Source organism: Stenella coeruleoalba (genome assembly GCF_951394435.1).
Source record: "Stenella coeruleoalba genome assembly, chromosome: 4".
NCBI lineage: Eukaryota > Metazoa > Chordata > Mammalia > Artiodactyla > Delphinidae > Stenella > Stenella coeruleoalba.
In genome coordinates this window covers 65,134,529-65,660,764 of record NC_137149.1, presented here as the reverse complement: position 1 = coordinate 65,660,764, position 526,236 = coordinate 65,134,529, and the positions used below count along the sequence as shown (strand labels likewise).

The following is a 526,236-nucleotide window of genomic DNA, read 5'->3' as shown; positions in this document are numbered from 1 at the left end:
TGCAGCTCATTTGCTGGTAATGGATGGATATGAAGATTTGCCGATATTATTGTCTGTCATTCAATCTAACAAAGTGAACATTTATTGCATATATATTAAAAATTATCCCGGAATCGAGTGGCGCCGGGTTCCATTTATTGGAGTCCTCCCAGGGGTGAAGTCCCCTCGGATGGGGGCTCGTGGGGAAGAGAAAAGTGCAGGAGCGCGCGTCCCAAATCTCTTTAAGCCTCTGCCCCCGTCTCTGCCCCCTCCCCGCGCCGTCCCGCCCCTCAGCCTCTGCCCTCGGCCGCGGGAGTCGCGGGCCGCCGCCTGCCGCGCGGCCAAGGCCAGCCGAGCCGCTGTCAAAACAGAGGCCCGGAGCCCCGACCACTCGCAAGGGGATCGGCCCGAGGAAATTTGGGGTGTGAGTGGAGAGAGAGAAACGGGAGGGGGGACAGCTTCTCTTTGTCTTCTCTCTGGTTACATCATTTTCTAATTAGGCATAAAATTGTCTTCATACACTGGGATGGCGGCCTTCATAAACATCACCATTATGGTTCATAAGGACGCCATTGTGGGGAGGCCTTCCCAAAATAGAAAGAGCTGGGGAGGGAGAGGCCTGGAGTCCGCGAGGCCCGGCTTTGTCCTCCCCTGGGAGAAGATGGATGGCCAATGTCATGCAGATGATGACTTGGGACTATTAAACTGTCAGAGGGGGAAGAATCTTTACCAGCCCCCAGCAATGAGGGAAGATTTGGGGCAGGATCCGGAGGGCCTAGGGTAGGAAGGGAGGGCCGGGCGGCTGGCTTAGCCGGGCAGGTCGGAGGACGAAGCAGGTTCGTGGCTGGCGGAAGCAGCGGAGTGCGGGGTGGTAGGGGGCCGAAGCTTGGGTCTCCTCCCAGGCACTCTGGCTACGGCTGCGCTCTGTGCTCAGGGGACACCCGATCTCGAGCTGCCCCCTCACCCCAACCCCATCGCCAAGGCTGCGGGACAAGTGAGGCCAGAGAAAGGAGAGGGGCAGCGAGCCCCGAGCAGTTCAGGGTAGTGCCAGGCGGGGAGACAATTCTTCCCATTATTCGAAGCGGAGGGAGACCCAAGCCCGGCCTCCCACCCGGTCGGGGGGCATGTCGCTAACTGGATGGAGATGGATGGAGGCGCCCAGAGCCCCCGGCATCGTGTCAGACCCGGGGCAATTACTGTCCCGCCAGGACGGACACACTGCCCGCCACCCTGACCCCGGCGCGCGGGCCTACTGGCTGCCTGCACCGCCTGGGCGATTCGCTCTCTCGCCTTTACCATAACCCGACTTGACATAAATAACTGCCGTGCGCTTGTCTACATCTGCTTGACCTCCTGAACCTGAGGAAAATCTTTGCTGCATTTAGCCAAATTACATTTTTCTTTAGAATAAAAAAAAAACCTTTAAAACTGTAAATTCTAGCCTCTTGTCCACCGCTAGTTCGGGTTCTGGCGTATCTTGGTACTCACACTGTTGTCAGACAAACCAATTCGCTTTTGAGAAGACAGGTTCCTCCCTGATTATGCCTCGGACATCGGTTGCTCTGTTCCAGGCATGCCGAGCTTTCCAAGGCGACCTGAAGGCACCTTGAGTTACGCCTTCAGTGGTCCCGCCTCCCAAATCCCCTCCCTTGAGTGAGGGAGAGGGAGGCGTGGGTGCCGACCACCGGCTTGGTCCTGGGCTGTCTGGGGTCGCATTGGGGCCAGGCCAGCCGGCCAGAGCAGCCTGGCGCCCAGCTTGTGCTCCCGTTGACCTGATCTAGCAGGGGTGCGGGGGGCAGCCCCGGAAGTGCCCGTGCTGGCGCCACGCGCCGCGGTCACCAGGCGCCAAGCCTGGAGAGGGCGGATAGTGGGGAGGGGAGGGGAATGAGTCTGAAGATTCCAGGGAATCGCCTGGCCAGGCTTGTGTCCAGCGAGGATCCCCAGCTGGAGCTGGCCTGAGGATGCCAGAGCCAGCCTTGTTCCCAGAGGCTTCCTGTGGGTGGGTTGGGTGAGGCGGGGGACGGGTGCTACTGACTTCCTGTCAGTCATCTCGGGCCTACTTAGGCCCAGCTGGCCAGGAGTCAGAGGATCAGGACAGCATCTCAGAACTTTCAAGACGGAAGAGCTCTTAGAGGTCTGGTGGTCAGAGTGACCTCCCAGTGTGAAGGTGTAGCAAGGTCTCATCTACCCCCCATCTAGGTGTGGCCTCCTGAGCTTCTCTTATTTCCCCACCGGCCCAGGAATATGTGATGAGCCAAGACTGGGCTCTCCTAGCTCTAGAGCGGTGGGAAGTTGCAATTACATGAACAAGGCCTTGACTCGACAGCTGTTATGAAAACAAAACAAAGCAGAACACACAAACAGTAATCTCCAGATTCTGAAGGGCAGTTTTCCTCATAATATGTTTGCTTTCCATTAAAAAAGGATCACTTAGGGCTTCCCTGGTGGCGCAGTGGTTGAGAGTCCGCCTGCCGGTGCAGGGCACGCGGGTTCGCGCCCCAGTCCGGGAAGATCCCACATGCCCGTGGAGCGGCTGGGCCCGTGAGCCATGGCCGCTGCGCCTGCGCATCCGGAGCCTGTGCTCCATAACGGGAGAGGCCACAACAGTGAGAGGCCCGCGTACCGGAAAAAAAAAAAAAAAAAAAAAAGAGGATCACTTAAATGTCCTAATTTCTGGAGTATGGTTTTCATACCATCACTGTCGATGTCATTGGAGGTAAGTCCAAGCTGGTGTCTCTTTGATTACTGTTCCTAGTCCCATCCATTCACTTACTAGTCATTAGTCATTCTTTAATAAATCCTACAAAAGCTTTGTGAGGGGATAGTTCCACACGAGACACAAGAGAAACAGAAAACACTGCATTCAAGGAACTTGCAGTTTCCTTGGAAGAAATATCAAGTGTAGTGGATACTGAAGGGTTTCTGATGTAACCTGGTTATGGAATCTCAGGACTCAGGTTAGCCTAAATTTGCCACTTCTTGACTCTGGGACTTGGGTCGGGTACTGAAAGCCTCTGAGCTTCAATTTTCTCATGTTTGGAATGAACCTGCTTGGACACATGCTCTGGGAGTCCCCCTAAATTCTCTGGGTGCTCTAAAACACGTAAGTAATAGCCACAGTCCAGACAGGAATGAGCATCAAAGTGACTGCACAGGCTTGAGGAAGACCTCAGGTTCTCACTGTGCCTCTGAATTTTGCATTCAGTAGTGGAGGCCAAAGTACAAGGAAGGTGTGGGATACACACTAGATTAGGAATCTTGACTGTGAAAAAGGAGTTGGCTTACTTAATCTTTCTGTGTCCTCACCAAACAGTGGGAATAATAATTTCTACCCTACTCACTCCACAAAGTAGTTGTAAGGATCAACTCTGGTTAGGTATGTAAATGTGTTTTGAAAACTAACAAGCATCACGGGAATGAAAGAATCGGACCAGGGAGCCGTGGATCCCTCTGTAGAAGGCACCCCCCGATGATAACTGCTGGAAGGTGGGCTCCATCTCTACAGGAATGGGAGGATGCTGAGTCTTAGGCAGCAGCTGTCCACGACTGGAATGGCTTACCTCTTGCTGTGTTGCTGTCAGGATAGGACTGTCCATCCTTGATTTTCATTGTCTACCTGTGGATACTAAAGAGAAGGGCTTTTCACACATAGGCAAAGTCCTAGAGATCTAGTGCGTACAGCTGAGGTACTTGCTTCAGGAAGCTTCACTGAATTTTCAAGGCTCTGCTGCTGGAAGTTTCCGTAAAAATAAGATTTATTATTGATTGGAAAAAAGTGTGCAAAGTGAAACATTCTTTTGAAGCTTTGCGACTGCCCCTCCCTTCTGAAGAAATATGTGCTTTCATTCTTAGCAGGAAAAATGAGACAAAACCCAAACCATTCTTTACATAATGTGCTCCTTGCTAAGAACTTTGCTAGCTCACTAAGGGAGGTAGGTGAATTTTTAAAGAAACTTCATCTCCTTGCTGAAATGAGAGGAGGACAGTCACAATGGGTTCCGAGAGAAAGAACTTTGACTTTAGAGACAGTGTGTGCTTCTGAGACAGAAACCTAGGGAAGGAGGAGAAGTGGGGTGGGCGTGAAACTTTAAGAAGGGGCAGGTCTCCTGATGGTCAGTTGATAAGGGAGCTAGTTAGCAACGTATTCATCCCTGGTGGCATGTGGAGATCTTCCAGCAGGTTCTCAATTAAGGGAGCTGCCTTTCCTTTCATTCTCTTCACTTTTGTGTTAAATGTTAACAACCTGATGCTATCTATTATGGTGCCATTATCCCAGAATGTTGACTGAACTGGTTCTTTTATCTCTATTATGGGGCTGCCTCACTTGCAGATTTATGCATTTTTGATATTAAATTCTTTATCTCATTAAGCCTAAGCTCTTGTTGACTTTTATTGACCCCCTGCCCTGGTCCCCGATACTTTTCCATATTTAATATTGAAACATTTTTCTCAATGCCCCTCTTGGCTTTGTTGCCATCCGTTTGACGGCTGTCCCTAATGGCCTGTGCTGTTTGCTCTGTTCTTGAACTTGGTGGGGTCACACAGTCTTCAACAGTGATGTCCTCTGAATGTCCACCCTTGCTGTCCAGCTAAGTTGCCCTGTGTCACAAGCTCTGCCTTTTTCTCCGCCCCTAACTACCAACTGCTCCTAATCACTTAAATAAACACCTTCCCTCCTGGTACCCCAGGCCCCCTGAGCCTTTTGGGTTTTGTTTAGCTGAGCTGCTAATGCTCAGCCTGGCCCACCGGCGGCTTGGCCTCCCTGACCTGATACATCGCAGCTCTTCTCCTTGGAGCGCCTGCCTTGTCCAGCGCCCCCTGGGCCAAAGGCCACGGTCCGGGCAGGGTTGACCAGCTGCTTGAGGTAGCCACAAAAGAGACCAAAAGCCAACTTCAGCTAGGAGCAGGCAAATGAATGTATTCATTTATCTTTCTTTCCCCCAAAACCTACCCACAAACTCAATCTACTGCTCAGCTTGAAACAAGACAAAGAGAAAATATTGGAAAGGGGGCGGGTGTGGCCGGCGAGGCCCTCTCGCCCCAGAAATCTTAGCTCCCTTCTTGGGGCCGTCTGTTCAGTTTCACAACACTTACACGACCAATTTCCAGAATTGAAGTTGCCTGGTGTTTTGATTCTTCCTTTGCCTGTGCATTTGTGCCCTGAAGGTCCCTTCCAAATGGATACTAATTGTGAGGGCTGCACACTGCTGGCTGCTCCAATGCCCCAGGGCCCCGAGGACCTGCTTCTCAAAGCCTTAATTGACAAGGACCTGTCTGTATTTAGGAGCAGCTGGTCCACAGCATTGGCACATCAGTGCAATCTTAACGCAGCATCCCTAGCCCGGAGGAGGATGAGGGTAAATGTGGTTAAAATGAAGGAAGATTTATAGCCGGCCCCCTTGGGTAATACGACAGAAGACAGCTCCCAAGATTTTCCCCTACGAGGGGGTTCATTCATCAGCTCCCCGGCCTGGTAGCCGGGTAGGAGGCGCGCTCCAGCTATTATTACTAATGGGGGAGGGGAGGAGGGCCACTTCGAACAATTAGGCAGGTGACAGTATTCCACTACAATGCGTCGCCCCCCGAACCGGACCGACTGCCGCGGCTGTCTCCCGCCTCCGCGGGCCTCGGCGCCGGTGCCTCCGCCTGGCTCCGGCTCTGGGTTAATAGTGGCGCCGCCGGCGGGCTGGGGAGAGAGCGGGGAGGACACTCCGGCTGCAGTGCCCGGGAACACGGAGGGCTTCTGCGGCCGCTGGGACTCCTCGTAAGGGTGTCTTAAAGCCCCAAACGGCCCTTGGCAAGGGCGATTGCGTACGCTAGTTTCTCCTTCCTGCGCCGGGGCCGGCGCGCCGGACTTCCCGGCTTCCCAGCTCCCTGTTCCACGCTGCCCTTCTGAGAGCCTTTCTGAATCCCGCTCGCTCGGTAGATACAGCCATTCAGAGGGTCACAAAGAAGGTTTATTGGTTCATGAGGAACCCGGTTTTGTTGCGATGTGTGGGAAATACTTTGATGTGCGCCCAGTTCGCACGTGTGAACAGGCATAATGGGTTTGGGGATCTTCATTGAAATTTGAAGTTTTAAAGCAGAAATTCCCTAACTTTTGCCTGTTTTTCTCAACTTTTTCTTTTTCTTTTTTTATTCCTTCAGGAACAATGCCAACATTGAAGCCCTCGGTGGGAGTCTGCACAGTTGGAGATCTTTGGTGCCATTTTAGACATCTTGGATTTCATCAATCAAACTGACTGCAATTTTCCATAAAAACCCTGAATTTGGGTCAGAAAGTGGGCAAAGTAGATAAAGATCGTTCGAGCTGTCTTATGAGATGATAAATAGATATCCTTTCAGGCCAACAATGCCAAAGTGCAGTTTTGTGATTCCCTTCCAAGGGTTCTGAATGCAGTGAGTCGAAAGGATTTATACATGTTTTCCCATGGTTTAGGAGGTGTCTTCACATACTTGTTTCTAGTAGCCTGACCTTTTTCCCTACTGAGTTGCTAAGTGTGTTGGTTTGGGTTTTTGTTTTTGTTTTTCTTGGTGTGTGTGTGTGTGTGTGTGTGTGTGTTTTCACCAAAACACACAAGAAGGTTTTTTTTTTTTCTTCCATTGCTCAAATCAATAGAATATGGGTTTGATCTAGATAATTCTCTGCCAATAGACAGGCTGCAGGAGCGCATGAGCTGGTGTGGAAATTCCATTTGCTCAGTGGTTGCTCACCAGGCACTTGAGATACCATTTTCGACACCATGCTGGGTGTAAACCCATTTTCCTAACAACAACGACACCCACTGGCACTGTGTCCTTCCTATTCTTGAACTTGACGAATGGCCTTTTATATAAGGTGAATAAAAGGAAACACTAAAAGAAACCCCAAAAGGGTATTTAATCCACTACCTCCGGAGATCTTTCAACGTGTTAGCTGAAATAACTTCTAAGTGAAGAAGAATATTTTACATTTTTCCTCTTCATTACGAAGAAAATTATCTGTTTTTTCAGCATGCATTACACACCACGGCCTAATCACTGATCATTGTGGTTTAAATCCCCTTCCTTTTAAATCATCTTGACCCTTCTCCTCAAAATGTTTTCATTTTGAGAATCCCTTCACTCAGTGTTTTTAGTTAACCAGCTATCTTAAAAGACTCTTGAAGAATAGTACTGGTTCTTCATTGAGAAACCATGCTTGACATTCTTATTTATTTATGAATTAATTATCTGGCATGAACTCATAGATCTTGTGCGGGTATACACAATTATGCAGCAAATACATTTATAGTTCTTGTTGTAAGATTCTCCCCCCTATACTCATACGAACATCATCTCCTTTTTGTGCTTTGCTTTTCCATACTCCCTAACTAAATATCAAATGTATGTTACAAAGCATCTATAGAAGAGACTGTGGTACAGTGGGAGTTAATTACTGTTATTAACTTACTGGCTTTATTAGTTTTGAATGAAGCACACAGTTGTGGCTACAGTTATTTAAGCACTCTTCATTAGCTAAAATCATTTGCAATTTTTGGACATACTCTCACTGTAAAATTTAAAATGGCAATTGGAGATTCAGAAAAAAATTCCCACCTCTCATTTGTCTTTAATAACTCCTGCTGTCAAGTAGTAAACATTTTAACTTAATGTATAGCTATCTGATGACCCTTTATATCACTTTTCAATGTCATTTTATTACCACTTTTACATTTTGTAAGGTAGAAAACACATCTACTAAATCTAATATCAAGTGATATTTTAAATTTAAAAGTATATTCTGGAATTCAGAAAGACCACTGCACATAGTAAATTCATGAAGGGAAAATAATTATTTATCTTGTTTAATATTTTCCCTAATGCCCTGTCATTCTCTTTTGCTCTTAATATTTATTTTAGATATATCCATGGCATCTATGAAATCTATTTAGTAAGAAGGGACAAGGGGAGAAGTATAGTAGAAAAACTAAAAGTTGAAATCTTGTTAGTTACTTCCAATTGGGATATCACAAAAGAATATCTGAAATTAGTATCTAAATAAATGGAATGGTAGAATTTTACTATTGAAGTTTGTTTTACACATCTTCTTTCAGGAATCCACTTACCATGCCAAACAGTCACTGGTACAATTTTTACTTTGGAATTTTGTCAGTTTTGTTCTGTACATATACATACAGTGAAAGCATTTGATCATTGTCATTCTGGATGAGAACAGAGGCCTTATTGATGAACAGAAAAATGTCAAGCAGTTCTATGCGGTGCACAATGTTCTATAAAGTATAGTGCAAAGGACAAATGGTGAAGCAAAAACTTAAAGCTTCAGATTTGAAGGTTCATTCTGGAAACATGTGTTTGAGTTTATGACCAGGCAGAAAGTAATTTGGGCTTTCTCAGGTACTGGTTTTCCAAAGACCAGAACTGTAAACCAGAGAGGGAATGTCTGGAGCAATTTAACTTCCCATTTTTTAGACGAGAAAACTGAGGCTGTGTAGATAAGATGGTGGTCACAATGTTCACTCATGGTAGGACAAGAGCAACTGAGCTTTCTCCCCACCTCCTGTCTCTGGTCCCTTACTAAATCAGGGACACATTTCTCCAGCATTCTTTTTTTTTTAAAAAAAAACATCTTTATTGGAGTATAATTGCTTTACACTGTTGTGTTAGTTTCTGCTGTATAACAAAGTGAATCAGCTATACGTATACATATATCCCCATATCCCCTCCCTCTTGCGTCTCCCTCCCACCCTCCCTCTCCCTCTCCTCTAGGTGGTCACAAAGCACCGAGCTGATCTCCTTGTGCTATGCAGCTGCTTCCCACTAGCTATCTATTTTACATTTGGTAGTGTATATATGTCCATGCCACTCCCTCATTTCATCCCAGCTTACCCTTCCCCTCTCCGTGCCCTCCAGTCCATTCTCTATGTCTGGGTCTTTATGTTTGTCCTGCCCCTAGGTTCTTCAGAACCATTTTCTTTTCTTTTAGATTCCATATGTATGTGTTAGCATACCGTATTTGTTTTTCTCTTTCTGACTTACCTCACTCTGTATGACAGACACTCTGTAGGTCCATCCACCTTACTACAAATAACTCAATTTCATTTCTTTTTATGGCTGAGTAATATTCCATTGTATCTATGTGCCACATCTTCTTTATCCATTCATCTGTCGATGGACACTTAGGTTGCTTCCATGTCCTAACTATTGTAAATAGTGCTGCAATGAACATTGTGGTACATGACCCTTTTTGAATTATGGTTTTCTCAGGGTATATGCCCAGTAGTGGGATTGCTGGGTCATATGGTAGTTCTATTTTTAGTTTTTTAAGGAACCTCCATACTGTTCTGCATAGTGGCTGTATCAATTTACATTCCCACCAACAGTGCAAGAGGGTTCTCTTTTCTCCACACTCTCTCCAGCCTTTATTGTTTGTAGATTTTTTGATGATGGTCATTCTGACTGGTGTGAGGTGATACCTCATTGTAGTTTTGATTTGCATTTCTCTAATGATTAGTGATGTTGAGCATCCTTTCATGTGTTTGTTGGCAATCTGTATATCTTCTTTGCTCTCCAGCATTCTTTTCCATGTCCATAAAAAAGAAAGAAAAAAGAATCCCCAAAGACATCTACATCCAGTTCAAGATCCTCCTCTCACTGGCAGTTTACCTTTAATAAGCTAATGTCTGCACAGGCCAAAGGAAGCACAAGGGCAGCTAAATCAATGCCAACAGCCCACCTGGGGAACTGGGCTTCAGGAGTTCTCCTTTCATGGAAGATTTTTGTTCTTTAGAATTATCTGGGTAATTCCCTCAATATTCCTATTTCTGTTTCCCTACTTGCAATAAAATGAAAGAAATGAAATTGCTTCAAATAGGAAAAAAGAAAGAAAGAGAAAAAGGGCTGTGCCTTTTTTTGTACATACAAAGAGGAAAAATGCCCCCAGGTGAGTGGAAAAGAAGGTATTTGGACCCACAGTTGTCCAGTTTGCCTGTTGACAAATCCTGAATTTATTGTGTGATTCATTTCACCCTTCACTTCTCTGGATAACTACCACCACGTGCTAAGCAATTATATAGAATTTACTTATTTTCCTAATACCATAATATTTTAAATCCATCATTTGACACAAATCCATAATTTGACAATTATCAATTATGCTTTTCAAAAATCTTTTAATGCTTATGTTAGCATGCGCAATAAGCAGGGATAGCATTCTTCTTATTTTCAATGATGACATTCATTAACTTGCTATCATCCCCTCTTCTACGAGGATGATTATTTTAGTGGGTATTGTCAAATCTTACAATTTCTGAAAATGATGTGGTTTACTGAAACATTTTTAGGGGCTTAAAAGGCAATGCCAAGTAAATAATTTAAACCAAATCTACTTCCTCTCTCATTTAGTTGGGTAATTTGAACAGTAGGTGTCATGAATTCTCTGAATGATTTGACCTTCTGATCTTAGTCTGCCGTGTACATGACTTAAAAAATTGTTAAAAATAGCACTTTATTGTTTCTTTACAAGTAGGTGAGACAGTTTTACTTTAGAACATTTTCAAGTTTTAATAAGGATTTAATAACATCTGGATTTAATAGAGGAGGCTAACATATGGGAAGGTTTTTACAGAGCCATTCACATTAAATCCCCAAAATGGTTTCAATCAGCAGGTATCCTGATGTTTATTTAATGAAGAAATGTATGAGCAGCTGCTGCCTCCCAGTTTTAGATGTAGTTATCTTTCATTGTGCTGCAACAAATCAGGAAGAAGAACAGATTTTAGCTATAATTTGGGATCATTCTATTAGATACGCAGGCCTACAACAGTAGATTCATAAACAAGAGCAAGGAGGAAAAAAATCAAATATAACAACTCTGGGGATGGGATCTATGGGTCGTGTTTTCAGATCTATTGCTTAGTTTCTAGGTCGTAAGAAATATTCAAGTTTAGATTAAGCCCTAAAAGGCCTTGTGTGGATAAATAAAAATCCAATCTGACACTGATTCTTGACTGACCTTGCGGTATTATTGCAGATGGACATATGGGGCTAATTTTTGTTGTCCAGTGCATGGTGGGCATTGACAATAGCATAGTATCCCTCTAACTATGCCAAAGAAAAACAGTGGACAACTGAGACTATGATATGGTCCGGAGGGTTTATGGGGCAACAGCTCCCGGGACAGACAGTCTTACAGCGGGTATATATCGAGCTGTGAATGCGTTGTTCATTTTACCGCTATTTAAAGCAAGAGATTTGGGGCTGGTAAATACATTTATTTCTTTGGTACATGTCTGCCTTTTGAACAAATATGAGCTGTGGGGACAGATACTGATTGCTCTCAGTACCAATGCATATGCTTATGCTGGACCTCTTAAAAATGAATAAAGATAGTATTTGGCAGACCTAACAGTAAACTCCTTACTTTAGAGAGCAATTATGGGAACATTTTCATAACTTCAGCCTTGGGGATAGGGTTAACTACAGCCTTACAACTTTTACCTAATATTTTTTGTGAACAGTTCCCAAGTTTGGCAGAAGGGTACCCTTCTTTTAAGAAGGGTAGCTTGAGTCTGCTATAACGGGGCCTACTGTAATGGGTTAAGTTGGAATTGTATTTTTAAATTATCCATCCAGGGTCATTACAAGTGATAAATTTATTTGGGAAGTTCTCTGGCAAGGCAGGGTTTTTTCCTTCATCTTTTCTCCCCCGTCCCTTTTCCCCACCAGTTTCACCACAATACATATTCATTAATTTTTAATATGTTTATTGGTGACTAAGGTGAAGTATTTGTCTGATTTAGACTTTCAGAGGCCCTAAGTATTTCATGCAAATTCCTACAGTGAGTCTGAAACGAAGAAGACAAAAGGGAGGTAACTTGAGCTATTATCTGACAGCAATGAGCTCTAATGACTGGGTGTAGGTGAGGACCAGAGATTTGGATTAATTTGTAATTGACCTGTATTGCCTGTTACAGATCTGGCAACTGGGTTTGCCCGTGAACTGACTGCCGTGGCCGAACACACAGCCAACATCAGGAAAGTAGCCGTTAGCTCACTAAAAAAGCAAGGACTCCGAGACTGGAATCTGGGCCCTCCTACTTCCCAGCTGTGTGGCCTTGGGCAAACAACTTAACCTCTCAGACGCTCGTTTTCCTCACTGGGTTGTTAGGAGGACTGAATGATCAATACTTGCTAAATGCTTAGAACAAAATAGTTCTAACCACACGCGTCACAGTGAGGAGGCTTCCGCTCCATCTCCCTGTCTTCACTAAGAAACCCCTCACACCCAGAGTCTCCTCGCTTCCAGATCCCTGCAAAAGCAGCCTCCACTGGGTGTGAAGACTGTTCCGCCCGCCCCTGACTGCTCCCGGGATCCCCTCACATCTTAACACCTTGATCTGCCCTAGGCCTGGCTGGCCGCAGGTCCGCTGGGCCGGAGCTGGAGAGTGAGCCGGGATGAGGCCAGGGACCTCGCACCCAGGCGGATGGCAGAGACTCCGAGGGGCGCAGAAAGGCCTGGAAGCGGGCGGGAGCGGGCGGGGCGCACTCGAGGTGCATGCTAATGAGCAGCTCGGGCAGCGCCCGCCGCCGCCGGCGCGCTCGCAGCCCAGGAGCCGCGCCCCGGCTGGGGCACGCGGTGCCACTCAGGCCGGCGGGGGGCGCGCAGCTCGCAGCAGCCGCGCGCCCGGGCCTCTCAAAGCCCCTTTCAGCAGCTCTGCAGGCTCCTCACCAGAGGAGTCTGGAGCGACATAAAAGCGCATTATGAAAATTATAATATCAGCCACAGAGCATGTCCACGGAGGCAGCTCTGCACCTTTGAGGCATTGAGGCTCGTTCAGCTGGGCCGAGGGGGAAATATCCATTTGAATTCGGTCCCTGAATGGGGGCAGCGGCGGCGGCAACGGCAACAGTGCCTCCTTTATCCATCCGGCCACCTCTCCTGCTTGCTCATTCCCGGGCTGTTGCACCTTGTCTCCTTATGGGCAAGGGTGTGGAGCGGCAGGGGCACTGGGAGGACAAGGGAGCAGAAGTGGGGGGCCCCAATTCACAGCCGCGCTAGGACAAGGAGCGTTGTCACTCGGGTCCCCAGGAGAATGATAAATGAGGCTTTCTGGGGCCCAAGGAAATTGTTCTGCTGGGGATTGGAGGAGCGGGGGTCAAGGGCTGGGTGCATTTACCGGAGGCTGGAAGGGAGTGGATTCGGGGGTCATGCCCTATTTCCTTGTCTTTGTGCCAAGCCGGAGCAGCCATTTTTAGGGCATTCTCCCCATCAGAGCTCGGATTCCGGTATCTGGAATTACGGGGTGGGCAAGGGTGAACACCTCTAGGCTCGGGGACCCAGGTGCAGCCCTCTGGTCTCTGTGTGAGGACCGCACACATCTTGGACTCCAGTGGGGGAGCAGACACCTGCAAGCTCGTCAGAGACGGAGCTGAGGTCGGAGTGGACCCCGCACGAGGGTCTCCTCCCAGCCTGCAGGGTGCGCCATTTCGGCTGTCTGACTCCCAGTCAGGCCTTATCACGCCAGCCTTCCCCTCGATCCCCTCGGACTCCTTCGGTTCCTGGGGCGGAATTCGCACGCTGGGGCCCCGAGGCGGGTGTGATCTATTATAGCAGCTGAGTTGCCTCACCATTCAGCGCCCTGTCCATTGTCTTGTTAATCACCTTTCATTATGGACTGCTCAGGACCATCGTAAAGCTTTTAATATTAATAAGGCCCAGCGCACCAGCCCCCGCACCGCGGTGCTGAGCGACCCGGCAGACAGCGCAGGTGTCGCGCTGCAACCTGTTCAGCCAGCCAGGGCGGGAGTGGCCCGGGGTTAGCGCGCCGAGCTGGGGGAGGCAGGTGGCGCCGGGTTCCAAAAGAAGACGGGGAAGGAAAACAAAACAAAACAAAACCCCACGTCCAAAAAAAAAAAAAAAAGGGAGATTTGCTTGGCTTCAAAGTGTGCGCCCGAAGAGTTTAACTCTAGGGTAGAGGGGAGGTGAGAGCTGGGGGTGGATAACGAAAGGGTCCGCTTGGGTAGGGATGTGACATTTCCTGTGGTGAAGCCTGCATTGGCTGCTAATAGAGATCTAATTGATGGGTGAAGTCCCATTTCCGCGCGCGCTCCTTTATTGCTCCATCCAGTCTGTTGCAAAATATAACCTTAATTTGATTTAGCAATTCCTCCAGGATTCGGTGCGAGCTTCCAGCCGAGGAAAAAAAAAATCGTTATTAAAAAAGTTAAAGTACAGACTTGGATTCGGTGCGTTGCCTTTTAAAAATCTTGCCCCAGCTCCTGACATTTAGCACTTTCTCTTTTTGTAATCGCCCGGTCTTTTATGATTATTAATACCCGCAGTGCTCCGGGATCCGCGCAGTGCGCGGTTATTGGGGATGCAAATTGGCGCGGAGGCGCAGAAGCCAGTGGGTGCGTGGGCTGCGGCCTGGAGCTACGGGCCCGTTGGGATTCGCTTCGCCCGGATGGTTTAGAGTTTCCGTAATCCCATCCCTAGCCCAGGATTCCCGCAGAGGCCGCCCAGGGACAGCGAGTCTTGCAGCAGAAGCTGCCTGGTGCCAGGTGGTGGCGCGCAGGTGGGAGGGGCCCGGGTGTTTTCACTCTCCCACCTTAGCTTCCCAACGAGGTTTAAAAGTAATAACACAGGGCGTAAAGGTGCCTGGTCCATAACATAGTTGTTTGCGTGCATGAGGTGGTCCAGAGGCTGTGACTCTGGGTGCTGTACGGAGATGAAACTTAGCTCTTGTTTGTGATACAAATTGGATGTGAAGAGGCCATTCTAAGGTTATGGCTTCCTTCCTCACTTCTTCCCTGCCTCAGTCCCCAGCCCCCAACCCACCCCTACTTCTGTCTCCTAAAAGTCAAATGTATATCCTCCTCAACTCCTAGTCGGTTCCAAGAGACTGCAGAGCAATAACATGTCTATCTTTTTTGTTTACTTCTTCCTTCTCTTCTTTCTCCCAGTAGGCTGGGGAAGTCCCTTAGGGAAATCCGTTTGTATCTAGACATCCGAAGTCATATGGAAGACATTGTTACAAAAAATACCCACAAACAATAGCGCCTTCCTGAATTGCTCTTTACCATGTCAACAAAGTTGTGTAAGAGAAATGATGGGGTTTAGACCCACCCGTTACCAGCCATATGATCTTGGTTTAATTCAGTATCTTAGCCTTGGCTTTTTCACTTTTAAAATGACATCGAAAATAAAATAAAACACTTGCAGAAGTTGTTTTGAAGTAATGTGTGAGAAAACCCCTTGTAACGTGTTTATAAAAATAAAATAATTATCATAAAAACCTAAAAATAGAAATCTGAGTCATTAGTAGAATAGAACTTCAGAAAATTGTAGAAGCCTCCTTTCCCCAAATTTAGAACTGGGTTTTGTAGAGGTTACAGCAGATGGTGCTTCATGATTCACTTTGCCTCAGAAGGCCCTAAATTTAGTGCCAGGCTTCTCTCTGGAACTTGGATCCCCCAGAATATTTTTTTTTATAACCAACATTTGCATCTGTCAGTCTTAAAACACTTCACTGTGTTGGAGACCAGCCGTGGTCTCCAGTTGTACCAGCAAATATTAAATGAGCTCTATAAAAACTGATCATCGAATTTCCCAAGTCCAACTCCAAGAAATCTCCTGGAACAGCAAGAAGATGAGGCCTGAGCATCTGGTGGTCACATAAGTCATCCTGTGCACCCTCTCCCCCCCACCCCGCGATCTTCATCCCTGAGATGTGGAGCATTGGGAAGAGTGCTCAGGCATTCCCTGGCTGCACCGCCTCTCTGCAGCGCCCTTGATGGGTTTAATGAGGCAGAACAGCGTGAAGGGGATGTGAACTGGTCCAAATGATTGATGAAGCCAGGGGCAAAGCCCAGGCGTTTCCAGATAAAGCCCCATACAGCCCGTGATAAAGGCAGGATAGTGGCAGGGCTGGACTCCTTCAAAAGCGGTGGCCCAAATGCATTGAGAGGAAACAGGGAGGGAAGGTGCTCTGTTGTTACCTAATCAGTTCAGGCACTAAGCCACCAGCCACAGAGAGCAGAGGAGGGCTGCAGAGGAAGTGGGGAGGGTGAAAGGAGTTGATCTCTGTGCTGGTGCTCTGTCTGTCTCTCTCTCTCTGTCTCTCTGTCACACGCACACACACACACACACACACACACACACACAGCTGCCTCTCACTCTTTCTCCCTTCTGGCTTAGCCAAGACCAGATCAGCCTCAGCCTCCACAGATGTCCAGGTACTCAGCGTGGGACCTTCCCCCGGTCACAGAGAGAGGGAGCAAAGGTCCCAGAGGAGCAGAAGTAGCTTGGCAGGCCTTACTCAGTGTTAGGGCACCTCCTGTTTCCCTTCCTAGGTATTAGAAAGTAATGATTACAACAAAAGATTCTAGTCTGTGAAGGGGGGGGAGGTTCCAAACCCACTCAGGGATTTTAATGAAAATTTTTTTTCTATTTCTCTGTTAAAAGCAAAGAAATAAAACAAGATTCATTAGCTTAATGTAAAAAAAAACCCTAATTTTTTTCTATACATATTGTTTTTGAAAAGTTGGTGTACTATAGTTCTTAAAACAAATAAATAAAGAAGATAAGAGTCATTTGCCCAGAAATAATTTTGGAATTAGAGTGCTCAGTGACTGGGAAAGCAGTCATGCCAAATGAACATAAATATAGCAAGTGACACCCTACAGTTAAGCTGCTTCTGCTTCCTAAGAAATCGAGTGAGAATAAGGCTAAATGTTACCTTTTTTTCCTCCTGGGCCTCAGGGCCTGGTGGATAAACACAGTCCCTTTTTTCCCCACAATCCAAAGTCAATTCATAAGTACTTACTTATAGGTATGGAAGGATTAAAGAACATTTCCATCCATGGAAGGGAAGTTTTGGGTTTTAGTAGGGGTATATTTTTTTACACAGTCCATTATATATAACTTCCACCTGTAAGTTTTAGTCATTGACTAGAACTCGTCTTCAGTTTCTCTTTCATGGATGTAGAAGCTATATCTTATGTTCTATGTTTCAAAGGGCAGGTATGGTAATGTTGCTGGCACCCATGAAGATTTGAGAGCTCTTTAGATGAATGAGGTGGTAAGAACCCTCCCCCTCTGCAACTTCTGATTTTTTAAAAGGAACTTGCCTGGACATTAGCCTTCTATGTTTTCAAACAGCATTTGTATAATATAATGATTTATTCTGTCCATTTTTACTATTCATGCCTGTCAAGTGCAGGTCATTCTTCTTCTTTGGTCCCTGAGTTTTTAACTTAGAAGGCAAGCTCCTGGAGTATAGGTATCCTGTCTATTGAATGATTGTGTATTGTATTACAAGCAAGTAGAACTTAATAAATAAATCATATGAGCTTATCAGTTAAAAGAGAAAAGATGGAAAATTATCTTCTAGCACCTTCAGATGCGGAAAGGTATGTCAAAAATACTCTTTATCTCTGATTGCAAAGCAATATATATTATTCTTTAGAAAAGAAAATTTTATGATCACAACGTTTCTTAACAACATCCCCTTGAAAACATTTCTCAATTTATAGCATTAAAGTGAATCCTGTTCTTTCTTTCTGGAGCTCCTAAATATTATATGTTTACAGAAATCTTTCAAGGAAGAAGATGAGACCAGGACCAAAAATTTAATCTTGAACACAACTAGGGGCTTGTTTGAGACTAGAGGGAAATCATAATCTTTTAATAACAACATTTAACTACAGTCCGTATCATCTACATAAAATCTTTCTGGCCACATCGTTTGCCAAACTGGGTTGTAGAACTGAGATAATTCTCTATATAATTTGGCTGAATGGACATTTGGTGAATGTAAAAACTTTTCCCTAAAAGTATATTTATAATGACTAGATATTGTGAAGTGTGTATCTGCATGCACATTATTGAGAAAAAAAAGAGATTTTGATCCCAAACTCTCTCATTTATTCAAGTAAATTGATTTTGTTGATTAAATAACTGCTTAGCTCTCAACTTCTTGTCTATGAACAAAATAAACTGCAAGGTTTTTGGAAAAGAAGGCTGCTTTGTGTCTCTGGGTCCCTAATATTAAGTAGAAGTATCTAGTATTGTTACTTTAAAGATAGAGCAAATCCTTTTCCCCCAAAGTTGGCCTGAATTTCTGATTGAGGGTCCCAGGAACTTCTACAGCTGTAACGGGAACCCTGCAGGCAGTGTGCTTACAGAAACTACTCAAGACGAAACACAGTTAACTTTTTATGCAATTATTTTCTAATATGTATTGGAGATAAATGCACCTGCAAGGTAGACTTTAATTAGCTGCTATATAGGAAAAGCTCTTGTTGTCTTCTTAATAGTTTTAAGTTCCTATTGTTTAACTGGATTTTAAGAAAAATTGTAAAGGAGGTTTGTGCAGATAAGTGAATCAGCACTTTTGTACCTTAAACGTTAAAGAGTGAAATGGTTTTATACTAAAAGATACAGGAAAAGATCCCAGCATTAACATAAGTAGATATGATTATTTGTATTTGGGGAATATTTTTGTAGTCGTAATAAAGATGTTAATTATGAGAAAAATTTCCTGAAAGTGAGTTTTTAAAAAAAAACCTCTACTAGACATTGTAAAATGTCTCTTTCTATTCCCTTTCCTCTCCCACTTTAATTCAAGTTTTGTTTTTTCATTAAAAAAGAAAATAGTTGATTATTACCTCCTCATTTACTTTCTTTTAAGGAAGGTCAAGGAAATGAGATTAAAATTGCATTTAAATTTTGCAGGGGCTGAATTTTTACTTAATTTTCTTTTCATGATAAATATTATTTTATTAGCTTGTCTGAGTATCATTACTAAGGCTATGCACATACTTGCATAGCTATTTCTTTACGCTTATAGTTTTCCAGAAACATTTTATTTGCTTAAAAGTGCAGGGTGAAAAATTTTGCTCTTCCTCTGAAAACTGGCTGATTGTGGAATAAAAATGATGAAACTTTTCATGTGCTTAGTCCTCACTGGATCTCTAGGGAAATCTGGAGAGAAATGACAAAATAACTAGCTATAGTGACTGAAAAATTGCATTTGTTCAAGTGTAGGATGGAATTTCATAAACATTGGAATTTACATAACTATTTATATGACTATAGAGTTTCATAAGCAGGAAGTATTGATGTTTGATACTTACATGGCTATAGTTTTAGTACATTTGTTTGATAGTGATGTGGGTGGATTTTGTTTGTGTATTTAAAGGAGGCTGAATGCATAGTCTTTTGATTTTTATTTCTTCTATCTTCTATGGTAAAAGCAAATCAAAACAAAGGAACTTCATGGCCTTAACTCAAGTCCAAATTCCTTGGACGTCTTGATAAAGCTTTAAGGTCACTAAGTTAAACACACCAGGAAGATATAAAATTTTGGCTCTTAAAAGTCAAATATCTTTATCCATATTGTGAATAACAAGATATCTTCCCAGCTTTTATGATGTATTTTCAAATTAATTTATAAAAGACGTTGGTGATTAGTAATGTTTCACAAAGACCTTAGCTATGCAATTGTCTAAATATATCATTCATTCAAACTTGGAAGCTTAATGTTCACGAGATTCATCTTCCTTTGCACATAGAGAACATACCCCATATTTTCAAAGACCATCCATCTATTTATTGTTTTGAAAATAAATGTCACTCACAATCCAGCTTCCACACATTCCAGATACCCTTTTGTGAGACTCTTTTTATTATATAATTTCTCCACAGGTCATTATAAGAAATGCTATTTACCTCATTTTTTCCATAAAATATGTTTTCTCAGTAGGCCCTACTCTATCAACGAAAAATGTTTGTATATTCTCAGTCTTTCCTGTGATTTTCATTATATATTCGGGTTTAGGAATGGGTCTTTAAAATTTTTAAACAGTTTTTAAGGAAAAAAAAAAGCCCACTGGAAGTGAATAAAATGCACAACAAAGATTAGCTGGGAAGTGTTCAATGTGCCTTGTTTGCCTTGCTTTTTTCAGAAGCCACTCCTGTCAGTGGTCAGTTATAATAAAGGAAGAACAAAGTTCCTTGATGTATAACTGAAAAAAAAGCTGCCTGCAGTTCCTTTCAATTGCCCCGTTGCCCAGGCAGGCCGGCCTCCAGCCAGAAGCCAGCAGGCAAAATTTAACAGCCACGCTTCAAAACGTTAGTAGCAACTATCAATGCATCCATAACTCTTAGCCCTCTAGATATGGGGTCATCTTTCAATACTACCCCACTGTCATATACAACATTTGTCTTGTCCCACATTCAACTGATTGTGTCAAACTATGGAGGTACTATATAATACACATATACAATAGCACAATGAAAGCAATAATCTCCAACCCAGCTTCTTTATTTATTTGAGTGCTATTACAAAGTTTCCTGCAGTAAGGAGAAGCTGGGGAGGCCGTGACATGTTCCAGCCCCGCAGTGGATCTTAGAGGAGTGGAGGCTCTGGAGGGCTGAAGTACAGAATGCAGTTGCTTTGGCGTTATGCAAGAATCCAGCTTTTCCATTGCTTTGATAACCCGCTTTGTTTTCCTAAATTCTGGTAGTCACGACTTAGGTAGAATCTGTTTTCTGTTTTTACTTAAAAAAGTATATTATGCTAATATTTATGGATGGCTAGCAAAATAATTGGTTATTTACTCACCTTGATGTTTAAGTACTACTGATTCTTCGACCAAAACGAATCCTATACGGAAAAGTACATCTTATTTTCTTGAACTGAATCGTATATACAAAATCATAGTGAGAGATTAAAGGTATACTCGCCTTAGAGTTTTTTCAAGTTATTTTATCCACGTATCAAAGACTTCAAGAAAATAAAAGTTGGCTTTGGAGAATGATTGCATTTTTCTTTTGAATCTATACCTGCTATAAGGAGTGAAATGTCAACAAGTCAATGGAGAACATTTAATTATTTAGTCATTGGAAAGGTTGGCAAGGCATTTAGACAGAAGCCTGAATGACAGGGTAAAATAATATTGAGAAGTACTGCACTCAATTTAGAAATATTACCTCAAGCAGAGATTTATTAGGCTAAACAATAGTAATAATTTAAAAGCTGTGATACAAATACTCTTGTAATTAGGGTTTGTATGAAACTAGTTAATTGTTTTTAGACAATTATTTAATTGTGTGATTATATTGCAATGTTTCTGAGCAATAGAGCTCACTTTCGCTCTGCAACATGATGAGAAAAATGACAAAGAAAGGAATGCGTTTCAAGAGAGCGGTGTTTTTTTTAGCAATCAGAAGAAATGCCTTGTTCAAGAATATACGTCAGGATAAGATTAATAGGAAAATGACCATCAAAAACCAAATTGCATGGGGAGGGAGAACAGGATCCTAACCCAGGTGTAACAAATAATTTGTAGTTCTTATCCATCACAGAGCAGAGGAAGAGTCACTGAAAGCAGAGCCAGCCTCCTTCCGAGGATGTTCAAAAAGAAAAGGAATCTTGTAAATATCTTCGCAAAAGTCAATTCTCTTTCAACAGTCAAACAATGCTCTTGCTTACATAGCTGCAAAGTACGTGGGGTTTTCCGCCACACGGTAATATTTTTATAGCCCCGCAGTCACCATCTATTCCGTATACACAAACATCCGCGCACCCAGAAAATAATTGCGGATAATTCAATGTTCAGATTCGATAATGGATGCTCAAATAAATATGAGAATTCCAAGCAAATTTGTGCAAATGAAAAAAGATTTCCTCTGACATAATGGCATGGTGCAAGGCTGTGTGTAATGAGCTGTAATTTGTCTGGAAGAGCATTTTAAAGGGGTTGATCCATCCACTGGAAGGCCAGCAGCCGCTCCGAGTCTTGCAGCAGTGAGCTGGCCTGCCTCGTCTCAGAGGAAATTACACCACAAGCAGGCCAAATTTCTGACAACTTCCATAAATTATTTCAGATTTTCATATTTCAAATTTCATCTGCATTCATCATGTGAGTTTGACTGGGGAAAAATGTCTAGGAGGAGTTCTGCTAGCATTCAATGCAGCAGTCCCAGGAGCCTGCCCTGGGACTAGATAATTTAATTTCATTTTGATTAGATTATTCTTGCTGCAGTCTACTGCCAATCTGAAGTATTGTGCCTTCTCTTCTACTTAACCTTCCTGCCCCATGCCTGCTCCAGCCTGCATGCAGCTCTCTGTATTGCAGAATATATTTGAACAATCAAAGTTAGGAGTTATTATTTTGCTTTCCATTGTCCATCCTTATAAAAGCACACATCTTTCACTGGGCTCCCTCTTCCCAGAAATCAGATTACTTCTTTTTTTTTTTTTTGGTTTGTAATATTGTTTACCATTTTCAGTGGAAAGTGCCCTGTAATTTAGGTGGAAAATCTAAAATCATTACTAAATCTCAGGATGATGCAATAGACCAGAAATGAGGATCATCTTTAAAACAACTATAATCATCACTAGGTGATACACAAGAGACTGAAAACAGGTAAATAATGAATACACCCATCCATTAAAGTAAAAATCTATTGTAAACCAAAGTTATTTTTCAACCCTTTACCTAATGGTCAATGAAGAAAACCCTCTGTAATCGGTCTTCAAAAGCAGGACATTAGAGATTCAGAATACAAAATCTTGTAAACATGCAAAACCATAAACATGATTAACTTACGAAAAATATTGTCACAATAGCAAAATAATATGGGAAACAGACTCAGAAAGGTTTTAAAATATTCTCTTAAATTGAATTTGAATACATGAAATGATGATTAACAGTAAATATGGACTATGGTTACCTCAAAATGCATAATCACAATTTTTTCCTTATTTTAAGAAAATGACTGTGCTTATATGAGATTCAATAACCCAGGAACACCAAAAATGTTTGTCACTTACTAAGTTAGAGGCAAGATTATTAGAAACATAGATAAATAAACAAAGCTAATGTTCTTTAAGTAATATCTATAACTTCCTCCTTATTGAGTTATTTCTTTAAACAATGTAAGTTTTTTTGATGCTATGTGTCTGAACTGAGGACTTTCGGTTCTTTATTGTTCTCCATTTCGATGAAAAAAATTGAATTGGGGTCTGTTATATTGAATTTTGTTCAGTAAATATACTGAAATCATATTTTTGTTAGAAACTATCAATAAATCCAGTATAAGAAAAGTAATAAGATACAAGTATGAACAGGACCTTTTGCAAAGGAAATATTACAAAGAGAGTGCTCCCAGAAAATATATTAGGGAATGTGTTTTTTTCCTTGCGCTAGGAGAAAATACAGAAAGAAGGACACGAAACTGTGTTTTTTTTTTTTTTTTTTTTTGCAGTACGCGGGTCTCTCACAGTTGTGGCCTCTTCCGTTGCAGAGCACAGGCTCCGGACGCACAGGCTCAGCGGCCATGGCTCACGGGCCCAGCCGCCCCGTGGCATGTGGGATCTTCCCGGACCGGGGCACGAACCCATGTCCCCTGCATCGGCAGGCAGACTCTCAACCACTGCGCCACCAGGGAAGCTCCTGAAACTGTGTTGTTTTTAATGCAGATTCCATGCTTGAAATGAAAACAATTCTAACTACTATTTCACATGGTTCAATAAAATAATTCTTCCAGTGCTGAAGTTAAAAAAAATACATTAGAAACACACCTAAATCTTTTTTCTACATCAAAATAACTTACTAAAAAGACATCACACTTGATAAATAATTGACTTCCCAGATTATGAAAATTCTGAAACTTTTTTGCTGTCCATGTTCTAATAGAGGTTATATAATAGTCTCAATTCTTAAAATCAATTTCAGTGGCATATGTGGCTAAATCATCCATATTTAGAACCTCATTATATTCTATCAGTAATATCCTAGGAAAAAGGGGACAAGGACTTAACAAAATCTAATATATTATGGATACATGTCTTGAAGCAGTAGATCGTGTTTATTTCCTCTAGTTTTGGAGATGTTGGGGGTCAAGAGAAAAAGAATTGAACGTGTTGATTGTTATTTTTTCCCCCTACTTGTTTAACTGACTTAATCCTCTGGGAAAGGAATGACATTGTAAACTAAACTGACTTGAGGCAACTTCATTCTGTGAAGAGTCATAATTTGCTTAGTGACCCCTTGCCCTGTCATATGAAGTCAGACACAAGGCATTGGTCACTAGGGGTGCTAAAAACTTCCGTGGTGTTTTCACTTTTATATGTCATCATGGAAACCAGCACCTTAAACGCAGAAAACTTTAATGACATTTCCTATTAGTTGAGCCCTTTGAACAGTTATATGTCCACTTGGATATAGTGGCAGTTGTTAAATAACTTTCCAATAAATAAAATATGAAAAGGAAAAAAATTATAGTTCGGTATTTGCAGCTTGTCTTAAGATTCTAAAACTTGTTCTAATAAAATTAAAGGCATGCACTTTTAAACTCCTATCTAATTACTCTCTTGAAAATCTCTGTGACTTAATGTTGGAGCCACTGTGCCGTTTGGCATGGGGAAATGGCAATTAAGCTTTTTGTACCCAGTATTCAAATTTGAGAATGTCACTTTATTACTTTGATTTTTAATTATGGACCATGTCAGCAGAAAAACTTCCACTGAGTGCAGTAAAAGAAAAAAGAAAAACCCTTTCCTGGAAATGGCAGTCAATGAAGAGAAAAGCAGCATTCCTAGAAATGTATAATTTATGATCAAAGCAAGAGGCTCCTGTGGGCTATCATCAAGGTAGTTTCAAACAAGGACGGAGACTTGTGGGAGTGTTCATATAGCCTGGCGCCTTTGGCAGCAGAGTTTTGGCTTCTGATGCTGGGGAGTAGCCTAACCGCTTCAAACTTTGTAAGCTGAGCTCTGGAAGAAATGCAATTCATTTTGTGTCTACACTGTAGGAGTGTCTACACTCATCTTTTTTTTTTTTTTTTTGCAGTACGCGGGCCTCTCGCTGTTGTGGCCTCTCCCGTTGCAGAGCACAGGCTCCAGACGCGCAGGCTCAGCGGCCATGGCTCACGGGCCCAGCCGCTCCACCGCATGTGGGATCCTCCCGGACCGGGGCACGAACCCATGTCTCCTGCATCGGCAGGCGGACTCTCAACCACTGCGCCACAGGGAAGCCCCCTACACTCATCTTTTTTAATAGAGCAAGGATTTTGTTGCTATCAAGAAGAAAAATTAAAGTCTTAGTATGGTGGGCCATTTTCCCAAAGTAGGAGCATTCTAGCTTTCAGTTAAAAACTTTAATCTCCTGCTCCCATAATTTAGAGGCTGCTATGTTGCCTGGATTGTGTAACTCCAGGGACGCCATTTATATTATTTACTATGGAGTTGTGCTCTTGGGGGTCATTGTCATAAAATACAGTGGGAATTGTGCCCCCTAGTGTTGTGGAACTCAGAGGCTCCTGTGAAAGCCATTATTGAATTTCAGGCCTCTGTTAGGTTTCTTTCTGCAAAGGAGAGAAGACAGAAATGGGAAGAGAGGAAAGGACCATTGCGTTCCATTTCTTCCCACCCTCACCACAAGCACAACCCCTAATTTTCTTTCCACTCCATGTAGACTTTTCCAAACAACTACGAAGAGGAACTTATTACAGGTTCAGATCTGCCTAAATGAAGGAGTGGGAGAATGGAAGCTTAGCCTGCATTCTGAAGTTCTCTCTCATTTTGACCTCTTTCACAGAGTCAGAGAACCTTAGGTTGCTAAATCAGACAGGCATCTCTCCATGAGTCTGAGTGGCAGCACTGCATTAGAAATGAGATCCAGAAGCCAAGTTGACCCAAATGTTCCCTCTCAAGATGGCGCTTTGGGAGTCAAATGTAGGCTTTCTTACTCTTAGAGAGACATATTCAGGCCAGGAGAATCTAGTTCTTATCATGGAGATTTGGATTGCTGATAGAATTAGTTCATTATTTGAAAAGATCGCTACTTAAGGAAATGTGACAACTGGCTTAAAACCCAAATCCATTATGTTTAAATCTTTGGTTGAGGAAGGAGGCCAAAGGGCAAGGAGCATAGGAGGCAGATAAAAAGAATCAACCTTCTTGGCCTTCACTTTCCTCACCTGTAAAATGGAGTGACTGGATTAGATTATGTCTTCAGTTGTGAAATATGTTGAAAGTAATTGGAAATGAATAAAAAGTACAGAAGTTTGTGAATTTTAATCTTATCTTAAAGATAAATTAGAACAATTTTGCATTCATGTACTCTCAACTATGATTTTTTTGAGTGAGGGAGACATAATGCTCTTTACAGTCAATATCTTGGGAACGGAAGTGCGTCAGCCGTGAGAGTATCATCTGCTAAGACAGAGTTAACTGCTGAACCAGGAGACCTATCAAGAGCTTCCATCTGTGACAGTGAGCATGGTTCCATTCCTAGATGCACCTGTAAATTAGGTAAATTCATCTTTGGCATTTCTCTGCTTTTTGCTTTTTTGGCATTTTATCTGCCCTTTCCACATTATATCTATGCTCTCTCTTCTGTCTCTACCCTCAGCCCTCACTTTGCCCTTGCCTTTTTCTTTCCTCAAAATGAAATCAACCAATTCCAAGTGGTCTACTCCAGCCCAGTTTTGTAAGGTGTTGTTCATGTAACCCTTGTAGTGCTCAAGATTATTTTGGACAGTATCTACACAAATGTTTGCAGTGTAATAGTTAAGTATTTATTTATTTTTGCAAAGCTATGTTCATTATTATTATTTTTTAAACATCTTTATTGGAGTATCATTGCTTTACACTGTTGTGTTAGTTTCTGCTGTACAACAAAGTGAATCAGCTATCCATATACATATATCCCCATATCTCCTCCCTCTTGCATCTCCCTCCATCCTCCCTATCCCACCTCTCTAGGTGGTCACAAAGCACCGAGCTGATCTCCCTATGCTATGCAGCTGCTTCCCACTAGCTATCTATTTTACATTTGGTAGTGTATATGTGTCCATGTCACTCTCTTATCTTATCCCAACTTACTCTTCCCCTCCCCGTGCCCTCTAGTCCATTCTCTATGTCTGGGTCTTTATTCCTGTCCTGCCCCTAGGTTCTTCAGAACCATTTTCTTTTTTTTTAGATTCCATATATATGTGTTAGCATACAGTATTTGTTTTTCTCTTTCTGACTTACTTCACTCTGTATGACAGTCTCTAGGTCCATCCACCTCACTACAAATAGCTCAATTTCATTTCTTTTTATGGCTGAGTAATATTCCATTGTATATAGGTGCCACATCTTCTTTATCCATTCATCTGTCGATGGACTCTAAGGTTGCTTCCACGTCCTATAAATAATGTTGCAATGAACATTGTGGTACATGACTCTTTTTGAATTATGGTTTTCTCAGGGTATCACAATTGTGATTCTGGGATATTATTGCTTAGGTTTAGGCTAAGGTAGAAATATGCATTTTCTCGAAATAAGTCAATTTAAATAAAATATTGAGTCTATAATCGTATAATGGTACCACAATATGGAAGAAATCATGGAAGGTGGTCCATCACTGAAATTTGGAAACTTTGGATAGATTAATTTTTGCTAAAGAAATACAAAATCATTTAGTGAGCTTTCCTCGCATTTCAAGTGACTGAAAATCACAAAATAACAGTGACCTTAAGTGATAGAAATGGAAATAATTTGCTACGGAAATTCCAATGATATTAAGGATATTCTATTTTGTCTTTGTGTGATAATTCCACTGTTGCTGTCCATTGTTTATGCTCTCTTTTGCTCATGGTGTCTTGATTTCTTGTGTGTTCTGTGTTTTTTTTATTTAACTGTGTGCTCTTACTCTTTGGGAATTTCTTTGAGGTATTGTTTGAAGGATGATTATTTTTTCTTTCTCAAGGTTTCTTGGGTGAACTACCCATTCAGAACTACTTTAAATTCTAGGCTTGAGGTGCTGTTTTTTTTTTTTTTTAAATATTTATTTATTTATTTGGTCGTGCTGGGTCTTAGTTGCGGCAGGCCGGCTCCTTAGTTGCGGTATGTGAACTCTCAGTTGTGGCATGCATGTGGGATCGAGTTCCCTGACCAGGGATCGAACCTGGGCCCCCTGCATTGGGAGCGCAGAGTCTTATCCACTGCACCACCAGGGAAGTCCCTAGGCTTGAGGTTCTTTAGACCTCTAAGGTAATATGAATTTGGGTTACAAACCTTTGTGAGGGCCAGCTTTTTGTTATGAATTATCAGGGCGGATTTCTCTTTTCCCTTTGCCACTCCATGCCAAGGTTCAAGAAAGGCAATTTTCTAGTTATCTGCTTCAGGAATAAGTTTATTTCTGGCTCACCCTTACTCAGGCACTTTCTCTCTTATCGCCTATGTCCCTTAAGGCCCTAAAATGTTCAAGCCCCAAATATTTCAAGCAGATGTTTCCTGGGGGAGGTTGACTTCAAGGCCCTAAGCACTTTCCTGGATTTCTGCTTTATTTGTTAATTTTTGGCCTCTGAATATTCCTTATTCATTTTAATTACTTATTGATGTGTTAAAAAATTACTTGATACAAGAATTCTCACAGATGGTTGGGGGAATGGAAATTGGCATAACCACTTTGGAAAACTGTTTGGTAGCATATACTAAGGCCAAACCTATGTGCAACTTATGTATGCTGTAATAATGGTTTTCTTAACTATATAGCAAACAGAAATACATACACAAATTCTCCAAAAGGCACTATAGGAATGTTCATAGCAGCTTGTTCACAGTGGCCTTAAAACTAGAAATACACAAATTCACATCAGTAGAATGACTATATAAATTGTGGCATATTTATACCATGCATAGTATATACGCTACCATAGAGAGACTGGGAATGGACAAATGGCAATTATATGCAACAATATGACTGTATTTCACAAGCATAACTAAAGACTCCAGATACAAAAGAGAACATATTATGTGATTTCATTTATATAAATTAATTCAAAATCAGCAAACTAATCTGTGCTGTTAGAAGTCAGGGTGACTTGGGATAGACATATATACACTACTATATATAAAATGGATAACTAATGAGAACCTACTGTTTAGCACAGAGAACTCTACTCAGTGCTCTGTGGTGACCTAGATGGGAAGGGAATCTAAAAAGGAGGGGATATATGTATACGTATGACTGATCCACTTTGCTGTGCAGCAGAAACGAACACAACATTGTAAAGCAACTATACTCCAATATCAATTAATAAAAAAAATTTTTTTTAATTAAAATGTTTCTAAAAATTTTTAAAAATTAAAAAAAAAGAATTTGGGGTGATGCTGTTGGTGGGAATGTAAATTGGTATAGCCACTATGGAAAACAGTATGGAGGTTCCTCATAAAACAAAAAATAGAACCACCATATGATCCAGCAATTCCACCCCTGGGCATATATTTGGACAAAACTATAATTTGAAAAGATACATGGACCCCTATGTTCATAGTGGCAATATTTACAATAGCCAAGACATGGAAAGGACAGACATATGGATAAAGAAGATGTGGTACATATATACAATGGAATACCACTCAGCCATAAAAAAGAATGAAATAATGCCATTTGCAGCAACATGGACAGACCTACAGATTATCATACTAAGTAAAGTCAGTCAGACAGAGAAAGACAAATATCATATGATATCACTTATATGTGAAATCTAAAATACAACACAAAGGACCATATCTATGGAACAGAGATTCACAGATATAGAGAACAGGCTTGTGGTTGCCAAGGGGGATGGGGATGGGGGAGGGATGGAATGGGAGTTTAGGGTTAGCAGATGCCAACTATTATATATAGAGTACATAAACAACAAGGTCCTACTGTATAGCACAGGGAACTATATTCAATATCCTGTGGTAAACCATAATGGAAAAGAATATGGAAAAGAATATATATATGTACAACTGAATCACTTTGTTGTACAGCAGAAATTAACACAACATTGTAAATCAACTATACTTCAACAAAGTTTAAAAAAAAAAGAGTAAAGAAGTAGGGTGATGATTACTCTTGGAGGGTTAGTAATTGGGATGAAGCACAGAGAGGCCTCCACGGAGCGGATCATTTGTTATTTCTTATTCTGGCTACTGGTTCCACAGGTCTGTCCAGTGTGTGAAAATTCGTTGAGCTGTATACCTGAGATATCTGCATTTTTCTGAATATATGCTTTTCTAAAAAAGGGAAAAAGTACTTTCTGCATTCTTTTGAATTCTTTCTCGCGAGGAATGGTCAGAGTACGTGGTCTGCCATGCCGTAGGAAAGGAAAGAAGGCAGTGTTTGTTTGGCTTGCCATTATACCTCTAGCATCTAGCACAGTATTTGGCCCAGAGTAAGGGCTCAGTAAATATTTGTAGGTGCCATACACTTGGAATCCAATTTTTTAAAACACATAATTACCAACTGACAAGTTTTCTTCATTAAAAATCAACCAACCAGGGCTTCCCTGGTGGCGCAGTGGTTGAGAGTCTGCCTGCCGATGCAGGGGACACAGGTTCATGCCCCGGTCCGGGAAGATCCCACATGCCGCGGAGCGGCTGGGCCCGTGAGCTGTGGCCGCTGAGCCTGCGCGTCCGGAGCCTGTGCTCCGCAACGAGAGAGGCCACAACAGTGAGAGGCCCGCGTACCGCAAAAAAAAAAAAAAAAAAAAAAAATCAACCAACCAAACCAACCAAACAGGAAGTAACTGATATATACCTTTAGTAATACAGTCACCTTACTCTAAAAAATGTGGGCTGAACAGATGATACTAGTTCATTCACTCCCAGAAAGCTATAAGTGAGGGAGGCTCAAAATGTTTCTCAGTTTAAAAGAGAACAGAGTGATCTTAGGATTCATGTATGGATCAAAGGAATTCTTAAGTGAGTTCTTTTTATTTTGGATGTTTTGCCCTTTGAGATATCAATTCCTTGAACAAAGAGTAAAAGTAATTTCCCTAATGGGTAGAAATGGGAAAAAAAAAAGTCTTTTAGAAAAGTTGAAATTATATTTAGACGTGAAGGACATTTTACTTGAGGAAGTTAAAAAAAAACTTATAACAAAAATGTTATGGCTCTGCAGGGAAACCTCAGTAAGTAGCTGTGTGACCTTGACCAAGCCTCCCGGCCTTCTCTGTTTCCAGTTTTCTCATTTGCAAAATGAGAAAGAAACGAGCACTAGGTTTCTTTCAAAACTAAAATTCTGTAATTGTGCAATTTCATCTAATGCTAGGAAACACTGACTTCAATTACTTTAAACAAATGAATTATAAATCATTAAAAAGGAAAGGTGGTTTTGTTTAAAGTAACAAAATATAGTATGATTTACAATAAAGTTCATGTTCCTTAGTAGAGGTCTTTTTTTTTTTTTTTTTTTTTTACGCGGGCGTCTCACAGCTGTGGCCTCTCCCGTTGCGGAGCACAGGCTCCGGATGCGCAGGCTCAGCGGCATGTGGGATCCTCCCGGACCGGGGCACGAACCTGTGTCCCCTGCATCGGCAGGCGGACTCTCAACCACTGTGCCACCAGGGAAGCCCTAGTGGAGGTCTTTTAATGGGGCTTGATTAAGTATTAAAGAGGCTCTAAAGAGTAGTTAGAGTATTCACTGTTTAGAATTTTTTGGGCATTTTGCTAAGTACCACTGTGGCAGGGACTGGCCCCAGAGGCTGAGCCTGTTTCCTCTTCTTCCTGGGCACATAGCTAGGCTCTAGTTCTCTCCTTCACAGTGAGCTGTGGTCGTGTGTTCTGGCCGATGCAGCATTAGCAGAAGTGATACACGTCTCTTCCAGGCCTGGCCCCATAACACCTCTGACCCAGGATCGTCCCAGCCTTCCCTTAGGCCACAGCATTAGAAGCCACGCATAGAAGATGGCAGGGCCACAAGGTGAAGGGTTCTGGCCCTGAATTATCACTCGGAGGAGAGCTGCTGATAATCAGGAACACCTGTTTTGGTCTTTCCATGAACAGGAAATAAATATCTAGTATTTGTTCGATTACGTGGTTTGAGTTTACAACTATTAGTGCATATTTAACTAAACAAACCCTCACAAAATGTTTTTTAAAAAGAGAAACTGCAGATTGAAGAGAATGCTAATTCTCAGTTTGTGAAAATTCATTGAGCTGTATACTTAAGATACCTGCATTTTTCTGAATGTATATTCAAGTTTTCCTAAAAAGAAAAAATGCTTTAACTTTCTGCAAGCAAAGCAAATAATAAGAAAATAGCGGAGTTGACATTTCTCCTACTAATAATTTTTTTTTATAAAGAAGAGTTTTCCTAATAAGATAAATTATTACCCTCTCAATATTCTCCAGGGACTGGACCAAGCATTACAATATTAGCATTAGGAAGGCAGCAGGGTATGGTGGAAATGGTAGAGACTGAGGATTCAGTCAGGCTGAGTTGAAGTCCTGATTTTACTACCCAGGGCCTCACTTTTCTCATCTATACAATGAAGCTAATAATATACACCTAGTTAGGCTGTTAGCAGTAAAACAGAGCGGCTAAAAGCATGAAATTGGGGTTAGGCTACCCAGAATTGAATCCTGGCTCTGCCATCACTGGCTTGGGTGAGATGCTTAAGTTCCCTGTGCTCTGTGTCTTCATCTGGAAGGTGGGGATAATGGTATAGATGTTGGAGAATTAATATGAGAATGAAGTGAGTTAATTCACACAGAGTGCTTAGAATAGTGCCTACCACCAAGATGTATGTAAATGTTTATTTTACTGTTATTATTGCAAGGATTCGCTAGAATCTGGACAAAAATTCACCCACATTGTAGACACACATTAGATGGCAACAGTGCACTATTCAAAGATGTCTGGCAATACTTGTTGGTACATAAAAATGACAGAATCTTGGTTTGATACCTTCTATATGCTCAATACCCTATCGTCCAGAAATTTCATTTTAACCCATTTCAGTTTATCCAATACGTGCTGGTATCCGATGAGAAATCATTTAATTCCATGATTCAACAGGTTATTGCACTGAGAAAAAATAGAGCATATAGAAAGAAATCTGTCTTCTCTAAGACCAAGAGTTGCGGGCTTCTGTATCACGTTTCCCTATTCATAGTTAGCTGGACATCAAGCCCTGTGCACCAGACTCTTAAGATTAAGGCTAGACGTGCTTGTCCCCTTAGCTGAGAAAATTTATGGAATCATCTTTCAGCTAGGATAAACTTTCCTTTCTGGTAGTGTCCTTTATCAGTAAAAGGTTTTAAAGCATGCATTCTCAAAATTAGTATTATATATTCACTTATAAATGACATACACTTAGTATTCATATATATGAGTACACATATTTATATACTATACATCACTGTAATACACAAAAGCAAAAGTTTTAGCACGATGGAATAAAGGACATTACTTATAGTTTAAAACATATTCCTAATTGTGATGACTTAATGCAATCATTAACCAATACCTCAAGGCTCAATATATACTTGGGGTGGGTTCCATTGTTAATGACAGGGTATGTTAACCTATTTTAAATAAGATAATTTCTTAATAATTTCAAAATTGTTTATCTGACTTATGCCAGATTCAATTAGATCATCTTTTTTTTTTTAAACTCATTATAGCTGATGAAGAATCTTTCTAGAAGTATAAATTCTGCCATTTTCAAATTGTTTGTACTTGCTTTATTAGGATGATCTTCAGTTCACAGTTTCTCCTTTTAAGCTACATTTCCACTTTCCTAGTTTGGTTAAAACTAGAAAATATAGGGCTTCCCTGGTGGCGCAGTGGTTGAGAGTCTGCCTGCCGATGTAGGGGACACGGGTTCGTGCCCCGGTCCGGGAAGATCCCACGTGCTGCGGAGCGGCTGGGCCCGTGAGCCATGGCCGCTGAGCCTGCGCGTCCGGAGCCTGTGCTCCGCAACGGGAGAGGCCACAACAGTGAGAGGCCCGCGTACCGCAAAAAAACAAAACAAAACAAAAAAACTAGAAAACATAACTCTGAATCCACTAAACTGGGCACACGCTAAATTATAATGCGTTTCAATATGCCACCAGCAAACAGTTCTGTTAAGAACCCTAAGGGTGCTCCTGCCATTCTCTGGGAGAGACTATTGGACACATGAATCTCTGTTGGAGTTACTGAATGAAGGCAGCAATGTCCATACTGCACATATTTTATATATTACTTAAGTTACATGTCCGACTTTTAAAGCTAAAACTATAAATACAAGCAGAAGTTGTAATGTTTTCTTCCTGCGCATCAAAAGGATCACATGGGGCCCTCACCTCACTTTTGTCTGCACATGGTGTAGGCTGCCCTGATTCATTCTCTTGTAGTTGAATATTTTTCTTCCATGCCAAAGAATATTACCTTTCCATCTCAGGCAGATCTGAAGATTTCTTTCTTAATGGGAAAGAGAATTTTACCTTCTGAAATATAGTACTTGTAATTGAAACCTTAGCAATAGAGCAAGAGAAAACCGAGCAGAAGGTGTAAAGCCTGCCCTTGGGAGGCTGGTGAGTGTAGGGACACACAACCTGGCTTTGGGCATCATTCAGCCCTTGATCCAAGTCCTGGCTCTACTGCTTACTAATTGTGTGAAGTTGATGTAAATTAATCAATCTGAAACTCAATTTCCCCATCTGAAAAAAGTGATAATATCTACTGCATTAGGTAGGTGTATGTTAGGTTGCTGTGAAAAAAACACACAGGAGGGATAACTCAAAATACAGTGGCTTACAAAGATGCAATTTTATTTCTTTTACATGTAAAAGTTCATGTACACTGGGCTCCCTTCTCATGATTAAATGGGCCTTTCGGTTACTGCCATTATGTCTGATTCCAGCAAGAAGGAAGGAGGAAAAGAAAGGGAAGGCACACACTACTTTTCTTTTAAGATTCTGACTTGGAAGTGTTTTAAATCCCATTGGCCAGGCCTTAGGCACATGGACACAGCTAACTGCAAAGGAGCATGGAAAGTGTAGTATTTCCTGGTGACAAGGTGCCTAGCTCCAGGTTTCTATTACTAAAGGAAGACAGGAATCGGATAGGGATTAAATGACACCATTTAGCATAGAACCGGGGCCTGTGGCTATACTACAAACCCAAAGATCACTATTATCGTTATTCAATCTCTAAGTCTTTTGTTTTCTCTTAAGCAAAGTGAATATTGATTAACTGTTTCATTCAGTAAACAGGCATTGAGTACTGATCTCAATATGGCAAGAGTGTCCTGCCTATCCCACTAGGTAGTGAGTATCAAACCAATAGTAACAGAAGTGGACGGGCTTTGAAAACTACATCATCTATCTATCTATCTATGTATCTATCTATCTATCTATCTTTCACTTTCAAGGGATCATTCTTCTTACTCTCACGTTAGGATCTTCTGAGGGCCTTGTATCACAGCTAGAAAAATGATAAAAAGAAAATTTCTACAATTTTTGCAGAGAATATAAAAAATAAAAATACTAGGAAAAATAAGCTGATGAGGGAATCTCCTTGAAAGACTGGGGATGAGAAGCAATAGAGCAAAGTGGAAAAGGCCTGAAGTGTGGATCGAGACGATCTCGTGTATTAGACAACTTAGGCTGTAAGAACTCCTCAAGTCAGTGTTTTACAACAATATTTCTTACTCCCAGATCCACGGGTTGAAAATAGCTTTGCTTGCTTCTGCCAGGCTCTTCTTGGGTTTGTTCCCTATATCTTTTCATTCTGGTACCTCGGCATGTTTTTGTGGCAGATGGCAGGAGCTTAGGAAGTCAAGCTATATCATGCAAGTGCACTTGGTGCCTCTATTTTTTCTCCCCAGATTTACTGAGATATAATTGACACTTAAAATTGTGTAAGTTTAAGGTGTACAAATGTGATGGTTTACTACACTTACATACTGCACAATGATCACCACCATAACATTACCTACTATCTCCATCCTGTCACGTAGTTACCGTTTCTTTTTGTGGTGAGAACATTTAAGATGTATTCTCTTAGCAACATTCAAGTATATGACACAGTATTATTAGCTATAATAACCATGCTGTACATTAGATCCCCACATTTGTTAATCTTATAACTGGAAGTTTGTACCCTTTGACAATATCTTGTCATTTCCTATCTAGTCATTTTTCCAGCCCCTGGTAACCACCATTCTCCTATGTTTCTCCGAGCTTGACTTTTTTAGACTCCATGTATAAATGATATCATATAGTATTTGTCTTTCTCTGTCTGATTTACTTCACTTAGCATAATGTCCTCAAGTTTCATCCAAGTTGTCACAACTGGCAGGGGTTCCTTCTTTCTCATGGCTGAATAATATTACATTGTATATATACGTACTGCATCTTCTTTATCCATGCACCCATTGATGGACACATGTTATTTCCGTATCTTGACTATTGTGAGTAATGCTGCAATGAACATGGGAGTGCAGATATCTCTCTGAGATTGAAGCCTCTGGATCTGGCATATCCACTCACATTCCATTGACTAAAGCAGGTCATATGGCTAAGACCAAAGTCAATAGCGTGGAGAAGTATTTTCCATCTTACAAGTAAGCATGGCAAGGGCAGGAAAGGAATAAATAGTTGTGAACAAATAATATAGTCTAAACCCCCTGAGTCTGAATTCCCAACTAGCTGTGTGATCAGGAGCAAGGCTCTTAACCTTCCTGAGCCTCATGTATAAATAAGGATAATACAGATAGCCCACAAGAGTGTACTTATTAAATGATATAATCCCTTTAAAGCAGAGTTTCCCAGTGGCATGCCACAAATGGATTAAGTGTGTGGCATGATAGCGTATTTTTCAGTCCACAGACCAGCTGGGTGAGACTTGGGGCTTCCAGATTCTCAGTCAGTGGCCTCCTGCCATCAACAGCCATGCCTGTATGTTGGCTGCACAAACAGTATCATTTTCTGTGTGCCATGATATGAAAAATATTAGAAGGCGCTGGAAAGGAAAGCACCTAGATAGTGCGTGGCACTTGGTAAGTTTTAAACCAGAAGCAGCTGTCGTGACTGATGGATGGAGCAGAGACTGAGGCAGCAGTTTGATGGCAATGAGGCATCAGTAGGAACCACTGACATAAGAGAATCATGCCCGCCACCCACAGCAGTTTCGAGAAAACTCTACTTGATGCTTTGCTGTTTTCCTCTCTGTGACCCTGTGGGGGTCATGACCTCACCCCACCCCCAGCCCCCAGCAATTTGAGAAATCCTGGGAAAGAGGATGCGGAAGACAATGACCAGAGCCCATGCTCTGTGTGACCAGAGTTGAAAGTTGAATCTAAAAATATGTCTTACTATAGAACACCAATTGTGGCTGTTTCTATAGTCATTCCGGAGCTTATTACAAATCTACCCCAAAAGAAATTCCTGGAATTGTGCTGTCTGTGAATTGCTGGGAAGACACAGCGCCATTCTTGGTCTGGCATGTGGTCAAGGCTGACTTGCAGTGGGTCTGAGTTGGAGCTTCTCACCATCTGAGAGTGGGAAGTCAGTGTTCTGGGTCTCTCTAGATTGGAGCTGCTCCTTGCTGCTGAGATATGAGATAGTCTCCTCTTACTACCATAAACATGAGTATTCTCAGCGTAGACAAAGTCACTGGTCACTGGAAAATGTTGCTAATCTTTAGCTAGTGATACTGCTAGGCAAAGCATGTGGCTTTTGTGCAGAGAGATGTTTTCCTATTATCTTAGTCTTATGTTTCCCCACTACCCAGCACAGGTGCAGTCAGGGTCTAGTGTCCTAAGACAAATATAACAGTTGAGAAGGTTAACATTGAGAACTGAAGTTTTAAAAATAAAGTTGGATCCAATTTTCATGTTATTTTGAAAACTCAGCTTTATCCAAAGTGATTTCCATGGCATGATCATTGGTTTCTTTGACACTGATTTAACCCTTTATTCATCACTTCAACAGACATTTATTGAAAGCCTTTTATGTGTGAGATTCTGGAGATACAATAATGAATAAGGCATAGTTTCTGGCCTCAAGGAACTTTCATAGTGAGAATAGAGCATTAACGGAAATAAATATTATTTTGAAATTTCATCACAGTGTTAACTATGACTCCTCTAATATCTTATACAGAAGAGAAAAAAAAAACTGCATGAACGTTCTCTGGTAATTAAATAGTACTTTAGATACACATATGAAAAGTATTGTTAATGAAGTCCATCTCTCTCTCCAAACTTGTGTGTCATAATGAGAATTTCCTATTATCCTTCTGTTGAGGAAGAAAAAAGACTTAGCCAGCAATGTTGCTAAGGGAACAGGGAAATGGCCATTCTCATGTACTGTTGATAGGCCTGAGAGGGGTCTAAATTGGTTCATGCTTTCAGAAATGGCAATCTGGCCATATGTAAATGCCCTACAATGGGAGGGAGATGCTTTAAATAAATTACGGAACATCGCACAAGAGAATGCTATGTGAACCATAAAAATGATGCTCAGATGAATAATGAAATGGAATATGTTTTTGAACAAGAAAAATACAAAACAGTAGACACAGTATGATTCCAGTTATGTGTGTGTGTGTGTGTGTGTGTGTGTGTGTGTGTGTGTGTGTGTGTGTACATGCATAAGCAAAACTTGGAAAAAGATAATGCTGATATGTTAAAGGTGGTTATTTCTGAGTCTCGAGATTCCAAGTGATTTTTTAAAAAATTTATTTATTTATTTATGGCTGAATTAATTAGTTAATTAGTTTTTGACTGTATTGCATCTTCGTTGCTCTGCCCGGGCTTTCTCTAGTTGTGGTGAGCGGGGGCTCCACTTTTCGTTGCGGTGCATGGACTTCTCATCACAGTGGCCTCTTTTGTTGTGAAGCACGGGCTCTAGGCACACGGGCTTCAGTAGTTGTGGCTCGTGGGTTCCAGAGCGCAGACTCAGTAGTTGTGGCGCACGGGCTTAGTTGCTCCACGGCATGTGGGATCTTCCCGGACCAGGGCTCGAACCAGTGTCCCCTGCATTGCCAGGCAGATTCTTAACCACTGCGCCATCAGGGAAACCCTCCAAGTGATTTTTAATTTGAGGAGTGTTTTTCAGCACTTTTTGAATTTTCTACAAAGAACACATATTACTAGCATAATCAGAGCAGGTTGGGGAGGATTGGGGATTTTTGTTTGTTGCGTTTTTTAAGAATCAAAAAAGTCTGGATTGGGTCATGTCAGCTCCAGGGGAAAAATGATTCCAAGGAAAAACTTTTATTTACCTTATGTGGCAGAATTAAAGACATGAGCTTAGGTAGCTGGTGGGATTTCTACTGATATAGAATTTTCCAGCTAGGCCTGTGGAAGAGGCACCTTTAGTTTTTTGGTTTGTTTTGTTTCTGTGTGTGTAAGCAATGAAATTAATGAAAATTTAGCACACTTACAAGGAGAAGATGCAGCAGCTCTCTTAGACAAATCAAGCCGTCTTTGGCGATTTTTCATTGGAAATCTGAAAAAAAGGTAGCTGGGAGAACTGCTTGCTGGAGTGCTATCCAGAACTAGGCCTGAGTAAGGGCTGGTGTTAGAGTTACTGCATGTCTCCCCTCACTTAAGTTGTTGAATTTATGGAGCTCAAGAGTGCTGATTCTCATTTCAGGTTTTTAAATAAAAGTTGATTCTTTTAAGCTACCATATGATCCAGGAATTTTACTCCTGGGCATATATCCAGAGAAAACTCTAATTTGAAAAGATACATACACCCCAATGTTCATAGCAGCACTATTTACAATAGCCAAGACATGGAAGCAACCTAAGTGTCCATCAACAGATGAATGGATAAAGAAGATGTGACACATAGATACAATGGAATATTACTCAGCCATAAAAAAGAATGAAATGATGCCATTTGCAGCAACATGGATTGATCTAGAGATTATCATACTAAGTGAAGTAAGTCAGACAGAGAAAGATAGATATCATATGATATCATTTATATGTGGAATCTAAAAAAGTGATACAAATGAACTTATTTACAAAACAGAAACAGACTCAGACATAGAAAACAAATTTATGGTTGTCAAAGGGGAAAGGGAGCAATGAATTAGGAGTTCAGAATTAGCAGATGCAAACTACTATATATAAAACAGGTAAACAACAAGGTCCTACTGTATAGCACATGGAACTATATTCAATATTGATATTAATATCTTATAATAAACTATAATGGAAAAAGAGTTGATTCTTTTAAACACTGTATTAAAAATCGTTATATATTTTAAACATACTTGAAAAAATAGGAAATTATAGGAAGAACACTGTTTTAAAAATTGGCCTATTTTCTTGACATTTTTCTCCTCCCCCCACTATAAATATTATAGATACAATGAAGCCATCTCTGAACCCTCTCCCTAATCCCATTCCCCATGAGATTAGTGTGGTTAACTTTCTCCTTAGAGTTAACCACACTAATTATTTCAGTGCTCTTCATTCCTATGCATGTTTCAGTAATTTTTCTACATATTTTGCATCAATAAACATCGAAACTTTTTTTTCCTAAACTTTTGCTAAACTTCTTTTGGGTATTTTTCCTAGACTCCTCCAATTTGCTTTTTTTGGTTCTTGTTGTTGTGGCTGAGATTTAACTGTGCTGTTAGATGTCACTCTAATTTATTCATTTTGACTGCTGTATAGTAATCCACTGTAGAAATATGCAACAATATATTTATCCATTCTTCCATTGACAGACACTTAGGTTGTTTACAATTTTGTTTTTGTTTTTGCTATTTCTAACAATGTGACAGTGAACATTTGTGAACTTGTGTCCCTGTCTAGCATGTATACCTTAGAAGTGGGATAACTGGAACATAGGCTAAGTGTATCTTCTGCCTAACTAGGTATAGCCAACGGCTCTTCCAGGTGATTATACCAGCTTACAGTCCCACCATAAGTGTATGAAGGTTCTTGCCAATGTTTGGAATTGCCATTCTTTAGATTTTTGCCAATCTGAAGACTGTGAAATGATTTCTCAGTGTCATTTGATTTCCCTAATTGATCCTGAGACTGACCATCCTTCCATACATTTATTGGCCATCAGTCTTTTTTTCTTCTTAGCGACTTTTTCTCTACGTTGATCACTTTTAAAAAAATATTCTTTTCTATTATGGTTCATCACAGGATATTGAGTATAGTTCCCTGTGCTATACGGTAGGACCTTGTTGTTATCTATTCTATCTGTAATAGTTTGCATCTGCTAAACCCAAACTCCAAATCCATCCCTTCTCCACCCCCCTCCCCCTTGGCAACCACAAGTATCCTCTATGTCTGTTGATCACTTTCTTAATGGGTTTTTAGCCTTTCCCTGTTTGGTTTATTCTCAGCTTCAAAAAAATTAGAAAAAGAAATCCATTCACCTATCCATTCAGCATTTTCTTTTTTTTAGTGAAAATTGGCTGTTAGATGCTATGACAGGATTAGGAAAAAAGTAGTCTTTTACATGCAGATACTCAATTTATACTATTTTTGATGGTAAGAAGAGGACACTCTTCTTCAATATATTATATAAATGTTGTATTAGGATTAATCTTTACTTCATTTATATTTTGTTCATAAGGTTTATTTCAGACTATTCCTGACAAAAATAAAAAATGATGTGGTTACAAATATTGCTGTATTGCCCTTAATTGTCCAAATAAAGCATCGATTCTAGACTCTAGAGTCAGAAAATGAAGGAAGATGGCCATGCTCCCCCAAGGTTATCTTGCCCTCCTTATGCAGCGGCACATGTGGGATGGTCAGGGGTACACAGAGAATGACTAATGTATTAATAAGGCTTACATGTACCTCTCACCCCCCTATAATTGCATTCCTTTCATTAGCTTTTACCCAGCTGGTCTGAGTTGCACAAACAAAATATTGTATAAGATCAGCCCACTGATGGTAAATTCAGAACAATTTTTGTAAAACCCTTGCCAAGTTACATACTGACCCCAGGGTCTTTAAACCAGCCAAAAAATGTTGAGCAAAAACTGAATTAAATCTATTATCACAAATTTGTGCCCCATAATCTGATGCGACTTCCAGATGTCCAGCCCAAGACCATCTGCTGAATGTCTGTGGGCACGCACTCCCAAAACATGTGCCTGGATAAGAGTAACAGACCGACAGCTTGCAGCTCTGAAACTCTGAGCAGTTGCTGCTTAGACATAAAAGCGACAAAGAATAAACCAGTAAGCAAGGTTTTTTTGGAGAGTTCTTTTCTGTTTAACCATCATTTGCTTTCTGTTTAATTGACCAGTTGCTTTGTTCTTAGAGTCAAATGGTACATCTCTCTCAAAGACAGTAGACTGCATGATTTCAAATATTTTAAAAAGCAACAACAAAACCTTTGAGAGTTAGCTGCTAACTTAGACTTGGTAATAATTCTGAGTAGCATGTTTTGTTTATTACAGTATGTCTTATGGCAGGATTCTGAGAACACAGACTCTCAGAAGGCGCTGTATGGGCAGTACGTTTACTGGAGAGTGCTCTCGGGAACAATTTGCATGAGAGAATGAGGGAAGTAGGATTGGGCAGAAAGAGAAGCTGGACTGAGAGGCAGTGACAACAGAGGCCTCGTGCATTCCTCTGGCGGGGGCCGGGGGGGTGTACTTTAGAGCTTGGATGCTGTGGCAATTAATTTTTTTTGTCAACTTGGCCAGGCTCTGATGCCCATTTGTTTGGTCAAACACCAGGCTAGATGCCGCTGTGAAGGTATATTTTGTTGTATTTTTTGTTGTTGTTGTTAGATGTGAGTAACATTTAAATCGGTACACTTTCAGTGAAACAGATTACCCTCCATAATGTGGGTGGGCCTCATACAAAAATGGTAAACAGGGCTTCCCTGGTGGCGCAGTGGTTGAGAGTCCCCCTGCCGATGCAGGGGACACGGGTTCATGCCCCGGTCCAGGAGGATCCCACGTGCTGCGGAGCGGCTGGGCCCGTGAGCCATGGCTGCTGAGCCTGCGTGTCCGGAGCCTGTGCTCTGCAACGGGAGAGGCCACAACAGTGAGAGGCCCGCGTACCGCAAAACAAACAAACAAACAAAAACAAACAAAAAAATTAAACAATTATATTTTTAGGCTCTGTAGTTGGTACTAAGAATATGTCGATTAATAATAATAATGGTACCAATGAAAGATCAAATGGAAAAGAATGGTCTTCTTTTTCAAAAGACCGCCTTTAGTAGATCCAACGTATTCCAATTGGGCAATTCCTCTACTATTAGAGGAATAAGTCTTCTAATTTACCTTTGCTCTTCAGAGAGCCAGAGACTGGGGTTTCTTGAAAGAGAAGGAATTCTCCTTAAGGCTGCAATGTAAAAACCCTGCCTGAGTTTCCATTCAGCTGAAAATTCGGCCTCAGGACTGCAGTATCAACTCTCACCTGAATTTCCAGCCTTTCCTGCAGATTTCAGACTTGACAGCCCCCCACAATCATGTGAGTCAATTCCTTAGCTTAGGGGGTAAACCCTAGGGGTCTATGTTATGACCCTTCTATTGGGGTTTGCCATAAAGCGCACGTGGCGTCAGCTGCCATCACAGTGTCAAGAACTGTGAAGGGTCTGAGATTTTATCCTACATGCAAACTAGCAAGTTAGCTTGCCACTGTTTCATGGATGCTGCTAGAAGACATGAGGCTCCTGGGTCAGTTTATTACAGCTCTAGCCATAGCCAGAGTATCAGCATTTTTATACTGATTCCCTGAGCCCCAATGCCCATAAGGAGGATCATATCACACCTGCACCCACAGTGGATTGCATTACAATAGAGGGACCCTGAGTTTAGGGAATACAAATCTTTTATAACGGGCAGTAAGTATGCCTGCCCTTCGCTCCAGAAGGAGGTACTACCTCCATCTTCCATGGCTGTAAGAAAACCTGCCCTAAGCTTTGGAGGAAGACACTATATCTTCCAAGTCTATCTGCTATACAAACATCCTTGAAATCATAGTTCAGAACAAAGGACAGACAGTCCCTCAATCATAGGACATGCAGAAAAGACTCATGGAGAATTGTCTCTCAACACAAGAAATCTCTAGCATATGGTCTGCCAGGTCACATGGTCCAAAGGATAGTGCTTTTAAGAAGTTGCTTTTTAATGAAACTCTAAGAATTTGGTGTCTAACTTTACGTTAAACTGTGCTGTCTTTGTTTGGCAACTTTTGACCAGTAGCTTAAGAGTCAGACTGCCTGGGTTTGTGTGGGCTCTGCCAAACATTTGCTGTGTGACCCTGGGAAAGTCACTTAACCCCTCTGTGTCTTAAAGTCTTATCTGTATCATGATGATAATAAAAGCACCTCCCATGTAGGGCTGTTGTGAAGATTCAATGAATTAATATGGATAAAGTATTTAGAACAGTGTCTGGCACACAGTTACACTGTTTTTATTCAATGCCTTGGCATTTGTGCTTAAGGAAACCATTTGCCTCTTCCTCTTCTACTGCAGACAGGTCTATGGAGGCTAGATGGAAGGATCAATGCATTTTCCTTTCCAAACTCTATTGCAGAGTGTTTGCTAACGTGGCAGATATGGCTATTGCCTAAGCCGATATCCATTCGCCCTCGTTTCCTTAGTGCTGGAACTTGAATTCCAGGAGTGAACAAAAGACCACATTTCCAAGTCTCTCTTGCAGCTATGTGTGGCTTTATGACTACATTTTAGATGATAAGCTTCCAATCTGCTGAAATGTAGCTGCCTCACCTTACAGGGGCTCCCTTTTCATCCTTCTGCCTCCCTATCTTCTAGATTTTAATTAGGATGTGATGGTGGCAACTCCAGCAGCCATCCTAAATCGTGAAGGTACAAGCCACACTCTATGAATAGCTGCAGAGAGAGAGAGGAGCCCGTGTCTCTGTAGACGGCATAGAATTGCTATCTATATCAGCCTTGTATGGTTTGACTCCAGAATTCTTTAACGTTAATAGTGAAATCAACTTTTTCTTGGTTAAGCCATCGGAATTTTGCTTATTTGATATCAGCTATTGGCAGTCAACCTCTCCTGACTCATAACTGCTAGTTGCTCTATTCATTCATTCATTAACTGATTCTTTATACATTCACACGTTTATTGAGTCCTACTCTGTGGTAGGCCCTGAAGAGTTAAAACAACCTCTTGGAATATTTCCTTCCCCAGGTTACTGGGTCTCATGGAAATGAGTTATGGCTCCAATAAAACCAAATGGAAAATTATACAAAATGACTGTGTTTGTGTTAGAATATCGTCCTGTTTTTGAAAATGGAGCTGTTTAATGATCTGCAAATTCACACACATTCAAAGAAAAGAATGAAGCCGCACTAAAAAGACCTTGGTAATTGTGGGATTCAGAGAGCTCTGGAAACTTGTTTTGATTTTCCTGGGCTCTGAATTCTTCCCTGCTTCCATCTTTGGTTGGAAATGACATCATCTCTCACTCTCACCAGCCTGAAATGAGTTGTCCTTTATCTCTGCGACTACGAATGTTCCTGTAAAGCCTTCTATTAAGATGCAGGGGAAGCAGATACGAAAGTATATGAGGGAATTGTGATAACAATAGTCATACACTCTCCATCTTTAAAAATTTCCACATAGTCCACAAGGCACATAAATCCTTTAGTTATCTCTCGACAGGTCAGCCTGCTATTAGTAGACATATTTAGGTTAGGTCTATCTATGCAAAAGGAAACTGAGTGTAGACATGCTAAAACTTCAGGTACTCGTTTGATAAATAATTATTGAGTATCAACTGCAGACGTGGCACCAGGGATGGGGGTAAGCTGCAAAATCAGAATGGTCCTTGCCCTCTTGCTTCTTAGAATTTTCGACAGCTCTCTTCCTTTTCCTGACAAAAAATTTTCAAGTTCCCACCCATCATTATTCCAAACATGCATGTATTGTGTGGAATTAGTCCCTTTAAACTGGAGTCATGTGTAAAACTGCCTCAATTCAACCTTTGACCCAGGGTAGACTCATTCAGATTTCTTTTTCCAAAGAATCCCACTCCCCCATTTTACATGAGTCATGGTATATGTATTCTTACGGCAATATGGCGTAGATTTGAGCTTCCCTAGGAGAGTGCTATACAATTAACATTTATTTACCTCTCCAGGAGACTGCTCCCTCCTCTCATAAAAATTAAACCTAACACGCAAATACTCCGTAATCCTTTTTCTTCCACTTACCTTCAGAACATCCTCACCTACTCAATGTAAATCATATTTACAAGGTAGGTTTTGTTGTTGTTGATTATTTTGTTTTTCAATATCTGGAGTATAATTGAGATAAAATGTAGGTCACTGAATAAAAGGCCTGGGACTTGTATTTTTCCTTCAACAAGCAGCCTTTTGATCTATTTAAATTCATCAATAATAGATTAAGCACATTACCATTTTATCTATTTTCTACAACCTCAAATTGGTTTGAAACTTAACAAAAAGTAAAACTATATTTGTATGTTTGTAGTACGAACTTGACAGGTTGGCATGGCTTTAGGATTCTGATATGGGGGAAATTGTGTTTAATTGATGTGATAAAAACAAAGGGAAGTAACATAGACTTGAATAGCCAAAGAAAAAGGCTTGGCTTTTTTTTGAACGAAAGAAGTCTGGAAGTTAAATCAACAGTTGTATTTTTCAGTTCACTTTGTTTCACATTCTCCCTGCCTGACTCCAATCTAATTTATTTTTGCATTAAATAATTCAGCTCCTTTCCTTTTGTAACGGGTTGGATTTGGGGAGATGAAGACAAACTGCTCAGACCTTGAAAAACACATGGGCTCCTCGGGTAGATGGCATCTGGGAGGACTCAGAACTCCCTCCACATTCTATAGGGAAAAAACAGAGCCAGGTGCATTTCTTCCCAAATCAAATTAGCTGCAAGATGCCACATCCAATTGTGGCAAATTGATGTGAGAGTTTGTGATGTCTGCAGCAGCTCTTCCAGCAAAGGTCACCACGAAAAGACACAGGCACCAGGCGGGGGGTGCAGCAACTTGTGCTCGAGCCGCTCCGACAATAGCAGGGAAGATGTAAGATGCAATCAGCTTTTGGAAAATTGCAGGAGAATCCAGTTGTAAGTATGTATTCTAATTGGATTTACTGTGCCATCATTTACCTCTTTAAGGATGTTAACATAACATTATGTTTAATTGAAAAAATGGGTAGTTAACTATTCAGAGGAGATGCTCCAGCCCCCCATATAAGCCACAGTCTAATCACACACAAAATATAGGATGCCCTAATCACATCGCCAGACAGTTTTCGCATTTCTTAAATAAAATTTGCTTATTTACCACCGAAAATTAACTCAAAATGTTGACATGTGACAAATTTGCCCATCTTGATAGCTGTTTTTAAAGCTCTCCCCTGACATTAACAAGTTTACATCATGCTTTATGACATTTAATTAGTCATATTTTATTTAATTAGCATGGTAAGACATCCAAATGTTTTCTGAAATGCTCAGACAGGAGGTGGCAGTTCCATACATTGTGAGAGACCAGGCAAATGTCTCTTCAGACCCATTCCCAGGCGGTTTGCATTTTTGGCTACATCTAGCAGACTGTTCTTGCTGAGAAATGGGAATATTTTAAGGTTTCAACAACCATTTCAGGACCCCCCTCAAATCTGTCTGTAAACTGCACATACTTTTCCATGCTAACTTAACCCAGGACGTCTCTGCTTGAAGGTAAAAATAAAGCTATGTACCTGGTAGGCTTGTGATCTAACTGTATTTATTAAATAATGAACGGATAAGTAAGTACATAATCTTGGAGGAGATGGTTTTATGCGATTGAAATCCTTTCTTCTCACAACTTTCTTCGAGACTTCTCACATACTTTCTTTTCACAACTACTGATGAGTTTCAGGGTGCCAAGACTCTGCTATAAATGCAAGTCTTGAATACACTGAACGTTTATTGAGTGCTTATTATGTGCCAGGCAACTTGCCAACCACTCATGCATTATCGCTGCCATTTGTTAGATGATGAAACGGAGGCTTAGAGACGGTTACTAACAGTTGGCAAAAAAGTGACAAAGTTAAGGGTCAAGCCTAGAGTTTCTCACAGCAGATCAGGGCCCCTGCCAAAAACCACCACGCCCCTCAGAGGGCAGATCTGTGCTCATAAGTAACTCCTCAGCCTTGTTCACACCCAGGCTGCTCTATTCTGAATCCAAAGCTCGAGCACATAACCTGTCCACATCACAGCCTAACTCTTTTGTGGCTAATGGTGGCTGGTCCTACTCCTTTAAAAATACAGATAACTCTAAACAATTCGACACGATTGTGGAATATCCATAATAAAGTACCAAAAAAACCATGATGGAAACTTTATTTCTAACTTTAGCATGTAAATTCTGCTCCTCTCATACTGTAGCCTAGTAATGAAGCTGAGTCACCTATCCTGCCCTAGTTCTCCTAGTTCTAAGATTGCATTTCATTTTATTTATTTTTTTAAGTGCTTTTTTTTTAAAAAAATTATTTATTTATTTGGCTGCACTGGGTCTTAGCTGCAGCATGCGGGATCTTCTTTGCGGCCTGCGAATTCTCAGTTGCGACAGGCAGACGGGATCTAGTTCCCCAACCAGGGATCAAACCAGGGCCCCCTGCACTGGGAGAGTGGAGTCTTAGCCACTGGACCACCAGGGAAGTCCCTATAGGACTTCATTTTAAATGCTACTGTAAACCCAAATGGTGCTCCAAACTTAATATATATTTTTCTGTACAGATATAAGTTAGTTCAACTTTTTAAACTGCAATAAGGCAAAGAATGACCTTTGTTCCATGCAGGTGAGTAAACTAAGATGTCCAAAGGGAGGGAGCAGTGATAGGAGAGGAATCAGAAATCTACTGTCTGCCTTCACCTTGACAATATAAAAAACTTGGGGGAGAGTTTTAAAAACACTCATACAAATCTGTTTCAGATTTGGACTGCTTGTATTGGAAAGTGAGATAAGTGTAACTTTAAAGCATTTACTTAAATATTCCAATGGATATGACCCCCCCACCCCGCAATATCTGTGGTTACTCCAACCACTTCCAAACTCCCCCTCCCCTACATAGGGAATGCAGATGTAGGTTTTCTGCTAAAATAGCACAGCTCTAAGTGCATTAAGAAAATCATTTCAATAGAGCTTTTACTAATGCAGACGATTTTTTAAATGAAACACGGGAGATACAATAGCAGAGGCGCCACAGATTGAATAAATATCACTTAACCAATTACCAATTATCCATGCTAATGAAGGATGAGACAGAGCTCTGATAAATTAAAACCCCAAATAAACCGAATGTTGGTTTAACCAGTGATTCTCCCCCTTTTGCAAAAACGTCTAAGGAGCAGCTATAAAATGACTGATCTGAATTTTACTTCCTCGCCCTTCCTCCACCTGCCCACCCTCTGACTGTGGCCCTGATGGGCAGGAAAACGGTCAAAGGGCAGACAGCTGGAGGGAACTCAAAGGGAGTAGGGGGGACCCACAGAGTAGAGAAGCTGCCCCTGGATAATTGAGAGTTGATTGGATGCACAATGGCCTCCTTTTGTCCACTTTTTATTTTGGATAAGGGGCCACAGCCAAGCCTGATAAGTAGCTCTTTCCTAGACCTTCCTCTCCTGGGCCAGCTGTGAGCATTCATGGGTGACAGCCGTGTTTGGTACATTCCTTGCTTCGCTTCTCTCCTCTCCGAGTAGTCAGGGATTGAGCTAGAAAACTCCAGCCATACCAGAAGTCTGGTTCTTGTCATTTTGCAAAACCTCAGCCTAGGTCAAGGACTGGAAAGGACCGGAGGGGCTGCAGAGAAATATCTTCAAATGATCTGACACCAGGAGCTTCAGGCTACGACATTCATAAGCCTCTGTCTTGCCCCCTGGCATCCTCACGTTCTTCCTTTCTTCCGTTACTCTCACCTTACATTCCCTCATATGGATTCCTTCCCTCACTCCCCTAATACTTGAGTGTTCCGTCTTGCCCTGTGGGTCCTTTGCCTTATCTCTATTTTGTCGGCGGCCTCCCTCCTCTCAGCATCACATATCCTGCACGTGACTGGAGTAATAGCTGGCTTTCTGATGCTCCATGGGGCACTTTCCCAGGACTGACACAAAGCTACGTGCAACTGTAAGGTCGGATCCTTTACTAAAATACCTGAGCCCCTAGAGTGCATCTCTGCTAACCTGGCCTTCTTGGTCCAAACCTTAGGACTCCCGTCCCACATTTCAATGTTTTAGCAACTAAAGGGTTAAAGCTGAGCACAGCAGGGCATCTACTTGACCTCTGTTCTATTTGGTTGGTACTCTTGCTGTGCAGTACTCTTCAAAAGACACAAGGTACCCCCAGGAACCTACCAGTGTTTATACACAGTAGTAGGAGAATAAGTATAAAATGCTAAATATTTAGTCATTAGCACAGTGGAAGTTGCTTTCTGGTCCTATGAGCAGGACTCTGGCTGATCTATGGCTGCGTGTGTTAGAGCCTAGAATAATTTAGGGAAAAGATTTTGACTTATTTTAGAATTCCAAAAATCGTTCAAAGATCCACGCTCTTGTACACACTCCTTACTCTACCTGGAATGCCCTTCCCAACCGTGCTCACCTGGCAAACTGCCACTGGTCTTCTAAGACTCTGCTCACGTGTCTCCTCTTGTGTAGTTCTGATGGTCAAGGAGTCACAGGCTTCCCTGTGTTCCCACAGAGGTTTGTACCATTCTCTTTTAGAGCGCCTAATGCCCAGTGCTGGAGCTGTTTGTTAACCCGTCTCTTTCTTCCACTAAACCAGTATTTCTCAACCTTGGCAGCATGTTGGAAGCCCCTGGGGAGTTCTAAGACACACCAATAGTTGGGTTTCACCGTCAGAGATTCTGATTTAATTGGGAAGAGTGGAGACCTGAGGGCCGAGAGATTTAATGTCTCCCCAGTGACTCTAACATGGAGCCCAGTTTGAGCTCCACTGAGCTAGACTGAGCTACCTGAGGGAGTTATTGTATCTCACTCCTCTTTATAACCTCGGCCGCTGGCACGGCGCACGGCATCCGGTAAGTGCTCATTGAATGAATGTATATCTGCATTAGTCGGCCTGCTCTAGGTGGTCAAGAGCCCTGTGGCAGAGACTGCCAACTTTCCACCAGTATTCATTCTCCCCTCTGTGGGAGAGGTGGTAGCATTTTAGCTGCAGGTGTAGGGCTGCTTAGGAGAAAGACCACGTTTCCCAGCTTCCCTTGTAGCTAGGAGAGGCCAAGAAAGTAATTCTGGTCCACGGGATGTGAGCAGAAATAGTGTGTGCAATTTCTAGGTTATGCCCTTAGAAAGAAAGGTCATCGTCTTCGATGCCCTCTTTCCTCTGTCCCTGCTGGCTGGAGTGCCAACATGGTGGTGGTTGGCCATCTTGGACATGGGGATGAGAGAAACGTAATAGAAGGGACCCGATTCCTGACTTGTGGAGCCATTTGCTGGCCCTAGAGAAAGACATAAACTGAAGTCACTATTATTCTTGGTCTCTGTTACAGCACCCAAGTGTTTGTGACTAATTTGGAAAAACATTTGTACTGTACTATCACAAAGCCTGACACTTGAATTTGATAACTCTAGCAAAAGTTGTACTAACTCCACTCCAGTCTGGTAGCCAGCTCTGTGGCTTTACAAGAGCGACACTACTTGTGTTTCTGATGGCTTGCCGTCACTCTTAGGCTGAAGGCCAGAATCCAGGTCACGGACCACAGGGCCTCACCTCACCAGGCCATGTCTTCCTCTCCAACATCATCCTGCCCTCTGCTCCCCTTGGTCTCTCTGCCGCAGTCTCACCAGCCTGCTCTTGTTTCCTCAAAGGAGCCTCATTCTCTTCCACCACAGGGCCATTGTATGGGCTGTTCCTTCCGTCTGGAAGGATCGTGCCCCCTGTTTTCACCCAGTTAACCCTAAGTTGTCCTGCTGGTCTTCAGATCTCAACTTGGTTGGCGCTTCCTCAGGTCTCCCCTGACCTCTCTGACTAGGTAACCCCCATATTATACATCTTGAGACTCTCCACATTTATCACAGCTGTAATTTTGTAGTAATTGGAGGTGATTATAGTTAGCAATTGTCTATATTACAAGACTCTTAGCTACACAAGAGCCAGGCCTGTGGCTGCTTTTGTTCACCACTGACTCCCCAGTGCCCAGCAGACCGTCAAGCATGTACTAGGAGCTCAGTAGATATTTACTGAATGAACAGATGAATAAATGAGTGAGCCAAAGAGGTAGTCTTTCCCTTTCATTGCAGAACCTGGAAGAGGCAGGGAAGATGGAAATGATATGGGGTTCGATCCCTGGCCAGGGAGCTAAGATCCCACATGCCTCGGGGCCAAGAAACCAAGACATGGAACAGAAACAGTGTTGTAATAAATTCAATAAAGACTTTAAAAAATGGTCCACATAAAAAAATATATCTTAAAAAAAAAAGTCATGTGCTCTTATCCAATATGTTTCCTCCTTCCAAGGAATCCAAGTCCTACACTCCCTTCAGAGCCAGCTTGTTCTATCTCCTTCAGGAAGACTTGATGAGCCACACTAACTTGTGAGTACTCCTCCCACTACCCCAGACTTCAGGAGTTTTGTCAGGAGCATTCAATAGGCTTTTATGATAAATTGCTTAGCAACATTATTTGTTTTTATGTAACTATACTATCTCCCCACATAGCATATAAATTCTTTGAGGACAGCAATATGAATCTTTTTTCTTAGTACCCAATATAGGGGATGCTTCCTAGTAAGCAGCTAGTGAAGCATGAAGTGTTTGTTTAGGACAGTGATGGTGATGATGACATAAGGAAGTGTATATTCTCTCCCAAAACGCTGTTGCTAACCTGTAATCCTGTACCTCAGAATTAGGCCAGAATTAGTGCACATGGGTCTTGAGAAAATATTTCACTCTAAGATTGAAAATCAAGTCCCTTGCAGCACAACACATCATGAGGGCTCTAATTTACTCAGGCCAGAGTGAAATAGCCGAGATCTGAATCTCAAAATTGCCCAGGGCAATGAAAACTCTAAATGAATTGAAGAAGTCTCTTTTAACTTTGGTTGTAGTGAAAGAAAAAAAAAATGAAAGTGTTAGGTTAGAAGGGCATTAATCTTGGGTGCTAGCCCTGTGTTTTGTTATATTCACCTGGTGTCGAAAAGCCACCCACATCTGTCTACCTGATTTATTCATCAGAGGAAACTTATGGTTTCTTTTCTGAGAAAATACCAAAGTATTTTTTCAAGACATGAATTATCTATTTTTGCTTTTGTCTGTCCATTCATCCATGCTTCCTCCCTTCCTTCCTCCCTTCCTTCCTTTCTTCTTTCCTTCCTCCCTCCCTCCCTCCCTCCCTCCCACCCTCCCTCCCTCCCTCCCTCCCACCCTCCCTCCCTCCCTCCCTCCCTCCCACCCTCCCTCCCTCCCTCCCTCCCTCCCACCCTCCCTCCCTCCCTCCCTCCCTCCCTCCCATCCTTCCTTCCTTTCATCCTTTTAGCCAGCCAGCAAAGATATATTGAGAGCTGACCATATGCTAGGCACTATGCTAGGCAAGGGATATAAGAACAGGTATTAGTAACAGCAGCAATGAAAAAAGTAGCTAGTGTTTTTTTGAGTGATTACCATGTGATAGATATGCACATAGCTGCATTTAATCCTTCCAACAACATTTCATGTGCAGGACCATTGTATGCCTCACCTCGTATCTTCTTGACTCTTCTTTTTAATTCCAGCTGCTGCCATGACAACCAGTTTCCTACAGGTATAACCTGGCAATACCTTGCTTCAGCTGTACCACTTACCTCTCACTTTCTGCTCTGGGGCTTCACTGCTGCTGCCAAGAACGCTACCTGTGGAACTGCTCAGCCATTCTGATGTGAGCTCAGAAATGAGAGTGTGAGGGAGTCACCAACGGGGCTAACAGGAGGTAGATGGTTGTGGGCAAGTGCTCCCTCTTCTATCTCTCAACAGGACGGCTCTGAGGTCTACACGGTTCCTCAGAGGGTCCCAGCAAGATGGAGCCCCAGCGGACAGAGTGACCGGCTCAAGAATGTGCGTATGTACTGATTTTTGCCCTTGCCCTGTTTCACTCTTCCTAGTTCCCTCTTGTTCCCTGAGATCACATCCCCCAAAAGACCACTTGCATAAGTCCTTGGTCTCAGTCCTGCTTTCCAGGAGGGACATCAAACAAAAACAACTAGTATTCACATTTCAAGACTTGGGAATGTATCGGTGACCCCAAAGATGTTAAGTCCTAATCCCTAGAACCTGTAAACATTACCTTATTTGGGAAAGGGGTCTTTGCAGTTGTGATTAAGTTAAGGATGTTTATTTATTTATTTATTTTTGGCTGTGTTGGGTCTTCCTTTCTGTGCGAGGGCTTTCTCTGGTTGCGGCAAGCGGGGGCCACTCTTCATCGCGGTGTGCGGGCCTCTCACTGTCGCGGCCTCTCTTGTTGCGGAGCACAGGCTCCAGACGCGCAGGCTCAGTAGCTGTGGCTCACGAGCCTAGTTGCTCCACGGCATGTGGGATCCTCCCAGACCAGGGCTCGAACCCGTGTCCCCTGCATTGGCAGGCAGATTCTCAACCACTGAGCCACCAGGGAAGCCCCAGTTAAGGATGTTTCGATGAGAGATTATCCTGGCTTATCGGATGGGCCCCTCATATTTGTCATCAGATATTATTCATGTGATGAGGTACAGGGAGAGCTGATACACACAGAATAGGAGGAAGCAATGTGACCACAGCAGCAGAGATTGGAGTGATGTGATCACCAGTCAAAGAATGACTGCAGCCACCAGAAGCTGGAAGAGGCGAAGAGAAAATTCTCCTGTGGAGACTCCAGAGGGCGTGGGGACCGGCTGATACCTTGATTTCAGCCTCTGGACACTGATTTCCGGCTTCTGCCCTCCAGAATTGTGAGAGAATGAAAGTTCATTGTTTCAAGCCACCAGGTTTGTGGTACTCTGTTACAACACCCACGGGAAACGAATACAAGGAAACTGAGGTTCACGAAGCTCAAATAATTTGCCAAAGGTCCTAGTTAATAAGTGGCAGAGTCAGGATTCAAACTCAGTTCTGTCTGACGCCAGCGCCCAAGTTCTCAATACTTTGCTTCTTCTCCAGAGGAAACAAGATTCCTGCTCTGGAGAGTAGGCAGAATCAGTGCTGATATTGTTAAGTCTACAATGGAAGGAAATGGGTGTCTGGAAGTTGCAGGGAGAGGAAGGCTTCCCTGGACAGAGGTCATTACCTAGTGGCAACCAGGAAACACTGTGTGAGATGGGACCACACGGAGCGGCACACCTGATAGAGTCCTGTCTGCCCATTTCAACCCACTAACTTCCTTCTTCAATTTCCTCTGATGCTGGCTGAAAGCCAAGTCCCTACCCAATCAGTCCAAAATATTTGCTTTGATTCTCCCACCCTGTTGTCCAGGGTGGACTGAGATGAATTCTCCACAGGAAGGGCTCCCTCCGTTCTGGAGAATTTTCTAGGTTCCCACTAAAGTAAGACATTCTGTCTCTGAAGCCTTGGGAGGGAATTTATTGTGGACTCAAGTGTTCATTGAAGGCATGCCCTACCTCAAAATACAGGGTTCGCCAAATGGGACAGAAGACCCACTAGCAGTATGTGTTTCTCCACTCTGGAAAGACAGATAAACAGACAACAGGAAGTGGAAATGTACACAGGAACAAGCAAGGAATTTTTCAGGGTTTGTTTGATGGTGGGTGTTAACTCCTTAACTATGACCTTTCTAGTATGGTGATTAAGTCGTAATAAAGCCATAAAACATTCTAACCATTACCACTTAGCCTTAAATATTTCACTCCTCCAATACTTCTGGGGCTACTTCCTCCTTTCACCCAACAGTTTAACCCTGAAGACCTTCTCTGGGTAAGATTATGAGATAGCCTTGCCTAATCCTTCTCAGGGTACTGGGTTGGCACTTCTGATGCTCTTTTATTTCATAAAATTAATCAAGAACTTTCTACCAAACCCTGGGCAAAGTTCCAGGTGTAAGAAGATGATACAATCACTGACTTCAGGAAATTCACAATCTAGGTGGCAAGACAGATGAATATACAACACTTACCAAATAATATTAAAAGCATGTACACAGTGGGATGGGAGGATAGAGGAGGCATGCCTACTGGTGGCGCAGTGGTTGAGAATCTGCCTGCCAATGCAGGGGACACGGGTTCGAGCCCTGGTCAGGGAGGATCCCACATGCTGCCGAGCAACTAGGCCCGCGGAAACCAGAGACGGACACTTGCAACAGGAAATACTGTGCTGAATCTTAAAGCAAATGGCTGGAGTTACCCAGGTGGAAAAGGAAGATAGAGAGAGGGCATGTGGAGGGAAGGCAGAGGGAAACATGTTTCAGTCCATTTGGGCTGCCATAATAAACGTCAGTAATTGGGTGGCCTAAACAACAAACATTTATTTCTCATGGTTCTGGAGGCTAAGAAGTCCAAGGTGAAGGTGCCAGCAGATTCGATGTCTTCCTGGTTTGAACACAGTTGCCATCTTCCAGTATCCTTATGTTGAGGAGAGGGAGAAGTCTCTGGTCTTTCATCTTCTTATAACGGCACTAATCCCATCATGGGCTACCCTCATGACCTCATCTAACTCTGCCTTCCAAAGGTCCCACCTCCAAATACCATGACATCAGGGATTAGGGCTTCAACATATGAATTTGAGGGGGACATGAATATTCAGTGCAGAGCACACGTACAAAAGTAAAGATGTGAGAGCAATAACAAGAGAGTGAGAGAAACAACCAGGGAATTGGTAAGCACTTGGTACTGTTGGGGCCCAGGATGCATGCGCATGCAGCTGGAGAGGTCAGCCTGAAAGCCTTGACTGCCATGATGAAGTTAGACTTTATTATGAATGTAATGGGGAGTCACTGAAGTATTTAAGTCAGGAGTGACATGATCAGATTTACCTTTCAAATGATCACTGTGACATCAGTGTGCAGAATATACTGGAGCAAGGCCTGACTAGAGACAGAGGGGCCAGTTAAGGAAATATGGCAGTGGTCCAGGTGAGAGATGATGAAATGGGGATGGCAATAGGGGACAGATGCAAGAGCAATTTAGGATATAGAATCATTACTGGTGGGAATGAAAAATGGTAAGACACTTTGGGAAGATAGTTTGGTAGTTTCTTCAAAACAAACCCATATTATCCAGCAATTGTGCTTCTTGGTATTTACCCAGATGAGCTGAAAACTTATGTCCACACAAACACCTGTACAAACGTTTATAGCAGTGATAGTCATAATTGCCCAAACATGGAAGCAACCAAGAAGTCCTTCATTAGGTGAGTGGATATACAAATGGTGGTATGTCCAGGCAATGGAATATTATTCATCGCTAAAAAGAAATGAGCTATTAAGCCATGAAAAGATGTGGAGAAAACTTAAATGCATATTACTAAGTGAAAAAGCCAATCTGAAAAGTCTTCATACTGTATTATTCCAACCATATGACATTCTGGGAAAAGCAGAAGTATGGAGACGGTAAATGGATCAGTGGTTGCCAGGGGTTACCAGGGATGAGTTGGCAGAGCACAGAGGATTTTTAAGATAGTGAAACCACTCTGTATGATACCAGCATGGTGGATGTCATTACATATTTTTCAAAATCCATAGAATGTACAACACCAAGAGTGAACCCCAATGTAAACTATGGACTTTGGATGGTAATGATATGTCATTGTCGGTTCATCAATTCTAACAAATGTACCACTCTGATGAGGGATATTGATAGCAGGGGAAGCTGGGGGAGGGAGGGGCAAGAGTTATATGAGACATCTCCATACATTCTGCTTGATTTTGCTGGGAACCTAAAACTGCTCTAAAAATAAAGTCTATTTTTTTTTATTATTTATTTTAAAAAATATTTATTTATGGCTGCATTGGGTCTTTGTTGCTGCCCACGGGCTTATGGCAGTGGCTTCTCTTGTTGCGGAGCATGGGCTCTGGGCACGCAGGCTTCAGTAGCTGTGGCTCGCAGGCTCTAGAGTACAGGCTCAGTAGTTGTGGCACACGGGCTTAGTTGCTCTGCGGCACGTGGAATCATCCCGGACCAGGGCTCGAATCTGTGTTCCCTGCATTGGCAGGTGGATTCCTAACCACTGTGCCACCAGGGAATTCTCTTAAGTGTATTTTTAAAAAGTGTGGTTAGTCCAAATTGAGATGTGCTGTAACTATAAAATAGACCCCAAATTACAAAGACTTGTATGAAGAAAAGGAGGAAATATTTTAATAATTTTATTGATTACCTGATAGGAAAACAATATTTGGGATATATTAAGTAAAAGGTATTATTAAAATGTATTTGCTTTTTTTTTTTTACTTAAAAAATGTGGCTACTAGAGAGTTTAAAAGAGTATGTGGCTTGCATTCTATTTTTATTTTATTTTTAATTTTAAATTAAAAATTTTTTTTTGGCCGTGCAGCTTGCAGGATCTTATTTCCCCGACCAGGGATCGAACCCATGCCCCCTACAGTGGAAGCATGGAGTTCTAACCACTGGACAACCAGGGAATTCCCTTGCATTCTATTTCTATCGGACAGTGCTGACTTAGACTATACACAAGCCAGCAATAAAACCAAGACTCTTGGCTTCTATTCTAAGATGAATCATTCATTCAACCAACGTATTTGAAGTACCTACTCTGTGATGAATAAAATAGAGATGGTCCCTGGTCTTGGGAAGCTTACACTCTTTTTCTGCCTTATTATTGAGATCAGTATAAGAAACAGTTTTGAAAAGTACAAAGCATCTTAACAATACAAAGAATAATATGAATATAGTTTCCAAGCGGAAAGAAGACCTGCTCTGATTTCCAGAGAAGAGTTAGAGATATGAGTCCTGGTGTGGGAAGAAAACCATGCAATCAGTCCAATAATTGTGACCAATTAAGTGACCTTGAAATGGCATTGGTGTTATACCAGAGGGTAAAAAGGAAAGCTATGAAGTCTATAAAAATTGTAATTTCTGGCAAAAGAAGTTCAAGTTGGGATCCCCTGAAATGTACACAACCAAAGGAGCTCTGCAGAGAGATTTGTGTATCGACCAATCTTTGCCTTGGTAGTAAAAGGAGAGGTTAGATTTTAAACAACTTTTCCTTGGTCAGTGCTATTGGGAAATCACGTCAGGAAGGAGTAGGGCAGAAGAAACAGTCAAACAAGGCCTCAAGGGAAGCTTAAATCACTCACAATTACCAAGAAATGGTGGCAGAGTGGTGACCTAGCAGAAGCACCTATGTTTTGAAGGGAAGCTCAGTTTGAACCGAGCCTTTGGGAGGGTCAAGGGGCTAAGAGGCCGGTGACCAGCAGCCTGGTCTCTGAATGGATGGAGGGGTGGAGAAAGCGGAGGACAGGACCAAGCTTCGTGGTGCGCTCAGCAAATGCTCACTGCAGGGTCAGGGACCATGTGCCCAGGAAGGAGACCTTCAAGACCACGCCTCTCATTTTGTAGATGAAAGGGAGGGAGGAACTGGAGGGGAGCAGCAGGCACTGGCTGAGATCTTGCTTTGTGTCAGGGCCTGGGCTACCCGTGGGAGCCCAAAGGGAATAAGATGGTCCCTCCTTCCAGGGAGCAATTCCCGACTGGGAGCAGATCCCATTTATTTGGCAAAGTTTCTCCCACATCAGAAGCAGTCTGTAAAATGATTAGTTTTAAAATGTACATTGTACTATTTAAAAACTAATTTTCATAAAATACTCCAAACTTCTTTGTATGAGTCTGTAAATTTGGGATGGTTGAAGAATTAATTATAAGAGAACATTCTGTACTTCAAAACAAAACCAAAAAAAAGAAAAAAAGAAACAAAAGGAAAAAACCCATTTTGCTACCACAGGAATCGTTCTTTGTAATTTGCAAATTCTCCCCCAGTTCAGGTACGTGCTGGAGCTGGTGTCTGTATAACAATAAAATATTTAAGACAAGATTTAGAGTCACGGGCCTGGGTTCTGACACCAGTCCCACAACTTGCTAGCTGTGTGCCTTGGAGCAAGTTTTTCTTAAGGCCTTGACATCATGTGTAAAATGGGGCAATGGCACCTACCATAAAAGGCTGTGAAGAGGATTGAATTCAATAATTGAGCTTGCTGAAACTCATTACATATTGTCGGGAAGCTAGTAATGCTCAATGAAAGGTAGCTGTTATTGTTGTTGTCATTTTTAATACGTAAACAAGCCTAAAATCTGGAGTTTTCAAAAATCTCCCCTCCTTGGGCTTCCCTGGTAGCGCAGTGGTTGGGGGTCCGCCTGCCGATGCAGGGCACATGGGTTCGTGCCCCGGTCCGGGAGGATCCCACGTGCCGTGGAGCGGCTGGGCCCGTGAGCCATGGCCGCTGAGCCTACGCGTCTGGAGCCTGTGCTCCGCAATGGGAGAGGCCACAGCACTGAGAGGACCGCGTACCGCAAAAAAAAAAAAAAAAAAAAAAAAAAAAATCTCCCCTCCTCTCTTGCACGCATTCACAGACACATACTCATATGGTGAATATAAGTGTCAGAACCAGAACTGGGGCTGGAAAGCCTAAGACCTGGGTCAGTTCTCTCTGTCTCTTTCTTTTCATGTTATTCTCTGACAAAGATCAGATCCTGTTATGGAGAACTCCAAGAGATTAAATACTTTTTTACACTTGAGATCATTGCATTGAATATTACTTGAAATATAGTTGTCATTGTACCTGGCTAGAAACATTTTTTTTCATTTATTGGACAAGTATTTCCTAAGCAGTGACTATGTGTCAGACACAGTTCTGAGCCCTGGCGATACAGTTTTGAAGACCCAAATCCTTGCTCTGAGGATCTTCCATTCTAAACAAATAAGCATGGAGTGTGATGTCAGGTGCTCCGAGAAGACAAATAAAGCAGGGACTTCCGCAGCCTTACACAATCTACCTGCTACGGTTGGCCTTTCTGTGGGAAATACTTATAGGAGGCAGGCATGATCCTGGTGTTGCACGGAGTTTATTTTTGTTTGCAGAAAAGGCTCTTAGAGAAAGAGATGAGCCTGGCTAGAATCATCATGAAGTCTGTTTTTAGTTCTAGATAAAACTTGCCTAAGAGCCAAAATAAAGCTCTGACATCGACTTACTCTACTTCACTCTGCAAGGCAGATGTCCTTACTGCCATGTAGCCCTTTGCCAGTCTTCTTGAGTTCAATCTGGGCAGCCCCACTGTGGCTTTGGTTGACATGTATTTTTGCTTCCTGCATTATCAGCATACTACTTTAACAACCTGCCCTGGCAGGAGATGCAGGGATGACGGGTAGGTGCGTGGTACCCATGAGAACATGGTACCCCATCCCAAACAGGAGGAAGAGCTCATAGGTCTTGTTTAATTTTATTTTTTAAATTAAAGTATAGTTGATTTACAATGTTGTGTTAATGTCTGCTGTACAGCAAAGTGATTCAGTTATACATATATACATTCTTTTTTTATATTCTTTCTGATTATCACAGGATACTGAATTTAGTTCCCTGTGCTATACAGTAGGACCTTGTTGTGTATCCATTCTGTATATAATAGCTTACATCTGCTAACCCCAGCCTCCCACTCCATCCCTCTTCCAACTCCCTCCCCTTTGGCAACCACCAGTTTGTTCTCTGTGTCCATGAGTCTGTTTCTGTTTCATAGATAGGTTCATAGTTCTTATTGATTATTCCACTGAGATCAATTTCTGAGGTCCAGAGCAGACTCTCATTTTGGAAGCATGACTCTTCAGGTGTTTCTACCTCTGGCTACCAATATTCAGGACATATGTATTGAGCACCTCCTTTGTGCCAGACACTGTTCTAGACACTGGGCTTATAGCAGTGAACAAAACAAAACATTCCCCTTCCTATATGGAACTTGCCTGTTAGTGGGAAGAGATAGACACAAAAGATAATAAGTAAAATATATAGGATGACAGATGGGATACATGCTATGGAGAAAAATACAGTAGGGAAAAGAGTTAGGGAGTGCAGGTGAGGTGGCAATTTGAAATAGAGTGTTCAGGGATGGTTTCATCGAGTAAAAACCTAAGGAGAGTAAGATAAAGAGCCATTTGGATATCTGGGAGGATCTGCATTCCAGGTAGAGGAACAGCAAGTGCAAAGGCCCAAGCAGGTAGCAGGAACAGCAAGGAGGCTGGAGGGGCTAGAGTGGAGAGAATAATGTGGAGAGGGGTAGGAGGTGAGGTCAGAGAGGTTGCAGGGGCACTAGAGCACGTAGGACCCTGAAGGCCTCTGTAAGGATTTGACTGCTGTTTGAGTGAGATGAGAAGCCATTGGGCAGAGAATTGACATAAATGATCACTCTGGTTTCTCTATTGAGAAAAGATGATAGAGGTGTGTGAGGGTTTTAAAATATGTGCCCACAGATGCTTCAATACTCCTGTCTTCAAAGAGGGGAGGCTGATTTCCTCTCCTTGAGTGTGGACTGCCTTCGGTGACTCACTTCTCACAAATAGAAACGGTGGAAGAGGGGTGTGGGGCTTTAGAGATTAAACATAAGGAGAAATGCAGCCTCCTCCTTGCCCTCTCATTCTGTCTCGGTTCACTTGCTCTGCGGGAAGCCAGCTGTCGAGTCAGGAGGACACTCAAGCAGCCTATGGACAGCCCATGTGGTGAGGAACTGAGAACTGCTGCCAGTGGCCAGAGAGGAGCTGAGGTCCTCTGTGGACAGCCATGCCGGTGAGGCATCTTGGATGCTCCAGTTAAGCCCTTGGAGGACACCTTAATGCTCACCTCATGAGAGACGCTGAGCCAGAACAGCCCTGCTAAGCCTCCCCTGGGTTCCTGAGCCACAGAAACTGTGAGGTAATAAATGCTTATTTTAAGCTGCTAACTTGCTATGCAGCAATAGTAATACAGGGAGCCAGGGCAGAAGCCAGGAGTCCAGTTAAGGGGCTGTTTCAGTTACACACATGAGGAGGTGACTTGGAAGTGATGAAACACAGCTTTGCAGTCAGGATACGGTGAGTGAGAGAAGGAAGAGTCGGGCTTTCATCCTGAAAAATGGGAAGGTCAGCTCCCACTTGAGCTCTTAAAATTATTCAACACATTCAGTCTTTCCCTCCCTAGAAGAATATTTTCTCCTGGCTTCCGTGACACCACACTCTGACTCTGGTTTTCCTTCTATGTCACCGAATGATCCTTTTCATTCTTTGCTGACGCGTCCTCTACTCACGCCCTTGACCTTGGAGTAAGCCAGGGCTGGATTTTTGGCTTTATTCTCTTTTCTGTTTACAGGGTCTCACTGGGAATTCTCATCCTCTGTAAAGACTTTAAATACCATCCATATGACCAGTGATTTCTATTCCTCTGGTTGTGTCCCACCCATTGAATCCCAGACTCAAAGATTCCTTTGCTTCTTGACATTTTCATGTCTCTCTCTAATGAGTTCTCAATTTTATCATGATCCAAACAGAACTCTTGATTTCCTACACCAGCCCTACTCTCACGGCAATGGTCTCCATCTCAGTGAGTGGAACCACCATCATCCCAGTTGTTCAAGCCAAAAGTAGAGGGGTCATTCTTGATTTCTCTCTTTCCTCCAAGCCTTACCTTCAGCAAGTCTGACTGATTCTACGAGCAAAACATATTCCAAACATGTATACTTCCTGTTATGGCCGCGGATACCACCCTACTTGAAGCTCTCATCATTTTTCACTTGTCCTCCTTCTTCCCCACTGTAGCCAGTGTGATATTCAAAGAACACAAATCAGATTGAGAAGCTCTTACTCTTAAAACCCTTCAAAGACTCCATCGCAGTCAAAATCGAATCCAGGCTTGTCAGGGCTAACAAGTTCCTACATGAAGTTGGCCCCTGTCTATCTCTCACTGTGTCTGCTTTATTTTTCCTCAGTCACTCTGACCTTCTCTCTGTTTCTTGATGATGCTAAATTCATTCCTGGATTAAGACATTTGCATTCGTTGTTCCCTCTGCCTGGAATCCTCTTTTTCAGATATCTGCGTGGCTATAACCTTCTTGTCATTTTGGTCTCATACAAATGTCATTTTCTCGGACAGCCCTTCCCTGGGTTCTAAGTCTCCTTCCGGCCCCTTCTTGTCATTTCATCCTTTTCGGTTTTCTTCATAGCACTTGCCTATCTGAAAGTATCTTGTCCATTTATTCGTTTACTTATTTATTTTCAGTCTTCTGGACACCTAGACCCTAACCTTAATCCTAACCCTCATCTCTCTTATTCATGACCATATGTATCCTCAGCCCCTATCACAATACCTGGCACATTGCAGGTATTTGATAAATGACTGTTGAATGTATGCATGCATGAATAAATAAATGATCTGACAAAGAATAAAAATCCCAATCTACTTTTCCATCACCATCTGAACTCAAGGGAGCACAGGTAAAGGGGAACCCTTCTCAGCTTTACCAAGCCCTCACTTGCCTCTTGGACTTTTCATTTTCTAACTTCACATACTTGATTCTCTCCTTTCCTCAGATGTCTGCTCAAATGTCACCTTATCAGAGAGGCCTACCCTAACCACTCAATCAAATAGATCCCTCTGTCATCTATTTCTAGAGATTCAGGGAGATAATTCATCTCCATTTTCTCCTCCTCTTAAAATATTGGACTGTTTTTTTTCACTAAGTTGATGAAGTTGCCTCTTTAAACTTAATGCTCAAGTGAGCTTTTACTGCTCCATAACAAGGTGCCCCCAAACGTAAGGGTTTAAAACAGCAAGTTATTTTCTCATGATTCTACAGTCTGGACTGAGCACGCAGAGGGCTCCTCTGAGGGGCTGGCAGTGGGTGTGATTATAAGCTGGGAGCTCAGTTAGGGCTGTCAACAAGAATGCCTTGGTTCTCCTCCACTGGTTTCTTCACGTGGATCAGGTTTCTCATGGCTTGGCGGCTGGCTTCTAAGAGGGAGTGTTCTGAGCCTGTAAACTCAGAAGCTGCAGATTGCTTGACACCCAGCTTTGGAAGTTGTACTGGGTCACTTGAAGTCAGTCACAGGGCCACACCAGAATCAAAGGGAGAAGATACGACTCTGCCTCCCAATGCGGGAGTAGGAAGGAATTTATGACCATCTTCAACCCATCATCTTTAATCAACTCAGAAAGGCAATCATTTTGATTTCTGTCTTTGTTGATGAAAATGTTTTTAAAAATACATTAGTCCTGCAAGTAGATTATAATGGACATAGTCTCCTCAATGATTAAAAGTCTTTCAGAAACTCAGGGTCATTCCCATTATTGTCAAGTTTGGGTCCTAGCCCCAGCTCTGTCACAAGTTACCTAATTTTGTTATCTTGGGAATATCACAGAAGATTTTGGTGTTTGTTTTCTTTCTTTTCTCTTTTTAAAAATTTTAAAATTTTTTGGCTGCGTTGGGTCTTCGTTGTTGTGCGTGGGCTTCTCATTCCGGTGGCTTCTCTTGTTGCAGAGCATGGGCCCTAGAGTGCATGGATTCAGTAGTTGTGGCACGCAGCCTCAGCAGTTGTGGCGCACAGGCTTATTTGCTCCGCAGCATGTGGGATCTTCCTGGACCAGGGATCGAACCCTTGTCTCCTGCACTGGCAGGCAGGTTCTTAACCATTGTGCCCCCAGGGAAGTCCCCTGGTGTTTGTTTTCTCATCTACAAAATGAAGGGATAGAGTTACATGATTTCTATTTTCATTTCCAGCTCTGAGACACTATGATTTCATAGTTTCATTTAGAAAGTACAGGAGTGGGACTTCCCTGGTGGCACAGTGGTTGAGAGTCCGCCTGCTGATTCAGGAGACACGGGTTCGTGCCCCGGTCCGGGAAGATCCCACACGCCGGGGAGTGGCTGGGTCCGTGAGCCACGGCCGCTGAGCCTGCGCGTCTGGAGCCTGAGCTCCGCAACGGGAGAGGCCACAACAGTGAGAGGCCCGCGTACCGCAAAAAAAAAAAGTACAGGAGGTTAGACTACATCTGTAATAAATTCGTCATACCCGTTATGCATAAATTTCTTGTATGAACTTGTGTTTGCTTGTGATTATGTTATTTTTTTCTTTTCTTTCCTTTAAAAAATATAACCCCTAATTCCACCACTGAGAATTTACCTCCCTTAACTCCCAAGTTTCTGGGCCTTTGTATTTGACATTAGATCAAACATGGTAATTTGTGTTTGGCTTTTGATTGACATTTGCATTGCCCTCCCATTTCTGTGCTTTTATAGCTGGAAAGACTAACCAGCTAAAGATCACCTAATTAGTCGATCTTCCATGTTTAGAGATGGACAGGAAACTGGAAACAGAGAATGGAAGGAGAAAGGCCGAGCCTTTGGTCTCTTTTCCCTTCACCTCAACGTCATAATTTACCTCTCATTCTTCACCTTCAAAATTTATCTTAACTCGGGCTTCCCTGGTGGCTCAGTGGTTGAGAGTCCGCCTGCCGATGTAGGGGACACGGGTTCGTGCCCCGGTCCGGGAAGATTCCCACATGCCACGGAGCGGCTGGGCCCATGAGCCATGGCCGCTGAGCCTGCGCGTCCGGAGCCTGTGCTCCGCAAGGGGAGAGGCCACAACAGTGAGAGGCCCGCGTACCGCAGAAAAAGTTTATCTTAACTCAAACTTCATCCTTCCCCTCCCTCTTCCCCAGGACATTTTCATCTTCTCCACGGCCATAAAAGAAGAGCAACAAGAACCACCTCAAGAGCTAATGTTTATGGAGATGATTTAATTCTCTCGATGACATTGAGTGAGGTATCACAATTAGCCCATTTTACAGATGAAGAAGCTGAGGCTCAGACAGTCTGTAACTTGGCCAAGATCTCTCAGAGAGGACGTGGTTAGATCTTGGATGTGAATCTAGGCCCTGTAATTCCAGTCTTGATCCAAACACTGTGCCATCTGGCCATGAAACTAACCAGAATACAAAATTCTGGATTCAACTGACTGGATTTGTGTGTTGAAGCATAGCATACAAACCTAAAAGTACGAAAATCATAAGTATATAGATAGCTTAATGAATTATCCAAAGGGAGCTCACCTGATGAACAGAACATACAAAGAATAGAACATTACCAACTGTCCAGGAGCCCCCTCATGTATCCATCCCAAGTCACTGCCCTCTCTTCCCCGAGAATAACAAACATTCTAACATCTGAATTCGTTTTGCTTGTTTTTAAGCTTCCTATAAGTGGAATCATATAGAATGTACTCTTTTTTTTAAGTTTATTATTATTTTTAAACTGAGGTATGATTGACATATAACGTTATATTTGTTTCAGGTGTACAACATAATGATTTAATAGCTGTATGTATTGTGGAATGATTATGTTATTCCTTTTGGATTAAGGTATAGAACATTTGTTATACAGTTGAAGGAGGGGAATTGTTAACTTCAGCTAATCTATTCATAGCAGAGACTGCCAGGTGTTCTCCAAAGCCCTTTTTCTTATCTTCCTAGACACACAGCGGAGCTGCATTTCCCAGCCTCCATTGCAGTTAGCTGTTGCCTTGAGACCGTGCTCTCACCAATGAGAGTAAAAGTACTGTATACCCTTTTCCCCTTCCAGTAGGGTGGGTAGAGAGAGCCGCCCATTTCTTGAAGGCGGCAGAGCCTCCATCAGCATGAGTCCCTGGGTGACTGGTGGGGAAGGGCAGACCTGTTCGCCCACCCATTACTATAATAAATGAACTTTATTGTGTTTGAGTCATTATATATATGTATAATTATATATAATATCATTATATATATAATATCATCATATACTGGCTGGTTACAGTAATTAGTCTATCATACATAAGTTTTACTGTGTTTTTCAAGATGCTTCAAAAATACTTTAATGCTGTTCTACTGGCTACAAAAAAGAACTAAATTCTTGGGCTTCCCTGGTGGCGCAGTGGTTGAGAGTCTGCCTGCCGATGCAGGGAACATGGGTTCGTGCCCCAGTCCGGGAAGATCCCACATGCCGTGGAGCGGCTGGGCCCGTGAGCCATGGCCGCTGAGCCTGCAAGAACTAAATTCTCTTCTATCTGTTGAGACATCTTCAATACTAAGATGATATCCATAATGTCCTATGCGTTTCAGGCCCTAAATTATCCTCAGAATATGCCCTGAAGGTTCTCTTTATACCCATCCTCATCTCTGCCCATAGACTTCCCATCAGCCTTTGGTTATTTACTAAACAAATACCACTTTAGGCATCAATTATGTACCACCAGTGTTACAGGCATCGCTGAAAAGCAGTGAACAAAACAGAGAAAACCCTGGCCTCACGCAGCTTAAGGGAAGTTAGTGGCCTCAGGCGGTCCCTTGGTCAGCCACAGTAACTATCACTGCAGTCCAGAACCCCACACAGACAATAAACTTGTTCTGATAATTGAGTTTACCATACAATGGAGATATCCCACTGAAAGTTTTAAAAAAATTATTTCTAAAGTGGGCCACACATTTCCATTTTTTTCTAGACTCAAGGTACAGAACATACTTTTACCTCATTATCATTATAACTTCATTATGCGGTAATGTAGCAGTAAGTCAAGGGCCGATGAGGTGCAGAGAACAATTTGCCTATACAACACGGCCTCAGATTGCTATGCCTTTTTGAATTCTGACATCTACCTTTGACGGTTTTTCTATTTCCTTCATCCCAGTTGGGCTGTTTCTACTCTCCCACCAGAATCCATTTTCACCTTGCAATTTGCTCCTTGTAGCTAAGAGAACTGAGAGCTCAGGTTTTCTCGAATAGGGTTCTAATAAGGACGAAGTGAGAGGGCACAAGGCCACTGGAACCTTGGTTTTGCAATGCAGCTCTGACTGCTAGAAACTTGCCTGATCATTTGTTGCTTCCTTGCTGAGTTGTAGGTAGCTGCGGTCGATGGATATTTGATTTTTGTACCTGAGCCAAAATTCTGCCTCATGTTTGCTTGATAATTCTGCTTTTGTCCTTTTGTAGAAACGTTCACACTTTGCAAGAGGGAAATAAAGAGATTAATTGCCAGAAACTCTGTTAACCATTGGACTTTTAATAAAAACAGATTTTGGAGAAATTTGAAGAGGTTTTATTGTGGGGAAAGAGTAAGAGTTCTGTGCTCCATGAAAGCTGGTGACCAGGGAGCTGGCCTGGAGAAGGATGTCTAGAGGGAGAAGCCCTGGGGCCCAAACAGAAGGGTTCCAGGGAGTGAGTCTCAGGGGACCCTGAGGAGGGCAGGTTTGCCTTAGAATTTTAAGTGGGCCTGCAGTTCAGATAGAAAGGATTTTGCCTTCTCCCAGGGAATTGTGGTAAATAACCATGGCGTTGACTTAGGGGAGACACTGGTAGTTAAACTAGAAAGTGGAACTGCGGTTGACTCTAAAAATCTAATTTATGGATTAACTGGTGCCCAGTCAAAATAACTAATAATTCTGAGACTATAATTACCCGCCTGTAGGCTTTCTATTTTTCCTCCAACTTTCTACCTTTCTGCATTTTACAAATGTTTAATAATGAACATGCATTCCTTTTATAATAAAAAAATCCAATTAACTTAATTAGAAAAAAATTACCCACCAGGTGACGGGAGGTTTCTCATTAATTTATCACTGGCTGTCATAGTCTGGCTTCAAGATCTCTGCCCGCCGAGGAACAGTTACTCGTGTGCTCTCAATGGCTGAATCCAGGTGTGTGTTGTAGGGGGTGTGAGGGAGGGGAGGGAGGTGATAGGAAGAGTGAAGGGAAAAACAGTCCCCCCAGAGCACCATCTTTGGAAAAGAGAGCCACTGCAACTCCCTCTAAGTGGGAGCAATGCCCATGGCTTTGGTGATTTCAAAAGGAGAGGGGAGGGAAGGAAGCAGAATTTCTGCTGGGGGTGGGAGGAGCCCTCTGCGTGTCTGATTTAGTTACACTATGTCCACTATCACTGATGGCGTTACATTCGGAAAGCTGGGTTTGGTCCAAACGGGAGCCTGGAAGAGAAGTCTGCCTCTGTGCTGTGTGGTTCCTGTGAGGGTGCCAGAGACGGAGGAGCCAGCTAGCTTCTCTCCCACCCAGGGCCATATTCTATCTCCCGCTGATGGGCTAGTTAGGTAGGCTTGTTGGGTAGATCTGCTTTGATACTGCCCGAAAGGTTATAAAATCATCCGCATTTCTCTAGGTAAGACCTGATGTTGGTGTTTGGGTGACCTGAATGAAAACTTGGGAAGACCTGAAGTGGTTTCCTGTTAATTTCACTTTCATCTGAGGCATTCAACATCATCTAGCGAGCAGCCGCTCTGAGCTCATTAAGGAAATAAAGGATGCAGTCTTTGCCAGCCCGGGCTCCAGATGGAAGAGTCTCCCATTTCTCTGAAGTGCAGTGCCATCCTGGGATTCCAACGTCATACCCCACACGTGGGGGAAGGAGGAATTTAGTCACAGTTCGCACTGAGGGTCAGAGGACTGCAGATGAGAATTAAGGACACAATGGAAAATGAAAATGTGTCATCACAAAGGAAAAAAATATGTATCTGGAATTGGAAAGGATGTTCATACTCTGAAAGAAGCGCTCACGCACTAGGTATGGTTCATGCATGACAGCTTCGCAATAATCATTCCATTATTGATTAACTTCACATTGTGGTGCTGGTAGTTAATTGTAGCCTTTTCCTGTTTTTGGCTCTGGTGTTTAAAGGCAAAATAGCCCCTTTGTTATGCTCTCAGAAGAACTATTTACACATTTTGATTTGGCAAAGAACGGCTCATTTTTTTTCTGGGCCCTTCTGGCTCTTTTATTCCATATGGAACATGCAAGCAAAACTGGCTGAACTTTCAAACATCAGCTAAATCCTAATAATCACTACAGTGTTCCTTACCTTGCTATTCTCAAACGGCTGTGTTTATTATAAACCAAGTCAACATTCTGCCACAGAAAGGTCAGTCTAACGGGGCCGTCAGTCTGCTGCACTAATACTTCCAGAGCCAGAGGCCCTCTGACGCTGCTCGTTCAGCTTTGCAGGCAGCCTGATCTGGAATGTGGTTCTCTCCCCAGGGAAGGGTCCCCAGGCACCATGTGGAGGAGGGGAGGTTGTGAGCAAAGTCATCAGCCCCTGAGAAGACGTCCTGACCTCCCCAGGACTGAACTTTCAACCTCTTGAGCTGACAGTTAGTGGTGGATGCACAAATTTTGTTTGCGACTAATTGCAGCTCATAAATGGAGCATTGTGGCCCTGGAAAAGAGTCTCTCTCCCCAGGGTCACCCAAGTGGAATCTGGACACAAGAGAGCCTGTCCCCTAATGGGCCTCCTCCGTGAGCCCTTCCCACCCTCTTGGGCTCTGGGCTTGCCTCCTTCATCAAGTTGAGAGCTAGAGGGCACAGCAGGAGACTCCTCTGCGAATCTTCTCTTCCAAATGCCAGGCTATTCATAGCAGCTTGCAGCTCCCTCAGGAATTCCCACAGACTAACTGCCCAGAGCTGACTATTGTCTCGCCACCCAGCAGCAGTGGGGCCTCTCACAGACCCAAGGACACACGCCATCTCAAAGCACAAAATGCTTTGCAGACCATCCATTGCGGGTTCATCAAGGAAACTCTGGGAGGTTGAGAGGAAGCAGAGGCAAGTTGGGAGGGTAGAGGGTGGATAAGATTTTCCATCAGATCGACTGCTTCGTGTTAGTTTCTCAAAGCAGATACAGTTTGTAAATGATGAGGAAGTGATGGAATGGTTTAGGACAAGAAGCCACATTTCCATCTATTGGAGGCGGCACTAGGGATGTGTCCAGCCTCTCTCCGATAGCACAGCTGGCTGCATGTGTGAATCACAGACCCCACGGACAGAAACCTTCAGCTGTAAGACGAAAGGGGTAGCCAAGGGTGACTCTCTTTGTTTTCTCCGAGAGTCTCACTGGACTGAGGAGATAGCTAATATCACTCTGTGTCCTCAGACCATGAAAAGAACATAAGGAACTCTGTGAAAGTGTAGAGTGAGCTTCCCAGACCAGCGTCATATTGTTCTCAGTTAATCAAATTTGTCAAATTGTTCCCAGTGCCTTAGAGCCAAAGCGTGATACTTAGGACCACGGTAAGCAAATCCCCAGCCATCTGCTCTGACAGCTGTTGGACCTTGAGCAAGAACTTGTACCCGTGGAGTCTTCTGAGAGCCCCAGGCGCAGGGATGGACTAGAACGGTTCAATCATCAAGCGGCCAAAGGTTAAAACTACTAATGGCCCCTGGGATATCTGCACCCAGCCAGTGGCGCTCCCAGGAAGGAGCTACAAGAGGAAAATTTCTGCTCTGCCGGTCAGCCTCCCAACACCCCAGTTTCTGTGTCCGCTGGATATTTTCTCAATACCTTTAGCCTAGCCTTAAAAATCAATGCAGTTAGTGAACAGCTTAGTTGAAACTGAACGCATCTATTGATGCTGAAACGAGAGCTGTGCACTTCCAGCCAATTTAAAGAAATCTGCTCTGATGATCTATTCGATTCTGTGGCTTTCAAGTGTGAGGGCTCAGAGAATTAGCTTGCAGTTACAGTAAATTATTTCTATGAAAGTTGTTTGCTTCTAACAAGTTAGTTTTCGTGTGCCAATTTCATTAGGCCAACTGGGTCTCATAAATGATGTTAGAATAAGATGACCCACCATCCCAGTTATCCTGAGACTGTCCTTGTTTTAAAACTGAAAACCCCACATCCTGGGAAAATCCCTCATTCCTGGACAAACTGGGATGGTTTGTCACTATACCAAGTCCTTTGCCTTCCAACGAGTCAGGATGTCCTGCTGAGTTTGAAAGTGTAGCAATGTAATAAATTCTGAGTTTCTGCGTTTAAAATCTTAGCAGGGTACAGATTGAAAGGGGGTCATCTGAAAGTGGGGAGGGGCTTCTCTCCTGGAGATCTGTTTATTTTGTAATTATCCAAGAGTAAGGGGACCCTTTCTGACATGTGACAATTTTAAAAGGTTACTTTACATTTACGGCTACTGCAAAATACTGGCTGTATTCCCTGTGTTATACAATACATCCTTGAGCATGTCTTATACCCAATAGTTTGACCTCCCACTCCCCCATCTCTATATGCTTCCCCCCAACTGGTAACCACCAGTTTGTTCTCTATATCTGTGAGTCTGCTTCTTTTTTGTTATATTCACTAGTTTGTTGTAGTTTTTAGATTCCGCATGTAAGTGATATCATCCAGTATTTGTCTTTTTTCTAAGTCAGTGCTTTTTAAACTTGAATGTGTCAACGAATCACCTTGGGGATCTTGTTAAAAATGCAGGTTCTGGTTCAGTAGATCTGGGGTGAAGCCTGAGATTCTGCATTTCTAACAAGCTCCGGGTGCTGCTGGTGGTCCGAGGCCCACATTTTTTTTTTTTTTTTTTGCGGTACGTGGTGGGCCTCTCACTGTTGTGGCCTCTCCCGTTGCGGAGCACAGGCTCCGGACGCGCAGGCTCAGCGGCCATGGCTCACGGGCCCAGCCTCTCCGCTGCATGTGGGATCCTCCCGGACCGGGGCATGAACCCGTGTCCCCTGCATCGGCAGGCGGACTCTCAACCACTGTGCCACCAGGGAAGCCCAGAGGCTCACATTTTAAGTAGCAAGGTCCCAGGTGACTGTACCTAAGTTTTCTTTACCTGTAGGACATTTCTAAAAAGAGACAGAGGAAGTAGAGGAAGAAAATTGCACTTTATACCCTCAAAAATAATGTCTGTTGAGAAAGAATCCTGTGAGCTTTAGTGTGCAACACAAATGCGATTAGAATTGAACCAAAACATCAGCGTACCTAGGAAAGGAAGGCAGATGGGAGGAAGTAAAGGAAATAAGGAGCGGGGTGGCAATTACAGTGTCTGTGGCTGGAGGGGAGCCACTCTTCTTCAAAGTACCAGCGCTTGCCTTTTCTTCCATCACTCTCTCTACTGAACTTTATAGCAGTCAGGCGTTTCCCTTCCAAAGGTTGGTCCAAGTGTAAGCGGTACTTTTTGTGCGAGGCAGTGAAATGTTTCATTCTCCTTCAACTGGTTGCAAGAACCCTACAAAAAGACCCATTAAAGATGAAAAATGAAATATGCTCTGAAAAATGTACCAGTCTTTTCCTGTTGGTTGTCGTTTATGGTGTTTCTGAAGACACAAAAACAGATAATGAAGTACACAAGTAGAAGAGGAAATATCATTAAGTCAAATGCCTGACAGGAAACGGATTATGCTAAATCACATACAGTTCTGATATTGTTTTTTTGTTTTGTTTGTTTGTTTTTATTGTGATTATTGGGTTATTTATTTATTTATTTATTTTACATCTTTATTGGAGTACAATTGCTTTACAATGGTGTGTTAGTTTCTGCTTTATAACAAAGTGAATCAGTTATACATATACATATGTTCCCATATCTCTTCCCTCTTGCGTCTCCCTCCCTCCCACCCCTCCAGGCAGTCACAAAGCACCGAGCTGATCTCCCTGTGCTATGCGGCTGCTTCCCACTAGCTATCTACCTTACGTTTGTTAGTGTATATATGTCCATGCCACTCTCTCACTTTGTCACAGCTTACCCTTCCCCCTCCCCATATCCTCAAGTCCATTCTCTAGTAGGTCTGTGTCTTTATTCCCATCTTGCCTCTAGGTTCTTCATGACTTTTTTCCCCCCTTAGATTCCATATATATGTGTTAGCATACGGTATTTGTCTTTCTCTTTCTGACTTACTTCTCTCTGTATGACAGACTCTAGGTCCATCCACCTCATTACAAATAGCTCAATTTCGTTTCTTTTTATGGCTGAGTAATATTCCATTGTATATATGTGCCACATCTTCTTTATCCATTCATCCGATGATGGACACTTAGGTTGTTTCCTTCACCGGGCTATTGTAAATAGAGCTGCAATGAACATTTTGGTACATGACTCTTTTTGAATTATGGTTTTCTCACCCAGTAGTGGGATTGCTGGGTCATATGGTAGTTCTATTTGTAGTTTTTTGAGGAACCTCCATACTGTTCTCCATAGTGGCTGTACCAATTCACATTCCCACCATCTGATACTGTTTTACAATAACGGTTGTTAACACAATTCAGTGAACCGCTATTGTTCACACAGCCCTGGTTAATGAGATGACACATTTAGGGGCAGAAGAGGAATTCTGGGATGAAATGTTTTAATTATTTAAGAACAAAATATACGTGCCTCAGAAATGGATAAGATGTTGTTGTTCCCTAGATTGCATCAGTTGTGACCCTGGGAGAGTTCACATGCCTTTCCCTGAAGAGAAGCATCAAATGCGGATGATTAAATGTTCACTAAGCATCAAAAACCCTCCAATGTATGTTTATGTTCCATGAAAAATGTGCTCTACCCAGTATGACTTTTACTTACTGCTCTTTCAGGGGCTTTGGACGCAAATAGAAAACACTTTTGGGTTTCCCTGGTGGCGCAGTGGTTGAGAGTCCGCCTGCCGATGCAGGGGAGGCGGGTTCATGCCCCGGTCCGGGAAGATCCCACATGTCGCGGAGCGGCTGGGCCCGTGAGCCATGGCTGCTGAGCCTGCGCGTCCGGAGCCTGTGCTCCGCAACAGGAGAGGCCACAACAGTGAGAGGCCCGTGTACCAAAAAAAAAAAAAAAAAAAAAAGAAAACACTTTTTTCCTGACAGGTCATCAACACAGAAGTAGCCCAAACTATGCTCCAGATTTCTTTGCATTTCCACAAAGGAGGAATACGGAATTGGAATAAACAGATTTCACAGTTTTCCCTTACCTAGGAGTCTGCCTCTATTCAATTGTCTGTCCTGTTTTTGTTTTGAACAGCCAGCTGCTCATAAATGTTCCTTTTGATCTGATGTCCTCAGATGCCCTTTCAGACTGTGCCAGGCTGGTGAGTGGAGCTGTTGATTGACTCATCACCAACACAGGTGGTTGCCCGGCCCAGCACACACCGCTCCAGTTCTTTAGAGAACAGTGGTCCTGCTCCTTTGTCTTCACATGGATGAAAATTGCCCCGTTACATCTTAGGTGTGCTTCCCTCTCTTTTTCCTCGATATGGATATGTGGGGGCTGGTGGAGGGAGGGACAGCGAAAGAGGGCTGGTTGTATTCTTCTGCCTCTGCAGCCCCCGTGTTCACAACCTCCAGTGGGGACCATACACACACGTCTAGACACCATCCCGGCTCCTCAGGTGTCCACACCTTGGACTTTGCTGCTGGTGGCGAGCCACAGCTCACAGGCAACGGTCTGTTTAAAATGTCCCTCCTTGCCTCCTTTCCTTTAATTTGCTCAGTCACTTGCACAGATTTACACACTCATTCCTTTTATATACAGTTTGGGCATTTAACCTTATAACTGTCTTCCTCTCTCTCTCATATACGTGTGTATAGTTATATGTGTTCTGTAACAGCTTATGCAAAAACCTGAACGAACTTTTGGCCAGCCCAGTATGCGTATCTGGCCGAGCTGCGGGTGGCTCGCGAGATCTTAGCTCTCTATTTAAAGTCATCATTTCCCCCTCCACTCCCCCACCCACCCCTGCTTCTTTCTATTCTCTACAACTGCCTTGTTACATCTGACTCTGCACTTTCTGCTCCTGAGGTCAACAGGTCGTTCAGTCTTTCAGTCACGGAACAGATATTTTTGGAGTGCCTCCAATGAGGCAGTCACAGTTGTAGGTACTGGGGTACCACACTGACCAAAACAAAGCCCTGGCTCCTTTCATTCTAGTGGCGGGGCGGAGAGCCAGTCAACACACACAGAACCAAATAGGTAGGCGCTACATTAGATGGTAATGCGTACTAGGGAGGAGAATGTATAAGGTCAGGAGGATGGGAGTACAGCAGGGGACGTGGGGTGGTGTTCTTGTGCAAGGAATGGACGGCGGACACCACATCCGGGGCTACTCCTGAGGGGTGGGTTTCATACAACTCCAGGCGGTGCCTTTCTCCTCACGGCTATTATACATCCACGTGGTTATGAAAATATTCCGGCAGATGGGATCAAATTGAGAAAGAGAGGAACTTTCTTCTGATTTGTCCGTTTGGACTAATGCTGGGGATTGATAAGGTGACATTTTAGCAGAGACCTGGAGGAAGGGAGGGAGGGAGTCACACAGGTGTCAGGCAGATGAACAGCCAAGGTGAGGCCCTGAAGAAGGGGCTTCTTGGTGGGTCGGGGTCACAAGGCCAGCGGCTGGAGCAGAGGGAGTAACGGGCAGGTGGTAGGAGGTGAGGCTGGGGTGGAGGAGGGCAGATCACAGAGGGCTTGGGAGACCACTGGAGGGTCTTTGTCTTTCATTTTAATGGGAACAGAAAGTAGCTGGAGAGCTCTGAACTAAGGAGGGCTGTGACCTGATTTACATATTTTATGAATCACTCGGAAATATGGAGATCTGATACTGGGGACAAGAGTACCAGAAGATAATAATGAGGTTATTGCAATTCTCCAGGTGAAAGAAGACAATGGTGTGGCCCAAGGTGGTGACAGTGGAAGTAGTAGAGAATATTAATTCTGGATATGTTTTTGGGAGAAGCCTTTCATGTGATTCCTGAGATCCACTGGCTTCTTGCGCAAAGTGCCGAGAGGCCCTTTCTTGCACGCCAGGTCTATGTCACCAATCAGTATCCTGCAGAAGGTATGGCGGAACCTCAGCATTGGAAGGGCTCTTAGAGGCAGGACATCTAGTGGAAAAAGAGTGAGAACAGAGATACTTGGTTTGGTCTTCACGTTGTGGAGTCTTGGATTTTGATGGAGGTGGGTAAGAATGAGATTGATGCCTCATAATAAACGTTGGTTTATCTGAAATTCACAGGGGTCCCACACTAGTAAACTAAAGGTGGAGGCTAGATACTATTGTAAGAAAGCACAAGATCTGAAAGCTCCCAGTCTCACCAAATTCTCCTCTGAGAGGGTCTATTCTAACCTCTCACACAATGCAGGGGGTCCTGGCCCAGCATCCCAGAGCATGTAAACCTGACTGTGACTACACGTCCTGGCAGAGTTCTCATTATTTCAAGGGCATTCACCATTCTCTTGGACACTTCCAAGCTTCTGGAAGTTTCTTCTTGGGCAGGATTGAAATCCTTCTCTTTTCTACCCTTCTGCCCTCTGGAGCTATGCTGGCCAAGGAGAGACAATACAGCTGTATTGGTTAAGAGCATGGGCTCTGGAGCCAGACGGTCTAGGTCAGAATTCAAGTTCTTTGTGAACTTGAGCAAGTTACCTAACTCGTCTGTGTCTCAGTTTCCTCATCAACAAGGTAGCAAATCTAAAGCGCTTATAAGAGGACACGATACAGATTAAGTGCCCAAAAAGGGTAACTATAATGATTTATCCTGCATATTGATATGAATGTGAGAACCGGTTCCATATGTGAACACAGATCTCAAGAAGCTACACTTTCCCTGTCCTTTACCAATTCTCATTAAGTTGTGTAACCCCACGTGATTCCTGATAGCAACTGTCAATGAAATCTTACCAAAGCAAAGCACCTGGGTTTGCCTTGGGGTGCAGCAAGGAAAGGGGATTTACTCTTTACTGGTCTGACGTTCAAGTAGCAAGAAACATGCTGTTGGGTCTCCAGCATTTAGAGGTTGACTCCATCTCAAATATTGATTTCCAAACCCCATTTCACTTAGGAAGCAGTTTTTCAGGATGCAGTGAAATGGTGTTAGACTAGGTTTTAGACTCTGATTTTGGGCATTTGAATCTGGCCCCGGCATTTCTTATGCTATAATCATGGGCAACTTATTTAGTGGTAATTACAATAACGCTACATATTCCTTAGGTTTGTTGTGAAGAGTAAAGGAGACAATGCATATAGAGTGCTTAGCACAATCTAGCTGATCCAGAAATACTAGCAATAATTTTAAGTTCTAGAAATAAATTTCTAAGATGAAGTCAATTCTTAAAAATGACCGTGTTTGAAAGGAACCAAAACTACATTCTCTGGGCTTCTTAGGGCATTTTCTGTAGAGAGGAAGACAGGAAAATCAAGACTTGCTGCTGCTACCTTCCTGCCAAGTGTAGGCTCCCAGGGCTCACGGAGTTCATGTTCGGAACCTCGTGGAGCTGACCTCACCATCAAAGAACTGCAGGAGACTCTGAAGTCAGCTTACCTGACTGATACCTACCCAGCAACTGAAAATTAGAAATTTGCTTGAACTGGTTATTTGGTAGCAGGTAGTTTTTTGGGGGGTAGGAGATACATATATATATAGTTGAGGTATCATTGATTTACAATATTATATTAATTTTAAGTGTGCAACATAGAGATTCAAGATCTGTGTAGATTATACTCCATTTATAGTTATTATAAAATATCGGCTATATTCCCTATGCTTGACAATATATCCTTGTAGTTTATTTACTTTACACATAGTAGTTTGTATCTCTTAATCCCCTGCCCCTATCTTGCCCCTCCCCCTTTCCTTCTCCCCACTGGTAACAACTAGTTCGTTCTCTATATCTGAGTCAGTTTCTTTTCTGTTGTATTTGCTAGTTTGTTTTATTTTTTATATCAGGCATGTAGATTTTTTAACAACATTTTTTTTCCTGAAAACAAAAAGAATACGTTTTTGTAGTAGAAATATAGGAAAGTATAGAATAACCCAGAGAAGCAAACCATGTTTATTTCCACTGCTCAGAAGTTTTCTGCACAGCACACCAGGTGGGTAAGCAGCATAAGGCAGGGTGAGTCTGTCTGGTCCACTTCCAAGACCCTCGCAGGTACAGCTCCTGGTACAGAAGAGTCCCTGGTAATAAGTTGTTGGATGAATGACATATAATCAGGTGTATAAATATATTTCTGTCCCCACTGAGGGTCATAATTGTCAGGTAGATTTCTTTTCATGTTTCTTTCACTTAATTGGGCCCTCTGAAATATTGAATTTAAAGCCAGCGGTGAGCATAAGTAGATCCTAAATGAGTCAAGCATCACAGGCTCCTGTTTTGCCCATCTGTTGATCCGCAACCCAGGAAGTGCTCGTATGAATGGATCCTGACGGCTGAGTTTGCTGATCTTAAGTGAACGGACCCTGCCTTGGCTTCTCCTCTCTAGGCTCCAAGGGTCAGTTGGTTCTTTAGCCTGGCCTCACCCAGAAATCTTTCCTCCTGAGAGTTTTTAAATTGCACTTTTGATTATTTGGAGGAGTTTTGCAAACATTTTAGAGGATTTCCTCCCCCATCCCAATTCAGCATTCCTTCTAATTATGATAGATACCACTTATTAAATACTTACAATAGGCATGGTCCTATGCTAAGCCTCAAACAGGTATTATCTCATTTGATTCTCATAACAACTCCTTGTGTTGGTCCTCACCACTTTTATTTTATAGCTGGAAGAATTAGAGACGTAGGAAGGTGAAATGACTTTCCCAAGGTCACACAGCTTGTAAGTGGGAGAGTCTAGTCAAGGTCTGCCTGACTCTGAATTCCATGCTTCAACCCCCTTGATTGCTGTCATCAGAGTTTATGTGTAATTTTGCATATTGTTCTTTATATTTAGCTTTATTTGATGAGCATTTACCCAAACTATTCTATTACCTTCAGCAGCAGCATTCGAAATGTCGAAATAGTATTCTGAGCAGAATGTCAGAGCAGAAATGACCAACACAGGAAATTCAGAGAGTCAGGAAGAGCATCCTGTTGTGGAGCCCCGGGAGTGAGATGGGGACAAACTAAAAGCCTACCAGCATAAAGGGACCAGGTGCTAGGAGACCTGCAGCTTGGCAGACTCATCATCTGGCTCTCGGGAAATGAGAGGAACACTGAACAAAGGGGCTACAGAAGGGGGAAAGGGAGATTCTAGATTTTTACATTTTCCTATATCTGTTTTTTGCTTATCAGCCCTATTTTTCATTGGGCTGAACTCTTCTTATTACCCAGATTACATGGCATATTACGAGGGTTTGACCATCAGAGGTCTGGGGGGGCATAGGTGAGAAATACCGTCCAATGCAGATCTGCTGCTACGATCTCTCTCTCTCTCATCTGAAGAATCTGGAGGATGACTAGCAAGGGGTAAAAGAGGCTCTTCTTCCTCTCCCCCGTCCTCCCCCCTCTGGGGGCTGAGTCTTTCTGTCCTCAGAAACCTTGGCTCTGTCCGTGATGGTCAACAAGGCTGTGAGGGCTGCTGCTGCTTCAGACACTGCCCGGGGGCAGATTGCTGGACCCCCAGCCCAGCCCTGCCTTCCACACAATGAAGGCCCTTCAGCTTCTCCCCCAGCTGTCTTGGGACCACCCCTGGTAGGATGGGGGTGGGCGATTGAGTGGACCCCAGTGCAGGAGGGCAAAAGAGAGGGAGGTAGAAGGGCACGGTTAAGATCAGAGATTTTTTGAACGCCGGGTTAAAATCCCACCTCTGCCATTTATCTATGTAACTTTGATTTGTGTTACTTCACCTGGCAGAACCTCAGTTTTTCCATCTATAAAATGGTGATGGTAGTTCCTAACTTACAGAATTGCTGAAAGGATTAAATAAAATTCAAGGATTGTGCTTGCTGTTCCGTACATGTTCACTGATACTCATGTTGTCAGCCTTAACAGTCTGAGGAACTACTTTCTTCTATTTTGAAAACAGTTCTATTTTGGTGTAATCTTCTTCTACTTAGTTAAACTGGTTCATTTATGCCTGGGTGAATTAATTTACTAACCTTCCCTTCCCTCCCCCAAAGTTTTTGTTCTTCTAGGTTCATGGCTTGGAGAAAGGAGGGTAGGTTCTTTTCCTTTGAAGGATACTGGGGCCCGAGGTGACCCTCAGGTGACCTTCTGTTCTTGTCAGAGAATCTAGCTGGAGAGAAGTGTGCAGGAGGCATAGGAACCATCTGTGGTCTTTTTGTTCGGGAGTATTTAAAGGCATGTGTTTTTCTTTGTAGGTCGTGTACAGAAGCTATCCTAACATTTGCAGGTGAGAGAGTGAAATAGTCCTTTCTCAGGACAAGACATTCTGTTGGCATTATCTGTTTTTTCTTTAAGTCTTGGGAACCCAGAAGAAGAAAGTGTGTGACCCTGAGAGGAAAGTGTGGCCTGAGAGAAAAGTGTGACCAATAATTGCTGATGGGAATTAACATTACTCTGTGATCTGTGTGGTTGTCATTAGTAATACAGTGAGGTTTCAGGGGGTTTAGAACAATGAGAAGAAAGAAAGAAAGAAAGAAAGAAAGAAAGAAAGAAAGAAAGAGAGGGAGGGAGGGAGGGAGGGAGGAAGGAAGAAAGAAAGAAAGAAAGAAAGAAAGAAAGAAAGAAAGAAAGAAAGAAAGAAAGAAAGGGAGGGAGGGAGGGAGGGAGGAAGGAAGAAAGAAAGAAAGGAGGAAAGAAAGAAAGGGAGAAAGAGAGAAAGAAAGGAAGGAAGAGTCTCATATTTTAGTAAAACAAGAAGAAGGAAACTTATGTCCCAATAGTAGGAAGGGATTTTAGGGTTAAATGGTGCCAGTTTGCTAAGAGTCTGCTTCTTCTTTATGTTCCTCTAAGCAGTTCCTCAGTTCCTAGGCAGTCACCCTATTTCTGCTTTCAAGGGTAAACACTGTCATTTCTCCTGTGACTATAGCAAGTCATCATTTCTCTTTCTAGAACGTGGGTTCAGAAAACAGCAATTGTTAACAATTTTAGCATTGAATCTTAGGACAAAACTGAGAAAACAAATTAAGTGCTGGATTGTTTCTAGAAACTACTCGATTTAGGGGATTTTAAATCACCAGGAATAGTCACGGTTGATTATTCTAGAAACGATTGCATTTACCCAAATCTCAAAATTAATCATGAATATTTGCTTGGATTGACATATTGATGCTGTTTACCACAAATAATCCCTCAAAGCCCAGGATCCGTTTTTAATTTTTACCCCAAATTAGAATTTAGCTTTTGAACAAAACTTGTGTACAGTTACTTAAAATTCCATGTAAATATATAAACTCCAACTTGTTCTCATTTAATTTCTCTGCCATTTTCACAGGCAATTTTTGCATGAAAATCATGTCACCCTTAACAACCTAGACTTATTTCCTCATTTCCCTTTAATGGTTTTGTGTTCCGAGTTTCATGTAAGAATGGATTGCTTACATTTCACTTACAAATCTCCCTTCTAATCATGGTTATTAATATCACAATCTTGTTATAATATCTGTAAGAGCACAAAATGTGTCCTCTTAAAGGTGCATTTGCCAACCCCTGAATTGCATACATTTCAATTACAACCCTCCCTCGTAATTATTATTATTAATATCACAATTACCATCATAATATCCATAAGACTGCAGAAGGTGTCCTGTCATGGGTGCCTTTACAAACAGCTTGTCCAGTTTCCTCTTAAGAAAAATGTGGCAGACTTTATCTAAATTCGACTTCCCCCTATAATTTACATTAGACAACACACTCCATCAATAAAACCATCAAAATGATCTACTGCATTGTAGACAAAAGTTATTGTGTCAAGTTGACACTAATCAGTTAATTCCAGTAAACCTTCAGATAAACAAAAGCTTGTTGTCTATTACTGATGTGTGTGATGGGCCCCTTGTATGTCCTATGGTTCTGCCCATCTATAGAGATGTATCTGGCAGACACTTGCCCTGAGGCGTCTATATGGAAACCGAGACAAGATCTATAGTTAATGATGTTGACCCTGACTCCCCCAACAGAGATTGAATTCAAATCCTCATAATATCTCGACAGCTGATATGTATACTGTGCTAATAATATTAACAATTACTCTGCCACTGGGATTCCCCAGGCTCTGACTTAAGCGATTTTAAAGATTCTTCCCTAATACGAACTGATTTCCTTGTTTATACCCAACATCAGCACCGTCTCCCCATTAAGACAAGGATGTGTTTCTGAATGGGGAAAGGCTTTTCTTAATGTAGGTGTCTTATATTTCTAAGAAATTCTGTGGGAGTTAAACAACTTCTGGACACACTGATAGTATAGGTGATGGTGTGAGAAAGTGTTTCTAGTCACTATTTCCCTGGCAGGCTGGGCTAGCAGGACTGGGGAGAGAGCTAGCTTCACATTGTTACTGTTGACGCGGATCAGACAGCATTCCGAATGTCAACAGGCCTTGTCTGGTGTGGCTCCCCTTTGGACGTGAAGGGGCAGCCTGTCAATCCCTGCTTGGTGTGATCGGGTGGCTGAGGAATCAGAAATCGCCCTTGGGTCGCCTCAGCTCGCTGCTGAGCCTTAGAGGAAAGTGAAAGAGCTGAACCAGACCTCTTTTCCTCACCTGTTCTCTCTTTCCCTTCCTGCTTCTCTTTCCTCTGCAAAGACTGAGTGGGAAAGGCCACTGCCGGCTCACAGGCCACGGAGAAGCTGAGGATGAAATGTTGACAGGGGGCACTGTTAGAAATTAAATTCTGCCCTATTTTGTGTACCATTCTTGTGAGTCACATTCGTGAATAGTAGCGAGAGATTTAATGATCGCATATTTTTTATCTTATTTCCCTTCGGTCGATGGCAATTTTTTTCTGTTAATGTCAACTTAGAGCTCAAAGTAATTTAGTAATTGATTCTAAGCACAGCAGTTCGCCAATGGCAGCTCTCCATTTGTGGGGAATATCTTTGCTAATTTTATCCATCAGAATGAGATTACCATGCTAATCTCTCCTATCCTCCTCTCTTGGTCATTTGGGACATGCTGATGCAAATGACTTATTAGACACAAGGCCTTCGTCCAGCCCCGGGATCAGGGAAAGATGAAAGGAAGCCAAAATAAGGATGTTATAATGCCCTAACACACACAGATACTACACACACAAATACACACACACACACACACACACACACACACACACACACACACTGACACACTAATACTAAAAGGATAAGACCCTAAACTGGAAACCAGTATAAAAACTAGTTTTAACAAATGAAAAATGCAGTGTATCAAAATATATTAAATACCTGGAAAGGAAAGAACAAAAAGAATGAAGGCAGAACAAATGCATCTGGAGACACATAACTGGAAACCTAAACATTCATTGGCTCAGGAAATCTAGAAAGTCGTAAGTCAGGTGGAGGGAGGCAGATGCCCTTAATGAGATTAAGTGAAGAAAACCAAAATGGCTGTGTTAACAAAAAGACTGAGGCTATATCTACAGACACAATCTGTCTGACTGTTTTCAGGGAATGGTTACTGACTAACTTAGTGATTGGTTGTTTGTCTGATTTAATTAAAATGCTCAAACCAGTGTGAGCGTGTGTGGTAAAAATAGCCTGAAACTAGTTTGGGTTACACACACACAATAGGGTATTGTATCACACAACGGGTTGAAAGGGCTTCCAAAGACATTTCTAGTAAATGGACACATTCTAAAATGCTTTGCTTTATGAAATAGCAAAATACTTAGAATGAGTTCAGAAGAGATCCGTTTAAATAATTCAGGTAAGAGTGGATTTCAAGAAAGAAAAATTAGCTAATATAGTAGCTGGGCGAGTGTTTATGAAGGCAGAAAACCCCCCAGAGAGAGAAAAGATATTTAGCATTTAATATGCCTGATGTGAGATCAAAAGAGGAAAATCTAGATATTAAGCAAATAAATAAATCCTGTCTTTATTTTCCTCAACAGAAGGGAGGAGAGACTGAAATTATGGCCATTTTATCTTCAAAAAGCCAAAGCCTTATTACCAAAATAACAAAAATATGTCATGAAAAATCTAAAACAAAACTATTTTCAAGTTCCAATCATCTGCCCGATTATTTCAAATGTTTTATACTCTAACGCTGTTACACAACAGTGTCAATAGCCTAACAATAGGACAAAAAACTCCAAGGCTCGTTGTCTGTCACATGCCCCTAACCTGAGATTGCCATCATCCCTCCCGAACCAGGATTTTCTCTAGACCTCCCAGTGCTGACTGAAGAGGCACTGTTCTGATAATTCAGAGTTATCTACAGCTCCTCTAAATTGTGGCACTGTCTTGAGGTCCTGGCCGTTGTTCTTCTTCTCACCATGAAGTCAGTTGCCAAGTCATATAGACTAACTCTGAAAATTCTCACCATGTTTTCTATCTTCACTCCCAGTTCCCTCATTTGGGTCTTGATTTTTTTTGTTGTTGTTGGGGGAGGGGATAATTCAAATAATTTTCTTCATGGTTACTTATAGCAGTGGGTACAGACCAGGGTGGAAGATACAGAATTAGGAGCTAGATTTCTCCAACTATATATTGTCGTATAGATTTGACTTTGAAACCATATAAATATTTTACATAATTATAAAAGAAGTTTAAAAAGAAAACTAAGATTCAAAAGCAAAATTAACCAAATGGATCTAAATGTGTATTGGCTTGATGACATAAGCACACAGAAGGGAACTGTTTCATAAAACTTTAAAACAGTAATTTGACAGCTTTCGATTCATTCTTGTCTATATTTTTGCTCTAGCCTGCTCTTCTCAGCACCCCACTCTGAATCATCATGCGTTAGGGCCAGATGACTCTTAATGAAGGCAAAGTCAGGCTGGGCTGGGACTAGGGTAAGACGAGCAAAGTGCTCACCTCGGGTATAAAATTTAAGGGGATGCCAAAACACTCAGTAATTAAGATAAGTATTATTTTAATGCAATATTTTTTAAAAAATCAAAATTAATCCCAAATATATCCGTGAGGAACAAAGTACCAAAATTTAAAATAAAGAACAGGATTCAACCCTGTGCTGGCATAACCCTGCCTCCCCCTAATCCTGTCCCTGGTTTCAATCAAACTTTACTTACAAAAAGAGCAATAAAAGGAGCTGGGCGCCAAGTTTGCTGATTTTATGTTTTATAAATATCGCATTATAATATTATTTATCTTGATTACTAAGTTCTTTGGCAACCCCTTAAATTTTGAGCCCAAAGTGAGTGCTCTGCTAGCCTCACCCTAGTCGCAGCCTTGCTCTGTGGTTCATCAAATCAAGTACAAATTCCTCGGCCTGGCATTTTAGGATTTTTGATTTTGGTGGGGAGGTAGTATGGTTTTCTGATGAACTTGGTGGGCTTTGAGCTAGCCAGTGCTAAGTACAAAACCTGGCTCTGCTGCTCTCCAGCTGTGGCCAGCTTGGGTAAGTGACTTCACCCTTTGCCTCTTAGTTTCCTCATCTGTAAATGAGGATTAAATAATGTTTACAGAAGGCATCATCCTATTTTTCCAGTCTTACCAGTCCACTGTTACAAAAACGCACAACTCTTTACAAAGTGTTTCATATACGTGATTTAAGCGTGATGATAACCATGTTAGGGAGATGTGAGGCTGCTTCCTCCAACCTGAATCTCCTTCCCCCTCAACTCCGCAGTTTAAAAGTAGCCAACTTTCGGGGCTTCGTCGGTGGTGCAGTGGTGGAGGGCCCGCTTGCCGATGCAGGGGACACGGGTTCGTGCCCCGGTCCGGGAAGATCCCACATGCCGCGGAGCGGCTGGGCCCGTGAGCCATGGCCGCTGAGCCTGCGCGTCCGGAGCCTGTGCTCCGCAACGGGAGAGGCCACAACAGTGAGAGGCCCGCGTACAGCAAAAAATAAATAAATAAAAGTAGCCAACTTTCAAAGCCAGCCTCAAAATGACCACTGGCAGGAATGCTTTCTAAGTTTCCTGCAAACATGCAACAATAACAAACACGAATTGAGGGCCTGCAGCGTGTCAGTCATCAGGACTCAGTGCTGTACATGACAGAGGTGAGCCCCACCTTCATGGATCTGGAATCTAACGGCGAAAATGAACAAATAAACTACTAAACAAGCACGTAAAATGACTTTAATTAATAAATGTGTTAAGTATTATGATTAACAAAATCAATATGATTATATTTTTAATTAAATTAAAGTAATTAAATTAATTCTAATATACTTAAAATTAATTCCAGGCAGAGGAGACAGTAATGCAAAGGTCCTGAGCTACAAGAGGTCGGTTTTTGTGTTCAGGGTGCTTGATGAACTGGAAGAAGGCTAATCCAAGCTGAAGGAAGATGGCAAGATGCAGTTCTCTATGAACATTCGGGTAACTTTCGTGTATATTTCTTATGACTATTATCTCTCCCCACTTTGTGTTCTGGTCAACTGTACCCTCCTCTGGTTCCAGTATTGGAGAAAGTCAAGAGCTTGGGTTTCTTAACTAGATTGTCTGGCTGAAATCCTGACTCAATTGCTTATTAGCTGGAAGACCATGGACAAGTTGTAATAACTCTAAACACTTTTTCCTTGAGTTGTAAAATGGGAGTGGTAATAACAGAACATACCTTATAGGGTTGTGGTGAGGATTAAATGATGCATCCATGGAACGCATTTAGAACAACACCAGTACAGAGCAAGTGTCATGTAGGGGCTAGTTCTTGTGATTATCATAACTAGCCTGTAAGATCCTTTAAGAGTTCTTGTTTTTGCATTAAAGCAGCAACTTGCACACTGCTTCGCAAATAATAGGCTCTCAAAATATATGTATTGAATCTAGTCATATGTGAAAGACTGATAAATTTTTTATAAACACCAGTGATGAGATGTTTATAATTGAGGCATAGATTCTTTATTTGGTATCTTCTTTTCTGTGCTTTGATTTCTTACTGACTGAAAGAAACTGTCTGCAAGGAGGGTTCAGGCTGAAACAGCATTTAACAAGGACCACTAGCATATAAGCTTTTTTTTTTTTTTTTTTTAGCATATAAGCTTTTAATATGCACCTGAAACCAACACTGTTCAATGTTAATATTATTCTTTCTTTCTTCATTTGGGGCTGTTTTACAATTTAGGCTATGCCAAGTGACGATTTTTCAAAAAATTCTACGTTCAGTAACACTGCTGATGGATATAGCCTGAGCTTTCATGTTCATTTCCTTTAGGAGGCTGTAGAAATTTCCCACCATCAGGGGTGGATTTTACTTGGTCAGGAGGGCTAATTGTTATAGAGCATTTCTTACCATGGCCTTTGCTGCAGGAGTGTAGGTGTACATGATACACTGTAGACTAACTTCTCAGATAATTTGGGATCTTAAAGAATATACTTACTAGTGTTTTGAAATTCCTTTTATAAATAAAACTCCAACAGTCCTCCTGTACTTATTCCGAGATGGTTACCCAAACTCACTTTAAGTGTATTAATGACTAATCAGGGAGGGGGAAGGAGTATAGAGCAGGACTCAAACCCCAGTTCTGCCATATAATTGCTGTGTGATTTTAATCTCCGTAGGCAACCTCTTTAAGCTTATCTTCCTTCATCTGTAAACATAAAATACTTATTTCATAGCATTAGTGTGAGGACCAGAGAATACACACACACGTACACACTATGCACAGGGCATGACACGTGAGTTAGTTTCTTAGGGCTGCTGTAACAAACTATCACAAACTTGGTGACTTAAAACAACAGAAATTCATTCTCTCTCGGTTCTGGAGGCCAGAAGTTGAAAAACATTAACACTGGGTCAAAATCAAGGTTGCAGCAGGGTTGCACTATTTCTAGAGGCTCTGGAGGAGAATCAGTTCCTTGCCTTTTCCAGCTCCTTGTGGCTGCCAGCATTCTCACTGGCTTGTGGCCACATCACCCTAATCTCTCCCTACACAATCATGTCCCCTTCTCTTCTGCCTAATCTCCTCTGCCTCCCTCTTATAGGAATCGATGTGATTCAGACATAGAGAGCAAACTAGTGGTTACCAGTGGGAAGAGGGCAGGGGGGCAGGGGCTATATAGGGGTAGAGACTTAAACAGCACAAACTATTAGGTATAAAATAAGCTACATGGATATATTGTATAACATGGGGGATATAACAAATATTTTACAATAACTATAAATGGAGTATAACCTTTAAAAATTGTGAATCACTATATTGTACTCGTGTAACTTATATAATATTGTACATCAGCTATACTTTAATAAAAAAAAGAATCCATGTGATTGAGTTTAGGGCCTGTCTGGATAATTCAATATAATTTCCCCATCCCAAGATTCTTATCTTAATCATATCTTCAAAGATCCTTTTTCCATATAAATTAAAATTTACAGGTTGCAGGGATTAAGATCTGTTATCTTCAAAAGGCCATTATTTTATTTATTTTAATTTATTTTTTAATAGTTTTTTTTTTTTTTTTTTTTTTGTGGTATGCGGGCCTCTCACTGTTGCGGCCTCTCCCGTTGCGGAGCACAGGCTCCGGACGTGCAGGCTCAGCGGCCATGGCTCACAAGCCCAGCCGCTCCGCAGCATGTGGGATCTTCCGGGACTGGGGCACGAACCCGCGTCCCCTGCACTGGCCGGCGGACTCTCAACCACTGTGCCACCAGGGAAGCCCCTATTTTTTAATAGTTTTTATGGGAGTATAGTTGATTTACAATGTTGTGTTAGTTTCAGGAGTACAGCAAAGTGAATCAGTTATACATATATATTTATCCACTCTTTCTTAGATTCTTTTCCCATAGAGCAAAGGCCATTTTTTTTTAGCCAATCACAGTACATAGTGTATATTTAATAAATTGTCTATTATTGTGATAATTATTAGTCATTCTTGAATTTTTAAAAATCAGAATTAGGAGTCTGGTAAAAATACATATTAGTGGCACAATATTAAAAATATAGTTCAAAATATATTTAGAATTTCTTTTTTTTGTTTATCTCAAAAGGTGATTAATAGGTTAATTAAAATGGAAAATATTTTATTCTGCTTTGTAGAGTAAGATGTAGTAGTGAAGTACAAGGGTATTAAATGCTCGCCCATATGACTTTGGGCATATTATATAGTCTTCTGAGCCTCAGTTTCTTTTTTTGTTACCTGGGGACAACCATAGGCATAGGGTTGTCACAAGGATTAAATGAAATAAGCCTGGCACAGAGGAAATACTCTCTAAATGGCAGGTCTTATCGATTCCAAAAATAAATGTGCAAGCAAAAATCTGGCCCAATCTCTCTCACTTTTTCCCTGTGTCACTATGAGGATGTATTAGAAGACATAAATGTCAGCTGATTTTACATAAATCATTTCAGTTTGCATCTACACTGACCTCACTTTTTATCTCAGTTTGACCAAGTTTCTTCCAGAGTTAAAATCTCAGATCCTGTTTTTCATTTGCTTGAGGACTGCTGAGCTTTCAGGAGTGGAAGTGCAGCTTCCTATTTATGTGAACTATTTCAGCCTCAAACCCTTAGGGAGCCTGAGTATGATCTCAATTCTTACAGCAAAGTGGACATCAGTTGAATGCTGTGCTCTGTAATTGACTTCTGCATGCACCTGATGATGAAATAATTGGCCAATTCAAAATCAGATCGCTAAATATTGCAACAAGAAGTCTCAGGGATTCATTAGTGTGTAGATGTAAGTTTCCCATTGTAAGGCTTCCTGAACCAATTCACGTCTTACAATGGAGAGCTATTAGAAATGACTGGTCCAGGGCATGCAGCATGTTGGGGGTACCCTGCTTTTGTTCACTTCCAGGATAGGGCATATTCTACTCTCTGGGGAGCTGCTTCTAATACTTTCTTTTCTTTTTTTGTTCTTATATATCATCTTTCTTTGTCAGCTGCTGGCCATGGGTGAGATATGCTATGGCCTCAGCAGTCAGGTAATGGGAGCATGAATTCTCCTTAAACTATGTCATCATACACCTAATATATAAAAGAGGGAAAGTGGGAACAAAGCAGGGTTTTAGTAGTTTAATTATATTGACATCTCTTGGGTTTAGTAACATTGTTTGTACAGAGTAGTCCATGTGGTGTGATTAGATGTTTTTATCTCCTTTTACAAAATACTATTATGGGGTTGAATTTTTGCTCAATCCTGACCCAGTGCATATAAGAGGACTCCTAAGTGGACTATTTTTATGTCATGCCTACTGGGTGTAAAATTTCAGAAATTCTTGGCATGAGATTTTGGAGAATATTACAACAATAAAATGTAGCCATTAAGTAGTCCACAGTATTATGTGTGCAAACATGCTTGTGCATACATTTAATTTAATCTACAAGATTAAATTCCATTTATAGTTTTATCCACTAACATCCTCTGAGCAGGGGCTTAAAATCAAAACAACAACAAATAGCTACAATTTATTAAGCACTGACCATATGCTAAGGCCTTGATGACTTGTATCTTGTTTATTCTCACAGTAATCTATGAGGCCATTTCTTTATTTTTAAGATATTTTTAGCTCCATTTTGCAGGTGAAGAAACTGAGGCTTAGAGGGATAGTAACTTACTAAAATTCCTGGCGGGACTGGAGTTTGAACCTGAGTCTGGCTTTAAAACCATGTTCTTGACACTGCTCAGGACCTTATCCTCCTGTGACCCCATAACCAGTGTCCTCAACTCCCTCTGTTAGCTGTACCTGAGTCATTCAATGTTCAGGCATTTCTAATATACATTTCCCAAAGTGTGTAGTGAAAACACAGCATGCGTTTCATGACGTCGTGATGGAGCATCCTGTTAGATAGGAAGTGTTCCATGGCCCATGTCAGAAGAGCAGTTTTGTTTGAAGCTCTGTGATCCTTGCACACGGGTCACCTAAGGCCTTTTCTGCTTCTGACTGGCCAGACCACATCTGCTGTCACCAACTTACCACCCTGCATAGTTCTTTCATTAAGTCTTAAAGAGCTGAGAAATCAGGGAAATTACCGATAAATATAGAAGAGGGCAGGAAGACATTTTTATTGTTATTTTTAAATGCTTTATTGAGTTCATACCAACAGAGGAATATTTTGTTTATGAATTTAATATAAATGCCATGAAATATATGCAAAACTACACGAAACTTATGAACAAAACATTAACACTACTCAAGTCTAATTTTACCAATATCCTCTGGGTTCCATGGGAAGAATTTCAGCATAACATGATTATTTTCAGTTTGATGCAAAAAAACATTGGCTGAGCTTTGACTATGTGCTTGGCACTGAAACTACAAGTGTGCAGAAGGCTGACGCCTGCCCTCTCTTTTCTCAAACTACACATGATAGAGTCCTTATAAACCTCTCTAATATGGATTGAAAACCTATATGTAATTCTATATTTTAATAACTCTCCAACCCAAAGTTAAGTAAAAGAGCTTTCTAAGTAGCCTTATGTACTAGGTTTTATTATAGAAGAGAGAACTCGAGGGCCTAACGGCATTCCTGATAAGCATGTCACTAACTCCTGATGGGCTGAGACCTAGCCTCAGAATCCTTCTCAACACAGCACTCCAAGCAGTCACAATTGGACTTGGCATGTGAGCTGCCACCCCTCTTCTAAGGTTTTTCACTGAATATGTGAAATGCCATCCACTTAGAGTGGCTACTATTGGACCTTTGCTAATATTCAACATTCATTCCACAAAGATGTATTGAGGAATATAATAGCTAATATAATAGTTAATGCTATGGAGTGCTTGCAATGTGCCAGGCACTGCTCCAAGTGCTCTCCTTGCATTATTATTGAATTCTCATAAAAACCCAATGAGGGGGCTTCCCTGGTAGCGCAGTGGTTGAGAGTCTGCCTGCCGATGCAGGGGACACGGGTTCGTGCCCCGGTCCGGGAAGATCCCACATGCCGCGGAGCGGCTGGGCCCATGAGCCATGGCCGCTGAGTCTGCACGTCCGGAGCCTGTGCTCCGCAATGGGAGAGGCCACAACAGTGAGAGGCCCGCGTACCGAAAAAAAAAAAAAAAAAATTGGTGCTTTAAATTAGCATGCTCTTCTATTCCAGCCCTGTCATAGAATTCTCTCTCAGTAATCAAGACTGAAGAATAAGGCCTCAAAAGTGTACTGTTTGTATTGAACATGATAGCTGATGCTGGGTTTGAGGGCTAATGTCCAGACAGTGAAAGTTTAGCTGCAACATTCAAAATTGACCATAGTGAGGGGGAATGCTGGCTGGAAGGAGATCGTCCCTGAATACCCAGGGCCTGAGCAAAGATCTTTGTCATGCTAAGGGAGAGAAGGTATGTATTTCCATATTTGATGGTGGCAGAGCTCTGAAAACGAAACACTTTGCCTTTGTTTGTGGCTTTTGGGCCAGAGCTTAATTTATAGACTATCAAAGAAGGAATTATTCTGTAGGTTTCAGGGCAGGTGGAGAGCTCACCAAAGGATTATTTTATTATTTTGAGAGTCCTTGATAACACAGGAACTACGTTTTAAGAAAAATCTCATAAAACCAAAATTCAAGGACATCATCTGACATGCTATCATTTGACTTTTTCTCATAAATCATTTAATCCTAAGCATAACAAGATATTCTTCAACCCTACATAAATCTTTGATCATTCTAGTAATTTCCCAGATAAGTATTAGCTAGCTTATACAGTCTTTTCAAATCCCCAAACTGTTAAATGCATCAAAACATATTTAACTCCTAGTGGAACTAGGAGGAAAATGCCCAATTAATCATTTATTACAATTTGGTTGTTACCAACATAAAAAAATAAAATCCTTTAACCCAGCCCTCAAACAACTTAAATCATATTCAATATGTGTAGACTCAGCAGGTCTTACATGTAAAGTATACTCATTGCCTCATTTATAGAAAAAAAGAGATCCATGAACTATCTTCCTTCGAACAGGTTTCTCAGTATCTTGATCTTTTTGAATGTTTTCTAAAATAACTTGAATTAATTACCTTTGTTTTCTGGACTAGGATATCTGAAAAGATATAAAGAAGGTGGGAAGAAGTAGTCCAATGCAGAACATATTTTTGGACATTATTTCTGCTGAGAATCCATGGGATGCTAACCCATGCCTGAAGGCAGAGGGATGGGTTGGATGACTCCTTGAAGTCCCTGGCAACTGAATATGTCCAGGATTATGATTATGATTATGTTTACTTATTAACATTTATACTGGCCCATTTTAGTTGATTAGCACAATGCAATTACTAAAAATCTGCAGCTAAAAGTTCTGGGAAATGTCTACATTGCTAGGAAAGTCTAGATATGATATCATTTCTGATTTTCAATAATTTCATTAAATAAACAAGCATATTACCTCCACGTTACCACTGTCTCTCAGCATAGTTTCCAACGTGATGAAGAACTCAGTCTAATTGCTTAAAGTGGGGGCAATGAGAGTTAGTCATCTTCAATTCTTTGCTAATCACTCATTAACCCCTCTCTGTCTATAAAACAAGAAAGATAGTATCTAAAAGTGAAGAAGCCATGGATGACCTGAACATGACTGCGTGTTTGCTCTCTTCTTGTCTCTGATGGGTCTAGTCTTGTGGCCACAGCTTCTGGCCAGGGCCAGACTCAGTGGAGGCTGAGAGGGCAGAGACCTGTGAAGTGGACTGGAACAGGGGACCCTTAACCAAAGACCTCTCTGTGTTTTTGAAATGCAGCCATTAGAGATTGATCCTTCTGAGGAAGACTTCATTCCTTGTTAAAACACAAATTCCTCTAAAATTTGAAATTGTTAAGTGTTATCAGCCACAAGTGAATGAATAAGGATTAATTTTCCACATCATTTCTTTAGAGCAGTGTGTCTCAAAGTATGGTCTGGTGACCCCTGGAAATCCCCAACATTCATTCAGGGGAGTGTCTGTGAGGTCAAGACTCTTCTCATAGACATATAAATACATTGTTTACCTCGAGCAGGCTCATTCTCCCTCAAGTGTGCAGTGAAGTTTTCTAGAGGTTACATAGCATGTGATACTGAAACATCTCAGTGCAGAAGCAGATAGGAGAACCCGGTTGTCTTCTATCAAGCTAGGTATTTAAAAAATAAATCGCAAAAATGTTAAACCATGCCACTCTTCTAATAATTTTTTTGTTTTGGATAATATTTTCATCAAAAGTATTTTGTTTGTGTTAATATTTAATAGGTTTTTATTATTTTTGTGTAAAATAATGAGCAAATATTTTGTATTTTTCTTAGTTTTAATTTCCCATGTGGCAAATATCAACAGATTTAACCCACATACACAAAAGTTCTTTGAGATCCTCAATGATTTTAAAGAGTACAAAGGGTATGTCAATTATATCTCAATAAAACTGGAAGAAAAATAAATAAGTGGTTATTAAAAAGGTGTGTAAAGGAATGCTGGGACCACAAATGTTAGCCATAGAGAGTGTCAAAGTGGAAGAGGACCTTAGAAAGTATCAGATTCTTTCACCCCATTTACACATTGAAAATTGAGTCCCAAAGAGTTAGGATGACTTACCTGATATTCTGGTTACCTATCGCTGTGCTATACACCACGCCAAAACTTAGTGTTTGAAAATACAATAATCATTCCTTTTTCTCTCCAATATGAAATTTGGACTGGGCTTGGAGGGATGACATCTCTGCCCCACGTGATGTCTGGGGCTTCAGCTGGGGTGCAGAGACTGGGGTTCACTAGGCATCTCTCTCTCTCTCCCTGGTCTTCGCTAGTGGCTACTGGGGCTTCCTCACACAGTGAGCATTCCAAGAAGCTGGGGTGACAACAGCAAGGCTTCCTGTGACCTAGCCTCGGAAGCCCCATAGCTCCTACCACATTCTATTGGTTAAGCAAGTCACTGAGACCAGCCCAGATTCAAGGGGAGGAAAGTTAGACTCCATCTCTCAGAGGGAGGAACATCAAAGACTTTTCGGCCATCTTTAACCTACCACACCTGAGGTCCTAGAAATACTATTAGAAGAACTAAAACTAGAATCCATCTCTCTTGAGTCTTTGTGCAGTATGGCAACGTTGACAGTGGTGCATAGGAGGAGGATGAAAAGAAAAGACCAAAGTGTGAGGGCACTGTGTGAATGAAGAACGTTTCAGGGTGAAGTCTAAGCAGTTATGTGAGCAGCATGTGCATCTGGGAGCCTGAAAGGGAGGCTGCTAAGGAGAACAGGGGTCATGGACTCTCTGATACAGAAGAGAACTTAATTCTTTCTTATGATGGCTGACTCTCCTCAACGACTTCCCTGCTAGTTGTCTCTGTGTTTTTTAATGGTCGGTTTGATTTGCAGGGCCACCTACTCTGCCTCTGGGAAGCTTTGATTATTACAACACTTTCCCACAGAGCAGAAATCTGTTTCCCTCTAACTTCTACCCAGCGGTTCCAGTTGTATGCTTATATCGGCTTAGGGTCATATTGCAAAAGTCTTCTACATGCAGCTCTATAGCTACTGTAGCTCTTATAGTCCCTGTGAATTCTTTGATTCCAGGTTTCTGACTCTTCATTATAAATTTAAAAATTCCCCTACCAGTCAGGACACTCTCCTATAACCTACCCCAGTTTGCCAATTGCTCTTTCAAAGTATTCTCCAAGAGGGAGCTGAACAGCCCACTGTCGACAAGCACCGCCATCACACACTGTGCCGCCTGCCATTATCCGTGCACATTAGTAATATGTGATGCACAACCAAACGCCTACATTTTTTCATGTGTGCTTTACCAACTGTGCTTCTCCCAGGTGGCTGTGTGCACGTGTGTGTCTGTGTGTGCTTGTTTTTGTTTTACTCAGCTGTGGAAATTTACATTTATCCCTAGAAAATTTTATCTCAATAAGTCCAACTTGACAGTATCTTTTTGGATCCAGACTCTATCACTAAGACTACTCATTGTCTCATTTAGCTTCATATAATCTGCAGGTTTGTTAAGTATTTTTTCTATACTTTGATCTAAATCATTGATTAAAATGTTGAACCAGACAGAGCCCTGTGTCACTCCGCTAGAGACCATTCTCTATGCTGATGTCAAACTACTGATCAGCATCCTTTGGGTTCATTTATTCACCTATAACTGTTGTTAATTCATCTAATCGTCCTATCGTTTAGTCCATATTTCTCCATCTTGTCCAAAATAATACCATGATAGGCCTGGACAAATGCCCTGCTGAAGTCCACATACATTATGTCCACTGCAGTCGGCTGTTCTCTACATCCACTATCCCTGTCAGAGGAAATGAAGCAAATCCGACTCTTCTTCAAACACACCACACACTTTGATGATTCCAGGGCTTTGCTCGTGTTCTTTTCTCTGTCCAGATTTTCTTCCGTTCCACCTCACCTGCCTGCTTATTTCTATTGCTCAGATATCACCTCCTTGCTGTAGCTTTATTCCTAAACTCCGGGCATAATTATTTCCCCAAAGCTCTTTATACACAGTACCATGTCCTAGTTGTCCAAACAACTAGGACAAGTTGTTTGTTTTTGCGTATTCTCTTCTCTCTCATCTAGAATGAGCTATGTCTTACTTAATAAATATATGATGACTTTAACTAGTCCCTGGTGTCTAGTGACCATCACTTCCTTTCCAAAATACTTGAATATCACTCATGCCAAAATCCAATCTAAGACCTGCAATGTGGTCTCTAAATACCAATTCCCACTAAAAAGAACCAGGGATCCTTGGAGAAATGGTTGATTCCAGGTCTAGGCAAAAAGTATAAAAGAGGAGCCCGGGGCCATCTTGTACCAGCTACAAGGATGCTATCAAAGACAATTAGTGTCCTGTCAAAAGAACTGAGAAGCCAAATGGAAGAGGCTTCCACTGGTCAGAGTTTGGATAATTTGAGCATAAATAAGAATAAATATGCAATAAAAGAAAATACATAAAGTATATTTAGACCCATGAGTACATAACGCTGCAAAACAAAACAAAACACAAAAAATCCACTGATGGTCTTTGAATGACACCAGGGAACAAACCCACTATTCTGAAAACTGGCACATAAAGAGAAAGATTTCAGCATTTTCCTTAACTTGTCATACTTTACCATATCTTAGATATCCAGTAATTGATAAGGGAAGGGTTTTTTTCCTCTTTATAGAAGTATTCTAGCTAATAAAATAACAAAAATGATATAATTAGAATATTACCATTTGCATACTCTAAACGAATAAAATCATTTAATCTAGGCAATGCTAATCAATAACTCCTAAAATCATTAGGTAAAAAGCTCATGGGGAACTTTATAATGGATAGTTCCAGCTGATGATACCCCAACCTTGCAGATCAAACCTGACATCGTAAAGAGAGAGATAAGGATATGGGGCAAGAGGAAGTACACAGCACCACCTGTGAAGTATCCTCGTTGAAAAATCGAACCTGAACCTGATGAAGCCTCTAAATTCAACTCCCAGTTTACAGAAATAAAAAGGGTTAGGATTAAACAACGCCACGGGGAGCCTATCAGCTAAATCCAGAATGTGGGTAATTCCACAGCACCTATGACCCATTTTCCTTTAAAACAAATTGTGAGGAGGAAAAAAAGGGGAGGGGGGAGGACCTGAAGATCAGAAGAGACTTCGGAGATGTGAAAACAAATGCAATGGGCAGGACTTGATTGGATTCCGATTCAAACAAAACAACTCAAAAAATACTTTTTTTGTGACACCATCAGGAAAATGGAACACCAGATATTTGAAGATATTAAGAAATTATAGTTGATACTTTTGGTGTGATGATGGCACTGTGATGATTTATTTTTAGGGGAAAGCATTCCTTATCTTTTAGGGATAATACTGAAATATTTAAGGAGGAAATCATATGATGTCATAGAAGTGGCTCAAAACCACCAAGTCAGGGAGACAGTGGGAGTCAGAATGGCAGGGGGGAGGCGGGGTGGGGATGGAGAGACAAGGTTGGCCATGAGTGGGTAATTGTTGTGTCTGGATAAAGGTTCATGATGCTTTCTTTATATTGTTCTCTTTCCTTCATATGTGGGAAATTTTCATAATACTTTAAAAATTCAATCTAGCATTTTACCTGAATTTGTTGTTGAGTTCATCAGTCTGTCATCTTCAGAACCCATGTTCTTTCCTTTTCTGAAAGTTTACGGATTTGCCAGAAGAGCAGTCTTTTCGTTTCTCTTTCATCCTTCATGATTCCACGGAAACCACCAACCATCGTTTGGTGATCTCACTGGTGCGTTCTCTCTGGCCCCTGGGACAGAGACCTTGCAGAAGGCATTAAAGTGGGCAGGACCCTTCACAATCACCAATGGGGCTCTGATCCCTGTCACTAGTGTTCACACTAATCCTTTCTATTCCGAAGCTTATTCTCTTTGACAGAAAAGACAATTAAAATTGGAGTTTTCTTTATAATTTGGTCTCAGCATTAAAATAAAACCAGTTCCAAGTAATGAATTTATCCTTTTTTATCATCTAGTTCTAAAGATAAGAAGAAGACCTCTTTGTCCATCATTAGATATTTATTTTTTTAATAAAGCTGGACTTTGGCATTTTGACTCTATTCTTACAGGTCTCTGTTATCCTTGGAATTTACCTATTTCTGCTTTCCCTCTTTTCCATAGAAAATAGCACAGTAAGAAGAGGGTGGGCAAAACTTTTTTTATGGATACTATACAATGCTGGTGAGTATTGGAAGGCAGATACTATCATATTCTGCTCTGCAAATAGAAACCAGTGCCACCTTCCTGGAAGACAGTTTTGCAACATGTGTCCAAAGCTTTTTAAACAGTGTATACTCTTTGATCCAGGAATTCCACTTTTAGGGTTTAATTCTAAGCAAGAATATCATGTGGATATGCACAGAGATTTAGCTAACAGGGTGTCCAGAGCCGTGCTTTTAATATAGTTTAATAATTAGAAGCAAACTAAATGTCCAACAGAACAGAGTCGACTAAATAAACTATGGTTTATCATGCAGTGTAATACCACATAGCCATAAAAGTGTGTTAGAAGAATATTTCATGAAATGGGAAGATGTTCATGACACATGATTTAGGGGGGAAAGGAGATTACAAAGCAGTATGTAAAGAATGCTTCCCATTTAAAAAAAGTTATGTTTACACATGGAACAAAAAGACTGAAAATTTATATTAAAAAGTTAAAGTATTGATATTTATCACTTTTTCAGGAATACATTCCATAACATTTTCTATAATGGATACTAAGTACTTTGAAATAAGAAAAAAGTAATTTACAATAAAAATAGGAAGAGGGCACCCAGGGCCAGCTCTGACCACTATGCAGTGCTTCCTTTGTGGGGTGCAGTCTGCTCTGGCCTGACCATCCCCCAAGAACAGTCGTGAACCTCCCTTGAAGGGTTTTTGCTGTCCCCTCCTGGTGCGCAGAGAAGAGGGGGCAGAATCAATTACTCCCTCGGTTATAAGGGAGCTTCAGCAGCTGGTGCGAGGCTTCCTGTGCAATGGCTGCTAAATAAGGCGTCTGCCAGGAACACAGGCCTGGCCAAGGCAAGCCCGAGAAACCCCTTCTGGCTTCAGCTCAGTCTCCGGAAGGGCACGGTCTGGCTCCACCCTGGGGTTGTTTGCTGCTTTGTGGCTCACCTCTCAGCGGTTAGCACTGTTCATTCAAGAGGTTTCCCTGGGGTTTGGGTTAAAGCTGTTGGCCTCTGCTCTGTAGTCTCTTGTGTGACTCACTGTGCTGTTTTGTCCATTATTATGTCCCATTTCCCTGCTAGCAGCCTCCCTGCCTCTTCTTGAAAAATCTCTCTTCCTCCTCTTTTCCCCCCAAGTCCAATCTCCAATGGTGAAGGTTTAACACAAGCAACAGAGTTAGCAGTGAGCTTGTGATTGTAACCCTCAACTCAGAATTCTCTAGGCAGTAGTTGAACTTACCCCAGTAAACAAGGGGGGGAGAGAGAGAAAGGAGAGAGAGAGAGAGAGAGAGAGAGAGAAATGTTGTGTGTTTAAAAAGAAAATTAATATTCTCCATTATATCTAACTGGGGAAATACTACAAACATGCATCACTGTAAGCACTTTACTGTCTTCTGGCTCCTGAGGTCTAGGACACGTGGTGCCTGTCCCTGAGTACTGGATTACATTTGCTTCTAAATTCTGAATCAGCTGAAATTCACATTAAAATGCATGAAGCTGCAGCATATTACCGGCAAACTCCACAAACTTCCTAAATAAAACAAAGTAATATAAACAAACAATAGGATCTTTTGAAAACCCAGAAAGAAGAATATGTTTCAGAAGTTTCAGGATTCTCAAGCATTTTTATATGTATTTCAAGGCTCAGCAGTTTAAGTTAGTGAATGACTCCAGAGCTCCTGACACGGCTCTCACTTGGCTCCCTGGGCTGACTCAGATAGAAGATGGTGTTATGGACACGAATTCTGTGTATGCCAGAGGCAGCAAAGAGCCCTCAGCTGCCAGGAGCTAGGCAAGCTTTCCTTATGGGTGGAGGATAGGGACACCTACTAGGTGCGACGGGAGTCACACTGGGAGGCGCCACCTAAAAGAGCTACCTCCGCTTCTAGAATGCCTGTTATTCCACCATCCATGATTCTTTCCTCTGTGATACTTGGCTCTTGGCATCTTCATGTGAAAATACTCCCAGAAGGGAAATACACACAAAATCCTAACACCTTAATAAAAAGGATGAGGGATGCAGGACGATCACCCTCCTCTCTCCTGGTTTCCACGTCGTGCTCTTCCCTAAACTCCTTTGATTTCCCACTAAACACACTGCCCCTTGTGTTCTCTTTCAGAGAGAAATGCTCGAGGGGGAGGTTCTCAGGCAAAAGAACCAAACCAAACCAGAACAAAAACAGAATGTTAGGACTTAAAAGGACCACACAAATTCTTATCCCAATTCTTGAGGTAACTAAGGTCTTTCTCCGGATTGAGCAGTGACAGTCCAGCGTGCAGTCTCGACCCTGCAAACTCAGAGCCCGCCTTTTGTCACACTGCACCATGCATGGGGGTATCCCCCTTCAGCCCACTGACTCCCACCTCCACTCAGAAACCTGCAGACCTCGGGTTTGCTCCATCTCAAAAGTTAGCTTTTCAGACACTATCTGAACCACTTCTACCCTAAAGTGCTGATTTCCAGAATATAGTAGGTATTTGACAAATACAGGTTGAATGAGTGAATGAATGAATGGTTGACAGTACCACGTGCTACCAAACCCAGAGAAGTAAGTGTGCTAATGAGGATCTCTAGGCCCAAGTTACAGAAGTGAAGATCTTGCTGGCAGTTATGGGGGAGAGTTTTTGTTCTGAGGTGTCCTCTTGGACTCTCCGAGATCCTAGCACAGGGCAGAATAATGTCCTCTGCCTGCCCTAAGACTCCACTTCTGTAACCTCTCTTGAATTCCCTTACTTCTCTTTGTCCTACGTTGCTATTCTCTTGGCTTAGATACCCATCATTTCTTGCCTAGAGTAGGGCTACAGCCTCCTAATTTGTCTCCCGGCTCCCCTGCTCCCACATTCCCTCCCCCGCAAATCATACTTCACTGCATCCCCAGTCCTGCAGGACCTGATTCCAGTCTATCTCTCCTATCTTCTCTCATCACGCCCTTCTTTGTGCGCCCCTCCCCCATCTCTCCCGTTCTAACAGAAAACTGAAGTGAAATATTTCTAGATTCCCAAACACTCCATGCTCTCTCTGGCTTTGGAGTCTGACCAGCCCTGATTCCTCTACCTGCAACTTCCTCCTGTTCCACACCACCACCATTTTCTTTGCTCCCTCCTATTCACCCTTTAGTAGGAGGATGAGTCACCTCCTAGGGGAGGATAGAGGATGCCGCCTCTTCCGGAATCCTTCTCTGATGCTCTAAGAAACTACATGTCCATTATGGGTCTTCTGGGACCTCTTCTGCAGGTCATCCTCACATCAGAACTCAGGCTGACAAAGCAGCCACATCTGGAGCTCTGTCAGCTACTATTAAACAGGGCAAAAGGGAGAGGGTAGAGACTTGGACACCAGCCCTTAAGGCTCACCTGGAAGTCACACTTTAAACTTGCATTCAGTCTTCATTGGTCAAAGTCACATGGCCATATCTAACTTCTAGGGGACAGGGAAGTCAAGTCCTACTGTGTGCCCAGAAATGGGGAGAACTGGAAGTATTTGTTCATCAGCGTTAGCAACTTAAACATTCAAGGAAGTTAAAGCCCAGCAAATCCCCAATGGATCTGGTGACCTTAATGAGAAATGTTTAATTTGTGTGAGGGTGGTGGAAGCCACATTACAGGAGGCTATGGAGCGATTGAGAAGTAAAGAAGTAGAGACAATGAGAAGAGACACCTCCTTCAAGATGTTTGGCGGTCAAGGGGAGAAGGGAGATAAGTGGTGGGGTGGGGGAGTGTAGCCAAGGAAGAAAGTGGTGTTCATTGTTTGGTTATTAGTAGGAGTGTAGTTCGAGCATGGTTAGATGACAACAGGATACATCCAGATGAGCACGAGAGTGTGAAGATCCATGAAAGGAAGAACTGGGTAAGGTCCTGAGCCAGTGGAAGAGATTGGACTCCAAAGCACCGTGGAGGGATTGGCTTTGGAATAGGCTTTCCTCCTGCACGCAGCAGGGACAAGAAAGGAGCAAGTGGCTGCGGATGTCAACTGGTTACGGATTGGGAAGTAGAAAGTTGAGGGAATCTTGTCCAGCGGTTTCTGTTACGACTGTGAAATTCATTTATATAAAGCTATCATAATCTGTTCCACTTGGAGAAATTTAGGAGGTCATTATGGTGGGAGGAGGGATGCCCCTTTGTATCGCTGTGGCTTACTACTAGCACAAGGGTTGGGAGGGTGTTGAACATTCTCTTTCTATACCATCCTCCTCTTCTAACTGAGCCTTATTTCAGGCATGGAGGTTTTAACTGCCAAATACAATCCTCTAAGCCCAGTAAGAAGCGGCTCATTCTTAGTTGTTGGCAGTAGGAGTTTTAACATAGCTATGAAATAAAAATCTGCTTCTGTCCAAACTCATCTCAAAATATTCTGTGCTATTATCCACCCAAGAGGCTTTGTCTTTACCTTCCTCCTGTCTTCAACCTGAAAATGATTTCTCAACCTATACGATACTGACACAGGTCAAGACATTCTCAGCCGAGAAGGACGATCTTACCTGACTCTATTCTTTGGAGCATGAAAAGATGCCTTTAAGGTTTCAGGACCTGCTACATTTGGACGTTGCTACTCCAGTTATTGTGGCAGCTGCTGGGCCAGAAACTCATGATCCTCTCTGCAAGTGCTCTTCTGCGAGCTTGGTCAGGGCTCATGAGTATTTTTTTCCCTGCTTTTTCAAATAGATTTTTTGGGGGGGTTCAGAGAGGCCTCCCTGCTTAATTTAATTTTGTCTCTCCTTTCTTTGTTGCAAGCAGATGTCACTTTTACATCTGTGACTCCGATCAAATACCCCATGTCTCCTCCACCACCAGCCCAGCAGATGTTACTACTATTAGCTAAACTCCAGCAAAAAAGGTAACAGGCAGTCGCTTCTGCTAATCATAGCATGCGGGAGGTGTGGAGGAGAGGAGAGGAGCAGCGCTGGCCTCTTCCATGATGATGTCCTTTAAAGGATGGATACTGGGAATCTGTACCCCACCGCCTATTTAGAGAATAGCACTTACACATGGAGTGCCTCCGAAGTTCATTCAAATACAGAGACACCATCTATGACTTACTCATCAAGCTTTAACCCAAACTCACACAGCTCACCCAGGGCAAGTGCCTTTTCAAGTGACATGACCCTGAACACACAATATTTACATATGGGAGTAAAGCACCACCTTAATCATGCATAAATGCCGTGCATAATGTAAGAGAAAACATAGAATTAATTTGTATACATACATGCTTTCTGGTGAATTCCTAAAAGATGGAAGTTTTCTGCCTGGTTGCCTTATTTTCTCCCATCTGATGTCCTGGAACATGCTCTATGATTCGTCCACCCTCTTCCACATGCATTATAAATATACAATAGGAAAGACGTTGTCCACACACCATCCAAATCGCAAAGCCAAGTATTTAGTATGCAACTCAAGGAGACTCTACCAACACCATTATCATCATCATCACCATCATCATCAACATCATCATCATCATCATCATCACAGTACTGGTGGCTAACATTCACTGGATTCTTTGCAGGTGCCAAGCACTGTGTTAATCGCTTTGCATATGCTATTGTTTATTAGTTAATAATTGTCTCACAGTGCCAGAAATACAATGAGTTTCTATTATGAAACATGTGTATCAAAATATGCAAAAGATGTTAAAATTCTAAAATGCTAGGAGAATGTCTATATCAGTGATCTTCACACTTGGGGATGCTGTGGCTGGTTTCCTTTTATGTTCTGGGGAAGTAAATCCTGTCTGTGTTATTTTCTTAGTGCAGGTGAGTGCGAAAGACTGCTGCCTGCAGCAATCTTTTGGAGAAACCCAAGGACACATTTATTTTTTAATTCTCTGGTTGAGAGAACTGTTGGTTCTGAGTTGAGCCTCTGGTGGACAGTGGCTTTACTGTGCTGGGATAATTTGGACGCAGCATTAAATAAAGCAATCAAAAAGAAAATTCCTCTGAAACTCTCACTGGTATTTAATATTTTATTCATTCCCATGTTATTGTGCTTTGCCTGTGGTAAAACAGCCTCCAAGGAGTGAGGCATTAGGGGGCTGACAAGCGTTTTCCCATGAATTGCTACTACAATACAATGGCATTTTGTTTGCTGTTTTGTTTCCTTGTCTTCTAACATTCTTTCTGACTTTCAAGGAAAAAAAGAAGAAGAAAAAGAAACCCTCCTATGAATGGCAAAGAAAAGGAAAGAAAAGTTTCTTTTAAACTTTCAACCTTTTTCATTTGGTACTTGGTAGCATGTAAACATTTTGTTTCTCATGGTATATATGCTAGTAGTCTCTTCCCTTTTTTGTGCTCTAAATGGCCTCCCCCCCCCCTTTTTACCACATAGCATTGCCTTCCCATTATTGATTCAGAAAATCAGCAGGGGAAAAAAAATCAACCGTGTACACATATTAAGAAAGAGAAGTCACAGGAAGATAGATCAAACCATCCATCTATCCATGTGGCCATTTATCTATCAATCCATCTCGCTACCCACCGCCTCTATTAAAATAAATAGCGGGCACTGTACACATTGCTGGTTGGCTGAAGTTGTGATCTGGACAAAAGGTCTGTTTGGGAAAAGGATGCTGAAGCTCTAATTCTATTTGTGCCGGTTGAAAATCAGGAGGGGTTTTTCTACACTTCACTTTTATTAGATTATTTCTTATAGATGGTTTCTTTTTTCCTCCCAGACGCGTGGTGGAGGCTGCTGAAGCAGTTGGTCTATAGTTGGAATAATTAAATTAACCATTTGGTACAACTTTTAGGGGAGAGCTCGCGTGTAGAAAGCACAACTCGGAACAAAACAGGGCGCTGGGGCTGGGGCTCCGGCCTGGCCCAGCCCCTCACGCCTTTCATCTTCGGGTCAGAATCAGGATCACGGGGCACAAAAGACCCGCACAGGGGACGATGGGCCAGGGATGATGGGGGTGGGGGTGGGGCGAAGAGAGGGACAGTAACACGGAACAAACTAAACCTACAAGGCCTACAAAGGCGAAAATGAAGTCAAGCGCATTCGTTCATCGGACCGTGCGGTGCCGGTGCCGAAAGGTCTCCTGGTACAAAGAGAAGGAGGCGCAGAGCATCCTGAGCCAGAGAGGCCAGGCACCAGGGGGCGCCTGCAGACAGGCCGGGGCCGGGCCCGGCACCTGGGAGAGGGTGGGCGCGGTGGGTCGGAGGAGGCTGGGATTCGAAGCCGGTGGGAGCCTCGGACCGCAGGGCGGGGAGAGACCCGGCGCCGGGCGGGCCCGGGGGCAGCGGAGAGCGCGAGCCGGTGTCCTGCACTGGCAGCTGCTGGGCCTGCCCCTCGGCGGCTCCCCCGGGCGCCCCCGCGGCCTCGCACTTCCCTCGCCCTCGCCCCTTGGCGGGCTCCTCCCCCCGGTCCTCGTCTTCTCCAGGAGTCACCCTCCGACGCCTCTTCAACACCCAGCTCCCCTGAGCTGCACACCTCACTCCCCACGCCAACCTCCCCTGCGCACAGGAACTGCCTCCAGGCACCGACTAAACCCCAAAGTTCTACATCTTCACCGAAGACTCATCCTCAAAAGAGGCCGAAATAAACCCCGCTCCTCCCAGCTCCCCGCACACTCCAGGTTCGCGGTTCGCCTCCGCCCCAATGGGGTCTGGGGACTGTCTGCAAATTAGGACCCGAAGGGGGATTGGCCGGCACTCATTTCGGGTGTAGGGCCGGGCCCGGGCGCGGAGCAGCGGCGCGGGGCGCGTGCGCTCTATACCCAGTTGAGACACAACCCCGGGTGCGCCCAGGCGCGGGCGCCAAGAGCGGTGTGAGCCTGGTTATTGGCAAGCGTGGGCCTTGGAGCCAAAACGCATCCCCTCCAGGACACCTCATGTCTTTCTCTTCTCCACAGAAGCGCGTAAACCCCATACAAGCGGGAGGAGCGGGCTAGCGGGGTGCCACGCAGGCCTATGCTCCCAGCAGCCACATCCCCCGAGTGTGCGCCTGGGGCGGCGGTGTCGCGTTGGGAGAGCCAGGAAGCTCCCCTGAAAAGTCCAAGAGAAACCTGGACAATTGCAGCCTTGTGCTTGACAACCTATCCCCCACCTCCCAGGGCGGGGGGGGGGGGGTAAGTCAGGGTGGGGAAAGTCTATGTGCAGCGTCCGAAGGGGCACAGCCGCCTCCCGATCCAAAGGCAGATTCATATTCATGAGAGCGGGATAAATAAAGACAAATCCCCACAGTAATAACACTTGGATTCGCATCCGTCTTTGCTGGCCTTTAGGTTTAGGGGACTGAAGACAGATGTTTGCATCTCTTTTCTCCTCTTGTCTGGTGACCATAAAGAAGAACCATTTAGAGCGCTGCAATTTGTTTCCCGCCGCAGTACAACCTTGTACACATTTATTTTCATTTCACCCCGTGCACAAAAAAGTGCACAGTGGTCACCAAGGGCCCTTCTTTATCAAATACGCATTGTACAACATACAACTGCAATAAAACTATCAGCCCTCGCCATAAAACTATCACCAAGCTCCTCGGCGGGTCCCACCGCCTGCACTCCCGACTTCAGTGCTTCCTCATGTCCAGAGGACGAGCCATCACCTGAAATCAGCCTGAAACTCACCCAGCGGAGAAGCACGAGGTTGGGGGGCCGCTGTCCCTCTTTAATCCATTACGGCGTCCGCTGCAGTTTAGTGCGCAATAAAACACGGTGGCAGTGGAGAGCGGGCGCCCATCCACTCCCCGGCACTAGCATCGAATTAAACCACTTAGTTTGGCAAACACTGAACGCCTAAATGCCCCTATAAAGACTTTATGAGTTTGTTACTTTAATTACTGACTTGTTACAGAGCACATAAAGGGGGTAATGAATGCAATAAAACTAATTATGTGCACATTTAATTCATATAAAATATCCAGGGTTTGTTTACACCACACGGCGATTCAACTCAGCATTCCTCCTCTTGTCCACCGAGAGGAAGGATTTAATGAAATAGTTTCCCTTATTCTGCTACAGCCTAACGAACCAAATGAAAATTACCCTCCGCTTAAATCATGAGGCCACCGAGGTCCACAAATCACGGCTCGTTTCTTTGTCTGTGCCTCGCTGCCAGCACCCAAGAGCCTGGGGTGTTGGACAAGAAAAGTCCCCGACCTGGAGCCTGGGCATTTAAAGAGCAAGGATTTCGTTCACTGCAGTCAGCAAACCTAAAGGGCAAGCAGACAGCAATCCTCTTTCGAAGGTTCGGGTCTTTGGAGAATTGTGGGTACCTGAAAAACTGGAGGCGGAAAAAAAAAAAAAGAAAAAGAAAGGAGAGCACCCGAGAGGAATGGAAGAGGAGGCACATTTGGGGACACTTCATGCCCGCTTGCCGGTTAAACAGAGTAATTAAAAGCAACAACCACACAAACCAACAAAATGCAAACCTCACGCTAATGGAGAAAAACCCAGAACTGAGCGCAAAGAAGCCATTGGTTGAGAGTCCAGATGTTTTATATTCAAGAGCTTTACCTGGATGTTCTTTTATTTTTTAAATGGCTGGGTAAGCGGAGTCTCTAGAAAAGCACATTAAGTCAAGACAAGAAATGCAATTTATAAGATGCTTTTTTAAAAAAACAACCCTCTACCAGGTGTATTTTAAAGAAATCCACTTATCGTTCACATACTTGGCCCACTTACTCTATGTTACAGGGCGCCTGAGTCTTGCCAATGTCCTAGTGCTTTATAACATTTCATGCACTTCAGGGGGTAGGCTTGTTGTTAAATTGAGCGTGTAACGCTCTTACAAAACAGGTTTTCTATGACATCAAGGTTTGTTCTCCCTAACTGAGAAAAAGAGAGAGAAAGAGAGAGAGAGAGAGAGAGAGAGAGAGAGAGAGAAGAAGGGGGAAAACACACACACTATCTCAATTTATGCCTAAGGTATATGATCAGTTAAAAAGGCTTAAAAGCTCAGGGAAATTGGATCAGGGAGAATCGTCACCCAACTTTCATTATTTCCAAGTAGTGTGATTGAATTAAAGGGCAGGGAGCTGGTTAGAAGGGAGGATCAGGGGCTCAGTGCGTAATGGTGTGGTATTAAATTCTAATTAGAGATGCAGGAATCAATGATAGGGAGGTTGGACAGCTCAGTTCCCCAGTGCCAGCCCAATAGACGGATGAGTTATTGTCATGTAAAAAGCGCCAGCAATAAGACCAACCGCTTTGCTATTGTCCAAGTGGAAAGAGCCAAGTTTATTATGAGGACTATATGCTCTAGAGACCTCAGACAAGGCATCTCATAGGAGGCTTTTTCATAAAACTAGGCTCTGCTGGTAGTAAGGAGGCCAGTTTGGAGGCAGGCGTTGAGCTGTGCACATCTCCCCACTCCAGCCACCTTCTCCATCCTCATCTTTTATTTCCTTTTTCCACTTGGCTGAGCCATCCAGAGCCTTTTCAATGTATAAAATGGAATATTCTTACCTCAATTCCTCTGCCTACGAGTCCTGTATGGCCGGGATGGACACCTCGAGCCTGGCTTCAGCCTATGCTGACTTCAGTTCCTGCAGCCAGGCCAGTGGCTTCCAGTATAACCCGATAAGGACCACTTTTGGGGCCACGTCCGGCTGCCCGTCCCTCACGCCAGGATCCTGCAGCCTCGGCACCCTCAGGGACCACCAGAGCAGTCCGTACGCCGCAGGTAAGGACCGCCAGCTTTCTCAGCTGAGGAAGCCGCCTTTCCGCTCGTATATAGGAAGCCTTGATTGCATTTGAAAATGGAAATGTGTTTAGTATTTACCAAACGAAATTTGCTTACACAAATGAAAGAATTTATCACGTTAGAAGCGATTGCAGGGAGGGGTAATTCACTTACAGGGTTACACTATCCTAGTCACACCCGAACCGCCAACAAAATTATCTTAAGCTGCCAAAATGATAGGCATAATTTATTTACTTTGCGATGAGACGTAAAGCTTAGAAAATAATTAAATAACAAAGAGTAAAGCTCATTACCGGCAGTGTCTCTTTTTTTAAGATCCGACAGCGGCTCACACCTCTTTGGCGGGTCATTTTTCTGATTCTTTCTTTCTTTTCTTTTCTTTTCTTTTATTTTTTGCAGCGCTATCCCCCAACTTTTGGGCCGGGTCAACTTTTGAGAAATAAAAAGTTTCAACTGTGGGAGGGTTTGGTAACTTCATCCCTGGCTTCCTGATATTCCGACTGAGGTTTTCGGAACCTTTTCTTCTCTCGTTCTTCCTCATCAAAGCATTCCCGTGTCCCCGGCCTTCAGCCGTCTCCAGCGCGCTACTTCAACCCATCCAAAGGCGCTTGTGCCCGGAGGGACCCCACCACAGCCCGAAGTCTGCGCCCCTGTTTCCGTGTATAGCTAATTTGCTCGGGTTTTTCCTGCCAGCTCCTCTCGGCCACTCTCCCGCGCCGGTGTCGGCGGCGGCGGCTCCAGCACCACCTGACCTCTGGAGTCCCCACATTCCGGCTCTGCGGCTCGCGCGCTCCAGACCATTTTGCTCATACTCTGTCCCCTCTGTTGTCTTCCAGTTCCTTACAAGCTCTTCACGGATCACGGCGGCCTCAACGAGAAGCGCAAGCAGCGGCGCATCCGCACCACTTTCACTAGTGCGCAGCTGAAAGAGCTGGAGAGGGTCTTCGCGGAGACGCACTACCCCGACATCTACACCCGGGAGGAGCTGGCCCTGAAAATCGACCTCACCGAGGCGCGAGTCCAGGTACGCGCGCCCGGAAGCCGATCCGGCTTTGCAGCATCGCGCGGGGCAGGGGTGCAGTGCGGGTGATTCTACTGAAGGTCCGAGCTCTCCGGCCTCTCCTGAGAGGCCAGGTCCAGAGGGGCCGTGCGCGCGAGGAAGGGTTAGGGAGCGCGTTCTTGGCTATAAATTCGCAGCTGCAAAGTGCTCCCACCCCAGCTAGCGCCGCAGAGGCATTCAGGGGCCATTTCGGGGACAGGGAGTGCCCTGGGGGAGGAGTGCAGACTTTGCCTCCGTAGTATAAGTAGTTTTGCCAAATCCCTCCTAACTCAAGAGCTTTTAACTCGGAGCTAATGGCGTAAAGGTGCAGGTGCATTTTCCCGGGAACTGTGACTTGCAGCAGATTTGCAAAGGGTCTGGGATTCTACGTAGGTCAAGATCCGCGCGGTACTCTAACCTTTTAGGGACACAGGTGCGCTCAAGAGCTGGCCGTGGCGGCTCTGCCCGTGAGCCCCCCAATGGAGGGGCGGTACGCACCAACGCTAGCTCTTCCAGGCCCAAAGGCCAAGATGGGCAGTAGGTTCCAAGCCCAGAGCCCCCCCCCCCCGCCCCCGCCTTCTGTCTACCACTCAGAGTTTAACTTGAGACCTGAGGCCTAGAGGCGACGGCGAGTTTGGAGTGGCTCAGGAAGTAGACTGAGCAAAGGTCCGTCCAAATAAGGGCTTCCATTTTAGGGCCTTTCTGGGAGCTGCAGCCTTTTCACCTCTCCTGCAAGCCACCATTTCCGGGACATGCTCAAGTCGCCCTAAGAAAGTTTCTCAAAAGATGCACCAGCCACAGGCGCGGGAGTATCCGCGGCGCGTGGAGTTTAAAACAAGCTGAAATGGAACGTGGGCCGCCCTAACCGCTTTTCTTTCCCGTTTGCTTCTTTCTCTTGCTGCTTCGCCGCCTCTCTTCTCCTCTCGGGCCAGGTGTGGTTCCAGAACCGCCGCGCCAAGTTCCGCAAGCAGGAGCGCGCGGCCGCGGCTGCAGCGGCCGCGGCCAAGAACGGCTCTTCGGGCAAGAAGTCCGACTCCTCCCGGGACGACGAGAGCAAAGAGGCCAAGAGCACCGATCCGGACAGCACTGGGGGCCCGGGCCCCAACCCCAACCCCACTCCCAGCTGCGGGGCGACTGGCGGCGGCGGCGGCGGCGGGCCCAGCCCCGCAGGAGCCCCGGGGGCGGCGGGGCCGGGGGGGCCGGGAGGCGAACCCGGCAAGAGCGGCGCGGCGGCGGCGGCGGCGGCGGCTGCAGCGGCGGCAGCGGCGGCGGCGGCGGCGGCGGCCGGAGGCCTGGCTGCGGCCGGGGGCCCTGGACAAGGCTGGGCTCCCGGCCCCGGGCCCATCACCTCCATTCCGGATTCGCTCGGGGGCCCGTTCGCCAGCGTCCTATCTTCGCTCCAAAGACCCAACGGTGCCAAAGCCGCCTTAGTGAAGAGCAGTATGTTCTGATCTGGGATCCTGCGGCGGCGGCGGCGGCGGCGGCAGCGGGCGAGCCGGGGCCTGGCGGGCGAGTGGGCGAGCGGGTAGGCCCAAGGCTGTTGTCGCTGCTGCCGTGGCTTTTTCCTTGAGAGCCTAAAGTAATCGCGATAAGAATAAAGAGAAAACGGCGTCGCCTCCATTTCAACCCCACTCCTACCCCCTTCCTTAACCCCAAACCAAACCAAACTAAACAACACACCTCCCTGGCTTCGCACCTGCCTCAGGGCCGCGCAGACGGGCCAGGGCTCCGCTTGCCGCCGGGGAGGTGTGAGCGGCGCGGCCTGGACTCGGGGGGAATCTCAGGGGGCTGTGTCTGCGTGTCGGTGTATGTCTGTCTCGGGGAATGTGTGTCTGTGGCCCGAGAAGGGTGACAGGGAGAGAGGGGTGGGAGGCCACAACCAACTCAGTGACTTGCTTAGAAAAAGAAAAAAGTAATCAAAACTCCCCCAAATTAAAAAAAAAAAAAAGGAAGTAACAATTTTTTAAAAAACCGAAAGTTTTTAAAATCTAAGAAAAAAAATAAAACAAAGTAAGGGGGGGAAGAGGGAAGCTGCGGCTGGCACTGTCTGAGGGATCCATGTTGCGAATCCCTAAATTCATCCGCGCCCCCACCCCACCTCCACCCCGGACAGCACAGACTCCCTTGGGGCTCCTCTTCAGGGAGAGTAGGAAGGCCTTTCAGACGCCCCGCTTCCCCTCTTGTCCTTGGATTCGGGCCGCTGCGGCGACGATTCGTGCAGATGGTCCCCGCGGCCAAGGTGACTTCCTCGCGCCCGCTTGCCAGCCCCACCTCGTCGAACAGCATCCCGCCATCTGCGCATCCGAACCGCGCACAGTTGCAGCTCGCAACCTGAATCTGTGCAGCCACTCGGCCCTGAAAGATGCCCTATACATGAAATGCCTTTTCATCCTCAAACTCTGCAAACGATGTCACATAACTCGCAACTCTTCCCTTTTTTTCTCTCTTGACACCCCAACCGGCATTTTCTTCCACCAGCTTTTACTGAACTTTTTGGCACTGCTTTGGATTGGAGTCAATTGCAGTCCACGCAAATGGCTGCAGAGAGATCTACCCAGCAAGGAAAAGAGGCGCACACAAGTTTGCAGAAGTGTCTCTGCATTTCTGTTTGATCCGAAATGGACGCACATCCTGTATGGTGGATGGACTGTATATTGATGATTCCATTCTTCTCGCAGTTTAGACATCTCTGTTGGGATTTTTTGTTTATTTGTTTTTTATTTTAAAAGGCACAAACTATAGATATTAGTTGAATGTTGAGGCTTTAACTTTTTTGGTGTCTTTCTACAACTGTGTTCTGTGACTCAATTGTATCGTGTTAATATCAGTACAGACCGTCTCCTCTACGTGACCGTATAATGTTTTTCTCTTCTTGTAGTCTCTATGGTGTGTCTTTATGGAATAATAAGGTTCTCACGGGTTCAATTCCTTTGTGTTTAGAGAGACCACGGTTCAGACAATGGTATATATTTTTGTTATCAGGTGCATGTCTGTCTGATTTCTTTTTTATTTTTTCCTTCTTGTTGGACTATGTTTGTGAACATAAGCGTCATAAGTTATGTTTCAGATTTTCGAATTTATTTATATGTGTTAAATGAATGCTTCTATTTAAAAGGGAAATATTTCTACATGTGCATATAGTTTTCCAAGAGTGTACCATTAACTTGATTGTTGATAATAAAAACAAAAAGCAAGTCTAGCAACTGAACTATTCCGACCTTTTCTTGACTCATTTTTGCTTGACTTTTTTAAAAAAGTTAATTTAAAAACGATAACGGAGGACAGAGGAAATTGTACAGAATATCTAGAAGCCGCTGCGGCTCTGGAAACCTAGGTGGGTTGGCGAATCTAAGTTCATGCGGCTAAATCCAGCCAATATAAAATTGAGTGCTTGGGACAGCAGGCGGGATTCTTCTGGTCCATTTTTATTTCTTTCCCAGTCACAGAGCACAAAAGAAGACGAGGGCGTTGATAAAAGTGCTCAGATCCGTGCCTAGGCTGCGGCTCCGGCTCCGAGGACTCGGTAACCGAGGAAGCAGGGTTAGGCAGCCTTCTAATTCCCAGCTTTGACAAGCACTCGAAAGTGCGGCGTGCAGGCGCCTTCGGGACCGATGGCGTCCGGGGAGGGCCAGGCGGTCCAGCCTCCTTAAGCCCCCAAAACTGCTGGCACCCAGAGACACCAGGGTGGGTGGGTGTGGTCTTTGCGTGGACGGGTGCATCTGGAAGGCACCAGCCGGAGAGCAGCTCTGCCATGTTGGTATGTTTGGAGAAATAACATCTACAACAACTGGAATTAGCGAGCACTTGCCTGTACTAGGTTGTGTTCTCCATACATTATCTCATCTACCCCTCAAAACAACCTCAGGAAGCAGGTGCAATTCCTATCCCTATTTTCTTTTAAACAGATGAGGAAGCTGAGGCAACAGAGAGGTTAACTTGCCCAAGAGGTTCTCGTGTATGAGGGATGGGGCCAGTCTTTGAGCCCAAGAAATCTGATTCCAGAGCCTGCCCTTTAACTATACCGGTGGTTCCCAAAGTGTGGTCCCTGGACCAGCGGCCTCAGCATCACCTGGGAACTTGTTAGACCCACGAATTCTTAGACCCCCATCTGAGACCTACTGAATCAGAAACTCTGGGAGTGAGGCCCAGCCATCTGTGTTTCACAAGCCCTATAGAGGATATGAGAACCACTGAACTACACTATAATAAACCCAAATGGGAAGGTTCCAGCATTGGAACTGCATTGGGAACAGGTGTGTTTGTGCATGGTGGGGATGGGAGCAGTTCTGGAAGCTTCAGTGACACCCTTTGGGAAAGAAGGAATCATCACCACAGACCCAAGATGGAATTCTGCCTCCTTCTTGGACTGTTCGGCTGGGTCAACTTCTTCAAGCAGTTGCCCGTGTGGACTTTTGGTACTTACCTTGGTACCTTTCTGGTTGGGCTCTATCAATGGAGGAGCCAGCTTCCCTCATTTGAGTGGAGGCCACAGTCTGCCAACTCTGGTCTAAGGATTAGCAGCTGATCTGGTTTGAATTTATCAGAGCTTCTCACTTTAAGAATCCAAATATAGTGTGCATCAGATTAGGCAGGTTCACCAAAAAATTTGAAACCTTTGGGTCTTATCAAACTTCCAATCGTTTTTCTAAAAAACTTTTAAATAGTCTTTAAAAAATCTGTCTCTAAATGGCCTTCAGTAAATTCTCCAAGACAGCATTCCATAAACAATGGCATTAATTGTGCTGGTCTAAAATGCCAGCAATTTCCAGATCCCTGAGACCCCAGTCTTCAGTTGTAAATATAACTTAGAAGGTCTGGAAGAGGCAAAAAGAAGGGCAGGAACCTATTGACAAAAAGGGCATTCAAAGCCCAGGTAACCCAGTCCTGGCCTTGACTGGAGGAAAATTAGCCTTCCTCTGGGCATTGAGGGCTGCCAGGTAAGCCTCTGTGAGCTGCTATCAGGACAGTGGGACGGGCATTCTGGAGAAGGCAAGACCAGGAGAGAGAAAGAAAACAATAAGGAGAGAGAGGGAAGAAGAGAGATGGAGAAAGAAGAGGAAAAACAAATAGCCAACGAAGAGTTTTTGGAAACCCCAGGGAGGGCCCTAGAAATCCTTTCAGATTTGGCTAAACTCGATAAGCTTCCCCAAATTCCCTTCTCCTGGCCGTGACCTGCTTTGAGCAACTTATCTCCAGGACAAGGGAAACTTTGGAATATGGTGAGGAACACATGCTTCCCTCTCTCCACGCCCCCTCCCCACCAGCTTCCCAGAAGACTGTATTTTAAATATCTGGAAGCATCCAGCTCTAGTATTTCAAATATCAACTTCTTTTTACTTTGGGTCACCTCTGCCTCTGGTCAAAAAGCGAACTGTCTGGAGGCAAGCTTATGATCAAATGCAGAATAATGCTCCTGAAATATGATGGAATCTAGTGGCAGGACACTATGTCTCTTGTGTTGTGTCATTTCCTTGGAGCCCTGCACAGTGTGAACAAGCTCACTTTCACTTTTCCTCTCCTAAGGAATTTACATTTTGGCTCATCAAGACATCCCTTTTCCTGGCAACTCCGGGACCACATGTGACTTCACAAAACCTGCATGAGTTACTGCCAGACAGCCCTCTCTAGGCCAAGTCTCCTTCGCCATGGCCGAGTACAGGGAACCAGAGAGTGGTTTCAGGGGGGAGCCCATAACTCAGCAAACAGTAGCTGTCTGCTACTCACCTCATGTCCTTACAAAGACGGCATCTGACTAGATAGAGATGGCCCTCAATCCAGGGAAAGGAACTCTGTGACCTTGGACAGCAAATAATTAATCCCTCTGAGCCTGATTCATTAACCATGAATGTGAATAATAGTACAGACTTGTGAGGTTGTTGGGGGGATTACATAAGATGTCCAGTAAGTACCTGGCAGAGCAGGGAGTTTTCAGCAAATGTCAAATATTATTTTTAACATTATTTTATTATGTAACTCCTGGATTCTGTCTTAATCTCCCTAGCTCAAGCCTCAGAAGATTAAAAAGATCCCTCAGTTGTCACTTATGTCAATGGCCCAGGAACAGAGTGTGAGAGAATATGCAAAGTGGAATTGGAGAACTTTGCTGAGGGTGACAGTTAACAGCCTAGAATCAGCCAAAGGCTGACAAGTAATAACTACTAATATTTATTGAGTGCTTATTATATGCCAGGCACTTTTAAGCTGACAAGCTTTAAAGCATTCAATCCTCACAACTACCCTACTGGAAAAGTGCTATTCCCACTTTTTTTTTTTTTCTTAGGAGGAAACTGAGGCATAGAGGGGTAAGGTAACATGCCCAGGTCACACAGCTGGTAGTAATGCAGCAGGGATCCAACCCCAACTGGTTTGTCTCCCAAGCCCATGCACCTTAACAACTGTTCTTTACAGTCTCTGCAAAGGGATGAATTCATTTTAGCCCATGAGGTCCTATACTGCCAGACCTGGGAAGAGATCTCCCCTTGCAAAAAGGACTCTGAAAGGTAGGTGAGAGCTAGAAAGGGCATCAGAAAGAGCAGGACTGGGATGGGAATCCCAACCAGATTCAGAATGAAGTCCAGGGCCTGAAAGGGGGCGGGCTTTGGGATCCCCACAAGGAGGGAGAATGTTTTCTGCAAGGCAACACATCTACGGTTCATAGTCTCTCTCTGGTAAGTGAACAAGGCAATGAGTGGCCGGAGGCATGGCACGTGAAAGGGGAAAGAACAGTTAACGCTGATGAACCGTGGAGTGTTGGTAGGTAGACAGGAATGGATGTCAGGAATAGATGTCAACCTCTAGTCTCATTTATCACCACCATGACAGACAAACCAAATGGCACAAATGACAAAGCCCACCTGAATCCTTCATTGTTCAGCCTTAATTTCAGAGTGGCCGCTCACAACTCTCTGTAGACAATAAAACCAAATGCCTTCACTCGCTAGTACTTCCATATTGGAAAGCCAAGTACAGAGGTCAGACCAATAGGCAGGTTGTCTGAAGATGGTCCGTGACTATGTTCCCATCACCACAGTAGACATCTTGGGTAGTGCTAGACTTGGCTTCACTCAGGAGTTCTTAACCTTGGGCTCATGGATTGAATTCAAGGAGGAGAGAAAAAAATACATATATATATATTTTCATTAATCTCTACCTGAAATTTGGCATTTTTTCAATGATGAATGTAGGCAACGAAGCCACAGTAGTAGTATTAGTACCTATGACTGTCACCAGTGAAATCACAGATACTTTCATTTCGTGTTAGAGGTTTTGAAATTATCTCAATAGGTCATTTGCATTCATCATTAATTTGAAATTATGGTAATTATTAAACCAGCTACTAGATCTTGTTACTTAATACATTAATAAAGACGCACATACATGATTACAGCACCAATTTGTTTTAAAACGTTTTTCGTAATTTTATTTTAATTGGCTTCTTTTGTAATCCTATGCATTTTATTTTTTTACATTTAAAAACGTTATCTTGAGAGGGGTTCATGGGCATCACAAGCTGCCAAGGGTTCTGTGGTGCGTGCACACGTGTGCTCGCGCGCGCGCGCGCACGCACACACACACACACACACACACACACACACACACACACACACACAAGCTAGGAGCTCCTGGCTAATTGATGAGAGCAGGGTATTCCACCCCACTGCAAAGCTCTGACTTTAAGAATCTCTCATCAAGACCAGAGCATGTAATCATTTTACTCTACAGGTGGAAGAAATATTAGCCAAGTCCTATAACATGCTCCTTTAAAGGACAAAATAAAATAAAACAAGCCCCCAAAGCTGGACAAAGAAAACTCCAGGATTTTAAAGACCACTGCTACGTGGAGGTGACAGACAACACAGGAGAGCAGGAGGTGATTAAAAGGTTTCAACAGGATTTGAACATCCTCATCATATTTGTTGAGTATCTGCATGGGCCGGGCACTGTGCTGGGTGCACCACGGCGCAGCCCCTATGATGAAGGTGGTGCTTTCCTTCTATTACACTACTGAAATCCAAAGCCATTGAGTCACATGTCCAAGTCACACCACTAATAATGGTAGAGCCAGAATGCAACCCACAGCCCTGAGTCTTAGCCAATAGGCTAAAAAGCTTAAAAAAAATGAGAAAAGGAATTCTTCATCTTCTGGGCTGTCACTCACTTTATCTTTTGTCTGAACCTGAAGCTATTTAGTTTGTTAAAATACCCCGAGGCCAAGTGATTGAACAACGATGTTACTTTAGCCTTGCATTTGATGTCAAAGACCTCCCTCTGGGGAGAGTCAGACATCAAGGGGGAAATAAAGTCTTCTTACCTGGACATAATTTCATTAGGGAACCAAGTGGATGACTGTTTGCTATTTGCTATCCAATGATTTAAGGGGCGATTTTCAGAACAGGAAGAGTCTGAGTGTAAAATTTAATTTCTTTAAGGCCCTAGAGGCATGGCTACCTCGGACAAAAGTGAAGTGTAAACCTGCTTTGTCTGAGGCATAAGATATTGTGCTTTTGGAGTATTTACTATGTGTTAGGTACTTGGCTAACTGTTTAGCATTTGTTATGCATTATGACCTTTCAAAATTCCTAAGGTAGATAATATTGTTCTCATTTTTAAAAATCCAAGTAACAGAGAGGCCGAGCAAATTGCTTAAGACCCCAGAGCTGGTAAGCGCAAGAGCTGAGCTCCAAATCAATGTCCCTTTGATTCCAAAGCCCTGATCAATCTCCGAGAGGTCCCAGAGTCCAGAGGAATCACTGAGGCAATAGCCTAGAACCCAGCACTGCCCTTAGCCTGCCTGCTGACACCTTAAGCCAATGTTAAAAAGGATAGAGAGCGTTATGAAAATGTTCTGGAATTTATACTGATGATGGCTATACAACTTTGTGAATATACTAAAACCCACCTAACTGTACAGGTTAAAAGAGTGAATTTTATGTTATGTGAATCATATCTCGATTTTTTAATTGAACAAATTTGACATGTAATGTATAAATTTAAGGTGTATAGCTGTGTTACTTTGATACATTTATATATTGTAATATGATTGCTGATATAGTGATATTTATCACATTATATATAGTACAGTATTATTGTCTATATTCATTACACTGTGCATTAGATCTCTATGGTTCATTTTCTTTACAAGTTTGTACCCTTAAACACCATTGCCCTTAACCTCCTCCCCGCCGATTCCCTGGTAACCACCATTTTACTCTGTTTTTAAGGTTTTACTTTTTTAAATTCCACATTAAGTGATATCATATGGTACTTGCCTTTCTCTGTCTGACATCTTGCTTAGCTTAACGTGTTCAAGGTCCAACCATGTTGTCACAAATGGCAGGATGCCCTGCTTTCTCATGGCTGAATAATATTCCATTGCAGGGCTTCCCTGGTGGCACAGTGGTTAAGAATCCGCCTGCCAATGCAGGGGACAAGGGTTCAAGCCCTGATTAAGGAAGATCCCACATGCCGCGGGGCAACTAAGCCCGTGCGCCACAACTACAGAGCCTGCGCTCTAGAACCCGTGAGCCACAACTACTGAGCCCTCGAGCCACAACTACTGGAGCCCGTGCTCTGCAACAAGAGAAGCCCCCGCAATGAGAAGCCTGCACACCACAACCAAGAGTAGCCCCCGCTCACCGCAACTAGAGAAAGCCCACGTGTAGCAACAAAGACCCAAAGCAGCCAAAAAAAAAAAAAATTTTTCTTTAAAGCAGAGACTAATACAGGAAACCCATGTCTTGTCTTCCTCTGTGATATCCTTGATTTCTTGCAGGTATAATTCATATACACCTTCATCTTAGTCTTAAGTCAGAGCAACATAAATTAACAAAGGGGAGAGAGAGTGAAAAATATGACCATTTTCTTAAGCAATTATCCTTTTTTTTTTTTTAAAGTCTAGTGAATGTATGTTCTCTAGTATTGATTTTAAAACAAAATGGGCAAAAAATTCTTAAGCTGAAACCTTACACTGTAGTAATTTTTTCAATCTAATCATTGAAAGTCCAGAGAACTGTTAAAATAATCAGATATTTAACCATCCCTATACCTGACCATATATTCAAAAAGTCATGCATGGAAACTTCCTTCTAGGGGCACTCTTGCCTTCTATTGAAGGAAAATAAGTCAAATTTAAAGGATATTTGAAAATGTCTGTGGGCATTCATTCACTTATGCTGAGATTTTCTTCAAGTTCATTGAAACATCTTAAACAAGTCATTTCTTGAAAATTCACAAAAGGCTAAAATTTCAGTACACGTTTATTAGCAGAAATTAGGGTATCCCACCTGAAAGGTTATTTCATGTTTTGTTGTAAGGTCTTTTGAGACGTATAGATGATGTTAGGATATGAGTTTGCAAGAAGACAAAAGTTGCATTTTAGGAGTTGATTTTCTGGCCTTAAGACAATTGGGCCTTTTTGTTAACCCAGGATTCTCCTGCTTAGAAAGTTTCTACTTAGAAGGAGAGAACCACATCTAGATGATAACCCTGTAGTTACTTGCTTTTTGGTGGGACGTCCTTCAGCACTGTTAGCACTAAGATTGGTTAGGACTAGTTTCCATGTCATTCACACCTACTTGCTGAAAAAGTAGTTTGTGATAAGTAATAGAATCATATCTGAATAATTCAGTGATTTCAAAGTTTTAAAAAATTCAGTGATTTCAAAGTTTTAAAAAATAGGTAATGCACACACAAGGTAGAAGTTCAAATGAGTTATAGGGGTCAGTGAAAAGTATATCTTCTTCCTACCTCTGCCCCCTCAAAGTTACCAGACTTAGTAGTTTCTTTTGTATCTTTCTTAAGTATAATGGGACGGCTTACCTAATTTCTGTACTTTTTAAAAAGAGTCAACATATATCCCAAAGGTCACTCCCTATCAAAATCTGTTGATCTGCCTTATTTTTAATGGCTTTGTAGTATTTGGTTTCCCAAAAGGAATGCAACGCAGTTCCTACGCTCCTAATGGCTCCTTGAATAGAAAGGAAGAACGTGACAAGAGACTGCTAATTCTAGCTAATAAGTATTCTCCTCTTCTTCCAGTTAGTGAAAGAACCCCTTGACTTTTTGACTGGCTGCGACATGGGCATCCAGATAGAGGTTACATTTCCCAGCCTCCCTTGAACCTAGACATGGCCATATGCCTAGGTTCTAGCCAACAGGATGAGAGCTGAAGGGATCTGTGCCACTTCTAGTCATGCCCTTTAAAGAAAGCTGCTTGCTGTCAACCTCTTTTCCTTTTGCTATGTGATAGAATGTAGATGTGGTGGTGAAATAGAAGGTTCCTGAGCCCATGGACCAGTTCTTAGAGTAGAACCCACCCTATTATCCTCTATCAATTTTTACAGAGAAATAAATAAACTATTACACCAGCAATTGTTTGGTTTGTGTTAAACAACTGAACCACTATCTTGATAAATAAGAGTTGCCCTTGATATTTGTGCTGAACGTAGAGTAGGACTCACCAGATGGATGGGGGTGTGAGAATGACATTCCAGGCTGTTACATGTACAAGGTTGGATAGACTTAAATCCTTTTTTAAAAGAGCCAGTAAGTGGCAGATGGATTAGATAATTCAGGTCTGTTGTCATCAAAGTCCATAATCATTTCACAGCACCATTAGTATGATATCCATTTAAGGTTTTTATTTTCCCCTGGAATACATTGATGGACTTGGGTATTACCCATATGAATTGCCTAATTTGTCTGTGATTCACTGGGAAATCCCAGAACAGGTTTTTCCAGTAGAATGACGTGAAAACCAGTCCTAACCAATCTTAGTGCTAACAGTGCTGAAGGACAGTCCCTCAAAGAGAAAGTAACCACAGGGTTATCATCTAGATGTGGTTCTCTCCTTCTATGTAGAAACGTTCTGAGCAGGAGAATCCTGGTTAACAGAAAGACCCAATTGTCTTAAGGCCAAAAAATCAATTCCTCAAAATGCAACTTGTGTCTTCTTGCAAAAACATATATACAAGCATCATCTATACTTCTCAAAACACCTTACAAGGAGACATGAAGCAGCCTTCCCAAAGACTTGATTAAGTGCCCAGTAAATAACCTCCTTGCAGCAGGTCTAGAAACATGTTTTACTTCATGACAAAGGAAACCCACTACTAACGGCCAATAATAATAATAACACTTAACTTCTATGCAGGATTTATCATGTGCTAGAAACCGTGCTAAGCACTTTACATGTGTTATCTCATTTATCTTGGCGGCTACCTTATGACATGGGTACTATGATTATTCCATTTTAGAGATAAGGAAACCAGGATTTAAAAGAGATTAAATAGCTTATTCAAGTTCCCACAGTTGGTAAGCAGCAGAACTGGAATTTGATTTGAACTCAAATCAGCCTGATTCCAGAGACCACTCTGCTCTACTGTACCTGGTTATACACAGCACTCTTGTGCTTACTCATGCTTTTAGAGCATAAAAGCTTCCTCATGAAGGACCCTCTCCCTGTAAGGGTCATGATGGGGCACAAGGCAGTATTTGTGCACAGTTTTGTGTGTGATTAAATATTCAAGAGCATTTTGTTGCTGTGTGCATTCTAAACCACATCCTTCTGCCAGCGAATGCTTACTTAGTGTTTACCTGTGCCAGGTGCCTACTGGACCTGAGGAGTTGGAACAGGAAGGATTCCATGGTGCTCTGGAAGTGGGTGAGATCCCATGGGGTCTACTTTGGGTGCTCCTCTCCCTGTCCATCACTTCTCTTTCAGGTAGCCTTCTTCAGAGCCCAATTCACAGGAACATCACCAGAAGCAGCCATAAGGGCTTGAGTTTAGGAGGTGGCCCCCAAATGACAAGGACTACATCATTAGGTCTTCCCTCTTTATGACCTTCTCCTAGGAGCAGAGGGTCAATGCCTCTTCCCCAGCTCAGTGCCCACGTCACCATCTCATTTTGGTAAACATTACAGTAGACTGATTCAGGGTTGCTAACACTTTCCATTCTGAGCCTGGAGACATCTGTTGCAGGTGATAAATGGATTGTACTTAACCAAAGCCCAACAATGTCCCAAGAAACTAACCGATAGGTCCACAACCTGCTGTGCGGCCCAATTGAATCAGAGAATGAGCTATTTCATTTAGTTCTCACAGCAATCTTATAGATAGGTATTATTACTCCCATTTTCCAGATGTATAAACTGAGGCTTAGAGGGGGATGCAAAACTTTCAAGAGATTGCTGCTGTGGAAACTTGCATTTAAAACCCCATGCACTTTATTCAATGTTTCTGCTGCCTCCATTGAACCTATGTTTGGAATGGAAAAAAGTATAGGAATGAGTTACACATTCAGGGAACACATGACATCCTTTGCCGCAGTCCCTTTGGCTATTTTAAACAAGGAAAATACACATGAAAATACCCATGTCCCCCAGCCCCAACTACAGCTGGGTGCAGAAGCGCGTTCTGAGACCCCTGGTTGTTATTGAACAAGAGCCCTGCGGGAGTTAAACATCAGCTCTGAGCCCACTCAGACCTGGAGGAGCCAGGCCAGACCCCAGAGTGTCAGAATGATCCGTTCTTTTCCCTGCAGCAGGATCATTTCCAACCACAGCCAGGGACGGCCGAGGCATTAGCAAGCCTGCAACATCAAAACGGCCAGATCAATTCGCAGAAGCACTTCTAAGAGAAACAAATCAATAAGTTCCTTCCCCTAAAGATTGATAACATCATCAGGAAGCAACAGATGCATTTTAGGGCACCATACACAGTGCCAGGGAGGTGAGGTCCCTGTGCTACGGTTCTGCCTCTGGAAAAGCAATTGTAAATCAGCGGCCGAACATCAGTGCCTGCCACCCCTGTCACAACAATGAAAGCTGACGTTCTCAATGCACTTGGCAGGTTTCGAGGTGCCGTCACATACTTTGTCTCTTTGGATTAAGACCCTACAAGGGGGATGTTACTGTCCCCATTTCATGGATGAGATTCAGTAAAACTGAACTGCCCAACTGGTTTAAAGCCATGATTATTTATAACCAAGCTGAGACTTGAATCTTCTGCCTTGGAACCCCATGTTCTGCCTCCTTGCCTAGTGTTCCCCAAACTTCATTCACTTTTTACCACCTTCACAATTTTGCACACATCAGAGAACCTCCTGTGTAACTTTTCTTTTTCTTTTCATTAACCTAGTTTTCTTTACCTAAATAAATTGATGTTAAAAGGAAATTTCTTGTTACTAATATAAATGAAAACGGTATGATTAACTGTAACTAGAAATCATAAAAAATTGCATGATCTTTGAAAGGAAAAAACCATGTCTGCCTGTGTCTTAACCTTCACAGACCACACTCTGTGAACACAATATTATACTGCAGAACTTTATGAGCAATAAGAATGTAGTAATTTTAAGTTCTGAGGTCCTAAAACGTGAACTCTGTTTAAGTGAGCTGTGTTATTTTTTTGCCAAAATCGATAGAACAAGATTCACTTTATCTCAACAATAATAAAGGATTTAGGGTTTTAGGGCAAATAAAAGAAGTTTTGTCTCCCCTCTCGCTTCCAGAGGCCTCACCCCTGGTACTGGCCCAGGGGAATGGAGGTGTTCGAAAGCGTAAATCAAGATGAGTTTCCTGAAACCTGTAGAATAGAGATGAAAAATTCCAAATTTTACTATTTAAACAAATAAAAATCAGATCGGTGTCCTATGCGTACGGAACAGGAATTAACTACCCTTCTAATTAAAATATCAGGAGAAGAAGCAAGGATTAAATGGAAAAATGTGTAACTTCACCCCGGAGATTAACCTATCTTTTAAATTTGTTTAAGACCCATTTACATCCTATCGTCAGTCCCGACTCCTAAGTGTTCTCCACTGCCTGTCCTCAAAATGTATCAATCCCCTCCCATCGCTTTACTTGGACCTGCCTTCAATTAGCATCCTCACTGAAGTGGTCTGAGCTCAGCAGCCCGCCTCATCCTCATCCCCCATTGTTGACCCGTGCTACTGTAATGGCCTCCTCATTCGGTACCTCCCTTCCAGGCTAATCCCTTCCAATTCATCCTCCACAAGTTGCCTGCATCATCTTTCCAAGATATAGATCTCCGTCACCCCACACGGCACTGAACGTATTTAGTGGCTCCCTGTTGCTATAGAATCAAGTCTAAATTCCTAAATCCCACAAGGCCCTTCTTGAGGCAATACTTACAAACATCTCTTTTTTGCCTAACCTTCTAAGCATTGCCCCTCGAAGCATCTAATTTAAAGGGATATGGTTTATTTGTAACGTTAGAACTTAATGCTTGATTACATCCCTCCCTTTTCTCTAATGTTTTTTTGCCACCTCCTTAAACTTCTCTGACAGAGTCCAGAAGACACTCAACAAGTAACTTGCTGATGGATCTGTAGAGAAGAGGAGTAGTTTGCACCTCTGGGCCAGGTGTTTTAATGTGAGCGATGCTAAAGAAACACAGAAAAATCATTTGCAGATTCATGAATTATTTATAGATTTCTACTTCCCTTCCAAAAGGTAATTCTTTAAAAACAAAGTTTATTCATCGGTTACTTCCTTTCAGTAAGTGAAAATGCTGAGTGAAATTTCGTTCTTGGTATGAAATGCAAGACTTTAGAAATTCAAATATATATTTAGGAAAGCATACATTTTCATCTATTAACTGAGAATGACTGAAGCAGAAGCAATTACCAGTTTGAGGAGAAGTATAAACTTCAGCATAATTCACGAGCTGGTCCATTTTTCTTTCTTCAAGCATCAGTCTGGGTTTGGTATGCAATCAGCCCACACGTACCTTAAGTACATTCTACTTTATGCTGCCTTGCCTTACAGAGTCAGTGGATTCATTATAAATCCATTCTTCTACTCAGCAAACACTGAGTGTCTACTCTGGGCCAGGCACATTCTGAAAGACGGGATCATTTGACACAAATGGTTGGCATATCTAGTATCACAGATCTTTGCTTTAATCCAGAGGTAATCTGAAATGTTTAGTGTAGGTAGTTTTGCAAGTTCTGTTATAGAAACGATGGCAATATGCATGGTAAATTATGTAAATCTGTCACCTCCTTTTGCTCCTCTTGACCACAAACAACAGCCCTCCACATCTGTATCCTGCTTCACATTAATAATTTCATCACACAAGAAATCCTGCATAATCCCTGCTTTTCATGTGGGAAAACTCAGACATATATATTAAGTGACCTGTTTGTGGTCCGACTACAAATTCCTGTGCAAGTGTGAGCTCAGGGTGGGGCATGGAGATGGGTAGGAGTAGGACAGGGTGAAGATGGAGAACAAGAGAGGAGAATGAAGTGACAAGAAACATGGACTTACTTTGATTGAGTGCCCACTGCATGCCCGGCACCCGGCACACCCTAGTTCATTCGGCCCTCATAGGGCTTTGTGGTAAATACTATTCTCTCTCGTTTTACAGCTGTAGAGACTGGTTGTACAGATTGTAATCAGGGAACCAGTCTACAAACCTGTTGTTTCCACTTTTCCAAGCTAGTACCAGGGCCTTCTGGTCCCAAATCCAGTGTTCTTCCCACTCCATCACACTCGTATCCCAGCTGGAAGAAGAATTCGGTGGTCTGAAGATGCCCTTGGGTGACTATCTATTAGATGAATTCCGGCTTTCCCACATGTTGATTTCCTAAAGTCTTGTTTGCATTGTTTTGGACACATAACTTGAGCCTCTCTTCCTCATGAGCTCAGCCTTCTTCTCCTCTAGCAAAATAAACATCTCCCACAGGGGTCATATTCACTGATGTTAGAGGTCTTAGAAATCTGACTCAATCTCAAGTTTTCTGTATCTAAAGCAAGATTTCTTTTTTTTTTTAAATTTAATTTAATTTATTTTTTTATACAGCAGGTTCTTATTAGTTATCAATTTTATACATATTAGTGTATATATGTCAATCCCAATCTCCCAATTCATCACAAGCAAGATTTCAAAAGGAAAATAAAGATGAGGTTCAGTAGCTTCTGTCCATTGCACTTCTGTCTTTATTTTGGAGTGGATTCAGTGGCTGAGGAAGGCCACTGGATGTTCGACTTCTGGCCAGGGGTGTTCTCCAAATTATCAACAATCAGCATCAATTAAATGGCTTATCCAGCAGAGAGGGTTCAATCTCTCGGGTCTCTCTCTGTGCCAGGCATTAATCCTTTAGCTGCTGGACCATGGAAGAAGTCTGAGGATCCCAGGAGAGGAGTTGGCATGGCCAGGCTTGCAGGCAGGCATTTAGGAGATCTTAGAGGAGGGATTCTTTCCCAAGCGGTGCGGCTATATTTTAGTATTTTAACAACCAGTGCAGCCATATTGGTGCTTGCTGACCATTGGCCCTGCTTCTGGCCCTCTTCCCAACCTCAGAGCTCCTGACCCCACTGTCCTCAGCAGGTGACTTCCCTATACTGGGCTGGTGTTGCTTCTAAAGAGGTGGGGAGAAAAGGGGTTACAACTTGAAAAGTCGTTCAGTCTTTTTTTGGCCTCCTAGCTCATCTGCATGCCTTGGGGAATAATGGTTTACGGCAGTGACTGCTGCCATTTGCCAATATTCATTCTTCTCTTCCTACAATAACCCAACTTGGGTTTTAGCTGGGTACACGTCTGCCCAGCTTCACACTACATTTCCCACAATTCCTTGAATCTCAGTGTGATCATTTGTCTGTTGTAGCCAATAGAATTGTACTACTTTCAAAATATGCCTTTAAAAGAAATGAGTGAGGGCTTCCCTGCTGGCACAGTGGTTAAGAACCCGCCTGCCAATGCAGGGGACACGAGTTTGAGCCCTGGTCCAGGAAGGTCCCACGTGCTGTGGAGCAGCTAAGCCAGTGCGCCACAACTACTGAACCTGCGCTCTAGAGCCCGCGAGCCACAACTACTGAGCCCATGTGCCACAACTACTGAGCCCACATGCCACAACCACCGAAGCCCACGTGCCTAGAGCCTGTGCTCCGCAGCAAGAGAAGGCACTGAAATGAGAAGCCTGTGCACTGCAATGAAGAGTAGCCCCTGCTTGCCACAACTAGAGAAAGCCCGCACGCAGCAACAAAGACCCAACACAGCCAAAAATAAATAAATAAATTAAAAAAAAATAAAAGAAATGAGTGAACCCTTCTTTTCCCTTTGTTCTTTCTAATGGCTGGGATGCATGCAAAAGAGAAGGTAGCCAGAGAGGAGCTGCACTTGAGGACGGCAGATCTGCTCTGCTAGCCAGGACTCCTTGGCTCTGGACCATTACACGGGCAAGAAATATTAAGCTCTTCTTGTTTAAGCTACACTATATTGGGGGACCTTTGTTTTAGCAGCTCAGACTCTACCCTAACAAATACTGCTCATTGGTTGTATCATTAGTTGGTTGGGTTTCCATAACTTACTACCTTTGAAAACAGAGGAAGGGGAGAGTGGGTAAAAAAGGCACAACATTATACTGATATTAAGGCTGTAAGGTAAAAAAAAAAAAAAATACAAATTGCCTTAAGAGAACTGAAAGACATTCTGTGGACAAAGGATGGATCATATGGGGAAACTGTCGAGAGAAGAGGTTGCAGAGATTAGACTTAGAGGCCGTGTTCGGTGACTTTATTTTGAGTCCAGGCAGACTCACTGAAGTTTTGAGTAAGAAAGTAACACGATCCAATGTCTATTTTAGAAAGACTGCCCTGGAGCATGGAGAATGGATTGGGGTTGTGAGGTCGGCGGTGGGGAGGCAAAATTAGAGACTGGGACACCAGGTATGAGGCTGTGGTGGTAAACTGGGTGAGAAATAATGATGGGCTAAACTAAACAAGAGAAAAGTAGGCAAAAGGAGAGACATTAGGAAGTGGAATCCTTGAGATCGGAGGTAAATGATTGGGGTGGGTTGGTAGAGGAGAGAAGGAGTTTAGGATGATGCCAGGTTTCCAGTTTGTGTGGTGGTTTGCAGTGTTCTGAAGAGGGTGTCCTGGCAAACAATAGAAATGGATAAAGCTAGTCCGCAGTGTCTCCCACTGTCTCTCATTCATCTTATACCCTCTCTCCTTCACTCATTTCTTCCCCATGGTCCTGGCTGTGGATCCTATTTCTGCCCTTTTCCAGACATGCCTTTCAGAAGTGGTTTCCCAGTCTTTTCACTAAGGACTCCTTTGAGTCAATCCCGTATGTACCCCAAATTTTGAAACATTTTTTTCCCACACGTTACCCATGTCCATCACTTTAAAATGGCCTTGGCCCATTTCCAAGGCCAATTGTAAACCAGACACCACCGTTCACATCGGAAACCACAGCTATCAGATGAGGCTGCTGGTACCGCCCACCCACTTCAAAAATGCCTTGGAATTGCTCAAAAGCCAATCAGAGCTTTGGATTCACAATATCATCGCCACAGTTGAAGTCATTCAAGTAAGAAGTGGGGAATGGGACATTTTAGAGAGTCTGTGTTGCTGGAAGTCAGGTGCATGTGGGATCCTGCTAAATGTTTTGAAATACTGAACCTTGGAGAGTGTTCATTACTAACCTTTTTATTCCTAGGGCTCTGGGTTGCCATGGATTCTAGACTTTTTTCCTCCACAGTAAAGAATAAGAGTTTTAGGTCTCTTCTATGTCTAGTAATGGTTCCCCTTTCCAGTGCAAGCATTCTTATTCCACCTTGTGGGATTCTACTTGGTTTTTTTTAATTAATTAATTTATTTATTTATTTATTTATTTTTGGCTGTGTTGGGTTTTCGTTTCTGTGCAAGGGCTTTCTCTAGCTGCGGCGAGCGGGGGCCACTCTTCATCGTGGTATGGGGGCCTCTCACTGTCGCGGCCTCTCTTGCTGCGGAGAAGGGGCTCCAGACGCGCAGGCTCAGTAGTTGTGGCTCACGGGCCCAGTTGCCCCGTGGCATGTGGGATCTTCCCAGACCAGGGCTCGAACCCATGTCCCCTGCATTGGCAGGCGGATTCTCAACCACTGCGTCACCAGGGAAACCCTCTACTTGAGTTTTAATCATGGCGTCCTTCTCTAGCCACAGGGACAGACACATATCCAAGATTGAACCGATCCTAGTGCCACCGCCTCCCAACAATCGTGGTTGGTCCAAGAGGTGGGTATGTGACTCTTTGGGCCACTCATGGACTTTCCTGGGATTGATACATGGATGCTAAAAGAAAGAAGGAATCTCTCTTTTGTTGGTGTTGCTAAGCTAGGATAACATAAATGTAGATCTGTCCATATTAATCTTCCTCGGCTGTATGGAGAAAACTCATCTTCAGTAATCGAATATTGTGTCAACACCCAGAGAGAAACCGAGCTGCGAGATGAGCTGAGCAAATTCTGGTGCTGTCTGAGTTGTTGGTTCCAGACCACGTGGCCTTATTCCTGAAGCTCTCCCCTTAATCACATGAGCCCCTTTAGGTTCCTTCTCAGCTCTATGAACCAATGAGTTCTTTACTTGCTTAAGCTGGTTTGAATTGAGCTTTTGATACTTGCAGTGTTCTAATAATACACGGTCAGTTCCCAAAGCTTATTTATAACAAAATTACTACGTAAGGCCCAAGCACTCACAGATCCACGTGAATTATGTTCCTCATCTGGTTTAACATTTGCATTAGAACGAATGCTTTGATGCTCTGATGCATGTTTGAACCCATGTCTCGCCCAATTATGTTTCACCCAAGGAGGGAACAGGTTTTAGGCAGGTTAGCAAGCCAAAGGGAGAGAGATTTGCTGAGGGCACCTGGGCTGTCTGCAGACGCTCAAGTCATCTGAGGCCATGAAGCAGAGAGTCCTTCACCTGCAACCTCTACACCATCTCTAGATCCTCTCTGAGGTAGCTGGGGGCAGGGGTTAGAGCTAATGGATGTCAGGAGTTTATTTTGATGAGCTCTCTTCCAGGTCCTGGTCCTCCCATGCTGGTCCCCCCTCCACTCCTCTGCAGTAAGACATGGGTCGGTTGTCTGGTAGGTCATTCACCACTAAATAACAACTGCAACCAATACCGTCACCCTTCAGGGAAGGACACTTTGCAACTAATTACTTCCCATGAAAATACCCAAACATAATTTTGCTCATTATTAAAATTTTCCAATGACAGATTTATCTTCCCCATTAAGTAATACATTATTCTCCTACAAAACACATAGTGCACTAGAATTACTAGGCACTGCTTATATTAAATTGCTGCTTAATAAATTAAAACTCCTATGGTTATGAATAAACTAGGTCATCTGCACGTTTTGTAAATTAGTAGTTTCTTGTAGTTATTCTCTCTTGGTCAAAGCCTAAAAGAAGGGTAGAGGAAAAATGATTATCATTATTATTTTATTGTTTTCAAGCCAACTACTGCTCTCTGCACTGTAGTTTCAAATAAGCCACTCAGTCTAATATGGTAGAATCAATGTTGGGTATCCATCAGTTAGGATGAATTTTAAAGGCTATGGTCTGTAAAGTTTTAAAGTCATATTAGAAGCTAAACCTACTGGATGAATAACCAACCACAGGTCGTATTTGAAGATTCTTGAAGCAACAGGCACTGTCCAAAGTGATTTTAGTTACTGGGCGAAATGTTTTTCCTTGTTACAACTTTTGGGTGTGTTGAGAGGCTTTTCTTTCTGATTTTAGGATAAGTCAACTTCTTCTCTGACATCTTTTCAATTTGAGATGATTAATAGAGATTTTCTATAGTCATATCCAAAATGGTTGACACTATTAAAGAATCAGCTACAAGGACTTCTCAGAGTACCAAATCCTTACTTACAGAATTGTATAAGGCAAACAGATGGATGCACTTTTGTGTTTTCGTTTTTAAATTCCCCTACCCACTCAAAGGTTCACGAAGGACAGCAACCAAGCCACAATAAGACAATTGCTCCACCTTCTGGCAAAACTATGGAATTGTTTGAACCCATGTCTCACCCAACTATGTTTCTTGAAGAGTAAACATAGTGGGCGTACACTGCCTCCTAGTGCTTGTTTTTCTATAGCTGTAGCTCAGTTATTTCTACTGAGATAATTTCCCCCCTCAGAGCTATACACAGATGTTCCTTACACACATTCGTCTTTGTTGTCAGTTACCTCAGGAATCTTTTTCTTTCCTGAGCGATTCCCACCTGCCCTTCCACATAACTTTCTCCACCTCCTCTCTCTTTTTCTCACCACGTGGCAAAAAACAAAACAAATCAAAAAACCAAACAACTTTATCCTGTCTAATATATGTAAGAATAGTGCTGGTTGTAATAAGGAACACAAAAGTCAAACATTGGAACTGTAGATAACACAATAAGGAATCAGTGTCACCAGGCGCTTTGCACTGTTTCCTTCAGAATCGCTACAATAAATCCTAGGCTTACCTGTTTCTAAGTATGCCATTTAAAGTTATAGTTACTTCACATTCAGTATTTTTTCCTGTTGGCTCATTCATTTTAAAATGAATAATTTCTTCTCTATTTATTCCCCAATATATGGTAGCTCAGCTACATTAAATAGGTTAACATTATTTCTATGGGTGCCGTAGGTTACAGAGAACTAACTTTTTAGTCACAACATTCTAGAAGTCAAAGACATCTATTGAAAATATTAGTTTTTCTTATTTATTTATTTATCTATTTATATTGAGACACAATTGACATATAACATTGTGTAAGTTTAAGGTGTACAACATGTTGATTTGATACATTTATACATTGCAATATAACTACCATCAGAGTTCTAGCTAATGCCTCTATCATGTCACATAATTATCATTTCTTTTTTGTGGCGGGAACAATTAAGATCTAAACTCTTAGCAACTTTGAAGTTTATAATACAGTATTGTTGACTATAATGACTATGCTGTACATTAGATCTCCAGGACTTTTCATCTACTGGTTGCAAGTTTAGTTTGTCTTTTAGAGATACTTCTTCACAATTCCCTTGGCCTCAACTACCATGGTTAAGTATTTGTATTTAAAAAAATTAAGTTGTGCTTAAGCAATTATCAAAGTAGTAAGTATTCATAAGGAAAAGGCAAACAAAATGAATAAAATAAAAAATGAACGTCCCATCCCTTGTACCCTTCTCCATCTCTCATCAGAAAGAGTCAGGAGTTTGAAGTATTCCCTTTAGAAATTTTTTTTCTATGCAGCCACAAGCATAATTTTCTTTTTTGGAGAGAGGGAATCTATCTATCTTTTATCTCTCTATCCATCAATTATCTATCTAGTAGCTTTTTTTTCTACTCATTATGGCCATCTTTTGGTGTATAGACACAATGAAAAAAATTGAAACCTTTCCTTCGTGTTAACTACTTAAACAATTATTTCTGCTAAAAAAAAAAAAAGAAGATACATATGATACCAGTCCCTCTGAGATCAGAAAGCAGGAGGGTGGATGAAAGGAAAGGTTGTTTACCTCTGCAGGCAAGAATTCACTTGTCTAGAGCAGAAGAAAGAAACAGAAGAAATTATTTTCATTCATGGTTCAAAGCATACTGTGAAATTGGAAGGTGGTTTTCACTAAACTTTAAAGGAGTAACATCTTCTTTTAAAAAGCACTTCCTTTTAACAGAAACAGACTCACAGACATAGAGAACAGACTTGTGGTTGCCAAGGGGGAGGGGGTCTGGGGGAGGAACGGATTGGGAGTTTGGGATTATCAGATGCCAACTATTATATATAGAATGGATAAAAAACTAGGTCTGGGCTTCCCTGGTGGCTCAGTGGTTGAGAGTCCGCCTGCCGATGCAGGGGACACGGGTTCGTGCCTCAGTCCGGGAAGATCCCACATGCCGTGGAGCGGCTGGGCCCGTGAGCCATGGTTGCTGAGCCTGCGCGTCGGGAGCCTGTGCTCCGCAACGGGAGAGGCCACAACAGTGAGAGGCCCGTATATCGAAAAAAACAAAAACAAAAACAAAAAAAACAAGGTTCTACTGTATAGCACAGGGAACTATATTCAACATCCTGTGATAAGCCATAATGGAAAAGAATATGAAAAAGAATGTGTGTATATATATATATATATATATATATATATATATATATATATATAACTGAATCACTTTACTGTATGGTAGAAATTAACACAGCATTGTAAATCAACTATATGTCAATAAAATAAAATTTTATAAAGTACTTCCTTTTTTTTTTTTACATCTTTATTGGAGTATAATTGCTTTACAATGGTGTGTTAGTTTCTGCTTTATAACAAAGTGAATCAGTTATACATATACATATGTTCCCATATCTCTTCCCTCTTGTGTCTCCCTCCCTCCCACCCTCCCTATCCCACCCCTCTAGGTGGTCACAAAGCACCGAGCTGATCTCCCTGTGCTATGCAGCTGCTTCCCACTAGCTATCTATTTTACGTCTGGTAGTGTAAAGAATATAGTCAACCATGATTAGAAACTAAGTTACAAATACACATTTTCATGTGTACTGTGACTTATCCTTCTGCATCCTCAGAATGTATTTTCACACTTTGCAAGTCCACATGTTTGTACTTCTCTTAGAGAAAGACCAAAGTAGAGGTCACAGTTTGAGTATGTCCCTAAGCCAAACACCCATAGCCACATAACCAAAATGGAAACTCTCCTGATTTCCCTCAAATGCTGATTCTGACCTACAAATAAAACTTAAGTTTTCCTTCTGTTAGTGTGATCTTGCAGATTCCTATTCAATCAGCTCAAACAGGTAAGCTCGTGTAGTGCTACTACCCCACAAGGATGGTGAGTTTCTAGTAACCAATCACAATTTTTTTTTAAAATGCTCTTCCTCATTCATGTTTATAAGCTGAGCTGCCACTGCTGAGAGCCAGCTTCTTACCACTTTTGCTTTTGAAGTCTCCTTGATCATAGTTTGTTTCTTGCACAGTAAAATATTCATATCGAGTAGAGCTCTCCAGATTTTATTTATTTATTTATTTTTGCTGTACGCGGGCCTCTCACTGTTGTGGCCTCTCCCGTTGCGGAGCACAGGCTCCGGACGCGCAGGCTCAGCGGCCATGGCCCACGGGCCCAGCCGCTCCGCGGCATGTGGGATCTTCCCAGACCGGGGCAGGAACCCGCGTACCCTGCATCGGCAGGCGGACTCTCAACCACTGCGCCACCAGGGAAGCCCCCAGATTTTATTTTGACACCTCTTTATAGTAAATGTTATCTCATTCATGGGGTCTAGAAACAATTGAGACTATAGATAACTAAAGTTAGCTATACAGTCTTTTTTATGCATAAATGACGAAGACAAATGCATTTTTCTTTTCTTTTTTTTTAGACCTCGTTGGAAGCCAAGAAAATACAACGTTAAAGAAAAACTGCACAGCCGTGACTGAGTTTATTTTCCTGGGACTGACAGAGGGAGCTGAGTTGTGACCTGACTTTTTTGTCGTATTCTTAGTCATCTACCTTATTACAGAAACCGACAATGTGAGCATGATTTTGTTAATCAGAAGTGACTCAAATCTCCAATGTACTTCTTCCTCAGTCACCCCGCCTTTGTAGATCTCTGTTTTACCACCGAGGTCACTCCTAAGATGCTGGCTTATTTCGTACCCAAGAGAAAAACCATTTCCGTCATGGGCTGCTTTTTACAATTCCACTTTTTCATTGTTCTGGTAATCACAAATTATTATATGCTTACTGTGATGTTTATTACCACTGCATGGCCACCTGCAAGCCCTTGTTATATGGTAACAGAGGGTCCAGATGTGCCTGTCTCTCCCTGGTTGGTCTTCCATATATATATATATATATATAGAGAGAGAGAGAGAGAGAGAGAGAGAGAGAGACAGAGAGAGAGGGAGAGGGAGAGAGAGCTTTGCAAATAGTCTGCACAGAGCATCCTGACGCTTCATCTGTCTTTCTGTGACCCAATGAGATCAACCACTTTTACTGTGCGGACCCACCTCTCTTAGTCCTCGCCTGCTCAGATACTTATATTAAAGAAATTGCCAAAAAAAAAAAAAAAAAAAAAGAAATTTCCATGTTTGTGGAACCACACTGTCTTTTGAAACTTGAATATATTTTACAGGGCATTAAACAAAAATGTTGGAATTTTAACTCAAGTTTCTTCTTTGAAGATGTGTAACAAAGGCAGCAGAAGGGATTGTATTGTTACTGGCAATAATTCCTAGTTGCAACAGTGAAGAATTTGTCCTGTGAAAAGTTTCTCTGCATCGTGTGCTCCTATGACTTGGACATTACTGTTTCTCTAACTTAGATTGATTTTCGCCAGAGAGAGACAAAACTATAATTTGAAGGCATCTTTTGCTCTCTACATTAATGTTTTTTTAAATAATTGATTCTTTCCGGTCATTAGGGTTTCGAAATGGTGTCTACAAGGCAATGTGATGTTTACCCACCACCCTAAAGTACTTCCTTGGACAGATTTTCTCCAGGCCTCTTTCCTTATCATTTACTGAATATCGAAATTCTTCCTCCCTGGTGAAGGGGTTGGTTCCACCCTCAGCTGGTACTAAGTGATCATTTCTTCTTGTTCATTTGATGTTCATTTCTTCTTGATGATCATTTCTTGTTCATTACTAGCTCACCTTGTATTAGTTTTATATTCTTGGTTAGTTAAGTCATAAAAGGGAGAGCTGGTTTAAAAAAGGAGCTTTTTAGTCAGTGGCAATCCAAGAGTCCCAGGACTACCCTCTGAAAAACCGAGAAGAGGGGTTTTCATGGAACCTTTAGTCCCTCCCACTTAGCCCCTTCCTTGTGACAAAAAGTTACCCTGAAATCTGGAAAATTGTTCCTTTTTGGCCACTTTCTCCAATAATTAGTGTATTTTTAATAATACCACCGTCTTGCAATGCCAAGCAACCAGTGAATGTTAAAGGGAAATAATCATCCTGTAATTCAGACTGGTAGGAAACAGTCATTTCTAATTACTTGTCATAAGAGAATACAATGCAATTAAAGATTCTGGCTTAGACTAGAGCCTCCACACAGCCACTGTCTCCACTTGAATCAGAATATTTTTGACTGTCTGAAAAGGCAAAGTCAGAGAGATGGACCATACACTCATTCAAATTGGCCTTTACCATGATGGACGACATCTTACAGATGTTTTATATTTTTGATGGGTGTTATTACATAGACTGGGAGAGGTAATTATTGAAAGCCAAGGTCCTCAGGTCTAGAAGAGTTATTAGGGATTATTTCAGAATGGGTTTAGGCACATTTAAACATGCAGTAGGTGCTTAAGCATGTCAGTAAACATCTTTTTGGAGGACTCATTATGGTGAGCTCCTTAGGATACAAAGATGATTTTGTTGCTATATCCAAGACACTTTGCAGTCCTCACCCTGCTTGATCTTTGTGGCAAAGACGATATTATGTATTCACTGGGTTCTATTTTATTTTCCTCTTCTTGGATGCACAGGAAGACTGCTTTTTCTAGTCTCCCCTGTAGTTTGAAACCTACTTCTGGCCAAAACCTCTACAGGAGAGTGATGTGTTTCACTGCTGTGCCAAGACACAGAAGAGTGTGGGTGTCGCTTACTCTATTTTGAGGACTTATCTTCAGGTGACAGAGACTCAGGGTGGAACCAGCTGGGTCACTCTTCGGGGTGGGCTTCCTCCGAGTCCTGCAGCAGATTGAGGGTGAGAAGGAAATAAATGTGTAGTGTAAAGCCGCTGTGATTGGGAGGGTTAGTTTGTTACTGCAGCATCACCTGGCTTATTCTGATTGACAGCCTCTTCGGAGGCATCTGACGCCCCCAGCCTTACTTGGATTACGCCACTCAAAGCTCTCCTGATTTTCCTGCTACTCCTTTGACTTCACCATCTCAGATTGCCTTTAAGGTTCTTCTTCACAGTCTCAGTCTTTAAATGTTGGAGTTTCTTGGTTTTCTAACCTGAGCTCTCCTCCTCTCAATGTATGCAGTCTTCCTGTCTCAATGACCATACGATGAGGACTCTCAAAGTTGTATCTCTAGCCCAGTCTTCCCTCCTAAGTTATAGATCCCTATACATATCTACCAACCTACTGGGTGTCTTATATGCATCTCAAGCTCAATCTACCCAAAATTTAACTTAAAAGTTCTCCTTCCCTCAAAGCTGTTCCTCCTCCAGTTTTTCTATCCGCATGTTGGATAGAACATATGTTCCTCCTGCATATGTTCTATCCAACATATGGTGAATGGTATCACCATATGTTGTAGCTCTTCACCAAAGATGGCCCCCGATGAACCATACCTTCCCATATTCATCCTTGTATTTAGACTCTCGCACGTTGAATCTGCCTGGCTCTGTGACCCATTTTAACCAGTAGAAGTGAGACATGGCAATGACAGCTTCCACCTTTGCATTTTTGGGAGCCTTGAGCTACCACCTAAGATGTCCAGCTACTCTTCTGGAGGGTCCCTGTGAAGACAGAGAGGCCCTGAGTCTACATGGAAAGAAGGGAGAGGCCCAACTCTCCTAACATTCCAGCTGAGCCAGTTTCCCAGCCATCTGCACCGAGGCCCCAGACATGTGATTGAAGCCACCTTGGATGTTCTAGCCCCAGCTGCCCTCTGACTGAGAACATGTGAGAGAGCACAAGCAACAGCAGTAGAAGAACTGCTCAGCTGAGCACCATCAACTGACAGAATTATGAGAAATAAGAGAGCAGTCGTTCGTTTAGCCATTAAATGTTAAGTGGTTGGATGATGGCCATTCTGACCGGTGTGAGGTGATACCTCATTGTAGTTGTTTTTTTTTTCGGTACACGGGCCTCCCACTGTTGTGGCCTCTCCCGCTGTGGAGCACAGGCTCCAGATTCGCAGGCTCAGCGGCCATGGCTCACGGGCCCAGCCGCTCCGCAGCATGTGGGACCTTCCCGGACCGGGGCACGAACCTGCATCCCCTGCATCGGCAGGCAGACTCTCAACCACTGCGCCACCAGGGAAGCCCCTCATTGTAGTTCTGATTTGTATTTCTCTAATGATTAGTGATGTTGAGCATCCTTTCATGTGTTTGTTGGCAATCTGTATATCTTCTTTGGAGAAATGTCTATTTAGGTCTTCTGCCCATTTTTGGATTGGGTTGTTTGTTTTTTTGATATTGAGCTGCATGAGCTGCTTGTAAATTTTGGAGATTAATCCTTTGTCAGTTGCTTGATTTGCAAATATTTTCTCCCATTCTGAGGATTGTCTTTTTATCTTGTTTATGGTTTCCTTTGCTGTGAAAAAGCTTTGAAGTTTCATTAGGTCCCATTTGTTTATTTTTGTTTTTATCTCCATTTCTCTAGGAGGTGGGTCAAAAAGGATCTTGCTGTGATTTACGTCATAGAGTGCTCTGCCTATGTTTTCCTCTAAGAGTTTTATAGTGTCTGGCCTAACATTTAGGTCTTTAATCCATTTTGAGTTTATTTTTGTGTATGGTGTTATGGAGTGTTCTAATTTGATTCTTTTACATGTAGTTGTCCAGTTTTCCCAGCACCACTTACTGAAGAGACTGTCTTTTCTCCATTGTATATCCTTGCCTCCTTTATCAAAAATAAGCTGACCATATGTGCATGGATTTATCTCTGGGCTTTCTATCCTGTTCCATTGATCTATATTTCTGTTTTTGTGCCAGTACCATACTGCCTTGATTACAGTAGCTTTGTAGTGTAGTCTGAAGTCTGGAAGCCTGATTCCTCCAGCTCCATTTTTCTTTCTCAACATTGCTTTGGCTATTTGGGGTCTTTTGTGTTTCCATACAAATTGTGAAATTTTTTGTTCTTTTGCAGTGAGAGAGTGGCATGGACATATATACACTACCAAATGTAAAATAGATAGCTAGTGGGAAGCAGCTGCATAGCACAGGGAGATCAGCTCGGTGCTTTGTAACCACCTAGAGGGGTGGGATAGGGAAGGTGGGAGGAAGACACCAGAGGGAGTAGATATGGGGATATATGTATATGTATAGCTGATTCACTTTGCTATAAAGCAGAAACTAACACACCATTGTAAAGCAATTATACTCCAATAAAGATGTTAAAAAAAATGTTAAGTGGTTTGGAATACAACAGTGTAGATAACTGAAACACTGGATCCCCAGAAACCTGGAGATGATCTTTCATTTCTCTCCCTCATCCTCCACATCTAGTTCCCAGCCTCTTTGATTATACCTCCTAAATGTTTTTTGAGTAGTACTCTTTTTTCCATATGCCATTTTCCCATCCAGATTACTATCATCCTTTTACTATTAGATTCGTCCTGTAGCAAGAGGGATCATTTAAATGCAAATTTGGTTATAATCTTGGCCAGCCACCTAAAACCTTCCATGGATCCCTGCTGTTTTTAGGAGAAAATTCAATCTTCTTGACATTGCTTCCAAATCTGTGCAGGCTCTCGTCCTTGCCTGTTTTCTAGACTTATGCAACTCTACATTTCAATCATCCTAGATTTGTTTCAATTTCTCCAGGGTGCCACTGTTGTCTCTTGACTCCCTGCTTTTTTCTTTGTTCTTCTTTCTACCTAAAATACTTTTTCCTGTGGTCATCCCTTCTCTTTCTCCGTTTACAAATTTCTACTCATCCTTCGGGTCTCAGTTTAAATATAATTTCCTCCTGGAAAACTTATCTGATCCTCCAAGCCTGGATTAGTTATCCTTGCCAAGTGTTACTGTGCAATTCATTAATTCTTTCATTCATCAAATTTTTAGTGAGCTTATATTATGAGTCAGACACTGTCACCCTTCCACTATAATAACCTCATCATACTCCTCTGTAATTATTTGTTTGCCTAGCTTTGTCTCTAGCCTGTAGGCTCTCCAAGGAAAAGGACCATGTTTATCTCATTTCACTTTGTATCTCCAGTGTTTAGCACATAATACTCAATACATACGTAATGAATGGATGAAACTAAACTTAGTCTTTATAGGTGGTATAACCAGTGGAAGGAAATCATTATTCACTAGAGACTCAGTTCTGATAAACATACCACTTAGCATTTTAGTAAATATTTGGCAAGAGCAAAAAGTTCATGGTTTATTGGAGACAAAGCACAATTTGCGATGACAAATTATGATCAAAATTCAAGTCCAGTTTGATTTTCTGAAATCATAGTTATCCACAAATTGGAGGGCCATAGTAGAAATCATTTAGCATTAAGCCAGCAGCTTTGATTCTGAACAGTTGCAAACATCAGGCTGAATAGGAAAGCTAACCCCAGAAGTCACTACATCATTTATTTCACAGAGAGTTGCTAGTAGTGTCTGAGTACTCTGAAAACAGCTTGAATATATTTGCTCCAAAGAGACATGGTGCTAGGAATATCCTCATCTATTCTGGAAGGCCTAATAGGCCTCAAAGATGAGTGGTTTCCAGGCTGCTCAGACCTGATAATTGTGGTCACCCCCAGCAATGACTGCCCCTGGTTGACTGCCATAGGAAGAATGGAAAATGCTAGGTAGACCAGTTTCCTTAAATAGCTTATCATCTTCAAAGGTCTTCAAATAACTGCCTCTGGCTCTTGGTCCCATTTTAGGGAAGTTTCTGCAAGAAACCTGGAGTAGCCACCAAAGGATATAGAGGCACACAAACAGGCAAAATCCCGCTATCTTTGAATACTTATTGGTGATGACCCTCAGTCGTTCTTGTTGGCATCACTGTCTCTGGTTTAAGAGGTCCTTGCGTTCATTACAAAGCCCTTCTACTTTTAGCCTAATTTCAGTAGCCCTTTTGAATATTAGGCATTTATGTGAAGCCACCTCAAGTCCTTTCTGAAAGTATGTTGAATGCAAATAAACATTTCATGTATCAGTTGTTTATTGAATTAAGATGCAGGCTATATTCCAAAGAGTGGTTTCTCTGGGTCCTGGAAATATGTTTGAGCTCTATTCTTTTAAGGTTTCTGATATTTTTTTGCACTGAGAATATTATTTTACAATAAGAAGTGACGGTATAATATTTAATAGGCCACAGAGGTAGAAGAGAACTTAATAATTTTGTCTAAGCCTGTCATTGTACACTTGATGCCACTCACAGAAGACGTGATTTACTTGATTCCTGATGAGATACGCAAACATTAGCCACTAGTGAGGTTTTGTTCAGTATTTTCAATTAAATGTCAATGATAGCTCTATCCGCAAGAATAGAGAACTTTGGCTTTCTGGCCATACTGTTTTATCTTTTTCCTCCACCCCAAACATGACAAATTGACTCATCACTAAAGATAAACATGTCTGACATCAGTATTTGAACTTGGAGTATTCATGGTTCTATTGGAGCATTTGAATAAAAGTGTTTGAATGACTCCCTATATTAAAAATTAAAACTTTTGAGTTACATAATTGCTATGAATTTAAAGCATGCTGGTGCTAGCAACGGTGGGCAGGTAAGGTTATTTTGAGGTTTTCTTCTTTTTAAGCACTTCCGATCTAATTTTAAAACTTTTTGGATCCTACAGGATCTTCTCTTGTAAAGCAGAGAATGTGTAGCTGTGATTATCCACTTAGCCCAGATCCATTCTATGGTTTAAAAAAAATGTTATTTGCTAACACATACCAGACTTCACACAGGCAAAAGGTAAACCCACAGGTCCAGTAACAAGATTTGCTGTGTTAAATGCAATTGGGTCTCAAATTTTAAGCAGTTAAATGTCTTAATTTGTCCTTTTCTTCCTACCATAATATAATGAGGATAAACTCTGACACACAGCAGCTCTGCAAAGAGAAGATTTCTCCTTGTTCGTCAAACCAATCTTCTCTCCTGAAATTTGATTTCCCAAGTGCCTTACAGTTCTTAAGCCAGGTGGCTGCAGTGAGTCCTGTTGGAACGTTCATAATCATCTGAAATAAAAGCACACCCTAGAAGACAGAAACACTTAAGACAATCAAATGGGGTTAGTCACCAAGTAGAAATAACTCTTTGAACCTTGTGCTAACTCTACCCTTTAGCCTACCCACCGACTCCAGCCCGGGTTACTGAAGGGAATCACCTTGGCTCTGAAATAAATAGTACGAATATCCCCTGGGTTAAGTACTTATGTGTCCTCTTATACACACAATTCATTTTTCTGGTGCTTGGTTCAAATACTGTCAGCTGGAAGTTTGCCTTGTGGCTTGAAGAAAGAAAACTGTAGTGTGCTTTCCAAAGGACCCTGTCCATAGTGGCCCCTCAACCCCAGGCTTCAAGATTTCAATATTAAATATTGTAATCTTTTCCGATAGCAATCAGTCTTCCATCTAGGAAAGGCCAACTGATGAGGTGATATGGTTTTTAGAAAATCAAAGAAATACAGTGTTAAATTTGTGGGGGAAAAGCATGGATTTGGATTTGACTGTACCTGGACACTTCTTGTTTATTTGTTTGCTTTTTAACAGAATTGTGTTGGGACACGTATGTTTCCTTTTACTTGGTTAACCTGAGCAGTAACTGGACTTTCATTGTGTATGTAGGCCCCTGATAAACAGGAGAGCTGCTGAACCCTGTGAATTAAGCCAACTTTCTAGAATTTTTATGAGATGATAGTAACTGCATTGACTTAAAAAGGGATATCAAACTTCTTCTACATGTTTTTTTTCCCCCCAAATGGGAAAGTCAGGAGATTGGTGTTGAAGAAGAGTAAATAAGAAAGGCAAATCAATGATATTAAAATCAGGGAAGTTGTTACTAGGAAAAACTATGGAACCTATTAAATTTTGACCTTAAAATAAGCATCATAATAATTTTTTAAACCTGAAGTACTACCAGGGATAGAACTATAGGCACCTATGCTCATTTCAATGTGATTTTATTGTTATGTCATGGCCTAGTATGTCTGCCTGTGTTAGGAAGTTTTCCATTCCAAGGGACAGAAAAATCAACTCACGCTGGATTAAATAATAAAGGAGGAACTTCCCTAGGGGTCCAGTGGTTAAGAATCTGCCTTCCAATGCAGGGTACATGGGTTCGATCCCTGGTTGGGGAACTAACCACATGCCGCAGGGCAACTAAGCCCACACGTCACAACTACTGAGCCTGCGCGCCTCAACTAGAGAGCCTGCGTGCCTCAACTAGAGAGCCTGCATGCCACAAACTACAGAGCCCACACGATCTGGACCCCCATGCCACAACTAGAGAGAAGCCCGCGCACCACAACAAAGATCCCGCATGCGGCAACTGAGACCTTGCGCAGCCAAATAGATAAATAAATAATTTTTTAAAATAAATAAAGGAATTTACAGATATTATGAAAATGCAGTGGTGTGAGTTCCAGAACTAGTTAGTCTAGAGCTCAGTAATGTCACTGTGGACTCTGTTTCTTCTTTTTTTTCTCTACATCTGCCATCTACAGTGTGGGCTTCACCCAGAGGCTGGGCCCTTTGATGTTACAAGAGAGCTGTCAGTATAATTAAGTCCACATGCTTCCTCTTTTTTATCCAGAGAAAGATAGAATCTTTCCTTAGCTATCTAACAAAAATTCTGAGATTCCTGTTGATTGGACCTTTAATTGGTTTAAACCTAGGTCACTTTAACCAATATCTATGGTGAAGGGGTGGGATTATCCTGATGGATTATAGCAGTAAGACTTTACCCCTGAAGCTGATGGAGGGGTTCATCCCACCTAAAAACATGACTGCTGTAGAATCGATGTTGGGAAGGTGACAGATTTTCTATTATATATACTCTGGGGAACAGTGAATTCAAGGTTCCCCATCCTTGAATTGTCTTTTATGATAGGCAGTAAAGGATACAATAGTAAATTTCAAGCTATCAGAAATCCTGGTGTTTTTACTGAGCCCCGTTTCTGAGAGCTATTAGAGAAAGTAAGATTGTGAGGTTACCACTCAGAGTCTTCTCATTTATGTTACTCATGCTTTCCTTCTATGAATCACATAGAAATATACTGATCACATACTGGTTCAAGTCAAAGAGTCAGAGAATTCTTCAATTCTACACCAAAGGATGAAGATCAGTGACACTGAAGCTGGGAACTACCACAAATGTTTTACCCAAACTACAAAAACGTTGTATTAAATGATTCATTAAAGCAAAAGATATACCCTTACCTTATTTTTTCCCCTTTTTTACAAAGATAAACTAAGAAGTTAGACAAGGGCGTGTTTATCCCATTCAAAAGGTTACCCAAACAGAAGAAACGATGGTATATGTTGCATACTCTTGAATCACCAAACAATATCATCCTTGGGTCCAGAAGGGAATCTGGTTGCTGGTCAAATAGACAACCAATATCGGAATCTACAGGCATCCTTGTACCGGCTTTCTGAAAGGCAGTACATTCTTAGTCTATCAGAATAGATTGTCTGATATGCTTTTTCTTTTCTTTTTTTAAATTGGGGTATAGTTTTTTACAATGTTGTGTTAGTTTCTACCGTACAGAGAAGTGAAGTAGAGTTCTTGTGCTATACAGCAGTGATATGCTTTTTCAATACTGGGACTTCCCCGGCAGTCCAGTGGTTGGGATTCCGCATGACCACTGCAGGGGGCACAGGTTCGATCCCCGGTCAGGGACCTAGGATCCCACATGTTGCGTGGCACAGTGAAAAAAACAAAACAAAAAACCACAAAAGGTCAATACTAACTCATGTTAGTTGCCTAGTCTCCTGAACTCAGCTTAAGGTGTTTATACACTTTCTAAGATTTCAGCGGCCCTCTGGAATCTTTGCTCGAGGTGCAATGCTTGAGATCTTTGGATATTAGTTTTAGAGCTTTCCCTCCTGAGTGCTGGGAGAAGGTAGGAGAGAGAAAGACACGTTAGATATGGACATTATACTTTCCTTTAATGTTCAGTCTCTTGACACCTACAAAAGTTTTATTTGTCCTGCGCTGAGAAATGAGTACCTCAACCATATTCTTGACAGGGTTCCTAATGACAGCATTACTTTCCATTAGAAATTTCTTAGGAGAAAACCTTGACTAAAGAGTGCTAATGAATTCCAGCCATTCCCACAGCTGCCTTGGTCCTTACCTCTCACGAGCCTCCACTTCCTACTTTCATAGTTCCAGATGTTTCCCTTTTGGTTTTAATGTTGCCATTCTTGTAGTTGGGCATCATGAAATTTAAAATGGTCTAAGAATAAAAAAAACAAAAACATGTCTGTATATTATCAAGATACTCGTGTGATTTCCCAAATGTATTAATTGTTCAATCAATACTTTCCAAAGCGCCAGAGAATGTTGAGAAGAGTATGGAATAGTTTCTTGATGAAATATATTTAGGAAAAGGTGGGTTTCACAAATTCAAATGGACTACTGCAGAATTGTTCAGGCCTTTAATATGCGTTCTTTACCTCCAAGCAAAAGGATATCTGGTGCTTTCTACTCATGTTTGACCATGGAATCCTTTTCCTGAAGAACATTTCATATAACACATCTGAGGAACACACTTTGCAAAATGCTCATTTATGTCAAGTTACCATGTTTTCTGGGAGTCTGTTATCTGCTTTCCCTTCGTTATTAGATGTTCCTAGGATTCTATTCCATAACAAAATCCAGTAAGGAAAGCTTTGCCATTATTTTTCAAGGAGAAGTAGGATGGGAAAAGGCCCAAAATCTATTTTCTCAAGGAGAGCAGATCTGATTCAAAATCAGGAGCCTCTGATTCATCTTAATTGTTGTATTTCTGAGGGCAGAGGACATTTGCCATTAACTTCTAACAGGATCCTTTTTTCTATCTTAAAGTACATTCTGCTATGTAAATACAAGGTCATACTAAACTTGGAAAGTGCCAATGCAGCAGTTTTAGACAACTGACGTAAGTTTTATGGAAGCATTTTTTGCAATCCACTTTTAAGGATAGGGTGAATTCTCCACATGTAAACTGCAAATGGGGATGAGGCTCTGGTGTCAGCTACAAGTTCATGTTCAGATCTGAGTATGCCGCAGGGGAACAGAACTCTATCTGAGTTAAGGGGCTGCAGTTGAAAAGCTCACAGGCCGCTCCCAGAGCAGCAATAGGGTCACACGGTGATGGCCAGGCTTTGCCGAGACTCAATACCCAGATGAATTCTCTCTTTATTCAAGCCTAGACTACATTTCATGGTAGAATTTTGGTAACTGAATAAATTCTAATAAACTCTTTTCTGGTATGGATGGCTTTCTTTCTATATTTTCTACTGTTCTTAGTTTTTCATGTTATAAAAGCAATAGATGGCCAGTGTTGGCAAAACACACAAAAGTGTGCAGTTAGGATAAAAATCATTCATAACCCCACAAATCAAAAATAACTGCTATTGATATTCTGGTTTATCTATTTCAATATTTTATTTCTTTCTGAGTTGTTACATAGCTCCTTTGCAGGATGCTTTGAGACTATCTCTGAACTCTTTGTGGCCCTAATGCCCTATGCTGGAATTTATTTTGGGGACAGATTCTCTTTTCTCAGAAGAGCTGCACTGGTGAAACTGTCTAGCTATAGAGAAACAAGTTCAGCAAAAGTTTTTTTTTTTTTTTTCCTACTGTAGCCCTGAATATCGGTAGAGTAATTCCACTCCTACAACTTGTACTGTATTCCTACTAACACATGGTAATCCCAACACTAATGGAAACTGCTAACATTTTCTATATGTTAGAATATGTCCTGTTTTAAATGCAGTACCCTATTTAGTCCTTACAATAACACTATGTGTTACATTCTATTATTATCCCCATTGTGCAGGTGAGGAAACCAAGGCACAGAGAGGATAAACAACGTGCCCAAGGTCACAAGTATTAAGTGGTGGAGCTGGGGTTTGAACATTGCACCTCCAGAGTCTGTCTTCCTTCTTCAGACTGAGATGTTAACTGAGGTAAAGGCTGCCTTCTCTGTGGGCTGAGTGTAGCCCTGAGAAATCATCATGATATTAGCTGGCTTGATTCTGATTCCTCTAGCATGTTGGAATACAGTGGTGCATTCCAAGGGGCAGGGGTGGTGGGTGAGGGGAGGAGAGAGTGAGAGAATATGAAAAAGCAAAGTCTAGTTGAGAGGAATGTGTCTCTGAACACGGCAGCAGGCCAGAGGTCGGAAGCTAGGCAGGAAGGAAGACATGGCTCCCTGTGAACAGGCATGGCCAATGGATTTTAAGTGCAAGGGTAGGTGAATTCCAATCTGATGTTTTTCTTTCTTGCCTTGTAATTTGGCTGTGCTATTGTCAACTTTATTAAACTTATTTAAGTTTATTAAACCACAGGAGTCCTCTCTTAGCTGGTCTCTGAAGAATAAAGGAGTGATGGCTTGTACTCATGTTTGGGGCTTAAGTATAGAAGGAATGATGAAATGGGCAAAAGTGACAGAAGCAGCAGCCTGGGGCAGTAGGCAAGCATGCAAGGTGGAAAACAAAAACCAGGACATGCTGAAGATCACCATAAATAACTGCAGAGAGGACCAGACTTCTTATAGTCCTGTGGAATGGGGCATGGATTTATATTTGGGTATTATGGGGAAGCTCAATCCTGTAGGCCTTGAAAACTGGGGACACTTGAGTGACATACACAATACAAAGCATATGTTATATAATATATTTTACTCATAAAACTTGACTCATATTTAATTTGATACATGGCTTTTTATGTAGCATTTTATTGTGGGTATTTTAATAATTTAAATTAAAATTTTTGCAAATGCTATTTTTCAAGGGCAGAAATGTCATTATAAGGAAGTACCATAATATTCACAACTACTTCCCTATTGTTAGACATCTAGGTTGTTTTCCATTTTTTTTGCCTATATAACTAGCAGTGTGAGATAAGAATGCCCATTATCATCACTTACTAGACATCTTAACAAATAAGACATGAAAAAATGAGGACATAATTGAAAGGAGACGAACTTTTTTTTGTAGATGATGATTAACTACACAGAAAATCAAAGAGAAATGATAAACAATGTATTTATTAGAACTAATAAGAGTGTCCAGCAAAGTGGCTGTGCCCCAAATTAACATTTAAAAAAATCAGTGGTATTCTTGTAACAATACCAATTAGAAAATTATAGTCTGTAAGTTCAATTTTGCTTAAAATCCCAGCAGGCATTTTACAGCTATTCCTAAAATCCATATGGAAGGGTAAAGGTCCAAAAATGGCCAAGACGATTTTGAGAAAGGAAGAAATGTGCCCTTCCAGATATCAAGGCTTGATATATAGTAATTAAAACAATGTGATACTGGTGTAGGGATAGACAAATAGATCAAAGAGATGGAATTATTGCCCAGAAACAGACTCTCAGATATTGCAAGACAGTCTCTCACAGAAGTGATGTTACAAATCAGCAGGAAAAGGATGAGGTATTTAATAAGTGGATCTGGGAAAATAGACTATCCAAAGGGAAAAAAACACATTAGATCTGCAGTTCACTTGATAAAGGTCTAAATGTGAATTTCAAAACTTTAAAAAATTTTAAGAGAGTATGGAGCAGAATACCTTTATAGAATTGGAGTAGGGAAGGATTTCTTAAATGAGACTCTGGAAGCACAAAACTTACACAGATGTTCATATACTTCCTATGTTAAAATTTAAAATTGTTGAAAGACCAAATAAAGTTTACAAGACAAACCACAGATTGGGAAGAAACATTTGCAATGTGTGTGACTGATAAAGGATTTAGGATCTAGAATACTTACAAAATCCTTAAGAAGCAATAAAAACAAAAGAAAAGAAATTCAACAAGGCAATTTGTGAAGGAAATGAACAGGTAATTCAGGGAAGTGAAACTGGACTGTCCAATAAAGATATGAAAATATGCCCAGCTTCATCAGTAGTCAGGAGGATGCAAATGAAGGCAATGAAATACCATTTCCTTTCCACCAGAGAGGTAAAAATTAACAAGCCTGACTTAGCGAGTTTTGGGTGTGATGGGGGAAATAGGATCTTCCACACACTGTTGTCAGGCTACTTGGAACAATCACCTTTGAAAGCAGTTTGGCAATATCTGGTAAGGCTGAAGGTACTCAACAAAACAGAACTTATGAGTGGATGATAAAAAATAAAAAGGCAATCAAGTTGATACTTCCGGTGTGCCCTCCCTGACAACATTCCCCTCCTTTAACCACAAATCCTCAATTTTGTTTATATTATTTCTTTGCTTTGCTTTGCTCTTTTACCACATATTATGTACCCACAGAGACTATAATGCTTAGTTTTCTACTGCCTTTGGACTTCATATCAATGGGTATCATACTGTATGTAATCTCTGGTGCCTTGCTATTTTAACCAAACGTTATGTTTTCCGAGATTCATCCAAGCGTATATGTGCCCTCCGTGGCTCACTCATTTTTCACTGCTAAAACGGAGTACTGTAATTTATATAAAGCAGCGCTGTGAGGGACATCCTTGAACCTGTCCCATGGACATCTGTGAGAGTTTCTTGAGCTTCTCTAGAGTTTAGGCTAAGGTGTTTATGTTCTAGAAGTGAAATTGCTACATCAAGGGGTATGAGCTTCATCAACTTCACTAGATAATGCACAGTTGTTTACCAATATACATTCTCATTAACAGTGTGTGAGTTCCCATTCTCCATCCTCACTGACGCTTGATATCATTAAAGTTTAAATTTTTATCAATCTCACGGGTATATGATGGCATTTCATAATGTTTTTAATTTGCATTTCATTCCTAATAAAATTGAATATATATATATTTTTTGTTATGTTTTCTGTGAAGTGCCTTTTCATGTCTTTTGTCCATTTTTCTACTGATCTGTTCTTATTGATATTTTGCAGTTCTTTATATAGTTTGTATGCTAATTGTTGGCTGTATGTGTGACAAAGAACTTCTCTTGGTTTGTAGCTTTATTAAAAACTTTCTTGGGGCTTCCCTGGTGGCACAGTGGTTGAGAGTCCGCCTGCCGATGCAGGGGACACGGGTTCGTGCCCTGGTCCGGGAAGATCCCACATGCCACGGAGCGGCTGAGCCCGTGAGCCATGGCTGCTGAGCCTGTGCGTCCGGAGCCTGTGCTCTGCAACGGGAGAGGCCACAACAGTGAGAGGCCCGCGTACCGCAAAAAAACAAAACAAAACAAAAAAACTTTCTTTTTGCGATATAGAAGTTTTTAAATTCTTAATATAATTGAGGACTTTCTATTTTTGGGGGGGTAGAGATAGCCTTATCTTACTTTTAAAATTTGCATTTCTTTGATCACAAGTAAGGCTGAACTTTTTTTCATGTTTATTGGCCATTTATATTTTTTTTTGTCAGCTTTTTTATGTCCTTTTGCTCATTTTCTATTGATTTGTAAAGGACTTCATATGTTAAGGATATTAACCCTTTGTCATGTTTGTTGGGAATATTTCCCCTAGTTTCTTATTACTTGTAAATTTTGCTTAAAATTCTCTTTATTGAGTACGTTTTTAAGCATATTTAAATCCTAATTCTTCCTTTTCCTGTTTGTGTTTTTCACACTTGACAAAAATTAACTCATCTGGAATTAATTTTGTGATAAAGAGATGACATTAATCAACTGTCTCTCCTTTATCCACTTATTTGTGTTATCATTATTATGCACCAACATTTTTATGTTTACTTGGGTCTGTTTCTGGGCCATATACTTTGTTGTGTTAATTATAATTAGTTTATCCATTCTTGCCCAAGATACCTACTTTGTTTATTGTTCTCTTTCTAGTAAAGTTTTCCATTTGGTAAGGCAAATTCCTTTGTTCTTTTCAAACTTTCTTGGATCATCTCAGAATAGGCATTCTCCATTTCTCTAATCAAATATTTCACTTGTTTCCCAGAGTGTTAGTATATAAACAAGGCGCAGCTTCTCAATTTTCAAAGTGTTAGAAAACGTGAAGTACTTTCATCACAACTTTTCATGAATTCAGGAGGAACTGTTGAATGTTCCAAGGTCAGAGCTTGGGACAGTCATTAATATTGTACCATTGAGAGTGAGGGTGTAGCGCTTGACATGATGTTTGACAGGGGCTTCCTATAGTTATACTTCAGTCACTTTCAGCCAAGGTATTTTCTTTACTTCTTCTTCTTCTTCTTTTTTTTTTTTTCTTAATTCTCTGGCCAGGGATCGAACCCGGGCCCACAGCAATGAAAGTGTCACATTTTAACCACTGGACTGTAGGGGAACTCCCCAGCCAAGGTATTTTCTAAACCAACAGGTTTTGGTTATGATTATTCTCTCTCTCCTTGGTGGACCATGAGGAAAACAGGCTTTCATGGACAATGTCATTATTCCTGCTGAAAAAGTGAAACGCCTTGATCCCTGTATGAATGAATTCGTTTGTGGTGAAATGCTACTGTACTATAGGAATCAATGAGCTGGACCCTCAGTGTCTTCTCCCCAACAGAGTGGTTAGAGAGGGAACTTTCCTTTGTTCAGGCCTTGGCTGTTGAGTTTGAGAAAGTGGAGGACCAGTTTAGCAACACAAAAGTTGGGTTATCTATCAGGCAGAACTGGTATTCCCCAGTTCTGGAGACCAGACTTGGGGTTGGGCGGGGGAGGCTTTGCAGGTGGTGTGTGTCGGGAGAGAGGTCCCTGCGGCTCTGGCCAGAGGTGTGGATGGTGTGGAAACACTCCTCGGCCTCCTCTCCAGCAAACACCAAAGTGTCCAAGGTCACGCCAAAGGGGTAAAAATGGGATAATAAGTCTATTGGAGTATTTTGTAAGTGTAAATTTACTATAAAAAGAGTGTTCTAGTCTCCGTTTGAGTGCGGATTAAATCCTGCGAAGTCCAGCTATGCTCAGGGGTCCTTCTATTTGGTCTCATGTGGAGTCCCAGACATGAGGACCAGGCACAGTTGAATGTGAGCTTCACCTAATCCCTCCTGGCTGGAGCCAGTTGAAATACACAGTTATGTCAAATCTTACACTCATTCAGAGTAAGTCACTTATTCCTCGTATACCTCTATTCATCATCTATAAAATGCGGAGGGATACATTTATCTTCTCACGTGCCAGAAATGCTTTTTGACAAATAAAACAATGCTTGCAAAAGTACAGTTGATAAAATGGCGCTAAACAAGTTCAGAAAAGATTCTGCCTTGTATATTTACACACTTTTCTGTCCTTTTGAGTCATTCAGAAGAAAGAAGGAAGGGGAAGGGCATGGTTCTGCAAAATGCTGAACATGGGTGCTTGTGAAAGAGCAATTTTTGATGACAATACACAAATAATGCTGAAAAGTGTCATGAATTGTAGCAATACCACCTGCTGATTAATGGCTTTATCAGCTTCTTTCTCTGAATGACCCAAGACACTCCAAAAGCAAAAATTTGGATGGCAAATCTTGACGTATTTGTCAAATGAAAGGACTCACAGCAAGTTAGTAGCCGCTGATAGAAAAGAGATTTCGTTACAGGTTGTGGCCTGAGAACAAAATTGGACTTGTGGGTATATTTTGTGGAGCCTCACAGTTTTGGTTGGCACTGTGCTGGAAAATGCTTTGAATTGTCAATATTTAAAAAGCTGGGGATTTCGTATGAAAACAATTGGTTAGAGATGGGTAGCTGCCTCCTTCTTTAGACAGGATTGCTTTTTTTTTTTTTTTTTTTGCTGTGCACCAGTGCCAATGTTTATTATTATTATTTAAAATTTTATTGAAGTATAGTTGATTTACAGTATTGTGTTAATTTCTGCTGTACAGCAAATTGACTCAGTTATACATATATATTCTTTTCCATTACGGTTTATCACAGGATACTGAATATAGTTCCCTGTGCTATCCAGTAGGACCTTGTTGTTTATCCATCCTATATATAATAGTTTGCATCTGCTAATCCCAAACTCACAATCCTTCTCTCTCCCACCCTTCCTCCTCCTTGGCAACCACAAGTCTGTTCTCTACGTCTGTGAATCTGTTTCTGTTTCGTAGATATGTTCATTTGTTAGACAAAACTGTTCTTTTTTCAGTTTGCCATAGTCTATACCACTCTCTTAATACTGTCCTCTTCTGGTCCTCATTTACAATACCTAGCTGGTCCCTCCAGTCATTTGAGTTTGTAACCCCTGACGTAGATAATGCCAAAGGATGGGGAGAGATCCTTTGTGGTCCAGATTCAGACCTTAAAAAGGAGTCCTTAGGTCTTGAAGAAAGTCAATGGAAGAAAAGCTAGTTCAACTTATCCCAGGTAAAATGTTCTTCTTTTAATAAAGACATTCTTCATAGATAACATGTTAGAATAACAATCTTTTCTTTGTTTTGAAATGCATTGTAGTTGAATAAACTTTCACTTAAATAACAATGGATATATTAAATTACTCCAATAGTTGCTAAAATTCTCTTACAAAAGGCAAAGAATTCACTTTTATATGGAAACAGCAGCAACTACTAACTGCATACCAAACTTTGCAAAAAAAGAAGCAGAATACAACTTGCAGTAGCAATTAGAATATTGCGTCTTAAAATGATGGAAACTTTCAAGGAATTTGATTGCTATTGCGACCACCTACAAATTTGAGACACAGTGCCAGGCAAGATACATGTGTATTTTGCTGATACAGTATCAGCAGGATGCCACTTTTTCAAAGGAGATTCCCAGATTCAACAATGGAGAGAAAGGTCCTCAGTGAACAGACTGTATGTATACAGTGAGAGGGAGCATTGGGTCAGCACTGGAAAAAGTGGCAGAATACAGCGGCTTTAAAGGGTTTGACGTGCTTTTCTCTAGCCAGTACTGGAAGTAAACCATCATTTGGTTGTTTTAGACAATTTCCTCTGGTATTTGCATGGTCTCTCCTGGTCATTGTGATTCTCATCTCAAGGAGTTTGAATCCTTCAGTGGCAGGCAATTCCTTGGTGACTCCTACAGTCAGCTGGTAAGTTTGATTTGCCTTAAATAGCTGACCTCAAGATGCATCAATATACATATGCAAATACGCATAATTGCCATCAACTGACCCTGTAACTCTGGACCAAAAGCTGCAAAAGAGAGACAGCCTGATTCTCTCTTCCCCAAGTAAGAAAACTGGCCCCCCCACCCCTCAAAAAAAATCAATGAAATACGAAGTTGATTTGAGTATTTTATTTATAAATGTACATTTACTATAAAAGCTGTTGCATTTTAGACAACTTTTTTATGTTTATTTTTTACTATTTCTCAGAGGCATTTTAGAATAAATATTTTAAATGAAGGTTAGTGTAACTGATATAGAACATTGGCCCACCCAGAACAGTAACATCTTTTGGACGGACTCACATATGAGGTGGATCATTTCAGCCTGTTAAGTCTTACACTGTGTATAGATAACTATAATATGTATTGCATTAGTAACACTACACGGAAAGAATGAACACATGTCATGGAAGTTTGCAAGTGAAAAACAAAGAGTTACCCATTTTTTTCCTTAAGAAAGAGAAGGGACAAGCTTTTGAAGTATAAGAAAAAAAAAAAAAAGATATACTTCCTCAGGAACAATAAATCACTCACTTGCCTCATCTGTTTTTTAAACAAACACATTTACATTGTAGCTCAACAGAGCAGAGCACTTTTTTTTTTTTCCTGGGATCTCAAAGATTATTTGAAAAGAAATAGATCATACTCATTATGCTGCACTGGAAAAAACAAGATCTAGTCTGCCTGAGCTGCCATGTAACAGACTCCAAATGAAATATAAATCAAATATAAATAGAAACAGTTGGCAATTAGAATTTAGAAAATGTTGGAGATTATTCTGTGCTGGTGACTATTGTTCATTATGGAAAAGCACATTTCGCAGTTGGAGATGGGGCTTTAGTTTTCTTGATTCTAGCTTCAATACAATGTACAATGAGTCTCACTAAGAAATATGTATAAATGAGTTTGTGAAACCAGAAGAGAATGTGCAATATTCATAGAATCCTTACAGAACAGATGGAGTTCCACATGTAAAAAGTATTCTAGAAAAATCGGTTATGAAGAATCATATTGTACATGTTTGTGCATTACTGGTGGTAAAGTACTCTGCTAGGATCATGCAAAGTGTAAACATCCACATTATCAAAATATTTAATAAAACATGCAGGTGGTTAATCAAAATATTGGACTTAATCTGTACATGTTCAAAACGTACTTTTTTTTAGTTTTTCTATTTTTCTTTTTCTTTTTTTAAATTTTTTTCCTCCCGTAAAACAGCGAACACCTCCACGAGAAGTCTTGAGAACTTGGAGGGGACTTCATCTCTCTTCAATGTACTGCATCCTTAATTCATCACTGACTATGTGTAACAGCTTTGCATTTTCTAAGGCACAATTTTAAATGAGATGATGTGTAAATTTCAATCTAACAACAGCTCATCCAAATGACAAAATGGTCAAGATACCTCCAGTGGCTGAGGAAATTTCTGTACTTACATGGAACCCGCATGCAGAGAACCGTCTAGCATGTAAATAAATAATTGCTAGTCATATTCAATAAGACACAGAAAAAAAAATTATTGCTTACATAACAGAAAAACATCTACTTGATTTCTTTTTATGACTACATTAACCTATTAGGAGTATATCCGGAGTCTACATTCACAAAATGTCATCTGTCATCATCACTTATTTGCCATCATTTTAAGGCAGAATAAATAGTCCCCCTTTCCCCAGTCTTAAAGAAAACAGCCTGGAGATCTAAAATGTGATGCTTTTTAGTAACTTGATTCCTTTCTTGGCCAGATGAAATTCATCACACAGGGCAAAAAATAAACCAGCTCTCCGCAAGAGTTTCTCGCTAAACTTCTCCATGAGCAAGGTCCAGTATTCTTGGTAGTAAAGAGAGTTGGTGATGTAGGGCGTGAGGAGAGCAGGTAGGTATCCAGGAGGGTAGACAGGGCACGATGTGAACAGTAGGTTCTTGTCGATCACGTGCTAGTGGCTTCTCACATCATATGTCATTCAGATTCTATTAAGATGGACTTAATGCTTTACTTTAGCCACCTGGGCTTCAGACCCCCAAGGAGAACTTGCAGGCAAGGGTGAGCGGTGGTCACACCTAATGATGGGCTGATCTCAATGAGAGCTTCCATATGTCCCACACTGAGCCTCTTATTGAATCTAGAGCCTGAAGAGAAGCAAGCAACAAAGCCCTCCTGGCTATCATTGACCCACCACTCTTTGGAAGATTAAACTTCCTCACAGATTTTGGTAATAACTTTGGAAATGATGACTGAATTATGTCCCTCTGGTTTCTTCCTACCCTTGGGCAATGTCCCAGAGTGTAAGCCTAGCCCGTATAGCAAGGGTTCTCTCTATGTGATGGGTCAGCCTACAGCAATGGCATAACTTCCAAAGGACACAGAATCTAACACTAACGGTGCAATAATTTATTGGTATGACTTCCACCTCAAAAAGTAAGTAACACAAATGTTTCAGGATTACAGTATATATTATCAGACTAGCATCTTTGCATTAAAAACAAGTTATAGCTCAGAGCTAGATGGTCTGATTTTTAGTTTCTGAAATGCATTAACTGTATGCTCCTGTCTCAGAAGACCACATGTCTCAAATTGGCATGTCCTGCATTTTCTGCAGCTCAATTCTGTAAACACAAAGTTTTTAATTCCTAGAAATGCTAAAAAAACCCCAGGTTTATTGCATCATTTATCTCATTAACTCCCAAAGAAGAGAATAACACATTTTAAACTGTAAGCCTGTTTGACCATGCTAAGACCTTTTTTTGGAACTATTCAATATCGTTACAATTCAATATTCTTTTGTATATACTGTGCAAATGCCAAAAAAAAAAAAAAAAAAAAAGGAAAGCAGGAAAAACACAAACACTGTGCTACAAAAGAACAGATACCATCTTTTAGAATAGCCTTTCAGAAATTAGATGAATGCTGAAGAGCCCCTGCACTTAGGGTTTTGTTAAGCGATTGCCAGGGGACACCCTCAGTAAGGAAATGGTGAGTGATCCGGAAGCTCGAAAACCACGTCACAATGTTGTGGGTTGGCCAGCACCTGGGACAAAGAACACAGAGCAACATTTGGTTAAAGTAGTCAACCATTCTGGCTTCAGATGTTCAAACATTTCCAAAATTAGCAATGCCCTTTGCCGAAGTCTCTTCCCTCCAGGGAGGGGAAACTTGTCCCACTATGCTACTCAAAGTGTGGTCCAGGGACCAGCCATACTGGCATCACCTGGAGCTTGTTAGAAATGCAGACTTTCGAGCCCCGTCCCAGAACTGAACAAGGTGATTCATGTGCCCTGTCAAGTTTGGTTGAATTCAGTCCTCTGGATTTCACCCTAAACCAAATGATCTCCACCAAGTTTTCTACCTTGTCTTCTGGGGCAAATAAGCAAGAAAATAATCTCTCTTCTTTCAGTTTCTCTAGGTTGTGGTTTCTCTAAGAATAAATACATTGCAAGAGGAGGAATTTGACATACGATCTAGATATAAGGATTGTTAGATCTAGCAAATAAAATACAGAAGACCCAACAAAATTTGAATTTTAGATAAACAACAGATACATTTTTTAGTATACATCCCATGGGATATTTGGGATATACTTGTGCTACATCCTGAGCAGGTGATGTTTGGGACACACATACTAAAAAAAATTCACTGTTATCTGAAATTCAAAAACATTTAACGGGGCATCTTGTATTTTATCTGGCAAACCTATCTAGGAAGGATGGTTTGGGTCCCATATTTCCTGCTGAAACCTTCACAAAGTTTCTCCTTCATTTTAGGCACTAGAGTTGTGATGAGGCAATCGCAACACTGGAAAAGACCCCAGGGATTTTGCATTAAATGCATCTCACAAGAGTGAATGATGGAACAGACACAAAGACGTGGTCATCTAACACCCAAGCACAAATGGTACCAGTTAAACATGTGATGGCTTGATCCATGACAGGTAATTTGTTTTGCACTTCTATTCCCATTTACATACGAACTTAAAAACGGTTTACATTGCTTTTAGGAATTGCATTTTAATATGCCGCTATGCTCTTTTTCCCCTCCAAGAGAAAAATTTCATTTAAACGTGGCTACTTACTTAAAGAAAATAGGCTTATATATTCAGGTTTTATTATTCTACACAATGAAATTATTTTGTTTCACTTAGAATGCTTATGATGTAAACCACCCTTCACATCTATCCATCTCCCCTCTTCTCAACTTAGATCAAAAGAAAAAAAAAAAGAAAAAAACAATTTTAGCCATTTTTCCCATTCTGACTCTTTTATGCATTTGGGGTATATTCAATCGATTCAAGTGTACTTCTCTAGCCAATTATTAGCCTTTCCATCTATTCACTCTGAAGATATAGTTTTTCCTTATGACACCAAGAAAAATGAGCAGTATTCTCAGATGTACTGGTCATTCTCCCTGTCGTGTGTTGACTTAATTAAAGTTTAGCCTAAAATGATATTAACATTTATCTGGAAAAATAAACATGAGAGTTAGGAAAACTCGGAAAAAATAATTGGAGAGAAGGTAGCCATTCTCTGCTTCAATATTGAAACATAATATGAAGCTATAATAATTAAAACTGATACTAGAGAATAAATAGGTTAATAAAACATAATAAAATATCCAGAAGACCCAAATATATATGGGAACTTAGTTTAAGAGAAAGCTGGTATTTCAAATTAACAAGAAAAAATGGGATTATTCATTAAGTTATAGACATACAATTGGCTAATTGGAAAAAAAATAAAGCTAGTATTTATCTTATTTCTTGTCCCCAAATACATTTCTGATTATCACATGTTTACATGCCAAAAAAACCCAGAAAATAATTCTAGGAGAAATCTCAGCTAAATTTATTTATACCCTTGGAATAGTGAGAGTTTTTCTAAGGAGGACACAAAACCCAGAATCCAAAAAGGAAAAAAAGAGATATGTTTAACTATTTAAAATGAAAACCTTTTCTATGAAAAAAAAATCACAAAGTAGAAAGACCAATGATAACTGCCCAAAGCAGCAAATATAAAATAAAGGGAAATTTTCCTTAATTTACAAAGAACTCGTAAAAATCAACTGCCAATAGAACAATGGGCAAAAGATAAAGAAATATAAATGTCAATAGAAAAAGAAATATAAATGGTGAACAAACATATGAAAAGATGTTTAAACTCATTTATAGTTAAAGACTACGGATCAAAGCAAAGAGGTTTTTTTTTTCTTTTTTTTTTTCCTCCCCACTTAGCAGAGTGGAAATTTTAAAAGTTTGATGATATCCAGAGCTGACATAGGCATGGAGAGAGAAAGAGGCTCTCTTATATACTTTGCAGGGAGCATACACTTTTCTGGAAGATAATTAGGCAAGTTGCCTGAAAATTTAAAAAGCACATGCCTTTTTATTCAGCAGTACCACTGCTCAGAAGCTACCCTGTGAAAATGCTTTCAAATGTTCATCAAGACATACATACAAGGATGTTCGCTGGAGCATTTAAAAAATAATATTAAAAAACTAGAACTAACTGGAGCACTCATTCATAGAGCATTAGTTTTAAATTATGGTTAAGTCCACACAATGGGATTGTATGCAGCTATTAAAGAGCCATTAAAAAGAACGAGGAGAAAGAAAATGCTATATGGAAAAATTCCCAAGATATATCATTAGGTGAAAAACACCAGCAACAAAAACTAAGTACCACTGTGGCTACGTCATTACCTTTGTGAAATAAGAACCAATACAGGTAGATGTGTCACACACATATGCACCTGTGTGTGTGTGTGTGTGCGCACGTATGTGCGTGTGTACAAACATACATTCTGCCCCTCTCCCCAAGAACTTATTAGAAAGTGATTACGTGGTTAAGGTTGAAGAGGTTCACTTTTAATTTGGTATCTTTCTAAACAATCTAATTTTTCTAACCTTTTACTACTTATAACTTCTATTTATTTATTCTTTTGAATATTGATATTGGTTATCTAGACAGAGAGATAATGAGCCTTTTTGCTTTCTTCTTAGTACCTTAGTATTCTAAAAAACATCCTAGTAAAATATCGCATCAAAAACATTAAAGAAAAAATCGTATCTTTAATCTACCTCCAATCACCTTATTTTTCATCTTACAGGACAATTACAGGAACTCTATGGTTCTTGTCTTTAGATTTGGAATCAAAAGCAGTTAGTGGCCTTTATATTTGTATACACAACAGAAAAATTGCTGGCCTAGATCTGAAAAGCTAATTTCCAAAGAAATGACAACGAAACACCCAGCTTCTCGATTAAAATGAAAATCTGGATGAAAGCAGGTCACTGTTATCCAGAGGTGAGTTCAGGTTTGTTCTCTGCTGGCATTCTTCAAGCACTTCAAATTATGAAAGAAATTCAGATTTACAGCACTTTTCAAATCTGGTTCAAGAGGCCCTCAACCTAACAGCGCCCTCTTCTGGTTCCATGACTCACATTCAGCAGGTCATTGAGGTTGCAGGGAAAACTCCAATTTATGTTAGATGATAGGAAAAAAATCACTTTGAATCCTGAGACAAAAGGGTTTAGTTTTCCTTTTTAATGACTAATAAGAACGTTCTGTATAAAAAAATAAATAAAATAAAATTCAAAATTAAATAAAGAGAAGAGCATTGGCACAAGAAGAGAAAATCAAAGAATATTCTTCTTCAAAAGTAAAAAAAAAAAAGAAAAAGAGGAAGCTCCCAATTTCTCCTAACATTATCATTTTTTTAATTTGCCAAAAATGTTGGGTACACGTATATCTATAACTGATTCACTTTGCTGTACACATGAAACTAACACAACATTGTAAATCAACTATACTCCAATAAATTAAAAATAAATAAATAAATAAATAAAATAGATAGCTAGTGCAAAGCAGCCACATAGCACAGGGAGATCAGCTCGGTGCTCTGTGACCACCTAGAGGGGTGGGATAGGGAGGGCGGGAGGGATAAAGAAGAAAAAAAACCCAAACAAAAAACCAAAACAAACAAATACAAATATAGTTTAAGTAAAATATAATTATTATATATTATACATGTATATATATATTTGTATATACCTGTATATATATTTATGGTATATATATGGTATACTATTATCCCATATTTTATATGTATAATACATAGTATAAAAATTAATATCAATATTTTGTATATACATATAAAATACATATAAAATAGTCCAGGTTGATGGCAGCAGCTCTAAGTTGGAACCGTTTTGACCTCAAGTCAAATGTTTATCATAGATCAAAACCACCTGGGTTTAATTTTTACTTCCCATCATTTTGTTAAAATAGGCATATATTTCTCTGAATTTACAAAATCTATAGCAATAAAACAACTTAATTTCAATTTTCACTCTTAAAATCATCAGTCTTGCAGATTTAGAAACCTACATGAAAAGACTGTAAAAATGCCACTTCAGGGCTTCCCTGGTGGCGCAGTGGTTGAGAGTCCGCCTGCCGATGCAGGGGACGCGGGTTCGAGCCCCGGTCCGGGAAGATCCCACATGCCGCAGAGCGGCTGGGCCCGTGAGCCATGGCCGCTGAGCCTGCGCGTCCGGAGCCTGTGCTCCGCAACGGGAGAGGCCACAACAGTGAGAGGCCCGCGTACCACAAAAACAAACAAACAAACAAAACAAACAAACAAAAAGCAACAAAAATGCCACTTCACTCACTTTGAGAAATAATAAAAAATTCTTGAATTTCAAACACCAGATCTTCGCTCATATTTTTTTTTAAAAAAGAGTTTTTGACTGACGAAGTTGCATAGAAGAATCACCTGCTGTCTAGGTCATGCACCAGAAGGACTATACTTAGGATGGAGAGTGAGGAAGGATTCAGAGGCTAGCCACTGGCTAGTTTCAGATTTTATAAACAGCAGCTGGGCAACAGCACCCCCTGGTGGTCCCCCCAAAATAACATTAACTTTCTGCGGCAGGAGACCCAGACATGAGATGCGAGGGCAGGCTCCTCAAGGGGGCTTCTCTGATTAGTATGTACTAAGGTATTTTGGAGGGAGCAGGGATTCACAGAGAAGTAGAACCCACCATTTGTCTCTCAAAGAATTTTCAATTTAGTTGGGAACAAGCCCACATTATGCCATGAAACTCCTGAATGGAGGCATGTAGATATTGAGGAGTTGGTGCTTGAGTTGATGAGCAGTGGAGAGCTATTCTTCAAATGTGAAACACCCTCCAAATGCTACAGGTCTTCTAAAGAGATGCCTCAACAAATAAATAGTTTCAGACTTTATAGCATCCCTGCATCTCACTGAAATCTCTATGGTGAGCTCAGGCAATGTCTCAAACTTGGTTTACATTTTTACCTGCTGGTGTATTAATGCACTTCTGGATGAAAAGCATTAGTCCATGTTATAGCAGTAACTTCCAGTAAGAAACAAGTGGTAAATACGGGATTATTTCATTATCATTTCTTTTACCTGGATGCTAATGTATCTTTCCTTCAGTGTAGGAGTATCAACTGATGGAGAGTAGCTGAATTCCTAAGCTAAGTCTATGAAAGGCATATATGGTAGCACTCATTCATCTCAAGGTATTTCCCCTCAGGACTTACTTCTGGATCGCATGTAGCAGTCATTACAGTTTAGAAGACCATTTCGAATCCTAACATCCGTCCCACTCACTGCGTCTCCAAGCTGTCCTTTACAAATTCCACACTATTGGGTAGAAAGAACAGAAGGTTATAAGGTGCGTAAGGAATTGTTTCCTTATAATGTTTAGTTATTGTTCACATGAAGAGTACAGTAATCACTTCTCCAACCTCCACATTTGTTGCCTATCTACTATGTATTCGATGCTGCACCACGACTTGACTTCCAGCAACAATATACTTTTAGCATTTTATCCTAACTCCTGGCATTTTTCAGAGAAGGACACCAGTTCAGAGAAGTTAGCTGACTCGTCCAAGGTTGTGAAGTTGGTAAGTGGTATCAGGTTGATCCCAAAGCCTATGCACACCGATTCTCAATCAAGATGGAAGAACCGTTTTAAACAGGTTAAATCCTAGTGGTTTTAAATAAACACATGGCCAAGGAATGATCAATATATATTGAAACTTGTCTCTGAATAATCTTCAAATGCTTTTTAGCATTGTTGGTAAGTTCTACCCGACCAGAATGACTGGGAAATAGCTATTCCACTTTATGTTTCCACGTTAAAGGCAGTGATACCAAGTCAGCCTGAGAGCAGAAAGAGACTGTGGGGTACACTGTACTGGCTGAATCAGAGAACATGCCAGCCTACTGCAGGGGGATCTTGACCCAGCCCAGGAAACAAGGGCCAGCCCCAGACTGATGCTCTAAGGCCATCTCAGGTAGAGGGAGGTTTCATCCAAATTATGTTACAAGCTGCATCTACACAGAAGGGTAGGGGATAAATTTAAGCGGTGATGTACCTTAAAGCATCAGGTCAGCTCCAGGAAGTGAGTGACTAGAGAGAATAAAGGCCTTGACAGCTAAGAAGACAAGTCCCCTATCTGCTGAGAATCTGCAAAGACTCGTTGCCACCTTGATTATTCTGAGTTCTAGTAAAGTTTCTGAGAATAAACTGTGGTGTTGGAACATATTATCTTGGTATTAGTATGAATTTTTTAAAAGTATGAAGCCTCCAGGGACTTCCCTGGCAGTCCAGCGGTTAAGACTCCATGCTTCCAATGCAGGGGGCAGGGGTTCGATCCCTGGTCGGGGAACTAAGATCCCACATGACACACAGCGTGGCCAAAAAAAAAAAAAATAGCATATAGCCTCCAAACATTCCCAGACAATTTAGGATATACATTACCTATGTCAATTTTACAATAAGAATATTGATAAATGGAGTCTAATTAAGTATCCATATTGCATTTTGTCCATCAGTTTTGTTTTCCAGTGATTACTGACATTATTAAATTAATAACTTTGGGACAACCTCATTCACTTTCTCTTAGCTTATAGGTAAAGTAGAAGTTATTTTAAACCCATGCAAGTTTACTTTATAGCTGAGGGGGCTACTAATGAGAAACGGGACAAATCCAAGAAGGACACAGAAAGCATGTTAGGGTTATAAAGAGAAAGAAATGATTCTTTTTCGGAGATAGAGGTTTGGCTTCAACATTATATATTATCTGAAACATGTCCATGGGTGAAAAAAGGAAACGCTGATATAGTCTGACCTGTAAATATTATAATAAATCAGGCGTAAGTGGTTCGTTCACCTGCTTGTTGGCAGGAGATTTGGGACTAGAATTTAGTCCTCCTCATTTTCAGTTATTTATTAATTCATTCATCTAAAAATATTTATTGATACCATCTTCACTGGGTGCAGAGGATATAGTGGTGAACCAGACAGACGTGGTGCCTGCCCTTACGGAGCCTGTAGAGAGCAGATGATAATTAAACAATTCAATAGTGAGTGATAAGGACCACGAAAGGTTCTATAAGGACCTGTAACCAAGGCAACTTGACTTAGTGTGGTAAGCAGGTCAGCTTCCCAGAGGAAGTGATATTCAGTCTGTGACTGCAGACATACGCGTTTGGAGACCTACAAGTTAGCAACTAGCTGTAACCACTTAATTGACAATCTTCCATTAAGTCAAAGACCCAAAATCTTTGAATTGAGTCTCAAGAGTTTGAGAAGCATCAAAGATGTGACATTCCAAATAAATCCATCTGGCCTTAAAAGATTCAGAAGCATCATTGTCCTCCAGGGTGGCTTTCTCAGCTTCCTGCTAAAGTATATGCTCTTTAGCAACGAAAAATGGTTTTATAAAGACACGTCGCACAAATCTGTTTTGCCTCCTCTAACCCGACATCCCAGAGGGATGTGTGATAGGAGAGTTTCATCCTGAAGGATGGACTCCACGCACACTTCTGTACAACCTAGAGTCAGGGGGCCCTCACAAGCAAAGGCTGTCAGGATTTCCAGGAGGTAGTCACTCAGCACAGAACGAGGCCAAAAGACATTATGAGACTGTACTTAGGCAGAAGAGAGATGAATACATACCCTAAAGCACTGGATGTGAAAATAGAGATTGAGGGTCTCGATGATCATTGCGGCTCCTTTACCCAATGGAAGCCCACACGAAGAGCACAGCTTCTTCCCACTTATAGACCTAAGTTGCAAAATATATGTCATAATAAAATGTTCCGTTTAGAATCATTGGTCAAACACACTAATATGGAGCCTCATGCAAAAAAAAAAAAAAAATAAAACATGAGTTTTTAAAATGTTTATACCGTAAGTGAAACAATTACTGAACTGATAATGAGTAGGAATTAGGTATAAGATGCAGACAATTGATAGATTAAATACAATAGGCCTCCACTGTGGCATGGAATTCTGTGTGTGTGTGTGTGTGTGTGTGTGCGCGCGTGTAGGTGTGTATGTTAGTTGTTATAAAAAGTTTGCGTTGTAGTCTATTCAACCACAGTGATCAGATGCCTTGAGATGATTTAATGTATTTATCATATGTTTTCTTACGTCCTAAAAGACAGTCAAGTTTAGCTTTATTAAGGTTTTAATGTTGTGTTAAATTTTTCTATAATTGGTTCATTGGCCCACTAGGGCATTTCTTTTTACTTATTAAAATTTTTGTTGTTGTTGTTTAAAAATAAAGAGGAAATTGTGATACAGCCTAACAGGTATCAGGCAGATGTGGGATCAAATCCCTGCTCTGATACCAAGTTCTGTGATCCTGTATGAAGAACTCACATTGGGTTTCCAATCCACCTGGCTCAGACAGGATGGCTGTGCTCTAAGGCAGCTTTCCCTCAGCTAAGATCGGATTGCAATGATGCCGATTGTCGGGAAAGCTCTTGGAATTACACAAGAAATTTTAAAATATGCAATATCATTTGGAAGCAAAGAGAGGGACAGAAGAAACAGAAAGACAAGAGAAAAAAGGAAGAGTTGCCCTTAGCAAACTCTATTTATTAGGATTTCCCTCTTATCCAGTAGTTAAATGAAATTTCTAAATCAAAGAAAACCTTGGAGTACTCAGTCATTTGTCTCTCCAGGGAATGGGAGCTCAGGCAGCTTTTAAGAATATCATGGGGCCTAATTAATGTCCAGAAGCAATCATTAGAGAGCTCGAGTAGAGTAAAAGGGAGGATGAAGTTTCATTTCTCAGCGCCCGCCTGGTTCACTGTAAGAGCCATCAGCGGATCCTGCCTAGAAAGTCCGAGCCGTCTTGGAGGGAAAGGCGCCGACTTAGGAGCCCGGCAATTGTCTGGTGGATTTTCTTATTAGATTGCAGGTTCTGCACAATGTAATTAAAGCCCTATGGCCACAGCCGCGCCAACGTCACACACTTGGCTCTTTCGACTGTGGGCTGATAAAATCTTTAGGCAGATGGGGATGTGTTCTTTCCTCCCGCCTATGTGTGTGCGTAGGAAGAGACATGGATGGACAAATCCCTCGCAATCCTCGGGCAAGCACTAATTTGGTTGTGATGTGCTCAGCAGGCTCTAGCCAAAACAAAGCAGCCTCAGAAAGGCTTGCTGACCTCTTGTACCTGTTTGGTGACTGGCCAGGAGGGGTAGAGGAGCAGGGGGACAAGTGCCCAGCCTGGAAGTTCTCGCGAGGGCTTTTCCTGTAACATGGGAAAGGAGCCAAACATCACATCAAGTAAGGAGAAGTCCAATCCCACAAGGAAAGGCTTTTTAGACAAGGAAAAAAAACACCCCACTTCCTTGGCAACCAAATAAAAGACCACAGTGTGTCCTAGGGGTCACTTTTTTTTTTTTTTACAAAGGACAAAAAAATTTCCATCTAGCAGACTGTACAGACATTGGATGTCTGATATCAAAACCAGGCTGGCATTGTTGAACGGAAAGACAGAATAGTTTTCTATTCTTTATTTTGGTCAGGCTCTTTGCTAGTTAAAGTTGCACTCCAAGTTAGATATAAAAATTACGGACAGGGTGGGAGGGGAGAGATGAACAGGGGTGTAGGGAAAAGTTCTTAAAGAGAGCCCAGAAATAAAGGGCAGCGCTTAAACGAGGTATTTTTCAGTGAGGTGCCTTCCACCCCTATTCATAAATTCGTTACATGATTAGGGATGATGTTCAAAACATCTAACGACTGCTATGTGATTGGGCATCTACAAAGCAGAATGGTTCCCAGCCAGAAGCCCCCAGAATGGTTTTACGGGTGCTGTTGGTTACACATGAGCCCTGCCTGTGATTAAGCTGTCAGTTCCGGGCTCTTGATTTTAAAAGTTAATTTCAGGGGCTTCTCTGGTGGTGCAGTGGTTGAGAGTCCGCCTGCCGATGCAGGGGACACGGGTTCGTGCCCCAGTCCGGGAGGATCCCACATGCTGCGGAGCAGCTGGGCCCGTGAGCCATGGCCACTGAGCCTGTGTGTCCGGAGCCTGTGCTCCCCAACGGGAGAGGCCACAACAGTGAGAGGCCCGCGTAACGCAAAAAAAAAAAAAAAAGGTAATTTCACTGGTAAAGAAAGGGACAGAAAAGAACAAGGAAAAGAGAAATGCCAGCATAGACATGAACAGAGCGTGAGGCCATCTGTCTTGTAACTGCTTTCAGAATAACTCCCTGAGCCCCTGCCCCCGCAAACCTCCCTCCTCAGACAGAGCTTGTCTTCTCCAAAATATCAGCTTTTCATGGAATATCCTAAAGTATAAGGACCATCACCTTGAAAAATGGTTGAAAATCACCACAATGATCAATAAAAATAACGACTCCTTCTATGTGATTTTAACCTTCTATTAATTCTCCATGTCATCTAGACATAGAGAAATGAAATTGGATAGACATAAGAGAAAAGGGGGAAATGGTTCAAAAGTGTACTGAGAAAAAATGTAACAAGAAAAATAAGATAAAAGGATGAACTTATAAAACAAGTTATCATCATCATCACCATCACTGTCATTATCAACACCATTGTCTACAATGTATAGTACTTATTACTTGCCAGGCACAAAACCCTATGAAGTAGGCACTACTATTGTTCCCATTTTATACACGAAGAAACTGGAACAGAGAAAGATTAAGTATCTTGGTCAAAGTTCCATGCAGGCAAGTGTCAGAGGCAATATTTTGAATCCAGGTAGTCTGGCTCCAGGTAGAATGATTGGTTAAAGTATAATGAATATTATCTTTTTAAAACTGATTACAAGGAACCTCTGGCTCAAATATGATCTTATCATGGAACTGTGGGTTTACTCTGAATCCCTCTACCACTCATCCAGACAAGTACTTTGGATAAGTTATTTAATATCTCTGAGCCTCAATTTCCTCATCTGTAAAATGGGAACAATAACCCAATAATGTTATTGGGAGAGTTCAGTGAGTTAATATATGAAAAGAGGAGAAAGATATATGTAAACCCTTCAACACAGTGCCTATTTTATTGACATGTTTCAAAAATGATGCGATTATTACTATAAAAAACACAATTGTTACAAAATTAGAACAGAGCCTGGGGTAGTTAGTTAAGGGGAGAGAATGATGACGAGAGGAAACATTTTTTCCTTGAAGGAACATTTGTCCATAGGCTCTGAGACAATTTAACTCACTTAAATAAACTGCTAATACAACAGACCTGCACATTCTTTCCAATACTTAGATTTGTGGGTTAAAAACATACTTTGTCTCTTTTAAGTTGCCAAATTCAGACTAAATATTTACTTGCCAGCAAGATTGTTGCAAACTGCCATAAATATTTGTTACCTTGTCAATGACAGTCAATGGAGAGAAAGCACAAAAATGCTGCTAACATCTAGCCATCTCACACTTTTTCACTTTTCCCCATTCTTAGTCAACTAAGATAAAAAAAAATTCCACACCCATCTTATTGGGTTACTCACTTCCGCCTTTCACTCGGAGACTCAATCTGATGATTAATGCTTTTGTCCAATGGGAGGGTTTTTGGCTTCACATCTTCTAAAATGTGCATTGGTGGGTTTGATACCTGCTGATTCCGGGATGGATCTGAGGCCAAGTAAAGAACATACACTTAGTGCTCAGTAAAGCTGCCGCCTTAGTGCTTAGTAATCACATTTCTCTAAAGTGCTAATGCCTGCTGAGGTCTCACAGTGATTTCATGGGGCCTCCGGACTGTGCTGTTTAGCATAAGCTGGAAGAGAAGCTTGCAGCCAGCAGAGGTCATATCTGTCTGGACGATGGGGTGGGGAAGGGGTCTTACACTAATTGAAACACGGGGGTTGGTTTTCTCCATTCTTACCCTGAGCTAGCTGTGGGTTCATCCCACAGGGTGAGGCCCCAGCTTCTGAATCCAGCTGGAGGTCCTGATATATTCCTTTCAAGGCAGGGTTCTCAGAATGAGTCAAGACTCCTTGAGTTAGGCTGTTAAAATAACAAATATATTTCAGAACAGGAATAAAAGCAACTGAACGAAAATTATTGATCTTAGCCCTCAGGACCGATTACGATACGAAAAAAGAAATGGGGCTAAATAAATATTTATTCTTTTTATGTTAAACTAGATTTAAAATGGATTTAGAATACTGTTCAATGCTACGCATGTTCATTACCCAGCAGTTTAACAAACCATCATTTCTGATGTCCTCTCTACCTCCTTGTCCACAAAATTCTTCATTCTAAGCATTTCAAGGGGTGCCAGAACTAAATGCAATCTCCCAGATTTTCACAAGAGAGGACTTATTGTGGAAAATATTTGGGCCACAGGGGGCTTCGGCAGCCTATGGTAATTCACTGGTCCTTTAGTAGCTTCTATGTGCAAAGAAAGGAGAGACGGAGGAGATTTTTTAAAGGTTTCTGGTGACAACAGGGACTGTCTGGAGAACGAGCAGTAATTCATGGAAAATGCTTATTAGCATCCTTCAAATATTCCTGACTAGTGGCTTTCATTTCAAAAACTGGAAAGTCTCTTTAAATAGTGTTAACTGGAAACAGATGTGCTGTTCCAAGGGCTCTGCAGGCTCTGGACATGGGTCCCAAGCTCTAATATCTTACAATTCACCGAGTCTCCTAGCTGATGAGCATAGGAGAATTCTCAGTGCAAATCCCACCAGAAGAGCTCAGCTCCCAGCCAACCTTTCAAATCGGCCAGTCTTTGAAAATGATACTTAGATAGCCTTTTGTGTCTTTGGGTCCCTCTGAGGAGGCTGTGTGTGTACCCAAGTGTGTATGTACACACACACATGCATGCACACTTTCCAACATCTATCTGATATATCGGAGCCCCAAAGGCCAACATTTGTATCATAAAGAACTTGCTGGTGGCAGAGCACTGCTAGCCTCTTGGGTTTCTGCAGGTCCCTTTTAGGTCTCAGGCATGGGGTCGCATCAATAAACTCACTACAGTCCGTACCTACAACCAGATTCTGCTCCAGTCTGAGCTAGCTCTGAATGCTCCAGGAGTTTCTGGGTATCCTGTTCTGATCTCCCATGGAACATACTGGAACCCGTGGGGTAGGGGGATTACCCATGACCAACGGGTTTGTTGGCTATCCTTTATATTATCACCCAGAGTAAACATGGCTTCTCACAGGTCAGAGGATACTAATGGCAAAGTTCAGGTCCACAGTGAGTAGGACACCACGGCCTCATTTTTTTTTTTTCTTCTTTTAAATAAACTTTATTTCTGCGGACCAGTCTTAGAGTTATTTAAAAAAAATTGCAAAGATAGTACAGAGACTTCCCATCTACCTGTACACAGTTTCCCCTGTTGTTTTCTGTGAGTGTGGTACTTTGGTTACAGTTAATGAATCAGTATTGATACAATATTTTTTTCTTTCTTTTTTTTTAGTTTTAATATATTTTTAAATTTAAGTATAGTTGATTCACAATGCTGTGTTAATTTCTGTTTTACAGCAAAGTGGTTCAGTTTTATATATATATACATATGTATATGTATATATATATATATATACACACACACACACACATATACATTCTTTTTTAAAATATTCTTTTCCATTATGGTTTATCATAGGTTCTCTGTGCTATACAGTGGGACCTTGTTGTGTATCCATTCTCTATATAATAGCTTACATCTGCTAACCCCAGCTTCCCACTCCATCCCTCCTCCAACCGCCTTCCCCTTGGCAACCACCAGTCTGTTCTCTATAACCACACCACAGCCCCATTTTAAACTCTATCCCTCCAGATACATTAACCATTTCAGGTGAGTGGTATTTAGGTTTGGGACTCTGAATTGACAACATGCTCCTTTGGTGATCTATACTGTCTCCCCTCATTTAAAAAAAGGTTTCACCTATTTATATTCAATAGTATAAGGACACTGACTTGAGAGCCATTAGAATGTCTTCAAGCAATAATATATGCATAATGTGTTACTGGAATGATAATTTCAAAGCTGAATATGATTTGCATTAGTGATGGGTGCCCTTCCTGGGAGTGAAGGGGCACAGCCCAGCTTTGCGCATATGGATGGACAGCCTGGAACGGCTCATACCTGCCCTTTTCCTCCAGTGGATCACCTTCCTTAGTCTTAAGCAATGAGCCACTGTTATCCCCCTGGAATGGTTTCTTCTGTCTTGTCTTTTGTTCTTCCTCTCGACAGTTTTCCAAGTCCATCTTATTCTAATGGGGAGAACAAGGATAATCTTGAATATAATTTTTAAACACACTGGACAATACTCATGTTTGGCCATGGAATATCTGAAGCACTTTCTCAATCACACTGACTACAATTTAAAGAACAGTCGTTCAAATTAACTGAATAGGGCTTCCCTGGTGGCGCAGTGGTTGAGAGTCCGCCTGCCAATGCAGGGGACACGGGTTCGTGCCCCGGTTCGGGAAGATCCCACGTGCCATGGAGCGGCTGGGCCCGTGAGCCATGGCCGCTGAGTCTGTGCGTCCAGAGCCTGTGCTCCACAATGGGAGAGGCCACAACAGTGAGAGGCCCGCGTACCGCAAAAAAAAAAAAAAATTAACTGAATAGTAACTGATTTCCAATGATTTGAAATGAACATGTAACCTGGATCTCTCTCAAAAGTTATCATAAAAGGGAACTGGCTAGAAAACCCATCTTTCAGAATAAAACAAAGTCATAGGATTGCTTATTTCAGGACAAGTGGCATTTGAGTGCCCGTGGGTTATTTCAAAAATGCAGATTATGTACTGTAACATCTAAAAATTGTATAAAAAATTTTTCATCTTTAATTTAAATTTTAAAAATTTAAGTAAAAAACAAGCAGAAACTAACACACCACTGTAAAGCAATTATACGCCAATAAAGATGTTAAAAAAATAAAATAGAAATAAAAAACAATACACTTCAAATTTTGATATTTGAAAATGGCTGGTAAATATTGAAAAATTGTTGGACAGTGTAGAATTCCTTTGATGATGATACATAAATAACTTATTTTAGAGTCTAGAAAATCTTTCATAATTATCATTGCAATATATGAAAGAGACATGAAAGACTTGGCTTTTGTGATAATCTTTGTATATAACAGCAAAGATAAGCAATATTCTGAGCTTCCTGAGTGACCATGCAATATCAAATTTGGTGAATTACTTTTGTACAATCTTCATTTGTATTAAGTTAAAATTGGATAATTTAAAAATTTTAGTGTATTGCAGCATATATTAATTGACTACAGAAATGACTAATATGACATATACCCAAGTGATATTATGTTTATTGCAAAATGAATTTATTCTGTTATTATACCATCAAAAACTAAAATGCAGATTATAGACTATCCAGGTGTTGGTATGACCAATGTCCACTACCTCCATGACCTTATTTGGGGGATATGGAGGTTGACCAGTCTTTCTGGACTCTCTCCAGACCTTGAAGACACACATATATATATTCATGGGGAATTTTAAGAGTGATTCAGAAGAAACTTTCATGGAGGCCGGTGAGAGTGTATTGTTGGCATCCTACTGCTAACATCCAGTGCAAAGAGATGTATGGTCTGGCAGAGAGAAACATACGTCTGCTAAATGAATGAATGATGGGCAGTTAGAAAGACATTCCAGCATGTGGCATCACTAACCAGGGTCTTGCCAACCAGTGCAGAGACTTTGGTTCCCAGCCTGTGGGGGCAGGGCTGGCCTCAGTAATATGCTTACTGCTCTCAGGGATTGACTCTAGGGTTTCACCACGGCAATGACAGTATGATGGGGTACAGTGGCCACGTAGTAGCTGACATGATTCTAGAGAAACAGCTAGTCCTGGATTTAAACTGGTGGAAAACTTGGCCTTGTGGTTTAGTACTTCTATTTTAGTTTTCTTATTTCATGAATTCCTTTTAATCTATGGTCTTACCATTGTCCCACTGCCTTCAGTCACAGAGGAGGATGTAGACAGCTGGTCTGCAGAACTTGAAGAAATAGTAAATGGAACTACAGTGTCCTCAATTATTTTGCGCTCCTAGGGGAAGGACAGGAATTAATGAAAGGGGGAGAAAGGATAAATCATATGTCAAGAGAAAAGTGTCATTAAAGAAATTTAGGGACAAACATCAGAATTATGTGTAAACAAGCAGGGCATAAAAAAGGTCTTACTTTTAAAAAGCATGTAAATCAGATAACATGCTCTATGGGCAATGATTTAGAAATGAGCATTTAATTTAGAAAAACAGAGTCTTTGCGAGTTAATTAGTGTGATTCAAGAGGCCTAATTAGAAATGCTATTAGGGAAAGTATTATGCACAAAAATTATTGTTGAAGAACAAATTCACAACAATATTAATCATAAACAGATTTTGGATAATATATATAAAGTGTAGTTTCAAATTCTCAAACGTGGTCTGGTTTGTTCATCTAAAAATGAAACAAACAAAACCAAATTCTCCTCCCTTCTAAATCTCTTTAGTACCATACAGTGAATGCAGCAGTAAGGATTCACTTAGCCTTGATATCAAAATTATCCTCATAAAAATTAATATTAATTCACTACTACCAAACATGCTTGCCTCAAACAAACACACAGATAAACAAATTGATACTTTCATGTCATCTAAGACAAATCAAGAATCTGACCTTTGTGACTAAAGAAGAGATACAATTCTATTCTCCCCCTTGACCATGACTCAACACACCCTTACCACAAGCTAAACTGGGAAGAGTAGTAGCTTTTACAGCCTATAGGATAGGACTCTTTTGAAAGGTTGATAGGGCTCTGTTGTGAGTAAAGAGAATCAGACATGCCCCATGGGTACACACAGCACAGACAGAGAAAGTGCTGATAGACTTTGAGGAATCAGGGCTTCAGGGTCAAATTCCTTCCGGGGAATTTCCTACCTCCTCATAGTATCTGCGCTCTTCCTCTTCCACCTCCTTTTGGGCCTTTTCCCACTCTTCCTTCAGCTTGTCCTGTTCCTTCCGGTATCTCTCCTGTTATGGAATTTCCATAGATTGTTCTGAACGGAGCAGTGCATACATCATTGGCACTTCCCCCCCCCCCCCCACGCCGCTAAACCATCATGTACAATGTGTTGCAAGACTCTCTTCTTGCTGTAAGGTTCTGAAGCTAACCCATTCGTGCACCAAAAGGGGAATACCATTCTGTGGTACTCAGACATGTTACGGACATAAAAATCCAACAGAGAACAATCTTTTCTGCTGTGGGTGTTTCATAGAATTGTTCTTCAGATATATGAGTAGGCATTTGCTTATGGAAAGAGAAAAGATGGGAAGATTCTAAACTCTTTCTTAACTTGGGTTTTGTCCTCAGAGGTAGGTTAAACCAATAGTTTGCTTTTACTGGGCCCTTCAGAGATGAGTTTTGCCATTCCACTAATAGAAATACGTTGCTGCTGGGAGAGTTTAATAAAAGATTAAAAAAAAAAAAAACCTCGCAGGTTTACAAGATAGATGATGGAGAAAGGTCCAAAGTGGGCAGGACGATCATTAGCTGAGTGGCTGAATTACTCTTTGCTTGTGGCCATTCTACTAAAATGGAATCCTCCTAACTTCAAGTCCTCCTGAATTAAGAGTAGCTTTTAAACAGCCCATTAGAAGGCTTTGATATCAGAATTGCTATTATTGTTTTCAGAAAAAAATAGGACACTAGTCACCACTTCCAGAGAAAAAAATAAAAATACTCTGAATAGGAAAAGGATGTAAGGATAAGGAGAGCTTTAAAAATGTGACTGGAGTCCCTGACAGCTGACTAGAAGAAATGAATACATGGAAATTAAAACGAATGCTTAAGATGAGAACTGACACCCCTGGATGCCTTGAGAATGGCATCCCTGACGTGACAGAGACAAAGGAATTGCCGGAGTATACTACGCACAGTCTAATATCTTAGGCTGATTACTGCCAGTCCTCTCTCTGAGGCTAACATGAGTCTGTGCTTCCATCTTCTTGGGGAAGACACTGAGAATTCCTCCAGGTATTACTTGTTATGTTATTATCTTAGGAGCAAAAGGGCTTTATGGGATTGTCTGGAGCCTAATGTTCCTATTAATGCTCTGGCCAAACCACTGGTGGTCAATCCATGGTAGGCTTTTAAACTTCGGCTAAAAATTTTGTTATAAAACCTAATATTGTAAAGTTTTAGACAGGGACTCCAAGGGTCTTCAGAATAGAGGAAACAGACCTTAAAACTTTACAGAAGATGAAAAACAAACAAAACTTCTTACATTTATTGGTTCTAGGAGTTTATATCACATGTCTCCCTCACCAAGAGGATGAACTGATGACACAGGGGCCAAAGATGTGGTATATCTGTCCACACACACACACACACACGACACCCTTCCTTCCCCATAAACACCTTGCCCCTAAGCCCACAACCCACACCTAAAACCACGGCCACCTTTCAAAGAATAACAGACACAGCAAGACCATGGGAAACACAGGCCATCTTCTTTACTCTGTGGAATTTCTGACTCCTGGTGAAATGGGCATCTGACTTCCAACAGAATAGCAGATGACCAGGGCTGGTCTGGGGTCTCCCAATGGACCTAAATGTGCCAACAGCTCTGGGACTTTGCTGAACCTAGTTCTTACTAAGAACTAGATTTTGGTATTGAAGGTTTATTCCTATGTAATTCTGAAAAGTGTCAAACTTAATGGGCAGACCTAGAGCCACACTACAATTAATTAACTATCTAGCTGACCTTTGCTCCCCACCCCTGGGAATTAAGCCAAAGGATTAGAACAAAAAGATAAGAAAAAAAAGTAAAATAAACTTGCATTAAGCATTGCTTTCTACACATCAGCAGAAAGTCACAAAAATAAATGAGATTTAACATTCTTTTTCTTTATGACTTTTGGTAAAATCAATACCATTGGGAGTATAGGGGAAAGACGATGAGTTTTAGAGTCACCCAAGCTTGGATTTGAAACGAAGCTCAACGTTTGTTAGAGGTATGACCTCGGGCAATTATATAACTTTTTTTTTTTTTTTTTTTTTGCGGTACGCGGGCCTCTCACTGTTGTGGCCTCTCCTGTTGCGGAGCACAGGCTCCGGACGCGCAGGCTCAGCGGCCATGGCTCACGGGCCCAGCCGCTCCGTGGCATGTGGGATCTTCCCGGACCGGGGCACGAACCTGCGTCCCCTGCATCGGCAGGCGGACTCTCAACCACTGCGCCACCAGGGAAGCCCTATATAACTTATTTTGAGCCTTAATTTCTTCAATTGCAAACTGAGATCAATAAGACATACTTTGATGAGTTTTATGAGAATGAAGTTAAATAAAATATGTCAAGCACCCACAAATATGCCCGTTCTGGCACACCCCAAATGCTCAGCATAGGTTAGTTTCTAAGGTTACTAGATTACTTTTTGAAGCTCTGTTGCTCCACAAAACTGGGATGAAACAAGTAGGAGCATGATAAGTTAACTCCCAGAATTTTTCTAGAATTGAAAATTAGAAGCTTTTGCTCAAAGATGGAGCAAACATTTCTACTTAAGGAAGAAGACCCAGGTCAACTTTTATCTCACATGTATGCTATCAATAACCTTCTGATAATTCCTTCCCGCTCCTAGTTGGACTGGAATTTGATTGGCAGCGAACAAGGTGATGAGTGGGTAGGTTGGCCCTTAATCAATACTTGGATTTTTTTCTAAGTGAAATGCTTTCTCCTTATGTTCATCAGTGTAACCTCTGGTGGGAGGTATTAGACTCAGAGCATTCTGTCTCATGGACACCAAATGAACAGACTTAGACTCAACGACTTCTGAGAAGAAGCTGATTCCATGTATATCCTGGGCTGAACATCTATTTAATACAGCAGAAATTAAGAGAGCATCACCAAAAAGAAGAAAAAAAATAAAAAGCAGCAAACCCAGTCCTACCTGGAGCAAACGTTCCTGCTCCTGTTGCCATTTTTCCTGTCGCCTGCGTTCCTCTTCCGGGTCCCAAGCCCACAACTTCAACTGTTTAGAATATAAAACCATGATCAGAACTGAGCCATGTCCTCAAGGCCAGGCCAGGACAAGGGGCACAGTTAGCTCACGGTTTGACACCGTGATGGACACACAGAAGCAGAAACCTTCCCGTATCTAAAGGTGCTCTTTGTTGGCAGAAACCACTTTTTTTTTTTTTTTTTTTGCGGTACGTGGGCCTCTCACTGCTGTGGCCTCTCCCGTTGCGGAGCACAGGCTCCAGACTCGCAGGCTCAGCGGCCATGGCTCACGGGCCCAGCCGCTCTGCGGCATGTGGGATCCTCCCGGACCGGGGTACAAACCCGCGTCCCCTGCATCGGCAGGCGGACTCCCAACCACCGCGCCACCAGGGAAGCCCAGAAACCACTTTTTAATCCTAGTCCCTCTTTGGTTTACTTCCAATATGCTGGTATGATTCTGTGAACCTTTTCGGAGCTAATGAAAAGGCGAAGTAATTAGCCACTGGCATGGGAAGGCTTTTGCTTTGTTTCTCTTAGAAGTGATTTCTTAAATGTATTCACGCTCCTAAGCATAAGACACTCATGCTGCATATTCATCCCGGGTCCAAGCAAATAGGAATGCTTACTTCAGCAGAACTGCATTTTGTGAGAAGTGGTGTTTGCTGTGCTACAGAACTAATCTTTTATACTGCTATTATTGCTTTTCCACCCCAGTTTTCTCTAAAGTGGGATCATTTAACTCACCAGTGTTCACCAGCATCACCAGAGATCCAGGCAAGGGGAGTCCCTGATCAGGGCCCACAAAACAAACATTCAAACCCGCAGACTTTGGTTTGTTTGGTCTTTTAAAAAAGGTTTTTGTGATTTTGAGAAACAAGTAAGTAAACGGGAATAATGGGAGGAGGATGCATGAACCAAAGTGGGCACCCAGGCCACGGAATATGAATGAGATTGAGAGGGTCTGAGGGGGGAAGAGAAATCACAGCTGGTCCCTGGGAAACCAGCAAAAGTGGGGAGGCTGATGTGTTTAAAGTTGGCCTCCCTTGTCACCCAGAGTAGGTACTGAGGCAATCCAGGCTCCCCAATAACTGTGCTTCTTCCCTTCTCTCTGTTCTGATGGGATAGTTTTGGGAGGCACTTAGAACTGTCTGGGAATGCTGAGGGAAAGAGCAGGGTGAGGGTGAAGGAACTAGGGAGGAGGGGAGAGTCTGGGGCAGGGTGCGGGGCAGGCAGACTCTACCTACCCTGGCTGCCTGCGAAGTCCTGTCCAAGGTTTAGATGGGTCTAGCTACTGCCCAAGATAGCTGGGCCAGCCCACCTCCCCTGCCCTGCCCCCAGTAATCCAGGCTACCACTCAGGTGCACAATGGCTGGCCCATCCAGGGAAGTCTCCAGGCTGAGAACACGAGCCAGGCCATGGCTGTTGCTCAATTTTTTTTTTTTTTTTGGCGGTACGCGGGCCTCTCACTGTTGTGGCCTCTCCCGTTGGGGAGCACAGGCTCCGGACGCGCAGGCTCAGCGGCCATGGCTCATGGGCCCAGCTGCTCCGCGGCATGTGGGATCTTCCCGGACCGGGGCATGAACCCATGTCCCCTGCATCGGTAGGCGGACTCTCAACCACTGCGCCACCAGGGCAGCCTTGTTGCTCAATTTTTAACATTATAAATATCTATAGCTTTAATGTATTTAGACGTGTGAAATGTGGGCCTCGGTGGATACTCTTGCTGTGGTTGCTGCAAATGGTAGGGATGGTCACAAAAAGTCAGAGAAAGGTGGCCAAATCAGGGAGGGAAATGTATTTCCGATATGCCACTCTTGGGATTCATACTGCACATCTGCCTATGAAAGCCTCTGACAAGTTATGCAGGAGAAAAACTATTTTATTGTATAAAATCCAGAGTTTCCCAAATTTCCTTGGATGACCATAAAATGTCATCTAAATATGGATCCCAGGTGGAAAATTCTCCTGGAATTAATGGAGTTGGAGGTTGGCTCCACTTGGCATTTTCCTAAGACCTGGAAGCGGTTTAAACGTTCAGACCCTCTCTCAGGGGCATGGCCCTTCCTTGACTTTTGATGAAAAGGGTGTGGTAACGTGAATAAAGCTATAGGGAGCCCAATGGGGAAAGTCCAACAGCAGGAAGATAAGAGCAACAATTAGAAATTATGTAGTTAATTTTCAGATTTCCCTAGGTTGTGATGGCAAGAATAAGTCAGGAGTAAGCAGAAACAGGAGGGAAAAGTGTGGGATATGGAGATGGAGCACAGAAGAAAATATGGAATATTTGTTAGAAAGCAAGAAAGAAAAACAATGAGCATTTTCAGAGGAAGATAAAGAGGAAGAGACCATTGTGGTAAAGAGGAGGGCAAGAGAAGTGGTCATGCTCCTTTTTCGGTGAGTATTTGCTGAGCACTTACTTATGACCAGGTGGCGTAGCAGGAGGCCAAGAGCCCCAGCCTCATGGAGCTTTCAGCTGAGAGTGGGGATGGGGGGTGGGCTTGTGAGGGAGTGACCCATATATAAACGATCCCCAGGAGACAGTGGGATAATTACTATAACAGAGATAGAAAAGCTTCCAGAGAAAGAATGCAGAGCGTTTGGCACACTTTGTTCTATAATTTATCTGTTTACAGATCTGGATCTTTCTCTGGCCTAGGGGTTCCTTGAGAGCAAAGAGGGCCCTTTATCCTGCCTAAGTATCTCAAGACCTTGAATTTTTAGGTCTTCAGGAAGTGTTCGTTGAATAAATAAATGGAATAACTTCATGCTGGGTAATGCATCCTCTTCTCTCCCCTTCGTAGACCCTATAGCTTTGGGCCACTTCACGTCTGAGCAAAACTGCCCTGAGTCTATTGAGTTCAGACTAATCGAATGCTTACTTCCCCTCAACCTTCTCTTATTTTCCAATTTCTTTTAATTTTCCATTCTATGAAGAGCTATTTATCATCAAAAGAACATCAAATTTAGGTGGGTACTTTCGAGAATTCACCTATATAGGTCAGTAATTTCTCTCTTTCTTATTCTATTTTCCATACACAGAAATAAGAATGTATCTCTGTAGGACACCCTTCCTCTCCATCCCTGCCAGGGGGGACTAGAACAATTTGACATGGTTGTTCCCGTGTCATTTAAAATGGAACTCAATGGGTTATGTTATACTACTCTTCAGATCTGTGCCATGAATGCCAGCCTTGGGGTCCTTCAGGGGGTCCCATCCTCTGTGGATGTACTCAGCTTCCCAACAAACTCAGGATTCCCAGTACTGGCTTAAGACTGAGCCTCCACAAATGGTTGGTAGTTCTGGAACGTGGCTGGAGATATTGAGGGGGTTTTGCGACGGGTGATGGGTCCCTTCTCCATTCTGCACAGGTACTTAGGAATTCCCAAAGTGAGACAATTTACCTATAGATAAGAATTGGTGTTGGCTATGGTGGGCCTCTTGGATTAGCTACTGGGGAGGATTCGTTCATGTATTGGGCACTGTGCTACAGGCTTCTGTGTAATTATTTCAAATAAAGCCCACAACACTCTGAAAGTATTATTATCTCATTGTACTACCAAGGAAGACAAGGTTCAGAGAAGTTATACAGCACCTTCAGGGTCATATGGTTAGTAAATCTGTAATCAAAGGTGCAGCAGTGATAATGCAGCTACACCTGGGGGCCTCAGGAAATGCTACAGTTGATTGTGCCATAGAGGAAGGCACCAAACCAATGCAAATTTCAGAGGCTGAGTATTCCAGGCCCAGCATTGGAAACACTCAGTTCATAGAAGAGTCAGGTCTATGGAGAATGTCCAGGTATATTTCAGCAGCAAGGAATTTCTACAGTGTCATGTGTCTTGGCATTTTAATTAGCAAGTGCTCTTTTTATTTCATCCAAATAGAGAATTGAAAACTAAATGTACAATTAATATTATTCAAGATACTGATATTCAAGATGGCGGAGGAGTAGGTAGATGTGGAGTTCATCTCTCTCCACATAGGAATATATCTATAGATGCAACGGTTCTCACAGAACACCAGCTGAAAACTAGCAGAAGACCTTGGACACCAGAAAGGACTATAAAGATCCCTTCATAACTGGAAGGGAAGCATTTGAGGCTGTCAGAAGAGGGTGAAGCAGCCGATCTGTGGCAGACGGGACAGAGTGAGAAATACACAGACGGTCCGTACCACAGCCCTACATGTCCCAGACTGGGACGTGTGTTCACAGGCTGCCCCTCCAAGAGCAGAGGCAGTGAGAAGACGTGTGAGCACCGGTCTTCACGGGGAAGCAGTAGGGACAGAGCCCGGCATTACCCCCTGGTTCTCCCTTTCAGGGAAACCAGGGAAACAAGAACTAGCAAGAGTTTGATGAATGCCTGGCTTTGAATTGGAGACCATTCACCTGCCTATTGTTTCATTCCTGGAAATTTCACTGCAACTAAGTAAGAAAAAAAAAATACCTGAAAGAAAGAAAACAAAGAACAAAATACCCCAGAATTCCTAAAAAACAGGTCTTGGTGCTCTGGCCGGGTGTCAGGCCTGAGCCTCTGAGGTGGGAGAGCCGAGTTCAGGACATTGGTCCACCAGAGACCTCTCAGCCCCATGTAATATCAAATGGCGACAGCTCTCCTAGAGATCTCCATCTCAATGCTAAGACCCAGCTCCACTCAACGACCAGCAAGCTACAGTGCTGGACACCCCATGCCAAACAACTAGCAAGATGGGAACACAACCCCACCCATTAGCAGAGATGTTGCCTAAAATCATAATAAGGCCACAGACACCCCAAAACACACCACCGGACTTGGTCCTGCCCACCAGAAAGACAAGATCCAGCCTCATCCACCAGAACATAGGCACCAGGACCCTCCACCAGGAAGCCTACACAACCCACTGAGCCAAGCTTACCCACTGGGGGCAGACAACAAAAACAACGGGAACTACGAACCTGCAGCCTGCGAAACAGAGACCCCAAACATAGTAAGTTAAGCAAAATGAGATGACAGAGAAACACACAGCAGATGAAGCAGCAAGGTAAAACCCCCCCAGACCAAACAAATGAAGAGGAAATAGGCAGTCTATGTGAAAAAGAATTCAGAGTAATGATAGTAAAGATGATCCAAAATCTTGGAAATAGAATGGAGAAAATACAAGAAACATTTAACAAGGACCTAGAAGAACTAAAGAGCAAACAAACAATGATGAACAACACAATAAATGAAATTAAAAATTCTCTAGAAGGAATCAATAGCAGAATAACTGAGGCGGAAGAACAGATAAGTGACCTGGAAGATAAAATAGTGGAAGTAACTACTGCAGAGCAGAATAAAGAAAAAAGAATGAAAAGAGTTGAGGACAGCCTCAGAGACTTCTGGGACAACATTAAACACACCAACATTCGAATTATAGGGGTCCCAGAAGAAGAAGAGAAAAAGAAAGGGTCTGAGAAAATATTTGAAGATATTATAGTTGAAAACTTCCCTAACATGGGAAAGGAAATAGTCAATCAAGTCCAGGAAGCACAGAGAGTCCCAAACAGGATAACCCCAAGGAGAAAGACGCCAAGACACATGTTAATCAAACTATCAAAAATTAAATACAAGGAAAAAATATTACAAGCAGCAAGGGAAAAGCAAAAAATAACATACAATGGAATCCCCATAAAGTTAACAGCTGATCTTTCAGCAGAAACTTTGCAAACCAGAAGGGAGTGGCAGGATATATTTAAAGTGATGAAAGGGAAAAACCTACAACCAAGATTACTCTACCCAGCAAGGATCTCATTTAGATTCAGTGGAGAAATTAAAAGCTTTACAGACAAGCAAAAGCTAAGAGAATTCAGCACCACCAAACCACCTCTACAGGAAATGCTAAAGGAACTTCTCTAGGCAGGAAACACAAGAGAAGGAAAAGACCTACAATAACAAACTCAAAACAGTTAAGAAAATGGTAAAAGGAACATACATATCGATAACTACCTTAAATGTAAATGGATTAAATGCTCCAACCAAATGACATAGATTGGTTGAATGGATACAAAAACAAGACCCATACATATGCTGTCTACAAGAGACCCACTTCAGATGTACAGACACATACAAACTGAAAGTGAGAGGATGGAAAAAGATATTCCATGCAAATGGAAATCAAAAGAAAGCTGGAGTAGCAATTCTCATATCAGACAAAATAGACTTTAAAATAAAGACTATTACAAGAGACAAAGAAGGACACTACATAATGATCAAAGGATCAATCCAAGAAGATATAAGAATTGTAAATATTTATGCACCCAACATAGGAGCACCTCAATACATAAGGCAAATGCTAACAGCCATAAAAGGGGAAAGCGACAGTAACACAATCATAGTAGGGGACTTTAACACCCCACTTTCACCAATGGACAGATCATCCAAAATGAAAATAAATAAGGAAACACAAGCTTTAAATGATACATTAAACAAGATGGACTTAATTGTTATTTATAGGACATTCCATCCAAAAACAGGATATTACACTTTCTTCTCAAGTGTTCATGGAACATTTTCCAGGATAGATCATATCTTGGGTCACAAATCAAGCCTTTGTAAATTTAAGAAAATTGAAATCATATCAAGTATCTTTTCCGACCACAATGCTATGAGACTAGATATCAATTACAGGAAAAAATCTGTAAAAAACACAAGCACATGGAGGTGAAACAATAGACTATTCAATAACCAAGAGACCACTGAAGAAATCAAAGAGGAAATAAAAAAATACCTAGAGGGCTTCCCTGGTGGCGCAGTGGTTGAGAGTCCGCCTGCTGATGCAGGGGACACTGGTTCGTGCCCCGGTCTGGGAAGATCCCACCTGCCGTGGAGCGGCTAGGCCCGTGAGCCATGGCCGCTGAGCCTGCATGTCCGGAGCCTGTGCTCCACAATGGGAGAGGCCACGACAGTGAGAGGCCCATGTACCGCAAAAAAAAACCAAAACCTAGAAACAAATTACAATGAAAACACAATGACCCCAAACCTATGGCATGCAGCAAAAGCAGTTCTAAGAGGGAAGTTTATAGCAATACAATCCTACCTCAAGAACAAGAACATCTCAAATAAACGACCTAACCTTACACCTAAAGCAATTAGAGAAAGAAGAACAAAAAACCTCAAAGTTAGCAGAAGGAAAGAAATCATAAAGATCAAATCACAAATAAATGAAAAAGAAATGAAGGAAATGATAGCAAAGATGAATAAAACTAAAAGCTGGTTCTTTGAGAAGATAAACAAAATTGATAAACCATTAGCCAGACTCCTCAAGAAAAAAAGGGAGAAGACTCAAATCAATAGAATTAGAAATGAAAAAGGAGAAGTAACAACTGACACTGCAGAAATACAGAGGATCATGACAGATTACTACAAGCAACTATATGCCAATAAAATGGACAACCTGGAAGAAATGGACAAATTCTTAGAAAAGCACAACGTTCTGAGACTGAACCAGGAAGAAACAGAAAATATAAATAGACCAATCACAAGGACTGAAATTGAGACTGTGATTAAAAATCTTCCAACAAACAAAAGCCCAGGACCAGATGCCTTCAGAGGCGAATTCTATCAAACATGTAGAGAAGAGCTAACACCCATCCTCTCAAACTCTTCCAAAATATAGCAGAGGGAGGAACACTCCCAAACTCATTCTACAAGGCCACCATCACCCTGATAACAAAACCAGACAAAGATGCCACAAACAAAGAAAACTACAGGCCAATATCATTGATGAACAGAGATGCAAAAATCCTCAACAAAATACTAGCAAACAGAATCCAACAGCACATGAAAAGGATCATACACCATGATCAAGTGGGGTTTATCCCAGGAATGCAAGGTTTCTTCAATACATGCAAATCAATCAGTGTGATAAACCATATTAACAAACTGAAGGAGAAAAACCACATGATCATCTCAGTAGATGCAGAAAAAGCTTTTGAGAAAATTCAACACCCATATATGATAAAAAAACTCTCCAGAAAGTAGACATAGAGGGAACTTACCTCAACATAATAAAGGCTATATACGACAAACCCACAGCCAACATTGTTCTCAATGGTGAAAAACTGAAACCATTTCCACTAAGATCAGGAACAAGACAAGGTTGTCCACTCTCACCACTATTTTTCAACATAGTTTTGAAAGTTTTAGCCACAGCAATCAGAGAAGAAAAAGAAATAAAAGGAATCCAAATTGCAAAAGAAGAAGTAAAACTGTCACTGTTTGCAGATGACATGATACTATACATAGAGAATCCTAAAGATGCTACCAGAAAACTACTGGAGCTAATCAATGAATTTGGTAAAGTAGCAGGATACAAAATTAATGCACAGAAATCTCTTGCATTCCTATACACTAATGATGAAAAATCTGAAAGAGAAATTAAGGAAACACTCCCATTTACCACTGCAACAAAAAGAATAAAATACCTAGGAATAAACCTACCTAAGGAGACAAAAGACCTGTATGCAGAAAACTATAAGACACTGATGAAAGAAATTAAAGATGTTACAAACAGATGGAGAGATATACCATGTTCTTGGATTGGAAGAATCAACATTGTGAAAATGACTATCCTACCCAAAGCAATCTACAGATTCAGTGCAATCCCTATCAAACTACCAATGGCATTTTTCACAGAACTAGAACAAAAAATTGCACAATTCGTATGGAAACACAAAAGACCCCGAATAGCCAAAGCAATCTTGAGAAAGAAAAACGGAGCTGGAGGAATCAGGCTCCCTGACTTCAGACTATACTACAAAGCTACAGTAATCAAGACAGTATGGTACTGGCACAAAAACAGAAATATAAATCAATGGAACAGGATAGAAAGCCCAGAGATAAACCCACGCACATAAGGTCACCTTATCTTTGATAAAGGAGGCAAGAATATACAAGGGAGGAAAGACAGCCTCTTCAATAAGTGGTGCTGGGAAAACTGGACAGCTACATGTAAAAGAATGAAATTAGAAGACTCCCTAACACCATACACATAAATAAACTCAAAATGGATTAAGGACCTAAATGTAAGGTCAGAGACTATAAAACTCTTAGAGGAAAACGTAGGCAGAACACTCCATGACATAAATCATAGCAAGATCCTTTTTGACCCACCTCCTAGAGAAATGGATATAAAACCAAAAATAAACAAGTGGGACCTAATGAAACTTAAAAGCTTTTGCACAGCAAAGGAAACCATAAACAAGACGAAAAGACAACCCTCAGAATGGGAGAAAATATTTGCAAACGAACCAACTGACAAAGGATTACTCTCCAAAATATACAAGCAGCTTATGCAGCTCAATATCAAAAAAACAAACAACTCAGTCCAAAAATGGGCAGAAGACATTTCTCCAAAGAAGATATACAGACTGCCAACAAACACATGAAAGGATGCTTAACATCGCTAATCATTAGAAAAATGCAAATCAAAACTACAATGAGGTATCACCTCACACCAGTCAGAATGGCCATCATCAAAAAATCTACAAACAATAAATGCTGGAGAGGGTGTGGAGAAAAGGGAACCCTCTTGCACTGTTGGTGGGAATGTAAATTGATACAGCCACTATAGAGAACTGTATGGAGGTTCCTCAAAAAACTAAAAATAGAACTACCATACGACCCAGGAATCCCACTAACTGGGCATATACCCTGAGAAAACCATAATTCAAAAAGAGTCATGTACGACAATGTTCATTGCAGCTCTATTTACAATAACCAGGACATGGAAGCAACCTACGTGTCCACTGACAGATGAATGGATAAAGAAGATGTGGCACATAGATATAATGGAATATTACTCAGCCATAAAAAGAAACGAAATTGAGTTATTTGTAGTGAGGTGGATGGACCTAGAGTCTGTCATACAGAGTGAGGTGAGTCAGAAAGAGAAAAACAAATACCCTATGCTAACACATATATACGGATCTAAAAAACAAAATGGTTCTGAAGAACCTAGGGGCAGGACAGGAATAAAGACGCAGATGTAGAGAAGGGACTTGAGGACACGGGGAGGGGTAAGAGAAAGCTGTGACGAGGTGAGAGAGTGGCATGGACATATATACACTACCAAATGTAAAATAGATAGCTAGTGGGAAGCAGCTGCACAGCACAGGGAGATCAGCTCGGTGCTTTGTGTCCACCTAGAGGGGTGGGATAGGGAGGATGGAGGGAGATGCAAGAGGGATATGTGTATACGTACAGCTGATTCACCTTGTTATACAGCAGAAACTAACACACCATTGTAAAGCAGTTATACTCCAATAAAGATGTTAAAAAATATATATTATTCAAGATACTGATTGTGAGCAGGAATATGACCCAGACAGCACGGGTCTCCCAGAGAAAGTCCAGGCTGGGCCCTGTCTGCCGATGATACACTGTGTTAAAGTATTGCCTTCATTTAAACAGCTGAGTTTGATGCCTACGGAAGTTGCATATTTTATTACTAATTCCTTATGTCACATTCATTTTGGTTGTTTCTTTTAGATTTTACTTTCCTGACTCACCATTTTGCTTCCAGGCATGATAACAACTGGGCAGAATGATAATCCATCTCTTTCTCTATGATTCAACTGACAGCATTATATCCGACAAAAACATTCTTTTACAATCAAAAGTTTGGAGACCGTTTTTGATTGAATCCCCTTTAAGCGAATCAAATACCTTATAAATTAAAATCACACTAAATGCATGATCTTATTCCTCAGTAGGAATTACTTACAGGCGTAGTTACAGGTGACTTTTCACTGCTTGGAGAATCCACTGTACAGAAAGAAAGGAAAAAAGATCACAATGTGAGTAGCTTCTAATTGTCTTTCTTTTTTGATCGTCTCAGTGGAGTGTGGTTCCTATGTCAGCTTCAAACCAACTTTTTTTGGTTAGCCAAGAGCATTAGAAAATCATGATAAAGCAGACCCCTGAAGCAGCTTGTACCCATCACCAAGAGAAGTTATGAGCAGGGTAATATGATTGATCACATCAATTAGCACCAGGTACTACATTATAGGAAGCGAAATCTATTCCTATGAGTGCTCATTTTAAGGCACCTTGCACTCTGGCTTGACTGACCAGTTCCCTCACTGTCTGACACAGAGAAGGATCACACAGAGAGAGGCCAGATGTCATCCAGGAAGTAGAGAAGGTGACACAGTTAACAAGAGGACCGTTACCAGTTCCAGGTAAATGCTTCTAATCTTTGTTTAAAAAAAAAGAAGAAGACCATAAAGAAAGAGGTGAATATTATTTCTTTGGATTTTCAAAATCAAAGTAAAATTCTGTGAATTTCCCCCAATTTTAGTACTGATAACTGGTACTGATATCAATGAACCAGCTCTTTGCTAACTGTGTGCCCCTGGAATCAGAAATGAAGAAAAGTACCAGATATAATTGGTTGCCCACAACATGGATTTTGCAAAAAAGAAATAGAGCTCCCCAGTATGCATTTTACCTGACTGGGAGAAAAACTGGGAACGTCGCCAAGAGTTCTGAACTCTCAGCAGAACGCTGGCAGTGCCAGGCGACTCTAGATCAGATGGCAGGACAGAACAAATAGAAAAACCATGAAAACAGGGCTGAGACTTGAATAGAACCACACTCCCAAGTACTAATGGAGGTTTGGCTGTCATCAGAACAAGGATTGAGAGTGAAAGTATCCAAAGTACAAAATACCTCAATAAAATGCACACAAATCCCGAAGATGTGGACAGAAGTCCATAGATGGGCCAGTTTACGCTATTGTTTGGTGTTGGGTGGGAGTTTAGGAGCTCATACTTAAAGGTGATATTGTTAAGATGCTGAATCTCAAAATGATGGGATGATGTGTGAGGTAAGGGCAAAGCGCACAGTTTACGTTGCTTTTGGAAAGCACTAGAAAAGTATAAAAGACAGCAGAGGTGAGTTCAATTATTCTTACACACTTTATAAATGTTATTATGGAAGTCTGTGGTGGCAGTTATATACGTGTGTAGTAAAAAGATGTGTATGTGTGTATCTGTCGTGGGGTGGCATCAAGCAGACAGTAGCTGAAGGCAAGCATTTGCATCCTTAACCTAGATGCGATGCTCATCTGTCATCGTTCTCAATGCAAATAAAGACAGCGGTTTTTAAAATGTGCAAATATTTTCCTGAAACATCAATTCAAGATATCTTTCTACTATTGGGAGACAGTTGAGAAAAGGAAATCTGTCCTCTTTAAATGTCATTTTATGAATGTTTTCAGAGTATTTAAAGGCTATTTATGCACATGGGTATGTTCAAGGGAAATCTGTGGAGCATCACTAGGGCCCCCACACATCTGCAGTAGCCTGTCTGAGCAGTCGAGAAACAGACCACTTGGTGGAGATGGTGGCATCATCACTGTGCTGGGGAGAGAATGTTAGGTATGGCTCCAGGATTCCTGATCCTGACCCTACAGCTTCTTTGGACTTGATGTGCAGCCTCTGACTAGTCACTTAAATGTATGCTGACTTTTTTTTTTTTTTTTTTTGCGATACGCGGGCCTCTCACTGTTGTGGTCTCTCCCGTTGTAGAGCACAGGCTCCGGACGTGCAGGCTCAGCGGCCATGGCTCACGGGCCCAGCCGCTCCGCGGCATGTGGGATCTTCCCAGACCCGTGTCCCCTGCATCGGCAGGCGGACTCCCAACCACTGCGCCACCAGCGAAGCCCCTATGCTGACTTTTTATAGCTGGGCAAAGCCCTATTACCCCCGCCAACCCCCAATTAAAGACAAATCATGTCTTTTAAGACTACATTTATTAGAGGCCTTTTGCTACTTGAAAGATAGGAACTTTAGACACTCCAAACAAGTATTAATGTTATTTTTACATCTACCAGTGATGTTTTTGGTACACAATTTAAACACATGCTTCAAGCCAGTGGTTTCCAGAGTGTGGTCCCTGGATCTGCAGCATCAGCATCACCTTTGGGAACTTGTTAGAAATGTAAGTACTGTGGCCACAGCCCAGACCTACACAATCAGATGCTGTACGGGCGGGGTCCAGAGAGCAGTGTTTTAATTAATCCTGCAGGAGACCCTGCCACATCTCAGGTTTGAAAATTACTGCTATGTCTCTACAATATAAACACTCCTATTTTAAGGAGAGCATTTAAGAATGCTTTATTCCTGCCTGGAACCTTGCTTTATACTTCTACTCTTACTGCAACTATTCTGCAGCTACCAGATTATACTGTAGTGCTTATTCTAGGTCAGATGTTGAGCTAAATGCCTTGTTTTTTTTGTTTTTTTGGTTTATCTCATTTAATTCTTCCAACAACCCTATGAGGTTGGTACTGTTATTATTTCCAGTTTTCGGGTGACAGAGGCTAGAGAGAACTTGGTGGGTAAGATCATACAGATTAGAACTTGAAGAGCCAGAATTTGAAGCCAGGCCTTCTGTCTCCAGAGCCTGCAGCTGTCATTACAGCTTCCATGAGCCAGACAAGAGTATGGAACAGGTGTATGACAAATATAATCCCATCTTGAAGAATGATTTTGGAAATGCTCTAGTGCCACTGAATTTTATTTTTCATTCACCTTAGATAAAGCATGAAGTAAAGTCCCTTAATTCAACAGCACATTTTACAAAATCGAAATGCCTTACAACAGATAATTAGATGTAAAAATATCGAAGACAATAAAACTAATTAATATGGCTTAAAATATCTATTTCCTCTCTATATTACTTATATACACAATTAAAAAGTGCTAGAAATAGGGCAGAATTAAAATCTAAATGGGACCAATTGCTGGCCCAGTTAGGAGAGTTTACTTTTGTCACTTCCCTTCAGGACAGTAGGGCTGACGAATTTAAATCAAATGCTTTGAAGACAGTATTGAACTTGTTTCCACATTAAGAAGCTAGTGATCATCAGTACCTGTACCAATTAATTCCCTCCCGAGTACTTCCTGTTATGCAGATAGAGCCCAACTTATCTCCCAGCCGTCAACAAAGACTAATGGAAGCCAAGTAGCATTCTGCCACAGAGCTGCCCATCCTTGAAAAGAAAAGCAACAAGTCCCCAGCCACAATGACCCTGTACATCCTCTCTTTGCCTGGACGGATAGATCTATAAAGTGTACTGGGGAAAGCACGTTAAAAAAGAAAAACAAGAAACCTTATAGTTCTTGCCTCCTGAACTCTCGCCGTTTTCACATCACATCAGTAAAGAGAGAGAACTCACACCAGTGAAGCCCGGTGGTCTGTCTCTTGTGAAGCATAGTCCCTATGGGTCATGGAATCCTCAGGACCCATCCCCCTACTGTTCACATCCCTCAGGCTCCTTTCTGGTGGTTGTGGGTGCCTGGGGTTCTTACCAAGATAAATGGATTCAAGTTGGCTCTTAAAGAATAATGGGGTGAATTCACAACCTATACATGGCCTAAAGGCACTTGGGGAGTTTGCAGTGGCCATTGCCATTTTAAGACCTTCCTAGGCCCTAAACGCCCATATTTTTCGAGGCCATCCCTCCCTAAATTATACCAAACATGTTAAAATGTATCAAACATGGGACAAAGTGAGAGAGTGGCATGGACATATAAACACTACCACATGTAAAATAAATAGCTAGTGGGAAGCAACTGCATAGCACAGGGAGATCAGCTTGGTGCTCTGTGACCACCGAGAGGAGTGGGATAGGGAGGGTGGGAGGGAGATGCAAGAAGGAGGAGATATGGGGATATATGTATATGTATATGTATAGCTGACTCACTTTGTTATACAGCAGAAACTAACACGCCATTGTAAAGCAATTATACTCCAATAAAGATGTTAATAAAATAAAATAAATCAAACATATGAAATATATTAAGGTTTATCCTCAGCCTATATATATGTGTGTTCCATATAACTATATATTCTAACTGTAAAGAATTTTTGGAAAGATTAAAGTTTTTGGCTCTGAGTAACACGTTGAATCTATGATCATGAATGTTTCTTGGTAATCATCACACACAGCCAGGAACTATGACGGGGCAAGAAAATCTGACTTTCTTCCAAAATCACTGTCAAATTAAATGAATATTTTAGGAAGACTAGACAATTAACAGTTAATGAACTTGACGTAATATTAAGATCATAAACTCTTTATTAAAGTTATTGATTTTTTAATTTTTAAAATATTTAAGAGCCAATAAAAGTGATTTTCGGGTATCAAATACTGGTATAGGCCCTATTGTGCCTACAGTGTCTGGCTGACAAAACGGTCTTGGCAGCGGGGGTTCCTGGCTAAGCCAAACAGAGACTGTAGCTCCAGACCTCCATTCGGAAGTGATTAATTCAGCCATCATGGACTCTGGCAAACCCAACGGCTAAAGGTACATCAACATAAAGGAAGTGATCTGCCTTGAAAATGAAGAATATTTCACTACAGATGGGCCCAGCAGAACACGTAGAACTGAAACAAAACACTTCTATCTTTTTACCTTGAGAACTGAGATTTGGCAAAGGTAATTGGCTGCTTTCAGGCATTTTGTCCAGAAATGGAAACGTCAGGGTTGCTTCTGGTTCTGGAGATTTTGGCTTTACCACCTGGATCATGGGCAACAGACATACATATTACAAGTATTGTCCATTACTAAATGCACAGGTGAAATAAAATTTAAGGATCCATGGCTACAATAAGTCAAGAAGCCCAAACATTTAAATTGTAAATGGAAAATGTTGCCCCTTCTCCAAACCCCTTCGTGCTTTTCTACATTAATAGAGAGGTCAATTTTTCAGAGAAATCAAACTAGAGCATAAAAATTTGATGATCATGTTTCTTCAAACTCAGAGGACAATATTCCATATTTGAGATAATATATCACTCTGTTTCATGTTCTTATTGGGATCAATCACGGTTTCTCTTCTTGGTACATCATACTGAATTTGTAATGTCAGGAAGTGAGATGTTCCACATAAGATCTAAAAAAAATCTTACTATGTAAGTATTAAATATTAAAGTAATATTACCTTCTAATGGGCATTATTCTTGAGACACTACACACTCCCCCCAACAAATTTACGCAAAGCACATTAAAGACAATATACTGTGCTTTTGACAAAGAAGCATTATTGTAAATAACCATTATATCAAATAGTGCCATAGCGATGATGCCCTTAAGGGATTTTTGAAGCATGTTAGACCACATGACCTTATGGTAAATAGATCCAAAGTTACAGGCTTTAAAAATTCTTATGTTTGCTTTGTAAAAACAGATTTTTCTTGTTATTGCTAGTTAATTTTATTTTGTTTCTCCCCAGTCGGAAGGGCCTTTGGTAGAACACCCTCCTTCCGATTTGTTGCTTCTAATCAACTGATTTCTGAAAGACCAGATAACCAAACTAACGACCAAAATAAAGAGTCAGTAGACTCTGAGCAGAGATCGGAATGAGGAGTGTGGCTGTATCGGTTCCGATGTCCTTTTAGCTGCTTACAGAATCTTCTCTGATTCACTGGCTGGTGGCCATGAAGAGATTAATTTTATGGCCAGTGGGCGAGTGAGGCTCTAGAGCATTTGTTTCATCATAAGTTGATCTCTTATTTGGTCCTCAGGATGATTTAATGTCTAGAATTTCTCCTCAGTAAGATTTTATTTTTCTTGATGAATAATATATTCAACCCTAATGGAATCTTGAAGAAAATACAGTTAATTGTTCTGCATTACAGAGATCAACCAGATGTCCAAATGAACTTCAGTGTTAAAACATGCAGCAAAACCTAAGGCCTAGATTTACCAAAGTTGACAACCCTCAGATCTTAAGCTCATACCATTTCCTCCATAGTGGAATTGACAAAAATACGTTTCAGATAATGCCTGGTTGTAAACGAAACAGTTAATCTCAGCAGAAATGCTCAAAATACCCACTATGTAAAAGGTCAGCCTGTGTGCATTGGTACTTTGTTTTATAAAGGTAACACTCTCAAGTGAAATCAGAAAATAAAAGCTGTTGCAACCACTGTCATCATCTTTCTTTCTTTCTTTCTCTAAAAGTTAACTGTAAAGTAGAGAAAGGAGAAAAGGAGAAATTCGCATGGTGTGAAAAGCATTGGGTTCAAAGACCATTATTCCATTTGCTAATCATCTAGCAGAGATTCTTAACCTGGAGTCCACAGAAAAGAAGTCATGTGGTTATACATATTTCGTACTACTTGATACCAAGGAAAACTTGGTAATGCTGTGTATTTTATGGTTTAAACAATATTATTCTGAGAATAATGTTTACCAGATAGACAAAGGGTCCACGGTGCATGTACACGCGTGGGCACACGTCCAGCGTGCGCGTGTGCACACACACACATACACACAAAGTTAAGAACCCCTGAAAACAATTTTTTCCATAGTAGGGTAGCCATGACACTGGGGGTCCAAAGATGGATCACATAGATGAGGTTACACAGATGAGGAATGCAGATGAATATTTTTTATGTTATGGTATCCATTTTGTTTGATTTTAAAAATATTTTTTCTAGCAATGTTATGAGTTTTCCTTTCATTTTATATTTACATAGGAAAAAAGGTCAATTTACAAGAAGAATAAATAAATAGATTACAAGTGTAATGTGGGTCAGGCACAACCTGCAAGGGCAGGAAATCCTGTCTGCCCCCAACGCTTTTCCTACAGTTAGGTTCTTCTGTTCAGACCTCCAGACCATTTTTTAATTCTCTATGTATAAAAATGGGGGAGTAGCTAGAGTCTGAAATCCCCAAAAGGCATCAGGGAAGCAGGCATTTTTGGGTTCCACCAGGCATACAGCACTCTCAGCATCTTAAGGCCAGGGGCTGTGTCTTATTCACTGTTGAATATCCAGTGTCTGCAGAGTGCTTGGCACAGAGTAGGTGCACAACCACTACTGGTTGAGTAGATGATAGATGAACCAGAACTAGAAGTGGTAAAATTTTCACTCTAAAGTCAAATCCAAATTTAGGTTTAATTTTTAAAGTTGGAATATCACCACATAAAGTATCCAGTAGGCAAGTCAGTTGTACTCTATCTTGGTGACCCATCAGAATCACCTGGGGACCTTTTGAAAATACAGATGCCTGAGCCCTGTTCCCAGAGACTGAGATTTATATGACCTGGTATCTATTAAATTCTAAAGGGTAACCAAGGTTGAGGACAAGAGGTACAAAAGATGACTTTTAGACTGTGCCTGAAAACAAACTAAATTAATATGAAAGAGATGAGACTCCAAACAAAGAAGAAATTTAATAAAAACAAGATGTTAAAACCCATTATATCAGAATAATAATTTTCTTGTTTCCTTGTTATTCAAGTTCAGAGGCATCAGAAGTACCATTACTGTAAAACAGGTAAATATCGGAAAGAGAATATGGAGTAAGTTACAAATAAGCAAGTTCATGCACAGCAAACTAAAACCTAACTGCAAAGCTTTATAACAGATATCTATACTACATTTTTCTTTTAAATGTATATAAATTTTATAAAAATTTTTATTTATATAATTTTTATAAAAATTTTTATAAAAATAATTTTATAAAAATTAGCCATTTAAAATAAATTTTAAAAGATGTTGAAAGAATATATATACCACTTATTATTAATAGAGAGGTAGGTTTCAGTGACTTTTTCTCTCTCTTGCTCTATTTCTATGTTTTTTATTTATATATTTTATGTATACTTACACATACTATTTGATAGATTTGTTACATACTTCCATGTATATCACTGTAAATATACATTAAAAATAAATAGCTATAGGCTGAATGTTTGTGTCCCCCCAAAATTCATATGCTGAAACCCTAACCCCCCAAGGTAATGGTATTGGGAGCTGGGCCTTCTGGGAGGTGATTAGGTCATGGGGGTGAAGATCTCATGAATGGGACTAGTGATGGTATAAAAGAGACTCAGGACCCTTGGCCCTTCTGCCAAGTGAGGGCACAGCAAGAAGACAGCCGTCTGTGAGTCAGGAAGTGGGTTCTCACCAGATGCTGACTGTCAGCACCTTGCTCTTGCCCCTCCCAGCTGCCATAACCGACAGAAATAAATTTCTGTTGTCTGTAAGCCGAGTCTATGGTTTTCTGTTACAGCTGCCCAAGTGGACTAACACAGACATCTTTCTATAGGTAGTTACATTTTTTTTTACAATGAACATGTATTATATTTGTATTAAGAAAAAAAAAAATACAGATCAAAGGTAGGAAACAATATCAGGATAGAAAATAAACCTTCATTACAAAACGGTGCCACCATGGCAGCCGGCAGTACCATGAAGCCACGTGAATCGTGGACTTAACGGCTTTAGTCCACCTCACCTTTTGTGACAGCACCAGTTCCACCTTTCCACTCATTTCGTTTTCCGGTTTCTTCTGGTCTTTCTCTTCTGGCACCTCGTTCTTCACCTGGGGGCTGGAGGAAAGCTCCACAAAGGCCACGGTCGGGCTGGATCGAGTCACAGTTGATGTAAAACACTGTGGCTCTGAAATGGAGTTACATTCAGAAACATAAAGAACAAGATGAAAACCATATAAAGGCTCATTGGTCCTGCCATGCCAGGAAGTACACTGAGTACATATCTTGCCCGGGGCAACACGGAGCTGGATTACAGTGTGATGAGAGGTACAAAAGAGCTTCAGGTACTAGAATTCTCTAGGCTCTTTCAAGATATTATTAAAAAATAAAGCAACATAAAACACATCAAAGAACCCCACTATGAAAAACTTAAGTTCTGAATAAGAGTCTCAGTTTACATATGAATAACACTACATGAAACAAAATGCTGGTAGGAAATATTACGAGAGGTGGGTTGGACAGGTGAACATTTATAGATAATTTCTATCCAAATTTCTTTCCAAATGAGGGGCAGCCTGACTCTTCCTTTTGTATTTCAATGTTCCTTTTTAACATCATGTTTTCATAATTGGAATGTGTTAGGGATTGTGTGGTTAAAATCAATATAATGCAATGAAAATTAAGTGTTCTCGGGTATACAAAGAAGAATTTGGTACAGTCTAAAGTGGGTGGAAAAGTCACCACCTGAGGGGGCATATCAAAATGTGGAGGTACAGTCTAGTTTGAAAAAGTATACACTAAAATTTTTAGTAATGACTTTTAATTTACTTTACAATGCCATTTAAAAATAACTTGGTATTAGAAAAGGGTGAGAGGTTTTCATGTTTATCAAAAGAAAAAATGTGTTTAAAATATCGAGAAATATTACTTTAGGGAAGAGTGGGTTTCTATTCATACTCACTGTTCATATTTGTGGCATTACTTTATTCTTTCAAACTATTCATTGGGTTTACCACTTCAGCATCTTTTTTTTTTTTTTTTTTTTGCGGTATGCAGGTCTCTCACTGTTGTGGCCTCCCCGTTGCGGAGCACAGGCTCCAGACGCGCACGCTCAGCGGCCATGGCTCACGGGTCCAGCCGCTCCGCGGCATGTGGGATCTTCCCGGACCGGGGCACGAACCCGTGTCCCCCGCATCGGCAGGCGGACTCTCAACCACTGCGCCACCAGGGAAGCCCTCAGCATCTATTTTTATGATATATTTTTAATCTGTCTTATCTATTGTTGTTACTGTGTGTTAAATATAACCCTCAGTTTTTAGCATTATTGATTAGGGGAAATATAACTCTCTTATGATGACGGAGATAAACTTTCAACAAAATGAGGGCTTCCCAGGTGGCGCAGTGGTTGAGAATCCACCTGCCGATGCAGGGGACATGGGTTCGTGCCCTGGTCCGGGAAGGTCCCACATGCCACGGAGCGGCTGGGCCCGTGAGCCATGGCCGCTGGGCCTGCGCGTCCGGGGAGAGGCCACAACAGTGAGAGACCAGCGTACCAAAAAAGAAAATAAAAACGAAGTAAGGTAGCAAAAAGCATGGGTTCCTGTTTTTTTTACAGCAAGATAAATCACTTGGTCAGAATTTTCCCCAGGAAGTCACTAGGTGGCAGCACAACCACACCAGTCACAGAGCCTCATTCACTACCTTTTCTATTTTCATTCTCTTAAGAGTTATCACGCTTTACCTTAAAACTAGTCTGTTATAAAAACAAACCTGATGAGGCAACTTCTGTATTCCCTTTTTCTGTTTTTTCACCATCATTCTCATCTTCTTGACTGTTTGTTTCAGTTTCTTCAGTCGTTGCCTAAAAGAAAGATATTTTTCCACCTTGAATACATTATCCCTTTGAAGGTTCTAGAAGGTAAAGGATTTCTTTCTCTTTTTTCCAGTAGTAATTTTCAGGCCAACGAGGTGAGCTGCCTATATGAATTCACTCTTTTCTATTTCCAGTGGTGAAAGGCTGGGTTTGTCGGAAAGAGACGTTCCGTGAAGGAGAACATAAGTGCTGAAGCAGAACCATGTTATGAGGGCACACAACCCCACTACCTCCCCACCTCCTCTGACTGCCTCTTTTTCCTTCCTTTCACTATCAGTTTTTCAAAATCATAGTTACCACTCTCTTGCTTCCAAATGGCTTTACAGTTGGCTTAGGGTCATATCACCAGTGAAAAAAATATTTTTTTTCAAGTTGCAATTAACCTCTCAGTAGCTTGTCTTCAGCACAGATGCTGGTGGCTCTTAGCACTGTGCATTTTATTCTTGAAGTTCTCTCCCTTTCTGGGCTCTCAACAACTTTCTGTTACCCAACTTCTCATATTCCACCCCCCCCCCATAATTTCTGAAAGAAACTGAAGAAGACACAAAGAAATGGAAAGATATCTTGTATTCGTGGATTGGAAGAATTAATATTGTTAAAATATCCCCATTACCCAAAGCAATCTACAGATTCAATGCAATCCCTCTAAAAATTCCAATGGCATTTTTCACAGAAATAGAAAAAAAAAAACCCTAAAATTCATATGGAAATACGAAGGACCCCAAATAGCTAAAGCAATCTTGAGCAAGAAGAACAAAACTGGAAGCATCACATTTCCTGATTTTAAACTATGTTACCAAGCTACATTAATCAAAACAGTTTGGTACTGGCATAAAAACAGACACATAAATCAATGGAACAGAACATCCAGAAATCAACCCACACTCTCATGGTCAACTAATTTTTGACAAAGGCACCAAGAATACAAAATGGGTAAACGATAGACTTTTCAGTAAATGCTGTTGGGAAAACTGGATATCGACATGCAAAAGAATGAAATTGGACTCTTATCTTACACCATACACCAAAATCAATGTCTAAATGGATAAAAGACTTAAAAGTATGACTGCAAACCATAAAACTCCTAGAAGAAAACAGGGGGAAATCTCCTAGGCATTGGTCTTAGCAATGATTTCTTGGATTTGGCACCAAAAGCAAAAATAAACAAGTGGAACTACATCAAACTGAAATGTTTCTGGACAGCAAAGGAAACAAATAACAAAATGAGAGGGCAATCTATGGAATGGGAGAAAATATTTGCAAATCATACATCCAATAGGGGATTGATATCCAAAATACAAAAGGAACTCTTACAACTCAATAGCAAAAAACATCAAATAAACCAACTTAAAAATGGGAAAAGGACCTGAATAGACATTTTCCCAAAGAAGATATACAAATGGCCAACTGAAGTCATGTATATGAAAAGATGCTCAACATCACTAATCACCGGGGAAATCAAAACTACAGTGAGATATCACCTTATATCTTTTAGGGATTGTTATTATCAAAAAGTCAAAAGAGGGGCTTCCCTGGTACAGTGGTTAAGAATCCGCCTGCCAATGCAGGGGACGTGGGTTCGAGCCCTGGTCGGGAAGATCCCACATGCCGCGGAGCAACTAAGCCCGTGCACCACAACTACTGAAGCCCACGCACCTAGAGCCTGTGCTCCGCAACAAAGAGGAGGCACCGCAATGAGAAGCCTGCTCACTGCAACCGAGAGTAGCCCCCGCTCGCCGCAACTAAAGAAAGCCCGCGTGCAGCAACGAAGACCCAACGCAGCCAAAAAAAAAAAAAAAAAAAAAGTCAAAAGATGGCAAGTGTTGTTGAGAATGTGGAGAAAAAGGAACCATTGTACACTGATGGTGGGAATATAAATTGGCACAGCCATTATGGAAAACAGTATGGAGTTTCATCAAAAATTTAAAATAGAACTATTATATGATCCAGCAATTCCACTTCTAGGTATATATAGCCAAAGGAAATGAAATGAGTATCTCGAAGAGATATCTGTACTCCCATGTTCATTACAGCATTATTCACAATAGCTAAGATATGGAAACAACCTAAATGTTGATGGATGACTAGATAAAGAAAATATGTATATATTATTCATATATTCTGATATGTAAATATTACTATTATATGCACAAATATCAATATTATACACACATATACAATGGAATATTATTGAGCCTTTAAAAAGAAGAAAATCCTGTCATTTGCGACAATATGTATGAACCTGGAGAACATTATGCTGAGTGAAATAAGCCAGACACAGAAAGACAAATATTGCATGATCTCAGTTACATCTGGAATCTACAAAATTAAAATTAAAAAATGCTAGACCCGTAGTAACAGAGAGTAGAATGGTAGCTACCAGAGGCTGGGGCATGAGGGAAAAGTGAAGGAGAAAAAAAAAGTAAAATGATTGTTGCCTGGGTCTGAGGGGAGGGGGCCATGGGGAACTATTGTTTAATGGGTACAGAGTTTCAGTTTAGCAAGATGAAAAGCGTTCTGGAGACAGATGGTGGCAATGGTTGCACAATATGAATGTACTAAATACTACTAAACTGTGCACTTAAAAATGGTTAAGATAGTAAATTTTATGTTTTACTTTACCACAATAAAAAAATGGAAGAAAATTTGTAAAAAAAATTATTTGCAAATTTTCAAAGTTAAAAAAAAGACACAAGGAAACTTTAAGCCACTAGCCTTTCAAGCTGCTAAAGAATTTTATAAGAGCATCTAGTGGCAAAGATATGCTTTTTCTTTTGGAGGATGGGGTAGTTTTGACATCTTCATAACTAGATGAGCACTTTCTAATGATGGATAACCGTGTATCAATTCTGGAAGAACATAATATTAAATTAACATGCACCTTTAAAACGCTAGGAGGGAAATAAGCATCATATTTATACTACTTAATGGATTTTGTAACTTTTTAATACATCAAGAAGCCTGAATTGAAACCCTTTAAGAGACTTAATGAGTGGAAATGGTTAAATGAACCAAAGTCTCTTTTATTATAGTGAAGTTACATATATATGTTCTCTGTGTGTGTGTACACTGTTACATGAACAACTGACATGAGAGTAGTATTTGAAGACCCACCAGCCTAGTATTACAACAGAATAACCTGGGTTTAATAATTTAAAGTGTCCCCCCCCCCACATAGAAGTATTAATACATAGTGTTTTTTGTTTTATGATGTTAATATATAAATAGTCAGAGATACTGATTTTTAATATATAAAATACTGTCTGAAATACTGATTTTTACATTTTCTCCCCAAATGGATTAGATTATGGAAAAGTATCTGAGGTTGGGAAACAAATTTGCAGTTAAATATTGATGTATGATGTTCTTGAGAACGCTGGTGTTTCCAGTGACTGGGAAATAAATAACTACAAAAACTGAGCCAAAGCCTTCCCAGCCCAAACATGAACAAAGAAATGGACATATTTTATTAAATCTTAGATGCCATCAAGCTTAAGTTGTATTATTTTAGGTACTACTAAGAAAGAAAACAAACTACTAAACAAACTAAATAGGACACACTATTGATTATAAGACATATCCTGAAAAAAAAAAAAAGACATGTCCTGATTTAGAGATGCTCAAGTGTGGCAAGTGTGCCCCTTGGAATCAATGAAATGAGATAATTCATGAAGTCCTTTAGACATAGTTTTTTAAAATTTATTTATGTTATTTATTTGTTTTTGGCTGCACTGGGTCTTCGTTGCTGTGCGCAGGCTTTCCCTAGTTGTGGCGAGCAGGGGCTACTCTTTGTTGCGGTGCGTGGGCTTCTCATTGCCGTGTCTTCTCTTGTTGCAGAGCACGGGCTCTAGGCGCACAGGCTTCAGTAGCCGTGGCACGTGGGCTCAGTAGTTGTGGCTCACGGGCTCTAGAGCGCAGGCTCAGTAGTTGTGGCCCATGGGCTTAGGCTCCGCGGCATGTGGGATCTTCCCGGACCAGGGCTCGAACCCGTGTCCCCTGCATTAGCAGGCGGATTCTTAACCGCTGCGCCACCAGGGAAGCCCTAGACATAATTTATAATGCAGAAGAGACAAAGTCCTCAAGCACTACTTCAATAAGGATGATTTTTCTAGCACACCTCACTTCAGTAATATTTTACTTATGCATGACTAATGCAGAACTTCGATTTTCAAGAATACTCATGTTTCTGGATGCATTTCTATGTGGCTTAACACTCAAATACTGAACTCCCAGATGACCCAATTTATCTTCCCTTGAAATTATGTTTTAAAGGTTATACACTGTTGTCACTGTAGCCATGGTCAATATTTACTAGATTTCCCACATGTCAGCACTCGATGTGGATTACCTTCCTTAGTCCTCAGAGCAAGCTTGTATAAAGTATGCACCAATACGATTCCCTTTATACAGGTGAGGAAGCTGAGGCCCGGGAGGCTAAGTCACTCACCCAGAGTCACATCGCTAGTAGGCAGGGGAGGTAGGAACCCTGACCTGTGCTGGTAACCTCAATGCTCCAACATCTGGACTTGGAGTCACACCCACTGCCAACTTCTCCCCAGGTATTTAAAGGTTTTGACCCATAAGAGGCAATCCCGAACCTGAGTGTCCCAAGTTTATTGCTGAAATGATTCAAACTGCCCTTTCCATGCCCTTTCCTTCTCATCCATTCTACCTCATCCTTTCCATTCTACCTCTCATCCATTTATTATGCAAAAGATGAGAACTCTCCGGGATCTCTCGGGACAGGAGGCAAGTTAGCCAAGTCTCCACTTCCCAGGGCAGCTTGAGACCGGACCACCCCCAGCCATCACCTCATCTTGAGGCTTTTGATCCAGGCCAGGTTCTGAGCGGGGCAGGGACCCAGCATGGTATCTGACATAGAGCCAACATGTAACCCATGATAGGGGAGCAAATGTTAGATGCATTATTTATGAAATTTATACTGTCAAGCTTAGTTTAAATGCATACTAGTCATCAAAATCAAGCTATTACTAACAAAATATTCAGGATAAATTAAGAGAAAAAGCAAGTTACAACACAATTTGAATAACATGATGCCCCCAAAATATTTTCTATACACTGAGAAAAAGAGAAGGATGCACATTTTAAAAAATCTTAACTTCTGAGTGGCTGGAGTAATAACTAGTTTATTTTTTTTATGGTTTTCTATATTCTGCTATATATATATAGACTATATATAATCTATATATCTATATATAGATTATATATAGACTATATATAGATTATATATAGATTATATATATAGATTATATAATCTATATATATATAGATTATATAATAATCTATTATATAATCTATATATAGATTATATATAGACTATATATAATCAAGGGAAATCCCAAAGCCAGTTTAATTAACGTCTGTCTGATACTCCATTCTGAAGTCTTGTTACTTTTGTACTCACATCATTACTTCAAAGGTAATGAGTTCAAAATTGGCAGTTTTAACCAGTGCCGATGGACTCAGAGATTTGCCTGAAACAAACCGTCTTGCTGGAAAATGTGCTTTATGGCCCACACGTTCCTTTGGTTATAGCTGAAAAGAGGAGAAGCCTTCCCTTCTCCAACTGGTAATACTGTCTCAAGAATGAAAATAAAAACAGATCCCTGGACATGAATGAATGAGAGCACAGAAAGGTTACAGGGGCCTAAGCCGGGAGTTGGCATCCCCCTGACTAAGAACACCATCTAAACTGGCCCTGGTGCCAGACCGAGCCCTGAGGCCACAGGTGGGAGGTGGCAGTTTCCTGGCTTGAGAGGGACATGGTCTAGCCACAGATCTGCCTGGCTTTGGGCTGTTCTTTTAACAAGAATCTTACTGGTGAACCAGCCCAGAGAGCGTCTCTGTGGAATGAATTGGATATATGAAGCAGGAGAGGACAAATGGTCCTGAGACCCAGGGTCTGAGTGGCCCTGTTTCTAGGACAGAGGAGGTATGAAAGCTTGGACTGATCATTTAACCTCTACGGGTTGGAAGGTGTGATGTCCGAGGTCCTTACCTGAGCTGCTATTCGGTGACTCTGACTGACTGTCCGGCTCCAGTCCTGAAGAACTTATCTGGACGCAAGCCTGGAAAATCAGTCTATTTATGTCTTGGCACCAGGACCCAGGTGCCACATATGCCATGCATATGTTTCCCTTTTTGCTTTTATATCACCAAATATCTATTTTCACTGGTTGAAACAGGATCTACGTGGAGAATCAGCCTTTCCACTCCTTAAACTTTTTCTTTTTGCCTTAAACTTCTCCAGCCAACAATGTGCGGGTCTGACCCAGGTTTGATTTTTTTTATTGTTCCTGATGTATACTATCTTGAAGTCAGTAAATGCTTTCAGACCTAAATATCTTTAATGACTTAATTAGAGTATTAAATCTAATGCTCTTGCAACTACTTCTGGATGGAGTAAAACAGTTTCTAGAGAAATGTCTGTTGACATTTGACATCTAAAAGGAATCTGCAGTTGGTCACAGTTGTAAGGCAAACAGCACCTACTCAAATGCCTTCACCCTGCTCTCACTGCAAAATGAAATGTTTCAAGAAAGATCTGATTGTCTGTTTTCCTGGATCAGAAAACATTAGTAAAGTACTGAATTTTCAAGAGGAAGGCCTAGAGCTTTGTCAAGGTGGAAAGATCTTGTTACTTAGTTTGAGAATCGCAGACGAAGTTGTTTAGATCCCTCAGAGCTGAGTCTGGCCGTTGGTCCATGAGGGAGACTTGCCACAGACCCGGTGGGAGGGTGCTGCCAGCGCAGAGGGCATGCAGGACATCGGTTGGGATGAGCTGGCAAGAAGGCGCTGACAGGAGGTCAGCGGGTGAGAGTCCCGGGGGTTTAGGTGGCAGAGGGAAGCCAGACTTGGGAAAGAGTGAATAATAGGAGAACCAAAAAGAGCTGCTGGAAGAAGCGTGTGAGCATCTGCAAGGGCAATCGTCTTCTGGAAAAAGCTGTTCATGTCTGTTTGCTTCCTAGAGAATTACAGCTGGAGCTACTGACGGGCTGAGTTGGAAGACAACATGGAATTTATCCCATTTGTTTGAAATTCACATCTGTTCAATATGGTGATTCTGATGACCTTACTTTAACCTAAAAAACTTTGCACCTATCACCCTTTCAGCCTTCTGAAAAATATACGGTAACTTTCTTTCTCCCATTTGTTGAATGACAATGTTAAAACTAACTTAAGGGCACCTCTGTGAGTCACTGTGACATCATGCTAAGTGCTCTATACATATGAATTCTCACGATAACCATCAGATGCCTATACTATTATTATCCTTATTTTAAATATAAACTGAGGCTCAGGGGGGGTTTGGTCTTTGACCTAGTGCATGGGGTACTTTAGGTATTTTAGGAAAGGGTCATTTTTGGCAACAACAAGGCAGGAAGAGATTCAAAGACAAGTATAGCTCACAGTGGATCAAGAAAACACTAGACTATCTTGAAGGCAGACATTTCTCTGTAGGTCACTAAACAGGATAAATTAGTCCTTAGATTAAAAGACCTTCCAAATTCTTTTCCAATCCTGGATTCTACAAGTCTAGTATTTGTGCTATGATATGATTTTCTTACAGAAGCGAATATTTTAAAATGCAAAAAAAAAGTGAGTGTTAGATTTCCACTGGGAAATATCTCAGGGATAACTGGGAGGGGCCGTGGGAGCCCCAATTCCTCTGGGTGGAGTGTATGGCATCTAGTCACCCTCATCACCTCTTAGCCCTGTGATCCCCTCTTGAGGTCTTTGCTTCTGCTAGTCGCAACATGAGGAACAGCTTGCTCCCCCTCCGTTCCAATGCAAATCCTACAAGTTGACTTTGAAACTCACATAAAACCTTCCCAACTAGACTAACTGCAGCCTACCATGATCTTACCTGTTCCTTGCCGTTTTATGTCCCTCTAGGCTTCTAACCCTGTTTTCTAGCACTTAATTAAATATTATTTTACATACTTTGCTAGTTGCTTTATGAAAATTACTCTCATAGCAAGTTTATGAGTTTCTTTTTCAATTTCAAAAATGGGCCACAGAGTAGGTCATTTATTCATGCTTATCAGGTAACGGACAACCATCGGCACAACGGCTCTCATGATCTCATTACCTTAAAGGTGATTCAAATGAGGATGATCTGGAGTTTGTTGGTCTCAATAGATATAACCAGAGTATTAAAAATTAATAACAAGCCAAACTTAATTTAGGCTCTATTTCTAAAGTAAGAGTCGATGGTCCCAAGAGTTTCTAATGAGAAAGATGAGGTAGAAGGAACCTGAAGACATGACGTCATACGCAAAAGTGGTTGGGCTGACCCAAGAGGCTGACCCTCCAACCTCACACCCCGTGGCCCATTGCAGCGTGGTGCCCACCCTTCTCTGCCGCTCGGCCTCTCCGTCTGAATTAATGCTCCTGCCTACTGGTACTGTGCCCTTTGAATAGTTCCAGCTCACCCTGAAGGAACTGTGACATTTTAGTGGTGGGTGAGGCTACTCCTTTGTAAAAAGTATATCTGTTGGGAATGCAGTTTTGGGAAGAAAGACACTATTTAAAAAGAAGAACACTATTCCTTTGACAGCCCCACAGAATGGGGCAAATGAATTAGAAACAGCAAATCAAGGCAAGCTGGTAAAAAGGCCTGGGAGGCTGTTGAGTGCAGCTTCCTGTTTTAAGCTGGTCACCATATTTTGCCATGACCAATGAATTCTACCGTTTCAATGGGAATATACTGGCTGAAACACAGTCAAGAAATGCTTTTCCTGGAACATGGAGAAGGAAGTAAAACGAGGAGTAGGTTTAAAAATGGCTCTTAGGGGATCTCCCTGGTGGCGCAGTAGTTAAGAATCCACTTGCCAATGCAGGGGACACGGGTTCGAGCCCTGGTCCGGGAAGATCCCACATGTCACGGAGAAACTCAGCCCGTGCGCCACAACTTCGCTCACCACAACTAGAGAAAGCCCACGCGCATTGAAGACCCAACACAGCCAAAAATTAATTAATGAAAAGAAAACGGCTCTTAGGATAACATATTATAAATGGAAAACTTTTGGTGTCATAAGTTGTAAGCGAGTATGAAGAGTGTTTTGGCTAAAATTTCATGAAGTGCAGCTAACAACTTGCCTCGAAGTCTGATACATACAGGTAGTTATCTACCCAGAAAATAACGTAGTAGCCCCTGACATGGTTAATTCAGGAGCCTAAAGCACTAGACATGAGGTAAATAAATGCTATGACCTCTTCAGAACCACTAGGGTTTATTGAACTAGAAATCACTCCAAACTAGGCAGTTTTTTCCAGAGTAAGAGACTCCCAGGCTCTTCCATGAGATTAGACCTCAGGCTGCCTAGGATCACGACGGTTTCCAGAAAAAAGTCCACAAGGCCACCTTTTGATTAGGGCTTTCCTTGTTATACCGTATATACTTCTGAAATAACATGATTTCTTTCAGATCATCTATTTTTGCCTCTCTTGAAACAAGATACTTTTGGGGCAATGTAACCAATGTGACATCTTTCAATCCATCTTCTCTTTGCCATTAGAGAGTATAGCAGCACAACTACTGTTAAGGTGGAAAATGCCTGGCAGTAAGAGACAATAGGCTATCTTCTTTTTATGTTGCTCATTGTAAAAATAAGAAAATTAGTAATTATTGAGAATGAGTATTTTTTAAGGGAGGTTTAGTAAAACCCCAAAACAAGCAAGTAAAACCCCCTTTTCTTCTGTTTACGATTCCATATAGGATTGATAAAGCTTTTTCCCCAATGGGTTAGAAGCTTCGAACAAGACAGACTAAACAGTTGGTGTGGGAAGTTTAGACCTTATACCATCTGGTCTCTTTACTTATTCCTTTAACTTCTGCTGGTAAAAAATCTACTCCGCCAAGGGCAGGGTTCCTCCCAGATTCAAACAACAAAATGGTCAGAGGGCAGAGGTAAAGGTAGAGAATGGACACGTGCCTGACAGCAGAGCCCTTAGGATTTGTTCTTGGAATTAATCTACTGGGCCTGACTAATCCCTGTGTACCTCTGTTATGGGACCAGTGTGGCTCCTACACTGTTGCTTCTCCAAAGTACAGGGACAAAGAACTGTGCTCAACAGTATGTGCAAAGGGCCTGTGGCCTGATGGACAGAGTAACCAGATTGAGTCATGGAAAGGTACTTATGAAGGGAACTTAGGAAACACTCATCATTAAGTGTGGCAAAAGAAAAATACGAACAGAATTACTAACTGTCCCAGAAAAGCAATCCTACCACTGCAATGTCTAATTAATTGGGGGAACTTATTTAAATTTAAGAGCATAAGTTCACGTTGACTCTACTAGTAAAGTTCCCACACTCCTAGCAGAACTCAGTCTTCCATCTCATGATAACTCATAAGGACTCTTCAGAGGTGGTAACATTCATGCAAATGAAAAGGAGAATTAAATTCCAGGTTGAGGGATTCAGCCTGTGCCTTGATCACAAAACTTTTCTCCTAGAGACCAGCAAACATGTTACCATGGTGAGGAAGTTATTTTGGTCCATTCCACTTTGAATCTCTTTCTAGGGCTTGAGCACTGCGAGGAAGAATTAAATCCTCTCAACTCCTCTGCAAAAACATATTTTATTCTTCAAAAGACAAATCCTGGAGATAAGAAAAATAATATCTAGTCCTCTGGATGGCTTTAGCTAGCTGGGTCATTTAACTTAGCCCTGGAGCTGGAAGACAAGTTTCCCTCTGGACCAAACTTCTGTAGGTGCTGGGGGAAAAATTTGTGACAGTTTCCCCCATCCTTTATAATTCCAACCCAAACACTATAAATTAAAACCACAGAAATCAGCCTCTGGTGAGAACAGATAAGGCTGAACAGAGTCCGATTCTACCCCAAAAGCCGGCCTGTATCTGTGGTACTGACAGTTGGGGTTTGATCAGCAAAACCAGCACAAACCCTGGTGAGAGAGCTAAGAAAAAGTGTAATCTTCTTGATGACGTTTTATACTCCAAATAAGCAAATCTAATGTTATTTTGAGTTCTCTCTTCTGCTCTTCTTGAATTACCCTACATTTTTCAGCTTGGCCATTCAATAGTACTTCTAATTACACTGGATTTCAGGGGCTAAACCAATAAAAAAATTAATTTGATTTTTAATGAGTTTTTTAAAACTAATAAGAAAGATGCCCTTTTATACATATTGTCAAGGATGGAAAGTCAGGTTCTGGCGGCACCAGTTATTTCCAATTATTTTAACAAGTCTGATGGGGTCCTGAAAAGACAGAAATGAAGGTATTTCAGAGATTTATTTCTTTTTCTAAAACACTAGACACCAATCGCAGGGGGACAAGAAAAAGGTTTTTACTCGTAACACATGACACCTTCTGTTATATTCCTCTGTTAGGGCTGAACTGTGTCCTCCCCCCCTATTTATATGTGGAAGTCCTAAACTCAATTACCTCAGAATGCGACCTTATTTGGAAACAGGATTTTTGCAGATGTAATTAAATTAAGACGAGGTCATACTGGAGTGGAGTAGGTCCCTAATCCAGTATGACTTGTGTCCTTATAAAAAGGGGAGATTTGGACACAGACAACACACAGGGAGAGTGTCATGTGAACATCAAGGCAGAGATCAGAGTGGTGCATCTATAAGGCAGAGAATTCCAAAGACTGCCAGCAAACCACCAGAAGCCAGGACCAGATTCTCCCTCATAGACATCAGAAGGAACCAACCCTGCCAACACCTTGACTTTGGACTTCCAGCCAGCAGGACCATGAGACAATTAATATCTGTTGTGTAAGCCACTCAGTTCGTGTCACTTCGTTATGGCAGCCCTAGCAAACCAATACACCTTCCTAGAAAGAAATGATCGTTATCAAGACCTACTTATTTTTTTTTAAATAGATTATTTCACATTGAAATTATCCCGAAGAGGAAAAAAAAAAAGTTTGCTTCTTACTGTCAGCTCTTGGGGAAGAGAACTTGGCTTCTTTATGTTGATCTCAATGCTACTGTTGTCTTGTTTCAGCTCCATGGGGGACCCATGCACTCTGGCCACACCTTCAAACATCTGGGATTTGGTCAACGAGGGGGCAAGTGCCACGGGGGGACACTCTCTTTCCTTCTCCTCCTCGTCAACGTGAACCGTCTCTCCATTCATGGTGACTTTCCCATCTACCTGTAAAAACCGAAATGAACAAGAACATGCTATTCCCCAGCAAAAGATTATGACAAAATAACACGTTCAGAAGCACCTTAAATCATTAGCATTTAATAATCACGGTCTAACAAAGAATAAGGTCTTTTATATGCTTCGGTCAGTTCTAGAAACTAGGGCTCCTCTAAATGCCATCTTTGAAGGCTTCTTTAAAAGGTGGTCTGCCTTCTCAGGCTGCTTCACGTTAGAATACATTTCATGTTCACCTTACTGTGGGTCTGCTTTTATTTTGCAGTATAGAAAATCGAGGGCATATTTGGGTTCCAGTAATTTTTCATTTACTTTCTGACTGCTAATCCACAACTTTGAGATTTTTTTTTTTTCTGATTAGCATATTAAATTAGGCGGAGCTCATCTTAGATCAGGAATATGTCACAGGTTATCCTGTCATGGTCAGGAGCAATGGGTACTTTTTGGAAGCTATCATGGAGGGCAGGGAACCTGGTGCTATGCTATGTGACAGTAAATCCCTATTTCTAGTTAACCGGACCATCCCAGTTTCTTCAAGAAAAAGAGGACATGCGTATTAAGATATTTTTGTTTTGCACCCATGTCTAGGGAGGGTGGTGGGAGCGAGAAAGAAGGAGTGACAGTGGTTAGCCTGGCTTATTAAAAGGCATCTAGAATTCTCTGCCTTAAGGTCTGACAGTATGTAGCGTGGTCCTGAAAAGAAGCTCTGCAGTGAGACGGCCTCAGAGTGAGTCCTGGCTCTATTGCTTAACAGCCATGTAATCTTCAACCTCGGTTTCCTCACCTTTATGATAATAGTATTCCTTAATGATGCTGTTACGGTGATTTTACGGATTAATATATGCACAGGATTTAGAACAGTATCTGACACATTGTAAGTATGTACATATTAGCTATTGTTCTTAGTAAACCTTCTAAAATCTTTTAAAAGGACTAACAGAAGGGCAGATGCTAGTTATAGTTTATTTACCCTAAGTCAGTGGCTTGTATATCTATTGTCTGTGATCCATGAAGTTGAAATCACAACTGAACGCACACACGTAAAGATAACTGAAACGAAGTTTTGCAAAATAATATTTACCTTTTTTTATGTGTGATGCACTAGGCTGTTTTTTAAACATTGTATTCTATTCTACCTCCCTTTTTTTTTAAAAAAAAGAATGCTGATTCCAAACCACTAAATTGATTTCATAACCTAGCAACAGGTGGCAACTCTCAGTTTGAAAACACTGCCTTAAACCTTTTACTTGCTCTTCCTTTACTCTTAAATCTACTGTACTAAGAAACTGAGCCTGTATTCCCTGTCTCCTGTGCCCACCTCCTCCCCACAAGAAAACACACACACACGCACACGCACACACACACACACACACCCCTTAGCTTCAGTTCTGGCATTATCTGGCAACAACTGTCCCATTTACATACTACAATACAAGTGGGTCCACCCACTCAATGGTGGGGCTGTGAACAGGGTTGACAGCCATCAAGACCTATGATGAGTTGAGGGCTCATTGGTGAGCTGCAGCTCTGAAAGGATCTCTATCCAGTTCCTCAATCCACCTCTCCCGAGGCCTCCACACTGTCTTGCCACAATGGCAAGGGACTGGGTTTTCTCAGGGCCAAAGTCTTGCCATGAAGTCATCTATCCTAATTCTTCTGTTGAAATGATCACACTGTGCTGCTTATATTAAGGATAGGAAGTGGACATCTGGATTAACTGATCAGCTGCCTTGGATACCCACTTAAATAAATGTATTCCCTATCCCTGTGCTGGGCCACCTCAACATCAAACCTTCCTTCATGAAATCGCAGACAGTGCATCACCATGGGCCCTAGGTGAAGGACAGCTGCTGAGGTACTTAGGTGGCCTGCCGAGCACATATGATCATGTGTATATCTGTGTGTGCACGAGTCTGCATGATGAGTAGCTCATCTTCTCAGGAAAAACTTAGTGTGTTTATTCAATAAACAGTTGCTGAGTGCCTAGGCACCTATGCCAGGCACTCAGGATGAAGCTATGAACAACAAGGACACAGTCCCTGCCCTTCGAGGGATAAACATCTCAATTCAACCCAGATGAGACAGCCAGGACATTTTTCTTTTGTTTCATGAAAGCCTAAGGCACAGATTTTGAAGATACATTCAGAGTTATCTAAGCAAAAGTCAGAAAGTGTGGTTTGGTTCCCTCTGAAATTCAATAGGAAGATACATGGCATCCCACTGCTCAATTAGTTTAGTTTAGCAAACTTTCTTTACAGTCACATGTCCGTGTCTGCTACTGATGAATTCCACCTGTCTTCTATTATGAACCCATGTGGTGTGCAGGGACAATCAGAACTGATTTTTCTTTATAGTCAACATAGCTTGAGACAAAGGATGAGCACTTCCTCCTGATATGAGGGAAAATACTAGAATTTGAGGAAGAAAAAAGACGTTTGACTGTCTTCGATTCTTTGGTTCTGGTACATCACTTTACACATTCATTGGCAACCCCTCCATCCCCCAAAACAACATACTTTCTTCCCACTTAAAAAATTTTAAAAATCTGTCTCATCTGAGAACCAAGTACATCCCATGTATTCCTTGCATTCTTATTTTTTTGTATTGTAGCATCTTTTTAGATATGATGGTAGTTTCTTCCTAAAAGAGAGGTAGCTGTATATACTTCTATTTAAGCCAAAGGCAACCAAACTTTTGTTCTGAGGAATTTGCAATACCTCCAGATAGCTGGAGATACCTAGGGTGCTGCTAAATTAGGGTTTGTTATGACTACTATAGAGAGACCATGCCATCATATCCAACTATGAAACAGACATTGCTCATGGAGATGACTCAACCACCGATCTCACGGAAGCCCATCAGTATTAAAAACAGGAATTGAGGGGAATCATCTATCCCTTAACTATTTGCAAACCAAATCTCAGAGACACATAAACTTCACAATCATACATGTTAACACCTTTTGCTTTTGTTTGATAAAAACAATTGCATCTTCTTGAGGCAAGATGCTTCCTTCCAGTGATTACCTAGGGTTCAGTTTTGGTTCTACCCTTAAGGAACTCATCCTACCTTGAAGGTCTTCAGGACCTCTTGAGAGTTTTTGGGCTGGGAGTAAGGCTTGGGTGTCAGCATAGGCACTGCTTTGGGAGTGACAGTTTTGCTTGGAGACCCACTGCCTGCTGACATGCTGGCATCCAGTACACTGGTACGAGCGATGGTGGTTTCCACCGTGGCAGTGAATTTGGGTGGAGACAGTGACTGTTGCCGCAGGTATTTCATGGGGTTGGGGTCATTCAGGAAGGAGGATAAGTTTGGCTCTGTTGAATGGCTTCTTTCCAGAATTTTTGGCATCTCCAAGCGTTCAAGGACAGCTTCGCTGATGGTGAACCTCTCGATGTACTGTTGGAGGATCCTTTCCGCCTCCTCCTGGGACCGTGCATTCTTGTATGCCTCATGCAACTCCCTCTCTCTCCGCTCCCTAAAGGATGGGCATGGGAGGGGAAGCAAGAACAAAGGCAACAGTCACAGGAATTGCAAAGCAGACCTTGGTAGAGCTGAAGGAAAGTATAATATTGGTGTCAGAGCCATGGTGATAACCAACGATTTTTAGGAAAAGCACATCTAGATAATACTGTACATTCAACAACGAGAACAACCACAGAAAGAACCCACTTTTCCTGGACAATTTCCCTGTAGGTTTTGATGCTTTTCCTTCGTTCACTCATCCCATCCTCTCCAGCCAGTAACTTCTCCATTTTTTTCCTTTCTTCCTCTTTCTTGATTAAGTCCTGAGAAGCACTTCTTCTACGGCTCTTCCAACGAGCCAGGTCCTGCAGGGGTGGGGGGAGGGAGATAGAACATTTTTCTTCAGGCTTGCACATAATTCCATTTCTACTCTTCAGGGTTGAGTAAGCACTGACTATCGGCCAGGCTAAGACATTCCTGTACATCCAATGTAAGTCTGGTTGGAACAGGACTACCTCGAAGGCAGGAGCCCTTCAGAAATATCTACATTATCCATAGCAGGGCGGCGCATTTACTTAAACACCGTAATGTAAAATTTGTGATCAAATTCCATGTCAGTTGCCAAATTTTAAAGTATTGCCTCAGAGGGTATTGTAAGAAACTTCATTTCTTGCTATTTACAACCTCTGCATTGTGAATGGACTCGCTGACAACAGAATGGTAGGAATTAACCACAGACCTACAATTCCCTCAGGGAAGGAAGAAAAGACAGAAAAAAAAATTGGCTTTGGGGTCTTACAAAACCAACAATTCTGTATGTATTAAGTCATCTGATCCTTTCAAGAACCTCACCACAAATCCTATGGGCAGTTAGAGCATAATGTTGAGGACTTAGGATTCTGGAGTCGGACGGGTGGGAGTAAGGCTGTGAGAAACAATCCTAGCTCTATCTCTTCCATGCTTTGGAATCTCAGGCACGTTCCTTAGCCTCTCTGCACCTCAGTCTCCTCATCTCTAAAATAGAAATGATAATAATACCTACTCTTACAAGCCTGTTGTGAGGGTTAAATGAGGTAGTGCACATAAGGTGCACAGACACTAATTATTACCACATTTAATCAACTTTAGAAAAGTTAACTTTTTTGACTAAAGGTAGAGGCAAATCTGCAGTAGCCACCTCAGATGGCTCTGTGAGGATGAAGTAATCCACTCTTCCTCCTCTCATCCCTATCTCTAGGCTTCTCCCCTGCCCTGGCTCTTTGCTCTTAGCACACAGATGATCCCAAGGCCCCCGTCAGGCCCTGGAGCCTTCCTTACTGGTTACAATCCTGGCTCTCTAGCTCACTAGCTGTGTGACTTTGGACAGGTTACTTAGCTGTTCTGGGACTCATCTGTAGAACTGAGGACCATCATAGTTGCTAGCTCATTGAATTATTGAGAGGATTAAAGAATGATGACATGCAAGGTACTTAGAATAGTACCTGTTACTGGTACGCTCTCGATGTTGGCAGTTATCATTGTCATCATCATTATTATCATCGACTCCAAATATATAGTCTCAAAAGACAGTCCCTCCTCAATTCTGCATCCCGTGCCAGTTGCCTCCCTTCTGCTCCCCTCTTTTTTGTGGCCAAACTTCAGCAAGGGTACTTTCCCTAATGCCCACATGGACTGTGTCACCGTTTGAAGCCCTCTAGGGGCGCCCTTCCTCTGCATGGCTTTCCAGCCCAAGTCTGATTTTCCAGCCACGCTTGATTTTCTGCTCCAAAGGGCCTCTAGCCCAGCGGGCAGAGCAGTCTCCCCGCTGCCCACGGCCCTGCACGGCACTCACATCTTGCCATTTGTCATCCTCTTCCCGCAGCTGGTTGTTTATCAGCTGCAGCTGCTCCTGGCGGGCCCTGCTGTGCGGCTGCACCTTGGCCTCCTCCTCACACCGCATGTCGAACATACTCGTGCTCCTGCGTGTGGAGAGAGCAGACGACGGTGGACAGGGATCAGTGCCCCGCAAGTCTCCGCGCATTTGCAACGTCCCGCCGCGGCGGGGCGCTCTCGCGTTTGGAAAAACTGCCCCCTTCCCTCCACAGCTTAAGGCAGCAGCGTGATTTGCAGTCTGTTCATCCCTCGGCCTGCAGCAGCGGGCATGCTAGCAGCCTCACCTCTTCTCCTTTTGCGGCAAAAAGCAAAAATGTGACCATCTTTGTCTTCAGTGATGGCAGAATCAGGCCAATCTAATTTTATATGTAGGGGTCAATATATGTTTAAAGTAAAGGGCTAGAAAAAGGTATTTGAAGCTCTGGGCTCGTCTCACTTGTATTAGAAAGTAAAATGAAGAGAGTTAAAATGTATAACTTGGGGAGAATTTATAGCGAGGGAGAGTGGTGTCCCCTGAAGTGAAACTTAATTGCAGTAAATTCTTCTTTGTGTAAAGAGCTGGCTTAAATGCTTTCTCCGTTAACTGAGGCAATCTCTCCATTTTCAAAAAGAAAAAAACTATATCATACAGCTTCAAGTCTAAGGCACCACCTTTTCCTGTTGTATTTTCTGAATTTTGGTTGCATCCAACAGCTATGTATTAATGAAATATACGTTTGATGTGGTTTATTTCTATGTCCTGTAAAACTGTCTGTAAATTGATAGTGCGTTGATGGCATCTTGGAATCAAGAAAATATTTTATGGTAAGATTAAAGGATAAAATATATAAATCAGTATATACTTTGTATCCTAAAATTCTCACCATGATTTCACTTTATTTTTGTCAGGATACCTCTGAATCTACTCTTTTAAAAGCAAAAGCATTGGGAAAGCCATTTTTAAAAACCTTTAGGCTGTTCATATAATTGATATATTCTATGGGAGCTTATTAAATGTTGGGCAAGACCGTAGGGCCTTTTCTGCGATGCTTATGTAGACCTTTGCTACAACGAAAGCTGAAGCAGCAAGATGAAAATAGAAATAAAAACCAAAGCAAAATCTTCCCGTTTTTTTCTCTCAAAGAAATGACTAGCTCTGGGAACCAAATGGGTTATAGAACACTCAAATCGAGTGGAGGGCTGTTTAAGAACAGAAGACCGATAGTCCATTTTTGAAGCCAGCTTAACACAAAGAAAAAGAAAAGCCATGCATTGAGACGCCAACTAGTTCCAGACATCATCAGTGATGTCCAAAACAGTCATGCCCATGGCCAGACAATGCACAGTAGCAGCATCACCGGATGCTAGTGGGTTCCTCAGCGGGCAGCTCTCTGGAAGGAGAAGATGACCCCAAAGCAATGGCCGCCCACGTTCATTTCGGTCCACCCAAATGAACTTGCATGGACGTGTGGGTGCCTCTCCCCTCTCTCTGGATGCCGCACAATTTGAGTCTGACCTAAGAGAGCTAACACTGAAGACTACACTTGTAATCTGCTTTCCCCAAGAGTATTCTAATAATCTGCGCCAAGGGACGTTCTTTGATCTGAGGCTTCTGTTTGCATGGACATGACACACCACGTGAGGAGCTGTCCACAGACTCAGGGGACAGTGTTGATTGTGGCAGCTGTACCTTCCTGAAAGGTAAACTGGAGCCCTCAAAAGAGAGGAGGGGCTGCGATTTTTCACCTAGCTTATGCTGTTTATTAATGTGGTTTAAGGAAGATTTAGGAACTTGCAGAGTTAGGTAGAAAAGTCTAACCCATGGTTTTTAAACTTCATGGATCAAAATTCCCTTAAACAAGCTTTCCAGAAAGGGACCAAAACTCATCCCATTCTTCCTTTCAGAGTTTAAAGAAGGCTTACCTTGAAATATGTCTGATTCAGTCAGTTCATCTTTTAAGGCAATTTACAGGCTTTGTGAAGGCCTTAGAAGATATAAACTCCTCTGAGCCGGGACTCTCTTGTAATCTACTAAATAGTTGGCAGATTGTGGGAGAGGAAGGAGGTCCCTTCCTTCAGTTTTGCCATCTATAATTTTTAAAGGGCAGAATTTTGGTTTAGGCCACAGTGGGTGGCCACAGAGCAAGGACTTCTTTTGGGACCCCGGGAAGAAAATGGCAGCTTCCTCCAGGATTTGAGAATTGTTTATCTCACTCGACCGGCATGGAGAGGATGGGAGCAAGGCCTTCAGAACTGCCTTCTTCTGTCCCGGGTTCCTATCTCTGCTCCCACCATGAAGTTTTAACTACCTCAGCCCGAATGTGGCCAAAAGCTTGTTAGTGAAATAAAAAGAGAAACACTTGCCTGCCTTCTCATATACCAGGAAGTACTATTTTTTTCCTAGAGTTTTTTTTTTTTTTTTAAAGAAACACCAGCCAACTGGCCCAAAAAAGAAATAATAAAACTATGAGCGATATCTTTATACCATTTCAAAAAAAAGGAACTAAGCAAGCTCAGAACTGATAATAGTAGACAGAAAATGAGCTGAGTCACCATTCAGAAAATGTTCCCTAATTCAGAGGTTGGACTCAGCCTCCAAAATGAAGAAGTACCTGTCTAGGGATTGGGTGGGGGACCCTGCAGAAGCCTAGGTTCCAGAATGTTAAATGGACTTGCACCAAGGCTATACTTCTCAGCACAACAGGCCGTGCCCTTGGGCTGCTGGGACACGGACCCCTGGCTGCAGGGCCCAGGAGCCTCTCTCGGTGACAGGTTGGCATTTCTGAGGGCCAGGATTAAATTACCTCAAGGGGAGCCTGGAAACTGTTTCTGGCCCAAGTCTAAGGTAAGGGAATTAAGAACAAAATGGCCTTTGGCTCTCACAGTGTCCAGCCTCCTCGGAGGGGACCGCTGGGAGAGGAGGCATGTGGAAGTAAAGGGCAAGAAGGTGAAACTAAATCCAGGGAGCCATTCGTGGCTTGCCAGGAGGTGGAAATTTCTGTTTGCCTGTGTGGTAGGTCTGCCCCTGACCTGCATTTTCCTTAAAGGGCACATCTTTTTTTGATTGGGTTGCATTTTAAGAATGTGTCAATTATGAACAAATAGAGTCTGTGCCAATAGTTGTCCTTAAAGATTTTGAAAAAGGGAGATAGTGGGGGAATGAACAAAACATGTTATGAATTTCTGTTTAAAAAAAAACAAAACCCTGACATAAACTTTTCTTTTTGTTCCCCACCTGGTTTCATATAAATTATGTCTACTCCAAGAAAGAAATGCAGCCCTTTGGATGTTCCTCGATAAGACCTTTGGAAAAGAAGCTCTGTATACTCACCCTGGCCCATAAGGCTGCTGTTTTGGTAAATTTAGAGGAGTCCCCACTCCCACCCATTTAAATCATTTTTAAATGATTTAAAAATCATTTAAAAAAATGATTTTTTTTAAAAAAAAATCATTAACTTCTCCTGAGGGTGAGGTTTCATATTCAGGTACAGGTAAAATTCAAAAGCTCTTGAATGTAGCTTCTTTTCTTTCAGTTTTTAGGGTTTTTTAGAGATCTGTATTAGGCAAATTGCACAGCAGCTTTGCAATGATGAAGAGTAAATCCATTCTATCAAAATGTTTTTGCTAACCAAATCAAAGAAGTGTTTTGCCTATCAATCTTATATAACCCTCTTTTCAGTGAATGTTAAATACTGCCGCTGTAGATTTTAAAAGCAACAACCAGGGCTCAATTTTATAGACTACTTAGCTTCATGCAGTCAGTCAAGCTCCGGCTGAATCTGGTTTTGAGACATGAATGTTCCATGTGTCAGGCCACAGAGCAATCGTGCATCACACATCGGAAACCGATACACTTGGCCCACGAGTCAGACTGCTTCGAGCTACAAGTACAGACTAAGCTGACCTCTTGAACACAAACATGGAAAAAGCACAATTCAAAAACAGTCAATTGTGGCCTGATCTCGTTGTCATTGGTGGAATGATGTTTGTCTGTTCTACACTGTTATTTAGATTCCTCACTCGGTGACTTGAAACTATGGATCAGGCCAGGAAGACAGGCAGAGGGAATACTAGGGTCCACTCTTATGATGGCCCAGATTCCCACTAGGCCACAAGATCCCTCTCCCGGAGGGCAGACATCAGGCTTAGTGGGCCGCTATTGTTGGAATGAGATATTCATCATGTTTCTTAAATCTGAGAATTCTGCAAAGAAAACTTCTGCCTTGGATATCAGTTTCAGAATGCTCTCCCTATGAGAAATCCATTTTTGAAATGGAGTTAATGTGGTCACAAACGGGAGAGAGTGGATTCTTTTCAAATTTGGATGTTAGGCCGGGGATGGGAAATGCATCTCTGAGAGGTGAGGAAACCAAGGAGAGGCAGCCCAAGTCATGTTGTACATTTTGACCCCCGACTATGCCACGGAACTTGAACGAAATCCCAACGTTTTGGTCTCAAGCAGCCCACAGTTCATATTATTCCAACCTGGGAGGAACTTGGGCTTCTGAATCTATCATTCGTGGCTTAGGATTTACTTTCTTAGCTTAAAAAAAATGTAGCTACGAGAATGACCACTTCATGGCTAAGCCTTTACATATCAAGAATTCAATGCAAAGCACAGAAAAGCCTTTTAACAATTCCGTGGTTCAGAAGGGGTTCCAACGTCCGAACACTAACAAGAACAACTTGCACATGCTCTGTCTATAAAAAGTAAACTTTTAAGCAGCAGCTGCATATTAGGATCATGCTTCAGTGGCTTTTTCATTCATCTCTCCTGCACAGAACGTATGTTCTGCATTCCAACTTCAAGTGCTTCTCTGAGGCTGCAGAGAAGAGTCAGTTAGCTCTTCAATCCACTGTTATATTAATTGCATTTCAATTAGTGGTGAGTACTGGAAGCATGCAGTTTAGGCTAGTAATTAATGTATTCCTACAAATACAAGACAACTTACTCTGCGTCATCAGACACAGGAGTTCTCGGTCCGTATCTATAAGACCAAATACAAAATTAGAGGATTGGTAAGACGAAGGTTAATGCTGTAACCACGCTGGAAATAAAAACTACAAGTGAAATGTATGTGTGCCAAACCTTTTTTGCTGATCCTACTGGAAGAGAAGTGTCATTAGACAATTAGTAATATTCATTAACTGCTGAAAATGAAAGCAAAGTCTTGACATTTCTGAAGAATGCAAAATGTGTAGTAAAACCCAGAGGAGAAATGAAAAAAATCCCCATGCTACCCACAAAGAAAGAATCTGTTCAATATAAACACAAGAAGGCTTAGGTGCAACCCACAATGTTTAGAGAAGGCGCTTAGAAAAACCCAAACATGTATTAAGATGGTTCACAAACAGCTGAACTGTTCTTTGCCTTTCTGTGCAGAGTAATGGGCTGTAATGGACACCCAGCATAGAAGCACACACTTACTGACCCTTTCCCTGATGTGTTAATGCACTTGCACAAATAACATCAAAGAGTGTTTCTGCAGTTTTCTGAAAGCAAACCAGAACTCCAACCAGAACCCCAATCAGTGCCTTCCGCATGCATCTGACAAAAACCACAATTCCTAGAAAACTGGCAGCTTTAATCAAAACCAGACGTGGACGATACTCCACAACTTAAAAAATAATGACGTTTTTTTAAAACAATCTTTTATATTCTTCTGATTATTTAGATCTACAAAGTTGTACCTTCTTCGATATAGGCATTTTAAGTTTTAATGCGTCTGTTAAAACAAAGATAAAGGTCAAATTAGAAAATAAAAACTAGAACATTATGAGGGCCTATTTTAAGCACATTTAAAAAAAGCAGCTCCCACAAATGACTCTTTCAGCAAAGGAGAATATTAAGAGAAGGTTCTTACCTATGCCCTGAAAGGCTGTTCATTCATGCATTCTGATGGCGGACAAAGAATTTTTTGAGTAAAGAAAAAATGTCCTGCTTTCAGTCCAATAAATTAAATGTGCGGGTTTTCAGCAAAAATTACCTGATCCTGTGTTCAGTTTATAACAATTTATAGGGAAAAGAGTAATTTCTAAAGATCTCTTCCAATGATCTTAGGGAAAACACTCCAAAGCACATGGGTGGACACACACATACACCCTTCTCTCTGATACCTTCGTCATTCTACAACAGTCTGATTCATTAATAATTATTTTCATGCACAGCGAAGGCAACGACACTAGTTAAAAACCCAAAGTTTCTGTTGGAATGGCCAAAATCAAGAAGAGGAAAGTGTTTGTGAATGTCTCTCTTCCAGAAGTAAGACCCATTTTCTGTTTCTCTGGGGAGTAGTTTCAGAAGATGCTAAAGGTTAAATTAATACCCTCAATTTTCCAAAACCATCACTGCATGGAGGCAGATGGATTCCTTCACAGCAAGAAAGAGTGCATAATCAGTGTTAATTCTACCCAGAATTAACAGTGTTAATTCTACCCAGAATTAACAGTGTTAATTCTACCCAGAATTAACAGTGTTAATTCTGAAGCCCCGGTAAAATGTTTCCCAGTTAATTAACAGGCCTACTAGAATAGACATTCAAATATAGCGTTTTCTAAATTATCTATGGAAACGAGGAGAGAAGTTATTCTTAATGGACGGCTAATCTAGGAATGATCAATGAACAGTTGGTATGTATTTCTGTGTCTATTGGAATATTTTAATTCATGTTTTACTGAAGTAAGATATACATATAGAAAGTGCACAGACCATACACACACACCCTGATGAATTTTCACAAACCACAGATTAGTGTTGAGTTTTGTGCTATATAAATGGACTTATACAGCATGGACTCTTCTGAGTTTGGCTTCCTTAGCATATTTCCTTTATGAGGTTCAGCTATGTTGTTGCATACAGGATATATTTAAATTTAAATCGCTTCTACACAAAACACTTAACAGCATTTCGTGGACAGCTCTGCCAACAAATATAGATGAACACTGCAACATAAGCTTCATGATGGTAGGGATTTTTCTTTTGGGGTTCTCTGAACAGTGACCAGACTAGGCCCTCAATAAGTACGTATTGGATGCTCTGGAAATTGAAAAGAATAGTGCAGTCTCTGAAGATGACCTTCATTTATCTGTTTACTACATACATATGGGTTTAAGAAATTTCCCCTCAGACTAATTTATTAGCCTTAAGAGGGCACAAATTTCATCAGAATTGCCTTTGCTGTTAGGGAGAAGATAATTAGAGTTTGGGCTTCAAATGATTTTCCCAGTTGTCCTATGGAAAATAGAAAAGTAAAGATGAGTTTAAAAAATCACTAACAAAGAGATTTTTTTAAAAAAAAAATGCAAAGTAGGTCAGTCCACAGACTATCAAGTACAAAATTGGCCAGACAAATTACAGTTGGTATAAGCATCTTACAAAAAAAAAAAAAGCAATTAATAAAGTTTAATTGTGATGGTGGCGGTATTTAGAAAGACAAAAAGAATACTCTATTCCCCTATTGATTGTGTTTATGTAACTTTCAGCACTAATAAAGTACTTCAGGGTCAATGATTAGCAATACTGTGAACTAGAATAAGCTTCATTTGAAGTGAGAGGGAAAAATGGATTTACTGCTCATTTAAGGTTATCCCCCAGCACCCAGCACAGCGTTTTACACATAGTAATTACTCAGTAAATACTTGTTAAAAGGGAACATGAATTCCCAAGGTGTGTGCTTTGCTCAATCACACAATTACGTCACAGAGTTAATCTCACTACATCTCCTTATGCTCAAACCAGCCATTCAGTCCCAGGTGAATATAAAGAGGTCTCTTCCCGAATCACAGATAGACGGACAGATACAAGTGACAGGGAGGTCGTCAGACCGCCACAGTTTCCTCTGGTAGCCTGGTAGGTAATGCGCTGGCGTGGAACGGCGGCTCCCCCTTCAGACAGCGGTGGGTTTGGATCTTGGATCTGTGATTACCAGCTGTGTGAGACCAGGGCCTCGGTTCCTTATTGTAGAATACAGAAGAAACTGCTTAGTCTCAAAGGCTGTGTGAGAAGTGAGTAAATGGGCCACCTAGAATGTTCTAGTAGGCAGCCTATAGGCCTCGCTTCCTTCTCTCCTTTCATGCTAACTGCTCTCCGGCAGCCCATGGATGCAGGGTCCAGCACCACATCAGGGCATCTGGGGAGAGAGTGAACGTGGTGGGCAAGGCTGTCCCTCTCTCACTAACCTGCCCTCACCTGCTGGGATCCAGGTGTGATCCAGGTGTAACTTCTCTCTACATCAGGCTTCCCATTTGTGAATTGGAGCCAACAGCCATTCAACCTACCTGTGAATTCCCAGGAGAAGGTACGCTGGAGGAAACGGAGGCACTTTGAAAGGGTAACAGTTATAAAGTGGAGCACGGCTACTACTCCTGCCCCCTGAAACCAGGGTTACAATAAGGCTCTCCTATGGTAGTATTATGATTCAGAAGAATGTAAAACATACATTAAATCCAGATGGTAACGATGGCTAGGATCTTCATCTTAAAATTTGGGGATTACTTAAGATTTTCTTTACTCCCCACTCTACCCTCTGTCCCACTACTATCAAGGTCCTTTGTGAAGCAGAACTTCATCACTTCCTGTTTTACAGTGGAGCTTTAATTATACTACACTCGTACTCCTCGGCCCTGCACTGATCAGGCAGACCACACTTTTCACAAAAGTCTATCACTCTTACTAAATAGCAACAGAAGCTTCAACATATAGGACCTGAAACCAGACCATGAACCCCTGGATTACTATTTCCCTACTTTCATTTTATTTTTTTAAATTTGTATTTTACATTGGAGTAGAGTTGATTTATAACGCTGTGTTAGTTTCAGGTGTACAGCAAAGTGATTCAGTTATACATATACATATACCCATTCTTTTTCAGATTCTTTTCCCATCTAGGTTATTACAGAATATTGAGTTCCCTGTGCTATAGAGTAGGTCCTTGTTGATTACCTTTTTAACATATTCCCTACCTTCATTTTAAATCAAGTCAGAGCATGGAATGGAAATCCTACCTCTAGAAAGCACTATTTGCGAATGTTAAAATTAAATTAAACGAATTGTGTAAGTAGTATATATCTTCTTTGGACCTGAAGACCCTCCTGGAATCAGAATGAAATCAAGTAGGTCAGAAAGAAGTTCAACTCCTTTACCCGACGGCTCCTATGTGAGCTAGGAAGAAATAAAAGAGTTTCCCATTTAGGCTGCCCACAAAATGAGAGTCAGAAAGAATGTTTAATAGGACAATTCACAACTGAACTATTCTTTCCACACCTGCTCACATGCAAAAAAAGAAAAAAACACCTTGGCAGACTAGGCCATGTCATTTATGCTAGCAATAGCAGGTAAGTGGCACGGATAAACCGTAAAGCATTAATGACACACTCAAAGCATGTATCAAGGCTCAGACTGGAGAAACAAAGTCAAAACAGCTTAGGATGATCTTCTGACTCTTATCTTTTATTGGTGGACCCTTGGCAGATCCCTCCACAATGCGTTGCTTTGCAGATGGAACTGGACGGAACTGGTTTAGCTTGGATCCAAGGTGTCTAAGAGATATCCCAGTTCTCCTGGCCATTGCATCATCTTTTTGTGAACCATACCATTTTCTCGGGCCTTTCAGTCCACTGCCACTCCAGGCAGGAGCTGTCATCTTCTCTGACTTCTCTTCTCTCTCTGAGGCCTCCCATTCAGAGGTCAGAGGACATGAACTAGGGCACATCAGTCCAGCCAGTCAAAGGGCACTTACTGCTAAAGATGTTTGCAGTAGCATCACTCGCTTGGCGTTAACTCAAGACGGAAGAAGCCAGTGATCACAGAGGCAGCAGCGCACACAGCGACTGAGGATTAATACCGTGGACCTCCATCATGCAGCTGATACTTACACGGGAATGGGTTTCCCTTTCTGGTGTTCCTGATTCCTGAGAATGAAATTTGGCCAGCGCCCAACCACATGCAAGGTCTAAAGTCTCTATCCAGGAGGGACACTGAAAGCAGAGCTCTGACCCTGGGATGGGCGCATTCCTTTAAGGGGCTCCACGCCACATCAGTCATCAAGCGCATACCGTGGCTTTAAGCTGTTTGGGGGGACCCAGCAGCCACAAACAGCAGAGGCAGCGCACCCTGGAAAGCGGGCGAGGCGCTCACAGTGGCTGGCCGCTCTCCTCGGATCTTTCAGCCTTTGGCACCGTCTCAGAACCTCTTTGAACAACTCCTTCAGTCGCTTCTTTGCCATCCTGCGGCAGCTGTTTGCAGGTAACTAAAGCCAGACGGGACAGCTTTACTACTAGGAAAGGATTCCCACCAGAGGCCTTGGGCCCACCTGTCAGCCTTCACGTCCTCACCTTTCTCTGTCCTCCTCGGGCACTCACCTAAACTGCAGCTATGCTCTTCCTGGGACTCCGGCACCACAGCCAGCCGGCAGACCCTCTTACAACGGTCATCTACACCAGACGTCACTATTCTGTTGATGATCAAGTAGCATTGGCAGCAAGAGGGAAGAGGGAAAAGAGTTAGGAAAGGAGACAGTGAAAGTCACTGAGACTGAAAGGTTAAGAGAGAAGGTTCGGTTGCTATTCCAGAAGCCGGTTAGTAAGGATGACATATTCAGAATGAGATAATAGAATATGGGCCTGAGAAAGTCAGAGAAGGCTAGCCTGACTCTGCCACCATGGGGCTGAGTGATGGCCCCTTAGTAGTCAAGGACTCAAGGATGCATTCCTTACTAATTTCTTAGTCTCACCCCTTCCACCCCCCACCCCCATCAGCCTCTGAAACCCCAGCAGGGCATTTCTGATGCACCAGGGTTATTTCTATTGACAGCCTCTAGGGTGTCATCCACAGTACGGAACCAAAGAAACCCCTCTCTATGTCATGGACCATCCACTGTGTGCTTTGGATATCATGAACAAGGCATGGAGGAGACTGTCCTGAGCATCTCCTCCTGCCGTGGAGGGCTCTGCTTTGCTCCCACCATGCAGGTGGAGTGGAGTTTCCTGGGAGAATCCAGAATCTTCTTCTTATTATTTTTTAACAGAAACTCAAACAAATTTTGATAACATGTATACCTGGAAGAGACCCAGGAAAACTGAGTAGCTTACCAAAATGGCTGAAACCCTCACCTTAAGTACCACCTTCAGCTAAAGACAAAAGAGGACATGTGGGTAGTGGTTTGGGACCTCAGAGGGGAGGAAGGCAATTCACACAGAGATGGCAAAGCAAATTTTTAGTAAATAAATGTTTGCTGGGCCCTGCATAGACAGCGGGGGGGGGGGGGAGGGGGGTGCAGAGTGTACTCTGATCTCTAAGTTTCCCCAAGCACACCTAGCGCACGGAGAATCCAGAACTTTAGAAATGCCCTATACCTGTTTAATGGAAGAAAGACCAGCCCGTGGAACCAAATCCCCAACAGAGGGCTTGGGAGTTCACAGCTGGAAGGCCTCCAGTGAGGATGAGGACTGATGACAGCTCTACAAGGTCTTTTCCCAGGTGACGCCTCACAAATTTGGATGGTGATTGATTCATTCAAGGAAACTCCTGACTCACAGGAACCCTCAAAAGAAGAGTCTTTTTCTACTCATGTTCTGTTATATAATTTTAAAAACTGGGCGGGAGCTGGGGGGGGGGAGAGATGTTTACTTTTTTGTGTGTCTACTTAGATGTCCAAAATCTGAACTTAATGACACTAATCACAATTTTTTTCTCCCTCGTGGGATAAGAAAGAGGGAGGGTATAGATAACCCAGATTTTTATCAATGTATCTTTAGGAGAAACATGAAGGGTATCATTAAAACATTCCATCTAGTTTGTTCAGTATTGCCAACAAGTAAAATACTGCTTAATGCAGCCAAGGGAAGACGAATCATTTGCCAAAGTTACTGGCATTCCCAGGCAGTGATTCTGGTGACAACAGAATCAAAATGGATGTCTGTCATTTAACTTCACACACGTTTCCCCGTGGGGAAACCTACTGACATTACTTCGCTGCTAACCAGCAAAAGAGGCTGTTAAAACTACGTCATCTCTGGCGGTTTCTTTAATGTGCTTCAGCAAACTCTTTAAAAGCAGCAGTGATTCCCATGCAGATCTCCTTGCACATGTAATGGCAAAAAGTACCTGCAGTCATTTTGTGGATTAAGCCTGTGGTCTTCCTGTAAACTGGACATGGCCGCCAAGGCAGGGGACACAGAGTACGTCTGAATCTTGCGGCTGTGACTGATGACTTCCTCTGCATCCTCCTTCGGCCCAGCCCTGCCAATGCTGAGCCGCTTCCATGTCTGCTGATCTATCTCTGTCACTGGTCCGAAGTGCACGAACTTTTGCCTAGGGCTGGAAGCTTTCTTATAAGCCCTTGCCTTGCGGCTGGCAAAGTCATCACGGAGGGCAGTTTCTGCTTTAATTTCTGGTGAAGGCTCAGGGGCACACGTGTGCTCCACATCTCCATCCCTAGTCAGAACCGGAAATAAGTTCCAAAGGTTTCTAAGGTGAGTAAAATCAATGAAGAGTTTTGAAAAACTACTGGATGTATGAAATATACTTCAATGTCTAAAGCAGGATTGCTTTTCCATTAATCAATCAAATGAAGAAACGATCATTGTCTTGCCTAGGTAAATAGCACTTTAGGTTTTCTGTAGCTTTCTTAACATCATAAATGATGGCATAAGAAAACCTTGCGTACAATGAAATAATTAAAATTATTTAAAAGTCAAGTTTAAATTCCTTACACGTAAATAAGCCTATTAAAATAAGCATTCACAATAAATCAGTTGAATTAAAGAGGATGTTTCCTGTCCTTGTGGCTTGTAATTTTTAGTATTAACAAGTTTCAGCATGCAGAATATGCTCTGTGTTTTGAGGCATTTTTTCTGGCCATGAAAATAAAAAATGATAGAAGGATAAGTGATTCCTTCAAAGTTAAATGATACCACTGTTAGGAGAAATCCAGGGGAAAACATGACACACCTCTTCTTTCCTGACACTTTCAGCCTCTCCCACGTCTCCCGGTCGGCTTCTGTTATATTGGCGACCGCGACAAAGCTCGGAGCCTCGCGGTGAGGGCCAAGCCTGCCCTGAATTCTGCGCTGCGCCAGGTCATCCTTGTGAAGATCCGGCACCTGCCTGAGCCCCTCTTCCGCAGGTTCACTCTCCTGAGCCCGCACAATACAGGTCACCCTCGACTTCACCTCTTCCGTTTGGCCTTGGTTTCTGTCAATTTGATCCAGGCCCCCACGTTATTGGAAAAATCAGGTTCCAGGAAGGGAAGCAGACAAACAGAATGTCAAGCATGGAAATTCAGAGGCTGAAGACAGAATGGAATGATGGAAGCACCTCTCCCTTTCTCAAAAATATGGAATCAATTGCAGCCTTGATTACTTTTGTCTATGCTACCCTTTTGACACTGTAAAGAGACAGAGTTTTTCCACCAGATGACAGACTCTAGTTTAGTTTAGGAAGAGAAGCCAGAGCTCGCTGAAAGACTATTAAGAATGGTAATGAGATTTCAGTTTGACAGTAATGATGCCCAATTCCCACACTATTCAAGTTACTGTAATGAATTCAAGTTTTCTGATTGAATCCCTGAGCCTTCTTGGAACGTCTTTTTCTGCAGCAGTAAAGTGTTAGTAATGAGCTCTGCATGATCCAAATTCTAGAATTAGTTTGGAGATAGTTGGAACGTTGTTCACATATTGAACACCTCAACCATAAACCTTCATACTGCCAGAAAGTATGATTAAGTCAATGCTGAATAGAAACTTGCAATGTTCAAACTCAGTCTCTGCCTCCTGATAGCATTAATTAGGTTTGGCTAACGTAAACTTGAAGAACAGAGAGGGCATCCTCTTTACCTGGCTCCACAGAGGCAATACCCATTTGTTTCTTGTGTCAATAACTGTTCACCTTTATTCATGCTAAATCTGATATTTTCAATTGTTTTCCTAAGAAGTGAACTTTAGATGCCTAATGTTGACAATATCATAATTTAAACCAAAGTTGTGGCATCTATGTGCATAAACATTATATCACGTTAAAAGTCAGTTTCTAACTAAATATGTTTCTTGAGATAGAAAATTTCAGAAATATACATAAATAGGGCTATTCATTTTTTTTCAAAATAAATCTTCCAAGCCAGAAAACCATTCTCTTGTTACCTGGATGACTTGGTGTATTTACAGAGCCTATGCAAATAGGAAGGCGACAGAATTTTCTATTTGCTTTTAGTTTGGGGAAGGGGATCAAGGAGGGCATAGCACAGAGCCGCCAGGGAGCCCTCTTTTTTTCATCAGTTCTTTGAAGCTCTCTAGAGAGATCATGGGCTGTGTCCCCAAACACAGAGTCAGGTGACAACAGACAAATGGGGCTGGAAATATCAGGAATTAAAATTGCATGCAGGAGAAAGGAAAAAAGGGAGGTACAAAAGCTACTCCTTTTCCTAACTCAAGTTGCTGATCCGCATCAATATGCCTTGATGCTACTCAGTTATCCAGAAGTCTTTGTTTCACTGGCAACAACTGATCCCTCCCACAAGGCCCTATGAGAACGGTTTGTTACAAGGCATGCCAACAAGGACTGCAAAGACCAAGAGCCTCCCGAAGCTAGAATGTGTCCTATAAAAAAATGGGCCGGGTCTTCTATGCTCAAATCCCTGTTCTGTGTCCAGAGATCTTTCATGTGTTTTGTACCTGGTGCTTCCTAAATCAAACAATAGAAAACACTAACTGCTTCACTGATCTCAATGACGCTGCCCAAAGAACCACTTTAATTGTGTAAAACACAGTTTAGATATTTATATCCTTAGTTCAATGGATTACAAACCTCTTAAGTGACAGGCAAAAATATGGCAATTAAATAATAAAGATGCGATCTCTGATTTTGATGTAAGGAAAAATACAAGAATGATGAACTCTGTACACTGAAACTCAGCAGGCTGATGGCTTGAATGAATTCGTATCCCTCTTAGGATAAAAATCGCTGGCCGAATTCCATTTCATTAAGCTTTCCTTTCCCTAATTAAGATGGGAGAAAAGTTGGGAGAAGGAAACTCACTTAAAAATGATTTCTATGACAGAACACATAGAAGTGTGTTATAGTATATATTTGAGGACTTTTTAATGAGAAGTCTCCATCGTCAGATGTCTAGGTGATCGTGTTGGTGTGAGGGAAGAAACAGCAAGCCTCGTTTTCCCCCCATATCTCAAAGGTGCTAAGAAGATAGAAGGGCTCATAGCTAAGGAATAACTATGATCTCTGCCTGTTATGGATGGACTGGAGCAACCTTGAGAGGTGGCTGTTCCCTGATCAGCAATAGCACATGTCTATTTATGCCAATAAAGCCCGTCTCTGACACCAGCACCCATACGTGGTGATATGCCCACATATAGCACATCTGCACACTTGAGCTCCATATTTATTTGGTGAATTCAGCCCTATCTTGGACAGGACCATTCCACTCCCTGCCATCTGAAGTTCGGAGAGACTGGATATCTGGGGTTCCACTTTAAAACAAACCACCATTACTGATTATATGTAATTAGGGCAGGAAATAGAGGAATGGGGAGCTTTCATACAAATCACCTTTGCCGAACTATATTCTCTCTCTCCTTCATAGACACACACACACAGAGCACACCTTTTATGTTCTAGACTTTTCTTTTCTGAGATTCCCTTGGAGGGTTGCTTGCTGCCATCTGATTTCTCTGCCTCTTTTTTTCGGTAAGGCCCATAGAGGAGTTGATTCAGTGGCACCATTGGCTTGGTCTGGTTCATCCTAGCTCTCCTGGCGGCAAAGTCATCTTTCTCAAGATCAGGCAGTCGACGTGCAACCTCATCTTCTGATTCTGAATCTCTGCTGTGTTGGTGGATCAGGAAAGGATTTTCTTTGCGAAGGATAATATCTCGAACAGCTTCTTTCTCATCACTTAATTGCTTTTGACTGATAAAGCAAAATTAAACGGAACTCCACATGGGATCAGACCAAAACAGTTTTTAAATCCCCATCTCCAGGCAGCCAACTGTCTTGTTAGTGAAAGGTCTTCTCAATATCATTAGTCCAGATGACATCTGTTTACTATTTTAGTCCAGAGTTGCAGCAGGGTTAGGGTGGGTTTCAAAACCTGGAATTTAGTCAGCTACTAGCAATACTAAAAAATTCATTTAACTTGCAGTGCCCCATCAGCGTCAGAAAGGCAGGATCCTAAATGGCTCTGAAAGTGGCAATCCAAATTCTTTTCATGAAGTTGGGAAAAGTAAGAAGCATTTTGTTATTATTTTTTCTCTGGCACATTAATAATGTACCCAATAGGTACTCAGTTTATTTTGACTGACAGGGCAAAAATCTGAGCTACCAAGAAACTGATCTGGAGGAATGCTAATGAGTGCAGCTATGTGACAGCACACCTGGGATGTGTCCCAGGCTGCAAAGTGTAAGGATGGTCTTTCTGCAGAGCTGAGCTAACCTGAAACATCTGGAATAGTTTATGACCATGGACAGGATGGACTCAGGCACAAAAGCTTATCGTGCCCTGCACCCTCCCACCAGCAACCTTTTCTTTGGTCTTTTACCCCCATGACTCTCCACCGCCCAGCTCTTCTGCTTTGTCATATGCTAGCTGTCAAGTAAATCCTATTAAGACATTTCGCCAAAATGTTTACTTAGGGCTATTTTCATTTTCAAGGAAATCTTGAAGGCACCAAACTTTAAATTCTTTAGAATTTAAAGAGAAATGCAGTTTAATGGTGGAATCTTAGGACTTTTTATGCTTTGTTTTTTGTTCTTGTTGGGGTTGGGTAGGGTGGGAATACAGTCAATGGCGCCTTTCTGATATTCAAACAAACTCCTCCCCCCTACTCATAAGATCAGCCTTGCTTCTAAGTCATAATAAAAGATTAAAACTTTATAAATATCATTTATTATCTTCTCAGTTCATAGAGATGGTGAGTAGATAAAGCACCTTGACTTCTAAAGAAAGCTCACCTGCTTTGTATCCGATTTCTGAAGGAGGATTAAGGGTAAATTCTTCATGGTCATGGGACAGGTTGTCTCAGAAATGAAGACAGGAGGAATTAGCCTGGCTGAGCTAATACAAGCAAGGAAACGCTGTCTACTCTGGCTGACCAGGTGGCCTGCTGTCTGTTGCTTACCCTGTACTGCTGCAGAGGAGGCCTGTCAGCCTAACAGAACAGCAGGCCCTCACTCCTGACTTTTGGAAAAATCAAACCATCATTAGTCATGTCCAGAAAACTCCTTCTCCTGCTGACCACTATTCTCAATAAAAGTTTAAATCGTGGAATTTGGAGGTGGTGGGTGGTGCTCTGATCTCTGAATAAAGTTATTTCTTAAAATATAAAATTCTGCCCTTTGAGTTGCACTCCGGCTCTTGGTCTCCTGCTTGGCCACTCCTGGACCATGCTCACTCTCCTCCCTGCATCCTTAGCCAACAAGTCTGGCAAGAACCAACTGGTATTGGTTGACTGTGGCCATAAAGGATGGTCAGTGGGAAATGATAGGCCATTGAATTAATCTCTTCAAAAACGCATTATTTAAAAAGCACATTGATGATGACAAAGAAGGTGGTTAACTATTATTGAGCGCCCACAACGTGCCAGAATTCCTTCTAGTGTTAATTTGTTTAACCTTAATACTAGCCTTGCAATGGTAGTGTGATTAGCATCCCCATTTTATAGAGTGGAAACTGAGATTAGGTGAAGAAATTTGCCCAAGCTCAAAGTGCCACTGCTGAAGTTAAAATTCAAACCCAGGGAGTCTGGCTCCGGAGGTCCTGTTCCTAATCACTGCACTATTCATTAAACAAAGGACACGGCCAGGAACAGTTTTGAAAGCAGAACATCATACAGAAAATAAGGCATTATCATTACTAAGGAAGTAGGAGAAAGAGAAGTATTTTGGTTACTAAATAAAGGGATCACATGAGCTGTGCTTAGAATGAAGTCGTGATTTGCACTGCTGGGTACAGACAGCAATGTTCAGCCAGGATTAATGACAGTAGAATGCTAACTAATCATACCTTACAGTGCTTGCACAGCACTTTACAGTTTACAGAGCCCTTTCAAACGCATTATCTCATCTCAGCTGATCCGACTCCAATTCCAGTAAAGGAGCAGATCCTGAGCTTGAAGCTTTCAAGTCCCAAAGCAACACTCCTTTCATTTTTTGACCAGGGTCCTGGGTTTCAATTTTCCCCAACTCAGGCAGAATACTATGGAATAAAACGTATGCATTTATGCAAATAGCCATGCCAATTTGTGATGCCAATTTGAGAAGGGAGAATCTCGTGCATTATGCATCATGTGAGTCCAGCCAGGCTACAAACTCCCCAGGGTGTTTCTTTTCAGGCTAAATGCCCAGTGTAGCGGGACTCATTTCAAGTGATCTCAATTTAGATATGTAGACTTAAAAAAAGGGGGTGAAGAAAGCTTTCCATATCATTGGCCTCTTAAAGCCACTCCCTGCCCACTTGAAAAAACGATCACAGTGACATTCTGCTAATTGCTTGGATCCTGTAAATTCAGAGCTTCCAGCAGACTCAGAGAGAGCAAAAATTTAATGACATAAATTCTGGGCCGGCACTGTTGGCTATGAAGTAATAAATAATGTGTATAAGGCAGATATGTAGGACTATGTTCGCAGGTGTCTAGTTAGCAGAATATTTAAATGACTTTTTATAACGAGCCCTTCTTTTCTGAAGGTCAGTCTATTGCAAAGCTTCAGTATATTCTACTTTGTTTTTCAATAATTATAATACCTCTGAAGAGCTGGTATATTCCAGATACGTTAACTTTTATGACAACCCTGCAAGATCAGTATTATCGTGTCCACTGAGGTTTCCAGTTCCAGTCATCTGAATGTAGGTAAAGTAAGTAAATTTAAGTGGCAGACCCTGGCTGTCTGGCTTGATATTCATGGGGCGGTTTGGCACTTTTATTTTGTCTGAGTCATTCACAGATGAGTTAGTTGCCTTGGGAAGTAGGGGTTGCTCGACGGACCCAGATCACTGCTTTACTAAGAAGGAATACACAGGCTTCCCTGATGGTCCAGTGGTTAAGAATTCGCCTTCCAATGCAGGGGACACGGGTTCGATCCCTGGTCGGGGAACTAAGATCCCATATGCCGCGGGGCAACTAAGCCTGAGCGCCGCAACTACTGAGCCCACGTGCTCTGGAGCCCACGTGCCACAACTAGAGAGAAGCCCGTACACTACAACGGAAGATCCAACTAAGACCTGAAGCAGCCAAAAATAAATAATTTTTTTTTTTTAAAGAAGGAATACAGTCTAATGTGAAATGAGAAATGCCAAGCCTTGCCTTCAACCTGGCAACCCTGTCCTAAGACAAGTAAGGCTATCTTTGTAGGAGAGATTGTGGGTCCTAAGCAGGTGAGGGGGAGGAAAAGCTCTTGTCTCAAAGTTTCTAAGGCTTATATATTTCAAAGTGAATGAGATAATGATTTAAACTAAGGAAGAGCTGGCATTTTCTTTCACCCCCTTTTACTTGGCAACACACAAGCAACCAGCTCAGATTGGCAGTCAGTTTGTTCTATTGAAAGAAACTGGGCTCTCCAGAAAAGCCTGTTTGGCCTCCTGGGAATGTCACGGGCAACACCAGGGACCTCCCTGTTCACACAGTGTCCCAATAGGGCAGCTACATCCAGAGTCACAAAGGTTCATGCAAGTTATGTGTCTGCCTGGTCTCTGATCCCCAAGAATCTGTGCAGCAAGAAGCAGTGACACAGGCATCTGGTAAGGAGGGATGGAGAGAATATGTTCCTGGCACTTAGCTGCATCTGCTCTTCCTCTAAAGATTTCTAAAATGTCTATTGTTCCTTGGAGGGTTTCCCCCCCTCTGTAATTAATTACTATGTGCTTGAGAAGATCCACAGACTAGCAGAAAAGACTGAGTGCTGAAACATATGAAAACAATTAGCAAAGAAGTCCAATCACGTGAAACCTATAATTCAGTTCAAAAAAAAAAAAAGTTTACTTCTCCAATGGGAAACACCAAGTCAGAGAACTCAAATCTCCATGGCATTTTAATTCAGGGGAAGTGAATCTTGATTCTTACTTTATCCTCTTAAACGCAGAGATCTTGGCTTCTTTAGCAGAGTCTCATATTTGGGGGGTAATTAGGCTAACTTAATCATAAACTAAAAGGGAAGGAAAAGTAGTTTATGGACTTCTGACTCCAGTGGCAACTCTAATAAATATCAACCCCACATATTTATTAAGAAAGACCTACTTTCTGTCCCTTGGTGCTAACATACCTCCTAATATATTCTTTGATAGGAAGCTTGGGACTTCTAGGCTTCTAAACTCATGTGAAAATGGACTAACATGCACTTCTGCTCCTTTTTATATATTAAAAATAATTTAAGGAGGTGTTTGAGAATACTTGGGAAACAACAGCCAAAAAAACGCCCAAAAAACCAATCTGGGGCTTCTCTGGTGGCGCAGTGGTTGAGAGTCCGCCTGCCGATGCAGGGGACACAGGTTCGTGCCCCGGTCCGGGACGATCCCACACGCCGCGGAGCGGCTGGGCCCGTGAGCCATGGCCGCAGAGCCTGAGCGTCCGGAGCCTGTGCTCCGCAGCGGAAGAGGCCACAACAGTGAGAGGCCCGCGTACCGCAAACAAACAAACAAACAAACAAACAAAAAAAACCCATCTGTAAAAGTACAGCCTTACTCTTGTCTACATGCCTCCTTCCTTGCCTATGCCTCATCCTCTACCCATCTCTCCAAACACAGACTTTCCCAGCTAAAAAAATGGGCCGCAAGAAATATCTGGGGCCTCTTGTTGGGTTCCAAGATGTGGTGGCCAGAATTCATCTGGATTGCAAAGATAGGAGACTGAGGTTACAATGCCTTAAGAGACGTCAGCATATTTAAATGTTTTATATTCTTATTTTCCAGACACCAAGAATCCTTTTCTTCTTCATGATATGCATTTCATTCCAGTTAAGCTACTTTCTGCCACATTAAAAGCAGGATCCCAAATGTGGATAAACTTAGAATGACTGTCAACTCTGCTGTGGGCTGCAAAAAGTAGGTGACAAAGACACAGACAGGCCAGGCTAGTGGCATGGTATGTATAAAATTTTTATGAGAGAGCTAGCAGCTGAAAAATCTATCAACAAATGAATTCTGGGTGTTTGGAGCAGCTGTGTTGTGTTGCTATTGGGAACATTCTCTGGGAATATGCATGATTTTCCTGAACTCCGTCTTAAATGCTAAGTCAGTAGCTCTAAGGTGTGACGTTAACTGACATTTGCAGATATTAACTGACCTGCGAATTTCTGCTTAATAGAGCTAACTTGGATAAAATATGTAAAAATTAAGGCAGATAACAGGAACATGGACAGGAGCAAAAATTACCACAAAAATATACTACTCATCAATTAGAATTACATTTGTAAACTAACCGTGATTCTAGGTTTGTACACAGAATGGGAGCTGTCATAAAAGACTGTACTGTTTTAGCAGAAAATAAACCTCCCAGTTACTGAAGAGGCACAGTATACTCGTGGAATCCCCAGCCTTTGCCTACTCTTTTCTTTTCTCTACGTCATCATGATTCCTGGCTGTGCCGAGTTCTCTTAAAGTATCTGCCCATTTGTCTCCCCTTGCTCTTTTGGATACTCTAAAGATGATATGGAGTTTCCTTAAAAAAATTAAAAACAGAACTATCGTGTGATCCAGCAATCCCACTTCTGGGTACATATCCAAAAGAAATGAAGCCAGGATCTCAAAGCGATCTTAGCACTCCTATCTCATTGCATCACTATTCAAAATAGCCAAGATGTAGAAACAACCTAAATGTCTATCAAGGGATGAATGGATAAGGGTAATGTTGTATATACATACAAAGGAATATTATTTGGCCTTATAAAAGAAGTAAATTCTATAATATGTGACAACATGGATAAATCTTGAGGACATTAAGCTAAGTGAACTAAGCCAGTCACAGAAAGAAAAATACTGCATGATTCCACTTATATGAAGTAGCTAAAGTCGTGAAATACGTAGAATCAAAGAGTGGCATGGTGGCTGCCAGGGGCTGAGGGAGGATGAAATAGGGATTGCTGATCAACAGGCATAAAGTTTCAGTTAAGCAGGATGAATAAATTTTAGAGATTTGGTGTATGATATTGTATCTGTAGTTAACAACACTGTATTGTACAATTAAAGATTTGTTCAGAGTGTAGATCTCATGCCAAGTGTTCTTACCACAATACAATATTTTTTTTAAAAGGAAAAAATAAATGGCAAAGGATATGAGAGAATTTATAGAAGAAGAAACCCAAGTAGCCAATAAACATGGTATAATAGTCAACAGCATTAGTAATCATGGAAAAATCAATTTTTTTAAAATGAGATTTAAAAAATCAAGCAGATTGGCAATTTTTGAAGATAACAAGAAAAAAAATACATCATAAAGATGATAGTGTCTTTGGTAAATTTTAGTTAAAGACTTTACAGATGTGATAAAAAATGAAGGTATGTGTGTCAAGGGTATTAAGGTTAAAGATTTTTTATAAATTCATACTCTTATCTGTATCACCTATTACCTATTTCCACTGTGCCCTAGACTTGAAGACAGAAGCAGAAAAAATCTGAAAAACGGTAAGGGGGTATATTTCATTTTTGTATTCTCAGCATCTAGCCTGGTCTTTGATATAAGTAGAAGCTCAAATGATGTTGAAAAAGCATGTGTCTCACAAGGTCTCTGAACCAAAATTTAAAGAATATCTGGATTTATTTCTCTTTTGAAGATTCTATGACATTACCCTTCATTATTTCAGAGACCCAGAGAGTTGCTTGTAACATTAGCACAGTTTTATGTTAGAGTTTTCTAGAAGCACATACATGTTTAGGACAGACAAGCCTGTTTGTGGGATACCACAGACAGAAAGAATTACCTCCTTGATGTTTTATCAGTACAAAGCTACTCTAGGATTAAATCCATATAAGTCAGTACTGGAACTTTCACTGAAGACCTAGACCACAGCAAGAATCACACATCGAGTTGTATGGAGGAATGGAAGACATTCCATTCAATGTGTGTGAGGCAGCTGTGGCACTATGGTCAGAACATCTGAATCTGGCCACCAGGTCAGTGGTAACCAGCTCTGAGACGGTCAAGTAACTTACTTTCACTGATCCTCAGTTTACTCTGCTTGAAAATGGGCATATCACCTACCTTTTAGGATTAAATGGAACATCAAGTGGCAAAGGAATTTCAGTTGTCAAACTGTTATGAATTTCAATTTGTCAAATAAATTTTGGTCTCACTATTATTTGTTAGTATCTTTGTGGCTATTATATGAGAAAAATGAATCAGCTTCCCCGAACACTACACAAAACTGTAGAACTATAGTTTTCTGTGACTTCAATTGCTAAAGGTCTCTATCTCACATGTAATATGAGGCCACCAGGACTGTATACTAGTGCCTTTGTTACAATTAAGAGAAGTAATTACTCCATTCTTTGTTTTTGAATCAACGAGCTTTAGAAAATGAGTCAAATAAACCTAATCTTACTTACTACTCCCTTGGGACAAAGAAAGTAAGTGGATTTTTGTCAGCCAGCCACTCTTTCTAAAGAGAGTGTTCCCCATTCCAAAGAACTATTTTCTAGTGATGTGTAAAGTAAGATAAGAGCCATTTAGGGGTAGTGTGAAAATTAACAAGCCATAAACAATTGAAAAATAAGATGTTATTGCAAGATAAATCCTGCAGCCCACAAATGACTGACCACACATACTTGACCAGGACAAGGTCTACTCAAGCAGCACAAAGCTCCCTCTTCACCTCCATTTAAAAGAACCAGAAACTCAGCACAGACAGGCCTGAAGACAAAGACTATTAGCTATTTCTATCTGCTGCAAGTAGGAAATAATGATGCAACGGATAAAGCAGGAAGTGGGAAAACAAGATGGAAACTCCATCACACCAGACAGATTCCAAACCTCCAGGCATGCACAAAGCCAGCCAGGCCTGTCCTTGGCCCGGAAAGCTAACCTGGCAAAGCGCTGTGCTGCTGGCATGACCTTGATTCCAGCTTGCTCTAGCCTTCTGCGCTTTTGGATTTCAGCAGCATCTTCCTCTTCAGACTTGGGAGCTGGTGCCACCGCAGCCCCCTCTGGAGGAGGCTGCGCCTTCCCACTGCCGGTGGGTAATTCTAACCCACCACCAGGAGGCTTCCCACCAGGGTCCATTCGGCGGACGGGGTCCTCTTCACAAGGAGACCCCACTTCACTTCCCTCTTCCTCTATTGTTTCAGGATAGCTAGTGAGTTGGACAACATAATTGACCAAACTAACAGACTAGGCTGGGGAGCAGATCCCATGTCATCTCCTGGTCATTCTGATATTACTTCCACTTAAAAAAAAATCATAGCATGCAATATGATCCTGGTAATGTGAAAAAAATTAAATGCAGCCATTTTTAAATTAATACAATGCATCATAATCTCGACATTGATTAAGAGCTATTTCAAAATTGATATTGAAAGGCAAAAACCTTTTGTTCTAGAAAGGTAAAATTCATGTTTTGTTCAATAATTAAAACTTTTAATATTTATTCAATCGGAAATCATAGATAATAAAGGTGGACTACAAGGAATAACCATGCAATGATATGGGTGGTTTTGCTGAAAGGGATTAGACAAGACTGTTTAAGTTTCTTTTATTGGACTCTACGGTTCTTGAAGGCAGGGACTCTATCTTAGCTACCACTGGGTCCCCAAAGCCTAAAAGATAGTACCTAGCATGTAGTAGAAGCTCACTAGATGCATACTTGCTGAATAAATGAATGAATAAATACAAAAACATAATCAGAGATTAGGGGAAAGACTGCTTGTTTGTCTCAAGAGATGAGAAGTCCAATGTTTCTTCCATTTCATTATGACTGTTTCTACATGTGACTCAAGCATGTTCATGCATCCCTTCAATAACGCTTGAGCTCATATCTAGATAAACTTACATCTAGATAAAAGGTCTTACTGCACCTGATCTAACAGGAGTGGGAGTCAGTCTCCACAGAAGGCCATGGATGACAGATGTTCTCAATGTCCTGTCGATAGAGCTAGTTTCAAAAATCTGCTCGTTAAAATCTGCTCATTAGACCAGTATTGGTTGAATACCTACTGTGTGCCAGGCACACCTAGAACAGGTGCCTTCACGAAACTTATATTCTATCATGACAATCCCTCTCTGAAGATCTGTCCTGCCCACCTCCATCTGTAATCTGACACCAAAGTTCTAAAATGGCTCTTTGAGATCATTCTTGTCCCGGGGCCATAATTCCTGTACCACAAGCCAGGATGGGAGCAGCGCAGTCCAGGTCTTACCTGAAGGGCCTCTCCCCACCCAGGGGGGAGGTGGCAGTACTCCAGCTCTTCCGATATTCCTCTCGCTCTGCTTTCTTCTTTCTCAGAGGTGCGGGGACGTAGGCTGTCTGGTTGCTTTTGTTGGGGAGGTACTGGTTAAAAGGCACTGCTGATTTTGGCTCACCGTGGGATGTCCGCCTCGCAGACATGTCATCCTTCTTCACATCCGGCAGCTTCCGATGGGGCAAGTCGGATTCAGAGTCGCTTCCTCTCCCTGGGAAGAGAGGATGGGTGCTGAGAAAGTGTGCTGGGCTAGCAATAAAGTTCCCAATGGCAAGTATGCAGTATGGGGGATGTGGTTACATCTGTGGGTTCCCGGGATTACTTCCTTAAATTATTCACTTAACAAATCTAAAGTATCAGTCGAAATTAATCCACTCTGGGAAAAGCTCTCCATTCTAATCAGGAAAAAAAAGGTCAAATTAAAAAAAAAGAAGAAGAAAGCTTAGCTGTATCTGAGAGTTACAATTAACAACACATTTGCAATAGAACTATACGCCTGCTCAGATCCTTCAACTCTCAGAAGAAGAAACATAAATTTACCAGTGGAGTTTTTACTCAGCACCTGTTGTTGCATGTCTTACACTGCGCTAGATATTCTGACAAATAAGAATTATGAAGGATTTATAATCCTTTGTCTTTGAGGTACCTTTAACCAACTCATGAAACACCTGGAGAATATCAGTTATAATCAACGAGCACAGACATATAAGAACTATAGGAATTCAGAAAAATGATCAGTATGGATTATACCAAGGGGTTGCCTTCCAGGAAACAGCTTGAGTTATAATAAGTGCGTATTCCTCTACCTCGGAGCCCTTCCTGGTACCCATAGCTGGAGGCAATCTTTGTTTCCTATGAACACTATGGCCCGAAGGTCTATTTCTCTTCTGATGCATTATGCTTTCTACCTTGTATTTTGAAAATAAGGGCTTTATATCCTTCACACTGTACTTATCACAGTGTCTTTGGGCACAGTGGGTATCCTCAAATGATCAGATGAATCAATGAATTAGTTTGGCTTAAACAGTGTTTTACACAACACAGAGGAATTCAATGTTACCAACATCAGTCTTTTGTTGGTCAATAGTCCCCATAATTATATTGTATCCTTGTTTCCTGAGTCTCATCTCACCAGATTTCTAAGATCCATTAGAGTGAAATTGTCATGAAAACACACACTACTGTGACAGGCAGCCACCATCTGAATGCTGGTTGAAAACTCTTAATCACTGAGAGCATTATGAAAAGGTTCTTCAACTCCACTGATAGCAAATAGAAATTGACCTCCTTACCCGTGTGAAAAGAACCTTAAACTAAGAGTCGAGCGATGTGGCAGCCTAGCAGAGTGGGTAGTGCAGGGGGGTTAAGTCAGATCCACTTCATTTTGAGCTCTGACACTCATTAGTTTTGTCATTTGTCACTTCACCACTCCAAACCTCAGTTTCCCAATCTATAAAGTGAGGATAATAATATCACCTACTTCATAGTGCTGCTGGGAGGATCAGATACATGTAAAACTCTTGGGTACAGTACTTGGCCCCGAGTAAGTGCTTAACAAACACTGACTACTCTTTATGCCATAATAGTTCTGGATCTGCCACTGATGACCTGTGGGCTCCTAGGCTTGCCTCTAACACACTTGCCTGTCCTTTTTCTGTAAAAATAGGAATGAAATGAATTGCCCTGGAGATAAAATGATTTAATGGCTTTTAAAAAATGGTGAAAGTTAAAGCATTGACCATAAACAAGCTGTTCATTGCTGCAGATGAAATATTCAATTTATGAATTATTCATGCCACTTGCTTTCAGCCTCCCTTCTGAAGTTTTGACCATTTCATTACTTGTTGGTTTTTGATTCATAACTTAACTCCCTTCTCACCCTGTCTTTTATCAAGTCTATCTGTCTCAGTGTCATAATAAAATATTTAGAGCCCCCTGTGAATGCTTTATAACAAACACTAATACTACCTTAACTTGCTAAGCACTTGGATTTGTTTCCCTATTTGATATTATCCCCATTTTACAGTGGTAGAAACAGAGGCCCAGAGAGACCCAAAGAGCCCTTTCTCCATGGCTGGTAAGTAACAGCTCCAGACTCCAGTTTCTGTTCTCCAGATTCCAGCCCAAGAAAGACCCCTAGTTGCTAGAAGGGAGAGAAGCATAGCCCTGGGGAAAGGAAGGATCAGACTTTGCTAAAAGGATGTTGTCATCATGATGTGCACTGTTGCAGTTTCCTAACTTTGGGCACAAGTAGAGAATAAACAGCTCCTTCCTCTGCAACACACTTCTCTTGGAAAAATGTCCTTTGCCTAAAGCATCCTGGCTGGGGGAAGAACTGTATTTTGCTGAATAAATGAATGAAAGAAAATGATTCTTCAATCAACTATGAAGGCTTAGTATGGATTAGAGTTGTCTCGGTCCCCCCCCCCCCCCCCCCGCCACATCCCGTTCTAAAATCCTGTAATCTATGAAACTTATTTTGGTACAATATCTAAAAACGTATTGTCCATAATATACTGAGAGAGAGTCTCAAAATAGGTTGTTTAACACATAAACAGATAACCTTTTTTTTTTTTCCCCAATTAGCCTTTGATGAATGTCTTCAACAGGCACTTCAAGAAAAGTTAATTTGCAAATGCCCTGAGGCAGAGTGGCTCAGCTGAAAGAAGCGTAACGTTTTGGACCTAGAGACCAGGGTCTAATTTCAGCTCCATCATCTACTAGCTGTGTGACTGGGAAATTGAAGCCCTCTGTACCTCAGTGTCCTCACTGGAAATAAGGAGGTGATAATACAGCTCTCCTAGGTTGTCGTGATGATTACAAGAGATGTAAAGCACCCAGATAGTGGCTGGTGAGGTATACTTTCCATAAGTGTTAGAACCCCTCTTATCTCAGGCCAAGACTTCAAAAGATCTTTTTTTTTTTTTTTTTTGTGGTACACGGACCTCTCACTGCTGTGGCCTCTCCCGCTGCGGAGCACAGGCTCCGGATGCGCAGGCTCAGCGGCCATGGCTCACGGGCCCAGCCGCTCCGCAGCATGTGGGATCCTCCTGGACCGGGGCACGAACCCGCGTCCCCTGCATCGGCAGGCGGACTCTCAACCACTGCGCCACCAGGGAAGCCCAAAAAGATCTTGACTTGACTTCACCCTGAAAACATGAAAATGTACTAGGGTGGCATCTCCATCTATGCCCAACATTGCACGGGATGAGGCGGACATACTTTTATCAAAGTCTGATCCTTCCTTTACGCCTGGGCTACGTTTCTCTCCCTTCCAGCAACTAGGGGTCTATCTTTTTTTTTTTTTTTTTTTTGCGGCACGCGGGCCTCTCACTGTTGTGGCCTCTCCCGTTGCGGAGCACAGGCTCCAGACGCGCAGGCTCAGCGGCCATGGCTCACGGGCGCAGCCGCTCCGCGGCATGTGGGATCTTCCTGGACCGGGTCACGAATCCGTGTCCCCTGCATCGGCAGGCGGACTCTCAACCACTGCGCCACCAGGGAAGCCCGGGTCTATCTTTTTTTATGTATCTTTACCATACACACCGCCAGCCCATTGCTTTTTCATCTCCTCTAACACTCTAATTTCTCTCATTCCTTATTTCTCTCCCTTAACTCGTCTTTTCTATAAAAGATAAGAATATTTATTTAACAATATGCATTGTGTTTATAAAATATGTTCTTAATTTTAAAAGCACCTGAGTGGAAGGTTTTGTATTTCCTGTTCAGGGAAGCTTATTAGTGGCCTCAGAAGGCATGCCAGTGAGGGTGAGGGAGGAGCTGGGCACTTATTTAGCAAGCCAGATTGGCTGAATTGACCCTGGAGGTCCACAGCCTCCTTACCAGGTGGCTCTCGTGTCCAACCCATGGAATCGTGGCACCTCTTACGAGTGTGGCTCTTGGTCATCCCTACTGAATGGGTCAGTGGACCTCAGTAATAATAAAATGAAAACTCTCTCTATTGAGCCAATATGTTGTTGGAGAATTTCATGGTAAGACTTTCCCTAATTGACTGTGAGTCCTAGGAAATAAGTTTTCAAGAATTAAAATGTTCTTCTAAATTTGGAAGTGTTTATTAGGACCAGCAATCTTCTTGATTATCATCACTTAAAAAATATACCATAAGCTCTAATGAAATACAACATCTATTTGGATAAAATTATACCACATTTTTTTAAGGCAGATAAAAAGTGTTGTTTTTCTTTAAAACCTCATTAGGTCTTGATTAGTTTACAAGAACATAAGCCTGAAGGTATCAGGCTGATTGGTGAAAGCTGTGTGTTAAGATGCTGTTTCATGGATGGTGTTTTGTGAAGCTCAATTTCATGTTTTTCTTTACATGGGAAAAACTTTTATGAAAAGACTCTGGCTTATCAATCTTAACTGCTGCAAACGAAATTGTGCCTCAGCACAGATTAGTACAATATTAGTAATTACCATCTCAAATCCCTTCAAGATGTAGCTCATTATAAACTCTGAACCCCTCGAAGCTGGTGACAGAATAAATAAAGGATCTGCATTACCAGTTATTAAAAACTAGGATGAGACAATAATAATTTTTTAAAACAATCAAAATAATATGGATGAAATAGTTTGGTTAAAATATGTTTCACAAAAGTAAATCTCCCTTTCAGTTATGTTAAAGGTCAATTAGATCATGCAGTTGGTATTGTAACTTCTAATACTGTGGGTGGGACTTAAGATGTCATGTAAATTTTTAGAAATGTTTTTCAAGCAGTTCACAATGCACCATGGAATTCTTTAGGAGTCACATACGATGTGGCCCTGAGGCTAATCTAGTTGTTGGAAAGTTTAAGTACTAAACAAAAGCGTTAGTTCAGTCATGCTAGAATTTGAAAAATCTATTAGGCAAACAGAAAGAAGTGTGGGTAAATTAAGCTTTAGGGTATAAGTTTTGGACTCACGTTTCTTGAGGCTAACATTGTTACACTACTTACAGCGACTTAGGGCACTTAAAAACAATGTTAGGGGACTTTCCTGGTGGAGCAGTGGTTAAGAATCGCCTGCCAATGCAGGGGACACAGGTTCGAGCCCTGGCCCGGGAAGATCCCACATGCCGTGGAGCAACTAAGCCCACGTGCCACAACTACTGAGCCCGTGTGACACAACTACTGAAGCCCATGCACCTAGAGCCCGTGCTCCGCAACAAGAGAAGCCACAACAATGAGAAGCCCGCTCGCCGCAACTAGAGAAAGCCTGCACACAGCAACGAAGACCCAACGCAGCCTAAATAAATAAATAAATAAAAATTACTTAAAAAAAAAAAAGACAATGTTAGGATGATTACTTAACCTCTCTAAGATTCATCTGTAAAATATGACTAAGGAATGTTTCGCAGAGGACTAAGTCAGATACTGAGTATCTTGTAATATGTGCTGAGGGTTAAATGAGATACCAGGGGTCGAGTAATGAACTCAGGACCTGGGCATGTTAAATACCCAAGTATTTTGGTAACATAGAATTTTATAGCTGAAAGGGATCTTTTAGCTATAAAAGATAATTTTCATCTCAGACAGAAGACTTAAAGTCTCTAGAAACATTAGCTTCAGTCAAGCAATACATGAAAAAGAAATAGACACAAATAAAAAAAATTCCCCACCAGGCTAAGTGTCTTTCTGCAAGTTTATACATGCAGAGCCAATCTATCTTCCCTTCCTAAAAGCACAAAGGTGCAAGATAAGTACGGTAAACAGCTCTTGGAAAATATGTGTTCAATTTACATCAGGTTGCATGACCATACATTTTTGTAAAGAAAAATGATCATTCCTTTCAGGTGACATAAAATGCATGGGATTTAAATCAAACCCAGCCTCAGAAGAAACAGGCAGTCTGGGCTGTGTTCTATACATTAATGGCCACCGGCATCGCTCTAGTCAATGGTCAGGTATCAAAAGCATTGCCCAAACTGTGCCAATTACGGTTTCACAATCCCAAGCTTCAGAGCTTTCCTAAGTGTGCGCAGTGTGTTTCCAGTTTGCTGGAAGTTGATCTACTTTCACTTACACAGTGTGGTACTCACTCAAACATTTCCCTTCCTCGTACCTGGAGCATATAAACCTTCGGCACACTTTATGAGCTAATGGTCTGCACAGCGTCTTGGTTTACTGAGACCCAGGGAGGAATGATGTAACACATTTTCCAACAGATGATACGCTCATTGAGGCAGTGTTCAAACCAGCTGCTGGCAAAGCCAACCAAAATTCTAAGGACCACGAAAAACAACATTAAGAGATTTTTTTCCCTACCAGTTTAGAGTTACCAGATTCCAGCAAGGTGGATATGGAGTCTACCTTTCTAGGGCCAATCTCTCGGCCGGTGACAAGGCGGCCCTTGTTAATGTTTGATTCTAAGATGTGCAGTTTATTAAGGCTCCAACCTACCATCACTGCTTCCCCTGAGGACTACATCTGGCGAAGGTGTCTGCCGGGAACGGGAGCCAAAGGAATCCAGGCTATCGAAGGAATCATCTCTGCCGTGTCGAGGGGGAGAGAGGGAGTCACTGCGCTCAGAGTCCCAGCAGTCGATGTAGCCACTGTCTCGAATACTACGTTTAGGGCTCTCAACGTCATCAGTCTCCTGTTCAAGAAGAAAAAGAAAGGATTACAGACATCACAGCAACAGACACAGAGGCTACAAATATCAGGAAAATCAATCTCCAATGGTCTCCAAAAAATCCTGCATATAGAATCAATCTGGAAAGGCTACGGCAACCAGTTATCAAATTGATTATAATCTACACAACACTTCATGAAGCCTTCCCTGCTGCAACTTTTTCAATCCGAAAATCACACGTATTAAAAAAAAAAAAAAATCCCCAAGCATCTCGTACTCCACAATGTTGGAAAAAAAAAAAAGTCCAAGGAACTGAGAATAAAAGATCATCAAGTTTAGATTCACAAGAATATAATGACAGATAAAAACAAAAATGAGAAACTAAAACCTTAACCTTGACCCATCTTTCAGGATCCATAACTGCATGTCTGTTCTGGGACCCAGCCCCTGGTTTAGCTGCACAACTGCTTCTGTTTATGCTGTCTGGCTAATGCACACAGCATTTGTTTTTGCAGCAGAATCAGTTCCGTAAAATCCTGGAGCAGCATGTTTCCATCTTCTGCTACCTTGAAGGGAAATTCCTGCTCTGAAAGGGAGCTGTCTTTCTGGGGCAAAAAATTAAAAAAAAAAAAAAAAGCAGGGAAAAATATGTGAAATGATTTTCCTGATGCCTCGGAAGAATCCAGGCATGCTCTCGCGCTCGGCCAGCTCTTGGCACTGGGGGAGCTGAAAGCACTTGTGGCTGACCCACATGTTCAGAGCAGTGAGAACAATGGCTGTCTTTGACAGCCTGTGATTATAAATTCTTTCCAGCGCAAGCAGCACATACTAAAACACTGAAACTCCAGCAGAAGAAAGGTCAGTCAAAGCCATCCTCACCCTCGAATTATAATAAAAGCCTTGTTCCCGCCAGTGTCTTAGCATTAATTACAAGAGTCCAAGCTGACGAAAACAGAAATAACTCCGGTCACTCAAAGATAAACCTCAATTTAATCTCTCCCAGACTGTTGCTTAAAATCAGGGCTGTGAAGGACATCCGCAAAGACTGGAAGGTCCCACTGAAGATTTCCTGGGATTCTCAGGCAGGTCCCCTCCCCATTCCCCATAGAAAAGAAAAAAAAAAAAAAATTCTCCGTGGTAGCAATTTTGGAAACTGTCTACACTGACTAATATGCTCGCCGGAGCCAAAGCCTTTTAGGAAGTGCCTTTGCCAGCTGCTTCTATCAATTATAACCAGATCCTCTGACACACTCCCCAGCAGGGGGCCCTTTGGGGGGACAGAGCAGCTGTAATTCACAAGGCACGCACAGTGGTCTTGCATCAGGAGAAGGAGTAGGAAAAAGGGGAAGGGCAGGGTTGAGGGGGGTACCCTGCTGCAGCCACACCGAGGACCCGATTAGTGCCCCTGAAGAACAGGTTGTCAAACAGCCTGGGGGACTACAGATGACATGACCCTCCTGAGGAAGGCAGAAATTCCAGTTATGGAAATTAAGGTATTTTAGTTTACTCGTAGGTCAAAATTAACCAGGACTTGTACAAAAGCCAGGCCTGACTAGCAGGAAAAAGAATTCATGACTAACTGAAAAGTATACATCTAAATTGGATATGGTTTTGCATTTAATTTCTTTGGAAATGCAAGTAATTATCTTGGATTATTTATCCACTGAGAATAGGCTAAATGGCTAATGTTATTGAACACTTACTATGTGTCTGGGGCTATGCTTGATGCTTTCTCTATGCTCTGTTCTTTAATCCTCACAACCTGCTCCCCAATGATGGGGTTACCATTGTCCCTATTTTATAGAGGAGAAAAGAATCAGAGAGGTTGAGTAAATTGACTCAGGTCACACAGTAATCAGCAAAGCTGTGATTCTAACACAAGACTCTGTCTTCAACTACCAAACAGTAAAACCTGGCATTTGATGAACTTTGGTACAGTTACAGCTGTCAACAACAGCATCACCTCTCCCAGCGGCTGGACACTACTGCCTGCTTACTCAGTGGATGACACTAACCTGGATAATGTCCCTTCGCTAAACACTGTTTATGCCTAGATCACCAACCTATACGTGCTGCAAAAGAGAGACAGTTTAGAGTAGGTTAAAAGCATGGTCTTGGAAGCTCAGCTGACAGTTTAAATCCTGGCTCCACCCTTTGTCAGCTGTCTGACCTTGGGCAAGTTATTTTACCTTGCCCAATTTCAATTTTCTCATCTGTAAAATAGAGCTAATAATATTTATCTCATAGTATTGCTGGGAAGGTTAAATGTATTACTATATGGAAAGCATTCAGAAAAACACCTGATGCATAAGTGCTCGAAAAATGTTAGCTGTGTTATAATCACTCCTATGTATTCATCTGGCAGGTAAATGTCAATATATAAATCATAGAAAATTTATAAATGCAGTTAAGGACATAATCTTATATACACACGGATACTCTTCTATCTCCTTCTCCATTTATATCCCATAACTAGATGCCTTGGGCCCAATTTCCCATCAGGGAGGGCAGACACTCAGGAAGTCGAGCCATTGGTAACATCTAGAAATGACACAATTTTACAAGCTGCTTGGCACAGAATTACAAAACTGGATTTTCAAGAAAATAATATCAGGCAAGTTTCCCCCAACACCCAAATGTCTCCCCCACCCTATCCTACAGACCACAGGAGAACAGAAAGGAAAAAGAGAAAGTTGACATGCTTCTTGGAGCTCCAGCTGCTTTCTTGCAGCCAGTTATGGGAAAGAAAAACAAAAAGGCCGTTCTGTTCATGATTTTGTAGAAAGCCAAGAATTAAACCTTGGGTCAAGTGAGAGCTGGAAGCTGAACGGCAGGGTCAGTTAGACAAGTGAAAACCAGGCCACCTGTGGCCATCCTTGGCCAAGCTGGTCCCTTAGAAACCTCAGGGTGAAGCAAGAGGCTGGCTCTTTAGCCAGAAATAAAGATTTGGACATCCGCGGGATGAACAATTTTATTGGATTCCATCAAGTCACCCAGAGGCAAGCTTTGGGAGCGGGGTTAGAAGATATAAACCAACACAAAGGCTAGCACAGTCTAAGTGCTCTGTACTCGGGGTCTCTTACGTCGTCTACGCTTTCCATCTAGATGCCCAGTAGTGGCACCCTGTCTTCTACAGAGAGCACTCTAGGGAAAGGGGATAAGACTTAAATCTGTCCATTGTGCTAATTGCTGGTTGTTCTAGTAAAAGTGTGTTAATGAATGGGGTGTGAATTACTAGCTCCCACAATATTTTTGGATTATTTTACTCATCTGTCCTCTTCTTATCCTCCTTTGTCAGAGATAATGAGAACCAGCTACAGTTGGTGACTGACTTCTGGTATCTGAGAAACTCCAGATGCCTCTCTTTTACCACTCACCATTTTCTGCTTCCTTTGTGATTTATAAGGTGGCTAAATCCTATTCTGCAGTGTGTTAGGTTCTACTTTTCCAGCCTGATGAGCCATCTCTACCCACCATACTCTCGTCGGTGAAGCAATTCATTCCACAGATACTGACTGAACATTGTCTATGTGCCAAGCACTGTCTTCAGTGCTGGGGACACAATGTTATGCAAATTCGATAAATTCCCTGTCCTCATGGGCCTTATGCTCTAGCAGGGAAGGCAAAAAACAAACAGAAAAATATACAAATACAAATTTGTATATAAATACAAATTTGAATACAGAGTTGAATGGTAAGTATCATGAAAAAATAAAGCAGGTTCAGGGAAGAGAAGCTGATGATGGCTGCTGCTCTAGGCCAAGGTCTTGTACTTGTTTGCCCATCAAGCTCCCCCCTCTTTAACCCCTTGTTCTGATAGCACCCTCTGAGGCAGTACTGGCTTAGGCCAATCATGGTATCCCCTGTCCCTGGTCACACTGACTGGTTCAGGGATAGGACCCACACTGGACCAGAGTACACCCTAGGAATTTTAAAGCTGGGGCCAGGGAGAAGAATTCCTTGCCTTCCGGGCAAGAAGCTAGGAGCAGATAATCCCGGGGATGCTGTTGGCCATGGTCTCTGCTATGAGAGAGTGTTTGCCTACTGGAGGAGAGGATGAATTCAAGAAGAGACCGGAAGAGAAGAGAGACAGAAAGAGAGAGGAAGAACCTAGAACGTTGACTTTCTAGTTGCAGGTCCTGAGATCTCTAGGGCCACCCTCATCCCTACAGTGCTCCCTTTAATCTCACTATTCTCGTAGTAATTCCTCTTGGTTCAGCTTAAGTGTCCCTTCCTTTGGGAGACTTTCTCTGACGTATCCAGGCCCAGTGAAAGGCCATTGTCATGATGCTTTCAGAGACTTTTTTTTTTTTAATGCGGTATGCGGGCCTCTCACTGTTGCAGCCTCTCCCGTTGCGGAGCACAGGCTCCGGACGTGCAGGCTCAGCGGCCATGGCTCACGGGCCCAGCCGCTCCGCGGCATGTGGGATCTTCCCGGACTGGGGCACAAACCCATGTCCCCTGCATCGGCAGGCGGACTCTCAACGACTGCACCACCAGGGAAGCCCAGAGACCTTGTTTGTCTATAGCAATAGCAACCTACTACGAACATCTACTATGTGTCCGATGCTTATGTTAAGGGTTCTACATGTGTTCCTTGCACTACAGAACTTAACAAGTTGTACCACAGTTAATCATTTTTATGCACATTTCTCCCACTAGAAAAAAATGAATATAAAAAAATTTCACGCTAGCCTCCTTTGTGAAAGAAAAGCTTTTAATTTCAAATTTATTTCAGCATGTATATGTGCAGAAGAGATTCCAGTTGTCTCTCAATATCTGTTTTCCATTTCTTCTCCAGTGAAAATACACACAGTTTTTAAATGAAATAAAATCTACTTTCCCCAAGTCTTTCCTTGCAGCTAGGTATGGATACGTGACCAAGTTCAAGTCAATAGGATGTGAGCAGAAGTGTAGTGCATGACTTCCCAGAAGTGTGTTTAAAGGAAGGCATAGGCCTTTCTTCTCCTCAGCCCTCCCTTCTCCTGGCTTAAAGGTGGACGTGAAGGCCAAAGCCTGTGCAGCCATCTTGGACCAGCAGGTGAGTGTCCGTGAGTTGAGGACAGTAGAGTAAAAAGACAGAAGGAGCCTGAGCCCTTGATGGTCACAGGACCCTCACACTAGCCCTGGACTGCTCATGTCCAGACCTTATGTGAGTTTGATATAAAACTCTATCTTATTTAAGCCACTGGCGGAGTTGTCTGCATTTCCCAGTTAAACTCAATCTTAATTGATATAATGAGATAGTATACACTTTAGATAAATCTAATATTTTCAGGCATTGGATAGACCTGTGAAATTCAAGTCAATTACTCTCTTTACATAGAGAGACCACTACTCTCTTTATATGGGAACACCACAGCTGGCCATTTTTAGTTAAGTCACGCTTTGGCCAGTGATACTAACTACTCCCTCATGTCCTGTGAGGTCATCTATAGTCATTAAAAAAAAAGTAACAGCTGTTCACAACAACAGGTGATTTCAAGGCAGTTGTTAGTAACCAACCGTCTCACTAGAAAGGGAAGTTAGGAGAGCTGCACAGACCAATAGCTGCTCAGATTATAGAGAAGCTGGACTAGTGATAAGAAACATCAATAATGAGAAGAAATCAGATTCCAAGAGAAATCAGCAGGGAAACTATGAGGCAGAGCTTTTCAATAGTTTAAAACAGATAATCCATCTATCATTATCCAAGTCCAAATTTAACATAAGACCAGCAAACATTTAGATTTCACAAATCCATACTGAAACTTACCTTTGTATTTTCCCTAAGTATCCTTTATTGAGAGAGATGAAAGATTAAAGGACAAATAAGGGTTAAGACTAAGAAACAATGTGTTGTGTTTGAGTGGTGTGTTTATTTTATTTTTCAAGGAATTTAGCTTCAAGGACTTTGTTTATATGTGTTATGACTAATATGAAAGCTTTGTCCATTTACACATATATGAGCCGGCCTGGTTCTAGCCAAATGCAAAGAATTATTAGAACTATTAGCTTTAAGGAAAAAAGAATAAATCATTAGAAAGTTGGAGCAAATTCTTGCTTTCAGTATTAAAAGAAAATCCGTAAAATACAGAATGTCTCTCAACGAGGTCTCACTGGTGCATTTAATTTGCATGTTAGAGAAAAGAGGAAGAAGAAGGTCTTAATTATATATGCTGCACTATGGGTCTTATCCAAAACCCACGGATGCTACTGATTACAAATGAGCCTTACCTGTTCACTAAGGCCTGTTGGGTGAGGCTGCTCCCGGGGAATACTGTATGCTAGTACTTTGGGTGAGTTAATGTACACTGCTGAATCCTAAAAAGGAACACATAGGCAGCCACACAAAAAACACTGCACTGTTTCTTGGACAAATTCCTACCTTAGGTCAGTCAGTCTTTCCCATAATTAAATACACAAATAAAGCTTTGACTATTACAAAACATGTTTTCCAAATTTCCAGGTCATTCAAATGCAATGGTCATAAAATATGCATCTTTGAAGAGAATGCTTCTAATTTTTCAGAGCCCATCCGGAGTGGGTACCCAGGCAAGAACTTGGCTAATGTTACTTCACCCACACCAAGGCCCTGATGGGTAAGCAAAATGACCTTTAGGATGAAAGTGCAGAGCAAGTCTTCATTTTTGTATAATGCTGTATTGTTTAATTCAGGCATTATTCCCCCAAGAAAATAAGCACTGAGCTCTTTGGTATCTAAAGTCATATACGGACGGATTGAACTTTCTCTTTTGGAATTAAAATTGGATAAAGCTCAGATCTCCCATTCTCAGAAGGGAATAAAAGTTCAGGTAGGCGTGGGTGTATGAGGCAAAGATGGCATTGGTAAGACAAGCGGTCATTTCCTTGAGTGCACGACATATTTGGCCTGTGCAATTTTACCACGTGAAACTGTAAAGATCTTAAAAACAAGCAAATGTGTTGCTTTCCCACCTTGTCTGAACGTCACGGCATGAAGAAGAAAAGTCAAGTTACCTTCCTCATCTGAGCCAGCAAGCCTTCGAACTCCTTCAGGTTTAGTGTTGTCCCACTGTAAGATGCACAGCTATTCGCTGCTTTGCCCAGCCAGTAGATAGTCACTAGTACCTGGGAAAGAGAACCACGCACAAAGAATTACTTTTAAACTAAAGAATCAATAATGCTTCCCTAACAGGAAAGCAGGAGGAGAGAATGTGTAACATTAATTTACAAAGCCCACCATCCATGAGGTATCCATTCTAGGTAAAATCATTTTAATAAGGACCCAATGTTGCATCGGTCAACACAAACACGATTCAGTAGTTAAAATAAGACTCCAGTTTTAGGAAGAATTTGGTTGTGAGAATGTGATCTATAAGACAGCAAGGAGGAAAAATAAATCCTCCAAAATTATTTTCATGTCATGAAGGCTTCAAAACCAGGAAGCAAAATTTTTCAGAAACTCTGGAGTCTTTCCCCAGACCAGCAATGGAACAGGTTGTCAATCCCTTTTGAGAGAGGTGCTTTTAAAGGCCCATAATTTCTACTTGTGGGCACAGAGGTTCTGCTAAGACCACTGGCAAACATTTTTCAGAGGAGTGATAAAGGTTAATTAGTGGTTTCCAGCACAAGATCAACAAAATATATCTAATTAAAGTCAGAAGACAGCAATGTAATGAAGAATGCAATCTGCAGAGACCTAGTTCTGGGGGTACGGTTAGATTCCTCTTAATCTGAGATGGGAAATTTTTAGCCTGGTCAAGACTACTGCCAATTAACAACCTTGGATGTTTAAGAATGTCTATGAATATTCACTGGTCTGAAGCTACAGTCCTAGGTTAACATTTTGTTCTGTCTTTCCAAAGAAACTGTCCGCAAAAGCAAAGGCTCTTTCCATTGACTTTCCCACAGAACCCAACAGGGGTCAGCTGAAGATGAGCTCCTTAAAATTGAATTATTGGGATCTGAAGCCTAGGGAAAAGCTAAGACTATTGTTTTGTTTTCACATTTGGTCTCATTGCTTCAACTAGGCTGGGGAGTATTTATTGTACCTCCCTCTACTTGGCCAGAAAATGCTTTGGACAATGTGATATGTATACATGCTTCCGATGGCAACAGGCCCAAGATATGGTTATGTGCATCATTGCTAGGATGTGATCTGGTTTTCTACCTCTGTGGGAAAAGGTGACTTTAGGAATACTTCAAAACTTCCAGAAATTATTTTTTAACTGATTGCTTACAAATAACTTTCCAGAGAGCAGAAAATTGCGAGTGTCAGGACATGAACTCGAGCCATAAAATAACTAATGTGGGCTAAGAGTATGAGGCTCTCTTGAAAAGTGTAATAGGAAAACAGCAGATAGAACTGTGTTGTGTTTTAGATTATGGGGTTTCTGTTTAAAATTGTATGATGAAAAATGTCAAATATCCCTGGTTTTATAGAGGAAGAAAAAGAAGATAAGAATGAGAATGTCAATCAAATATAATAGCACCCTGAAAATTTCTTTAAAAGGGGAGGGTCACAGCCAATTTAAAAATTTTATATACAGAAGGTCATTTCTTACATTCTTCAATTTAAACTTAAAATAAAAGAGCACTAACATACTTGCCTTGGAAAATAAGATCTAACTCTAAAAAGTTGATTTTGGAAGGTACTAATAAAAACTCAAAAGATTAATAGGAAAAAAACCACAAAAGGTACAGGCCCACAACAGTCAAAACTATTTATATTATGCTAATCTCTTCCCCAAAACAACCTGCCCAGCTGCTTAATTTAATAATCCCATCTGTGCCTACCAATGGCAAGGAAGTAATGTTAGTGCTAAAACAGATCATTCTGTGTTTAAGAAACCAAATTACAAATGGAGTGCAAGCTTTCATTTATTTATTTCTGGACTAAGCCCTTATCTAATTAAAGAGACCACCCCTCCCCGCAAAATCTACCATTTTTATTTCTATCAGAGTCATTAATTAGTCTATCAGAGGCACATATAATTGTTTCCTAAGAAAGATTCTTTCTAGCAAGGCATTCGAGAGGCCTTGAACTTATGAGCTAAATTTTACACTTGAACCATCAAAGTTAGAAGGAAAAAAGTTTGGAAAGTGAAATTAAAACACTTACATTTTTCAGCTTCCTGCTATAATCAAGGCTCCTAGTTTGGAAAAAGGAAAAGAAAATATGATCAGTTTCTTCACTGTGATCTTCCCTTCAACACCTTTAAGATGTATTTGAAAGCTAACATATATAATGAAATCAGCAGAATATATTACTTTTAAGGTCTATGATTAGTGATTTCAGGTACTAAATAAAATTACTTAGAAAACAAAGTACAGAAGGATAAGGTGGAATTAAAGTTCCATAGTGTACCATGGAAGGATGAATGCTTTGTAACATCTGGAAAATGAAGAATTCCATTTAAAACTACCACTGTTTATATTTGTATAATCAAAGCTTAACTGTAAAAGTAAAATTTTGCCTTGGTTATATATCACTGTCAAATTGAAATCTGACTGCACTTCCAAAATCTTCTTTATACAAGTACTTTTAAAGAAGTTCTAAAACCTTACCTAATTAAAGAGACCTGAAAATATATGTAAAAGAGGCAATGCTATCCTAATACTTGTTCTTTTCTGCTATGGACATAAATCAGTGCTGGGGAATTAGCCATGAGCAAGAAAATATGCATGCTATGTTCAAATATACACACATGCATTCTTAAATATACATAAATGTTTATTCTCAAACTATAAACAAAAAAAGCTACTTGGTGGTACTTTCTACATATTCATACAGTGAAATATAAAAATTTCTCCCAAATTATTTCAAAGTTTCTTTAACATGTCAACAAATAAATACTAGGAAAATAAATGCTACACTTCTTTTTTCCACAGAACTTCAGTGGGGGGTGTGTTGGGGAGGGAGAATGTAATTCTATTATATAAAAAAGAATTCCTCCAGATATTTAGATCCCAGTTACCTTATTGCTGCATACTCTGACCCAAAGTACATATTAATGAATAGATGCACAATTTTAAGTCAATTGAGACTTGAGGGACTAGAAAACAATGTAGTCTATAGTCTATACTAAGGAGATAAACCATCAACAGAGACTTAGACTGTAAGAAGCAGTGGTCCAATTTGGATTTGATTAAGAACATGTTTTCATATTCCCCCCTATTAACAGAAAGAAAGATTTGTCATTATCTGCTTAGATATTTGCTAGGATTTAAAATAATTTAACACAGTAACAGCAGCAAAACCAGATGAAAACAAAAATCTATAGAAGATTTGAAATTTTTGTGAAAAACAACTTAAGAACAGGGAACATAAGACTTTTTCTGCACTGCCAATGACTGTTTTTTGACTAAAATTGTGACCCAGTTCTAAAAAAAAATCACACTTGGCACACAGTAGGAGCTCACAAAATATTTGTTTGAATGACTTCCACGTAATAACCAATTACGTGAAAATGCTCCCACATTTTTCAGAGACATCCTCGGGAGCAATCCAAAGGCTTTCCTCATTTTCATCCAATTGCTGCGATTCCCTGGAATGATACTTGCTGCATGCCCTTCTGGATTATGTTTTCATGTCCCATCAAGGTCGTCTGGCACCCATTACAGTAGAGTTCACGAAATTACACACAGAGTAATCATTTGCAGTTTTCCCTCTTTCCTTCTTTATAGTCTACTCAAGTTACTTCTCAAAAAAAAATAAGAAGAAGAAAAATTACCCACAATGAAAGCTAATCTAAAGAGTATTTTTCAAAAGACAATTTCAAAAAGCATCAAAATTTCCTCTTTGGGATCTACCCCTCTACCTATTGCTTCCACTATTAATTGGTGTCAGTAGGGGGTTCTCCATCTCTGCTAATGTTTGGCTCAATTTTCAGAGGGGAAAGCAGAAAAATATAGCAGTTCTACTTTCATCTTCCATAGCTATGAAATCTACATATGTTGCAAATGTCCCCTGGACAGTGCCAAGTTAAACCAGCATCACTTACAGAAAAGTTGTGAAGCAGATAGCTCATTCCATGCCCCAATCTTCCCTAATACTAGAAAAGATTTTCTAAGTACCAGAAATGAATTTATGGCATAATTTTTAATATAAAGTTCTTTATGTGCTTCTAAATATTCATACAGTGAAATAAAAATGTTTTCTTCATAATTATGCCAAATTCAACAACCTACAACACTTGTGGACCACCCCTCCCACCACAATCGTCCTTGCTCATTACCCTTCTACCACACTGGCTGGCCACTCTTCTTTCTCTTTCTAGACATCAAGTTTGTTTCTCTTCCCAGCCTTTCTACCTGATTCCTCTGCCCTGAATACCCTATAGATCTTAGCATGTCTGGCTCTTGCTTCCCATTCATGTCTCAGCCCTCAGCTGAAATGCCACGTCTTTAGAGAGACCATTCTTGACCACCTTTCTTTTTTATTTCCCCCCTGTTTGACTGAGATATAATTGATATAAAACGTTATATAAGTTTAAGGTATGCAACACAGTGATTTGATATATGTATATATTGCCATGGTCACTATCTTTTACACCATCTATTTTATTATTATTTTATTTTCTTCTCAGCACTTATGACTCCCTGCAATTTTTAAAAATTTACTTATTTACTTCCCATTTCTTGACACAGGGTATAAATTCCCTGTGAACAGGGGGCCTGTTCTCTAGTGACTGGAAAGTATCAGACACATAGTAGCTGCTCAGTAAATCTTTGTTGAATTAGTGAAAAATGACATAGGGGAAGGCGATGGGCAAGTATTGCTTAACGAAAATAATAATCTCAAGTGAAGGAAAAACTTAAAAGGGAAGAAAATGAGGAGAAGAAATGCAAAAATGGGAGACAGATGGAAAGGTATGATAAAGAAGGGAAGGGAAGCATAGGGAAGAGAAGGAGACAAAGAAAAGAAGCAGAGAGAAAGAGAAAAAGAACAGAGAAAAGAAGAGAAGAAGGGGAAGATTGTCCAGTAATTGAGAAGTGACTGTCTGTGTGCCACTGGTCTAAGTGACCTTTTTTTCCTTTAGGTTGCTTTCTGTGCCTTTGAACTAAAGTCGCTTTCTTTAGAAGTTGGTTGAACCATCTTCCCAGATCTGCAGAGAAAGCTTTAGCTAGAATCATACCTGAAAGAACATTCTGTCCAACATCAAACATGCTAACATTCTCATTATTGGGGTCTGGGAAGGAGAAGAGAGGGAGAAAGGAGCACCTAAATACATAATGTAAATATTTACTGAAATAAAAGGAGAAACTGACAGTAATACAATAGTAGTACGGGACTTTAATACCTACTTAAATCAATGGACAGATCATCCAGACAGAAAATCAATAATAAAACATTAGTTTCAAATGACATATAAGATGGACTTATTAGATATATATAGAACATTACAACCAAAAGCAGCAGAATACACATTCTTTTCAAGTGCACATGGAACATTCTTCAGGATGAATACCACACACACACACACACACACACACACACAAAAGAACATTCTGTCCAATTCCATTTTATAGATGAAGACACAGAGCCCTACTGAAGCAAGGGAGCTTGCCTAGGATTATAGACCTGGGGGTAGCACATGTAGAGGTAGACCTGAGATTTCCCGATGCTCACGGTTTTGTAGAAAAGCAGTAAAGTGATACGAGTTCTGAATTTCTAAAACCAATCAGTCTCAGAAGCCTCCTGGTTTAGTAACATATTGATTTAAAGTGACTCTTAAAAAAAAATGAATGCAGCTGCCAACAGTGTCAAAGTGAACTTTCCTTCACACTCTAATCAATGTGTGTGTAACAAATGATTACCTACCATGTCACACAGTTACTATTGTTTCTGGTCACTTGCCACCCAGGTGAAACTATGAATGTGAGATGAGGCAGAACCTGAAACAATTTCCTAAAATGAATAATGATTTATAGAGGCTGGATTTAGGTACAGAAATAAATGGAGCATGTGAGGACTAAAATGAGGTTTATATATTCAAATATCATAATTTTTATTCTGTTCTTTTTACACTTAAGTAAAAATTTTCCATGAGAAGTATTAAAGAGAGGTCAAAAGGTACAAACTTCCAGTTATAAAATAAATAAGTCATGGGGATGTAATGTACAGCATGACAACTATAGTTAATAACACTGTATTGCATATTTGAAAGTTGCTAAGAAATTGCTAAGAGGGTAGATCTTAAAAGTTCTCATCACAAGAAAAATAAACTTTATATGGTGACAGATGTTACCTAGACTTGTTGTGGTAAACATTTTGCAATATATACAAATATTAAATCATTATGTTGCACACCTAAAACTAATATAATGGTGTATGTTAATTGTACTTCAAAAAAGAAAAGGCACATTGACAACAGAGAAGTGCTTTTTACATAATCAATCATGGCTGACTCTCCCTTATTCCCAGTCATAAATCATAAAATCCCAAAATCATAAAATCCAATATGAACTCCAACTTGATTTCATTTAGTAGTTTCAATTATTTTTCCCCATCATTAAGAAAAAGCCAGTATCGGCAAATAGCAAAAAATAAACAGCTCTGAATTTTGGTTTCTTTCTCTTTTCTGTCCTTCTATGATAAAATGACCCAAAAGTAATCAAAAGGAGAAGTATAGCCAGTCCAAAGATGCTATCTATGTAATCAAGCTTATTATTAAAGCATATTAATGCCAAATACTGTTTGACTAATTTCAAAAAGGTTTTATCTGAATTTGGTAGAGTCTAAAGAACTTTTAAACTACAGGAAAGTTACCTCTACCATCTCAAAAGGACTTTTCATCTCATTACTCTGCTCAGGAGCTATTTCTTCATAGAGAAGCACATTGCCTTTTCTTTTACTATAACATTCTTTCCCAAGAATTCTTTGGCCCCAAACATGGCTCACTGAGTAGATACAGTCAACAATAGCCAAATGGCCAATGATCCATCTTCAAAGAACTTGATCACTGACACATATGAGAAAACAGTTACAAGTGTAAATGAAGAATAGATTTTTCCACAATCTATTGACTTCTTTGCATAATAAACAGAGTTCAAATCTGTTTAGGAGTTTGCAGTCTTCCAGGAGCCTATTCATATGCCCAACTGGAGCCAATAAAAGCTTTTTGTCTAACCCAAACAGATTTGTGCATATTTCTCCCTTGCCTCTCCCTCTGTTAAGTTTCACTTAACATTTTCTTCCCTTTCTCTAAAATTCTAACTCTATGTACATGATTTTTGCATTTCAAAAAATTATGTTTGATCAGAATGAAAGCTATACACAAGGGAAGGCCAATGTGGTTTATTTTGAAAGCTAGGTTTTTACCTCCACATTTTAATTTTATTAGGCATGCCCAATTCTCTGCCTCTTAGACCTTACATCATCATCACAAAACTGCAAATCAAACCATAAATGGGTTTCCCTTGAACATAAATCATGCATTACTTACTTGACTGTTACTCTGTTGGACGTATCCTGTAGGTCACTCGGGTCAAAAAGTTGAGATTCTTTAAGGCCGAGCTCTTTACAACCTCTCAAGAATAATATGATATTGTCCTAGAAGGAAGAAAAGAAATCCAAGTCTATATTATTTTATATTATTTTATGAACCAGCCTTTCCTCTTTAATAGTCCAAATTACTGGAGGGATGTCAGTCATTAAGGCAGAGAGAGTCAGGTGTGAGTCATGGCCTGTTGGAAAATAAAATCATACCTCTTTAGGAAATGCTGGAATAAATAGACACTTCAAACTTCTAAACCTGCAGCTATGCCAAATTCATTTTTTTCCCTTTACCTTTTCACATTTGTATAAAACTGTAAGTTAAATGCCATTGGAAAGTAGAAATTAGCAATTTGGGGGAAACAGTACTCAAAACCCATGAATTCCCTATTGCTTCAAAGTTTTGTCCATGTCTTATTGCCTAGAATCTGGTTCAAAATGGATATATATATATATTTTTAAATAGGTTTTACTACCCAAGTGTCATCTTCAACAAGTTTTTCTTTTCAATTGATCTTCAAAAATATATCCTTATCTAAAAAAAGGGTACAAATGAACTTATCTACAAAACAGAAATACAGTTTGTAGAAAACAAACTTATAGTTACCAGGGGTAAGGGCGGGGGAGGGATAAATTGGGAGGTTGGGATTGACATATACACACTGCTATATATAAAATAAAATATACAACTAATAAAGACCTACTGTATAGCACAGGGAACTCTACTCAATACTCTGTAATGGCCTATATGGGAAAAGAATCTAAAAAAGAATAGATATATGTATGTGTATAACTGATTCACTTTGCTGTACACCTGAAACTAATACAACATCGTAAATCAACTATATTCCAATAAAAATTTTTTAAAATACATCCTTTATCAATGGGTTTTGACCAGTAATACCTCTTTGTGGACTTATAAACTGAATTAAATGGGGTGGGGAAATCTAGACTTAATTGGAAAGGGAAAAATGAGGGGGCAAGGAAATCTTTTGAATATAATGTCAAAGACCCTCCTCATGGTGACAAATTTCTCTAGCAGGTACAAGTTTACTTTGACCTGGCAGAGTAGCAGACACAATCGACAGCTGAGGAGGGTTCTGGTCTTCATCTGTTGGGAGTCATTAAGAATAAATAAATGGCTCTGGAAGGAATTGCAAATTGTGAGTCATACTTTTGGAACTCTAGGATGTTAGCAGCAGGTTCATCAGTTATAAGTCTCCAATTATCCTCTTCCTAAAAGACTTCTGATGAGCTAACTGGTCCCATCAGGTAGTTCAAACTACAGGAAAGGAAAGATGAAGGCTGGTTCCAGGATGCAGATCAATGTGAATCCATCTAAATGCTCTAAGAAAGATGCTACAAAAATCTGAAATAATGGTGGTGGTAAATAAATCATATATTCACCCAAGTGCAATTTAACAAAGCAAACAAAAATCATAGTATTTCCTAATGACCAGTGTGTAGGTAGGATTCTAAGATGGTCCCCAAGGATCTCACCCACTGACGGACACACCCTGTATAATCACCTCCCCTTGAGTGCCAGTGAAACCTGTGCATGAGATGGGATATCACTCTTTTGAGTTGATCAAAAGAAAGATGACCTGATTGCACCTGACCTAATCAGGGGAGCTTTTCAAAGAAGGCGAAGTCAGAGTTCCTGCTGACCATGAGTTCTATAGCTTCAAGGAGATGCCTTCTGTCAATAACAACATGAGCTTGGAAGAGGCTTGGAAGAAGCTCAGCTTGGACTTCAGCCCCTGCCAACACCCCAATTTCAGCGCTGTGAGCAAAGTCTTCAGTCACACCATGTCCATACTTCTGATTACAGAAACTAAGATAATCAGTGGGTGTTGACTGAACATGCTAAGTTTACAGTAATTTTTTATGCAGCAATAAAAAGATAATACATCCAGGTTCAAAATAACAAGAGCAATAGCAATAAATTGCTAATGTTTATTTAGCCCTTATTATATGCCAAGCATTCTTCCAAGAATTTTACATATATTAGTTCACTTAATCCCTGCACAACGTTATGAGGTAGGTACTATTATCATCCTCATTTTACAGATGAACAGTATGAGGCACAGAACAATTAAGCATCATTAAGGCCACACAACTAGCAAAGGATGGAGGTGCAAAACAACGTGGCATATATGAGGAATGCAAGCATCAAATCTGAGGCCGGTATCAAAGGAAGATGAGGCTTTGGAGTCAGGGTCTGATCATGGGGTCCTTGAAGGCCATGGAAGGCAGGCTATGGAAGTCACAGAGGGGTGGTGATCTGAGAAGTAAATGCCCAGGTCTGCAGCAGAAGTAGATCGCTGGGGGTAGGCCTGGGTGGGAGGGAGAGGGTGTAAAGGAAGGACTTAAGAGGAACAAGACAGGAGACAGGGAGACCAATGAGGAGATGCTCAAATCTCACTTCCCCCCATGGAGGGTGGCCCACCCCAGAATGTTTTCTTTCCTGTGCCCCTGGATTTTTCAGTAGGTAAGAAGTACCATCAGTCACAATATCTTTGTCCTTCACAACACCTCTTGTAGACTGACCATGAGCTGGTAAGAGTCTGAAGTCATCCATACCCTTCACAGGCTCTCCTGCAATTACTTTGCATGTTTTAAAATTATCCAGTTCTCCTTGGAGTTTTTCTATTTTCCCTCCCATCTCCAGAGGTTTGTAGAGGTTCGGGTGAGTCTTTTCTAGGCATGCAACTCTCTTTCTGGTTGGCCTAGGAGCTCTGAGGGTTTCTTACCCAGAGGAAAGCAAAGGATGGGTCCCGGAATTTTCTAGGAATCATTTGGGACCCCATTAAAAGGACCAGACTTGTGACCCACCATGTGGTCCCATCAGAGGCACAAGACTGTGGCACGTCAGATTCTCAAGAAAGGCAAGAAGGTGCTCTTCCCACGTGCATTCCCGGATGCGCCCCGAGTGCCACGCTATCTTCAGCACACAAACTGCAAACACAGAAGCATTGCGTCGCCAGCTTGAACATTTTGGGCTGGAAGATTTAAATAACGGCAGGTCTCCTTCCAGCTCCGTGCTGCAATCTAATGATGCTGGAAGGGAGCCAGACCCCAGACAGGAGAAAAGCGCCCCCCCACCCCCACCCCCACCCCCGCCACCAGCCAAGAGCTAACAGGGGCAGCGACCACAGCTGGTGGGGAAGCTGTGCCTTTAATTACCTAAAATGCATCCTGCAAATTCCCATCTGCCTTACTCTTCACACTGAGTTTTTCCCACATTTACAACTCCAAGCAAAACTAACATCTTAGTGTCTTAGCTTCAGAAGCCAAGCAACACAACTGGTTCTAAAACCTGGCAAAGAAGAAGTGAAGACACTGATTTACCACAATGACTATTCAATTTAGCTCTTACTAGGGTAGTATTGCAAACTCATTAAGACTTAGGCTTCGAAAGAAGTTTTTAAAGGACTCTTCAAAAAGTCAATGTCATGCGAAAACAAAAATTAGAGGCTAAAGAGACATGGTGACGTAATGTAATGTATGACCCTTGATTGGATCCGAGATCCAAAAAAGGAAAAGTAAATAAGGCTATGAAAGTCCAGTTTAAATGTGGACTGTTGTTGGATAATATTATTGGATGAATGTTAATTTTCTTAGGCATGATGATGATGATGGTATTGTGGTTATATGAGAGAATGCCTTTATTTTTAGGCAAATATATGAATTATTTAGGGATAAGTTATCATGTCTATAACACAATTGCCAATGGTTCAAGAAAAAAATGTGTGTGTGTGTGTGTGTGTGTGTGTGCATGCACAGGAGACAGACAGAGAGAATGACATCTGCTTGTTATGGAGAAAGAAATAAAGCAAATATGGCAAAATATTAACAATTGGTGAATCTATATCTCAAAGGTTGGCAGTTTTTTCCTGTGAAGTACCAGATAGTAAACATGGCTTTGTGGGCCTGTGGTAGTCTCTGTCAAAATGACTTAACTCTTTCATTGTAGCCAGACAAATACACAGACGAATGGAAGTCGTCAGCATCCCTGTACACTTCATTTACACAAGCAGGCATCGGGCTGGATTTGGCCCACAGGCTGTAGTCCACTGGCCCTGTTCTAGGTGAAAAGTTTTCGGGTATTCATTATGCCATCTGTACATTTAAAAACTTTCCAGAAAAAGTTTGGAGAAAAGGTTTTTAAATTTGTAAACATGTATTCAATTCCATAGGATTGTGAGTTCCCTCGCAAAACCAGTTTCATAAAATTCAAGGAAAAAATAATGGTCACCTCAGAGACAACTACTGCAAAGTTCCTAAGGTAAATGCTCAAGTGCTACTGATGGAAAGTTACTATTTCTGGCTAATGGGAAAGTGCTGTAACATGAGCCTCAATTCAACACAGATGGGGAACATAAAGTTCCTAAAAGAGTTCATTTCGTGCTCGACTAATAGTAATATATGGATTTATACCCCTGTTTACCTAACTACTACGCATTCTCTCCTCCTTGTTCTTGGCCCAGTGGTTTCCCATTTCATTAATTTGTGGGCCACCCCTGTTTATGAGAACATCCCCTGGGGGCCCAGGGTTGAGGCCTGAGCTTTCCCCCCCACCCCCCCCGCCCCCGGGGCCTCTTCTCTGAAGAAGTCCTGGTACTTCTCTGCCCTTCTCTCTCCAAAGGCAAGATGAAGGAAGGCCCAGGATGGTCTCTACCCCCAGAGTTTTACCGGCATATAGTAGGTACTCAGTAAATATTTAAAACAAATTAAGCACTATATTCTAGATACTTAGAAGAATGAAAAAAAAAACCCCCACAAAATTCTAGTAGATGAAATAATAAGGACTTAGAAGCATCTTATCTTCAGGATTAATTTTCACGATCCATCAACTAGCTGGATTTATTCAAGATACACATAAACAGAGGTTTGTTTAAGAAAGATTGGAATGGAATTGGAGCAGAACAAATGTATCATGGAATACATAACATAACATAACAGCTTTGGAGTCAGGAGGACTCCAGTTAGAATCCCAGCCTCATCCTTGTACTAGTTACGCGGCCTTGGGCATGGTTCCTAACCTTCTTGATCCTTGAATTTCTAATCTGTGAGGTGGGGGGTGACATCAACCTTATAGGGATGTCAGAATTACAGACACTATATATAAAGAACACAGCCCAGTGTCTGGGAACTTCCAGGTACTCATTCTACGTAAGTTATGTATTATCATGGCCTTATTGTCAACTCAGGTCAAGAAGGGACCATAAAAGGTGAGATGAAGAACAGTTTATCCATCTACAAAAAACTAGACATGGTGTGTATTTATAGCCCTTGCCAGTTACATGGGAGATTTGTTTTTTAAAGGGTAGTTGCAATTATTGTTGTTTAGTTACTGTTATAAATTGCCAACTTGACACTTTTATATAGGCAGCCTCAAACTTAGGTGCAAGCTACGTACCAAAAGCCCACTTGTAAGACGGCGGCTTGTAGGTCATCATTTGTAATTATCTCACAGAAATAGTCTTTGTATGGTGGTTCCCAGTTTAAGTCAGAAAGGCCGACTTAGTCCAAAATGTACCTGAAGGGGAGTCCTAATTACACTATGGAAACTAATGGCTTTGCAGAACAACATTTCAGTAGGAAAGCGTATTCAGAAATGCCTGCCAGACGTATATACAATGGAATATTACTCAGCCAGAAAAAGACACTAAACTGAGTTATTTGTCGTGAGGTGGATGGACCTAGAGCCTGCCATACAGAGTGAAGTAAGTCAGAAAGAGAAAAACAAATACCGTATGCTAACATATATATGTGGAGTCTAAAAAAAAACGTTCTGAAGAACCTAGGGGCAGGACAGGAATAAAGACGCAGATGTAGAGAATGGACTTGAGGACACGGGGAGGAGGAAGGGTAAGCTGGGACGAAGTGAGAGAGTGGCATGGATATATATACACTACCAAATGTAAAACAGATAGCTAGTGGGAAGCAGCCGCATAGCACAGGGAGATCAGCTCGGTGCTTTGTGACCACCTAGAGGGGTGGGATAGGGAGGGTGGGAGGGAGATGCAAGAGGGAGGGGATGTGGGGATATATGTATATGGATAGCTGATTCACTTTGTTATAAAGCAGAAACTAACACACCATTGTAAAGCAATTATACTCCAATAAAGATGTTAATTTTTAAGAAAAGAAATGCCCAACCATGCTCTAGGCTGTAGTTGGGTGGAGGATTCCAGAGGCCATAGAAAAGGCTTCCTTAGCCCAAGGCAGCACCTCAGGAGGGAAAGGCAGGAGTGAGAGAGGAGAAAGGTGGGCCAGCAATTCATTCCAGCGCAGCCCCCTGAGACACATCACTGTCTCATCTAGGTTCTCCCTCCTGTCTTCAGAAGGCGAGCAAGGACCTGCTGGCTACTTTTCCCTTTCTCTGCTGTCATTTCCCACTGGCAAGGGGTTTCTCCCTTTCCTTGATCCACTGTGGAACAGCGTGCAGCTTTCTGGCTCTGAGGAAGGCACCAGCACTTAGTGGTTCTCTAGGGAAACCAGACAGGTAGTGGGCGGTGGGGGGGGGGGGGGCTCTACCCAATCTCCTTAGCTTTATTTCCTTTACAGCCAACAGGGAAAGGGCAACACGATGATGGATTTGGAGTTCACAGAAAATGAACGTAACGCTCATTTGGGTTTCAAATGAACCCAGACGCCTATATTGCCAGGTATTTAAAATGCAATATATATATATAAAGCAACATATAATTTTCAGTTTCTATAAATGAAAAGACCAGGTGGAGGTAGCAAAATGTAAACTGAGATTACATCTGGTGAATTTATTATTTTAAGACATTTTCTATAAAAAATACTTGCTTCAAAAATCTTAAGGATTAGGATATCTCAGAAAGATTTGCAAGCATATCAGAGAAGATCCAGACTTTTTGGAAAATCGATAACTAACACCACTGTTGTATTTCTGTTCTATATATAAGGCTTAAAAAAAAAGAAAAGAAACATGATTTTTGTTAGGTTTCCTGCATTTGAAGCGAACAAACTCCCTTTAACAGAAGTGCAATTATGAACCTCAGAACTTAAGGAATACATTACCAAAATATCTCTAGGAAATTACCCTACAATTAATAGAATTTGGGGATTTCCTGTACCTGCCATGTGTTCATGGTTGCTCTCCTAACCTGTACGGGTTCCAGCCTGGCTCCATTAATTGGCCAATGTCCAGCCACAATCACCACTCGCTAGACTTTCAATGCATTTGAGTTTGTCACGAGCACTTAATGAGGACACCAGGCCTTCCACTGAGAGGCGAGACCTGCTCGTTCTGCCTGGGGGAATTCTGGGGAAGCCTGACCCAGAAGGTGGCAGCTGGGTGGCTGCTTGAAGGCGAAGAAACCACTTTATGGATAGGAAATGAGCAGAAGCACAGCGGATGCCAGGGAGAGAATGTAAGGTTGGAGAGGGGAAGAAAGTTCTAAGAGGTAAGCTTGAGAGAGTTGTGAGAGCTTGTGAAGGATTTGCACTGTTCTCTAGACAGTGAGGAATCAAGGCCAGTTGATGAGGATAGAAAGAATCCTGGGAGCCGACCTTTATTTTAGGAGAATATGTCAGGTGGCAGCAGGGGAGATCCACTGGGTGGAGGAGAGGGTCCGTTTAAGAGAGAATTACAAGAGCTCAGGGAGAGATGTGGAAAGCCTGAACTGATCCAGAAGCAGTAAGGGCAGTAAAGGGGGAGGATGAAAGCACCCCTTGTTGGCTTGGCGGTTGAGTGGATTTAGGAGCAGAGGCGAGGAGAAGGAAGGGGGTTTGGTTGATGATAAGGTTTTCAGTCATCTTAAAGAATGGGACCATCTTAAAGAATAGAGGAAGGGGAGATCTGCGAGAAACAGAAATAATAAATTAAGCTTGGAACATTCCATCTTCCAATAGCCAGAGCTCATTGGGAGCTTGTATTTGGGTCGGCTAGCTAGTGGCTGAATGACCTTGGGCAAGTCGCTTACGTGGTCTCTGCCTCAGCTTTCTCTTCGAAAGCCTAAGTTCTTACAAAGGCCTACAAGGCCCTACAGGAGTCGCTGTGCACTACCTCTCGGACCCCACCACCCCTCGCCCCCTGCGGCCAGGCACAGCTCCTTCCTTGCTGGTCCTCAACCAAACCAAGTAGATCCCTGCCAGGGCTTCTGCACTGCTCTTTTCCTTACCTAGATATGACCTAGAATGATCTCTTGTATATAGTAAGTAAACATTTAAGAAATACGCATGGAATGAATGCATGAATGACCATAAAGACGGGGATACTCACAATGTCATAGGGCTGTCCTGGAGCTAATAAATAAGAAAATATATGTCAAGTGCTTAGAATAGAACAGTGTTTGGCACAATAAATGTTTTCCATTGTGGCTCTTATTTCTATTATTAGGATAAAACTGTTAAGTCATCAATGAATGGATTTTCTGATTAGAAGCACATTATCGACTTCGGGGACAACTTCAGTGCAATTATAGGGCGAAAACCTATAATTTCAGGAAGTTAAGAAATCAGTGTAGAATAAAAACAATAGGGAAAACACAAAGAGACACTTTTGGGAAGTTTAGCAGAGAAGAGATTATGAGAAAAGGTACAGTGAGTCCAAGGAAGGTTGGCTGCTTGTTTCTTTTAGGAAAGCTGCAGGTAAGGAGAAACACAGCTCCCTGCTTGTCCTAGAGCTTCCTTGCCAGCCCAGACCACTGACATTATCACCCTCATGAGGAATCCTCACCACGTGTGAGGCTTGAGCCATCCGTTTTCACCATAATCACCTTCTATCCTGCTCACTACTTCTGTCACAGTCATGGAGGACACCGGCACCAGGCTTACCACCGACTACAGTCATCATTCTAGGTGCCTTTACATTCTACACAGCAACCTGTTCGATGGCCTGGCTTTACAGTTCTTTGACGTCCTCAATTCCAATAGTTTTGACTCGTACACTCCATTTCACGATCATAATCGTCACCCACACCTGCCCTGCGGAATCACCATTTCCAACATCCTACTCCTTGGTCTGAGTCCCTCTCCTCCCAGGTTTCTCCTCCCTTCTCTCCCACACACCTGCTCTTTCATCTCCAGACTCTGCCTTTTCCTCTCAGTCCATTTCCCTCTCCTCTCGTTGCCTTCTTTCTTTCCTGATTCGGTACAGACCAGTCTATTCAACTGCTCCAATGCCTGCACCTTCAACAGCCCCAGTTCTCCGCCTTTCCATTAGGGAACACTGACCAGGAAAAGGAAACAGCAGAGGTGGAACAGTTAGCCTTGGACATGAGCCTTGGCGGCTAAGCACCACCACGTGTCTCTACTTGAGATGGGATCAGTCACGCCCACTCCTCATGTTTCTCCATGGAGGAACAACACTCCTGGCCCCTCACTCTTCCTCCCCTAGGTTGGTCTGGGAGAAGGAATGGGGCATGCTCAGCTCAGCCAGTTTGGGATTTCCTCTCCGTGGAAACATGCGTCCCGTCTGTCTCTGCCATGTAGGAAGGGGCCTTTCTCTGGGGTGGGAGAGGCCTGTGGTTGTCCTGCTGTGCTAGGAATGGGTGGATGAATTTGTTTAATTCAGGAGCAAGGATTAGCAAACCCACTTGGCTGCAGCTCTAAACCCACACTCTCTGGTTTGTCTCATGAGAAGTAAAGCTGACGTTTTGACCTCTGATTCCTGTGTTTATGTCTCAGCTGGGGGGGCGGGGGCGGGTGGGGAGAGAGGAGTGCTATTTACTGGTCGCCCTAATCCCTAATGCTCTGCTTCTAGTGCTACTGGAAATGACGGTGCTTTATTGGGTCTGGAGCTGCTAGGCATTTACAAGCTCCCACCTCACTGGGCCCCTTGGATCCACTTGGTCATCCTTCTGGCGTCCCCGGCCAGCCCTTCTCTCCATCCTTACAGAGGGTTTTACTCCTCTGCTTTTTAAAATCTCTCTGTGGGATCTTCCCGGACCGGGACACAAACCCGTGTCCCCTGCATCGGCAGGCGGACTCTCAATCGCTGCGCCACCAGGGAAGCCCCCTCCTCTGCTTTTAAAAATCTCTCTGCCATGTCCTCACCTTCTTCATCAACAGACAGATGTCATTAACCCCCAAGAGTTTTATATCCCTTCACGTCAACCATCCCACATTCTGTATCTAAACACTTTTTTAAAAAGAATATAAAGCTGTATATTTCAAAGCATCTGCAGCCAATCTGTTAACATGTTTTCGTCAGTGGGAGTCTGTGTCAGAGGGCAGAGCAAACAGCCAGCAATTAGGCTCTATTATCTTTAGTTTAATTTTTCTATTTATTCAAGCATATTAATTGAATACTTACGGTATGAAAGGCAATGTGCTAATTGTTTTGGGCAGGAAGGTGTGATGATAAGAGCGGCACTCTTATTTGCAAGTGAGAGAGGCCCGGATGGACCTAGGCTCATAATGGATTACAGAGCCCAGTGCATCACCGCCACAAGGGGGTAGAGGGGCAGCTGACCCCTTGAAACAACTACAAACCAGGGCTTTTGTGTATTTGGAACCTGGAATTGCTTCATCTCCTATCCACTCTCTCTGCATGTTGGCTTACTTGCTTTCACTGCACCCAGGTTTCCTCCACATGGATCCCCTAGTTTCCAATCTCATACATGAAGGTTGTCAGCCCCCGAGAGGACTAACTCTCTTTTTCACTTGCAGTTTGAAGACATCCCAGGTAAAGGAAAAGACCCTTATTGGCCTGCCTAGGGTCAGGTCCCCTTCCACAGTGACTAATGGGATGGGGTGAACAAGACCATGAATCATTTTAATCAACAGTGGGGAGGAATAGGGGCTGGAACCGTTTCCAAAAGAAGGAGAATGTGATTCCCTAGGAAGGGGGCCCAGGGCAGATAAAACTAGCAACACTGGCTACCTTCACAAAACTGGACCAGATCTGGATTTTCCTCTCAAAGTCTTTACAGAGTAGAATACAGAATTACCACTGCCATCTTTCACATTCTAAATATAACTGATCAAATTTAGTTTTCCTGGGCTTCCCTGGTGGCACAGTGGTTGAGAGTCCGCCTGCTGATGCAGGGGACACGGGTTCGTGCCCCGGTCCGGGAAGATCCCACATGCCGCGGGGCGGCTGGGCCCGTGAGCCATGGCCGCTGAGCCTGCGTGTCCGGAGCCTGCGCGTCCGGAGCCTGTGCTCCACAACGGGAGAAGCCACAACAGTGAGAGGCCCGCGTACCGCAAAAAAAAAAAAAAAAAATTAGTTTTCCTTTAAAGATGTTCTTTTGAAAGGATCTCTGCACTAAGCTGCAACGCTGCCTCAGTTTCCCAAAGGTAACGGGCTTGATGCCAAAGAGGACCAACCACAGAATGAAGCAAGCCCAAATTACCTAACTCTGTCGGAAGAGCATTTTCAAGCACAGTTACTCGTCAATACAGCGGTTGGAGCCTAGCTCTTCTTGCCTCAGAACATTTACAGAAACAGAGAGCCAGACCCAAAAGTTCCAGCACCTTGATTTTATCTCTCTCTTTCTGGATTCCACACTCATGATTGTCTACAAGGCAGTTGCTTCTCTTTTCAAGGACTTGACATTCAAGCCTACTTGAGGGTCAAATGCCACAGTGCTCTATCAGAACTCAGAGGCCAGCCTGTTCAGAGAAACTGTCTAGATTCCAAAACATGACCAAACTATACCCCCACCCAAAATAACATTATTACATCATATTGCCAGATTGTTTGTCAGCATAATTTACAAGTTGTATTTAGGAACTGAATGAAAAATAGCTTTCAGTTATGTTAAAATAAAACTGCTTAAGTCATCTATCATACCTCATTAAATAATACTCGTATATTTGACAGGTAATATAACTTCTGCGTTTCTCACAGCAGTGATAGACAAACTGTGATCTGTGGACTGCTGTGGGTTTGGTACTAGTTCATGAAGGGTAAATGCAGAATTGGAAAAGAGTCTTTAGAAACTTTTTTTTTAATTTATTTATTTTATTTATTTATTTTTGGCTGCTTTGGTTCCTTGTTGCTGTGTGCGGTGAGCGGGGCTACTCTTTGTTGCGGTGTGTGGGCTTCTCATTGCGGTGGCTTCTCTTGTTGCGGAGCACGGGCTTCAGTAGTTGTGGCACACAGGCTCAGTAGTTGTGGCTCGTGGGCCCTCGAGCACAGGCTCAGTAGCTGTGGCACACGGGCTTAGTTGCTCCACGGCATATGGGATCTTCCCGGACCAGGGCTCGAACCCATGTCCCCTGCACTGGCAGGCAGATTCTTAACCACTGCGCCACCAGGGAAGCCCTAGAAACTTTTATAACAACTTGGCATTCTAACCACATCCAAGGGTGTGATCAGTGGACACATCTCACTGAACAGGGTACACATCATTTTGGATGTTGTCCTAGCTGCGTATTGTGTGCACTGTGTAGTTAGTTAATGGCACTAGGATCAGCCCAAACTGGATCAGAAATTAAACAAACAAACAACAACAAAATGCAAATTTAAACCATAATGAAACACCACTTTACACCAAGCAGAATGGCTATTAAAAAAAAAACCCACAGAAAATAACAAGTGCTGGCAAGGATGTGGAGAAACTGGGACCCTTGTGCATTGTTGGTGGGAATGTAAAATAGTGTAGCTTCTGTGGAAAACAGTTTGGCCGCTGCTCAAAAAGCTAAACACAGAATTACAATATGAACGAGGAATTCCACTTCTAGGTAAATACTCGAAAGAACTGAAAGCAGGGACTCAAGCAGATACTTGTACATCAATGTTCATCTCACAGTAGCCAAAAGGTAGAAACAAACCAAACCATCTGTTCATAAACAAATGAATGGATAAACAAAATGTGGAATACACGTATAATGGAACATTATCCAGCCTTAAAAAGGAAGGAAATTCTGACATACGGCGCAACATGGATGAGTCCCAAAGGCATTATGCTAAGTGAAATAAGCCAGACATCAAAAAACAAATACTATATGATTCCACTTATATGAGGTCCCTAGAATAGGAAAATTCAAAGAGACAAAGTATAATGGAGGTTACTAGGGGCTGGGTGTTCTGGGGAGTGGAGAGCTGTTGTTTGACAAGGACAGAATTACAGTTTGGGATGATGAAAAAGTTCTGAAAATGGTTAGTGGTGATGTTTGCAAAAGAAGTGTTATTACACTTAATGCCACTGGATTGTACACTTATAAATGGTTAAAATGATCAATCTTATGTATATTTTACCATAATAAAAGATGCAACCGCCTCCCCCAACAGCAATAAACCTTGTTCTTTATCACAATAGTATGAGAATCCTTTCCCTAGAGTGTATGCCCTAGGGGGTTCTGGATCAAATAAAACTTGGAAAATGCTACATAAATAGCCCCACGTGGAGTTCATAAAGCTTAGACTAACAGTTCTGAGAAATTCCTTACTAAGAAACTCATAATTTTAACTCAGCATTTCCTAAACACATGGACTTCAGAACCTTTTTGTTACTGTACAACTAATATCTCACAAAACATAGTTTAAGAAACGCTGAGCCAGAAATACTGAAGCATGGTTTATACTTTCACATCACACACAAGTAAGAGTGAAACAGTCATCACACTTAGGTTGTAGCCCACAGTCTAAAACTGTCAACCTGTGGTTAGACCCTCCCGTTAATTCCTGCGCTGGCAATGCCAACCCCCAAGGCATGCCAGGTTAGCAGGAGTCAAAAAACCAGGGTCTGCTTCATCCCTGCGTCCTTTAAAGCTTCACAGTAAGGATACATTTCACATTTGTCTTTACAGGGCTGCAAGTTGAGACAACGATTTACTAGTTAGAGGTGACCCCAGGAACAAAGTACTTCATAGTCTAGGTCAGACATGTGGATGACATTAGAAAAAGAAACAGGCTTTTAGAGTGCAAATGAGTGTGCAAAAGCCAGAGCCATATTGATAGATCCAAATACCATTCCCCCTATCATATTTAAAGGTCACAACCTCTCTGCTGAGAAGGCGAAAAAGTCAGCGAGACAGGAAATACCAAAAGGTAAAAAACCAAAAGCAACTCTTGCACTCATCAAAATATACCATAGCCTGAAGGATTTTTAGTATTTTTAATTTTCTGGCTGGAGAAAAGTTCACTTAAAGCGTTCTGCTGATATTACAACATATGTGAAAAGGAAGAAGAGGTATGCAGAGTAGGAATTTGAAGAAAAAAAGAAAAATCTGGTGAAAACATCACTGCCACTCCTTTTATTCTTTTAAGTATATTGGGTTCTTAACCCAAGTTGGGGCCGCCTTTACTCTTCCAGTTTTTTTTTCTCTGTAATTCAAAAAAGGTGTGGAGAAAAGATTGTCTTCAAATAACTCTAGATTCTCGACTTTGTAATCATGCACAAGTGGAAACCACATTTCATCTTCAAGGAACATTTTAAAAAAAGGATATTCAAAATAATAAATTTTCCATGGATACTGGTTTCTTCTTTCCAAGTTAGTGTTTGGCCTAATTTATACAATAAATCTAATGGGCAAGTTATCTCTCGCAAATAGCACCTAGCACATTCTTGGCATCTGAAAAGAGTTAGTTAACATGTTGCATATGCTCTTTATGTTCACAAAACAAGATATGTGAGAAAAAATATCACCGGGTGGGAGGGTGAGCATAGAAATGTAGAGGCCACCAATCATCTGCAAAGGACCGTCTCCTACACACTCAGGGTTTTGAAAGTGTAACCATGGGGCTGGAACCAAAGGACAAAAAGTACCGAGGCCCTCTAAGGTGTCTGGGACTTTGCAATTTATAACATATTTAATTTGAGCAACCTAGCTCTAAGTATGTCTACCTTAACAGGTGTGGGGAAAGAGGATGTTTAAAATCAGTTCAGTTTTTTTAAGGGGTGCAGAGTTTCAGTTTGGGATATCAAAGTTCTGGAGACGAATGGTGGTGATGATTGCACAATAACGTGAATGTATTTAATGCGACCGAACTGTACGCTTAAAAATGGTTAAGGTGGTAGATTTTGTGTTATATGTATTTTACCAGAAGAAAAAAAGATAAGTTTCGTAGTTTCCCAAGGTTACAGAGTGTGTCCATGACAAAGCTAAGAGGTATGGCAGTCTGACTCAAAGACCATTGTCTTTCCTTATATCTCTCAAAAATAATGATGTATCAATAGATGAGGTAGTAATTATAAATTAGTTATAAATATCATCATCCCCATTCTCATTCTCATTCTCATTTTCACTTTTACCATTGGCTGGATGACTGCTTATTTTGTGCCAGACACTATTCTAAGCAACGTATATGTATTTATATGCTTAGTCCTCACAACAACCCTGCAAGGTAGATACAATTATTATTCCTATCTTCCAGATGAGAAAGTGAAGTACAGAGAGGTAATATAGCACCCTCAAGGGCACACAGCTAATCAAATCCAGGCAGTCTGATCCCAGATTCCCTGTTCTTTACCACTTATTGCATTGCCTCCTGGTATGTAAATTTATGTACACAGCATATGAAGACATAAACCTCATTAGTCTCAAGATGATTCACAAACCAAAAACGTCAATAGGTTATAAATAACGTTTAGACAAAATTCTAGTGCACAAGATGGGAACTAGGCTAGTTCACACCTAGTTTCTGAAGACATCTATTTTAAAGATAGCTTAGACACTATTATCCATTAAATCCTCCCCGTGACTCTGGGCCATGTTCCCTCGGCACTGCCTGAAGCATGATGGTGGTAACATGCACACTCCTCTCTGTATCATGCTTAGAGTCTACGACTGACTTCCCCACTATGGAGGCCATGAGTTCTCAGGCCTGAATTAATTCCCCATGTATGTAACCCACTATTTTAGGATTAGCACCGTGACTAGTACTCTGCATGTCTTCAGTAAATTTTTCTTAATTCACTTGAAATAGTTTAAATATTGTTACTATCTGTTTTTTAAGGGCCAGCTCTGTAACCATCAGGTTCTGGAGTCTTTATCAATGGTAACTCTTTAATTATCTTTTTAGTCCCTTCATGGTAATCCAGTATCTTCAGGGTTTCCGCTATTCCTGGGGTCAATTTTGATCATTTGCATCTTGCTAAGAAATCTTCCTTTTCCACTGGTTTTCACACCTCTTACTAAAGGGTTATTTATACACATCTTAACATGATTTTAATTTTTCTTGTATCTATTGTTTTGTCATTTATTTTTCTTTGTTTTGTATTCTTTTGCTACCATGTTTTTTCCTTAATTGGGCTTCCAAGGGGTTTATCTATTTTATTGGTTTTTCTAAAGAACCAGCTTTTGGATTTATTTATCCATTATTCTATCCCTTTAATTTCAGCTTTCATCTATTAATCCCCTCTTACTAATTTTTTAGGGGCTTTTGTTCCACTTTATTTTGTAAGTAGTAAGTTGAACTATAGATGTTTTTCCTTTATTCTTTACTAAAGAATAAAACATTTCCTCTGAGTACAGCTTTTACTATCCTTAGAAGTTTTGATAAAGAAATGTTCTTTTTGTTTTCATTTCTTTTCCAGTAACTTTAACTTCCTCACTGATTTCCTTCTGATCCCAGAGTTATCAGTGAGTGTGTTTTATAATTTGCAAGTGGACAAGGTTTTTTAAATTGCCTTCTTGCTTTTTCTTTCTATTCTCATTATACCATAATCAGGGAGTATGCCCTTATAAATCTCTCTCCTCTCTTTGAGTTTTTGAAGGCTTTCTTTGTGGTCAAGTATGTGATTCAGGGGAAGGAGACGGCATTAAATGATTCAGGGACATCTACCTGTCTATTTATATCTATTTGACTATGGTCTTTGAAAACTGACATGAAATTTGTTCACTTAACAATTGTTCTACAGGACACCTAGTACGATTATGATGAGAAAAAGCATGAGATTTGGAATTTAAAACTCCTGTCTCCTCCCTTCATAGGCCTGGGTCTCAGTTACCTGATCTATAAAATGCAAATCACACTTAACCTGCTTTACCATGTTACCAGTGAAAAAATTAAATAAGCCTGATGTGCTCTTCCTTCCTACACAATGTCTTCCTAAAAATCCCAGTTAGTTATCAAATACTGCCCTTAAGAAGTGGCTCTCTGTAGCCCTGCTAGGCAACAGAAAAGCCTCCAAGTGGGGTCATGCCCCTCGGACCACACAGTGTAAAGAAATGGACACACAGGGAGTTCCCTGGAGGTCCAGTGGGTAGGACTCGGCGCTTTCACCGCCATGGCCCAGGCTCAATCCCTGGTAGGGGAACTAATATCCCGCAAGCCGCGAGGCACGGCCAAAAAAAAAAAAAAAAAAAGAAACGGACACACTGCTGCATGTACATTACACAGGGCCTTGTATGTTGCACGGAGCGGATCCTAGAGAAAGGCAGCCATCCCCGCCTGTGTCTTTTGAAGCAGTTAAGTGTTTTAATTCCCTTAAAACACTGTGAGCATGTGCGATGGGGGGAGGAGAAGAAGGACTTAAAGCAATTTTGCTGTTCTGCTCAGCACTGTAGAGAATTTTTTTGAAACTAAAGACTGATTGAGAAGGACATCAAAAGAGTTTGATTTGTTTGATGTTTGGACATATATACATGATGCAGATAACTGCTGGATTAATGATGACCGTCTGTACGCCAGATGGACCGTGTGACTGTGTCGAGACATCTGACTCAGCGCCATTTGAAAAGCAGATTATGGTTAAACCATCCTAACACAAAGGATTCTCCCACCCCATGTTTCAGGGCACAACGTTCTATGGTTACTTTAAAAAATTCAGCAAATTACAATTAACTTTTAAGACATCTCCTGCCTGTGTCAATGCCGCTGTGTAAGAATCAGAAGTGAGATTGTTTATGCCTGTCACTTTCTGTGACTGGGCAAGACTCTTCCAGGACAGGCAGCAGGATGTGGTGAACTGCCCTGACACTGAGAGGTCCATCGTTGGCTATAACACAGCAGCTGCCTGTAGACTTCCACAATCATTTTAGGTTGGATATTTCTAAAAGCAGCTTTAAATCTGAGTTGCTGGACAAGCAAAAAGGAGAAAAAAAAAAAAAAGAGCAAAATCCCATCCTCCCAGAGCATTCTTTTAAGGGCTTTGTCCCACTAAAAAATTGTTTATTTTTCTTTTGTGAGCTTTTATTTATAAGAAATACAAATGGCCAATATGTGGGAGAAATTTTAACCTACTAAAAAGTGTTAATGCCAGTTAGAACAGTTTTACCATTGGATTGGCCAAGAGGAATACAAACAATAAGGTCCAGTGTCGGGTAAGGTATGAAGAAGTTGGCAGTCTTAAATCCAACTAGCAAGAGTGTGAATTGGTTCTCCACTACCTTTCAGAGGGACGATTTAGAAACAAGGGCCAAAAGCCTTAGGATTTTGGATTTCTTGGATTCAGCAATTCACCTTTCAAGAATATGTTCTAAAGACGTAAACAGGAATCATTCACAAAGATTTCTGTAAAAGAAAGCCCACTGGAACATTGAAATAAAAAACTGGAAACAACATAAATGTTCAACAACAGGGGGCTGCTTAAATAGAACTGTGGTATGTACTCATGTTGGAAACTACTGTGGTGTATGCCTATGTTAATCATGTAAATGATTTGAAGAATCTAGGCAGTATAATCCTGAAATCCAAATTATACAGATTTTTAAAAGATGACTATAAAAAAAAGATTTTCAGTGGAACTACTCAGAATAAGCATTGTTAGCATTAGGATGTATAATTTTAAATCAGTTTTCCTATGTAGATAATTTTCCCTCCCTTCTAAAATTCTTCTGAGTGTTTTGAGTAGATGCTTTATTCACATGGTTAAAAAATACACAAAAGAGTATACTGTGAAGTTTCCTTCTTATTTCTGTCCTCCAGCCACCCAGATTCCCACTCCCAAGACAACTAATATTTCCAGTTTCTTATATATTTTTCCAGAAGTATTTTGTGTGTATACAAATCTATGTACATATATTCTACATCCTCGCCTACCTTTTTTTAACACAAAGTATGTAAACCTTGCTTTTTTTTTTAACATCTTCATTGGAGTATAATTGCTTTACAATGTTGTGTTAGTTTCTGCTGTATAACAAAGTGAATCAGCTATATGTATAATATAAAAATTATTATTAATCAATAGATAAAGTGTCACCATTCCTTTTTTTATGACTAAATGGTATTCCATGGCACAGGGAGACCAAACTTAGGATAAACATATAATTTATTGCCCAAATTAAGACACGTTTAAAAGGGATGCTATGACTAATTACTGTGGAACAACAGACAAAAACCAGGACTGTCTCAGGCAAACCTGGAAGTAGGGTCGTTCTAACCATAAATGACCACAACTTATTAACCAGTCTCCTTTAGATGGAACTAAGGTTATTTCTAATCATTTCCTGGAGCAAAACATGCTGCAATGAAAAACTTTATACGTGTGTCATTTCACACAAGTGGGAGTACATCTGTAGGATATAATACTTAGAGTGAAATTGCTTAGTCAATGGATATCTGCATTGTTTTTATTTAGTAGATATTTCCAGATTGTCATCCAGAAAGGTTGTAATTATTTTCACTTTTTTTCTGAAATAAGCAGGTATTGCTTTTACAGTAAGATGGAACAATAAGTTGCTTTTAAAATTAAAAGTGATGTGAAAAAAATGTAGATTTAGCAAGTTTAAAGTATTCTTAATCATAAAAACATATAGAAACACAAGACTGGAAATAAAGTTAAGTGTATTTAGATTATATGGAAGTTTCAAAAACAAACATAAACCCTACCGGAAATGTTGCACAAGAATAGATTATGCAGTCAGAGGGTAAACTAAAAAGCACTTTGTAAATACAATGCTTATTAAAGTCACAGCACACCTCCTACCCGCCTTTGATTTTGTATCTTACACATTCTTCTTTTTGTCCAACTAGGCAAGTTAGTTTTCATTTGAAGTCAGTAAGTGACAACAAATGGCTGAAAGAAGTCTGTCTTTTTTTTTTTTTTTCTTTCCTCGGAGAACAAACAGTTCCAGAAAGGCGGTCCTACTACTTAGGCGCAGCTATTGTAGTATCAGCAGTATCTGTTTCAGCTGCTGGACCTGAAACCCAAAAGTGGTAGGGAAATGTCCTGTGAGGGCCAATGGTTTGGGAGTATCTGCTAAAACTGTGGCATCTCAACACCGCAAGAAGCAAATACCCACTACCTCCAAGATAGACTCATTCTTGTTTCATGTATATAGGCTCTGACAGAAAAGCCACAGATTCTTTCACTTATGAAATGAAATCCACACTTACCAAAATATGTTTTCATAATCTCATATATTCAGGCCTTAATCCTAAACATCTTCCTGCTACTCACAAGACATCCCCAATATGAGCTTTATATTTATCATATAAATTTGTATGCCAAGAAATTACAAGACCAAGTACAGAGTGTTCTCAAATGTATAAGGGAGGATTTCATACCCACACGATGAAACAGTATTTGAAAATTATTTCCAAAAGACTACATGCCAAAATGAATACACCTTAAAAATTTTGAACCTCTAATGAGTATGTGAAACCATAGCATCACGCTGGCATATAAAAACTACTTCTTGAATGACTGCATTTGGAGTGAGACAGATATTTACCTAGTAAATCCATACCTTATACCATAATTCTGAGCTAACAGGCAAAACTTCACTTTTTCAATCACGATGCCTTTAAAAATCAGAGATGTTAAAGAAATGCTAATTTTGTCAGAGTCTTCATACTTAAAGCAGTAACAACAACTACTGGTCACGGAATAATTAGTCTTCTATTGATGGACATTTAGGCCGTGTCCAATCTTTTGCTACTTCAAAATATACTGCAATAAATAATGTGTGTGTGTGTGATTTCACACAAGTGGGAGTGCATCTGTAAGATTAAAAAATTTAGAAGCAAAATTGTGCTAAGTATTTCAAAGACATTATTCTCTTCATTCTCATCCTACAAGGTGGCTCAGTTGCTCCTAATTTACAGATGAGGAAATTAAAAGTAAGGCCCAGAGTGGTGGAATGATTTCCCCACAGTCATACAGCCACAGTGGTAGAGCTGGGACTCAAACCTAATCTCAGATGCCCATTACCCTCCCTTACACAGTCTCATAGATGTTTTTCCATAAAACCCCAAACAAATAGCATAATAGAAATCTCAAGCAACACTTGAAGTCTTGATAACTTAAATTTAATAAATTAAAACAATGACGGTAGTTATGGATAAATAGATAGGTTTGTGGCCTGTACTAGTCTCCCAGTCATAGGTCTGGATCCTGCAATATGAAGATAGACCCTCATGGGTACTAGTGAAATCCAGGAAGGACCCCACACACACCCTAAACACATTTTGCCTTTTTAAAATTTTCACTCAAAGTCCCCTGCCTGATCCCACCTGCGATTGTGCTTAAGACCTGCCTGGAATAAAGCTAGGCCAACGAGGGACTTTCCTGGTGGCGCAGTGGTTAAGAATCCGCCTGCCAATGCAGGGGGCACAGGTTCGAGCCCTGGTCTGGGAAGATCCCACATGCTGTGGAGCAACTAAGCCCGTGCGCCACAACTACTGAGCTTGCGCTCTAGAGCCCATGAGCCACACTACTGAGCCCGCATGTCACAACTCCTGAAGCCCATGCGCCTAGTGCCCGTGCTCCATGACAAGAGAAGCCACCACAATGAGAAGCCTGCGCACTGCAACGAAGACACAAAGCAGCCAAAAATAAATAAATAAATAAATATTAAAAAAAAAAAATAAAGCTAGCCCAATGAAACCCATGGTAATTCCTGGGTTTGCTTTCTAAAAACAGGTATGTTTGTTTAATTTGGCACAAATCCCCTCACAGATGCCATATAAGATTTATTATGTATGGGAGCTTATATCAAAGGTCCAGGGCTCAAAAATTTTTAAATAGTTCTTAGAGCTAAGGACCGAATAGCCATCAGCCTTTATCAATCTTTTTGAGGGGGATTTGACAATATGTCTCAAAAACCTTAAAATGTGGGTTTTCTTTGATCTAACAATTTTACTATGGGAATTTGTTCTTTAAAAAGGCCAGGAAAAAAGACTTATGTACACTATTATTCATCAGAAGTTTATTTATAATAACTTAAAAATGGAAATAAACCAAATGCCCAACAAAGAGAGTATACTTAAATAATTTATTGTAGGTCCATATGGGGAAAAAATATACAGCCATCAAAATGGTGTTTTCAAAGAATACTTAACAACATAGAAATCCTCATGATCAAGGACAAAGGAAAACAAAGGATAGAAAATGCATGTGCAGTAATAACCTCAATCATGTCATCTGTATACATACTCACGTACAGAGAAAAAACCAGAAGACTGTAACCCAGAATGCTAACAGTCTCTGAGTGGACTGTTATGCATAATTTCATCTTCCCTTCCATATATATTTTTTATTTTTATGTTCATATAGTGACTATATATTATTGTTAAATCCAGAAAAAGATGAAAATAGTACTTTTTAAAAAAGATTCTTTAAATTGATTGTTGATGCTGTTGACTTTCTCAGCCATGGGGCTTCTCCAGTTACAGCCAAGCCAATGCGGTGTGGGCTATTTCTCTCTTGCCTCCTGCAATCTGACCAATTCACTGCTTACTGGTATCACCACCGGTGTAGAAAGAGGGAATGCGATAGTGAAACTCAAAGCCATCTTTTTGTAGGAGAGACTGACTGCCATATATTTGGTTGGAGAAGATTTGAAAGCCCAACACGGGCTAAAGTTACTTAGAGAGTTCCTTTATCTGTATAACCCCTGATGTAGAAATTGTTCCATTACTGTAGATAACTCTATCTTGGTCTGAGGGAGAAAGAACCTCTCAACTAAGAATTTCCATGATGTCACTGAATGGCAACAGCCCCTGTGAAGCACTTGAATCCTACTATGTGAACACCCGTCTGCCTCTTCCATCAAGTTCCACACTCCTGATGCCTCATGACTGCAAAGTCCTTAACCAACCAAAGATTCATGAACTAGGTCCTTCCCCAGTTCTAAGCCAAAGTATTATCTAACCGTCAAGATACTGAAGTCAAAACACAAAATCTGTGTGGCAATATTCTGGTTATACACTGTCACAAACTCTAATTCCAGTTCATTTCAGTCTGACCTTGAATTATTCGTCTCTGTGTTTTCTCTTCCTTGCTTATAAAAGAATCTGTTCCATGTTATTTTTCTTAACTGTGCTCATTTAAAATCTGCTATTAAGAGCCTTGCTTTCATTTGCCAGAATGTCTTATCTCACAGACTCTCTTTTATTTATTTCCCTGTCAAATTCTATACCACTCGAACTCCACTCTTAATTTTGCTCCAGGAATTAAGATGTCTCATATTTTCTTTCCTTACGTAAAAAACTAGGACTGTAAAAAGTTGTGGAATTTTCAAGCTGGGGCATTGAGATGTAGTATTAATATAAAACCAACTCCAGTGGTAACCTATTTAATTCCAATGTATTGCTGATTGTCAAATCTTTGTTTCTTTGTGATTCTAAAACTGCATGTATCTCTATATAATTTATAATAATTTTAATGGGGCATTTGCAAGACCATATTCCTGCATCTGTGAAGATACTGTTAATTATGTTACATTTACAGATGGATCTGTGCTTGGAAAAGGAAAAGTCCGAGGAAGTTGAATTCATTTCAGCAGCTAAAGTTTCTCTCTTTCTCTCATTGTCAGAGCTCACACTCATTCTCTCCACTTGCTCCTACCCATATCAGCAAGCCAACCAATAAATATTTCTGAGAACTGTCCTATTCATCTTTCATTCATGCTTCGGTACAAATCATTATAGATTAAAATATCACTAGTCTCATTCTATTTCTGTTTTACTATAAAGGCAGGTATAAAGCATCCTTATAGATGTTCAGGCTCCTATAAATACCTACTTGGGGTAGGGGTGAATTTTTGACGTGACTTGGCTTTTCAGCTTTCTTGACATCAAACCACACAGGAGTCGCCCACTTCACCTTCCTATAAGGCCAGGCTCCACTTTGGAGATCCACTGTGAACCTTGTCATCACCTGTGGTGATAGCTTGGAAAAACCAGTACCATATTCCATGGTCAAACACATCATCCATCAAACTCTATCTCACTTTCAAAATGCACTAGTTCTTGGACCTCAAAACCAACTTCTAACCCCTTGATCACTCAATGGAACATGTTGGCTCCACTCTAAATTCAAGGTTTCCAAACTCTACGGAGTCCTCACTGAGACCAGTCTTTTCCATTTCTTTCAGCAAATGATCCAACCTCCCATTTCTCTCTGTGTGCTTTGTATGCAACACTCCTCTCACTTGTTTTTAGATGTCTTTGCCTGCTGCTGCACAAAAATGATACTGTCACACTCCTTTCCTCATTCACATACCCATGTCCACCTCTTTTCCCCTGGTCTGGGGACACAAGAAGTCTCCCCCTCCTTGTCAAGGTCATCCCTTTCTATCTTCCAAGACTTCATCCTATCTATTTCACCCTCTCTCCTATCCCCTCTTTTTCTCACCAATCTTCTTCTCTATGTCCTATAAGTAAAACAAAAAAAAATGTTCCTACCCTGCAGATAAGTCCCGCAAGGACTGTGTGTCTCCCTCAAGTTAACACCCAGTCTCTGTCCTTCCTTCTCAGCTCTCGTGAGAGTTGTCCCCACTCACAGTCTTTATTCTCTCTTCCTGTTTGATCCTCTACACAATTGACTTCAGTTCTCACCATCCGGTCCAAATGTTCTTTGCACAGTCATCCTGTACTTTTTAATTCAAGAGAGACTTCCCAGTTCTTACAGCGGGCTAATTCTCTACTTGCGTTTGACACAGTTCATTGCCTTTTCTTCCTTGAGATGTTTTCCTTCCCATTGATGCTATAATGTTCACTTTCTAATATTTCTCTGCCCGCTTTTCTCAATCTTCTTCCCGAGTTCCTCTTTCTCTACTATTTATTAAATGACAGTTTCCTCAAGTCACACTCCATGACTGATTAGTCTTCTCAGTCTATTCTTGGGCGATGCCATTCATCATTTTGGTTTCAACCTTTGCCTAAACGTTTATGATTCTTGAATCCTTCTAGACTGTCCCGAACTACCTACAGGACATCTTTATGCCAGAAAATGAACAGAGAATGGACATTGTTACGGATGGTGCTAAGTGACAGTTTCCTCCTTTCCGTGGTGCTTAGTTAGACCCAAAATCATGACTCATTCTGTCTCCAAAACTATTGCCTCTACCTAAATGTATGCATGCAAACAGAAATTAATATGGGTTTCTATCTGCTCCACCGCAACACTAACGCACACCACATCACCCAGGAAAAAGTGGGCTGAATAGAACCAAAGCAAGGCTTAAACTTCAGATTCAACAGCTCCTGTTGAAACCACAGAACCTCTGCAGAGATTAAGCAGAGGTGGGGCCGCAGGTTTTGAGATCATTTACTTAAACTCCTTGGGAGACAAAGTTCTGTTAGAGTTATATCCAGAATGCCTCAGGTTGGAGCTTCGCTTTAGGACTACTGTTTAAAGCATGGAATGGCCACAGAATCGTGAGTGCCAGCCACGCTTACCATTTTCCAAAGTTCAAAGTGATGCAGGGACCTGACATCACACCACCATTCTGCAAGCATATGGCTAACGCTGTGCTCTCGGCCATGTGCTATGATGGCTGCCCTTTAGTTTTCTCTTTTCCTCCTTCAGGAGAAATTCAGGCACGATAGCGAGAGAAATGCTAGATAGATTAAATAGTGTAGGGACTTTTCTGCATAAACCCTTTACTGATGTTGAGGAGGAAGAAGACTTTGCTCTAATCAACAGATTCTTTCTCAGTGGTGAATTTGATGCACAGGCAGAATTGGGATTCTGCTTTTCAGTGGCATTTTTGGAGTCCTTCTTACGTAGCATTATCTCTGAAACCATCCCCAGTATTGAATGTGGCTCTGGACTTTATTACCTTGACAACTCATCTCTAGTAATCTGGGTCTGTAGGATACATTAATCATACTCCTTGGTAAGCACGATGTACTGGAGTTAATGTGTTCGGCCAGGGTTGAAAAACAAAGTCCTAGATTTCAGCTGCATCTTCTTTTAGAGTTTATCACTGAGGGCTGACCTTTTATTTTTATGCTCCATGTTTCCAGGTAGGGGAAGCTCCATTAGAGTAACACTCCTGGGCATTTACTGCCACCCTGCTTGTGAGTTACCTGAGTGCTGAGTACGGGAGAAGAGACAGCATTTTCAGCCAGCTCCCTACAGCTGCTGGCAAGAAGCATGCTTTCTCTCCTACTCCAGACTGTATGTCTTACGGGCACAGCTCCTACAGGGGAGATCTGCATTGTGAGTTCTCCCCGGGGCTGCCTGGGTGAGTCTAGCGTAGTCAGGGCTGAAGCACCCTTGCCAGCCCAAAGTCAGTCTTCAACCCAGCTCTAATCAGTTAGAAAGTAAGCATTGTGATCTATACCTGTCTCACTCCTGCATCTCTCAAGCAAATGAAGAGGTGATATTAATATGACTCATTATTAGTCATGAGAAACAAAACCAGCTATTAAACAGTATCTATGCTGGTTTGGGTTCAGACATTTATATAGTCAATTCTTACTTCTTTCCCTTGGTGCATAATTCTTTTTTAGTACAATGCTAAGAAGCACATTTTTTTTTTTTAGCTACTTAGCACATTTCTCTATGATATTCAGTTTGTATTTTCATTACACCCTTATCTGGAAGGTCAACAGGATGAAAAACTGGAACTATAAACACAAATAGAGAAAAGAGAAGAAAAAGTTAGTGAGGCTGCCAGTGAGGAAAAACAAGCAGGGTAAGCTAAATAGGGAAGTAAACGACACGTCTCCAAGACCTAGAATCTGGGAAAACACTTTTAAATGTTTATCCTTGCAATCCATTTCAAAGTCAAGGGTCTTCTTTCAACAGTTCCTTATTCTTTACAGGAAATGCCAACACCTAGACTTGTAGCCTGGCTCTAATTTATGACAAAGAAGACAATTTACATTCAGTCATAGATCCTACAACATCCATAGACATTTCATCAACATTTTGGCCCGTTTTAGCAGCATCATATTTTTCTTACTCAGTCTTTCTGAAGGAAAGCCAGAAGAAATAATCCATTTGAGGGTATTTTTCTAGTATTGGTGCTTGAAGAAATTTAGATCTAAAAATAAGTAGAACATTATGTCACCAGAGTTTTGAATATACAAACTCAGTGTCCATATGGGCCGAATTCCATGACACCCCATTCCAAGGGGCTGTGAAATTCTTCTCGTGCTGCAACTCTTCTGATGAGTACTCTGGGGCACTGACAAGAGCATTGCTGGTTGGCATCAAAGAATTGTAGGACTGATAATGGCTGAATCCTCACCAGGGAGCTGTCCAGCCTGAGCCTGAAAGGCTTCAGGGATGAGGAAGTGACTGATGTCTGATGCATTTCAGCCCATTTTGGGGTAACTCTGAATTGGAGAGAAAACTCTTATGTTGTGCCCACATGGTGTTCCCAACCATTTCTCCTCATGGGTTCTAATTCTACCTCCATGAAACTGCCTACATCACGCTCAGCCTGTCTTCTACCCCATGGTCCTGCAGCATTTTGGTATTTCCTCACCTCTCTCCTCAGGCTTCCCTTCACCACAAAGCCTCACAACTGCTTCCATCCATATGACATGACCCTTAGTGTCCTCTCTTCCAGGGATCCCCATTTTAGTGGGTAAGAGTTCAGGGATGGGGTGAGACAGACATTGGTTTACACCCTGGTTCTGTCTTACTAATTCTGTAGCCTTAGACAAGTTTCCTTATCTGTGAAATAGGAATAAGAATAGCTACGTATATTCTTGTGAGAATTAAGTAAGAAATTCCCAAGACCATAGTGCTGTGCCTGATACACAGTATATGTCCCCAAATGGAGTCGCTTGTAGCTTTTGTCATCATCATCTTGGATGTGGGGACAGTGTAGGGACACAAATGGGAACGTGACACCTACTCTGGTGCAGAGTCAGGACAGCACAGGCAGTGCTGGAACGACACCGATTCCTAAGCTCCCCTGCACACATCGCAATTCCTCTCCCAGCAATGAGGGCCAAAACGCCTGCTTCTCCCTTTCTCAATATTGCTTCTCTGAGATTTGGAGATTTAACTGTTTACCACTCCAAGTATACTAGTGGTAACAGATAGGTGGACCTTGTAAAACATCATGGAATTCTTTCTAGTGAAAGATATAAAAGCTAAGTGGTATTTTTTACTATGAGACAAGGGAAATTCTGAGAACTGTAAGACTGTTTGGCACAATGAAAACAGACACAAGACAAATACCAGCTTGAAAAAAAAAATTACTGAAATATAGCTAAATCCCTCTTGGGAGTTGTTACTTCCAACCTTCTTTCCTGAGATGTCAGCCCTTAGGATGGAGAGCAATCAAACCACTAGGCAGAAACCAGGGAAATCTTGGCTTCCGTGGCTGATCCTCAGAACAGAACGGCAACAACTTGAAAACAAAATCATTGTCAGCTCACACGAGCTTTTAGGCACAGTTCAGTCACTTTTACCAGTGTCCCAAGATCTAATTTGGGGACATTCTTTTTTTTTTTTTTTTTTTTTTTTGCGGTACGCGGGCCTCTCACTGTTGTGGCCTCTCCCGTTGCGGAGCACAGGCCCTGGACGCGCAGGCTCAGCGGCCATGGCTCACGGGCCCAGCCGCTCCGCGGCATGTGGGATCTTCCTGGACTGGGGCACGAACCCGTGTCCCCTGCATCGGCAGGCGGACTCTCAACCACTGCGCCACCAGGGAAGCCCTGGGGACATTCTTTATTTATATATTATTCTCTTATTTGTCTTTAATGGAAAGAATTTACCCTTCAAGTAATTCAGACTTCCTAAGGACTCACTGGTTTATAATGAAAACTGACATTAGTCGTGCTAACTATTCAAGTCACCGCGAAGTTTCAGGAATACAATACATGAATGTCTTTGAGGACAAAGCAGGGATCATCTCTCTCTGTGGTATTCCCCCACAGAACCTAGCACAGACCTTTAACCATATTATGCACTCAATAAGTACTTTCTGAATAAATGTTCCTGAAGTGCAAAAAAGCAGGTGTTTATTTTTCATTAGATTGACCTTGAGCAGCAAGGCTTTCATAGGAACCAGGAGTCCTCTCTATAGAAAGCTGGTAATAGCCTCTATCTGAGTTCTATCCCCAGTTCTGCCAGCAGAACAAATGAGTGAGGGAGGCCCCTGGAGTCAGCTGCCTGAGTTCTAATTTGAGGTCTACCATCTTGGAGAAGTTACCTCACCTCTCTGTGCTGTTTTTCCCATCTATAAAATGGAGATAATAATATTATCTGTAATATTATTAGGGATAATAGGCTTTTCATGAGAAGTAAGTATAATATATAAAGTACTTAAGGAGAGCTTTTGACCTGTGAATGGTCACTCAGTATAATGTGACCTATTGTATTATTTGCTAGTTGAAGGGCCTGGGGTAAGTCACTTAGCCACCCAGCTCCACCGTCTCCTCATGTGTAAAGCAAAGAGTATGATCACAGTTGGAAAGGGCCTCCTGCTCTAGGATGGAGTGAAGGGGATTGATCAGGGGCCCAGCACTCCTGACCTAGAGGGAGTCGGCAGGAGGACCTTGATGGTAAAGTTTCTGATTATTGGTACGAGAATGAGGAAGTAGGCAAAATGTAATGGTCTTCTGTCTCCATCTCTAACATAGATATCTTGTGACTTCAGAAATAAAATCTGATGATAGCTGGCTAGTGTGAGGAAAGCTGTTATGTATTAAACCTGACTTGGAGGTGGGCGGTTTCTAGGGAGGGAAGTTGGAGCACAGCTGTGCACAACATTCGCAAGCAGTGTTCATGCATCTCTGCAGGATGGGAGAGAGGGAGACCCTGTTCTCCAAGGCATAGCTGCTTTGTAAGCCATTGGCTTATTGACTTTCCCAGAACGTCCCTGAATTTCTCCTATTGATTCGGGAGAATGGAGAAAAGAAATTTGCTCTGCTTCTTGGTATCTGTCACTCTGAATAATTTAATTCTGCCCCTTTGTATAGGAAAGATACTAAAATCCATCTGAAAACATCTGGGCTGGTGACTTGCACTTGGAAGATCCTCCCTTCACCTCACAAGCTATTTGTGGGGCTGTGATCGTCTGTGCTCTAGGTATATGTCTGGAGGAGAATTACGTACATGGAGTATGGATACCAGGATACCAAGGGCTCACTGTGTGCCCACATAGTGCTGGCCACTTTATGTGTGTCACCTTTTATGATACAAGAACCTCTGGAATTTATTACCACTAAGTTTCACAGATCAAAGACTCCCAGTGTTTAGCGAGGTATGTGATTTGCACATTGTCACAGGTGATAGCACTGGATTTGATCCAAGGTCTCTACTGTCCACAGTTCATGCTATAGATCTTCAACTTCTAAAGGTAGAAGATAAACCTTCCCAATTCAAATACACCGAAGTTTACAAGACAATTCTTCCCAGTTTTTCATTTGGAGAGGAAAAAAGATCCATCCTCATTAGAATTGGTGCTGCTCAATTTAATCTAGCTAAGAATGCTACAATTGGGGAACTAAACCCTTTCATACTATTCTGCCGGTGTTTATCACCACCCACGCCATTTTGAACATCTTTTCTACAAAATGGCTATCAGTTCTAGTAAAAGGGAAAGCAAGAAAACCCCCCAGTGGCCCAGTGAGGGCAATATATTCTCCCTGGTATAGGTATTCACATATCTATCTAATAAGAAGGTAATTTGGTCAAAGCCCCACAGAAGAGATCAACACTTATTTCCAGACTCTAGTCTGAACTTTCCCATTTTAAATGTTTCCACGCCAATAATCATGGCCACAGTGAAATACCCTAGTCTAGATACTAGGGTAATCCTCTTAGATTTTGCTGGAGATTTTGCTATCTGATTGCACAATTTATTTGACAGCTAAATTTATTTCTTTTAGGACAGAATGACTGAACCCATACTAATTTCCATGATAGGTCAAAAAATACTTCCTTTTTATTTAAGCATTTCACCAACACTGTTATCCTACCACCATACTTATTGACATTTTCTCTTTTCCTTTCACTTCTGGGTAGAAACCTTGTTAACTGACATTCTCTCTGACTTTATTGAATGGGGACAAAGGAGAGCTAAAAATAACAACTCAGGAAGGCTGATTGCCCTCACCACATTGAACAGGAGCAAAACTCCCCATACATGCTGATCACTCAACCCATGGTAAGATAAGAACATTTTTAAAGGGAAGCAAAGAGTTTGCAGAAAGTTTGACTACAAAGTGAGGAGCGGTTTATTAATCACTATGCCAAGTGGAGGGGAGGTCTGAGGGCCCTTTTTCAAAAGAAGTGAGACTGGACTTCTGCCTCATCCCCAGGCCCAGGCCTGGTGCCGGCAGCATCTGGAAAAGGCAAGGTTGCTCTGGCGACTTTTCAAGCTGCTCAGAGGCTCCCAACAGAAGCAAAAGTGAAGTAAAACCCCAAACCCACAGCAATCATGACACTGCCTGTAAAAGCGGGTGAGACGTGCAGAAACTGTTTTATCATCAGAATTTTTCTCTAGACAGAAGGCTTTTTAGAGGCCTTTGGGGAGATTTCTGAGGATTCTTAAATACCGTTTCAAGCAAATGTTTATTGAAGTGCATGCTCTTGTGACATTCTCCTGTTTCTTCCCTGTATAATTAGGAGGCATAAAGGATAGAATTGTTGGGTATTTTTCCCATCCTGCTATGGCTTTTGTCTCTTGTTGATCAAATTCCTGGTAGGAGTTTAGTTAGTCAGTGTCAGTGGAATTTTTGAAGAATATCTTTTTTTTTTTTCTCATGATGCTTGTTCGTTATTTTAATGCCCAAGAATATGAATTTAAGATTAAGAGAGCTTTAGAAAATGTTATAGACTAGTTTGGCACACAGGATAAAGCCCACAAACTCCCCTTTGAAAACCATAAACAAGACTTGAAAGCCCCGTATTTATTTACAGGCTTCTTCTCAAAACCACACATACAAGTGCAGTGACTATACATCCCAATTAATTTATCTGTATTCTGCTCACGCATTGCCATGCTCAAAGAACTTAAAAATTTTCATCATCATTTACGAAGCAGCCCTGACTCACCAAGATTTACAAAGCAATCAGTGGCAAAGTTAATTGGAATCTAGACCTTCTAACACCTACAGAAAAACCCATGCAGTTCTGAAAAAAAGAAAATACAGCCGAGGAAGCAAGATTTCAGTATGGTATTTCTAAACCAGAGAGAGAGAGAGAGAGAGAGAGAGAGACAGGAAGAAAGAGTAATTTACAAAGGATTTAAATCCATATTAAGACAGTCCTGTTTCTTTTCCTTTTGCCTTTAGGTTGGCTGGATTAAGCAATTCAGGGTCTGAAGAGCCTGACAAATTCTACAGATCCAGCTCACCACTTGCGTCTTCTCATGGATCTGAAATATCCTGGAGAGGAAACGAGTCAGAATAGTTTCGTACGCAAACCCAGGAAAGCCAGTAAAGAGGGGAGTAATAAGGATGAAGCTTGGGGAGGGGGCGACTAGATTTGAGGGAGGGGAGGACCAAGGTTTTTGTTCATGTCTACATGCCTCAGAAGCCTGGACTTTTATCGTTAACAGGGTGTTGCCTTCACTTGTGCCCTTATAATTATACAAGGTAAATTATAGGCAGACTTGTGGGGTCTTGAAAGCCTTGGAAAAGAATTTAAGGAATCTGAAGTCTTTCAATGTTGTTCTGAAGGGGCAAGAGAGTAACATAATCCCCACTGTGTGACAGGAGCTTTGACAAAGGCCAGAAGGAATGGAAAGGAAGAGATGATGGATGTGAGAGAGAGGACTTGGGTGGAATGTACAGGACTTTGCAATGACGGGGTGTAGGGGTGAGTACTGGGAATGCCTTCCAGCAAAGATGGATGAAAAAGGTGCTACCATGAAGGGAAAATGGTTATTAAGGGAAATAAGGTATGCTGATGTGGAGACCAGTTATGCTTTTGATGGAATGAAATTGAGGAACTGTCAGGAACACAGGAAAAAAGGAGACAAAGCCCTGGAGAGAGGTTGGGACTGCCCATACTTAGGAGTCCCTGGCACAGGGACATGGATTGCAGGAAGAAGGACAGGACACAGGCTCCAAGGAACACTTGAGACAGAGAGGAAGGAAATTGAAGGTGCTTCTGTAAGACGACTTGAAGCTGGACTTGCGATTTATTTTCATTATGTTTTAGTGGCAACGACAGCAAGAGTATCTTATTTTAAAACCTACTCTTCTCAGAGTACTGTATTTAAGACAAAGTTTTAAAACCCTGCTTTCCAGCACATACCATCATAACCACACCCCTGCCCTGCAGAACTACCCTGCTAAACTAGACAAAAGATTTATCTTTCTTCAACTACAAAAATGATGCTTTGGGGGGTAATTCAAAATAAACCAAACAACCAAAAAATCTACATGCATTTGACAAACTTAAATGTCTGCATCAGTAGATCAATGTTTATCATAATTCTAGATGGTGAAGACATGTTTGTTGAAATGAGTGTTAACACTGAAAAATCCAGTAATTTTAATTAAAAAGTGTGCTTGCATCGAGATTATATATAGGAAACTGCCTCTTTACAGCATTTATAACATTAATTAAATCATTCATTAGTTAGAATTATGCCACACTCTGAAGGGATTGATAGCAAATGGTCCCTAAACTCTATAGAATTTACCGTCTCAAGGAGGAGAAATACAAACACAACTTTCCTAAATAAAACGTACTTGACGTCCTTGTAGAGAACTGTGAAAGGGCTGTGGGCACCCAGTTGGAAGCGCCTAGCAGGGGCTTCAGAGGAGTGATGTGAGCTGGATCTCCAACAGGGCTTCACACCTGCCTCTTCTCTGAAAAAAGAGGGGCACTGGATGGTGGGGAGGAACGAGGGGGCAGGAAATGGGGATGGGAAAAGACTGTGGAAAAGAATATGGATTATGGGCTTCCCTGGTGGCGCAGTGGTTGGGGGTCCGCCTGCCGCTGCAGGGGACACGTGTTCGCGCCCCGGTCCGGGAAGATCCCACATGCCGCGGAGCGGCTGGGCCCGTGAGCCATGGCCGCTGAGCCTGCGTGTCCAGAGCCTGTGCTCCGCAACGGGAGAGGCCACAGCAGTGAGAGGCCCGCGTACCTCAAAAAAAAAAAAAAAAAAATATGGATTATATCTTGCTGGGAATGGAACCAATACAAGAATTTGAACTGGGAAGGAGCATAATCAGAAATCACTGCCTAATTTGTTTCAAGCCATTTACTTAGCCAAAGGCTCAGCCCCTCTTCATCCTTTCTTTAGGGAATTCCCACAAGACTGAAGGCAGGACAACGCTGTCTCATTCCTGCCTTTACACACCTGAGAGGTGAGTTTTGAAGCTCTTTAATGTTGTTAAATGTCGGTATTCATTTTTTATGACTCTTCAGAGAAGAGTGAAACGGTGTAAGAGTTGTCACCAAAATGTCAAAGAGTGCCCTTCACGCACATATATCATTTATGGGTGGCTTTTAACTTGGTCCCCCAGCTATTCTTAAAGCTTTAAATAAACTTGATGGCTTTGAGTTGTCCTTAAGGAACTCAAACCACCAGGCTGGCACGTGTGGACACCACAGTCAGGTTAAGTTAGAATCTGCAACCTTAAAACCTATCTGTTGAACCTCAATTTTTAGGGGAGGTTGACTTCAGCATGGGGAGGGTTAGAAAAAGGGAATGTGTTGGTTCCAAGTTCAGCTCTTCAGTATTTCTATTCAGATCTTAAGCTCACAACTGAAGCCCCATAAAAGCCTCACACTGATGGACTCACCTTCACTGGAGTGTAGTTTAGAACCTCCCTTGGGGCTTCAATTTGCCACGCCACCTGCACCCAATGGGGCATATCCAAGGATCCCTTCCAAGCACGCAGGGCCTGGAGAGAATTCCACTAAATCAAGTTTTCCTCAACATTTTAAATTTCCAGTGATGTTTTAGCACCTTGGTGACTAAAATTGTACTGGTTCTGCCCAGCTGGTCACACCTTATTAAGGATTCAGACCATCATTTTATTTATATACACATACACACACAATAGCAGCTATAATTTTTTTTAAGATATATGCTTTAATGCCTTTGTTTGATTTAGGGTTACTTATTGAAAGAAAAAGCATCAGTTTAAACTTCCTTGGATATCTTTTTATTTTTTAATTAAAAAAATGTTAAACATCTTTATTGGAGTATAATTTCTTTACAACGGTTTGTTAGTTTCTGCTGTATAACAAAGTGAATCAGCTATCCATATACATATATCCCCATATCCCCTACCTCTTGCGTCTTCCTCCCACCCTCCCTATCCCACCCCTCTAGGTGGTCACAAAGCACCGAGCTGATCTCCCTGTGCTATGCCGCTGCTTCCCACTAGCTATCTATTTTACCTTTGGTAGTGTATACATGTCATGCCACTCTCTCACTTCCTCCCAGCTTACCCCTCCCCCTCCCCGTGTCCTCAAGTCCATTCTCTATGTCTCTGTCTTTATTCCTGTCCTGCCCCTAGGTTCTTCAGAAATTTTTTTTTTTTTTTTAGATTCCATATATATGTGTTGGCATACGGTATTTGTTTTTCTCTTTCTGACTTACTTCACTCTGTATGACAGACTCTAGGTCCATCCACCTCACTACAAATAACTCAATTCCGTTTCTTATTATGGCTGAGTAATATTCCATTGTATATATGTGCCACATCTTCTTTATCCATTCATCTGTCAATGGACACTTAGGTTGATTCCATGTGCTGGCTATTGTAAATAGAGCTGCAATGAACATTGTGGTACATGACCCTTTTTGAATTATGGTTTTCTCAGGGTATATGCCCAGTAGTGGGATTGCTGGGTCATATGGTAGTTCTATTTCTAGTTTTTTAAGGAACCTCCATACTGTTCTCCATAGTGGCTGTATCAATGTACATTCCCACCAATAGTGCAAGAGGGTTCCCTTTTCTCCACACCCTCTCCAGCATTTATTGTTTGTAGATTTTTTGATGATGGCCAGTTTGACTGGTGTGAGGTGATACCTCATTGTAGTTTTGATTTGCATTTCTCTAATGATTAGTGATGTTGAGCATCCTTTCATGTGTTTGTTGGCCATCTGTACATCTTCTTTGGAGAAATGTCTGTTTAGGTCTTCTGCCCATTTTTGGATTGGGTTTTTTGTTTTTGTGATATTGAGCTGCATGAGCTGCTTGTAAATCTGGATATCTTTTAAAAAAGAGACCTGAGTTTTCCAAATCGTCTCTCCTAGACTCTTGTAAATTCTAAATGTATGAGTGGAGCTGTATTTTTTTTTTTTAATGTGCTACAAGTACGCTGAATAGTACATGGGACTTCCAGGTATAACCCTTTTTATAGGCTTGGAACATAATTTTACATTTAGTTTTGCTTTTATGACATTGTTGGTCATGGTGACTACTCGATGCCTAGTCCTTATAAACACAGGCAACTCCTCTATCCTCATATTGTTGCTATGGAAAAAATGAGAACCACTTTATAACAACCCACATGATGATATACTTTGCAATATTAGAGTACGAGTTAAGTTCTGTGTTTATTATGTGTCAAGGCTGTCAAGCCATCACTAACCAGAGATATACGCCAACAACAGTCACTAATGATAGTAAAGATAAACAGAATTCCATGCAGGAGGGCTGCCGTCATAGTAAACAGGTTATTCAAAGAGCTCTATTAACCTAGCTGGACAATCAGACCAAATACTTTGCGTCATTCAGGGGAGGTTTCCTGGAAAAAGTGGCTCCTAAGGCAGATTTTGCACAGTGTATGAGTGATGTAATTTTCTCTCTTAGAAACCTGATCTCTTAGTTCCAAGGCCACTCCCCAGATTGCCTGACCCAAAGGGTAATTCCCTAGTCTGTTCCCACCAAGGTCACATACATGAGGGAAACCACAAGGCAAGGGGGAAAACGCTCAGGCTTTGGGAGTTAGACTTTCAAAGTCATATAGATTCAAATCCCATTTCAGCTGATACTTAAGATATGGGACTTGGACTTTGCTTAATTAATCTGAGTCTCAGTTTCCTCAACTATAAATGGGGATTGATAATACAACCTACCTCCTAGGCAGATTCCCAACAATTATACGTAAAGTATCCAGTGCCTGGGTAGATCACGGGCGCTCCAAAAGTGCTAGCGAACTTTATTGGCCAGCTGGTAGCAGAGTTAATGACACAAAAAATATACCCAGGGATTTCGATACTGGCTGTTATCTCTGCATGTTATGACATTTTCCCAAGAGCTGCATGACTAACTTCTTATTTATTTCAGATCTTTGCTCAAGTATTACCTTCTCAAGAAGGCCTACACGGACCATCCACTCTATTTCACAGGACAACCTATAGCCATATCTCCAAATATTTTATGGTCACTTAACATATACTATAATTTTATTATTTATTAGTTTTAGTAGTAGTAGTATCTGTTTTCCCATTAGGATATGAGCTCGTCAAGAGTAGGAGTTTTGTCTGTTTTGCCTATTGATGCATTCCCAGCACTTAGCAGAGTCTTGATATTTGTTGAATTAATGAAAGAAGAACTTTGGTTAGGTTTGTTTTGCATTTGAATATTGGGTCAATTGAAGAAGGGTAATGCTTCCTCATAGTCCTTACAGATCAGCTTTAGAGTCGGGGCAAGACTGAGGGCACCGCTAACTGGGAGCCCAGAATCAAAGGAAGGCGTCTAACTGGCTCTGGCGCAAGCACACCCGGCGTGTGAGTGACAGAGGCTCTTCTGAGATAGCCTTAAGGATTCACAACATGCTCCCTTGCCTAAAATTCTTCACACATTATGCCCATCTAGCGGCACAAGGGAAAGATGTTTGAGCTTTCCATGAAAACAGTAGGAAACTCTTGCTAAATCAACATCACCATGAGTGTGATGTCGATCAAGTTCACAGTGTCCAACAGAAACCTGCTTTTTGAAATTTGTGAACAGCTCCACATCCGCTAACTATTCATGCCTTGTTCAAACAGATGTGTCAACATCTCACCAAAATATCCATCAAATGGCAATGACTGGAATTTTAATCAACCACAGGAGCTCCCAAATAGAATGGAGATGCTTCCGTAGCAAAAAGATGCTACAAAGTCGATAAAGTCTTTTAATCCTGACTGCTAAATCTTCAGCCTCCACCCTACCCTGCTGCAATTACAGCATAAATTACACAGGAGCAAGGACTATGGCAATGTTTTGTCCCCTGCACAGTGCCTGGCACCTCATAGGCACATGACAAATATGAACTGAGTGAATGAATCAACTTAGTTAATTCAATCCGTATTTCAAAGACCCTTTACAAAACCCAAATGACACAGATCAAGGACTAAAGATTTTGCTCAACAGGATGGATGAGACTTGGCCACAGTATATATGGAAAAGATCTGAGAGGTTTTGCTTTTCTCAAGCCTGACACGAGATGAGGGCCAACTGTGCAATTCATCTGCTAAATAAGCTCATTTCATCCGATTCCAACTTAACAATTAACAGAGGCAATGTGTCTGGAGGATAAGAAATAATGATTCCTCTGCACTTCCAACTGGTCAAGCCACATCTAGAAGAGAGTTGTCCAGGTGTGGGTGCACATTTTAAGAAAAATTCTGACGTAATGGTGGAAGTCCAGGAACTAAGTCTCAGAGGTAATAGAAGGAATTGGGTAGCATGAGAACATGCTTAGGATAGCTAACAGGAGCAAGGAAGACAAGTGGAGCAGCAATGGATTACCCCCATCACCTTGGCTGACAGCCAGGCCACCCCTCTCACATACAAGAGGGTCCCACCAACCTCAGCAGCCCACCAAGCTGACCATCCTGGTTGTGTGAGCAACAAACACTTGTTTTGTACCTCTGAGGTTTTGTGCTTGTTTGTTACATGGCTTAATTGCAACAATAGCTAACTGATACAAAGAGAAATAGTGGAAGGTCTATCTTAGATAAGAGGAAGCAAAATAGTTCTATTTCCTTAGAAGATAAGAATAGAAGAGATGATTTAAATGCTTAGTGTCTCTCAAGAAGAAAACTTTTGGCTCTTAGAAACTTCGAGCTTTCTAAGGATTGGAACCATCCATCAAATGAGTGGGCTTTGCTGAATTTGAGCTTGGAAACCAGCAAAGCCAACGACGCCATCACAGTTTCACCAGGCTCAGGCTGCTGCATTGGGCCTGCCCTGGCTTAACATTAAAGAGCTTGAGAACTCACTTAGATCAGGGACCTTATCTGTTTTGTTTTTTCATCCTTACGCATTCAGATAATGGTACAGGATCTAACACATAGTAGGTATTCGATAAATATTTGTTAAACCAAAAATGAATGGAAGATGGCAAGGCTGGTCCCCAGTCCCTGAATCCAAGAGGGTAAATTGTTGAAACTGGGTGGAAAAAGCCACACATATCTAGCCAAATATTTAGAAAATATTTAGAGAAATATTTAGCAAAGCTATTTTCCAAGCTCCTGAGAAAAGGAACAGGTGTAATAAAGAACAGGCTGAGAAGTAGAAGTAGGGTAATTTGAATATTTTAGGGCACAAAACTCTAAAATATTCATTTTTATAATTTTTACAAATTAGTGAGAAGCAGCCTAGGGGAATGAGATGCAAGGAACAAGGAAAAGATGCTGATTCCAAGAGAACAAAAGCTGGTAAATGCTTCAAGGGCAAGGTGATGGCATTTATAGATATATTGGGCCTTAAGCTCATGAGTCCAGTCTTCTGGAACATTCTTCCTCTCAGATGGCTCCTGACGCAGGCTTAACAGATGCCATGTTTTAAAGATCAACGCATGAGGATATAAGGGATGAGCCACACAGACAGAGGGCCCTGGCCCTTAGAGAGGACAGCTCTTCTTTTCCCAGACTCTTCACACAGCTCATGAACACATGGAAAGTACTCTCTCCACCATAACAGGAGCCGGCAAATTTTTTTATTAAAGGTGCATATTTTAGGCTTTATGGGCCATATGTAGTCATAGATATTATGTAAATGAATGAGCATGAGTGTATTCCAGTATAACTTGACTTATAGATACTGAAATAAGAATTTCATTTAATTTTCATGTGTTACAAAATATTATTATCCTTTAAATTTCTTTCAACCATTGTAAAGACATAAAAAAACATTCTTAGCTTGCAGGCCATGAAAAAAAGGCAGCAGGCTGGTTTTGGCCAACAGGCCATAGTGTGCCGACCCCTGCTCCGTATTTGCCCTCTAATTTTATCTCATATTTGTGTCCTTCTACTGCCCAATGCTAGCAAACAGACTGTCCCTGGAAGATTCTCAGTAGTGATCATTTTGATTCGATAAGAGTAACTTTTAATTTTATGATACAGTTGCATAAAAAAAAGGAGATCCTAAAGTTTTTGAAGGAACCTCCATACTGTTCTCCATAGAGGCTGCACCAATTTACATTCTCACCAACAGTGCAAGAGGGTTCCCTTTTCTCCACACCCACTCCAGCATTTATTGTTTGTAGACTTTTTGATGATGGCCATTCTGACCAGTGTGAGGTGATACCTCATTGTAGTTTTGGTTTGCATTTCTCTGATAATTAGTGATGTTGAGCAGCTTTTCATGTGCTTTTTGGCCATCTGTGTGTCTTCTTTGGAGGACTTACATACAAAACAGAAACAGACTTACAGATATCGAAAACAAACTTATGGTTACCAAAGGGGAAATGTTGGGGGTAGAGATAAATCAGGAGCTTGGGATGACCATACACACACTACTATATATAAGATAGATAACCAACAAGGACCTACTGTGTAGCACAGTGAACTCTACTCAATATTCTGTGATAACCTATACCAGAAAAAAAATCTAAAAAAAGAATGAATATATGTATATGTATAACTGAATCACTTTGCTGTGTGATTAAAGAAAAGAAAAAGAAAAGTAGATCTTACTAGGATTACTTTGTCCCAAGTGACTCCTTTTGGAAATTTCAAGGATCAAGCACTGTTTTGCATGGTCTCTAATGAGCCTGGCAATGTATGGTAGAGCTATTATAGACATTCATGATTCAAAGTTCAACCAAACTCATGAACCCTATCGACAGTGATGAAGAGATAAAAGACACATTTTCTCCCACAGGCCATCTGTATTCTTAACTAATTGTACAACTAACCCAACAATGACTTCAAAAATTTGCTTCTCATCTTGAATGTTGTCAATTTCCTTTCACGTAGGTAGAAAGATAGAAGAAACACGCTGAGTATTTGGAATCAAAGAGTTAGTCTCCTACAGAAAGACTTATAAAAGGAATTTTATCTTCTAAACCTAGATGTTAAGAATAGACTGTTTCCTCAAAATAAATTAATATGATTGTGTTTCATGGAAGTGAAAACCTTAATAATTAATCATGTTTTCCTTTTTACTGTGGCTGCCAGGAAACTCAGAATCAAGTTTGTGCCCCAAATATAGAAATTAAATAAGATATTTATTCTTTAGTTACATTGATATTTTCCATGATCAAAGCTTTTATTTTCCCCCCCAATGACATCTTTGTTTTTCCTCACAACAGAATAAACCATGTTAGCAATACATTCATACCATGATAAACCAAATGAAACAATACACTCATATTGAGATAAGCCAAATGAAGCATTTCTTTCAAATATCCTCTTTTTTAACATAGTCTTCCACTTTTCCATATGTTTCCATTCTTCATCTGGCTGTTAGTTTTTTGTTGCCATGGCACTTAATATTTATATAAACAATAAAAAGCAAAGTAACAATTCCTGCCCACTTCCTGTCAACTCCTAGTTAGAATTTCAGATCAAGTGGTGCGTGGTTGATTCCAACCCAATGCACCCAGAGATGGTGAGATGAGAATGCCTTGAGCCATCCACTCCAGGTCATTTAGTAAGTTAAAGACTCATTTTTTTTTAATGCCTAGGAGAGTAAAATAAGATAGGGGTATCAAATTATTTTTCCTTATTAAGTCAGTCAATAGGCATTAATTGAGTTCCTACTACATGTCAGACATACAATAAAAATTAACCAGTTAGATTCTATATAAAATTTTGGGTCTCACCTTCCTATAAACAGGAAATAGATGTTTAAGCAGCAGAGTGAAGAACTGAGGACATAAGTAATCAGAGCTGCACTGAGGATGCTGGGGGTGAAGTCTGACCTCTTTAGCAATTCGGGTACATGGTGAGGTTTTATTAAATCAGATAGCATTATTTGGCATAAAGACAAATCAGACAGGAACCGATTAAACTGTAATATCTTACTAAATAAAAAGACTCTATTTGCAAATAAATAACGTGTTGATTACAAAGTGACTCATACCTTACTCTTCAAGCAAATCTGATCTCTTAGTGCTTAAAAGCCTCTACCTTATGTGTTAAAAAGAAAAAGTATCCTTCTTTTTAAAATGTACCATAACTTAGCTTTTCACTAATCACAAAGGTACCTGTGGGAATAGTGAGAAATCCACTCAGGCCATGGGATGTGGTGGTTCAGAGCCAGGCTTGGATTTGGATCCCAGCTCTGTCTAGCTAGCTAACTAGCAGGGATACTTTATCTAACCAGCTGGGTTACTTTGGCCAAATGTTTAACCTCTCTGTGCTTAGTTTCTTCATTTCTAAAACAAGGATATTATTCTATCCTTCCCTGTGTTGTAGGAAGGAAAAGGGAAAAAAATTAAGTGCTTAGGAATGTTGTATAATAAAATGACTAAGGGCAAGGGTATGGCATCAGACTCTGGGTTCAAATTCAAGCTTGATCCCTCATTCACCTGATCCCTCGTTCACCTTGAACACATACCTACCATCCCTGTGTCTCAGTTTCCTCATCTATAAAAGGATACTAGTTGCATCTACCTTGTTGGGTTACTATGGGGAGATGTAAATTTATAGATGTTATTTATAGATGTAAAGTACTTAGCATACAATGAGCACTCAATTAATGTTAAGTTATCAGAGTAATGTCTGACAAATTGTAGGTACTAAATAAGTGGTAGTTAATATTAACCGTATGAAAATTATGCTTGACATCACTAATATCAGGAAAATGCACATCAAAACCACAGTGAGCTATCACCTCACACCTCTCAAAAGGGCTATCATCAAAAAGACAACAAATAACGAGTGTTGGCAAGGATGTGGAGAAAAAGAAACCCTCGTGCACTGCTGGTGGAATTGTAAATTGGTGTAGTCACTATAGAAAATAGTACGGTCGTTGCTCAAAAAAATGAAAATAGAACTACCATGTGACCCAGCAATTCCATTTCTGGGTACTTAGCCAAAGAAAATGAAACACTAACTTGAAAAGATATATGCACCCCCATGTTCACTGCAGCATGATTTATAATAGCCAAAATGTGAAAACAACCTAAGTGTTCATCAGCGGAAGAATGGATAAAGCAAATGTGGTACATGTATATGATAGAATATTACTCAGCCATAAAAAAGAATGCCATTTGTGAAAACATGGATGGACCTCGAGGACTTTAGGCTAAGTGAAATAAGTCAGACAGAAAAAGGCAAGTCCCATTTGATCTCACTTACATGTGAAATTTTTTTTAAAAAAAGCTCACAGATACAGCAAACAGATTGATGGTTGCAAAGGCAGGGGGTGGGGCAAAATGGGTGAAGGGGGTCAAAAGGTTCAAACTTCCAGTTTTAAAATAAGTAAGTAAGTCATGGGGATGTCATGTACAACATGGTGACTATAGTTAATAATACTGTATGGCATATTTGAAAGTTTCTAAAAGAGTAGATCTTAAAAGTTCTCATCACAAGAAAAAAAATTCTACAAGTATATGTGGTGACAGATGTTAACCAGACTTACTGAGGTGATCGTGTTGTAATATATACAAAATCAAATCACTATGTTGTACACCTGAAACTAATATAATGTTGTATGTCAATTATACCTCAACAACAAAAAATAAAAATAAGCCAAAAAAACAAAAACAAAAACAGGGCTTCCCTGGTGGCGCAGTGGTTGACAGTCTGCCTGCCGATGCAGGGGACACGGGTTCGTGCCCCGGTCCGGGAAGATCCCACATGCCGCGGAGCGGCTGGGCCCGTGAGCCATGGCCGCCGAGCCTGCGCGTCCGGAGCCTGTGCTCCCCAACGGGAGAGGCCACAACAGTGAGAGGCCTGTGTACCGCAAAAAAAAAAAAAAAAAAACAGTATGGGACCAAACGGGAAGGGATAGGGACCATAAAGCTTCACTGGAAGAAAAATCTTAGGAATCATTCTGTCTTATCTTTTTTTTTTTTTTAACACTTTTATTGGAGTATAATTGCTTTACATTGCTGTGTTAGTTTCTACTGTATAACAAAGTGAATCAGTTATACATATACATATATCCCCATATCTTTTCCCTCTTGCGTCTCCCTCCCACCCTCCCTATCCCACCCCTCTAGGTGGTCACAAAGCACCGAGCTGATCTCCCTGTGCTATGCAGCTGCTTCCCACTAGCTATCTATTTTACATTTGGTAGTGTATATATGTCAGTGCTATTCTCTCACTTCGTCCCAGCTCCCCCTCCACCCCCCGGCCTCCGTGTCCCCAAGTCCATTCTGTTCTATCTTTCATCTGACAGATGGGAACACTAAGGACTAAAGCAACAGTCAGCACACTGTCCAAAGTCCCTCTGCTTTGGGGGCAGAGCCTGGACTGCAACGCAGGTCTTCGGGCTTGCAGTCCAAAGTTCTTAGCCTGAAAACACATGGCATACTTAGTCTTCCTGCCTCAGGGGTGATGAGATTGTAATGGAAACCAGTTTTTCATGTCTACTCTCCAAATGGAAAAAACTGGATGAGGATTTTGGGGGTAGAGCAAAGGGAGAGCAGCCACTGGCAAAGAGACAAAATTGAATCCTATTCCTCAAAATGAGGTATATCTGCAAGGCATCAGGATTTAATTTTTGGTGAAACTGGCAAAGGGTTTATAGACTAAAAATATAAGCATGAGAAATAAGAATGGCTTTGGAGAATTATAGACTGATCAGTTACTCTTTTGGACGGGGCCACTTGATGAAGTCATTAATCATATAAACAAAACAGCCTGAGTTTTTAAATAAGAGAAAATTTACTAGGGGCCTAAAGCGATTAATTTAGTAAGGTCTTTGGTGGTAGAAGGCAAAGAAGTTCTTTCAGATGAGTTTCTCATTAACAGGTATTTTTCAAAATTGAGTTGAGTGATGGAGGGATCATTGCTAAAACACTTTAAAGGAAGAAACTATTCAGAGCATTTAGTTCAACAGTGTCATTTTATGATGAGGAATTAGAAACAGAGCAAGTGGGCTTGCTCATAATGACTTGGTTAGTTTAGTTTCAGGTCCTCATGGATGGGTTTATGGCTTAAGTATATGCCTTAAACAAAGAGTAGAGATAAACAGGAGAAGTATAATGAATCTATATAATTGCAGAACTCTCCTCCTCCGCTCACTGAGAGCTTATAGGATGCCAGAAAAGACACCGAGTTGATCCATGTACCTTTATTCCTCACAAGTCAATGAGTTAGGTACTATTATTATGCCACTTTACAGATGAGAAAGTAGAGGTTTCCAGAAGGCTGTGAGTGACATTAGCACTTGCATCAGAACCATTACCACCGCTACATTTTCCTGAGCATGTACCATGCTCCAGGCAAACATTCTAATGTACCTGCATAAGTTCATTTAATCTTTACAACAGTCTTATGAGGTCAGTACTGTAGTTCATTCTCATTTTACAGATGAGAAAGCTGAAGCTTAGAAAAGGTTAAATAACTGGCCCAAGGTCACCTAGCTGGAAAGTGGCCAAACCAGGAGATAAATCTGGGCCTCTATGACATCTTTAAGAATAACAGCATCGGTGGTTGCCAGAGGCAGGGGATGGTGGGGGGGCGGTGGGCAAAATGAATGAAGGGGTCAAAAGGCACCGATTTCCAGCTCTAAGATAAATAAGTCATAGGGATGTATACACAACATGGTGACTGTAGTTAACAATACTGTACGGCATATTCGAAAGTTGCTGAGAGAGTTGATCTTCAAAGTTCTCATCACGAGAAAAAAAAATTCTGTAACTGTGTGGTGATGAATGTCAACTCGACTTATTGTGGTGATCATTTTTCAATGTATACAAATATTGAATCATTTTGTCCTGTACCTGAAACTAACATAATGTTATATGTCAGTTACCTCAAAAAATTTAAAAAGAAGAATAGAAAGGAGAAAGTGCAAAAAAAAAAAAAATCCATTTGCAAATCTTTGACTCTTCCAGTGTTAAAGGCCCAAACTGACAAGGAGATATAAATACTATAGTGAAGACCTTAAGGAATTCCTATAGATAGGGGGAGGGGAAACCCTTGGCATTTCTGTGGCTAACGGAACACACTGTTGAGTGGAGGAAGAATGGGGCTGACCCAGGAGAGCAATTTTTGCTCCAATTATACTAAAGCTCACTACTATTTCAGTGCCATCATCTATCACAGCGGAAGCAATCTGTCCATTGCCTGGAATGCCATGTAGTGGAACAGTAAATCAGGCAAGGAAAGAGCGTGCTGAAAGTACCCGAAAGATTCAGGAGTAAGGAAACTGAGCGAGGAGGGTTAGGGGAAGAAGCACAAAGAAAGTTGAGAAATAACAGTCAACATGTTGATTTCATCCATGGACAGACAAGTGTAACAGAACAACACAAACAATGTCTCCCAGGGATTTTTTATTTAAAAAAATAGAAAGGAGTGAGGGCGTCTTTCTCCTCTACGTAGCAGGCAGTCTTCTATGCAGATAACAACATATCACCATATAACTGCACAGAAATCTATTGACAAAGTCTGGGAAATCTAAGTGAATGAATAAAAAGGTAAGCCAAGTAGGAATAATTCCTTATTTTTTGTAAAGCTTTCAGTCCATTGTTAATACTTCATGTCGGCAAATTTAACCAACATAACAGTGGGGCCGTTTAAACTGTGGCCAAAAAAATTAAAATACCAAATAAGTATGAAATGAAATAGATATTCTTGACTGAATGCATTATTTTGTCTTCCAACTGCTTACGTACATAAGCTCTGTGTTTACTTAACTTTTTGAAGAGTCAAACCTGTGACTTTTTAAATTAAGATTTTCTGATCAACCATAAGAAATTATCAGTCACTCATTTATTGATTAAATAACCATTTAATAAAACACACTGTAGCTCCAATACCCTTCAACTCAATTTGCAACAGTTTCTTTTCAGGGATATAGATGAGTAAAGAAGCCTTGGAACTAACCTGGGGAGGGAAAGTTAAAGCCATCCGTCAAAGTCAATGTTAAATTTAGAGCCAGATGACATGGCAGCTCCCCAATCCCTCTTGCTACAATTTTCTTAGCAAAGCTCTTTGTTTTCCATTCCTGCGGATGACTGCCCCTCACTTTCCACAGTAACTCTCCCCTCATACTGACAAACAGGAAAAAACCACTCAAGTTCTTTCTTACATAATGGTTTGGGTTTTTTTGTTTTTGTTTTTCTGGTTTTTTGGTGGGAGACCCAGAACGCAAAGAGCCTTGATGCTTTTTATCAATTCCACTAGTCGTCAAGGGCAGGAAATAAAAATATTTTTCTCTTCCGACTCAAAAACAATACCCCTTTGTGAAGCTGCTAAGAAGCTAGAAATAGCAAATCTGGGAAAAATTTCAGGTGAGAGATATGCATCAAAATATTTCATTTTGCTAAAAATATCTCTAAGTTGGTCTCAGCATTCCAACTCACATCATACTGCAGTTCAGGATGATGAACAAAATCTGTTTCCCCCTTATATTGGCAGTAACTCTGAGGTTATACAAAGGAGTAAAGTAACCTGTCTTATGACGTCAAAGTTCCCGTAGGCATTTGCCAGTTCAAAGAGGTTGTTTTCAGAATGGAAACAAGAAAGACAGAAGAGGGAAGAGACCAATTCAAATTGCTGCATCTTGACTACCTGGCAATTGGAGTTTAGAGCAAGGACCCAAGAGGTAACTTAGGCAAGCTGGGGAGTCCCACAAAGCTGAATCCATGACAGCCAAGAGTGCGGGGTCCTAATCAGCTGCCCCAGCACAGATAAACGAGCCCCCCCTAGGAAGCATCGCCATCCTAAAGGCAGTAGGGCTCATCCAGTGTCAGAGATGAACCTGGTGACAACAGGAGATGTGTGTGGTCCAGGGTAAGCTCCAGTGTTCCAGCCCCACAGCAGTGGAGGCATATGAGAAAATATAAAAAGAAAAGAAAGACTTGGCCTTGGGGAGCAGGGTGAATGCAGCGGAATAACGATATAAACCCTCGGCACCCAGCAGCTCCTGGGCTCCCCTTTCCTCCGTGGGCTTCTCCCTGCCACCCCAGAGTCTCCCAGTCCCAACTTCTCCCCTCAACAGGAGCAGAAAGTAGATGACAGCTAAGTTTTTTTCAAGTCCTGCCAAGAAAAACACTGCAAGGTTAAGAACACAAAAGGCTTCGAATATCTTGCTACTCAGGTTCTTTTTTAAAATAAGTTTCGGTATATACACACACACACACAGAAGAAAATTCACTTTCAGTCAAAGGGTTCAAGAATGTTGACAATCTTTTCAAGGAGCCACTATGTTCTTAAACTCTTTCAACAGCTCTATTTGTTCTAAAAAGGGTCTTAGATTTATTTAATAGCTGTTTATCTTTCAGCCGGCCCACTGCAAACCAAAGCATAACAGAAAGCATCCAGCATAATCACAGGCTTGGAGCTGAGGGGGCTGGAGGGGCAACGGTGGGGAGTCAGAAGTACAGTAACAAGAGTTCATTGTGCTGTTTGTTGCGGAAAAGCGTGCCCATAGGTGGAAAGATTGAATTTCAGATAAAAATGCAGAAGTAAACATCTGGAGAAAGAATATTTCCATGGCAGTCTTGTCAACGTGACCCCTAAATCTGTCACCCATGCAAAAGAAAAACAGCCACTACGATCTGTGAAATGATGGCATGAGCATTCACTTAAGGTACAGTAACATCTTTCCAGCAAGGGATAAAAACCTATCACAAAATAGGTGAAACGCCTTTGTTTTTTAAGAGAAACCTGGCAAAGATGTCAGGACCCTGGAGTATAACACTGCTCTGGGACTCAGAGTGCCTGTCAGGGGAGCTGAGATCTGGAGAGAAAAAGAAAATTGTGATGTTTCCTTAATATGCCATCCAATTAATCGTGCTTATAATGCAGACAGAGTGACCACAAAAATACATTTCAGTCTACTGGGTAGCATGCCAGCCTTGATCCTAGGCTCAAGGAAAAAGAAAGCTCCAGTTTGGGACAAAATAAACCTACGGTTTAATTGTCATATATTTTAAACTTGGCCTGTTGTCCTGCCTGAGTAAATTTCATGAAAAATCCAAGTTTCTTAAATACTAGTTCTTTCAGGGATGAAACACTACCTATGCAGTAGTTCAAAGATGTCCCTAATACCACACTCAAATGTATTTCATATGTTTTATGTTTTTATATTTAAATCTACAAACATAGTTTAACATATTTCTATTAAACTACATAATATGTATATATATAGTAAAAACTAAATACTTTTAGCTGAGTTAGATATTCTGTGCCTTGAAAGATAACACTTGTCTTAGGGACAAATACTCCTCACTGGGGAAGGAACTGCTGGATCCACCAATAGAATTAACCCCTGAAACTCTTCTCTCCCTCACAAATCACAAACTCTCTGCAATTAGCTTTCTTCGAACCAACGTGTTATTTACCAATAAAGATAAGCCAGTTAATTATTTCTTGAAAGTCAACTGATCCCTTGACCATTATATTTACTAATCAGTTTTGCCATCATCAAAACAGATTAATTCTTTAACAATAATGTGAGGAATATTTTATAATTGATTTAGTCCTTATTTTCAATGTGTTGAAGTTAATTCATATAAACACACTATAGTAAGTTTCTCTCTTAACTGTTAATACCTGCACTGATGGAAGACGCTCCTCTGACATAAGAAAATATCTGTATCAGTTTTGCTCACAGTATAATAGAATGTATTAGATGGGATGGATTTCTGGATACAACTGAAATATCAATGTGGCAATAAACTGTATAAATACTAGTTTTACGGCAATAGAAGAAGAGAGAAACAGGGAAAAGAGGTCAACTTCAGGAAATAGGTAGCAAATGCTATTTAAGAGCAAAAAAAGAAGAAAAAAAAAGGAGTCAGGAAACAAAGGGATGCTCGGTTGCCAGACAATCAGATCTTTCTTTTTTTCTTTCTTCCTTCCTTCCTTCCTTTTTTTCTTTCTTTTTTGTTTTTAACAAATCTATTTAAATCTATTTTTCTCTTAGGACTTTCTTTTTTGTAGGAATTTTTACTGCTTAATTCACATATTTTCATCTTCAATCACCTTGGTTGAATAGTTTGAGAGCAAAAACGTCTTACCATTAGAATCTTCTCAGGAAAAAAAAAATATATATATACACACATATTTACATCTATAGAATATATATATCCATATCCATTTATATCTAGGAATTTACTAAGCTTGTGCATATTCCTAAAAGCAAAATGCAGCAGCGACAGCCTGGATAAAATCAATAAATTGAGAACTTCAAGGCTGGTTATTCTGGGAGTGAAAACTTGAAATAGAAATGACAAAGATGCAATGAGATTCTATCAGAATGACTTCAGCAGATTCAGAGCTAGAATGAAAATCCCAGGATGTGTAATAAGAGGAGAGGAAACTCGATGCAGTCAGAACTCCACTCCATCACAGGGCAGCCAAGAAGAAGCCAGCAAGCAGACCAATTCCCGACCACTGCTCACATCACAGTATGGCTGGGGCAGCTCTAGGAAGGGCAGGGAAACCTCAGAGACTTTTCAAATTGTATCTTTTATGGTATTCGCAGAGACCCAGCCAACAACAGCCAGGGGGCTGTTTACCAAAATCATTCCCTGGCACCACCCACAGGAACGCTGTGGGAATCACTGCCAAAGCTTACATGGGAATCAAACAGAAGGAACTAAATACAGCCGTGTAAAACATGCCCCAGTCATTTCGTAAGCTCCGTTTCTTCATAGATGGCTGCTGTGGAAGAAATGACTGCTTCCAGAAAACAGAGACCCCAGGAATTAATCCAGCAACACAGATGAAAGCAGAATGAAAGATTACTAATTATCCCATTCTACAATTCACACTGGTGACTTACTGCCTCTGGGCTATAAGGCACCTGAGGTTAAAACTGCTCCTCAAAAACAGATATGACAAAAGTGAGTGAATGGTGTAAGGGGCAGGTCTCAGCTCACTGTTGTTCCCCAAAGTAAAAAATAAAATAAAATAAAAGAGATTCACCACATTAAAATATCAGAACATTCCACAGACCAGCAAAACCAGATGGAGACCAGCAGTTCACACACATCCTTGTATTTCCAAGAGATGTGAAGTTCCAGGTTCTGAAAAAGACCAAACAGAAGCCCACCTGCCATGGCAGTACCAGGAGCTAAGAAGAGAAGACGACCTCGAAGAAATCCAGGCTTTTTCACTCTACACTCTCAAAGTTGGGTGTGGGGACTCAGGATCTTATGACTCTTACCTCCCATCTTTATAACTGCTTTGGTTCTCTCATTCTTTTACTCCTTACCTGCGCTCCTTTATGTGTCAGAGGTTGATTATACACGTCACTACTTTGGATGTCCCTCCAGTTTCACGGGTCAACCCAATGCCCACGCTACTTATCTTTCACTACCTTTATATTACTGTAGAGTTGGGCTCTATACGCCACTCCATACACACACGACTCTCCCTCTACTTCCTCACCCCTCGCTCACTGCTGGAAGCTAAGTTTGAAAGCATCATCCTTTTACGTCTACTCAACATAGAGAAAAAGAAACACAGCAGCTGTGTTCACTGAGTCAATAAATTCATAGCGCTTAACAGAGTCTAGACTGTAGCATCCACTAAGGCAAGAACGACGACTGTTACGTTTCAACACTCAATAGCCAATGTTTAGTTTGGTACCTGGCACACAGCAGGAGTTCAATAACTGTTTTTTGAGAGATTGGAAGTCATTTTTTCTCTAAATTTCATTTTAGTCTTTTATTCTTAACTTATTTTCTCTATTGAACAAAGGAAGATTTGTAAATCACTGGAATCATGGTTTAAGGGAGTGAATGAACCAAAAAGATAGGTTCAAAATCTCAAAAGTTCCCCAATTCATTCCAATAACCAGTCCTCCTCCACCACCTCCTCCTGCTTTTTTTCCTCTTCATATCTTGAACTTTATTACAGGAAAAATTCTAGGCTCTTTACCTATATTAACTAATTTACTCTTTATGAAAACCATATAGGATAGTTACTATATTATTCCCACTTTACAGACTAGGAAACAAAGGCCTCAAATGACTGAGTAACCTGCCAAAGAGTACACAGCTAAGAAGTTGCAAATTCAGAATTTAGGCCATCTGACTCCAGAATGCCAGCTCCTAATGACCCCCCTGCACTGCCTCCTGAAGGACAGCTGTTAAGAAGGCTAACTGATGCCATTCATTCAGTAAAATATTTATTGAGTGCCTACTACGTGCCAGATGCCAAAAATACCCGCCACAGCCATGAATACTGTCTGTATATAGTCAACATTCCTTCTGCTTTCCTAGTCGCCCTTTGCCGTATCTCCCAAACAGTAAGCATGCAGAATCTGTTGGACAAGGAAATTTAGTGAGAATTGGTTCTTTTTCTTTCTCAGTCTTTTACACTTTCTTACTGAAAACAATCACTAATCCTCTCAGCATTACATGGGACTCTAGCAAGAGCCAGTGGGAATATGCAGCAGCCTGGAATGGCATAGGTAGAGACCTAAACGGAAACAGGGAAATGAATAAAATAGGGTTTCTGCTCTGTTATTAGACCAAATGTATTGGCACCCTTTTCATGCCTTGCTTAACAGTCAAAAGTCAAGCCACACGGAGGGTACTGGATTCTTGCCCCTTCTTCCCACACTTGGAAAGTTCTTCCAGGCAAGAAGAATTATGGTCACCCAATCACCCTCTACACACCTGACACAAAAGGCAGGAGAGTGGAAGTGGCACGTACCCCTGGCAGAATTCCTGCGTGAAAGTGTGCAGCCTCTGTGTGATCTGACCTTCACTTTGCTCTGCACCCACCCATGCCATGCAGAACAATCCCCTTCTCCCCGAGGCTGCTGAATCAGCCCTGCTGGGAACAGCCCAAAGAGAAGCTCAGACTCCTGAGACATTTGGTCTATTCAGCACCATAAAGGAAATAGCAGTCGTTCAGTGAGGGAATAAAAATGAGGAGCTGGCTGAATAAAGGTGATAAAAATAGATTTTCCAACTCCATGAAGATGAATCATTTTGCCATGGGGATTTGCCAGGCTCTGTTTCAGCTTCATTTTCAACCCAGCCTCATAAATTTGACTTAGGAAAATTTCCTTCCTCTAGATAACCAGCGTTAGCATTAGGACAGTTCTAACGGGACTTTATTAGAGAATTGTCCAGAAATAACTTCCACTCCTTCCCTAGCCTGCAGTAAATATTGGCTTTGAAGGACAAGAGTGGGCTAGGCTGGGATGTGCAGCCCATGACCCCAGACTCACTGCCCCCCTCCATCCCCCCCTCAATTTTCTCCTCAGTTCTTTCCCTCCTCATTTTAAGAAATGGAGATTTTTAGAAAGTAACGGGGGTGGTGGAAAGGAGCAGAACGTGAGGGGGGCTCAGGTAGAACAGCACCTCAAGGTATGCAGTCGCATTTTCCCCAGGACACCATGTGCTGCTGAGGAATACATCTTTAAATGTAGCAGAGTTGCTTCTAATTCACAAAATTATCAAAAATCCTCTTCATGTTGACTAATGTGCCTTCCGTGACATACCCCCAAAAGAAAAAACAATGGCTTTCCTTAGAGAATAAAAAAGTCTTAATTAAAAGCAACAGGTGGTTAAAAATATCAAGGAACAAGGTAAACTCCATAGAAAAGTAATTTTGGTGTATTTTAGCCATACCATAGTGTATAAAAAGGACCTTTAAAAATAAAAACAAGTGATGAAATCTAAATAGCTTCCTTCCTTCACTCATGGACACCCATCATCGTGCATTTTTTTCATAATGGATTTTACTTACCCCTACACGGCCTCATATTCCACATAAAACTCCAGCATACCCACACTTGGGAGGTGGGTGGGGCATCTCTCCTGGGTGCTCCCACAGTCAGCCTGTACACAGCAGCCGAAGCGCCCTTACATCCTCTTTTCCAAAACTGTCCTCAGCACAGCAAACCCAGCTCTGCCCCAAGCAGGCTGCAGCAGCTGAAATGCTGATGCAGTGAAAGAGAACTAACTGGAAGAGAGCGTGATTGCCACACCTATTGGGGAGGGAGGCGGGGAGTTCTGCTCCCACTGAGGAAGGGGGACAGAATCCCCAAGACATAGAGACGCCCAGTGTGATTCTGCAGGAGAGTTTTGTGACAGCTGCTGCTGCATAGTTGGCACCCAATACCATCAGTAAACCTGCATTTGGAACAGGACCCAGCAGGACCTGAGGGAGGAGAGTTCAAGTCCCAGCTCTGGAAGAAAGTAGCCTTGTGACCCCAGGCAAGTCATTGCCCTCTGAGACTCTGTTTCCTCATTTGTAACAATATTCTGTGATAACCTATACGAGAAAAGAATCTGAAAAAGAATGAATATATGTATATGTATAAGTGAATCACTTTGCTCTACACCTGAAACTAACACAACACTGTACTCCAACTATACTCCAATAAAATTAAAATATAAACATTTAAAAAAATTTTAAAAATCTCTAAATAGCCTCTAGTTCTGAAATTTTAAGGCCATCAGAATAATCATGAATATAATAAATAATAAGCACAGCTACAATTTCTTGAAAACAGACGATGTACCATCCACCATATTAGGCATTTTACACATATTATCTCATTTAATCCCACGATACTGAGATAAGATTTATCAACCCCATTTTATAGATGAGGAAACTGATGAACTCACTCCATGATTCCCCATGAAAATAAAGGATCATCATACCCATTCAGGGTTTTGAATTTAAATGGAAGCATTTAATTTTTGTGCCTGAAATTGAGATGACACCTGAGGATGGAATTTCTCCACTGTTGGGTGATTAATGTGTTTACAATCCTCTGCTGGGATAATTCTGAGGTACTAGTATTTATGGTTACAGCCATTCATGCTACTGCAAAACCCATTTCCCACCTGTTGTCTTTTATTAAACCTCCCTAAAGGACATGAAATATTTCTTTGGGCAGATTCTAAAAACAGGGATCATGAAATATGTGAGCAGAAACCTCGTGTGTGGATTTACTGTTTGGAATTTTCAAATGCTATAAAACACAGTGTTTATAGCCAATTCATCATTTATAAGAGTTTATTAGACTGATATGCCCACTGACTCACTGGTATCCTGCCATTTATGGATACCAATACTTCAACTGGGGGGCTGACATTTAATATTTATTAATAACGTCTGTGTTTCCTTGCCTATTTTATAGTATCTTTGCATTACGTTCTATTTTATGTTTATCGTCAATCATTCTAGCTTTCAAGTAAACTTTTTATTTTAAAATAGTTTTTAGATTTACAGAACATTGCAAAGATAGTCCAGAGAGTTCCAGTATAACTTGTATGCTGTATTTTATATTACTAACCAGTGGGTAGTACCATTTATCACGACTAATGAACAAACACTGGTACACTACCACTAAGTAAACTTCAGGTTTTATTTGGGTTTCATCAGTTTTCCACTAATGTACTTTTTCTCTTCCAAGATCCGTCCAGGATACCATATTGCAGTCATTTCTCTTAAGCTTCTTCTGGACTTTCCTCATTTCTCAGACTTTCCTTGACAGTTTTCAGAAGTACTGGTCAGGTGTCCTGTATCCCCATTTGGGTTGGTCTGATATTTTTCTCATGGTTAGACTGGGGTTATGGGTTTTGGGGAGGAAGACCACTGAGATGGATACCATTCCCATATCACCTTATCAGTCATCCTTTTATTACCTATAGGGAAGATATTTATGTCAAAACTTTAAACCGAATAAAGTTACTTTTAGAAAAGATAAATTAAATACCAAGCTATTTACTCAGAAATACAGTAATTTATCTTGTGGAGAAAATGACAGAGAGGGAAACTAATCTTTGCGTCCATTATGAGATAAGGGTAGACCTAAGGTTCTAGCAGGAAGCCAGCTAATTACAAAAGCGGTGTCTAGCAAGTTCTTTTGAAGTGCTTGCCAAGGCAAACTTTCTACAAAACAATCTCGGATGATGGCACATTTTAAGAGAAGTTGTTTCAACCAAGCGTGATCTCACTCTTTCATACAATACTTTTAGATATTTGGTGAAGTCTTTTTCCTGTTGTCAAACCACAGAATCCCTATGAACATGGGTTTGGAGTGCTAAAAATTAGTTGCACAGAAATTCCTTCTTTAGGTAAGCTATGACTATGAAAAAAAGAAGACTTAGGCTGAAATATGTATTTCCTGCTATTATATATTTTTTCCTCACAGTTCCTAATTGGAGGTCTGTTCCTCAGGGGGAAAAAAGTAAGGAACTGATGTAATGTCACAAACTTCTGCTAAGTGCTGTTCAATGAAAGATAAGGGAGAACAAGTAGTTTCTTTCTTTAAAGAATGGTGTGTTTTTTTTCAGGGACAGGAAGGGGGGAAAAACAGAAAGAAAAATGTTTTACGGCACTGCTATGTATAACCTTCCACCTCTGCAGAAGCATGAAATAATTAAGGAAACAAGCTTGAAAAATAGTTTGTGGTGGATAAGGAGGATACTAGACTTCAGTTAGCACGTCTAGGCATTCACAACACATGCGAATAAGAATTCAGTCCTGGGCTTCCCCGGTGGCACAGTGGTTGGGGGTCTGCCTGCCGATGCAGGGGGCGCAGGTTCGTGCCCCGGTCCGGGAGGATCCCACGTGCCACGGGACGGCTGGGCCCGTGAGCCGTGGCCGCTGAGCCTGCGCGTCTGGAGCCTGTGCTCCGCGGCGGGAGAGGCCACAGCAGTGAGAGGCCCGCGTACCGAAAAAAAAAAAAAAAGAATTTCAGTCCTTGGCTGGCTTGTGTCACTCCCTAAATTTATATATTGAAGTCAAAACCCCCAGTAACTCAGAACTGTGACTGTATTTGGAGGTAGGGGCTTTAAAGAAGTGACTATGTTAAATGGGCTCATTTAGAGCAAGCCCTAATCTAATATGTTTGGTGTCCTTATAAGAAGAGGAGATTAGGATACAAACACACATGCAGAGGGAAGACCATGTGAAGACCCAGGGAGAAGGTGGCCTCCTGCAAGCCAAGAAGAGAGACCTCAGAAGACAACAACCCTGCCTACTCCTTGATTTCAGACTTCTAGACTCCAGAATTGTAAGAAAATAAATTTCTGTCCTTTAAGGCACCCAATCTGTGATACTTTGTTATGACAGCAAATTAACATGCTTACCTAGCACTAAGAATGAAGAATCAAGGGGTATAAGAGAGGCTAGAGAGTATGAGATTGGTTGGATATTATATCTCAATAAATTGTCAATAATATGAAGATCTTTCCAAGTCACTCTCTCTCATGATTTTCATACCTAAGTGTAATTGCTAATGACTCCTCCTGTGTTCCCAAATTCCTTTCATCACCCTTCTCCCCCCAACCCCAGGCTCTGCCAGTGAAAGTCAAACACTCCAAAGATCAGACTTATAATTTGAGGGGAAAAAAGCTTCCAAGTTTGCGTTTATAGAAAAACAAATAATTTGTCTTCCTATACACTTAAGCATAAGGATTTAACTTTAAAATCAGCCATTCATTAACCTAGTCCAATTTTTTATAACTTTTTCCATGAGTTCTAAACCAACATTTTCCAATTGTCTGCCAGACATCTGCACATGAATATCTCTTAAAGGTAGCCAACTCAGTACGTCCAAAAGAGACTTCATCTTTTCTCTTGGAACCCGTTTCTCCTCCCTTGCTCCCGTGATTCCTATTAATGGCATCACTATTCGCCAAGTTGCTCAAATCCAAAATGGAGATGTCATCTTCCTAAGATTATTTATCATATTTCATCAATTCCAAGTTGTACATTTTTTACCTCTAAAATAATGATGCATCTTTCTATTACTGGTATATTAACATTGTGTCATAATTTAATTGATGGCTTTAAAAAAATTAGTTATATTTTTTAAAAATGGTGCATCTTATAATCTATGAAAAACATAGAACCATAAATCCTGTGTCCCCATCTCCACTCTCACTGCTTCTACTAAGGTTAAGTAGTAGACATTATCTCTCATTTGGATTACTTGTCTCCTAATTGACTTTTGTTGCTGGTCTTTTCCCATAATCTACTTTCCACATGGCCACCAGAGTTATCTGGAACACGAGATTCCTTTGTTTGCAGTGGCTCTTACTGCATGTAAAATGAGTCCAAACACCTCTAGACGGCATTTCTGGTCTCTACCTACTATTCTTGGTCCACTTTCCACTGTATTGATTTCTTTCAGGGATTCTGGGCTCCAGCTTCAGCCACATACAAATAATAGCCACTCCCAGAGAAGACCCAGGTTCCTGTGGCTCAAAGCCTTTCTTATTCCATCCTCTGAGGCTAGACTGTCCTCCCCCAACCCCAATGGTCTTCACTGATTGTAAATGCATGTTCAGCTCTCACGCCTTCCAAAGTTCTTCCTCTCAAATAGAAACTTCTTCCTTGTTCTTCCTTGCATATTTCATTAACATTTCACAGTCCTCCTTTATTAGAACTTATTTGTACATTTTCCTCCTAGAAGGGGATCCCTTGAAAGCAGGAATTATGTCTTGAGTCATAGTGGGTTTTCACTTGGAAGGCAACAGAGAACATACCATCTCTTTTTAGTGTATACGTGCAGAAGAAAACTGGGAAACAGACCTTAGATGTCATGCAAGGGTCCAAGGAAAACTGTATTACCGCTAAGGTACTGTAACTGTAAAGGACACATTTTCAGGAGAATAAGAAATTCATGTCCTGCTTTCTCAGCAGATTAAGACAATCATTTCATTCACTGTGGAAGCACCTTTTAAATAGCTTCCAGTGATCCCTTCCTCCTGTACACAGGTCCTTGTGTAATCTCCTCCCCCTGAGTGTGGGCTATAGACCTAGTGACTTGCTTTTGATTAACAGAATATGGCAGAGGTGAGGAAACATCACTTCTGAGATTAGGTTATACATGATTGTGATGTCCATCTTGTTTGTTCTCTCTCCCTCCCTCTCTCTCCTGGTTCTTCTTGCTTGCTCACTCTCATGAAGCAAACTGCCACACTGTGAGGTGTTCTACGTAAATAGGCCCATGTGGCAAAGAACTGAGGATGGCTTTGGCCGGCATCCTGCAACAAACCAAATCTTGTTGACATACACCTGAGTGAGCTTAGAACCAGATCCTTCCCTAGTCAAGTCTTAAAACGACACCAGCCAACACCTGATGGCCGCCTTGTGAGACATCCTGAAACTCTAACCAAACTAAGCGAAGCCCAGATTCTTGACCCACAGGTCCTCTGGGATAGTAAGTGGTTTAGGCCACTAAATTTGGGGGTAATTTGTTACACAGCAGTGGATAACTAATACACTCACCAAATAAGAAAATCAGAAAACAGATAATAAACATAGGATGAGTAGAAAGGACAAAAACACTCTCATTGAGTCTTGCCAAGTACTCAAAAAAGATGGACAAGGGGACTAACTTATTGGTCTGACCCAAGCACTCAGTAGATAACAAAAAGCCAGCCTGTTCCAGTGGCCATCAACATTCCCCTTTACCCTGGTCCAGCTCACTGTGGAGAATGGCTCTCACCAACTGACATACTTTTATTTTTGTATTCACTATGTGCCAAGTATTTTGGTTTAGGTCATAAATTAACTGTAGTCCTGTTTCTTAAGAGTAATAATACGTAGTGGGAGATACACCTAGAACATTCCTTTAGCTCAGGAAAGGCCTTAAACGTCTTTCTGAGCTGTTATATGCAGTGGGCAGCTATGGAAGGTTATCTGATAAGGACCTGAGATAATCTGTACTTTTAGAAGGTACCTGTGGAAGCTGTTACACCTGGCAGCATACAAACCATACTCACTTGGGAGGCACTGAACAAAGTCACCGCTACCACCCCCCTGGCAGGTTCATAGTCCACCATTCAACTAAAAGCAAGATCAAATGTACCAAAGACCATATGGGTTTTGCTGTTGTTTTTCCCTCCAGTTTGTGCTCTTTTATGTCTAAACTTATTCAAAGGCTTAACCACCATCCCTGCTTGGGCTCGGTTTTAGCACCAAACTGGAGAGTAGCAAATTGAGTATTTCTTCTGTGTGTGGTGTGGAAACACAACTGAGGTTTCTCTCCCCATGCCAGGGATGAGGATAAAGGAACGTGTGTCATTAAATTTAATGTTGGCTGAGATTCTTCACAAGGTCTATTCATTTCCCTCAGTGAAATGTACCTCCTTTGCACAGAACATCTCTCAAACACCATTTTCCACTTGGCCCCCAAAGAAGAGCAAGACCACTTCCAGAAGCCCCCTCCCCACCTGCCTATGAAGGAGAATTCTGTCTGCCTCTTCCTGAGCCTTTGTTGTCCAGAATCAGGATCATGATTCTGGGGGGGAACTGAAAGGAGCTAAATCTAGCTGGATTGATTTGCACCTGAAAAGGCTGGGGGTTAGTAGCAGCAGAGAAAGGGGTAAGAAGCAAGAGAGACAAGAGCTAGTATAGTGTGAGTCTGAATGATTATAGGTAGCTGGGACAGAAAGAGTTTTGCAGGGGAGCTGGCAAGTATAAGGGGTGTGTGTGTGTGTGTGTGTGTGTGTGTGTGTGTGTGTGTGTGTCAAGACAGAAGGACAGAGAGGAGAGAGAGAGAAGGGCATTTCAGGAAGTTTTACTGCATGTTACAAATGGAATAAGTCTATGACAATTTTTGGAAAGACTTCAGTAAAGACGTCTAATGTTCCCCTATTAGTATCCATTGTTGAACTGGTGCTTCATTGACTGGGATGCTTGAGATGTGGCCACATGGAGATTGCTTTTATATGGGTGACAGTAGAAATGTTACATTTGCAGTGCCTTTTAAAATAGGCCACTGCCTCAATTTGGTGAAATTAATACATCTTAAATGAGAAGGATGAGAGGTTGTCTTCTAAAAACATACGAGATCGCCTTAGAGGTTGATGCCTCCGAACAAATGTTCGGGAGTGTTGAGGTTCAAAGATCTTATTATAAGACCTGATGGAGATAGTGTAACACAGTATAAAAGGCACGGAGCCTGGAGCTGGGCAAATCAGGGTGCAAATCTCCATACTGCCTCTTATTTATTGGAAAGCTGGTAACTTACTTCTTTGCACACTTGTTTCCTGAGATTAGTAAAAATACAGAAATAACTACATCGTAGGGCAATTGTAAAGATTAAGAAGGATAATCAAGCACTGCACCTGATACCTAGGGAGGTATTCATATACGATGGTTGTCACTATGGTGCCTTACACCTTTGCCTGCTCTGCCTCCCTCCTGGCCTAAAACAACCAGGAAGAGAAACGGAGGCAGAGAACAGAAGCCTGGCCAGCTTTTTCTGCGGGAACCTATATGATAAACTGTTGAAGGGAAGGTAAATGCTCTAGAATGTCTAAATGAAGTTGTAAAATATAAACCTAAAATATAAGACATCGATAAGGATGAGCTGAGACAGACAAGAGCTAATCTCCAGTTAGGATCTGCAGGAAACCACTTCTTGGCAGGTAAACACCCAAAACGCCTGGGACTCAAATTTACTGCGTTGTCATCTTCCTAAAATTATGAAGTTTGTGTAAAGGCTTTTCACTCATACTACTCAGTTTTCAACAGCTTCATATGTCTAGCTTTGTCCAAAACAATATTTTTAATCTTCACATAATGTGGCAATCTCCACTGCCTTTTCATCCTTTCTCATTCTCTGACCTCCCTCAAACAATGAAACATCAACTCTTCTGGTATCAGTTTCATAAAATAAAACAGATACCTTTTGAAAGCTTCCTAAAGTCCACAGAGTTTATGGGAACTTACATTTTTATCCATTTCAGAAAGCTCAGCTCTGAGCATATTTGAAATCTTATCTTTTGGTTAAGGAAAAATACATCTTTTTTTTCTAAAGAATAAGTTTTTGAGTGGGTTAGAGTAACTAAAACGGTAGGATAATTCTACCAGGTACATTGCTGCTATAGCCTACTGAACTTCAGTTAGTGCAAACTTCCAGCATGCATCAGGTGAAGTGAGCCCTTTCACAGAGCTTGGAAAGATATTTTGAAGGTTTTGGCCAAAAGGAAGAAAAGAAAGAGATGAACTGAAAAAGTGAGTCTTTGCTTTCCCCTCTTTCTCATAAGAGGTAAAATAATTGTCATTTACACGTGTTCCATTTTCAACTGGGAACACCTGTGAGTGATACAACCAAGGAGAAGGGTGGCCTGTGCTTTGGATTCATCTCAGCTTTTACTGTTTGTGTGATCTTCCCCTCTACGGACCCACATGTCCTCATCTGTAAAACAAGTGTATCTAAGATGTCCTTCCTGCTGTAAAATTCTTTTTTTCTCAGATTGCTTTCCTCCTCATGGATTCATATGCAATATCAACCAAATATTTCATGACAGCCCTAGGAAGGTTCAGCACCCAAGGACAGAATCCCCAAATATCTATTTCCAATTATACTCCACACGTGAGTGCACACACACACACACACACACACAGTGGCTGTTACAATTAAAATCCGGGTGAGAAAAGACTTAATCCCCAAATTCCTACTGTAAGCAAGGATTTCATACATTTGTGTCTCTTGCACAGAGTCTGATGTTTCTGGGATGAAATGGAATTTAGCAAGATCTCTAATGACCATTAAATTGAGTTTCAGGATATGGCTTGATTATGCAATACTGTCAAACTGGCCAAATAAAGGGCAGCATTTTTAAAAGTCGTTGGTATGCCAAGACCTAAATTTGAGGTCTTTCTCTCTGGTAAAATCTAACAGTATCACTAACACCTAAAAAAGAATGCAAGCATCTGCAGGCAGTCACCACACGGCTGCATATGTCAGCAATCGTTACAGAAGAAACACAGACCTGGATCCAGGGTCTTTGCATTCTTGCCAGGAAATGATTTTCAACTACTTTGTTTTAACACCTTCACCCCTGAATTCTTTGTAACCACAGCTCAACTCAGGGGCTAAAATACACCTATTCGTGCCTTTGTAAATCTACACGTGTTTATAATTTGGGATTGCTATGTGAAAACACACTTTTCTATTTATCTTCAAGTCAAGCAGCTGGGCCATCTTAATGGATTCTTCTCAACACCAGGCCATTAAGACACATAGGCATGGGTTCCAGGCATGGAAAACCCTCTGGCCATACTTCTTAGATCTCCATGGCCTCTGCTACTGAGGGCTGCTTGATCAATAGAGGGTCAGTGACCTGTCAACCCCCTGACAAAGTACAAATCAACCTAGAAGTCTGTAGATGCACTTGAGGAATGCTGTTGTTCTTTCCTGAGTGTCACAAATATGGATGGAAGAACTGTCGTGTGAAGAATATACTCACACAAAAGGCTGCATCTCTACACATCTTCAAATCTACTGCTTAACATTAAAAGGATTATACACCATGATCAAGTGGGGTTTACCCCAGGAATGCAAGAATTCTTCAATATACGCAAATCAATCAATGTGATACACCATATTAACGAATTGAAGGAGAAAAACCATATGATCATCTCTATAGATGCAGAAAAAGCTTTCGTCAAAATTTGGTACCCATTTATGATAAAAACCCCCCAGAAAGTAGGCATAGAGGGAATTTACCTCAACATAATAAAGGCCATATATGACAAACCCACAGTAAACATCGTCCTCAATGGTGAAAAACTGAAACCATTTCCTCTAAGATCAGGAACAAGACAAGGTTGTCCACTCTCACCATTACTATTAACATAATTTTGGAAGTTTTAGCCACAGCAATCAGAGAAGAAAAAGAAATAAAAGGAATACAGATTGGAAAAGAAGTAAAACTGTCACTGTTTGCAGATGGCATGATACTATACATAGAGAATCCTAAAGATGCTACCAGAAAACTACTAGAGCTAATCAATGAATTTGGTAAAGTAGCAGGATGCAAAATTAATGTACAGAAATCTCTTGCATTCCTATACACTAATGATGAAAAATCTGAAAGAGAAATTAAGGAAACACTCCCATTTATCACTGCAGCAAAAAGAATAAAATACCTAGGAATAAACCTACCTAAGGAGACAAAAGACCCGTATGCAGAAAACTATAAGACACTGATGAAAGAAATTAAAGATGATACAAACAGATGGAGAGATATACCATGTTCTTGGATTGGAAGAATCCACACTGTGAAAATGACTATCCTACCCAAAGCAATCTACAGATTCAATGCAATCCATATCAAACTACCAAGGGCATTTTTCATAGAACTAGAACAGAAAATTTCACAATTGGTATGGAAACAAAAATGACCCTGAACAGCCAAAGCAATCTTGAGAAAGAAAAATGGAGTTGGAGGAATCAGGCTCCCTGACTTCAGACTATACTACAAAGCTACAGTAATCAAGATAGTATGGTACTGGCACAAAAACAGATATATAGATCAATGGAACAGTATAGAAATCCCAGAGATAAACCCACGCACATATGGTCACCTAATTTATGACAAAGGCAGCAAAAATATACAGTGGAGAAAAGACAGCCTCTTCAATAAATGGTGCTGGGAAAACTGGACAGCTACATGTAAAAGAATGAAATTAGAACCCTCCCTAACGCCATACACAAAAATAAACTCAAAGTGGATTAAAGACCTAAATGTGAGGCCAGACACTATAAAACTCTTAGAGGAAAACAGGCAGAGCATTCTACGACATAAATCACAGCAAGATCCTTTTTGACCCACCTCCTAGAGAAATGGAAATAAAACCAAAAATAAACAAGTGGGACCTAATGAAACTTAAAAGCTTTTGCACAGCAAAGGAAAACATAAAAAAGACAAAAAGACAACCCTCAGAATGGGAGAAAATATTTGCAAATGAAGCAACTGACAAAGGATTAATCTCCAAAATTTACAAGCAGCTCATGCGCTCAATATCAAAAAAACAAAAAACCCCATCCAAAAATGGGCAGAAGACCTAAATAGACATTTCTTCAAAGAAGATATACAGATTGCCAACAAACACATGAAAGGATGCTCAGCATCACTAATCATTAGAGAAATGCAAATCAAAACTACAATGAGGTATCACCTCACACCAGTCAGAATGGACATCATCAAAAAATCTACAAACATTAAATGCTGTGGATTAAATGGTGTGGAAAAAAGGGAACCCTCTTGCACTGTTGGTGGGAATGTAAATTGATACAGCCACTATGGAGAACAGTATGGAGGTTCCTTAAAAAACTTAAAATAGAACTACCATATGACCCAGCAATCCCACTACTGGGCATATACCCTGAGAAAACGATAATTCAAAAAGAGTCATGTACCACAAGGTTCATTGCAGCACTATGTACATTAGCCAGGACATGGAAGCAACCTAAGTGTCCTTCAACAGATGAATGGATAAAGAAGATGTGGCACATATATACAATGGAATATTACTCAGCCATAAAAAGAAACGAAATTGAGTTATTTGTAGCTTACGTACATCTAACATCAAGAATATTCCCCTATGACCACAACTATCTTAGACAAAATAGTTATCATGTTAAAGAAATTCAACACAGAGAAAACACTATTATCTAATATTCAATCCACACTCAAATTTCCCCAACCATCCCAATAATGTCTATTATAGTTACTCTTTCTCAATCAAGGATCACACATGGCATTTGGCTATCATATCTCCTTAGTCACCTTTCATCTGCAACAGTTGTAGGGGATGGGGATGTGTCTTTAATGACACTGACAGAATTAGGGAATGCAAGCCAGATGTTTTATGGGAATGTCCATCAATTTGGACTTGTCTGATTGTTTCCTCTGAATTGGATTAGGCTAATTATTTTGGTAGACACTCCATCAAGGTGATGCTGTGACTTCCTAGTACATCACTAGGACACTTGATATCACGGCACCCATTATAGGCATTGGTAAGTGTGAGCATGGACTATTTGTGTGATCTTAAAGCTACAGTGTTTGAATGTGGATACTAAATCATTTACACACCTTGAATTTCCAACTGTTAACAACAGTTATTCAAAAATCTTACTCCCCAAATCATATTCCAGTGCAGCTGTCTTTTATGTCTCTAATATAGTAACTCATTTTCGCATAAACCAGGAGATGCTAACTGCATTCTATAATAAAAGATCACATGGACCACAAACACTAAAGGCTTCACAAAGGAGGTGATTTTGCACTGGGTCTTGATACATAAATAGGATTTAGTCAAGAAGAGCAGAGAGAGAGAGTACCATATTCATAAGGAGTGTCATGAGAAAAGGCTTCATACATGACAGCGAATAACATCTGAAGACCTATGAATTGACTGTAATAATCCAGGCAAGAGATGAGGAAGACCGGCTCTACGCCTTATCTAGTGGCCAAGGAAATGCAGACAAGTAGACAAATGAAGAAAGTTTCCATATTCTCTGACAGCTCAGCTAGGACAAGTGCGTGTTTATGATGCCTTTACTGACATTGGTGGGTGGGAGTGGTCATTTAAGTCTAATTTTAATATGTTCAGTTAGAGGTGCTGGTACGACATCGAGATGGGGCTGTCCAATACACAGAACAAGAGGCCTGGAGTTCAGGAGAAAAAACTTGGGGAGAAGTGATGACTTGGGTCAATCCTGTAAAGAGTTGAGGTCATGAAAACAGACAAGAACGTGAGCGTAGAAAGGAAGCAGACAATAGATTTGAAGAGCAAACTCTGGAAGAACATTAACAGGATGGGGGAAGGGCACAGAAGGGTGGCAGTTCTGTTTCTTGTTGGGACCCCAACTAGTGCACTGGATTTTGGAAATGTTGATCTGAAGGTAATTGGAGGAGAGGATAAAAGAATTTGACCAGACCTGTAGATTCAGGAATCATGAGTGCTTAACTATACATAGGTAAGTATTTTTTTGGTCTAAAGATAACTCCGTTGTGTGTTTTTTTCCAACATCACCAAGAAATTAACTCAATTCTGATACTATTTACCTGGAGGCAGTGTCAGATGGCCCAGGTCAAGGGCTCAGTCCCATTAAGACTGCCCCCACTTGAGATGTCAGTCTCAAGTCCAGATTGGTAGCTGTGCTTCTGACCAACTAGCTATAAATCAGAGGTTCCCAAGATCCCCTCCTTGGATTTGATTAATTTGCTAGAGTGGTTCACAGAACACAGAGAAACATTTGCTTATGCTTATCAGTTTTTTATAAAGAATATTATAAAGGATCCAGATGAACAGCCAGATGAAGAGGTATATAGGGCAGGGTATGTGGGAAGGGGCAGAGCTTCCATGCTCTCTGGGTGCGCCACTCCCCTGGAATCTCCATGTGTTCACCAACCTGAAAACTCTCCAAACCATGTCCTTTTGGGTTTTTTATGGAGGCTTCATTACATAGGCATGATTGATGAAATCACTGACCATGGGCGATTGATTCAACTTCCAGCCCCTCTCCCTTCCCCAGGGGTCAGTGGGGTGGCACTGAAAGTTCCAACTCTCTAATCACGAGGCTGGTACCCCTGGCAACCAGCTCCCATCCTTGGGGCTTTCCAAAAGTTGCCTCATTCAGGTGGGGCTGAAAGGAGCTTGTTATAAAGAACAAGATACTCCTTCACCTTTATAGAACTGGAGCTATTTCAGGAACTGATGACAAAAGACCAAATATTATAAGAAAAGATGCTCCCATTGTTCTTATCGCTTAGGAAATTCCAAGGGTTTTAGGTGCTCTCTGCCAGAAACAGACAAAGCCCAAATATATATTGCTTATTATAAATCACAATATCACAATAACAAACGAGTAAAGAAAATATAAGTGATATAGGAGTGGGTAAGTGAGGAACTATTAGTTGGAAAAGAGAAAGAAAAAGGAGGCATCATGGAAAGGACAAAATGGAAAGGAAATTCAAAGGAAAAGAGAAGAAAGAAAAGTCAAGGATATACATGGAAGTAAAGCAACAGAAATCCGCTGGTTTTCTTGAATCACATTGCCTGCCTGTCCCAAAGTAGAGGCAATAGGTAAAGAACAACACTTGATCTGCTGTAAGAATCCAACATAAAGTTAATGCATGTGTCTCAAACCCTTAATTTTGCCAAAATTGTTTACGATTCACACTTTAAATTAATGTTTCAAAAACCCTTTTCTCGGGCTTCCCTGGTGGCCCAGTGGTTGAGAGTCTGCCTGCCGATGCAGGGGACACAGGTTCGTGCCCCGGTCCGGGAAGATCCCACATGCCGCAGAGCGGCTGGGCCCGTGAGCCATGGCCGCTGAGCCTGCGCGTCCGGAGCCTGTGCTCCGCAATGGGAGAGGCCACAACAGTGAGAGCCCCACGTACCGCAAAAAAAAAAAAAAAAAATTAGTGCTGAGAATTATGAAACATATCAAAGCATGAAAAAAATCCTGCATCTGACTACATGTGAACATTTGAGTTTTACTGGGTTTAGATGGGTAGGTTCAGAAAAACCCAGTTTTACTGGGTTTAGATGGGTAGGTTCAGAAGACTTGCTCAAACAAGTCTCCAGACAACATTAGAATCACCTGTGTCCATTATGTCTTTAGAAAGTTGGCCTACAAATGTGGTACTTAAATGCAGGTAGATTTTTAAGATTGAAAACAGCAATTTATCATGAAAGTCCTGCTCGTTCAACATGAAATTTCTTTCTCTCTACCTCTTCTCCCCTTCATTCCAAAGGAATGCAGAGAAGAAATGAAATGAGAAAACCGTAATTACAATCGTCTTCCTCCCCTGGGGTCAGCCGAATTACCAGCCTCTCACCCCAAAACGAATTTACCTCTTTAAGAATGAATGTCATCCTTATCACTCATGGGAAAAATACAAAGATTAAGATGCCATTTAGGCATAACTGCAATCTTTCATTTTTAAGTGACCTCTCAGTTTAATGGCTTCAATGCGTTCTCATTCACGTGGAATATATACTGCAGGAGAAAACTGTAATAAATGGCACTGTCATGACCCTTAGGTTAGAGCAGAGGAATATTGGAAGATAAATCTCAATTCTGGATACTCACCAATCCTGCAATGGGGGTAGGCAATCTATTGATCTTTTTAACAAGTCCTGGCTTTATAGCATTCAGCAACCTGTCATGAAAAAGGCAGAATGTCAAGTGAGACATAAAGCAAGATGGATCCCACAAATCACCTTTATCCGAGGCTACAACTAAACTGCTGAATAGGAAAAGCAGCGAATTTAAAGCATGTAGTAAATCTCAATAATCTATGAGTTTTCATGCAACCAAGTGAAGAGCTTTGCCAACACCAAGTTTGTCTGTGGCAGGTGAAGTTTTAGAATTTGGAAATGTTGGGAGAAAAGAACGGATGGAGGCTGGGAGGAGCTTCAGAGGAAAGGACAAAAATGTGAGCTGGATTGAGGCTGGGAGAGAAGTGTCTAGTTTTGAAGCCAGGTATTACTACACAGCAAGGCTCGTTCCCAATTCTCCTGGCTAAGGCAGGGGTCTCTCCAGGGATGCACTAAGTTCAGAGACCAACATCTATCTTTGCAAATGATTTGCCAAGACTAATTCTACTTCCAGACCCTCTTGCTCTTTGAGGAGAGTGGCTTGTTAAATGTGGTGAGCTTCACTTAAGAAAGGAAAGAATATGTTTAGCAGGAGGTTAACCAGTCATATCCTGAAGATTTTAAACAAGGCTGACCACAATTCCCTAGGTATAAAAGATATGTGAGCAAAACGTTTTTGGGGTAAAGGTTGAAATCACGTAAAAATGGTAATACAAGCAAAGGAATGCAAGAGAAACATCCATAACTGTTTGTCTTCAGGAAATGTCAGTTCAGAGTGAAAAGAAATAAGGAAGGCAACTTGTAAAACAAAAATAGGGTTGGCATCAGGGTGATGTGGTAGAATCGTGGCATTTGCCAACTAGGTTATTCATAAAGGAATTATTGAGGGTACAGGGCTGTCAAATGGAAGCATTTATTCTTATATTAGGGAATGAGAGGAGAGAAGATCAGGTAATTTATCTCAGGACACATGGCAAGAGAAACTTAGGCAGAGGTTTAGTATAATTCAGGGGTCAGCAAACTATGAGCCATGGACCAAATTTGGCCCAATGCCTGTTTCTGTAAACAAGTTTTACTGGAACACAGCCCTGTCCATTCATTTACATACTGTTTACTGCTGCTTTTGTGCTATGACAGCAGAGCTGAGTTACGTTACAACAGAGAACCTATAGCCCAAAAAGCAAACCATTTTTACTATTTGGCCCTTCACCAAAAAGTTTGCCAAACTCTGTTACCATTCATGCAATCTAAGGTTATAGTAAATTCTGAAGAACCTATGCTTGATAGATTTCTTCTAACCAGTAACAAAAGATTCTTTGAAATAGTTGAATAATTAGTCTTGAATTCAGCCTGTATTTTACTTTGACACCTCTGTGTATTGATATATTGAGAAATGTCACTACAATGGTTACAACAGACAGGATATTTCTGGTTTTGCACTAAGAACTGCCTGTGCTTGGTCACTTTCACTGCAATTCCAAATGCTGCCACCAGGAGGTAACACCCAGTGTAGACACAAAAAAAGTAGTGCCTTTTGGCCCATTGAGAGCCAAGATGGTGCTCCTTTCATGAATGTGCTGAATTTTAACCATGAATTTCTAATCTTCTTAAAAAGTGCTTTTTTTTATAGCTTATTTTGGAATTATTCATTTTTCTAGTTAGAAAGCAACTTGTTCACTCTTCTCATTTTACAGTTTAGAAAACTGAAGCCTGACGATGATGATCTGATTAGTGGTACAGTCAGGCCCAGCTCCCAAGATCCCTGAATCAACACATTCTCTGGCAGGGTTAACATCCCATAGCACGTGATTCAAAATAAACAGATAGATACGATGTCTCCAAAGCAGATTTTAAATGTACAAAATTCTTAACATACATTACTTTTCTCATTAGTTCTTAACAGTGTCATTTTAAATAGTATTTGTGCACAGTTGTTGAAAAAGGTCCTTGCGTGGATATGACTGCCGGTTAACCCAAGCTGGCCCCAGGCAGTCGGAGGCACCCCATCCTCTCCCCTGTCCTAGGAATGTACGTTCTGCCCACTATTCCCACAGTGGGAGCCACTGTCAAGCATTCAGCCTTGAGACAGTAGTGTCCTGTTGAGACCGTCTGGACTGAATATCTACTGAACCCAGTTAAAGCATCTGTACAAACTTTTAAGATTCTGGTAAGATTCTCCTCACCTTGCAGCCGCCCAAGACAAGCATCATATGTAAGTTCTCTTGCTTATTAACCCTGCCACCTACAAATCTGGAGCTATCTGCCTCTTTCTTCGGGCTCTCCTTGCCTTCCGTGTCTGGGGACCAGATTTGAATTTCATGCTGGGAAATCCTGAGGTTGCCAACCAACAGTGTTGACAATTCAAAAGGAACCAAAAGGATATCCAGTAAAACTTAAGTTTCACTGTCACCAGGATCCCACGGGGCCCTAGACTATTCCCTGAAGGTAACCTTAAAGACTTCCAAAGAAAATGTATAAAGATATTTGTAATTTTTAAAAAAAAGACAGGTGTAGCATATAACATGCACTGTCCTACATCGTATTTTTCCACTTAGCAATGCATAATGGAAATTAAATAATTTACACTGGAGAGCATGCCTTATCAATACGTGTGGACCTATGTCCTTCTTAATACCTGTGGACAAACTGATGAGGAGATGGGAGAGGGGAGTGACAGCATTGGCTCTGAAGTCCAACTGACTGAATCCAGAGTCCAGCTTGGTCACTCATCGGAGGAGTGACTTTGGGCAAGTCCATTAACACCAGTTTCCTCAACTGTCATAGAGAAACAATGGTAGCAATTGCATAGGTGTCAGTGAGGCTTACACGTGACAAAATATGTGAGACGCTAGCACAGAGCCCGGTGCATAATAAGTTCTCTATAAATGGTTCTCTACATCTGTGTATAAGTATTTATTTAAACTAATTCAATTCACAGCATTCTAGATCAACTACTTTCTCTAATACTTTTAGATTTTTCTAATGAAATAAAATACCATTATATCAGGTCCCTGAACTTTGTTTCTAATTATCCAAAGTAAAACAAAAATAACAAATACCCTACCAAAAAATTCATAAATTAAGAATCTTTTTTAAAAGAGGTACCCATTTTGTCTTCTATATCTAAGAATTGTATTATTTTTAGTAACAACGGATCCATCAACTCCTCTTTTATACATGTTTAGATTTTTAAACAGTTTTAAATGCTTCATTATATTCATCCTTTGTAGAATTATAATTATATGGCAGAAATCTTTCCTGTCACATGAAGTTGTAAAAAAAAATTATAATGATAGACCTTAATTAAAAGAGCAACCAAAAAAATTTACTATGATGTCTATCCAAATGTTTAACAACAAATTAAAAGATAAAATGCCACAGTGCTCTTAAATATTTGGGATATTTTCAAGATCAAGGCAGCTGTATTTTTTCATGTAAACATTGCCCCGGTTCCGTACACAGTTTACAGTACACGACAATAAAAGATAACATTGAATTCACATTGTAGAAATGCCCACCACCTGCTTATCTTGTATTCTGCATTAAACTGAGAGCATTTTTTGTATATATTAGAATCAGATAAGAGGTTCAACAAAACAGCTATAAGCATGAGTCAAGGATATTTTATTCACTTGATATTTTATTAAAAACCACTGTTGCCCTCCTATTAAAATATAAATATTTTCAATAAATATTTATTGATGACATGCTTTAAAGTAATGGTGATGATATTAATATTTTATTACTTATGAACCTTCTGAAATGCATTGTTCCCCCGCTCTCCTGTCCTGCAGAGACAGGTCATGTATTCACTCCACCATTTTTATAGAAGAAAAGCTTGAGCCCCAAACAGGTGTGAAGCCTTCCCCAGAGACATGCACAGCTAGTTGGCAGCCCAGTTTGGAAAGCCTACTGCAGCTTGGTGCTTTAGAAAGTCCAGCTTCAGTATGTAGCATCAAAGCACAAAACAATAACAACAACAAACGGCAGAAAACAAACAAAACCCAAAAACCCAATAAAAAACTATCTAAATACAATGTGAGAATATTAACACTAGGTGGGAGTAAAAGGAAAACGGAAGCGGGTGTCTGCTGGGAAATGGTCACGTTTCATCTACGGATGACATACAACATCCTCAGGAGGAATTCCAGAGAAAAGGAGGCGGTCACTCACTTGTGGCAACTCCCCACTTAGCAGAACCCCACACCGGTTTCCCACCTGTGAGCCCCAAAACCTATAGCTAGAAGGAGAACAGTCTGCCCTCTCTGTCTGGTAACAGATTAAATTTGTACTCATCTAAAGACATTTCTGGGACATTGGCATAATTTTAGATAACCAAAAAACACTGGTGTCATTCCATGTCTCCTGCATAAATTTACCCACAAAATAAAGATAATTTAAAAACTGGAGATATGAGAGCTAATTAGGATGAACTAATATCCAGATATTTATTTATCCAGCAATTATTTATCAAGTGCCTGCCATGTGTTGCACACCGCTCTAGACCCAGGGAAGGCAGTAGTGGAGAAGACAAATGAAAGACCTGCCCTTTAGAACTTATCTCCTTAGAACAAGTGAGTATGTGGGGCAGTGGGAGGAACAGAAAATAAACAAGTAAATAAATGAGAGGAAAATTTCAGATTGCATAAGCACTGGGAAGACAAGCACCGTAACCCCTGCGGGTGGTACTTGAATCAGGTGATCAGAAGGCTGCTCTGGGGAGGTAACATTTGGGGAAGAAATGGGAAGATACATAAGTATTAGCCAAAGAGAGACCGGAGACAAGAGTTCCAGGCAGAATGAACAGTAAGTAGAAAGGCCTGGAGACAGGAGTGGGCTTAGTATATTCCAGGGCCAATGTGGCCAAGCAGAGTGAGTGGAAGGAGGAAACACATGACATGACAGCCAAGGTGTACACAACATCCAGGCTCAGGTAAGGTGTCTAGATTTTTTTCTAAGTACGATGTACTTAGAAGTACATCAGATTTTTAAGATGAAGACTGAAATGATCTGATTTATACTTTTAAAACAGCATCATAGGCAAGTAGTATTAAAACAAATTTATAACTATATATAGAAAATTGGTGTTTATTAAAAAATCACGGGTATCAGATAGATGAATAAAACATCATAAATAACTTATAACGCTCAGCAGTGTTATCATGAAGAGAGTGTAATGAATTTGGAGGAAGTTGTCTAGGTTTTAATGGGTAAAACACACATTAGCTATGAGCTACTGGGAGGTCACTTGATCGAAGTCTCAGTTTTCCCCTTAATAAAAATGGGGATTTGGGGGCTTCCCTGGTGGCGCGGTGGTTGAGAGTCCGCCTGCCGATGCAGGGGACACAGGTTCGTGCCCCAGTCCGGGAAGATCCCACATGCCGTGGAGCGGCTGGGCCCGTGAGCCATGGCCTCTGAGCCTGCGCGTCCGGAGCCTGTGCTCTGCAACGGGAGAGGCCACAGCAGTGAGAGGCCCGCGTACCGGAAAAAAAAAAAAAGGGGGGGGGGATTTTGAAAACCTAACCTTCCGTCCAGAACTGTGGTGAGGAGCCAGCGGGACAATGTGTGCTGCTAGCATTTGGTAAATGGAAACTTGCATATTCACACTCATTTGGTATACGGAGCATGTCCCTTTTTGTTAAGTAAGTGCATTTTAGTTTCAACTTTTCCATCAGTCAGCTGCCAAAGACTAAAATAAGTTTCACTTATTTTCTGGCCACCTTTGGATAAAAAACCTCACATAAATGAATCAAGTCAACAGATGTGTATAGCTTGCTCTCTCTCTCTCTCTCTCTCTCTCTCTCTCTCTCTCTCTCTATATATATATATATATGGTAAGAAATGACTAAAAACAGGAAGAAAAGTTTTAATCTTGGATAATCCTCAATTACAAAAAGTTAATGACGCAAAAATGCATGCTTCTGATATGATAGAAATGAAATCGTGTCTACTAAACTCATATTCCAAATCTAAAACACACTGTGACCTATTTCAAGTAAGGCTGTCCACATGTTCCTTTATGTACTCAACAAATATTTATTGGGCGTGCATGATGCTCTGGCCCAGAGCTGGGCACGGGGGACACAAAGGAGGACAGGGCAGACCCCAGGTCTATCCCTCATGGGGCGCGCTCACTAAGAGATTTAAAACCTACAGGAAGACCAAAACTGGGCACATGTGTAGTTCATTGTCATGCTACCTAATGCATGGCCATCTTGAGTTTTTGAGAAGGTGAATTAAAGACATACTCTGCACACATTCTGTGGAATCCAATTCTTAAAAGATTAAAGATTAGATTCCTTAAAGAAACAATTGTTGAGACATCCAGGAATGAGGCTGATGTTCTGATTCAACCACAGGCTGTATTTTGTAATTCTTTTTAACACTTAATATCCAGCTTATGGTAGCCTCTCAATGATTGTTTAATGGTTATGAAATACAAACTGAAGAAATCTGTGTCTATCTGCAATTTTAAAAAACCCCTCAAATCCCTACTGTGGGACAGAGAGGTTCTGTTTCATACCGACTCTTCCAACAGCTGATATAATAGCTCTTCAAGGGGCACAATACTGTGAATACTGCTACAGAAGATACAAGACCATCCAAATGTTAGGAAATATACCAATGGGCAGCTTATTTTTTTACTGGACTGTAATAAACATTAAAGGTAAAAATTTTAAAGGGTTGCAAAATCCAGCTTACTCTATACATCATTCAATTCAGAAATTCAAGTCTAATAATTATCCTAGAGTTTGGGGGAGAGCAGAGACACCATCTAGACCTTGAACCCAGGGTTGGGAAGTTCATGCTTAATCTCATGGGAAATCACTTTATTCTTTGCAACAAGAGATTACATCATCATCTCATTTAGCTTGGTTTGCACAGCTGCAATAGGCAACTATGATCACAAAATTACCTGCTTTGTGTCCCTTTTAATTTGGCTCAAGAGTGTTTTCCTATGCAGTTTCCTTGATCACTTTCTGGTTTGACTATGTACCCTGGACAAAGGTGTGCGCACTTTCATTTAACCTAACACGGCAACTGTTTTTGAACCTAAGCATGAGATCAATTTAACCTTGACTATAAACCTGTTACAGATGTCATTTTTAGAGATTTCTTTTTAGAGTTGCCTTGGCAAAGGCAGGCAAGTTAAAAAACCTTTTCTGAGGTCAAGAAAAAATTGACTAAAACGTGGGGGAAAGTGAAACTTGAACCAAAGGGGAGTTTCATTTGAACAAAATAGTGATGGAATGCAAATTGCCGTCATTAATATCTACCAAATGTTTGTGGGGTGCTATGCCTTGTCTAGACTGTGTGAAGTATAGGTCTATTTAAGCCATTTGCCTTCAACATACCTAAAGAGATCATAAGGACTTTAGAAGGTCTTTGTAGACTTGAAATTCCAAGAAATTGGGCCTAACTGTGAATTCTAGGGCTCAACAGTGCTGTTACTATCCTAAGACACCTCCCAAGGCAGCAGCTGCTCCCCAAGCTCATCTCCTTTCTCCCCTAGACACACAGCTAGGCTACATCTCTCAGCCTCTTTTGAAGTTTTCTGTAGTAATATAAGAGTTCTGACCAATGGAGAGTGGGCAGAGTAACATATGTCATACCTACGCCTGTCCCTAAAACCTCTCCCAAGCAATTCTCCATTCCCTCCCTTGCCTCCCCCCATTCACTAGTTAGATGTCAGCACCAGGGAAGACTTTAGAAATCACATGTTGAGGATGGAGTCTCTGTTAGCTGGGGTCCCTGAACAACGACCGGGAGCAGAGTCATCGCCACCCTTTCCTGCTGCCAAAACTGAGCTACACGAGAGTGAGAAGGACGTTTTCGTTGCATTAAACCACTGAGAGTTAGGAGTTTATTAGTTACAGCAGCCAGCATTACCTTAACTATTAAAGCTCTCCAGGAGGTCTTTTCTCAATAAAAAGGGGCCTTACTTTGCCAAACTGTACCCAGGAAAATCCTGTCCTAAAACGCAAAATTAAACACCTGGGCACATCCTTTCCCCTGGGTCTTGTTGGGAGGCAGCAGGACGCAGAAGAGTTCAAATTTGGGCCATTGTAAGCAAATGGACCCATTTTTATTTTCCTACATTTGCTAGGGGTAAAAAGTCTTCTTGCCTATCACTTCTGCTCTTAATACTAAAACAAACAAACAAACCCAAAAAGCAAACAAAAAAAGCCAACAGTGATGAAATCATCTATAAACATGAAAGGGAAACTCCAGCAATTATCTGAATATCTTGGAGTCCTTTTGATTCATTTTCAATGTCTCTCACAGTCTCACCTTTGCATACCATCCTTGCTGTCTAGAAATTACAGAATTTTTGGATTAGAAAAGGCCTAAAAATCAGTTAAAAATCTAGGAAAGGAAACTGTCACCAGGCACATATCTGAGATCAGAGATCCTAAGTGGTAGAGTTAGGGTTACAAACTCAGGTTCCTACACTGAGAAGAGTGCTTTACTTCTTGCATTTCAATAACTAGTCTCCAGCCACCAGTCTCTGCCATCTTAATCAATCTGCCCAATGCACCCCAAACCGACCCCATCTAAACCCTGGCTTTGGCCATGTTGCTTCCTTCCTCCAATGACTCCCAGGCTCCTGAGTGCCCACAGGATGCCCTCCAAATGCCTTCACCTGGTAATCAAGCCCCTTCATGCCCAAGCTGCCTTTCCCACCGTGCCTCCCACGCAAGGTCCTCCCCGCTTTTATAAGCTCTAAGTTTAAGATGGCACATGTGATCAATGAACCGTGAAAGCTGGCAATACGTGAAGAGACTTTAGCGTAACCAAATAAAATGGCGCCTGAAGTTACACCGACACAGGCAATGATACGTGTAATCATCACTGTGCTATGTAGTAATTATGTACAAATGATTGTAATTGGTATTTCTTTTGCACAGCTAAAACCTGGTACTGCTGGGTTTACTGTCAGGAGGGTGGGAGAACACTTGGAATGCGAAATTGCTGGGATGCAGCTCGGAAAGGAAGCCAGTTCCTTGCTCTCCATACTTTTTCAGCAAGAAGCACTCAGAACCAAGAGTTCCAGGATTGAGACCCATAAAATTCCAACAGAAATAGGAACCTCCAGAGATAGAAAGACCTGAGGTGCAAATCCCAGCTCGGCAACTCCCTAGGCAAGTTATTTAAGTATTCAACATTGAGACTCAGTTTCCTCCTCTGAAAAATGGGCACAATAATACCTCTTGGTCATGGCATGAGAGTGTGAAATAATGCGTATCATACATTTGGCACAGGCCTGGTGTACAGTGCGCACTTCATAAATGGAAGTTATTAACATCTCTTCCCTGCCGCCCTGCCATCCCCTTCCCCGGGCTGCCAAGCAGGTTTGGACCCCAGCCCTGCCCACAAGTGGGAATCTGATGTGTTAACTATTGGCTCACTTCTGCTCCCAAGCATCCTGTCTGTGGCTAAAGCGAGGTTGGGAGTTGGGAGAGACGGAAGCACAGAAGTGAGGGAATGAGATAATGTCAGTCCTTTCGGAGGGCAGGCTTGCAAGGGCACGGTCGGTAACACTGGGGATGGGGAGGAAGGAAGGGAGGAAGCAGCAAAGCAAAGGCGGTAAGCAGTCCAAGGACAATCTCGGCGGCACCACAGCCGTGTCCGCAGCTGCCTCTGGCCCTGCTTCACTGCCAAAGCCTAGCTATCCTTTAATTCCTGCCAAGGCTCCTGTCCCCCCATCTCACTTGCTGTCCTGAGGGTGATGGGGAAAAGGCAAGTACTGAAGAGGCCCTTTGCTATCCTGGAAAGGGGAGGTCAGCTCCTAACGTGGCTAGTTATCATTCTGAATCAATTTCCTATTCATTCCACATGTTGTTATCAAACACCCCACACCAGGTGCCAAGCTAAGCCCAAACCCCACCAGGAAACTGGGTTCTACATGGGCCCGACACTAACACAGACGTGATATGGGTTACATAAGACGTTCCCCCCACAGAACACTAGTCTATGGGGAGATAGTTTCCAAGTTCTAAATGAGTGGCTTGGAAAAGAACTTTGGAAACATAGAATGTACATAGTAAGACGGTAAATTAAGGATAGACGTAGCAAGACAAGTGTAGGAAGCATTTCTGCTTCTCCTCGGGAAGCATGACATTTTTTTCAAATATTCGTGTTTGGTGCACAGCAGAAAGTAATCAAAAGTCTCCACGGCCAACAGATGTCATTTCCTAAAAAACAACCTAATCTCATTGAATCTCCTCTGAATAGAGACCATGCTGGCTGTCTACTGCCCACTGGATGCTGTTTAAACTCCTTAACATGCTATTCCAGGTCTTGTGCAAATGGACCTGATACCTACCTTTCCTCTCTGGCCTGCCCCATTTCATCCTAGGCTCTGGCCACAGTTCCTTCCGTGAACATGCAAAACTCCCTCACATTGCTGAGCACTTCCACAAGCTTGCTGCTCCCTCTGTCTGACTTGCCTTTCCCACAGGCCTCCCCTCTTTCTTTTTCCCCTTAATATGAAGAGGGAAGTCTATTTCTGCATGGTTAACTTTAGAAAGGAATCATTTATAAACTGGGTCCTTGGTGGGCTAAGAAAAGGTCCTCTCCTGTGGGTAACCGAAGGGAAACATTTAGAATGGCATGCTTGAGGCAAGAATTTTGCACACTTCACTGTGGGAGGCCAGCGCACCCAACCTGATAGCCCAGTAGAGACCATCAAAAAATGGATTATTAAGGAAATACAATTAGGGAGCTACTAAATCCTCTCAAATACAAGCAAAGCCTAATCCAGCAGGTAAGCCCACAGGCATCCAGTGGGATAGGCCGGTTTCTCCTCTGCCACACAAGCAGCCCATATTTAAACCTGTTGTTATATATATATTTTTTTAAGTCAATTGATCATTCCAATAAATGTGTAATAAATTTGTTCAGGAGGAAAGAGATTAAGCCTGTGATTTCCATGAGCAGAAGTTTAATATTTATCAAGGCACAGATTGATAGGGTGAAGGAAATCACATTTTGAGGGAAGTGGTTCCTGAATGATAAATATGCTAAAATAAGTTTCAAACACAGTGTTGGAAGCATGAAATCAAAACATACTTGCCATATATATTAAGAGAAAAGAAGTTGCAACAAGGATTATATACTTTTAAATGAAAAAAATATTTGCAAAGGTAGATGAGCTTCAGAACGTTTCAGATGCACACAAAAGCCCCCCCTCCCACAAGTAGATTCTTGTAATTGATGCTAGCGCACAGTTTGAATGGGAACAGTTGAATCCCCCCCTACACACTGTGCTGAGTCCCTCTTTTAAATAGAAACTGAGGGATGTTTATTTGGTGAGTATTCAAAGAAAAAAATAAAAAGGCAATACTGGAAGTCCATTTTGCTCATCATGAATCCTACAAATTCTCCTTCCATATCCTTCATCCGTTTTCATCTTTCCTAACAGAAGACTGTCAGGGATACTCAGTTCTTGCCTAAGGCCCTACCTAAGCCATGCCAATCTTCAAACAAAAAGCAGCTTTTCACTGGAGATCTTTACTAAAAGAGTGGGTTGAAATGTCCTTACTTGAACCTAAAAGCTTAATGAGTCTTGGTGCCAAAGAGCTGGGGACAGGCCAAGTCAGTGAGGCCAGTTGTGATTTGGCAGAAAGACAAGGGAGAACCCTACATAGGAGGCCTATCAAATTCTTAACCAGTCCACTAAGGCCAAAATCAGTAAGGGCAAAAGGACCCAAGTTTGCTGAGATTTAAGTGAGCATCTGGGTTAGAGAAAGAGCTCTAGATGAAGAGCTGGAAGACACTGTGCTCTACAACCTGGGGTCTCCATCTCATCATCAACAAGGGAGTGGTGGGACGATCTGATCCAGGTCGTTCACCTACTGCAGTTACAGAGAGGATAAAATAAGGGAAGGGTTTGTGAATACTGAACAAGGTAATGGTGACTGGAAGACACCAGTCTGGAATCGCCAACCACTGGGGTGACCATGCACACACACACACACCCCGACGCACATGTGCGTACATACATATATACATCCATACCTACGTACATACAGTTAGCTGAGGACTGTCCCAGGTTTCGTTTGTTGTTCCAGCATCTCAGCTGATTAACGCCTTCTTTCACTCTCAAAAGCGTTTTGTTTGATATATGGTCACTTCACTATTAAGCCATTGGGTCTAACTAATCTCATCTCCTTATCAATAGTTGAGGAAAATACTCCATGTATAGTTTATATTAGATAAGGTCTCTAACAATAGCCTATTGAAATGATGCAAAAGCATGAGCCAGAGCTCAGACCATCAAGTCAAATCATGATCAGTTGATTGGCAGTTCCCAGAGATGGCTATTAACTGACAAAAGTCTTCAGTGCCTCCCTCTACCAGTGAGACAGGACTTTTCGGAGCTGACCTCTGCCAGGGCCATGCAATACAAGTGACCTCCAGCTCCTTAGAAGTCTTCTTAGCTTCCTTGGTTTCCATGACACCACGCTCCCTGGGTTTTCTCTCTTCTCTCTGATAGCCTCTCTGTGAGCTTCTCTTTCTCTCATCTCTGACCAGGGAGAAGAATTCCTCAAACTGGAACCTTGCTCTGCTGCTCTTTCTTGATGTGATCTTTCCCTTAGAGAGACTGTCATATATCACAGCTTAACCCTGATGTCCACCCATGGCTGGCAAGTCCAATTCAAATAAGTTAAATCCATCATCTCACCCCTAAGTTCTGCCTTTGTCCCCAGTAGCCTACAGGACTCTCTGCCTGAGTGGACTGTCTGTACCCTAAACTCAGTCTGCCCAAACTGAAATCATGACCTCTCCCACCAAATAAAGGACCCCTTCCAACTTGCAGCAAGGGCCCACCCTGCTTGTCATTAACAACTGAAACGCTGAAGTGATTTTTTAGTCTTTTCTTTCATTCATTTATCCCTATACCCTACCAAGTCCTGTTGATCTCTTTTAAATTCCTCTTGTTTTCATTGCTCTGGAGATCACACCCAAAACTCCTTTTGTGGTTTCAAGACCCTGTGCAATCTTTTTTTTTTTTTTTTTTTTTTTTTGCGATACACAGGCCTCTCACTGTTGTGGCCTCTCCCGTTGCAGAGCACAGGCTCCGGACGCGCAGGCTCAGCGGCCATGGTTCATGGGCCCAGCTGCTCAGCGGCATGTGGGATCTTCCCGGACCGGGGCACGAACCCGTGTCCCCTGCATCGGCAGGCGGACTCTCAACCACTGCGCCACCAGGGAAGCCCGCCCTGTGCAATCTTGATCCTGCCTACTTCTCTTCTTCATCCATCCTCATCTCATATCATTGTCCTCCCTGTTTCCTACATTTTCGCCAAGTAAGTCTTCTTGCAACTCCTATAGTACATGGAGCTTCTATCTTAAGAATCTCAAACATGTTATTCTCTCAGCTAGAACATGTTTCCTCCCTCCTTTCACCTCTCTTCCCTCTTTCTGGGCCAATTTCTGCTCTTCATTCAGGTCTCTACCTACATGTCACTTCCTCAAGGAACTCTGAGGTTAACATACCACATGGGGTCAGGATTTAGATTCCAGATCTGATCAGGATGCCCCAGTTACATAACGTTATGGCATAGTTTACTAGTGTCTATAGTCACTTGCCACACCTGTAAGCAGGTTCTTAAAAAGGTTAATTGGATGAAGAAAGGGACACCTCCCGCCCCAACCCCCTGCCAGGCAGATCTCCCCTGTGTTTGCCAAACACATCATCCTCATTCCTGTCCCCAAACCTTTCCCCCACTCTTGTTCCTGTGTAGTCTGCCCTCTCTTTCCCTCAGCCTATTCTCACCTTAAGTAAAGATGTAACATCTCTCCAATAACTGTCTCCCAAACTACAACAATCTCCCCTTGTTTAACTTCTATTAAATTTGGGGATTAAATCTTAGTCACTTTTGCATTTACTCATACACTGGTTTACACAGTAACCACTGCTTTGTGTGTGCGCCAACGCCCAAGCCCATTATAAAACTCTTGAAGATCAAGGATCAAGCCTTACACGCCCTTTTTATGCCCCTCGGTGCCTAGTGTGGGGCTGTGCAGAACAGAGTCAGTATCCAGTAAGTCCTCCGTGTGACAAAATGTCTCCACGGGAAGCTACGCCATCAACTCCCAACCTGTCCTAGAAGATGAGTGCGTATCCGTGGCACACCACGTCTTATGTTGAAATCAGGACAAGAATCTAAGACAAGCCCTCCTTCTTAGAATAAGCAGCTCATTCATCGGCAATGATACAGACAAGTATTTGCCAACAGGTTTCTTATCTTCAGAAAATTATTTCAGCAACATAAGAACTGAGACAAAAATCCACTGAGCCATTCTTTATTGGTCACTTATTGGCAGACCAACATACTCGGACTTTGCATTCCATCAAAACGTGTCTGCAGGACAAACCCCAGAAGTTCACTTCTATGACTCCTAAGAAGATAGAGCTATCATGGAGAATCTTATAGGTAAAGAAAGCAGAAACTTCCATCTGTTGAACTCCCAGTCTTCAGGGATGGGTCCATTCTTTATGTAAAATTGTGTGTGTGTGTGTGTGTGTGTGTGTGTGTCTGTGTGTGTCTGTGTGTGTGTGAAGGAGAGGGAGGGGTAGAGTGTGGAGGGAAGGAGAGAAGAGAAGGGAGAGAAACAGGATAATACTGATGATGACAGCAAAAAAACTGGGAGAAAGTTAATGATCTAATGAGGATTAAATGCCTAGGTAGAACTCTTACTACTGGACTCAATTTATCCAACAGCTGTTTGTAACAGATGTATTGTGTGCCAGACCAGTGTCCAAGGGGGGAAATCCGAAGATAAATAGAAGAGGTCTTCAGGAAGCTTTCAATCTGGTACAGGAAGGAGACGTGGGATAAAGAGGTCGAGCGCTGTGACAACAGCTAGTGCGGAGGCTGTACAGGTACTTAGACGCCAGGGAGGAACCCACTAACTCTGCCCAGAGTGTTCTGGAACAACTTCCCAGAGAAAGAAACCACAACATACTGGAGGAAGCAGGAGGAAATGACATCACCACAGAGGTCCAGGCCACTGTTTTCAAAACAATCGCTCTCAGCCTTGAGCTCTGACAGCCAAAGTTCATTATTCACAGATGATCAAGTTTGTAAGGGACCCAAATGTTCTTGCCCAGTTTTTGATCACAGGCTAGGCAAAAGGAGCTAGGAAGTAAGCCTCCAGTTGGTTCATCCTGTGGCTTGCTGGCAGCCCAGTGAGAGAGCTGACGGGTGCACAGTGACACAGAGTTGCACTGACTGTGTCATATTTATAATTGACTTTAGGCCTATCTCCAACAATAATAATGAAAATGGCGAGCGATCCGGGATGCCAGCCCAGCGCCAGACACCGCGGAGCGGTTCACATATTCTCTCACTGGAATCTCTCAAGTATCTTATGAGGTATGAATTTTCCCCATTTCGTGGACAAAAGGAGAAAAGCTAACATTTAAGTGCCTGCTATGTTACAAGCACTAAAGAGTTTATACACATTATCAATTCATTTACTCCTCTGAACAGCCCCATGAATTAGGTATACTTATATCTGGTTTTATAGATGAGGAAACTGGGGTTCAGGGAGGTGAGGTAACTTGCCTAAGGACACACAGGAGGCAAATCTAGGATCTGGACTGGCCACTAGGTTGAAGCATATGAAATCACATTATCTGACTGGTTTTGTTCTACTAATACAACAATTGCATTGGATTCAACCTAGGAGTTCCCAAATCCATTCACTTTCCACTATGCTCTCCATAAACAGATTTGAACTGGCTTTTGTTAAATATATATTCTTGGATAGTAACCAAAAAGAATGAAAAGGGTGAGGCAAGGATGTGAAACCAAACCACAGAGAACAAAGGAGAGCGTATACACTGCAACTAGATGCAATTATTATTATTATCATTTTACTGTACTAACTTTATCTCTTTCTGTCTATGCCTCTTTTGTCCTGAAGCATTTGCGTATAGTTGTAGGGTATATGGAGTATCATTACATTATTCTTGTCACTTCTCTGTAAGTTTAAAATTTTTCAAACTAAAAAGTTGGCAGGGTGGGGTGGACTTGTAAAGAGACTCATGAGAAAACCTTTCTTGAAAAGGTATTTGATTTCCCCAAATAGCGCTTTGCACTGCCTGAACTACTTAACTTTATGAGGGTAAGCAATTCACATCCAAAATTAAGTCCATAGTCCTCATGGGCTGGCAAATTCTTTCTGTAAAGGACCAACAGGTAGTAAACATTTTTAGGCTCTGTGAGCCCCATACAAACTCTTGCTTTGTTTCGATTTGTTTTGTTTTGTTGTTTACAACTCTTTTAGAATGTAAAAACCGTTCTTAGCAAGAAGGAAGGCCTGCACAAAAACAGGACATGGGCCAGAATTTGCCAACTCCTGATACAGACGGAATTCCATAGCGTTCTATCTATATAATAAAGTCTTAGGAAAACAAGTCAGAAACTTTCCTTTCTGGAATATTTCACAACAGTCTCTCTGATCTGGGTTCAGGGAACTAGATGACAGTCATTACTGGCTCCATACTGGGAGTGGCTTCCTTAGGGAATAGTCTTTGCAGCCTTTCTTTTAAATTCTTAAGTCCCCAAGTACACAATGCGGTATTCATTTAACATTTCTAAAAGCATGACACTTGTCACACATTTGCAGCTTTGTCAAACTTTGACCCTAGGCCATTTAGTTAATGCTCAGCGGAGAGCTCACATCGTTTGAGCATTTAACCTCCAAACTTCAACTACACACACTTGGCAAAAACAACAGAGGAAAAGAGAGACAGAGCAAAAATACATCTACTATAATTCTATCTGGCACAGGCACTCTATTTTATTCTTGCCATTAGTTATACATTTATGCATAAGTATTACTGTTTTCGGGGGTACATGTGCGAGGGCAAGTGTACTGCATTTCACAGGCGAAGTAAAAGAGCTCCCAGGGCGATTCTGAGGCTACTCAATTTCCATCTTATGTGCTGCCTGGAGGTGCCAGTCTTTTCTCTCCCCTATCTCTGTAGTCTTTAGTACAGGTCCACCAACCTCATTTGTCGCCATCAAGTTTGGACAGGCTTACCTAAGAATACTGAAACCCCTACACTGTCAGCCGACCATAGCCTCCTACCCCCTCAGCTCTCTCACGCCCTCCCTCTCACTGGACTTGCCTTCTTGTCTTAAGACGGTCCACCAGGCCCTTGATGCTTATATTTTTCCAAGACCACCAACCCCACACAGTCCTCCTTCTTCCTCTGTCCAGCTGAGACGCCGTGGTTACCCTCTGTACTGCATTTCTCCCCAAACTCTAGGTTTTCCGGCACCAACTCCATCCCACCGCCACCACCCAACCTCTTGCTTTTCTCTCCCATTAAAATCCCAACTCTGGACACAGGACAATGATTAAGAGCAAAAGCAAAGGAATCAGACTTCTGAATTTAAATCTTTCTCATCTGGTACAACCTTAGCCTAGTTATTTAATCTCTGTACCTCAGTTACTTGCTCTGAAAAATGGGTATCATAATAGTCCTTGTAGGCCACAGGTAAGTTTAGAATCGGGCTGGCAAGAGGAAAACCAGACCCCAGGCCCAGAATATGCCCTTCTGTTTGAGAAGAACTGTGAGGTTTTTTTCAGACTCATAAACAACCACGATATTTTTTTTAACATCTTTACTGGGGTATAATTGCTTTACAGTGGTGTGTTAGTTTCTGCTTTATAACAAAGTGAATCAGCTATACGTATATCCCCATATCTCCTCCCTCTTGCATCTCCCTCCCACCCTCCCCATCCCATCCCTCTAGGTGGTCACAAAGCACCGAGCTGATCTCCCTGTGTTATGCGGCTGCTTCCCACTAGCTATCTATTTTACGTTTGGTAGTATATATAAGTCCATGCCACTCTCTCGCTTCGTCCCAGCTTACTTTCCCCCTCCCCGTGTTCTCAAGTCCATTCTCTACGAACCAGGACATTTTCAGTGAACAAACAGCGTGGTGTTTCTCCACGATTGCAACCAACATTTAGAGCCAATCCAACTCAGAAGAGGTGAACTGCCAGTTTTCAAAATTTGAAAATATAGAGAGTTCTTATGTTTTCAAGTATTGCTACATGGGTGGTGGTTGAGAGTTAGAACTTCTCAATCACCAGCATCCACAAAACTCTCTCTGGTTCTAGAGCGTGGCACAGCCTTAGGTATTCTCATCTACTCTCCAAAGAGAACCCTCACTTTCCTGAGACTCTCCAAACTGGGTTTCCTGCCTTTCAGGCCCTACCATCAGCCCACCCCATGCCTGGAACAGTGCAAGTCCCCCTCCTTGTCAGATTAGTCTCTGGATACGAGTCCTTGCTAATCTCAGTCTGCAGCAGCCCAATACGCTCCGGTTCAGATCACACTTAGCCACGCCCCCATCCCTGACAAAAAGGAGAGGGAGATCTTCTCCTTTCACTGTCCCGACCTTCAGTGCATTCTGCTCCTGAGTCTTACTTCTGTCTCTCATTGTGCTGTGGGCCCTGCACTTAGAACTCTGTCTGCGTCTTGTTGGTCTGGCTGCTGTCCCAGCCTTCTCTCCGAGGCTCGGCTGGGACTCACGCTGCTGGCTTTCAGGACACCAGTGCAGTTCATTCCACCTTCACAAACTCTGCACCAGGACTGCCAGAGGGAGTCCCACGGGGAAGCCAGGACTTGACCCTGGTCCTCAGACTCCTTCAAATACGCCAGGGGGTCTAATCCTCTGTGGTTAGAGGAGTTAAACAATAACTCACTTGTCCTGGGTTTTATCCTACCTACCTAGACAGTAACATTTGTCCACATCCTCTGTGTTGGCCATTTCCCTCAGCTCACCCGCAGGCTGTCAGCAGTCAAAACCCTTTATTTATTTAAAGAGGCTCCTGGCTATAATCTGTGCCTCCATGCTGTCTAACCATACTATTTCCTAACCATGGTCTGGACCTAAACCCACCTCTCCACCTCTCAACAACCCATTCATTAATGTGTTTGTAAAAGGCCAACAGTTCGTGCCACTCCACACGAGAGACTCCATCCTCCAACTCAGCATCAACTGGGTAAGAAACAAAGTCCATGTGGGCAGATGTCTCTGGATCCAAGCCTTGTCTTCAGACAAGCCTACCTAATCCAAAGGGAGGCAAGCGATATTATTCTATAACAGATTTACTCATATGATGGAGAGGTGGACGCCTATAAGAATCTTTGGAGCTAATGTTAGGAAAACAAAAGTTGGTACCAAAGACCCACTTCAACAGACTTAAGAGAGCATGATGCACATAAATTACATCAGATTCTGGCTCATCTGTTAACATCAGGAGAGGGCTAAGCCCAGAATCATTGGAGGAGCAGATGCTAGAACACAAGAGAAGTATTTAGAGCCTGTCTGAGTTTGTCTCCGTGAGATGCTAAACTAATTATGGTTTACCTAAGAGATGAGCTCTGATTTAGATTTAATAAAGGGAAAAGAGGTGGTGAGGAAAGTAACGTATGAGAAGAGGGGAGAGACTCCACAGGAAAGAAGGTATGGAAACAGAAATCAGGGGGTGTACAGGCTTCCCTGGTGGCATAGTGGTTAAGAATCCACCTGCCAATGCAGGGGGATCTTCTGGGAAGATCCCACATGCCGCAAAGCAACTAAGCCTGTGTGCCACAACTACTGAGCCTGCTCTCTAGAACCTGTGAGCCACGACTACTGAGCCCGCGTACCGCAACTACTGAAGCCCGCGCACCTAGAGCCCGTGCTCCGCAACAAGAGAAGCCACCGCAATGAGAAACCCGTGCACCACAACGAAGAGTAGCCTCCGCTCGCTGCAACTAGAGAAAGCCCGCGTGCAGCAACAAAGACCTAACGCAGCCAAAAATAAATAAATTTATTTAAAAAAACAAAAGGAAGAAATCAGGGGATGTAAATTTCTCTTTGAAGAAAGAAAGGCAGTGGAGAGCAGAAAAAATAAACACTGACATGAACTATGTTGAAAATTGCTGCATAATAATCAACATTTGTACAGCAAATGTAATTTTTTAAAGCACCTTATCCACATTATCCTCTTGAAATTCACGACAAACTTATGAAATAGGCAGGAGTTGTAAACTTTTTACTACCCCTTTAAAGAGAAACAAATGAGACTCAAGGAGGTTATATGATTTAAGGGGTGAAGAAAGGATTTGAGCCTCTATAGCTCAGACTCCAAAACCCCTGCTCTTTCAACTACTTCGGTGGATCTCAAACAATATTCTGCAAGTCCCAAGGTAAGAGTGCATTCTATGTGATTCCATTTACATAAAGTTCAGGATAAGGCAAAATAGATGCTATGGTGATAGAAATCAGAACAGTGCTTTTCTATAGGTGGTTGACATTGACTGGGAAGGGACATGAGAGAGCTTTGTGCTCTATATTTTGCTCAGGGTGTAGGTTACATGAATGTACACAGTTTACTAAATCCACTGGGTTGTATATCTAGGAGCTGTGCATTTCATGCATGTACATTTCAACTCAATAAAACAAAAATCAGTTATCCAAATGACAGAACCTATCAAATGAATTCAAAATACAAAATCTTGATTTGAAGTTTATGTCCATCCCTCTATAAGTATTAAGGCTCTAGCTTATTTTGTGTCTGGAAGCACTTCACAGAAAGCTCTTGAATCCATCATCACAGGAGCACTCTATGACAAAGCCCAGGTTCAAAACACAAAAATTGAACACTGCAGTTATTTTGTCAACAGCACAAATTAAATATATTCAAAATACCTCAGGGAAGTAGGCCTAGTGAGGAAGATTGCCTGGCATGTTTCAAGATGTTGTCAGTAAATAGAAAGCCCTGCTTTTACTTGGCACAAGCTGTTTTTGTTTGGAGGGAATAAGGGGAGAAAAGCTGCTTTTTTTTACCACAACTTGGTCCACAACCTTCCAATTACTTGGGCCTGAATTCCTACATTGTAAAAGTTGGTTGGAACTGAGTAGCAGCTACCAGATATTCCTTCTTTAACTAATTTGAAATTGCCAAGGTCCCCACCACTCCCTACTGCCCCAAGGCTACTTATCTTTACTGCCTAACCCACCTAAGTGATTTGTTTTAGAATTTCAGATTCAAACTGTGAATAAATTCAAAACAAACACTAGAAGTTTTTCAGACAAACTGAATAGCATTAATGATTTTTCTTGAATAAAACCAACTGAATATAGGCTATACTTACTCGCAGAGAAGGATTCCATTTTCTAACCCTGTCCGAAAATCTTTATCACCAAAACTTCTGCCAGTTACTTGCTGGAAAAGAAAAAAAGAAAAACAGAGCATAAATTTTTCTTTTTTAATCAGGAAGCTCAGTGATTTTTTTCCAAGATATTTCAAGAGACTTGAAATAACTGGTGGCACTCCAAGAATGGGAAAAATCTGTTAGGTCTGAATTTCCTTTCCATGTGTAGCTTTGCTTAGATCAGCTAATCTTAAATTTAGACCATTTCTTTGAAGTTTTTTTTCCTATCCAATACCTTAAAAAATATCTGTTCTTCCTGATAAGGATATTACTTTTGGGGTTTGGCCATGATAAGTCAAGGCCACAGCCTCTTTCATCCTGAGGGTCCAACCCACACTTTCAAAAAAGCCTGCAGAAAGCACCACCTAAGGGTAAAGTATCTATTTGTTAAAACATTAAGGGGGCAGAGGAGAGGAGGACACAGACCCCCTAACCTTGAGAGACTAACATCAAGACTGGAGGGAGAAAAGCCAATATCCATACTAACACGGTGTGAAAAAGGAAAATAAAAGCTGGCAAAGAATGAACTGTGCTGTGTCTGATAAAAACATAGTACTGATGGCCTTTCTTGATGCCTCTGGCTCTCAGCAGCCCTTTGGTCTGGGCACCAGGGTATTCATTTTTTCATTCAGTAGATATTTATTGAGCATCTACAATATGCCAGGTAAATATGCATGCTATAAATCCTAAAGCAACCTCTAAAATAGCAAAATTTTAAAATATAGCTAATAAGCCAAGAAAGGAGATTAAATGGAATTATAAAAAAGATACTCTAACCATAAAAAAGAAAAAAGTAAAAGGGAATACAGAATAGATGGAATAAACAGAAAGCAAATAGCAATATTATAGACTTAAACCTAACCATGTCCATCAGAGCATTAAACATAAATGGTGTAAACATCTCCAATTAAACTAAAGAGATCATCAGATTGGATTAAAAAACAAGACCCAACTATGTGATGCCTACAAGCAATGCACTTTAAATACAAAGATACGAATAGGTAAAAATAGAATAGAATAAGATATACCGTGCTAACACTAATCAAAAGAAAGCTAAAGTGGTTGTATTAACTTCTACAATAAAGAATAATACCAGGGACAGAGAAAGTCATCTTAAAACAAAGGGTTTAGGTCATCAGGTAAATAATTCTAACACTTTTACACCTAATTTGTTTTTTTAAAAAAAGCTTCAAGATACATAAGCCAAATCAGATAGATCTGCAAGAAGAAATAGACAAATTCACAACTAGAGTCAGAGATTTAATATCTCTCTTTGATAACTGATAGAATAAGCAGATAGAAAATCAATAAGGATAAAGAAGGCTTGAATAACACTATCAACCAAATTGACTTAATTGACATTTCTAGAATATTCCACCCTACAACAGCAGAATGAACATAATTCTTAAGTTCACAATGAACATTTATTGAAATAGACCAGTTTCTGGGTCAGAAAACTAGTCCCCAAAAGCTTAAAAGAATTTAGTACATAAAAAGAAAGTTATCTAACCACAATGGAATTAAATTAGAGATTAACAACAGAAATGTCTGAAAAAAATCCCTAACCCCAAGTAATACAATTCTAAACAACCCATTGATCAAAGAAGAAATCAAAAGAAATTAGAATGTATTTCGTAGAGAAAGAATATGGCAATATAAAAATGTATGGAAAGATGCTAAAACAGTATATGGGGGAAATATATGGCACAAAACACCTATATATCAGAAAAAAGATCTCATATCAATGATTTCTGCTCCCACCTTAAGAATATTAAGCCCAAATTAATCAGAAAAAAGGAGAATTTATAGGAGTTGAAATCAATCAAGTAGAAAACCAAAGACTGACAGAGAAAAAAAATCAACAAAATCAAAAGCTATTTAGGACCAGAAACTGCTGCAGTTCTCAGCCATGGTTAATAGTTGTTGTCAAGAGGATCCCAGGGCTCCTTGCTGGAGGGATGAGGAGCTGATGGGGACCCGGGGAGGGTTTCTTGGAGTCTCTGTGGAGCCCCTGGGACAGATCTCATAGTGAAGGCTGTAGGATCTTCCTTCCAGCCCCAGAAGCTCTGCTTGAGTCCACAGGCGCCCACCTGACCTCTGGTTCCTGGGAAGAGTGGAGTTGTCAGCAAGAGACCCCGGACGCTGAGGCCCAGGGGGAAGATGCCAGCCAACTGGAATGCTCCTGGCTCTGACTACAGGGGGATGTGAAAACTCCTGTAAGCCGTGTGCCTGACAGGGTCTTGGTGCTCCAGCCTGGTGTCAGGCCTGAGCCTGTGAGATGAGAGAGCTGAGTTCAGGACATTGCATCACCAGAGACCTCATGGTCCCAAGTAATATCAATCAGTGAGAGCTCTCCCAGAAATCTCCATCTCAATGCTAAGACCCAGCTCCACCCAACAGCCAGGAAGCTCCAGTGCTGAACACCCTATGCCAAAAAACTAGCAAGAACACAACCCTACCCATTAGCAGAGAGGCTGCCTAAAATCATACTAACTTCACAGACACCCCCAAACACACCACTAGACACATCCCACCTACCAGAACACAGGCACCAGTCCCCTCTACCAGGAAGCCCTCACAAGCCACTGAACTAACCTCACCCACTGGGGGTAGACATCAAAAACAATGGGAACCACAAACCTGCAGCCTGCAAAAAAGGAGACGTCAAACACCGTAAGTTAAACAAAATGAGAAGACAGAGAAATGCAGCAGATGAAGGAGCAAGGTAAAAACCCACCAGACCAAACAAATGAAAAGGAAATACTCAGTCTACCTGAAAAAGAATTCAGAGTAATTATATAAATACGATCCAAGTCTTGGAAATAGAATGGAGAAAATACAAGAAATGTTTAACAAGGACCTAGAAGAACTAAACAGCAAATAAACAATGATGAACAACACAATAAATGAAATTTAAAATTCTGTAGAAGGAATCAATAGCAGAATAACTGAGGCAGAAGAATGGATAAGTGACCTGGAAGATAAAATAGTGGAAATAACTACTGCAGAGGAGAATAAAGAAAAAAGAATGAAAAGAGTCGAGGACATTCTCAGAGAACTCTGGGACAACATTAAACGCACCAACATTTGAATTATAGGCATCCCAGAAGAAGAAGAGAAAAAGAAAGGGTCTGAGAAAATATTTGAAGATATTATAGTTGAAAACTTCCCTAACATGGGAAAGGAAATAGTCAATCAAGTCCAGGAAGCACAGAGTCCCATACAGGATAAATCCAAGGACAAACATGCCAAGACACATATTAATCAAACTATCAAAAATTAAATACAAAGAAAAAACATTAAAAGCAGCAAGGGAAAAGCAACAAATAACATATAAGGGAATCCCCATAAGGTTAACAGCTGATCTTTCAGCAGAAACTCTGCAAACCAGAAGGGAGTGTCAGGACATATTTAAAGTGACAAAAGGGAAAAACCTATAACCAAGACTACTCTACCCAGCAAGTATCTCATTCAGATTCAACAGAGAAATTAAAACCTTTACAGACAAGCAAAAGCTAAGAGAATTCAGCACCACCAAACCAGCTTTACAACAAATGCTAAAGGAACTTCTCTAGGCAGGAAACACAAGAGAAGGAAAAGACCTACAATAACAAACCCAAAACAATTAAGAAAATGGTAATAGGAACATACATATCCATAACTACCTTAAATGTAAATGGATTAAATGCTCCAATCAAAAGACACAGACTGGCTGAATGGATACAAAAACAAGACCCATATATATGTTATCTACAAGAGACCCACTTAAGACCTAGGGACACATACAGACTGAAAGTGAGGAGATGGAAAAAGATAATCCATGCAAATGGAAATCAAAAGAAAGCTGGAGTAGCAATTCTCATATCAGATAAAATAGACTTTAAAATAAAGAATGTTACAAGAGACAAAGAAGGACACTACATAATGATCAAGGGATCAAACCAAGAAGAAGATATAGCAATTGTGAATATTTATGCACCCAAAAGAGAAGCACCTCAACACATAAGGCAAATGCTAACAGCCATAAAAGGGGAAATCAACAGTAACACAGTCATAGTAGGGGACTTTAACACCCCACTTTCACCAATGGACATATCATCCAAAATGGAAATAAATAAGGAAACATAAGCTTTAAATGACACATTAGACAGGATGGACTTAATTGATATTTATAGGACATTCCATCCAAAAACAACAGAATACACTTTCTTCTGAAGTGCTCATGGAACATTCTCCAGGATAGATCGTATCTCGGGTCACAAATCAAGCCTTGGTAAATTTAAGAAAATTGAAATCTTATCAAGTATCTTTGCCTACCACAACGCTATGAGACTAAATCTCAATTACAGGAAAAAAATACTGTATAAAATACAAACACATGGAGGCTAAACAATACGTTACTGAATAACCGAGAGATCACTGAAGAAACAAAGAGGAAATAAAAAAATACCTAGAGACAAATGACAATGAAAACACGATGACCCAAAACCTATGGGATGCAGCAAAAGCAGTTCTAAAAGGGAAGTTTACAGCAATACAATCCTACCTCAAGAAACAAGAAAAATCTAGGGCTTCCCTGGTGGCGCAGTGGTTGAGAGTCCGCCTTCCGATGCAGGGGATGCGGGTTCATGCCCCGGTCCGGGAAGATCCCGCACGCTGCAGAGCGGCTAGGCCCGTGAGCCATGGCCGCTGAGCCTGTGCGTCAGGAGCCTCTGCTCCGCAATGGGAGAGGCCACAACAGTGAGAGGCCCGCGTACCGCAAAAAAAAAAAAGAAACAACAAAAATCTCAAATAAACAACCGAAACATACACTTAAAGCAATTAGAGAAAGAAGAACAAAAAAACCCCAAAGTCAGCAGAAGAAAAGAAATCATAAAGATCAGATCAGAAATAAATGAAAAATAAATGAAGGAAACAATAGCAAAGATCAAGAAAACTAAAAGCTGGTTCTTTGAGAAGATAAACAATATTGATAAACCATTAGCGAGACTCTTCAAGAAAAAAAGGGAGAAGACACAAATCAACAGAATTAGAAATGAAAAAGAAGTAAAAACTGACAGTGAATAAATACAAAGGATCATGAGAGATTACTATGAGCAACTATATGCCAATAAAATGGACAACCTGGAAGAAATGGACAAATTCTTAGAAAAGTACAACCTTCCAAGACAGAACCATGAAGAAATAGAAAATATAAGCAGACCAATCACAAGCACTGAAATTGAAACTGTGATTAAAAATCTTCCAACAAACAAAAGCCCAGGAGTAGATGGCTTCACAGGTGAATTCTATCAAATATGTAGAGAAGAGCTAACGCCAACCTTCTCAAACTCTTCCAAAGTATAGCAGAGGGAGGAACACTCCTAAACTCATTCTATGAGGCCACCATATACCAAAAGCAGACAAAGATGTCACCAAAAAAGAAAACTACAGGCCAATATCACTGATGAACAGAGATGCAAAAATCCTCAACAAAATACTAGCAAACAGGGCTTCCCTGGTGGCGCAGTGGTTGAAAATCTGCCTGCCAATGCAGGGGACACGGGTTCGAGTCCTGGTCTGGAAAGATCCCATATGCCATGGAGCAACTAGGTCCGTGAGCCACAACTACTGAGTCTGCATGTCTGGAGCTTGTGCTCCACAACAAGAGAGGCTGCGACAGTGAGAGGCCCGTGAACCGCGATGAAGAGTGGCCCCCGATCGCCGCAACTAGAGAAATCCCTCGCACAGAAACGAAGACCCAACACAGCCAAAAATAAATATACAAATAAATAAATAAATAAAATACTAGCAAACAGAATCCAACAGCACATGAAAAGGATCATACACCATGATCAACTGGGGTTTATCCAGGCATGCAAGTATTCTTCAATATATGCAAATCAATCAATGTGATAAGCCATATTAACAAATTGAAGGAGAAAAACCATATGATCATCTCAATAGATGCAGAAAAAGCTTTTGACAAAATTCAACACCCATTTATGATAAAAACCCTCCAGAAAGTAGGCATAGAAGGAACTTACCTCAACATAATAAAGCCCATATATGACAAACCCACAGCCAACATCATTCTCAGTGGTGAAAAACTGAAACTATTTCCACTAAGATCAGGAACAAGACAAGGTTGTCCACTGTCACCGCTATTTTTCAACATAGTTTTGGAAGTTTTAGCCATGGCAATCAGAGAAGAAAAAAAAATAAAAGGAATACAAACCGGGAAAGAAGAAGTAAAACTGTCACTGTTTGCAGATGACATGATACTATACATAGAGAATCCTAAAGATGCTACCAGAAAACTACTACAGCTAATCAATGAATTTGGTAAAGTAGCAGGATACAAAATTAATGCACAGAAATCTCTTACATTCCTATACACTAACGATAAAAAATCTGAAAGAGAAATTAAGGAAACACTCCCATTTACCACTGCAACAAAAAGAGTAAAATACCTAGGAATAAGCCTACCTAAGGAGACAAAAGACCTGTATGCAGAAAACTATAAGACACTGATGAAATAGAAATTAAAGATGATACAAACAGATGGAGAGGTATACCATGTTCTTGGATTGGAAGAATCAACATTGTGAAAATAACTATACTACCCAAAGCAATCTACAGATTCAATGTAATCCCTATCAAACTACCAGTGGCATTTTTCATAGAACTAGAACAAAAAATTTCACAATTTGTATGGAAACACAAAAGACCCCAAATAGCCAAAGCAATGTTGAGAAAGAAAAACGGAGCTGGAGGAATCAGGCTCCCTGACTTCAGACTATACTACAAAGCTACAGTAATCAAGACAGTATGGTAGTGGCACAAAAACAGAAATATAGATCAATGGAACAGGATAGAAAGCCCAGAGATAACCCATGCACATATGGTCACCTTATCTTTCATAAAGGAGGCAGTAATATACATTGGAGAAAAGACAGTCTCTTCAATAAGTGGTGCTGGGAAAACTGGACAGCTACATGTGAAAGTATAAAATTAGAACACTTCCTAACACCATACACAAAAATAAACTCCAAATGGATAAAAGACCTAAATGTAAGGCCAGACACTATAAAACTCTTGGAGGAAAACATAGGCAGAACACTCTATGACATAAATCACAGCAAGATCCTTTTTGACCAACCTCCTAGAGAAGTGGAAATAAAAACAAAAATTAACAAATGGGACATAATGAAACTTCAAAGCTTTTGCACAGCAAAGGAAAACATAAACAAGATGAAAAGACAACCCTCAGAAAGGAGAAAATATTTGCAAACAAAGCAATTGACAAAGGATTAATCTCCAAGATATATAAGCAGCTCATGCAGCTCAATATCACAAAAACAAACAACCCAATCCAAAAATGGGCAGGAGATCTAAACAGACATTTCTCCAGAGAAGATACACAGATTGCTGGCAAATACATGAAAGGATGCTCAACATCACTAATCAGCAGGGAAATGCAAATCAAAAGTACAATGAGGTATCACCTCACACCAGTCAGAATGGCCATCATCAAAATATCTACCAACAATAAATGTTGGAGAGGGTGTGGAGAAAAGGGAACCCTCTTGCACTGTTGGTGGGAATATGAATTGGTACAGCCACTATGGAGAACAGTATGGAGGTTCCTTAAAAAACTAGAAATAGAAATACCATATGACCCAGCAATCCCACTACTGAGCATATACCCTGAGAAAACCATAATTCAAATACGTCATGTACCACAATGTTCACTGCAGCACTATTTACAATAGCCAGGACATGGAAGCAACCTAAGTGTCAATCTACTGATAAACGGATAAAGAAGATGTGGCACATATATACATGGTATATTACTCAGCCATAAAAAGAAGCGAAATTGAGTTATTTTTAGTGAGGTGGATGGACCTAGAGTCTGTCAGACAGAGTGAAGTAAGTCAGAAAGAGAAAGACAAATACCATATGCTAACACGTATATATGGATCTAAAAAAAAAATTGTTCTGAAGAACCTAGAGGCAGGACAGGAATAAAGATGCAGATGTAGAGAATGGACTTGAGGACACGGGGAGGGAGAAGGGTAAACTGAGACAAAATGAGAGAGTAGCATTGACATATATACACTACCAAATGTAAAATAGATAGCTAGTGGGAAGCAGCCACATAGCACAGGGAGATCAGCTCGGTGCTTTGTGACCACCTAGAGGGGTGGGATAGGGAGGGTGGGAGGGAGACACAAGAGGGAGGGGCTATGGGGATATATATATATACATATAGCTGTTTCACTTTGTTATACAGCAGAAAGTAATTCAACATTGTAAAGCATTTATACTCTAATAACGATGTTAAAAAAACTCTTTATTTGAGATCAACAAAATTGATAAACCTTTAGCTAATAAATTTGATAACCTTTGGTTTTTAGCCAAAAAAGAAAGACACAAATTACCAATACAAGGAATGACATGCTATCATTACAGATTCTACATACATTAAAAGGATAACAAAGAAATATAAATAAATCTGTGACAATAAGTTCACCAACTTAGATGAATTGAATAAAATTTTTGACACAAGCGTCCATAGTTCACTCAACAAAGAAATAGATAACCTTCCCAAAAGAAAACGCCAGGCCCAGAAGGCTTACCTGGTGAATTACAGCAAATATTTAAGAAAGAAGTAATGCAAATCTACACAAACTCTTCCAGACAGTTGAAGAGGAAAGAATACTTCCCAGTTCATTTTATTAGGGCAGCATTACCGTGATTCTAAAATGAAAGACATTATAAAACAGATAACACACATATACACACAGACACAGACATACACACAGGGGAAATATGTCAACACCATGGTGGGAATCAGATGTGATCTTTATTTTCTTCTTTTAAAGTTTCCCTCTTTTCCTAAAACTTTCTCCAGTTAATACATATTACTTTAACCATCAGAAAAACCAAACAAGGTTTTTTCTTTTTCTTTTTTTTTTTTTAAGAGCAGCCCAAGGAAACTAAGCAGTCCCAACTCTTCCTTGTAAACCAGAGTTCAAGTTCTATTATAAGACATCCTCATTACCACTCCCACTAGAAAGGCAATCCACAAGCCAATACAATATACCACCTCCAAAAAATTCCTTTGTTAATATCCTCTCATTCTTATCTGAGGAAAGGTGAGAAAATAGATAAAACGTAGTTCCTTACAGTTTGCAAATATCTAGCTTTTTCCGCAAAATAAAATATTGAGAAAGGAATTAAAGAAAGTCTTCATAAAGCTAAAGTTTTCACCACAGACTTAGAACAGCACAGCATTTTCTTTCATGAATTTATTAGTCCTGATTTATATTCTCAAAACGTTACTAATATTCTCTATAAAACTAACCTCCATTCAGTGAGAAGTGATTAGAAAGCTTTTAAAACATTTTTTTCAGGTCTTTACATTTTTGTTAAAAGTATTATATTCTAGTGCAGATGGTGCTAACATTGAGAACCCAAGCTCGTTTAGCTACATTTATTACAGAATTTCTGGCTAAGTTAAGCCAGGCCCCTCTCCATTTACTGGGCGAAGATGATAAGCAGGGCTGAGATAGAAACACAAATGAGACATGGCCACTGCATGCAGAAAACTCACAGATGGGAGGAAAGCAGATATCTAAGCTCCTACCATAAATAGAAGGTAACAGAACTATTAAGATTATAAGATAATATTGGTGGCCCATGAACCACCTAAAATTCCCATGTACTATTTAAAATTATCTTGCATGTGATGCATGGCCACTAAAAAATTTCAAGTAGATTCGATTTAATAGTCCAAAGTCAGCCTGCTAATCAAGATGTAGTCTGATTAAATTCAGTTTCCTAGACTCCTAATTGTGGAGGTGGGAGCAGGCACCATGCATTTGGAGGAAGGTGCTCATTTCCACCTTTGTTCCTCCTCATCTGCCTCCTTCCCCGCTCTTCTGTGTCCATCAGGTCCCAGCATAGCTTTCAAACGGCTCTCCACTGATCCAAATGCCATCCGTTGTTCCAAGCCCAGGTTACTTAGTGTAGAGGCACCTGGCCCTTTGTTAGGAGGGTCAACAGCTGAATAGACTCCAGAAATTCAACAAGGACTGAGCCACTGAACAGTCTGGTCCTTAGACCAGCACCGGCAGCAGCCGCAGCAGCATCTTCACCTGGAATTAACGTTAGATATACAGACTCAGTCCTCCCACCTTCTCCAAGATCTACTTAATCAGAACAAGCGTTTAAAAAAGAGCCCATGTGATTCATATGCAAAGTAAATTTTACAAAGCCCTGACCTCGCATACTAAACTAAGCCAGCAGTTCAGTCTCAGAAAGGTTGCACCCTCCGTTAGAATCAGGAATTTGGATGACTTGTCTCAATGACCCCTCTTAGCAACATCTTTATGATGTATTTACAGTGTCACACGTTGTATAGTTTAACTATAAAGATTCGTAACAGCATAAGCCATTACTATAAAGACAAAAAAAACCCAGCGGCCAAGAATTAATCGCCATTACCAACAGACCATGAGCAGGGGAAATGAAAAGTGACTGCCAAGCTCTTCACTAACCTTCCCACCTGGGCCCCAACTGATGGAGGACTCTCAGTAACCTTCCAGACAAGGCACTGACCAAGCCATCAGCTCGTGATCACTCTCCAAGGACACAGAATAGGATGGGAAGATTAATAGAGCCTTAAAGAGGATCTGTGATGGAGATCTGGGATGTAGGGTGGGTGGGGAGAGAGCCCAGGTTCAGAAGCATTCAGGGGCTAACAGGGGAAGAGCAGCATGAAGTGTCAAGAGCACTTTATCATTCCCCCAAATCCTGCTCTGCATACCTTGCTGGTCCTCACCCATCCGACCAGCTAGTCCTAGCAACTCTACCCTTGCAGTTGTTCAGCTTAGTTATACTTGACCCCACTCTTTCATACCTAGTCACATCCACCAACAAATCCTGTTGATTCACCCTTCAGAATTTAGCCAGAATCCAACCACTTCTCGTGGCCTCCACTCTACCACCTTCCTCCAAGCCATCACCATCTTACACCTTAGATAAGAGTCTCCTAACTGGCTCACTGCTTCCACCCTTGCCTCCTTCCATCTATTCTCAACCCAGCAGCCAGGGTAATCCTGTCAAGTACTCCACTCAAACCCACCCCAATACTCCCCCATCTCACTCACAGTAAAAGCCAAAGTTTTTACAGTTCTCTGAAGGTATTCAACATAAAAACAAACAAGGAAAAGAACCCTACGAGGGGAGTATGGACAAAACTATTGGGCACCACCATGATTTTAAGGGTAGACATAACGAACTTGCATACATCTCCCCCATTCACGGTGATCCTCAGAAGTACTTATGGTGGCAATTATGTCACCAACTATGCCCTATATGCCTTTCAGAAGAGTCCAGTGTCAGAGTGTTTTTCCTACTTTATGGTTTAGGATTAATTCACTTTCATTACTAACCAAAATATTTGTTGGCAGAACATACTGTGTAAGATTAAAATAGTCTATAAATAGGTAATTTACCAAAACCTCGATGGTTTTAAAGGAAAAGCTTCCTTCTACCTTAGCAATCAAACCAAAAGCAGAAGCAAGAGGACATCACGATGTGTCATCACACTATTTTATGCAAGTAATTACTGAGTAATAAGCTCATCTGGACTCGATTTCCTTCCCATAGAACTAAAAGGTAATTATGTCTCTGAGTTTGTCCATGTCAATGGCACTGCTCTAGAACACTCAGATAACTGAAATATGGAGAACTTTTTAAAAAAACAGTCTAATAAAGAAAACCACACAATTTTATGGTAACGTTTTTACAATGTGTTTATAATGTAACACACTGACACTGTATGTCTTAATGCCTCATTTTGTTAATTACTTTATTACCATCGTTACTAAGTAGGTGCCATGAACAAAGACTGCCAAGAATCAGTCTTTCAGCCTGATCGTTACCATTTATACAAATTGCATTTCAGAAATATTTTCATTTATCTTCAGTTGTTTCTTGAAAACAATCTGGTGGACAAACTACAGTCTACTAATAAACTGCAGGTCCAAAGGGATTTTAAATAAATGTTGGAGGAACTTCCCTGGTGGTCCAGTGGGTAGGACTCTGTGCTCCCAATAGAGGGGTCCTGGGTTCAATCCCTGGTTAGGAAATTAGATCACACATGCAGGCCGCAACTAGGAAGTCTGCATGCCACAACGAAAGATCCCACATGCCACAATGAAGATCCTGCATGCCACAACTAAGACCCGGCACAGCCAAAATAAATAAATAAATAAGTAAAATTTTTTTAAGTTATAATTTTAAAAAATAAAAAAATAAATGTTGGAAATCCTATTATAATGATCTTAAGAAGCAATTCTATTGGCTGGCAAAATAATGGTCCCTGCATTCAAGAAATAGAAAAAATACAAAATTTACTATATTTTGACTTAAACTTTGAAAGACATGGACATTTTCCCTAAATTGTTGTACAAAAACAGGTACACTTTTCAGAAGGTTTGATTTCCTCCTACCAACAGTCAATGAAAATCACACCTCTTTAATTCACCAGAGAAAATTATTTGTAGTTCATTATGCTCACTTCTCTTCTGATAATATTTGACTTATTTAACAGAAAGAGTATTTCTTTTTAAATCTAAATTGTAAAATAAAGCAAAAGAGAATTGCTCTTATTTTTCACATTTATTGATAAATAAACCCACTGCTATTGCTGTCTCCTTAATAGGGCTGCTAGAAAAATCAAATCAAAATTCTGTGGAGAAGAACACAGCAAGGAGGCAGCTGTCTGCAAGCTAGGAAGGGTGCTCTCGCTAGGGACCAATCAGCTAGCATCTTCATCTTGGACTTCCCAGCATTCAAAACTTCCCCACTGGCCCAGAAAGCTGTGTTCTCGGTTTTCTGCCAGCTCATTAGCCACAGGATCCAATCCATTGCCAGCACAGGCTGTTACAACGCCAACCTGGGTCCAGAGATGGGCTTTGGACTGTGCAGGCATAAAGGATAATAGTTTAAAAAAACAAATACACCAGAGGGCAGACAGCAGAAGCAAGAAGAACTACAATCCTGCAGCCTATGAAACAAAAACCACATTCACAGAAAGACAGACAAGATGAAAAGGTAGAGGGCTAGGTACCAGATGAAGGAACAAGATAAAACCCCAGTAAAACAACTAAATGAAGTGGAGATAGGCAACCTTCAGAAAAAGAATTCAGAATAATGATAGTGAAGATGATCCAGGACCTCGGAAAAAGAATGGTGGCAAAGATCGAGAAGATGCAAGAAATGTTTTACAAAGACCTAGAAGAATTAAAGAGCAAACAAACAGAGATGAACAATACACTAACTAAAATGAAAACTACACTAGAAGGAATCAATAGCAGAATAACTGAGGCAGAAGAAGGGATAAGTGACCGGGACGACAGAATGGTGGAATTCACTGCTGCGGAACAGAATAAAAAAAAAAGAATGAAAAGAAATGAAGACAGCCTAAGAGACCTCTGGGACAACATTAAACGCAACAACATTCGCATTACAGGGGTCCCAGAAGGAGAAGAGAGAGAGAAAGGACCCAAGAAAATCTTTGAAGAGATTACAGTCGAAAACTTCCCTAACATGGGAAAGGAAATAGCCACCCAAGTCCAGGAAGCACAGTGAGTCCCATACAGGATACACCCAAGGAGAAACACGCCGAGACACATAGTAATCAAACTGGCAAAAATTAAACACAAAGAAAAATAATTGAAAGCAGCAAGGGAAAAATGACAAATAACATACAAGGGAACTCCCATAAAGTTAACAGCTGATTTCTCAGCAGAAACTCTACAAGCCAGAAGGGAGTGGCATGATATACTTAAAGTGATGAAAGGGAAGAACCTACAGCCAAGATTACTCTACCCAGCAAGGATCTCATTCAGATTCAATGGAGAAATCAAAAGCTTTACAGACAAGCAAAAGCTAAGAGAATTCAGCACCACCAAACCAGCTCTACAACAAATGCTAAAGGAACTTCTCTAAGTGGGAAACACAAGAGAAGAAAAGGACCTACAAAAACAAACCCAAAACACTTAAGAAAATGGTCATAGGAACATACATATCAATAATTATCTTAAACGTGAATGGATTAAATGCTCCAACCAAAACCCACAGGCTTGCTGAATGGATACAGAAACAAGACCCATATATATGCTGTCTACAAGAGACCCACTTCAGACCTAGGGACACATACAGACTGAAAGTGAGAGGATGGAAAAAGATATTCCATGCAAATGGAAATCAAAAGAAAGCTGGAGTAGCAATACTCATATCAGATAAAATAGACTTTAAAATAAAGAATGTTACAAGAGGCAAGGAAGGACACTACATCATGATCAAGGGATCAATCCAAGAAGAAGATATAACAATTGTAAATATATATGCACCCAACATAGGAGCACCTCAATACATAAGGCAACTGCTAACAGCTCTAAAAGAGGAAATCGACACTAACACAATAATAGTGGGGGACTTTAACACCTCACTTACACCAATGGACAGATCAGCCAAAGTGAAAATAAATAAGGAAACAGAAGCTTTAAATGACACAATAGACCAGATAGATTTAATTGATATTTATAGGAAATTCCATCCAGAAACAGCAGATTACACTTTCTTCTCAAGTGCACACAGAACATTCTCCAGGATAGATCACATCTTGGGTCACAAATAAAGCCACAGTAAATTTAAGAAAATCGAAATCATATCAAGCATCTTTTCTGACCACAATGCTATGAAATTAGAGATGAATTACAGGGGAAAAAAACGTAAAAAACACAAACACATGGAGGCTAAACAATACATTACTAAATAACCAAGAGATCACTGAAGAAATCTAAGAGGAAATCAAAAAATACCTAGAGACAAATGACAATGAAAACACGACGATCCAAAACCTATGGGATGCAGCAAAAGCAGTTCTAAGAGGGAAGTTAATAGCTATACAAGCCTACCTCAAGAAACAAGAAAAATCTCAAATAAACAATCTAACCTTACACCTAAAGGAACTAGAGAAAGAAGAACAAACAAAACCCAAAGTTAGCAGAAGGAAAGAAATCATGAAGATCAGAGGAGAAATAAACGAAAGAGAAACAAAGATAACAATAGCAAAGAACAATAAAACTAAAAGCTGGTTCTTTGAGAAGATAAGCAAAGTTGATAAACCATTAGCCAGACTCATCAAGAAAAAGAGGGAGAGGACTCAAATCAATAAAATTAGAAATGAAAAAGGAGAAGTTACAACAGACACCGCAGAAATACAAAGCATCCTAAGAGACTACTACAAGCAACTCTATGCCAATAAGATGGACAACCTGGGAGAAATGGACAAATCCTTAGAAAGGTATAACCTTCCAAGACTGAACATGGAAGAAATAGAAAATATGAACAGACCAATCACAAGTAATGAAATTGGAACTGGGATTAAAAATCTTCCAACAAACAAAAGTCCAGGACCAGATGGCTTCACAGGTGAATTCTATCAAACATTTAGAGACGAGCTAACATCCATCTTTCTCAAACTCTTCCAAAAAATTGCGGAGGAAGGAACACTCCCAAACTCATTCTGTGAGGCCACCATCACCCTGATACCAAAACCAGACAAAGATATTACAAAAAAAGAAAATTACAGACCAATATCACTGATGAATGTAGATGCAAAAATCCTCATCAAAATACTAGCAAACAGAATCCAACACATTAAAAGGATCATACACCATGATCAAGTGGGATTTATCCCAGGGATGCAAGGATTCTTCAACATATGTAAATTAATCAATGTGATAAACCATATTAACAAATTGAAGAATAAAAACCATATGATCATGTCAAGAAATGCAGAAAAAGCTTTTGACAAAATTCAACACCCATTTATGATAAAAACTCTCCAGAAAGTGGGCATAGAGGGAACCTACCTCAACATAATAAAGGTCATATACGACAAACCCAAGGCAAACATCATTCTCAATGGTGAAAAACTGAAAGTGTTTCCTCTAAGATCAGCAACAGGACAAGAATGTCCACTCTCACCACTATTATTCAAGTTTTTGAAGTCCTAGCCATGGCAGTCAGAGAAGAAAAAGAAATAAAAGGAATCCAAATTGGAAAAGAAGAAGTAAAACTGTCACTGTTTGCAGATGACATGATACTATACATAGAGAATCCTAAAGATGCCACCAGAAAACTACTAGAGCTAATCAATGAATTTGGTAAAGTAGCAGGATACAAAATTAATGCACAGAAATCTCTTGCAATCCTATACACTAATGATGAAAAATCTGAAAGAGAAATTAAGGAAACACTCCCATTTACCACTGAAACAAAAAGAATAAAATACCTAGGAATAAACCTACCTAGGGAGACAAAAGACCTGTATGCAGAAAACTACAAGACACTGATGAAAGAAATTAAAAATGATACCAACAGATGGAGAGATATACCATGCTCTTGGATTGGAAGAATCAATGTTGTGAAAATGACTATCCTACCCAAAGCAATCTACAGATTCAATGCAATTCCTATCAAACTACCAATGACATTTTTTACAGAACTGGAACCAAAATCTTAAAATTTGTATGGAGACATAAAAGACCCCGAATAGCCAAAGCAGTCTTGAGGGAAAAAAACAGAGCTGGAGGAATCAGACTCCCTGACTTCAGACTATACTACAAAGCTACAGTAATCAAGACAATATGGTACTGGCACAAAACCAGAAACATAGATCAATGGAACAAGATAGAAAGCCCAGAGATAAACCCACGCACCTATGGTCAACTAATCCATGACAAAGGCTGCCAGGATATATAATGGAGAAAAGACAGTCTCTTCAGTAAGTGGTGCTGGGAAAACTGGACAGCTACATGTAAAAGAATGAAATTAGAACACTCCCTAACACCATACACAAAAATAAACTCAAAATGGATTAGAGACCTAAATGTAAGACCGGACACTATAAAACTCTTAGAGGAAAACATGAGAAGAACACACTTTGACATAAATCACAGCAAGATCTTTTTTGATCCACCTCCTAGAGAAATGGAAATAAAAAGAAAAATAAACAAATGGGACCTAATGAAACTTCGAAGCTTTTGCACAGCAATGGAAACCATAAACAAGATGAAAAGACAACCCTCAGAATGGGAGAAAATATTTGCAAACAAATCAACGGACAAAGGATTAATCTCCAAAATATATAAATAGCTCATGCAGCTCAATATTAAAAAAACAAACAACCCAATCCAAAACTGGGCAGAAGACCTAAATAGACATTTCTCCAAAGAAGACATACAGATGGCCAAGAAGCACACAAAAAGGTGTTCAACATCACTAATTATTAGAGAAATGCAAATCAAAACTACAATGAGGTATCACCTCACACCAGTTAGAATGGGCATCATCAGAAAATCTGCAAACAACAAATGCTGGAGAGGGTGTGGAGAAAAGGGAACCCTCTTGCACTGTTGGTTGAATGTAAGTTGATACAGACACTACGGAGATCAGTATGGAGTTTCTTTTAAAAACTAAAAACAGAATTACCTTATGACCCAGCAATCCCAATACTGGGCATATATCCAGAGAAAACCATAATTCAAAAAGACACATGCACCTCAATGTTCATTGCAGCACTATTTACAATAGCCAGGTCATGGAAGCAACCTAAATGCCCATCGACAGACAAATGGGTAAAGAAGATGTGGTACATACATAGAATGGAATATTACTCAGCCATAAAAAGGAACAAAATTGGGTCATTTGTTGAGATGTGAATGGATCTAGAGACTGTCACACAGAGTGAAGTAAGTCAGAAAGAGAAAAACAAATATCGTATATTAACGCATATATGTGGAACCTAGAAAAATGGTACAGGTGAACCGGTTTGCAGGGCAGAAATTGAGACACAGATGTAGAGAACAAACATACGGGCACCAAGGGGGGAAAGCAGTGGCAGGGGTGAGGGGGTGTTGGGTGGGTGGTGTGATGAATTGGGCTATTGGGATTGACATGTATACACTGATGTGTATAAAGTTAACGACTAATAAGGACCTGCTGTATAAAAAAATAAATTAAATTAAATTTTAAAAAAATTCTATGGAAACCCTTTGCAAACCATCTCAAGTCATACTCATCTAAGTCAGAATTAGCAATCAACCAATAATCATCTACCAAATACCTACTTCTGTCCAGGCAGTATAAGAGGTGTGAGTGAGATCAAAATAACAAGATCTGGACCCTACTCAGTAAGAACCCACGAGCCAGAGGGAAAGATAAAACATTACAAAACAGTAGTTGGTGTTGGAAGAGAATTATGGGCAAGAGCACAGAGCAAGCAATCAACACAAACTGCACAACTAAAGAGATAGCTGAATAGTGCACATTCATAGAGCAATTTCCTTATGCTTTCTCTGTTCTAAATGTTTGCCACATTTGAATTTATTTAATCCTCATAACAGCCCTATGTGGTGGGTCTGATTATTATTATTTCCATTTTAAAGTCAAAGAAACCTAGACGCAGAGAGGTTAAGTCCTTGCTCAAGGACACAAAACTAGTAAATAGAGGAGCCAAGATTTAACCTCAGGTAGTAAGACTGCAGAGTTCACATTCCTACAGACACATGATTCTGTGCAGCATCTGAGCAAAGAAATGAACTCTCTCTGCCTGAGACAGTCAAGGAAAGCCTTTGAGGGGCTGACATTTGAGGTCCATTTGAGTTGAGTTTCCTGAAGGAAAAGAAAGGATTCCTCAAAGGAAGGAGATGAAGTAGTGAACCCAGGCAAACACAAAGACATATACAAAGGTTTATTTGAGCAAAGAGGAAAAGTCCTAAGGGTGAGAACAGGGGGAGGCAGATGGGGAGGGGAGAGTGGTAGGAGAGAAGGTGCCACCGTAGGCATAGCCCACATGATAAAGGACCTGTATGTCAGAACTATGGGTTGTACTTGAACCTGAAACAACAGAGATATCCCAGAAGATGGCGCAAGGGAAAGGTTCTTTGGCAATCGTTCTCCACATTTCCCACCAATTCCCCATTTCTAAAGAGATAGTCCAAGCATGACTTCCTGTGGACTCTGCCACCAACATTTTATAGCCAATGACCTTGCTTTTGGAATCACAGTGAGATCAAGACCATCTGGCCAGACTTTCCTTTGGAACCACTGCCCCTAGCCCCACCCACATCCCTTTATAGGCCATATCTACACATATCTTTTCATCTTTTCCTGTCAGCTCTAAAGAAAGAAATGCACTTTCTCTTTCCTCTGTCAAAGCTCGGAATCCCATCCCTTCCCATCCCCAGGTACTACCTTTATCTCAACTTTACCCCTAGGTCCATAGCATCTTTCATCTCTCTGCTGATAGCATAATGATTTCCCTCCTTTCCTAAAAACCCTAATTCATTGAATCCAGCTCCTTCAACCACAATCCTGTTCTTCTCCTTCCTTTCACAGTCCAATCCCCATATACGAGTATCGGGTACCCTTTACTCTTATCATCATAGCTCAGCCACCTGTCCTCTTTTAATTCGCTGAAAATTCTTAAAGGGTTAAAAGTTGAGACCTGCAAATTCGACTCTGAGCCCCACCAGCACAAGCTAAATCATAAGCAGATTAATGAACTTCTACCAACCTTCAGCTTCCCTACTGACAAAGTGATAAATTGTACCTACTCTAAATGCATCAATAGTAAATGAATTGCATAAGAGTAAATTAATTAGTGTATGTCAAACCCTTCCCATAGTGCCTAATCCATAGTAAGAGCTCAATAAACTTCATTGTCAATATTGGCAACAATATTAGAATTGCCACAGATCTCATTCTTAATTTCCCTCTTTCCAATACTCTTTGCAGATCTTTCCTCCCTGATCTTAAATGATGCCATGCTTTACTGATTCTCCTCTTAAATTCTAATTTTGCCATACTCTCTGAACCAACAGACATCGTCTCATCTAATCTGAATCAAGGTCTCAGCAGCGTGATAGCCGACCACTCCTTCCTTTTTAGATCGCTTGCGCCTCCTAGGCCTCCCCACTACCAGACACTCCTGATTTTCCTTCTACCTCATTCAATAAATACTCCTTTCTCTGTTGCCTTAGGTAATTCTACCTCATTCATTTCCTAGGTATAAAACATGGTTCTTTTTCTCCTTTCTTCACTTTTCCTTTGTTCTCTGTATAGCCACACACTCCTGTTCCCTGGGTAGTTCCAGGTCCTTAAGTACCTCACACTGAGAACTCATTTAGTTTTATGAGTTTAAACATCTTGCCTTTAAACATCTTGCATAGGATAACTCACACATTTTTATATGTGGCATTGACCCTTCTCCCCTGAAGTCCGGAATCAAATATCCAATTTCTTACTCAACATCTCGACTTGGGTACCTAATAAATATTTCTCACTTAACAAGATCAAAACAAAATTTGTGACGTCTGCCCTCCGATCTAACCTGTTCCACCTCTGGTTTCCTCCATATCAATGAATGGCACCGCCATCTCCCATCACCAAGAACATACAGACACATTCAAACCATCAAAAAGAGCAATGTTCCTCTCTCCAAAGTACTTTAGATCTGTCCTTTACCCTCTGTCTCTACACTACACACTAGTCCAAGCCTCCATCGCCTCTCAGCAAAAAAACTACACCAGCCACCTTCGTGGTCACCCTGCTTCCTCTCTGGCCCTCTACAAGCATCTCCCACACAGGACCCAGACATCTTTTTATAGATCAATCCCATGTCCCTTCTCACTACACCAGAATAAGTCCAAGTTTTATACACAACCTCTTCATTTTACAGATGAGAAAAAATAATGTCCTGCGAATTAAGTGACTTGATCAAGGTCATAAGCTAGCTATCAGCAAGGATGAGACCAGAACCAGACCTCCCTTCACCCAGGCCAGGGCTTCACTGCCCCACCCACTGCCCTCTGAAGGCGCATATTCTAATGACAATTACGTTAATACACTCTCTTTAATAACAATAGCTCCTTACCTCTATTCAGTTTGGGTTGGCAAAGAAACAGCACAGAAGTCCAGGCCTGAGGTTATTTAATCAACATTATCAGACCATGATCCTCTCCAGCACTAGCTCTGAGTGTTTAATGTTCAGGATAATAAAATGCAATCTGCAGAATCCATTTATATTTTCATCATGTCATCAGAAACCCAGAAGGCGCTGTTTATAGCCACAGATTGACAGACTCTGCTAAAAAAAATCTAATTAAGAATACAAGAAATGCTCCAAAGCATGCTGGGAGCATGAAATCCTCTGATCTAGCCATTGTGTGCTCTAGACACAGGAAATGGGTCAGTCCAGGAACATGTGAGTGGGTTTAGCAGTAAGTGTGTTTGCACAATTAGGCTGTTCTTACCTTCTAAAGAGACAGAACAGATGCTGCAGAGAAAGACAAACAACTCATGAGCTTTAACCCAACATAAAGTATTAGCAATTGATTTGAGAGCAAAGAAGAAGAATGAGTCCTGAAAGAAAATGGGCTAGTAAACTGCTTCTGGGCTACGTGTGCTGTCTCTACTACAAGAAGCAGAGCTAGGCTTCCGCCACAGTGTGATTTTTACCTGGGTATCATGTTGCTCCTTAAATAAATACTTCAATTCACGGCTAAATTTGACAAATCAGTGTATGGACCTGTCATCTAGTCCTCAGCACAGGGATTTATAAAACCTCTGAATTAGGCAAATCGGGGTCCAAATTTCAGGTGTGACACTTCGGAGCTACGTGACACTGGACAAATGGCTTCGTTTCTCTGAGCCTGCTCCATCATCTTTAAAAGACAGTTGTAGGAACCTGTTTTACAAGGTTGTTAGAGGTTGGAAATCATGAGTAGAAACCGTCTAATAGGACACGTACTACTGATTGGAAGCGCTATTACTTTCTTTCCTCGAGCTTCGTATCTAAGGAGAAGAAAAAAATCCATGCTGGAGTGCCTGGATCAGGCGGCTGCAATTTCTGTTCAGAAATACCGCTCAAGAGAAAGTGAGTATGGCTGAGGCAGGTCTGCTGCTTCCCAGATGGCTCTAGGCTTGTGAGTGCTGGGTACAAAATCACACGACGTGACAGGCTCCTATACACATGGTCCGGATTTAGTGAGGCCATGAGGAGACAATTGGGCAAATCCAGAAACATGACACAGTTTATAAGAAAACTGACCTTCAAAAAGCCAATGTCGTGAAGAAAAGGGGAGGGTTGTTACCTTAAATAAGAGACTTAAAGGGACATGACAACCAATTCATTGCATGCATCTTAGTGAAATACTAGTTTAAAAGCAGATTTACAGGTGATATTTGGGGCACGATTGAGGAAATCTGAACATATACTGGTCATTTGATAATATCAGGGCATTAGTTCACTTTATTAAGAGTGACAGTGGCAGGGTGGTTATGTACAAGAATGTCCTCATAGCTTGGTATTTAGAGGGAAAGTATTTAGAGGGAAAGGGGTCTGATGTCTGTAATTTATTTTGAAAAGGTTTAAAAGATATCAGGAGTATGTGTGCATGTGTTTGTGTCAGAAGTAAATACAGAAAATGTTAACAATTATTGACACTAGGTGGTGGGTATATGGCCTCTTTGAACCAACCTACCTTCCTTCCTGCCTCTCTCTCTGTCTCTCTGTCTCTGTCTCTGTCTCTCTCTCTCTCTCATGTTTCAAAATATTCATAATAAAATGTTGTCTGAAGCTACAGCTGCAAGTCATTCAGCAGTCCAGGGAAAGAAGTCAAGTCAAAAACCTGTCTGGTGCCACCTCATTTGTTACTAGGAGTGCTTTTTCATATTTGTTTTCAATGGTTCACTATCAGTCATTTCGTTTATATTCAACCCACTCTCTCTTCTGCTCACTACACAGAAATGGTTCTTGCCAGTCATCAAATCAACATGACGTTAGTACTGAGGATGGGAAGGAAAGAGGGGTCAAGCCCTTTGGCTTCCTGATTTGGGGCAAAGAATGGGAACTAGAGGCTCTGCCAAGTACACACAGTCCTGTGACAGTTGTAGAACTGTCTGAAGGACTGATCAATTTCACCATTTGATATTCTAATAACCTAATAATTTTTAGCTAACAATCCAAAGTAACCACAAAACTGTTGTGTTTCACCAGTACTTGCTATTTTAAAACACATCAAAGTCAAGTTAGAAAACTACTAGAATTCACCCAAACAAGTTATTAGATTACCAAAGGAAAAAACATGGTGAAATGCTCATTATACAGACAGGATGATCACTTTTAAACAGCCTGTCCTTTTAAAAGTCGTAGGTATGACTTGGGCAACACAACTAGGAAGAAAAGCCAGGAAGTGATCAACATAAAATGAGACAGTGACTTTTAGAAGGAGGGAAGGAATTAGCAATGGGAGGGAGCCCAGGACGGGCTTCCAGGGTGATAAAATTCTACTTCTTGATTTGAATCTACTTCTTGAGACAGTGATTCCAAGACTGTCCACCTTAAATAATGAACTAACTTGTGAATTTATGTGGTTTTCTGTAATTGTGTTATACTTTACAATTAAAAAGATTTTAAAGGGAGGACTGGAGAAATAGAGGTTGACTTCCATAGTGGTTTAACCTCTTTTTTTTTTTTTTTCTGATAGTAACAAAAGCCATTTTCCATTTGGTTTAACTCAGAAAAGTCTTTGTAGTGAGAAAATACTACTTGTAAAAGGTTTTTCAGTCAAATGTAATAGAAATACACCTCCAACTAATAGTATTCCTCAGGTCTATTAAAATGGTGGCTGGCAATATGGAAAAACAGTATGGAGGTTCCTTAAAAAAAACTAAAAATAGAGTTACCATATGATCCAGCAATCCTACTCCTGGGCATTTATCCAGAAAAGACAAAAACTCTAATTTGAAAAGATACATCATGCACCCCAATGTTCACAGAAGCACTATTTACAGTAGCCAAGACATGGAAGCAACCCAAGTGTCCATCAACAGATGAATAGATAAAGAAGATGTGATACACACACACACACACACACACACACACACACACACAATGGAATATCAGCCATAAAAAGAATGAAATATTGCCATTTGTGGCAACATGGATAGACCTAGAGATTATCATACTGAGTGAAGTAAGCCAGATAGACAAAGACAAATATTATATGATAACATTTATATGTGGAAGCTAAAAAATAATACAAATGGACTTATTTACAAAACAGAAACAGACTCACAGACATAGAAAACAAACTTATGTTTACCAAAGGGGAAAGGTGGGGGAGGAATAAATTAGGAGTATGGGATAACAGATACACACCACTATATATAAAATAGATAAACAACAAGGATTTACTGAATAGCACAGGGAACTATATTCCACATCTTGTAATAACCTATAATGGAAAAGAGTCAGAAAAATATATATATATATATGTAAAACTGAATCACTTTGCTGTACACCGGAAACTAACACAGTATTGCAAATCAACTATACTTCAATTTTAAAAATGGTGACTGGGATACACACATGCTTACTGCATGATATATGTATTTTTAAATTTATTTTAATTAATTAATTTATTTTTGGTTGCATTGGGTCTTCGTTGTGTGCAGGCTCCTCTAGTTGTGGGGAGCGGGGGTTACTCTTCGTTGCGGTGCGTGGGCTTCTCATTGCGGTGGCTTTTCTTGTTGCGGAGCACAGGCTCTAGGTGCGTGGGCTTCAGTAGTTGTGGCACCCAGGCTCAGTAGTTGCAGCTTGTGGGCTCTAGAGCACAGGCCCAGTAGTTGTGGTGCACGGGCTTGCTGTTCCGCAGCATGTGGGATCTTCCCAGACCAAGGCTCGAACCTGTGTCCCCTGCACTGGCAGGCAGATTCTTAACCACTGCGCCACCAGGGAAGCCCTGCATAATATATATATATATATATATTTTTAACATCTTTATTGGAGTATAATTGTTTTACAATGGTGTGTTAGTTTCTGCTTTATAACAAAGTGAATCAGCTATACATATACATATATCCCCATTCTCTTCCCTCTTGTGTCTCCCTCCCTCCCACCCTCCCTATCCCATTCCTCTAGGCATAGTATATTTTAAAACAAACATTTGAGTATCAAAGGAGCCAATGTACTGCTAGGCTTTGGAAAATAAAGGACACATCATCTTCTGAGATTTTACCATTTGAATGGCTCTAGACAGACACTTGGGGTCAGGAATGGCCACAGTGCCCCTTCCCCCCATCTTCTATCAATGGTTTGAATCACATGGTTATCTAAAGACACCTAGTCAGGATTGGTAGGAAGCTGAAAGTCCAGACAACTGGGTTCAAGCCACAGTTCTCTAATAACCAAGGGTTTCCAGCAAATCACTCCACTCCTCTAAGATAACTTTGCACAAATCTACAGATTCTCTGAACCCCGTTCCACCCTAGGCTCTCACCTTCAAGTTTTGATGATAATAGTAACAGCATCTTTTATGGAACCTTAATTGACTCACTTACTCTTCAGTTCCCTGGAGCAGTTGTCAGAGCTACCGCAGCTGGTTGCACAGGTTGTGCCCTCAACAGTGGTGCCCAGCTGAGGAGACAAGTTGGGGCTAAAAGCCAGCCTGAGCTCTCTTTGTCAAACTACACAAATTCTTCTGGCAAAAGAGTCCTGTTTTCCTAATTCACATAAAGCCACTGTCTGTACTCAAGCCCAAAGAGTCTACCCTACGATGTCTTTTTGAGTTTATACAAAGGTGCTCAATGGGCTCTCAGGGGCCCTGATAGAAGTGTGCTTATTATCTCTGTTTTCCAGATGAAGAAACGAAAGTATAGACCATGAAGTAATTGGTCCAATTTCACACAGTAAGTGGCAGAGCCAGGACTCTAAGCTGGGCAGTCTGGTTCCCGACCCACATTCCCAACCAGAAGGCTATGCTGCCCAAATACGCCTGTGTCAGTTGAGTTGTAAATAAAGATCTGACTTCCCACTGCCTTATGCAATCTTCTCTCTTCAATGTGCCTCTTCCTCAAAACGTGGAAAAAGAATGTAAGCCCCCAAATCCAGAGAAATGTCAAAATGTCTGCCCATATACTGTCAATTCACTCAACACTGTGGAGGTGAAATCATAATCTCTGTGATGTCACTGGATTTTAGCCTCTGTATTTAAAAAATCATTACACATATCCAAAGAATACAACTTGAAAGAATCTTACACACAACTTGATCCCCTATGGAATGAAAAATAAATATCCACTAATGGGGACTGAAGGGGACTAGAAGGAAAGAAGACAAGATGCCTCATTTGAGACCATTAGGCATTTCAGAACAAAATATTTCCCTACTTATCTCCCTCTGGTTCTTTAGACTTACAAATAATGTATGATGGCAGGAAATCTGTTCTCTTGGCTGTTCTGTGATGAAGACAGCAGGTGGTAATCCCAGCCCCCTAAAGTGCTGTTCATAACTGGGCCTCACTGACACCACAGTGTGGCGGCTGCCCCCACTCAGGAAGCAGCGCCATCTTGGTTTCTACTGGAGTGAACATTACTCAGATGCTGTGTTTATTTCTCCTGACACAATGTTTCCTCCATAAACATGGTCCACATCAATAAGGAAGAAGTCCTGTTTTCAGAGTGCTACAAAAAACCCTAAGGAAAGAGTGTAATGCTGTACTACCACAGGTAAATTAAAGAAAAGACAAGAAGGCTATTTGTTATAAACCTAGTAGGTGAGATCCATGTTAATCAAAAACAAAACAAAACCAACAACAGGACCTTCTGCCCACGCATCATCTTGAAAAACCTCATAACAAAAAGTCTAGAGAGAGGAAGGAAAAAGGTATAAAAAGTTAACTGCGTTATTGTTAGAATACGAGATATGCTCTAACAGGTCCTTGGTTTTATATATATATATATATATATATATATATATATATATATATATATATATATATATATATATTTTAAACATTTATTTATTTATTTGGCTGCATCGGGTCTTAGTTGCGATACACAGGATCTTCGTTGCAGCGTGCGTGTCTTTAGTTGCAGCATGCGAACTCTTAGTTGCGGCATGTGGGTCTTTAGTTGCAGCATGCGAACTCTTAGTTGCAGCATGTGGGATCTAGTTCCCTGACCAGAGATTGAACCCAGGTCCCCTGCATTGGGAGTGTGGAGTCTTAGCCACTGGACCACATGGGAAGTCTCTCCTTGGTTATATTTTTAAAACTCCTTATAATCAAGTCACCCTGAGAGATGGCCTAGAACCAATGGTATACTGCTAAATGCTTAACAATGGGTTCTCATGAGGTGGGGAGGGGAGAAGACCCCTGATGTGTAGCATTTGCCAATCTCCACGGCGTAAATATTCCCACTGTGGTTGATTTCAAGCTCAGCCCGATATCACTGAACACACAATGAGGAGGAAATGCACACCAGCTTCTCTCTTGAGCCATGTGAGCCGGCTCCAGAGTACTACTGCAAGCTCGCAATCTCTATTACACATATATTATGAGGCTAACAGTTAACTTAAATGTGGTGTTTTAAATGTATTACAATATCCATGACATTGGAGAATTATCAAAAAATAATTGAAAACAAACCATATAACCATATGAATGTTTCTAAACTTGCATACACTCTTGTTCATAAACAATCAACATCTTATATAGAAAGATGTAACTACTATGATAATATAAACCTACTGTTCTTTCAGAGAGCTGTTTCTGATTCTTGGCTATAGGTAGACGATCGGAATGCAACAGCAAAAGGTCTCCACTAAATTCCTGAAAATTGGAGCAGTAACAATAATCCAATGAATAGGCCTTTCCCAAGCATATAAAATCAAATATAAAAAGCTTACTTTTGTCCTAAATATTTCCTAGCTGTGGAGTATACTCAGGTTCTTGAAAGCTTGTATACTCTCTAGTCCTGAATTTGCAAATATATTTCCTTCCCCCCTTATAGGATAGCCAACAATTATAGCAAAGCTAATAATTGTCCCCAATCCATTCCAGTGTACCGTGATATAATTTTTAATAAGTGTGTGGGCAATTAACTAGATTGTAACAATCTTTTAGAGAACAAAGGGAAAAATACAGCCCACTTCCAACATAAGGGCACAAACTATCCAAACGGGGGTTTTGACTACAGTGCCCGGAAGGTAATAAGTAGAACGACTAAAGCAGAACAGTTGTCACTTTGCTGCTGATTGACACAGAGAGCTGTTGTGTGTAAAAGGAAGAAATGGAGGACTGATTCTGTGGGCAATAATCAACAGCTCTGTTCTTTCTTTTTTTAATTGCTAGAACACCTGCTGCCTAAGTCTCTTCAGCCTCATCCATTATGCAGCATGTTGATGGTGACGGGACCGGGACACGCCAAGCACACAATGACCGACCTGAGAAAGACAAAGGGACAGACCCAACACTCAAAGGACAGGCATTGATAGCCCACACGCTTCCTCTTCCCACTCTCAGTATTTAAAAAGACAATCCACTTACACCAAAATTTACTGAGTTGTCATTTTATGGCATTGGGAGGAGTTAAAATATAAAGACAGTACTTGTTTTCCACAACATGCGTTTAGGGAGATTAAATTATTATTTCGTGGGGATTGGCCTTCACATTGATTCTTTGGCCTACCTAAGAGAGGAAACACTTAACAGAAGCATTTCCCAAAGTATGTCCCACCGAATTCTAGTTCCACAGGATGTTGAGATGTGATGTGGAAAAAAGGCTCCACAGTCAAGTACATTTGGGGAATGCTAAGTTGTTGGGTTTTTTTTTTTACAACTCTGAGCTTCTCAGAGCCAATAATATGCTAATGTACACTGAGATCCTCCAGGGGAGATAAAATAGTGTTTCCTAACTTGTTGTACCAAGACCCCTTTTCAAGAAAAGTCTCTGGAGCTTCCCTGGTGGCACAGTGGTTGAGAGTCCGCCTGCCGATGCAGGGGACACAGGTTCGCGCCCCGGTCTGGGAAGATCCCACATGCTGCGGAGCGGCTGGGTCTGTGAGCCATGGCCGCTGAGCCTGCGCGTCCGGAGCCTGTGTGAAACTGACTTTCCAGCGAACTGGTAACTCGTAGCCTAGGGGGACCATACAGACCCTCACACAAGTTGTCTGTTCTTTACGGTATTGGACTCCTTGGTACTTCAGAAAATTTGAATAAGCTAACAAAATTTAAAAGCAGAAGAGCTAATATTTAAGCAATGACAACAACAACAAAGGTTTTTTTTTTTATTGCTTCTCTTGAAAAGAAAAGAGGGGACTAAGGGGGCACTCCTTGTCCACAGAGTTGCCTTTTCTGTGCAGAATATTTTAAACCATAAAGTAATTTTTAAAAACAAACTACATAATGTACCCAGTTTATAGTGAAGTTAAGGAAAGAAAAGTTACACGTGCACCGTATGTAGGTGTTCAGAGAAGTGAAACAAAGGCAAGTGAGAATGGGGTATTAAAGACGGAAGTCTTCCCCAAGAGGTGGGGATGAGCTTAGACAGGTAGGAAGAAAGGAGGGATGTATGCAGAGCTAAAGGGAACGCCAAGGACAAAAGCACACGGCTGGAATCAGTAAGTCATAAAAACAGATCACAGAGTACTTCAAAATATAGATACAAAACACACATGTTTGATTTAAATTTGTAATTTAATTGAGGAACACAGTGGTCAAGAATTTTAACAATTAAATAGCTCTGAACCACAGATAGGGTCAAATCAAGCCATTTGGCCATTAAATCCAATCTCTAAGAGGATAAACACTAGATGTTTCTTAGTTATATGACTAAGTAATTTCCAAAACAATTCCCATCAAATGGCAGGTGCAAAAGCAATTACGTCAAATTCCTTGCCTGTTCCACAGAACTGGGATAGCAGGGCCTCCGAGAACCAGGGAACCAGTTCGAAAATAATTCTGGCGCCTCAGAGATCCTATTACTAAGAAGCAGAAATAGATTTTCAAGTGCTCACTTTGAAATATTGAGCATGGTTCCACCCAGATCTTTCCACCATCCTAGAACACTTATTAAAAACCAGTTCAAAGTGAGTCATCATCTAAAATAAAGCTTCACCTTGCCTGAAGTCATGATGCATACCACAGTGTGATTAACGCAATCTAAAAAACAAACAAAAATAATACAAAAATATTTTCTTATTAAGAAGTTAGATCTAACGTGATGGGAGCTCAAAATGCATTTCTTAATTTGAGTTAAGGTCTAACTGTTGCTGTTTTACAATTTCTGTTATTTTTTACATCATGACTCTTCCAAGATTTCTACTAACAACTCAAAACCCTAACCCCCAGACTTGACTCGTCTTCAGTCTTTATTTTCAGAGCAATGTCTTGTTTTGGAAAGACTACCAACCACAGACACAAAAAAAGGTCACCCTCCAAAATCTTGGGAGCTACCAGAATCTTCCCTAATCTTGGCACCTTTTTTTCTACCTCTAAGCAAAGAACTGCGTCTCTTTCTTTCTGAGCAAGTCCTTCCGCCCAGGCCCTTGTTCCTGCTCCCTCCCCTCTGATCTCCTCTCCTGTCTCTTCTTTGTACCGCTCACCAAGCTAAAGGGTCCTCAGCAAACCTCTTTGCCTGCGGCAGTCTTGATTCAAATATTTTTAAGTGTTTCCTACTGCCTCAAGCTCAAGCAGTAGCTTGAATCAGCTACGTGAATCGACTCCTATGTGAATTCACCAGACACATCCATGTCTCTTTGCATTTGCTCATGCCATTACCATATCTGGAATGCCTTTGCTCGTTATTTATATCTAATCCCATGTTCAAATCTCAAGACACAAATACGCTAAGCTTTCCCTAAAGCACCCATTAACTCCTACATCCCTGTGTAAACCAAATTTGTCTCCAACTCCCAAAGCACTTACTGTCCTTTATACATGAAGTAAGACGGGATTTATAATCAGAAAATCTGGCCTTAAAATCGCACCTCCACCACTAACTAGCTATGTGATTTGGGGTGGATACATCTGCACTGTAGCTCTTTCCTTGCGTATAAAATAGGTAGATGATAGCACTTACAGGTAAGGATTAAATGAGACTATGTATATGAGAACACGTGAAAGCTGTTAATGAAAAAATGTAACTTTCGAAATGTAATTTACCTTAAAGTCTCATTAATATTTGTATGTTTTGTCCCTGTGTCCCTGAGTAGATTCATTCATTGAATAGTTATTTACAGAGCACATCTTACGTGCCTGACATTGTTCTAGACACTGGGGATGTGGTCCCTGAATTCATGTCATTGTTTAGTAGACAGACGATAAACAAAATAACATGTAATACGACAGCAGGTAATAGCAAGAGCTATGAAGAAAAACAGAGCAAAATAAGGGGATAAAAAGTGGCAAAAAATGGGTTGCTACTTGAGATATTTTAAAGTGAAAAGGCTTCTCTGAGAAAATGACACATAATCAGAGACTTGAAAGAAGGAGGTAATGAGCAGTGTTCATTTCTGTGGGAAAAGCATCCCAGGCAGAGACATGCAAGTTCAGGGCCCACAGGTGGGTGTGAGCATGTACTGTCTGGTAAAGAAAAAGGCAAGTATGGCTAGAATAGAGGCAATAAGGGTGGCAGAGCAACAAGATGAGGACAGAGAGGGAGCTAAAAGCCTTACAGGCAACGATAAGGACCTTGGAACGTATTCTCAGTGCTGTTCAAAGCACTCACTGAAAAGAGAGCTCCGATCAGGGAAGTGTTGTGATTTAATTAACATTAAAAAAATTTACACTGGCCACTGTATGGAGAATTGACATGGGGGGAGCAAGTGGGCAAGACTAGAGACAGGAAAACCATTGAGGACACAACTATGTAGGTTGGGAGAGAAAGGTGGTAACTTGGACTAGGGTAGTAGCTGAGGGAATGAGAAGTGGTCGGATCTCCAGTTTATTTTGAAGGTAGAAGCTAAAAGATTTGCTGATGGACTGACCAAATGTGAGATATTAGCAAAGGAGAAGACTTGAGAATCTCTGTACCTTTTGACCTTGAACGACAGTATGCTATTAAGATAGGGAAGACTTGAAGAGGAACAGCTTTGGAAAGAAAACTCAAGAGCTGTATGTTGTTGCCATTAAGGTTGAGATGACTGTGTGATATCCAAGTGAGAAACAGATATACTAGCACTCAAAGAAAAGGACAGAGCTAGTGCTATATATCTGGATGTGGCTCATGAGATAAAGTCACCCCTGGAGTGTGCAAGAGGTCCAGGGACTGAAGCCAGGGGTCACTCAGCAATTACACATCGGGAAAAAGAGGACAGTCCAGGGCTTCCCTGGTGGCGCAGTGGTTGAGAGTCCGCCTGCCGATTCAGGGGACACGGGTTCGTGCCCCGGTCCGGGAGGATCCCACATGCCGTGGAGCGGCTGGGCCTGTGAGCCATGGCCGCTGAGCCTGCGCGTCCGGAGCCTGTGCTCCGCAACGGGAGAGGCCACAACAGTGAGAGGCCCGCGTACCCAAAAAAAAAAGAAAAAAAAAAGAGGACAGTCCAACATAGGAGAACAAGAAGGAATTGGCTAATGAGTTAGGAGGACAATTACAAGACGAGGATGTCCTGGCAACCAAGGGAGAAACAATGTTTAAAGAAGAAAGGAGAGGATAATGGTCCAATGATGCTGAAAGGTTGTATAAGATGAGAACTGGAGATTGTCTGTCGAACTTGGGCAGTGAAGAACACAGGTCACCTTGACCTGAGTAATTTCTATAGAATGGTGAGGATGCGAGGACAATGGAGTAAGAAGGAAAGCGTAGTCAATTCTGAACGAGTAGATATGGAGAAGCAGGCAAAGATGGAGGTGTAGTTTAGGAAGGGTGCATGCTAAAGGAATGATGCCGTAGAAAAAGAGAAGGCAATGATACAGGAAAGAGAAGGATGACAATTGAGGGAGCAAAGAGTAAGTCTTTGAATAGGTGATGGGATGTGGATCACAAGGCCAAGGTCTGGCCTTAGATGTGCAGAGAGAGATCATTCATTGTAAGGGAAGGAAGGCAGAGTAAATGGGTACAGATGCAGTGATAACTCTGATGGTGAACAGATTAGAAGTTCTCACGAGATTGCTTTTAGGAGCCAGTAGTTTAGAGTGAGAAAAGGAGAACGGTGTTAGAAGTTTAGGAAAGAAACATGTGAAGAGTGGGGTTAGCAAACCGATATACGGGTAGTGAATAAGTGTGGGCTGCCATCTGATGGTCCCTTTCTCTGCCTCGTCCTTCAAGAACCTCTACGGCTTTGCAGTTATTATCCACAAGGCATGTGCTTCACAGATGAGTCTGATTTCTTTGAGAAACAGAAGATTTTTGCAAACCAGCAATGATATCCTGAAAAAGGATGTTAAAACTAAAAGGAAAGTTTTTCTGGAATATGTGTCACCAGCCATGCCTTGGACATTATGAAAAATGCCTAGGACTACACACATGGCCTAAAGCCATGTTCAGTCACCTTCATCTCTCATTTTGACAAGTACGCAGGAGTCATTGATGAGTGGGTCATTCCAGAGAAACACCACTTCAGAGACTTGGGAAATCTAGTACTGAAAGAGGAGGCAGAAAATAAAATAGATCAGTATGGTATGATTTTTGAGTTTCCACCACACTTGTATATTCTGAAGTAATATAAGGGATCCTATTTCCCCCAAAGAAGGAGCAAGATAAACAGAGAGAGAAGTGTCAGTCCCTCAAACGTGGTTGCTTCATTTCAATCGTGTGTTGGTGGCTGGGGGGAGTGGAGGTTAAAAGCATCAATGTCCAACTACTAAGAGGTACAGCTCACTGACTTTCTACTTTCTAAGAGACACTGTGGTCTTCAGCCTCAATGGATTCATAGGATGACCCTGTGGCATCATTATAAATATCATGGTGCCCATTTGACTATATTTAAGAGAAGCCACGATAACAAATCCTCCACTGAGTCTTTTGGGAAGAAGGGTTTGAAAATCGCTAATATAAACACCTTGCCTGGGTTTCCTAGGGTCATGTGTCAGCTTTGCAGCTTCTTAAAAATAAGAGTTCTTCACAAATGAGTTTCATGCACAATCCCAACAGACGAAAGCACAGAGTTAGAAATATGAGCTGCTACCTGCAAGCTATGCTGGACACATAACAGACAGTAAGAGTGTATACAAGTAAACAAGACTCGAAAAGGTAACTGGAGTATCATCACCAACTTTGGTCTTATCTGAATGAGAGAAAAACAGATACCTGGTAATGCAGGGCGACAAGCCTTACTCTTGAAAGTAATTTATAATTTCTTAGATTTTAGAATGATACTATAATGTATATACTGTCTATTATGTAACACTTCCAAGAGGTCTAGGGAAGTACTCTTTAATCAAATACTAAATTTTTGTGGTGAAATATTTGAATGGTCACATTAAGGGGAACAAATAAAAATAATAAATAGCCTGAAGTCATTTAAGATCAAGTCAAAGTTTTGTTACTCAATGAATTACAAAAGGAAAGAAGGGAGAGAGGGAGGGAGGGAGGAAGGGAAGAAGGAAGAAAGGAAGGAAGGGAGGAGGGAAGGGAGGGAGGAAGGAAGGCATGAAGGAAGGAACGAAGGAAATTTTTAAAAATAAATTTTTAAAAATCTAAAGTGAAAAAGAAAACCTCCACTTCTCAAACTTTTTGGGGTTTTGTAATCGTGCCCAAATGATTGCGGACCTATAAAAATACAAGGAAATATGCAAGCTTTGGCCTATAAGTTTGCTATATTAGACAACCAGGCTCCCAAAGAGCTGTCACTCTTACCACTTGAAAAGAAGAATAGAAAAAATAGAGATAATAAAATATTAAAAATTACCAGGCAAGCACCACCTTTGCAGTATGGTTTGTGACGTATGAATGGTGCACAGCATGTGTCAATGCTTCTGACTGTTCTGTGACGGACGCTGCTAAATATTACTTGACCTCTGAGTTCAGGGCTACCTATAAGCATGAGGTTGATATTTTGTTTTCTGGTAGAGCTGCAAGATGTACAATGCTTATTTCTGACCACTGACTTTCCAAGAACATCATCTCCTACGTGTCAGGTTGGGATTCCTCTTAGGATCAGAAATATGAAGTTAAAAAGGAATTTAATAGACTTGAAGAGATACTTGTATATTCATGTTTATAGCAGCATTATTCACAATAGCCAAAAGATAGAAGCAATCCAAAAGTCCATCAACAGATGAATAGATAAACAAAGCATGGTGTGTGTGTGTGTGTGTGTGTGTGTGTGTGTGTGTGTGTATTTTTTTTAATATATATATATACACTGGAATATTACTCAGCCTTAAAAAGAAAAGGAAGGAAATTGTGATACATACTACAACATGGAAGAACCTTGAACACATTATGCTAAATGAAATAACCCAGTCACAAAAGGACAAATATTGGATGATTCCATTAATATGAGGTACCTAGAGTAGGCAAGTTCATAGAGACAGACAGGAGAATGTTGGTTACCAGGGGATGGGGAAAAGGGTAATAGGGAGTTATTGTTTAATGCGTACAGTCTTGCAAGATGAAAAGAGTTCTGGAGATGGCTGTGATGGTAACAATATGAATGCACTTAATGCCCCTGAACTGTACCCTTAAAATGGTTAAGATGATAAATTTTGGTAAATTTTGTCTGATGTGTATTTTACAACAACTAATAATAAATAAAAGGAATTTAATAGTAAAAGAAGGCATACTCTGAAAAAATACACTGAACAACCTGAAAGATGACACAGGAACTGTACAAGGAGCAAAGAAAAGAGTCCAAAATTACAAGGAAAAGAGTATAGTGATGAACCAGAAAGCTATGTAGAAGAGCAAAGGAAAAGAAGACTGAACTGTTGGCCTCTGAATAAATCATCTCCTTGGAAATTTGCAGTGACCTTCGGTGTGCAGGCTGGTGGCTTTGAGATGATGTGCAGCGGGGGCTTCACCCTACTCATTCCATCTCTTAGCTGAGGCAAAGCAACTGAACTGTTTCTAAGCCTCAATAATGATCATAAATTTGGGAGCCCAGTAAGCAGGGGTCATCAAGTAACCAAGGAAGAAGAAAGTAAATTTTTTAGGCTTTATGAGCCATACTGTCTCTGTCACAGCTCCTCAACTCTGCCTTTGGAGTATGAAAAGTGCCATAGACAAACATAAATGAATGGATGCAGTTTTGTCCCAATAAAACTTTATTTATAAAACCAGGCAGTGGGCCATAATTTGCTGACCTCTGCTCCTTAAGGGAAAGAAGGCCTCAGATTTTCTAAGTGGATAAAAATTATTACTTGGGCTTCGGAAGGAGAATCTCAAATACAGAGAGGAGTAGGGTCAATATAAAACACTAGTTTTGGAGTTAAACACAAATACTGTGGGGAAGAAAACAGAAAGAAGGAAAACAAGCTGATCCAGATGGGAACATATAGATGGGAACAAAGCAACTTAAGAAGCGGGTTGTAATTTTGTGGCCTTCTTTAAAAGAAAGAGAGAACTATAGAGAAAAATGGACACAGCACTGGAAGAACAGGAATTATGGACCAGGCTGCAGAAGAGGTAGTTGAAAGGCACGTCAGTAGGGCGATCATTCTAACTTAAGGCCTGGAGTCCAAAGGTTGAGGAAAGCCAAGCCTTTGAAAAGGATCATTTGGCCAAGGACATTCTGGACCTCACTGGCATGCCGGCAGCAGGGACTTAGGAATCAAGGGCACCACTGGTTCAGAACCCCATGAGCTGATTTCTCAGATGGGAACAACGTGAGGGCAGGTGGGAACCACTCCCGAGAGACTGGCTCACAGACTGTAGAGTTCTGAAGAGGAAGCAACAAACGGCAGCACAGGGGTAAGAAAGCCTGGGGACTCTGCCGGGAATGAGAACAGAAATGAGCAGAAGACAGACTGTGAGAAATGCAATTTGCAGAATTCCCGTCTTTAAATTTAAAGTAGCCTTCTCAATGTAGTTCTGGGCTGCCAGGAGTATATTAGTCCAAAAGGAAGGTTTGATAGTTTGAGGTTTTGAACACACAGAATGTGCACTAAACAATAGATAGGGATCCTGGGAAACACAAAGAGATGACAACCTCTGTGATGGTGCAGTGATGTGATGTTGCAGTGATGAACACCACCACTGCAAATTTCTAAGTTCTGCAAGTAGATTGGGTATGCTTCTGGCCACAGTGATCCAGGAGTAGATCTACCCTGCAGAATATTCACTGATTCAACAAATATTGGTGTGTATTACTGTGAGAAAGGCACTGTGCTAGATACAGGAAACAGAATGATGAGGTATGTAGAGGGGAGAAGGTAGTCATGAAATTACACACATGCAAAATTACAACTGCTGTTTGTTCCAGAAAGGAGAGACATATGGTGCTAGGAGAGTTTAGGATGAGAACACTTGATCTGCTCAAGAAAATGGCTTCTGAGCTGAGAATTAGAAGCAGGTAAGGAAGGAAAGAGAGAGGGAAGAGGAAATGGAATGTGAACAGCCCAGTGGAAGGTGGGAACATGACACGTGTGAGGGATGGGAAGAAGGATGCGATAGTAAGGGGCTCAGAGAGCAAGGTGAGCAGAGCCCCACACCTGGCTAGAGATGTGGGTGGACAAGCATCAGTGCAAAGTCTTGCAGGGCAGACCGGATGTTCTGTATGCAGAACAACACTGGGATGCTTTCGTTATAGACCCCTAACTGGAAGCCATGCCGCGATCCATCAATAATGGTAGATTTCTACCAATTTGAAAGGCCCAGGTCCTGGATTGTAGATATCTGTCACAGATTTACTGGCAAAGGTAAAACCATGAAGCCTCTCTCATTTTCTCCTGTTCTGTCTGAGCCTTAAAAACAAATAATATAGCCTCTGCTCTAGGCCATGGCTGATAACATAAATGGGAGTTTATCATAAAAAGAAAAAGTGTCCTTTAAGAAGTCAATTGTGTCTAGATCTTAAACAGTTGATACTTGGGTCGCCCTGTCCAAGCTCTTCAGGGGGCCTTTGGGGTTTTAGAAAAGAATTTCATAGTTAAAAAAAAACAACACATGAAGTTTACTCAAATGGTTCTCTATGCGTATAAGTCCCTTTGAGACCTTCCTGCGAGTAAATGATGATAGCAGCACAGAAGACAATATTTGAGTGATTTAATATTTTGTTCAATATTCAGGTGGTTCGAGATCCTGGATCCTCTCTAAGCAGCCTCATCCCAAGAACTGCGAGTTCTACTATGTTGGTGCTCAAAAGTGCCCTGGCCTTTCACATAATATAAACTACGCATGAGAGATCAACGTGTGCTGTTAAACCTATATTGACGGACTTCATGTGAAGATGGAATTCCAATATAAACTCTGAAAAAGTAAAAGGTTTATTTTAAATTTCCAGGCAATTACAAGAGAGGCAAAATGTTGCTTTTTCCAGCTGTATTAGTTGTGGGGGGGAAAAAAAAAACCAAACAGACTTTTCCTCTTTTATGTTTCATATGCAAGCCACAAGCCAGCAAACATTGGTATTTACTCCAACGTTAATAAAAGTAAATGACTTTGTGGTTTGGGGTCACTGGTATAAAACTTGTGCTCCTTTTAGTTTATGTTATGAACAAAAGTTCAAAATTTCAAGATGCATCCAGCACTAACTGATGACTTACTTATGCTTTTCTACAGTGATTCAAAGGCACTTTTTCGGTTTATGTTTGAATTACTTCTGCTTTTCTATGCCAAATGCTCTGTGATTCCTGTGGGATGCTTCTTCTCTCTTCTTCTATCTTTTTTTACCTTTATGATGTTAGAACTTTTTTTTTCTGCTGGAGCCATCTCCTCGATTATAATCTACTCAAGGAAGAAGTCAAACCCATGAGGAGTTACGTTACCAATGAAACTCTCATCTCAAACTGTAAGTTACCAATAAAGATTTTTTTCCAGAGAAATGGAATCTAATCAATCCTTTTTGCAGTTGCCTTTTTATTTCCTAAAGGATACTAGTCAACTGGGGCCAGTACAAACAACTTGAAAAGAACACTCTAGGACCTAATATGCAGATGCCAAACATACTGCCTCCCTCCCAAATCCATCAAGTCCACACACCAGATGTGGGGACTGCATACACCCAAAGTTCAGCATGCTTTCAAGTCAGTCTTTCCATCAGCTCAAGCTGACAGTTTCCTTTATAATTATTCATCACATGAAGAGAACTGTGCAGACCTGAAGCAGCAGCTCCCTTGGCAATGCTGGCCGAAATGCTAAAGAGATTGGTCTTCTGCCTGCTGTCCAAAAACATGCTACTGATTTAGACAGTCCAGCAGAACAATCAATCATGGTTTCAGCCCCGATGAAGGGCCATGGGCTGCACACATTCATTTCGTTAGGATCGCACTTAGGTCTGAGGACTTCTTTATGTTTTGTTTTTTTTTTTTTTTGCAGTACGCGGGCCTCTCACTGCTGTGGCCTCTCCCGTTGCGGAGCACAGGCTCCGGACGCGCAGGCACAGCGGCCATGGTTCATGGGCCCAGCTGCTCAGCGGCATGTGGGATCTTCCCGGACCGGGGCACGAACCCGTGTCCCCTGCATCGGCAGGCGGACTCTCAACCACTGCGCCACCAGGGAAGCCCTTCTTTATGTTTTTAAGCTAAGGTAATCACTTCCATGCAAAGCAAAGGGACAGCATGTGAGCGGGAAAATGCCACCTGGGCTAATGTTTTGCTGATGGCTTTCATAATTTTTTAAGTCCTCAAAAAAAAATATTCCAGATTATGTTGAGGGCCTCCCAGCCCTTAAGGAACTGCCAAGCTTTTCAGAACCTAACAGAAGTCAGACACCAGCCCTAAAAGCAACTCCGGTAAGGTCTGCCTCCCCTTTCTGCTAGTTTTGTGCTAAGTTTGTCATAGATATCCTAGGAGAATAAATCAATAAGCTAAGACTATATTCTCTTGCTCATGTGATTAGGTATGAATACAATGAAGTGGGACCACAGACCCTCAGATTCTCAAAAACCATCTGTAATTTTCTTTTACGCTTTTTACCTTTTTCCTTTTTTTAAGCCAAAGACAGTGAAAATTGTGCAAATCACAACAGAACTTTGCATCAAAGGAGGTGAAATCTCTTTGGTCATTTCAAGCAGTCAAAGAAATAAGTCCAAACAAACTGCATCTAGCACTGCTAGGCCCTGAGCGAGAGAAACCCAGCCAAGAACATGGATTCTGAAGCCAGACTGCCAGGGACTGAAACCCTGTTCCTCCACTTCCCACCCATGGGCAATTACACTGAAACACTTTCTGCCTCAGTTTCCTCATTTGTAAGTTAAAGATAACAACACTGCCCAATTCATAATGCTTTAGTGAAAAGTCAATGAATTCGTAAGTGCTTAGGAAGCCGTAGTGTTTAGAAGAGGACCTGGCAGACAGTAACCACCACATAAATGTGCATCATAACTATTTCCACAAAATGATAAACAAACCGGATTATTGCATCTTGATCATTAAACAAATGGAAAGAAATGAGGCACAAGAGAGCCATTCAGAAATGATTTGTTTGTTTGGAAGAAAAACAAAACAAAACCCAGCAATTTCCCAACGGCCAGTGGGCAGCGCCTGCCACATCCAGGTCCGCGGGGAGCTCAGAACATCAGGAAGTTCATCTGGGCAGGCATTTCCTCACCACCCTGCAAGTCACTTTGGTGTAAACATCAACCACACAAACTGAAATAAAAGGCTTAACTACAAAAGGAAAAGCCCGAAGGACACAACTTCTCAGCCCCTCATAACAGCACGCAAGTGAACCAAGAGAGGGCTGACGGGCAGAGGAACTTGTGACCAAAGCAGGTCACTCTTTCCAAAGACTGCGTTGAGCTGGAGTGGAGTGTATGGTGGGCAGTGCTCTGACAAAGCGGGGGCTCCCGGGGCGTGGAAGCTGCAGCCGCTCAGAGAGGAACACAGAGCTTGCTGGGAACAGCTCAAGCTTCACCATAAATCTGAAGTGATAACCTTCTTATGTTCTGAATGCCATGATCGAGTCACCCTAAGTCCGCCCTATAGATTGAAATATTTAACTTTACTAAATATTAGCTCAAAGGTATGGGTAGGAAAATTATTCACAGAATTTTAGGGCTGGTTAGTTCTGCAAACTCGTCCAGGAACAAAACCCTGCCTCTTTGGCCTTCTTCCTGCCTTAACGTGGGTCAAGAACCTGCCCCTGTCTCTGTCCTACCTCCCTCTCGGAAGCCTTTGTGGCCAAGACCCAGGTTTGTGACAATCCTCCCCCAGGACCAGAATCACCTTTGCTCTCTCAGTTCTGCTGTCTCAGCCCACCCTCCATTTCCTCTGTCTTCCAAACACCAAATCTCTCAGACCCTCTAGGGGTGGACGCATCACCAACATTTTAAACAAGACCCATCCCACCCCCAGCCCAAGGAGACTCTTACTCTAGTTTAGACAGTGCATGCCTTGAAGTGGCAGAGCTGTAACTCTGATTCGCTATGCCCAGTGCGTATCACAGTGCTGGTCACACAGTAAATGCTCAAAAAGATTTATTTAATGAACGAATCCACAGTAATTTCAACTTCAGAAAGGACGTAAGTCTTTGAATCTCTTTTTTTGCAAATGAGAGCCTTCTCCATTCCATGTCTGCCTCACCTCAAACCTCATCTGCGCCCCACCCTGTGCAGCATCTCCTGACAGATGTTGAACTCAGAATGTTTCCTAACGGCAGCATCTGCTTCCTTGCTATCCATTTACCCTTGACACTACCTCACACCTACTGGATCAACTTTTCATTTCCATCAAGATCTCCAATCGCCCTATTCTACTATCCCATTGCTTCTGTTTTGGCTTCGATGACCTTTCTTTGCAGCTAGGCTGCATGACTGACAATTTTAGATGGAATCACCGTCTCCTGATTTGCCGAGGCTTGGACCACATGGTCTACTCTGTACCCTTAAACAAATTCACAAATTCTTAGTGGGTGGCTCTCTTCCCAAAAGTTCAACTATCACTTGTATGGGAACAACTTTTACATTTATATTCTCAGCCCAATCTCTAACCAGACCCAAATATGATGGCCAAGATACCTTCACACATATAGCTTGCTGGATCCTCAAACCTACCATGGTCCAAAACAAGCTTAGTATCTCCCCTCCCAGAGAAGATTCTTCTCGCAGTTTCCCTATCACTACCAAAACTACTACAAGTGCATTTGCCACAAAGACAAACTTCAGTACCTGTCTTCTCTCTATTCCCACCGTCATGCCCCCAGCATTCCATAATTTTATAAGGTCTGTTCATTTTACCCCTTCACTGCCTCTCAAATCTGAATTTACCTTTCTATTTGCACTTCCTTAATACACCTTCATGACAGCATATAGACCAGCACTGTCCAACAGAACTTTCTGCAATAATGGAGATGTTCTATATTTGCACTGTCCGATATGGTAGCCACCAGCCGCATGTGATTGTTGAGCACTTGAAATGCAGCTAGTGCACCTAAGAAACTGAATTTTAAATTTCATTTAAGTTAAATCGCCACATGAGATTAGTGGCTACCATACTGGACAGCATAGATATAGCCAATTATAATTCCATCTGTGCCAGTCATTTGTTTGCTCTCAGATCCATTCCCTACTGCCCAAACCCCCTCTCTGCTTTATATTACAGGGGACTTCTAATTCCCTGCCTCAGTTGACAACTGGCTTCCAGGTAAGTTGTCAGTGAGAGGCTTTGGTGAGGACTAGGGCAGGAGGAATAGAAAGGTCAGAGAGCTTCTCCCCCGCTAGCTTTGCCTCAGGTGGCATCTCCGGCAGTAGTTATCTCTCCTCCACAGCTCCAGCTCTCATGCGTCAGCCCCTCCCTCCACATTGCCAGCACTCATTGGCAGCCTTCACCACAGTTCTAGTTCCCACTGAGCAGCCTCAGTGTCTGGGCTCAGGTAACACTATCTGCTGCATGTGTCCCTTCAGCCCTAGGAATAGTAGCAGCCATTCTGCCATTCCTAATCTCTGATTGGTTCACTGTCCCGTTGGGTTTCTTAGCCCTTAATCCATCCATGTAACCAACTCCCTCTATTAATTTCCCTCTGTTAAAACACCCAATATGGTTTTTGTTTTCCTTACTGAAGACTGATACTCCATCTTAACTGGAGTTTCCTCTTTAACTTTAATTCATCCTAATAATTGCTACCATGAAACCAGCCATAATCGTCACCTTCTCCACCAAAATAGTATATGATATAAAAGTACATCAGAAATCATCACTTATCTGGTGCGCGCATGTCAAGCATTACGTTGGGAGTTTTACATATCATAGCTCATTTTTCCTTATGAAACCCTAAGAGGTCAGTATTTTTATCCCCATTTTTATAACTGAGTCTAATGAGGCTTAGACCAGGTTAAATAGCAACTGAGTGATTCAGCATGTCTCAAGAGTTCATGTCAGGTCATGCAAATTCCTTCCTCTCTAGTATACTATTCAGACACTGTCAATTACTCCTCATTGCCTCAGGAAAAAGTTCAGCTTCCTCAGCCTGCTCTTCAAAAGAGATTCTCAGCATTCCAGCTTTAATCACCTTACCAGTCACAGTCCTACTCTCTCCTTATTCATATCCAGATTGACTCTATGCTGTTTTCCCTAGATGTGTGATTAGTGTTTTCCCACCCCTGTTTTATCCCTCAGGTACCTCTCAAGACCTATTCAAAATTCGATTTAATTTCAGCATAATAAATATTTATTAATTGCCTACTGTTTCCAAAGCACAGTCATCTCGCCTTTCTCTGAAGTTTCCCATTTCGTAAGTTCTCATTCATTTATCTATTGTTTGGCTTATATTCTAGTTGTGTTCTAGTTTTAATACCTTTATAAAAGTGTAAAGTATTGGGGGATAAGTCATGGTGTTTTAAAGATTTTTTAAAATCTCCCATCAGCATCTAAGAGTGACTTTTACAAACCACTTTTAGATGATCTGCAGACATTTGTTGAACTCATTTACACAGCTCTTCACAGATGCAGCATCATGTGATTTCTCAGAAGAAATGGAAGTCAAAGGCGTAGGCTTTGCCCAAATTTTTTACCTTCACCATGTTAGGGACATGGATTCTAGAGTCAAACTGCCTATGCTTTAACTCAGCTCCAGCACTTAACACCTGTATAATGTGGGATGAGTTAAGTATAACTACCAGGGCTACTGTTTTCTCACCTATAAAATGAAAATAATAAAACTACTTGCCTCATAGTACTATTGGGAGGATTAAATGAGCTATTTATATCAAGTGCTTACAACAATGCCTGGAATATACTAAGTGCTCAATAAATGTTACTTCTTATTAATATGACATCACCTCCCAAACCAGCGGCATGATGGACCTGGTTAAAGTGCACATAATTTCCCTAAGTCATGGAGTATACATCTCAGACCCATAATCTCCCTCTAGGTCTTATTCTGGCCTCCAGAAAACAAGTAGTCTATACCTGTAAAACAAAGTGATCAAATTCATTATAAGCAGAATAATGTCAATAAGACTGTGAAAGCAAGATAAAATTAATTGACCATTGAGAAGTTAAAATATTTCAGAAAATTTATCTAAATTGAGAGTTGTGTGTCCAGTAAACCCACTATATTTGTTACATCATGCCTACTGCAGAGAAAACACAGACGTTTTCCCTGTATCTAACCAATATATGAACTCTGGACTGTTAGGTTTGCTGTGCCCAGTTTCCAAGTGGTCCTTTCCCTCTGTGTGCTCTAGCTCTGATGGTCTTAGCATCAATGACAGAGTACCGGTTGGCCTCTCCTTCTTACATAGTAACACAATATTGTTCTTGTCCTTGAAACCCAGCCCCTGTATTGTGAGGAAGCCCAGGCCACATGGAAAGGCCACATGTAGATACTATGGTGACAGTCCTAGCCAAGGTCTCAGCTGACCTCCAGCATCAACTATGAGACATGTGATCAAGCAAGCTGCAGATGATTCCAGGCCCCAGCCTTTGAGCTGACCTAGCTGATGTTGAATGGAACAGAGACAAGCTATCCCTGCAGAGCTCTGACCAAATTGCAGGTTTGTGAGTGAAATAAAGTCTTTCATTGTTTTCAGCCACTAAGTTTTTTTGTGTAATTTGTGAAACAGGAACTAGTAACTAGAGCAGACAGTATGTTATGTAGCAAAAGCTATCTGATAAAGACAGTATCTTCTACCTGCTTCTACCTTAGTGCATGTTCCTCAAAACTGCAACATTGGTCAAAGAGGGTGGTCCAGGGCACACAGTATTGTTTTAAATCTAGATCTGATCATTTTTTTTATTTGTTTAATTAGTTGCTTAAGACAAGGTACATTACTTACTGCACCAGAGGAATTTGTGATTGCTCTTTTGGACAAGAAAACATCACCTCTCTCCCCAAAAATCAAATAAATATAATAAGAGAAATAAGAAAATGCATCAGAGTAATACAGGTTTCTGAAATCTCCAAGAACAGAGAATCCAGCTGGATCGTTCATTTTCTCTGTTAATAAAATGATATGGTGTGAACCCTAAAACAAATATTAATAATAAACTGTGTGAGAAATATTAAAGATAGCCATGTTTCAAAATAATAGCCGATAAAGCTATGCTGCTGTTGAGTCCTAAGTTTTATAAGCTCTGATAGACCAAATATTCTTATTAACAAAATCATTACTGTAATAAAAGATATTGGTCTAGCTGTTCCATCGATATTATAAGAACCCAAACCCACGCAGGCGAAAAAAAAAAAAAAAAGAGGCAGATGTCTCAGATCCGGGAACTGAATAAAATCAGAAATAAAGTTATGTTAAAATACAAACTTACTAACTGGATAAGTAATTATATTATATTAGTAGGTCTAAACGAACAAGGAATTTCTAAGTCTTTAGGGTCAAATCAGAAACTATTACCATCGGGTATCTTGTCTGAAACCAAAGAGCCCGTGCTTAGGAACAGGTTAATGTAGCCAAAATGAGTAACAAAACTCTTGACATTACAGAGTAACCACAGCAGTTAACAATATAGAACTTAAATAATCCACCAAACTCAGAGCATTAAAATTATCTGGGCACTGAGTCGAAGCAACCAAATGCAGAGGTCCTCATCAGCACGTCTGCAGGATGGCTGTTTGTTTGTTTGCTGTAAATCATTTGGGGCAGTGAAAGAAATAAACCTAAAAGAAGACTAAGTAGATGATGTCAAACACCTACTGGAAATAGCTGCAAGTTGCAGCCACATTCTTAGAAGCTGATTTAAAGTAATAACTAAAGATCACGTACGGCTGACCTTGCACAAAGCAGTGTCCTCCCCAAACGCCCAGGCTCAGCTGTAAGGACCAATGCAAGCCGCGGCTCTCTTCAAACCACACAATGCAGCCCCGTCCTCCCCGCGCGACCCCCCCCACCGCCCCCCCACAAGGACTGCTTCCAACCTCATCACTCCGGGCTCACCCTCTCCTTTTAGGGTCAAAGGGAACACACCCAGATGCGGTCAACCAGAATTTGCTCACAATATTGCTTGATACATTAAATAACAAGTCATCCTTTTATCTAAAGCCATATGTTTAAACACTATAATTGATAGCTGCCTCCCCTTTCTTCATCTTTCAGAATAGTCAGCTATTGCCTGCCTTCTAATCTGGGAAAACTATATTCTAGAAAAGAAACTACACATAACTATGTACAACAGTCAAGCCCCCAGAGAAATACAGTACATTTTATATCTGTATCTATAGTACTCATGTCAATAACCCCAAACTAACCAGTTAAAGGAACACGTTTGCGTTAAATTTGACTACACGTGAACTCATGCACACGTGTGCACGTTCATGCACGTGCACACACACAGCTGTAAAACCCTCAGAAATACATTTTCTGTGCTATCAAAGCATGTGATGTAGAATCAGAGAAGGTCAGGACTTCGATCTCGCATTTTCTCACCACTGAGCATGGAATTGCCCTTAAGGCACACCTACCATGTGTGAAAATAGCCTAATAATCAGATCAGATTCACAAGTGCTCCCTAGAAAACAGCCTGCTGTGAATGTTGACGTGCCTTGCATAGCTTATGCCTCGGCTTTATCTTTTAGAAACAGCTGTAAGATGTGCACTGCCACTAGACACACCACCTAGCGTCGCACTCAGAAGGCTGTTCAAATGCTACAGATTTCTCCGGAGCCTCCTGGGCAAGCATACCAGGAGGGGTGTGGCATCCTTGGCACAGGGTGAACAGCTGGCCGCACCTACTCCCAGATACGCAGCCATTTCGCTTCCAGAGGTGTATTCTCTCTCTCTCGATCATCCACCCATTTGGAAAAGCTCCATTTTTATTCACGTCCATTTAGCAAACATCTACATTTTTTTAAGAATGCCACTGGAAGTCTTTAAACTTCTCTACCAACTGATGAGATAGAAATTAAATTTTAGTTGAATTTAATAAAGGGTGATCAAAGAGAATCACTCGGCTGCTAAGTTTACTCACTCCCTTTTTTTTTTTTTTTTTTGCGGTACACGGGCCTCTCACTGCTGTGGCCTCTCCCACCGCGGAGCACAGGCTCCGGACGCGCAGGCCCAGCGGCCATGGCCCACGGGCCCAGCCACTCCGCGGTATGCAGGATCATCCCGGACCGGGGCACGAACCCGCGTCCCCTGCACCGGCAGGCAGACTCCCAACCACTGCGCCACCAGGGAAGCCCTACTCACTCCCTTATTTTACCAAGCAGATGCTGTGCAGCCCTTGAAGGGGTTTACATCGTAGTGGTGGATAAAAACATTAAGCATGCATGGAATTGCACATAGTGGTCAGGCCATGAAGGGGTCATGAAGGCAGTTATGGAAAAGGATAATGGGGCAGGGGGTGATTTACATGAGTTGGGAGGACAGGATTGGATAGGCCTCTCCTGGTATTTAAACTTAGCTCTGAAGGATCAGAAGTTGACCAGGTTAAGCATGTCAAAGCGGGTGGGGCAGGAGAAAAGGGTGGAAGAAGAAAAGTGAAAACAGGAAGAATGTTCCTTCCAAAAACAGTACGAGTGGAGGTGCTCAGGCAGGAAGTTAATTCTAAGAATCAAGCTATATATAACAAATAAATTTGTTATATACATGAAAGAGTATTAAAATTGTTAATATAGAAAGAGGTAACAGAAACAATAAGACAAATACCCCAAAAGAGAAAAGAACAAGGGACATGCACAGAAATCTTACAAAAGGAAAAAAATATATATATATATCAATACATATATATGCTAATATTCATTAGATGCCCAACTTAACTAATGTTCAAAGTAAATTAAAGCCAAGAGATACCATTTTCTCTCTGTCCTGCTAACAAAGAGACTGGTAATCTCAGCACTGGGGCAGGTGTGGGGTAAAAAGTCCTCTTGTTTCTGCAGTCTTTCTAGAACACCATCTGGCCACCGATCAACAGTCTACAATAAGTGCATATCTTTCGTCGGCAACCCCAAACTGAATACAATGAAGTAGGAAGGGTGTGAATGATTTCTCAGAACATACCAGGCACTGAAGTATATACACAAATATTTACCAAGCACCTAAAACGTACAAGGCACAGGTACCGTAGGTGCTGCAAAGATGAGTAAGGTCTTCTCTATCCTGAAGAGCTAGTTTATCTACTGGGGGCAACAGGAAAGTACACATTTAGGTATAAGATGGGTCAGACAACGGTAAGCATGAAAGAGATGCAAATAAAATGCTCCAGGCTCATCCCCAAAGAAGGAAGAAACATCTGATTGTGAGGGCTCAGGGAAGATATGGCATCTGAAATTGGCCTTGTAGTACAGTAGAGGGATGAAGGAGTTGGATTTAGGTAACTCCTGGGGGTGGAAGGGTGAATAAACAGGCACTGTCCCTGCCTCTTAGAGTCTACAGTTTGGCAAGGACATTAAACAAGTGTGATGAGAAGACAAAAGTTCAGGGAGCTATGAGAATATCAAAAAGGCAAGCAACAAAAAAGACAATAAACTCCAGTGTTAGTGAAAATATATGTAACTGAAACTCAAATTCAGTACTGATGGGAGAGTAAGTTGGCATAATCAGTTTGAGAAGCAACTAACTGATCAAAATATAGAAAGGCCGAAGACAACACAGCTCACATGACTCAACAATTACACAAATATACTTAGAGAAACTCGTACAAGGACATGTGCAAAACTGTTCCATCCATCAAGGTTTGCTACAGTGAAAAACTGACAAGCCCTAAGTGTCTATTAACAGATGACATGAATAAGTAATGTTTTTTTCATATAATAAAACTCAGTAGCAAAAATTATGAATTAGCATTACACGAATAAATCTCAAAGGCAAAGAAAATTAGTTACAGAATGATACAATCAGTGTGTTACTATTTCTATAAAGTTCAAAAACACACAAAACAATATTATACGTAGTTTATGGATACACATATACAGTAAAAATATATGTGTGTTGGGCTTCCCTGGTGGCGCAGTGGTTGAGAGTCCGCCTGCCGATGCAGGGGACGCAGGTTTGTGTCCCAGTCCGGGAGGATCCCACGTGCCGCGGAGCGGCTGGGCCCGTGAGCCATGGCCGCTGAGCCTGCGCGTCCGGAGCCTGTGCTCCGCAACGGGAGAGGCCACAATGGTGAGAGGCCCGCGTACCGCCAAAAAAAAAAAAAAAATTATATATATATATATATATATATATATATATATATATATATATATATATATAAAAAGTGTGCATGGGAATGATAAAAACCCCAGAATCAGGCTAGTGGTTGCTTCTAAATATGCAAAGAGAGTGGAATTGCGGAGAGGTATAGAATGGGCTTCAAATATATATTATACATACTCCCTTCCCTGGATAGACTGGAAGCTTTTGAAGCCAGGACAACACACATTATCTCTTAAGTCCTCAGCATCTACACTATGCCCCACAAGTTATCCGTCCTCCAAAGTCTGTTGAATGAGTCAACATTTTATATGAGCATTACTCGGATGCTTGCTGCCATGGTTTTGCTTGGGCACATCACTCCTCTCTACTGTATTTTCTAGCTGTGCAACAGATGTAAATGTTTGCATACTTCCCAGGGAATCTAAATGATTGGAAAACCCAGTAATAAGCTGAGACGACGGCAGCCTTTAGAAAGGCAGTGTCAATAAGAAAGAGCTACTGAAGTAGGAGATGGCCAAAGACGAAATGGGATTCCCCAAAAAGAGTGACTTTCCAGACCCTGAAGGTATTTATAGTGGAGTGAGAAATCTACTTGGTGCAAAAGTTATGAAAGGGATGCAGGAACCACATGACCTCAAAGACTTTAGGATTCTTGCTTCAATGACCACCAAAAAGAAGGGACTTCAAATTGCTAGTCATGTCACTAGAAGCCATCTGTATGTTCCCCTTCATTGCCTGCACAAGATTCTGTGTTTTCCCACGCACGATCTTCTGGACATCTCCATCCATACTAATGGTAGGAATTAAAGCAGTCCCTGAGAGCTGTTTGTAGGTCAACCATTGTTAGGAGGAGTAAAGAATTTTTGCCTTCACAATGGCCCAAAGGGAGCTATCATGTGTTAAGTCCGAACTTTTGAAGATACTACCCTACTTCAGATTTACAGCCGATTCATCCTCCAAGACATATTTTCAAATTGAGAATGCATAGCGAGCTGATGCACCACCTCACACAGAGGGACTTGTAAGTTTGTCTAGCAACAGAGAAATGCTCTAGAGGCCATAGGCAGGGGAAACAGCCTAGGTTATCTGCAGAAGAAATCCATACACCAAACAGTTATAGTAAAGGTTCTGAAAGGAAACAAGGCAAAGCCTTCAAATGAGGACTGGGAACAGCGAAAGCCTTGAGCCCCGCTATTTGATAACTTTATGCAAATTAGCCTTCACAACTAGGAAATAACTTCAAAAAGGAGCTAAGAAGTAGCAAAAAGGAGTTAAGAAGTACCAGGTTGCCATGGTAGCAAAAGCACGCTTTGCCTTTTTGCAGTTCTTTCCGTACTGGAGGGATGGGGGTTCTGTAGACTGGAGCTTGAGCCTATAGGAAGAGCCTGGCAGGGGCTGGGTTGTCTGATGGTGAAAAGAAAATAGTTCGCCCAGAAAGCCTGTCCTAGGGCTTATGAGGAAGCAGCGTGGCAAGTGAAGACTCCCTTGAGAAACACGCCCTAAGCTGGCAGAGGCTCCCAAAAGTACGAGGATGGGGTGGGTGGAGCTTAGCTAAAGAGATGAATATTTGTGCAGCATAAAAAGAAGAAAGAAAAGAAAACGGTGCAATAACTGAATGTGCAGTGCCACCCAAAAGGTAAAAGTTTAAACTGAACACTGTAATAAGGTAGCAAATAGCAAGGCAACTCTTTGAAACCAGGAACTGCAGGTCTGTGAAATGCAAAGGTTTCTCGTGCGCTCAAAACTTAAAATATTTCTGCTTTCAGCTACAGGAGTTGAGATGAAATATGAAATGCTGCGTGTTGACACGACAGGCCAATCCTCAAATATTCCTGAACCAGCACACGACTGGGAAGGGGAGGACCTAGGAGGAGGAAAAACTCCCAGGAGTTGGAAATGGAAGAGGGTATATAGCAGGAGGTGGGCTCTGAGTTTTCTTTTGACCATGAAAATAAATGTTTTAAAAACACTTTTTGAGGGTATTTCTTTTTTTCCATGTAATGTCTGTATTTCTGAAGACTAACATGAGAAGGAAAGGGAGACCCTAGTGGTAATGAGTTTATTTTATGCGAACTCTCTCCTCATAACCGTATTTCAGCTCCTATGCTTATTCTGTGATAAGCTATACACACGAAGTAAATTATCCAGCTTAAAACTCAGTCTATTCTGATAAAGGACAATATTAGACTAATTCAAATATGTAAGTACCCCTAGATTATACAGCAACACTTCCTACAACTTTTACATTGCAAAATTAAATTTTCTCCCTTACTATTTTACTCCCTCCAGCAAATCTGCTCCATAGACATTTATGGAGTGCCAACAACCTGCTGGGTACCCCACTCCATTCTCATACCTACCTAATTTTCCTAACACAGGTTCACCCAATATTCCTATTCTGATGTTACTTTCCAAACACTGTAATTTTCTAAATGCCCCCAATCCAATAAATCTATAAAATTCAATTGATAAAATAGGTTAAATAGGTCTTCAATAAAGAGAAATATATCCTGTTCCTGAGTAGAAAAAGTCAATATTATATGTATATTTACCTCCCTAAATAAAATTTAAATTCAATTTTGTATCAATCAAGGTATGACTTGAATGGTGTTCCCCTCTCTCTGGTTCAAATGTTTTAGTCCTAACCCCTAGAACCTCAGAATGCGACCTTGTTTGGAAATTCAGCTCATTACAGATGTGATTAGTTAAGCTGAGGTCATACTAGAGTAGGGTAGACCCCGAATCCAATTTGACTGGTGTCCCTATCAAAGGGGAAGTTTGGGACACAGGCACATATATTGGAGAATGCCATGAAGACAGTCAAGGAGAGAGGATCAGAACAGACCTTTCCCTGGAAGCCCTCAAAAGGAACCAACCAGGCCAACACCCTAATGTTGGACTTCTTGCCTCCAGAGCTGTGGACAATAATTTCTGTTGTTTAAGCTACCCAGTTGGTGGCACTTTGTTACAGAAGCCTTAGCAAACTGACATAAGCAACATCCCCATAAACAAGCTTTAATGCTTGGAATCACTTCAATCTGATATTCAAGTCACCGCACAATCTGATCGCAATGTATTTTTCTGGATATTTTTTTAAGTATGACAAAAAATGGCGTGGACATTCTAGGAATGTATCCTACGAACACAAGTGGAAATGTGCAGAGATTCATGTACAAGGGAAAATATTCTTCACAACATTGTTTCTAATAGTTAAAAAAAAAAAAGAAAGTAAGCAATCTACAAGTTTAACCCCTGTCATCTAGCATGGGATACTGACAAATACATTTATTGTTATAATAAATAGGTATGGACTGTTAAGAGAAGGGAAGGGTAGGAACACCGAACTGTGCTCAGGAGATTAAAGAAGACTAGCAGAGGAGGTATACTGATCTAATTCTAATTCTCTAGGAATTAGAAAGAGTCTCTAGGAATTAGAAGGACAAAGATTGAGACAGCGTTCCAGGCACAGGAAACAGCTAAGATACACTGTTGGCATGGTGGGGAAGAAAAACTAGGCATCTAAGAAAACTACCCGGAGTTTGTGAGAAGGGGATTGGAAGCTGCTGGAGGGCAGAAAGAGAGACTAAAAGGTCAGCTGGGCTCTAACGTAAGTGGGCTGAACCAAGGGCATCAAAATAGTGTAGGGCACATGGAGAGGTGTGGGGGACAAATACCAGCTTTCCTACTTCATCAGTGTATGTTTGATAATATAATACTATATTAATAGCACGACATATATAGTTTATAAATGTATTTCTGTATAATAAATTGTGTCAGCCTGGATGTGGAAGTTCATCTCTTTCCTCAAGGCTTCTGTTGAGTCAGTACCATCAACCCAAGAGAAGGAGGATTGGGGGACCATGATGGCTAAAGGGTACGGGGCTCCCTTTTGAGATGATGGGTGAAAATTTCAAAAATTGATTGTGGTGATGCGTGTACAACTCTGTGAATATACTAAAAACACGATTTGCATACTTTAAGTGGGTGAATTGTATGGTATGGTATATGAACTATTTCTCCAAAAAGTTGTCAAAAAAACTACAAAGATAAAAGACCTAAAGAATTGTGCTTCCTTATACATTACAAACATTGTATCTATTATAGTTCCTGGGTCAGTGCAGGCCAAGGGGAAGGCAGGAAACAGCCAGGAGCATTCTGATGAATGAAAGCATTTCTTCATCAGACAAGTGCCGGCAGCTGAACCTGCAGGTATGCTGTAGCTTCTGAATAAGGGACTGAAATGCTGTGGTTGTCTGCAAGCCCTGTGAGTAAGACAGGGCCCTAGCCTGAACCAGTCAGCCTCACCCCTCCAATCTGTGGTGGGATTTTCTGGTCTAGCCAAGCCTAAAGCAGCCTCCAAAGCTGAGGCTCTAGAATACAGGAAAAATAATGTTTTAACTCATTGACCATGTACACCTGTGTGGACACACACGCAGAGCACGGATACAAAGTTTGCAAAACAGTACTGACCTTTTACTAGAATCAATGGACTGTGATATTTTCTATTCCATTTCATTTTTTAAGATGCTAGTCACAACCCACTAGCTTGATTTTATTATCCTCAAAAGGGTCACAACCAGCAGTTTAGGAATCACTGCTCTGTGGGTAAGAGGTGAGACAAACGGGCATTTGTCTCAATATGCTTTTCTCCACTGATCCACATTCCTCGGATCTAGAATTAATCCACTGGACAAGAATTTTCCTTCAGTTTAATAAAAGATGTAGTGATTGACATATGTTCCATATTATAAAAAACAGATTTTTAAGAGCAGATGTGCACATCGCAACTCCATTACTTTCTTAAAAAAGAACATTTGGTTTTCCTTGAAGATTCCATGAATCATAGTCCTGTAGTTTGGATTGACATCACTGCAGTAATAATAAAAACAGCATTTTGCTGCCTAACAATCATATTACTTATTTCCAGACGTAGACGCGAATGGTGATCCTGTCAAGCAAAAATCAGTATTTAGCCCAACTTACCCAAAGGCCCTGTAGCCTTCTCACACGACACTTGCTCCTCTTGTAATGAAATGAATTAATTTAACCTTCAGATTTGTCTCTGATGCTTCCATTACACTGATCTACTTCAGAAACACACACACATACACACACATCATTCTTCCTTTTCCTCTCACAGTAATTCAATTTCTAAAGCCACTTTCCATTTTAAAGAAACTTTGAAAGATCAAGAAAAACATGTGGGATCTTATCACTTATCTTTTGATAAAGCATTACCAATTAGATTTATATACAGGCGTTTACTAGTTAAATCATAAACGCATGGTTTATTCCTTTAAATTCCAGCTCATGGCCTTAGGGCTCACGTTGTCTTCCACCACTTACTCAGCACATCTCTCCATTTGTTCACCATTCCAGAAAGGTTAGAGGATGTGTGGCGCATTAACTCATTAGCTGGTATGAAAATAAAGCAATCAGCATTCAAAACGCACTTTATTCCAGCTATTTCCGTGCTGTGCTCTGAATACTGACTTCTAAAAGTTATGGTTCCACCATGTGTATCTGTGAATCTCTTAGGATAATCTTCCCTTCCCGATTGATTAGGGATCTAGTTCTTCATCTAGTTTAACATACACTTGTACGAGGCATTCACAGACTCAGAGGTTTCAAAAGTGCAACAGGAATAGGAACGCTAGTTTAAATCCTCCGGACCTTGCTACACACCCCGATGTCACGCTGCCCCAATCTTACAGGTCCCATCTGTTATGACGGCCAGAATGGAGACTTTTCCCCTACTCCGCTGCAGCTGAACCTGGAGTTTAGAATTGTGCCCCTCACCTTCAGCTTGGAAATGGACTGGCAGCAACCCTCAAACCCTTTGACAAGAAAGACCTCTTTTAGAACAATCACTCGATGTACTGAGGCTTCGAACCATAATCTTTTAGGGAAACTTCATTATACCATATTTGAACTCTTAATTCCTTCCACAATGGCAGTTCTCTAGGAATGCATTCATAGTGGGAAATAAACCCCACTCTAAGATGATATATATTTATCTTAGCCACAAAGAACCAAAGTCCTCCAAAGATTGCATTTGTTTTATCAAACCATTCTGGGAAATTGCCCTGGAAGAGAAAGGTACTGCCAAGACCAACAGATAATAAAGCAAGATATCAAGGTCAGTAGCTACCCCGTCTCCAGAATGGACAGAAACTCAGGTCATCATGCAAAATTAATTTCCATTTTTAGGCTATAGATTCCATTTGAAAAGTATGGTGGAAAGATACAGGTCAGTGGACAGACAGATAAGGAAAACTTCACATATTTTTATGCTTTCCTTGATTACCTATTGGAGGAACTAATTGTAACAATCTACTTTTACTATTTTTCTTAAAAATACTAAGAGTGCTTCAACTGCAATATTTATTGCCAAAAAATTTAAGGACAAAAATTCCACAGGTGTCTCTGATCCTTTCCACTTTATGGTTACTTTACAGGGGCTCTCCTTTCAGAGGACTGCTGTCATTTTCCACCTAAACTAGTGCTGGGGAACACAGGACGCGATGAGTCCACCTTTCACGGGCAATCAATGAACTGATCATCAATCAGAGGGTTGAGATCCTAAGATGCTTCCTACAAGTTAATAAAGAATGGAAAAACAGTGAAGATTCTCTGAATCTGTACCTACAAAAACACATATTGGTTATTGAGTAAGACCATCTAGCCAGTAGAAGTTGGCAACATCACCAATAAATCACCCAGCACTTTGACCTCAGTCTAACGGTCTGGTCATCACAACAGAGACTGTGGATGGGCAGATTTAGGCAAAATATAGTCCACAAGATTTCTTTTATGAGTATTATATCCATAACCACCAGGGAAAGGAAGATTATCCTGAGAGACACTCAAATCCCCAGTGTTGAGCAAGACTGAAAATCCCATTGCTCTGAGGGTCAGCCCAGGGGGCACTGAGGTTTCTAGGGATGCCCCTCCTTAGGGCAGATGGGACCTCATGTTGTTGTACTTGGCAAGGGTGTGTGGTTGTGTCAGCTCCTCTGTTCCCAGGGTTATGTGGGGAGGGAAGCGCTGCTGTGATATTTTGACTGCCTGAGGAGAGGTAGAGTTTGCCAGGCAAAGAAGCCATTGTGTTGGGCAATGAAGAGTCACCACGAGCACAAGTTAGGAACTGGCCCGATATCCACCAAATAGTTTTAGGACCTATTTAGTGACTTGACCGGTGACTTACGCTGAAGGTCAAGCTCATGTATTGGCATGGATTTTCCCCCAAATTCTGTAATTGTATATCATCCTTCTCACTTCTCAAAGGAACTACAAAAATAAACTAATGCTACGCCCTGAATAACAGAGAGAAAAAATTTACATATGGCATTGAAAAGTCACCAAGTGGCTGTGTAGGAGTATCAAAAATAGAATGTTGGACAAAGAAAACCTGCCAGATCTTAAACTCAAACCAAATGAGTGTCTAAGTTTTGGGAACTATTCAGACTCATGCAAACTGGAAGAGCTCTTCTGTCTCTAAGTCATCTCCTGCATGCACTTTGGCTCCCTTCAGTCCCATTGACAATAGCTATCCAGACAGAGACATCCGCATTGTCTCTGATTAGTTTTCTCTGAAAGATGCAGGCTTTTCTATCAATCGCAGTTTTCATTAGGTCGAGGTCAACTTGCGTTTCCTTGAGTCAGTGAGTTTTATGTGGGCACACTCTTCAAAACAAAGCAAGCAACATAGAAGGAAGTTGCTGAGTTGCTTATATTAATAGCTCTCAACCCTTGAGGCCAAGGGTTGAGGCAAATCTCCTCACATCCTTTTCATGTTGGAATTAGAGACACAGCAGCACCTGCTCTGTGAGTCTCTCCCAGCCAAGCTGCTCCCTTGGTTAAATGAGAACATTCCATTTTATCTGGCAGGAGAGCTTTCCTTCAACAGGTGTATTTCTGATGTTTTCAGAAAAGAGTTTATCCATGGCTTACAAATACCGTATATTAAAAGAACTTCATTTCTCCTAGGAACTGGTGCTTTTGAATCACATGTGAGGGTTTGAAAAATACAGCTGCCCTGGCTTCCTGAAATCTGGAAAGCTTCACAACATGAAAGAATGTTTTCATTGGATAATAATCCATTTGCAATAAGAGCAAGGTCCATATTACTATTAAATGTGTTTATCCACTGATTCATCTGAATTCTCCTTGATTTGCTTTAAATACTATAATCAAATGTTGTTACCTAATTCAACATAGATTCAGGAAAGCAATCTGGAGTCTCACAGGTGGTCTGAACTCACTACATCGTTCACATTTGCTGCACTGCCAGGGCAGAAAGAAAAAGACATCCAATATAATTTTTTCTCTCTTTACATTGGAGCACGAGACACGAAGCTTTTATGCAGGAACTCATTCCCAAAAGGTGAGACTGTGTCTTGCTAGCTTATGTTTCCATTTAAACAAATCTCTAACTAAGCACACATGAAAACCGATATGACCCTTCCTTTGATAAAAATCTAGCGTCAAACATTGACACGCAAAATTTAAGTCACCTCCTGGGTTGCTGAACAGTTACACAAAAAGAATCACCAAACACAACACATTCATATTTTTCCCTTCCATTTACTTAGCAATTCCTTTCCTCAAATTAAAAACCGTAGTTTTCCAGCAATTATTGTTTATCCTGGTTAAACTACTGATGTCTAATAATAATGTAATTACATGTGATGAAAACGGAGTGAGGCAGGAAAGGAGACATGTGCCGCTAATATGATTAAAACTCAACCCATTATTATTTCCATATTGCATCACTATAACATGAGTGCTTTTGGGAGAAGCTGTATTTGGACTTCTGAGTGTTAGAAAGTCTCTTCCTGTATCAAGACGGTCAACGAAATGAATACAGAAAGTCTGTTTGGAAAATACAGGTGATTTCAACCCACAGTGGAGACCCACACTAGTGAAGATCTCAACTATCACCGAAATCAGTTATCCTGATTTCACTCATTTGCTTCACAAATATATACTGAGAGCCATCTGTGCCAGGGAACATGCTAAACATGTGTACAACAGTGAGTCTATTTTAGACACAACTCTAAATGGCCAAACTCGTATCTTTTGTAAAATACTTTTTTGGTGGTCTGTTCTGGCCCATCTGTCCTCTTTTATGTTAAAATTAATGTCTAAGAGAAGGAATCACAACCCTTGTTTCCCGTACCATCTCCAAGTTCCCACTAACCCAAGAGTTTAGGGACAGAGAGAGACAAAGAAGCAAAACTATTCCTGATTCTAATTACTCTCTATTTCCTTAGCAGAGGTCCCACTCCCAAAAGTGTAAAATGAATATATTTTTAGCTTATACTATTATTAGTTTCTACAAGCAAATGAGTTTATGTTAGCAAAGTAGACATTTAATATTAATTTTTTTATAAAAGGTCTTTCATTCTGTAGGAAGTCGAAGTAAAACCCAAGGAAAAGAAAAATAGAGATTATTATATACCACCTAGCGACCTAAGCTCCTAAATGAAATAGCACTATTCAGAAATCAGAACTCTTCACCACTGAGAAATGCATTTCTTAAGTATCTGTGAAAGATTCTGTTTCGAATTTGTTTTCCAAATCCCATGCATATTTTAGACAGTGGGGGTGGGGAGGAAGAAAAATTCCAAATATTTAATACAAATTCCACTCCCACCTTCATTTTCCCTCATATTAAGACTAAGGCACAATGATGCCTTTACCAGAGAGAAAAAAAAAAAAAAATCACAGCTTTGAGAGACAGCACACCCTGAGTACTGAAGTCTTTCTCTTTAGAAACTCAAAAACAGAGCCAGAGAGAATCGAGCAGAGGAATCTACAACAAATACCAGTATTTTTTAATATATTCATTAGATCTTTACTTAAGATATTACTAATAGATTTTATTTGTAAAGAAGTTATTTGATTTTCATTTTCCATTAAAACTGAACTAAATTTCATTTCTACTGATTTCTATAATAATTTAGACATGCATTTTCATATTCTCTCCAAGTAATTTCAATGCAAGAGATCAGCTGAATCAAGAATCCCCAGCAATCCACGTCATCCTTGACTTTCCAAGGCAAAGAAGAGATAGAAAGAAGGACTGATGTCATTACCACCTATACATGCAGCACCAAGTGAAAGAGACCTCCCAACCATGAGACAGGAGTGAAATCTAACATGAAGGGAAAGAATCTGTGAACAATGAGAGTCAAAGACTTCAGACCAAACTTCTTATTCTGCCACTTCATATTGAGTCACTGTAAAGGCTTTTGAGAGTGTCACAAATTTTTTTTATACTTGGTCACCATAGAATTAGGTCTGCTCATATTACCAAAAACAGACAATGGTATTTTTTCCTTCATTTTGTAGACCCTAAAATTCTAGACGATTGTTTATGCCATTTTGGGTCAATGAATCCAAATGGTACCATATTGCATCATTTAACCAGTACTGGCTCACATAACAAATTATTCTGCTAAGTACAGGCAGTTTTTTTTTGTTTGTTTTTGGTTTTTTTTGTTTTTTTTTTTGTGGTACGCGGGCCTCTCACTGTTGTGGCCTCTTCCGTTGCGGAGCACAGGCTCCGGACATGCAGGCTCAGCAGCCATGGCTCACGGGCCCAGCCGCTCTGCGGCATGTGGGATCTTCCTGGACTGGGGCACGAACCCGTGTCCCCTGCATCAGCAGGCAGACTCTCAACCACTGCGCCACCAGGGAAGCCCAAGTACAGGCAGTTTTCACACTCCTGTCTGACAGGCTTTATTCTTAAGGAAAGTGTTAAAGTCAAAAAATATTTCAGCAAGACATGATTTTTTTCCATAGAAACATTGTTCTAATTAAATGCTAGTTTCCTGATTAATATCCTTAAAAAATAAAATTACTACAAATACCGTGTTTAATCACATATAAAGGATATAATTAAGCATTAAACATTTTCTTGAAATTGTTACTTACAGAGGACCAACTAATAACAACATCAATATTAAAGTTTATTTAATGATAAGTATCTTCTTCTTACTTCTTCCCCTCCTCTAGCAGCAGTAAACTACAACGTATAGAAACACTACCTTAATCCCGAAACATCTACCAAGGTGCAAGTGTACAGGAGGTGCTCAATACATGACTTGAACGAACTGCCAAGTGATTAATAAGGACTTTGGGAGAAACTACTACAATGATAAGTGTTTTGTTGCCCTCCCCTTTTTGAATCTCCCTGCCCCTCTCCCCCACATATACATTTTGTTGTAGGTGTTCAAAATCTCTTGGTGTTTCTCCTGCAGAGGAGGTTGCAATGTGTGCCCATCTGACTTGACAGCAATAACCTGGGTAGACTGGATGAGAGCACGACCTGCTGGAATTCAGGATTGTCCTGGAGAGAGTAAGGAAAGCCACACCATCTGCTAGCTGGAGGGTCCACCTTCCATGTATTCACCTTTACTCCCAGGGTTTCCTCTTCAGTCAGGCTCTGGCTTTCCCCGGACATACAGTGCCCTCACCCTCACACCAAAGTAGCGCTACTCAAAGTGCCACCTGTGAGTTCATCCTTACAGGTCCATGACATCACCATGGACTTGACGATGAGCGTTGGAAACTTGCACAGCAATTGGCATTGCCACCCCATCCAAGCATGTGATCAGACGACTCGTCTTACTCAGCACGATGTCAGTTGGTTTAGGTGTTGGCCAAGTGGCAGGGTGAGTTGCATGTGATACAAGTTGTGTACTAATCACAACATAATACAGTGTGTACAGTATTACAATGGATTGGAAGTGTTAAAAAACAAAAAAATCCAAAACAGTCCTTCACCAGCGAAGTTTGAGAAGCGATAAAGAGCACAGGCACTGGCGTCAAACAGACCCAGGAATGAGTCCCCCTGCTCTACCACTTGGTCACGTGACCGGAGCAAGTTACTTAACCTCTCTGAACCTCCGTCCTCTTATCTGAGCAGATCAGGATACAGGAAGCGGTGTCTCCGTTAAATGAGCCACTTCCTCCCTGTGTCGTGTAACGGGCTACAATTTCAATATGTGTTCAATACAAGGGTCAATCACACACTGCATATGCTTCGGATGTGGTTTGTTCCACAGCTGTGTGAACAAACTGATAGCTGTTTTGGGCAACAGCTCGCCTGCAATAATATAGTCAGTCTCCTAGCATCTTCTCATACCCCGCATGGAAAATATTTTGGCAACAAATTCTGTGCATAATGGGCTGCACAGGACTAGATCCTGTGGTCACTAGATCCTGTGGTTTGGACTTAACCACATGTGACAATTCACTTTGGGCCATTGTGAAAGCAAAACTTTCTCAACTCCATCCAACAACAGCTGAAGACCTAAAAACAGCTTTCCAGATGCCTTTGATGACTTAAAGTCATAAACATGGAAAAAGATGTCTGGGAGAACAAGAGGAAAAAATTTATGTGGAAAATAGAGGGAAATACACAGGAACCAGCATACATACCTTCTAACCAGCATACATCAGGCCATTCTGGCCACTCTGTAAATGAAAAACAAAAACAAAGCCCCTTTCTCATTATTGCAAAGCCCATCTGCAACACCCCGAGCACAATATCTGGAAAGATAGCAAATAAATGCTCCCTTTTGATCCGTCTATGCCATTTTTGCCTGTAAAGTCGTGCTTTAATGCTTCCTTCCTTTATGTATGTTAATTACATTACAGAGTTTCCTTTCTATTAGTTATAAATGCCGTCTGGGTGGAAACCTAAGAACACATCAGTGACACTACTCACAGTGGTTCCGAAGCTTTTCACCCTCAGTCTGTAGGACAATCAGCAATAGTCTTCAAGAGGCTCCAAACAGGAGAGCTCCATAACGCCAGGGCTGCTTTATAACATCAGTCGTCCAGCTCCTTACACACTTCTGGCTCCTATTACACTAGTTGAGTGAGAGGTCACTTGGGTCACGTGGGACCTTACAAGGTTTCTGGGGAGAATAATAGTTTTTCTGTATCCCTTCCTTACGAAAGACAAGTGATCAGCACAACTGTCTAGACATCCAAAGATATTTTTCATGGACACAAACTAGGTTTTCTGTGTGCGTTTCTTTTGTTTTGTTTTAAGTGAAAAACGGATTTACTTTTATTCTAAAGCATGCACCCAGCTACAGTAGCCCTTCTGGAAATCCTTCTTGAGAAGATTTTTGTGTCAGGCTCACGGTTAGAAGTAACAAAAAGCGTAACGAAAGGGATCCGAGCTCCCTGACAGTATTTGACACGTCACCTAGGGGACTCTGGAGATGGATTTCATTTTTAAAGAATTCACCTTTCAGTTGGAGGTATAGAAGACCAGCTAGAAACCATGTCTTTTTACCCTAATTTTCCACTTTATAACGCATCTCCTTAGTGGACTTCTTCCTACCAGTGCCACACTTCCAATATAGACCTGCACGCTCACCAAATCTATGTTTCCCGTCCTCTGCAAACAGAGCACTGGAAAACAAATTGAAGTTCCTGGGGTGTGACCAAAGAGTATGCACAGAAATCTAGAAAGGTCTGAATTCCACCTCCGGTTCTGACAGCATCTCTCACACAGATCGTTCTGGCACCATTATTTTAATTACTTTACATGATGCCTCTATAATCCTGATGATAAAATGGAAAAGCTGTTTTGCTGGAACTTGTGCTGCAAATAGCACAATGACAATGTTAGGAAAAATCTCTCAAGGTATTAACTGGCTCACAAAGATTATTCTTAACACAAGCTGTCCCCAACATATGGATATTATTTCTGAGTGACCCAGATTGGTGAGCAGGTCCAATGAAGCCTGCGATCCCAATCCTCCGGTGGAGACAACAGCCCACCTTTCCTAGGTCAGAACAGCTCAAAGAGAAGTGACCTGGAGGTGTGCCCACTCACGGTCCAGTGGTACCACAACGATGGGCAAGTGCAAAGAATGAAGAAGGCTGGTGTCCAGAAATCTCGTAGGAGATGAGGAAACACGAGGCTCAAACTACCCCCACCAACATCACCTCCAACGATGGAACGAGGATTACTGTCATCCTAATTTGGAAGTCGGAAGGGTTTTTTTTATTAGAAAAACAGATTTTTGTGTGGTTCTATGGCTTTTGCCATCAAAAGAAATTAGAACAAATGAACTTTGTCAAAAACCGTAAATGAACTTACGACTGACTACACCATTCAAAGTAGAGTAAATATGGTATACTGGTTATTTCTTAAGGAGTCAAAATCTTCCAAAGTAAGGATGAGTGGATCATTTAGTCATGTAGCGGCAATTGTTTTCATATTACTTCTAGGAGTAAATTGTTACAATTTTCTACTTTGATACATCTTGGTACAAGACCATGCTCCTGCATGATGTTCCGAGGGAGCTTCTGTGGCTCCGAAAGAAATGAGCTCTAAACGTGGTTTAATCGTTAACCATTCAATCTGGACAGAGCTACTGAACTTCACTCCCTACCCTTCAAAGTTCTTACTTATCAAATAGACAGAAATAATATCTTACCCGGAGAATGAATATGGAAAAAAATAAAGCTAATTCTAGCTCTGTTCTACACCCAGATGAACAATGAAATTGTAGCTTCAATGTTTCCAAGTGACTTGTACTTTTCTACTGCTGCTGCAACAAATTACCACATTACCTGTAGTGGATTGAAACAACACAAGTTTATCCTCTTACGGTTCTGGAGGTCAGAAGTCTCACATTAAGGTCTTGGCAAGGCTGCTTTTTTTTCACAGCTTCACAGGAGCTTTCCTTGCATTTCCCAGCTTCTAGAGGCTACCTGCATTCCTTAGCTCATGGCCCTTTCCTCCATCTTAAAAGTACATCACTCCAACATCTGATTCTGTCGCCCTGTCTCACTCTTACAAAGAACCTTCTGATTACATTGGATGTACTCAGATAAGCTAGGATAACTTTTCCATCACAAGATCCATAACTTAATCACACCTACAGGGCGTCCCTGGTGGTGCAGTGGTTGAGAGTCCGCCTGCCCATGCAGGGGACACGGGTTCGTGCCCAGGTCCGGGAAGATCCCACATGCCGCGGAGCGGCTGGACCCGTGAGCCATGGCCGCTGAGCCTGCGCGTCCGGAGCCTGTGCTCCGCAACGGGAGAGGCCACAATAGTGAGAGGCCCGCGTATTGCAAAAAAAAAAAAAATCACACCTACAAAATTTCTTTTGCCATGTAAGATAACATATTCAGAGGTTCTGAGGATTAGGACATGAACACATTTGGTGGCCATTATTCAGACTAGCAGAAGGAGGGAGACCTAACTGTAGACAAATCTGGCAAATATGTAGTCCAGTGAAATAAATGGTTCCATTAAGTTCAGTCTTCTTAGGCATCGTGATCAGTTGCTCAGATTTCTTGCTCTCCTCCTGGAGAGAGGGGGTTCTATCTCCATTATTACAGTGACATGAGATATGGAGAACACAAATCAGATGGTGTCCTCTTAATCCTGGGTACCCTCTGCTGCAGTGACCAGTCTGGGCTGCTGCCTGGCCTGGGGACCACAGAAGTGAGACTGGCTAGATCTCTCACCCTTGATATCCCATGGGCACCTGCTATTGACATCCATAGCTGGTGGTCAGGGCCTTGGGTACCACCAGCCAGTCTCCAGTGGTGCTAGAGCCAGCTCTGAGCCTCAGGCTCCACCCAGTTCCTGCCCTAAGCCCACTGCCTTTTTTTTTTTTAACATCTTTACTGGAGTATAATTGCTTTACAATGTTGTGCTAGTTTCTGCTGTATAACAAAGTAAATCAGCTATACGTATGCATATATCCGCATACCCCCTCCCTCTTGCCTCCCTCCCTCCCACCCTCCCTATCCCACCCCTCTAGGTGGTCACAAAGCACCGAGCTGATCTCCCTGTGCTATGGGGCTGCTTCCCACTAGCTATCTATTTTATATTTGGTAGTGTATATATGTCCATGCCACTCTCTCACACCGTCCCAGCTTACCCTTTCCCCTCCCCATGTCCTCAAGTCCATTCTCTACATCTGCGTCTTTATTCCTGTCCTGCCCCTAGGTTCATTAGAACCATTTTTTTTTTTTAGATTCCATATATATGTGTTAGCATACGGTATTTGTTTTTCTCTTTCTGACTTACTTCACTCTGTATGACAGACTCTAGGTCCATCCACCTCACTACAAATAACACAATTTCGTTTCTTTTTATGGCTGAGTAATATTCCATTGTATATATGTGCCACATCTTCTTTATCCATTCATCTGTCGATGGACACTTAGGTTGCTTCCATGTCCTAAGCCCACTGTCTTTTTTTTTTTTTTTTTTTGCGGTACGCGGGCCTCTCACTGTTGTGGCCTCTCCCGTTGCAGAGCACAGGCTCTGGACGCGCAGGCCCAGCGGCCATGGCTCACGGACCCAGCTGCTCCGCGGCATGTGGGATCTTCCCGGACCGGGGCACGAACCTGTGTCCCCTGCATCTGCAGGCGGACTCTCAACCACTGCGCCACCAGGGAAGCCCAAGCCCACTGTCTTTTAACACAGCTACTTTCTGAGTCCTCCCTTGGAGAAATTAAGAACTTTTGATGTCACCACACAGGAGCTGAGAGAGGACTGTGAGTGCAGCTGAGACCTCCTTTCACCTGACCTCACCACTGTGCCCTCTTATGCTGCTGTTCACCCCTTCCAGGTTGGCATGAGGATACTTTACGTACCAGCCTCCACTCAGAATCCTGAGTAGGAAAGTGGGACAAAACTTGCCTCTGCCTTCGGCATTTCCATCAGCCAAGACAAGGCCCTCTGCCCTCAGTACCCCCTCTACCTATCTAGTTTGGGCCATCAATCCCTTCCATACACCTCTCCTTCCACCAAGAGGTGGGATCTATTCCCCTCCGCTTGTACCTGGACTGACTCTAACTTCCTTTGACCAATAGGATATGGTGAAAGTAATGTTCTGGAATTAGCCTTAAGAGGACTGGCAGCTTCTGCTTTCTGTCACTTGGAAGGCAGCTACCTGAGGAAATACAACTGTCCGGAGATCTCCATGTTATGAGAAGCACTGAGGTACAAGACATGGCAGAAAAGACTTCTCGGACCTTTCAGCCCAGACTCTCAACACCAGCTGAAAACAATGACCTGGCAACACCACTTGGAACAGGACTGCCCAGCCGAGCTAGTCAACTCAGAAAATCTTGAGAAATAATAAACTGCTGTTATTTTAAGCCAATAAGTTTGGATGGTTTCTTACGCAGTTAATATGTAACTAAAACAGTCAGAAAAATAGAAAAATAAGATATAAATATATTAAAGGGTTTCCTAAAATGTAATCAGAGTGACACCGTAGTAAAGACACATACAAAGTGACAAAAATGTGGGAAGCAGCCATTTCAGCAGAATGCCCACTCGTTTGGAAGAGTTTTGTTGCGCTTTATTTTTCTAACTAAATGCACTCACACATTTAATTCATCTGTAGCCAAGGAACCACTTACACTACTTTTTTCCTTCCCCAATTAGCATGCAGGGATTTCCATCCTGATTAAGAGAATGTGATATGCAAAGTCAGTGGACCACTGTCTTGCATAACAAACCAAAATCTTTTGACATCAGTGAGAAAATTCCTCAAGAATGCAGAGGACATAATGCCAATTGTTAAGTGTGAAATTCCAGGGTATTAACCCTTTGAGAGATGCTGTCATGTTCACTCTTATTTGAGGCTGATCAAAAGGACCATGAAACTAGATCGGAAAATTATGCACCAGCCTCCATTGCCTACTTAAAAAAAAAATTATAATAGAAACTTGATCCTTTTAAGAGCTCCCAAGCGTCCTTCGTTTTAGCAACCAGGTTTTAAGTCATGAGAGATCACTATCATTTAAGAACGGTGTCCAGCCAAGAAAGCCTCTTAATTCAGAGTAAAAGTCCCAATCAATAGACATCACCTAGGCCTGAACATTTACTTTAGGAAATGTTTTTAAATGGAAAACTGACCACAAAGCCATGTCCAAATTATATTATTAAAAACAAGGACATAGGGCCCCTGGATTCACTTACTAGGCCAATTGGTTTAGAAAGTTGTCAGGGGTGAGGGTAATGAGCGAGTCATTTAGACAGGAAGGTACAGGCTGTTTGCTTTCTCTAGTTTCTCTCTGTACCTTTCTTCTTCTCATTCCTAACCCTTCCATTATGGACGCAGACCAGGGGCCCCGCGTACACAAAATCTGAAGTTACAAATGGAGCGTCACACCAAGGACAGGATTCCAGGTCTCAAAACTCCCTCTCAGGCATCAAGAGAAGCACCACACGTATTTTTTTTTTTTTAACATCTTTATTGGGGTATAATTGCTTTACAATGGTGTGTTAGTTTCTGCTTTATAACAAAGTGAATCAGTCATACATAAACATATGTTCCCATATGTCTTCCCTGTTGCGTCTCCCTCCCTCCCACCCTCCCCATCCCACCCCTCCAGGCTGTCACAAAGCACCGAGCCAATATCCCTGTGCCATGCGGCTGCTTCCCACTAGCTATCTACCTTACTGCGTTTGTTAGTGTGTATATGCCCATGACTCTCTCTCGCCCTGTCACAGCTCACCCTTCCCCCTCCCCATAACCTCAAGTCCGTTCTCTAAGAGGTCTGTGTCTTTATTCCTGCTTTACCCCTAGGTTCTTCATGACATTTTTTTCTTAAATTCCATATATATGTGTTAGCATACGGTATTTGTCTTTTTCTTTCTGACTTACTTCACTCTGTATGACAGACTCTAGGTCTATCCACCTCATTACAAATAGCTCAATTTCGTCTCTTTTTATGGCTGAGTAATATTCCATTGTATATATGTGCCACATCTTTTTTATCCATTCATCCGATGACGGGCACTTAGGTTGTTTCCATCTCCGGGCTATTGTAAATAGAGCTGCAATGAACATTTTGGTACATGACTCTTTTTGAATTATGGTTTTCTCAGGGTATATGCCCAGCAATCCCACTACTGGGCATATACCCTGAGAAAACCACACGTATTTTAAAGTCACCCAGACAAGCAAGTTTAGATTGTACAGAAAGGCCACAATTCACCCTGTTATTTTTAGTTGCCATGATTTATCTACTCAAGCAGTGTTCACACACCATTAATCCGCCAGGAACACAGCCTCCTTATTTTGAACTCAAACTTGTCTGTACAATAGAGCTCAGAGGGGAGAAACAAGATATTCTGAAATCAAGGGGTCTGGATTCAAATTCCAGGAACAGCACTTGTTAGCATTTACTAAGTATGTTGCCCAGGGCAAATTATTTAACATCCTAGACTGAATTTCTTCATCTATAGCTACGTTACAGGGTTGAGGGAACATTAACTACGATTTTAGGTGAGAAAAGAAAACTTTAATTACTAGCTGGGCACAGATTCAATTAGTGTTAGTTATGATCAATAAAAGTATTGCAGTTTTTGTTTTCCTTACCTATATATAGTATTGGCACCCAGCCCCTCAGCCCTTAATCATTGCTCACTAATCACTCAAAACTCAAAAGAGCATCAGATAAGATTTATAAGTTAAGAAAGGCAGTTAGAGGGACTCAGTGTATATGGAATCTAACAAGATGATGAGTGAGGAGAAACGTGAACAGAGGAGAAAGCAGACATACATTATAATTAAATAAGAGCTTAGTTAAGTCAGCTGTGACTGTGACCCCAAGAGAATTCGAAGTCTCTTTTTTTTTTTTTTGGCAAGTTAATGGAAATCCAATTCAGCTATATGCCTTTTACCTCCTTGATTTATTCCCATGAGATAAAATCCAATAAAATCCTTTGAAAACCAGTAAGCACTGTGCCAACAGGGAATATTTATTGGGTGCTTATTACATTGCTGGCATTTTATGTACACCATATACTGAACTCTCACAACAACCCTCTGAAACAGTTTTTATGTTCCTCATTTTATAGAAAAGGAAACTGAGCCTTGAAGAGATTAAGCAACTTGCCCAAGGTTGTCCAGGTAGCAAGAGGCTGGCCAAGGTTTCCACTTGTGTCCATAGAACCCAAGTGTCTGTTCTTTCTACCGAGGAGGAGGAGGTGGTATGTCTCAAAGTTTTGAGACCTACTCTGAATGTTGCAGAGATGCACAGGAAATGGATTACACAATCATTTTTCATTTCATGTCTAGACTCTAGGAAACAACCCATAACCAGCAAGGAAGCAGACAAGAAGCATGGGGCTGTGAACCAGCACTGAAAATTGCTCTGAGGAGGATGGAGAAATAACAATCTGGACATTCAGTTGCAGTTTAGAAGGTCAGCAGCAACTTCAGACAGACGTCTGATATTTTAAATGGCAAATTTGCTTGTATATTGTGCAGAATCGCTACGCTTTCAGTTATGAAGCCATAAATGCTGGTTTATTTCCAATCTCAGCGCTGAAGGACACATAGGAAAAAAATAGAAAACCAACTGGCTTTCAATGGAATTTTGTCTGAGTTTTTAGCCAGCATGTAATAAAGAAGTTATCCTCCTTAGGCACATTCAATTTTTAGACTGCTAACGCATGGCAAAAACACAGGAACTGTGTGTTTCATAACGATTCAAAGGACAACCTAAAAATTATGTGAAATTAAGTAAACCCAATTTTTCTTAGCCAGATTTAAGTTCTGAAGATTATTTCATAGCTATTTGTGGCTTATGAAAAACAATCATAAAAACTGGAGAAATAGGATGATAAAGGAAACATTCTCGGTCTCTTTTAATACAGAGATGGTTTGTAAACCAACTCTGCTTCATCATTATATTTTTGAAATTCCTATATGAAACTGTTTCCCCAAAATTTAATTTCTCTAAGACTAGGACACACACTGTTCATTTTTGTGTCCATAGCATCATTATGGTACCTGGCTTATATAAAGTCTGTGGTAGGCATTTAGTGCTGTTTACCAAGTATTTCTGATTCTCCTCCCTCTAAGAACATGAGAAGATTATGCTTTTCTGCCCACCTGAAGTTAGGCATGGCCATCTGACTTGCCTTTCATTTACTGGCCAATAAAATGTGAGTGGAAATAATATTACCTCCAGGCCAAATCGCACCCATGATTCACCATGTTTCCTTCCCTTCACCAAGGTAACTGGCAGCATTCCAGGTGGGGAAGACTCCATCTGCCTACATGCCACCAGCAGCGAGCCCTCCATTGACAGGTAACATAAACAATGATGAAAACTCTGTTGTTTTAAGCAGCCGAGATTTGAGTGTCATTTGTTACTACAGCATCATCTAGCACAACCTGACTGATAAAAACATATTCCGAATGAAACTTCAGGGAAGAAAAATCAAGAACGGGAAACCTGAAGACTATAGGTGGAATGACCATTCCCACTGAACTCATCGTCCTTTTTCCATAATTCTTTCTAGGTTCACATCCAGGAACACTGCGCTAACTACAGCCTGATACAAACATGAATACAACCAAGAGGAATATACGTTCAAATCATGCTGCCAAAGGCCACTATGGTCGGCGTCACCTCTCGAAGATACTAAAATCGGTAGAGAAGAGTGCATATCTTAAGCCAGAATAACAGGTTCGTTCCTCAGAAATGAGTACCCTTCGCTCAGTGGGTAAATTTATATTCAAATAACCCAGGGTCAAAGCACCAGAAGCAAACAAAACAAACAAACAAAAAACAAATGCTGCTCTGTAAAACAGGAATATTTACAGAGCCCAAGGGGAAAAAATGAGAATAAAGCACCTCCCTACCAAAAAAAAAAAAAACATACACATAAGCGTGCAGATGGACTGTAATATCAAAAATGTGCTGTCAAGTCAGGCAGAAAGAATTCAGCACAGCCACTTAAGCATGTTCCCTGTGCTGGAACTCATCTGGAGCACTGGCACCTGAGCTCTATGCTGCTGCTAACGTCTTAAGCTCACCACCTTCCTCCTTCCCAAGGAGAGAGATTTCAAACAACAAGGCCCTTTCATGTGCAACTTAGAAAGGGGAAAGGTCGAAAAATAAGAAATGGAACCAAATGCCTGAGAGGCAAAGAGGAAAAGACACGCGAGAAACCCATGAAAGCCTTAAGGCAGCAGCAAGCCGCTATCTTCATGAAGCAATTCAAACCCATGCCTCTCAGACTCAGCCTTGCCTCCAGTGAAGCTCTTTTCTCATTCACACTCAGGAAATGGCTTAGATACCAGGTGTGAACACTATCGTCTTTCCTTAATCCTAACTGAAACCACAGTCCAGCTTCTGCTCCTAGCACGTCCCTAAACATGGAGGCTAGGTTCATAGATTTCTGGAGTTGGAACAAACCTAGAAGAATGTGTAGCCAGCTGAATTTGTCACCTGTGTGGAGTTTAAGTGACTTGCTTAAGGTCGCACATCTGAATAGTTAGAAGCAACTTAAGATCTCCAAAGAGTCTCCTTATTGTCTACCCTTTGATCCTCACCTACTCGCTTTCTCTGCCACTTTTATCCCCGCTGATTATCTCTTCTCATTTGAAATCAACCTCCTCCCTTGGAGTTCTTGACACCAATCTCTCCTGGCATTTTCCCACCTCTAGTTCTTTTTAATTTATTTCACCAACACTTATACAGCAGTTAATAAGCGTCAGGCTTTGTTCTAAGTACCTTAGAAATATTAAGTTCTTTAATCACTGTAACATGGGGCAAGTACTATTATTATCCCTGTTATACAGATTAGACCCAGAGAGGTTAAGTGACTTGCCCAAGGTTCACTGCTAGAAAGAGACAGAGCCAGGATTCAAAACCAAGTAGACTGGGACTTCCCTGGCAGTCCAGTGGTTAAGACTCCATGTTTCTACTGCAGGGGGCACAGGTTCTATCCCTGGTCAGGGAACTAAGATCCCACATGCCGGGCACAATGTGGCAAAAAAAAAAAACCAAGTAGACTGGCCTCAGAGTTACGTTCTTGACTACTACTCCATGCTGCTCTCTCCATTGCTGTGTCCCCTTGTCTCCCAAAGATTAGAAAGTCAATACTCCCCCTGCCCCATCAAGAAGTCACCTCTGAGAATCTCAATTCCAGAGCAATCTAGCCATTGAGTTGTTAAGACCACCCAAGGAAAACTACTATTATTCCCCAGAACACATTTTGGAGAAATTTCTCTTCTAATTGCTGAACACGTGGAGAGGGAAAAAACAGTAAGCTACTTTTTTTTTCCCAAATGGACTAACCATTTGGTGTGTAAACAAGGTGAGGAAACAGAGTGAAGCCCCAAGGACTAGACAATGTGGTATGAGTTAAAGATAAAGCAAACCTGCACTGAATGCACCAGGAATGATTGACTGAAACTTAACTGGGGAACTCATTTGTTTACAGTCGAAAGAAGGAAGGAGTCCTGTTTTGGTAAGATAACCCTAAGTCTGGCTTCTGTTTTATTTTTGTTATGTATTTTTGTAACTTGGGGGCAGGGGGTGGGTGGGGGGGAGGTTTGTATGAGCAGGAGTGCAAAGGTCTTCTGGCAAAAACTCTTTTGTTAAAATCCAGAAAAACAAACAAGTAACACTGATGTTTTGGAACAGCCCACAGGCTGCCCTGCTTTCAAACATTTTACCTTCCACTTATTTAAGGAAATGAACACACAAAGGCTTCCAGAATTGTATCTGACCCTGTGGAGGTCACTGCACCAGACCCACTGATTTCTGGCATAAGACATGCAGAGGGCTGGAGGATAGGCGGGAGGAAATGGCCATGCAGACTGATAAATACAAAACTGCCCACTCTCTTGACCCTCAGGCAGAAGGAAAACAAAATCCATCATTTGGGAGCTGGCAAAGGAAGCTTTACTTTGAGGAAAAAGTTCACGTGGTACTTAAAACACACATTACATGGCCTTCCCTTGAGTCGGCAGAAATGAATAGCGCATACAGGAAGACTCAGACAGCTCACGGGAGAAAGAGGAAAGGGGTACAGGAGAAGCAATGGAAATTCTCCAAACATTCATATTATCTCAAAGCATCCGTTTCAAAACCTCTCTCTCTCCAAACCATCCAAGAAATGCTCAGATGTAAAATAACTGAGGTCTGGCCACTCTCTCTGATCATCAGGAGGTACCAATGACCATTCGTTCACTGACTCCCCGATGTGAACTGGTCGCCACATCTTCATCGGCGGAGTGTTGCAGATTAACTGGAATTTCGCAGAAAACATCAAGCAGGTGTGCTTTTATGTACCGAGAGTATAAATGAATGCATTTTTTACCTACTATCTTACCTGCACTGATTATTTTAGATGAAAGAGAAGCCAACAACAATTGCTCAATAACTGAAATGTAAATGTGAGAGCTGAGATCTTCCCTAATTTCAACAAGGCTGAACAAATCAACAAATACCTGCACTCAGGAAAGGGGTGGCTGTTTTTAACAGCTCTTAGTCTAAAGGGGACGGTCCCTGCTAGGAAATGACACTTCTGTGTGGAACCAACTGCAGTACATATTAGACTCTTTACAGCCAGAGAACAACCCTCTCCAAACCTCTCCTCAAATGTGAAAGGCAGTAATATGTAGAGAATCTTCAAAAGACTGAGTTACCTGAATTACTCTAAGCATATATTTCTAAAGTAAAATTGCCAGAATATGGTTATGATTCATAAATTTCACTGAAGTCTCCTAGGAAACATCTATACAGAATAAATCTTTCAGCATTATAAAGAAGAATGTAGAAAAACCCTTCTTATATACATACCGTGAAAAAAACTAAGACTCACCTGGAAGTTTATAGGAATCTTTTCACTCTTTCAGATTTCATAGTTAGCCTCAATTTCAGATCAAAACTCTTCACATGCATATAAATGTTTCCAAAAACAGCAGCACTTCAGACATCCAGCTCTCAACTGTCCAGAAACCCCAGTTCACTGAAACAGCCCTGAAACTAGACATTTAAGTGTCTGCATACATGAGCAGAATCCCAGAAAAGTCTTTGACGTGAAGAGTGAGCCTCTGACATGAAGAGTGAGTAAGAGGCAGTATGCTTGTTAGGTAACTGTTTTTAGAGATGGCAAGTGGTTGTCCAAGCCAGTGCCCACAGACACCCAGTCTAAAGGGATAAAGAACTAAGAGTCAGGGACTTCCCTGGCGGCACAGTGGATAAGACTCCACGCTCCCAGGGCAGGGGGCCTGGGTTCGATCCCTGGTCAGGGATCTAGATCCCACATGCATGCTACAACTAAGAGTTCACGTGCCACAACCAGGGAGACCACAAGCCACAACTAAGGAGCCTGCCTGCTGCAACTAAGACCCGGTGCAACCAAATAAATAAATAAATGTTTAAAAAAAGAACTAAGAGTCAATATAATTGGTATAAAAGCAGCAGGTAGCAGAGACAGCAGGTAACAGAAATAGAGATGGGGTGGTAGAAAAGAGATCCCGAGAGTACTGAAAAGTGAGGGTGGAAACTGTGCTGATGGGAAGAGAAATAGGGCAACAACTGATGAAGCTGGAACCATTCATGGCATCCCAACCCTTTACAGACATGAAGCCATTAGAAGGCATTATCTCTCTTTATTAAAGCAAGTAAATTACTCTTTACAGTCTGTTTCATGTTCAAAATAATTTTAAATGTTCAGAAGAAAAACAAATATGCTCTTCTCAGTTTAAGAATCTATTGTACCAGGCCAAACCCAGGTTGTTAAAAGGAGTGAACAAAGTCATCATATTCTTCAAGCAGGGACCAGGAGAGGGACTAAGAAACTTGGTGGTCAAGAGGAATATTTATATAATTGAGAAACAGAGCTAATCAGATCCAACACAAACACCCAGAGGGAAGAGCAAAGACGAAGTTTCCTCTGATTTTCTCTTTGACTGTGGAGCATAAAAGAAATACAGATTTCCTGCAGGAAACAGAAGACGAATGATACTGATGGCCACTCTGTCTGACCCAGAGGAATACAATTTTTTAAAGGCAGACTGGACAACATCTAGCAGCAGCATAAGCAAAAGTAGTTGCAAAGAACTGCTATGGTCCACAATTCCAAAATTCCGAAAGCTCTGAAAACCAAAAATATATGTTTGGTAAAAACTCAATTAGTGATAAAACCTGACGTGAATTTACCTGAAGTTATGTATTAACTTTATCCAATGTGAACATTCATATAATATTATATGGATACAGGGTGCTGCTACTGGAGATGTTATATAATATGTGTTATATGCGCTATATTAACTCCTTAAAATCTGAAAAATTCTGAAATATGAATGTATTTGGCCCCAAGAATTTCAGATACGTGTCTGTGGATCTGTACACGGCAAGATTACTTTAGGCTGCCAACAAGAATTTATGAAACAGTTTTTAATTTTTACTTAGATTCTTTCATTCAACCAACATTTTTAAAGCATTCACTATGTGCCTGAAACTGGGCTAGGTATTGTTGTATTTATTTCCAAAAGGCCTCAATTTTATGTTCGCCTTGTATGTAAAACAAGATCAGGAATAAGAATCACTATAGCTACAGAAATTATTAACAGAGTTCCATGTTCATAGGAGGAAGGGAGGAAGGGAGGGAGGAGGGAGGGAGGGAGGAAGGAAGGAGGGAGGAAGGAAGGGAGGGAGGAGGAAGGAAGGGAGGAGGGAGGAAGGAAGGGAGGGAGGAAGAAAGAAGGGAGGAGGGAAGGGAGGGATGGAGGGAGGAAGGAAGGAAGGAAGGAAGGGAGGGAGGGAGGAAGGAAGGGAGGAGGGAAGGGAGGGAGGAAGGAAGGAAGGAAGGGAGGAAGGGAGGGAGGAGAGAAGGGAGGGAGGGAGGAAGGAAGGAAGGAAGGGAGGGAGGAGAGAGAGGAAGGAACCCTGTCATATGCATAGGGCTGGGTGTGAGTGGAAAAAAAATTCAAGGAAGATGTGTTAGTTGATCGTATTGAGAGAGGGAGGAAGGGAAGAAAAGAGAGAAAGAACAGCACTATTGGCAGAATCTGACCTAATTATTCTGAGGCTCAGAACATCACTTGCAGGGAAGGAGTCATCCACAGACTGGTCCTGCCAACTGGAAATACCACTGTGCTCCTTCAGTTCTTCCCCAACCACCTCCACCTTCTCTCCGCCACATGCCTCCTTTCCCCTAAACTCCACGCCTTCACTTCAGCTTAAAACTTAACTTCTCAATTCTCAGCTTTCAACTAAGACTTCTCCCAGCTTGGGATGATCACAGCAGAGACCAGTATATATTCAAATGTATCTGTTTATAAGACTTATACACAGGGCTTCCCTGGTGGCGCAGTGGTTGAGAGTCCACCTGCCGATGAGGGGGACACGGGTTCGTGCCCCAGTCCGGGAGGATCCCACATGCCGCGGAGCGGCTGGGCCCGTGAGCCATGGCCGCTGAGCCTGGGTGTCCGGAGCCTGTTCTCCGCAACGGGAGAGGCCACAACAGTGAGAGGCCCGCGTACCGCAAAAAAAGACTTATTCACACACGCACACACACACACACACACAGAGGCTGTAAGCTTTGAGAAGGTAGGAACTTTGGACCTATTTGTCTAACATAGTGTCTGGTACATAGTGGCACCTTTAAAAAATGTTGGTTGACTATATGTCCATCAACAGATGAATGGATAAAGAAGATGTAGTACAGATACATAATGCAATACTTACTACTCAGCCTTAAAAAAGAATGAAATAATTTGCAGCAACACGGACAGACCTAGAGATCATCATACTAAGTGAAGTAAGTCAGACAGAGAAACAAATATCATATGATATCAGTTATACGTGAGATCTAAAAAATGATACAAATGAACTTACTGACAAAACAGAAATAGACTCACAGACCTAGAAAACAAACTTATGGCTACCAAAGGGGAAAGTGGGGGGAGGGATAAATTGGGAATTTTTGATTAACAGATACACACTACCATATATAAAGTAGATAAACAACAAGGACCTATGGTATAGCACAGAGAACTATATTCAATATCTTGTAAGAACCTATAATGGAAAAGAATCTGAAAAAGAATAGATATGGATATAGATGTATAACTGAATCACTTTGCTGTATACCTGAAACACTGTAAATTAACTATACTTCAATTTTAAAAAAAAATTTTAAATTAACATGTTGGTTGAATGAATAAAAGAACTTAAGTAAAAGTGAGATAGTGTCCCAGTAAACTTGATTACTCATTGCTCAACCAAGTACTGTTTTTATTTTATACTTAATTCAACAACTGTGTCCAAAAAAATATCCTGAGTCCTGGTTCAAAGATTCTTATTGACTGTTTAAAGTAATCTTACCATAAACACGTCCACACAGGGCCTTATTTGAAAGCCTTGGGGCCAGATACCTTTTCTATCAGAATTTTCCAGATATTAAAAAGTTAACACAGTACATATACCCTACATTACACAAGTGAATATGCTGGCCTGCTCTCAACAGTCTGCAATTCTGGTGGCTGATATCAGAAAAAGGGGGATGCCTGGAGAGGCAGTGCTAGACTCACCGTCTCCACCAAAGCAGAAATCAAATAGAGTGCTGGAAGCTGATACTGAAAGCATAGTCCATGAACAAACACTAAACCAACAACGTAGACAGTGCCAAAAATAAAATTGATGATAACCAGCATTTCCTGAGCACATTCTGTGTGCCAGGCCTTGCGGTCAGAGCTTTATGTGCTCCAAATCATTGAATGCTCATATGATTCCATATATAGATGCTAGTCTTACTCCCATTTTACAGATCAGGAAACTGAGGCCCAGAAAGGTGAAATAATGTGTGTACGCTTACTCAGCTAAGACACCGTGGACCCAGAGCATGATATTCATTAAAAGCTAATGGAATTAATGAATTTCCTATTCACTCATTCATACAGCATAGGCTAATCAGAAAAAGTAAGTGCAGTGGGAAGAATAGGAACTTCTGCAGTCCGTGACATGCCATGACATGAATATGTGGCCATGAGGACAGGACTTGAACTCTATGACTCATCCCCTCCCCAGCATAAAGAGAGTGACTGCCACTTACTGACTGACGGCAGCACTTCACATGACTTTTTTTTTTACATTCACTGTATACTTATACGCCAGGCGCTATATATGTTCTATTTAATTCTCAGAAAAATCCAGTAATATAGACACTGTTATGAACCATTTTTTTTTTTTTTTTTTTTTGCGGTACACGGGCCTCTCACTGCTGCGGCCTCTCCCGCCGCGGAGCACAGGCTCCGGACGCGCAGGCCCAGCGGCCACGGCCCACGGGCCCAGCTGCTCCGCGTCACGCGGGATCCTCTCGGACCGGGGCACGAACCGGTGTCCCCTGCATCCGCAGGCGGACTCTCAACCACTGCGCCACCAGGGAAGCCTGAACCTTATTTTTGACATGAGGAAACTGAAGCTTAGAGAGACTGGGTACTTGTTGGCTTTCCTTTCCCTTTCCCAGCTAAGGCTTCAGTCTAAACGAGAAAGAATAATGTGCATGTTTCTTTTCCTGGATGCAAGAGTTCTCTTCCCAAGTAGAACAGGTATCTGGAAGGGTCTTTTTAATTTAGATGTTTGTGTAACATTTTCCTGGCTTGTATCCTTCATGATGATGTCAGCCTTGAAACAGAAACTTATTCTCATCTAAAACCAAGTTAAAATCATCTCCCGATGCTTAAATTTCCTGAACACGATCATGCGTTCACATACTTGATGTTTGCAAAAATTACTGCCTCAGACTCAATTTAAAATATAAGCGAAATAAGTTGTGAAAGTTAACAACCAGTGTAACAGCTACAATTGGAAATCCTAGATTCAGTCAGCTGTAAAACAAACGTCTGACTTTTATATGTCTGATATAAAAGTTTTAGGAGAAAGTACAAGTGTCACATTCCAAGACATTTGTTACATCCACAGTGTCCTGCCTCAGGTGAATGAAGTGATCGCTTTCAGTCCTGAATGGCTGATGAAAATCGGTGGTTTTGTAGAGGTTTTGCTGAAGCAGGGACGTGCCTGAGCTTACTATTCCAGTCTATAACTCCAAGCAGACACCGCCTATCTCCATGTGTGTCCATGGTGTGCCTAGAGCAGATCAGGAAATCACAACAAGCTGGTCTGGGGGCACCCTAGGGACATCCCCCGCTTGGCTAACTCTACATCCTCTCTCCTTCAGGAAATTCTCTAGAAGCCCCCAACTTACCCATTCCTCCGCCTCTGCCAGAAGACCACCACCGTAATTTCTCACGTCTCCTCCCACCTCCACTCCCAAATCAATACCCAAGTGCTCTCCTCAGAGCTCTGTGGGATTTTTTTTCTTACCCCAAGACAACAGACTTGTATTTAATACAAAGCATTTTTCAACTCATTCGCAAAATTCATTTTAACAGCCTCTTGATCGTGTTGGTGTGCGTCCCACCCAAAACTCTCTCCCAGGCCGCATGAAAGTCACATGTTTCCATTTGTGGATGGCTGTAGTCGAAGCCAAAAGGCTTTCCCTTAAGCAATTACCCTTGGAAAGAAAAGTAATGACTTCAAGCCAGTTCATAAATTTGCCGAGTCTACTTCTTCATATCACACAGAGGGTTTGTGACGATGTTTATCACACACCCCATGAATGCTAGCCTTCAGAGCAGTCTCCTAGGAGGGCATTCACTTCTTGCATTGAGGCAGACATGGGTGACAAAGAATGCCATTTGAACTTTTCCATCAATCTGCTGGGACCACATGGGAAAATCACAATCTTGCCACACCTTTGGCGTTTTAACTCCAAATTGGTGATTCACCTACCATTTTCTTGTTTTACTTTTTTTTTTTTTTTTTTTTTTTTTGCAGTACGCGGGCCTCTCACTGCTGTGGTCTCTTCTGTTGCGGAGCACAGGCTCCCGACGCACAGGCTCAGCGGCCATGGCTCACAGGCCCAGCCGCTCCGCGGCACGTGGGACCCTCCCGGACCGGGGCACAAACCCGTGTCCCCTGCATCGGCAGGCGGACTCCCAACCACTGTGCCACCAGGGAAGCCCCCTTGTTTTAATTTTGAAGCCACTTTCTGTTTCTGAAAAAACTATCGAGTGATTTCCTCCATTTTTTTTAAGAAAAGTGTCCTCAAATTTTTTGTTTTTAAAAATTAATATGAAAACAACGTAATGCTGATTGTTCAGGCAATGTCCAAGGAGAAATTCAAGTATATTTGCGAATGACAATATCAGGAAAAGTCTATAACCTCCTTTGAAAAGGGAAAATGCTCATGTGATGTACACATTTCTAGTTCATTTTTTTAACTGTATTCTTTTATAGTTTTGTCTCAAGGGAGAGTTTGACTGTAATATTGGAAATATCATTTTCAGTGTTATGCTTTTCACCCTCATTATGAAATTAGGAGGCAGATACGAAAAGACCAGTGGCATACTAAAAAAAAATCAACAAAGTAACATCAGGAATCATTTCAAAATAACCACCATGAACCTCAGTTTCCCAATATGTAAATCAGAGTTAACAGCACAACTACTAATGTGCTATTTTATTACAATAACCTTAAATATCCTAATATGCTACTTTCTGAGTTTATGTTTTAAAATCATAACCAATAACAGTTCAGCACGAGAAAAAGTAGAAAGATTACTAGACTTAGAATCAAGAGATTCACGTTGGGTCCCAGGCCTGCAAATGTGCTTACTCAAGCCAGCAATGTGATGTCTGGATCTCCATCTCCCCCCACATAAAGTCTTGGTTCAGGCCCAGGCACTACTCAAAGGGGCTTATAGATATTAACTGTATCCTCACATCACTCCTCAGAGATGTGTACTATGAGCCTCACTTTACAATGAGGAACCAAGTCACAGAGTAGTTAAATAAGTCAACCAATATCTCACAGCTGATCATCGAACCTGGCTTCAACCCCAGGAAGTCCAGAATCACAGCATCAATAGCCTTTATTGATGCTCTGCCACGCTACCGGGGAAACCATTCCTGGACTGACCCTAAGAACCACCAGGGTCATTGTTGTAAGGCCCAAAGATCCAGGTCAAGGTGTGAACGTGAATACTATACAAATAGAAGCATTAGTTATTCTTGTATTACTTCAGTAAACCTGGAGTGCAGCTTGTGACATAAACTCTGCAACAGTTACGTCTAGTAAGAATAAATTCAGATTGGCCCACGTACAGTAAAATGTGCTTTCTACAGCATTCTTGCTGAGCAATCTCTGTCATCTAGCGCTTGGCACACACAAGGTAACACCTGCCGTCAAATCTCCCCAAGCCAAAGCCATGTCTTCCACGCTCTGCGCTGCAGACCTTGGGAATTTCAGTGGAGGACCTGCCAAGAGTTGAGCAGAGCCCATCTCAGGAGCCTCCTGAGGCGGGCGTGTGGACCCTGCCTTCAAGGTTTCCTTGGGGAGGAGGAATCAAGTTAAGTAAAACGAAGGTTGTGGCTCCTATGGTGAAGTCCTATGCCCAACTCACTATCAAATAACTAAGTTGTAGCCAACTCTTGAAATAAAGTTGGCAAATAATGGAAGAAAATGGACTCCTCCAGTGATCTCAAGAAGCCAGCCTGGATTCCGGCATCATCCTTTTCAGTCCTACTCTGTAAATCTAAAGCACGGCTCCAGCAGACCTTTTATTCTGGCCTCGACTGCCAACAGATTTTTACATAGATGACATGGTGATTCATTCAACTAACAGACATGCAAAATGGTGGTACAGGGGGAGATTTTTTTGAAGCCCTACTATTAGTATAATTTAAGGTTTTTATGCCCCAAAGCACTATGCTGGGCATTCTTGCAAGTTACTTCAGTTAATCCCAACCAACTTAACAGATAGGTAGCATCCTGTCCCATCTGCCACCATTTACACCAGGGAAAAATGAAGTTCCCAGGTCTAGCCAACAGTCCCCCCCCATAACTTCTCATCATTCAGGTCTCAACTGAAAGGTCAGCTCCACAGAGAAGCACTCCCAGAGCACCCATTCGAAAGCAACAGTTCCCCTTCCACTTCTCAGCCCCCTCTTCATCCCATGATCTTGTTTAGTTTCATTTACAGTGCTTAATACTATCTGAAATTCTTATTTATTTATTGTCTGTCCCCAGTAAAATGTCAGTTTCTGAGAGCAAGTGAACTTGTTTGTCTGGTTCAGAGCTCAACTGCCAATAATAAAGTGTGGTATATTTCCAACGCCAATAACAATGCCTGTCAAAGAATAGGCACCTGGGCTTCCCTGGTGGCGCAGTGGTTGAGAGTCCGCCTGCCGATGCAGGGGACGCGGGTTCGTGCCCTGGTCCGGGAAGATCCCACATGCTGCGGAGCGGCTGGGCCTGTGAGCCATGGCCGCTGAGCCTGCGTGTCCGTAGCCTGTGCTCCACAACGGGAGAGGCCACAACGGTGAGAGGCCTGCGTACCGCAAAAAAAAAAAAAAAAAAAAAGAATAGGCACCTAAGTACGAGAGGAAGGAAGGAAGGAAGGGGGGGGAGAGGGGGAGGGGGGAGAGGGGGAGGGAGGAAAGGAGGGAGGGAGGGAGGGAGGGAGGGAGAGAGGCAAGGAGGGAGGGAGGGAGGGAGGAAGGAAGGAAGGGAGGGAGGGAGGGAGGGAGGGAGGGAGGGGGAGGGGGGAGGGGAAAGGAAGGAGGGGAGGGAGGGAGGAAGGAAGGGAGAGAGGGAGGAAGGGAGGGAGGGAGGAGGGGGGAGGGGGAGGGGGCAGGGGGGAGGGGGAAGGGAGGGAGGAAGGAAATACTTCCATAAGTTTTAAAGGGAGAAAGGCTTATTTTAGACATTAGAGAGAAAGAACTTTGTGGCTTAGAAATGATGTCAAATTCTGAGATGCACTACTAAAGGAAGTTGTGAAGTAACTGGAGATTCAGAGGTGAATTAAGCACTGTCTTTCTGAAAAAAAATGTTAGTGCAATCTTTTGAGAAATGTCAGTGACTTTAAATTCCAGGGCCATTCGACCTTTCAGACACCTTCATCTTCTCACTGTTGACACTCAAAACCTCTGAAGAAGATACATGTGTGTTCTCTGGTTGGAATTGCTTATTGATTACTCTTCATTATTGTCCCTTCCCCAACACACACACACACACACACACACACACACACACACACACATGCCCTGTCAGCCCCCTAAAAGCTGAGTTAACACAGTTTCACGGTCACAAGCAGCATTCTAAAATTGGAATTTGGCTGCACGACCACACACACTAGCCCTGGAACTCAGCAAACATCTGGACCAGTGAGTGTGAGAAAGTTCTGTGGTAACAAAAGTCTCTGAGGCAACAGTGAGAGTTGGAATCCCACAGGCAACAAGGGGCAGGTGCCTACGAGGCTTGCCAACCAGGTGACAGGGCTGCAGACTCCCTGCCCCAGTGTGGCTCTGGGAAGCCGGGCGACGTCACTGGCACATACACACTTGGCGATGGACTCCTCAAGCAGCCCTGCACAGTTTCATAGTCTACACCAGCACGGGGGCGACCAGAGGATTCCTACGCCAGCTGCTCAAATAGCGGCTCACCCAGGTTGAGGAACTCCTCATACCTGGGTGAATGGAGAAGGCCGATTTAATTAACTTTTACAACTTCCCTGTAATCTAGCATAGAGTCGTTTGCCATATTAAATTTTTGAAAGTTAGAGACTTTGCCCCCTAATGGAAAAGAAGCATTTGCTGGCTAGAAGGTTGTATTCTTTTTCACAGTCACTGAGGTTTCATACTATATTATTTATTAGCTAAAGCTTCACTCACCCTCACAAATATGGCGAATGAGAATCAAATGCCAGTGGATTGCTGAGATCCAGGAGATGAAGAAAATGGTGGGCAGGGGGAGGAAAAAGGAAGAAATCTGGGGTATCTTTTGTTTTGAATAAGAAAACAAAAGTTTCTTTCATTGAAAACTATCCTTTACTGCTTTATTTTATTGACTATAAAATAATACTTGCTCACTTTAAAAAAAAAAACAAATGGAAAAGTACGCTACAGAGAGCAAAAGCTTCCCCATAAATTCAGTCCCCAGAGACAACCACTGTTAATTTTTAGTGGATGATCTATCGGGGTGTTTCTTCTCTGCTTAATAAATATATATAACACTCTGCATACTGCTCTCTGACCTGCTTTTCATCCATGTCCAAAATGTTCTGTACCTCTTTCTACGCTAGTCAATGTAACTCTACCTCCTCTGTAAATTGAGGATAACGGCATCCAGATTTGATAGGGACGTTGTAAGGATTAAATGAGATATTTGTTAAATGCTTAGACTAGGACCTGGTACATGACAAAAATGCCAATAAGTATTATTACCAGCTGCCCAGTATTAAATGTTATAACAGCGTTAGTTATTTAGCAAATGCCCTAGTGATAAAAGTTTATAATTCTCACTATTATAAACTACCACAATAAAGATTATAGCTTAGGTTTCAATATTATGACTTTTTTATTTTCTTCTACTGCCCAACATTTTCCAACGTACGTAAACTATTCACATTCGTTCATCTGAGCTCACATCAATGATCTGTAGGAGACAAATCAGGTGTGACGCTCATTTGAGAGACAAGGAAATTGTGGATTTAAAAAAGTGAGTCAGTGGCTCAAGACCACCCAGCAAGGAAGCCTGAAGTCATGCCTTGATTCTTGCCATGTAATCATTCGACATGTGTTTACTAAGTCGGTATTCGGCGCCAAGCTCTCTTCTGGGCACCGGGAATATAAAAATACATAAAACACCCTCAAAGGACTCAGAGTCTCATGGGTAGGCAACTACTATTTTTTTAAATAACCATATGGTATTCCAAGCTTAAGAGTGGCATGTACACAAATAGCAATACCAGACGTAGACAAAGAAAGCAATGACTAACTAGAGCCACAGAAGTAGCAAAAGAGCTGGTGATAATTCCAAAATCTGTCCTCCAAAACTGAAGACAGATGCATGGGCAAGGGTGGTTTCAGACTTCTGACTTCCAGTCCTGTTCTTTTTCTACTGCAACATGCTATTTCATACACTCAAAGCATTTAGATCATTTATGCCAGCAAAAAAAAAATCATATGCACATTACTGCCACCAAGGTTCTCGTCAAGGGGGGGGAACGGGACAAGAGAGGGGATGGAAAGCTTAAATAATTAATTGGATGTTTAAAAAAAATCATTATCGGGCTTCCCTGGTGGCGCAATGGTTAAGAATCCGCCTGCCAATGCAGGAGACACGGGTTCGAGCCCTGGTCCAGGAAGATCCCACATGCCGCGGAGCAACTAAGCCCGTGAGCCACAACTACAGAGCCTGTGCCCTAGAGCCTTTGAGCCACAGCTACTGAAGCGCGGGCACCTAGAGCCCGTGCTCCGCAACAAGAGAAGCCACCGCAATGAGAAGCCCACGCACAGCAATGAAGACCCAACGCAGCCAAAAATAGATAAATTTATTTTTTAAAAAAATCATTATCACGTCACCTCCCAATAACAAACCGTGAAGACATACTACTGGCATCTCTGCGTTGCTTTAAAGGGCACTAAGACAAAAATAAATATGTTCTACAACATCAGTAACAACAACAGGCATGAATCCCTCTCCATTTTGAGGAAGGTACTATAAATCCAAGATGCTAAGAGTGGTAACTTTATTATTTATTTCTTCATTATTATTAACTGAAGCTAGCCTTTCTTGAGCACTCACAATATGCTAGGCTAAAGCCTTTATATTCATCATCTCATTCATCACAACATCTCTATGGAACAGGTATTACCCTATCCCCATTGTATACATGGGGGAAATGAGGTGGAGAGAGATTAAACAACTAGTAAGTGGCAGGACCAAGATTCAAACTCAGATTTGATTTCAAATCCCATGCTCCTAATCATTCTATTATGCTTACTTTCCATTCTATCAAGAACACTTGCTTTTTTGAATATTTTGAGTATAATATGTGCACGACACTCTTTAAAAGCGTTGAATGATTTAATTTTTTAGATATTAAGAGCCACCTGTGAGATTTACGTTGTTTTAAAGAACAAATTTAGGAAACTTTATCATCATGGCTGGCTGACATCTGAATTTGAAACTGGCCCCTTTTACTGCATTTCATTCTCCGGAAATTAGACAATCAGGACCCACATCAAACAAAGGCTTCCGTGATGATTAGTTGACACAGCAACATAATGCACAATTTTACATCAGGTTCCAGGTCCAACATAATTTATGTTCATAACAAAAATGGCAGTCACCCAGTATCTGTCATACGGAATTATGGGCTTGGCTGTGGCCAAGTCAAAGCACATTAGCCTAGTGTGTCTAAACATCTGACTCTAATCACTACAGTGAGGATCAAATCAGGCATTTGAGGCTTATAACTGTATTTCACCGCGTGTGGGAAGTTGAGAGGAAAATAGTTTTCAGGGAGGGGATGTTGGGGTGATTTTTTTTTAAATTTTAAATCATCAACAGTCAGTAGGATGTGAGTTGTCTCTTCCGCCCCATCTCCTTTCCTCACGGTAAGAATTCAGCTGTGTTCAATGTTGTCCAGCCAAGAAGGTCGGGCAGAAGACAGAGGAGAAGATTCTGTGGGGGTCTTATCGTCAGCCATCATCTTATCCATTGTTCTGTATCATCCACACACACCCTCTTCCTGCCTCCCTGATCCCGTTAATATGAATAACAGAGCATTATTTAGATTTTTATTCACTCCCAGATATCTGGGGGAATGAGGTATAATAAATCTGTAATCTAATCCTTCCTCATATAAATATAAAGAACTAAAGTTTAAACTAAATATATTTATCATCCTCTAATGATATTTCCCATTCTACCAGGAAGTATGGAGGCATGACTCCACCACCCCTTACTCTCAAGGTCTGCATCGAAATCCTGCACCAGCTACCCCGGTCTATTAATCCTCCGTCATCCATCTCCTCCCTGACGACTTCCTTTTTATAAACCACAGCAACCTCTGCTAGTCTTTTTTTTTTTTTTTTAACACATTTATCCTCCTCCTCCTTGAGGTCAGCTTTCCATTAACCACTCCACAACAAAAATCACAACCATGCTAAATAAATATTCATAGCCACAGGATAAATGGGGTGCGATGTTAGTGTCTCATCATTTCTCCTGGTGTTTATGTTAACATCTTTGTTATTTTCTTAAAAGTTAAATCATAGAGGGCATCCTCCCGGCCCCGCAAAGTTTCAAACCATTTAGCCAGATAATAACCTCCAGGAAGATCCCTTAAACATACAAAAGCTCTGCTTTTTTCTTTTTTACTTATTAAGTCTACATGCTGCATATATAAAATGGTTCTTGATGATGTTTTATAAGAGAAAGAAGACTCAGCAGAAAACAATGTCATAAGGAAAAACTTAAGACAACTTATAGATCAGTATATAAAGAAAGGAGAAGGGAATTTATCAAGTACAATTTATCAAGTACTAGATACTGTCATGTACATGATTTCAGTTAATTTCAGAGGTGGTAGGTAAGCTCACCCCCCCCCCCAACACCTTTCAGGCTAGGTATGGGGCTCTCCAAACTTGAAGCTCCAGCCAGGTCCAGTAACTTACTCAGGTTACAAAGCTGGTAAGCCCGGAGTTGTACTAAACCTTTTTTTAAAATCCAGAGTCAACTATACCATACTGGCCCCCAAGATGAACACCTTCTCTTTCCATTATTATACCATACTGGCCCCCAAGATGAACACCTTCTCTTTCCATTATTTTTGTCTTGACGTAGTGGATCCTTCTCACCATCTGTTTGGTCAGAAGGCAAAGATCAAGTGTACCTGAAGCCAGAATGATATGTGTTTCAGTCCTGGCTCTGTCCTTACTCCTCTAGCCTCTTGGTCAACCCTTTTAACCTTCTAAGGCTCATTCCTCCTCTCTAAAGCACGATTCCAATATGTGACAGTATGAGAATATAATGCAAAAAAACTTTTCCCTTTCCAATGCATCTGTCTTTCTCATATACATGCATACATATATAAACTGACCCAATTACCACATTCTTTTTTTAATACTGCCCTAAATATTAATATTTTAGAGTTTCCCATTTTACCTCTAGTTCCCACTATGACTATAAAACATCAGGTCACTTAGTATCCTTAAGTAACCTCTATAGATACTGGGACCACCTAAAAGTCTTCAAATATGAAAAATGAAGGAAAAATAGGAGCAGCTATCAAATATCTTCAGTACGTAATTATATTTCATTTACTAATTATCTTCTAACTTTCAACTGGACCCTTTCTTAGACACAATTAAAAATATTTGGTGGCATGAGGCATGAGAAAACGAAGCTGCATATAAATTCTTCAATTTGTACCTAATAAATCGCTGCTCAACTGTACCAACTCCAATGTATGACTGTGAGGATGAGAGCTGTGGATTGCAGCCTCCAGGAAGAAGACATTTTTTTTAAGAACTTAATTAAAATGAGACATAGTGGGACATAGCTAATAGCCTCTGCTATTGGATTTGTTGTTTTTTTTAACTTCTTTATTGGAGTATAATTGCTTTACAATGCTGTGTTAGTTTCTCCTGTATAACACAGTAAATCAGCTATCCATATCCATATATCCCCATATCTCTTCCCTCTTGCGTCTCCCTCCCACCCTCCTTATCCCACCCCTCTAGGTGGTCACAAAGCACCGAGCTGATCTCCCTGTGCCATGCAGCTACTTCCCACTAGCTATCTATTTTACATTTGGTAGTGTATATATGTCAATGCTACTCTCTCACTTCGTCCCAGCTTACCCTTCCCCCTCCCCGTGTCCTCAAGTTCATTCTTGACATCTGTGTCTTTATTCCTGTCCTGCCCCTATGTTCATCAGAACCATTTTTTTTAGATTCCATATATATGTGTTAGCATACGGTATTTGTCTTTCTCTTTCTGACTTACTTCACTCTGTATGACAGACTCTAGGTCCATCCACCTCACTACAAATAACTCAGTTTTGTTCCTTTTTATGGCTGAGTAATATTCCATTGTATATATGTGCCACATCTTCTTTATCCATTCATCTGTCGATGGACACTTAGACTGCTTCCATGTCCTGGCTATCGTAAATAGAGCTGCAATGAACATTGTGGTACATGACTCTTTTTGAATTATGGTTTTCTCAGGGTATATGCCCAGTAGTGGGATTGCTGGGTCACATGGTAGTTCTATTTCTAGTTTTTTAAGGAACCTCCATACTGTTCTCCATAGTGGCTGTATCAATTTACATTCCCACCAACAGTGCAAGAGGGTATGGATTTGGTTTTTTAAAATGCACATTCTCTGCAATCTTTTTTTGTTTATTTTTGTTGTGTTTTAGTTTGCTTTTTTTCTCTGCAGTTGATTTTAAACAGGCATTTTTGACCTGTGTCAGCACTATCCTTTCTTTCTGTAGGAGCTGAGTGCATTGGCAAGTGATGGACCGAAGAAGTGGGTGGTGAAAGCGTCAACCAGGCAATGAATCGCATCAGGGCCAAACCAGAGAGAGAGGAAAACATGAGGTCTGAAGATCTCTTAAACCTTCCGGGAAACTCACTGCGAAAATGTAAAACAGCAACACAGTAATTTGGGGCTGAGAAGTTTTGATGACAACTTTGGCCATGATGAGTTCAAATGCCATGCGAGCAAAGGAATGGGTTATATATATAAAGGATTGTGTGCAAATTCTTATCCCTCTATTATTCCAAGTATAAAATTGAGTAATTTAAGAAAATGGGCTCTGGAGCCAGTCTACCTGGGTTGAAATCTCAGCCTGAGTATGTTCTAAATACATTTATAAGTTCAGGCCAATCGACCCTTGTGTACTTCCATAACATTCTCTATATCAGAGGAGTGTTCTGAGGATTAAGTGAATGAATATGTGTAAAGTATATAAGACTGCCTGGTACAGGGAAGGCTACATGCTAATGTTGTATTACCATTTCATATCATCATCGTTATCATTATTATGTAATGTAAAATCTTTCCTAAGTTCACAGAATTTTAACTGACACCAGAGTTTAAAACACACGCACACACACACGTTTCCTCAATGAATATCCAACTTGAGAGAGAAAGATGAGAAACAGACACATCAGACTGGCTATTTCCACATGTAGCTATGAACTGGAATAGTCAATAGAAGCTGAACACTGCAGAGAATAAGGTCATTTCTAACCCTAGGATGGCACAGAGTAAAGAGAAAAGGATTCCCAGGTTTCTGGCTGTGTGGCTATGATAAGTCATTAACTTTGAGGAACGGTTTCCTTTCTCATCTATAAAAAAATACCTACTGTTTTTTCTACCTGGAACATTCCCTCCATTTTCTCACACCCAACCTTCTTTCACCAGATCTTATAGATCTTATTTTAAATCTTGCAGCCTCTGGCCCTCTCTGACCCCTAAGGTTAACTAGGTCTCCATGCTATACAGTCCCATGGCATTTCTCTACTATGTCCCAAGTGCCTAGATCTGTACCTGGCACCGAGTTGACTCTCAATAAATATTGGGTGGATGGATGGATGGATAAAAGGATGAGATACCTTTCTTCCCTCTTAAGACCAAGTGAGACATCTAGGTAAAAATGCACACCATTAAAATGCTTTACAGGGCTTCCTTGGTGGCGCAGTGGTTGAGAGTCCGCCTGCCGATGCAGGGGACACGGGTTCGTGCCCCGGTCCGGGAAGATCCCACATGCCGCGGAGCGGCTGGGCCCGTGAGCCACGGCCGCTGAGCCTGCGCGACAGGAGCCTGTGCTCCGCAACGGGAGAGGCCACAACAGTGAGAGACCTGTGTACCGCAAAAAAAAAAAAAAAAAAAAGTGCTTTACAAATGTAGGCTATTACTCAGGGTTGAGTTTGAGAAGACTGAGAGTCTTAAATGGAGCCTAACAGAAAGGAAAAAAAAAACCCTGATGATGGTGAAGAGTTTCTTGGGCTGTACAGACATCTACAAAGACAATGGGCAAGACTGCAGCATGGAGTTAGTTTGCCTGACCCCGGGTCAGGCCAGGGAGGCACAAGGACCAGGAAAGTGAGATGGAAAGACAAGGGGGTACCACTGACCCAAGGAGACAAGCTCTGTGGTACAGGGAAGTCAACTAGAACAAAAAGTCAAGCAGGCATCGTACATCCTCCATGGGAGTCTAGAGATCACACCAAAGGTGACTGTGAACTTGGGAGAAGAAAAAGTACATCTTTATTTCTGAAATTTAATATTTACCATTTCCTTTACAAACCACAGCAGTAGCAGAATCTGTGACCAAAGGAAATCAGAGATTTTTGATTTTTGGTCACATTATAACTGAAGAGATCAAAAACATCTTTAACTATCATCAGTATTTTAAAATGAAGGTACTTCTTAGAGCCACCACTGAATCTTGTCATTTAGTTTAAAAAAAACATATATTACTATATCATAAATTTAATATTTTCACAATTTATTCCAACATAACTGGCTTCCTTTGTACCATGTCCCTATCTTAGCTGATACACTTAAGACATTATTCTGAGAGAGGATCCACAGGCTTCACCAGACAATCAAGGGGCCCAGAGCACAAAAATAGGTTAAAAGCCCTTGGCTATAAGAAGGGTCCTATATAACACAGAGAAACCAACAGCGATTTTTTAAAAATGCTTGTGATCCAACAAAAAGATGATAGTAATTCTCTTGAGTTTTGCATTAAGTATGGAGAAAAATCAGAAGAACTGCTCACTAATCCAGGGACGAGCTGACTAACACCAAATCAGGCTAATGAACCAATTATGTAGCAGAAACAGAAGCACATAACTTAACCCCCAAATGTCTGGGGCCCAAATACTTCTCACTGAATCTCAAGAAGGAGGGAGGGAGCTGCTGGCCATGATTGACAACATGGGGGAGGAGTGCTGTTTGTCAGGGAAAACAAGGAGTTCTATTTTTCATCACATTTTATTTAAGGGCACCCAAGCAGAGCCATCGTAACCAGGTTGAGACGTAATGTTTTGAGGGCGGATTCTTCAGGGGACGGCAAAGAAGGACCACTGATAAAAGCAACTGTAATGGGAACAGGAGGAAATCTTTCCTTCCTGCAGCACCAGTAGCACAGGCCCTAGTGGAAGAGTAGAAGTGAACTGAGATGACTGTACATTTTAACTGAACCAGAAGAAGCTGCCGTGAAAATGTGAAGACTGAGTTAATCAAGACAGGAGAGCAGAATCAAATATTGTGTAAGATGCAATCTACAGGCCCGAGGAATGCTAAGCACAGCCTCCCGGGAAAGTATAAGGTACGAACTGGGCCTTGAATCACCACCTCCCTTGTTTATGGAAGGCAAGACAGTCAAAATGCATCCGTCCTCTGAGGCTACACGGCTAAAATCAGCTCTGACTTTTTTTCCTGTGCTTTCATTCAGAATCTGATGGATTTTTTTCCGGTTTACATAAAAGGATTTTGGTAGCATAAGCTATAAAGCCCTTCTATGACTCCATTTTTAGGAATTCCTAATGCAATACTTTCTTAGCTATTCTAAAGCAGATTAGAGAGACACCTTTAAGATTTTTTTCTCTTTCATTTTTAAAGAATTTAAATCAAAATGATTTAAGGAATCATTAAAGCCTTGAGGAAAGGCTTTAATTAAAAGGACCAGAATTTCCAGTTAAGAAATAAGTAAGTCCTGGGGATGTAATGCACAGCATAAGGAATACAGTCACTAATATTGTAATAACTTTGTATGGTGACAGATGGTAACTAGACTTGGTAGTAATCATTTCAAATGTATAAAAAATATCTAATCACTTGCTGTACACCTGAAGCTAACATAATGTTGTAAGTCAACTATACTTCAAATTTTTTTTAACATTTATTTATTTTTAATTTATTTGGCTGCACCGGGTCTTAGTTGCGGCATGCAAGATCTTCGTTGCAGCATGCAGGATCTTTTAGTTGCGGCATGCGGGCTCTTAGTTGCGGCATGTGGGGTCTAGTTCGCTGACCAGGGGTCAAACCCCTGCATTGGGAGCACAGAGTCTTAGCCACTGGAACACCAGGGAAGTCCCTAGTCAACTATACCTCAATATTTTAAAAAGAAAAAAAGAAAAGTAAGGAAAATCCAGGATAAAGCCTTGTTGAATTTCAGGATAAACAATTGCACACAAACTTGATAATGTTCAGAATAGTAAAAGAACACTAGAGCGAATAAAGTTGGCTATTACTCAGCTCAATCAACTTGTAACAAGAAAACTAATTTAGCACTGGCCCTTTTGCTTGGAATGAGTAAACAGGGCAACTTGCACACTGTTTCAAAGTACAATGCAGCTGTAAAATTTGGCAACATTACTGGAGTAAAAGAGCCAAAAATGGACTTCTAAAGAATTAACACAATGTTACTGTATGTGACATCATGTACAGGAACCCCCCATAAGTTAATTTCAACACAATTTCTGAATAAAGACTGGACCAGTTTACAGCTATCAAATCGTTACCCTTCCTCATTTAGGTACAAATGACAGCTTTTTAATTATATCAAGGATACCTAAATTTAAAAAAAATCAAATCAGTTAAAATTGACCCACCACCAAGCTATTACTGGTGATCACTGGATACATTTTTTGACTTACCTAAATGGTGTACTGTTCAAGTTTAAAATGTCGTAATGGAATAGTCCACTAGTTGGATTAACCCCCCTGATGCTCCAGGCCCAGAGGAGCCTCAAGGAATGTTGTTTGCTGAACATTTCCTAATGAACTCACTCAAAACTCAAGCCACTGACTTCAAGTGCTCATGGGTAATAATGAGTCACATGTTATTGCTTACAAACAGTGTTTTTTTAGATTTGTCATGAAAAATAAGCCAAGCCCTGGCATCACTATAGGAATAAGCAATCATATCATAGAATCTCAAGGCAAGTTTCCAAGCTTATGTAATAAAAAAAAGTCCCCAAAAGGAACCAAGCACACTCTCCCACAATGACCTATACAACCCATGCACTGACCAGGTCAGAGCTAGTAAATGTCATAAAATACTTTTAATCAGGATACAGATGCCAACAAATTATTTGGGGTCATTGGTTCCTGCAGCAAAAGTGAAAAGCCTTAATTCCAAGACTGAATTGCTGATCATCCCTGGAATTTATCAGAAACATCGGAACCAATTTAAGTGCTAGAAGATTCCACAGCAATAACTGTTGGGGTCAATAATTGTTCCATCTTGGAAGCTTACCCTCAGTATAGTCCGAATGAACTCTCAAAAGTTCAAACCCTCACAGATGTTTTAAAAAGGCCTAAACAAAGTGAAGATGTTATTGCAGGTGAAAACAGCACCTGTTGATTCGACCACTATTTTTGCTTCCATAAAATCACACAAGAAACAACCCTACTTAGTTTTTATTTCTCATCCATTCTCTACTTTCGCTCAGGGAAAACAGACACTGTGCACTTGGAAAACCCAACTATCTTAACATGAGAATGTGCATATTCTGAGTGCCAGCAGGGAAGTACTGGCTGTGAGAATTAGGACGAGTTCTTGACTATTCTGAGTCTCAGTTTCCTCATCTATGAAATGGGATAGTAATAGGTGTTGTGCAGCTTGTTGCAAGCGCAAAAACACGCACAGTAGTCGTGCTATACTTGCAGTAAATCAGAGAAATCCAACTACACAGATTCCACACAGGGAGTTCTCATGAGGGTATCTTAGGATGAGCCTCATACTGCACTGTAGGATGCTGGCATTAAAGGGTATCCCCTTTTCACAAAATTGACCCCTCAATGCAAATCAACTATTAATTCATTCAACAAATATGTACTGATCACTCTTCCAGGCCCTGGGATACAGCAGTGAAGGAAAGCAGCGAAATCCCTGGAGTTAACATTCTAAAGCTCAACTGAGAAAGAGTTAAGGACATTAAGGTGTTTTCAAGGATAATTTTCATACATACATTTTCACCTTATTTACTGACTTTAAGTTTAATCTCTGTGCAAGATGAGACTTGAAAGTGAATTTAAAATATCATAGATGCTTGAGGACATCATAGATGCTTAATAAATATTACCCAAAGTAATTATTTTTATATGCTGTCACTATGGAAATAAAGATGCACTTGATCAAGGCCAATACATTAAATACTGAGACAAGTGCCCTTCATTTCTATGATGCTTTACAGTTTACTGTTTTCATATATATATTCTCTCATTTGCATGTTCGAGCAATCTGCGGAGATACATAATGTTTCTATTTTATTGTTGAAGAAATAAGGGGCCAAGTGACTTATGTAGCAACATAGCTAGTAAATACTAAAAATTTAACCCCTATAATTGCTCTATTTTTGAAAAGGGGTCAGGGGTAGGAGAAACGGCAACTTTGACTCAAATGAAAGTAACTCAGTGACTATCTGTGGTCTTTTCACTGCAGAGACTAACCAACATTGATGTGCATGGGAGGAACTCGAAAGACAGGTCTTGTGGCTGTAAGCACCTAGAGTATGGTTCATCTTAGACCACGGGGACTAGGCTGTGTGGACACAGCCTAGCTCCACTACTCACTAGCTGTACTATGGGTGTGATATGTTACTGGCCAATGCCTGAGTTTCCTCATCTGAAAAACAAGAAAACTAAGACCAACTTAATGTGTTGCTGTCAGCATTAAATGAGTTACTATGAATACTTGGAACAGACTGAGAACACTGCCTCGTAACCAAGCAGCACTCGATAAATCATAACATGAAATTTATACACACATACATGCATATACATACACGCAAGCTGTTAGCCACCTTCACAGATATTATTAATCCTCAAAATAACACTGAGCAAAACATAACATTATCCCAACTATTAAATTTGTACCAAAGGCTCAAAGCCATATTATGGCCAGCTCAAGGTCACAGCCAATATGTGATAGAGCCTGGACAAGAGCCCAACTCTTACTCCAAATCCTACCCTTTCCACAAGTATTTCTGTGTTCCGAAGAACATTTCACAGACTGACAGCTTTAAGAAAATCAGATATTCTTCTTTCTGTGCTGCAACCAGCCATCTTTGTTCAACCCTTCTTTGACCTCGGCAGCCCAGAGAGCCTTTAATTTTCCTTGACTCCTTTAAGCCCTCACGCCACTGTCCACTTGCCTCTCGTTCACTTCACTGCCTTGTATTAACACACCTGCCAGGTACTCATTCCTCACCCCTCCAACCTGATATTTTGAGCACCAGTTATGGATGAGGCACTGAGCAAGGTGAGGTCTGAAATAAGGCGAGGCCAATAACTGTATGTATAAATAGTTCCTGGGTATTTTGCTTCCAGGAACTCTTTCTAATGACACGCACAAAACTAAGCCCAGCAGGGCTTCCCTGGTGGCACAGTGGTTAAGAAGAATCAGCCTGCCAATGCAAGGGACACAGGATTGAGCCCGGGACGGGGAAGATCCCACATGCCGCGGAGCAACTAAGCCCATGCGCCACAACTACTGAGCCTGAGCTCTAGAGCCCGCGAGCCACAACAACTGAGGCCTGCGCGCCTAGAGCCCGTGCTCCACAACAAGAGAAGCCATGACAATGAGAAGCCTGTGCATTGCATTGAAGAGTAGCCTCCGCTCGCGGCAGCTAGAGAAAGCCCACGCACAGCAACGAAGACCCAACACAGCCAAAAAATAAATAAATATAATTAATTAATTAATTAAAAAAAAAAAAAACTAAGCCCAGCAATGTGAACTTAGTAGATCTGTTGAGCAACAAATTGAAATATCCAGAGCACTTCTAGCCTGGACTTTCAATCGAGAGAAACTGGGAAGGTAGAGAGCTATTGGCGAACAGCTTCAAATACTCAGAAATTCGAGTCTAGACTTGGTATGTTTGGTTTTGTCTTGTTTTTCTTGTTTATTTGTTTGCTTGTTTTTCTTACTCCAGCACTGTACCCAAAAGGTACAGGTAGGCCAAATGACAGCGCTGACACCGCTCACCAATGGACACTGACCGCTACCTCTGGGACCCCATTCACGGAGGATGAAGATGATGGGAAGCAACCAGCGTGGAGTCTGGACTCACAGAGGAGTTTCTTTTACCTGAAACCCAAGAAGCAACACGAGGATCAACGCAAACTCTCTTACTAGAAAACTGGAGAAATCCATTGTCATAAAAGCAAGGATGGGCTCCACTGAAGCAGCCAAAAGCCATGAGGCACATTGACTTGAAGTGATACATGAGACCTTTAGAAAACCTTAGAACACCCAGCAATGATAGTCACATATGCCTGAAAGTGTAGAGATCACACACACCCATGTTCTCAAACTGCCAAGAATGCCTGTGACAATTGTGCACAATTGTCACCAACTCTTTTTTTTTTTTTTTTTTTTGCAATACACAGGCCTCTCACTGTTGTGGCCTCTCCCGTTGCGGAGCACAGGCTCCGGACGCGCAGGCTCAGCGGCCATGGCTCACGGGCCCAGCCGCTCCGCGGCATGTGGGATCTTCCCGGACCGGGGCACGAACCCGTGTCCCCTGCATCGGCAGGCGGACTCTCAACCACTGCGCCACCAGGGAAGCCCTGTCACCAACTCTTAATCGTATTTCCTGAAGCATGGTAACTCTGGGAGAATCCTTTCATTGAAACTTAAAATTATATCCTTGTTGGGATCTTTTATAATGAATATATATTCTGCCTCAGTTCACTTGAATAAAAATTATTACCATACACACCAGAGGAATATATGATCATCCAGTATTTTGTTACAATATTTTTTTAATTTAATGACAAAAACCTTGTTTGTGTCTTTAGACACTGTAATCCATTGTTGGACTCTTTTAGGGCAAGTCTTCAGAAAATCCTAGTCACAAAACAAAATCCTGACATTTCAATATTCTTTTCTCAATAGAGTATCCAAACCCTTGGCTTCCATAGTAAAAAGGAAATCAAGTAACAATGGCTATCGTCCCAAGTAACCTTCTCCTTGTGCACATATGCTGAGCCTTCCCATTCACAGTGAAACATCCCCCTGCGCTTCAGCCTTTCAAGCACAGAGGAGTAAAAGTCAAGCTTCTGATGACATCATACAGCTGTTCTAAATAATTTACTGAATAAAAATGAAAGCAATCAACTAAAAGAGCTACCATAAAACACACCCAAATTCTGAACGCAGACTTTTCATAACTATAAATCAAGCAATAGTCATTGCCCAGGGTCAGAACAGGCCTATAAAGTACCTTTAAAATGTCAGTTAATTATGTTTCTTCAAGGCAGAAACACTGGATCTGGTCCCAGAAGAATTTACTTCAACCACCCTCCTGAAACAAAGGTACTGAAGTTACAAAGAGAGTACAAGTGATTTATTTATTTTTATTTATTTACTTATTTATCTATTTTTGGCTGTGTTGGGTCTTCGTTGCTGCGCGTGGGCTTTCTCTAGTTGCAGCGAGTGGGAGCTACTCTTCACTGCAGTGCGCAGGCTTCTCATTGCAGTGGCTTCTCTTGTTATGGAGCACGGGCTCTAGGTGTGCGGGCTCAGTAGTTGTGGCTCGTGGGCTTAGTTGCTCCGTGGCATGTGGGATCTTCCCGGACCAGAGATCAAACCCGTGTCCCCTGAATTGGCAGGCAGATTCTTAACCACTGCGCCACCAGGGAAGTCCCTGTACAAGTGATTGATGGAGGCTTCATTACGTCAGAAAGCTCACTTTGTTTTTTCAATTTCAGGAACATTAATTGTATAAAGGCAAAGTGAAACAAACTGTTCCCTTTGAAACACATCAAGACAACATAAACAGGCTAGAACATTCCATATAGAGAACCTTCAGTGCGGTCTCTCTTGTCCCATATCCCCTCAGACTTAGTTTTGCGACTGCCTGTATTAAATAATTAATGTATTAATTATTATTACATACATAATATTATATATGTATTATTATTATGTAATTATGTAATTATTATATATTTTAAATATTATTATGTAATTATTATTACATACATAATAATATTATTATGTATTAATTAATGTATTAATTAATGTAATAATTCTGTATTAAATAATTATGGTTCTGTTCTTAGCACTGCATGACTTCAAAAGTTCAACCACTATATACGAGGAAAGTCAAATCCGTTTAACAAGCTTTTATTGAACAGCTGTTATGTACCAGGTATTGTGTGAGGCTTGAGGGATGGTAGGCTACAAAGATAAGTAAGATACTTCCTGTGCTCACCAGTTCTGAGGAAGACAAAATTAGAGAATGACACTGCAAGTCAGGCCTGTGCAATGGAAATGTAAAAGACAAAGCAAAGATGAACCAAGGGTACAGTGATTACTGAAAAAAAATGTTCAGTTGTACTCAAAGACCACACTATGTTTCCTTGTCTAAATGAGATCCCTTGCCTGGAATAATTTTACTCACTACTCAGAGGTTTTTTGAGTCACCTGAATGACATGTAATAGTCATTTGGCTCTTCAAATAAAACTGCAAGGGAAAAATTATCCCAATGTATTACAGATGAAATTTTAAAATATTAAATAAAATTTTAATAAACTAAGATAGGCTTTTTAACTGAAACTGCTTTATAGAAATATTGAGAAAAATACAGCAAATACACTATGCTCACTCCCTGGTTATCAAATATTTAGTAAGAACACATCTGGGTAGTCTGGTACAGAAAATAGGTCAGGTCTGTATCCCAAAGGAAGTTAAAAATAATAGATTCAAAATAAACACACATACAAAAGACTGACAAAGCAATAAAAATGTGTCAAAAAAAACACACCAAAGGTTATACAAGTAAAATAAAAATCAAGACAGTAAATAAATCAAGGCTTACATTACGTACTTGATATATGATAGTTCAATGAATATTTATTGAAGGGATGAAGGAACAAAGGAATGAAGAAAAGAATGAACAGAAAAACATGCGCTAGGATCACTTATTTGGGCAGTGCTTCCATATGCAATGCAATATTGGTTTATTGAATTCTGTTCATAGATTTTTTAATTTTTATTTTATTTATTTTATTTTTGGCTGTGTTGGGTCTTTGTTGCTGCACGCGGGTTTTTCTCTAGTTGTGGAGAGCGGGGGCTACTCTTGTTGCGGCGCATGGGCTTCTTTTTGTGGTGCTTGGGCTTCTCATTGTGGGGGCTTCCCATTGTGGTGGATTCTCCTGTTGCGGAGCACAGGCTCTAGGCACCTGGGCTTCAGTAGTTGTGGCACGCGGGCTCAATAGTTGTGGCTCGCGGGCTCTAGAGTGCAGGCTCAGTAGCTGTGGCACACGGGCTTAGTTGTTCCGCGGCATGTGGGATCTTCCCGGACCACAGCCCGAACCCGTGTCCCCTGCATTGGCAGGCAGATTCTTAGCCACTGAGCCACGAGGGAAGCCCTGTTCATAGATTTTTTTTAAAAAAGAAGACACTCTCAGAGCGGCAGCAACAGACTCAAGTAGTTGGCACTGCACCCACCTTAACCTTTATTGATAGTACTCTTTCTCAAGGAAAGGCATGGAATAGTACTAGCTGTCATTGGTTTCTGGCTTTCCTGTTCAGACACAAGATTAGATGGCTCTTATCTGTCCCCTCTACAGTCAGGCATCCTGTAGGACTTGCTCTGGCCAGTGAATCACTTCCCAGCAAAAAGTGACTTTCCCCTCCCATTGTAAGGGTGACTGTTGTAATAGAAAGCATGCAGGAAGCCTCTGTCAGTCTGGGTACCAGACCATATTGGACACATAGCATGAATGCAAAAAAAAACTTCCATTGTGCCAACCTCTGGGATCTTGAGTTGTTTGTAACTGAAGCATAATCTAGCCACCCTGGCTCAGGTACGCAGTATTAAGCATAAAAAAACCATTCCCATTTCCCCTGTATCTACCCCATATCAAACACTCCTCAGGTGCACCAACACATTACATCTCAAATATCTAAAATCAATTTGTTTTTATAATATTCTTTTAAAGCAAAGTATTTTGGCAGAAAAAGAAAGAGAAGGGAAAGAGGGAGGAAAGAAGGGAGGAAGGGAGGGAAGAAAGGGAAGGAAATAATGTCTCCACCATTTCATCTTTTCATCCAACAGAATCCATCTCAATTCCAACATTTCTACTCAGCACTTGACAAGGGCATGGAATTAATGAGATTAACGAAGTCTGCCATGGGAATTCAACATACAAGTAGGTCAACTGAAATATTTTGAGTTGAAAAATATACAGGATCAATGCAGGAGCTAGGTGGGAATTATAGGGTTACTAGTGGAGAAGAACAAAACACAAGAACTCTGGTAGGTCCCTTAAAATAGAAAGAGCAACATAGCTCCTTACAGTTTAAATTTCATGTTATAAATCAAGTAAGAAATTCCATCTCCCACCCTCACCGCAGGAGAAAATTTAGTAATAAAATGTCTAATAGACAACTGGGACATGTTTACAACATTCGGTCTCCCTTCCTAGATTTGATTCACTAGGCTTATTAATTTTTTGGACTTGGAAAATATTTAAGCCATGATAACTATATAAAATGGTCAACATGAAATATTTCATCCTCATCGAATTCCTACTCATTTCATCTTCAGCATTTGGATAGGTCTTTCTTTAATAATACAAGAAAAGTGGGCTCAGAGAACACTTGAACATATTTAGCTTTGAAATTTCTGTTGAAAATTTCCAAGGGCTAAGTTTAATTTTTGGCTAATTTCTCACATTCTCACTAAAATATGTCCTAGAATTAACATTCTAGGATCAATTTTTACATACCTTGATTTGTTTTATATTGATATCTATTTTAAGATCTATCTAGAAAACACCAAGTAATGTTTAAACTATATTCTAGAGCCCTTGGCACTATAGCATAATAATAAGTTTAATTACTGTTGACATTCTACACTGCCTAAATAAACTGCATTAGAGCTTTATTCTTCCAATTCTACGTGTAATGAGGTGGTATAGATGGACAATTTTCCTATGTTTCAATTCTGTATTCAGTATGAATTGCAAAGTACATGTAATTCTTCAAGCACTACTCACGACAGGGTCCAGTTCTCAATAGATATCGTCCCTGGCATTAATAATGAACAACAAGCTGGGGAAAAAATTCACAGGATAGAATATGCATTTTATCCTTTTTGCCAACTTGAAATACAAGGGTGGAAATTCTTCCAAGGTATCACATGACCAGTTAAGAACTTTAAGACACTCTCCCTGGACTTCAGCTTTCTCTCCTATGAACTGACCTCTAAAGGCCATTTAAACTGTAAAATGCTATGCTTCTATTGCTACTGCTTTTTTTGAAAAAAATACAAAGTGATTTCAGTTGTATATTTTATTTCCTCAAGTATTCAAATGCAGTCTAGGGTAGCCATTAGGGGCACGGCCTTTGTCTTAATCTTGGTTTTATTATCAGTTGAGGCTTTAGGAAAGTTAATCTCTCTAAGCTTCAATTCTCTCCTCAAAAAGAAAATGGAAATGAAAATCGTACCCACCTCGTATGAGAGTTAAGAGTAAAATTAGTTGAATTACATACAAAAAGTCTTACTTCCCACCAGTATGAGTACATATATTATAAGCACTTATAAACCATTAGCCAATGTTCTTATTATAATTACCTCTTCTCTTGAAAAGTACGTCTAGAACCTGCCATAACTGACCAGCTACATGCAAGATCTTGTAATAGGGAATTTTACTTCTCTCAACCAAGAACTGCCCTCATTTATTTTAACTGAATGCAACCTCAACTTCCTCCATTGCCTCACTTTCCAGCCTCCGTCAGGCAAATATATGTTATTTCTTTTCCTTCTAAGTTCCTCCCTCTCCCCCCACCTTCTTCATCCTTTATATTTTTACAAGATTTTTTTTCTCTTATTTGTCCCACTGAGCAGTCTTAATATAAGAAACAAGCAAATAAATAAAGCAGTCTGTATTGTGTGAAACAGCAGTTTTTCAGACTAAACAATGAGACAAAGTACTGAGGCTGATTTGTACTAAGCCTCGCATGAAAATCAACCTCCTTACGTTATAATAACACCTCCTGTTTCTGCTTTCCCCTTTAATCAGGCAAGAGGACAAAGGCAAATTTTAATTTATCTCTACAAAGCTTAAATCACACAGTGGCACAGCAATGGGCACCCTGTAAATGGTAGTTAGCTGAAATCTTTTCATAGAATCCTCCTTTTATATTTCTAAACACCATAACACAAGGATTTCCAGATTTTGCCAAAATAAAAAAAGAACTCTCTTCCTGACAGACATTTGGGTTGTATTCAGGGTGAAGGAGGCAAGAGAGATGAGTAATTTTAAGTCTTTGTCAGTATCCTGCAGCGATGCGATGCTTAGGATGGGGGCACGCACTTCACACTTTTTTGCCCGCCTTTCCCTACAAGATTTTGAAAGAGAACACTGTCCTTTGGCATCGATTATCAGAGGCCTGTCAGGTAGCTCACTGCAGGCTCAACAATGAGAGAAATATGCACAGAGCTGCCTTGGGCAGAACCTCTGAACTGCTCAGATTTCAGTTCAGATGGAGAAAAGACACTCACTGTTAGCATTTTCCCAGGGTCCTGGCCAGACTTTTCATTTTCCCTGCTCACTCCCCATTGAGAAGCAAGGTTCCACTGCAAACTTTTATATAACTACTAAGAGAGAGATGTGAGTTAGGACAAAACACCAAAAATATTTCTTCAAATAAAGCAGTAACGTTCCTAATTCATTAAACTCAGTCAGACGATGGAAAAGTACAGAAAGTGATGAGACTTCAGTTATGGCCACCTTGAAACCCTTGTATATCGGTGCCACGATTTGCTAGTATCACCTGTGATTACGAATAAATCAAGTAAATGAATGGAATAAAGGGATAACCAAAGTTCTTGGACAATATTGTTTAAGTTCTTAAAGTATCTGGGTGTACATGCAAGAGTAGTCTCCAAAGACTCTGGCATGCGGGCATAGGTTTGTATCTTTTTTTTTTTAACATCTTTATTGCAGTATAATTGCTTTACAATGCTGTGTTAGTTTCTGCTTTATAACAAAGTGAATCAGCTATCCATATACATATATCCCCATATCTCCTCCCTCTAGCGTCTCCCTCCCACCCTCCCTATCCCACCCCTCTAGGTGGTCACAAAGCACTGAGCTGATCTCCCTGTGCTATGGGGCTGCTTCCCACTAACTATCTATTTTATATTTGGTAGTATATATAAGTCCGTGCCACTCTCTCACTTCATCCCAGCTTACCCTTCCCCCTCCCCATGTCCTCAAGTCCATTCTCTATGTCTGTGTTTTTATTCCTGCCCTGCCCCTAGGTTCTTCAGAACCATTTTTTCTTTTAGATTCCATATATAATGTGCTAGCATATGGTATTTGTTTTTCTCTTTCTGACTTACTTCACTCTGTATGACAGACTCTAGGTCCATCCACCTCACTACAAATAACTCAATTTCGTTTCTTTCTATGGTTGAGTAATATTCCATTGTATATATGTGCCACATCTTCTTTATCCATTCATCTGTCAGTAGACACTTAGGTTGCTTCCATGTCCTGGCTATTGTAAATAGAGCTGCAATGAACATTGTGGTACATGACTCTTTTTGAATTATGGCTTTCTCAGGGTATATGCCCAGTAGTGGGATTGCTGGGTCGTATGGTAGTTCTATTTTAAGTTTTTTAAGGAACCTCCATACTGTTCTCCATAGTGGCTGTATCAATTTACATTCCCACCAACAGTGCAAGAGGGTTCCCTTTTCTCCACACCCCCTCCAGCATTTAACGTTTGTAGGTGTTTTGATGATGGCCATTCTGACTGTTGTGAGGGGATACCTCATTGTAGTTTTGATTTGCATTTCTCTAATGATTAGTGATGTTGAGCATCCTTTCATGTGTTTGTTGGCAATCTGTATGTCTTCTTTGGAGAAATGTCTATTTAGGTCTTCTGCCCATTTTTGGATTGGGTTGTTTGTGTTTTTGATATTGAGCTGCTTGTAAATTTTGGAGATTATTCCTTTGTCAGTATAGGTTTGTATCTTAAAATTACCTTTTCTTTTCTACTATTGTCAGTTCAGATGCTGCTAACTTAAAAAGCAGGGTATGATCATTAGAATAAATTAATATTGTCTAAAGGGTCCTCCCAGCTCTTTAAACACACAAAATTATCACAGTCCTTTCATGTATGCAAAACTGCAGATATAATACAAGGAAATTTAATGTAACCACATTTCTATTTTAATGTTCTAAATAATTTCAGTAACTTGGGAGTCCATTAGGCTAAATATTACTGGAAAACACTAAGTGTACATCCATATAATGTATTCTGAGAAGGGCTGTAGGAAGGGAATTAACAAATCTCTACTGGTTAGGATACTTCCAGCTGTAAATGAAACAAACAAATAAACAAACAAACTTGCCTCAAATAATAAGGATATTATATTATCCCATCCAGCTCTGGAGGTGAGCTCCAGAGCTGGATGACTCCACAGCTCAGCAAGTACTGACTTCATTCTCAGGCTGTAGCAAGATGGCTGCAGTGGTTCCAGGCATCACCTATAGACACAGCAAGAGCAGAGGAAGAAAGGCAACCTTCTCTTCCCGTCCTTAGAAGTCAGGAAACCCTTCATAGATGGTCCCCCCAACTTTGGCCATGACTGAGTCACCGGCCCATTCCTTGTCCAATTTCTGGCAAAGAGCCATGAAAGCCACAGCTAGCTCACTAGAAGGGGCTGGACATGGGGAGTCAACCACAGTGACCATGGTGGGTGGCCTGGATGACAGGGCACAATAACCATTATATCAAAAACATACTGTCTTCCCAGAGCTTACTTTCTAAAAATACCCTGATACTGGTGAACAACAAAGCCAGGCGCACAACCAAAGACCACACGATGCAATCACGAAACAGTATATCAAACAGTATATCAACCTTCTATTCCTAGAGAGGGTTAAGTACATTTTGTTGGACTGGGAAGGGCTCCGAGCTCAGAAAATTTAAATAGGTCAGTAGCAAGCGTTGCTTTCCCCGGTAAATGACACATAAAGAAAAGTGTTTAAACAGACACCTAGATTTCAATTGTTTGCATTTAACACATTGTTCTTTGGTTTTTTCTGTTTTCTAAAAAAAAAAGCAACGGGGGCTAGTACAGGAAGAAGATGAAAGAGACTGAGCGGAAGAAGAGCTAAATCACCTTAGGATACAACTCACACAGGAGAAAATCTAAACTCTTTCCTTTGGCCTGTGAGATGCTACAGATCTGGTCCCATGACCTCTCTGACGGAATCTCCTATTACTGTCCCCTTCTCTCCCTCCACTCCGCCACTTCCTTCTTGTTCCCATTGCCAGAAGAGCTCTTTTCCCAGGTGTTCCTACGGCCTCCTCCCTCGTGCCTTTCAGGTCTCTGCTCAGATGTCATCTTCTCAGTGAGACCACCTCTGACCACCTTAAATACACAGCATATTCTCCCGCTGAATATTTCCTATTATTACCCTGCTTTATTTTTCCCCATAGCACCTGTCACTACCCGATATATATATTTACCCTTTTTTTTTGTCTTTACTCTCTAGAATACGTTTCCTGAAGGCAGGGATCCCCAGGAGTTAGAAAAGTTTCTGACACATAATAGGTGCTCAAGAAAACATTTGCTGAATGTATGAATGGGGATAAGATGAAAGCATAATAGGAAAGCACTACACTTAATACTTTTATAAAAGTATAAATTGAGACCTAGTCACCAAGAAGTATTTTCATAGAGGAGTATAGTTTTCTTTCTTTCTTGAACACAAAAATAAAAATATGTCACCACTGAGTATATTCACTTCTATTTATCCAGCTGATAAAGAAAATCCATTTTAAAAGTATAAAATACTAAAAAAAAATGTATAAGATAGTATATCAAATTATTCTTTTCCAAAGTAAGCTTCCAGGAGTCAAAACAAATTATTTTTCTAAAATTAACATCTGATGCCTAACAATCATACAACATAGACAAATGTTTTCTCTTCCGTCTCCCCATTTTTTTTTATGGGAAACTAGTTTAATGGCAAAGGTCCTAGAACTGTAAAGAATACATTCCTGATACTCCCTGTCTTATGCTGCCAGCATCAAAAACTATCTTTAAATGCATTTGTAAGTTAGTTTCTCAGACATCCAGCAGTATGTCTTGTCCTTTCGTCCAAAGGAGGAAGGGATGCTGTTAACTTAGATTTAATGACTGTACAGATTTTCAAGAGAACACATGCTAGGTCCTTAGTTTCTGATCAGACCTGGATCTAGGCAGTGCCTTGCCCTGAGCAATGCCTATAAATGCCACAACGCGCTGCCAGGTCTCCAAGCACACAGATTCCTGCAGCCACAAAAGATGCTCTCTGAATTGTCTGCATTGCCCTAAATACTTCCCAATTACAGAACCAAGGAGAAAGCTATTTAGGTGCTCTGCGACACATGTGATTTCCAGGGAACATGAAGGTGACTCACAATAAAGAATCTTGAATTAAAGGTCACAGAGGCCCCTACGGTCCCAGATCCAGAAGAGCAGTAATTTCCTTGGCATTTTCACTTCCACTCCCATCCACTACCAATCTCAGGAAATCCAAAGGTTTTAAATACCAAGACCAAGCCGCCCAGCTTTCCCAGCTTGCGGAGAAGTATGATAGAGATTTTCAGATTAGGTTTAGTACACAATAGGTCTTTATTCTGTACCTCCTATATGAAATTTAAGAATTTAACAGGTTCTGAGCAAATGAATATTTCATTCTTGTTCCATAGTATAATAAAAAAAGTCCTTTTCATTGGGAGGGCTTAAACGTAACCCAAGAATCCAACTTCTGATTCTATCAGTCGGCCACAACCAGGGTCCTATTGAAAGCGTTCATTCCTTAATGCATTCAACAATCCTCTCCTGGCAGTGCTGATGGGGTTCAATCACAAACTGCTGATAATACCTAAGACAGAACCAATTCTGGCACGGCACACTTCGGAAATGGAGGGAACATTCTTTATGTAGTTACTTTAAAACTACATGAATTAAGTTTACATAGACAAAGAATTCAGTCCCCAAAGCAAGAATAAAAAGCTGCCCTTAGATATAAAGTTTCTACTTAAGCCCATATATTTCAGACCCGGGGAAATTTTATGTGATTCCAAAACCATTGTTATTTTTCCTAATGACACAGTAAAAATAGTTGCTGAGATAATTCAATTGAAAGGGCTCCATTTTAAACATCTCCTAAAAATGAAAAAGCCTGAGCCAGATGATAAAAATACATTTTGAATAAAAGAAAAGTTTATTTCTTTTTGTACAAGCATCTTCAGGTCTTTCCAATTTTAGTTTATATTCATACCTACAAGTCTAGACGACTAAGACAGGGGTCCATTTTTATAGGTTGAAGGGGTCAAGATAAAAGTGGTTTTCCTTTTGTTACATAGTTTTAAAGTTCCAAATGAAACTATGGTGCTTTATTCCACAGGAGACTATTTCTTCTATATCCAGCAGAGTTGTCAGGCATTCAGCCTCCCTCATAGGACTATCTAGCTACATATGAGTGAGTAACTAGAACACACTTGTGTGTAACCGGCCCAGTCCTTCTCACTGGGTATGTTTAGAGAGGCTGTCTTTTAGGACCCTATAATAAAGGAATCCTTTATCAAAGTACATGTCAAAACCAGTTGCAACAACCCCGCATACTCTACTAATGTACACTTTATTGCCGTGAGAGTGACATTCACAGAGATCACAGCAGAATCATCCTAATTTACTACCCGCAGCAGCTGCCACATTCTCGTCCTCCACCAAAGGGAATAAATACAGAGCACTCTCCCCCTGCCAGTTCTCTCACAAGCCGGTAGGAGAGTGGGCTAAAGGAGGAAAGCCAGAGAAGACTGGCAGCCGTCAAAGAAAGAGTCATCCTCTTCCGGCAACACTCGATGTCTCGATCATGAATGTACTGTGCAGTCCCATCCAACTTGCCTTGGATAAATTCAATATAAACCATATGTGCTTGACCAAAAATAAAAGGGAGAAAAATAACATTTTGAAGAGCATGGACATTTTACTGGAGAAGCATAGGACACTGGATAAGATGGGAGAAGACTGCCCCTTCAATCAGGCTGAGTTCCTATAGGCTGCTTATAGTATAAGTATCCCAAGTTGAGTGCAATTCCAGGAGTTAAAGATACATATTTTTCCTAGAACGTGACCCCAAATGAAAACTAGCTACCCTGAGGCTCAAACAAGCAAACAGCATCCCATGCTGTTTTTCAAACATACCAACAAGCATGTGATATCTCAGGACCCTTGCACATGCTATTTCCACTGTCTGGGAGGCTTTCCCCCCTAAATTTCTATATGGTCCACATGGCTCATTCCCTCACTTTCTTCATATATTTATATTAAAGTCATCTTCTCACTGAGGTCTTCTTTGATCCTTCAATCTAAACATTTATCCACCCTCCAACACATTATTTCTTTTTTCTCTGCTTTACTTTCCCCAATATCACTTAACACTATTTAACGTACTATACATTTTGTATTATTTGTTATCTCCTCCTACTAGAATGTAAGCTCCATCAGGGCAGAGATGTTTTTTACTGTTTTGTTCACTGCTGTGTCTCCAGTACCAGAAAAACCCATGTTCAATATTTATTGATAAAACAGTAATCTGCTCTAATACTGGAAGAAAAACAGACACGCTAATCTTCTTTCAAGGTAGCACATGGTTCTCATTCACAACATGGGACATTCTCAAGAGAATTTAAGAAGTACTTTTTAAAAAAGAACATTATTTTTTTTTAACATCTTTATTGGAGTATAACTGCTTTACAATGGTGTGTTAGTTTCTGCTTTCTAACAAAGTGAATCAACTATACATATACATATATCCCCATATCTCCTCCCTCTTGCGTCTCCCTCCCTCCCACCCTCCCTATCCAACCCCTCTAGGTGGTCACAAAGCACGGAGCTGATCTCCCTGTGTTATGCGGCTGCTTCTCACTAGCTTTCGGTTTTACATTTGGTAGTGTATATATGTCCACGCCACTCTCTCACTTTATCCCCCCCAAAACAATAAAAAAGAACATTAAAAAAGTAACTTTAGATTTAAGAAGAGTTGCAAAGAGAGTTCCCATGTGCCCTTCACACAGCTTCCCCTAATGCAAGCATCTTACCTAACCACGTTTTCAAACACAATACTGTTAACTAAACTGCAGAGTTTGCTCAGATTTCTCCAGTTTTTCCACTAATGTCGTTATTGTGTTTCATCATCATGATCCCTTAGTCTCCTCCAACCAGTGACAGATCCTTCATCTTCCCTTGATTTTCACGATCCTGACACTTTTGAAAAGTACTTGGTCAGATATTTTGTAGAATGTCCCTCAGTCTGGGTTTGTCTGATGCTTTCCTATGACTCATCTGGGGTACGGATTGTGGAGAAGAATAACACAGGGATGAAGCACCCTTCTCACTGCATCATATCCGGAGACATATAAGGTTTATTATCATTGTTTTCATTATTATTATTGACATTAACCTTGAATATTTGGTAAACGTGGTGCTGCCAGTTTCCTCCACTGTAAAGCTACTGTTTTTCCCTTTCCATACCCTATTTGTCAGACGTGAGTCACTATGTCAGCCCACACTCAGGGGTACTTTTAACCACACATGATGTGTGCTTTGTGTGCGGACCTTAGAACACAACGCCTGCAGAAACACACCTCTACGTGCACTCAGGCACCACGAGAAGATGAAGTGTATAAAATGTAGATGGCCTGACAAAAATGGGATCGATACTCAGCCACGTGAGAGGATTATTTCTGTGGACCCAATCAACATAGACCCCTTCTTTTTTTGACAGAGTATGACCACACAAATGGAAAAAGTAGAGCATGGAAGGATTAAAATACTATCCCAATATGACAGGATAAAACAACAAATGAGTTGAATCCAAGAATAATCCTCCCTGCTATATCCTTGGCAATGACCCAGACAATTTCTACATCGTTGCAACTGGGTGACACCCTTTGTTTTATTAACCGTGTTTCATCAATAGCATTTATTTAACAGTACTGTAGAGAGAAAACAAAATGTGTGGCCAAGACTATTAATTTCCCCAAATTCTTCCCATATAACAGAACCCTCAATTTGTAGCTTAGGCACATGGTCAGAATAAAGACCATATCCAAGCCACCCTGGGAGCTAGGTGTGGCCATTGGATTAAAGTCCAGACATTAACATGTAAGCAGAAGTTCTAAACTCAGCCCATAAGGCTAACCACAGCACCTCACAAGCTTAGAGTCTACTGAGAAGGAGGGGAGCCCACACTTACAGGTAATATTTACCCGAATTTTAAAATTAAAAAAACAAGGTTCAGAGATGTTAAGTCACCTGCTGAATTCCTAACTAGTCAAATGGAGAAGCCAAAAGTGAAGGCAAGTCTGGTGGAAATTTCATGGCTGCCCAATAAATCACAGGATACAAAGTTAGATTTGAATTTCAGGCAAAGGGACCTAAAGATACTAAAAATGTTGTTCTTTATTCAAAACTCAAATCTAACTGGCCACCTTGTATTTTTTGCTTGCTGTATCTGGCAATCCTAGTCAGACCCCAAAGCCTAGATACCTTGATAACATCTGATAATCGATGGCATGGTAACATCACACACCATGATGTGGCAGACCCTCCTACACGGCATTCCCTCTGCAGCTATTTGATGACCTGAGTTGAACTAAGCAGGACATGTATGCAGAGACAAGGAACAAGCAGCAACTAGTCAACAGAATGAAGAAAACTGTATTCCTCAGAAATCCAGGGAGGCAGAGAGGCTGCCCAGCCTGAGGACCCTCCCCTCTCTGAGAAAGGCAGGTGGAGCAGAATACACCCAAGCTTTGGAAAGCAGTAAAGGGAGAAGAATACGGCAGGAAGTTGGCAGAAGGGTCACAGAAAGAGGGCACCCAGGATTTAAGGAAAAGAGGCATGTTGTTTGCTCCGCGGCTAATGCTTCTTTTCATCTTTCCAGTAAAAACAAAAACAAAAAAACATGGTGCTGATGCTTCTGTGGTGTCAATTCCCTATGGTGAATGCAAAGAAGCACCAAGTCTAGCTTTAAGTACAAGAAGAAAGGCTTCAAGGCAAACCATGGCGAGCTGGGGGAGGGGGGATTTGACACCTATTTAACATAGACGGGAAGGGAAGGTGAAACCAGCACCTATTGACCATGCACATCTTTGTATTTTTCACTGATAGAACAGTTCAGGATCTAAAGCCACAGAGCAGCGGTTTCCAACCCAGCTGGCCATGACAACCACTTAGGAAGGTCATTAAAAGCAGGTACTCCAAGGCTGTGGGCAGGCCCAGGACTCTTTTTTTTTTTTTTTTTTTAATTTTTACTTTATTTAGGACTCTTTTTTTTTTTTTTTTGAGTATAATTGCTTTACAATGTTGTGTTAGTTTTTGCTGTACAATGAAGTGAATCAGCTATATGTATACCTATATCCCCTCCTTCTTGGACCTCCCTCCCACCACCACCCCCCATCCCACCCACCTAGGTTGTCACAGAGCACCAAGCAGGTTCCTGTGCTTTATACCATGTTCCCGCTAGCTATCTATTTTACACATGGTAGTGTATATATGTCAATCCTAATCTCCCAATTCGTCCCTATACACTAACAATGAAAAATCAGAAAGAGAAATTAAGGAAACAATCCCATTTACCATCATAACAAAAAGAATAAAATACCTAGGAATAAACCTACCTAAGGAGGCAAAAGACCTGTACTCAGAAAACTATAAAACACTGATGAGAGAAATCAAAGATGACATAAACAGATGAAGAAATATACCATGTTCTTGGATTGGAAGAATCAATATTGTGAAAATGACTATACTACCCAAGGCAATCTACAGATTCAATGCAATCCCTATCAAATTACCAATGGCATTCTTCACAGAATTAGAAAAAAAAATTTCACAATTTGTATGGAAACACAAAAGACCTCAAATAGCCAAAGCGATCTTGAGAAAGAAAAACGGAGCTGGAGGAATCAGGCTCCCCAACTTCAAACTATACTGCAAAGCTACAGTCATCAAGACAGTATGGTACTGGCACAAAAACAGAAATATAGATCAATGGTACAGGATAGAAAGCCCAGAGATAAACCCATTTTTAATTTATCTAATTTATGACAAAGGAGGCAAGAACATACAATGGAGAAAAGACAGCCTCTTCAATAAGTGGTGCTGGGAAAACTGGACAGCTACATGTAAAAGAATGAAATTAGAACACTACTGAACACCATACACAAAAATAACTCAAGATGGATTAAAGATGTAAATGTAAGACCAGACACTACAAAACTCTTAGAGGAAAACACAGGAAAAACCCTCTGACATAAACCACAGTGAGATCTTTTGGGCCACCTCCTAGAGCAATGAAAATAAAAACAAAAATAAACAAATGGGACCTAATTAAGCTTAAAAGCTTTTGCACAGATAAGGAAACCATAAACAAGATGAAAAGACAACCGTCAGAATGGGAGAAAATATTTGCAAATGAAGCCACGGACAAAGGATTAATCTCTAAAATATAGAAACAGCTCATGGAGTATCGCTGATTAACAATGTTGTGTTAGTTTCAGGTGTACAGCGAAGTGATTCAGTTATACATATACATATATCTATTCTTTTTCAAATTATTTTCCCATTTGGGTTTTTACACAATATTGAGCAGAGTTCCCTATGCTATACAGTAGGTCCTTGTTGGTTATCTATTTTAAATATAGCAGGGTGTATGTGTCAATCTCAAACTCTTAGTCTGTCTCCCCCGCCCCCTGGTAACCATAAGCTTATTTTCTAAGTCTTGAGTCTGTTTCTGTTTTGTAAATAAGTTCATTTGTATCATTTTTTTAGATTTCCCATATAAGCAATATCATATGATATTTGTCTTTCTCTGACTTACTTCACTTAGTATGATAATCAAGGACTCTTTTTTTAATTTCCCAAATGATTCTGATGAGCAGACAGGTTGGGAAATTCTGCTGCAGATGTCATATTAGTTTCCTTTTTCAAATTTTGACAATCAAGTACTGAGCATCGAGGGTTTTTTGTTTTAAATAGCTTTATGGATAATGATTTACACACTATAAAATTCACCCACCTAAGTACCCAATTCAATAATTTTTAGTAAATTTATAGAGTTGTGCAGCCATCACTACAAACCAGTTTTAGAACATTTCCATCACCTCATAAAGCCTCCACATGCCTACTTGCAGTTCGTGCCCACGCTCACCTCCAGCCCCAAACAACCACCAATCTGATTTCTGTCTCTATAGATCTGCCTTTTCTAGATATTTCATATAAACTGAATAATACAATGCATAGTCTTTGGCATCTGGTTTCTTTCACTTAGCATAATGCTCTTGAGGTTCACCCATGGTGTAGGATATAGCAGTAATTGATTCCTTTGTACTTCTAAGTAGCATAGTATTCCATTGTATGGACAGACCACCTTTTGTTTATCCATTCTCCTGTTCATAGACACCTGGGCTGTTTCCACTTATTGGCTATTACGAATAATGCTGCTATGAACCTTCATGCACAAGTTTTTGTAAATATATGTTTTCAATTCTCTTATAGAGCTTCCTAGGAGTAGAATTGCTGGGTCTATAGTAAGTTAAGTTTTTAAGAAACTGACTATCAAGTTTTAGCTGGTGAAAATTGTGAAACAGTTGCCACATGTAGATTTCTAAGGTAATTAGCAATGTTCCTTTGCTCATCACTCGGGTCCTCACTGAACACTGCTATACCTCCTGCACAAAACCGATACGGATTTTTCATCAAATGAAATGCCTTCATCAAGAAATGGTCCCCACTGTGGCACATATGCAGAGGGCAGCTGCTTCTTTGGCTGTTAAAATAAACAATCTTTTAAGTTGAAGGAGCTTCATTGTTATGCACAGCTGGCAAGTGGCCAGTCCTCGTTATTTAACAATAGGTTTACAAAAACTGTAAAACCTTACATGTTGATGAGAGTAATAATTAAATACTTTTTAATTAATCTGCCTTTTTAAATAAGTTGCTCAATGATATCGTAGATGTATAGTCATTGTAAAGGAAATGTGTTTACAATATATTTTAAAATAGAAATCATATGATCCCCTTTTAAACAAAAATGTTTATGTACCTAGAAAATGCTCACATAAGTAGATTCCATACGAAATGACTTATGAACATTTTTCTTTGTACTTACTTATATTTTCTGATTTTCTGTATTTCCATCTCTTTGTAATAAAACAAATGAAAGAAAGTTTTGCTTAATTTTTTACAACATACAACATGCCTGAGTATTTACTGAATTATTACCATGGATAACAATTTATGTCTCAGAAGTAAAACTGTTTTATTCTTTTTGCACTTTCTGGTAGCCAATTCTTCATCACTCTTCAGAGTGAGAAAAGGAGAGCCCAGATAATCAAAAAGTCTCCTTTGGACCAAAAGCTGCAGCGTCCACCATAGCACACAGATATAATGGCTCCTTTAGCTAAAAAAATTAAGTATACAATTTATTTTCCTGCAGTGCACACCAGAAAACTCACCCCTGAGTTTGGTGCACATCAGAAACCCCACCCTTGAAGTGATCTAATGGTTATCCAGTTTGTCCTTTTGATACACCTTTGCTAAACGGCCAACTGTTCCTAAATGCTTGAGACCAGAATGTTTTGTCAATTGTCTCCCAGTATTCCACATGATGCCACATGACTGAAAGCTGGGTTTCAATATCTCCCCTCCCCATTTATATTTATCCCATTTAACTCATCAAAAGTAATTGCTAAAGAACAACAACAAAAAGTAGCTGGTCATGTTGTGAACATATCCAATTCAGAAAAAGACACAGCCAAAAGAGCATTGCTCATAGATTCTTGAATAATCAGAGCTTATAACTGGTGCTTTCTATGTTTCAGAAATTTCTTCTAATGCCTTTTATATATTAACTCATTTATTCTTCAAAACAGCCCTATGAGATAGATAGGTGCTATTATCATAACCATTTCATAGATAAGGAAACGGAAGTTTGGAGAGATTAAGCAACCTTCCTAAGCTCTCCCAGCTACTAATGCTGTGGCTGCAATTCCAACTGGTCAGTCAGGCTCTCTGCCTGAGTGCTTCATCCCTCCCCTACTGAATACGTGTACTGGTGTCCCTGTAAGCCTGATGGTGCTTCTCCAAGAGGAGTCACAGAAGTCCTACTGTAGCAGGCTTCTGGAGGTCAGACACTGAGTTCTAGATGACCAATTTGGTGCTACAACTGGATGTCCTGTTGACTTGCCTACAGTCCCTCCACAAAAATGGTGCTGGACTTGATTCCACTTTTTAGTTCTTGTTGATCAGTGCAGCAATTCATTGACTATGTAGTATATCTTTTTTGATATTTATCTCCCCCTTCTCAAAACTGTTCTAATCAAGTCACTCTAGTAACACTATTCCAGTGGTCAAGATGATGTCTAATGGAATCTCAAGGGCCTTCCCCTACCAACTCCCATCGCTCTCTGTTCATCCTTGGCCCTGATACTTACAGGTGTCTCCAAAAAGGTTGCACTACAAAGAAAACCTCATCAGGCTATTTGCTGGACCTTTTTGTAGCCCTTCTTCATGAGAAAAGGGAAATGAGATCATAAATAACACTGACCCACACAGGGCACCAAATCCATTCTCTTTTGAGCTCACTTCCTGGATAGCTAGCTACACAATCTGTATTGCTCTTTTATACCTCATTATCTAGTTTTAGAATTTTCCTTTCAGAAAAACAAATAAGAGCATTCTACCAAGTTTCCATGGTGATTTTTTTGCTTTCCTCTCTAGAACATTGTTTATAGGCAGAATAAAATGTGTTACAGCACTCTGACAAATTTGAACACCCACAGGATATGCTTGGGAGTCATCATCTGCAAAATTACATTTTTTTAACTTGTTGCAACATCTAGGGAACCCATGACAATGATTTCTGCATCACTCAAAATATCAGAAAAAAAAATCTGAATTATCAATGTAATCCAAATAAGGTGTTCAGATAACAAATATTCTCAATCTAAAGTGCCTTTACATAAGAGGGGGCTTACTTATTTGCATAAATTTCCTAGCAAAGAAGTCTGTGCTGAAACAGTAGAATAGAACAGATGTCCAATCCATATATGTAGATAAGAATACTTCACTTGCCTACTTTTCACTAACAGATGAAGGAAGTGCATCTATTAAGGAAACAGAGCTTGCCCAAGTGGAACAGAGCCAGATCACAATTATCCATTGGTCCAGAGTACAACTGAATCTTCCCAATTTCAAAGAACAGAGAAGTTAAATACACTGAAAAATCAAATTTTCAATTTGAAACTACCATAAAAGAAGTAGTCCGACCTGCTCATCCAAAGAGGATGTGTTCACCACTGCCATCAATTTTAGTTCACTTATACCCAGAAATATATCTTTTCATTCCTTTTGTCTTAAATTCCTAGATTTCTTATTCTTTTTTATGTAAGTTCTGTTACATTCCCAAGCTTATAAAATTAAGGGAAAACCTTAGCTTTGGTTATCTGCAACTTATCCCTGGTTGTATTTAGATTGGATTTTGAAAACAATGTCCTACTCATAGAATAATCAGAAAAAAAGAGCATCATATTCAACATGTCCAAAATCCCACCTAGTATCTTCTCCCTTGTACACCTAAAACACAAAAACAAACTCTGGCTGTTCTTCCTGCTTTGCTGCAAATCTCAACAAATGCCATTACTATAGGCCTAATCAGTCAGGTTCAAAATTTTGCATCACCTTAGCCCCTTCCTTCACCATTACCCATTCTTTCACCTATTTAAAATTTGAGTGCAGAGGATTCCATGATAACCAAGAAAGCAGAGCCTAATGTAAATGCCCTTTCACTGTTCACACTTTCTCATCTCCTACTCACTGCTCACCCCACTACAGTCTGGTTTCTACCCCACCACTCCACTGAACCGGCTCCAGCTAAGATTGCCAACAGCCTTCAGTAGCCAAAGCCAGCAGTCATTTTTCAGTTCATTGTCTGCCTTCTTGGCAGCATTTGACAATTAATTTGACAACTGTGTTCACCCCTTCCTTCTTAAAAACTTATCTTCCAGGGCTTCCCTGGTGGCGCAGTGGTTGAGAGTCTGCCTGCCGATGCAGGGGACGCGGGTTCGTGCCCTGGTCCGGGAGGATCCCACATGCCGCGGAGCGTCTGGGCCCGTGAGCCATGGCCGCGGAGCCTGCGCATCCGGAGCCTGTGCTCCGCAACGGGAGAGGCCACAGCAGTGAGAGGCCCGCGTACCACAAAAAAAAAAAAAAAAAAAAAAAAAAAAATTATTTTCCATTAGCTTCCAAGACTCCACTCTCTTAGTTGTCCACCAACTAAGTTGTCTTCCCTATCTTAGTTTTTCAGTAAGTTCTTCTTCTACTCATCTCTTAAAAGTTGTAGTTCTTCCCAGTTCCCTTTTTCCTTCTCACACACTCCCTGGTCAATTTCACCCACTGTCCTAGGCTCCAGTGACCTAGATCATCACACAGTAATGATCTACAGTTCTTTTATCTCCAGGCTAGTAATTTCTCCTGAACTCCACACTCTTATAACCAATTATCTAGTGGACAATCCTACATGGAGGTTCCACTGAGCATCTCAAACTCAACTAAAACTCTAAGCCTTATCTTCGTGAAACCTGTTCCTCCGACATTTCCTAAATCAGTGAAGCGTATTACCTACCTCTCCATGATCATGTCAGCGACCTGGGAGTCTTCCTTGAACCATACTCCTCCATCCCCCTATAAACAATCAATCTTAAGTTCTATTGATTTTAACTCCTAAATATCTCTTACTCTGTAGACGTTTTCTCCAAGCCCACTCAAACCATTATCACCCACGTAGATTACTTGATGCCTCCCTGGTGTCCCTGACGCAATCTTGCCCTTCCCTCCAGTCCTTCCTCTCCACTGTAGGCCTACAGTTCTCAAGCCTGGCCAGACACCAGCACTACCCATGGAGCTTTGAATATATACACATACACATACAAGCCACATACTCTGGTCATGATGATTCAGTAGGTTTGAAGTGAGACTCAGGTACCTGTATTATTAAAAGCTCCATTAGGTGGTTCTGATGTGCCTCCAGGATTAAAAATCAATCAGTGTAAAAAAAAATCAATCAGTATGATTTTCCCCAGCACAGCTCTGATCGTAATTTACAAGGCCCTTCATAATCAAGCTTTTCTGAGTTTTCTTCTGTCTCTCAGATGTGCTGTTTCCTCTCAATCCAGACCATAAAACCCACAATTTCCTGGCTTTCACTCCTCATTACCAAATCCTACCTTTGCTTTCTTTCCTCCAAGAGGCCTTCATTAGCACCGTCTGTTCCAGATTAAGGCTTCCCACCACCACCCCCCGTTCCATGCCCTCTCTTACTCCCCTCATCATAGCATGTACCGTGATTGCCTGTTTATCTGTGTGTTGCTCCACTAGACAGACCGTACACTCCAGGAACGCATACACCTCCCCAGTTCACAGCTGTCTCCAAAGCACCTACACCACCAAGCCAAACACAGAGTAGGTGCTTAATGAGGGAACTAGCAGTTGATAATATTCAAGAGACAGACTTACAACTGATTTGTTAGAAGATGGAAAATTCAGTGCTAAAAAGGTTGACACAGTCTTAGGGAGGGGAAAAGACAGTGGTAAGAGCTGTAAGGGTGCTACCTTCACGAGACACGGAAGATGTCACCAAAAAGACTTTCTTGAGTGTTGAGCTGACTTCTGAAGATTAATTAGATCCAGGGTCCCCAACCCCAGCCCCCCGGACCGGTACCGGCCTGCGGCTTGTTAGGAACCAGGCCGCACAGCAGGAGGTGAGCAGCGAGCGAGCAAAGCTGCATCAGCCGCTCCCCACCGCTCGCATCACCGCCTGAACCATCCCCCACGCCCCCACCCTCCACCGCCCTGTCCGTGGAAAAACTGTCTTCCACGAAACCGGTCCCTGGTACCAAAAAGGTTGAGGACCGCTGGAGTAGAGGATGCCCAGAGGAAAGGAGATATTTCACACTGAGGAAACCAAATGCGCAAAGGCAGAAATGTAGAGATTCCCAAACTGTATCGATTTTACACCCAAATGTCTCTGGCAACCATCCTCTCCTTTTCAAACCTACGATTATTCCCTAATTCAGGTCTTCTGCACCAATCACTTGAACTACAGCAAAACCTTCCCTCCCGCCTCCAATTCCCCCTCCCTATTGCTGCCTAAAGTACAGACCGATTATACTGTTCTCTCGGCTATAAATAAATGGTAAATACACACATAAAACTTCTGACAGTTCTCCCTTGCCCATGAATAATCATGTTCACAATTCATACCAAGGCACCTAAAGTCTCCATGGATACAGCCCCTAACCTAGCTTTTCAGTCTTGTCTGTACCTCATACTAACCCCATTCTACCTACAAACCCATTCTTCACGCTTGCACCACGCTGGAGTACTTGCTATTGTCCAGTTCAACCTCCCATTTTCACGTTTCCACGTTTTCACTCATTGTATTAGCTACCTAGTCCACAATCATGCTACATAACAAACAGCCACAAACTTCAACAGCAAACAGCAACAAGCATTTATTGCTCATGCATCTGGGGTCAGCATCTAGGTAGTTCTGCTGATCTTGGATGGACCACCTCGTAAGTCTAGGGCAGTGGTTCTCAATCAGGGGCATTTTTCTCTTTGGCGTGTCTGGAGACTTTTTCGCTTGTCACAACTGGAGGGAATTGGGTGCTACTGGAATCTAGTGGGTAGAGGCCCAGGAAGATGCTAAACACCCTGAAATGGACATCCCCAGAGCAAAGAATTACCCAGCTCCAAAGGTCAACAGTGCCTCTGTTGAGGAACCCTGATATAGGTGTTGGCTGGCTGGCCGCGTCTAGGACCACTCTGTCCGTGGTCTCTCATCCTCCTGCAGGCTGTCTTGGGCATCACATCATAGCGATGGCACAGGAGCAAGAACAAGCAGAGCTACTCGAGGCATTTTACAGCCTAAGCTCGGAACTGGCACATCATTACTTCTGCCACATTCTATTTGCCAAAGCAAGTCAAAAGGCCTTCCCTGATCCACGGGGTATGGAAACAGACTCCACCTTTTTGGTAAGAAGGACTGCATTCACCTGAAAGGGTACGTACTGGACGGCATGAGGAATGGATGCAACCAACCAGACGGACTCTCTTCCCTCTATGGGGGGAACGTGAATTTGGAATCATAAAAGTGTTCTTTTCTCTCTGCTCCCTCTTGTTCACATTTCTCTTTGGGTATGTATTATATTTTGTGTTACCTACGCTCAGGGCAGCCAGTATGCACTGAACCGGCTACCTGCGGCTGGCGCCGCTGCAACTGGGTCATTCTGACTGGTTGCTGCTGTGCTGTTTTAATAACAGTTCTTAAACTTTTCTTCCCTTTGCTTCCTCTTATTTGTATGCCTGCTTATCTCCTGCACTGAGATGAAGAGTCACTCCTTTGAAGCAAGAATCTCTGTCTTATTCTTCCCTGGGCATTCAGTGCCTGGCAGTACCTGGCACGTTGTAGGTGTTCAGGAATGTTTTATTTAATAAATGAATGTATTCGCACAAAGGACAGTAACGACCATATGAGCTTACACTCTGGGATGTCTGTGATTCGATGCAGAAAATAGGAAGATTCTCCTAAAAGAAACTGTTGTCAAATGTGCTCAGGTATCTGGAATTTCATATTCCTCTTTAGAATCCACCATGAAATACTGATATCTTATTCCATTATATGAACGAGGAATGATGTTATTGGCAGAAACTGTAACTATATTCCCTGGATGCACATCCCTTCACACACCCCCCCCACATAAATAATCATTAAAATATGTTTTAAATCTTACAACTTACTCGCGCTTGTTTTGTCATCTGCTGGGTTCTCCACCCTGGCTGCACGTTGGAATCACTCGGGGGAAACTTTTATGCAATAACAGTGCCCAGGCCCTGATCCAGATCATTTTAAATCAAAAACTCCCAAGTGATTCTAATATGCAGCCAGAGCTGAGAACTGCTGAGCTCAAGCTCTCCACTAACAGGGAGGCAGTAATTATTTTAAAAAATAAAATTTGAGAAAACCCCAAATCTCTGTAACATTTTGCTGGAACAAAAAGCTTCAGAATCAAGCAAAATTTTGAGCAACATGGGTTTAGGTATAAATGGTCCATATTACCAGTGATCATCTGTATCAGGTGAGATTCTGGGCTCAGAGGCTATTTTATTCCTGTATTATTTGTTGCTGTTATTGTTTACACTTTTACAGTTTAAAAGACGAGATCCATTTTGGAAAATATATCTAGGAGAACATCTTAAACTCACCATTTATCCAAATAGACTAGATTAGGACAAATGATTGTATGTCAGAATATCTACTACTGAATCCCTATATATAGAGCATGACACATGATCAATTACAGTTAAAAGGACGTGTTGATTCTGTAGCCACTTATGGTGGTTTAAAATTCTTTGATGCTCCTCCCTTCAAAAAGTGGGACTGACATATACACACCACTATATATGAAATAGGTAACTAGTAAGAACCTGCTGTATAGCACAGGGAACTCTACTCAATACTCTGTAATGGCCTATATGGGAAAAGAATCTTTAAAAAGTGGATATAAGTATATGTATAACTGATTCACTTTGTTGTACACCTGAAACTAACACAACATTGTAAACCAACTGTACTCTGATAAAAAAATTTTTTTTGAAAAGTGAAATGTAATTCTCCTCCTCTTGAGTGTGGGTTATACTTAGTGACTCATTCTTAAGGAATACAATGTGGCAGACATGGAAGCCTGTGAAGTCTGTGGCCAGGTCATAATAGGATCGTGGCATCCTCCTTACTCTCTTGAATCACTCACTCAGGAAGTGAGCCGTCCTAAGGACGCACAAGCAGTCCTACAGAGAGGCCTACACAGCAAGGAACTAAGACCTCCTGCCAACAGCCGGCAAAGACCTGAAGCTCCTGCTCACATGAGTGGGCCGTCTTCGAAGAGGATCTTCTAGCTCCAGTCAAGCCTTCAGATGACTGCAGCCCAAGCCAACATTTTGTTTGCAGCCTCAAAAAAGACCCTGAGACAGAACAACCCATCTAATCTTCCTAAATTTCTGACGCACAGAAACTGAGAAATGATAAATATTCGTTGATTTAAGCTGCTACGTTTGCGATTAATTTGCTATACAGCAATAGATAATTAAGGCACCATCACAAAACTTTTAACAGTTTTCTTGACAAGTATCTAGAAGCATCCTTTCTCCTATTTACATCTCCTCTAAATTCCCTTCCTGTATGTCCCAGGAACCTTTTCTTATTCATCATACCTTCTCACTGTTATACAATCAATGTCTCCTCTCCTCCTCTCTCAAAGCCATCTAATACGTTCAAGTCTTCTTCAAATACAGAATCTTCAAATACAGAACAAAACAAATCCTACTGAAACCTTATGTTCCTCTCTCCCTGCTATTTACAGCTGTCTCCTTTCGTTGCTGTCAAGCACCACAAAATAGTAATCTACACTCTCTCTCCCAGCTTTTACACCTCCCACCAAGCCTTAAATCACTGCAATCACTCAAAGCAATTCACACTGTCCTCTTTCAGCCAAAGGACCCTGCTTCTTAAACATTCTTGCATGTCTCATAGGCTCCTCCAATAACACATTCAAACCTGAACTCATCCTCTTTCTCCTCACATCACTCCTCTTCCTATGTTCCCTGTCTCAGGAAATCAAACCACCCAGTTGATCAAGACATAAATTTGAGGGTCACTCTCAATTTCTCTGTTTCTCTCACCTCCCCCATCCATTCAGTCACTAAATCTCATCAATGTTATATCCTTAATGTCTCTCACATTCATTCCCACTTTGCTGCCATCATCACCTCTGGCTTCCCTGCTTCAGTACTGACCACCATAATCATTCTCTTCCTTGCCACCAAGGTCATCTTCCCAAAACATAATATAATTATGTCCCTTCCTTACTTTTGGTTATTCCTCATTGCTTAAAGATAAAATCTAAACTCCATTTAAAAATACTAGTAGCTGGGACTTCCCTGGTGGCGCAGTGGTTAAGAACCTGCCTTCCAATGCAGGGGACAGGGGTTCAATCCCTGGTCAGGGAACTAGATCCCACATGCATGCCACAACTAAGGAGCCCACGAGCCACAACCAAGAAGCCCGTGAGCTGCAACTAAGGAGCCCACCGGCCGAAACTAAAGAGCCTGCCTGCAGCAACTCAGACCTGGTGCAACGAAAATAAATAGAATAAATCTTTTAAAAATATAAAAATACTAATAGCTGTCAACACCTATTAAGCACTTGATATATGTCAAGTACTTTTATAGGGCCTTCTGTGTGTTAACTTTTTGAGCCTAACAGTTCATGAGGTAGACACTGAGAATACTCTTACCATTTTACAGATGATGAACTAAGGCACAGAGATGCTAAGTAAGTTCCCCACAGTCACAGAGCTAGTAAATGGAAGGGTGAAGTTTTGAACTCAGGCTGTCTGATTCCAGAGCCCAGCCCTTTTAGTTCCAACACCAAACCCTAAGGCACGGTGCACAAGGTCTTCATTGATAGGACCCAGTCTTTTCTCCCAGCAGCCCTTTCCAAATGCTATACTCTGGCCCTGCTGCTTCCTAAACATACCCTGCTCCTGCAAATCTCCATCTCTCTGCTCAAGCTGCTCTCATGATCTAGAAGGCCCTTCTCCAACACTTGCTCTCATCTCTCCTCACCCTTACCTTCCCCATCCAACTGACAACACTTGCTCATTTATCAAGACTCAACCCAATGCCCATCTATCTCCTCAAAGATACTGATCCCTACCCAGGGAGAAATGTTCTCCCTTTGTGGCTACGAGGAACCGCAAACACTTTGTGATAGACTGGAGTATTGTTTGAAGAATATTCACTCCCCTCCCCTCCTACTGTGAGCAAAATGTCTTTCCCTGTCTCAGTGACTTGGCCACATCACTTGCTTTGGCAGTGGAATGTGAGTAGATGTGACGCAAGTGGAGAATTTAAGTCCACTGCATGATTTGGCTGGGCTCTGGTGCACCTGTCATTCATTTGCCATGAAGACATCTCCCAGGTAGCCTCTGGTCCAAGGAGAACAAACACACATGAAGCAGATCTGAACCCCACAGTCTTGACCCAAGCGCAGTCAACCCAGAGCTTGAAGCAGACCTGCTCCAGCAGACTACTGGAACCGTGAGCTAAAAAAGATTGCTATCTGCCACTGTGAGTTTTGGTGGGTGGTGTGTCACGCTGCACTGCTGTACCAAGAGTTGATTAATATATACCTTTATTTCATGTGTTTTTTACACATCTTGAGAATAGTTATAACAACATTAAGAGCTCTTAACAGATTTTTTAACATAAAACTCACTCTTTTAGATGTATAATTCAGAATATTTCAGTATGTCCACTAAGTACTATAAATAAATGGGCAAACATCACCACTATCTAATTCTAGAATATTTCTATCACCGCCAAAAGATATCCATAAGCATTATTAGTCTCTTAGTAGATTTCAAAATAATGAGTAACTTAATAAATGATATGTAAGAAAATTCCTAGAACTCTTATTCCAAACTAGCATTAATGATATAAACATTGCATTAAAAAGATGTGTCTCCAAAAGGGTATTTTGAGATCTTTTTAAATTTTATTTTAAAAATAATTTATACTCACATTCTCCATATATCTCCATATATTTTAAATATCAATATTTAATATTCTTTTATATTGCTATCGCAAGGCAAAGTCCATTTGGGGATTTAATTTTCAATCTACAGATCACAGAGAGATGCTTACACTAAAAGACACAAAGCATTCAGGAGGAAAAAAATGGTCACATGCTTCAAAGCTATCAGTAACTGAGGAAACCGTGACACAGAATTTGCTTTTGCACTTTAACAAAATATATTGGTCAAATGCCAAAAATAAAAATCTCAAAATTTCCACTAATAAGGACCAGAGCTTCAAAAATTAGCAAATCCGCACTTTAAAACAGAAATTTCAAAATCCAGAAAATGACAGGATTGAAAAACTATTCTCATTAGATAATTGACACCATACTTAAACACTGTTACTCTTTCTTTTTATAACAAAGAAAACTATTTTTAAAAAAACCCTATAATGACAAGCTCATTTCACTCTATTATCAAAGAGAGAGAGGTCTTATTTCAGAGAATAATTCCATTAAAGAGATGCCTTTGGAAAAAAAAGTCTTATTACAGACTTGAATGTTGAATACTGGGATAAATAAGAAACTCATAGGCAAAATATTCTAAACTCAAAAAACATATTTTCTACATATAGAAAAAAGCACCTTAGACTGTGTTTTGCTGTGCTATATGAAATTATTTTACCATTTAAGAAACCTACTGTCCCTGTAACCACTACTTTCCCTTAAAAAAAAAGTGAAAATCTGACCAAGGACTAGCAAAGCTACCAGTGAGCTTTCAAGTACCCTGACGCCACCTAAACTGTCCAACCGCTTTTTATTTTTACCCTCCTCTTTCCCGTACAGGCTCTGCATAGGATCCAGCTGCGCTGTGCCAATCTGGGTCACTCAGCCAGAGGATCAGTGGGTGACAGCCGCCGAACCCACTTTTAGAAGGCCCACATGCCTGGGGAGCGCACAGGCACAGGGCCGCGCATTCTCCAGCAAACAGCAACTGTGTGGTTTTGCTATTTCTAGGCTTCAGCCTCCACAAAATACATCCTCACCTGAGGAATATGAAATTTAATGGGGAAAACAAATCGGATTCTGGTATTGGATACTTTCATTTCTAACATTTTTTAAAAGCTGCTCTTTTATATAATTCAGTAAAAAGGTCAATATATATTGAGAAAAAAGAAGAACTGAAGTACCCAGTTTGGACCTTTTTATGCTATTTTTTTCAGTTTTATTGAAATATAATTGACAAATAAAATTATAAGGTATTTAAAATGTACGTTGTGACGATTTGATACAGATATGTATATATATTGTGAAAGGATTCCTCTCACCTAGTTAGTTAACACATTCCGTTACCTCACATATTTATTTATATATTTGTTTATATATACATATATATGTGTATATATATACACACATATATATGGGTTTTGGGTTTTTTTGGTGAGAACATTAGGTTCTACTCTCTTAGCAAATTTCAATTACACAGTATTATCAACTACAGTCACCACGTTATACATTAGATCTTCAGACTTTATTCATCTTATGCCTGAAAGTTTGTACCCTTTTGCTAACCTCTTCCTATTTCCCCCACCCTCACCTCCTGGCAACCACTTTTCTACTCTCTGTTTCCACAAGTTCAACTTTTTAAATAAAGATTCCACATATAAGTGAGATCATACAATATTTGTCTTTCTCTGTCTGACTTATTTCACTTAGCATAATGCCTTCAAGATCCATTCATGTTGCCACAAATGGTGAGATCTCCTTTTTTTATGGCTAAGTAGTATTCAACTCTGTGTGTGTGTGTGTGTGTGTGTGTGTGTGTGTGTGTGTGCGTGCGTATGACGACTTCTTTATCCATTCATCTGTTGATAGACACTTATGTTGTTTCCATATCTTGGCTATTGTAAATAATGCTGTGATGAACACACAGATACATATATCTTCTTGAATTAGTGTTTTTGTTCTCTTTGGAAAAATACTCAGAAGTGGAATTGCTGAATCATATGGTAGTTCTATTTTTAATTTTTTGAGGAACCACCACACTGTTTTCCATAGTTGCTGCACCAATTTACATGCTCACCCACAGTGCATAAGGGTTCCCTCTTCTACACGTCCTCACCAACACTTGTTATTTATTGTCTTTTTGAGGACTGCCATTCTAACAAGCGTGAGGTGATATCTCATTGTGGTTTTGATTTGCATTTCCCTGATGATTAGTGATGTTGAGCACTTTTTCATGTACTTGTTGGCCATCTGTATGTCCTCTTTGGAAAAAAGTCTATTCAGTTCCTCCGCCTATTTTTTAATCAGATTGTTTGTGGTTTTGCTATTAAGTTGTGTGAGTTATATTAGTTTTTAATCAACACTTCAAAGTCAATCTGATTCAATCAATCACACTTTTACACCTGGTAGAACCACTTAAGTGCTGGTTTGGGCACCTGACACACAGTGATATCTCTAAAACTGACCCTTTCCTAATCTTCTAAAAATAGGAATGAAACAATCTATTAATGCCTTTTTAAACCAATCTTAGATTATAATCCCAAACTCACCTCCTAGAAATAGCCATTGTTCTGTTTTTTAACTATGTCCTTATTTTTCTCTATAGTCTTGCCACCCACGTATGCATTCCTATATATTATCGCATTTTAATTAAAATACTGGTAACGTTTATTGGTAATCTCATCATCATCTACTTCCCCTAGGTTTTCCTTTAGGGAATTCACCACTTCACTGTTGGGTAGCAGCCAGTGGTAGGGATGGACCAGGGTGGACCCCGACTGACTTCAGCTAACCAACTGATCCACTCCCCTGGTGATCATGAAAGAGGGCTGTGTCTCCTTTCTGTGGCCAGAGGGTGTAAAGAGAATATGAGGACTGGAATTGCTCTTGTCCCGCCAAGTCCTCAAATGGAAAAGCCTGGACTTTCCGGAATGGTGTAGGGCAGGCGTGGATACATTACATAAAGCCAGAGCATAAAGCCATGCAATGTACAGCACAGCTGAAAGGCTGAGAGAATCCTTGTCCTTACTGATACCATTGAGTCAGCCTCATCTGAAGTAGGAATCTACCTCCAAACTGTCAATAGGCCAATACACCATCTTTTTTCTAAAGCCACTTTAGGTTGGATTTCTGTTCGTTGCAACCATCAGAATACTAACTAAAACACACAAAAGAATGTTTGAATGAAAAAAATTACCAAACACACCCAAATAGAAGCCAAATGAATAAGAAAAAACATTTTTAACACATTATACAATTCACAACTCTTGATGCAAGTTAAAAGTCAGTGGTTTATTATGTCAGAGCAACCCCAGGGTCCATCAGGCCACTTGGGAACCAAGACCATGACATATGCATTAGAGTGTAGGGTTAGAGAGATGCCTAGGGTCTCATCTGGATCAAATCACTCTCTTTTCCAGGTAGCAGCACTGTCAAGCAGTGTATTGGGTAAAGAGATTCATTTGGGGAGTTTCTTTAAAAATACTGAAAACATTTCTAAAGCCAACACGGGCCTCCAGCATCCTGGGGCATCATCCCCATATCCACCCCCCCGTCACCAATATCCTTCAAGGTTGCCCTTGGTGATGAGCCTGTAGCACATCCCACAGCATGGTGGTTACTAGCAGAGGTAAAGCAGCCAGACCGCCTGGGTTTGAAGATCAGCTCCACCACCTAATGACTGTGTGACCTTCTACTATTTACTTATTTCTCTGGAAAATGGGAGTAATAAGAGTTTGCACCTAGCTCACACGATGGTTGAGAAGTTAAATGCTTAGAATAGGGCCATAGGCGATACACCCTCATAAATTATAATTATTTTTTAATTTATTTTTGGCTGCGTTGGGTCTTCGTTGCTGCACACGGGCTTTCTCTAGTTGCGGTGAGCAGGGGCTACTCTTTGTTGTGGTGCGCGGGCTTCTCATTGCAGTGGCTTCTCTTGTTGCAGAGCACGGGCTCTAGGTGCGTGGGCTTCAGTAGTTGCAGCATGTGGGCTCAATAACTGTAGCACCCGGGCCCTAGAACGCAAGCTCAGCAGTTGTGGCGCACGGGCTGAGTTGCTCCGCGGCATGTGGGATCTTCCCGGATCGGGGCTCAAACTCGTGTCCCCTGCATTGGCAGGTGGATTCTTAACCACTGCGCCACCAGGGAAGTCTCAAGCCCTCATAAATTATTATCATGAACTATGATAATTTGAAGAAGTGTGGAGAAAATCTGGTCCCTGTCGTCCAAGAGAGAGCCAGCCATGGCCCCAGGCTAGGGCCAGGCAGCCCTGAGGACTCCCACCTCCTGCACCAGGCTGAGCAGCCCTCCCTCCACCCCGCCTTCCAGCTTCATCCCGCACCTCCCTCGCCCTGGCTTCCAACACACCCACCTCACTGGGCTCCTCCAACGCTTTCTTTGGAGTCTTCACACACCCCTCAGCCTCCACCTGGAACACAATTTCTTGCTCTCTTTTGTCTGGCCAGTCCCTGCTCATCCTTTGGGTCTCAGCTTAGACAGCACTTCCTCAGAGAGGCTGCCTGAGGCCCCACAGACCAAATGAGGCCCAACCCTCTCCATGTCCACACAACCGGCTCTTCCCTTTCTGAATGTGCATCACACACACACAGAATTCTGTGTTCAGGGTCTGTCTCTCCTGGAAGAGTGTAACTTCACAAGGGCAGGGACCACGTTTGTCTCATCTACTCCTGAGTTCTCAGGATATGCTCGATAAATATATAATGAATGAACGAATAATGTCCCAAACTGAGACAAGTTGCCAATATGTATATACTGGCTCAGGAAGGCCACACGAGTCACAGCCTAGAAGCCAACAACCCTCCGGACACACCACCTACACTTACCCTCAAGTCTCAGTTTCCTCATTTCCAACTCGCCTCATTTCCAAGAGCTTCTCACCCACAACAAATAATTCTCATAGGTTCCCTTGGGGAGAAGGACACTGCTCTAAGTACCACCAAGGCATAAAATCCCAAAGAAAAATGCCTCAGGAAAAAAAATGCACTATTCCACCACCTCTCCAAAATCAGTAGGAGCTTCTCTGAGGAATGTTGTCCAAGGTCATCTGACAGTAGATAGGAAATATGAAGTTCCTAAAAATGTTTCCTTAGGACCCAAGAGCCTCAATTCCAGCATCAGGAATCTTCCAGCGGTTGTTTTATACATCTGTGTGTGTGTGAGCCTGTGAGTGAGAGTCAGTAAGTCTGCACAAGACATTAAGATCCAAGTATTTCTACTATAAAACAACAACGCACATTCCTTAAAATGAATCAATAATGTCCCGAAGTAAGACAACCAACCAAAAACCTCATATTTTGCAAAATCAAACACTAAAATATAACAGGGCTTATGGAAAATTTAGAGTTGGGGCAGAAGGCTCAAATCCCATTCAACTTTGTAACCAAAACACTAACAAAAACAATAAGAAACTGAGAATTACTAGCACAAATAAAAAGATGCTTTCTATTTCCTATTATAGAATAAATGTGGGAATTTTACCAAAAAGGTGGGGCGGGGCAAGGGTGCAGTATGGAAAGCATGTGAGGAAAGACTGAAGCTCCTGCATTATGGAGATAAGATAAAACACACAAATAGCTGGGAAAATCAGACATTTTAATCAGTGCAAAGCCAGATGGAGCCCAGAGCGAGAACAAGGTGCCATCGCCTCCCCCGTTCACTTCCACTAGCCTCCTTTGCTTTCAGTTACTGCTAACTGGTGATGCAAAATACTAAGGTGCTAAGAAAAATCCCATACAAACCACCGCAACTTGCATCTTAAAAGCATCACACCCTATTTCTCAATTGCATATGAGATAATTCACACTACGGAAACATAAATTATAGCAGAGCCAATTGCATTTGCTCAGAACACCAGGGGTCCATGCCGGGTAAGGGGTCGGAGAGTGGAGCTGCAACCAGGAGGTACCAGATGTGTGAGCCAAGAGAAGCACCATTGCGAGGGGCATCATTTAAGGGCCCTGGAGCCACATCGGATCAAGAGTCCTGACCAACTTGCCTGCCAGTCTTAACATGACTAAAACTTACTGGAACAGGCACAGTAAAGACCCTTGAACTGGTTCGGTGGGCAACAGATATGTGTTACACAAGGACTGAATAGGATGACAAATGTAGAGCAGCCAGCAGGAACACACACTAACTACACATGCTTTTCTTCCTCCTGTTAATAATAATTTCTGTTCCAGGACTACTTGAACACAGATGGGGAGCCGGGTCTCAACCAGAGGGAAAGAGATTGGTGAACAGAAAGGAAGTAAAAATAGTTCCACCCATCGGCTATGGTTTATTCTGCTCCTGGAATGGTTTTTCATCATAGTTGTAACCATTCGCCTGCCAAAATGTATCTTTTTAAAAGCAATGAGAGGGCTCCAGTTCCACAGAATGTGCTCAGGAATCACAGAGATGGAACTGTTTCCTAGCAACTAACAGTACCATGCACACAGAAGATGCCCACTAAACAGCTGCTAAGGGAAAGAGGAAGCCAGAGGGAGGGCAGGTCACCTGCTTGCTTAGATGGTTGGGATCATGATTCTTTTAGAAGTTTTGCTTTTCCTTCTAGAGCATAGCAGTCACCAGCCCAAGCTCAAGCTCTGGAACAAAACTGCCTGGATTCAAACCTCAGCTCTGCCACTTATTAACTATGTGACTTCAGGCAAATCAATGAACATTTCTGTGCTCCAGTTTTCCCGTCATGTATTGATAAAATGGGCATAAAATGGTGCTTACCTGAGAAGCACCTTATCTGCTGGGCACAGTGCTAGGTTATTACATTACATTACATTATATAGTAACTCAAGCACCGAGACTAGCAATGCCACATGATAAGTGCTCTAGAAGTGTGTTAACTATTATTATTTTTATTTGTCACCGAACTAGCTACCTTATCACCACATTATCACATTCCGTCAATTCTTGCAACACGATGAATCAGGCCTCCACTTGTCACCCACCCCTCCTATTTATGACATCTTGCAAGGTTCCTGAGGAAACAGGCGGCAACCACGTCTGTTGGTTGATAACAACATTCAGCTCCACAAGCTCCTTTTTTAATTTTCTGTAGGAAAGGCAGAGAGGATGCCATTTCTCAGTGTTTCCACTGGGTCATGACAATGAATGGTCATAACCATAGTCACTTATTAATACCAGCTGCTGGTCATTAGTTTTTACGGGGTATTGTCCTTTTAAAAATACCTATCTAATGAGAGCTCATACAGATGACCACTCCAGTAAAATTCCTCCGTGCTTTTTCTTGAGCTAGATCCTACAACAGGGGAGAGCGAGGAACCTGACTGAGAAAGAGGGGGTGAGAGTCCCGAGGAGCCTGACTGATTGGTTGAGGTGGGGAGAGAAAGAGGGGGTGAGAGTCCCGGGGCAGAATGCTGGGGAGCATGTTTATTTAAAGAAAGGTGATGTCTGCTCTCCAGCCCTGCAGACAGAAATGCCAAGTGCAGCGAGCCCTGTACCAGTCCAACCTGAGGGGAAGGGTGGCCTCCTAAATAATTCCTTCAACTGATATCACCTACCTAAGAGCCAAGAGCGGAATCACTTTCCAAGTGTCCAATCACTGACTGTCTCCAGGCAACTATTGGGTAAACTGCTTTTTTTAATCAGTCTTTAAAAAAAAAAAAAATGTGCTTCCTGTCAGGGCAGCAACAGAGTCTATTTTCTCTGCCACGGCAGAGTCCAAGTGCCAATCAGGCAATCATAGCTGGGCACAAGCTCACTGGGAAATCTCTCGGGCAGCAGGGAATATGGCTGTGAGGCCCTAATGGGGAGCAAAGTGAATAAATTGAAGAGGAGTGAGACGATCGCTAAGAACCCAGACCTTGGCCACAAGAGCTGTGGGGTTTATCAGAGTAGGTAGACCCCAAGCAACCATATATTCATTACAATGAAATATGACAATTTTCTAATAGAGGTAAATTCTAAATGTCCGGTGTGCACAGAAAAGGATTAGTGGGCTTAAAGGAATCAGCGAGTCTGCCTCAGAGGCAGTCATAGTTAAGCCCTGTCTGGAAGGATCTGTCCCTGGAGAAGTGGAGAAGGGGCACTCCAGGGTGCCCCTACCTCAACCACCATTCTCCCCTTTCTCCTAAGGAACAGAACCCAGATTATTACATGGAAACATTACACCCTCCCCTGCAATCAGGAGCGGCTATGTTACTGAAATTCTGGGCAATAAAATGGAACCAGGAGTGTCAGGAAGACTTTTCTAAAAGACATCTTATAAGGAAAAGATGCACTCTTCATTTTCCCTTCCTCCCTCTTGCTTCCTGGAAAGGTGACGTGATGGTGAATCTCTAGCAGCCATGTTGGACCACAAGGAAGGGGATCTAGTGGTAAAAGACACCTAAGTCACAGAGTTTACAATTTCTGGGGCTCCCAGATGACACGTGACTTTATTAGTTTATAAAGCACCTTCTTTCAGAGGAATTTGGGAGACAAGTTCCCAAATCAAAGGACATCTGTGGGTCACGACCCGAAGTCTCACACAAAATTGCTCTGCTTACTCACTGAAAAGTAGGCAGGTTTCTTGCAGCCCCTTCTCACTTCAGAGTGGAATGCAGCGTCTACAGCCCCTATTCTGTGTTAAGAATTTTAATCCCAGAGTCCAAGCTTAAATGTAAATCTCAAAGTCCTCTCTGCCATTTCTCCTAGAAGAGGGTCTCTTGATTTATTGTGCCTTGGTCCTAAGTGGGATGTGGACCATCACGCAAACCCCACTCTAAGTGGGCGGCAAGAATATTTGAGAATTTCTGACTCAGCTCCCTTCTCCGCCCCCTCCCTTACATACACACCTTCAGCACAGCTGGAAAACTATAAGAGCATAAAAGCATGTGTTGTGTGTACACATAAGCTCTTATCTCAATAAATTAGCATCAGTCTAATTCCCTTGCTCAGCACCCTTCACTGGTCTCAGCTTAAATATTACTTTCACTAGGAGTCCTTGTCTGCCTAAAGTTCTTTTCTCTTAAGTCCCCCATTCTTTGTTGTCATAGCAATTATCCCAATTTGTTATCATGAATTTATTGTTTAAGCTCTGCCTCACACACACCACAACTACACTGTGCATCTCCTGTGAGCAGGATTATGTTTATTTTGTTCGCCACCTGACCTTGGTTCTCAGCACTATGCCTGGTATATGGTTGGAGCTTAGTTAACACTTTTCAGGAAATGAATATTAAAATTTGTTTAAAACGCTTTCACACATTAATGCTTATTTTCACCATTAATGCTTACTTTTAGTGTTTACACTGAAGTGAACTTATAAGTGAGTGACAGCCAAGCATCCCAAATAATTATTTTCGTATCTTAAATCATTTGACTGAGCCTATCCTAGCCTTCTTTCAGTTTCCCATTAGAATAAAATAATTGTTTGAATATCACTTTTTAAAATATTTCTTAGGAGAGGAAAAGAGAGCCGTCTACTCCACAATAAGTAACTTCAATTCCTCACTTAGTGTCCCACTTGGTAAAAAATAAGGCTGAGGACTTTTTTATAACAGTACTGGGATGTAAAAATTTAAAAAAGCCCTTCTGCCCTTGACCTTTATAAAAATCAAAAACAAGTGTAGGTCTATTCTTACATGGTCTCCTAATGGGCTATTTAGGAATAGAAGGGTGGGGCACATCCCTAACTTCTAAGGTTGACCAGGAGGCCGAGCTCCCTCCTACAATGGCTGTAACTGTCACAGTCAGAATGCAGAGCCGTGGAAACATGGAGCTTTCTCAACCTAACCAATATTTTATCCTTAAGGTCCCAGCATAAATAAAAGGATACAGTTTTGCTGATAGTATAAGTTTAGTGAGAAAAGGTGGCAGCCAAGATATTCCTTAGGTGCATGTTTTATGACTACGTCACCTTGTTTTTTTCCCCTTATGCCAAAGTTAATTCCCTGAGATTGGATGGCCACCCCATCAGGGTTAGCTACATGAGGACATCTCTTTGGGATTATTGTTTTCAACACTGCAAACATGGAATTTTACCACAGCAGAGCTGAACTCCATGACATCATTCTTCTTTGCAAAAAGAGATATAACATCTCCCCGTGTCCAGGCAGAAGTCTTTCCAATATTTCATCATTCTTTTTATAAGGACTATTTTTTTTCAAGGACTATTTTTTTTCCTGTATCTTCTAGTAACCCCCTAATTTAGGCTCTTCTTATATTTCTCAATTACTTAAAAATAAAGTTCTGTTATCTTTCCTTTCCTCACTTGACTGCCCTGAAGTCCTCCTTTTTCCCACTCTACCCTCCCACCACACACACAGAAAGATCCTATCCGATACCTTTCCTTTGCTTCAAAAGTAAACACACACACATCCTTGGGAACAAATGAGGGGAAATACTATACAATTGTATTGCACAGTTTTCTAAATCACAGAAGAGTGAACTGGGCTTCAAAAAAATAAAAACTCTAGCTCCAATGAAAGTAGTTTAGTCAAAAATCCACTAATGTTAAAAAAAAAAGTTTCACTATCGCTATTAAAGTAGAAAAAAAAAAATCAACCAGTGTTAAGCGATTCAGTCCTTAACCGTGAAAATAAAGGCCGAAAAGACGAGGGTTAGACTGGAATGTAGGTGACAGGGATGCTGACTACAGCCAAGATTCCCAGAAGTCACAGAGCTACTTTGTTTAGACCCTTCAGTTCTTCAGGATGGGACCAGGATACCTGCAGGAGAGGCCGCCAATCTCCTCTCTTGGAAGGACCTGCCTCTCGGCTGAACTCGACAACAAAACTGTTCCCAGGTGAGCTCCTGTCCAAACAGGAGAACTCTCAGGTAAGAGAGAAGGAGCTGTGGCAAAGGCCTCAGACAGATGTGCCGACAGCACTTAAACGCATCAGCGTGGGGAAGAGACAGCCCTTTGCACCCCTAGCCTTTTGTGTTTTGGAGCACAAGACAGATCACACAGGTAGTAGGTCTTTACTCAAACTCTCTGGGGAAGGTAGAGTATGGAACTTTACCTCAACTACTCAGCTTCTCCAATAGAAAATGCTAAAGCACACATGGACTATTATGCATTTATGCATCCCCACATGGAACAGCCATTGGAGGTAAAACTGTAACAAGAGAGCCACAGTTCCTAATATCACAAACATAAAATATTCTAGAATATCTGTCCTCTTAAGTAATCGTATGTTAAGGAATCAGCAAGGTTTTTAAAAAATTTTTTAAACTACTTACTTATTGGCCATTTGCCCTAAAAAAAAACTTCAGTGGAGTGCCTGGGAGCTGTAACAACAGGAGACAGAAACCGGAAGCTAGCAACTCTGAACTACAGACAATGCCATTGCCCAGTTCCGCCTTAGCAAAGTGAGGTGTGAAGGCAGCCAGCAAAGGCGCAGAGCCTGAGGGCCTTGGGAGCACCACCTACCTGGTGTCCCGCCCCTCCCCCACCCGATGTAAGGTCTGTCCCAGTGAGGACAGCCCCTCAGTCCTGGCAGCAGAAAGGTACAAACTGTGAAGAAAAACAAACTAGGGAGCCATAGCTTCTGAAATCCACATCATGACTCAGAAAAAAGGCAGGGGTGGGGAGAACCTCTGCACAGTCAGAGGGACAGAAAGCTCAGTCCTTACAGAAATTTTCACACATGGTCCTAAATGTAGGAAGCACTATAAGGGATATGATCCTGCAATCCCACTCCTGGATATATATCTGGAGAAAAACATAATTCGAAAAGACACATGCACCCCAATGTTCGTAGCAGCACTATTTACAATAGCCAAGACGTGGAAGCAAACTAAACATCCATTGACAGATGAATGGATAAAGAAGATGTGGTGCATATATACAATGGAATATTACTCAGCCATTAAAAAAGAAGGAAATAATGCCATTTGCAGTAACATGGATGGACCTAGAGATTATATACTAAGTGAAGTAAGTCAGAGAAAGGCAAATATCATATGATATGGCTTATATGTGGAATCTAATAAAAGGATACAAATGAACTTATTTACAAAACAGAAATAGACTCACAGACAGAAAACAAACTTATGGTTACCAAAAGGGAGGGGGGGAAGAGGGATAAATTAGGAGTTTGGGATGAAAATGTACACACTACTATGTTTAAAATAGATAACCAACAAGGACCTACTGTATAGCACAGGGAACTATACTCAATATCTTGTAAAAACCTATAATGGAAGAGGATGTAAAAAATATATATATTTTTATATATATGTATAACTGAATCACTTTACTGTACACCTGAAACAAATACAACATTGTAAATCAACTATATTTCAATAAAAATAATAATTAAAAAAAAAAGATAACAACGGCTTCCAAGTTAGACAGCCTGGGTTTCGAATCCTGACTCTAACCAGTACTTCCTGACTAGGTGACCCTGAGCAAGTGTCCTAATTCCTGGAAGCCACAATGTCTTCAGCTGTAAATTTTGGATATCTGGGTACATATATTTGTAGAAGTTAAGAAAGGATGCTTTCGATTAAAGTCCTAGTTTTGCCACTTACTTGTGACTTTGGGGAAGATATTTTCTCACCTGTAAATGGGGATAATAACAGTATTTACTTCTAAGGGATTAATGAGTTTTTCACCCTGTGCCTGACACATAGTAAGTACTCAGTACATATCAGCTATTATCATCGTGAGTCCTGGTTTCATCACCATCCTTATCATTATCATGTTACCCCTAGCTATGACACTTCTACGTTTCAGGATAGTCCTAAGCAAAAAGAGAAGTTTCCAGGCCAATTGCCAGGAGCTGCCTGGTCCCACCTAGCACCAACTTCCACTCACAGAATCACCGGCCAGATGTTCACATCATGGCTCCATTGTCATCCATCAATAGAGAGCCGGGGACCCAGAGATCCAGTTGCTGGGGAACACACCCCACTCTACCGCCCTCTTGGTGGCCAGAGCTCAGTCTGCTCCTTTGGAGCTTGCCTGATGCAAACTTGGTTTCCAGGGAGATGCTGGGACCAGAAGAGCCAGCCCCACCTCCCACTCCACTTCCCCTTTCCCCAAATCTGTGGGACCTCACTGTTCTCCTACCACGTGACAGCATTGTGTCATAGCAGCCCTTGTATACAAACAAGCCAGACTATTTAAATGTCACTGTGAGAATGATGCTGCCTGCTCTCATTTCCATATCTATTCAGACCACCACTCCTTTCTGGAGCTAGCCAGAAAAGTTTTTCTTCCTCTTCCCTAGCTCTCCATGCAGAGTAGAGAACCATATGCAAAGTTAAATCTTTGTTGTAGTAAAATGATGTAAGAGTCATCAAGTCCTGACAGAGAAGGAGAATTAGAATGACTATATAACTCATGGCATATGTTCATTCATCATTACATCGCAAATGTCGTATGTTCCTGGCCACCAAAAGCTACATTCTCTCAAAGGCTACAGATAAATTCTCCCAACTGCTAAACAATACAACAGCTTTCAGTCTTGGAGAGCTAAGGTACCCTCGGTGCTTTTAATCTTCAAAAGCAGGTCCCAGTTGAATAAGAAAACAATTCTATGTGAGCGGGGAGGGGGAGAGATGACCCAAAATGATGAACTGATCCCTCCCAGTACTAGTTCCCACTCATGTGAAATACGGATTAGGTCACAAATGAGATTATATGCAGCACCAAGCCCCACAGGCATGCTATGATTAAAGTTAAAGGAGTCCAGAAACGTCTCAAGTTGAGACGTAAGGCTGAGTTGGGTTGAAATTTCCAACCCCTCCCTAAAGGCCTGGCAACTTGCTCCAAATCACAACTGAAACTGAGTTGAAGCAACATCTGTTTCTCCAGAAAGTGTTTGGCATTGCAGAGGAGAACTACAGATTAGAACAGATAAACACTCTTGTGGGTGGAGAAGCAAAGGGGATGGGGGAGACCAAGAAAATTAGAATCATCTACCTGCTAACATAGTCTTGTAACTCAATAACTACCATCACGGGGGGGGGGGGGCGGGGGGGGAGGGAAAGATGAAAAAGAAGAGAGGAAGGAGGAAGGAAAATAAATGGGGGACTTATTCTTCTTCTACAGGGAGTTGACACAACGTCAATGAACAAAACACTGCTACACTGGAGTTGAATATTCAGACAACCACCATTTGTTTAACGATTTAATGTTGGATTGTGTGCAAGAAGAGAGGAATTGAGCATTCTGCTTGGAGTTTGGTTAACAAAGACTATGCGTTAAACTTAAATTGTCAACACAGTATTGGGGAATAATTTTCTAAACCTTATTGGACCATCAGGATCATCTTATCAGTTGGTATTACTGGTTTTCCTCTGATGCCTAAATCTCTTTTAACTCAAGTCAGAATAACACACAACACCTATTTAACTTCTAGTCCAGGTATCTGGAGCTAATAACGTATGACAATAGAATTAGGTCAGTAGACAACTGAATTATATTTTTTACACTAAAAAACTCAGGGTTCTGAAGATTTTCTTCCAAAATCAGCTGCAGTTGTTATTAACAACAATAGAAACAACAACAATAATAGCAATAACAGTATTAATAAAGATAGCAGTGGTAATAGTAGCAGTACTATAGTAGTAACGGTAGTAGTGATATTAATAGCAGTAGTAATATAATGGCAATAATAATAATGATCACTACTTAAGCGGCACTTCCTAAATGCTGCGTACTATTCTAAGCATCTTAAATGTATTAACTTATTTCATTCTCACAGCACCGCTTGGAGGTAGGTAAGCTACTATTAGTACCCCTGTTTTACAGATGCTTTGAACAATATCTCTTTGTTATTTTTGTTGTTGTTAACCACTAGCGCTAGCTTTCAAAGAAACTATTTAGAACCAAAAGGAGAGGAAATACAGCCTGTCCAATGTCACACAGCTAGAAGGCAATACACCTGGGATTCCAACCCAGGCTGCCCAGCCCCAAAGCCTGACCTCTAACCGCTGTGCTGCACTCACTGCCCCTCTGCTTTGGAAGGCCTTCTAGAAAAGGAATGTGGAAGGAAATTAGGCCCCTGCCTGCTGGTAGCCAGAGTTAATATGTGAAGTTTGCGTTTCCTTCAGGAGTCTCCCCAAAGCCACATTAAGACACGTAGCCTGCTCCGACGGCTATAAAAAGTCGCTGGAAGTGTTATGGAACTGTTCCCACCTGGCCTGTGACCTCCGTCAGGGCTTTCACCTTTGCCAGCCAAGGCAGAAGCTGGGGGTGGGGTGAGATGGGGGCATGGTTCCCAGGCCACCGTTTCCTGCCCAGTAACAGAGTCCTCAAACAGCCAAGACTGCAGGCTGAGAGAAATTCCTCACTAACAAGTTATCTCCTGGAGCTTGTTCCCTGAGCCTTTATTAAGAATGAACAGTTTTCTCACCAATCCATGACTCAACGAAGACCAGGGACTGAAGAGGAGAGAAAAACTGCAAAGTTTGTTTATTAACCTGCTGCGCCCAAGGGAACATTTTTCTGAAAGGGTGAAATTCCTGACCACTCAAAAGAAAAAGGAAGAAAAAAAAAAAAGGCTGTGGGAAATTTAATCACCAACTGAACAAAAGTGAAAAACAAAGCCCTACCAATGAGGATGTTGCCGAAGACAACGGGGCCCCTAAAGGAGATGCAATTGTCTCGAGATAACAGTCCCCCTGGGAACTCGGCTCACACTAAGTACTACATTATTGCTATATTAGCCGAGGAATCTTTGTTCACTGGGCAACTGCGCGCAGAACCATCTGTTACTGCTCCTGGGTTCCCCCGGTTTGCAGACGCGGCATTTACATTTCAAGAGGAATCTCCGGGAAGGAAGAGGGACGGTCTCTATCTCTCCCCGGAGCAAACACCTTTTTATACAGCCTGGGAGGGGAAGCTCTCCTTTCCGTGAAACCCAACTCTGCGATTGAAAGGAGATAGGCCGCTTCAATAATGCACACGCACAGCGCCACGACTGCTTCGTCCTAAAGCCACGCACTGCCCGTTACGGCTTTCACATTCTCGAATTGGTAGATCTGGTAAAGCACCCAGAACAATGCCCAACTGTCTATAGGGCCCAATGGGGCTCTGCTTTCTTAAGGAAGCCCTTCTTGTTTTTAAACCTGTGGAACCAGGACAAAAGCTGATATTCTGCACTGCATAATATTTAGCTTGAGATATACCACCACTTAAAAACAGACTGTGACCTGGGCTGAAGAAGATGTTTTAGATCGTAATCTAAGTGGGGGCTAGAGTACTATATACCTAGGTGAAAATTCATGGAGGTGTGCACTTGAGATGTGTGCACTTTCCTATGTGCAAATGATCCCACAATACATTTTTTAAAGTATAGTATGTATGCCCGTGTTACTCACAATTAAGGAAATGGGGACTACACCGCTTGCCTTCAAGAACCGTAGAGTGCTCTGCTCTTACACCCTCCCCTCATCACCATCCACATCCAAAATCTCTCCTGAGAATTTTAAAGTTCAAGAACATGAAAAACACAGCTCTCCAACTCTCAACCAAGCCAGTGACTACAAATGTTTCCTGTATGTCCTGTGAGCCCAAGTATGCAGCACAGAGAAAGCACCTGTCACAGCCCAAGCCGTGCCGGCCACATCTCACAAATAGAAAGCCAAGGTCTTTTTCTCATCTGCTCATTAGCCATCAAATTATGAGAGACACGACTGGGGCTTTTAGCAATAGAGCCTCGAGTTTATTCTTCTGTTTCTTTAACCCTATTTTTAAATAGATCTTTCTAAACTTTGCCTGACACTCTTGCTTGTATGAAGCAGGTTAACCCTGTAAGATGCAGGCCTGTGGCTGGAGCAATTAGAGCAGCATTAAGTGAGGGTGGTTTCTCCAGGCATCTCAGCAGATTTAAATCTGTACCATCGTAGCTGTTACCCCAGCAGCAACAAGGGTGTCACTAAGTGACAGGCTGAGTACTAAGAGGCTTCACCATTGCTGGATCATGACTTAGCGGTACATTTCTTCCTTTGAACTACCAGGGAGGGAGAGCTGCCTGTCCCTGAGGAAAAGAGGGTCAAATTCGCCTTCCACTAAGCCTCAAGAAAGGCCGCCAGCCGCAAAACAGAGGCTCACTGCACGGATCATAATGGGTCACCTTTCCCCGCTCGCACCCTCCTAGCGTCCTGACCCCCGCAGACACTTCATTTCGGGAGCGCAGGGCCACCAAGCTGCATCTACAGATAAACATCGAGAATCAGGATCGCCCAGCGAGCGCTTCCTGGACTGAGTCGAGAGCTCCAGTGATTTCCCTGGCCTGCCACCGAGTCATTTAAGAAGTGAAATATGCCAACGGGGCCGGGTACCCAGCACCTGGGAGCCCGTCCCACCGCCTCTGCGATGGAGTGGGAGCTGCCAATGGCTGGGCAACGTCTCTGCGGATGGCGCATTCTCAGGTGGGTCTTGCAGGCTCCCCGGCCCTCTGCGCTGTGCCAGCCTCACACCTGACCCGGTGCCAGGAATACAGCCAGAGGCTCCGGTGGGAGCCGGCCCTCTGCGCTTCCGTGGAGACACGCACAACTCCGCCCGGGAAGGGCGGGGAGGGGGAGCCAACGGGTGGAGGTAGGACTGGGAGCAGGACCCCCGACATGCTGCGTCGGCAAGGACTCCAGGGGCTCGCGCATAACGAGGCTTTGCGGCGCTTCTGCTCGCACTGCGCTTCCTTTGGCAGCGCCTGGAAGCGGCAGGAGCTGAGATTTGCGCGGCTGACGGGCAGGAAGGATGGAGGCTCAGGGGACCGCTTCCTGCCCCCCACACGCACAGCTAGACCGCAGTGTCCCCCCTTCGCGCCCACCCTCACCCGAGACGCCAGTGCCAAAGCGTCAGGGGGTCGCAGCTCGCTCGAGGCCCTGACGGGTGCCCCGGAGCAGCTGGCAAAAGAAAGTGGGGGGAGGCGAGGCTGGACCTGTCGTCAGTGTGTGTGCGGGTCGGTGGCTCCGGGCTGCCCCTGCAAAGCCCCCCGCCAGCCGCGGGCACCTACCTCGATCCACTTCTGCGCCTCGGAGAAGGCGGGCTCGGGGGGCGGCTCAGGCTGCAGGGGCTGAAGAGCTTCCAGACCGAGAGCGGCACAAGCCATTTGCGAAGCCCCGCGTCTACTCAAGCGCTGGGCCGCCGGGATGAGGACGGCCGCCGCCGCCGCCGCCGCCGACGCCGCAGGAGCGCGCTCCCCGCCCCTTCCCGCCCGCCCGCCCGCTCTCCTCCCCTGCCCGCCCCTCCCCCGCGCGGCGCAGGTCCCGGAGGAGAGCCGCGCTGCAGCCGAGGACGCCGCCGCAGCTGTTCCCAGCGCCGCCCGGCTCGGCCGCGCCGTGAGTCCCCGCGGGAGCGAGCGCGGAGGCGCCAGGAGCTCCCTCCCTCCCCACCTCCTCTGCCCGCTCCACCCACCCCCTCCGGGGCGGGGGTGTCAGCCACCAACTAAAAATAACCGAGTGAGCACTGGGTATCTCCCTCCCTGCCCACGACGCGACTGGGAGAGGGACTCGGGCAGCCGCCCCGCACGTCCCCGCGCCGCGCCGGCTGCGGAGGGGCAAGCGGGTCGGGCCGCACGTGGGAGACGCGCGGCGAGCCGGGCGCACGCGTCCCGGGGGAGCCCGCGCTGCCGCAGCCTAGCAGTGGCCGCCCGCACCTGCTGTCCCCCACTCACGGCCGCAGAAGTGGGGGGCAAGAGGCGCAGCCCTCTGACCCGATGCCAGGGATGTTCAGTCGCCTGATCTTTTTGTAAGAAAAAAAAAGAAAGATAAACGACCCTTATAAACTTTTTTCTCTGCGGGCAAGCTACCTATGTCCCAGTGTGTTGATTGATTTAACTCATCTTTATTGTGCACCTACTATGCGCTGGGGACACAGAGATGAAAAAAGGGAAGGGAAGGGAAGGGGAGGGAAGAACTGGAAGATCCAGCCCTCAAAATAATTACATTCTAGAGGGAATGGGGTAAAACAAAAGAAGGTAATGGTGGAGAGTGATATATGCTAAGAAGATAAGAGAAAAGATCGGCTATGACCTGGGAAGAGAGTATTGGCTAACTTCGGACTGCCTCTCCACCTTCACCTGGGAGGCTGGCCTGTGAGTCCAGTTTCTGGTGATGGGAGGGAGGCAGGAGGTCATTAGGATGGAGGAGAGGGAAGTGGGGGTATTTTTGCTGCCTCTTCTGCAAAAGGCTGGGGGATTGGCGGCACCACTCCGCCAAGGCTGCCACTCTGTCTGGGGCCTCTCCTTGGGTTCTCTGAAGGTTCCCGGTCTCCTCTTGTGCCACCCCACTTCCCCAGGCCCAGTGGGTGTAAAGCCTTCCCCATCCTATTCTGGTTTCTGGCCTGCACGCTCCCTGCTAATGGTGTCTTAATAAACTCTTCTCAGCCACCTTTATGTGAGCACGCCTGCTGTTTTGCCTGAGAGCCCAAATGATGATCAAGGAAGGTTTTCCTGACAAGATGATGTGATGAGGTGACATGAATGAGGAAGATGTTAATCAGGCAAAAATCTGGAGAAACATTTCCAGATGGGTGCAAAGGCCTCGAGGTAGAAGCTTGGTAGGGTTCATAGAACCCACAGAAAGCCAGCGTTACTGGAGTGTGGTGAGCAAAGAATCAGGTGGGAATGATAGCATGGGAGAGACAGGCGAGATGGGGGGTGCCAGACCACAGTGGGCAGGGCAAGAAGTCCATGGGTGCCTCAGCAGCAAAGTCTCTTTCCTGTTCAGAGTCCAAGTTTAGCCTTTGTCTAATTCTGCTGCTATAATGGGAGAATGGAACAAAAAGCAGGCCTGAAATTCCACTATTACTGGCTTTGGAGTCAGACAGGCTTTAGTTTATTTACTTTTAAAACACTTACATGGCACTTGAATTGTGCCAGGCACTGTTTTAAGTGCATTACAAATAATTGACTAACTCATTCCCTGTTTCAACCCTGTAAGGTACACTATTACCATGCCTGTGAAAAAACCAGGGGACTGAGAGGGGTGTCACACAGCTGGTGAGCAGTGAAACCCTGATTCAAGCCCAGACAGCCTGGCGCCAGATCTGCTCTTAACCGCACACCAAGCTGTCTTACTAGTCCCAGTCCAGACTCTGCCGCTTACAGTATGTGCCTCAGTTTCCTCATCTCAAATGAGGTTGAAATGGCAACATTTCAGCAAATCACTGTGAGGAACAAACAGGATCTCTGAATGTGAAAGGACCAAAACTGGGCCTGGCATATAATTACTGCTCAGTACAAGCCAGCTGAGCTTCCCTTCCGTCTTGCCTTCCAGAAAGGACGAGAGGGAGAAGTTATAAAGAAGAGTGAAGAAGGCAAGCAGAGGAAAAGGGTTCGTAAAGTATAGTCAGAAGATGACCTTGTCTCCATGAAGAAACATGGTAAAGTAAAATAATTCACAAAATGATGCAGCACACTGACACGAGATGCCACTTTGGGCCGATTCCACTGCATGCGGTGACTAGGAGTAGGGGAAGCCTGCTGACCCAAATGACATATCTGCATCCATTTGAAAACGAGTATAAAAGTTAAATCCACCATATGTCTGAAGTATCTGCTATCAAAATTGGCATGCGTACTAAAGCATATTTTTTTCTTTCAGTACTTTTTAAGTGTTTTAAGGTTTACAATCACAAGGTGACATCTGCTTTGCCTGAACTCTGCTACCAATGACAAATTCACATGTTACTGAAGACCTAAAGACTTAAATCCATAATAGCGTTCAAACCTAGCGTCATTATCAATAATATTTACAAATCATTGTTAAGCACCTACTGTGTGTAAGAGATTGTACTGGCATCAGAAGAATCCACAAAGGGACACACAGAATTTTCATTTCTGTATAGTCCAGTTTTCATATATAAAAGTAATGCCTGTTGGAAAAAATCTGAAAACTATAATGAAGAAAACGAATCCGGAAGAAACCCTACAGTTCAGAGATCATCATCACTATTTGGGGGGTGTGAAACAACATTTTGATTAGGAAAAAAAGTATAAGACAATATATGGTAAATGCCAAATGAGGGATATAATGTATTCAAAGAGCATGGATTTTTTGGTAACAGACTTCTTAAGATATCATTCACATACCATACAATCCACCCGCTTAGACTGTATAGTTCAGTGTTTTTTAGTTTATTCAGAGTTGTGCAACCATCACCACATTAATTTTGGGACATTTTAATCCCTCCAAAAAGGAAACCTCATACCCTGTAGCTGTTATCCCCCTAACCTCGCATGCCCCCAAGCCCTGGCAACCACTCATCTACTTTCTGTCTCTATAAATTTAAGTATTCTGGACATTTCATATAAATGAGATCATACAAGGTGTGGTCCTTTGTGTGTGGCTTCTCTCACTTGGCAGAATGTTTTCAAGGTTCATCCATGCTGCAGCATGTATCAGTACTTCGTTCCTTTTTATGGACAAATAACGTGCCACTGTATGGCTATACCCTATTTTATATATCATTCATCAGTTGATAGGGCCTTGGGTTGTTTCCACTTTTTGGTTATTATGAATAATGCTTCTCTAAACGTTCATGTACAAGTTTCTGTGTGGCCATATGTTTTGGTTTCTCTTGGGCATATGCCAAGAAGTAGAATTGCTGGGTTATTTGATAACTCTATGTTTAAATTTTTTGATAAACTACCAACCGTTTTCCAAAAGTATTGATAGCTACACCATCTTACATTCCCACCAGCAATGTAAAGGGTTTCCAATTTCTCCACCTCCTTGCTAACACTTGTCACTTTCCAACTTTTTGATTACAGATGTCCTAGAGGGTGTGAAGTGGTATCTCCTTGTGGTTTTAATTTGCATTTCTCTGATGACTAATGATGTTAAGCATCTCTTCATGTACATAATGGCCATTTGGACGTCTTCTTGGGAGAAATGTCTATTCAGATTTTTGTCCATTTTTAAATTGTCGTTTCTCTTTTTACTATTGAGTTATGAATTCTTTATATATTCTAGGTAGGAGTCACTTATCAGATATATGATTTGCAAATATTTTCTCCATTCTGTGGGTTAACGTTTCACTTTCTTGAACCTGTCCTTTGAAACACAGAAGTTTTTAATTTTGACAAAGTCTAATGAATCTGTTTTTTTCTTTTGTTGTTTGTGCTTTTAGTGTCATATCTAAGGAGGCGTTGCCTAATCCAAGGTCGTGAAGATTTATGCCTGTGTTTTCTTCTAAGTTTTATAGTTGTCATTCTTACATTTAGATACTTAATCCGTATTTAGTTATTTTTGTAAAAGCATGGGTTTTGAGGTCAAACTTAGTGTGACAGTCTGGGTCTTCTGAGAAACAGACACCAAGATGGAATTAAAGGAGCAAGGATTTTATTAGGGAAATGACTGTGAGAGAAAATGCTGGGAAAGCAATCAGAGCACAATGCAAGTCTGACCTGAGTGAAGAGAGGAAAAGGAAGGTCAGGTAGAAACCTTGTTGTAGGCTGCCTTTCAGTCCAAGGAAGGTTCAGCGAGGCCATCAGAAGGTCCGTGAACCAAAGTCAGCTACCAGAAGAGTCCTGGGTCTCCTAGAAACAAGCCTGCCTTAGTATTCCCGCTGTATCCCTGCCGTATTTAGTAACTGGCTGGGGGCAGCCCAGTGGGAAATGCTGTTCAATGCAAACATGGCAATGGATTTCAGAGCACAACTGCTGGGGCCCTTGGTCAGTTCAGCTCCCTGAAGGGCGCACTTCATAGATGCCACATGTTACGTAAGTGAAAATGTTATTTAACCTCTCTGAGTCTCCGTTTTCTTGATTAAGCACCTGTTTCCTTGCCTGAGACTTAGAAATCAGGGGGTAATAATAGTTTTGGTGATATTATGTATATTTAAATATATATCTATTAATATATAAAATGCAATAAATCAATTGGACAAAGACTAAATTTCATTGTGTGTAATACTTTGAAGAATTATGGTTGGTGGTAAATAAATGTACTAAACTTCTCATCCTCCAAGATCTGACATAAATGTCACCTTTTTGATGACTTCGCTAGCAACCATGTCAAAACTAGTCATCTCTTCTTCTATGTTCCCATAAAGTAGTGATTCTCAACATAACAAAGTAGGTATGAGAATCTTTAGGAAGGGTTTTGAAAAATAGTCCAAATTCATCATTGTTTGATTTTAAAGCCATTTAAAAATAACGTGAATAACAATTTTAATTTCCCAGACTATGACAGACTAACTTTCCTGTTATAAAACTCATATAAATGCCACACAAAATATTTTTTTTAATTTTTTACATGAATAGCCGAACTCAAAAGAAATTCCCAGGAAGGCAAAATGGAGAAGAAACATAAAACTAGAGCAGTGAGCTTATGAATTGACCCTCGACTGCCCTGTAGAGAGACCTAGTGAACAGTGGCCGCTAGACTCAGAAACATAGGGCTAGGGTTTTAGTCCTAGAAGTCGAGGCCCTGGGCCTGTGCCACGTGAAGAAATGAAACTGAGCAGCAACACACACACACAAACACATACGTATGTGCAATACTCTCACAGAGAAAGAATAGACCAGAAAATATTCCACTACCACCACCACCACAGAAAGAGACAATAAGGAAGCTTCTTTTTCTTGACCTCATCTCTGGTTGGGAGGTGGGTGAACCTCCCCTGAGAATATGTGAACAAAGGCCTAATCCACTTTATGGACAACTTACACAAGATCTGTGGCCTCCCAAGCTTAGAAATTAACTTAGAATTTGGTCTAGAACCTCTTAGGTACCTAGAAGCAGCAAATGTAAAATCCCTTTTGAAGACATGCCCTCCATCCAAGCCTCACAGGACCCTCTCCGCAGACAAACTGCTAAAAATAAGCTTACAATCCAAAAGTACAAAATGCATGCAAAAACCATGCAACCTAAACAAAATTCAAGAGACACAACAAAGAACTAATTAGACTCCCCAGAACAACTAGAAAGGTGTAGTCATAAATGTAAAACTCAAAGGACGTGTTACACTACAGGTTAGACACAGTGAAAAGAGAATTTGTGAACTAGAAGATGGATCTTTGGAAATTATATGGAATGAAGCCTAGGAAAATAGGAAAAGAAATGTTTAAAAGGGGTTAAGAGAATATGAATATTCTATAAAACAGTTCCTAGGAATTATAGAAGGACAGAATGGAGAAAATGAGGAGAGGCAATATTTCAAAAGATAATGGCTAGAATCTCCTAGAATTAATGAAGTACGTGAACAATTAGATTCAAAAAGCATAATGAGTCCAGGATAAAGTATTATATTTATTTTAAAAAGACATTGTTTAATGATGATGGAAAACACTGAGATAGCAGCTTCTTTATATCTCTACAGCTCTACACATATAATACTGTCCTATGGTTAGATGTATAGTAGGAATCAGTTCTTTTCTTTGAGACTGGCACTGTCATGGCTTAGTACCAAGTGGGTGCTGAATGTATGAATGAATGATGATGGATAAATGTAATCTAGGACAAATAGTTTAAACCAATATGTAGTGAAGGTGAAATACACTTCTAACATGTTCTTTTTAAATTTTTCAATTGCATTTGTTTCATAAAATTTTAAGGAGATTTCATAAGAGAAATGCAAGTAAAAATTATACTGAACTAGCATTTCTGAACTATTGATTTTCTGGGTACTGAGTAACTCTCTAAAATCTGAAGAGTCAGATCATTCTTCTAAATGTCTAAAACTTTTCATTTCTTTCAAAGTTTCCTCCCTTCCATTTTCTTTCTTCTAGGACTTCTGTTTGTTGGAGATGTTCCTCTTGGTGATCCTCTACGTCTCATCGTTTCTCTCATATTTTCCATCTCATTGTTTTCATGCTTGATGTTCTGAGTGACTTCTTTTTTCTGGTTTTCCCATTGAATTTTTAATTTTAGTAACTATAATTTTATCACTAAGAGTTTGCTTGTGTCGAGTGTTGCTTTCTCTTAGCAAAATATTCTTGTTTTGTGGATATATTAACATCTTAAACATGAATATATTAGAAATTAAAATTTTCTTCTGGGGTGATGAAAATGTTTTGCATCTTCATGGGTGGTTATACAGTTATATAAACAGAAGTCAATGAGCTATACATTATGATTTGTGCATTTTACTCTCTGTAAATTTTGCCTTAAAAATGACTTTGCTGTTACTGGAGGAATGAGAACAAAAGTAAATCTGGGTTCTACTGGGCCTGAGGCTTTTACAAATTACAAATATGAAATTAGGTTTGAAAGTAAATATTTCTTTAGAATGAAAAAAGAAATAAAACAAAATACAAATTTTAAGAAGCTTTCAAATACCACAACCATTACAAAATCCAGAAAAATAATAAAATTATTTTTTTTAATTGCCTGACACATCTCTATAATGTTTTTCTGGGGGGAGGGTGCATCCTCTTTGATTACCTCTTCATATTACATTTTGTATAATCATTTTTCTATACAGAGAAGAGACAGAGAGAATATTCAGTCTTGTCTTTATCATGGTAAATTGACATTTGGTATTTTTGTTTTTTCACTGACATTTTCTTTTATTAGACTTAATATACTCATGAAAAAAAATTTAAAACCACAATATACATTACAGTACAGAAAGGAAAAAGTAATGGATTAATATTTTTAGTAACATTACTATATTCTTTAACATGTGGAAAAAACACATGAAACATTGCTTCCAATAAGTAAACTCTGCAAAGTTGAGAGATTGATTTGCACTAAGAATATTAGCATTGAAGTAGTTCAAGTTGTTTCTTCAGTTTTACAATCACTGGGCTATCTATCACTGCTTATTCAGAAGTTACATGCAGGGTATGTATTATCACAGAGGTTAAAGACACATCTGTGTTTGAAGCAAATTATTCTGAAATTATTCTGAACCATTATGATGAACCTACTCTCAAAAAGACATGTGTGGCTGCATCCACGTGTGTCTTGAGGTTAACTGTATAACTGGGAGTTTATCAAACATAACTCCCATGTGGAATATAATGCTCATTAAAGGATGAGTAATTAAAAATGGACTAATTTAAACTTTACACAACCATTGTGTTATAAAATCTCAATAGTAAAGGTAGCCATTGCTTTGAACTTAGACCAACAGAAGACTTTGTGAGAGAGGATTTTTTTTATCACTAACAATGTTAAGTTACTGGAACATGGCAAGATTAAAATCTGGATTTTTGTTGATGGTTCAGAAAGCCTCTTGCAACTGTACAGTTCAATGTTGAAACATGATATAAATTTTTAAGATTGTTACCAAATCTAGGAAAACTTCTATCAAGTTTTTTTTATATAAGATTCCAGGCCTTTCAAGTTTCCTGTAATTCTCAGTTACTGTAATAGTGACCCACCTTAAATGCTCTTCCAATCAACAGTTCTCATTAACCATTTTGCTATTAACGTCCCTGTGGTAGTTATGTACTGAGTTTTATGTTTCCTTTGCCATCAGTATTTCGTGTTAATTCAGCCGGAAATTTAATCATAGGAATTCTGATAAATACTGTATGACACAATTTTTGTTAAAAATGTATAGTGTGTTTATAATTATATACACTGCATTAGCAAGACTATTTCTGATTGGCTAGAACTTCCAATTTGACTAGAATTCATTGAGAACCAAATCCTCCATCTTTGGTTTTACAAGTCTGATGACAGAAAGAATTTTCCACAGACTAGCTCCTCACTCCACTTCCATCTTGTTTCTCCGCCACACCCACATCCCAGGGTGCCAGGTACCACAGGACATGGTCATCCCTCAATCCCGTCTCTGACCCAGCACATTTGTGTCATGGTGCTGAGTGAATGCGCATAGTGGGCAGTAGGAATATTACTACAACTTGTTCCTATGCCAGAACTACTGCCAGCCACACAAATATATCCCACTAAATCCATACTTAATGTATCCCCAACTCAACTGCTCCTTACCCAGACCCCCCAAAATACCTGCAGTCATTTCCTCACCACCCAACAGGAGGGGAATCGGATAGAGGGGAAGTCTGCGTGGAAAGGGACAGCAGTCTTAACCATTGCAGTTAAAATCTCTTTTACAAATGTTACAAAAATTTTACAAAAATATATGGCCATGTGAACATTCTGAAGGCTCACCCCAGGGTCTTGGAAGAGGCCAAAGTGAGGGAGGGGACACGAAGCTTAAACTTCCTTAACTTCCCTGTTAATCCACCTCTGGATGTGAGACAGACACAAGCGAGATGAACTCTCTTCAATCATTAATTCCAAAATGCATAGTGCTCTCCAGAGTCACTTATTCCTCACATGTTAATTGAGTGTCTGGAAGTTCAGGCAAAATATATATTAATGATATCTTTTACTCCTAGAAGAAAACTACATTGACAGAAAAAATCACATTTCTTTGAATGTCTGTTCTCTACAGGAAATGAAGATTGAAACAATGATTTCTGCTTGTCATTGTCTCACTTAGTAAAGAATATAGTTTTTGTGCTGGAGACCGCTAAAGCTGATTAATGATTTTCAGATTTCAGCAATTAGATACTTGCACTGTCTTTCTCGTATCTGATACTTACAGATACTTTAACATATTTAAGCATGTACCTGAGTATCGTATCATTTATTTTCCTGTTATTAACTAAAGTTAAAGCACTTTAGGAGAGACTACTAAACATCTCTGTGGAAAATGGTAGAATAGCACAGTCCTTTCTAAAACTATCCTGATGGGGAGCCTGTTTCCTATTCAGTTCAAATGCCAGGCAGTATGGCTGCTTCCTCTGTTCCTATGGAAACCTCAGCCTTGCTGAAGTTCAAGTTAATTTCTTACCGCCATCTGCCTGTTGAGCTACAGGGCTTTCTTTAGCTAATATCGTGCAGAGGCCTGTTAGGAGAATGAAGTTTACTTAGGAACTCCCTGGGCTGTCCCAACAGGAGGTCAAGATTGAAAACAGATCCAGCTGAACCTCAGTGCAGAATTAGCTGAAGGATGAAAGGAGTTAAAATATACTGTGTGAGGTTTTTAAAAAAATGAACCCATATTTAATACCAATTGACTAGATGGGATAGTAAAAAGAGTTCACACTACACTACATTGGACAAAGTTTGTGTAATGTTTTATCATCCCTTTAAACTCTAAAATTGCCACATTTCTATGTGCTTCTTGAAAATGTTAATGATATCTCAAATCAAAGGTCACAAGCTGGTGACCTGTGAATCAGCTCTGGCCTGCAGACACAGTTTTTTGGCACACACAGTGTTTTAAAACAATGCTTGAATTAGTGGCCAACTTCTAGAAATTAGAAAACTTCATGAGAGAAAGAAAAAAGCCCTCTGGATTTCCAACTTCTCTTTAAAAATCAACTTGGTGGCTTCCCTGGTGGCGCAGTGGTTGAGAGTCCGCCTGCCGATGCAGGGGACACGGGTTCGTGCCCCGGTCTGGGAGGATCCCACATGCCGCGGAGCGGCTGGGCCCGTGAGCCATGGCCGCTGAGCCTGCGTGTCCGGAGCCTGTGCTCCGCAACGGGCGAGGCCACAACAGTGAGAGGCTCGCATACCGCAAAAAAAAAAAAAAAAAAAAAAAAAAAAAAAAAAACCAACTTGGAAGATGTGGCCAGCTCCACATTCGTCATTGTTGAAGCCAGAGCTCAGGAGCGGCTGCCCCTGGGAGAGTTGCGGGTCTCCCATTTGTCACAGTCCCTGGCACTCCTTACCCTTTCACACTGGCCCGCTTCTTTCATTAGTAGTAGCTGCCCAGCCTCTACGACACTTGCATTCACAATTCCTGCCTTAGATTCATGTAGTGCTCACTTCCTAAAGACTAATACATAAACTCAAAAACCCAAGCACGCACTAGCTCACAGAATACAGTATTTTTAACCAGCCTAACACACAGGGTAGCAAATAATCAATCCTTTTCACCAATCGATCAGTGATATTAATCCCTTTTGTTTGCTTCTCTAGCGTGAATTCTCTAGCATACATTACTTGATTTAAATAATTTGCAATGCTGCCCATCAAGTATCAGCAAAGAAGACGACGGTAAGCATATCAGCCACTCTGTTCTCTACCTATGAATGGTTATTAGTAATAATCAACTGTATTTGTTGTTTGCTTACGAAGTGGCATCACTGTGCTTTATAGCAATACCATATCAAATCACTGTAACCCTCTTCGTTTTACAGATGAGAGAACTGAGGTGTAGGAGGATCAGTAACTTGCTAGTAGATGACAAATTCCAGCTTCACTCAGTTCTTTCTGATTCTGGAGCCTGCACGTAAACCACTACAGCTTGTTTATCCTCATTTTAGGTAAAATGTTTTCACCAAGAGTTTAAACTATTTCTGTATTTCTAAATCTGCTTTAGAATATGTTCAGAATGACAAAAAAAGTCTGTGACACAGTCCTTTCCTTCAAGGAATATAGAATTTCAGTGAGAAGAATCATTGTTTTAGCAGATTTTATTACCTACACTGCCCACAAACAAATAAATATGCAATGACATGTTATCTTAGAGGGAAATAGAAGAATCTATGCTAATGCATAGAATTGAAGCATGGGTTAACCAGAAGAAAAAGTATGCACAAAGACATTTGGAAGTACAGTATGGAAGTACAGTACAGAAGACTGTACAGTACAGAAGTACAGTACAGAAGACTGGAAGTACAGTATGGAAGAAAGTACATTTGGAAGACAGTATGGTGCTTGGGGAAAGTAGTTGACGTGAGCAAAGAACAAGAAGAGGCATTTCACAAAAGGACAAGTACAATTGGCCAAAAACATGGTGGGATAATACTCTGAAATATCAGCAGATGTTTTTAAATTGGTATTTACTTTCTCCCTTTGCCCTTCCTTCCCTGCATCTCAACAGCTTGGTGTTTCATACCGATGGCCTCAAGGAAATGGTGGCATGACTAGACAGGTGGAGCCTCTGACAGCCTCACGATCCTTCTCCCGTGCCAGCCTGTCACAGGGCAGCACAACGATGCCTGTGCCCCAAAGGGGCCTCAGAAATGGTGAAGTGGGCTGTCAGAACTGAAAGCTCCTCCTGGAAAGGAATAAGGGACACCTTGACATGTTTTTGTCCCTAATCCCACAGGGACCGATGATCAAAGACCAAGTGAATAGATGGCCATCTCATTCCAATACATACTAGAGTGGGAAAGTAGCATCACCAGTCAGTTGGATTCCCCCCAAAATGCATGCCAGGACTCATACCCAATGCCTCACACTTAGTCCCCTGGAATTTGGCTGTGATCCCAGGGGAAAGTGTGTGGGACTGAGATTAAGTTCCCATCTCCCCAGTGGAATGAGGACCCAAAGACTGAGAAAATAGACTGAATACAGAAAAATAAACAGTGCCTTTTGCACACCTGAGCTGAGGACCAAGTGTCATAGCATCTTTTAGGAATCACTAATAATTGCGGAAATACAGATTATAATAAGATTCCATTTGTTTTGCCTAACAGATCGACAAACACTAAATAGGTTGATAATTACGTTTGTGAGATTGCAGGGAGACAGGCAGTCACAAATACTGTTGGTGGGAGAGTAAACCAATATAAATACTCTTGAGGGCATGTGGCACCATGTATCCATTCTAAGGAAATCGCTGGACGTGCACTCAATATATAAAGAACATTCAGTGTAGTGTTACTTGCAATAGTGAATAATTACAGTGACATATCCAACGAAAGTGGGGTTTATTAAGTAAATTATAATAAATTATTAAAATGGGACAGCACATAGCCATTAAAATAATTGAGGTAGCTCTCTGCTTACTAACATATCCAATGCTTGTAATATATAGTTAAAGTGGAGAAAAGCAAGTGTCCAAATGGTGTGTATATTATGATCAAATTCTTTTAACTACTTATACTTGCAGAAAAAAATCGGTGAGGATATGCACCAATGTATTAACAGTGATAGTCTTTGACTGACATGATGATGAATCATTTAAATTTTGTTTCCATTGGACTTCTCTGTATCTTCTAATTGTTATCAATGGATATGAATTACTTGTGTTACTATTTTCTTAACGCTATTTTAAAAAAGAAAGTAGTTGAGGAAGGCTAAAACCTACGATGACCATGGATGAATGATAAGGGTGGGAAATGGAGAAGTGCTCAGGGATCAGATCAAGAGCCCAAGGCATTTTTTTTTCAACATCCCAGTAAACAACATAACTGTAAAAATCACTGAGCCATTTCTCTCAGCAGGCACCGAGAGACCTTGCGAATTAATGCTAGAGCCAATATCTTAACATTTTTATTCTCATGTAAATGGTTAAATACAGATCATTTATTTTCCCTTGCCTACATTACCAAGGCAACAAAATAGAGAGTCTTTAAGGTGATAATTATCTGCTCTCCATCCGATATACCACAATTATTATTTATACTGCTGGTTCTCCTACTTCTATTCAGAGCCAGCCCAATAGGACTCCCAACAACAGGTAGTGATTTTTCAAGGAGAACTTGCTCCCTTCCTGGTACTCCCCTCCCTGGAAAGGAAGCTCTTGATACCTCCTCCAGGAGATTCTAATATCTCTCCCCCAGATACCCTGTCCGATCTATACTGTTCAGTTGTAACAAATCACACAGTACCTTGTCACATCCTTTTTCCTGGTGTAACATTTGCATTGGTTTCCTAGGGCTGCTGAAGCAAATTACCACAAATGTGGGACCTTAAAACAACAGAAATTTATTATTTCACAATTCTGGAGGTCAGAACGTCCAAAATCAAGGTGTCAGGAGGGCCACTCTCTCTCTGATGTTCTAGGGGAGAACCCTTCCTTGCCTCTTCCTTTTAAGGGGTTACTGGCATTCCTTGGCTGGTGGCAGCATAACTCCAGTCTCTGCCTCCATCTTCACATGCCCTTCTTTTCTCTCTCTCTCTCTCTCTCTCAGACCCACCCTGAATCCAGCATGCTCTCACCAAGACTTAATTGCATCTGCAAAGAACCTATTTCCAGATAAGGTCACATCCACAGGTACCGGGGGGTAGGATTTAGACATATCTTTTGGGGGGACACAATTCAACCCACTACAATGTTACACCTATAGATGATTTTCTTTTTAGATAAGGAGCTAACTATAATTACAGCTAAAATTTATTGAGAATTTATTCAGGCATTGTGTTAAGCATTTTATGAGCATTATCTCAGTTAGGGTTACAAAATCTTTCCCCCACCCCACCCTCTGCCTCCCATCCGATACTCAAAGATCCAGTTTCCATTACTTTGCCTTCTGGTAAGGAGAGTAGCATTTCAAAATTCCTGCCAGGGAGTAAAGCTACAGCTTTCACAAGGGAGGAAGAATTGCTGCCCCTGGACAATCACTAGTATGACCTGTTTGGCCACTCTTTTTTTTTTTTTTTACATCTTTATTGGAGTATAATTGCTTTACAATGGTGTGTTAGTTTCTGCTTTATGACAAAGTGAAGCAGCTATACATATACATATATCCCCATATCTATTCCGTCTTGCCTCCCACCCTCCCTATCCCACCGTTCTAGGTGGTCACAAAGCACGGAGCTGATCTCCCTGTGCTATGCAGCTGCTTCCCACTAGCTATTTTACATTTGGTAGTGTATATGTGTCCATGCCACTCTCACTTTGTCCCAGCTTACCCTTCCCCCTCCCTGTGTCCTCAACTCCATTCTCTACGTCTGCATCTTTATTACTGTCCTGCCCCTAGGTTCTTCAGAACCATTTTTTTTTTTAGATTCCATATATATGTGTTAGCATACAGTATTTGTTTTTCTCTTTCTGACTTACTTCACTCTGTATGGCAGACTCTAGGTCCATCCACCTCACTACAAATAACTCAATTTCGTTTCTTTTTATGGCTGAGTAATATTCCATTGTACATATGTGCCACATCTTCTTTATCCATTCATCTGTCATTGGACACTTAGGTTGCTTCCATGTCCTGGCTATTGTAAATAGAGCTACAGTGAACACTGTGATACATGACTCTTTTTGAATTATGGTTTTCTCAGGGTATATGCCCAGTAATGGGATTGCTGGGTCATATGGTAGTTCTATTTTAAGTCTTTTAAGGAACCTCTATACTGTTCTCCATAGTGGCTGTAACAATTTACATTCCCACCAACAGCGCAAGAGGGTTCCCTTTTCTCCAAACCCTCTCCAGCGTTTAATGTTTGTAGATTTTTTGATGATGGCCACTCTGACCTGTGTGAGGTGATACCTCACTGTAGTTTTTTTTGTTTGTTTGTTTGTTTTTTTGCGGTACGCGGGGCTCTCACTGTTGTGGCCTCTCCCGTTGTGGAGCACAGGCTCAGCGGCCATGGCCCATGGGCCCAGTTGCTCCGCAGCATGTGGGATCTTCCCGGACTGGGGCACGAACGCTTGTCCCCTGAATGGCAGGTGGACTCTCAACCACTGCGCCACCAGGGAAGCCCCTCACTGTAGTTTTCATTTGCACTTCTCTAATGATTAGTGATACTGAGCAGTCTTTCATGTTTTTGTTGGCAATCTGTATATCTTCTTCGGAGAAATGCCTATTTAGGTCTTCTGCCCAGTTTTGGATTGGGTTGTTTGTTTTTTTGTTATTGAGCTGCGTGAGCTGCTTATAATTTTTGAGATTAATTCTTTGTCAGTTGCTTCATTTGCAAATATTTTCTCCCATTCTGAGCGTTGTCTTTTCATCTTGTTTATGGTTTCCTTTGCTGTGCAAAAGCTTTGAAGTTTCATTAGGTCCCATTTGTTTATTTTTGTTTTTACTTCCATTTCTCTAGGAGGTGGGTCAAAAAGGATCTTGCTGTGATTTATGTCATAGAGTGTTCTGCCTATGTTTTCCCCTAAGAGCTTTATAGTGTCTGACCTTACATTTAGGTCTTTAATCCATTTGAGTTTATTTTTGTGTATGGTGTTAGGGAGTGTTCTAATTTCATTCTTTTACATGTAGCTGTCCAGTTTTCCCAGCACCACTTATTGAAGGGGCTGTATTTTCTCCGTTGTATACTCTTGTCTCCTTTATCAAAGATAAGGGGACCATTTGTGCGTGGGTTTATCTCTGGGCTTTCTATCCTGTTCCATTGATCTATATTTCTGTTTTTGTGCCAGTACCATACTGTCTTGATTACTGTAGCTTTGTAGTATAGTCTGAAGTCTGGTAGCCTGATTCCTCCAGCTCTGTTTTTCTTTCTCAAGATTGCTTTGGCTATTCGCGGTCTTTTGTGTTTCCATACAAATTGTGAAATTTTTTGTTCTAGTTCTGTGAAAAATGCCAGTGGTAGTTTGATAGGGATTTCATTGAATCTGTAGATTGCTTTGGGTAGTATAGTCATTTTCACAATGTTGATTCTTCCAATCCAAGAACATGGTATATCTCTCAATCTGTTTGTAACATCTTTAATTTCTTTCATCAGTGTCTTATAGTTTTCTGCATACAGGTCTTTTGTCTCCTTAGGTAGGTTTATTCCTAGGTGTTTTATTCTTTTAGTTGCAGTGGTAAATGGGAGTGTTTTCTTAATTTCTCTTTCAGATTTTTCATCATTAGTGTATAGGAATGCAAGAGATTTCTGTGCATTAATTTTGCATGCTGCTACTTTACCAGATTCATTGATTAACTCTAGTAGTTTTCTGGTAGCATCTTTAGGATTCTCTATGTATAGTATCATGTCATCTGCAAACACTAATAGATATACTTCTTCTTTTCAGATTTGGATTCCTTTTTTTTTTTTTTTTTTTTTTTTTTTTTGTTTTGTTTTGTTTTTTTTTTTATTTATTTATCTTTGGCTGCATTGGGTTCTCATTGCTGTGTGCGGGCTTCTCCTAGTTATGGGGAGCGGGGCTTGCTCAATAGTTGTGGCACAGGGGCTTAGCCGCTCCGCGGCATGTGGGATCTTCCCGGGCCAGGGCTCGAACCCGTGTCCCTCACATTGGCAGGCAGATTCTCAACCACTGCGCCACCAGGGAAGTCCTTGGATTCCTTTTATTTCTTTTTCTTCTCTGATTGCCATGGCTAGGACTTCCAAAACTATGTTGAATAATAGTGGTGAGAGTGGACAACCTTTTCTTGTTCCTGATCTTAGAGGAAATGGTTTCAGTTTTTCACCATTGAGAAAGACGTTGAGAATGAATTTGGGAGTGTTCCTCTCTCCGCTATATTTTGGAAGAGTTTGAGAAGGATAGATGTTCACTCTTCTCTCAATGTGTGATAGAATTCGCCTGTGAAGCCATCTGGTCCTGGGCTTTTGCTTGTTGGAAGATTTTTAATCACAGTCTCAACTTCAGTGCTTGTGATTGGTCTGTTTATATCTTCTATTTCTTCCTGTTTCAGTCTTGGAAGGTTATGCTTTTCTAAGAATTTGTCCATTTCTTCCAGGTTGTCCATTTTATTGGCATATAGTGGCTTGTAGTAATCTCTCGTGATCCTTTGTATTTCTGCAGTATCAGTTGTTACTTCTCATATTTCATTTCTAATTCTATTGATTTGAGTCTTCTCCCTTTTTTTTCTTGATGAGTCTGGCTAATGGTTTATCAGTTTTGTTTATCTTCTCAAATAACCAGCTTTTAGTTTTATTGATCTTTGCTGCTATTTCCTTCATTTCTTTCTGATCTGATCTTTATGATTTCTTTCCTTCTGCTAACTTGGGGTTTTTTTGTTCTTCTAATTGCTTTAGGTGTAAGGTTAGGTTGTTTATTTCAGATGTTCCTTGTTTCTTGAGGTAGGACTGTATTGCCATAAACTTCCCTCTTAGAACTGCTTTTGCTGCATCCCATAGGTTTGGGTCGTCGTGTTTTCATTGTCGTTTGTTTCAAGGTATATTTTGATTTCCTCTTTGATTTCTTCAGTGATCGCTTGGTTATTAAGTAGTGTATTGTTTAGCCTCCATGTATTTGTATTTTTTACAGATTTTTTCCTGTAATTGATATCTAGTCTCATAGCATAGTCTCACAGTCTCATAGTAAAGATACTTTATACGATTTCAATTTTCTTAAATTTACCAAGGCTTGATTTGTGACCCAAGATACGATCTATCCTGGAGAATGTTCCATGAACACTTGAGAAGAAATTGTATTCTGTTGTTTTTGGATGGAATGTCCTATCAATATTAATTAAGTCCATCCTGTTTAATGTATCATTTAAAGCTTGTGTTTCCTTATTTATTTTCATTTTGGATGATCTGTCCATTGGTAAAAGTGGGGTATTAAAGTCCCCTACTATGATTGTGTTACTGTCGACTTCTCCTTTTATGGCTGTTAACATTTGCCTTATGTATTGAGGTGCTCCTATGTTGGGTGCATAAATATTTACAATTGTTATATCTTCTTCTTGGATTGATCCCTTGATCATTATGTAGTGTCCTTCTTTGTCTCTTGTAATAGTCTTTATTTTAAAGTCTATTTTGTCTGATATGAGAATTGCTACTCCAACTTTCTTTTGATTTCCATTTGCATGGAATATCTTTTTCCATCCCCTCACTTTCAGTCTGAATGTGTCCCTAGGTCTGAAGTGGATCTCTTGTAGACTGCATATATATGGGTCTTGTTTCTTATCTATTCAGCCAGTCTATGTCTTTTTGTTGGAGCACTTAGTCCATCTACATTTAAGGTAGTTATGGATATGTATGTTCCTATTACCATTTTCTTAATTGTTTTGGGTTTGTTATTGTAGGTCTTTTCCTTCTCTTGTGTTTCCTGCCTAGAGAAGTTACCTTAGCATTTGTTGTAAAGCTGGTTTGGTGGTGCTGAATTCTCTTAGCTTTTGCTTGTCTGTAAAGGTTTTAATTTCTCCGTTGAATCTGAATGAGATCCTTGCTGGGTAGAGTAATCTTGGTTGTTGAAACAAACAAACAATTTTGGTTGTTGATGAAATCTCCCTTTCATCACTTTAAATATGTCCTGCCACTCCCTCTGGCTTGCAGAGTTTCTGCTGAAAGATCAGCTGTTAACCTTATGGGGATTCCCTTGTATGTTATTTGTTGTTTTTCCCCTTGCTGCTTTTAATATTTTTCTTTGTATTTAATTTTTGATAGTTTGATTAGTATGTGTCTTGGAGTGTTTCTCCTTGGATTTATGCTGTATGGGACTCTCTGTGCTTCCTGGACTTGATTGACTATTTCCTTTCCCATATTAAGGAAGTGTTCAACTATAATCTCTTCAAATATTTTCTCAGTCCCTTTCTTTTCCTCTTCCTCTTCTGGGACCCCTATAATTCAAATGTTGCTGCGTTTAATCTTGTCCCAGAGGTCTCTAAGACTGTCCTCAATTCTTTTCATTCTTTTTTCTTTATTTTGCTCTGCAGTTGTCATTTCCACTATTTTATCTTCCAGATCACTTATCCATTCTTCTGCCTCAGTTATTCTGCTATTGATTCCTTCTAGAGAATTTTTAATTTCATCTATTGTGTTGTTCATCATTGTTTGTTTGCTCTTTAGTTCTTCTAGGTCCTTGTTAAATGTTTCTTGTATTTTCTCCATTCTATTTCCAAGATTTTGGATCATCTTTACTATCATTACTCTGAATTCTTTTTCACATAGACTGCCTATTTCCTTTTCATTTGCTTGGTCTGGTGGGTTTTTACCTTGCTCCTTCATCTGCTGTGTGTTTCTCTGTCTTCTCATTTTGCTTAACTTACTGTGTTTGGGGTCTCCTTTCGAAGACTGCAGGTTCGTAGTTCCCGTTGTTTTGGTGTCTGCCCCCAGTGGCTAAGGTTGATTCAGTGGGGTGTGTAGGCTTCCTGGTGAGGGGACGATTGCCTGTCTTCTGGTGGATGAGGCTGGATCTTGTCTTTCTGGTGGGCAGGACCACGTCTGGTGGTGTGTTTTAGGGTGTCTGTGACCTTATTATGATTTTAGGCAGCCTCTCTGCTAATGGGTGGGGGTGTGTTCCTGTCTTGCTAGTTGTTTGGCATAGGGTGTCTAGCACTGTAGCTTGCTGGTCATTGAGTGGATCTGTGTCTTAGCATTGAGATGGAGATCTCTGGGAGAGTTTTCGCTGGTAGGTATTACGTGGAGCTGGGAGGTCTCTGGTGGACCAGTGTCCTGAACTTGGCTCTCCCACCTCAGAGGCACAGGCCTGACACACAGCTGGAGCAGCAAGACCCTGTCAGCCACACAGCTTCAGTGTCCTTTTCATTCCCTCTCCTTTCCTGGTCACTTTTTGAAGCTGTACAGCTAGACTTACACGTGGTTGTAATGCCAATGTGATCTGCAAAACAATATCTGATGCAAAACAGGCTCTTTTTAAGGAATATAGTCTCTATCTACTTCTCAATTTATATCAAATGCCTGTGTCAAGCTATAACATCATAATGCACACTGGGTTTTTTTCCAAAATTTTGTTTTGAAAATTTTCAAACATACAACAGAATTGAAAGAATTTTACAGTTAACACCCATACACTCTCTACCTAAATGCTACATTAATGTTTTACTATTCTTGCTTTGTTCTGTAATTAGGCACCCACCTGTCCTATCTATCCATGAATCCATCTTATTTTTTCTCCCCAATACTTCAACATGCACATCATTGAACCAGACCAGAACATAGGCTCTTCAATGGCAGGCAAATCCCTAAAGAGAAGAAAGAGGGAAGAGTTTAGCTGACCACACCCAGTTTCTTCTTTCACACTACCAGTTAAACCAGGCACCCCTCTTGCCATGGGGTAAGAAGTGGCAAGAGAGGCCAAGTGTGACAGTAGGGATCTCTCTCCACAAGGTAACAGGAGGAGTGGGAAATATATTCCCTTACAAAGAGTACACTGAGTGATTTAGTGGACGAGCATCTTCAGTAGCATCCAAATAATAAACATAACAGTTTCCTGGCATTCCTAACACTCCTACCTAACAGCAATTTAGACTTCAGTAACTCTAGTGTCTTCCATTTTTCACAATTCTCCTATAACTATACCCATCTCTGTTTCTCTTCCCTTTTATTTACCTGTTGCTCTCATTCTCTCACACTCCAAAAGCTCATTCTCCATGCAAAGAGGAATATGGTGGCCCATTGTGATGGACTTACATCCCAAAAGTTCCCTGCTCTGAGAGGAAAAAGAATTATTTATTTCCAATTACAAGGAAGGACTAAAATTGGTCCAGATTGGATCACATGTCTATTTTGGACAAAGCACTGGGGCCAAGAGGTCATGTGTCAACTCCTGTGTTCAAAGGGATAAAGTCTACTATAGAAAGAAGTTAGGGATGCTGGGCCTCACTAGAAACACAAAGGAATTCCAACGTTCTAACTCATTTATTTTACCTCAATGCCCACTCCACCCATAAATTTTATTAAAAGTTGAAACTCCTGTTGATGTTATAGTGAGAAAATCTCTTTAGCAAACATATTTTATATTGTAACATTGGGGGGAGCAGTGATTTTTTTCTTTTTTTAAGGATCTGTTTCAATTGAGTGATTAGTGAAAGATTAACATGCTTTCTTATCAAAGAATATTAATAGTTTTTACTTAGATTGATCTTGAAATTTTTTGTTCTTGAAATTGTTGAGTCAAATAGAAGCTTTAAGGATGAATTCAAACGTCTAAGGAACTTGGTATGAAGGGGAGAATAAACTGTTTAACCTCTGTTTAACCTTCTCTAGAATGTTTATTTAAACGTTCTGCCAATGTTGATATGATTCACCCAGGAATGTAACCCAGGTTATGTACAGTTAGATATAATTTATTTACAAATCTGCAGAACTTTGGTTATGTCTATAACAAACTTTAAGAAAATAAACTGAATGTGCAAGTGCTTTAATCAAACAGCGTCCACATATATAAAAGTAAGAACAAAATTGAGACAATTCCAACCCTTAACAACAACGTTGTTTTTCCAGCTCAAAGATTAGACCAGTAGCCAAATGAAGAGATATTAGAACAAATAAAACAAGTCCAGCGTCTCATATCAAAATCTCGCCCTTCTCCAACTTTAATATCAATAATCAATCCATTCTATCAAAATCAAACCAACCAAAAACCCATTTGCTTTTGCAAAAGCTACAATCTTCTCTTATGACCGTGTTAGCAGAACTAAAATTCTGGGACTCCTTATCTTTCCCAGCACATGGGTTTTAAAATCTCAAATACCCTCATTTTTTCAAAGTACAAGGGCTCAATCCTACGAGGAATTGGAACTTGGGTTAAAATGTACTTTAAAACGCAACCAAAGAAAGAGACGAACTATCAAATGGCTCCCCTGTAAGACAGCTTCAGATATTCAGTTTAGAGTTATTTCAGAGATGCTGAGTAAATTCTGACTTGATTCTAAACCAAATGCCCTTGGGGGTCTCCAGCTGCCAGAGTCTTCCATAATGTTGTGATTAGACCCTCTCTTGGACCCTCCCCATGCATGCTCTGTTCCTGCTTTGCAGACAGCCTATCTGCCAGGGGACATTCTGCCTATCCGTCCAAAAGGCCTGGGTGGGGTTTCACCACAACCAAGTTAGCCTGCTTCTATGGATCCTTTGGAAGAGAAGATAGATGAATTGGATAGTTGAAACATAACAGGAAAGTGGTTCCTCTAGGTTCCTGCACCAGGAAATAGCTCCTAGTGCCAAGACTCTTAACTCCAATGCCAAGACCACAATAATATGGAGGTTGACATTCTGTGTTCAGTTCCACTGCTACTAAAGGAATAATGCTTTGCAAAAAGCCATGATGTCTACAGTGCATCCTGTTCAGCATAGGGCCTTGAGCAAACACAGAAACATGTGCCCCTGCTTCTATTGTATGGTGGACGAAAATACCAGTCATAATTCTCTTCCCCTTCTCATTTTTTTTCTTTTTGCGGTACGCGGGCCTCTCACTGTTGTGGCCTCTCCCGTTGCAGAGCACAGGCTCCGGACGCTCAGGCTCAGTGGCCATGGCTCACGGGCCCAGCCGCTCCGCTGCATGTGGGATCTTCCCGGACCGGGGCACGAACCCGTGTCCCCTGCATCGGCAGGCGGACTCTCAACCACTGCGCCACCAGGGAAGCCCCTCCCCTTCTCATCTTAACAATCAATCCTTTTCTTAAAAAATGGAAAATTAAAAGGAAGACATTAGAACGTTGGAATGACAGCCAGACCAGAGGGCAATCCCATTCAGCCCAATATTTTGTTTTTAAGAGTGGAGACTCATGACTGTTTCAAGGAAGTGTTGTTGCCCTTCATGATCTAAGCCCAAAAGGTATTGCTAGGTCCCAAATATCTCTAATTGTCCTTAATTATAGCCTACAAGTCCTCATAAACCTAACTCAGTCATATAACACTTCCACCTTTGACCCAGCCAAATTACCTTGGGGCACACATAGAGTCATCACTCAGCATTCAAGGAGTTAACTCCTGAAGTTCCTGCTTCTCTTACTTCCTCCTCTTCAATTCTCCTTGAACATCCTTCAACACATTTTTTTTTTTTTTGGCTTAGCCTTTCCAGTTTAATGGACTGATGATTGCCTCTTATGGATTCTAACCTACAGTTCTAGCTCTTGCTTTGTAAACACCTATGTCCTTATGACTGTTGTTTGTCACAAACGTGCTATTGGGAGCCACATTACCTATTTACATCACCATGTCACCCAGGCGAGTCACATTGAGTATGGCCTAACCTTCCAGACATACTCTTTTATGGGTAATGCATTCCCCAAGTTAATTGCCCCTCCCCTTTATATTGTAACACATTTCCTTATTCACAACAAACCACTTGGTTCAAGCATCTAAGCCCATAGTTTCCAAAATGCATATTAGAATCCAGTGGGGCGTTTTAAAGACCTACCTATGCCTGTATCTCACCCCCAGGGCCTGACTTAATAAATATAGGTTGCAACAGGGATTCTTCAAAGGCTGCAAAGTTGAGAATTCTTAGACTTGGAGCATACATTTCAGTTCAAGGCAACTTAGCCCTCTCCACATCTGTCTTTACTGACTGAAAAGTTTAAATCTTTTTAGTATGACTTCTTACAGAATTCTTCTAACCTCTTGATTATTTTAACTGCTGCTCTCAACTCAGTAAAGTTTGTAATGTTAATTTGGACAGGTGAAAAGAATAATTGATACCACCTGCAGACCACAGCAGCTAGAAGTCAAGCGGATGGAAACAATCATATTGTAAGCTTCTCAAAGGAAGGGATACGCCTTACCCTTCTTTGTATTTCCACAGCATCCACCATGGTACTTGGATCAAAGTAGGTGTCTAATACATATTTAGGAGGGAAAGTAGGATAACCTGTATATAGGATCTGCTTCCAATTTTTTAAATATCTCTAATATATATGATGCTCGTGTAGTTGGAAAATACATCATTTGGTGGGGAACAACCAGTATGTTTTCAATTGGCTCACTTTTTTTTTAGCAGCTTTATTGGGATATAAATCACATACCATACAATCCACACTTTTAAAGTGTACAATTCAATGACTTTTAGTATATTCAGAGGGTTGTGTAACCAACACCATAATCAATTCTAGAACATTCATCACCTTAAAAGGAAACCCCAGACCCATTAGCAGCCACTCCTCATTCCTCCCCAGTCCCTTTCCCCTCAGACCTAGGCAACCACTGATATACCTTATGTCTATAGATTTGCCTGTTCTGGACATTCATGTAAATGGAATCAGACAATACCTGGTCTTATGTGTCAAGCGTTTTTCACTTTGTATGTTTCCTAGATTCATTCATGTTGTAGCAGGTACCAGCACACCATTCATCTTTATTTATTTATTTATTTATTTTGCGATACGCGGGCCTCTCACTGTTGTGGCCTCTCCCGTTGCGGAGCACAGGCTCCGGACGCGCAGGCTCAGCGGCCATGGCTCACGGGCCCAGCCGCTCTGCGGCATGTGGGATCTTCCCGGACCGGGGCACGAGCCCGTGTCCCCTGCATCGGCAGGCGGACTCTCGACCACTGCGCCACCAGGGAAGCCCTGAACATCTGTTTTTATATGGACCTATATTTTTATTTCTCTTGGGTGTACACACAGGAGAATTGCTGAGTCACATGGTAACGCTATGTTTAACCTTTTGAGAAACTGCCAAATGGTTTTCTACATCGGCTGCACCATTTCACACGGCCACCATCTCCCCTTCCCTCCGCCTTCCCTCCATTCAAGCAGCTAGGCCTTTCTCTTCCCATCGCTTCAGGGGCAGGATGTGACTGACTGAAAGAAAAACCAAAGGAGTGTTCCTGACTTTCATTTCCAAAAGTATCCACCTTTAGGGGACCAGTAAAGACTGGCAAAACAGACAAAAAGAAGACAGTTGCTGGGAGTTAATGGGTCCCAGAAGGGGGTTGTTGGATGGGCAGTGTGATATCCTTAGTAAGAAGACCCCTTAAAAGCTCAGGGAGGAAACTGCTACCTGAGGAATCTAGGCCCCTGGGTCTTTAGAGAGCCTAGCAGATGTCTCCTCACCCAGTATGGCAAGAAAAGCAGATAGTTCAGCTGCACTCAAAGTTGAGACAGTAGAGGTTGCAGGAATAAAGAACAACTCACTGTCAACATAGAGATGAGGGACCCGGAGCCTGCTCCCAACCCCCTGGAACTACATACACCTCCTGGAATTTAGGTTTAAACTCAGGGGGAAGAAGTGATGAGAGAACCCCAAACTGAGCAAGATTCATTTTCTACCAGCGTAGCAAAATACAAGTTCAAAATTAAATTCAATTGTGTTTGGGTAAAGTGAAAAAGTTGTATTTTTGAGTTATGCACTGAGAGGAGTACCCACCACATAAGATTGGAAGAAAGACTAAAGAAGTCAATGTCCCAGACCTACTAGAGCATGCACTTGAGGATATGGGGAGGGGGAAGGGTAAGCTAGGACGAAGTGAGAGAGAGGCATGGACATATATACACTACCAAATGTAAGGTAGATAGCTAGTGGGAAGCAGCCGCAGAGCACAGGGAGATCAGCTGGGTGCTCTGTGACCACCTAGAGGGGTGGGATAGGGAGGTGGGAGGGAGACGCAAGAGGGAAGAGATATGGGAACATATGTATATGTATAACTGATTCACTTTGTTATACAGCAGAAACTAACACACCATTGTAAAGCAATTATACGCCAATAAAGATGTTAAAGAAAAAAGTCAATGTCCAATAAATATACGAAAAAACAACTCACCACTGACAATACCATGTGCAGCAAGGCTGTGGAACAAAAGGAATTCTTCTGAACTGCTGGCAGTGATCGGTTGGAGCTACGACTTTGGAGAGCAACTCAGCAGGACTTAAATTGAACAGCTGCAGGCTCTGTAACCCAGCAACTCCTTTCCTCCGCCTGTAAGGGAGAGATCTCTTGCACAGGTGTGCCAAGAGAGATGCAAAAAAAAAGAAAAGCTCACCATAACATTGTTTGTAATGGCAAAACAAAAATTTACAGACAAGCTGAAAGTCCATCAGCAGGGGACTAGATGAATAAATTGTGCCATGTGCATTCAAAGGAATACTATACAGCCCTTTTCCCCAAAATGTGATTCCTCACCAGCCTCATTCACTGCACCTGAGAATTCCAGACCTACCCAAACAGAATCTGTATTTTAACAAGCTCCCCTGGTGATTCTTATGCCTATAAAAGTTTGAGAAGTGCGGTTCAAGGCAGTTAAATGAATGAACTAGGGCTGCTTGTGTCAACCTGGATAACTCTTAAAAACATAATATTCAGAGAAAAAAATATACAAGTCGCCAAAAGTTAGGATAGTATGATGCCATTTAAATAAAATTTGAAAACATGAGCAAATTTTTATGAGTATATTCACATGTAGTTGACATTAGGACATACAGAAAATTTTATAAACACCAAATCCTGGGGCTTCCCTGGTGGCGCAGTGGTTGAGAGTCCGCCTGCCGATGCAGGGGACGCAGGTTTGCGCCCCGGTCTGGGAAGATCCCACATGCCGCGGAGCGGCTGGGCCTGTGAGCCATGGCCACTGAGCCTGCGCGTCCGGAGCCTGTGCTCTGCAATGAGAGAGGCCACAGCAGTGAGAGGCCCGCGTACCGCAAAAAAAAAAAAAAAAAAAAAAAAAAACCACCAAATCCTGGATACTAGTTACCTCTGGAGGGAAAGGGAGAGGATCAGAAAGCTACAGAGGAGGAGGCTTCAACTGCAATTACAATGATGACTTGTTCTAGAGCTACATGGTGAGTACACTTGGGTTTCTTTCATATGTTTTTACAGGCCCAGAATTTTCATTTGAACAAGGAGCTTTTCAAAAACAGTATTTAAATCTGGGTGGATAATTTTAATTTTTTTCTGAATATGTTTAATATTTTCCAAATATTTACAATGACCATATATTGCTTATATAGTCAAAAAGTCTATATTAAGAGTAATATTGAATTCTTTGTTTTTGATGAACAAGGCATCTTTTTACTTAAAACACCACACTAATTGCCGGTCTTATTGCTTTCTAGCCACTCACTCCAATCTCCCACATCACGCCTTACTTCAGCACACAGATTGGGGCTCAGGAGTCGCTGGTGCCCGAAGATGTACCCAGGGTGGTGGCTGGCACAGAGGGATGGGAGATGATTCTGAATTGGAGCTCTGGTGGTTGTTCTGCCTTTGTCACCTGAAGCAGTGTGGAATCTGGAAAAACATGTCATTTCTCGGAGCCTCTCTTTTCTTTAAAATGGGGATAATAACTCATGCCTGGTTTATCTCGCAAAAGAGAGAAGGAACATGAAAATAGTTTTGAACTTTACCAT

The 526,236-nt window shown here is 41.3% G+C and overlaps 2 protein-coding genes and 1 pseudogene across 8 annotated transcripts; 2 read left to right on the top strand and 1 right to left on the bottom strand.

Annotated features, from left to right (window-relative positions):
• Positions 1–110,151: 110,151 nt before the first annotated feature.
• Positions 110,152–112,903, top strand: PHOX2B (paired like homeobox 2B; the record flags this gene model as incomplete). The annotated part of the gene is made up of 3 exons (XM_079920492.1): positions 110,152–110,392; positions 111,250–111,437; positions 112,385–112,903. The coding sequence occupies 3 exons, from the start codon at positions 110,152–110,154 to the stop codon at positions 112,901–112,903; spliced, it is 948 nt and encodes a 315-aa protein (XP_079776618.1).
• A 607-nt stretch (positions 112,904–113,510) lies between these two features.
• LOC307185487 (olfactory receptor 5M8-like) lies at positions 113,511–137,427 on the top strand (annotated as a pseudogene). Its single transcript has 3 exons — positions 113,511–113,862; positions 136,615–137,083; positions 137,156–137,427. The product of its transcript is annotated as an olfactory receptor 5M8-like (transcript).
• Positions 137,428–156,204: 18,777 nt separating this feature from the next.
• On the bottom strand, positions 156,205–499,071 carry LIMCH1 (LIM and calponin homology domains 1). 6 transcript variants are annotated; one of them, XM_079919399.1, is made up of 34 exons: positions 498,663–499,071; positions 354,704–354,774; positions 333,518–333,587; positions 264,311–264,417; positions 258,985–259,015; positions 256,881–256,991; positions 249,731–249,926; positions 243,291–243,543; positions 241,961–242,227; positions 233,561–233,863; positions 230,896–231,138; positions 230,050–230,379; positions 228,279–228,397; positions 228,082–228,193; positions 227,385–227,645; positions 222,899–222,934; positions 217,927–218,053; positions 216,303–216,460; positions 215,700–216,108; positions 212,403–212,621; positions 200,363–200,453; positions 198,616–198,779; positions 194,782–194,887; positions 190,083–190,123; positions 179,292–179,372; positions 176,285–176,377; positions 175,308–175,412; positions 173,478–173,605; positions 171,261–171,382; positions 170,884–171,007; positions 168,571–168,648; positions 167,061–167,169; positions 164,635–164,737; positions 156,205–159,104 (listed from the first exon to the last, which is right to left on the bottom strand). In XM_079919399.1, the coding sequence occupies exons 1-34, from the start codon at positions 498,756–498,758 to the stop codon at positions 159,079–159,081; spliced, it is 4,890 nt and encodes a 1,629-aa protein (XP_079775525.1). In that variant the 5' UTR covers positions 498,759–499,071; the 3' UTR covers positions 156,205–159,078. The 6 variants fall into 6 exon arrangements, with proteins under 6 accessions (XP_079775525.1, XP_079775520.1, XP_079775523.1 ...); XM_079919394.1 differs by lacking the exons at positions 227,385–227,645; positions 228,082–228,193; positions 228,279–228,397; ... (2 more) ...; positions 233,561–233,863; positions 241,961–242,227; XM_079919397.1 differs by lacking the exons at positions 168,571–168,648; positions 227,385–227,645; positions 228,082–228,193; ... (3 more) ...; positions 233,561–233,863; positions 241,961–242,227.
• Between the last annotated feature and the right edge of the window lie 27,165 nt (positions 499,072–526,236).

What these genes read in the sequence shown, in the direction of transcription:
- LIMCH1 (XM_079919399.1), bottom strand. Translation starts at nt 498,758, where the DNA reads ATGGCTTGTGCCGCTCTCGGTCTGGAAGCTCTTCAGCCCCTGCAGCCT. An exon ending in GCAGCACAGCGCTTTGCCAG is followed by an intron (nt 233,864 to 241,960) that starts GTTAGCTTTCCG and finishes TTGCTTTATCAG; the next exon opens with TCAAAAGCAATTAAGTGATG. An exon ending in AGTCACCTGTAACTACGCCT is followed by an intron (nt 179,373 to 190,082) that starts GTAAGTAATTCC and finishes TATTCTAAACAG; the next exon opens with TTGAAGTTGTGGGCTTGGGA.